Genomic DNA, 448238 nt, shown 5'->3' with positions numbered 1-448238 from the left:
ATAGGTATATTACAAATCAAATAGGTAGTGTAAATAAAGAGTTTTCATAGATTTTTTTAACACTAATTATATATTTACATAAATTATGATTTACCCTATGACCCCTATGTAAATTCGAACACTGATTTAACAGTGAAAATCGATGTTTTAATTTTTTTTTACGACATGTACCAATACTAAAAAGCATTGATCAAGATATAAATCTCTGTTCTTCATGAAACTATGAAAACGGATTATATCGCGTATATTGAATTTATAATACATCCCGACGTTTCGAACCCTTTACAGCGTTCGTGCTCAACGGGTGACTGAGGAAAAATTACAAAGTGCAAAAATACCCACATACTAAAATAATGAACAATCTATACATATAATAAAGCGGAAGAGGGTCGAAAGTCTGTACATGGAAGATATTCGAAAAAAAATTGCCTGGGGATACTTAGAATCGATAACAGAACACATTCCAACAGTTTTTAGAATTTTTGTCTGTTTATCTGTTTGTCTGTTTATCTGTTTGTCTGTTTATTTGACCGCGCTACAAATGAAAACGGCTGAACGGATTTTGATGCAAACTTTACTAATCTGTCGAAAAAATCCACGGCCAGGTTTTAGGCTATAAAAATTTGAGAAATTTTACCCCTAAGGGGGTTAAAAAGGGGATGAAAGTTTGTATGGGGTTCAAGATTTATTTTAAGCTAGCAATTTGAAACTTCGTAAGAAGATATATTATTGAAATACAAGAAAACTAATTTCAGCGTTTTTGAAAATTCATCCCCTAAGGAGGTGAAATAGAGGTTGAAAGTTTGTATGGAGATCAATTTTTTTTTGAGTGCGTTACTTGAAACTTTGTATAATGAGCATATTATTATAATACAGGAAAAGTGATTTTAGCGTTTTCAAGAATTCGTCCCCTAACAGGGTTAAAAGGGGGTTGAAAGTTTGAATCCATTACAAATGCTTTGAAACTTCTTAGAAAGGTATGATAGACGATTACAAAAAAACTAATTTTGACGTTTTTGGAAATTTAACCCCTCAGGGGGTTGAAAAGGGGTCTTGGGGTGCAAATTTTATTTTAAGCTAGGAACTTAAAACTTTGCAAAACGTTATTATATTAAAAAGCAAGAAAATTACTTTCAGCGTTTTTAAAAATTCATCCCCCATGGTGGTGAAAAAGCGGTTAAAAACTTTATCTTGATAACTATATCATTTTAGCTACTAGGCCAAGTTAGGTATCGATTTTGTATAAATCGGGTATGCCGAATTCATTTATGATATCAAAATGATACCATTCCCGAGTGAAAACACAAAAAATATGAAAAAACTTTTTTTAATTTCTCTTTACGCTTAAACCGCTAAACCGATTTAGATAAAATTTGGTATAGAGATAGTTTGAGTCCCGTGGAAGAACATAGGGTAGTTTTTAACCAAAAAAATGGAGACTGCGTTTGCATGGAGAAGCGGCCGTGCCCTTTCCTCTTAATAATGGTCACGAAGGTGGGTACTTTAAAAAAATCATTTTTCAGTAAATGTCAAACGATTTGGGACTTAAACGCGTTACCATGCCTTGCCGAAAAAAATCGAATCTTTCGCAAAAGTCTCGCAATGCATTGCGGCCACAAGGGGCACGGTCTCAGGAGACTGAGAAAAACCACGGTGAGAGACTCAGTGGCGCTCTAGCCAGGCAGGTCGCTTCGCTTTCGGCTGAAACGGCAAGCCAGCGCGAGTTCGATTGTGATCCCAAATATATCGTACGTAATACATATGTAGGCGCAGATCCTGACGGAGTGTGGCGCCGGAGAAGCCGTGTTCATCCCGCGTATCCTTCTCATTCCGAGCAACTTCCCGTTCCGCTTCAAGCGCCTACAGGTCCCCGTGAGCGTCTGCTTCGCTATGACCATCAACAAGTCGTAGGGGCAGATGCATTTCAAACTCCGAAAAAAAAAAGGGGCAGACGCTTTGACTGATTTGACTGGAGGACCGATTTGGATGACATGATTTTGATGGGAACACCCAAATATTCCGAAATATGTTTTTCCGATTTTTATAACCACGACTTTCATAATCCCGATTATTTATAAGTCCGAAATATCAAAATTACGATTTTTAAAAACACGATGGAATAAAATCACGAATGTGCTATTTCCGAAAACTTAAAATCCGATTGTCACTTGATAGAAAGCTTAAAGTTCCGATTTTACACTTTTCCGAAAATATTTTTTTTTCCGAATTCCTAAATTCTGAAAAATCATTGTCCGATCGGAAATAAAATAATTCGGTATTCAGAAATTCGGTTTTTTACAAGATCGGAAAAATGAAATCCGTGATATTCAAATGAAGACTCACGTTTTAGTAATTATTACGGGTACCTGTCGTGCCGCATCATGTTAAATTCGGCATAAAATATGTTTGGCATAAAAATTCGGCATAAATAAATTAGACAGAACTGCGAACCTGCGAACCCGAACTGTTGCTAGAAGTGGGTTAGGTTAGGTTAGAACTGCGACCCCCAAGAAAACGAACTGTTGCCAGAAAAGTGGAAATTTAAAAATTGGGATATTTAAAATAGGAATCACGTTAATTCGGAATAAGGGCAATTCCGAATTCGTGATTTTGAAAATCGTAAATGTTAAATTCGGTGTTTGCCACCATCGGAATTGTTATAGTCGGAATTATGTAGTTCGGAATTTACAATATTCGGCTTTTTGGGTTTTCGGAAATATAAATCTTCGTGATTTTCATCATTCGTAATTATGACAGTCGGAATTTTGATGGGACGAGCATTTAAAAATCGGAATGATAAAATTCGACATTCTAAAATTCGAAATAAAAAATTTCGGAATTATGTAGTGTACCCGATTTGCATAGGTACAGTCAAGGACGTTAAACAAAAATGGTACTGTATCGTTCGAAATACACCTATACTACTCTATGCCATTTAAATCACGACAAAAATTTGAATAAGGGCAAAAAAAATATTCATTTTGTAGTGTAATTTTATTTAGTGGTAGCAAAGAGGATATAATATTATAGAACGGTACTGTCATAGTAAATTTTGTAACCACAGTAAATTCACTGCCATCTATCGACACACTTTAAAACTAAAAATGAAGATTTATTAAAATACGATAAAATGTATTTAAATATGGATAAATGATCTTTTTTATTTGCATTAATATTTTTTTTATTTTGACCCATGTTTCACTGATATGCGTTAAAATTGTTAGGTAATAACAAACGAAACCGTCAACGCCCTCTATACGAGAGTAGGCAAAAGGTAGTAGCGACATCTGATCGAGAATCAAATTTTCGTGATTTTCGAGGCACGTTTTTTCCTTAGACTGTATCCATCTATTACGGAGTTATATCTATCTTTGGTGGTAGGTACCTAATTGTAAAATATTTTATCTGGACTACAGTCCTCTAGCGTATCCATCTGTCAACTTTACTTTAAGTTCTGTCTCCAGGGGACAGGGAGATAAATTAGGGGTGAATTAGCCGCTTACTGAAACAGACCGAATTCCACGCAGGCGAAGCCGCGGGCACAGCTAGTCATAGACTATAAACTTTAAGGCTGGTTGTACATGCAAAATCGGTTCATAAGGCTAGTTATACACTACAATTATTTTCAAGTAAATCTTCGATATAATCCGTTTTCATAGTTTTATTTCATGAGTAACTATCGCGGTAACCGAAGACAATCTGTTCTTTGTCAAACTATACTTAATGAATAGGTAACTTTTCATTCCAATTAATTCAATATGAACCTTTATATTATAAGTTTATATATTGCGTTTTGTAGATACATCTATTGCTCCTCTAATTATACAGTACTAAAACGCGCTGTGGTTGAAATATAACATATACATATTGATTGTTTGTTAATATTTTATTATGTCTAGATAATAAATTATATATTTACTTAAAATAATATTAAATCGTATCCGATACAGTCGGTTACGAACAAACCACTTACGCTTACTATCTTGATATTTTAGTATAACAAAAAAATATTTGATATAAGAAAGAGTTGTAAAAAGACGTATTATCTCGTTGTGCCTCGAAACGCCCCGATACCGAAGAATGCCGGTTGTTTTTATCATCCTGGCCCCTACACACTACCAATGTATCATTTCCTTTCGCCCTAGTGATATGCACGTGGTCCACTTACCTTTAATGTCTGTATCGCTCTTCAATGTGATATGGTATCGGATATCATGCTGATCACTTGTCTGTATTTAGGTGTACGAATTTTCTTACTTCATGCGTCCTATTGTTTCTTCCTAGATGCAAATTGGTCATTTCTACAGCCGCTATCTTGATGAAAACTAAACAATTAAACTAAAAATATTATACACAAATGGTCGTAGGTTTGGACGGACATGTTTTTAAATAATGAAGCACGTATTAATATGTTGTAATACTTGTAATATTAGTCGGGGAAATAATACATTAACACATGTTCATATAACGGTTACCTACTTGTTACTACATATACATATCGTGTTCAGTGTTGATCAAGGAAGCGGAATAGAAATTCTACAAATTACTAGTACCTACTACTACGTAACAAATATGTGTGTCAAAGTATATTATATTAAATAAATGTGATAACAAATGAGTTTATTATAGCGATATAAATATCATTACTGAAGTTTTATTTATTATTAAAGGCTACTTTTACTTTGTATATACACACCTTACCCAAAAGAATCTGTCACTGTATGTTTCTAGTCATATTTACAGACTAAAGCGCGCGGTTGTTTTATGCGATAAAGGCAGCGTTGACGCATGCTTCAACGGAATGTATGAAGAATGACAATGCGGTTACCGCTGCGTTTAGTGTCATCTGGACGCAATTTCACTACCCAAGACAAGCAAAGCGAAGCGCAAGGGCACTACCTACTGCAGCGTAACGCTTTAGGAGAAACCTTTTTTTTTACAAGTGAATTCTTTAATTTGCTTTGACAACTGCCAAAAGAATGAAAAAAAGATGGTGTGAAAACTGTTAATGTTAGAAGGAATTGGATGTGATGGTGAAAAAGTGAGTGATCTTTTCACGAAATAAAAGTAATTCTGCCCATCTATAACAAGTACCGGGTTTATCCACGATCACGGAAGTTTTTTTAAACGTTAATAGCCTTTAAAAATTAGGAGAACCGCTTTTTGTATGTAGATAGTTTTTGTTATGGGTAAGGATATATAATAGTTTATAACCCCGAAATCACCCCGTAAGGGTGAAAAGGGGGTGGAACAGGACAGGGCGTTAGGGGGGAAAAGGGAGTTTGTATGGGGATTCAGTAAAAAGCAGATTGTATAAAAGATGCCCCCCCCCCCCAGATACGTATTTCAGGATTTTAAATAGTAAATCACCCCCAAACCTTTAAATTAGGGGATGGAAGATATCATAAGCAACTTACAAAAAGAAGTCAAATCCCACCAAAAAAAAATTCATGTATAATGTTGCCAAGACGAAACCATAAAGTTCGCACTGTCAAAAAGTTATCAGATCTCTTACAGAGCCATGCTTCTAACTCTACAAGTCCTAACTTCACAAACTCTACACCTTAGTCAAAATATATGTGGCTTGGCCAAAGTTTAATATTTTTATACGGTTTAGTTTAATACGGTCGAATTGATAACCTCCTCTTTTTTTTTTTGAAGTCGGTTATAAAATATAATATTTGTTCTATAGGTACATATAGTATGAATGTTCATACGATGATTACTAAGCAGTTGTATTATGATCCTATAGACAAGCGCCACCGCGCCCCACGCCCGCGTTTCAAATGAAAATTGATATATATATATAATTGATATACTGTCAGTCATTTAATCGACAGATTGAAGTGCTGGAATAGAAAATATTAGTGTGTACGGCGAATTGCCTTCCATGCCATCGAACATTTCTAAAAAGAGTCGAACCGCACCAAGGACGTGTTTCGGTACCTACGCTCGCTATTAGTAATAGAATAGTGGACGTACTTGCGTGTACTATATCTGCGAGTAGTCGGCCGGGCCGCACCAGCGGGCGATGTGCTGCAGCAGCGCGCCCGCCGCGCCGCCGCCGCGCGCCGCCGCCACCGCGCGCGACCACCACTCTCGGTTGGCGCAACGACCTGCCCGTGCCCGGCCCACCGCACAAATAATCAGAGGTCATTGTACATCGACAAACGCCAAACAACATGGAAAAATCTCGATGACAGATGCTACGAAAACTCAGGTGACTATTTCCATACATTATTGAAATTTCGATTCGTGTTTTCTATCCACGACTGTCATCTTAGCTAGGCCCCCAGGCACGTCAACTGATTTTGCCAGGCTGATGGGACATAATAAAAACAAGAAATAGTTGATTCACCCATTTAGAAGTGCCATCTTGAAAAATGGGTTAACGTCATTGCAGTCTTGATTTGGAAAAATATAAATCCTCAAATTAACTTACCGTTAGTAAATGTGACCAATCTACTACCAAGAGGGTGTCCCGTGAGCACACAACAAGCCTCTTCGCCCACACTCGACCCGTACACTTCGCGGCCGTCCACCGGTAACGTCTGAAGAATAAATAAACATTATTAAAGAAATTCCTCTTCTTAATGTCCATCCGTATACGACGTACAAACGACAAACACGAATGTATTTTCAATCTGGAGCCGTATTCGAACTGGAACTTAGTGCATCTCACTCGCACTTATGGGGTTATGTTACGGCTTGTTGTCGACCGTCGAAGATGAAAACCGAACGAGATTGAGGTCACCCACTTGTAGACCTGATCTCCAGAAGGTGGAACGACATATGCGAGTAAGTGCATTCTACACTAAATCCTTATTAATTAGATATTCATAGGTACCTGTTCGACCGTCCGCTCCATGGAAACCGCGAGCACCCACTCTCGAGCCTCGTCAAGCGCTTCACCGCGAACACAAGCGCTGTCGAGTAGGAGCGGCGAAGTAGGCCAATCCGTGCACTCTGGATCAAACAACCGTTATCAACGACATGTGTTATGTAATGTAACATAATTTTTAAGAAAAAAAAACCGACTTCAATGGGGGATGCCGCTGAAAGTTGATGATTCACTTATTGTTGATGGTGCACTCTTAGATTCCAGACAATGAAATGAAAAAGACAGCATCTTTTGCCTAATAATGTAGAAAAGGAGGTGTAAAAGGGCCCAAAAATGAAGCACTTGTGGTTTTACAATAATGTACTTTATTCCACTGGTTTAAAAGCTTGACAATATTTAGTACCGGCCAGACGTCATGTTTCTCGAAAAAATCTTAACACCGCGAACTAGGATTTTCAACACATGGTACAGCGACATCTAGCGGGAAATTTGACAAATAAATTAACTTCTTGCAAATAAAATTAAGAAATACATACAGAGGTTGGACAGGAGGTAAAACCACCCACTTTTCTAGTAGCATTTCGTTTCTGTAGGGGTCGCAGTTCTAACCTAACCTAACCTACTTTTCTGATAGCATTTCGTTCCTGTAAGGGTCACAGCTCTAACCTAACCTACTTTTCTGATAGCAGTTCTGTTCTGTGAGAATCGCAGTTCAAAACCCAACCACCCACCTAACCCACTTTTCTAGTAGCATTTCCGGGTCCGGATCAGAGTCCGGGTCCGTGTCCGGCTGTCCGGGTCCAAGATTGGGTCAGAGTTCGGTCCGGGTCCGGGTCCGAGTTGGGGTCCATGTTCAGACCCGGGTCCGGGTCCGAGTCCGGGTCCAAGTTTAGGTCTGGGTCCATAAGGAAGAGAACAAATCGCCAAACGTGAACTATGTGTCATTGAAGAGTTCCATTCTGATCATTATCAGCAGTTTCCATTTCATCAAATGTCACTTTTTTAAATGTAAATGCTGGATTTGTTGATAAAAAAACAAAAATCACTATATGTATGCCTTTCACATTTGAGGAGTTCCCTCGGTTCCTCGTGGGTCTCATCATCAGAACTCGAGCTTGACAAAAATATGTCTTAACAACTTAAGTTGCTTAACAAACATAAAGAAGAGGACAAATCGCAAAACGTAAACTATGCGTCATTAAAGAGTTCCATTCTGATCATTATCAGCAGTTCCACTTCATCAAATGTCACTTTTGAAAATGGAAGTGCTGGATTTGTTTATAAAATTACAAAAATCACTATATGTATGCCTTTTACATTTGAGGAGTTCCCTCGATTCCTCATGGATACCACCATCAGAACTCGAGCTTGGCAAAAATGTTTCTTGAAAACCTAACTTGCTTAACAAACATAACAAAGAGGACAAATCGCCAAACGTGAACTATGCGTCATTGAAGAGTTCCGTTCTGATCATCATCAGCAGTTCCACTTCATCAAATGTCACTTTTTAAAATGGAAGTGGTGGATTTGTTTATAAAAATACAAAAATCACTATATGTATGCCTTTCACATTTGAGGAGTTCCCTCGATTCCTCATGGATCCCATCATCAGAACTCGAGCTTGACAAGAATGTTTCTTGATAACCTAACTTGCTTAACAAACATAACGAAGAGGAATAATCGCCAAACGTGAACTATGCATCATTGAAGAGTTCCGTTCTGATCATCATCAGCAGTTCCACTTCATCAAATGTCACCTTTTTAAATGTAAGTGCTTGATTTGTTGATGAAAATACTAAAATCACTATATGTATGCCTTTAACATTTGAGGAGTTCCCTCGATTCCTCATGGATCCCATCATCAGAACTGCTTTTTGAGGAAAACGGGACCAATCTGTATGTATATACTTACAATCAAAAAAAGAATTTTTAAAATCGGTCCAGAAATGACGGAGTTATGGAGTAACAAACATTTAAAAAAAAAAACATACAACCTAATTGAGAACCTCCTCCTTTGAAATCTTGAAGTCGGTTAAAAAGTGCAGTGAAAACGTAAGCCTCGCAAACATAAACACGGGCTGAAATTAATCACCAAAATGGACGGAATGTCTGTGGTCAGGTTTCGTAATATTCTACTTATACAAAATAAAAAGCGCCGTATAAAATTCCGTACCCATAGAGATTCTGGTGTTTAAATTCAGCCAGTGTAGGGTGCATCTCTAAGGCTACAATTGATATGATAACCTAAACCTACCAAAATCAGTGTAGTCAAGCAAGTGTGCGGCGTCATCATCGGCTGCCTCCGCTAGGTCCAAGCTTCGATTCAGCAGAACGAAGGCCTCTCGAGCGCCGTTGCTGCCTTCAGCGCGGACTGCCATTCCACTCACGTAGAAAGCTGATAACGTCAGATAAAATTAATTAGGCAGATAGTACAGTCGGAGCTATTCCACGACAAAACCAACTTTTGAATGTCAGGTTTTCTATAAATGCAGCGTTTCATTTTGTAAAGTATCAAACCAGATTAATTATGTATGTTAAGGGCGTACCTAGTGTACCTACTACCTATTCAGCTTTCAAGTATGATACCAATTTCAATCGTTTCAATCTTAGTGCTGCCCCATTACTCAAATTTGAGAGGAAAGTGTCTAAAATTTATAAAAACGTAATCAAAATTAATGAAAAATTAAAAGTATCTTACCAACATCAGCAACGATAATATCAGAGTATCGTGGTAAAGCCCGCGCTGCTTTTGCAGCTATCTGGGGCACATGAAGCGCCATCAACAGAGTGATCGCCTAAAATGTAATAATACCGACTTTAAATGAAAATGACTTTAAGGACGGTCATAATGGTTATTGACGTCAAAAATTCTCTCCACTCCCAAAAGTTAAGTATTCTGTTCACCCAGTATGTATCCTATTGGAGATATCAGTTTGAACTTTGAAAATGCGCATAAATACGGTCAACAATTAAACGAATTTTTGAATGTCACTTACCTAGTTGCTATGCGTGGTGGGACGGTATTAGACATCGGAGTTTAATTTGCGATTGTGCAAATCATATCTGTACCACCGAGCCGCAAAATTGTATGGACACTTATTTACTTTATAAATTAAAAATTCATTGGCAAAATTTGGCTAAGGGTTGTCCCCCTTCCCGGCTCCCGGTAACCTTGAAGACATCTATCTGATACAAGTATAGCACATGTAAAAAATACTTATACTGAGTCGTAGTACCTGCATGGCTCTATCATCAGCCCCCGCCGCTAACATAACCGTCGCGGCATCCTTCAAGGCTGTTAGAGATTTCGGAGCAGCTGACACCCGCACTAGTACTTCGCTACACATTGCCTTCGCCAAAGCTGTATCACTGTCTGAAATAGAGACTGTTCCATCCCCAATGTATTGACGAAGTGTGTCTAAGGCTTGGGTTAGTGCTTCGGGGGCTTCTTCGCTCTCGATGTCCACGCCTTCCATGCGCTGGAATATACAAATGAATATTTTGTTCATATTAATAGAGAAAAACCCCATGAGCCGTGCGTGGCAAAATACTGCGACAACGCGAGGAAGAAGATGATTAATAGACAGTAACACGAGACGTATCGCAACTTATTAAATTAGATTAAACAGTTCTGCCCGTTGCCAGTTCGGACTATATAAGTAGGTTAGCACTTACAGAATGCGCCTTGAAGAGATGAGAAGCGTATCGCAATGCATAATGAGGTGCCTTAGAGCCGGCGTGAGCCAAACAGCGCTGCCAGTTGCCAGCTCGCGCTAAGCGCTCCAAGGCCTCAGCTTCAGCATCTGGCTCAGACATTTCAACCACTGGGCTTTGCTCCTCGACTTCATACTCTGCTGATACACCTGGAAACAAAAAATACTTGACTTTTGCCCAGATGGATTGGATAGAAATGAGAAAACTAAATGAATTTACCTGGAGCCTCCTCTTCATCTGTAGCACCATCTGTTAGTGCCTCTCGTAGTTGTTCCCCAACCTCGGGTTGGCCGATAGCAGCAAACCTGACACGACAAAAATGTCCTTGATTGAGTATTTTGAATGATGTGATGTGTGTTAAAGATTTCAACCATATTTTATAGGTTACAACACACCGATGTACTCAATCAATTCAATTTCGCGTAACTACTCTTACTACAAGCGCCCGCAACACAAATGATTTTCAGTAGGCAAAAAGCATGCATTTACGTTCATAGCATTAGCCTGAATCCACTAATCTAAGTGAATCTATCAGCAGCGCCGCCCGCTCTACCGGCCAAGTGGCACTGCCCCCCGCGCCGCTCGCCTCGCAGCTTCACGTCGCACGCTGCACGGCTCGTATATACGTTACCTAGTGGCCAGCATGTCGGCGGCGGCGCGGCGCCGGGTGCCCTGCAGGCGGTCCCGCGCCAGGCGCGCCGCCCGCAGCGCCGCGCGCTCCGCCAGCCGGGTGGCGCCGCCCGCCGCACCACTATAACTTGTCTGTGTATAGTTGTATACGTTACCTAGTGGCCAGCATGTCGGCGGCCGCGCGGCGCCGGGTGCCCTGCAGGCGGTCCCGCGCCAGGCGCGCCGCCCGCAGCGCCGCGCGCTCCGCCAGCCGGGTGGCGCCGCCCGCCGCACCACTATAACTTGTCTGTGTATAGTTGTATACGTTACCTAGTGGCCAGCATGTCGGCGGCCGCGCGGCGCCGGGTGCCCTGCAGGCGGTCCCGCGCCAGGCGCGCCGCCCGCAGCGCCGCGCGCTCCGCCAGCCGGGTGGTGCCGCCCGCCGCACCACTATTACATGTCTGTGTATAGTTGTATACGTTACCCAGTGGCCAGCATGTCGGCGGCGGCGCGGCGCCGGGTGCCCTGCAGGCGGTCCCGCGCCAGGCGCGCCGCCCGCAGCGCCGCGCGCTCCGCCAGCCGGGTGGTGCCGCCCGCCGCACCACTATTACATGTCTGTGTATAGTTGTATACGTTACCTAGTGGCCAGCATGTCGGCGGCGGCGCGGCGCCGGGTGCCCTGCAGGCGGTCCCGCGCCAGGCGCGCCGCCCGCAGCGCCGCGCGCTCCGCCAGCCGGGTGGCGCCGCCCGCCGCACCACTATAACTTGTCTGTGTATAGTTGTATACGTTACCTAGTGGCCAGCATGTCGGCGGCGGCGCGGCGCCGGGTGCCCTGCAGGCGGTCCCGCGCCAGGCGCGCCGCCCGCAGCGCCGCGCGCTCCGCCAGCCGGGTGGTGCCGCCCGCCGCACCACTATTACATGTCTGTGTATAGTTGTATACGTTACCTAGTGGCCAGCATGTCGGCGGCGGCGCGGCGCCGGGTGCCCTGCAGGCGGTCCCGCGCCAGGCGCGCCGCCCGCAGCGCCGCGCGCTCCGCCAGCCGGGTGGCGCCGCCCGCCGCACCACTATAACTTGTCTGTGTATAGTTGTATACGTTACCTAGTGGCCAGCATGTCGGCGGCGGCGCGGCGCCGGGTGCCCTGCAGGCGGTCCCGCGCCAGGCGCGCCGCCCGCAGCGCCGCGCGCTCCGCCAGCCGGGTGGTGCCGCCCGCCGCACCACTATTACATGTCTGTGTATAGTTGTATACGTTACCTAGTGGCCAGCATGTCGGCGGCGGCGCGGCGCCGGGTGCCCTGCAGGCGGTCCCGCGCCAGGCGCGCCGCCCGCAGCGCCGCGCGCTCCGCCAGCCGGGTGGCGCTGCCCGCCGCACCACTATAACTTGTCTGTGTATAGTTGTATACGTTACCTAGTGGCCAGCATGTCGGCGGCGGCGCGGCGCCGGGTGCCCTGCAGGCGGTCCCGCGCCAGGCGCGCCGCCCGCAGCGCCGCGCGCTCCGCCAGCCGGGTGGTGCCGCCCGCCGCACCACTATTACATGTCTGTGTATAGTTGTATACGTTACCTAGTGGCCAGCATGTCGGCGGCGGCGCGGCGCCGGGTGCCCTGCAGGCAGTCCCGCGCCAGGCGCGCCGCCCGCAGCGCCGCGCGCTCCGCCAGCCGGGTGGCGCCGCCCGCCGCACCACTATAACTTGTCTGTGTATAGTTGTATACGTTACCTAGTGGCCAGCATGTCGGCGGCGGCGCGGCGCCGGGTGCCCTGCAGGCGGTCCCGCGCCAGGCGCGCCGCCCGCAGCGCCGCGCGCTCCGCCAGCCGGGTGGCGCCGCCCGCCGCACCACTATTACATGTCTGTGTATAGTTGTATACGTTACCTAGTGGCCAGCATGTCGGCGGCGGCGCGGCGCCGGGTGCCCTGCAGGCGGTCCCGCGCCAGGCGCGCCGCCCGCAGCGCCGCGCGCTCCGCCAGCCGGGTAGCGCCGCCCGCCGCACCACTATAACTTGTCTGTGTATAGTTGTATACGTTACCTAGTGGCCAGCATGTCGGCGGCGGCGCGGCGCCGGGTGCCCTGCAGGCGGTCCCGCGCCAGGCGCGCCGCCCGCAGCGCCGCGCGCTCCGCCAGCCGGGTGGCGCCGCCCGCCGCACCACTATAACTTGTCTGTGTATAGTTGTATACGTTACCTAGTGGCCAGCATGTCGGCGGCGGCGCGGCGCCGGGTGCCCTGCAGGCGGTCCCGCGCCAGGCGCGCCGCCCGCAGCGCCGCGCGCTCCGCCAGCCGGGTGGCGCCGCCCGCCGCACCGCTGGCGCTCGCCTCGCAGAGGAGTTGGACGGCTTCCCACCATTCCCCTCTAAAAACCGACATTACCTATCATGAAATGTTTTTTTTAATACAGTTGCTCAAAAAGTGCTATTTTTCGTGGCTGTTTAGCGTGCGGAAAGTTGGTTTTCGCGAACTAGTGCTTTTTACTTTTCCAATTTTTTTAAATTTTTACTTGTTCCAATTCATGACTACTTATTGATGAGTGTTAATATAAGTTTCCTTTGAACGTCGTAATCAACATAAAAACCTACTGTTAATGTAAGAATACGAAAAATATGCATATTTCATATTTTATTACTTACCTCTTCATCATTATAAGTATTATAACACGTTTATTTTTTAATGTTGAAAAACCGTTCTTAATAAGTTGTCTGAATGGAACGGAACGCCTGTCAAAGAAGAGGCGTATTTTCTTACTGCAAGAATGTTTTAAGTTTCCAAAGGCAACATTCGATATTGTTTTTATAAATATACGATACACAAATAATCGTAAATAACGATATTTAGGTAATAATAGTACAATGTTTTAATATTTACAATTGCTTCTGTCTTATAGAACATGCATTTGAAAAAAAAAACATTCATTGAAGTGGGTTCAATAATAATAACAAAATCTATTCTAGTCGAATAAAAGCTAGAAAAACACCTCTTCATAATGTCAATGTCAATGATGTCAGTGTCACAGAATTAATAATATAAAAGTTTCGAATTCCATTCCTTACTTGTTGCTTTTCTTACTTTTTCGCAACTGTATTAAAAAACGTCGTTCGATACACGTGCGGATATGTCATTCTTCACTCGTCCCGAGTCTTGCCACTCGCCTACGGCTCGTGGCAAGATATCTCGGTACTCGTGAAGTAATGACATACTTTCCGCACTAGCATCGAAATGTACTATTATCATTTAGTTTTTCGTGTGATTAATGCTTGGTTCGTTTTTAGCAGCGGTATTTAGTTCAAATGCCTAAACCACTCCATCCACGACATATTTTACAATTGTACATGTAGATACTTGTACCAAAATTCATTCGTCTACGTTGTACCCGAATTTATTGACTACTACACTTATACACTCACTCACCTATCGGCATGTTCGGCAGCCCGTTGTAACAAAGGAGGCACGGCCGAAGGCACCGGTTCCGCGCTGTCCGGAAGATACTCCCGTGAGACTCGCGTTGCCTCCTCCCATAGTTCTGAACGTGCATAAATTAACACATTTATACCACCATTTGCCTTGAATCATGCTAACAGTACAAGCTTTGCTTAGTTTGGGACTTGATCATTATGAGGTTGCCCCCAATTAATATAAGTACTGTCCGCGCGCCAATTCCGTGGATTCGGAGGTCGAGGAGGTGGGAGGGTGTGCGCCGCGCCCGTACGTACAAAATGACACTACTCTGTCATGACGCCCAACATTCCTAACATTCCTCATACACCAATGAAATCTTACAAAAAAATCTGCTAAAAAAACAATGTGTGATGTAGTTCTGTATTTCTTGCATGCTGTTTGGAGTCCTTGGAAGAATGTGAGACTATATATTGCAAGCAAAAAAAAGTAGTGCTCCCTGCGTAATTTGCAAAAAACCGCAAAAATTTCGGACTTTTTTTTAGTTTTAGCAGTTTTATTATAAAACAATGGGTTTTTGGTCAAAACTTGCTGCGTAATGTTGTAAGAACATTAAATTTTGAACAATTTAAGCCCATTTACAGCGCCGTATGTCTAATAGTTCTTGAGATATGAGGCTTTAAAAAAGGGAATTTTTTTCTTTTTAACGTAATTTTTCGTTTTGCCTATATTTTAAGACAAATATCGGCGCAACCGCTCATGCTATGATATGTTGCAATAAATAAAGTTGTAGGAAATTTAATTACCTTTCATTTAAGAGCACGAAAGGGTCAGTAAGTCCTACAGTTCTCTTGTTATCATAAAAAAATGAAATTGCTATAATGGGGAAGGCAACTTAACAGCCATTGGAAATGAATTTGTAATTTATTGTGTGTAAATAAGGTACACCACTGAAGAAGTTATAATATGCCGGTAACTACATGCCAATAGGACAAACGTATGCCTAGAGTGGGCAATGGAGGCTGATTCTGATTTATCAATTTGTTATAGTTTTGATCTTGTCGTGATCTTGTATTGACTCACAGTACACTCAAGAGCACCAATAAGCGCGAGCTAGATATCTAATGACACGACTTCTAGTAATTCCAGTGCGGTTCGCCAGCACCTCACCAATCAGCGTGAACTATCGTCAAGATCGTATCAAAACAAGATCAACTTGTTAAATTAGAATAAGCATCGTGGACTACGATCAATGGCTACGACCAAAAAGTGGGGCCGAAAAACAAGCAAAACTACCGATTATATCTTGATTTCGTTACTGAATGAATGAAGTGCTTAGGAGTGGAGTGCATTTTAAAAATGGTTGATCTCTAACAGCGCTCTGCTGCTATCGGGGAAGGCCGGTAATAGCTAATCGTAGATTGCGCTCTCGACGATTGGTACTGCTTTTGTAGGGATTTTGACAATGCCTTAAACAATACATCAGTTGCCTTCCCCATTATAGCAATTTCATTTTTTTATGATAACAAGAGAACTGTAGGACTTACTGACCCTTTCATGCACTTAAATGAAAGGTAATTAAATTTCCTACAACTTTATTTATTGCAACATATCATAGCATGAGCGGTTGCGCCGATATTTGTCTTAAAATATAGGCAAAACGAAAAATTACGTTAAAAAGAAAAAAATACCCTTTTTTTAAAGCCTCATATCTCAAGAACTATTAGACATACGGCGCTGTAAATGGGCTTAAATTGTTCAAAATTTAATGTACTTTCAACATTACGCAGCAAGTTTTGACCAAAAACCCATAGTTTTATAATAACACTGCAAAAACTAAAAAAGTCCGAAATTTTTGCGGTTTTTTGCAAATAACGTAGGGAGCACAATTTTTTTTTGTTTGCAAAATATAGTCTCACATTCCTCCAAGGTCTCCAAACAACATACAAAAAATACAGAACTACATCACGCATTGTTTTTTATTGTAGGATTTCACCGATGTATCAGCCGTGCACGGAATTCGCGCGCGGACAGTACCTATAGATATCTTCGTGTGGAAGGGCTAAAACAAAAGATTTGAAAAGGAAATGTGTCGAGGTCTACGTAGGTTTAGTATACTTTATATTTTTTAATTGTCTTTGATTCTTAGTAATTTTTATAATACTTTTATTTTGCTGTAGATAGCTGGAAGCCGGTTGTTTTGGTTTTGTGCCTCCCTTAGCTATCCCTAAATTCAATAACAAGCGAATGCCAATAAGAGGAGACTCACCAAGATCTTTGTAATGTTGAACAACTTCCCTGGGTCTGTTGGCCCGTATCATGAGAGTCTCGAACTGTGCCAGGTCACCACGCTCGGCCGCTGCTCTCGCTCCTTCGACCAGGACTTCTTCGACCTAATACCAGATAAGAAAAGGTTTAAGGGAAATATTTCACATATGATGATATACTTAATTATTTAGCACGGACTGTGTATATTTGTTTTCAAAAACTCTCTTTACGACAAATAAAACTAAACTTATATTGACCGGGATATAGACCGTGATTACCTTTTGTATTATTTATGAGCTCCCGATATTTCGACACTCGATATATCGCATGTAACTGCGTCGAAATATCGGGAGCTCATAAATAATACAAAAGGTAATCACGGTCTATATCCCGGTCATTATAAGTCTAGTGAAACTAACCGTGAATCATTCAAAACTCTAAATAAAACTAAATATAATGTTGAAAACCGGTGACGCGTGAGGTTATACGGAATTAATGTACTTATATGTAGAGAAAAGGTAAACCAGGAAAAAAGGTAGATGGACTGTGTGAGAGAAAAAGGTGGATGGATGATATGAAAAGAAAGCAGGTGAAATGATGAGATGACGAACGATGCTGCGCCGACCTCAAGTGAAAGGGAAAGCGAATGGTGAAAATCGGTATTCTAATACTGTTTTATTTCTTCTTTATGGCTTACCCGCGAGTGCTACGTCACTTCGTCCCACTTCGTCCCTTGACTTTATAACTGCAAACCAACCAAATGTGTAGCATGTTGCTCCGCTAGAACCAGCGGCCGCTGGTGATGACCGCGCGTGAGCCACATGCGAACTGCATTGTCAGCTGCCCCGACACGCAGAAAAGCATCGGCATCCTCAGGCCGCTGCTCCGCGAGTGCCACCACCCCGTGACTTCATAACTGCAAACTAACCAAATGCGTAGCATGTTGCTCTGCTAGAACCAGCGCCCGCTGGTGATGGCCGCGCGTGAGCCACATGCGAACAGCGTCGTCAGCTGCTCCGGCGCGCAGGAAAGCCGCTTCAGCTTCTTCGGGTCGCTCCTCCGCGAGCGCTGCCGCTTCATGCCGAGCTACTTCGCGTCGCGTCACTCCTCCGCCTAGCTCGCTTAGCTCCATCGCGATATCCCATCTGAAAATTGCATGTTGTGGGTATCTGAGTAGTAATCGTTATTTAAACCACAAACAACTAGGTGGCCCCTAAAAACATATTCAAAAGCGCGCAAACATAGAAAGGACCACAAAAGTACATAAGCAATTGTGGTAGTGGTAGCACCAAACCTCTGTGCCTGCAGCGCCCAAAGCCGCCAGTCCCCTGGCAGCCAACAGTCAAAAGCCAGCTGACCCGCCTAATGGGGCTGCCCATTGCAACGCCACTTACTGTTACTCTAGTCGAAGCGGGTCTTTGAGCACACAGTAAGAGCCACAAAAGTAAATAAGTAAACCAGACCTCTGTGCCTGCAGCGCCCATCTCGCTCCCAGAGCCGCCAGTCCCCTGGCCGCCAACAGTCTAGCGCCAGCCGACCCGCCCAGCGCGGCTGCCCATTGCAACGCCACTTGCTGCTGCACTCCACTGGGCGCGTGTGCGCGAGCTACACGCTCCGCTCCCTCCCACTGACCGGATGAGCGATACATTTGAATTGCGCTCTTCCAGTCTCCTAAAAGTTGGGAATCAATTGCCTGTTTTATAAGTACATTTCTGCTGATTATACATCGATGTTTTCTATGGGATAAATATTTTGCCCATTACAGTTTTTAATTTAAGTATATATAGTAGTGTGACTACTTAAAAAAAAAGAACAAATCAAAATATTCAATAAAATAATTTGATTTGTTCCCAAACTTGTTTATTTTGCCCATTTTTTGTGATTTAAGGTTAGAGGATACAGACTAAGATGCAATTTATAATTAATTTTTTTTATTAAAAACAATTTTGGATAGTTATAGAGGTGTATGCTTATTAGCAGTGGCAGCGGCAATACTAGGCATTATACCTACAGTTATGTTATACAGATTCATACAAGTGATAAACAATATGAAGGATCCCTGTATAATACCTACCAGCCTGTATGTAATAATTCTCAGCGGCCCGCAAATCGCCAGAAGCGTGCAGCGCCTGAGCGACATGGCGCCGAGTCGCTTCCAGTAAAGAACTGCGATGAGCCGCTACTAAGCGCAGCATAGATTCGTATTGGGAGGCTTCCTAAAACATCACAAATATCCCTAGAAAATACTTCCTTGAATATTAGCGATAATAAGTTATTACAGACTCTAGGTCGAATCTTGAGTAGTGGTGGTGGTCGAGTTTTCCTCGGACTGTAAACACTTTCAGAAAATAGCCACCAGCATTAATTTTGACACATTAAACGCAAATAAATAAAACCTTACGTAAATAAAACACTACTAATAAAACCTGTCGACCGCGTGGCGGCTATGAACAATAAATAATCCATCAAGCGAATTATTACTAACTACCCTTGTACCTAATGTTACATATACGAGACTGTTTGTTGCTTAATAAATAAAATAAAAATAAAATAAAAGGTTTTTAGGAAGTTTGAGTTAAGCTCCCCAAACACTTAACAAAGCCTTTTCTCGCCAGTCGTTTTTACAAATACAGCTTGGTTCTTCTACGCCAATTTTTTGGTTAAACAGGGCAGAGTAACCGGGAAAGTGCCAGCGCATAAGGAGAGGTAGCCTATTAACAAAAAAACCGGCCAAGTGCGAGTCGGACTCGCGTTCCAAGGGTTTCGTACATTACACAATTTTTAACAATGTATTTTTTTATATGAAACGTGAGTGAAATGTCTTTTTGATTTCTCATGCTCTGAAAGAAGGTCATTGTTGTTTTAAAAGGTGTGCAGAAAATGATACGTCTCTGCACTAGAGCATTTTACGTTCCAAGTACGATTTTTTTTTACGATAAGCTATTGAAATTTGGGTTTAAATTAATTTGTTATAAAAATTCCATTCTGATATTTAACTCCCCATTCCATAAATAACGATAATTTTGCCTAAATTGTTAATTGAAAGTACCCTCAAGAAATACTATAAAAGTGTATACTGAGTAATGTTTTAAAAAAAACACATGCATTTTACTTTCCTCGTATTCGAATTGAAAAGTAGAGTGGTTAACTCGAGTGAAAGGCATCATTTCAGCCTCGGACTATTGGCGCTCTCACTGCGTTCGAGCGCCAAACAACCTCGGCAGGGATGAGTGCCTTTCATCCCTTGGTTAACAATCTACTATAATAAAACTAAGTAATTAAGCCCAACTCACGCTTGACTGCACATTTCTAATAGGTTTTGCTGTCATCTATAGGTAAATAGGTAAAGTATTTTGTATTTTTTTTTTTTCAAAATTTTAGACCCATTAATTTCGGAGATCAAAGGTAATTTTTTGGCTATTTTCTTAAATACCTTCTAATCTATTTATTTCAAAATAACATTAAAAAAAATCTATTTGAGATTCTCAAAATGAGTCCTTTTATGATATGTAACACGATATAGTCTGAAAAACTTATTTTTTTTATTTTCTTTTTCACCCCCCAAAAGTGGCCCCCATGTTAAAAATTCATTTGTTTACGTTACATGTCCGTCTTTGGGTCACAAACTAACATGTGTGTACCAAATTGTTTTGGGCTGTGACAGACGAACAGACAAACAGACAGACGCACGAGTGATCCTATAAGGGTTCCGTTTTTTTCCTATTTAGGTACGGAACCCTAAAAATCAAATGTATCCAAGATACCTTATACATAGATATAGCTTCATCCGGTTCACCAAGCCCGATATAAATTTGCTCCGCCTTCCTAAACTGCCCCTCGCTCCGTAACTGCTGAGCCAGCGGTATGTAAATGTCCCTGGTTTCGTCCTCCGATAACTGCGCTGCAGCCAGCTTCAGGCCGTCTGCGACACGGCCGGCCGAGTTGTATGCGCGGACGCATCTCTCAGCCATACCGCAGGAGGTTAGAAGGCGCTCGGCTGTCTCCCATTCCTAAACACCAATAACTTTGAAGTTTGATTCTAGAAGTACCTATAGTGAAGTGAGTAGTACACGTCCAATACTATATTAATAATATATTTTTTACAATATTTTTTGACTAGGTAAAAAGTTTTTGGTCTAACCTGAGTAGATATGAAGTGGTCAGCTATTTGTTCACACTGTTCTCGAATTAGGTCCTTGTCTTCTATGACCTGTGAAAAAAATACAGTATCTAAGCATTTAAAATCCTATACGTAGTACAGGAGGTTATAAAATGCTCGTTAATACTTTGCTGCATGTCCAAGAAGAAATGGAAAACCGTACAAAAACCCGAGCCCAGAAACCCCCCTGAAAATAGTAGGACCTATAAGTTTGGAGTTTTTTTGAACCTGTGTGTGACTGTCACAGGATACATATGTGGCGTTTCATGCCTAAAGCCTTCTCTGATGGAAAGCCACATATATTCCGATAACTATATAGACCATACCTGATACCATCTGATCCGATGGGGTTATGGGAAAACTGGGAACGAACGATGCCCGGGGTACAAATGAGAAATTCCATTTCATTTCCAATACAAAATTAATACACCTAGCGTGTTATTGGCAGTGAATGTGTGGACTTCGTGGAAAGATCCGGAACGTTCAGCGCAAACTAAAATCATAGACAACAATATCACGTACAACATTAATATATATAGAGCATACCTGTACAATTTGCAAAGCCTTCTTATAGTGGTGTGCCTTCAAAGCCGCCGCTAGGGCGCCTCTGGTGTCCCCGGCTTCTATAAGATGCGGCACAGCTGCGCCAGCTTGCCGGGAAGACACGAGCCACGCTCCCCAAGCGCCTTCTAATCGGGTCACTTCGCTTGGACAAGTCTAAATAGTTAAAATAAGATAATATATTAGTTATTGCAGCAGCGTCATTTAATTTTGTACATGGCTACAAAAATTTACAGTGAAAGGAATATCTACCAGAAATATACATAACTTAAGCGCAAAAAACCTAGGTTTTACTAGGCAAAAAAGTATGTAAGTACCTCTCGGGCTAATTGAACTGCCCTCGCGAAGTTATTGCCCTTCGCATAATACTCGACTGCAGTGAGACTGTCGCCGCGGCGTTCCGAAATGTCTCCCGCCATCTCCCACCATTCCTCCTGCAAGTAATACAGTTATGAAACTAGCTATACTATGATAGAATAGAAAATAGTCGAAAGCCAATTTGCTGACCTTTTCTCATTTTCATTCAATTTAGGTTGGTTTTAGCGAATTTTCTTTCAAGAAGGTTATCTGTACAGCTAAGACTTATTTAGGATATTTTTTTTTTATTCATTTATTCTTATAATACAGTTACACATATACTATAAATGCTCCAAACTGGAGTAACCAGTTTGTTGGCGCGCCGCGCTCAACTCTTACTTAATTAAATGTTTACATTTGTGACTTATTCTATTGTTAGTAGAAGAGAAGGAAAAGAAAGCATGCATTTATTTATGTTAGAATAATTTTACATTTTATGTAAGTATGTTGTTAATATATTTTAATACGCACATGTTAGGTTTGTACACTGATCTTATACATTTTTAGGTAAGTATGTTTCCAACATCTCGATTTTTAATTTTCTTTTAAACGCTGCTTTGGTAATATTTTCATTTACAGACAGAAATCGTATGTTGTTATAGATTCTAGGTTTCTAGGAGTTATATAATGTAGTGTTCTTTCCCGATAGTAATTACAACTTTGTGGTTCGAGATATTGTGGTCTTCTGTCCTTCTGACCTATTGTTTAGCTGTCTAAGTATTTTATGGTCGTTGCACCCATATTGGTCCACGGCCATAAGATACCTAAATTAAAACGCCGTCCGTGTAGGTAATTTTGTCTCTTTGGAAATGTATTATATAAAATCGCGAAGCGTCTGGTTGACGTAACTGGTGACCGAAGAGCTGGCGGCTTTCTCGCACAACGTATCAGCATTGCGATACAGCGGGGAAATGCCGCCAGCATCCTTGGTACAATGCCTCAAGGGCCTATTTTAGATTTAAGCTAGTTATTAATTTCGTTTACGTAGTACCACTGTATATATCTTGTATGTAAATAAATGTTTTTTTTTTAAATATTAAGTAACTTGATAATTACGTACAAAGTGTGTTAAAGTTTTTTCATTGCTATATTGAGTGAACTACAACTCCGTACTGTTCAGTTTTCCTTGAGTAATTACTGTATCTTTATTTCACTACTTCGTTGAGAGCATTACGCAGGTAAGTTGACCCTACCTGAATCAACTGAGCATGGACGGTCTCGACCAACTCGTTGTCTCTCAACAACGCCGGTTGTTGAAGAATCAGCCCAGCGGCCCTGCGAGCGCGCCCGCCTTTCAACCACAAACGGACTGCCCCTTGGACGTCGCCTGATGCAGCTAACTCGGCACCTGCTTCACCTAGCCTTCCTAATATGAGAGAAAGCCACGTTATGAGAGTTTAAAACAACATCTAGCGATCTTTACCAACGGACAGTTATAGCCTAAGGATTTCAATTTCCGGCGGTCCCGTGACCGTGGCTCCGTGGCTTTACATGCGGTTGTCTACACATCTACGCAAAGCAAGTACAATCCAGCGGGCAAGGTGTTCTAAACGTCTTGGTGCGGCTTCGTTTCATCAAAGATAGATATAACTCCGTAATAGATGGATACAGTCTAAGGAAAAAACGTGCCTCGAAAATCACGAAAATTTGATTCTCGATCAGATGGCGCCACTAGTTTTGGCCTACTCTCGTATCGAGTGCGTTGACTGTTTCGTTTGTTATTTAAAATTTTAACGCATACCAGTGAAAGAACATGGGTCAAAATCATATAAAAATAATTAATGCAAATAAAAAAATCATTTATCCATATTTAAATACATTTTAACGTATTTTTATAAATCTTAATTTTTAGTTTTAAAGTATGTCGATAGATGGCAGTGAATTTACAGTGGTTACAAAATTTACTATGACAGTACCGCTCTATCTTATTATATCCTCATTGGTTTCATCAAAGATAGATATAACTCCGTAATAGATGGATACAGTCTAAGGAAAAAACGTGCCTCGAAAATCACGAAAATTTGATTCTCGATCAGAGGGCGCCACTAGTTTTGGCCTACACTCGTATAGAGGGCGTTGACGGTTTCGTTTGTTATTTATAATTTTAACGCATATCAGTGAAAGAACATGGATCAAAATCATAAAAATAATTAATGCAAATAAAAAAAATCATTTATCCACATTTAAATACATTTTATCGTATTTTTATAAATATTTATTTTTAGTTTTAAAGTGTGTCGACAGATGGCAGTGAATTTACTGTGGTTACAAAATTTACTATGACAGTACCGCTCTAGTATAAGTTACTTTATGGTTTCATTAAGGTGCCATATGTTCAGAGAGAACAGTTTAGTAGTAGTAGTAGTAGTAATCACTTTATTGTACACAACACAGGTTTACAAAAATAAATTACAGTAATGGAAGTACAAAGGCGAACTTATCCCTATATCAGCTAACCTTCGAGTAGATGAGTTTAAAAAAAATCGGAGCCATTTGTTATATCAAAATACGGTTGCCAGAAATTTAATTAGCAATCTTGAGGATTTTGTCTATAGTTCGTTTATTTTAGCATTAGAAAAAAGGTAAACAATTTTGACGTGTCCTTTTATTGAAAAACGCTTTAAAAAAATTAGTTTATATTACTCATGAAAGCAAAAGAATGTAAAAGATCGTATATGATTTATAATTGTAACATATTTGCTGTGACTTATTTTTAACAAGTGTTTTTTAATAAAAAGACACGTCAGGATCGCTCGAGCACGCACATTACGCTTAGCGAGAGTGAGAAAAAAACACGAACCTACGGGCCTTAATAATATCAATTGCAATAAATGTTTCCTTACCGGTAGAAGTCAAATAATCCATGTACTGCTGCTTCAAGGTGGTCACCGCCAGTCGATCGGTCTTCTCTGCCAGAGCAATAGCTTCGGCCCACCTATTGAACTGCTTATACATGCTGATCGCCATCTCCGGCCGATTGGCTTTCTTGGCGTAGAATTCTTCCGCGGAAGCTAAATCTCCGGAAAATATTGCAAGTTTGGCTCGAACTACGGCACAGTGAAGACCTGTTACAGAAAATCCAGAAGATATTAACTCCCTTCTAATAATAACAAATGCAATCGCACGTGGAATATTACAATATTTACCAGCTGTTACATCGCCATCACCTTCTCTAGCCGCCAACTGAACAGTTGTCTCGAGATAGTACGCGCGAGCCTCATCGCCGATCTCCCGGTAGCATTTTGCTGCTAGCTAATAAACATAGGTATTTACTATTAACTTCGTGTCGATTGAACGTTGGTTTAACTAGGTATATGTGTTGAAAATAAAATCAGTCTACTTGCCAGCCAGTCACTGACGATGCTGGCTTTAGACCTCCCATGCACCAAGTGGTCTAACCTTGGAAAAACAGAGCCAACTACTAACCCGATTTGGTAAGAAACATCGGCTCATGTGTTCAAATCCCAGCTCGTATCTGGGCGTTTTCTAAAATAAGTAAATATTAAAAACCTGATTCTGACAGATCCTGATGTTTTTGGTTTCTTTCAAATCAGAATCACTGGCATAGTCAATATTCCACTACGTCACGAATGTCCAGATTTGAAGAATTAGGTATTCAATTTTTATTTTAGAAAACGCCCATTTACTCGTACGAATGATTAACGGAATGTTAATTTAAGTTTGTTAGTTTAATCTTATCTTACCTAGTCCTCTAAATACCTGAATATCTTCGTTTGCAAACGCTCTCTCTGCCAGCTGTCTCCACAGCGGAGCCAGGTCGGCGTTGTCCACGCCGTCCAAGTAGCGAGCGCACCCAGACAAATCGCCACTACGCAAGGCATTATCTACAAAATTGTGTGACCGTCATTCTTTGATTTTATGTCTGCGATCAGCCCTCAGCACTATCAATTTTATTTATGACACATCTAGTATAGTTTGACGGAGTTTAGACGCACGCATAAATAAACATGAAGGATGACCCATGTCTGGGACTTAAGAATAAAAAAAAACAGATATCTATGAAATTTTCACATACAGACAGAGCAAAACTAACAGTCATGTTCTCATGTTATTCCATTGAACATAATCACAAACGGTTTACAGAAGAGTTCCTTATTGATTGCAGAACCTAATGTACGTACTGAAAGCAAGTCGGTGCTCGTCCAGCTGAAGATACGGCACATGTCCGCCATCTAGCACCACCCTCCGAGCGTTAACTTCCACGGCCACGCCGCCACCACACTCCGCCATTTCCACGCAACCGGGGTCCCAGGCACTGTACCTAATATTTTTATTTTTATTAATAAAGTTATCTGAAAACTACTCAACCCTCTACAACAAACTCGGGCCTCTAACAATTTGAAAGGACAGTTCTTTTTGGAAGTTCATCCGAGGTTCGACTTAATTATAATAATCTGAAAAACCGAGTCGTCTTCAAGCAAAGACTCGAGTCTTAACCAACACTAATTAGGTGGGTATTACCAAATGAGAAGATGTGTCGGCGTCTGGGCAACAACGGCATCGCTTTCTTCGATCCACTGCACGAATCCTACTCCACTTGCTATGATTTCCTAAGCAGAAAAAAAAGTCAATAAAATATTCGTCAAAAATCTTTAATCAGATAAAAATTAAAATTAAATTCAAAGATTGCATATTATACGCTCTAACATCAACAATAGTTTCTAGAACCTTTTCGAGATTTGCTTACCTTGTCGCCAGACTGCAATCTCAACAAGATAAGTCTCCGGCGCGTGTCTCGCATGAGCAAAAGTTGTCCGCTTTCGTTGAGCTCCAGCCAATCAACACGTGCTTCGTGCCACCACTGGCCCAACTGAACTCCTGTTAATCACACGAATAATAAAAAGATTTATTTATATTACTTATTCATCTAAGCAGGCTTATATTTTCATGGTCACAATAATGGGGTGGTGAAGGCAACACACGACACCGGTATTGATACGGGTTTGGTGGCCGAGAAGAGATAAAAGTGATGTGATGTGATTGACGTCTACCTGTCATGTAAATAAATGCATGACACAGTTCCGCTCGCCTAACGTATGTGGGTTGACTCTGTCCTCACCGGTAGTCAGATCCACCACGGCAATTGTCTGTCTGTCCAGCAGATACGCCAGATGCTTCCTATCGCCTTGTTCCTTGTCATTCCCCTCATTGATTCGCACGCTAAGCACGTGCGGGTTAACGCGCTCAGTTCGCACCTGGATAGGAAAATGTATTAGTCGGTTGTGTTGATTACGTAAGCAGCTCATACATAGTTAAAGCCCGCTCGTTCATTCTATCATTGAAGTTGAGTGGAACGCACGTCGCTTATTATCGATCTCTGCTACGGTTTGAAATAACGAATCCGTAATCGAATTTTAACTTCGTCCCTACGCGTCCCTCACCAATTATAAAATCATTGTGGTGTTTAATTATGTTTTTAAGTGTACCCCGAATTGGGGTCCAAAGTCCAGAGTGACTTTTATTGGCTTTCTGCTTGCCGCCCGCTTGCCGTTCTGCTACTGGCGTGCTTCTGGCCCTTTCCCCGACTCAGCGCCACACAGTTCCGAGTTGCGCTGAACTCAGCGCCGACCCGAAAAACCTGCGCCTACCACCTCGGCACCGTCAGGGGAGTACTTCGGCTGCAAACGACTAGCGGAATCCGATCTTGACAAGTATAAGCACGAACCACGACATTTTACCCGTTTTACCATGTGAGCTAGTTGTGGTAATAAATATTTTTTTATTGAACGTTCTTCTGCCTACTCATTTATAATTTCCCATACCTATCGGGACAATTAGTAGGTCAGAACTTTCCAGAACGCGACACTGGCACATGCTGCGGTACATGCTAGTATTTAGCATGTATCTGACTTGTAAAATTGTATTTTATGAATAAAGTATTGAATTCAATTGAATGGAAAGCGATCGGCCCTCGTTTGGCTTAAATAATAGCGTATCGTCGAACAGACTACGTCACGTTTTATTTAACAATGTGCAATGTTTCCTGGTTAATGTTTGATGAAACAAGTTAAAAATAATAATTATTATTAGGTAAAATTACTTATCAAAATATCAAACTTACAGTATGCAATAGTTTATCGAGTCCGTATTCGACGACGCTCAATTCGCCCGCGCGGTGCAGTAGGCAAGCTCCGCCGACCGCGGCGTATATCCGTTCCCCACTGCCGGACCATGGAATCTAAACAAAACACGACGTCAATAAGTCGTAGTAACTTTATACAGGATGGCAAAAAAATAGTACATTCCCATTGCCAGGGAGGTTTTAGGATTATACTTAGCAACTTTTACTATAGGATCCAACCCCCCCCCCCCCCCCTGATATTGATAAAAAGCTTACAGACCTGTTTTTGGGATTTAAATATTAATCCACACAAACACAACTAAAAAAAACCGGCCAAGTGCGAGTCGAACTCGCGTTCCAAGGGTTCCGTACATTACACAGTTTAAACAATGTATTTTTTATGTGAAACGTGAGTGAAGTATCCCTTAAAAACCCGTAGGGGTAGGATCAAAAACTAAGTAATTAAGTCCGACTCACGCTTGACTGCACATTTCTATCAGGTTTTCCTGTGATCTATAGGTAAAGATCTATTTTGTGTATTTTTTTCAAAATTTTTGACCCAGTAGTTTCGGAGATAAAGGGGGGAATGGTCATGTTTTGCCTATTTTCTTGAATAACTTCTAAACTGTTTATCCTAAAATTATAAAAAAAATTATGATTCTCATAATGAGCTCTTTCATTTGATATGTAACACGATATAGTTTGAAAAACTTTATTTTTTAATTTTCTCATTTACCCCCCAAAAGTGGCCCCCGTGTTTAAAATTCATTTGTTTCCGTTACATGTCCGTCTTTGGGTCACAAACTTACATATGTGTACCAAATTACAACTTAATTGGTCCAGTAGTTTCGGAGAAAATAGGCTGTGACAGACGGACAGACAGACAGACGCACGAGTGATCCTATAAGGGTTCCGTTTTTTCCTTTTGAGGTACGGAACCCTAAAAATAAAACAGTGTAGGTAATATTTTATTTCTCAACCCACCTCGCTCGTCAAGCCTCGTGCTATATCGCAGAGTATGAAAGTGCTGGCTGTACGGCAAACCGCGTACCAATCGTTACCTGAAAAGTATAGAGCCTCAACGATTGTCCAAACGAAAAACCAGGGCAAAATATTATTGCCACAGTTTTGATAGCTGAAGCATAGGCTATAAAACAATACAGTCATTTGACGAAGCCGTCTAGACATGGCAATCGAGCGGGGTGTGAGGGGCGGGGTGTACCGGGCGCACCCGAGCTGCATACATTAGCCATTGTTAGTAGCTCGGTACACGTCAAAGTAGTCGGTCCACTGTATACTTTTTACATTGTGGCTGAAGTAGATAGAGAAGAGAACCATAGGTCGTGCTGTATTTGATTTACAACGACAAACATGGACGTTTCTTAAGACCTGAAATCAACGCTTACACAGAGGCCCACATTAAGCGTTTGTATCTCTACCTCGTATCTTACCTATAAAGCGAACATGAAATATGTCGGACGCGTGTTTGGTGGTGACGGTCATGGGCGGAGCGTCGTTGGCCAGCCGCGTCAATACAAGCTGCTTCGGGCTCACGTGTTGAACCTCCACAGAGTCTCGCCACACCCAGCGTCTGTCCGTAAAAGCTATACACATCACAGCCTACCCAGACTCAGACATTTTGAAGCGTTTACAAAAAGCACGATGTCACAAATATAAAGGCGCAATTTTTCTTGTAAAATGCAACGATTCGAGCAGCACAAATGAGTTGTTTTCTACACCATTGTCTACTATAATAGCCCGGGTAAACTCCTGAAGCTTATTTTTTTTGTAAATATATTGAATTTACACTAGTACTGGGCCCTATATTAAAAAAACTAACAATTACTATATACAAGAAACGAATTTTTTTTAATCAAGTGTTAATTACTGTTATATTTAACAAGTTTGTGTACCATAAAACATAATAAGCGACAAATTTGTATTATTTATTTTTAACAAATATGTAAATTGTAGGAATGAATCTACATTTGATATAAGCACCATGTTTTGTGTTACACGTTTTTAAGTGTGAATTTTTGTAGATTGTAAACTTGTAGATCTGATATGGGGCCCATTTCTCGAACGATATTAGTCTAATATTATAAGTGTTGTCATGGCAACCCATACGATTTGACAGTTCGTGGACTAATAATATTAGTCTAATACCGTTCGAGAAATGGGCCCATGTATGTAATAATTGTGCACGTAACACATTATTTAAAACATAACACTGTCGATTTGTAGTTTTTGTGATCGTAAACGAGAGCGTAACTGAAATAAGCAGTCGCGCTCCCATACTAAACGTGTACGGGAGCGCTTATGTGTGACCTCCATGGTCTTATTTACTCGGTCTAGTAGTTGAGGTGGTCTGTGTATAGACATAAACAATTTAATCATTTTTTTAATACCACGTCGGTGGCAAACAGGCATACGCCCCTGGAGTTGCAAGCTACGGTAACCACCGTAGCTTGCAACACCAGGGGTGTCACATGAACATTACGGGCCCTTAAGGAACCTATACTTGCTGTTATCATGATTTTTAAAGGCGTTTCCAGACGTTACAAATACGGAACTAAGCATTTGCTTCGGACCGACGACGAACTAATAACGATATGGACTGGAGCTACGGGCTATGAGCTACGGGCTACGAGCTACGGCGTAGCACTACGAACAGGCTGAGTGAAAGCTAGAGATGCAACGGATAGTTGTTTGGCCGGATACAGAAAACCGGATGTTCGGCCTGGCCATCGCCCGAATATTCGGCCTGGCCATCGGCCGAATATTCGGTATCCGCCCGCAGAATATTCGGCCGGTGGAACTATACCTACATTTCGGTTTTTCAGAAAGTGAAGGTTTCGTAGTGAACGTTCGCGCGGACTCATTTCTAGATTCGAAATGAGTGCGCGTGCAAGTGAGTGGAATGTTAACATTGTTTTAAAATAATATAAACGAGTACGATTATGACCGTGACTGTTTCTTAAATCCAATTTGTTTACTCCGAAATCAAGCCGTTACTACCCGGTATCCGGCCGGATATTAAAATATGGGCCGGACAGGCCGGATACCGGACAGTAACCGAATATCCGGTGCATCTCTAGTGAAAGCAGTAAAGTGACAATGCTTTATGTTAAATCCGTATAGTGAAATAATTCCAGTACGTTAAATTGTAACAAATTATTATGAACCATTTATAGGCAAATGTGCAATGTCACCACACAAAACATAACCCATAATGGAACCCTATTCAAACAATTTCGTCAGATCCGTATTCGTACAAAGAACATATAACCATTTCAGATAAACTTGTAATTTATGCAAATATCTTAAACAGCGCTAATTTGCAAGGCAACTGCCAAAGACCCGTGACTATACTTATTCTTAAATGTATAATTTTTATTAGGGATCCATACGACGCTTATGGTGCTGGAGGCGAATGGAAGGCATTAGTTGGAGAGACAGGATAACGAATGAGGAGGTGCTAAGAAGAGTGAGTGAAAGAAGAGCTATTCTGAACACTATTGCAAATAGACGCGGGAAAATGATTGGACACTTAATACGACACGACTACTTCTTTAAAACTATCCTGGAGGGGCGGATAGGAAGGAAGCGGGGTAGAGGAAAACCCAGACGCAGCTTTTTAGATCAAGTGAAAGAAAAAGTAGGGGTCGTGTCGTATCAAAAAGTCAAAGAGCTGGCGCGGGATAGGGAAAGCTGGAAGATACTCCACCGACAAGAGAATAACTCTTAAGCTAATGATGACGACGCTTATGCTCTCCGAAATTTGGTTTGTTTACACATTAAGATACCTATGTATAGTTATGCAATAAGGTTAATAATTGAAAAACAGCGATAGGTACCTACTCAAAGTATAAGCAGAAAGTAAACGTAAACCATCTGTCATCAAAATTCTTATTTTTTAATTTACGCAAATTTAAAACAGCGCAGAATACCTGAGAACAGCTTCAAGTAGTATAACAGCGCCCGTTTGCGAGGCGACAGCCAATTTGGTCCCGTCGCCGCTCCAGGCTAGGGCGCGCGTCGCATACAGATGAGGTATGGCCAGGAACGTCAGGTCGAGTCCGCCGGACTCCTTCATGTCCCCCACGAGGAAACCGTCGAAAGTGCCTACTGCTATCGTCTGTTACACCGAAAATATACTTTAATACAAGTTCTTAATTAGCCTCATGCATGAAGTTTATATTTGTTTTTATTCGGATGTTTGTTACCGTTATATCATGTTACAATTGCATTTCCGTTATTGAATTATCATTTAATTGCTGTAATGGAAAACATAAACCAACGACATAAGCAAGACGAATAACGCCCCAACCACTACTACTAACGCCATCTAGCAGGGAGTAGCAGAAACAACCCTCCGACGGGGACCTCTACTAGCGGCCTCCAACGATGAGCGGCGACACCGTTTTAGTTCCCAAAACGCCGCTAGATGTCGCCGGTAAAACGCCATCGGATTCGTAGATCGCGGTGTTAAGATTTTTCTTTTGGTTAGGTCCGCCGCCTGTAGGCCGAGCACATGAATAACGCGACAGCAAAGATAGATATCTCCGTAATAGATGGATACAGTCTAAGGAAAAAACGTGCCTCGAAAATCACGAAAATTTGATTCTCGATCAGAGGGCGCCACTAGTTTTGGCCTACACTCGTTAGAAGGCGTTGACGGTTTCGTTTGTTATTTATAATTTTAACGCATATCAGTGAAAGAACATGGGTCAAAATCATAAAAATAATTAATGCAAATAAAAAAAAACATTTTTCCATATTTAAATACATTTTATCGTATTTTTAAAATATTTATTTTTAGTTTTAAAGTGTGTCGACAGATGGCAGTGAATTTACTGGGGTTACAAAATTTACTATGACAGTACCACTCTAGTATAAGTTACTCTATGCGCGACAGTATCTCGCCGCGCGATAGACTGACCGTCTTTTACTAACTGTATGAATTAAAGGGGGACGGGTAGTCTATGTCGCGGCGAGATACTCTCGCGACAATCATGTGCTAGCCCGGCTGAAATTTGTTTTGTATCGAATGTACTGACTATGACTATTGCTACCTATAGCCCCCCTGCTTCCCTCGTGGAACTACGCGCTATAGCTAGTAAGATGACTCCTTAACTCGAAAAATCTTTTTAATTTAAGATTGGTAGTTAAGTTTAATATTATATGTGCTTTTTTTTATAGAAATAAATAGTTTAATTTTTTTTTTTTGTATTCGGTATTCGTCTTTGACAAACGTGCTTCCGCTCCGGCCTGTTGCTCCTTGCCGGTTGGGGAACGCGTCATATTCGTCATCATTGTACTACGCTGAATATAAGGCTATTCATCCCTAGCATGCGGCGGCAGCGCCGGCTCCACACTTCGCAGCAACGCGCCGCCAGACGCCGCGTAAACCGCCACGCGCCCGTCACAGCCTCCCACTATCACCTGCCATGGCTACAGTCAGTAGAAAGACTATGGGTACCTGTCCAGAGGGGCTAGGCGCGGCGACCGTGAGATCCCTAGCATGCGGCGGCAGCGCCGGCTCCACACTTCGCAGCAACGCGCCGCCAGACGCCGCGTAAACCGCCACGCGCCCGTCACAGCCTCCCACTATCACCTGCCATGGCTACAGTCAGTAGAAAGACTATGGGTACCTGTCCAGAGGGGCTAGGCGTGGCGACCGTGAGATCCCTAGCATGCGGCGGCAGCGCCGGCTCCACACTTCGCAGCAACGCGCCGCCAGACGCCGCGTAAACCGCCACGCGCCCGTCACAGCCTCCCACTATCACCTGCCATGGCTACAGTCAGTAGAAAGACTATGGGTACCTGTCCAGAGGGGCTAGGCGCGGCGACCGTGAGATCCCTAGCATGCGGCGGCAGCGCCGGCTCCACACTTCGCAGCAACGCGCCGCCAGACGCCGCGTAAACCGCCACGCGCCCGTCACAGCCTCCCACTATCACCTGCCATGGCTACAGTCAGTAGAAAGACTATGGGTACCTGTCCAGAGGGGCTAGGCGTGGCGACCGTGAGATCCCTAGCATGCGGCGGCAGCGCCGGCTCCACACTTCGCAGCAACGCGCCGCCAGACGCCGCGTAAACCGCCACGCGCCCGTCACAGCCTCCCACTATCACCTGCCATGGCTACAGTCAGTAGAAAGACTATGGGTACCTGTCCAGAGGGGCTAGGCGTGGCGACCGTGAGATCCCTAGCATGCGGCGGCAGCGCCGGCTCCACACTTCGCAGCAACGCGCCGCCAGACGCCGCGTAAACCGCCACGCGCCCGTCACAGCCTCCCACTATCACCTGCCATGGCTACAGTCAGTAGAAAGACTATGGGTACCTGTCCAGAGGGGCTAGGCGTGGCGACCGTGAGATCCCTAGCATGCGGCGGCAGCGCCGGCTCCACACTTCGCAGCAACGCGCCGCCAGACGCCGCGTAAACCGCCACGCGCCCGTCACAGCCTCCCACTATCACCTGCCATGGCTACAGTCAGTAGAAAGACTATGGGTACCTGTCCAGAGGGGCTAGGCGTGGCGACCGTGAGATCCCTAGCATGCGGCGGCAGCGCCGGCTCCACACTTCGCAGCAACGCGCCGCCAGACGCCGCGTAAACCGCCACGCGCCCGTCACAGCCTCCCACTATCAACTGCCATGAAAAATTGTTATGCTATGAATCTGAATCGTGTTTATGAAATCTATGGGTAATTAAGGCTAATTATTAATTTAATAAGTGAAATTGATACCTTTTTAGGCTTCCGTAGCCAAATGGCAAAAAACGAAACCCTTATGATGGATTCGTCATGTCTGTCTGTCTGTCTGTCTGTCAGTCTGTCTGTCTGTCTGTCCGTCCGTATGTCACAGCCACTTTTTTTCGAAAGTATAATAAACCATACTATTGAAACTTGGTAAGTAGATGTATTCTGTGAACCGCATTAAGATTTTCACACGAAAAAATTTTTTTTCATCAAACCCATACTTGTATCTATGGATAGGTCTACAAAAATGATATTGAGGTTTCTAATATCATTTTTTTTCTAAACTGAATAGTTTGCGCGAGAGACACTTCCAAAGTGGTAAAATGTGTCCCCCCCCCCCCTGTAACTTCTAAAATAAGAGAATGATAAAACTAAAAAAAATATATGATGTACATTACCATGCAAACTTCAACCGAAAATTGGTTTGAACGAGATCTAGTAAGTAGTTTTTTTTAATACGTCATAAATCGTAAACCGCAATTTATGTTTCATTCAATCAACTCGAATATCAAAATAAAAACTACGGAACCCTCGGTGCGCGAGTTCGACTCGCACTTGGCCGGTTTTTTTATCAATCAATCAATATCATTTATTTGCAAGAATACTTTATTTCTTTATTATCAGAAAACCGGTGGTAAGCTATCAGTAGCAATAAATAGAGCCGATGCCATGAAGAGGCTTGTTGTTCAGGGCAGAGTGCATGGCACAAGACCCAGATTGCGGCCCTCAATGCGACCGACCAAGTAAAAGTTCTCACCGGGTCACCTTAAAATCTGTGCGTGCGGAATGCAATAAATAAAGAAGCATGGCGGGAAATAACGAAAAAGGCCGTACAACGACCTCAATGACCACGACTGCTCTGACAAGAGTATCCGACTAAGAAGAGCTATAAATATAATGAGAGAAATAATATGGGGGATGATGAGAGGGGATTTGGTATGGGAGTGGGACCAAATTATGTAGTACCATAACTAGAAACTAATGGAAGAATTGCATTCTTTATTTAGATTGACACTAACAGCGTTGCGTCTATTATAGCTTGGCTACTATACACAATAGACTTGTGTGACTTACGTAAGGAGGCAGCATAACTAGAGCGCAGGGCGGCAGAGCGTAGCGCAGCAGCAGCCGTCCGTTGACGAACAGCGTTCCATCCACGTGGCCTGAAGCGAGCGTGCCGTCACCGCGCGCTAGGGACACGCAACAAGCGCCACCCGACCACAGGCTGGAGCTCTTGTTACTCTTGCAATCGAGAGACCTGGGTAAAACGACGTACGATAACACTAGCCACTTATTTATGGAACATTGGAATAGTACATTATTGTCGAGGCTCGGAAGTAGCTACTGGCTGGCTGAGGATTCGTTTTAAACGGACGACCTTGGGAGTCCGTTTAATTGAATCCGAAGCCAGCAAGTAGCCTTCCAGACGAGTCACATATAGTTCTTTTCTCAAAAAAGGCGCAATAAATGCAAATATAATGGAAATATATAACAGAAGCAACGTTCTTATGTATATATTTTCACAGAAAAAAGTAAAAAGATTTGCTTTGCCGCCGTTTTATTTTTTTAATTAAAAATGGAAGTGTATTTTTCTGCTGAAAATACGCCAACCTATTTGAGACACCTAAATAGTCGCGGTACCAACATTATAATAATAAGTACTGATCATCTGTTTGGCTGTTTAATGGACCTATGCCTTCATTTGATATGGCTTCAACTTTTAAAAAGTTTGGAACTCGACAAATAATGGAATTTGTATGCAACATTGCAGACTCGAAATCGAGACTGCAATGTTTTTAACTTTTTAATTTTTTGACTAACCATAAACCACGCACTTCGCGACTTACTTTTTAACCGGCAACGTCGACTTTGCCGTCCATTTTTGAGAAAAAGCGGTTGTTGGTATAGTGCAGCGATATAGCTAGTAGTAATGAACAACGGTTCATTCTCGTACCCTGAAACTAGGGTGCCGTCACAGCGAAACACAGACGTAGCCGCCTGACCATAGACTGGAGCTTTTGTTGCTCTTCCTGTCGAGAGACCTGGATAAAAACAACCTTGATAACTCTAGCCATTGCCGGTAGAGTATAGTACAACGGTACATAGTTGATGATGATGAAGAAAGTTCTATCTAGCTTGAAGGGGCGCTGCCCAACTGCAGGCTGGTGCTCTTGTTGCCCTTCCAGTCGAGAGATCTGGGCAGTATTTTGAAAACCCGAATTGCGTAGCGTTGTGATAACGATCGGCGGTAGATTACGGTGGAAAACTAGCTAGTAGATGGATAACATTACATCACACACAACAAACCCCTTTGGAGTACCTGATCTTGCCATCGCTGGTGCCGGTATAGAAGCCCTGCTCGGCCGGCAGCAGCCGCACAGGCGCGCCGGTCAGAGGGAACTTGTTGCAGATCACCTTCTTGCCGGACCAGTCCGCGCCCACACGGTACACGAACACCATGTTGTCGCTCTGGGCTACGCCTAGCAGCTCAGAGTTGTCGCTGAACGCTAAACCTGGAGAATTGAAAAGCAACTTGTAAAGAGCTAATTACATCCATCCTGCGTAGGGCCTAATTTATGATCGGGACCGACGTCGGCACGGCCCAAGCAAGGTCGTTTTCCGTTTCACGAAATATAAGAGCACCGTTGACAATATTTGACATGTAAAAAATACTTTGTCTCAAATTGCCAAAAATGTTTAAAGTTTGATATTTTTTCAGTTGAACAACTTTTTTACATCAAGAAATATTGTACCTAAACAATGTTCTTATATTTTATGAAAAGGAAAAAAACCCTTGCATGTCATCGGGCCCGCATCGGGCTTCCGATCGTTAGCCGTCCGACGGCAGGATGGATGTAATAAGCCCTTAAGCAAAATTGGATCGGTTAGGGCTTAGGGTCTACTGACACTAAAATTACATAATATAGGTACAGTCTATACAGATAGGTAGGTATAGTCTGCATCTTCTCAAATGATTTTTACGTCTAAGACCCTTGTTGCGAACGCAACCTTTTATTTGTAATGCAGTAGCTAAACACAGCCGTCGGGCTCGCTTACTATGCGGAGGCTTATTTAAATGCACCAATAGGAGCGCTCCACATAACCTGTATCGCGGCCAATTAGAGGCACCTAAATTTAGACTACCATTTTACCATTCAAAATTAGCTTAATCTCTTTCGCATCAGCCTCCATACTAGAACCACCACTTCTACACCTTTAACCGTTTACATCAACTGTACCTCGTAACCAGCACCTATATGATTACACGTTTACTTCAAATCGAAGCCTTTTTATTTGTCGTCGAGACCTGCACGGCGGCTACAACCCTGTTAAACAAAAGCCATTGTTTCGTTTGTGTGAGCGATCGGCCATTGTGTGTCATTGTCTGAGCGCGTGCCATTGTGTCTAAAATCATTTAAGAAGATGCAGACTATACCATCAAGTTTATAGGTGATACTTTTGTCATATCCTAATTTACATGTCATGTATTTTATTATCAAATTGATATTCCTTAGTTCCTTACTACCTTACATAATAACATACCTACATCAACGTTCCCATTGATATATAATCATAAATATAAATAACCTACTAATAATTAAGTGAGTCGTTTACGATATTATTAAAATACACTACCGATCCGTGGTTTCCATGGGTCTGTAACGACGGATTGTAGAGATGAATCTTACCTACCATTGCAATAACCGATGAAATCAAACTACACCTGCTCTTGTGTAACTAATTAATAGGATGTTATTATTGATCAAAAAAAACGGCCAATTGCGAGTTGGACTCGCGTTCCGAGGGTTCCGTACATTACACAATTTTTAACATCAGGTACCTATTCTTTATGTGAAACGTCAGATGTCTTTAATTAAAATAAAACCGGCCAAGTGCGAGTCGGACTCGCGTTTCATGGGTTCCGTACATCACAAAATTTTTAACAATGCATTTTTTTATGTGAAACGTGAGTGAATTGTCTTTAAAAAACCCGTAGGGGTCGGTCGGATCAAAAACTAAGTAATTAAGTCCGGCTCACGCTTGACTGCACATTTCTAATAGGTTTTCCTGTGATCTATAGGTAAAGAGTTATTTTAGTATATTTTTTTCAACATTTTAGACCCAGTAGTTTCGGAGATAAAGGGGGGGGAGTAATTTTTTGGCTATTTTCTTACATAACTCCTAAACTATTTACTTTAAAATTGTGACATTTTCAACCAAGACGTACCACATTGTCGCTTGTCAATAAGGTTGATTTCAAATTTAAGCGCGGAAATAGCGCCTTATTGACAACCGACAATAAGTACCCTTTTGAAATGGCACAATTAAAAAAAAATGTTTGAGATACTCATAATAAGCTCTTTCATTTGATATGTAACACGATATAGTTTTAAAAACTTTGTTTTAATTTTCTCATTTACCCCCCAAAAGTGGCCACCATGTTTAAAATTCATTTGTTTACGTTACATGTCCGTCTTTGGGTCACAAACTTACGTATGTGTACCAAATTTCAACTACTAATTGGTGAAGTAGTTTCGGAGAAAATAGGCTGTGACAGACGGACAGACAGACAGACAGACGCACGAGTGATCCTATAAGGGTTCCGTTTTTTTTCCTTTTGAGGTACGGAACTCTAAAAATCACAAATGCGTACTTGTAATAACGTAAGACTTCTTCCCAGCGGCAGGGTCAGCGGGCTTAGTGCTGAACTTATCTCGCCGCACTCCATCGCGGTCGAACAGCAGAACCTGCCGCTCGCACGTCGCCACCGCCAGCTTCACATTGTTCGCTGACCAGCAGATGTCGGCGATAGGACTTTCGCCCTCCTGTGTTTGTGTGTGACAAAAACTTCTATGAACTTAGTATTTCCACGTCAATTACCTAATTAATTGTTTTCATTATGACATGACTAGCAAAAACTTTACTTCCACTTTTAAAACATTCATCGTAATTAATTTTGAAACATTCTTACTTGTGCTTCCATTAACGTTTTTGAATATTTCAAACGCATTTTTAAGTAATATTATTTATCACGTAAACGTATATTTCTATTTATTTCAAGTCACTGTTTGTTCTGTCATTGTTGCATAGCGACAGCAAGCGACATTTGAATTGGCGCCATATCGGAAATTCACAGGCATAGAGAAATAAAGAATATAATAAAGTAGCGATGTTAAGGGTTCCATGGTTGAGTTCTATAGAACCCCTAACATTGGTAGTAATCGTGTGAACTTGACTTTATGCCATACCGATATTTACCGGTTTTTCGCAATGTGCTTGTACATGGCAACACCTGGACATAGCTGTCAATTAACCGGAAATTCTTTTCGTTAGTACTTTTCATTCGTGAAGACGTTGTCTAGGTTAGAAATTATTTTATCTTTTTGAATCGAGCTTATAGTGTGTCTTATTTAAATTTTAATTTAATTTTGTGAATTGTGAATTCAATTAAATACATGTTCTAAACATATTTTTGTTTAAAACTTTCAGTGACACGAGGATTATAGTGCCGGACTTGTTTTGCTTTTTACAAGTTTAGTTATGAAAGTGTCTTCATGTGGATGTGATAAATTTTACTAGAGTAAACTTTCATGTGTTGCAGGACGTCATGCCATTCGCGAGGTACGTTGAACCAGGGCGAGTAGCCCTGGTAGCCGATGGCCGCTTGAAAGGAAAGCTTGTAAGCGTAGTCGACGTCATTGATCAGACACGCGCCCTCATCGACGGACCCGGCAGCGGTGTCCCTCGCCAACAGATCCGCCTTAACCAGCTCCATTTGACTAAGTTCCGTCTGAGCTTCCCCTTCACAGCGCCCACCCGCGTCGTCAGGAAAGCATGGACAGACGCTAAGCTGAACGAGAAGTGGGCCGAGAGCCAATGGGCACAGAAGCTTGCTAACAAAGAGAAACGCGCCGCTATGACGGACTACGACCGTTTCAAGCTGACGTCGGCACGTGTGAAGAGGAACCGCGCGAGAACAGCGGTGTTCAAGAGCCTAAAAGTCAAGGCGGCGCGCGGCGGCGTCTTTGGCAAGAAGGCTGTCCCCAAAACGAAAGTCCCGAAGCGGCGTAACAAGAAGCCCGCCGCCAAAAAACCCGCGAAGAAGTAATTCTTGTGTCTTAGAGAGGTTAAGTGACAATCAAGGGACAAAATAAAGAATTACTTTTAAGCTATATGATGTGTTGCATTGTTAGTCCCTTTTAGTATCCATTTTGTGAAATGAGGTGAGTCAAGTGGTTATTACAGAACATGTGGTGTTTTTTCTTTACTCAATCTGTTTTATATTTCAGGGGTGGCTTGGCATTTGCTGCTATAACCTAAAAGGTGAGCTTAATATATAAACCACCCTTTTATTTTTGATAATCCTATTGAAAATTATGATTTGAACTATAGTCTCTGCCATAACCTGAACGGTGAGCTTAATATATATGTTGGTGGCCGATCGTAATGTTCCTGTGTAATGTTTTGACGATAGTCACGTTAAACCAGTAGATAGGTTCGATAGGTTACGCCAGATGCCTGAAGGGCAAACCACCCTGAAATAGTAGCCCCACGTAGCAGGGCAGGGAATAAGTCAAAGATTTTCACATTTCACGATATGTCTGATCTTAGCTAAAGACTACAGTGACGAATTTAACAAACATTGGCGAAAACTGCACCGGTCCGAGAACGGCCATCTTTAGTCCATAAGTTTGTAAATGTTTTATTTCATTGTTTTAGGTTGTAAGTTTTAGTATTTTGCACTGTATTTTTTGTTTATTTGTAAATTGTAAAAATTGGGTTTCTTGCCTGCCAAATAAATAATTTATTTATTATTATTTTTTTTTTAGGATCAGCTGCCGTCATATAAACCACCCTTTTTTGTTTTTGATAATTCTATTCAAAATGATGATTTTAATTATAGTCTCGTTCGTATGAATTAAATGATTTTAAATTTACCACCTCACTGAATCTTGTTACTATATTAATCAAACTGTCTAACTTCCTTGTTTGTTACTTATGCAAGAAAAACTTTTCAGATTAACATTCTGCAACAAACTGGATGACAAAATACTTGATGATGGAAGAAATGAAAAATGTATTATGGTGAGTAAAAGAAACAGTTAAAAATGTTATATATTGTAGACATTAGCTAGCAATTTAAATGATGAATTTAAATTTATAGTCTCGTTCGTATGAACATTGTATGATTTCAAACTTACCACCTCACTGATAAATCTTCTTATTTTGTTTTATTGTGTGCGGCTTAAGTCCATGGATAACACTTAATCTGTTCATTTCAGTTACCACATGTGAAATTGGCTAAGAGAGGTGAATATGGTTCCTGTGTCCAGGCTGAATACAATCCACATTTTAAATATGTATAGGTAACTATACATTTACTTTTTAAGGTTATGTAGTCAAAATGGACAAAAAATCGGATATTTTCAAATCTTTGAATATCTGTCAGTCCACTAATAGTATGTCACCAGCATTTAATTATGATGATGATGCATTCCTATTATCCTTCATTAGGGATATAACTAAATGTGAGCTATACAACAATAGGCAACTCATGCTTATAAGACTGTGCTACTTTGCCTATCAATTTCCATGCTAGGTGGTACTCTGTGTAGCTCACGAAAATCGAAACATATGTACACATATGGTCCATTTCAAGTATTTTTGCTGTAGCCAATGCTAATCATGAAGATGTATACTTGACCCTGCCAAAGCCGATGTGTGAACAGAACTACTGTCGCGCGTGACTCTGGTCAGGAACATTATCACACTCCGTGTAAGTTGTGTGATCTCATGGCCACATAACCAAGGGTTGAATGTGACAACTATTCTAGTTCTGACAAATTTACATTAATATTATTATTTCACATTTAGTAATAGTATTCTATTGTTACAGGATCTCCAAATTTGTACATGAGGATAAACTAAAAGACCTATTTGGTAAGTTTCTTTTATTACCCAAATTTTATTGCAGGTGAACTCGGCTACATTTTTAACAGACTAATAAAGGAGCTGGTGTTTTGCCATAATATTTCGACTTGAATATGAAATAATTAACAACTAGTAAAACACAAAAAATATATTTTAACTTTATTGCTCAATACACACTATACAGATTTGCTCTCTTCGTTAGGTTCTCTGTCTGTCAAATGTGAGACCCTGCCAAAGCCGATGTGTGAACAGAACTACTGTCATGTGTGACTCTGGTCAGGAACATTATCACACTCCGTGTAAGTTGTGTGGTCTGATGGCCACACAACCAAGGGTTGAGTGTGACAACTATTCTTATACTCATATTCTCAGAATGAATTATATTATTCTTGAAACTTTAATTACAGTATTATATTGTTACAGATTGAATTTGTTCATGAGAACAAACCAGAGGATATACCTCTTTTTGGTAAGTTATAATATTTTTTTACGGGTTGATATCATTAAAATACAAACTTGTATGTAACAAGTTGTTCTATATTCAAGTATGTTACAAAAATACTGCCTCTACAGACTACCACAAGTTTGGTACAGTAGCTTAATTTTGTTTTACAAATGATGACTATATGTATCGCCCCTGTCTGATTGTTGATGATTGATAATTCCTGATAATATATTTTTTAAATATTGATTGCAATTGAATAATCTGAATTTTAAAGATTTGATTTTATTTACAGGAATCAAATTGAACAACAGATTTTATTGAAAATAGATATGCCTCGATTATTTTTAAGGTGAGCTCATCAATCATTTTATTTTGTGTTTATTTTTTATAATTATGTGATGACTTATGTATCGCCCCTAACTGATGTTTGATGATCGATTGTTCTGATAGTTAAAGATCATTAAATCAATTTGTTCGGGGAATTTCATCATTATTCATTTTTATTTGTTTCTTTACAGGCAAGGACTTCTTGAAGGATTGAATGGAATGATACTGAAAAAAAGATAAATGGTAAGTTTAATAAATAAATTAAATAATAATTGGTTACAAATTAAAATAAAAACTAATGTTATTTCAAAAAATGTACTGTGATGACTATATGTATCGCCCCTAGCTGTAGTTTGATGATTGATCTATTCTGATAATTATCCAAATAATTTGAAATCACATTTTGAAACTGAATGAAGCTATACTAATAGAACAATTTTATATTTTCAGAGTTACCTCAAATAGACCGAAGAATGAAGACCAATAAATGAGTGGATTTTGAAACCAAATAATATTGAGGTTAGTTTAAAAAAAATCGATAAGTAAAATACTTTGAATAAGATATATTTTTTTACTATGATGACTATTTGTATCGCCCCTAGCTGCTATTTTGATGATTGATCTGTTCTGATTACCAAAAAAAATCAAAAATATTTTAATATGATTATGTATATGTAGCTCAATGTAATCTATTACTTACAGGGTGGGCTAGTATAGATGACCACCAGCTTATGCAACAGGAAAATGAGGTATGTTAAAAAATTATATTAATTTAAAATATAATAAATTTGCACTAATATTGTGATGACTATTTGTATCGCCCCTAGCTGTAGTTTGATGATTGATCTTTCCTGATATTAAAAAAAAACTTGTTGAAACATAAAATGTAATACATGAAACTCAAAATTCTAATCTCTTGTTTACAGGATGGTACGCTGCACGGTATACTGGTATCAGTATCACTACTGCCTACTTACCGTGATCTATGTCGAAGAGGAATGAATCTAATGGTAAGTTTACCAGAGAAAAAGTATATGAATAATTTACAGTACATGAGAAACTGAAGCAGCCAATTTGAAGATGAAGGCCAGAGCACACTGGCTGCGCGTGCGCTAAAATGTTTAAGCCGCGCCCGCACACGTGTGCCGTCTTACTAGGATCTGTATATTACAACGCGCGTGCACGTCTGCGCACACGCAGCCGGTGTGCACAGGCCTTAAATGTCTCCTCGTACAGAACATTAGCATCTCAACCCTTAGTATTGTAACATATTCTTACCGTGATGACTTTACGTATCGCCCCTAGCTGTAGTTTGATGATTGATCTTACCTGATTATTGAAAAAACAATAGTTTTAATTGGTGTACCAACCATCATAATAACTAGTTGTAATTTTTTTTTTTTTTTCAGAAATATACACGATTTGGCACATTTGAAAACGCCCATTGGAACAACTATTGGAAAAGGTATGATTTCTTAAAAAAAATCTTGTTAAAATATTAAATCAATCAAGATACTCTTAATAAAATATTTACATGATGGTATTTACAAGCATATATCGGAATTTTATTGACGAACATTTATTACTGATAAAATATTTAACTAAAGTACAAAAAATATCTTTGTATAGAAACACTTTTTTTAATAAGTATTTCTTTTCAGATCGACGGTATGGTGCAACGATTTAATATTAGAACTATTAGGTCAGTTTTTATCTTTCTCAAAATTATTTTTATTGATGGAATGGTTTGATTTAAAATGTAAATACTTGAGATTGGGAAGGTCAACATTCATAGCAATTTGTTCTTAATGTTTTAAAGTTAACCATGTGATGAACTACTTAGTTATCCCTGGCTCACAAAACCGTGGGGATAATATGGTATGGTAACATCTGATAGACACTCAAACGAATGTACGAGACATTTTTATTAGAATACTAGATTAACCCACTTCATTTTTAAGGTGCTGAATGAAGCTTGGACATCAATACACGTCCCTCGCAAACTTGATAATTCAAAGGTAATTATTTAACAGCGTAAAATTGATATTTTACTCATACGTCGTTTCTGACCCACTGAAAAAATCGCTCCTGCTCCTACTTATCGACTTAAGGACGAGAGCCTGTAATCTCAAGGAGTTAAGATCAAAAACGAGTTCTGAGCGTATATATGAGTTAAATCTCGCCTATATAATGTTCAAAATGATGAACTACTTAGTTATCCCTGGCTCACAATCCCGTGGGGAAAATATGGTATGGTAACATCTGAAATGACACACATGAGTTGCAAATGATATGTATATGAACCTGTATTAATAATTGTGTTGCTTTGTTCTCAGGTCTGAAGGTGGCAAAGTCTAATCAAGCTTTTGGAAAGATACAAGGTAATATTCCTGTCATCATGACTTAACAGTATGGGGTAATTTAAAAAGATTTTTTCTCTTTTCGAATTTAAACTTCACCCTGGAGTGATCAATCACATGAGCATAAGAGATTACCTTCTAAAAAAAGCACTTGTGTTTATAAATCAATGCGGCCGCGGACCCGAAACGCGTGACGAATTTGGGCGTCGTAGACAGACGTTAAAAAAATAATGCTATGTATATTATGATGAACTGCTTAGTTATCCCTGGCTCACGAAAACGTGGGGAAAATATGGTATGGTAATATCTGAAAGCACATGGATATACATGTAAGGTAACATAAAAACAAACTTGTGGCTAATCACTTATTTTTGGTTACAGGTAATTTATAGACTACCACAGCCAAGGAACGAGAAATATATACTTTCAGGTAAACAAAGTCTCCTAAATGGAACATTTATTTAGTACACAAACATGTCAAAATCAATACATAATAAATTCCTAATTTGTATAATATTAAATTACAATCTTATTATTTCAGCTTCACATCTCTATTTCTGTTTTACTTACTTTTTGAATTTGTATTAATGTGCTTATCATTGCCTAAGGCATACTGGTGATCTCTAGTACAGTCATGTTTAAAAATATCGATACGGACAAATTGCCAAAAATATGTATACACGAACTTATTGCCCATATATTAAGGTACCTAGTGTATGTATATAATATAATATAATAATATATATAATATGTTTATTGCTTTCACATTGGTAAAATTACAGATGTTCTTAATCGATAATGTATCACAACATGACACCCTGTAAGGGTATTGCAATTTTATCTATCTACTCTAAACTAATACATATGTAAATTAAACACAGAGATAACATTACACAAAAGTTATACCTATCTAAGCTATGTATTACTTATATGTCTATTTATGGTATTTATTACAATCAAAATATTCTTGTATAGAATAAAAACAATTACTCGTTAAATAATTTTTCAAGCAGTTAACAAATTTATCATATTTTTGCTCTCCCGCTATTTCCTTTGGGAGACTATTGAAAATTCTTATTGACATATTACAGGGGCTCTTATTACTTATTTGTAAGTTACTGGCGGGAAGGGCTATTTTATTTTGGTGTCTTAAATTTAAGGTACAAGTATTATGACGATCTTTAGCTTTTAAATATAGGTCAGGATGTTTTCTTACAAATTTACATGTTTCTAATATATAGAGGGATGGTAGAGTTAAAATATTAAATTTTTTAAAGTACGGTCGGCAGCTTTCTTGGTTTTTTATATTACTTAATATTCTAATACACCTTTTTTGTAATATGAATAAATCTGCACTATTTGTGCTATTACCCCACAAATTGATCCCGTATTGGAGCCATGTCTGGGTAAATGCATGATAAGCACTAAGAGCCGTTTTTAACCCTGTGGTTTTTTTAATATTTCTGAGGGCATAAGCAAAGCATGATATTTTCAAGCTAATTTTATCTATATGCATTTTCCAATTGATATTCTCGTCAATGACTATGCCGAGGAGATTGCAGTGCTTTATTGGTTGAATTTGGGTATCTAGGTAAGTGAAATCAAAATTTAATGGGGTTCGTTGATGGGGTCGAAATTGAATTAAATTTGTCTTTTTTAGGTTTAGTTGTAGATTATGATCGCTGAGCCATTGAATTACGGTATCAAAAATATTATTTAACTTATGAGTTAGATTGTTACTGTTTGAACAAGAGAATACTATAGATATATCATCGGCATATAGGAAACATTTTGTATATTCGGTATTTATTATTTTTGCCAGATCGTTAATGTAGATTAAGAATAGGATGCAGCCTAAATGATGAACAACCATAGACAAGCATATATCTTGATATCTTTGAAGATAATAAATTTCTGACAATTCCACAGTACTGATAGTACTATTTTACTTACCATATATTTTAATTTTGCTAAACATTTTTTTCTGTTTTTCAGGTACTTATACTGAAGATGAAAAGAAAACCAAATTATTTCACTTATTATGGTTATTATTTGTTGTAAATATATTGACCTATTAAAATAAATGAGTAACGCATAAATGTAGTTATCTTTTTGAAAATGCCGCAAACATCCGCAAAGTGCTTGATAAGGCACAAAACTGCAGTAGGACCTATGATTACAGATAGCCAGTAGGCAGTTTGAACGGAAACAAATAACATGCATTTTGTGCAGGTTATTGAAAGTGCTACAAATGTAGAAAGTGACACAACTTGCATAGTGAAGGTAGGAGTAAAACATTACCTGTAAGGTGTAAGTTTATTAATGCGAGCTTGACTGTCATCTGCAATCTAATTCTGTAGGTATGCCATTACTTAGATTCCACTTTTCGAACCACTCGCTGTTCTGTTAAGTTGCGTGCGTCGCATATTTATGTTGCAGACAGTAACGTATAGTTACTGTTAATTTAGACATAGTACACTGCTCGTCGTTTAATTTTGAAATTTACTTGCTCTAGTACAATACTATATAATACGATACGAAGGCGTTAAACAACAACTGTACCCCCTTGTAAAACAATAGTTGATTGTGTCACAAGGGATCAAAATTATATATTGAGCAAAGCGAAGGATTCTATAATTGAATCCCGAGCGTAGCGAGAAATTCTAAAATAGTCGCCAGAGGTGGAAATAATTTTGCTACCAAGTCACACATACTGCTTTTCACATTACCTATGATGAGAAAATTATGTTTCAAAGCATTATTTAAGCTAAAAAATATACTATGCAAAAAAGAAACAAAATAGTGTCCTAGAACAGAAAAGTGCCACTTTGATCCCTCCTAGCAGGGAAGAAATACGGCACTTATTTTTGTCGAGGTAGTTTGCTAACTGCGTTCGAGCGCCAATAGTCCGAGACGGTAATGGTCTTACAGTTCACCCCGTTCACACTTTTTTTCATACCGAATGCGAGGAAACCAAACACAAGGTAATTTAAGTACCTAATAGACCTACGGCCATGTTTTTTTTTTCCTTAGGACTTGCAATCGGAGACTTTACTATGTGAAGACAAATAACCCCTAGCGAAAAACATTTAAAGATAAGATTGCAATATTTACGAAAACACACATAATTATTTTAAGAAACTGCAGTATTAAGTATATTCTTTTTATTTCTCATGCTCTGAATGAGGGTCATTGCTGTTCTAAAAAGTGTGCAGAAAGTTATACGTTTCAGCATTTTACTTTCCAAGTACGATTTTTTTTCATTTTTTTTTCGATAAGCAATAATTGAATTGATTTTTAATGGATTTGTTATACAATTTCCAACCTGATATTTCACTCCCCATTCCATAAATAACGATACTTTTACCTAAATGGTTAATTGAAAGTACCCTCAAGAAATGCTATAAAAAAATTATACTTAAGTAGTCGTTTTGAAAAAAACATGTATTTTACTTTCCCCGTATTCTAAAATGAAAAGTAAGTGTTTAACTTCGGGTGAGGCATCATTTCATCCCTTGGTTAACAATCTACTATTTCCGAATAGGTAATGTGATAGGTACTATTATTTTTAGGCTTTACCTGCGACTGTGGCTACAAATTTGGAGGAAGCTCTCCAGAACTTAAAGATAAACTTTAGCCGGCGACGTCCAGATCGCATAGAAGCTGAAACTAGTGGAATTACGATTCTAAACATCTTGGGTGGAGTCGAGTAAGTGCTTCGTCTGTGACTACTGCATTTAGTAGGTGTGATCAAACGATGTCGCAGAATCCACATAGCGGACTGGCACCGCTGTGCCGCGCGGCACGACGGTGGCGCGGCGCGAAGTTTTGTATCGCGGTGTAGGTAAGCCGCCTGGACCGGGCCCACGGCATCGCACCATGGCGCGGCGTCGTGGGCGCAGACTAGGCGGTTTACCTACACTGTCATACAAGGTTCCCGCCGCGCCGCGCCGCCGCCGTGCCGCGCGGCGGAGCGGTGCCACGCCGCTACGTGGGTTCTGCACCTATTGAAGTTGGGTTCCCCAAAATAATAATGCTAATAAAAACTACCTATTCAAAATTAGGTAGAGATAACTAACACCACCTATAATTGACCTTGCTGTATGTAGCCTACACCTCCATCATTCATTTTACATTCAACAGGTACAATGTCTACGGACAATCGATGGCAATGGAAGAATCGAATATAGGAGGAAGGACCGTTAGAGTTCAAAAACTCGTTTGGACCATGGGAAAAACAAACGCAATAAAGAATTAATATAACTTTTATTAAATAAAATGTAACGTTGATCAATGAATACTGTTTAATTTGCATTTTCTACTGTTAGTTCACTCTGGCAATCACTCGGAACTCTGTCTGTAAATAGTTCAGGTATCTGGAATAAATAATAATTCTTGTAAGTGGAGTATGTGATGTGAGATCCCCAACCCGCACTTGACTTGTAGAATCTATAGAATTTAACCACTACGTTATAGTTATAGTCCATGCCAAGATAAGTCCGGTCTACATTCGCTTGCGAGCCACAAACTTTTATTAGAGAAATGTGTTATAAATTACCTGAGGCGTAAATGCTTCTACTCTGTCAAGTAATGAATCTGAGAATCCTGGTGTATAATATCTGAAAATAAAATAATGTTACAATACAATGAGGATAAACACGTAAAGCTTAACGCAGATGGCGCTGCAATCACTTTGTCAGTAGAAAAAGGCGCCGAAATTCATTTTCTATGGAATGGAAATTCAAATCAAAATTTGAATTTCACACCTTTTTCTACAAAGTGGGTAATTTGCCAGAGTATAGTTTAGTTCCAAGACAGCAGGGACAGGGACCATTCTAATCTGTGGTCAACCAACCCTGAAAATTCGTTATCTGCCTCTCTATCACTCGGATATGGAATAGTTATATTAGTAATAGAGAGGCAGATAACGAAGTTTCGATGTACGCGGCAGGCCTTCAGCTTACCTGACTATTTCTTCAGGGAAGCAACTATTTATAATGTTAATGTATTCTTTTAGGGATGTCCCTGGAACTGTATCTATCTCTTGTATTCTCTTCAATGCACCAGTTGTTACAAAAAGTCTCCTTGCTCTTGCGTCGTTCGGCAATATCTAGAAAGAAATAAATTCTCAAAAATGAAACGGAGAAACAATTATGTTTTAAGCTTCGCATTTTCATATTTATTTATTGCAACCATGGTATTATAGGTACCTATTACAAAGTCTGGGTAGTTCCGCATGGACCCTGTGAGGGCATAGTAATATTACATGCATATAGTTTGTCAAACATATTCATTTATTTCTTTATAAAACATAGTTTTACATGTCAAAGGACTGTCTCATTTCAAACATAGACAGAGAAAATCATACTATCTTTGTCTTACACTAGTACTAGCACCCAAAAGAAAGGGATGAGTATAATTTTCCTGGTTGTTACTGAGTGACAAATTTGTTTGACCAACTATACTTAGGATCTAATCTTAATAGACCTGTACCGCTGGCTATATTTTGACCCCTAGGTTATAAAAATATTAAAGTCAATTCTGTTTTCGCTTATGAATACTTTGTTAAGATGTAAATCTTACATTTTGTTTTGTGTCATATATATAATTTGCTTTTCTAGTAATTTGTTATTTTGTGGTAATTATTTTTTATTTTGAATTATCTTGGAGAAAAAAATATTCGAGAGAAAACATGTAACTGTGTTGCATTTAGGATAGTGTTTTTAGTGTGAAAACATAGTTTGTGTCAATTACGTCCACTGCAATCTGATACTATGTCATAATATTCTAAATGACACAAAAAAAAATTAGAGTTAAAAAAAAATTACTTAGGTCGAATTTAATCGTTTAAATAGGTCCATTACATGATTTTGTGTCTTATTAAGGCATAGCTTCATAAGATATTTGATGATTTTGTTGTAACAGGCTGTCACCGTTACAAAAGAACATTAAAGATATTAGAGTTTACATCTTATTAATTTGAAATGCGGGATAAATAAGATGTATGAATTTGTGTCACTTGCATCCACTGCATAAACAAATATTACAAAAATATTATTTGCGTTCAAACGAAGCTAGCGGGCGGTCTGAATGGGCAACGGAGGCCGTGCAGGGTGGGGCCGCAGCGTGACCTTGCCGTACGCAACGCATGTTTACTTCGCCTGTGCGCCAAATTAACGCAACTTATTCAAAGAAGTTACGCAAACAACACAACAACAAGCAAGCAAAGAATGCGTCGAATTATCTTTTACCTATTTAAAACTCATAGATATTGTACAATGTCACCATTATGCAAAAGAACTGTAAGTACATGTTTGATTTGCGAGCGAGCTGGCAACATTGCGCAGGGAAATCTTAAAAATATCGCGTTTACGTGAACGCCACATACATTTGTGACAGTGATAGGGAAAAGGTACCACCATAGAGTAACTTATAATAGAGCGGTACTGTCATAGTAAATTTTGTAACCCCAGTAAATTCACTGCCATCTGTCGACACACTTTAAAACTAAAAATAAATATTTATAAAAATACGATAAAATGTATGGATAAATGATTTTTTTATTTGCAATAATTATTTTTATATGATTTTGACCCATGTTCTTCCACTGGTATGCGTTAAAATTATAAATAACAAACGAAACAGTCAACGCCCTCTATACGAGTGTAGGCCAAAACTAGTGGCACCATCTGATCGAGAATCAAATTTTCGTGATTTTCGAGGCACGTTTTTTCCTTAGACTGTATCCATCTATTACGGAGTTATATCTATCTTTGGTACCACTAAAGTAAAATTTGGTTATTAATACCGTGACTTTCTTTCATTCTTTGATAAAAAAAAATGCTATTTATGCAACAAGTGCGGAATCATCTTTACGCACGTGTATCATACAATGTTTTACTATGCATTGTGCGAGTAAATAAAAAAACATGTCATGGCAAATAAGTTTAATTATTAAAAGGAGTGTTTTAAATCGACACGAGTTGCGAATTACCTATTCGCACGTGTATCGTACGTTTTACAGTACATATGGCCCTTTAAACTTTCGACATATGCACGGTAAGTGCTCTTTTCCGCACTAGTGCGAGAAAGTAGCACCATATGTACTGTAAAAAAAAATTGAAAACATAAAGCACTAGTGCGGAAAAGCAGTACTTTCCGCACGATATGGCTCCGTAGGAAACGCACTTTTCGAGCACATGCATTGTAAAAAAATATATAGGACTGTATCTCCTAAACCATGCGTCGTAGCGCAAAAATAATAAAATTTTCGTTCCCCTTTATGTAACCCAAAAATACATGAAAAATACAATGAAAAAAAAAAGAAACAAAATCTTTATAGGGCTGTATTAGCTGTATCTCCTATATCGTGCATCGTAGCGCAAAAATAATCAAATTTTCGCTCCCCTTTAAGAAGCCCCTAATTAAGATTTAAAAACGCAAAAAAGAAAAAAAAGAGGAAAAAATCTTTATAGGGCTGCATCTCCTAAACCGTGCATCGTAGCACAAAAATAATCAAATTTTCGTTCCCCTTAAGAAACCCTTAATTAAAACTTTTAAAAAAACCAGGAAAAAAACTTTATAGAGCTATTATAGCTATATATATATATAGATATAATATCTCCTAAACCGTGCGTGGTGGCGCAAAAATAATAAAAATTTCGTTCCCCTTTATGAAGCCCCAAAGTAATATACTAAAAACACAATGAAAAAAAAAGAAAAAAATAACAAAAAAACTTTATAGGGCTGTATCTCCTACACCGTGCATCGTAGCGCAAAAATAATTTAAAAAATCCCTTTAAGAAACCCCTAATTAAGATTGAAAAACGCAAAAAAGAAAAAGTGGAAAAAAAATCATTTTAGGGCTGTATCTCCTAAACCGTGCGTCGTAGCGCAAAAATAATAAAATTTTCGTTCCCCTTTACGGAACCCCAAAGTAATATACAAAAAACACAATGAAAAAAAAAACAAAAAAAACTTTATAGGGCTGTATCTCCTAAATCGTCATAGCGCAAAAATAATCAAAATTTCGTTCCCCTTTGTGGAACCCCAAACTAATATACAAAAAACACAATGAAAAAAAAACAAAAAAAAATCTTTATAGGGCTGCATATCCTAAATCGTGCATCGTAGCGCAAAAATAATCAATTTTTCGTTCCCCTTTAAGGATCCCTTAATTAATACTTAAAAAAAAAAACAAAAAAAAACAGGAAAAAATCTTTATAGAGCTATATCTCCTAAACCGTGCGTGGTAGCGCAAAAAGAACAAAATTTTCGTTCCCCTTTACGGAACCCCAAAATAATATACAAAAAACACAATGAAAAAAAAAAACAAAAAAAATCTTTATAGGGCTGCATCTCCTAAACCGTGCATCGTAGCATAAAAATAATCAAATTTTCGTTCCCCTTTAAGAAACCCTTAATTAAAACTTAAAAAAAAAACCAGGAAAAAAAACTTTATAGAGCTATTATAGCTATATATATATAGATATAATATCTCCTAAACCGTGCGTGGTGGCGCAAAAATAATAAAATTTTCGTTCCCCTTTATGCAACCCATAATTTATATTTAAAAAAAAAACGCAAAATTTAAAAAAAAATCATTATAGGGCCATTAGGGGGTCTCTTAAACCATGTGTCGTAGCGCAAAAATAATTAAAAAAAACCCTTTAAGAAACCCGTAATTAATACTTAAAAGAAACAAAAAAAAAACAGGAAAAAAAACTTTATAGAGCTGTATCTCCTAAACCGTGCGTGGTACCGCAAAAACAATAAAATTTTCGTTCCCCTTTATGCAACCCATAATTTATATTTAAAAAAAAACGCAAAATTTAAAAAAAAATCTTTATAGGGCTGTATCTCCTAAACCATGCGTCGTAGCGCAAAAATAATAAAATTTTCTTTACCCTTTATGCAACCCATAATTTATATTTAAAAAAAACGCAAAATTAAAAAAAAAAACATTATAGGGCTGTATCTCTTAAACCATGCGTCGTAGCGCAAAAATAATTTAAAAAACCCCTTTAAGAAACCCGTAATTAATACTTAAAAAAAAAACAAAAAAAAACCAGGAAAAAAAACTTTATAGAGCTGTATCTCCTAAACCGTGCGTGGTACCGCAAAAATAATAAAATTTTCGTTCCCCTTTATGAAACCCCAAAGTAATATACAAAAAACACAATGTAAAAAAGAAAAAAAAACAATAAAAAAATCTTTATAGGGCTGTATCTCTTAAACCATGCGTCGTATCGCAAAAATAATTTAAAAAACCCCTTTAAGAAACCCGTAATTAATACTTAAAAAAAAAAACAAAAAAAAACCAGGAAAAAAAACTTTATAGAGCTGTATCTCCTAAACCGTGCGTGGTACCGCAAAAACAATAAAATTTTCGTTCCCCTTTATGCAACCCATAATTTATATTTAAAAAAACGCAAAATTTAAAAAAAAATCTTTATAGGGCTGTATCTCCTAAACCATGCGTCGTAGCGCAAAAATAATAAAATTTTCGTTCCCCTTTATGAAGCCCCAAAATAATATACAAAAACACAAGAAAAAGAAAGAAAAAAATAATAACAAAAAAACTTTATAGGGCTGTATCTCCTAAACCGTGCATCGTAGCGCAAAAATAATCAATATCCGTTCCCCTTTAAGAAGCCCCTAATTAAGATTTAAAAACGCAAAAAAGAAAAAGAGAAAAAAATCATTTTAGGGCTGTATCTCCTAAACCGTGCGTCGTAGCGCAAAAATAATAAAATTTTCGTTCCCTTTTATGAAACCCCAAAGTATTAACAAAAAACGCAATGACAAAAAAAAGAAAAAAAAACAACAAAAAAAACTTTAGGGATGTATCTCCTAAACCGTGCATGGTAGCGAAAAATAATCAAATTTTCGTTCCCCTTAAGAAGCCCTTAATTAAGATTTAGAAACGTAAAAAAGAAAAAGAAAAAAATCTATATAGGGCTGTATCTCCTAAACCGTGCGTCGTAGCGCAAAAATAATCAACTTTTCGGTCCCCTTTATGTAACCATTAATTTATACAAAAAAAAAGCAAAAAAAAAGTTTTTTTTTTTTTATAGGGCTTGATCTCCTAAACCATGCGTCGTAGCGCAAATATAATTAAATTTTCGTTCCCCTTTATGAAACCCCAAAGTAATATACAAAAAACACAATGTAAAAAAGAAAAAAACAATAAAAAAAACTTTATAGGGCTGTATCTCCTAAACCGTGCGTCGTAGCGCAAAAATAATCAAATTTTCTTTCCTCTTTATTCAACCCTTAATTTATATTTAAAAAAAAAACGCTTTCACTAAACTGCTGTAACTCGGAAACTTAGAATCCACAAAGGGGACTACTAAATTATGACACATATTAAAGCCTGACCAGTAATATATGATCATTGTCAAGAGGGCGCTGTTCATTCTCATGTATAGGGTGACAGTTCAGTATAGTATGAAAAAATATTGTATTTAATGAACATCATCATCAATGTAATTAATGTTGCTTGCCACGCTTAAACATAACAAAAATCACAATAAATTGCGTCTTAAAATAAACTTAAAAAGTCTACTAAAAATCGAAACAAAAGTAATTTTTAAGTCGCTGTTGTGACATTCTCAATCAAAAGGTAGGTACCACTTTGTCGTTTACCATAAAGACGAAATTTGATTATATCTTTATACAAATAACCTGTCAGAGAAAGTGGTACCTTTTGATTAGGAACGTCACAAATGTTGGTCAGTATGAGGAGTGCAGCCTACAGTTTATTTTTAATTATATTTATATACCTACTACGGTAAGATTGATAAGACAATGTAATTATGCCTCCGAATGAAATAAATACACTGTATCGCAAAACTAAGTGGCGAGACAGCTCATAATGCCGTCTCTTGGTTGGTCTTAACAAGGGTAAAGGAGATAGTATTAAGATCTCAGTCGCCAGCTGATATTGCGGCAAGTATAATAAGCACCCCACCCGCGTAGGTACCCTTCCCCGCGCACGCCCTTCTTGCTCAATTGAGTTTTATTTTGCCAGATAGTAAAAAAACCGTGGATCAAAATGACCCAAATTATGAATGATGTCTCAATGTGGTATTATAATATTGTAGACGTAAACTTAATAATATGAATTTTTTTTTGTGGCAGATACAGGGTGTTAATTAGAAAAAATTTTTTTTTAAATAAAAGCGGTGGATGAATTTGACACAGATTTGTTTGAATAACATATAACAATGTTCTGTAAAGTACAACACTTCACTTACCGACTCTAATATTTTTTTAGGCGTTTTAGGATCAATATTAGGTATTTATTAAATGCCATTATACCCGTGGATGAAAATGACACAAAATGCGTGTGTACGTCGGAAGCCACTTTGCCTTTACAGGGAAACAAAGAATTTCGTCTCGAATATTTTTTTTACAGAATGCTGATTGAAAAAAGAAATACCTAAATTTCTACCTAAGCAAATACCTAGGATGACACAAAATATTATTTTTAGGTTTAGTATATGGTCTGGAAACTATATATAAAAAATAAGCAACATTAATATTCTTATAACCTCAGAAGTTATTGGTACAGGTCTATAAATCTTCATGGCTTTATTGTTTCGATCTCCCTGTTTTGGTGTTAAAAACGTTGTCTTAAACAATTTTACTGAAGTGTCAACTGTCAATGTCATGAAAATGTCAAAGTTACAGATACCAAATACCATTATCAACAAAGCAACGTGCCGGAGAAAGATATGTATTAAAAATTGAAACTGGTCATAAAACAACAATGGCAGGACGTGGTCGCGGTCGTGGTAGTACGTTATCTCTAACACATGAGCAGCTGCAGGCATTAGGCATCGCGCGCGGTGAGAACAACGCATCAACCCTCGCGCCGCCTCCACTATTTCCAAAACTCGAAGCCAAACCATTACCTCTCGCATGTGATGCTGCTACCGACTACATGCTGATCGTTAAGGACCAATTCATAGGATTCCTGCACGACTCGCCCGCATATGTAAAACCGAAAACAAGAACTGACGACGTGGAAAGGTACTCCGACAAGTACAGGCTTCTCGCTATGGATGCTAAACAAGGTAAAGTTTTAGATTGTGTTTGGAACAATATGCCTACGGAGCTCCGACCGCAGGCGCGACGAGTCCGAGCGTCGACGCGTAAACGGCGGCTAGACGATCCCTCGGAGATCAATAAGAGATTCCAAACTCTAGAAAAAAAAGAAACTCTAGAAGAAAATGACGAACAAATGGAAACAAATGAAGGCGAAGAAACTGTGAAAAAGGTTGAAGCGAATGATGATGACTTGGAAGAAGAACAGGAGCCAGAAGATGAACTGGATGATGGGACTGACTATGCTAATAATTACTTTGACAATGGGGAAGATTATGATGAAGAAGATGACAATCTGGATGATGGACCTGTTTACTAAAGTGAACTGTACAGTGAGTTAGACATTGGGTGTAATTATAGCTTTTTTCGACAACCTCTAGGTATCTAAAAACCTCTAAAACTTAGTCTATGTTTACCATAAGAATATTATTTGATCATGGTGTAATATATAGTTGGTCAAGCTAATCTTGTCAGTAGAAAAGTTTTAGGCGTGAAGGGATATCATCCCATAGAAAATTTGAATTTCGCACCTTTTTCTACTGTATAGTACTTTCATTGCTTGGATATCTTCCAATGAAACTATGAAAAACCATGTGAATGTAGTACCTTAGCATATTGCGCAAGGACATATTTGAGAATGCAAGCGGGTGCAGCATGCAGTAAAGGCTCCAGCGCAGGGCGATGCAGACAGCATTGAAGAGCCTGTTTTAGGGCACAGGAGGTCCTGGCATGCACCTCGGCTGATGACTTCGGATTTGTGTATAACTGTGAATACATAATTTACTCATAATTGAGTGTCTAGATCTGGTGAAAGGGCTGCTAGAGCGTCATATTACAAAAATGCTAGCAATGCAATCACCAGATCTAATGCCAGTGTTACACTAGAAAACAGAAAATATAGTTGTAAGTAATTTTTTGTTAAAATTTTTACAAGTGAATTGATGCTGTGAGCATTTTGATTTAATTAATGTTAAATGGTATGAAAAAATAAATCGTGTGTAAATACTTACCACAATATTTCACCAGAAAACAGAAAAATTAGTTAATTAATGTTAAATGTTATGAAAAAATAAATCATGTGTAACCACAACCACAATATTTCAATGCTGTTAGATTTGACCCTTATTGTGTAAAGATTGAATTCAGGGCCCTAGCCAATATGACAATTGAAATTACATGACTTTTCTTAGCATGTGTCATCCCAATTCCTTTTTTGTATTTTCGTTTGTTGATGTATGACAGGTCTCTTCTTGGCTAGGCCCCCAATACTACAAAATTAAGTGAACCTGCAACAGCCTGGGCCTTGGCGACGGCCAGACTGTGCTGGGGCAAGAGCTTCGCGATGTGGCCCAGCGTCCACGCCGCAGCGTTCAGCTCCACATCTTCGCCCTCCGTGTTCTATGGTGAGCCAACTTTGTCAGTAGAAAGAGGCGCGCAATTCAAAATTTGTATGGGACTTCAATTTTTCGTGCCTGCATTTTTCAAATTTGCCTCCTTTTTCTACTGACTGCCGACTTCTGCTTCTACTTACTGAAACTGGTTTGCCAGAGTACATATTAAATGAACCTGCAACAGCCTAGGTAGAGCGTTAGCCACAGCGACGGCCAGGCTGTGCTGTGGCGAATGCTTCGCGATGTGTCCCAGCGTCCACGCCGCGGCGCACAGCTCCGCGTCCTCGCCCTCCGTGTTCTGAAGGATGGTCACTAATACGGCGATAGCCTGCCAAATTTCAAAATTACAGTTGTATAAAAAATACGTAGATAATTATCTAAGTAATTAAATGATGATTGCCGTTAGCTTTTTGGTATGCAGCCAAAATTATTACTTGAATTGAATATAAATGAGAGAAATCTTAAAGGAATTAAGCCGAAACAGATACTCAGCAAGCCTTAGATAACAGTACTGGTCGGCAGGCGGCAGCACATCCTTCTCAGAACAAGCCAACTACACTCTGGGTTGGAAGGTTGGATGGCAGTTGCATTTGAAAAACCTGTGCCTGAGATTCGATTGCACCAAAAGCGCACCCCGTGGTGCTTTAGGAAAACGAGAAAGTGCTAAGATGAGAAAAGGAATAATTTATGATTATGAAATATACAGACCTTGGCCTCGATGACAGCCATAGCGAGCTGGTCGGACTGGCCGGCGATGTAGCCGAGCGCCATGCACGCCGGCACTCGCACGCCGCCCATGCTTTCGTTCAGCAGCTCCACTAGTGGCCCGCAGCCGCCTGTGTTCACCACTAGCTGGGCTAACTGTTCGAGAAAAATATGAGGTCAGTGGGTGATTTGGCATCACTTTACGGAATAGGTAAAAGATAGGTATCTGGAAAAGAAACACATCTATGGTTCAGGATAGGATATTGGTACTTAATTACTATTTTCCGAGTGATAAATGACGAAAAGGAACTTGTGTGCTGGGTCTGGTTTCCAACAACTTCTTCACATAGCTCATACTATACATATTTGAACCCGTGTAGTGTATGTTCAGCGAAAACGAATGGTTTCGGGTCATGAAATTAATAACGTTTAATGATGCACAAACACGCAGGCGGCAGGATGCCACTACACTATGCTTCAGCTTCCACCCTCTTAACTTACATCAACGGACTGCTTGACGATGTCCCGAATGAGGCAGGCGGCGGCGCGGCGCACGGGCGCGGCGTCGTGGCCGGCGTGTAGAAGGGCAGGTGGTAAAGCGCCGCCGGCCACCACCGCCTCGGCTAGCTCGGCTCGCGCACTTGCCACCGCACCAAGCGCGCATAACGTGCTGCGCTGAACGGGAAAATTTCGGGCCGTTATTAGTTGAGTTAACTTGAGAGGTTTTAGTTAGTTGAAGGAAGAAATCGTGTCTGCGTGTTCTGGGAAATAGACCCAAATTGAACTTTTCAGCTTTACTATATAAAGACTGGGAGAAATAAATATGCGGGAGCTCAACGAGGGAGTGTTAGGGTCGGCAACGCGCGTGTAATCTCCGGTGTTGCAGGCGTCCATAGGCTAAGGTAACTGCTTACCATCAGGCGGGCCGTATGCTTGATTGCCACCGACGTGGTATAAATATGCGGACAGCCTACTATTATTAGCTGACGAGGCACTAGAAGAAGAATTAAAAAACCGGCCAAGTGCGAGTCAAATTGAACTTTTCAGCTTCACTATATAAAGACTGGGAGAAATAAATATGCGGACAGCCTACTATTATTAGCTGATGAGGCACTAGAAGAAAAATTAAAAAACCGGCCAAGTGCGAGTCGGACTCGCCCACCGAGGGTTCCGTACTTTTTAGTATTTGTTGTTATAGCGGCAACAGAAATATATCATCTGTGAAAATTTCAACTGTCTAGCTATCACGGTTCCTGAGATACAGCCTGGTGACAGACGGACAGACGAACAGACGGACAGCAGAGTCTTAGTAATAGGGTTCCGTTTTTACCCTTTGGGTACGGAACCCTAAAAAGGTTTAGAATTAGGCTGGCGATAATTAAGGCACGGCGATTATCCATCAGCGACTAGCTACCTTCTACTATGATTATGCCTTCCTTGTAATAGCTTGTATGTAAAAGAACAGAACAATAAACAACAAATAATACACACTTTCAACTTTGGGTCCTGGTTCTCCAATCCTCGCACCAGGTGACAAATGGCCCCAGCGTCCACAACCGCTTCGGGTTTATGCTGCGCTAAATCTACCAAGGCACCTGCTGTGATCTGCGAAATCGGATTTAAATCGTATTTAGGTGCAGCTAGATCTTTAATAGTTTAATACCTGCAGTTGGGCACCAGTGAGAAAATTAAATCCAAAAGTCGCCTTTTGCCCTCCAGTGGGCAAAATTAAGGATCTCTCGGAGACTCGGGGAAGTTGTGGATGTTCGCATCCGAAGTAATCCGTACCGGCAGTCGACAGAGAGCTTCTACATAAAATGGATAATCCGCCGTTGAGCTTTTGTTAAATGAGTAATAAGGATCTGGCCTCGGAGTGCGAATATCCCTTCCCTATGGCTGCATCAGGCAAATGGCCCGAACAATTTTCCGTTGTTTTTTGTTTATTGAATTAGTTTTATTAACAACTTTGGGAACAAATCAAATTATTTTATTAAATATTTTTATTTATGTTTTTTAAGTAGTCACACTACTATATATAATATATGACATCTATTACAGTTTAGTTTTGAATACCTGTTTGAGACTTATCTCCGGCTCCTGAAAGGCCAGCACCAGGAGCGGGAGCGTGCCCGCGTCCGCCACCATGCCCGCTAGAACTTCATTGTGTTTGCCGATGTAGCCCAAAGCCCAAGCCGCGTTTTCTTTCACCTGTCATTATATTAGCTTGTTTTAATTTGTCTTTTCTTATCATGAAAGTTAAGAAAGCTGTGTAAAAAATGTATACAAATTTGATAGGTCAAAAGGCCAAAATTAATTACTTAAGTTGTGTTTAGTTTAGCATTTGTATTATTGTATTAGGTACAAAGTAGTCCCCTGCAGTGCTTTTAACTTTGGGGAACAGGCAGAAGTTTTAACTTATGCTTTACTTATGATCCCGGGTTCGAATCCCGGGAAGTTCATTTATTTGTGTGATGAAGACAGATATTTGTTCCTGAGTCATGGGCTCATGGGTGTTTTCTATGTAGTGTATATTATATATTAAGTATATATTTATCTATATTCGTATGTATATCGTCGCCAAGCACGGCAAGGCTGTCTTAACCCTTAAATGCATGATTTTTTGTATAACTTTTTAATAAATTGAAATAGATGTGTCATGCTGTATAAAAGTAATAAATGTGATTTTGGATAGCTGCATATTGAGCCACGGACCATCAAATATACGATGCATATATACATCATTATGCATTTAAGGGTTAAACTATGCTGGGCCCTTTTGGAAAGTAAAGAAAGCGAATTAAGTAAACTAACATTTTTCTACTATTTATAATCAAATATTCTGTTACTGTCTGTCCTTCGGGGCCCTCTGAGGATGGGGGCCCTGGGCACGGGCCCTGTGAGCCCTTTAATTAATTATGGTAAAGACGGTATTGCTAGAGCATCCATGGTACAAGCAAAGATAGATATAACTCCGTAATACATGGATACAGTCTAAGGAAAAAACGTGCCTCGAAAATCACGAAAATTTGATTCTCGATCAGAGGGCGCAACTAGTTTTGGCCTACACTCGTATAGAGGGCGTTGACGGTTTCGTTTGTTATTTATAATTTTCACGCATATCAGTGTAAGAACATGGGTCAAAATCATAAAAATAATTAATGCAAATAAAAAAAATCATTTATCCATATTTAAATACATTTATCGTATTTTTATAAATATTTATTTTTAGTTTTAAAGTGTGTCGACAGATGGCAGTGAATTTACTGGGGTTACAAAATTTACTATGACAGTACCGCTCTAGTATAAGTTACTCTATGGTACAAGCTTTGCTTAGTTTGGGGCTTTGTTGATCGGTGTAAGATTGTCCCCAAATATTTATTACTGTGTTGTGACACTAATAAGACTGTGTTAACAATATAGTACTTATGTTTTAAATTTGGTAAGTATATGAGATTTTAAGAGTTACCTGGGTGTCAAAATCATCAAGACACGAAACGATGTGCTCGAGAGCTCCGAGTCGAACAACGGAAGAAGCAAGTTCCTCGTTGTGCCTGTAATACAAATTTAATTAACACGAATATATAAGCAGACAAAGAAACTTCTAAAACGATAAACTGGCTTGCTATTAAAAAAACAAAAAATTTCAAAAAAGCAACAAATTTTATGAAGACAAAATTAGTTAAATAGGCGATAGGATATATAAATAATGACATGTATTCTACAGTAAACTACAGCGCATGGTTAGGTACTTACTTTGCAACAGCCCGCATAAGGTATAGTGCAGATCTTTTGTAAAATACCTGCAGATAAAAGAAAAGGTATTGTATATATTTAAATATCATTATTAAAATAGCCGCGGAAATTAATGTCGCTCATATTCGAAGCAAACCAACCCATCATAGCAACTCCTCAATATATATATGTGTTATTATTCCTTGTACTTCTAAAGGTCGCAATAATTGTCAAAAGTGCCCAATGCTATTAGTCTAATCCGTTCGTATAAAAATACCGCAAATCGATGTACAGGTTAGCCGTTTGGCGCACACATACTAGAGGCCAAAACAAAATTTTTGACCCGCAGTTCCTAAAAAAATTTCGCTGCGGGGGGAGTGGTAAAACATTATTTTTTTTGTATGGAAAAAAAAATAATTTTCCAAAACCTATGGTATGTGGTATCATACGAAAGGGATTTTCGAGGCGATTCTAAAAATATATCACATCATTACATTTCGGGCATTTTTTTTTAATTAAAACAAAAAGAATTTTCGAAACATACCAAGTTTGGGCTCCTCCAGACACGATATGGCTGTTTTTTTTTGTACAATATACCACAAATGATACGTGATATCCTCATGTCTAACTCCAAGAAAGCAATTTTGAAAATAATATCATAACATTTTTTTTTTTTAATTTTACAAAGTGACACAGTTCTACTTCAATACCTATTTCACGAGACTTATGGAACTATACTACAGATACGGTACATATTAATCATAAAATGATACGTAATATCCATATATCGAACGGGAAATACCTCTTTAACCCTTTAACTGCGCCTTTCATCAGTTGGTATAGTTTGTTTAGTTTTTGACACAAAATATCAAGATTGTATCCTTCAGATAATCAGATACGATATAGCCTATCGATTTTTCTTTGTACAATATACCACAAATGATACATCTTATTATCTAATATCTTATCTTATTATCTAACCCCAAGAAAACAATTTTGAAAATAATCTCATTTAGATTTTTTTATTTTTATTTCTCAATATTGTAATATTGAAAAATTATACACATGAAAAATATTGAAAAAAAAATCTTAAAGAAATTATTTTCAAAATTGCTGTCTTGGGGTTAGATATCAAGATATTACGTATTTTTTATGGTATATTGTACAAAAAAAATCAGTAAGGTACATATATCGTATCTGAAGGATACAATCTTGATATTTTGTGTCAAAAACAAAACAAACTATACCAACCGATGAGAAGGCGCAGTTAAAGGGTTAAAGAGGTATTTCCCGTTCGATATATGGATATTACGTATCATTTTATGATTAATATGTACCGTATCTGCAGTACAGTTCCATAAGTCTAGTGAAATAGGTATTGAAGTAGAACTGTGTCACTTTGTAAAATTGAAAAATTTAAAAAAAAAATTGTTAATGATATTATTTTCAAAATTGCTTTCTTGGGGTTCGATATCAAACAAAACAAATTATACCAACTGATGAAAAGGCGCAGTTAAAGGGTTAAAGAGGTATTTCCCGTTGGATATATGGATATTACGTATCATTTTATGATTAATATGTACCGTATCTGCAGTATAGTTCCATAAGTCTCGTGAAATAGGTATTGAAGTAGAACTGTGTCACTTTGTAAAATAAAAAAAAAATAAAAAAATGCTAATGATATTATTTTCAAAATTGCTTTCTTGGGGTTAGACATGACAATATCGCGTATCATTTGTGGTAGATTGTACAAAAAAAAGTCAGCCATATCGTGTCTGGAGGAGCCCAAACTTGGTATGTTTCGAAAATTCTTTTTCTTTTAATAAAAAAAAACCCGAAATGTAATGATGTGATATATTTTTAGAATCGCCTCAAAAAGCCCTTTCGTATGATACCACACTCGATATATTTTTTTTCCATACAAAAAAATAATGTTTTACCACCCCCCCGCAGCGAAATTTTTTTAGGAACTGCGGGTCAAAAATTTTGTTTTGGCCTCTAGTATGTGTGTGCCAAACGGCTAACCTGTACATCGATTTGCGGTATTCCTTTGAAATTGGGGTCGAGCGGCTTCCGCTATATGGTTAATCATCGTCAACATCGTCAATAGTCGCGAGTAGCTGCCTCGCCACGCCCTCTTCGTGTTCGGCCAGCCTCGCCGCCGCACCGTGCTGGGTACGTCTGTGTGCAGTACTCACGTTGTACTTGTTGAGGTTTTCTAACGCGATGGTAGCCATGCCAGTCGCGAGTAGCTGCCGCGCCACGCCCTCGTCATGTTCGGCCAGCCTCGCCGCTGCTACCACCGCGCATTGCCGCACCGTGCTGCACGGGTCTGAGAGCAGCGGCCGTAGGAGTTCTTTGGGCATGAAACTAATTAATATGGATAGCGCAACCCCACAATTAAAAGTTCAATCTAGCGCACATTAGACAGGAGTAAAGTTCTTCCATCCATACAACTATTTTGTTCCTCATTCTATTATTAGGTCGTTACGATAGAATTACGAACGAATAATAACTGCAAAATGTCACGTGTGCCAGCGCAAAGTGTGGAGTTGTGGACACAGTTACAGAATGTTACATAAAATGGTTAGGTATTATGGGCTCTACTAAAAATTACCTTTAAGTAATTCCAATTTCCATCATATCACAGTCTATTTCCGCGAAATTAGCCGACATTCGAACAAAACCAACGAATAAAACCTTATAGTATGCGCTACACACATCTTCACACAATATGACTAGGTATATATATTTCATTTAAGGATCAATAAAACCATACTTTCAACTAACAAGTGAGTGAGGTCTCGCTCGACCCCCGCTCCGGATCGTTCCTGGCGCAGAGGTTGTCCATCGCGATTCAACGCGGCTAGCGTGATGGGGCATATTTTCGCCGGGAGCGATGCGGTGCGGGGTGAGGTGGGTTATTGGATTCATTAGTTTTTATAGGTTAGTTAAGGTTCAGGTTTATTTATAGTTAATTTCTTAGTTCTTAGGATTTTTAGTAATGGTATTTTTTTTCTGTATCTTTTAGGTGTAAACTTGGTGAGTTGGTGCAATAAATATACTTTTTTTCACTAACAAGTCTCAATTGACGCCACACCTTACATGGCGATCCTGCCAATATTCGAACCCGAATCTTCTGATACCAAAATCGATGAAATTGCTCTAAAAATACAACTACACGTACCTACCTAATTACCTGTTAGAGGTAAGGATACGACCATAATAAAATCGTAAATTTAATGACGTTAGTACAAAACTACAAACCTAATACCCCGACGCTTTCCAAACATTTAACGTTGGTCGCCCTCGTTGCCAGTTCTGCCATGGCTTGCACGAACGCCACTCTGGATTTTTGATACGTTTCGAAAACTGAAATAGTTAAAAGACAAGTAGATATTTATATCTAAGTAGGTAGGTAAGTAAGTAAGAATTAGGTAGTTGGTGCTTAGGAAAGGTAGTTCAATATTATAAAATGTACGTAAACTTTCGTAAGCGCTGTCAAAAAATTCTATTTAAATAGCAATCTAGACAACTTCATGTTTAAGTTGAACATATATGGAGCAGATCTGCTTCTAAGCATATACCAAAGGTTAACTGATACGTTATGAAATTCAGTTTCACAACATTTCCTTTTATCTTGCGTGCAAAACGAAATGATAATTGTGTGGTACTTACTTAATTGGATATTCTTTGGACTGCTCATAGAGTGACTCATGATTATGAGGGTTTTATTAATATAAACAAAGAAATGTTTATTATTCAGCTAATAAAATCTTGTATGCATACAAAATACTTTGAAGTTTATAGTAATTTGTCAAAACAACGCTCATTAGACAAATAACATTGTAGGTTTTTATAATATCGGCCAGTCCATGGTGAGGTCCATGGTTACATAAAGTTTAACATAAAACCTTTGAATAAAGTTCATTAGTCTGTGCGGAAAGAGAAGTCGTGGAATGTATGGGGCCCAATAATGCACATACCTAAACAAGAGCCTAATTATTGCTGATTATCCACTAAGTAATGGGGTTGGCCGGTCGGAATATTTAGCAGATGGCGCCAGCATAGCTTGCCCTGTCAATCCCTAGAATGAGGGCTACCGCGTTTAATTTCGCCACTAGGGGCGCTAGCTTTGGGGGTTTCAAGCTTTTTTAACCGACTTCAAGATTTCAAAAGGAGGAGGTTATCAATTCGGTTGTTTTTTTTTTTTTTATGTTTGTTACTCCATAACTCCGTCATTTCTGGACCGATTTTGAAAATTCTTTTTTTGATTGTAAGTATATACATACAGATTGGTCCCGTTTTTGTCAAAACGCAGTTCTGATGATGGGATCCATGAGGAATCGAGGGAACTCCTCAAATGTTAAAGGCATACATATAGTGATTATAGTATTTTCATCAAGAAATCAAGCACTTACATTTAAAAAGGTAACATTTGATGAAGTGGAACTGCTGATGATGATCAGAACGGAACTCTTTAATGACGCATAGTTCACGTTTAGCGATTTGTCCTCTTCGTTATGTTTGTTAAGCAAGTTAGGTTTTCAAGAAACATTTTTGTCAAGCTCGAGTTCTGATGATGGGATCCATGAGGAATCGAGGGAACTCCTCAAATGTGAAAGGCATACATATAGTGATTTTTGTATTTTTATCAACAAATCCAGCATTTCCATTTTAAAAAGTGACATTTGATGAAGTGGAACTGCTGATGATGATCAGAATGGAACTCTTTAATGACGCATAGTTTACGTTTGGCGATTTGTCCTCTTTTTTATGTTTGTTAAGCAACTTAAGTTTTTAAGACATATTTTTGTCAAGCTCGAGTTCTGATGATGAGACCCATGAGGAACCGAGGGAACTCCTCAAATGTGAAAGGCATACATATTGTGATTCTTGTATTTTCATCAACAAATCCAGCATTTACATTTAAAAAAGTTACATTTGATGAAGTGGAACTGCTGATGATGATCAGAATGGAACTCTTCAATCACACATAGTTCACGTTTGGCGATTTGTTCTCTTCCTTATGGACCCAGACCCAAACCTGGACCCGACTCGGACCCGGACCCGGGTCTGGACATGGACCCCAACTCGGATCCGGACCCGGACCGAACTCTGACCCAAACTTGGACCCGGACAGCCGGACACGGACCCGGACTCTGATCCGGACCCAGACCCGGACCCGGAAATGCTACTAGAAAAGTGGATTAGGTTAGGTTAGAACTGTGACCCTTACAGAAACGAAATGCTATCAGAAAAGTAGGTTAGGTTAGAACTGCGACCCTTACAAAAACGAAATGCTACTAGAAAAGTGGGTGGTTAAACCTCCTTTTCTACATTATTAGGCAATATTATAATAATTAGGCAATTAGGCAAAATTAGGCAAAAGATGGATTAGGATAATTAGGCAAAAGATGCTGTCTTTTTCATTTCATTGTCTGGGATCTAAGAGTGCACCATCAACAATAAGTAAACTTTCAGCGGCATCCCCCATTGAAGTCGGTTTTTTTTTCTTAAAAATTATTATCGGGAATTTTCACTCTTTATTCATAATTGTGGTAAATCTTGGTCCTTCTTTGATAAATCATGGTAATCAATAGATATAGCTCAATAAATGTTAGTGGTTTACAAAAAGTGCTAACTAAAATATATGCAAAATTAAACAGGTTGAAAAAATGGCACATTTAGACGATAAAATACCTTTGTGTATATTAGAACGTATTGATTTTATAAAAATAAGCATAAAAGAATTTTAAGATTTGTTTTTCTGGGCCTACATCTACAGTGGCGCCAACTGGTGAGCACAAAAACGATAGCCCTTGGTGTAAATTTTTTGTTTTTTTATACCCTGGATGCCAGCCCTTTAAGCCAAATAATCTTACATAATTTTTAAGAAAAAAAAACCGACTTCAATGGGGGATGCCGCTGAAAGTTTACTTATTGTTGATGGTGCACTCTTAGATCCCAGACAATGAAATGAAAAAGACAGCATCTTTTGCCTAATTACCCTAATCCATCTTTTGCCTAATTATTATAATATTGCCTAATAATGTAGAAAAGGAGGTTTAACCACCCACTTTTCTAGTAGCATTTCGTTTTTGTAAGGGTCGCAGTTCTAACCTAACCTAACCTACTTTTCTGATAGCATTTCGTTTCTGTAAGGGTCACAGTTCTAACCTAACCTAACCCACTTTTCTAGTAGCATTTCCGGGTCCGGATCAGAGTCCGGGTCCGTGTCCGGCTGTCCGGGTCCAAGTTTGGGTCAGAGTTCGGTCCGGGTCCGGATCCGAGTTGGAGTCCATGTCCAGACCCGGGTCCGGGTCCAAGTTTGGGTCTGGGTCCATAAGGAAGAGAACAAATCGCCAAACGTGAACTATGTGTGATTGAAGAGTTCCATTCTGATCATCATCAGCAGTTCCACTTCATCAAATGTCACTTTTTTAAATGTAAATGCTGGATTTGTTGATGAAAATACTATAATCACTATATGTATGCCTTTAACATTTGAGGAGTTCCCTCGATTCCTCATGGATCCCATAATCAGAACTGCGTTTTGACAAAAACGGGACCAATCTGTATGTATATACTTACAATCAAAAAAAGAATTTTCAAAATCGGTCCAGAAATGACGGTTATGGAGTAACAAACATTAAATAAAAACATACAACCGAATTGATAACCTCCTCCTTTTGAAATCTTGAAGTCGGTTAAAAAAGGGGCAAGCTATGATGGCGCCATCTCTGCAAACCTTTAACAGTTGCCAACCCCATTGACCCCACGGTTCATTGAATCTTAGGGGATATTACTGCAAGGTTCTGCCACCAGAGTGCAGCACTAGCCTTTTTAGTAAACCATAGAGTAACTTATACCTTTAACAGGTTTTTGACAAGTTTTCAGATAATAAAATATGTGTCATTGAAGCATCAAGGCGGTTTGTTTACAGAGGACCTACCGGGAAACGATAATCCTAAATTTCGCTATCTGCCTCTTCATCGCTCGAATATGCAAGAGTGACAGAGACGCCACCTACGCAGAGTTTCGCGTAATATTCCCTATATACTTACTATACTTTTGTCTGAATTAAAGTGATTTTTATTATTTTTTATTTATTTATACAACACACGGTAACACCTAAAAATATGCATGGTAAGTATAGGTATTCAATCAATTTCAATCTGGATTTCTGGATTTACCATTTATAATGAATTATTTTAATACAAGAAAGTAATATTAAACGTACCTAATACATAGTTGATTCACTCTAGTTTGCTTTTATCAAATTGTTATAACAGTGGGTTCTTAACGATAAACAATTCCAATTTTTCATTTATTTTTACCGCCAAACAGATAGCGACCTTCAGATCAGAACCGTGCAATTGCCTTTAATTTAAGTGTCTTGTTTTTTCACATCATTTCAATAGACCGGGAATTTATTCTCATATCTTGACGAGCGCATCACTTTAAATGTAGGTACCATTATAAGTGAGACCTCGGGACATGTGCCTACCATTCATGACCGGATATGACCTAAAACTGGTCGCACGGCGCCCGAGGTTAAGCGCTGGACTAGCGATGAGAACATTGAGAACCGACAGCGCCCGCGCAACTAGCCGAACGCGAAGGCCGTACCTACGCCGACGTCACTTAATACACGTTGTTATAGTTACCTATAGCTATACCGCTACACGTTACGTGTGGTGCCATTGTGGATTGTGGCCCGACGTGTGCAGTGCCTACCTGGCAGAGTTCACTAACACACGGTCGTACGCGTGCGTTATTTCTGATTATTATATAAATATTGCGCTTAGCCATTGTTTAAAATGACCCTGATTGTTCGACGGTGATTACCCGCGACTGAGAGCCAGTGCTTAATCGTACATAAGTGCTAGTGTGAATCGGCCAGTATGCCGTATATCATGGTTATGGGCAGCCTGAGTGCGCCCCATCTTTCTAAGGACGAGGGCGCGACGGTATACGGGCTGAAGAGTGAGGAGCGAGCGGCGTTAGTGAGGGTACGTTTGTTTAAAGGCTCAATAACAGATCTTCCGGCTTGTTTATTTTGTATTCCAATTAGTTAACTTTTCGTTTAGTGTCAGTACTAATCTAACAACTCAACTTGTCAACTCTTCTTCACTTTAAACCACGTAACTACTTAGACTTGCAGGCATAATCATTTCAAGATTGTATATACCTACGATAAGTTAATGCTGTCGGCCGGTTGACTTGAGTTTTAGATCACGAAACTTAACTATTTACCTGCTCTGAAGTTTGTTGTAACATGACTGTAGACATTTCAAATAAGTGAAATGCCCATTTTTAGAAATCAATCCGTAAGCCTGGCCTTCCCACGCTCTCTAAACAATACCAAAATCAACAGGAAATATTATATTTTATAGTCTTGCAAGTCGACTTGCCCATAACCGTGTTCCCAGAATATAGTTGTGGGTTTAGATTGCTAATACAGACCTTCATTTTCAGGAGCTGAACTCCTCCTTCAACATGTCAGTCGCAACATCATCAGACCAAGAACGCACAGTTCGCGTGACACAAAAAGGCCTCACCCTAGTGGTCGTAAACCGACTGCACGCCATCCTCGGGTACGACGTCGTGTCCCACGCCATGGCCATGACCAACGCCAATCGCGAGCTGATCTCGTTCACCATGTACAAGAAGTCGAACAGCCATCACCACGGACATAGCAGTCATAAAGGCCACTCACACGGCAACGTCGTGACGCTTTAGAAACACGAAGAGACTACATTAAGAGTAACTAAGTTACTTAGTTTGCAAGTAAAGATAAGCGAGGCATGATGAGATCGATGAGAACGCGCGGATTCATGTTAATTGTTATTTAATTACCACGTCAGGAAATAAAAACATGGGATTCATAAATAATTGTAATATATTACTTCCTGTTTTAAAAACAAAGAATACCTAATCGTAATAGCGACCACATGACTTTTTGCAGCAATAGGTCGATTTTGATGGGTGGGCATAAGCATCCAGAAAATTCAAAAGAAAGCAGGGGTTCTCAACCTATTTTTTGCACAATATATTTCATCCCCCCCCCCCTCCTCCTTTTCTTAATGGGTAAAGCGTCTTACTATACCCGCGCTGTTTCGTAATTGAATGAATTGAATCACATAAGACCGTTGCCACTGCAAAAAATTGGCAAATGCGATGGCTAAAACTAGAACAATATAAAAGCTATGTCAGTCTTAACAATAGAAACTTAATGGTCAGCTTACCGATATGGCCATAGTGGAATGTATACGTATTATAAAAGTAGAAAATCGTCTACAACGGCTAGACTACTACCATTCCAAATATTCCATTTTATGGCATCTCGCTTTAAATATTGGCGTTATTGCACAGTCATATATTTTAAAATTCGAACCATCGATATAAAAGGCACAAAGAAAAATGATACGCGGCCATAAGGCACGACGCCCGTAATTATATAGCTGCTCCGCTCGAATGCCAGCGGTCAATGGCAGTGTGCGAGCGGGAGAGATATATAATTATTCACGTGCGATAGAGATAGGAATAGACGGGTCAATGCACGAAATTCCTCGTGGTTAGTTGTATTAGGTACTTATATTGTAGCCATTATGTAAGGATCTTTATATGGATAAGGATCGTTTGCGTTTCCTTTGTGCTTCTTAACCTTTTGAACGCTTTATGTCATAACAAACAAAAACGTCACTGACACGCCTAGGTTCCAGGCGCAAGCGACTTATCTCGAAACTGGAATTCAAGACCAAAAAATCTACGACAGATAAGTCACTTATGTCACTTATGTCACTGTTAAGTAAACTTCTCAGGTATCGCCAACCTTTTTGCAATATGCTTCAATATATTGGCTTCATCACTATTGATAAATAATATATATTTATTGATGTGGTCTTGTCTTAATTACCGGTTTCGAGTATAATGTAATCCTTACATGAAAGTGTGAAGGCTACTTTGACAGCGTCCGCTATAACACCTATAGTTATCCTTGGCGCTGTGGACACGACTAGTGACGACAACTTTAGGTGTTCATAGCGTTCAAAAGGTTAGCATAACAATGGTTCAATAACAAAAAGTTCCACACTAAAACAGTTAATAATTTAACTCGAATATCAACACTAAAGAGTATTCCTTTCTTTCGTGACTCGTTCATTGGCATTCTCAAGTAATAAATAAAAACAACTACCTAAAGATCATTGCACTTGTTCTTAAAATATCTACACCATCAACTGTTCCTACCCTCTTTTAACTTATGCAAGCTGCTCGAGTTGCAAATACGGGTACGGTCTAACCAAAACCATAGCCTATGCCAGGAGACCGCAAGTTTTGAAAAGAAGAACCAACCACAGTAGAAATCACCAGTTTTATAAAGTTCAAAGAGCCAAAAATGTTGTTTTCAGTGATCTAAGGCTTAGGAGGCAACTGCGGTTTTTTTCTTGCGGTTTCAGTAATTTCTTGCGGTTTCAGTCTTTTAAGTGCGTGTCGCGCTTATAAAGCATGCCGTACGTTACATTTTTTTCGGTTGCGGAACCTCTTTTGAAAAAACCGCAGTGCGTTCTAAACCTAAGAGGGCGTTTTTTTTTCGTTGTAAGTTCATGAGTTGTTAGGGATTCGTGAAATTTTAGGTTTTATCTACTCAGCATCACGAGCCCTATCGAATCTACTAGGTCAAAAAGTGTCCCAATTTTTACCTATAACTTTTTCACTTCCAAAACACTACTGCCATACTGCCTATAGAAAAGTAGCGTTATGGAAACAAAGAAACATGGGACCCTTTTTTCACCTAGTAGACTCGAAAGGGCTCGTGATTCTGAGTAGAAAAAACCTAAAATTTCACGGATCTCTAACAACTCATGAACTTACAACGGAAAAAAAAAACGGCCAAGAACTCAACTGTTTGGGTGACGCGGGCCACGGTTTGGCGACACCTGGTTTATGCCATAGTACGGTACAGGAGTCCATAGGCCATACGGACTCCCGTAACCACAGATGTGTCAAGTCCTATTTAGACAGTTCAAGAATTTGCATGCAAGGCAATGTTCTGCCACCAGAGTGCAGCACTAGCCCCTTTAGTTCCCCTTTAGTAAACCATAGAGTAACTTATACATACTATATTTTTAACAGGTTTTTGACAAGTTTTTAGAGATAATAAAATATGACATTGATTCATCAAGGCGGTTTGTTTACAGAGGACCTACCGGGAAACGCGAATCCGAAATTTCGCAGTCTGCCTCTTTATCGCTCGAATAAGCAAGAGTGACAGAGATGTTAGATAACGAAATTCCGATTTTCTTGTTTCGCGATAGACCCTCAGAATGTGGTAGTGGCGCCCCCTATGCAGGGTTTCGCGTAATATTCCCTATTGACTGAATTATTTGTAGGTGCTCTGTAATTAACAATGTATCGAATATTGCATGCATGTTCTTGAATCGTATAAATAGGGCTTTAGGCGCATGGCACACTGCATCCGATTCACATGTCGCTCCGATGTTTGAGCGAGACAACGCCGTGCGCGTATTATAGCGACATCTCGCTCGCACGTAAGCAGTGTGCTAAGCGTCTTTACATTCGAGTTGACATTACTTAATTCCTTATACGTATCGGGTATGAGCATAACTTATAAAGTTATAAGTAACAGGGTCTCCGGCAAGCTCGTGGTTCTCTATACAAACGTAGCTACGCTCTCATTTTAAAACGACAAGCTAGATTGATCTGAAACTTTGTACTTACAATAGGATAAAGTATATCTACGAGTAGGTCTGTAATTAGTTTATGTAGCTTCAGATACCATAGTAAAAAAATTACAGCGAATTTAAGTTTTTCATACAAAACTAGTTTTTGCTCTATTTCGTTTGTTACATATACTAGAGCTATATAAACTAATTACAGACCTAGATAGCCTCATGTCATTGTATGTGCAAAGTTTCATTACAATCCAACACGTAGTTTTAAAATGAGAACGAAACTCCGTTCGTATGGGAAGGTGAAATTCGGCCGAGCTTCCGGGGACTGTTAAACAACCATTTCCACATATAACACTTTAACCTCTCGCGTTTTGTACACATAATTAATGTCATTATCGGGTCTAACGCGATTAAATTTCATTATTTTACCTTTTTTCCGACGTTTCAGCCAGGTTGCACTAACTGTGGTCACGGGAGACTGACGTCCCAGCAAACCCGTAATAACATTAATTATGTAACCATTTCCACATGATCAGATCAGCTGTTCCTCTTTCCAAACTTCTGCCTCTCTTCTGCGAGTTTCTTAAGAGCCGCCGCGTACTGTCGCTGGAGATCCATGAGCCGCGAGTACTCCGCGTGGAGAGCCATCTTCTGGTCCTTCTCGTGTTTGAACTTGTGTTCCACCTTCTTCACTGTTTGGTTCACCCATTCGACGATGGACTCGAATTGCGACATAAACTCTTCTCTCTTTCTGGCTGAAGACATGGCCCTGTAACAAATCAGTTAATTTGTAGAGAGGGCTATAGTCCGTTTTTTTAGCATTAGAAAGAAGGTAAGCGATCTTGATGTGTCTTTTTTATTCAAAAGCGTTTTTCAATATTTATCAATAAAAAGACACGTCAAGATTGTTTACCTTTTTTGTAATATGAAGTAGTATTTCTAGTATTTGTTGTTATAGCGGCAACAGAAAAATATCATCTGTGACAATTTCAACAGTCTAGTTATCACGGTTCATGAGATACAGGCTGGTGACAGACAGACGGACAGTGGAGTCTTAGTAATATGGTCCCGTTTTTACCCTTTGGGTACGGAACCCTAAAAATATGAAAGAGAAAATATCAAACGTATATTTAAACCTATGCCTATATCTAAAGACGCAACAGTAAGGGCAGTAAGTATATTTGAAAAACCGCCATTGAGTTATATAGTCGGACGGTTTTAAAATGTCGGAGTCCACTTAAAGGATTACCTACCGATGAATTGCATTGTTGTCTTTTGTTAAGCCCAACCGCTAATTGGCTGTGCAAAATGGAATGCAATAACAACAAAAGATTCCATACAGATAACAACCTTATCGCTTGAAGAATAGAGTTAAAATTGCAATAGCAGGTACTCGATATAGAACCATTTGGAATGCAGGGCCGTGGTCACCCAAGCGTTTGTTTATGTGAGTCACAACAATGCCATTCATCGGTAGGTAATCATTTAAGTTGATTCCGACATTTTAAAACCGTCCGACTATACCTTTTAATTTAATTAACCTACGTTTATGCATTTAACACACAGAAACGAAAAACAACATCTTTCTACATCAATAGAAAACAAGGAGTGATTATATGTTTGTGGGGGCGTTCAAATATTACGTAACGCAATTTGAGTGTGTTTTATAATTTATGTATGTACTATGTGTTCCAGCTTTGTCTTCAAAATACAGTTGAATAGGACACAAACAAGAGCTGAGAAAGTTACAATATAACACACGATCTTCACAAAATGTTTTAAATGTCATTAGCAGACTGGGACAGATGTAATAGTTTTAATACTTACTCTTCATAATTATCCAAAATGGAATTTAGTAGACTTAACTCCTTTGAGGTATAAATTTTAACTTCAAAAAGCGTATTGTAAAATATATAATACTGTTTAGTTTCCTTATGTTTTGATGCAACTGTAACAAAAAGAAAAATAATTAGTCCAATGTTTTTTTTTTTTTTTTCAAATAATTATTATTTATTATACAAAATTCGACTTTATTACCTTGATTATAGAGTTCAATAAATCTCTTCTCATACTGCAGTAGTTCAGCAGTGCCAGGAACCTCGTCTAAGGCTACAGTGTACCTCAGAACTTCTCTGTTTAATCTGGCCAGCTCCAATCTCATATTGGTTATAAATGCTTTTAGTTTTTCTTCTCTGTCTTGGAACTCCTTTAATTCGGCTGGAGTGAGTGGGTGATCGTCAACTTTAACTGCCGGGTCACGGGCGGCACTGAAAGAAAATTACTTTGTATATTATGTATGGTACTTTAACTTTAACAACTTTCAATCCCATAAAAAATATACTGTTCATAGTTCACTAGTGAGCCCCAAAATAGTGATAGCAGAAGCCAACAATGGGGCGTAGGTATAGTAGGATTGGGCAGAGAAACGTGAATACAATGCACAATGCCTTACCAATAGGCGAAACTCTGCGTAGGGGGCGCTACTACCACAACAAGAAAATCGAAAATTTCGTTGTCAAACATCTCTGCATATTCGAGCGATAAAGAGACAGATAGCGAAATTTCGGATTCGCGTTTCCCGGTAGGTAAACAAACCGCCTTGATGCATCAATTTCATATTTTATTATCTCTGAAAACTTGTCAAAAAACTGTTAAATTACTCTATTGTTTACTAAAGGGGCTAGTGCTGCACTCTGGTGGCAGAACGCAGAACATTGCAGTAATACCCCAAGAAATTATCTATCTCACCTTAGGCGCAATAAATGTTAGGAAGGACCTAAACCGTTCAGCACACTTTTGGCTACAACAGAGTGAGAGTGTATATAAACACTCACTAAATTAATAAAAATACCTTAATTCTTCATGTAATTTCTTGTTTTCCTTCTCCCTGTGCTGTATTATTTGCAACAACTCATTTCTTTCCCGCGCCAGTTCCTTCAATGTCTTGTAAAATTTCTTCACATTTTTGTCACTAAAAGCAAAGATAGATATAACTCCGTAATAGATAGATACAGTCTAAGGAAAAAACGTGCCTCGAAAATCAAGAAAATTTGATTCTCGTTCAGAGGGCGCTACTAGTTTTGGCCTACTCTCGTATAGAGGGCGTTGACGGTTTCGTTTGTTATTTATAATTTTAACGCATATCAGTGAAAGAACATGGGTCAAAATCATATAAAAATAATTAGTGCAAATAAAAAAATGATTTATCCATATTTAAATACATTTTAACGTATTTTTATAAATCTTCATTTTTAGTTTTAAAGTATGTCGATAGATGGCAGTGAATTTACAGTGGTTACAAAATTTACTATGACAGTACCACTCTATCTTATTATATCCTCTTTGCTAAAAGCAAAGTTACAGTTGAGTCAAAATGCTCGAAAAGTGCTAACAAGTAGGCGCGGAGATTTGTACTGTTTAGGTAAGATCCTGTATTCATATATAAGATAAGAAGCTATCATGTCCTATATGTAATAGTGTAAATGTTTATACTGTCCTTAGCTAGATACAATTACGGCGGTGGCAGAATAACAGCGTCCGTTGCTGAAAACCTTTGGGGCTGCTGTGCCCCGAAGCCTTTTTGGCACATACATCAGCTGAGCCACCTTCCCTTTCAATTAGTTTGTAAGCATTATCGTGTACTTTTATTATGTACCTATGTTACAACTTCTTGAATAAACGTCTTTTATTATTATTATTATTATTTGTATCTCCTTGGATATCACGGGCCTATAAATATCCCGGTCTTTTGATAGGCTTGCGTGGGGATATAGATCCAACACGTAGAGGCCCCCTTGGAGAGCTTTAATGTCATGTAGAACGCCTGCTGGAACCCGTTCACAGGCGCAACAATAGACACCCATGAACCGGTCGCAGCAGGCATTGGGACTATTGCAGAAAAAGTGAACAGTATACCGGTCTATGGATTGAAGTTTGGGTGGGCAATGAGACTGGGCTATTGTAAAGAACTCCGGACACCTGCCATAACAATGTTAATACACGTTATCGAGGCAGGTGGTGACTTGCCGCTGACTAGATGGGCCCCTGAAACTGCCGTCGTGAAGACGACCAGGAGCAACACCGGTGTGAGCGGCTCAGGGGTGTCGAGAGGTGTGCGCCGCTTTCTACCCAGTGGCTGTTAGCAGCCACTGTGCCAACTCGCGTCTTATGCATCTTTCACTTCCACCCCTGGAGCATATAGCTCTTACGACTCCCCTCTGGACGGCCAATGAAGGCAAGCCAGAGCTGAGAGTCCTGCGGGTCCCCTTGGGGTCTACTCCGACCGACGAAGACACGCCGGAGACGGAGACCCTGACCGACTCTCTGGAGCACTCGGGTCCGTGGGGTCGTCACTCCCCAACAGCTCGCCTCAAGCTGCCCTGCGGGCTTATTATTATTATTATTTGTATCTCATATAAACTCACGGGTATATACATCCCGGTCATTTGATAGGCGTGCGTATGGATACAGATCCAACACGTAGAGTCCCTTTGGAGAAGTTTGCTGTTATGTAATACACCTGCTAGAACCCATTCACGGGTACAAATAGATACCCGTAAATCGGTTCCAACAGGCGTAGGGGCTATTATAAACACAGTGGAAAAGAGTGCCGGTTATGGTGTTGGAGTTTGGCTGGTCAAAAGATTGGGCTATTGCTGAGAGGTCCGGACACCTGCCATAACAATGTCTGTACACGTTATCGAGGCAGGCGGTGACTCGCCGCTGACTAGATGGGCCCCTGAAACTGCCGTCGTGATGACGACCAGGAGCAACACCGGTGTGAGCGGCTCAGGGGTGTCGAGAGGTGTGCGCCGCTTTCTACCCAGTGGCTGTTAGCAGCCACTGTGCCAACTCGCGTCTTATGCATGGAGCTTATGGAGCATATAGCTCTAGCAACTCCTCTCTGGACAGCCAATGAAGGCAAGCCAGAGCTGAGAGTCCTGCGGGTCCCCTTGGGGTCCACTCCGACCGACAAAGACACGCCGGAGACGGAGACCCTGACCAACTCTCGGGAGCACTCGGGTCCGTGGGGTCGTTACTCCCCAACAGCTCGCCACAAGCTGTTTATTAGGCATTAAGCAGTTTATTTTTATTATAAGTCTTATAGACCTTATAGTGACCAAGCCACCACTCCTACCACCAACAAAGTGGTCTATGTAAACTCCTTTCCAATAATATCTGGTATTATATGTGCTACCACCACCGTTCTACTTCATATTTTAATGGAACAAGAGCTTTAACACTTTCAGTGTTAAGCGCCCAATTTCCAATAAAAAATACTTACAATAGAAAAACCTACTTACCTACTATCATCAGAGTTCATCATCTTATATGTAATTTTTTGCAACTTTTCTAATACACTAGTATACTCCTGCTTTGCGTTTTCCATTTTACATTCATGTTCCTTCTTAGTTTTTTCTACTTCCTTCTCCATAGCATCGACAGTTTTTGTGAGTTTGTCCACTTCCTCTGAATATTTGAGCTTTTCACTTTCTTCCAGCTCCTTAGAAAGTTCTCCAGTGAGTTCTGAGTGTAGCACTGCATAGTGAATTTTGGTGTCAGCAGCGTCCACATTATTCTCCTGATTCTTTGTAAACCTGTCAGTCTAAAATTAAACATGTTATCAAATACATTTGGGAGTGACAAAAAATAAGAAATTTATTAATTAATATATTTTTGGAGACAATCTTATACGGACAAACTTATCTCCAAACTAAGCAAAGCACAAGGCAATGATAAATACACCAACTTAAATTTCAACCCAGAACTCCTGGCTTCATAGACAGGGTTACTAGACTAAGGGGTTTATTTGTAAGAGGCTATAAACACAATTTGTTGTGTAATTATGTGCAATTATCATTTAATTTGGGATACTTACTTCTGTTGTTATTTTAGATGGATCAGCTAGTGTCTTTTCATAGTCATACTGAAACAATCATTTAAAAAAATATATATGCAGGAAATGTGTAGAACTAAGATGACAAACTTTTGTTGTTATTTTAGATGGATCAGCTAGTGTCTTTTCATAGTCATACGGAAACAATCGTTAAAAAAAATATATGCAGGAAATGTGTAGAACTAAGGTGACCAACTTTTATTTTTGTCAGTGACTTACACCTCTGTGCTTACACCATAACTCAGTGGATTTGGTCGCTTTCTGCATTGATAAAAAATGGAGTTGGTTGTTTTATGCATAACTATGGTCTGTTAGAATTACAGTCCTAGAAAAATCATAGATTTTTTTTTTATTGCTCAAGTTTGTCAAACTATAGCAAAGATTGAATTGACAATCAGGTGAGAGCAACCTCATAAGAGTCCATGCGGAAAGAGAAAAGTCGTAGAATATATTGGGTCCCATACATTCCACAACTCTTCTTTTTCTGCACATACTCTAATCAAGTGGGAGGGAAGACAACACCCTTGACTCAAATTAATTAAAACTTACCAGGAAATCAAGTCCCTCATCTTTTTTACTCTCATCCTGTTGTGTGGTGATATGCAGGAGCATCCTCTGGTCGTATTCAGATAGGGTTGCGTTGACCTGCTCCAGTTCATTTGCTGGCAGACCGCCTATCCTCTTGCGGATTCGACATGGTTTGTATAGATTCTGAAAAAAGAAAACAAAAGGTAGTTAAGATTTTAAAAAATATTTGGAATTGTTAAATAAAAGACATGCATTTTAGAAAAACAAAGAATTTAAAACAAACGGGCAATAAGCTTGTTACAAGTGGCAATAAAGTAATCTTACTTGTAAAACAGATAAATTCTTCAGCAATCTTTCTTTTTGTTCAAATACTTTTCTATCTGATTCAAAAATATGTTCCTTGTCATACTGCATCACGGCAAACTTCCGGAGCTCATCTTCTTTTGCTTCTCGGAACTCACTTGAGTATTTGATCAGCCATTGTATGAGGGGGTAAATGTTGATGAAATCCAATCCTTGGATTTGATGAGGCTCAATTATGAATGGGCATTTCATAGAAGGTAGTACTTTAACTATTTTTTCTGTTAGTGCACTGGTCAAAGAAAAAATTATAAAGTTAAAATATTGTCACTAAATATAATTACAGATAAAATATCATATGATATGATTTAACAATATATTATTATACTTTATGACAATGGGGTTGGCCGGTCGAAATAATTAGCAGATGGCGCCAGCATAGCTTGCCCTGTCAATCCCTAGAATTGTGTCAAATTTTTGTTTTTTTAATGACCTGGATGCCAGCCCTTTAGGCCAAATCTCATAGAAAAAGGGGCAAGCTATGATGGCGCCATTTCTGCAAACCTTTGACAGTTGCCAACCCTATTGAAAATTGAAACAAAACCTTAATACAGGTACAAACAAATAAAACCAATCCATTGCCTACTTACATCTTTTTTCCAATAGTAAGGTTCTCCTCAAAGAGTAAACTGACATCTACGTCGATATCACACAACTCTATGCACCAAGACAGCCCGCCGACGATCTTGTCAAAAGCCGACAGACCCTGCAGCTGGGCGCGGTAGTACCCGGCCGCGACCAACGCATCCGATATCTCATGCCACTTAACCAACTGTTCCGCATCTTCACGAACCTCTACCTAAAATTATGCACAACCAATTAAAAACAAAGAACACCACTGGTAATGTTATTTGAACCTCTCCCTTTACACTACCTCTTTTCCTTCCTGATCTACACCACTGTAAATGTTCATCAACGGTTTACTTCGAGTAAAAATATTTTTCTGTTTTGCTGCCATTCTGATTATATTTATATAATTACAGCAGATAATTAAAACTTTTTAAATAAAGAATTAATACACATTCTGTTTGCTCGCTGCTTGTGCTTGTGTCTCAGTTCCCGAGTTGTCAGTAATGTAATGTCAGTTGATGTCAATCATATTATTGTTGGACTTCACACTATTATGTCAAAAAATGTTTATACAACTGTTGAAATAGTGGAAATATACAATAGAAAACCATATATTTTGGATGATTTTCAATTCAAATTAAAGAAAAGAGTTGTCTGTATAAATTGTATGTTTAAATGTTATCATTTATGGAGCTAATCACATAACACCAAGTTAACTCATAGGTACATTAAATATAAGTATTTGAACGTTTCTTGAAAAATAGTAGCCCAGATTTGGCACACCTCATTTCACGCAACAGAAACAAATTACTATTTGATAGACTTTACTATGTTTCAAAAATTATCTGAGATTTATTGGTATAATATTTCCAATTTAAATGGCTGCAGAACTATCCAAATAACATGAACTTTATGAAACCCCTGGAGTGACAGAATATTTTAACGATGTAACGAAACGTAATTACCAAATTTCTCATGTCACTGTCAGCACGCTCTTCTCTTACTTGCTCGTCGTTTAGCGCAGCGTGAAATTTTCGGCTTTAAATTATCATTTTAGCTGTAGCATATTAGTCTACAAACTTATTAAAAGATTAATTACTAACAAACATCATCTTTATCTTGTTGTTGCTATACTCCAGCATGAGCAAGTTACCGTGCATCTTTCGTTGTAAGTAGCAATTGTTTTTTCATAACATAACACGCGCTAATAACTGCGTCAACAAGGTTTTTTTCCTTTAGAATACATTTGACTTATTTCAGAAATCATTGACGGCATTATTGGTTGATCCAGCTACACATCAACGGTCGCTATGAGTGATACTGTAGATGTTGTGGACTTAGTGTCTAAATTATTAGATTCAGGAAAGTATAAAGAAGTTCTCAGTGTTCATAATGAAGAAAAATATGCGAGAAGTTTTAAGGACAATTGTTGGGACATGATCTCGGTAGGTGTCAGCAAGATACAGGATGAGACCATAGTTATCAAGCCGTCACTTTACAGCACTTGTGAAGAACTGCTGGCTATTATTGTCCAGAAAACAACGCCAGAAGAAGCACTACTCGAGTTTATAGAACAAGTGGAAGTGGCTAAGAATGATGCTCAGTTTGGAATAGTACTTACTCCACTGCAACAGCTTCTGAAGAAACTGTCAGCTAAAAGAGGAAGATCCCTGGAGTGGAGCTTAAATTCCATAAGTACCTATATTGAAAATATTCCCACACCTGAATTTCCACTGGAGGGCAAGGCACGCTTACTGGCCGAGTGTGACCCTAACATCAGGAGGATAGTTCGAGTTTACTCTTTGATACCTCCATTTTATCAACCCTTTATTGAGGAATTAAAAGCACCTGAATCTAATATTAGAACCAAACAGATAATAGCTGCATTTTTGGTTAGCCTCCTTGGCAAACCTTTGATCTATCTGGATTTGGACATTGAAAACAATGAACAAAGTGAAGCTAGACTATGCTGCACTACGATTGTGAAAGATATCTGTTCTTTAGAGAAAAACATACTGAAGTTTCTTGAATATGTTGAAATTTGTAACAAACCCAACTCTAAGTCAAACTCATCTGAAAGTGATGAAGAAAAACCACCTTATGATCATAAAGAGAAACTGAACATGCTTACACTTTCAGGCTTATACTATGTTGTCCTATCTTCACAATTTGATTTGCCTGACAATGCTATACCACAAGTTTATGCTACAGAATACATTGTGCATACTGGAATGTTATGTGTCATTTATTTACTGAATTGCCCAGAATATGGCCCACAGTCTAAAGGATTGACCTTAAGTGAGGCCCTAGTTAAGAGATTATCAGCAAATACTTCTCATACTTTATTATCAGCCACAGTTCACTTCAATTTATGCAAAGCATTGATAAATGTAGCTATATTTGCATCATGTGACAGTCTTAGAAAAACTGCAGTGAATACCATCCGTAAGCACATTAACTGTTTTGAATACGGCGGAAGATGCATGTTGATCAAATACATCATTTCAAGTTCTAATCATTCAGGCATGATTGGATATGCCATAACCCTTTTTAAGAATGCTATAGATGATGCATTTAGGGATACTGAAATGCCAGCATGTTTCACTTACCCTCAAATGATGGATTTGATAAAAAAGGTGTGTCATATGCCCCATGGAGCACAATCAGATCTGATGGAACTGAGTGATCAAATAATATCAGTGTTAAACTTCCTAAGGTATTTAGTTTTAAGAGACAAAGCAAATGTTACTGGAATCAAAGAGTGTTACTCATACATAGAGTCAGACTATCTAAGTACTTTGAGGAATGCATTGAATTTATCAAAAGCACACTATGAAGTTAAATTAAAGGATGTGAAAGAGGGTACAGATCTTGTAGAAACCAAAATTTCTATCAATGTGGGAGGAAATCCATTGGATAGCATACCTGATGAACAAAAAATTGAAATAATAAATTCTGCCCTGAATTGTTTCCATTTAATGGATGGTCTTGTGGCACGTTTATCTGAATGTATCACTATTAACATATAAATATATTGCTTTGTAAGAGTATTTTTGAAATAAATAAGTACTATTGAATGTTTCATTTTGATTTCTTAAAATCTATTCTGCACCAAACCTCAGCAGTAGCATGTATAAAATGTAAATAGTTTTTAAACGAGGATTAATTTTGTCAACAGCCATAAGGAATGGTCGTAAGTTCGTATTACCACTTGCAACGGTTCCTTTACAAAACACCCAAAGACAAATAAGATACTACAGTCAGACTGCTGAGAAAGAAATTAAAGCCCCAGCAACAACAGTGACAACTGAGCATGAGGAAAATCAGTATGAAGAAAGTGTTAAGAATCGAATTTTGGAGAAAGCTCTAGAATTTGTTTCCAAGAATGGTTGGTCCGTAGAATCGTTGAGCGCTGGTGCCGAGGCGGCTGGTTATCCTGGCGTGGCGCACGGGCTCTTCCCTAATGGAGGGGGTGACTTGATCCACTATTTCAACATTAAGTGCAATGATAGTCTCGTCGATCAAATGAAGAGTGTAAGTATTTAAATCCACTTTTTTACGTTTGGACCCCGCATATACTAAAAGTTCTTGTCGATTTCAGTGGCCCAAAGATCAAGTAAAGGAGTCAAAAGTACCCGCAAAATTTATAGAGAATGCAATCGTGACAAGGCTTCTTATGATTGAACCCTACAAGTAAGTTGTTACTTTGTTATCCTCATTAATATGACATGACATCGAGTTATAAAATGTATGTTTGAATATTTATTTAACTTGTTGTAAGGACAAGTTTGGGAACAAATCAAATTATTTTTGAAATAAAACTATGAAAACGGATTATATCGCGTATATTGAATTTATAATACATCCCCACGTTTCGAACTCTTTACAGCGTCCGTGGTCAACGGGTGACTGAGGAAAAATTACAAAATGCAAAAATACCCACATACTAAAATAATGAACAATCATAGACTACAAACTTTAAGGCTGGTTGTACATGCAAAATCGGTTCATAAGGCTAGTTATACACTATAATTATTTTCCAAGTAAAGATATATATATATACGCGATAAAAATAAACTATGCCGGCTCCAACCCTACACCACGGACCCGAGAAGATTTAATTCCCTCCTAAATTGTAGGAGGGTATCCCAATATGGGACCGGCAACAAACTCGGCGGGACACATCTTTTCAAAACATCAATATACGCGATATAATCCGTTTTCATAGTTTTATTTCATGAGTAACTATCGCGGTAACCGAAGTCAAATTATTTTATTAAATATTTTGATTTGTGTTTTTTAAGTAGTCACACTACTATATATAAATTAAAAACTGTAATATATGACATCTATTACAGTTTTTGTTGTAAGGAGTTTACATGAGGTTCTAACTCTGTAAAAGAATATAATATAAGACTAAGAACTTGCTTAAAGTGACGAACGTAATCTACTTAATGCAAGTAACACGGCTCAGTAGACATGTAAATTTAGAGGAAATCTATATTTTTTACTAGTCTCTGCTGGTAAAATCCACCATTCATTTTTATATTTTTTAATATTATAATAACAATATTTTTCTTAAATTATGTTGCAGAAGGACATGGCCGAAAGCAATGGCCATTCAAGCCCTTCCAAACAATGTTCCTAACTGTTTAGCGACTCTACTTTCTTTAGTTGATGATATTTGCTACCATTCAGGCGACCGGAGCGTAGACGTAAGTATATATCCATAGCAGTGGCTTTTATCTTGTGGTATTTAGCTGATTTGGCCCTAGGATGTCCCAGTGCAGCGCAGCGGAGCGTGAAGGGCAGCACAAGCCGAACCTCATAGTCGCTTTATCGGCCCAGAGTTGGTGCCCCATCTTAACATATGGCACTGGTTAAACCATAGTTTTTGAATCATAGAGGACCATGAAAGTCGGAGCGTACTCTCGCGGACCGCTAATATGTATTAGTCGAGAAGACAAGACGCTTTAGGTTTAGGTTACTATTATAGAAATTATAATCTAAAGGTCAGTCGAAATCATCATCATCTGAGGCACTACAGCTTTGGGTGGGCCTTAGCCTGGTCAAGCAAATCTCTTCAGTCCGATCTATTTGTGGCTTTCCTGACTCCTGAGGTCCTGATGTCCTACCATCTGAGCTTGGGCTTTCCTTTACCTCTGCGGCCCTCCGGTCGGCCTTCTAGAAGGCGTTTGGGTACTCTGGCCTCGTCCATTCGTAACACGTGCCCTGCCCATCGCAGGCGTCCGATCTTTATGGTCTTAATGACGTTAGGCTCATTATACATTTGGTATTAGCTCGTGGTTATAACGCGTTCGCCATCTCTCATCCTCCATCGCAGCTCCAAAAATGCGTCTCAATTACCGTCAGTCGAATTGCCGTTACCTAAATCTATATATCACGTTACAATTTTTTCAGTTTAATTGGTATATTCGTCGTGTGGGTCTGGCTGGAATCTACAAAGCGTCAGAACTATTCTACCTTACTGATAGCAGCCCAAACAACACAGCGACGAAGAGTTTCATCACGTCACGCATCAAAGACGCAGAGCTTTTGCAAACTGCACTCAGTTTGAACCCAGTTTCGGCCACACCACAAACACTAAGCGCTGCTTTTGTTACCGTAAGGCTTTTTACTGAAGCCACTGAAGGCGCATTTAAATTAGGCTTATAGTACTAAACTTTCCTACCTGCCGTCTGTCAGCACTTTCTATTCTAAGTGGCATTGATTGCTAACTATTAATGTGTGTTTGAGTAATTCCGAAAATCACCTATGATGCCATCATATTAAGAGTTCATTTTTAGAGTACCAGATATTCTGAAGTAATCGGAATTACCTAATTATACTAGTTTAAACAATACAATTAGTTGTATTATTACATTTTTAAGAAACTTAATAATAATGTTCACTTTTTTTCAGGCTAAAAATGTTTTGGGAATAAATCCACTGAAGTAATTTGGAGATTATATTATATAAGAAAACATGGTCACTTTCAACTGAAGGATGAGTACATAATAATATTCTTAACTGCAGTATTGTTAATTTTTTTGGCTTGGAACAATATATAGTTATTTCCCACATGATTCTGCATTTTTTCATCATCTTGAAATACTAATAATACAATACACCACATGCATAACAAGTCCATACATAACAATACACATGTCATTAATATTAAAATACAATATGTTTTTGTATAAAAATGTATAAATACTTTTTACATTTTGATATAGTTCAGTATGAGTAGGCTTACAATATTGGTACATTGAACATTTGAAGGCACAATAATTGCTTTGTCTGAGCTATGAAACGACTATGTAGTCACTGCCTGTGGACACATAAGAGATCAAATTAGGCGGGAGTGGTAATTTGCTCCATATGTTCGCTGAGACAGTTTGCCGTAACACAAATCTGCAAATCATTTGAAGTGAGTCAAGTCTTGCAAATCTGGAATAAAAAAGAGTGCATGTTTATAACTTTGAAAACACCCAGTGAAAAACTAGAAAATAAAAATATGTAAAATTTTACTACCAAGATTTGATTACAGTTAACATTAGCATAAATCTTCAAAAAAAAAAACAGAACTGCCAAGAGTAAGAAAGACATCATTCGTCCCTTTTTGGTAAAACTTAAATAAGAAGCATTACAAGACAATAAAATAACAAAATAATTAAATCTATTAATAAAAACCGGCCAAGTGCGAGTCGGACTCACGCACGAGGGGTTCCGTTACGCAAAAAACGGCAAAAAATTACGTTTGTTGTATGGGAGACCTACTTAAATATATATTTTATTCTGTTTTTAGTATTTGTTGTTATTATATTTTACATTTATTTAAGCCTCTATTTTCCTGTCCGGTATAGGCCTCCTCCATGCCCTTCTATATGAAAACAGTACTAGCAGAGTCAAAATCGAAACAAGAGGAAAAGAATTCAAAATAGGCAGAGGAGTCTGACAAGGGGACCCAATATCACCAAAGTTATTCATATCGGTGCTACAAAGCATATTCTGTCAACTGGACTGGGATAAAAAAGGAATTAAAGTATTTAAAAAACACTTAAGTCATTTGCGTTTCGCAGATGATATAGCTATATTTTCAGAAAATACCAGCATCCTACAAATAATGTTAAATGAGCTAATAAAAATACACATACAAGGCATAGAACTTGAATACGTAGACCATTTGTTGTTATAGCGGCAACAGAAATACATCATCTGTGAATATTTCAACTGTCTAGCTATCACGGTTCATGAGATACAGCATGAGAAACCGACAGCAGAGTCTTAGTGATAGGGTACCCATTTTTACCCTTTGGGTATGGAACCCTTAAAACTAACCAAAATTTAATTATAAGAAACAGCATATTAGCAAAATAGCAAATTGTTGTTGAAACACTCATTATGTTAAAAGGAACTCAGAAGTACTTAATAAGTATAAGAATTAAATATAATATTGATGCTCAATTACCTGTTCAATGGCCTTGCTAGCTTCACTGGCATTTCAAAAAGGTTAGATTTCACATCTACAGCAGAACAATGCTCTGATATCCTATTTGCTGGCACAAATGTTTCATTGTTCAACGAGAATAGTCCATTTGCATGTCGGAGTCTAGCATGGAGAGTGCGGCCCACACAGCGAAAAGATACACAGAGAATATGACGGGAGTCATATGAGTCTCTCACCAGAAACACATTGTCATGTTGACCTGCTAACAGCTCTTCTGCCTCACTAGATGATATACCACCCCAATACCATCCGTGCCTGAAAAGAGATTGAGTTATGCAATACAACATTAAGGTGTGTTGTTGACAAACAGTAAAGATTTTGTACATACAGTGTAAACTCCATATAATGTCACTCGACATAATGATTCACTCCCTATAATGTCAACATGTGTTGCTTATTGTTGCTTTAATTTAATATTAATTTCTCTCTAACAAAAACTCTATAGCGTCAAAAAAATTCCGGTCCCTTGAGTATCGCTATATAGAGTTTACACTCAATTTCTATTGAAATTGCACTCAGCAGTGGGTGGATATTTGCTGAATAGATAGATAAAACTATGTATACTCACTTGGACAGCTGACAGTATATGGCACATGTTTCAAGTGACGCATGTTGATGGTGTCCTCTAAGAACTGAGTGACCATCTGAATGTTGACACTTCATTATTTGTTTATTATATTCAACGACTTTCTTATCGTCACTATCAATAATTGATACTGGACTCTTTTCCAATGACGTCGAGGGTTCACTACATTTGCTCTTTGTAATGTTGCATATGTGATCCTCATCATTGTTTTTATTGCCGAAATATCTTTGGAGGGATCTCACACTGCCGGAAATAAACAGTTTGTTTTTCCAAAACTTTACGAACTTACTAGGGTTCATCACAGGTTTTCGTTCGGGTAAAAATACACAATGAACTATGTCAGCATTAGTGTAATCTCTTTTGGTATCGATAGTTCGTTGTAAATGTTTGCATTCCATTGGTTTTAGCCATTTTCGAAGACATCCCGTCGTTAGCCATTTGCGACGATTACAATGGGTACAGCGTTCGTAATTTTTGTTCATTTGTACAGTCGATTACTCTTGCTGGTTCGATTAAATTCTCTTTCTGTATTATGAAATGAAATTGTAAAACGGTTAACAGACCGAATTGATTTTACAAATTATGTTTAGTTCACATTTGTTGTATTTATACATACATTTCATATTCATTTTCATTGAACCGATGAAGATATTTTGTTTGTATTTGACAGATTTGTGAGATTTGTCTTGATTGTCTACGCCGTCTACGGACAATAGAGGAATAGACAACTTTTTTTTTTGAACATTTATGGCCTGGATGCAAATAGACAACTGACGTTGGACGTTCCGGACGTTCTTCTCGATAAGTGCGCTCCAGACTACACGACGCGAAGCCGCGAACGCGAGTGTGGAGTAAGTTCGTACCGCGTAGTCTGGAGCGATTTACGGTTATGTTAAAGTGTTTTCACACGATCAAACTTGGTTGAATACAGAATCTGTATGACATGGTCCGATCGTGTACAGTCATTATTTTAAATGTATGTTCTTTCTAGGATTTTATTATTTCTTCTCTGTGCAGGATACTGTAGGTTTGATTTTTTAAATTTAATCTGTGTGCGTACGTATTGAGCCGAGGTGTGTGTGTACGTGAGTGATTTTGGGTGTAAAGTCAGATTTCCATTATTCTATCGAAATGCCTTATGATTTCCCTATTTTAATATTTTTACTTAATAATTAGGATTTTTAACACTTAGGGTTTTTTTATAAAAGTACTGTGATAAGTATGGATGCTCTGTGTATTGAAAATAATTACATTTTATTGATGTAATGACATTGAAGAAAATAAAAAAAATGTCAACAAAATCTCAAATATCCACAGAATTAAGCGGTGCGTATTATTTTTCTTTATAAATGAAAAATAGCTCATGATTTATTTATTTTATAATATAGTATACGTAAAATTATTTCCGCAGTGATGATTGTTTTAAGGATAATATTTTTCTTAATTTCTAACATTGCAGACAGCATCAGTAATGTCCTTGGTAAAAATGTTAAAATACTTTACAAATCCCTTGTTCGTATGGAATCGAGAGGTGATAAAGTTGATAACAAAGTAATGGTGAGTAATATAAACAGCAACCCACTTTTCAAAAGGAATTCTTTGTAAATAAATATCTGAAATCTTGATGAATTATAAATATTGTCTCTCCTCCTATAGTAAATATCATCATTTTTTTTTGTGTGTAGCTGAATAACCAAATTTTTTATAGGTTTGTAAATAGCCAACATATTATTCAGCAAAAAATAATAGAACTACATACAAACTTGAGTGTAAGATTATAATCTTTTGGGTTTATATTCATTGATAATAAATTCTTAACAAGTGTGAGTCACTGAGGTGTGTCATACATATTGCCTGGCTGTGTAGTGGTCCCTATGGACACACACCCACAGGCAAGTGGTCTTTGTGAGCCCAATATAAAGTAGGTAGCCTGAATTATCCTCTGTATGTTAACTCTAATTGGTTTCATTGATGCTTTGCTAGCTTAGATGCTTGGCTATTCAATGTGTGTTCAAATTTAAAGTATTTTCTGAAAATAATTTAATTTGTTCTAATACTTCTAACAGTATTCAATATGTATTCTAAAACCAATGTTGACAAGAATGTTTGTTATTGTTTTGTTAGATAAAGATAAGATACATGGAGTTTTTGTTTATGTAGTAGTAGTAGTCTAGTAGTAGTAATCACTTTATTGTACACAACACAGGTTTACAAAAATAAATTATAGTAATGGAAGTACAAAGGCGATTATGTATATGCTTTAAAAGATTGTAATATGTGAACTCAATATATTTTATCTTTGTAATGGACTTTCCAATTATTTTTAAATATTACTTACACAGTTGCAATGGAAATCAAATAATAGTTGATGAATTTTCTACTTTCAATGTTTTGACTTCAGCCACTTAAGTTTAATTCAAAGTAAACTATGTAAAAAATAACTTAATCATATTATTAAGAAAAAAATATAGATCAGGAAATATGTTACAGCTAGGCTAAACAATGGTTACCTATAGGGACATTATTATCTATGATTACACAATATCAATAATATGGCATAATAGATAAGTATCTAAACAGATGACTAATGTTGTAATATGTTTTCAGGTTGTGACATCTTATAGAATCTTTATAACAACAGCCAAAGTTCCAACTAGGGTAAGAACTCACAAGTATCATTTGCATGTCATAATCATAAATAATTTAATTAACATTTGCAAATAAACAGACATAACTGCACTTGTGATGCAAAAGATAAAAATCTTTATTAGACTTATCGATGAATCTAATTGAGGAAGCTTGTGAGATATTTTGGAGACATAATTTTATTTATATTTAATAGTTTTAAACATCTTTTTTAGGTTGATAATGGATTTCACTTGATGGAAATAGAGGCAATTGAAAGTAAAAAGGCAAACCATTTGTCGATAACACTCATTCATGAACACAAACCAGTGTCTATTCTCATTGGTAAGTGACTAATTGCTACTATTGTATGCTAAGCAGCTGCTGACACTGACACCAAACCGAGTAATGTGATGTTTTTCCTTGTGACGAACATTCTGCATTGTTCCTTTTTTGCATGTTTATAGACAAATAATGTGTTGATTAGTTTGATGCATAGCTTTGTATAGTGATGCTAAAATTGGCCAAATATATTCCAGCATACCTTTATTACCATAGAAATAACGATGTGTTGGAACACAAATAAGGGCAAATATATTGGAATATATTTGCCCTTAAGGCCATCAGGCCATCTCTTATTATTTAATGCTGATTACAATATAGTGAAATGAAATCATTAAATGGTCAGCATTTATAAATATTTTTCATGTATCAAATATAAATTAGATCAATTATTCAAATATCATTTATTGTACTTTAAATATATTGTATATGTTAAAAACTGCAATAGATGTCATATATTAAAGAAAAAGTGACGAAGCCCTCCAGTGGTGAAGGCCGGATTCGAACCGGCGTCTTTAGCTATTGCGGCTAACGCCATGAACCCCTAGGCCACCCCGCCACGGCGGTGCCCGTCCGAAGTTCTCGACTATATGCCATCTTAGTAAGACTAGGCGTCCTTGACATATATATATATATATATTTGGCGTTTTAATATATGACATCTATTACAGTTTTTAATTTATATATAGTAGTGTGACTACTTAAAAAACACAAATCAAAATATTTAATAAAATAATTTGATTTGTTCCCAAACTTGTTTATATTGTATATATTTTTACCAGGTGAAGAAAAGCAATCAGAAGGTGTTATTAATGTTATGCATGCACTTGTTGCTGCATTTGACGACTTATATCCAAATGTACCCATAGAGGATATAATATGCAAGGTAAAATAAAAAAATAATGACTGTCTATTTTAATAACTCTTAAATTACATGCAACTGGCTTGACTGATTACCTTAATTTGTTTTGTTAATTGGCAACAAAAGGTCCATTGACTTCGCCATTTACAATGTACACTCATGCCTTATTGAGCCAATGTCAACTGGTTAATTGTGTCAGACGGAATCAGATAGTTAGTTTATGTATATCTGGCAATTTTTAATAGTAAATTTTAAACTAGAAATGTGACGTTGTGGACTTTTAAATTTTTTTAATACACAATTAAAACAACATACTTATGAAGTAAGTTTTACGGACCATTTTCTTAACATTAATTTGAAATAAATTTTATGTTTAAACAAAATTGTTGAAGTTGAATATAATACAAAGAAAGTAAGTTTTAAGAGACAGTTGCTTGAAGTATGATGTATTTACAGGTCAATTTACAATTTCAACTACAACATGTAAGTGGCACTAGGAAACATTCTACTTGTGGGGATTTCTCTAACCAATATGCGGCTATGTGTGATCTTTGCCAAACTCCGTTTAGGTAAGTTTGTGCTAAGGGGTCATCCTACTTTTTACTGCAGGTATTTTTGTCCCCAGAAGAAATTATTTGATTTTTATATTTGTAAATTATGTAATTTGTGTAATTGTATATCAATATAAAGCACATTTTAATGCTGCAAGGTTAACCAAAGCACAGAATATACAATAGTACTACGTACAGAAGATTCAGTCCCTAAAAAAACGCGACTACTACGCGCAAGGCGGCGCAAGCGCAGCGTGCAGGCGTCCGTTCCATAGCGGTGTGCGGCAATTACTAATACTATGGCAAAACCTCAAAATTGAGGCGGCCGCAGGTACTTGTAGCGACGGCGGCGAAATCGCGGAGTGAGACACGCCTGACCAAAGCAAATAATCTTTTAAATATATTTTTTAAAGGTATCAAAGTTGTGAGTGAAAGAGCATGGACGGTAACAATTTAACAAAGTTGTATATTTGCCTACTCCAGACTATAAATACTAAAAATAAATAAAAAACCAAGGGTCAAATATTAAGGCCTATTCTGTGCATATCAATTTTTTGTAGCTAGTGTAAGTACACATTACTAATATTAACATTTCAATATTGTTTGAAATCATAAAAACCTGCAGTAAAAAGTAGATTGACCCACTTATCAATGTATTTAACTGTATAATTGGTTTTTGAGCATATAATGGCAGTAGACTGCCATATATGACCTGATCCAACCCAGAGTGTGAACTAGGCCTTATGTTTATTTTTAGGGCCGAGGTGGCGTGGGACATTGACACCATCTACTTGGCGCACGATATTAGAATGCTACATCTGAAGGATTTCGATCATTTAGATCAAAGGTAAAGGTGTTGTTTTCAGGTAAAATGGTGCCTTCGTTGTAGTGACAACCAGATAGTTAAGCTTGCAAAGAGGCAGGATACAGCTATGAGCTGGGAACCAGATTTTTTTATAGACGCATATAGACCCTCAAACTATCTCCATACCAAATTTCATCTGCGGTTTAAGCGTGAAGAGGTAACAGACAACCAGTCTTTTTAGGGTTCCGTACCCAAAGGGTAAAAACGGGACCCTATTACTAAGACTCCGCTGTCCGTCCGTCTGTTCGTCTGTCACCAGGCTGTATCTCAGGAACCGTGATAGCTAGGCAGTTAAAATTTTCACAGATGATGTATTTCTGTTGCCGCTATAACAACAAATACTAAAAACAGAATAATATAAATATTTAAATGGGGCTCCCATACAACAAACGTGATTTTTTTGCTGTTTTTTTCCGTAATGGTACGGAACTCTTCGTGCGCGAGTCCGACTCGCACTTGGCCGGTTTTTATTAGTAGGGATTATTAAACTGGGATTATTAAATGGCTCTCGACAGTGTTGCATTGTTGTAATGATTAGTCGATTGTAACACTCGACTTTTTATAGTGGTAAAAACAGTCCATGTAAAAATTCATTAAACGTTGCAATCGTAATTATTGCCATTATCCAGTTATTGTGATATAATTCGTAGAATGATTGTTATTGGAGCAGAAAGTTTCCTGTTTGACGACCGCAACAGTGCCAAATAGTTATTTATTTGTAATTTGAATGACTATGGCTGGACTCTCAAAATATAGTAAAATGTAGAAAAATTATTTATATAAAAACCATTGTTCATTTGATGTTGACAGTTTCTAAGAAGTAGGTATTACGAGTATATCTCCAAAGTTGACATCAAATTTATGGAATAAATTATGTATTTGAATGACATATAAATGTAGGCATTTAGAGATAAAGATCTCTATTTGCGTCAAAGTTGGTACAGTTACAGTACTTACATTACATTTTTGTTAAAGCTAATCTAGCTAGTTTACTTTCTGCCACGACTAATTCACGCCGGTACCTATTTATATGGTCCTGTCTTCATCCCAAGGTTTCGGTTTGATTAGTTTAGCCATATTTGCCGTCCTCACCCATTTACATTGATCGTTATGTTTTCTGTCTATTCCACTCATCGGGAGAACTCGGCCTAAAATACCATACCTATTCCAGGGACCTGATCCCACTGCTGATCGCGCTACAACACAACACGTGGTTCACCGGCGTGTGCGGCGACGGCGTCCGCGTCGGCGGCGAGGCATGGGAGGCGTTGTCTCGCGTGGTCCGCTGCGCGTCGCCCGCGCCGCAGCGCCTCAGCTGGCGTGCGGCGGCGTTGCGACATGACCATGCGGCGAGATTAGGGCACGCTCTCGTTCGGGCGCGGCGTCGCCCGGCGATGCATACTATAGATTTCTCGCAGAATCATATTGAAGATAAAGGTGAGTGTTTACCGTATAATTGAAATGTCACATGTGTATGCTGCTTGCAATTAAACAAGCCAGACCAGTAGTTGATCCCTCATGTATACGAAGGACGCAAGTTTTAGAGTTCGGAGTTTAATATTGTTAGCGCTACTTGCACCATACCACTAACCCGGGGTTAAGCGGTTAAACCGTTAACCCAGTGACTTATTGTACTGGTAACCATGGTAACTCCAGGTTTAACCGGTTAACCCCGGGTTAGTGAGATGGTGCAAGTGGCCCTTATAAGGGTAATTATGTATTTAATTTAAATACCAGGCGTTTCTTTTGGGGGAAACAAGTACCAGGTGACGTCTAACGATATTCATATTCATCGTCTGCGGTTTTTGTTATCGCGTTAATTATTTTGTTTATCCTAATGATAAAATATAGGGCCTGCCCTCTATAAATGACACCACTTCGGCACTTTTCCCTTGATTGGGCACTCCTTTTTCCAAACCGAAAAGTTTTGCTGGCCTGTCACTCTGACCTACATCGATGACTCAATGAATTGCTGCCAGATGCCCGGATCTAGCAATAAGTTAATGTGTATTACCTATAACTATATGTAGTAACCTAACTAGGCAGGTTTCGTTGCTTTTAATTGAAATCGTTAATATTTACCTAGGCTAGCTTTTAGTCTAATGGGATATGAGCTGTGTATCAGGAGATTTTTACATTTACAATGTAATTTCAATGCGTCCTATTGTCTTGTTTAGGTGCAATCAGCATTCTATCTGGGCTGGCAATGAACCCCGACGGGCTGCGACAAATATCGCTGTCCCAGTGCGGCCTCACGGGCAAGACGGTGACGCACCTCGCCGCCATGCTCAACGACAACCCCTGCCACCTCTCCACGCTGTCGCATCTCGACCTGTCGCACAATAACCTCAAGGACGATGTTCACGTGAGTTACTTAATGCCACTTAACTCAACTCACGTCATTTAGATCGAAAATACTTTGACTTTTTTTGATCCGCCGAGGTTCATGTTTCAAGTTACCCGTGGTAAAGACTTGAAAACCTCAGAATAATGACTAAAGCAAAGAAGCCGGGCAAAAATAAAAGCTTGGTAAAAGATATCGTATTCACAACACATTATTACTTTTTGTCTATGAGTGAGTTCATATCATTCATATCATTTATTGATTGTAAAGTCATGTACATACATTTTATAATTTAGGTGTTACCTCAATTCTGAAAGTCAGTCCATGACGTCCTGTGAGGACATACAACAATATATTAGACCGTAATCTAGGCTAAACATTATAAAATAAAATTAATTAATAATCATGCGAACTAACAAATCTACAGTCTCCTAAATTAGTAATGCATTAAAATATGTTACAATTATTATAAAAAAAAATTATGTCACTTAAATTACAAATTTTACACATTAGAAATTAAACGAATAAATAGTCAGTACATAATAATTAAAAATAAAGTAAGAATTATAAATTATCATTAAAAAAGTCACTAACTGAATAATAGCATTTATCTATTAATAATTTTTCTAATTTAGTTTTGAAGATCGCATTTTGAGGTTCTTGCTTAATCAAGTCTGGAATTTTATTAGTTATTAGAATACATTTGTAATGTGGACCATTTCTACATATTTGCAAGTTCGTTTCAGGTAGTTGCAATTTATTTCTGTACTGTGCTCTAGTTGTTTGCTTATCCTGTTTTAGTTCAAATAAATGAGGGTTTTCGCGAACAAAAAGAGCAGCTTGCAATATATAGATGCAGGGAAGTGTTAATAGTTTGTAACTAACAAAGTACGGACGGCAACTATCCGGTATACGCACATTCGCTAAAATTCGAATACACTTTTTTTGCATTATAAAAAGTTGCTCGGCCTCGACACTATCACCCCAAAGGACTACAGCGTATTGAGTGAGACAACAATCCGCAAGTTCTTTCGTTTTTTCAAGTATTGTCATAAGATAAACTGAGGGAAATGTCAAATGGTCCTATGTGGTTCTATAATATAATCCAGCCAAATAAAATATATGTTCGTTATTTCACAGGTAGGTGTCAACTGTAACAACTTGACATAGTCGTATTATTTTAGTTGAAATATTTCGGGATGTTTCAGCGGTCATCTTGGTTTATTTTAATTATATTTTTGCTATTCCTGAAAGATTGTTGGAAAACGTGCTGAGTTTTTATTTGTAATGGTTTGAAGTTCCCTTTGTGATAATGTCTTGTGTGATCGAGGGCTGTAAATCGCATACAGGAAGAAAAGAAAATACGCACGAACCGATAACCTTTAATCGGTGAGTTTTGTTCAATTTTGAAGAAATTTATTTATAGGACCTGACCCTAAACATAGAAATCGATATGTTGTTTATGTAATTATTACTTGCATTCAAGTCTATATAGATTTTTGCATATATTTTCGAACTTTTCTGCTAAGTATGAAAGGTTATATTTTTGGCATAGTGATGTATCGACCTCAGATCAATAACCTATCGACATTTACAGCTTTCTTATAGTTTGGCCCAGGACTGTCTCATTTTAATTGATGAGTACAGTCAAGGGCATAAATATATATACATTCCCAAAGTCTCAAAAATATGTGTACGCTCAGACAATAAAATCGTGTTCACATATTTTTAAGCCATTTGTCTGGATCGATATTTTTGCCTTCGACTGTACCTATAGTTTTCTTTGTTCTTACTTACTGACAGATTGTGTTTGCCAGACTATAGTTTAATACTAAAAACCGGTCAAGTGCGGGTCGGACGCGCGCACCAAGGGGATCGTACTTTTTAGTATTTGTTGTTATAGCGGCAACAGAAATACATCATCTGTGAAAATTTCAACTGTCTAGCTATCACGGTTCATGAGATACAGCCTGGTGACAGACAGACGGACAGCGAAGTATTAGTAATAGGGTCCCGTTTTTACCCTTTGGGTACGGAACCCTAATAAAAAAGACATTAATGATCATTGATGAATGTTCCTTTTATTAATATTGTTGGTCACAAAACTCAACTTTTTATTTCAGATTTCGAAAGGACGAGGAATAGGGGATATTACTGCAATGTTCTGCCACCAGTGCAGCACTAGCTTTTTTAGTGCACCGTAGAGTAACTTATTCATACTGTACCTTTAACAGGTTTTTGACAAGTTTTCAGGGGACCTACCGGAAAACTCGAATCCGAAATTTCGTTATCTAGCTGCCTCTTTATCGCTCGAATACGCAAGAGTGACAGAGATGTTAGATAACGAAAGTTCGATTTTCTTGTTTCGCGATAGACCCTCAGATTGTGATAGTGGCGCCACCTACGCCGAGTTTCGCGTAATATTCCCTATTATTAAATAATAATAAAATATTACACGAACGTTTTTTTTTTTATTTCCTATTTGGTACAGTCAGCTGCAGAGAAAAGGTACCCCACGTCCATACTAATTTACAGAACTTTGTATGCAGGGGGTGCCTTTTCTCTGCAGCTGACTGTACATGACTAGAAACTATACTTAGTCTTTTAGCATTAGAAAAAACGGTAAACCATTTCCACGTGTCTTTTTATTGACAAGTTTTTTTATAAATATAACAATATTTTACTTATGAAAGCAAAAGTATGTAAATGATCGTATATTATATTTGTTGTGACTTATTTTCAAAGTGTTTTTCGATAAAACGACACGTTAAGATCGCTCGCCTTCTTTCTAATGATAAAAAAACGAGAGGTATAGTTAGACGGTTCTGAGTGGTAGACTGCAAATGAGATAAAAGCTATATTAGGTACATGCATTAATCCTCATATCAGGCGGCTCTTTGATTCCAAGGATTGCATAATTTTTATACTTTTTAATGATTTTTAGAATATGAAAATTATAAAAAGTGTAAATGTTATGCAATCCTTGTATTCCACGCATTTCATTTCATTTCATTTCAACGAGCCGCCTGCTACAGATTTCTTAAAATTGCCGCGTTTTTTCAGGTTCAACTTTCATTAGCCAGACTATTATCAATTTGCCAATTTCGTGATTATTATTTTACACGGCACATAAACTTATGCATAATTTATCGATATAAAAAGTCGACACAGTTACATCCCTAGCAAATTATCAAACTTATGACACCGTACGTAAATGTGAAATAACAAGCATATATGCATCTCTTTTCGGCACATTATCTAATTCGTAAGGAAGTAAAGTACGGGTATACATATTTGCGAAGCATTTTTGCCCGACTTCTATGCTTTAGTCATTATTCTGAGTTGAAAACTTATAGTAATAACAATTGATTTAGTAATAACTGAGAATGTACAATATACTAATACAATTATTTATTTTATACAATTAGTTAGTGTTAGTACTAACAATTTACAAATTCCTTTAAAAATATACATGTAATGAATGCCTCGATAAATTGTGAGATTGTGACTCAAACATATATTAATAATGAATTGTGGTTTCTTTCAGAATTTATACAACTTTCTGGCGCAACCCAATGTACTGACTCATCTCAATTTGACAAACACTGAAACCACATTAGAAAACGTAAGTTTAGTTTTGTCCTTCACATTTCACCTTACAGGTGCTTTCATTGTGCTTATTTAAATACAATTATACGTGACCGTCAAGACGGACTTTCTTTTCTCGCCTATTACGAACCAGCCTAGTCCACCTCTACCGCTGAACACTTATTATTTTTATCCCTTAATGGAATATTATTTCTATTGTAATGAAAACCATTGTTGAGTTTAACAAAACCTTGTGAATGGAAGGAAAACCGTAAATAAAAATAATAATTCATATTATAGCAAACCTTCAGCTCTCTTTGGTAAATAGTCCATTATACGGTAGAAGTTGCATCGAATGGCACGTGACTGATAATTCCCGTGCTTATTTTGTCAAGCACTAACAACATGACGTTCGTGCTAGAAAATCTCTATGTCCGCTTGTCACGCTTTAATCATAACAAAATTCGCAATACATTGCGTCTTAGAATAAACTTTAATTTAAAGTGTAATAAAAATCAAAACACAAGTTCTTTTTAAAAGTCGCTGAACAAATGATGGTCAGTTTGAGGAGTATAGCCTACACTTTAATTTATTGCTCATTTTACAGGCCCAGGCCACACCCGGTAGGTACTTAATGTAATAATTAAAGCTAGTGCGGTCGCACATTCGCTGCAAAAATCGGCTACAATAGCCAGATGAGAGCGCAGCAGCTATACACAATAAGTACGACCGAATACCGTTAGGAGGATGATAACTTCAACTATACATGTTACAGATGTGGGGCGCACTGCTACGGGGTTGTGCAGCTCGGCTTTCGGAACTACTTGTAGGTCGCAACCCGTGGTCGGCCGTGCGGCGGCCCAAGGATCCACCTCCTTCCTTCCGCCAGTTCTTCACCGCCTGCCTCGCACTCAACACACTCGACTTCTCCTACTGCAAGATGATGCCTGATGCACTCAAGTTAGTGTTTACAACCTAGTACTAGAACTACTAGTCATATAGGAACTACTTGTAGGTCGCAACACGCAACCCGTGGTCGCCCGTGCGGCGGCCCAAGTTAGTGTCTATACAACCCAGCCCGGCTTTGGGAAGACAATCCAGGCAGCGGTGTGCCGGTTCAAGACCTCGCCGCCTTTTTTCAGTTTACCGCCTGCTTCGCATACTACAGTGAATTGTGAAAGCGCCGCTGGCGACCCATTTGCGAACCATTAGCGATAGAATTCTGCAAGACCTTAAATCCAATATTTGTTTAATGTTCTCAGGAGCCTGCTACTGGGGCTAGCGTGCAACGAGAGCGCGACGGGCGTGAAGCTGAACCTTTCCGGCGTGCTGTCTTCATCGCAGGCGGCGCACGTGCTCGAGTCCTGCATCCACGGCGTGCGCTGTCTACAGTCGCTCGACCTGTCTGACAACAGTTAGTACATCATCATCATATCAGCCATGACATCCACTGCTGGATAGACCCCGTCACAACAACACGCTACCCTCAACCAAAGTATTCCTGCAATAGCACGAATTAATAAACTAGTGGATGTGAAATGACTCCTATTTAGTATGAAAACCAGTGTCGCTAAACTCACACATTCATAGCCACGTTAAAATATGTCACACACTTACAAAATTGCTCTGATTCGTAGCAACTTTCCATACCAAAAGGTTATTACCGGTGGACATTTCTCGAACGAATATCAACTGTAGGCTACATGAGTGACGGTTTAAAATATAATGTCAAAGCTATATGACATACGACTCTTTCATTATCTCATTCATCTCACAAAAGCTCGCTCAACGTTCACCTAATACAACTACTCAACACCAGATGGCGTTATTTTATATAATTTTAAAATCACTTACTTATTACAGGCGAGAAAAGGGCTAAAAAACCAGTATAAGTAAGGTCTAATTACGCATGGTTTGTTACGGATCTCACGGTCACGTTACACTGGTGTTTTCGAGATCTCTACACGCCTGCGAGTAGCTAACCGTTGGAACTTCTTTCCATTCGACGATATAGGGAGGGGACAGTGTAATCGGAGTGTTTTATCGATATTTGTGTGTTCAGTTAGGTATTGATATTTCATTACCGTATGTTTTAACACATTTGGATGATACTTTATTTATGATTATAATATAGGTAGTGATAATCGTGATTGTATGAAAAATAATATGTAGTACAGTACAACAAATATCTAACTAGAAATTTGTTTCTTATTAATTGACCAACTAGGTGGTTAATGTGAACATTAAATATATCTTAAAGTCAAACAGATAAAATCATAGTTCTTTAAAGGTCTATTAACTCGGTATTGCTGTTATTTTGTAATCACAAATCTGCAATTACTTTCGTCTTTAACAATATATTTACTTGTAGCAGCATTTAAGGCCAATCTAGACGGGACAACCTGATTAAATTGTCAAATTAATTGTATGGTGTGAAAGCATACATGAAACTGGCTCATCGATCCCACTTGATTTGATTGTAAGATTGTGACCTATCAAATCAGGAAGGGGGGCGGCAAAATTCCAATATTTGACGCTAGTTTGCGTGGTACGGAACACTTTTTATTAATTTAGTGAGCCCGAATGTCACTAATAATTACTAAATTAGTAACTAAGTTTTAGGCGTGTGGACGCTAGATGAGATGTATGGCAATTTTATCCCCAGAAATCTTTCTCTAAGAAATGCTCCTAGCAAATGGTGCTATATTTTTGCGGAAACTCATTTTCTTGCCCAGTAGCATTGATCCATTTATTTTTAATATCGGCATCTTGTGGTAACCTACAATAATTAATAATAAAGAAATAGAAAATATAAAACGTTTATTCATGGCACATTGCATGCATTGTACGCATAAGTGCATTAAGTACCTAGTCTAATTATATTAACGATGAAAATATGATGGGTGTAAAAAACAAAAACGTATGTAAAGGAATACGAAGGTTTGAAAGGTTGCCATAAAATGACCCCGACTTAACATAGTGCTTGATGACCAGAGCTGCCATATTTACTAAGACATTGATTATCCCAAATAATAATTAGAAACGTGTCTAAAATAATAATTTATTACCGAACCAAACATCAAACTTGAAATATCGTAACTTTAACTTTATCGATATAATTATCGACATTGCACAGCATCTGAGTAGCGAAATTATTTGACATTTAGGATAGCGAATATTCCAGATAAACGTAAAGAATAGTGACAAAGGATTGTGAACTCTAAGTTCTAACTGATAAAATATAGATTTACTTAGCGAACATTCGTAAATAATGCAAAATAAACAGATTTTTCGTATTTATTGGTTTATATTTAAATAAATAACCACCGGTGATAGGAAATACCTCCACGTGAAAGATTTTTTAAACCGCTGTGATTTCTGCAGTTTAATACTGCACAATACGGCATTTTAAATTTAATTATCAATTTTTGTTAGACGAGCGTACGTACGACGTGAGTGTCATTCGAGCATGAAGTTTACACAACAACTGAGCATAGTCTGTGCATAAAGTGAGTCGGTCGCTACTAACTGTCGGATAGACGGGAACGCCCACTTGCCATCTCCATCCTACTCCGTGTGCAATAGGGACCAGGTCTTACGGTAACGGGTTACGGTCGTCGCTGAAGAACCTTTTCACGACAGCGTCCTTCAAGTTCTACGAGCAATTTAAGGGTCGGTTGCACCAAACCGTCTGTCATCGTTAAAAAGAGTTCGTTAATTTTTTTTGTATGGGAAGTCTTATCGTTCACTGCTGAATGACGTTCGTCAGCAACCGGCTCTAAGTGCCAGTTGCACCATCCGCACTTGACAGACTGATCAACATCTCCCGGCGCGCCGCTGCAGTTTACTATGAAACTTTTCATACGATAAAATTTAGCGAACTCTTTAACGATGAGTGAGTGATAAGTTATGTGAACGACTACGATTCTCTTGTTTTGTGGCGTTACTGGCGTTCGTACATATTGTGAAACCATGTAATAAATAACTAGTATGAGCAAATCAGCTTATGATCTTGAGCCCACCGTGTGACGGAGTGACATAAGTAAGCACTACAGGGTGGACACAACAATTTTGGAGAGATATTTTTCAACTTTACATTAAAATGCTTTATTCATCTGACGAAGCCTGCGTTGCGGATATAAAATTATGGTCCCTGAAAAAAAAAACCTTTATTAATGTGTAATGTCGTTTTCATAGGTATGGAATTAGAACTCTCCGGTATTGTGCGGGCAATTGGAAAGAACCACTCAATTCACCAGCTCTCGCTAAGCAGACTCACCGGAAAGAGATCATATGCGCCACCTTTAATACAGGTAACTTCATGTACTATAGCGAATATACGTTATAATAATAATGATTTATATTAGATGCGACCTTACCTCGATGCTATAAAGTTTAGGGGTTAACTGTGTTGCGATATGTATACATCGACACCAAGTGCAAATAAGTTTTTGCCTCCATCTCAACTGACTGTGTCAATACATTCATAATTTAGATGTAAAAATTAGTTAGACCAGTCACCTGAGAGCGCACTAGCGGCGTTCTCAAACATTCAAATATTCGGTTTAGTTGAAACAACCGGACAAGTGCGAGTCGGAGTCGCGTCCGTACTTTTCAGTATTTGTTGTTATAGCGGCAACGGAAATACATCATCTGTGAAAATTTCAACTGTCTAGCTATCACGGTTCATGAGTTACAGCCTGGACGGGCGGACAGTGGAGTCTTCGTAATAGCATCCCGTTTTCACCCTTTGGATACGGCATCCTAAAATTGAATGTATTTTATTTTGTTTGTTATTTATACTGCCAGGTACGGCTATCAAGACTTATGTCGGTTTTTTTGTTTTGTTTACAGGCATTAGTTCACGTTTTACAAGAACCAGACACAGCTTTAATTTCTTTGGACCTTAGTGATTGTAAATTGAAGGTATGTAATAAATATTTTGCGTTTCCATACTTGTTTTAATCCTTTTCTTTATTTGTAGAGTTCGACGGCACTAAGTGGCACTGACTCGGCACTTTATGCAGTGACGATGTACTTCCGTGTCCATACTTCACGTAAAACTTTCTGGGCGACTTAGCGTGGTCGGACTTTATACATACTTAATAGACTTGTAATGGCTATATCTTACCATCATAGATACGTCTAATCGTATCGTTCACTTATTTGGGTGATAACATGTTAGTCACACGTCTTCTCATTTGTTTAGCTATTAGAGCTAAACTAAGTTTAAGTAAGCGCCTTGCGCAGCGCGTCATCGTAACGCTTGTGGGAAGGAATGTACGAAGGTTGATATTCGGCTGGAGCCGCGCGTCTTTGGCGGTTAAAGGACAGAATAAGTATAGCTGGTCAAACAAATCTTGTCAGTAGAAAAAGGCGGCAAATTTTAAAAATGTAGGCGCGAAGGGATATCGTCCCATAGAAAATTTGAACTTCGCGCCTTTTTCTACTGACAAGATTAGCTTGACCAACTATAATAGTACTACCGTACAGAAAGGACACTTCCTACAAACCCGAAGTTTGACAGCGATTCAGGGTCGAATCATACTGTCCCTTTCTAATGTATGACACTATGTCTTTGGGCTATTTAGGGTTGTCAAAATTCAAGTCATTATCTTATCTGTGGTCGTGCACGCAAAGGGACGTCAAGTTGTGCCAAACTGCCAACTTCGGACGCATAGATTGACGAATCCAGCAACGTAAAAACTATTATAATGTATTTAAAAGGTACTTAAATACATTACGTAGCGGCCCCCTTTTTTAAATATCTATCGTTAAATTAAAATAATCACAATTATTTAGCAGTGGCGCTAGTGAGCACGTTGATGGGCTCTTAAAGTAGCTTATTGTGTGTACGTGGAAGCCCCCTGAAGTGCTGGTATTCCCCAGGGCGACCTGTACGGGCTGCTGAACGCGCTGGGCGGCGCTCGGCGACTGCGCACGCTGGACGTGGGCGGCAACCTGGCCGGCGACGCGGGCGCCCGCCTGCTGGCCAAGGCGCTGCAGTGCAACTGCACGCTGCACACGCTCTACATCGACAGGAACGCCTTCAGCCTGCAAGGTATACCAACTTATACCTTATTACCTTTGTTATCACCGTAAAAAGGATATGCGCCCTTTTTTAAGACGACAAAATCTAACGGTCAGTACACCTTGTTTTATAAAATAAATCATACCTATTTCGGACCACAACCTTAAAATTTAACATTTAGGAAACTGGGTCGTTATCGTCAATTTGAATAATTGATGCGTTGTGGTTGATGATCTGACTGTGTAGTATCAGTCGACTTGTATTGTTACTTTATGCTGGACATGGCATGCTGGTCTGATTCCAAACAGACGCATCACACAATCGCCTTGCAGCGCGACGCAGATCTGCTAAGACGCGACCGCGACGCGGCTCGTTCTGTGTGGACCCGCTTAATACTGTAGTTTTTAATTTATTTAGGTAAACAAACGGCTACTACAAATAATACTTACGTAACTAATTACTATATTGTCTACCATATGTGTGGCTCACACCGCTTACCACTAATTAGTATGTAGTTCCTCAGAATAAAGTCTCCATTAAGATCTTTGTGATTTATAATGTTCTTGTTCGGAGAAGGTCATAGTAGTGTGTTTTTTTTTTTTTTTTTATTTAGAAACAAACAGTCTCTTATATTAATAAGTTGTTACAATATAGGGTAATAGACTTATTGGTAGAAGAGCCGGCAGTAAAGTTTCGAACCAACGTGATACCGCGATGAGATGCACAATGGTTTCCCATAAAACTGATGCTAAGTCCGAATTTGATAGTCTGCCACGGCGGAACTAGCCGAAAGTACAAAAAAAATAGCCACTTCCGGTGCGAAAAAGGGGGGGTCATTTAACCCATCTGATACTGCAATAAAAGCTATGGCATCAGTTAGAAATTTACTGGTAGATACAGAAAAGCGAAATCTGCCAGTATGATTCCTGCCGGAAGTGCTTGGCATACGCTCTCAAAGGTGACCATCGGGACCCCTAAATTAACCCATCTGATACCAGCACGAAACCAATTCCAGTCGGTAGATATGAACCTTCTCTTCAGGAATATATAAGTCTGCCAGGGCGCTTTCAGCCGAAACACCTTAACATACGAGATTATGTGAGCAACATCCGTGGAACCCGTATTTTGGAATTGTACAGATTACAGACATTTTAATTATTGCAGGCTTATGATTTATTACCTAATGCTTATATTTGTATATTTTTATGCCATTAATAACATATATTTCAAATTTATTAATATACACAATATAATTTGGGCATTAATTTAATACCTGCTTACGGCTTTGTACTTCTTTGTTTGCCTTATAAAGGTGCTAACAAATTAGCTACCGATATCTTTACAGTTGATAGTACTCGGCTCCTGAAGTATATGTAAGTATGAAACATTATAGGTTTTATGATGTTATTTTGAGAAAATTGGAAAACAAATTTGCTTTGTAAAAAAAACTCTGTTAATGAGATAATTAAATGAGACCTCATTGAACAGATTCTAAAACCTCTTTTAAATATAAAACTTAACTGGCCACTTCACGCTGATAAATCAAATGATACGTTGACAATGACATTTAAGACAAACAAGCAGTTAAATACATGATGATTATTTTTTAGATATAATTATAGTTTATTTATTTTGTTCGGTAAATAAAATAAAAATTATGAGAAACTTTCTTAATTTCTATTCAAAGTTAATTGTTCTAGTGTAAAGTACCAACCACCTCGTAAAATTTCTGTAGCTAATTTGTTAGCACCTTATATATAAATAATACAATAATTTCAAATTACAATATCCTTTATTTACCAAAATGAACAAAATTATTATTATTACATACTTATTGTAAACGGGTGTAAAAAGACAGGATTTTCAACGTCAAGGACGATTTTTACCAATAATCCAAATATGAATATTTTAAATCATTTTTAGGGTTCCGTACCCAAAGGGTAAAAACGGGACCCTATTACTAAGACTCCAATAGATTATATTCTGTTTTTTATTCCGTAATCCGTAGACTAAAATGACATTTCATGTGGTACTAAGAAATGTCATGTCTTACATATGAAACGTCATTTTAGTCTACGGAATAAAAAAACAGACCTTAGTTATCTCAATTTGTAGTGTTATAAAACAACACCCTGAATGTTAAACTACGTCAGTTTTGCGTCAACGTCAAGAAATGTAGGGGAGAGGTGGGCATGACGGGATACTTAATGTTTCAAGTCCAATAAAACTGAAAATGCTATTTTTTTAAAGTTTTTGTTATTTTTATTTTTATCTTTGGTAATCAGTCTTTCATAATCAACACTTACTAGGAACTCTCTAGTTAGATAATTAAATTAAAAATAAATTAAAATGGCCAAAAGTGCCTTCTCTCCATCTTGCCCCCCAAGTATGGTAAGATGGGGAACCCCTACGGGACAAGATAAGAATGATTCATATAAATATTATATTTAGGGCCTAAACAAAACTTAAATTTTTGGCTTTTGGGTCCATCGTCTGATAACTTCTCACGAACTGTTTTACTTTTATTTCTTAAGTCGTCTGAGAGACAGAAAATGTGTTTACAGCTTACATGTACCCCATCTTCCCTTGTTAATTTTATTGTTTGTTGGGTTAATTTTATTGTTTGTAAAAATTGACACGTAAAAGTGCCCCTGTGGCCTATTTGCTGAATAAATGTTTGATGTTGATGTTGATGTTGAAGAATAAATAAATTCAAATCCGCAATTCTTCATCAGTTTATCACTTTAAAACTACGGCCGTCAAGATGTACCCCATCTTGCCCCATGTGCCTAATGAAATTCGAAAGTTTTTTGTAAAATAAACCGTACTTGAAACCAAACAAGTCCTTAGCTGTTGGCGTGATTGCTGGGCCATAGGAATAAATTAACAGTATATATGTGCTGGTGATAATAAGGAAACAAACGCAAACCAAATAAAACACAAAAACCGGCCAAGTGCGAGTCGGACTCGCGCACGTAAGGTTCCGTACCATAATACCATTTCGCAAAAAAGTCACGTTTGTTGTATGGGAACCCCACTTAAATATTTATTTTATTATGTTTTTAGAATCATTTATTCATTAATTGTGCATTACAGGTAATGAATACAGGTGTTATAAACAATTAGTTTTAGTTTTTTATAACGGCAACAGAAATACATCATCTGTGAAAATTTCATCTGTCTAGCTATCACGGTTGATGAGATACAGCCTGGTGACAGACGGACAGACAGACAGACAGACAGAAAGCGGAGTCTTAGTTATAGGGTCCCGTTTTTACCCTTTGGGTACGGAACCCTAAAAATAACAAGGAATATGGCAAAAACAGTTTTTTTGCAAATAAATAATTAACGACACCATTTGTCTAGCCGGTCACTGTGCGAACTGATTGCTATGATGGCGACGCATCGTCATGCGTTAACGGGATTCTGATGGTTGGTCAGTCGTGTCGCCATATAAAGCCGCTACCCCGTCTTACTCGTCTTGCCCCTCTCTCCCCTACATAAGAAAGTGATTGGATACACCAAATAGGTGAAAAAACGCCTCAAGCGTAAAAGAAACCACCAAAAATCATTTTATGTCGCATTACAAGCCTGATTTAGCTATGAATACTAATACCCCCTTATTCGTAAAACTTTACGAGCCTGAATTAGTTAAATTATGTTTTATCCTTTTCTTACAAATACATAAGTCAAAATGACAGACAAAGACAAACGATTCATATAGCTAATTCAATGACTATTAATCATATTAATCACATTATTTAATTTATTTTAACTTAATTTATTATGTTATTAATAACGTAATAATATACAAATATAAGCATAGAGTAATAAATTAATAAGCCTGCAGTATTTGAAATGTCCGTAATATGCACAATTCCAAAATACGGGTTATACGGGTACCACGGATGTTGCGCCACATAATCTCTTATGTCAAGGTGTTTCGGCTGAAAGCGCCCTGGCAGACTTATATATTCCTGAAGAGAAGGTTCATATCTACCGACTGGAATTGGTTTCATGCTGGTATCAGATGGGTTAATTTAGGGGTCCTGATGGTCACCTTTGAGAGCGTATGCCAAGCACTTCCGGCAGGAATCATACTGGCAGATTTCGCTTTTCTGTATCTACCAGTAAATTTCTAACTGATGCCATAGCTTTTATTGCAGTATCAGATGGGTTAAATGACCCCCCCTTTTTCGCACCGGAAGTGGCTATTTTTTTTGTACTTTCGGCTAGTTCCGCCGTGGCAGACTATCAAATTCGGACTTAGCATCAGTTTTATGGGAAACCATTGTGCATCTCATCGCGGTATCACGTTGGTTCGAAACTTTACTGCCGGCTCTCCAACCATATGGACCTACAGTTTCCTAAAAAAAAGTATGAAAACCATGTGACTTATATAAATACTAAATTAAACTAGGAATAGAAATTCCAAGTTATCAAAACAATGTTACAACAATACTCTTTCATTTTAACAAAAATAAAACAAGAATGGAAAAATAATCTTTATCTGGCAGGTCTCACAGACATCGCGACGGCGCTCCGGCGCTCGGTGTCGGTGCGGCGCGTGGAGTTCCCGGGCTGCGACGCGGCGGCGGGCGGGCGCGGCGCCAGCGAGCGCGTCGCCGCCTTGTGGCGCGAGCTACATGAGAGGTGCGAGGGCAACACATTTCAGGTTGCGGGTGGTCGCGGCCTAGACGCCAGCGGGCAAACGGGACGACCGATGGGCGATTACACATGGAACTTTATCTAATGTATGAAAGCCGGCTAGTCGCCGCCGGCGTATAGATCGCGGCCTCATCGGCATCGCGATATCGTAACAGATGTATATATATTTTTTTTTTACTTTCGGCGCGATCGGCAGTGAAATTGATCACATTTTTCATGCAGATTGGCGAACAACGCAGCACCCGCCACCACGCACACACTGCGCGCACTAGCACTAGAGCGCGCGTGGGGCGGCGGTGAAGCGGCGGCGGCGTTGGCCGCGCAGGCCGCCGCCGCGCTGCCGCCGCCGCCGCTGCCCGCCGCGCTAGAGCGCGCCTCCGCCGCCGCGCACCACCTGCTGCACCAGTACCTGCAGGTATGATCACTCACACAGACGGCGCGTTGGCCGCGCAGGCCGCCGCCGCCGCTGCCCGCCGCGCTAGAGCGCGCCGCCGCCGCGCACCACCTGCTGCACCAGTACCTGCAGGTATGATCACTCACACAGACGGCGCGTTGGCCGCGCAGGCCGCCGCCGCCGCTGCCCGCCGCGCTAGAGCGCGCCGCCGCCGCGCACCACCTGCTGCACCAGTACCTGCAGGTATGATCACTCACACAGACGGCGCGTTGGCCGCGCAGGCCGCCGCCGCCGCTGCCCGCCGCGCTAGAGCGCGCCTCCGCCGCCGCGCACCACCTGCTGCACCAGTACCTGCAGGTATGATCACTCACACAGACGGCGCGCTGGCCGCGCAGGCCGCCGCCGCGCACCACCTGCTGCACCAGTACCTGCAGGTATGATCACTCACACAGACGGCGCGCTGGCCGCGCAGGCCGCCGCCGCGCACCACCTGCTGCACCAGTACCTGCAGGTATGATCACTCACACAGACGGCGCGTTGGCCGCGCAGGCCGCCGCCGCCGCTGCCCGCCGCGCTAGAGCGCGCCTCCGCCGCCGCGCACCACCTGCTGCACCAGTACCTGCAGGTATGATCACTCACACAGACGGCGCGCTGGCCGCGCAGGCCGCCGCCGCGCACCACCTGCTGCACCAGTACCTGCAGGTATGATCACTCACACAGACGGCGCGTTGGCCGCGCAGGCCGCCGCCGCCGCTGCCCGCCGCGCTAGAGCGCGCCTCCGCCGCCGCGCACCACCTGCTGCACCAGTACCTGCAGGTATGATCACTCACACAGACGGCGCGCTGGCCGCGCAGGCCGCCGCCGCGCACCACCTGCTGCACCAGTACCTGCAGGTATGATCACTCACACAGACGGCGCGTTGGCCGCGCAGGCCGCCGCCGCCGCTGCCCGCCGCGCTAGAGCGCGCCTCCGCCGCCGCGCACCACCTGCTGCACCAGTACCTGCAGGTATGATCACTCACACAGACGGCGCGCTGGCCGCGCAGGCCGCCGCCGCGCACCACCTGCTGCACCAGTACCTGCAGGTATGATCACTCACACAGACGGCGCGTTGGCCGCGCAGGCCGCCGCCGCCGCTGCCCGCCGCGCTAGAGCGCGCCTCCGCCGCCGCGCACCACCTGCTGCACCAGTACCTGCAGGTATGATCACTCACACAGACGGCGCGCTGGCCGCGCAGGCCGCCGCCGCGCACCACCTGCTGCACCAGTACCTGCAGGTATGATCACTCACACAGACGGCGCGTTGGCCGCGCAGGCCGCCGCCGCCGCTGCCCGCCGCGCTAGAGCGCGCCTCCGCCGCCGCGCACCACCTGCTGCACCAGTACCTGCAGGTATGATCACTCACACAGACGGCGCGTTGGCCGCGCAGGCCGCCGCCGCCGCTGCCCGCCGCGCTAGAGCGCGCCTCCGCCGCCGCGCACCACCTGCTGCACCAGTACCTGCAGGTATGATCACTCACACAGACGGCGCGCTGGCCGCGCAGGCCGCCGCCGCGCACCACCTGCTGCACCAGTACCTGCAGGTATGATTCACAACAGCACCTAAACTATCATCTGACAAAGTATCAAACTGGAGGCGATGACTGAAAAAAAAAATTGTCTACGTGTCGGTGGCAGCCATTCCTCAACCCACCAACGGAGCGGCAGCTGTCTTCCACGAGGGTTCATCAATTTCATCATACCTCCCGCCTAACGCCTATCCGTTAACCACTATACGAGTTTTCGCCCGGGAGGCGTGACTGACGAAATTTTCGCTTGGCCCGCGGTCTAAAAGTGTTAATTTAACTAAATAAATATATTTTTTTATTCCTTGATTAACACTAAAAAAAATATACATCAGTGATAAACTTCAACTACCGCGCGTACCTAATAGTCTACCGATATAGCCGACGTTGCTTACCTAGAAACGCGAAAAATAAATTAGGTTTTTGTTAACCTCTCATTCGTAGATTGTGGCAGATGACAAATATACAAATTATTTATTGTTTGAATGTGAGTGGTTATAAATGGTGGTAGCATGGTAGTAGGGTTAGTATTTGGTTACATCACAATCAGCCAGAATTTGGCGTACAATACTCTTGACTCTCAATGTGCATATCATTAAAATCAATTAAAATAAAAGTATAGCAATGTCAGACTAAAAAAGAAGTATTAATAATAATAATAATAATAGAGAATGGCAAGCGCGGATCGAGCGACGTATCAGCTCGTTTAGGACTCTCATTGCAAAGCTGATCTGCTTTAGGGGGGGCAACAACCGCCCCCGAGTAATGCGCTTTGTGAACCAGGCGTTCGCGGGGACGGATGTCAGGCCCCGCGACTACATGGCCAATGTCACAGAGCGCATCGATTTTCTAAAGCAGAAAGTCTATGCATGGGCAAACCGTATTCGCCGCTACAGAAAGCGTGTGGATCGATTCCAGCAGAATCGTCTTTTTCAAAGTGACCAAAGGAAGGTGTACCGAAGGTGGGAGGAAGCCGACTCTCGTGTGTCCGACGTACGGCTACCGGATGCTACTGCCATGACTGATTTCTGGCGTAGCATCTGGTCAGTGCCTGTAGAACACACGGAGGGCGGTTGGATAGACGTTGTCGAACGTGAGAGCGAGAACATCGAACCTATGGGGGCTATCACCATCAGCCCCGATGACGTAAGTTGTGCCATCCGTACGACCCAGAACTGGAAAAGTCCTGGACCGGACGGATTGCACAACTTCTGGCTAAAATGGTTTCGATGCTCGCACGCACGGTTGGCAACGCAGTTCCAACAAGCCCTAGAGCTCGGTTCCCTCCCACCTTCCCTAACAACTGGTGTAACCTTTCTGCTCCACAAGTCCGGTAGTACCACGGAAGCAAAGAACTACAGACCCATCACATGCTTGCCTACACTTTACAAGCTCCTTACATCCATTTTGAGAGCAAAAATTAACGCGCACATTGTCGCTAACAACATTTTGGCCTCCGCTCAAAATGGATGTAGGGTTGGGTCCCGTGGTACTAAAGAGCTCCTCCTCATAGACATGACCATATGCCAGCAAGTTCGGCGGAACAGGGGGGCCCTCTCGGCCGCCTGGATTGACTATAAGAAGGCCTATGATTCGGTGCCTCACTCATGGCTGAGAAGGGTATTGGAGCTGTATAAACTTGATGCAGCTTTAATATCCTTCCTAAGTGCGTGTATGAGGCAGTGGACCACAGTCCTTCGTCAACCAGGAGGTGGAAATGACCGCCCTGGCCCGCAGGACTTAATAAGGATCGAGCGAGGAATATTTCAGGGTGACAGTCTGAGTCCCCTGTGGTTCTGCCTAGCTCTGAATCCCCTCAGCACCCTGCTGAAGGATTCAGGGTTAGGTTGCCAGCTTCGGAGAGAGGGTGAAGTCATTTCTCACCTTCTGTACATGGATGACCTCAAGCTATTTGCGCCAAATAACCAAGACTTGATGGTGCTATTGAAAACCACAGAAGTTTTCAGTACCGCCATCAGAATGGAGTTTGGTGTCGATAAGTGTGCGGTTATGCATGTACAGCTGGGGGAGGTTGTAAATTCAACAAATTTACAACTTTCTGAGACAATGTCTTTCAGATCTATCTCTGAATCAGAAATCTATAAATACCTTGGTATGTCACAGTCGTTGGGTATTGAGGGCGAGGGTATTAGACGGTCGGTGAAGGAGCGCTTTTTCAGTCGGCTCACAAAAGTCCTTAACAGTCTTTTGTCAGGAGGCAATAAAGTGCGCGCCTTCAACGCCTGGGTAATGCCCGTACTCATATACTCCTTTGGCATACTAAGGTGGACTCAGACCGAGCTGGACGCCCTGGATCGGAGGGTCCGTCTACTACTCACCACACACCGTATGCTACACCCACGCTCGTCAGTTATGAGATTGTACATCTCACGGAAGTGTGGAGGTCGAGGCTTCCTTAACGCCAAAGATCTCCACAACCGCGAGGTGTGCAATCTCAGGAATTATTTCCTTAACAACGAGTGTGGGATGCATCGTGATGTGGTGGCAGTGGACATGAACTTCACGCCGCTCTCCTTGGCAAACGAGAACTGGCACAAACCTGTGGTACAAAGTGCTGTGGGCCGCAAGGCGGTATGGGAGAGTAAGGTGCTACATGGGCGGTTCTACAAGGCCCTCACGGGACCCGATGTAGACCTGCTCGCGTCGGTGAACTGGTTACGATTCGGGGACCTCTTCGGAGAAACCGAGGGTTTTGCCTGTGCAATTGCGGACGAAGTTATGATGACGAACAACTATCGGAAATATATCCTGAAGGACGGTACGGTCGACATTTGTCGGGCATGCCGCCGTCCCGGAGAGTCACTCAGGCATATCATTTCCGGTTGTTCTCATCTTGCTAACGGCGAGTACTTGCACAGACATAATCTCGTAGCCAGGATTATTCACCAGCAGCTTGCTCTTCTATACGGCCTTGTGGACTGCGAAGTACCGTACTACAAGTATTTACCTGTGCCAGTTCTCGAGAATGGTCGTGCCACACTCTATTGGGATCGATCTATCATCACTGACAGGACTATTGTAGCCAATAAGCCTGACATTGTGATAATAGATCGATCGCAGCGCCGGGCCGTGCTCGTCGACATCACCATCCCCCATGATGAGAATCTCGTGAAAGCCGAGAAGGACAAGTCCAGTAAGTACCTAGACTTGGCTCACGAGATAACCGCCATGTGGGATGTTGATTCGACGATCATTGTCCCGATAGTCGTTTCAGCGAACGGTCTCATAGCGAAGAGTCTCGACCAACACCTTGAGAGACTCTCGCTAGGTGGTTGGATCAAGGGTCAGATGCAGAAGGCGGTGATCTTGGACACGGCGCGGATAGTCCGCCGGTTCCTCTCTCTGCGGCCCTGACCACCGGCAGCTTGGGCCCTGCCCCGCTGCTGGCGGCACCCTAGGTTAGGTTTTTTATAATTTGTTTATATGTATTTTGTATTGTTTTGTAAGTGTTTTTATATTTTACTTTTATATGCATATTATAAAAAACCTAACATAAGAAAAAGAATAAATATAGAGAATAATAATAACAGGTCAATATCATGCATACAGAAAAGTGGCAACACAAAATTTTCATAACGACTAACCAGAAACCCATAGGCCATTAAATCCTTGTAAGGAAATTGCGATGGATCGGTCACGCGCTCCGTAGACCGGACAATGTCCCTAATGAGGGATAACAGGATTACATCATTATCATCATCATCATTCGTAAAATTGCAGAGATGCAGTGAAGTGTTCGCGGCGATGGGCGGCAGCGGCGCGAGCGGCGAGCTGGTCACGCTGCAGGCCGTGCGCGACGCCATGGCGCCCTGCTCCACCACGTTACAGGACCTGCTCAAGTGAGTCATCACTGATTCATCAGCTTTAATGACTGACCGTCATGGTTTACACATTCTTGCCGACTTCATCATTTAAAGCCGTGAATTAAACGCCTCGCAGCGAAGCAATGTCGGCTAGTAGGTTTAACAGGCATGCACCGAGACAGTATTTTGCGCGCGAGATAGACTATCCGTATTTTCTAAAAAGTGACATGTAGGCTATCTCACGCGTAATGCCTCCTCTACACTATGACTCTACTACTATCATCGTTTATCATCGGCAAGTTTATCGTGCAAGCATCCACGTAATCGCTTGTACAACGCAACCACCCGGCGATTTCCTTTGATGCGTGCCCAAAACATATTTTCTTGCTTAGCCTACAGGAAAGGTTTATGTAAACCTATACATTATTATTAAGAGTCACTCGCGCCGACCCGCTACATCTAGTTCGCTGCTTCAAGTTAAACTAGCGCCTTGGGTTGGATTCACCCAGTTCACCCAATTTTCGTGTTAAGGTAAAAAACCGTGCTCAATACTGTTTGAGCAATTTAGTTGTTGTTGTTACCACGTGCGAACGGCAATGGTTCTGTGTTTAAAAACACATTTGACTTTTTAAACGCTTTAATTTTAGGTATACAATTCAATATTGTTCAATTACACAAAGGCAAATAAAATCAATTACGTGGAGTACCTAATTTAAACGCCCGGTTAACACTCTTAGGCCCCCTTGCACCATTCCACTATCTTTAACCGGTTAACCCTGGGTTAGTTAGCGGTTAAACCGATGATCAAGTGTCAAATTGTACTGGTAACCATGGTTATTTATTTATTTATCGTATGGCATTTACAGTTACTGGATTTAAATTGAATTCTAATCTAAAGATTGAGGTTTGCACTCTTCAAATACTCCATGGTAACTCCAGCTTTAACCGGTTTACCCCCCGGATTAGTGAATGGTGCACAGCAAGTGACCCTAATAGAAAAAAGACCACGAAGCGATTACGAAATAATTGCATTATCGGTGCGAGGCACTACAAATGCAAAGTGCATATTTTGCTGCTAGCTTGTAAAAGGGTTTAGTAGGCACGGTCTACAACCCTCGTTCTGAATATACGCGTGGCCTTGACCCGGTCAGACACAACTAGAAACTAGAAGCAAATGATTCTTAGTGTAAATTGTTCAATACAATTAACTAAGTGTACTTGAATATTTTTGCAGCGAGGAGTTGTTCATGGAACGTGAATTTTATTGTCGTGTGAAACCTTTGAAGAAAAAGTAATTTGAAATCGAACCAATTACCCCAGGATATATTTGGCGGCGCATAGCTGGTACTTCGTAATTATTTCTAATTGAGGGCACCCGTTTTTATGCTCACCAGTTTGCGCCACTGTAGATGTAGGTCCAGAAAAACAGATCTCAAAATTCATCTATGCTCATATTTATAAAATCCATACGTTATAATATACACAAAGGTATTTTAACGTCTAAATGTGCAATTTTTTCAACCTGTTTAATTTTGCATATATTTTAGTTGGCACTTTTTTTAAATCACTAACATTTATTGAGCTATATCTATTGTTTACCATGATTAATCAAAGATCCTCAGTTATGAATAAGGAGTGAAAATTCCCGATAAAAAAGCTTGAAACCCCCAAAACTTTTATGCATTTGACATTTTGAAAGACCTACATCTGACACTAGCGCCCCTAGCGGCGAAAATAAATGCGGTAGCCCTTAGGTAGCTTATTGTACTTCTTCGAAGTGATCGGAGATTTGGCACAATTATTAAACTAGTTTATTGACCGGGACTCTGAACCTAGGGCTTACTACATAGCTTCTTCAAAATCTCGAAGAGTAACAGAGTAACACTTGTGATTCACTCGACCGGCGATGAGACGTTAAGTAAACACAGCTCATTCACAACTTCAGTCACGATTTGTTTGCCTTCGTTACTCTTGTTTTACCGTTGTGAAATTAATAGTGCGTGTGTTTAAAATGTTTTGTTTTTTAAATATTTAATGGAGTCATAGTGCACAGCGCGTTCATATTTAAGTAGTTTTTGTAAACAAACAGAGGCTGTTTTATTATCCTTGTAATCGTCAAAAATATACTTGGTTGATCAGTTCGTAATGTATCCCAATCAGTATAATTAATATTAATCATTTTTGAAAATTTACGAAACATGGAGATTCACTGCCGGATACCTAAACCTACCTTATTCCATGTGTAGCGAGCTCTATGTATCTGGATCTGAGATCAAATATGTTCATTTTATACATTAAATATGCCTAATAACTAAGTCCGTTTTCTATAAATCTGAACGGGTTAATGATAATAATTTGCTTCGCAGTGAAGCGGTAGAGAGCCTAGCGCTATCAGCGTGTGAGGGCGTGGACAGTGCCGATAGCGACCCGGTGCCGAGCAGCGAAGCAGACATACCTGATCTCCTTACGCCGATATCACATTCAGCGGTAAGTTAACTAATACAGGATGTTTATTTAGTCACCTGCAATAATTTACGGGCTGAATATTATATAGGTCATACTGAGCAACGTTTACTATGGGACCAACCCCGAAATCACGAAAAAAACATTATATTCCCATAAAAAATGTCAGCTAGGTAGCCAAAATGTGTGAAACAGCCAATTTTTATTCCGCGATTTCGGGGTTGGTCCCACAGTAAAAGTTGCTCAGTTTGACCTAAGTATATATTTACCTGTAAAACTGTGCAAGTGTTATTTTAAACGACAAACTTTTATGAAATTACGACGTTTAAAATAACATTTGCACAGTTTGTGCTATTAAAATCGCTGCCAACTTAGCTTGGTCTGACTATAAAGTTTCTTCCTGTTAGCCTCTTTTGGGGTGGAAGACTATTATACTGTTGTACTAGCACAGGGGACGACAAACTTTTGAGAAGAGTCACCAGCCAGAGAATTCACCAGTGTTTGGAATCTTAAAGAGCCGCGACTGCTCTTTTCAGTGGCCTAAGCAAACACAAGTAATCTTTTGGGTAGCTTGAAGAGCCGCAGTTGTACTTTCAAAGAGCCGCATGCGGCTCGCGAGCCGCGGTTGCTACTGGCACCTGGACAGTTTGTATAACATCTTCCCATCCCTAAAACACTCATCTCTTGTTTACGAAATGGTGTCAAGCACATTTAGGGTAGAGGTCATTTTAAATCTCAATTATTTTAAGTACCTATAAATACATAATCAATTAATGTAAATACCTACTGTAAACAATGTACCTGAGGATGTGTTAATTTAATTCTGGCTATGGCTATTCTGGTTCTGAAATTTAGGGTGACAAATGTAACAATGTTTCCGTTTGCCGTGTACCTCACAGTGTCACCTTGCATATGGTATCAGGTTTTCTGTGGATATGACCAATCTAATATCGTTTTCGTGATTGGATCGCCTTTTATATGGGTGGCGGCTCCAGTGTGAAGATCGCCTATTTTATTAAAGAATGGTTAGAGAACCTTAGGCAGCAAAGACTCCGCGCTGCTAGACCTCCTCCCTTGGACTCTCGTCATGTTTGTGATTGCTGTGGCAGAAGATTCCGCTCTGGTATTGGACTCTTCAGTCATCGCAGACGTTGCGATAAACCTCCCCGTAACACCTGATTTTACCCGACGCTGCGTCCATCACTCAACCAAATGATAAACTTATCACTGTGATGTTTAAAATATCTAGATTACAAGCTATCGATATTCGTAAATGATGTAATAACTATGCATATCAAAATAATCTCTATTTTGTTATATCTGCTTTACATGTGCTATTTAGTTTTTATACAAAGGCCACAAATTGTTGATATTACATATTTTCACATTGTAAATTGTGTACTGGAATCTGTAATTGTGTATGTGATTATATTTAATATGGCTTTTACTAACACGCATGCTGACAGAAGTTGGATTATTTAAACTTGGTAAGTATAATTAAATTATTGTACTTTCTACTACATTTAAACGTCACCTCTATAGTGACTTGACAGACGAATTAAAAAGAGGAAAAAATCTACAGTAATCAACAGTCCAATGTCATTTTCGATAATTACTCATAAATTAAATTAATTCCATTCATGAATTCAAATACAAATTATTTATTGTTTGAATGTGAGTGGTTATAAATGGTGGCAGGGTTAGTATTTGGTTACATCACAATCAGCCAGAATTTGGCGTACAATACGCTTGACTCTCAATGTGCATGTCATTAAAACAAATTAAAATAAAAGTATAGCAATGTCAGACTAAAAAATAAGTGATTCATGAAATAAAAAGTCGCCTACGGTTATGATACATGTAGGTAAGATACTCGCAAGGCGAATATTTATAACGATTCTCGTTTTGGTTATGTATCTTTTGCTTCCCTTATTCATAAATCATAATCATAAAACTTAATAAACCTCTGTTTGATTTTGTTTCTTTCTAACAAATACAGAATGTCAAAATGACGGGAAGGGATAAAATATTATCAACCGCATTATAGGTTTGACCTTCATTTATTTAAGGCGACGTACATTAGCTATTTATGCAATAAGTGCGGAATGTGTATGATTTCCGACGAGTGGAATTTTATTCACGAGCGAGCAAAGCGAGCGAGTGTATAATGGAATACGAGTCGGAAAACATCTTTACGCACGTGTATCATACAATGTTTTACTATGCATTGTGCGAGTAAATAAAAAACGTATCATGGCAAAAAAGTTTAATTATTAAAAGGAGCGTTTTAAATCGACACGAGTTGCGAATTACCTATTCGCACGTGTATCGTACAACGTTTTACAGTACATATGGCCCTTTAAACTTTCGACATATGCACGAAAAGTGCTCTTTTCCGCACTAGTGCGAGAAAGTAGCACCATATGTACTGTAAAAAAAATTGAAAACAAAAAGCACTAGTGCGGAAAAGTAGTACTTTCCGCATGATATGGCTCCGTAGGAAACGCACTTTTCGAGCACATGCATTGTAATAGTAAATTTCGATGCTAGTGCGGAAAGTATTATTGAACCCACTTCAATGAAAGTTTTTTTTTCAAATGCATGTTATATAAGACAGAAACAATTATACATATTAAAACATTGTACTATTATTACCTAAATATCGTTATTTACGATTATTTGTGTATCGTATATTTATAAAAACAAAATGGAATGTTGCCTTTGGAAACTTAAAACATTCTTGCAGTAAGAAAATACGCCTCTTCTTTGACAGGCCTTCCGTTCCATTCAGACAACTTATTAAGAACGGTTTTTCAACATTAAAAAATAAACGTGTTATAATACTTATAATGATGAAGAGGTAAGTAATAAAATATGAAATATGCATATTTTTCGTATTCTTACATTAACAGTAGATTTTTATGTTGATTACGTTTAAAGGAAATTAATATTAACACTCATCAATAAGTAGTCATGAATTGGAACAAGTAAAAATTAAAAAAAATTGGAAAAATAAAAAGCACTAGTTCGCGAAAACCAACTTTCCGCACGCTAAACAGCCACGAAAAGTAGCACTTTTTGAGCAACTGTATTAAAATAGTTATTTACGATACAAGTGCGGAAAAGAGGAAATTCGAAACGAGTGGCGATAAATTAAAACACGACCGCAGGGAGTGTTTTAAATCGACACGAGTTGCGAATTACCTTTTCGCACGTGTATCGTACAACGTTTTACAGTACATATGGCCCTTTAAACTTTCGACATATGCACGAAAAGTGCTCTTTTACGCACTAGTGCGAGAAAGTAGCACCATATGTACTGTAAAATTATTAACCATCGAGGTCCGCTGTCGGATATGTAGATTTTTTTCTATTTATACGTTTACGACAACCGTACGTTCGAGGCGAAGAACTCATCCCATGTACATAGACTGCAACGGGATTTTAACCATGAGTGATATCAGGCAACCCCGCTGGGCTGCCGGCGGCGCGAGCGCGGCGCGCGGCGCGTGCGGCCCAAGTCCGTCGCCGAGCAGCAGTGCTCCAGCAACGAGATGCTGTCCCTGCCACCGCTGCACGGCGAGGCGGGCGACGCGCTCGCCGACCTGCCCGCCAACAAGCTGCGCCACCTCGTCAAAGGTTTGTGTTCCAAAGCCAAGAAAAATCCATATGCACAGTGTGAGATAAGGGAGAGTGTCAGTCTTGCAGCTGACGGCGAAATTATAGTACAATCTCATTCGGGTATTCGGAACGCGGGTACTGTTTTATTACTTAAGACAATAAAATAATAGCCACAGATGTATCTATAACTATTTGCTCCATGTATAAATGATTGAACATGTAAACATTATGTTTACAGGTCGGCCAAGGAGACTAAAAACTAGAGCACCATCTCGGCCTATCACGGATCAATCGCAAGACATAGACGAAGGTAATTATCGAAGTCTGAATCTGTTTTAACTTCTCTTAAAATATAAATCTCATTTTCTGCTTCCGTAAAATATTGATATTGGACACTTTCATAGAAAATCTAAATAACTTTCTAGGTTTAGACGAATTCTGGCGTACTTGCCGCACGCCGCCGGGCAGCGAGGAGGCCTCACTGTCCGCGCGCACGCCGCTCACGTCGCGCTCGCTGCACTCGCTGTCGTCGCTGGCCTCGCCCTCGCCGCTGCGCCGCTCGCCCACGCTGCCGAGGGACGACACCATGTAACGTGTACATTATACATATATCTACTAGCCGAGTCCCGGCGGCCTCACTTAAGTCTGCCATTTGTATTTTTTATTTTATTTTGTGCAATAAAGTTTAATTAAATAAATAAAACTTAGCAACCTCTAAAAAACCTCTATTCAATTTTGTCTCATACTAACAACCAGAATTATGAAAATGATTGATAGGGACAAACGATTATCGACGGACGTTTCTGCATTACACAAAATTAATTAAGCGTCTGTTTTAGAGACTAGTTAAATAGACGTACTATAGCTACATGTGTATTGTTAGGGATATGGTTATCATTATGAAATTATACTTTCAGGTACAGCGTGACATCGGGCGAAAGCACACCTGTTTTATTAGAATGCGGTTAGTTATATTATCATTAAATTAACTAGTTTCTTCTATTTCTACCTCACCTTTAAATTGCGTAATTTAACCTATTCGCCGCCACGTCAATAAAGTAATAAAGTGTCATCAACGCCATGTCAAAAATTGCATGTAAACAACCCGTAAATGTACTGACTTTATATCAAGTCAATGGCGGCGAAAAGGTTAACCAATGCGTTAGGTAGAAAGCTGAAACAATTGGTCCTTTTTTGACAGAAGTGTCGCGTTGCAAATCTTCGGATAACGTGGGCGCCAGGGCGGCGCCAACCACCCCGCCGCCGTCGCGGTCCTCGGACGACGTCAATGCTATGGGTGAGCACCTTTCCATTCAATAGCGGATAATATCATGTTTGTGATGTTCCTTAGGCTAGGCGAACTGAGCGTTGAGTTTGTATTTGTTGAGAATTCCTATATTACATTTTTATTGTTGCGTTTAGTCTAATCCAACACAAGCTAACCATTGTAGGCCAATCAGATTAGATTTTTTCGAAGAAGTAATTCCCAGCAAGCTGGAAATCGTTTTAATACCCTCGTTTATTCCCAAATGACTAATAAAATAAATCCGAGTTTGAGTAATCCGTAATTGCGTAGGTGTGCGTTTATATCTGCGAATCTGAAAGGTACCTTAATTTTAATTCGTAGTCAAAGTTGTCTTTATTTTTTGTATGATCATGTTAAAAATCCGAAAACGCCTTAATATTTTCATCAGTGTCTGATCCACCAAACCTTGCTGGTAGTGCCATTCTTATTGATGGTGGGTTCCTTCTACATCGAGTGGTTTGGCAATTTAAGGAAAATTTTCCCTTTTAAGGCTGCCAAAATTAATGCACACCTCCGTCCACAAACTTGGATTACACGCATTAAGGATCAAATGAAGGTATTAAAAGGATTTCCATCTTGCTGGGAATTAATTCCTCAAAACGCTTTTTTTGGATCTAATTTGATTGGTCTATTGCTACTATTGCTAGTTGTGTTAACGGTTGGTAAATCAATACTTAATTTACGCATTTTCACATTGACACACAAATGGTCGGTGTTTGGCTGCTTCCTGGCTTAGCAGTACGTAGTCCGTGTTACATCGGTATCTATTCTTCACAACCGCGCCATATAGGAAATCATAGGTACTTATACCTAGTAATCCGATGCTGACAAGACACTATACAGATGTAGTGCATAATTATTTTCCTTCGTATTTTCACGGAAACGTACGAACGTGTCTTGCTATTTCAGTTAGTCTCGGTACAAAATGTACTGAGGTTGACTGAAGTAGCATGGTAAATACGAACGTTCCCGAGAAAATACGATGGAAAACTATTATGCACTACATCTGTACCTACTGCCAAGCGAAGACGTGACATTGACTTATTCAACACCTAAATGATGGCAAAATTTATTTGGGTTGTTAACGATAGCTTGCCCTCTGAAATTTCCACAAACCCCGAAATCAGTTGCCGCTTTATAAACCACTTAATTATTCGAAGCATTAAAAATAGCCACTCTGGCTGCGTGGTAAGTCGAGGTATACGTCGCCATCAGATATATCGGAGCGGCCGAGATGCTCACAAATATCTGAACACGCCTCTATTGTCAAGGCGCTAGGGTGCGTGTTCAGATATTTTTGAGTGTCTCTGCCGCTCCGATATATCTGATGGCGTCTGTACCAGCCTCTAGGCCTAACGTGCTGTGGACTTCACCGCCTCGATTGCGCGAGCACTGCTTACGTGCTGAGTTAACTACTTATCTTAACGCTTTTCCTGGTAAAACAAATGCTGCAATGTGGCTGCAATGGTTGTAATTGTCAATCTCTAGGTGAAAATAAGTCCCAAGTTCTGTATCGCCGACTAGTATTTTTTAAGTGGCCAAAGGGTGATACATACAAACTTTACCAGTTCTCGAAGTCGTGCTTTTGTTTGCCTTGTCCGGTACACGTCCCAGACAATTTCGACTGTAATTTACAATTTCAAGGTTATTAATTCAGCAGCAATGCGTTTCACAGGCAAACGCATTGCTGCTGAATTTGACAAAGATATACGGAGGATTAAGATCTAACAAAACATCGTAAAACGCACGAAAATACTTTCAATTCGTCTGCAAGTTTCAATTCAGCATTGCCAAAGAAAGGTTATTCATAATATGCATGTATGTAATAAAGATGATGTTGACAGACGGTTTGGTACAACCAGGCTTAAATGTTATTCGAGCCCCTTTCCCGGGTTAGTTTAAGAAAAGGTGGCCGACTGCTCAGCTACTGTCCTTGTTATATATCACCAAGAAATAACCTACAGTTTCTATCCAACCCGTCTATCACTTGTACTCGTATACTGTGTGCGTTGGCTTGGCTGTGTGGCCGCCGCGCCGGCTACTTGTGCTTGTAATGTATAGTGTAAGTGTGGTGTGCTTAGGGAACGGGTGCGCGCGCACGCCCGGCAAGGCGCGGCCGTGGTCCGTGGCCGGCGTCAACCCGGACAACGCCGCGTGTACCACAGGTGAGACACCACCTGCCTGCCGTCCAATGGCGGGGTTGGCAACTGTCCATAGTTTGCAAAGATGGCGCCATCATAGCTTGCCCCTTTCTTTGGTTTTGTCCCATGAGATTTGGCTTAAATAGCTGGCATCCAGGCCATAATATTAAAATACAAACATACGGGTAAAACTTAGAACCTCAATTTTTTGAAGGCGGTAAAAAAATCGGCCTAGTGCGAGTCGGACTCGCGCACGAAGGGTTCCGTACCATTACGCAAAAAACGGCAAAAAAATTACGTTTGTTGTATGGGAGCCCCACTTAAATATTTATTTTATTCTGTTTTTAGTATTTGTTGTTATAGCGGCAACAGAAATACATCATCTGTGAAAATTTCAACTGTCTAGCTATCACGGTTCATGAGTTACAGCCTGGACGGGCAGACAGACGGGCGGACAGTGGAGTCTTCGTAATAGGGTCCCGTTTTCACCCTTTGGGTACGGAACCCTAAAAACAAGAATTTGACACAATTCTAGCTATTTACATGGCAAGTTATGCTGGCGCCATCTGTGAAATACTTGGACCGGCCAACCCCATTGTGAAACGTTATCGATGACGGTCGGTTTCTCTTCGAAACGGCCCGATGTTGGGGCAAACATTTAACAATTAGGTTACCAATCGCCTATCTTGAGCCCGAATGTCCGTTATCCTACAATGCCTATCGTTTTTGCAAACTTTTATTTGGCCTTAGAACCATTGTTTTGTTTCTGAAAATAAAACTATCTGTATACGAAGTTGGCAACGAAGTTAATTGACTAGTCGAGCTTGTTCAACATGAACTTGATGCTTTCCTAGAGTGAATTTCAGTGATAAACTCCTTTTGTTATGATAGAGATTCATCTATCCCAGTATTCCCATTTTGGAAGCTACTTTTTCAACTCTATTAATAAATTACAGAGTTCTGAGGTTCAAATAAACTTTGCAACAGACGTACATTAAAGGAGATGAAACTCGGAGTTCAGGGGCCCATTTCTCGAATGGTATTAGACTAATAATATTAGGCCACGAACTGTCAAATCGTATGGGTTACCATGGCAGCACTCTAATTATATTAGACTAATACCGTTCGAGAAATGGGCACCAGGTAGGATACTACAGGGGGCCTACCGCGAAAACCGAAATTCGCAAATTGCGGGGATCTTTCTCTTTTACTCCAATGAAGGCGTAATTAGAGTGACAGAAAAAAGATGCCCGCGATTTGCGAACTTCGATTTTCGCAGTTATAGCCCAGTACTCGCATCTGTTTTTAAACACGCTACTCGTACGTAGTATTTTGTGTCAGCTTCGCAAGTTTAAAAGTGAGTCGGTATTCAAAAAAATTAAATAATTTGTATATCTATAAATAATATTAAAATGAGCATGAGTTTCATAGCCGTCTCTGATAGTGTGTCATGAGTCATGAACTCCAACTGTGAGATTACTATTTGAACAAATGTAAAATTCCGTTTTTCGTGTCGAGTCCGTAATTGACTCGTCTGTACTGTCTGTAGGCACAGGAGGGGCGGGAAAGTATCTCGCCCGCGAGATAGACTACCCGTATTTTTCTAACTATATTAATTAAAGAGGGACGGGTAGTCTATCTTGCGGGCGAGATACTGTTGCGCCAATCCTGTGCTAGCCCGGCTGATTATATTATCTAAATTCTAAACTGTATCTCATTACAGATGGTTTTTGAATTAAATGGTGTATTTTTTCATAACTTTTAATGTGATACTTTTAATTTTATTTTATTTATTTGCAACTTTATGTTTTAAATAACTTTTTTCTCTTCTTTAAAAAAAATAACAAACATGTTGCATGCTTCGAAAACTCTCCTTTCATTTCTTTTCTAATTGTTAGCTTTATGAACGGACATTAAACCTGTGTTCACATACTAATTTGCACATAGACTCGATACGCTTGCTATTCGTATTTGCTGCATTAGGGTTGCAGAATGCTAAAGTCAGGTACCGACCGACAAAAAAGTTAAAACCGTGAAATTGGCAATATCATTGGCACTAATATTAATTTGCTAAACTTGTTTATTGTCAATTATTTAAGACATTTCATACAATTAATTACATATTATAATAGGTAGTGACACTTTTAACACAAAATTTTACTACTAAGCGACAGCGAATATTGGGGCTAATTAATCTATTTATTTACCACGATGTCGATTAATCGAAAAAAAACGAAAGACGTGTATTGCGGTTTTACTATAACAATATTAGGTATACTAGACTGCCTTAGCTCCACTTGCACCATCCCACTAAACCGGGATTAACCGGTTAAACCGTGAACCCAGTGTCAAATTGTACTGGTAACCATAGTAACTCCAGGTTTAACCAGTTAACCCCGGGTTAGTGGAATGGTGCAAGTGGCCCTTAGTAGCTTAAGCAGCTAACAGCAAGCGTAGTGTAGTCTGTGTTGACGTTGGGTGGTGGTCGACAGAGGGCGTGGAGGCGTGCGTCGGCGGCAGCATCGTCGGCATCACGCCGGGCGCCGCACTAACCAGTAACCTACTTTCAGACGCTATTTTGTACTGAGCTAATAGTGTCAATGTGCCGTCTGGCCTGTATCTAGGTAAAAATGCTCATTGCTGCTTACTATGCGCTTGTTTCTGCATGTCACCGGATGTATTTAAAATCACCTGGTAACGACTGCTTCGTGTGTGTGCGAATTCTGCGAATTGGTGTATTACAGATTTTGGAATTAGGAACCACTGCACAATTTAGCGCAAATTGTCCTTTCCCACAACACTATACATAACGACAGCGGCGTTCCCCAGAAACGTGCCGCGTATACTCTAAAATAGTGATGAATAAGTTCTTTAAATAACATTTTTTTTATATTTGTATATGTATTGCATGTTTTTTTTTACCTTCTACATCTTAAGCATGGTCATATTTACCTTATTCACGTGTTTACTTTGAATAGATACACCACTTTTTGAACACAGACATTACTATAGTACGCATCAATCAAGTTTTGAGTAGACAGTAGATAATAGTTTTAAAAGTAATTCTCTAGTTAAAGTCAAAAGTAGCTTTACAATTTATTTCATTTTGCATGTTCTTAGCACGGGTATATCATGCTAAATGTGAATTTTATTAAGCATAAACTTTTATAATTACAGGTTCAATGCTACGAGATCATCCGATTACTCCAGGTAAGTTCAATAATACTAGTTATCGTTAATTTAATGTTTTTTTCCATTATGTTTGTATTTTAAGGTGACGGCAATGCGCTTTTTATGATAGTCGCAATTTAGAGACGTTAAGGTGTGTGTGATTATGAAAATTTGTGTGAATTTATGAAGAATGTTTATAATTACAAGATAGCGGTCAAAATTATTTTCTAAATCAAATCAGTATTTGGTATGATTAGATAGATTCATATCATTATATTCATATATGATTAGATAGAATCAGTATTGGTAGATTTATTTTGTACCCATGGTATCTAGAGGTAGAGACTAAGGCGTGCTATCGCAAACATCGAATGTCAAGATTTCGTTATATGCCTCTCTATCACCAAAGATTAATTTATTGTATAATTTGGGTAAAGCAAAGAATAATTTGACAGCTAACGTAGATGCCGCTGTACGGCTCCGTACACTATGCGATAACTCTGGTTGTCCACAGTGCCATCTATTTCAGTTATCAAAGTATTGGGGGGCTTGAATTTTTAGAGTGAAACTTTTATTCTATCGCCTTCTTTTTTTTTTGGTCCGTCTTTAGCATGTCGCATTACAGAATTACAGCATTAGTAAAATTCTACTTTTTCTAGTACATAGAGTTCATGGTCTTTTACAATACTTAATTCACGAAGGCTGATATTTGCTTGTAATTTCATACAACAAATTAATAATTAATTACAACGCCACTCCGTGTTGAGTAGCTGAATTACATTGGCACTGGGCGAGCTTTTGTAAGAGGATATTTATTAAGTTAAGATCAAAAACGCGATTGTATACCCTAAATCGGATAATTTTCCGAAAATTTTCAGTTAAATAGTGGTTAATTTAATAGTACCGGGCTTTTAGGCTTAATGCCAATTTCCGGTTGAAGGCCAAAGCTAAGAGCCTGCTTTCTACCTACCCCCAGCAAAACAGTGAGACTAAAAGCTACGCTCCGTGAGTGCCGTGAATTTGAACTTCTCAATAATTCAATATTCTGCGAGCTTAACCGCCCTAACCGGCGATAGTCCGACCGCAAGACCAAACGCCGAACCACATCGAAGTTGGATAGCTCGAAAGCCAAATATTTTGCATGTGTTAAAAGCACTACCCATCTGTCCAGTCAAGCAAACACGATATAGGGTAATAACAAAACAAAACAACACTCACTAACTATTAACAAAGGCAACTTAAACGCGAGCGCGAAATTTTTCGTTATCAATTACTCAATTTGTGAGTAAAGCTCAAACATGAACAATTGGTTAAAAGCGACACCGAATGCCGCGGTTTTCGCATAGATAATATGATCCGGTTTTTTACCTACCTTTTATACCTTGAACTTTTTCTCATTTTTCCCTGACCTCTCTTGAAATTCCCCGACTTTCCATGACCATCATTTCTTCCTGACTTTCCAGAAAGTGGACACCCTGACTTATTAACGCTGCTACTAATCTTGTTTTATTCAAGTGGAATAGAGAGGCAGATTACGAAATTCCGTTTTTAAATGGTCGCGCTATCGAGGGCCTATGCCCTCTGTAGCATTTTACCTGTTTAGTCAGCCTGATGTAATCTATATCTGATATCTGGGATTATATTTAATCCGGTTTTTTTTTTTCAGAAGAAGGAGCCGAAGCCTAAAAGCGACGCGCATCGCGGTGCGATGAGTTAATTTTACGTGATAAGTTGAGCAGGGTTCAATGTCCAGATATTGCAGACACACGGATTATATTCTCGGATGCTCACTATTGTGCCAGTTAGAATAATAACATTTTAGACTCTAGCTACTGAATAGTCATTATAATTGTACGAACTAACTGATCGCCATCTATTATAGGATACTTATGCAATTTAACAGGCATTTGTGAACTAATGAAATGACAAAAGATAATTATTCTTTCAAATATAATAAGATTATAATAATAGTATCTTGAAAAGTGAATAACCATTTATATTTACTGTGATTTGAGTTAGTATTACGCTTTTAGTTTACTAATATATTATAGTCATGCTTAATTTATACATTTTATTGATTGTTATTATCAGTTTTGTTATGGATTTTTGTTTATGTAAAGAGAAAATCGGTATAAAGGTATGAAATTGGTCTTGCCTAGTCACGTTTAAAAGGCCTACAATTACGCACAATTTACTTTATAAAACGTTCGTATTACAAATTGTAGAATATATTGAGACTTCCAATCGATTTCACGATATAAATAGTTATCTTCCAATTTTACATTCCTTTTTATAATGTAAAGTAGCAGTCAAGTATTTTAAAAATTATGAACAAGTGTGATTTTTAAAATAAAGTTCAAAACGTGAGGTAATTTTAAGACTAAGTAGACTTGGAGTGATGTAAAGGTTCAATTTTACGATGATTTGGTAAACGTAGAGATCGCCCCTTACATTTTAAGTGTTCATTAGAATAACTACTTATAACATCAATTACATTCATTTAATCTTTATTTGTATGTATGTAAAAAACGGATGAAAACTATGTAGATGTATATTGCTAAATTATTTGATAGTATTTTTATATTCATTCCAATTATTTGATGGTTTTATCCAGCTCTTTGGTACCAGACTGATTTGAAGGTACTTTTATTTTATGGTGCAATTTTATGTCTAGAGCGTTGTGATAATCTGTTTACAATTACATATAATATTCAAAGAAATGAACTTCTTTCTTTACCCATTTCCCATCATCATCATCCCTATGAAATATGAAATGGATTTATAAAAGAAACTACGATGGATGACAAATTTTGAAGCAATTTATTTAACAATAGAAAATATAATAACGTTGAACTGTAACCTGCTTACTTGAAATTTACAAATAATAAAAACTACTAATGATTTTGTTGACTGCATGACTAATTTGACAGTTTAATAGTACATTACGATACAAGTGCGAAAATAGGAAATTAAAACACGACCGAAGGCAGTGTTTTAAATCGACACGAGTTGCGAATTACCTATTCGCACATGTATCGAACAATGTTTTACAGTAAATTTTCGACATAGTTACGTAATATGCCAATTATCGCACTAGTGCGGTAAAGTAGCACCATATGTACTGTAAAATAGATTAACCCTCTCAACGCCGAGGAAACTAAAAACGTTACAAAATATGCCCACAGTGCTAAGAGTTCGTGGAACTACACATGGCGTATGCTGTCAAAACGACCTTCATACATTTAAATAAAGATTCATGTTACCGCATTTTTAGGAAACCTGTTAACGTAGGAGACATTTTTGTATGAAAAATGGCGTTGAAAGGGCTAAGGGTAGTCGTGTATTTTTAGATTACAACAAATCAACCACAAATACGGACAATTACCCTACCTAAAAGTGATTGCATTGCATCTGATTTACAAGCAGTTCAAATACATTTACACTAACAATTTTATTTATATTATATGCATCAGCACTCTCAACTAGTTACACAAATTCTTCGTTGTGCCATTACTTCTTCTTAATGCATGTTTTATGTATGTAATGCAGGTAGTTTTGTGTAACTAGTCGTAAGATTGTTTTAGATAAGTAAACAATAGAATGCCGGAAGAGCAAATTTACGCCAATTGATAAAATCGATATCGTTAACTACCTACTCTCACTGTGACTGTAGGTAATCGTTTATTGTAGAAAAATAAAAGCTTATTTATCTTTATAAGATGCACACAAATAAGCGATTTCAGTCTAAATGCTTCATCTTTAAAAATAACTATAAATTAAATTAGAACTTACAGTATTTACGAAGATACCACTAGCGAAAATTCATAAAGTAATTCAAACACTTCCTTAGTTTAGTGTTAGAGACATTTTATTAGGTACAGAAAATTCAACTAATGCTCTTTCGATTGTCAGGCGCTAAAAATAGACGGAATAAAAAATGGCCTATCTCAGAAAATATGTCTGCCTCTTTGCCACGACTATTACATAAAATGTATGAACAACGTGGTGATAATGAGACGGCGACATACATATTTCCTGAGAACGACATCTGAACTTTACAGGATCGACACGCGACGCCCATTTAATCATCCAATAATAAAATCTAGCCACTACGAATATTTTTTTGAAATTTAGATCCTTTCATATTTTGTGTACCTCAGCAACAAGGTATGGCGTGTAAAAGTACGAAATCTGCATTGCTACAGCAGTATATTCAAAAACTGCTCTTGAGTAACAATCAGTACTATCAACTCAGTAGTATAAAATGAAGGTATATTTTTTTACACCACTTCAAGCTTAACGCACACAAGGCGGGAGCGGGCGTGCGAGGGTCTGAGCGGGCGTGAGATTTTAGTTGTAATAAACTAAAATCTCAAGGTAGATAAAACGCGCGCACGAGCCCGGCCTAAAATGGACCACGTAGGACCCGCCGCCGAGCATTCACACCGCAGCGGGCACGCTTAGTCACAGTCACGCTCACACCCGCTTGCGCCGTGTGTCTGCATTCAACTTTAAAAATATAACCTGTCACATGAACAAATCTCTTTGACGTCATTTGGACTAGAAAAGGAAAAAAAAAATACAATTATAAGGAATTATTTTTAGATTTATTATTCTCTTTTCCTGTGTAAAATTTGCAACCTTTAATTCTTATAAAAGAATATTGAATAAATTGTTTTTTGGCTTATTTATTGGGTATTGGTCCGAAAATAATATCTTTAAATTATATGTATGGTTGTTGGATGCTATCTAAATTATTGCTTTCTTTTATTTCTTTATCAGTTTGGTAAAATTATAGAGTAGAGAATTATAATAGTGATCACATCAAATAAAATTATTGTTGATGTCAGATGGCATTTTCTGAGTTACTAGACAATCCATACAAAATATAGGTTGAAGGATCACTAATATTATGTAACCAAACTGCTAATTTAGCAGAACTTTTTTGTGTGCTCCCTATTATAACTATTCACTCTGTTAAAATATACAAAATACAAATACATTACATAACTATGTAATACAAAATCTATTCTACAGAAAACAATCCTCTAAGATTCAGAGAATTCTTAAGTAAGGTTTAGACTAGCAAGAACTTGCATGCAATTTACGTTACATTGCCGACTAAAAGGTGAACTGCATTCAAAAGTGAGATCAGATACCGCAATGTAACGTAAATTGCATGCAAGTTCTTGCTAGTCTAAACCTCGCTTAACACTTTAATTCGAGATCTCTTGTCTGTCTTTTCGACTTCTTGATCGAGTTTAACGAATTTGTTAGCAAACTTGTATTGCTAAGTTCGGTTCGGAAGCATCTAGATTTCGGTATTTCATCATTATGAAGTTTCACCGACCTATTTTTGCCTATAAATTAATGTAGGCACTTATTTTGTGCACCAAAAAGCTCGGATTGATGTGCCTGGCCCGATTGAATTCCCTTTTCACAAAAAATCCTTATTTTATTTATTACTTGCCAAAATATCTGAGAGCCTTACCTGCATATCATTACACACAATGAAGGCAGTCAGATATACTGGGTGAGTAAAATTTCACGATATATCGCTCTCATATCGTAATGAACTAAGGCTAATCTTAACGTGGCCCTGCCGCTCGCATCAGGGGTTGGGCGGGACTTCTTTCTTTGGTTCCTCCACTGTGCTTAAATTCTTTAGGTCATCCTTTGAATCTTCAGCTGAAACAAAATAATAACAATTTATAAACATATATTTTTACCTGTTTTTTTTTTTTCCTGTTAGAATAAGTTGTCGATATAACACTTTTTCCCACAAGCGGATCTGACCTTAGCGTTGAAGAGGATGGTAATCTATGCGGATTATTCCCACTAATTACCACCAAGTTGTTACCAGAGGTAACACCCGAGATTTTTTCTCACTGTTCCCAGTGGTAACTGAGAAAAAGAAAAGAATTATAATCACACTAGTTACCACCAAAGCAAGTAGGGCCACTTGGGACAACTAAGATTTTTTTTCCTCAGTAGTTACTATCAGAATGTATATGCGCCCACTAGTTTGAATACTATTTACTGTAAACAAGTTATTCTTGTAGCAAATTCTCAAGAGTCGGCTTCTAAACCAGAGGTCGTTGTTTGAACTCATCTTGTACCAATACCTTTCTTAACTTGAACTTATGTACGAAAAAATCATCATCTACAGAGAAGGAAAACATGAGGAATCCTCTACATTACTGTTAAGCTAAGATAGATATAACTCCGTGATAGATTGTTATTTAACAATTTTAACGCATATGAGTGAAAGAACATGGGTCAAAATCATAAAAATATTTAATGCAAATAAAATAAAATTATCCATATATAACTACATATTATGGTACTTTAACCATCTTCATTTTTTTTTACTTTTAATTGTGTGTCGATAGATGGCAGTGAATTTCCTGTGCCTACAAAATTTACTATGACAGTACCCCTCTATCCTATATATTCTCATTGCTGTTAAGAAATTAAAAGATGTGTAAAGTGTGGGTTACGGTACGGGAAAGTTAGTGTGGAACTATGGCCCAAAACCTTCTTGTACAGTCGCCATCAGATATCTGGAGAGAAGTGCTCACAAATATCTGAACACGCCTCTATTGTCGAGGCCCTAGTGCGCGTTCAGATATGTATTTGTGAGCACCTCGGCCACTCCGATATATAGGGCGGTTAAAAAATAAGTGCATTCCCGTTGCCCAGGGAGGTTTACGGATCATACTGAGCAACTTACGAAATCGCGAAAAAAAATTACCCTCATAGAAAATGGACCAGCCAAAATGTATGAAACAGCCAAATTTTTTTTCGCGATTTCGGGGTTGGTCCCATAGTAAAAGTTGCTCAGTAGGTATAATCCCAAAACCTCTCTGGCAACGGGAATGCACTTATTTTTTACCCGCCGCGTGTAGGGCGTGCGGCGTGCATACGGATAGGGAGGGATGAAGTAGTCAGTAGTCAGCAGTGTCAGCACTCACGTTTGAGTTCGTCCTTGAGCGGGCCGGGCTCCTTGTCGAGGCGCGGGCGCTTGCGCGGCTGCGCGGAGTGCGCGGAGTGCGCGGTGCGGTACGAGCGGTTGTCGCGGCGCCCGCCCTCGCCCTCGTCCTCCGAGTCGGATAACTCGCCGTCCCCGGTGATGCGTTTGTCCTGCAAGTACGAGTAAACGTGACTGATTTTGTTGTTAAGGTGTACGTTAAGGTTCAGAAAACGGAGTCTTTAAAGTCGTAACGCTTTTTTTGGATCACAATACGGCTGCCGTCAATTTAATTAGCGATCTTGAGCCCTACCTCGAGGGCCTGTATCGATTTGAATCCTGAGTTTTTGACTTTCGCTCGATAGAAAAATATCACGAACGTATAGGCACTAAAATCCATTAAAATGCACTTTAGAATATTTTAACAAATTATTCACAGAAGGGCCTTCCTGGGCCCTAAAGACCTACCTACCGTACCGATCCGTTTCGGGTAGGTATACATACCAGGGGGTCTAGTCGAGATGGCAATCGAAACGCTATAGGTAATTATGTCTCTATCGCACTAATACGGAAGAATGATAGAGACAGAGAGCGTTTCGTTGTCGTAGCGCAAACGAATGTCATCTTGGCTAGGCCCCCAGATGTCAGGAATTTAACAAGCTTAAATTCTATCATTTTTGCACCAGCAAGTTCTCTTTCCGAAATCTGGCCAAGAACCGGCCATACAGCTCTTATTTTAACAATAGTAAAAAAGTCAGTAAGTATAGTGATACACAATTAGGTTTTGTTATTAGTTCCAGTTATCAGGTATTTCCACATTTAAAACTATCTACCTACATATAACATCGTGATAGCTCTGCATTTTGAACAGAGTACCCTTTCTTTTTTTTATCAACAAAAAAAATCGAGAATTTGTGTACCTTATCACTTTGTGGCAATCTTTCGTCCTTGTCAACCTTGTCTTCGTCTTCTGATTCATCATTTACAGCATCTTCTGGTATTGCTTGAACCTTAAACAAGATAATATTTTTTGAAATTAGGTTTAGTACAATATAATGAAGGAATAGCAGCGTGTGATACATAAATTATAAGGATGAAATGCAAAAATATATATATACGTAGTTAAGCATAGTTAACGAACTTCAATTAATCTTAAGATATGATTTCATTGTTTTACGAAAATTAACCATGTAAATTGTATTGTATTCATTGTACTTAATTCATACACACATGAGTTTATTTATAGCATACGCCAACACAGTTTCATGCGTGTAATTGAAATAGAAACTTCTTAATTGTCGTAACACAATGGAGTCAATTAACTTAAGACTAATTACAGCTCCTTAACTATGTAAAAAAAATTGCAATATAGGGAATCTTACGCGAAACTCTGCGTAGGGGGCGCCAGGGCGCCACTACCACAATCTGAGGGTCTATCGTGAAACAAGAAAATTTCTTTATCTAACATCCTGTAACTCTTGCATATTCGAGCGATAAAGAGGCAAATAGCAAATTTTTCGGATTCGCGTTTCCCGGTAGGTCCTCTGTAAGCAAACCGCCTTGATGCATCAATGTCATATTTTATTATCTCTGAAAACTTGTCAAAAACCTGTTAAAGGTACAGTATGTATAAGTTACTCTATGGTTTACTAAAAAGGCTAGTCCTGCACTCTGGTGGCAGAACATTGCAGTAATATCCCCTGTTCACCCAAAAAACATTGAAAGTTCATAATATTAAAATATTGTTTAGACTTGAAATGGCATGATTAATGATTTTGCTGAGTATTGAATCAAACTCCATTGACTATTTGACCGATAAAATAAACATTCGGCAAAATATGTTCAAGCCAGTGCGTAAATGTACCTGTACACCAGGCGCGTGTGGTAACATCCTTAGATTTTCAAACAGTCGATTCTTGATCTTCTCCAGGTACTCTGGCGTGTTCTGATTAGACATGTTGCTCGGTGATATGTGGAGTTTGAAGTCTGGCCCGAAGTACTCGAAGTAGTCGTTGTAGGGCAGCTCGTTCGCGATCTCTACGCCGAGCGCAACCGACGTCTCGTAAGTCCAGCAGCGAGATACGTTACGAATTGTGTAACTGCAATAAAAAGAAGCGCTATAACTTACACTAATATTCTTAAATTGCTATCTGGGCATTTTCACTTAATAGTGTACCAATTTTTTTTTTCGAAAATCCATCAACTTTTGGGTTATTTCTACTCAGAATCTCAAGGACCATCAATTTAAAAAGAAACAAAAAAATTCCTAAAAAAATTACAGTTTTGTAGTGCATTTTCACATTCATTTTGTGTACGTACAAATACGTTACAAAACGGACACCCAAAATTTGTATGAAAAACTGGGGACACTATTTTCTTTGTCTCATTCAATAGTACTCGTGATTCTGAGTCTAAATAACACAAAAGTTAATGGTTTAAAAAAAAAAGTAAATGGTACCATTTATTCTGAAAACCCCTATCTATACATATATTACTGGAACAGAAAACCTAGAATAAAAAGAATGGAAGTCAGAAGTAGCTAATTTATTTATTTATTAGAGCTTTGTTAATTCTACACAGAAATTATATTCAAACAGTTCCGGTCTGTAGCATCACTCAAAGTTAATTTGAAAAAGCTTTGGCTTTATGAATTTCATGTTAACAATTTTTGTTTTGTACAATAAAGTGATTTACTACTATTACTACTACTATATTTGTAATAAGTACATAATTTTTTGAATTTAACTTTTATTTTTTTGCTGTAGAAAAAAAATAAAAGTTTCAGGGTAAAAGCCTCCTCCAGCTGTTTCGATCTGACTTTATATAGCAGCAATTTCGTCCTGCCACATGACAAGTGGATGTTCTATCTTTCTACAGCCCTGGGGCCCTTTCCATTTGGTCACCTTTCCTGTCCACCTCTCGTTGTTGAGCCTTGCCATATGACCAGCAGAAGTAGCTAATACTTACTTCTTATTCTCACATAATGTTAATAGTTTATAACGGTACATACAACTGATCGTCTAAAACACTAGATTAATAGACATCCTAATTCAAAGAAAATATAAACATAGTTCAGGGAAAGAGGTGCATTCTATCAAAACTTCTCACCTCTCTCTTCCTAGCATGTGTATTATATCGGTTGGTGAAAAACTTACCCTCCACCGCCAACTAGAAGGAATGGGAGTCCGAATCTCTTCACTAACTCCACACACCGCCCGTGCCCTCGCACCGTCAAGTTGAAACACCCCAGTCGGTCACCTAAATAGTCAACATGTAAATTATTTTGGTTGCCTATATTTGGCGCTTTTTTAACACCTGTCGTTTGATTGTGTGCTGATCATAATTTTGTTAACGATTTTTAAAACAGTACCAACCCCCTGAAATTTCTGAAAAAATTTTGTACCTTAAAAAAAACAAGCATCATTTTGCAGGCCCTAATAAAAAGTTCAGTATGTCTGATCTATACATTCATTCATTGAAAAATCATCCTGTATGTTGTAGTAAGAACTGAGAATATTGTTGTGACTTGTGTTTCATTGATAAAGGATTATGAAAGTATTTGTCATTTTTGATAAATTTGTAGTGTCGTATCAGGTGCTCAAGCATCTTTTCTATTATCTATAGTTCTTAACAAACTCTCTCCTAAACATCATAGAAGGGTAAGATGAAGCAAGGAGGAAGAAGGGAAGACCAAGGAGAGCGTACATGGATCAAATAAAGGAAAAACTCAACGTCGTGTCGTATCCGTACCCAAAGGGTAAAAACGGGACCCTATTACTAAGACTCCGCTGTCTGTCTGTCCGTCTGTCACCAGGCTGTATCTCACGAACCGTGATAGCTAGACAGTTGAAATTTTCACAGATGATGTATTTCTGTTGCCGCTATAACAACAAATACTAAAAATAGAATAAAAATTTTTTTTAAGTGGGGCTCCCATACAACAAACGTGATTTTTTGCCGTTTTTTTTTTGCGTAATGGTACGGAACCCTTCGTGCGCGAGTCCGACTCGCACTTGGCCGGTTTTTGAAACAAATTCAGTTACCTGTTAAAGAGTCAGCACCACACTGCAGCACTACAGCACTCGGTTGGAAAGTCTCCATGACTTTGGAGATGATTGGAACAAAGATTGATTCATAAGACTCATCATCCATGCCATCTCGGAGTGGGATGTTCACTGCATAGTATTTTCCTTTGCCAGCTCCAATATCACGTAGATCACCTAAAAAAAAAAAAAAAGTTACGAGCAGGGCCGGATTGCACAATAAAATACAGACTAATATTATTAGTGTTTTTACATACAAAATCACAAATAGTATGAGCTTTTTGTTAAACCAAGTGATAACGGTTTGAATTAGGAATTAATAAGTCAGGGGCCTGTTTAGACATTGATTAGTGTTTAGTGTGAGTTCATACATTTGCTCTTGTGTTTAGTAGCAAATGTACGAACTTGCACTAAACATTTATCAATTTGGAAATAGGCCCTTAGAACTTTAAATTACCACATTTTTGGAGTCACCTATTTAGTCAATTTTAAACATTGGTATCATAATGACACCAACTTTTTCATTCTAGAATCGTCATCCATATAAAAAATATAGTACCTGTGCCAGGGAAGTACTCTCCATACTTATGGAAAGACACAGTCATAACTCTGTCTGTGGTGTAAAACGCCTCTTCAACTCCATCTCCATGGTGTACATCAATGTCTATGTACAGAACCCTCTGGTGGTACTTGAGTAGTTCCAGGATGCCCAAGACTATGTCATTCACGTAACAGAATCCAGATGCTTCTGATTTTTTGGCATGATGGAGACCACCGCCCCAGTTGATACAGATTTCTGATGCCTGTGGAATTTATTTAAGGTTAATTACCCATATATTATTGGTATTAGGTGTTCATGCAGAAATAAGCCCTTTTGAAAAGACTCCTCAATTTTCGTCTATGATAAAGTAAATGTCTTGACTAAAAAAGATTAACATAGAATAACCGTTACACAGTTGATTTCAGTCACACAAAAAGTCCAAATGCATACAGTTTTTAACTCATTTACTGTGTACCTTGCTTACTAATCATTCAAATTGTAAAAGCAGAAGTGTTTATTAAGGCATGTCAACCACCTACCCATACTTACACTTAGTATAGTTGAAAATACAATTTGCACCGATTGGTCATAAGCCATTTTCTTTACGAATACAAAAGGACATAATTTTTAAGAAAAAAAACCGACTTCAATGGGGGATGGCGTTGAAAGGTTACTTATTGTTGAAGGTGCACTCCCAATGAAATAAAAAAGACAGCATCTTTTGCCTAACTAAAAGGAGGTAAAACCACCCACTTTTCTAGTAGCATTTCGTTTCTAAGGGTCACAGTTCTAACCTAACCTAACCCAATGTTCTGATAGCATTTCGTTTTTGTAAGGGTCATAGTTCTAACCTAACCTAACCCACTTTTCTCATAGCAGTTCGGTTCTGTGAGGATTGCAGTTAAAAAAAAGTCCAGGTCCAAGTTTGGGTCTGGGTCCATAACGAAGAGAATAAATCACCAAACATGAACTATGTGTTGTTGAAGAGTTCCATTCTGATCATCATTAGCAGTTCCACTTCATCAAATGTCACTTTTTTATATAAATGCTGGATTTGTTGATGAAAATACTAATATCACTATATGTATGCTTTTAACATTTGAGGAGTTCCCTCGATTCCTCATGGATCCCAACATCAGAACTGCGTTTTGACAAAAACGGGACCAATTTGTATGTATACTATACTTACAAGCAAAAAAAGAATTTTCAAAATCGGTCCAGACATGACGGAGTTATGGAGTAACAACCATTAACAAAAAAAAAAAAATTGAAATCTTGAAGTCGGTTAAAAAGAGGTTTGAAGTGCTTTGCCGCACGTCCCATCCATATATTACAGCGGGAATAACTAGTCATGAGACTTCGTGTTTCTGAGATAATATCGACACGTTACTTATCGACACTTGTAAATGAACCTTTTTTTCGACACAAATCGTATTTCCCTTGAAATTAATGTTTCTTTACATAAATCATTAACTTTTTTAAATAAAAAGACTACGAATAAGGGCTACCGCGTTTATTTTCGCCGCTAGGGGCGCTGGTGTAGATGGAGGTCTTGCAAAATGTCAAATGCATAGATTGGGGGGTTTCAAGCTTTTTTATCAGGAATTTTCACTCCTTATTCATAATTGTTGTAAATCTCTATCCATCTTTGATAAATCATGGTAAACAATAGATATAGCTCAATAAATGTTACTGGTTTAAAAAAAGTGCCAACTAAAATATATGCAAAATAAAACAGGTTGTAAAATTACACATTTAGACGTTCAAATACTTTTGTGTATATTAGAATGTATGGATTTTATAAAAATAAGCATAGAATTTTGTGATCTGGTTTTCTGGACCTACATCTACAGTGGCGCCAACTGGTGAGCATAAAAACAATAGCCCTCATTAAAAAATTGGAATTTTCAAACTTAAAAATTAAAATGTAAAAAAGTAACTGGGATCAAGATTGTTTTATTACCCTATTGGTGCACATAATATTTCCTATATCAAGGACATAAAAAACAAGGTTTAATGCCAGTTATTCTGTTTAATGGCATTGCTTAATAAATTATACTGTAGTCTTCTGTCTATGCAGTGAATGTCTTTCACAGATGCCATGTGATAATAATGATTATACAACGCATTAAAGGGGGCATTTTGCGGGCACGCTAGTAATGCTTGCAAATGCCCCCTTGAGTGTGATGATTGGTAAATTGATAATGATAAGTTTTTTTAAAATTAAGGTGACATTAGAAATTTGTTTAGGGGAGGCCTACGCCACAGAGGCGACTACTATAACTATAACCTGAATAAACTTTCTCGAACTGATTAAATATATTATTATTAGGGTTTGCTCCCGGTACTGAGTTTGTATGGCAAGAACCGGGAATTCCCGGTTCTCGCCATACAAACTCAGTACCGGGAGCAAACCCTAATTATTATGTAATAGTAGAAATAAAGGCTATTTTTATTTTATTTATTTATTTTATGTTAGGTAATTTGTTACTGGTTTGTACACACAAACAATGGTTATTAAAAAAAATTACCTGTTTATTTAACTTGACTGCAGCAGCTACAGAACCTCCCGCTGATAGTTGGCAAAACTCGTATAGTCCATCAAATACTGGGCAATCTTCTCCAACATTAACTGCAAATAAAAACTTATTTAGAACATGTAAGCCTTTTTTGATAAAAATAAAAACAGTTGTATTTAAGAAAATAAAACTGAAATTGGTGGAAGTAAATAAACTTACATCTTTGCATCTGTTTGTTGTATTCAGACATATTATCTGGCCGAATTGACCGAAGGAATCTGATATAATCATCCGAGTGGAACTTGGTCATTTCATCTGCAGTTGCTTTATGCGGCCTCTGAGGATAAATATATGTTAATATTATAGGACAATCTTTCACAAATCATTCTAGTCTGGCTGTAAACAATAAAACCTTGTTTTATGGGCACTAGACAAGGATAAAATATTAAAAAGAAGTAATTTATTAATTAAGTTTTTAATAATTATGTGCATAATTATAATGATTATATGCCTAACTTTGAATTTGTATTAACTTACATAGATTTCCATTTTCCTATACAATCCATAATTCAACAATAAATTATGAGTCATACGTATGCGGTGCGGCTTCATGGGGTGGCCCTGCCCATAGTAGTAGTTACCAATATCGCCTGTAATTAAAACAAACAATCAATATTCAGTCAATCAGTATTCAATGGTAACAATTTCAACTTTCTATCAACATGTTACTCAGTTCATTTAACGGCTTGACACATTATAGTCTGTAGTATACAGATGAAGGCGCGAACAAAACCAATCGGACCAATCATGGCTCAGATCGAGGTACAGACGCTTTGAAATGCTATGACACACAATTCAATAAAAGTAAAAAGATGAACATCCTACATCTCACATTATGCGTTAACCAACAATAATAGTGAGTAAACAAGCTTTTCATACCGGAAAGTTATAATAAAAATAAGCAGTAATTGGAAATAATGGAAAACATGGTAAGAAAATCGAAAGCCTCTTGTGGCGGGTTACTAACTTGCTTATACTTACTATCATAGTAATAGCACACTCTCTTCTTGCTATGTGGTTGCATTGCCATTTTCTAACAAAAATTGAGTAACTAAAACACAATTATGATATTAATTTATAACTTTTACACGTAACACAATCACAAAACTATCGAAAACAGCTCCACACAAGCACTACAAGCAGCACAGCGACCCAGCTTCCTCTATTTCATTCACTCACTCACTCACACACTCACTCTCAGTGTAGCTAAGCGGGGCTACCGCGAACCACGTTCGACCTGTTGCCTCTCTGTCGCACTTGTAAATTCGTACGTAAGTGTACAGGGAGGCAACAGGTCGAACGTAGTTCGCGGTAGGCCCTCAGAGCTCGGTGACTGAACGAATCAACACACTCGGTCTCTGCTCTGCAATTCACTCAGTCGTTCAATATATCTATGGATGGTATAGAAAGGATCGCAATCTCTTATGGCAGAATTGTTGTAAAAGTGACCGCGTTAAGCTTTAAATAATAGTTCCTAATCTCTCCGGTGGCGCTAGTTAGACTCTGGGACATGAATATAACATGAACCATATAAGGCAACAAATAACCCGACCAAATTACGTAGGTTGTTTTTGGTAGTATTTCGGTGTATGTGGCGCCGCCTAATTACTGTTTTTTGATGGACACTTTTCATACATAGAGATTTGGCTCCTTTATACAGTCTCCATGATTACAATCTATAAATTGTATATACAGATGTCAATCACAATGAAAATGCGCAATTGGTAACGCATTGGACCGGCAATCCAAGGATGTGGGTTCGAGTCCCACGTTGACCAGAGTTGATCATCCTTGATTTTTTCATTGTGATTGACATCTGTATATACAATATATAGATTTAATACTTATTATTAAAACTTTTGGATTTCTAATAAAATGTTGTTGATCTTTTTATTATAAGGTTAGTGTAGTATGGAGGCAACATTACGCATACGGACCATTTCAATTCATTTCATTCGTTCTCTAGTCATTCGTTCTGACCATAGAGGTAAGTACAATAATATAGAGATAAAATGGGGAAGGGGCCAGATGACCGTACGAAATGCACTTATAGAACTTTCAGTAGGAATAGCAGAGAAAGCGCTATTATTGTTTGTCTTTGTTACAGTTTCACCTTTTTTTTATTCCCTATTGTGAATTTTGTAGGTTTATGGTGGGCAACAAATAACGCGACCAAATTACGTAGGTATTTTTTTTTAATTCTTTATTAAAGGGCTTTTTCGAGTGAACGAATATATCGCCCCATAAAACATCATACTTAATTAACAAAGTTAAAAGAAAGTAAACAGCCAAATCTAGGGTAAGTACATCACACATTTCGGTCCCTCAGACCTTACGTATGTTATGTTGTCAGGAATGTTAAAACGTGTTTTTAATTTTGTCGCATTACGTAAGTTCTGTCTCTCACTGGCGCACGCGTATAGCTCGTCTATAGGATCCTACCATCTATGGTTCAGACATAAAATATTTTTCATTCATTCCATTCATCACTCAATATTGAATGAATGAACAATTGAACAGACAAGAATATTTCTCATTCTCTTTCTGAAAAGCAGTGGTTGAGGTAAGACGCGTTTTGTTGCTATTAATTCATTTTTTATTTAGTGCTATTTCTTTTATTTTAATTACGTGTATGTAACTAAAAAACGTGAAAATTATCATTGTGATTTATAAGTAATATGTGATAATCTGCCAAAATAAGTTCTAACTAACGCTAATGGCGTCTCCTCAGGTTGTCTCTACACCCGCCCTGCTAAGATTGGATTGGAAAATACATCTGTATTTATTCAGAACATCTTTAATCCAAAATCATTATTAACAATGTGAGTATTATTTAATTGTGTTTCTTTGTTCATTAGTAGTGTTATTTTTTGGTTTATTTTGAAGTTTTGTCATTATTGACGTATGCTGCAGTATCCGATCAATATTGGCTTAAATTATTACCGTTTAGTGTTTGATTTTTATTAATTTGTCAATCTATTCGTATTTAGAAATATTACAAGTATCCATTAAACTCGAAAATAAGATCGAACGAATTGTGTCTGACAAATTTGATCTAGGTACGTTTATTAAGTTGCTTCGCCCTCCATTTTGTCTCTACCAAGCCAATCGTTAATTTTACGCTTGCGTGGTGTGCATAGAATTGTCGTTGTCCGTAATTAACTACATTTCTCAATTATATTGTAATTAATTACGCATACACGAATTATTATTATTTGGTCCTTCGTACTTAAAACTAGTTTTATTTTAAAATTCTTAGTAGACACGTCCTACGTCAATCGTCATGCACGTGTCGCGGTCACGTTCTATACACCCACGTAGGCATACAACGTGTCTACCCTCTGGACATAAAGGTATTTAGGACGTGTCAACCATACTGTCGATTAGGGCATTTCTAAACTATGTAAAAACTCATTCCAAACGCCACAGTATTATCAGCAGGGATCGGGAATTCGGATGCTTTTATACCTACAATAAAATTAGCAAATTCCCGGAAAAAGCTCAGCAAGTATGGAGTCTGCTTCTTAAAAATATTATTATGATTGTTTAAGTTCCGGGATTGTATAAAACATCAGAAAATACATAGTGATAACTGTCAAAATATTTAGGTAATGACTATTTTCAGCAATTTTGTTAACATACCTACACGTTGGTAGGGTGTAACAAAAAAACGTGCTGAATCGTTTAAGGGCGCAATAAGTATCCTGTTTTGATTATGGAATATATTTGTTTTAATTTAGTGATTTAACAAACAAACATACTAACGTTAGTACCATTATTTTTCATAAGAATAATATGTAACTTGACAAATTTAGTTTGATGTTAAAGAATAGTGTAGGTACTGTTAGTTAAACAATCCACACATTTTGTAAAAGAAACAACTAAAATATGTAATAAAAATACTTTAATACGTATGTGTATATGTATCCTAATTTCCGGTATTCCGGGAAATCCCGGGAAATTTATTAGCAAAATAAAATTGAGTCCCCGCCTCCATACTACTCAACAACAACGCGGTGTAGGTACTGAGGCCGAAGTTTAGGTATAAAAGCATCCGAATTTCCGATCCCTGATTATCAGAAATGAATGATTTACGATTTAATACTTCGGATCAGCCTGTATGCAGAATTGTAGATACGCGGTAATTAAAGAGTATGTAATGTCACTAGTACACTACACACACACTAGACACTTAATCAATCAATCAATCAATCTTATCGTCATTGTGAACGAGTGATACTATTTATTGATGATTTATTTGAATTAATTTAACTTTTAAAATGTATTTTTTTGTTCATCTAATCAAATAATTTACCATGTTAGAACATTTCTGAGAAGGAACTCTTCAATCAAGATTTAATATCTTTCAAGGTCCGGCAATTGGAGCAATAGCCGTGGTGGAAACGGCGGTTCCAAATATGGGTCTGGCGGTGGAAGCAAATTTGGCGGCGGCGGTGGGGGTGGCAGCCGCTTCGGCGGCGGCGGCGGCGGTGGATTCGGAGGCGGCGGCAAGAAGGACTTCACTGGAGGCCAGAACATGCGCCGCCCTAACTGGGACACCATGACGTTGCAGCCTTTCAACAAGAACTTCTACAACCCACACCCGACAGTCCTTGGCCGGTCCCCTTATGAAGTAGAAGAATATAGGGGTCAGCATGAAATAACTGTGAGTGGACTTGATGTCCCTATCCCTATCCAACGTTTTGAGGAGGGCAATTTCCCAGACTATGTAATGAAGGGAATCAGTGGTATGGGCTACAAAGAACCAACACCTATCCAAGCTCAAGGCTGGCCGATTGCTATGTCTGGAAATAACCTGGTTGGTATCGCCCAAACTGGATCTGGAAAGACCCTGGCTTACATTCTTCCTGCTATTGTGCATATCAACAACCAACAGCCCCTCAGACGTGGTGATGGACCCATTGCTCTGGTTCTCGCTCCAACAAGAGAGTTGGCTCAGCAGATTCAACAAGTAGCCAATGATTTTGGAAATGCTTCATATGTGCGTAACACTTGCGTGTTTGGTGGTGCTCCTAAGAGAGAGCAAGCGCGCGACTTGGAGCGTGGCGTGGAGATTGTTATTGCCACACCTGGCAGACTAATTGATTTCCTAGAAAAGGGAACCACCAACCTTCAAAGATGCACTTACCTGGTCTTGGACGAAGCTGACCGCATGTTAGACATGGGTTTTGAACCTCAGATTAGAAAGATCATTGAACAAATTCGCCCAGACAGACAGACCCTTATGTGGTCTGCCACATGGCCTAAAGAAGTGAAAAAGCTGGCCGAGGACTATCTCGGAGACTATGTTCAGATCAACATTGGTTCACTCCAGCTCTCTGCTAATCATAACATTCTACAGATCATAGATATATGCCAGGAACATGAAAAGGAAAACAAGTGAGTTATCTTCTTTTTCCATCCTTTTTACTACAACTTTTAATTTTTAGTGATGAATGTTTTGGTATGACCACCAGTACTGATTAGAAAAACAAAACTATCCTCTAAGAAGATCTGAATATTATTATTTGTATTCTTTGCCGTACAGTCTGTTTGACGTAATTCTAAATGTCATGTATTATGTTTTAGATTGAATGTACTTTTACAAGAAATCGGACAAAGTCAGGACCCTGGCGCGAAAACCATTATTTTTGTTGAGACCAAGAGGAAAGTCGAGAATATCACTAGAAATATTAGGCGCTATGGCTGGCCAGCTGTGTGCATGCATGGAGATAAAACACAGCAAGAGAGAGACGATGTTTTATATCAGTTCAAGCAAGGCCGTGCCAGTATTTTAGTAGCAACTGATGTTGCTGCCAGAGGACTTGGTAAGAATCTTCAGTTTATTTCCTGTTATTGAAATCTTAAAATTGGATTCACAAGCTAACTTCAAATGACAATTTAATTCAACCTTCATTTGTTTTATACTTTCAGAGGCACTGGCGGCATGTTATTGTGTTCTATCTGAATACTGCCTGAAATTAGATGGCATGTTACTGCACTGGATTTGTAGATAAGACAGATGCAGTGGTATTTCCATTGAGAATGCAATAACTCGTCATTATTATGGTGCCTCAGTAGTGCCTTTCACTGCGATTGGACCCGAGGCCGGAAGCTTGATGGTATGTCCGTGATTATTGCGGATGCACTTGAGAGTTGATGAAAACCTGGTGATGCACTACGTGGTATTTTAATTCAAAGATCGAAAAATAATGGTGCATTGTTGAAAAACTTGACCCCAGTTGAGATGATCTGCAAATGGTCAAGGGTTTTCTGTTTCGGCCGGAGTTTTTGGGCTATGTGAACATCTATGAAAGTCTTAAATTGAACGCCCTATCAAGACTCCTGGGTTCCGAGTGAGAGGCAACTGTTTACTGGATTTTTGTACATTGCTGTTGTGTAACTCATCCATGTAAGTAATACAGCCATGAGTTACCTACTTAAAATGTACAAGGTTGTCATAAAAGCTTTTTCGGATTTTCCTGAATGACAGTACTGAAATGATTTACTGATAACATAATTTCAAGATGTCTAAACCAATTTGTTTTATAGATGTTGATGGGATTAAATACGTAATCAACTTTGATTACCCCAACTCTTCTGAGGACTACATTCATCGGATAGGCAGAACTGGCCGTTCAAAGACGAAAGGCACATCATATGCCTTTTTCACACCTTCCAACTCGCGTCAAGCCAAGGATCTCGTTTCTGTACTACAGGAAGCCAATCAGGTAATTACCTTAATTACTTTGTAAAAACAAAGTGTTGCAGCAAGTTTTCCTCATACCTTTGGCATGGGTACGTCTCTTATTGGCGTGACATGAATGCAAGTATGAGGTACATAAAACGACAGCTACATGCCTTCGGTGTCCACACAACATTAGTCTGGATCCCATCCTCAGATGCTGTGACATTTTCCATTTTCATGAAAATTATAGAGCGTAATTGCAGGTTCACATGATACTGAAATATCTGTTTTTGCTTACAGACAATCAGTCCTCAATTGCAATCTATGGCCGACCGCTGTGGAGGCGGTGGCGGTGGATGGAACAACAGGAGCCGGTTCGGAGGTGGCCGCGGTGGTGGCGGCGGTGGCTCATTCAAGCGCGGTACAAACTTCGGTAGAAACGGACAAGGAGGCGGTGGCGGTGGCCACAGACGGTTTAATGACTATTAATTTTAATCTAAATCTAAGATAGCTTATAAGTAGCAAATCCTCATAGGAATTATTTGTGTGAAAGCGTAATGTTTATTGCAAGTAGGATATCTGATTGTCTGGTATATATTATCAGTGAGTTTATTTATTTTGTGGGTCTACATGTATGTACCTTGATTATCTGAACCTAACTTAATTGTATTATTTTTATTTTTGCACTGTGATAATTTAAGCTGTGATTCTGGTGAGGATTAGCTAAAAGGTTTTGTTACTGAAACAATACATTTCTGATTACCGAATTGTCCGTGTCCGTGTCCGTGAAACTTGATTCGTCACTTCTGAGAGCTGTTATTAGACTTAAATTATTGACTACAACTTTGAACAGCTCAACTTCATAATTAGAAATTTTCATTCCAATACTGTTCCATGTTAAATGTCAATAAATGTGAGATAAGAATGAAGACGTTCATTTTAAACCCCGTTTCAATTTTACATATAAAACATATCAATCTGCAAGTTATCATCAAACGCTGCTGCACTGCGCACTGTGAACATCATAGGGATTTGAAGAACAGAAGCAGAGCAGAGATACATGGTCCAATCGGAAATAGATTAGGCTGTGCAAATTTTAAGTAGGAATTCTATAATAGTTAAAAATCTTGAGCGTTGCAATATACCTAGTCGGCTCATAAGTTCTGTCATATACATAGTATCAAATAAAATCAAAAGTTTAAGTTTATTCCGTATAATTTGTACAGCGTTTGAAAGCTTATAAACTAGAGAATCTAAATGTATAACATTTATTCAAAATGAGCGCCATAATTATCTACACAGGCTTGAAGTCTTCGTGGCCAGTCGTCAATGGATTCACGCACCACTTTCGATATTGGCCACTGCCGTAGCAAGAGATTTTTTCAGCGAGTCTAGATTTGCATGAGGTTTTGAGCACACCTTTTCCTCTAAATACTGCCATATTTTATAGTCTAAAGGATTAAGATCTGGGCTAGAGGAGGGCCAATCTTCATGCCGTATAAAGTCGATTTTATTGGAGGCGAGCCAGGCTTGTGTAGACTTTGCCTTATGGGCTGGAGCAGTCCTGCTGGAAAACCCAATGCTGGTTTAGAAACATCGTATGGGATAGTGGTTTCACAATATTAGTCAACACCGTGTCTTGGTACACTTTGGCACTAGTTTTTACTCCTTTCTCACAAAAATGCATACTAGTGACGCCCGCGTAAGAAACTCCCAGCCAAACCATCACAGATGAAGGGTGATGACCTCTTTGAATACGGGGAATGCTATTAGACGCTTCTTTACTATTGCGAGCGTACACTCTATCATTTTGTTTATCACAGTTTTCTTCTATGTCAAAAATTTTCTCGTCCGAAAACAGTATACAACGGTGCTTATTTTTAGCGTACTTCTTCAATAAAGCTTTAGATCTTTTAAGCCTTAAAGCTTTAAGCCGACCATTGAGATGGCCAGTTTTTCGTTTATAAGCACGAAGTCTCAGGTCTTGATTAAGCACTCTTTTCACCGTGTTTTTGCTCAAACCCATCTGGAGGGCCATAACTTTTTGTTTCCTAGCGGGATTTCTGGCAATGCGTGCCCTAATTGCTTGTACAACCGCTGGAGTCCTAGCTGTACGCGGACGACCGCTTCTTTTCTTGTCATTTAAACTAGAGACCTCACTGTATCTTTCTATGGTACGATACACAAATCTTAGAGAATTTTAAATTTTCAAGTAGCTTAAAAATTTTAGTCGGCGAGTGACCACAACGATATAGTGCAATTATTGCGGTACGGCTATCTTTAAGCGTCCACTCCATGTTGAAGAAAACAGAAAATTGCAAAATTATACTCAAATATTTAATAAAGATTCGAAATTCAAATGCAGAACGGTTTTTGTTTTAGGAGTTCCAAATTTAAATTTTAAAGGCCACTGACAGAACTTATGAGCCGACTAGGTAGGTACCTAGGGAAAAACTGGTCTCTTTTCTTTCCTTGATGGACTTTAGGGCGGTGTTGCCCGTAGCCAATGTCACGTAAAAGGGTAGGAACAAAATAAATGCTCTTAGAGCACGACGCTGTTCGGTGGTTGTTGTAGTTGTCTCGTAAAAGTCGTAAAACCGATAGCTGGGTTTTACGAGAAGGACGTGGACTACCGGCCGTTGACTCCAAAATGGTGGTTAAACACGCTTTGAGATTAATTCTCCATTCACTGCACACTACCACATTAGATTATTGTATAATAAAGCTATCGATATTACACTTTAAACAATATTAATGAGCAAAAAACAAAGGAATTAATCACGAGGCTGGAATTAATCACGAGGCTACTATCAAGATGGCGTTCGAACCGGAAGTCAACTGGTCTCTTGTGGCACATGCATCTTACCATCCATCATCCATTCAACTAGAGATGCAACGAATATTCGGCCGAATAACGAATAATGACATAGTATTCGGCCGAATACCGAATAGTACGTTTAACACGTAGATAACGGTAAACGAGGGGTAAAAAACCGGCCAAGTGCGAGTCGGACTCGCACACGAAGGGTTCCGTACCATTAACTATAAAAACGGTCACCTATCAAAGTACTGACCCCGCCCGACGTTGCTTAACTTCGGTCAAAAATCACGTTTGTTGTATGGGAGCCCCACTTAAATCTCTATTTTATTCTGTTTTTTTTCTGTTCTGTATTTGTTGTTATAGCGGCAACTGTCTACAGCGGAGTCTTAGTAATAGGGTCCCGTTTTTACCCTTTTAACCGTTTTAACCCTAAAAAGTAACACTTGGTTGGCATGTCTTTATATTCCTACTATACTACATTTATAGTAAACAAACAAGTTTTAAAAGTCAAAATGATAAAACTCGCTACAAACATATTTTTTACACACACATTATGGTGGCGCCGCTGCAGAGTAGCACACGAAAAGTAACTCTCCGCAATTCAATACGCACTGCGTGCAGAATAAGCGCACAATTTTTATCAAAGACATGCCTACAGCGAGAAAAAAGTTGCACATCTAGCCGAATATTCGTCTATTCGGCCGATGGCTCCGCCGAATATTCGGTATTCGGCCGAGCCATTATTCGTTGCATCTCTACCTTCAAGTCGTGCGCGAAGCCGCGAACGCGAGTGTGGCTGTGAAGGGCGCTTAAAAAATAATTTCTTTAAGACTTGATCACGACATAAACAGCGAATGGGGTTGGCAACTGTCAAAGGTTTGCAGAGATGGCGCCATCATAGCTTGCCCCTTTTTCTATGAGATTTGGCTTAAAGGGCTGGCATCCAGGGCATTAAAAAAACAAAAATTTGACACAATTCTAGGGACTGACCTTATGACAGGGCAACAGGGCAAGCTATGCTGGCCCCATCTGCTAATTATTTCAACCGGCCAACCCCATTCCTTTATATATTTCTATAGTCTGAGCTCGTGTTTTTCAGTGTAAAGCGCCTTCCACACTCGTGCGCGAATCGCGGCGAGAAGCCGCGAAACTGCCAAGTGTCCCATATTTCCATGTTTGTCCGCGTGTGCATGTTTGCATGTTCCGCGAACGCGAATGTGGAGTCGATTTCGCTGATTAGCGAACTAGACTCCACACTCGCGTTCGCGGCTTCGCGCCGCGATTCGCGCACGAGTGTGGAGGGGCCTTATGAAAAACATGGAAATATGGGAGACTTGGCAACACTGGCGCACGTGTGCGGCAGTCTGTAAGGTATGATCGCACCGTTTTGACGGTTCGGTGCGATAGTGTGGAACAAAGGTGTGGAAGCCCACGCCAGTACTACCTATTCCTAGAACTGCTCCAAGGTCGCGGTGCGGTGCGATGGTGTGTTACAGTAAGTCAAACACAAAAGCTGTCACTCGGACGCCACGTGACCGAAATGTCAAACTGAAATTGAGCTTTATGCACATGCACGTAGGTCTATGTTGCTCTGTAGTCTGTGACGGATTAATCCGTCTTTGGTGTTGGACCTGCGATGCCGATATATTGGTAATTGGCGTCCAAAAGGTTAACGCGCGTTGAAAATGCGCTCGTGCGTTGAGGCCTTTAATTGTCTATGCATGGTCTATGCATCTGTCACTGTGATGTGATGAGTATGAGTTTGATGTCAGTCAAAAATGTTACAACCTTGTGTAACATAACCTTTAATTTAATTCTATTTGAATTCGATTCGATTTAAGTAACTTTGAACAAAAAGATAGTGATTCTACGAAAAAAAGCAAGGACAAGTTAAGATTTATAAATCTTGCTACTTCTGAGAGAAACTATATTATTGACATGGCTTCGAAAATCATTACACGGTTATTAAAACGTCGTGGGTTAGCAAACCTGTAAGTACCTAAAAATTTACATTGGTTTAGGTCAGCATCGACCCAAAATACTATTAAATTAACGTGACGTTATATTAATTGCAGATTGTACAGTAATTCGGCTCCTATTTCTAATGATGTAGTTTTCTTAAACACATATAGACATAGAACATTTGCCTTGTTATGTCCGGCATTACAGAGACATTCGCCATTTAGTGAAAATGCAGCGAGATTTTATAGCATAAATACAGAGCAAAAAGCTATTGACGATTACAGAAACGAACATAATATTACAGTGTATGGGGAGGACGTCCCCAGTCCTTTTATTGACATTGAAGCAAGTGAGTTTCCAGAGTACATAAAAACCTTCCTTAGTAAACAAGGCTTTACTAAACCAACTATTATTCAGTCTCAAGCATGGCCAGTTGCTTTGAGTGGTCAAAACTTTGTTGGAATAGCCCAGACAGGCACAGGCAAAACACTCGCTTTTCTTCTACCTGCAGTTGTGCATATAAAAGAAAAGAAAGCTAGGAAAGGTAAAGGTCCTATAGCACTGGTGTTGGCACCGACCCGAGAGTTAGCTAAACAAATTGAGGTTGTAGCTAAGGATTTCCAGAAACTGCTGAATATTAGATGTGTATGTATTTATGGGGGTGCAAGCAGATCAGTACAAGCTGAGCAGTTGGAAGCAGGAGTGGACATAGTCATTGCTACTCCAGGCCGGCTTAATGACTTTCTTGTAAGCCGCACCACAAACCTCGGCAGGTGTACATACGTGGTACTAGATGAGGCTGACCGGATGCTTGATATGGGATTTGAACCACAAATAAGACAGGCTTTGGAAGGAGTTCCGCTAGAAAGGCAGATTTTGATGTTTTCTGCCACATGGCCTAAAGAGGTACAACACTTAGCAAAGGATTACTTAGGCGAGTTTGTGCAAGTCAATGTTGGATCCACCGAGTTATCTGCAAATCACAATATTACACAGGTAGTACATGTTTGTGAGCAGGATAGCAAAATGGACAAGTAAGTAGTGCTATTAGTGTTCTATAATAATTATTTAACACATTCTCTCTTTTTTAATATTTATTTTAATATTAATATTTTAATATTTATTTATTTTATGTTAAGACAATAGAACTTAATTCCCTGGTTTGCCTATTTCGGGACTATTTAGCATGTGGTCCTTAAGCTCTGAATGGAAATTTCCTACATGAAGTTAGCACTGGGTCGCTCAACAATTTTTTTTAACACATTATTTGTTAACTAGATTTAAAGAAATAATGCACCAGATATCAGGAGAAGGCATAGGAAAAATTCTAGTGTTCACTAATACTAAGAGATCAGTGGATCACCTCACTCTAACATTGAGAAGGAATGGCTGGCCCGCAGTTGGAATTCATGGGGACAAAACTCAACTGCAAAGAGATACAATAATCAGGAAGTTCAAAACTGGTAACACTAACATCCTTGTGGCCACTGATGTTGCTGCTAGAGGATTAGGTGAGTACTAAAAAAACTGCACTCAAAAGGAAAACTAAAACCAACAAAAATCTTAAAATAAATTTGGTAAATGTGGTAAATTGTTGTCCATCTTTGATTAATCATTTTTTTTTAAATGATTAATCATGGTAAACAATAAATATAGCTCAATAAATGTTAGTGGTTCAAAAAAAGTGCCAATATATTTTATATGCAAAACAGGTTGAAAAATGACACATTTAGACTTTAAAATACTTTTGTGTATATTAGAACATATTGATTTTATAAAAATAAGCATATAAGAATTTTGAGATCTGTTTTTCTGGACCTACATCTACAGTGGCGCCAACTGATGAGCACAAAAACGATAGCCCTCATTCCATTGTGTTTATTCCAGATGTGGATGGTATCACACATGTAATCAACTATGATTTCCCGCAAACATCGGAGGACTACATACACAGGATCGGCAGGACCGGCCGCTATGACAAGAAAGGCGAAGCTCACACGCTGTTCACAGAGGAGGACGCGCGCCTGGCTAAGAGCTTGATAGCAGTTCTGAACGAAGCTAATCAGGTAGGCATCTGTGATTGTGGACTATATGAAATCTCATAAGTGTATTTGATTTTTCTGTAATAGTTTTTACACAATTTCACGACACAGTTAGGCATTTTTTTCAATTGGAAATGACATTACGTGACGCCTTGCCACTGCGCAATTCGCCACACGACTGAGCGCGCTGGTGTAACTAAATGCGATTTTGGCTCCCAATGTACTGGCCCCATTCGCACTGCTCGTATGGCTGATCTTTACGAAGTAATATACAGAGTGGCTAAAAAATAAGTGCATTCCCATTGCCAGGGAGGTTTTGGGTCGTGCTTATCGTAATTGACTGGGGACTATAATAACAAACGGGTTGAGAAAGTAATCGCGCTTTTTTTGAGCAGACGTAAGTCTGCTGATGTTTTATCAGTGATCACCGACTTTAACTGTTTATGAAACTGCTTAGCACTAGAATTGAACAGTATAATTTATAAAACCATTACCAAGAAATCTGAGATGAAGATTACAGCAACATATACTTAAGACTAATCTCCTTAAAAGCAAGCAGTGGGCTCTTATACAAGCTGAATACTTCACCAACGAATAATTTTAATGTTTGTAATTTGGCAGGAACCACCGAAGGAATTGGACGAATTGGCTCGCAGCTTCAGCCTGTCGAAAGTAAAGGAACAGGAGAGATACTCCCAAAGAAACTCGTACAACCCAAACAAGAGATGGAATAAATTCCGCAGCAACAACAACAATTACAGATACAATAACAACAGCAGCAGATATAACGATGATGATGAGGATGATGATTACAACAACTATCGCAAATCAAACAACAGATATAACTCTAACAACAGATTTAACAACAGCAGACCTAATAGAAGGCCTAATTATGATGATGATGAAAGATTTTAAGTTCATGTTTGGTTGAAAATGAAATTTATTAGTGCAATGCTAATTTTATTGTACCTGTAGATCCTAGTATTGTATAATATACGACACTTTCAAAAGATTGTCATTTATTTGTTTTACTTCCTTGATTGGTAGATTGTAGCCCACTACATATGAGGTCCACGGAATACCCCCTTAAAAACGAACTAAAAACGCCCCTTATATCATATCCCGTCCCGCTGCCTTATGTTATGAAGAGACGGCACACCACTTGTGTGACGTGTTGCGTGCACGGCTCCAACATTTTAGCGCAGCGGTTTTTCGGGTTTTGTAGAGCAGCAAAACCGGGTTTCCGGTTTTTTCGGTGTTTTCGAGTTTATGTATAATTTGTAAAATAAACAAGTAATTGTAGACGATTTAATAATCAATCTGCAACACTTAATAGTAGTTTATGTGACTGCTACATAATGAAAGGCATTAAAACTCGAGTGTGGGTTTATGAAACGAACGAAGTAGGTTTCATAATAGAATCATAATAGAATGTTTTAATGCCTAATCATGTACAGTTACATACACTGCTTTATCTACACACAGTATAAACTTTCTATGATATATTCACTAACCTCATATTACAGCCAACATTGGGGCATAGTTGCTCTCTGGCGGAATTCGCGGATATGAGGTGGCGTCTCCGAAATATATTTATCACACATTTTACACGAAACTTTTGCTAGAGTTACTTTAAAAACAACAAAACAAATTATGTTTTTACTTACAAACTAATTAAAAGATAAACTGCACCTCAAATGGCGGCAAAGAAAACTTTCCAAAACGTAATCTCGACTGATATTAGAATTGATGTCAAATCAAATTTATTCGTTTTTCAGAGATGTTCGAAATTTGAAGGAACAAAATAAATGCTCTTAGAGCACGACGCTGTTCGGTGGTTGTTGTAGTTGTCTCGTAAAACCGATAGCTGGATTTTACGAGAAGCACGTGGACTACCGGCTGTTGACTCCAAAATGGTGGTTTAAACACGCTTTGAGATTAATTCTCCATTCACTGCACACTCCCAGGTAGCAAAATGACGTCAAATGACGTCAGCGACGTCGTAATGACGTAATAATGCCGTCATTATGACGTCGCTGACGTCATTTTACGTCATTTTGCTACCTGGGTACCACATTAGATTATTGTATAATAGAGCTATCGATATTACACTTTAAACAATATTAATGAGCAAAAAACAAAGGAATTAATCACGAGGCTACTATCTTTAGATAGCAGAGATACGCCTAACCAGTGCAAAATGAAACTAGACACTATGCTTTACATAATACTTAAACAAAATTTCAAAAAATGTCTTTAGTTACTGAGATATTTTATGCTTTAAGATAGACGTTTTCGAATTTTTGGACATTGAGTTATGCGTATCTCTTCTAACTCAAGTTAGAATAATTATGCATAACTCTTCGCAGTTTTTTTACGGCAAACTGGATATCTACTATCTCGAATTATCATAGTTTCGCGTAACCACACGCAGGTATTTAGTACGGCGATAGGCGGCTCGCGGTGAGGCGGGGCGCGGAGGGAGCGGCTCGTCGCTCCTTGCCACGTGTATTTGTTTATTTGTGTCGTTTACAAGCAAAAGGTACCACATTGTCGCTTATCATAAGGACATAGCCCCGACAGGTACCTACTTACAAAAATCTTAACGTAAACTAAAAATAAAAAGTAACAAACACAAAAATAATTGAATAATAGTTACACCTGACAATATAATATAAGTAATGCACGAGTACTATCTTGTTACATACTTCTGTAGTAGTTTCTTTCTTTTGTAGAATATAACTAATAAATGCATAAAAAGTAAGTAAAATTATGAACATAATTTATAAAACATATTTTTTTTACTCTTCTTTTTATTTTTATTAGGTACTAAAAGCAAGAAAAAGTTTCAAACAGTGTCAGTAGAGGCAAAATATTAGTTTAAACATATATTTGGATCGCTGGAGTGTGTTATTTTCAAATACATAGAAACGTATAGTTAATGATTCTGATTCTGAATAAAAATTTTGGAGTAACTGACCTTAATATTTTTACTAGGTATCTTCTAATACCCACAATAAATTTACACCAAACCTGAACCAAAACCTGAGTTCCACTAGGTACAGCCGGGGTTCAGCATCAGCTCTATTTTGGGTACTGCTCTCCCAAGTGCTCATCAAGGCGTGTTGGATGACCAAAACAGCGTTTGCCTACGTTGCACCAAACCTGAGTTCCACTAGGTACAGCCAGGGTTCAGCATCAACTTTATCTTGGGTACTGCTCTCCCAAGTGCTCATTAAGACGTGTTGGATGACCAAAACAGCGTGTGCCTATGTTACACCAAACCTGAGTTCCACTAGGTACAGCCGGGGTTCAGCATCAGCTCTATCTTGGGTACTGCTCTCCCAAGTGCTCATCAAGGCGTGTCGGATGACCAAAACAGCGTTTGCCTACGTTGCACCAAACCTGAGCTCCACTATTAGGTACAGCTCTCCCAAGTGCTCATCAAGGCGTGTCGGATGACCAAAACAGCGTTTGCCTATGTTACACCAAACCTGAGTTCCAATAGGTACATCCGGGGTTCAGCATTAGCTCTATCTTGGGTACTGCTCTCCCAAGTGCTCATTAAGGTGTTTCGGATGACCAAAACAGCGTTTGCCTACGTTGCACCAAACCTGAGTTCCACTAGGTACAGCCAGGGTTCAGCATCAGCTCTATCTTGGGTACTGCTCTCCCAAGTGCTCATTAAGACGTGTTGGATGACCAAAACAGCGTGTGCCTATGTCCAAACCTGAGTTCCACTAGGTACAGCCGGGGTTCAGCATCAGCTCTATCTTGGGTACTGCTCTCCCAAGTGCTCATCAAGGCGTGTCGGATGACCAAAACAGCGTTTGCCTACGTTGCACCAAACCTGAGTTCCACTATTAGGTACAGCTCTCCCAAGTGCTCATCAAGGCGTGTCGGATGACTAAAACAGCGTTTGCCTATGTTACACCAAACCTGAGTTCCAATAGGTACAGCCGGGGTTCAGCATTAGCTCTAGTGTTCAGTATTCAGTATTCATTTATTTCTTGCTTCCATGGTACATTTTTGGGTAGTATTTACATATTTCTTATGGTATCACATGGACCCTGAATAGGGTGTAGCAAATACAGATAATTAAATTAAATTACAGTTACTTAACTATATCTAGTGGCTTTTACAAACTTATAACTACGTATATAAACTTTGTATATGATATAACACAAAATTATTACTAGTAACAACAATAATTATAATATATATGTATTACGAGCATATCGATCAATAGGGGACGTAGGGGAGGGGGTAGGTGGGACGACCTATGACTATAATTTCCTTTCTTCCATAAATTCGGTTATTGTATAATATGCTTTTGTTAATAAATGCTGTTTTAATTTCTTTTCAAATGTATTGTTGTTTTCTTCTGATTTGATAAAACTGGGGATATGATTGTAGATTTGTATCGACGTGTAGTATGGGCCTTTTTTATAAATGTCTATTTTTGGTTCTGGTAGAATTAGATCTAAATTACGGCGGGGGTTTGTACTGAAATCGAATAGATGAATATTTTTACGAACAAATATGGCTGACTCTAAAATGCAAATTGAAGGTAAGGTTAAAACTCCTAGTCTAATAAAGTGTGGTTTGCAACTAGTTCTTTGTTTGATATTTACGATTATGCGTATGCATTTCTTCTGCATGACAAAGGCATCATGTGCGTCAGTACTGTGTCCCCACAATAAAACTCCGTATCGTAACAAGGAATGCGCATATCCATAATATGCTGTAAGCGCACATGATTCATTTGTGTTAGACTTAAGTACACTTAAGGCATAAATAAATGAAGCTAGTTTATTTTTAAGTCTTGCTATATGTCTTTTCCAATCGAGATGTGTGTCTATAGTGATGCCCAAAAGCGAACAATCCGATACCTCTTCAATGTTTAATTGTTTTGCTATGTAACTTATGTCTATGGCGCGTTTTTGGTGTGGTCTGAACTGGATAATTTTAGACTTTTTGTTATTGATTACAAGGTTGTGATCTTTTAGCCAGTTTACTATTGTGACGTATGTTTCGGTTATATTTATATAGGCGTCGTTACTCGTGGGGCTTTTGAAGAGTAGTGAAACATCATCGGCAAACATTACGCACTTGTGTTCTGTAATTTTTGGCAGGTCATTAATATATATTACAAAAAGTACACAACCGAGCACGCTGCCCTGTGGAATTGAATTGTTAATGGATATTAAATTAGATTAATCGGAGGCTCTGCGCTCGAAGTTGTTGACGATTATGTATACCTAGGACAAACAGTCCAGTTAGGTAGGTCCAACTTCGAGAAAGAGGTCACTCGTCGAATCCGACTCGGTTGGGCAGCGTTCGGGAAGCTCCACAGTATCTTTTCGTCCAAATTGCCGCAGTGTCTTAAGTCAAAAGTCTTTGACCAGTGTGTGTTGCCAGTGATGACATACGGATCTGAGACGTGGGCGCTAACGATGGGCCTCATAAGAAGGCTCAAGGTCACGCAAAGGGCAATGGAGAGAGCTATGCTCGGGGTTTCTCTGCGTGATAGAGTCAGAAATGATGATATCCGCAGTAGAACTAGGGTCACCGATATAGCTCGCAGAATTGCAAACCTTAAGTGGCAGTGGGCGGGGCACATTGCTCGCAGAACTGATGGCCGGTGGGGCCGGAAGGTTCTGGAGTGGCGTCCGCGTACCGGAAGACGAACTGCCGGTAGGCCTCCAACGAGATGGAGCGACGACCTGGTGAAGGTCGCGGGAATTCGGTGGTTGCGAGCGGCACAGGATCGGTCGGAGTGGCGAGCCTTGGGGGAGGCCTATGTCCAGCAGTGGACGTCTATCGGCTGACATGATGATGATGATGATGATTAAATTAGATTTGTATGTTTGTAACTGACGCGATTGTTGATTGTAATATTCTATTTGGACATACTGTTTTCTGTTATTTAAATATGATTTTAACCAGTTCAGAGCTGGACCACGGATACCTATGTCATTTAGCTTTTGAAGTAAGATGGGATGTGATACTCTGTCATATGCCTTAGACATGTCTAGTAACAATCCAACCCCATAGGTTTTATCACGTAAATGCTCTAATACCGTTTGTATATAGTTATAAACTGCAAGTGTTGTTGAGCTGTTTTTTCGAAAGCCAAACTGGTTTTTATTTATGAGTTGAAATTTCTCTAGATAGTTATATACACGGTTTGCTACACATTTTTCGAATATTTTTGATACAGTGGGGAGTACTGCGATAGGCCTGTATTGGTTGGTATTATCTTTTTCCCCCGATTTTTTATACACAGGTCTAATTTTAGCTATTTTTAGTCTTTCCGGAAAACAACTTTCATCTAGGGATTGGTTAACTAGCCTAGTTAGGGGTGCGGTAAGTTCGTTTACGCATGCTTTGATTAATACAGAAGGTATTTCATCATGGCCACAGCTGAATTTATTAGGTAGGTTAAGGATAATACTACGCACTTCTTGCTCTGTAACTGGATATATGTATATAGAGTTAACTGAACAGGTTGCACTTGCGATGGAAGTGGTTTGTTGTTCACTTATTGACGCAAAATATTCGTTAAAATGATTAGCTACTTGCTGAGGGCAATTTATGTCAGTATTAGATACTCTTAGTTTAATATTATTTGGCTGATTTTTTGAGGCATGTTTCCCTGTTATTTCTTTTATACAATTCCACATAGTTTTTGTCTTATTTTTAGATTTATCTAGGGCTTTTATATACCTCATTCGTTTGGCTTGCTTGACACAGTTTTTAAGTGTTTTTGTTATTATTTTGTAATGTTTTGTTAAAATGATACTGTTTGATTGATTTACTAATATTTTTAGTAACCTTTTGTGCTTGCACGACTTTTTTATTCCAGTTGTAAGTTGTCTATCTTGGGTACTGCTCTCCCAAGTGCTCATTAAGGCGTTTCGGATGACCAAAACAGCGTTTGCCTACGTTGCACCAAACCTGAGTTCCACTAGGTACAGCCAGGGTTCAGCATCAGCTCTATCTTGGGTACTGCTCTCCCAAGTGCTCATTAAGACGTGTTGGATGACCAAAACAGCGTGTGCCTATGTCCAAGTCCAGTGCGGTACAGCCAGGGTTCAGCATCAGCTCAGCTCTATGTATACTAAAACCTTTTCCAGAATGTAACAAGCACTTTTCTAAAAACCGCATCAAAATCATACATACATAGGATACATACATACATACATACACACATACATACATACATACATACATGCAATACATGCATACGCTATTAAACATAAGGCTCTTTCCACCAATCGATTGATCTACTTTATAACCAATAATGTAAGGACTGATGGAAATCGGGCTCCTTGTATGTAATGTGAGTTAGCACATTATAAAATGGATTATCTTGTGTAGTCTGGTTACGCGTTTTACTAGGAGCACTAATACAACGAACTCTTACAACTTAAGATAAAAGAACTACGCGTGACCACCTCAATATTCCCCATGCCCTGGTTACACGTTTTACTAGAAGTTGATACAATGTAGTCTTCTAACTTTAGATAAACGAAAACCTAAATAAGCCCGCGAGCCGTGGCCATAGATTAGTATATGTTAGTGGCCACGCGAAATATTATGAGCGCTCATACAATGAACTCATCTAACTTTAAGTTAACATAGTTACGCGCAACCACCAAATGTATGAAACAGTGGTTACGCCAAACTATGTTTATGCGTTTATTTCAAAAACTATGTACTTTTACAAAGAAAAAGTAAAGAAATATTATTCTTCACGTCTATTGAAACACAAAACACATATTAAAAATGACAACTCGATAAACTCACGAAATATATGAGTTTATTAGTTTTCACGCTCACCAAAAACTTTAAAGTCGATTTACTCAAAACTGTGTTTTTTGAGATAGCAGAGATACGTCTGACACGGCAGAATGGTACGATTAAATAAAACTAAAAGGTTGCCTCGAAATTCGAAAAACTCGAAAAAGCCGGTTTTATCAAACCTAAACCCGGTTTTTAAAATTGGCTGCAAACCCGGTTTTTCTGGTTTTTTCGAATTCTGTGAAACCGGGTTTGTAGCGCCTACTCATTAGCCTGGGGGGGTTGGCCTTACGAGGCAACAGCAATGGTCATTTCTCCATAAAAACGCACTCGACTGTTTCCTCCGTGGTTTTAGAAGTTAGAGCAATGATTTTTTCAACACAGATTTGAACAAATATTTGTGTCGGACTGTTTTGCTTTATTGATATTTTTGTTTTTTTAGGCGCTATTAGAGCACTTCAAATATTCGCAAAAACGGCCTAAATTTACTAGCCCGCAAAAAAAACATGGTATTCAAAACTGACATCAATAAAATTAGCCTTAGAAGCAAACACAGATAATTTCATTACCATTTCTTAGATCTCAAAATTTCGTTTCATTTGGTTGTTTTGGAGGAGGAAGGAGTCTAGTACGAAACCTCGTTTTTTTTTAGATTTTTACGCAGGATTTTTCGCTTAACCTGGCGTTGTCCTTATCGCACTAGTTTTAGGAGCCGCTTCCGGTAGCGAGACGGATATAGGTATTTACCTAAAATACTCAGCTCCCGTAGGTATCCTCGCTTGCGAAAACAATTATGATTAGCTAAATGAGCTTACTACTACTTAAATGTGGATGGGCGCGCCTCTTCCTCCTGTGCTGTAGAAGAAACCCCATATACTACCAAAAGGAGCCTAGTAACGCATACTCAAGCACCAGCTACTCGCGTGTGATTGTACATGGGACAATCCATGCTGGGACCGCATCCATCGTTGTCCATACCCAGGTTACATGCGCCACGTGCAAGGCCCACCAATTTGAACCTATAATCCTTGGTTATTACCACCAATACCAATACCTATTGGTCATATCCTATTATACTCTTTGCTATTGGTATTGTTGTTGAACCTCATAATTATGTCATATAATCGATCGATAGTTGCCATAGATACGCGTTTGACATTTCCTCGCTTCTTTGAGTTGTGTTTATTTACAAATGAAAACTGACTACATAATTATGTATTAAAGCTGCTTACTAATGGGGTTTGAATTGGCTAAATATAAAAATGCCCTTGTTGCCAGAACTTGACACAAGATCGGTTTTACATGTAGTTGAAGAGAACTTCCAGAGACTTGACTTAGTAAGCAGTTTCATGCGTTTATTAATTGTTAACCTCGTGTGTGTGTGTGTGTGGATCAAATATTGAAAGCTAAATTGGACCCACTTCCCGATTTCCGATTGAGCTGAATTTATGCATACATATGTGCGTAAATCGGATGACAATGCAATATTATGATGATCTGATCTGATGATGGAGACAGGAGGTGCCCATGGGAACTCTGTGATCGGATCTAAGGGTGGTATTCCACCTGCCCAATTTTTGATCAAATGTGCATTGAGTCTCACTCTGTCATTAAGCAGAATGTGAGACGCAAATACCTACAAAATTAATTAAATGTTGGACAGGTGGAAAGCCACCCTTACATAGTTTCATACTTCTACGAGTGGGTTCCTGCTTTACATGTTCTTTACTACATATACGAGTACATATACTTGAGTGTGTTATATTTATTTTCCCCTCACTAGCTCGGAAAGTTGCCGTTTATCCTTCAATACAAGCGGGGAAAAACGCGTTTTATCCACTAGTGGGGAAAGTAATTTGACCTTGGATGGAGCGTGTTTAAGTAGCTTGACAGATAACAAAACGTAAATCGTTTATGATAATGATTCGTTCGATATTAATTATCATTAAATAAATGGTTTGAGAATCTAATGAAAAATACCAAATTTAGCTTCATTTAATGATTTTAAGTCATAAACCTTAAAATTCCATAAGAAACGTTTGTTTTATTATAATGATGTTAAATATAATTCTGAACACACAAGTTGAGTCGATGCAATTTCAAAACGCATCGTTGACATTTCATACGTCAGAAATGTCAACATTGTCAACAAATTTTTTACTAAAAAACTTTTCTCACCGACTCGCGTAAAAATACACAACTTCCAGAGTTTTCTGTTATAATATCGTAAAGAAATGAGTGATTGCAGTGATGAAGATGATCTAACGGCTGTGGATGTTGCACTTTCCTCGCTATAGTGAGGTGAAAAGTTTTGTGTTACACACGGGCGCAAATGTATTTTACTTCTCGTGTGTTGAAACACTCGCTACGCTCAGGATTCTATTTTATAACCACTCGCTTCGCTCGTGGTTCCCCTATAGAATCCTTTCGCGTGCTCGTGTTTCAATTCTACACGCGGGTAAAATACAACTTTGCACCCTTGTATAACAAATAACTATTCTCAGAAAACCTATGGTATACGAATGATATACATTGGCGAACACAAGGCACCAAGAGAAGCCATGATAGAGGAAATCGGCAAGACTGTTGATGCAGTAAATGGAGGTTACTGTGATATCAAAATAACCGGTTTACTACTCGTGTATGACAGTTATTTCGTCCATATTGTTGAAGTAAGTGCCTATGTTCAGGTAGGGTTTCAAGCTCTTAACTATATTACCCATCATATAATAATATTTCAGCCTTTATACGTCCCACTGCTGGGCACAGGCCACAGGCCTCCTCTTATGCGCGAGAGGGATTGGGCTATAGTCCCCGCGCTCTAGCCCAATGCGGGTTGGGGACTTCACATACACCTTTAAATTTCTTCGCGGGATTTCTTTGAATTTCGCGCGTCGGCGATGGCGGGATAACTTGGACTCCTTTTTGAGAGGCTGGCCAGATATACCTAGCACTAAACAGAGACGAGTGGAAAAACTGGAGAAAGAGGGGGGGAGGCCTTTGCCCAACAGTGGGACGCGGTGGGCTCTGAATAATAATAATAATAATATGATGTGGCCGAGTATTCTGACGTCCGACTTTCAATCCGGAGGTCGCGGGTTCAAATTCTGGCTCGGAATTTCGGAACTTATGTACGGAATATCATTTGATATTTACCATTAGCTTTTCGGTGAAGGAAAACATCGTGAGGAAACCTGCATACAACCGCGAAGAAATACATACTATCCATATTCAGGTCGAGTTTCAAGCTCCTCCATATACCTTCTAAAAGATACAATACTACATAATATGGGTGAGATTTGTACCAATGTGACAATTATTTCATTCTTATTTAGAGTAAGTTTTCAATTAGGTGCCTACCTTATGAGTAGGTACGATGTATTCATTCTCCATATTTACAAAGCGTTCACCGTTTTAAGGAGACCACAAGTGATCAAGTTTTTGTACCTAATAGTACCTACCTATCTGTGTTAATACAATTAGTAGGTAGGTACGATAATTTCATAGTTAGTAGTACTCCTAATTAAAAAGGACGCCATTATTGAAAATGCTATAACCAACACTAAATACCTATCTACTGATGAGTACGAAAGTTTAGTCAGAAATAGTTATTTGTGCAACAAGAGAGGAAAGTTGGTTTTTCTTGCGAGTGTTTATTTTGAGTCCCGAGAAAGCGAAAGATTCTATAATTGAATCACGAGCGTAGCGTAGCGAGGGACTCAAAAACACGAAATGTAAAAGGACCGGACCGGACCGGACCGCACCGCACCGCACCGCACCGCACCGCACCGCACCGTACCGTACCGTACCGTACCGTACCGTACCGTACCATAAAATAAATGTAATAAAAGTATGAAGTTCATGGCCTTCACTAAATTAAAAAGCTACATTGTTTCACTCCCTGGAGTGAGGAAAGTCGCACTTTCCTCACTCCAGGGACTGACGAAAGTAGGCTTGTTCGAGCTGCTGAGGTGAAAAGAAAATATCAGTTTATAAATTGCTAATTATGAAGTGTCCAGCGATTTTTGAGGCAACTGAAGGCGACCTTTCGACCATACTACCTCAATTTGCCTTAGGGATCAGAAGACACGGTGTACCGTTTGCTACGATTCCTGTTTAAGACGGAGGTGGACTGGATAGAAGCCATGGAACGGAAGGACGCGGAAGAACTGGAGGCGCTGCGGCAGGCGGCGTGCGAGGCGGAGGCGGAGGGCGAGCCCTTCGTGTGGCCGGAGGAGCCCGAGGAAAAGCCGGACCGATGCTTGTTTCGAAGGCTCAAGCTGCTAATGGTTTATCATTCCATACAAAGTGTAAGTACGTCATTTTCTGCTCATTTCACTACTAGATTTTTATTAACACCCACTCAAGGTAGACTGTGATGAATCAGATCACAAAGAAAATCAGAGCAAACTAAAAAAACATCATCATTAAAGATATTGCTTATGTCTCGCATTGCAGGGTAAGAGCCGTAAGAGGAGATAAATATTACGTACCGTACTTACTCCGGTCATACAATTGGTATAATTTTAGTACGCTCATTTATAAAAAAAAATATTTGACTAAGACAAAGAATAGCGAATTGAATTACAGAGCGATACCAACCATACAAACCAACCATGTCAACCAACAACCATACCAACGGATTTTTTATAGTGATCCGATTCGCTCTGTAATTCATTCAATTCGCTTTTCTTAGTCTTTTAAATTAGTAGGTGAACCATATTATAAAAGTTCAGTGAGTTGAGTAGGTATTATAAATTATAATCTTTCACTCCATAGTTCCTGTTCAAAGGTTGGAGTGGGATAATGGCCCGGCCGCCGTCGCTGGTGGGCGTGCTGGACATCAACGCGCCACTCGCGCAACACATGGAGCAGCTGAAGATCTGCCTAGACAAGATCGCCATGCTGTGCAGTCTCGCCACTGCTGATGATAATGTGAGCATAAAATTTATAAAAACGGCAATAAGCGTGTTGGACCGGCGCTTCGAAATCTCCGATATGGACAGCGGAGGCTTAGTACGAGCAGTAGGGTTGCAATTTTCACTCTAAAAAAATAATCACTGATAGGGTCCGCTATTAGTCGCTGCGGTTATCAACTGAAAATTGATAAGTCAACTTGTAGCTCTACCGTCTTTCATAATGAAAAATGTATTTACAATCGGGGACTTTCCGGTGAGCCACTTCAACAAATGTTTACCTCGATCCTTACGAGCGAGCTAAACTCCGCCTCCCATAGAGATAACCAGTTATGATGCATTTAGGATTCTTTATGTTAGTAAGTAATAAAAAGGGTAAAAACAGGTAATGAGACAAACAGTAGGGTAGTAAGGACTAGATCGAGTTGGGCATGCTCGTTCACTGAAAAGATCGCTCCCAACTAGTACAATCTCACAACTGTACTAGTTCGGTTTTTTAGTACAGTAGTACACCGAGAGAGTCGACGTTTAGTTTTGGTCGGATGAGTCGGATCGCTTTGCTGTCATTGTCACTCCTAGGTCCTCGCTCCCATTCTGTTTCGTTCGCGTATAGTGTACTAAAAGGTACTAAGAGCAGAATCATTAGGGAATAGTGTCTTTTTGATTTTATTTAGTACGTGTACTACACAAGCCTAGTAAGGACAGTTTATTATATTGGTTGTTGTTGTTTAGGCTCAGCTTCGCCTCCCCATAAAGATAACCAATAAGGATGCATTTTGGATCCCTTATCTTAGTTTGCAAATGCCGCACGTCACAAAGACAATGGACGGCAATAAACTTTACCTGAGCTAACCTTTTTTTTTCAACACCCATATTTTTAAGTGCTATGCTGGTCATCACTTTTATGATATCGCCTAACCGTCTGCAAGACGTTTAAACGATTATTGCCCTTAAAGTGGTTCACCGGGAATGTCCCCGATTGTACGTTTGTGTCTCACCATTTTAAAGCAACAGGTTTCCTCACCACTAATATTTTCATTCGACGAAGAGCACCTGGTAACTGGTGATGTGGTGATAATGTCGTACAAAAGATCCGAGAAGAGCGCTTCATTTAAGGGACAATATACATTACCATTATCCGTATAATATCTTCCTACAGCTGTCGTTCCAAGGCATGAGCGCGGCGGACCCGAAGAGTAACGCGTTGCCCGAAGTCGCACTGCTGGACCTTCTCATACAGTCGAGGCACACTCTAGCCCTGTGCGAAGTCATACACTTGCACCGGCGCGTCGACGACCACGAATTTTACTTTGGTATGTTGCTTATGTTGTTCTACAGGATACCAGCACAAAATGAACTGATCATTTTACTTTTGACTTTACGTTCCTCTAAATAGATAGATTAATATGCTACCCGAACTTCCATTCCGAACATGGATAATCCTCCAACCAAATAGTATGTTTGAATTCCGGAGCATTCAGGATCGGAGGTACCTTAACATTTTTTCTGGCAGAATATTAAATTTAATACTTAAAATCGTTCTCTTATAGAGAAAGTGTGGCCTCTTCCAAATCACTTCACACCAAAACTGCTGTACAAGCTAAAGGTGGACGATTCCTTCGTGGAGCCCCTGCCTGTCATGCCCTGGGAACTGGTCAAGAAAGAAAAAACAGAAGAAGAAGAGGACCAAGAACGGCAGAGCGGTAGCTCCGACAGTGATTAAAATGTGGCTGTTATTTTTTATGATTTGCTTTTTGTACAACCAGACCCTGTGTGTAGGTAATAGTTATTTGTTATACAAAGGTGCAAAGTTGTATTTTACCCGCGAGTGTTTTAACACACGAGAAGTAAAATACATTTGCACCCGTGTGTAACACAAAACTTTTCCCCTCACTATAGCGAGGAAAGTGCAACATCCACAGGCGTTAGATCATCTTCATCAACTGGAATCACTAATTTTTTTACGATATTATAACAAAAAACTGGAAATTCTGTACTTTTACGTGAGAAGTTTTTAAGTTAAATTTTTGTTGACAATGTTGACATTTCTGACGTATGAAATGTCAATGATGCGTTTTGAAATTGCATCGACTTAACTTGTGCGTTCAGAATTATATTTAACATAATTATTAAAAAACAAACGTTTATTATGGAATTTTAAGGTTTATGACTTAAAATCATTAAATAAAGCTAAATCTGGTATTTTTTATTAGATTCTCAAACCATTTATTTAATGATAATTAATATCGAACGAACCATTATTATGAGCGTTTTACGTTTTGTTATCTGTCAAGCTACTTAAACACGCTCCATCCAAGGTCAAATTACTTTCCCCACTAGTGGATAAAATGCGTTTTTCCCCGCTTGTTTTAAAGGATAAAAGACGGATTTCCGAGCTAGTGAGGGGAAAATATTGGTTTGCTACACGCAGATCTCTTACCAAACAGTAGGTAACTGGGCTATTTTATTTAAATTTAATTTTTAAATTTATTGAGTATGTTATTTTATTTCTAACATAAATATTTCCCAACCCAAAAAAAGTCTACAACTTTAACTAAAATGGCTCAACTCCACGATTAGCAGATGTAAATACGTCAAGTTCTTTTAAACTTTTTTTTTGGAATATTATGTAAAAAACCTAGTACATAATAGGTACTAACGAATTAAATGGCCGTAGTTTAACATATTATGTACATATACCTCAACTTTATGAAATAAACGATTTGACGACTGATGGACACTATCGAATAAGTTCTGCAGAAGACCCTAAAATTAACTTAGATAAAGCAGATAAAATTCAGGGATTACTGTAATTACGTAGATAGGTTGAATTAGCAAAAAGTCATCGAATTCTCTTAATATCAAAATAGCACCGGTAACTATAGCAATATCGATCGTTTAATTCTAAAGCGAGCGCTAGCGGCATGAGCTTGCCGTGAACAACATGGACAAAACTCCAAATAAAAAGTTAATTCGTAAACAATCGAGTAAAGCAGTTTTCGGAATAAAGTTACCACCGATTGAAAAAAATGACACGGATCACCATGTCAAAACAATCTTGGATGTCGACCCCGACTACTTTTCCGTCGTTGAAGGTAGGAAAATTCGACCGAACACCTCCATGAACAAATACAAGGAAGATGTTAAAAAAGTTGCCTTAAAAAGGACTCTTCGGGGATTTCTAACTGACGAAATTTTAAGGATCGACAGAGAAATGGAAAATGAAAAGAGTATTTACGAATCCGCGTCAGCACACTTCGATAATTGTCAACAAAGTTTCGACAAATTTTTGGCTGACGATAATAACAAAACGATTGCTATTATGCAAAAATCGGATGGCTTAGCGAAAGACCTGGTAAATCAGACTGAGGAGCACAAACAGGCAAATTACGAGGTGGCAACCCTCAAGTCCAAACTGCAGTACATCGACGAAACTTTACTGATATTGCTGTCGTTCGAGAGATTCCTTCATACAGCTGCACCGATTTTGTGGCAGGAATATAACAATGTTCAACTGGACAGGCACCACACTGAAATCACTGAAATGGATTCCAATATATTCGTTCCTGTAAACAAAGATATAGTCAAAGAGCGCTTGAGTAAACTTTCAGCTCCAAAATTATATTTTGAGACCCCTGAGCAACTCTTGGAAATGTTTGAGTTGTTGGAGCACCAGAATCTTAATTATTTACTTGCAACAGAGGAAATAAATGCTGAAAAGAATAAATTACTAGAATCGAGAGACGTCTTTAAAGCCGCTTTAAACCAACAATTAAATTTCATTCAAAAAAAGGTAGGCAAGAGATATTTAATTAATTAGCACCTAAAATAAAGAACAATTTATAAACCAAATATTTAATCATTTTTCATACACCTTTCTTATTTTGTCTTATTATTCTTATTAATGATAAATTGATCATTTAGAATCATAATTTAAAATAACTCAGTTCTATCTAGAATGTTTAAATAATTTCAGATGGAAGGAATCGAAGCCATGATCGCAACTAATAAACATCGCGAGATTGAAGTTAAAGAAATATTTTACAAAATTCTAGGCGATAAGTTAAGGTACGTTGTGTCATCGGAGTGTGTTTTACAAGTATCTAACTACGTTGAATATGCCTACGAAAGACTAGTTGCTACTAATGAAACTAATCTCAGTCCTGTGGAAATGACGAGGGCTCTGGAGAACGAATACGACAATTTAATGCTAGATTTATCTACTTACGATTTGAACCTCGTGAAGGCAGTGGAGCAAGAGATATATGAGAATGAAATAAAGAACATGACAGACGCCAAAGAAGCAGCTAAACTTTTAAAAGACGTCGACAAGCTGAATAGAAGATTAAAGTCGTCCTTTGAGCCAACAAGAAGGAAAATTAATTATTAATTGAATTTGATCTGAGGTGGTAGCTAACAAATTAGATTTTTATTGGGATTTATATCCGTATGCCGTATACACAATTAGGGAATATTACGCAGAACTCTGCGTAGGGGGCGCCAGGGCGCCACACCACAATCAGAGGGTCTATCGCGAAACAAGAAAATATTTTTTGTTGTATCTCTGTCACTCTTGCATATTCGAGCGATAAAGAGGCAGATAGCGAAATTTCGGATTCGCGTTTCCCGGTAGATCCTCTGAGTAAACAAACCGCCTTGATGCATCAATGTCATATTTTATTATTTCTGAAATCTTGTCAAAACCCTGTTCTTTTCTTGATGGACTTGAGGGCGGTGTTGCCCGTAGCCAATGTCACGTAAAAGGGTAGGAACAAAATAAATGCTCTTAGAGCACGACGCTGTTCGGTGGTTGTTGTAGTTGTCTCGTAAAACCGATAGCTGGATTTTACGAGAAGCACGTGGACTACCGGCCGTTGACTCCAAAATGGTGGTTAAACACGCTTTGAGATTAATTCTCCACACTCTCTTACACTTTAAACAATATTAATGAGCAAAAAACAAAGGAATTAATCACGAGGCTAATATCAAGATGGCGTTCGAACCGGAAGTCCAAAACCCTGTTAAAGGTACAGTATGTATAGGTTGGTATAGATTAGGGAATGCAAAAGCCGGACAAAATTCAAAACCGGTTACTAACCGAAAAACATGACACAAAACCGGTTAACCGATTAAAAACCGGTTTTACGAAAAAAATTGTAAAACATTATTTCTGAATATTTTTTCAGCGCTTTAGGGTTCTAACTAGATGCTCTGCTTTACTTTATGGCTCCTCTACACTATCGGCGATGATAGACGATGACTGCATGGCGGGCACGATAGTGAAGAGGAGGAATTAAGTATTCAATTTCGATATGTGCACATAATGATAAGATCATAAAATGAGAAATAAATTTGTTGGTAGGTAAACTGGGTAGTTGACTAGGTAACAGTTTTGTAGTTTTTTTTTGTGTTGGTCTAGTTATTCATTTCCCTCACTACTTTCACGGACATCACAATCACAAACCAACGATTCTGCTGCACATGCGTAAGTCTTACATCACATTTACAAGAAAAGTACGCCAATGGCAATTTATTTAATGGTTTTTTTTAGAGATATCTTGTCTGCTCTTAATATCTTAATAATTATAATGTAGAAGAAATACTCATATCTCCTGTTAAAGTTAGTATCCCAGTCTTTTTAAAATATGGGTAAGGGACAAATCTGTCGCAAAAGTGAAAAACTTTTAGTACTTTGGATAAATATAAATACTATGAATTTGACGCCATATATCACTACTATCACCAGCTGGTCCAGTGTGGATTTATTAAATATATAACGGTAGGCTACAAAACTGTTCTGCGATCAATAGGGGATATTACTGCAATGTTCTGCCACCAGAGTGCAGGACTAGCCTTTTTAGTAAACCATAGAGTAACTTATACATACTGTACCATTAACAGGTTTTTGACAAGTTTTCAGAGATAATAAAATGTGACATTGATGCATCAAGGCAGTTTGTTTACAGATGACCTACCGGAAAACGCAAATCTCAAATTTCGCTATCTGCCTCTTTAGGGCTCGAATATGCAAGAGTGACAGATAACGAAATTTCCATTTTCTTGTTTCGCGTTAGACTCAGATTGTGGTAGTGGCGCCCTGGCGCCCCCTACACAGAGTTTCGCGTAATATTCCCTATTTTTCACTTAACATCAATATATCGTATGTGTTTACGAGGCGATTGGCACGCTTAGGTACATCTACCTATATGTTATCATTATCGCGCTATGAACTTAAGTTAATTTGTTATAAATGTGTAACTAATTTAATTACGGCTTCGCTCATTATTCCGTTTTTGAGTGAAAACAAATGCTGTTTGTTTCATCGCGGATATTACGTTTACTTTACAAGTATTCTAGCTACTATCAGGATTTGTCAGGGAGATAAGACACTTATAAAAAGTAATGAGGATGGCATTAACAACTTACAAAAAAAATTTAAGTATGGTTTTCACATTGAAAAATAATAAATACATTTCATTTAAAATAATTTAGTTTTAAGGCTATTTTATACCTTTATCTACACACATATCATAAACCCTCTATGATGCCTTCAAAATCCGTAAATAATGGCCAAGATTAAGATAAACTGTTTTGTACAGCAAATTTTTTATCTGTGAAAATGTTATTATTGCTAAATAATAACATCGATTTCGATAACATTATTTTATTCAAATTTCGAACATCTCTGAAAAAAAAGAAGTTTGATTAGACCTCTATTCTAATATCAGTCGAGATGACGTTTTATTCGAAATGAAACTTAACAAATCTCGCTTGTTAGTTGGTATCGAACGATATCGCAATCGACCCCCACTCTAGTTTGTCTCTGAATTAAAAAAACAAACGATAAGTAAACTTGCGTATCATCGGCATATAAATGAATGGAACAGTGCTTTAGTCTATTACTGCATGAGATCAGCTGTAAAAAGGGTAAAAAGAATTGGACTTAGAATGGACCCTTGTGGCGTTCCTCTATTTACAGGTTTTACTGAGGCACAGAATAACTAATAGTACTACCGTACAGAAAATTCACTCCTTCACAAAAGCCAGATTTAGGTATAAAATTATACCTACACTCGCCGCCTGCAAGCAAAATTGAAACTTATAACCGCGCACGAACCGTGCATCTTCCTTGCGCGCCGCAGTTTTATGACCGAGCTGCGAGTGTCGGCACGGGGTTGTCACTTGACAAGTTTTTGTACCTATACCTACTGATTTATTATTTTTAAGATAAATATGTAGGAATTACAAACATTGATTCTGTAAACATAAATTTTTTAGCCGGAGATAGTATGTCTGATTCTCACGGAAGTAGGTATGCCACAGAAGTATGTATGTAAACACTTTATTGTACATAAGACAGATTACAAACACAATAAAAGAACAATAGTTATTTGTGCAACAAGAGAGGAAAGTTGGTTTTTCTTGCGAGTGTTTATTTTGAGTCCCGAGAAAGCGAAAGATTCTAAGGTAGAATCTTGAGCGTAGCGAGGGATTAAAAAACACGAGATGTAAAATAACTTTGCTCTCGTGTTGCACACATAATTTTTCACCTCAGTAGTGAGAACATATTAAAGGTTATACGATACGAGACGAGAGACCGGACCGGACCGTACCGTACCGGACCGGACCGCACCGCACCGTACCGTACCGTACCGTACCGTACCGTACCGTACCGTCCCGTACCGTCCCGTCCCGTCCCGTCCTGTACCGTACCGTACCGTACCGTACTGTACCGTACAGTACCGTACAGTACCGTACCGTACCGTAGTATGAAGTTCATGGCTTTCACTAAATTAAAAAGCTACATTGTTTCACTCCCTGGAGTGAGGAAAGTCGCACTTTCCTCACTCCAGAGAGTGACGAAAGTAGGCTTGTTCGAGCTGCTGAGGTGAAAAAATATATACAATGTACAAAGGCGGACTTATCCCTATAAGGGATCCCTAGAAGTACTTATTCCTTTGAAAATATGTCGGTCAATATAGTCCGGAATTTAAAAAAAATGTTTTTTCTGCTTCCTTGTTCTCCCGTTTATTCAGACATCCGTAAACAGAACATTATCTTTTATACAGATTAGATCGCAATTTAGGTTTCGAAGCCATTGCGTATTTACAATTTTGTGCGAGCGCCACGTGACACGACTATCGTGCGAGCCGAGCGGCAGCCCACTGCCATACACCTCGGGCGGTGCGCCGGCCAAATATACCTAAATTGCGCAGTGACACCCCCCTGACTGAGGATCGCACTTCTTTGCCCTCTTCATTTTCGGTTAGGACAAACATCATGTCATGGAGCATAGCCGCGGAAGGATAGACAGACGGACATGGCGAAACTATAAGGGTTCCTAGATGACTACGGAACCCTAAAAACGACCGCAATTCTTTTTGAGTGATGTGATGAGAAACAAATGAGAAACCTCTCCACCGACACCCGCTATAGGGTTGCAGCCAAAAAAATTGTATCTCCAACCTAAAATTTTACCACTGTCGGCAACAGTGTGATGCCAAATTGCAGCTTTCTAGTATTAAAGACTTTTGAGCTAAGCCGCGGACGGACAGACGGACAGACTGGCGGACATGGCGTAACCATTAGGGTTTCTAGTTGACTACGGAGCCTTAAAAAGCAGTAAAAAGCACAATAGTGCATCTAGAAAGGTTACATACCTACACTTGATATGTCAAAAGAAGACTTACATGGTTTTTTAATGGTGACATTTGGTAATCAATAATGAAGCTTTCAATTTCTGCAATTTTTTGTTGATTTCAGACATATTATTTGTTTATCTATCTCACTGTTATTTATATTTTTTACAAGAACAATGTCGACAAAAAACTGTCTTAAAAAAGAACGCAAGCCTCTCGTACCGTTAAAAACACTCGACGTAGTTTTCAGACGTCGTTATGTGCAAAATACCCAATACTACTTTACTAACAGAAAACATGCATTAAAGGAAGAACATGGAAAAGCAAGTCGGCCGTTTCGTGTGCCTAGAACCGAGAAGTTACTCAGTTACATAAAGTACAGCGACAGAATTGAAAAAAATATATTTAGAAAGAGGCTGTCCCAACCGCTGCACCTGAAAGACAATGTGAAGATAGCGGCGACGAGGGACATATCGAGACGGCTGTTCATAGAGGAACCTCCTGACGATGTCAGGGCAGTGGTTGAAATCCACCCAGAATTTTACACTGTTATTGAAGGTCGACCATTACGAAGCTTTGACGATATCAAGGTATACGTTCAAAATATACAAAATTATGCTATGAATCGCCAACAAATAGGCTATCGTAGAGATTTGATAATGAAAATCGATGAAACTTTGGTAGAAGAAACTAGAGAGCACGATAAGATTGTAGAAAATTTAAAAAGTCACATTAAAAACTTTCAAAAGTTTCTTACCGAAGATTATAAGAAGGCATGTGCTAAAATTTCAGCAGCAGAAATTGCCTACAATGCTCTTGTTTCGAAAAATAATCAATTCCTTGTGTTGGTTTCATCTATAACAAAATTAAATAACATTCTGTTCAAACTAGACGCGATTAGATCAGTTTTAAAAATATATCGTAGCTTTTTAATTTATGTGGCTCCACTTGAATGGAGAAAAGAGTATGACGAAAATCTACGAATGATGGCAAGTAAGTCAATTTTATTTGTGACCGATACATTTAAAACAGACGATGAGGTAGCAGAAACTGCGGATATAGACAAGATGGTGGAACAGGCTAAGGTAGAGCTGAGTAGTCCTCTAGCCCCACATTTGTACTTCGTAAAGCCTGAACAGATGATGCACTTGTTTAACACAATGGAATTACAAAGTAGAGAATATTTACTCCAATTGGCTAAAACCGGTGATCCTTTTAAGCTTCTAATGCGCTCTATCAAGACACTAAAGAAAGTTACGAAAGTAGAGCTCGAATACTTTCAATATTACATCGATAGTATAAATAGTCAAATAACTAGGGAAAAGTTAAACGAAATACATCTTCAAGAAAAATTTTACCGTATTTTGAATGAACCTTTTTATCACTCTGTCGCTAGTCCGGATACATTAAAGCTAAAAATCTGCATAGAATTCGTATACCAAGAGGTCTTTGGCAATAGTGATGAAGACCACGAAAATCTAAAAGATCCTATGAAAATCATGGAAGTAATGTACGAGGATTATAACCTGAAACTTGATTCCCTGGACTTCAAAATAGTGAACCAAGCTCGAAATGACTGCTTTGCTCAGGACTTGACTATGATGAGAAATGCATACAAAGCCGAAAGAGAACTGAGAGCCTTTAAAGAAATGACAAACGCTATGCATAAAGCGTTTTTGCCTCCAGTGACATATAAAAGACCTGTATTAAAAAAGTTTGTTGATAAAAAAACGAGAAAAGCCCAAGCCCTGGCTGAAAAAAGAAAAGCAGCCGCATTATTGATGGGGGAAAAGAGAGTTGCTCATACGTTTAAAAGAATAACAGACGAAGAAAGAGAGGGGCTATTGTTATTTACGGAGTGGTGTGAAGGAACAGATCCAGTACCTTACTTGAAAACGTATTATCAATATTCTAAACCAGCCTTAGAATGGATGCCTCGCCATTCTTTGAGTGAAATTTAAAGATCAAGAGGGGTAAGTAATGTGTGGTTTACATGGCTGGCTGGGAACTTTAAACACCTGATATCGATTTGTAGCACTGCACTGCAGTAATCTTAAAGATTAGATTTAACATTTTGACGGTCATTTGTCCTATCCAAAAGTGTCATGCAGACTTATCATTGTTATAAGTAAGGATGATTTTTTTAAATAGGCCAGTAATTGTAGCTACCAGATCCCGTGCTGCTATGCGAAAATATCCCTAGGAGACTTTCCCTAACTTTTTAATTAACGATTGTCAAGATAAAAAAATATATGTACCTATAGTAAACAAGTCGGCGACAAAATATTACTGTACCTACTGACATAAAAAAAATTTTCTATCCAAATTCAAAAACTTCATAGAGACCAACCTAGGTTTAAGGCAGAGGCACTATAAAAGCGTCAAATGGATTTATTACTTATTACTTACATCACTAGAAATAACAAAAAATACTTTATTTTCCAAATATTTTCCCCCTTATTCATAAAACTTTACGGGCCTGATTTAGTTGAATTATGTTTTATCCCTGTGTCCCTAATTATAGGTATAATGATACATAAGTCAAAATTACATATAAACACAAACGATTCAAAGGCTAATTCAGGCCAGTAACGCGTTTATGAATATTTAACTGTAATAAGCCATAAATCTTTAACTGTTTCCTAAGTTTTTGTATTTCTAATATTTTTATTGTTATTGTGTATTTCTAAGAAGCCTTTGGTCCTGGATAGAAAGGGAATCGATTTGCATACAATTCTTGACCCCTGACCTTACATTTTCTTCAAAATCTGTAATATAATAACTAAATACCAACTATCGTTAAGGATGTGGGGAAGACTGGCATATAAAATTTTTGTTTGGGAAGACCGTCATTACATAGGGCAAGAACTCTTGTATTTGTATACCTACTGTGTCGCTCAGACACTATCAGAAAGGAAGGAGCTCTTGCGAGGAATCAGCTCCGGTCCTTATTCTGCTCTACCGACCTTCTGTAAGTGGAGTACGAGCGACGAAAGAGCTTGAAGACGGTAATGACGGTATTATCTGACAGATGGTCTTCTCCACATTGGCCTTAATTAAAAAGTTAGGGACGGTATTTCAAGACTTTTTTGGAAAGCAGCACCAGATCTGGCAGGAGGACTACTGCTACTGACCCGTTTAAAAATTCACATTTCATATTAAACGACTTAAAAACATGAAGATTACATATTTTGACAGCGTCATGACACTTAAGAATTGGTTTTCAAACGGTTAATATTCATATCAAGGCCGCTTAAGGTTTAAATTAATTTTTAACTAAAGATTTCAGGGATATTTTTAGTTAATCTAGTTGGCTTACATTTATGTATTTTTACCTTGATTTCATAATTATTAATATTCAATTATTAAAATGGAAGACGAAATGCGCTCGTTTATTATTAACGTTCCGAAACCCATAGTTTATGCTAGAAAATCGGATCCTATAACGTGTACGGTTCGCCCAAAACCAAAGTTGTCAGTCTACGTAAGCAAAAGAAAGCCGTCTAATATTTCATTACAAAAGTATTGTTTACCCGGAAGTAAGCCTTTGTCTGTGAAGAAGTTGGAGAATGATGTACTGTTGTTACCATACAGGCTGTTTTCAAAGAGACAAGAATCTGAAAGACATAAGACAAGATTAGCAATAAACATTTATGATAAATATAAAATTGCTAGCACAGACCTGCGGAGGCGCTTGCACGTAGAATCTCCCCCTAACGAAGTCCAAGGATTGACTGATATTGATCCAAAATTCTTTGAGTATGTAAATGGAAGGGCGTTGTCCAATTATATCCCACTTTATAAATCACTCGGCCCTTCATTAAATTGTCTATTTAAAATTCGACATCATACTAGTTTTATAAAAGATTGCGTTTTGAGAATCGAATCTAATATGAGAAAAGAATTGCAAACATTTGAAATCAGCATACAGAGATGTAAGGAACAAGCACAATATTTTGACTCGTTTATATCCGAAGACTATCTCAAGTCAATGGTCTTTTTAAGAAAGTGGGATGAACTCAAAATGAAGCTAAACTCAAAGGAAGCTGAAGTGCAAAGTCTCGCGAATGATAAGTTCTACATTATGTCAAGACTGATAGGTTTAGATTACAGATACAGTGTGCAGCAGAAGTACGGAAGACTGCTCTATTATCTATCTCCGCCTACATGGCGAGCGAATCACAGAGACTTTGCTAGATCGGTCGAGATAGAGAGGAAAGGGTTTGATTTAGGATATTCTACTGATGATGATCCATTTACTGTGATATTTGAGAAATTAAAACAAGAAAGCCTGGGAAATCCTATCGCCCCGGTTCTTTACTTCCAGCGGCCGAAAGATTTGATGGATATGTTCGAGTCTATTGAAAAGCAGCAACTGAATTATTTGACGTACGTTATTTACAGCTCACCTTACGTGAGGACCCTAAAGAAAGAATTAGTGTCATTGAAATCGTTGATCCAACAAAGTAGTGTCTCAGTTGTTAACGCTATTAAAGAATTCGAAGACATGCTGGAGAGAGAAAATACGAGATGCAACATAATCGAGGCAAAGTTCCACAATATCCTCAGAGGAATGTTTTACGAGAGCGTTGGATCTTTGGAAGTATTGAAAATGGGACTACATTTAGAATATTGCTATGAAAAGGTACTGAACGAAAAACCAATGAACACTGACTTAGTATCCCTTGCTAAAGTTTTAGAGTCAAGTTATATGGATTATTGGAAACGTTTGGATGAATTATGTAGTGATGACATAAAAAAGGGTGTTCAACGTTATATTGAAATGGAACGGACTAAAATGAGGAAGGCAAGGTGTGCTGCTAGAGAGTTACGTCTTTTTAGAAGGCTGGAAAAGGAGTTAAGGCGCACTTGCTTGCCAAAAGATAGCCCGGACTTTATATTGCCACCAACAGCCAAACTAAAGCAGAGAACAAAATCTAGAATGAGCCAGGCACCGCGGCCTCGCACCGTGACAGAAGCATCCCGAGAGTCTCTCACAGAGGCCCAGCTCGAATACTTGGCTCTGTTCACAGATTGGACAGCAAATGAAGATCCAGCTAACTATTTACAAGCGCTTAGCGAAAATAAGCAGAAAAGGTCAGAAACTAAATTTTAATTAATTTAGACTTATGAACACCGTTGGGAACAAATCAAATTATTTTATTAAAAATTTTGATTTGTTTTTTCACTACTATATATAAATTATAAACTGTATAACTACTGTACTGTATATTAAAAAAAAAAACAAATCAAAATATTTAATAATAGTTATTTGTTATACAAGGGTGCAAAGTTGTATTTTACCCGCGAGTGTTTCAACACACGAGAAGTAAAATACATTTGCACCCGTGTGTAACACAAAACTTTTCCCCTCACTATAGCGAGGAAAGTTCAACATCCACAGGCGTTAGATCATCTTCATCACTGGAATCACTTATTTTTGTACGATATTATAACATAAAACACTGGAAATTCTGATTTTTACGTAAGTCGGTGAGAAGTGTTTTTAAGTAAAAATTTTGTTGACAATGTTGACATTTCTGTTCTGACGTATGAAATGTCAACGATGCGTTTTGAAATTGCATCGACTCAACTTGTGCGTTCAGAATTATATTTAACATCATTATAAAAAATCTAACGTTTCTTATGGAATCTTAAGGTTTATGACTTAAAATTATTAAATAAAGCTAAATTTGGTATTTTTTATTAGATTCTCAAACCATTTATTTAATGATAATTAATATCGAACGAACCATTATTATGAGCATTTTACGTTTTGTTATCTGTCAAGCTACTTAAACACGCTCCATTCAAGGTCAAATTACTTTCCCCACTAGTGGATAAAATGCGTTTTTCCCCGCTTGTTTTAAAGGATAAAAGACGGCTTTCCGAGCTAGTGAGGGGAAAAATAATTTGATTTGTTCCCAAAGTTGTTCATAGATGGCAGCACCAGTCTCTCTCGCTATATCGTAGTTCCGTAAGGAATTCATTTAGGAGGTGCAAGCGCGCTCTGCTTGCCCTTAGAGTTGGTCAAAGACGCCTAGTAATTTAGACCTAATAATTATTGATTGTAGTAGAGGTGCAAGGTCTAAGATCAAATCGTGTCCCTGAATTTGACAACAGAAATAGATGGCGCTGTACTGCGCCATATAGTGGTCACTTGACGGCATAATGTACGAAACGGAGACGTACATACTTGAGCTCTGCTCTCTCTCTCTCTAGATCTGCTGATGCGTGGGCTCTACGTACATCAATCACGAATTTCAAGGCACGAATTTATATCAGATTTTACACATCTTATACAGTCAATAAATCTTTGGTTTAGACATTAATTCTTAAATTAAACACACTTTATTGAAAACAGATTTTATTTACGGGGAATCAATACGAAAACAACCTACATATAGCCTATTAATTCCACCATCAAACAAAATACAATTGGATATAATATAGATAGATAATATAATAAAACAAATCACTTTAAATAACAAAATGTACATTTCCTACTCATAAAAATGTTTGGTTTCTTGGTATTGACGAATAACTACTTGGAATTTACATATTTACAATGATGACTAAACAAACTTGGTAAAAGCTTTACATCAATGCAATCCGCAAGACCTAAACTAATTGTTATGTTAACCTTAATATGAATCACTCCATAAATAAATTAAATGATATGAATTGCTTACTAAACAGCGTAAGTTGTATAACATAACTATCAATTTTGTGTTTGTTAGGTTAGTAGGTTACAATACACCGACGAAAAATTATACAATAGGTATGTAAAGTTAAATACTTATGATTAAAGCTTTTAAATGACCGAAGACCGAGATATAGATATTTCTCCTTCACTTGCCTCCAAATAGCCAGTGTAATGTATGTATACAAGCACCAGGGGCCCGTTTTTCAAAAGCTTGTAGATTGTATTGTAATACAATTGGAAGTCCCTTTATAACAAACCTTCATTGCATTTGCAACACCTACTGACATATGTAAATTTATTAATTTCCGCTATACAAGTTACAAGCTTTGAAAAACGGGCCCATGACCAGACCCGTATTTCAACAGATTGGCAATTGTCATCTGACAAGTGACATTGACAATTTAATTGGCGTTACATTTCTGGGTCAGGCAAGCAGTGATGAATTGATGATATCTTGAGACCAGCGATACTTGTCGACCCAGAAATGTTGAATGCATGATCACTATGGTCAGTGTCAGATATGTAAATAGTCAAGTAGCTGAAATAAGGACCGGGTGGGCCTGTTTGGCCATATTTATTAACCTGACAGTGTGACAGCAAAAACCCCCAAAATAAATACTAAGATTTAGAGCCAGTGCGCCAATTTTGGACTACATTTTATGCTAACGCTGGTTGATGCAATGAGTCCGGGAGCACGTAGGGCGAAAGACAATATCGCCGTCGTGTGTTAATTTTGGTATCTACGAACATTTGTCTGTTTACTCTTAAAATTACATACGTGTGTTTTGCGTTATTTTCTTTTAAAACAGTTACAATTTAAGAAAAAAAGCAGTAAAATATGTGTGCTCAAGAAGCATGACCATGCAGCAAAATGGCTTACACTGTATAAATTGTGCATTATGACATGGTCCACAAGATGGTCACTTAACTCTAAGTCCAGATAAAAATTCGGCCGGTGAGTCGATGTAGCTACTAGGGGTTCATCCATTAATTAATTAATCCATTAATTAATTTAACACGAATTTCGAGATTTTTTTGACCCCTCCCCCCTTCTTCTCACACTTGGTCACATTTGGCAAACCCCCCCTGGTCTGACGTTACATTTTTTTAATGAAATTGGCAAATCGAATTAAGTATTATTAATATTTTATCAAAATATTTTTGACAAAAGAAATATTAGTAATTTTATAACCCAAAACAGGTTAGGAAAAATGATTATCGTTCCAAAAACTTTCTATTCACCGAATAAAATAATTAAAATGTTAAAGTGACGTCACAAAGTTTGTGACTCCCCCCTCCCCCTTGTCACAACATGTCACATTTTCTTCCCCCCCCCCCTAAACGTGTGATGTAATTAATGGATGACCCCTAGTTACAAAACAGGCCAAATGATATAAGTAACATAATTTATGTAGACATTCCTTAAACTAAATGCGCAAACGTTCAAATGCTTATTTTACAACGCAATACTTATCTACTCATGTAAGTTTCGTTATATTATCTTCCAAATTCGTTTATTTACATCATATATACATAGAGAAGACTCTCGACACAGAAACATTAAAAGCCTCTTTTAAAAAGTTATGCACAAATATCTCATTTTCATGATAATGAATAATTATGTCTACACGAAAACAGTAAACTTCAAAGAGTTTAAAGCCCTTACGGTCTTGACAGATATTTATTATTGTAGTACAGTAGCGGCCTAAAATCTATCATAGGTATTGCAATTTTTTTGCAGGCATTCATTCCAAAATTCGTGAAATTAGACTTTATATGATGTAAACAATAATTGTATCATCATCACGACATTCACGACCGATATATATTACTATATATACTATATATTACTATATACTATTACTTACGTCCCACTGCACGTAGGCAGCCACGTTAAACACAATGCGGATTGGGGACTTCACACACACCAATTAATGTATGTTATAAATATTGAATTTCTTATTTGAAAACACTTAAAAGTGATTCTTACCAACAATAAAACCTAGATGCATCGATTTCTCGCCCTTGTTAAGCTCTGGTATGAAAATGAAATCGAATCGTTAGGTACAGTCGCCATTAGATATATCGGAGCGGCCAGGATGCTTACAAATATGTCAACACGCCTCTATTGTCAAGGCATTAGAGTGCGTGTTCAGATATTTGTGAAAACCTCGGCCTCTCCGATATAACTGATGGCGACTGTACTTTACAATTTAATACCCACCGGGCTGCCGCGAAAACTCTGGCAAACTAATTATTTTAAAAATGTACCCTAGTTTGATAAAATTGTCGTTTTCATACGCCCCCATATTATAAATTTCATCGAAATCGCTAGAGCCGATTTTGAGAAATTACAAAAAAATATGCTAATGTATCTCAAAAAATATGATAGGTTATTTGCCGCTACTGTATCGCTTGATTGCCCTTTTCATGTTTCCGCTATAATAGCAACTAGGTGGCTGAGCTGTACTACTGGAAGGTCATATTATTTTGGGATAGAAACATTCAAGAATTCAAGATTTAGGTATTTGTTTGCTGAAAAGCTGTAATAGGGAATAATACTACGAATTCTAGAGATTACGTGTACTCGTAACTACTATTTATAAATTATTGCACTATAGATATATTTAATTCAGGGTCTGCAGCTCGTCTGTGCAATTATGGATAATGCATGTGAAATTTGTTGACTTTCTTGCAAATTAAATGATTTATGGGTGTTAGTTTAATTTCGACCAAAACGAATGAACTAGTTTTGAGTTGAAAGGGGATCAATTTAATTACGATTCAAATATAAACGCGTACCACTAAAATGGCAATGAAAATTATTCTGTATTAGTTAATCCGCATGTATTAACATTCTGAAAGGTCATAAGATCATAATCATAGGTGTCACGATTCCTTCGTTCGGTTGTCAAATTGTGGCCGTTATCTAGTAGACCGACTGACAGTACCTAATTAATTTATTTCGTTTTCTCCGCCTAGCTATTTTCAAAAGAAAATGACTAGTAATTATAGTTTTATCAAAATATTCGTTTCCTTCAAAATGTTCAATATACTTGAGCAACATTGTGATGGAATATTTTCATAAGACGTTACTTCATATCTACAGTAAAAACAATATTTGGTGTTACACATCGGACATATCAAATAATATCTACACGATGAGCATTATCTTAACATTGTACATCACAACATTAATAATCGTAGCCACAAGTTTCACGCGGCCAGTTTATCTGACGCGTTTCTTCTGTAGCTTAGCGAGTTTCCTCCTCTTGAGTATCATCTCATAGAGGGCGTCGAGGCCTTCGTGCAGGCCCTCGCCGGTGATGGCGCAGGCAGGCTGCACGTGCCAGGTGTGCGCGTCGCGCGAGCCGTGCGGCGACGCCACCAGCTCCTGCAGCCCCAGCAACTTCTCCAGCTCTCGGGGCTCTTTCGCCCCCGGCAGGTCCTGCTTGTTCGCCAACACCAAGATCGGCACGCCCGTATTGTCCGGCGACTTCGCCGTCCGTATCAGCTCCATTTTGGCTTCCTCCATACGCTCTACGTCGACCGAGTCGAGCACGAATATAATGCCATCCGTGCATCGCGTGTACGACTTCCACAGCGGCCGGAGTTTCTCCTGGCCTCCGACGTCCCAGACGAGGAAATTTACTCCTTTGGACTTTCCTACGGTGCCTTTAACCTTTTCGCAGTTGAAGCCGATAGTTGGTACCGTGTTGAGGTACTGGTCGAACTTTAGCCGGTAGAGCGCAGTGGTCTTGCCGGCGGAGTCGAGGCCTAGCATGACGACGTGCAGCGTGCCTTGCGCGGAAGGCAGCGCGTCGAGCAGGCTCGAGTTTTTGCCCATGTTCGCACCCATGCTGCGCCGCCGCACGAGGCGGCTATCTCACGCTCTCGTCGGGTCGCAACATCACGAGGAGAACAGGAACTCACCTGAAATAAAGAAAATAATTGACTACGAGTATGCGTAGCCAACATGCCAATCGCTTACGCTCCGTAGCGATCGAAACGCAACTGTCTCTGTCGCACTTATTTGGAAGAGTGATAGAGAGACACAAAACGTTTCATTGTCGAAGCGATAGCGATTGTCACCTTGGCTAGGCCGGCAGGAGTGATAAACTCATTATGACTATTTGACTCGGGAGGTATAGGTACCCTGCATTATAGCTGTGTATTCGTGTGTGTCGTTTGGTGCTATTCTTGTAGGTATGTTTGCTCTGTTGCGCAAGCGGTTACACGCTTCTATCTATACTCTGTCAAACCATTTTACTCTGTCAAACCGTCACTAGAAAAGAGCGGCAAATTTAAAAAATGTAGGCGCGAAGAGTTATCGCCCCATAGAAAATTAGAATTATGGCGCCTTTTTCTACTGACATCAAACTTGTTTGACCGGCTATACTTTACTCGGAAATAGTGATTCAATAATACGATTAAGCGACCATCATAAATCATTTAAATTCTAATTGAACCCTTTCAAAAATAAATGGTTTTGATTAAAAGTTCTTACCAATTTAGACCTCTTGCCCCTTTAAGCCGTACGTAATTGGTACAAGTGGATGCCTTATTCAACTAAATATGTACCTACATTAGTTAAGAAAAGCTTCCAAGCATCAACTTAAGAATATTTCATTTTATAATGGCAATTTAAATTAAAATTTTATTTTTACCAATTCCTTTAACTAGGCTTTGCTCTCTGTATATTTTGAACAGCTTACTTACTAAAGTTAAGTTCATAAGCAAAGCTTCCTACATTTTTATAAATATTTTCAAAATCCGCCGAAAATAATTACGCACAGCAGCCGCCCGTGCAAAAATAATTGCAGGAGAAGGCAGGTGGAGTAGCGAAATGAGACGAGACGCCATCGGCATCGCGCCCTTTAATAATTATCATTCGCGTCAGACAGTCGGGTCGACGACTTTTTGCCCGCTGAGAGGCACGGGCCAGACTCTTTAGAATCACCCGCGAAGGTCGTCTTTTACCAATGCAACGCGCGAGAAAGGGACAGCTGAACCTGATCCTACGATAAGTTTGTTGACAAATGTTTTGCGAGAGCCACCGCAATTTCAATTGTAGCCGCTGCACCGTACTTGGATATTCGATCTCCCGAATCGGGCCATTGGCCTCACGCCACGCCATCGTCAGGTATTCAAGATTTGCAACGTCCGAGTCGTTATTTGAAAACGAAACCGCCTTTTTAGCCAGATTGCAAGACCTTAAACAAAATTATTCACTTAGTACGCAAAAGATCCTCGTGTAATGTATGTAAGTTGCTTGTACATACGCGAGGGCACTAAACGACTCTAATGCATGCTGCCTTTTAAGATTATGCATGTCTAATATATACTTCTTGTTAATTCACTGCTGCAGATTTCGAAACATTGCCAGTTTTGACGTTACGCTATGGGTTCAATCTAAGGTACTAAGAAAAGTGGCTTAGCTTAGTATGTATTCGTCAGGTAGGTATATAATGTCTGTGCATTATGGTTGCTATTAAATTACGTTGCACAAGCCTTCGATGGTCGATTGTGCGCGCAGTTGCGCAACTCGAGGAGCGAATTGAACTATGGCCCTATCCCACGGATACGTATCTGGTTGCCCATTGCATTTTAATTTCGTTTACATCACCGACGACTACAAAACGTAATTTAAATAACACAATCTATTCCAGTAAGATCTGCCGATGAAGAATAAAAACCAAAACAAAACAGATTAAAGTGCCATTAAAGTAATTTAAGCAAGTGTGTATCCCTAGAGAAAATTGACATTTAATTTTAAAGTAATTTATGCAGCAATTTATGCTCGTAGCCCTCTCTGAACAACTAAAATTAGGCCAAACACGGCGAGGATACAATTCCCGGTTTCAGTTACTAATTTTCATGAAACGTTCGTGTTCACCACCTCCAGCACTATTATCGGCATACATAGTTTAGAGTTCGTCTAAGCTACTAGGCCAAGCAATAAGAAGGTATAGAGGGAAATGCAATGAACACAATTTTTAACTTCGTAGCTTTGTTTGGACTAGTTAGGAGATGAACATATTAAAAGTCCCCGGCCGTAACCCTGGTGCTGGGGGGGAGAGGGGGGTTTGAAGGTTCCATTTTTCGGTTTTTCGATTACATCTCGGAAACTATGCGTCTGAGCGACTTGGTCACTTATACATAATGAAAAGAGATTTAATTTGTTACAAGTTTTATTCAGTCAAGTTTTTCGATATCTTGTATAGTTTTGGAGATATCCGCTCTTGAAGGTTTATTTAGGGCTCTACATCAGTAAAGCTGCTAGGCCGGGTTTGGTAACGTTTTCGTATAAATCGGGGGTGCTGAATTCATTTATGGTATCAACAACAGCTTTACTGATGTAGATAATCAAGATAAAAATGAGAGCTTTGACGTGACAAAACGTCATATTTATGATGTTACTTCCACACTTTGCCATTACAAAGTTCGTGCCGAGTCTTCATGGTCCGAATCTAAAAACCTCAATAATGAAAAAAATCGCTAAATCTGAAATACTTCTCGTTGCGGCGTTAATATATATGCGGGTCATTATCAGCTCCACTTCACCATAAATTATTTATGGATCCCATTATTAGAATTGTGTTTTGATATACAAGAGGAGAAAAGAGGGGAAAAGAGGGGAAGAAAGGGAAATGAATTGTTTCTAACTGACGGGAAGTTTTCAGTTGTAGGTAACATGAACCTCCCTTCCGTTAATTTTAAAGTCGGCTAAAAATATAACAATAAAATGAAGTCGTAATCTTTGATCTAAGTATTTAATTGAGACTGCATCAGTAAAAATAATAGCATATTTACACGTCTAATTAAGTTCTGTCCCATTCCGTTATGTTCCGTTATCAATGTTATCATTGCGATTCAGTGTAGTCGATATTATTGTGTAGGCTTAACAGATACAAAGTGCACTACCAAAAAATAAAGTTGTTTCAGGGCATCGAAAGTTTCGCTTTTATTAAAATTCGAGGTCGAATAATTTGCAAGTGGGACCAGCGGCGGTCACCCGAACTGGCCGCGCCTTCGACCTGTCTATCTCGAATAACTAGTATAGCAACTTTTGTTTTTATTCGACCGACTTTAACATTAACAAAGGTTGTCTACGGTCAGTCGGTCAGAGATGTATAATGTGTAAGTACGGCATGCAATAACAATAAGTACAACAACGTATACACCATACGGTCGGTACCTACTTATACTTCGTGGATTTCAAGAGCACTTGTATTGGGGATGCGCACATGGTTAAATTATTTTTACTAACATTCAACGCCAATTAACCACATCTATCACAGTGTAGGATTAAGAATATCACAGACGTACAAATATCACAGAGTATTTATAATCCTTTTACGCGGTTGACGTCAGATTCATCATAACATAACATTATAGGTATACCTATAAAAAGCATTTCCTCGAGATGCGGGAGCATATTCACGCCAGTATAAGCCGATTTCTGAGTTTACCACTAACTTAAAGTGAAAGCATTTTTGGCAAAATTTTAGTTGCATTCATTAATTTTAGAAGGAAATTAGCAAACGAAAACTTTCAAGTGATAAGAGTATAAGTGGTAAATAATAAGCCATGACAACTCGATTCACAGCTGTGTGTAGGGTCAAAAGAGTCGAGAGAAAGCACGGATGCATTGGTGGCCCTTTACTTTCTCTACCTGGGCCACGCCTCGACATAACTCCACGCTACCTCAGATGGCGAATAGCAAATCTACTAAAATCAACCGGAACAGAAAGTTAGCGTGTATTCACTAATCGTGATCATTTAATCAGGAGTTATTGTGGGAAATTCGAACGTTGAACAATTGAAGGAATTAGATGCGTATTGAGATAAGAGGAAATCAATTCCATTGCCGTCACATTTTCTAATTAAAATGCTTATGTAATTGTCTAGGAAGGTACCTACAGAGTTATAATAAGACACTCAAACAAACTATACTCGTAAACGTGACGAATCTTCCGAAGGTTCTGGAGTCCTGACATAAGGGATTAAATTTTACTCGTAGTATTGGAACTCGTCTACTTGTTAATGGAGCTTTGGTGCCCAATAATGAGAACCAAGTAGGCAATTAACGTAATGTCCTTAAGCAAGTATCGCATGAACGACAAAAAGTTGTTTTTATCGAGAGAATTTCGTTTAGTGCCTAATAAAAACACACGAGCAGCAGGAGCAGCCAAATATTAAGAGAAAGTTTCTTTAAATATACTGCTATTCAAACATGCCGTTATACATGCAAAAAAGGAGTTTTATTAATGTATCTTTATATATCTCTCCTTTTACTTTTATGTTTATTTCCGTTGAAAGATATTTAAAGCGCAATCGTATCTGTATAGTACAGTTACTTTCGCCACATCTGTAAAAAGTTTTTTTTTATTTTATCTTTAGTAGTTTTCATAGAGGGGTCCGTGGTCTTCTTCTTCTCTCGTGTCGAGGTTCCCTCAAACAGTGGATGCCCAGAAAGCTAAAAATAAGCTCCTCGCAAAAAAAGTACAAAAACAACAGTATTTTTTAGAATGCACGATACAGTTAGGTTTCGCAAGTTATAGTCAAGTCGTCGGAATGCAGGCAATCCGTATGCAGCGGGTGTCGCTGGCACGAGACCAAAACACCGACCGGTCTAGTAGAGTGACCTGGTAATCGACTTCTCAAGTCGGTGTCGCTCGGTGTTGTTTCAATATTTTTTAACGAACGACCGCTGGTGTTTTACGTTATGTTACTCTAGGGCGGTCTTCAGCTTCACATTGAATGTGAATCCGCATGCCGCTCACATACCGGAGCGATGCATCAGTGTGATAACCCCGTAACAGTCTAATAATTCGCCATTTCAGTTGCTCTGTGTTCGATAAATTTTGTCAAAAGTGTCGCTAGCTCATGTGTTGACATTCTGGGATTTCTATAATAGCATTTCTAAATACCCGCAGGTCTAGTAGTACAGAGAAACCCAATCTTTGTCATGTGCTTTCAACGCTGCGACTTCACGAGAAGTTAAGGAGGAATTCCTGTTTCCAATTTGAATAATAACTTTAAAAGTAGGTAAGTACATATAAATTTTAATATAAAAATAATAACATTTTTTAGGTGTAAAAATAGCATTTCACGTTATCAATTTAACACATTGAAGATGATCCCTAACGATGACTTAAAGTTTAATCTCGTTTATTATGCTTTATGTCTTAAAAATATTCGTATTATTAGAAACGTTTAACGCAACGGATCACAGTTTAGAGTATATTTATAGATTGGATACAAACGACGGGTTTTCGTAGCGGGATTCCCGTTACCTCATCGTTTCTGTACCGTCTCTAGTTGCCGTGTGCATAACGGATCGATAGTAAGATAAATTTATGTGTACTAAATCGCATAAACTAACAGACTTTAGTAGTGCAACTTACAAGTAAATTCAATACGTGGTCGAGCAAATGTATGGTAAACTTTCAAGAAAATATAGACTTATTCAGTTAGAGCAATGAAAATATCGGCCAAGTGCGAGTCGGACTCGCGTTCCAAGGGTTCCTTACATTACACAATTTTTAACAATATATGTTTTTATGTGAAACGTGAGTGAAATGTCTTTAAAAACCCCGTAGGGGTCGGATCTAAAACTAAGTAATTAAGTCCGACTTACGCTTGACTGCACATTTTTAATAGGGTTTCCTGTGATCTATAGATAAAGAACTATTTTGTGTATTTCAGTCTAAAACTCATTAGTTTCGGAGATAAAGGGGGGAATGTTAATTTTTTGGCTATTTTCTTAAATAACTTCTAAACTATTTATTTTAAAATTACAAATAAAATATATTTGAGATTCTTACAACGAGCTTTTTCATTTGATATGTAATACGATATATGTAGTTTAGAGAATTATTTTTTATTTTCTCATTTACCCCCATGTAATTTATTTGTTTAAGTTACATCCGTCTGTCTTTGGGTTACAAACTTACATATGTGTACCAAATTTCAACTTAATTGGCCCAGCAGTTTCGGAGAAAATAGGCTCTGACAGACGGACAGACAGACAGACAGATGCACGAGTGATCTTATAAGGGTTCTTTTGTTCTTATTGAGGTACGGAACCCTAAAAACGGGTAAATTTGTTCTTAAGGTCAATATGGTGAAAACCGGCATATAAAATTGTTGGCTGGGATGACCGTCATAGGGCAAGAACTCTACCCTGATTGTATACGTACGTCGCTGAGACACAATCGGTACGGAAGAGCTTCGCTCCTTCTGCTCTACCGACCTGCTGTGAGTGAAGTGTGTGTACAAGAGCAGGAGTTAGAAGAGACGAAAGAGCATGTAGACGATCTTCTCCACATTTACTTTACTTACCTGGGGTGTCAGCATGGTTGCATTTCTATCACCTGTCGCTATGCCTGTCACTTTCGCACTTTCATACTTGTTAGAATGTGACAGGCATGGTGACAGGCGATAAAAATGCTACCGTGCCCTCTGATTTAAATATCCAATTTCCATATATAATGATCATATGATAACGGAGAAGATCGTCTACATGCTCTTTCGTCTTAAAACAGTCTTAAAAGTATTGTTGCATTATAAATTTTGTTGAATTACATATATAATAGTTTTGACATAGAGCTTCAAACTAATGAAATGAAATACCTATTTTAAGTTTTAAGCGCACAATTTAGCAGTATACAATAAACTGTAATATTAATTGAGCATGAATTAGAAATTAACACGTTCTCGGTGGTGTAATAACTGCCTAACGGCCACGTTATTACATACACGCAACTGTTTATTACACCCAGCCGATAGTATGTATATATAATATTAAAACGGTTTTGGATAACTATCCATTTCGAACTCTGTTAATATTTAAGTTGACTTATTTGTGGGTTATCGAGACAAGTAATGTCGTAATGAATGGGTAAAATCGACGATTTAGGGCGAATTGGAATAAGAGCAAAGTGCATTTTTCAACTAAACAATTGGTAAGCCTTCACGGTTTCCTTATTCAATACACACTTGAAAAGATTACTCGAATGGGTGGTGCTCTTGCCCGTACATACCATTACCTATTATTTTGATTACCTACTGGTAAACTATTTATAACCAAACTATATAACTCCTACTATAGATATACCTACTGGATTACAGATCCAAGATCTCATATTTAAGCCTAATATCGGGTAGTTCCATTCCAGGTACCAATGAATTGTAAGTAAATACTTATAATCAACTATTGTAGTTTTTATCAGCTCACCTAGAAGGTTAAAAAGGTTTTTCTATAATATGGATGATTAAACCTCTTGAATGAATCGACTGCGTGCTTGTGTTACGACCAAAATTACTTTAAGGCACTAAAAACTCTAAAAGGAAAAACAGATATGCCATTGGAGTTTCATGTAGGTTTATTTGCGATAGAATTACTAAATCGATCGGTAGCGTGAGTTTTACTTACCGAGTGTCAAAAATAAACTGCGTTAAGTAAAGCCAGGTGAACTTCAGTCTTCAATTTACCTGAAACAAAATAAAAACTTTAGTTTATATTGAAAGTAATAATATTTGTACGCCAGACATCAACAAAACAAGAATCGTCCTGTAATTAAATATTGAACACCTATGTACAGTCGCCATCAGATATATCGGAGCGGCCAAGGTGCTCACAAATATCTGAACACGCCTCTATTGGCAAGACGTTAAGTGCCGGCCTCGGCCGCTCCGATATATCTGATGGCGACTGTATATACACGCTTGTTTAATGCAAATAAACGATCATTCATTCATTCATTCATTCAAAGTGATGGATTTGTGTAGAAAAAATAAGTAAGTGGGCTGTGGTTGCTCATACTCGGTATGTAGTAAATGTAGGTACAACAACAAGCAAGTGCAGTGATATACACGCATCAGCTTTCAGCTGCTAGTGTATTAAACAATATAATATAATAATACACCATAGCGTCAGTAATATAATTATTTTTTTATCGTACATGCGCAAAAACCAACCGGCTTTACAGGAGCTCATTAAGTTGGGGATTGGGGAATGACCGGCGAATGAGATCTGACAGAGAGCGGATTGCGAAGCACATTATTCGCCCCGTCAGACCGAATTGTATTTTATTCCCATTCCTTACTTAGCGCAGCTGAATTACGTTTTTAGACTAATATAATCAGTGTGAATGAGCAGAGAAACATATATAATTTGCTTTGTCCGGGGCATGAGGAATATATGAGGTATTTTATTTACTATTCCATACAAGCGTTACACAAGCGTTCTTCGTATCCGGTGTTTCATCTTCGTCCAACCTGACGTTTCACAGGTTCATAGAGTCGGACGGTCGGACCAAGTTAACTCTACATGGCATTTGCAATGACAGTGTTTGGCAATGTCATAATTAATGTCACATTTCTATGAAAATATGACGTTTATAATGGCACTTTGTTCTGTTCAAGTCGGTGCAAAGTTAGCCTAGACGTACTTTATGAATTTTTGACTTGACTATGCTGAATAAAGGGGCCCACTGACTATCAGTCTACCGGACGATATTGGCCTGTCAGTTGTTCGGAACTGTCAAATTTTTGTTCTAACTGACAGGCCGATATCGTCCGGTGGACCGATAGTTAGTGGGCCCCTTAAGCTATTGGAATTAACAAGCCTCGTTACTCACGATACTAGTAATAAACAATATAGTGAAAAATCCCCGGTAAAGTTTTCATTAACTATATATGTGTTTTTATAACGCGATATTTTTATAACGATAGAGCGCAGTGTCTTGTTCTGTCGCACTCTATTACGTTAAAAAAAGAAAGTCTGCTAACAGTGGTAACGAATCGGAAACAAATCTTATTAAAAATGAGAAATGAATTCAATGGCCTGAAATATTAAACCTTTTAAGCTGAAAACCAGGCTAATATAGAAAGCTAACGTTGACCGGATGCTAAGACAATTTCCTTTTTATTGAAAATCTCAATAGGCAAGAATATGGAAGTCGACATATCGTAACGTAATAGTGTTTCTTAGAGCTGTATGAATGTCGGCGGAAGGCAATATCCTTGTGGCATCGCGTCTAATGAGAGGAAGGTACCCGCTGACGCGATGTGTCAAGGCGGTGATATGGAGACTCTTTATGCTGGCTAAGAATTCCCTTTATTCAACGCCGTTTATATGGATTTCTACATAGCTGTGTACATTTACTAGTTTATTTTAAATGCATGGTATGCATATGCATTTTAAGTTTATAGGTTATTAGGTCATAATAATGATATTTCTAAGTAGTTGGCTTTCCAAAAAATAAAACAATGCTGCAAAAATGATAACGGAAGGTACCTATTAAAAACCTCATAATAGGTCAATTGTCAATTTAATTAATTAGATGACCTTTATTATTATTTTGATATTAATTCATTCATTCATTGACCTAAATAAATTAAAATGAATAAAATGTAATATCTTTAAATGTTTTTGCGTAAAAACATCGCTTTATTTTAACAAGTTTCTGCAAAAGCAAGTTTTGTCGACATGACAACATGACAGATTTTAATAACAGTGTTGGCTGCAAATAAATACACAATATACACATGTATACGTGTGAATACTTTTTTATGATGCGTGGATCCTACTTATAGTTGTTAGAGTTCGTGTTACATTACAACATTTACTAGTTCCCGTTTACACGGAGATGGTAACCAATATAGCAGTAACTAGAGTTTGCGTGTGAAGTTTGCGTTTAGCTGTTTTCTTTTTACAATAATGTTTCCTTATCGGTATGAGATGATGATGATTCATATTCACAATGCAGGAGAAGCAAGAACATTACTAACCGATTTTGATACAATCTGGTACTTAGATAAATTAGCAAATAAACTGAGCTTTTAATTGTGAAGTTTATGCTCACGCTCTATAGATTAATAGTGTGTCGAAGCTATTAATTTGTTGACCATTTATCAATCCACATATAAAAAATTCATAACTACCTAAGATGTGTGCTACAGTTTAATTAAGCCCTTATTCCAGTAATGTGCATTCGTGTCAAATATCTTGTAGCAAAGCACTTGGCTGATTCTAAAATTAATTTAGTTAATTAGATGCGTTCGGCTTAAATGGCGAAGGAAGTTAGACATAATAATTATGTTTCATTTGAAACGTGTAAGAGCTCGGAGAAATCTCGACACGAGTCAACAATGACTTGTACAATGTACAAGATTACATAGCGAATATTGAAGAGGAATCATAGACAGTATAAGATCTAAATAGATTATGCATGGCCTGCATGAAAATTAAATCCAGTGTGCCAATCTATTAGTGACGTTTTATAAAGTCAGGGGTTTACTGGCGTCTGATAAAATTAGAATTTAGTCAGATAAATAAGAATGAAAAAATACGAAACCAGTTCCCGAGATTCAATTCACCATGAGTCTTTGGGACTTTTCTGGTCCTTGTTGTTGTTGGCATACGAGAACGTACGTTTAGGTGATCTACTTAAATATGTCTATGGGAGAGACCGTTAGTGTCCCAGTAGCACATGGCAAGCAAATATTAACTAGCGGTAATATTTTCTAAAGTGACACCTAAAATCAACAAGTGACGATAAATAATTGTAACAGTTGTTGACGTTGTTGGACGCTCCGTGATTGTTGAGCCATTTAGGGTTCTAGCTAAATGGGACATTCCATGACGCAAGTATTGAATAACCAATTTAGCTAGGACCCTAAATGACAATAGGCATAACAATCGCGCCGTGTGATGGTACATTTGTTATTTATATAGCATGTATAAATCCATTTATAAATAAAACACAATGTGCGTAAACAATTGCCCTAAAAATGAATCCTTATTTTCATCGACTGTAACTGTACCTCGGTAATATGTCATAAAATATTATAAAACGCCCTGTATTCTACATATAGTATAATAGTTGAGTTCATATCAGGTATTTTTTTACACCTCCAGGCCAAGCCAAAAAGTCCAGCTCTACTATACCTGACTAACATAAACTTTAAAATGTATATTCGAAATTCTCCACTATAAAAATATAAGAGGAGCAAAGATTTAATCATTAAATTAATAGAATAAGTTACTAATATATTATGGAAATTGAATTTCTGAAATAAATAATTATTTAATTTAATTTAATTAACCAGTTGGCTTAAGGAAGTTAATAAGCACATGGCCGGCAGTCAACGGATTCCATTTCGTTTTCAGCGAGCAGGAGAATGCGCGCAAAAAGCGGCGAGCGGTGCAATTACTAGCACGTGCGATTGTACGCGCTTATCCACAGTAGATTTATATGGTTAATAAAGTAAACAGTACTTTTAATTAAACAAAGTAAAACAAGTGATAATGTACGTTATAAGCCACAATAGTCTGGATTAACCTGGGGCCGAAGCACTATTATTCTGTACCGTAGCCAAGATGTCAATTGTTTATCATCAAACGCGAATATAAAAGAAATAATGTATCGGGATGACTGGTCCAACAAAAAGTGTGTGAAAGATTGTACGGAAATTATGACGTGATTATTCGTCGCATCTGTTATACCGATTTAGTTTTAGATTGGCGTATTTCGAAAATCGATTGTCGTTCTGTCTAGGCTCCCTGGCCGAGTACTTAGTTAACGCGACGCGTACGCGATTAAGCCCCGTATTAGTTTTAAATTACTTAGTTAAGCTTTCGAGGTTTGAATAACATGATTTTCTAAATGTTTAGGTAGTGCCTCAAAATATCCATTGTACTGCGATTTTAAACATGTTTCTATTCAGCAAGTGCGGGGCGGCAATTATTAAATTCGTTAATTAATATTCATTAGGTATACTCACCGTAAAGTCCTGTAGACGTACTGGTTATAAACAGCAAATTTAAATTCAAACCTGAATTATAAAATCTTTGTTTTTAACTATTTCAATTTCCTACCTCGCTTCCGTATCCTAAAATGGGGCATCATTCCACGAGAATGTCGTTTACGAAATGCTTTTGCCTTGTATGGCAGCTACCTCAATTAAATGCGTAAAGCTCGAGAATATACGCCAATTAACCAAGTCACTAAACATTATCAGACCAAATATCGCTTTCTCAGCATTATCACAAGTTATTAGAAGAATGACATCTCGTGGAATGGCTCAAATATTCGCAACGTTTTTAATCCGTTTTTGCAATGCAATTTAAAGCGGAGATGTAAAGGGTTGATTGAAGTGCGCCGCGCGGCTAGACTGCCACAAGGGTGTCTGTAAAAGTGTAAATACATAGAATAAAATAGAAAAGAATGAGATTTTATTCGTAAGCACAAACAAACAAGACATTACATAATATAAAAGCAAACATAAAATAAGATTAAAGATTTACTAGCTATAGTATTAAGGAATATAATTGGATGGAAGTTTATAGAATCGAGATAATCGAATACACGGGTTGACGCCTACTTCTTGAGTAGGTATGTAAGTACCTCCTTAGGCATCTCCGAATATTGCAAACCCGCTGGTTTGCAATATTGGGATATTTACGCCAACCTTTACTATTTCGTCTGCCAACGTTGGCTTTCGATTTTTAATTGTTACCCGAAGCAGAATTCAAATATCAAAAATATTACCTTGATCTGTTACTGATATCTTTATTTCAGTTAAGTGTACCAAAGTAGAATTATATACAAAAATATATTAAGAGAATTATTGAAAAATAAACTACATAACATGTTTTTATATAAAATTAATATAAAAAGATGTTATGTAGTTCAGTTTTTAATCTGAATGCCGCTCCAGTTGTTTGAGTGAGCGAAAATTTTGCATACTAGGCTACTTAAGTGAAGCCGCTGACAATGACCAGTCTACAAAATTATTTGTTTTATGAGCCAGGGTTCAGGAAGTAAGCGTTTTGTCTCGTTTAAATAAGGATTGTATAATCGCCGATTGTATGATAATGCAGTAATAATGCGTGGGAACTAATAGTTGCGTGGAATATTCAACCTGACCTTATTTGCAAATGCGCATTGGCTGCTTTTCGCGCCATATTAGTAAATGTCTCACTACCTACTGTAATTTAATCCTAATTACATAGACTTTGAGATCCCGACCACGCTAAGTTTGCACTGACTTGGCTGTGACAATGCCTACTTATCTCATAGAAGCAATTAACAGAATAACTTAGCGTGGACCGACTATAAGGTTCCGTTCATATTACTGAAAGGAAAAACAACACCCGTAACAAATTTCCTTCAGATTTTAGTAGGTAGTAATTTACAACAGTTTGAAGGTACAACAGTCAAAAGACTGTTTCATATCCTATTTAATATTATGTTCAAAGACTAGCCAGATAAATAATGCTAGTGATTTTTAATATTGAGCGATATAATATGCCTTGAGTTGAGTTATTGTGCTTGATATTGGATTTCAATAGTGTATAATGTTCATCTTTCGACACGTAAGCACAAACGTGACGTAGCTACACTTGATGCAAGTGTTACAATAAAAATATCTAGGTTTTATGTAAATCAAAAATTGGTCGGTAAATATTTAGATTAGCAACTGAAAAAATAATTCATCATCATCACAATTTTCCCTTCTCACCACTCATCTACTTTGTTCCACTACTTATATGAGAGACGTATCTTTTATCTTATCCTCCCAAGGCCCACCATACAAAAAAATGTCAGATGAATTTGAAATCAATAGTGAAGGAAATATGGTTAAATTTATTTTGTTTTTAAATTAAAGAAATGAAACTTGGTCCAATTCAAAGGGTTTAAATTAAATTTGAAGTAATTAGTAGGTACCGTGGGTCAGGAGGATAAAGGCCGAGAGGTTTATACTCTCTCAGTTGTTAGATTAAAACAAATTGCGAACATCGCCAGGAAGTCAGCTCATCACGGTTCGTGACTCCCAAAATCTACGGCGTGATTGTCCTCTTCTGTCATTAGTCGTTATGTTGTGCAAAGAGTATGTGATTGAGTTCATTGAACTCTGGTCGTGTGGACATGCCCACGCGCAACGGTTTTGACGGCGTCATTAGTAAATAGGTATTCCCGGGCTGATAATACCTAAGTAATTATTATTCATAAGGAATTAAAATTGTTGTGTAAATTACCTGTCTTATTATTAGTTACTAGATGTACTTATATCTTGCCAGTCTTACAAATGATATATGTAGAAAAAGTGCAAGCTTGTGATCTAAAAGGATTCACAGATTTCAAGAAACAACTAATCAACACCCTGGCTGGCTGGCTGGCTATCGTATAAATACAAACTTCATATTGTTATAAACATACTATTTTTCAACAAGTTTTTATCGTTGGATACCTTTAATCAAGCTTCAAGCTTTTATTTCTTTTAGGTGTGGAGCATCCACATCCACTGATGACCACGATCCTCAGTCATGAGGGAGCGACCATAGAGAGAGACCTTTAATCACGGTTATACAAACGACGCATAATGTGATAGAACCAATGTTTCAAGAAGAGAGAGCTCCAAACAGGACTTAAATCTAGCCATGTTTATTAGCTACCTGTCGAACTGTAAAATTATAACATTTAGCTTTCAAGGCAATGCATAATTTATAGAATGAAAGTAGTCAATTAAACCAGAAGCGGATGTGTGTCAGCCGAGTGGTTGATCGATTTTACAAACGAGCACAGTAATTTCTAGACACCGTAATTCCTAAGTACCTATGCGATAACTCTCAGCCTATCTTTACAGTTAATTTCACACTATAAGATGGACACTAGGTACATACTTGAATGTTAAAGTTTGCTATATAAATAGAATATGTGCTAATACTATATACACACAATAAATATGATTAAACTATGCACGAGGTTTAATTGTGCTTTAAATAATGATCTAATTTTGACATCTCGTTCGAATGAGTAAGCAATTACAGAGCGCGGGTTTCATTCTTCCGTGGCAATTACATATGTATACATAATAATGAGCGAAATGCAATGCGGTTGATGGTACAATAACATCAATTTATTATTGTATATAGCTTGAATAGGCCTTTAGGTTCATGTTATCCAATGTTACTGTTACTTAACGCACAGCTTACATCAAACTTTTTTTCGCCAGTCGCATGACTCGTGAATCACGGCAATAATTAAGCGGACACGCTTGACAATGAAAGGGAGGACAAAAAATGGCAAAAAGCCGTCTTTCTAAATTTATACCGCTAAAGTCATAGCTGGAAGAAGAATGCCTTATGTGCGTTCGACGTCAACCTGCGTACAGTACGTATTTTATACCGACTGTTATGAATGATATGAATGTCATATTCGTTTAATCTTGGACTTTGGTTTTGAGGAGCAAACTTTTGCAGCCGAAATATAAGATAAGAACAATAAGAGCAATTGACCATTTGTCGTGTCTTAAAAAAAATCTTTGTGTCAGCACTGCATCGAGCTTAAAATAAATAGATAAACTAAATTGTATATATATATTGAATTCCTACGTTAGTCATAAAGTTAATCTCTCTTTTTTGGCGGGGCCTATTAACTTGGCGCACAATGGGGTAACTTTGCACCCCTTAGTAAACTATAGGTTGGACCAAAAATACCCCAAACAATGGGTATCTTGTGCTCCTTATTCATAGCTTCGTTTTATATAAAACAACATTTCATCTGAGTACCCACAACACAAACCTTCTTGAGCTTACTGTGGGGCTAACTGGCTAAGTCATTTTGTGTAATAATGTCCTATATTTTTTTTTATTAGTTACAAATCTTCACAAGCCACAGTCACAAGCATAAGTAATTAAGTGTAAAATGATGACTGATAAGGTATCTGGACGCATATTAATGTTAAGAATAATTCTGCCGGCCTTCATATTCTGAGAATCTAGATTTATTCACATGTCAATATTTCAATGAAATAATATAGGTAATATAAATGTTTATCAAATGTATGTCCTTACGTACAAATATCTATGGACATACAAATGTTTACCCACAATGGCTAAGTGATTTATATCTCAACAAAAAAACAAAAACTACAAGCTTCTTAAAATTTAATGTTTCTCAGAGAATAATGTGCAGCGCAGATCTTTCTTGGTAGCTCGAATAACAGTTAAATATGTATCACGCCCCTTCCATCCGTCGTAAAGCTCTTATCTAATCTGATTACTAATAAAATATGTGCCCCAGATCGCCTATGCAATGACAGCCGACAAATAGGTGGAACCATATAGACCTGTACCGCTGGCTATATTTTGACCCCTAGGTTATAAAAATATTAAAGTCAATTCTGTTTTCGCTTATGAATACTTTGTTAAGATGTAAATCTTACATTTTGTTTTGTGTCATATATATAATTTGCTTTTCTAGTAATTTGTTATTTTGTGGTAATTATTTTTTATTTTGAATTATTTTGGAGAAAAAAATATTCGAGAGAAAACATGTAACTGTGTTGCATTTAGGATAGTGTTTTTAGTGTGAAAACATAGTTTGTGTCAATTACGTCCACTGCAATCTGATACTATGTCATAATATTCTGAATGACACAAAAAAAAATTAGAGTTAAAAAAAATTACTTAGGTCGAATTTAATCGTTTAAATAGGTCCATTAAATGATTTTGTGTCTTATTAAGGCATAGCTTTATAAGATATTTCATGATTTTGTTGTAACAGGCTGTCACCGTTACAAAAGAATATTAAAGATATTAGAGTTTACATCTTATTAATTTGAAATGCGGGATAAATAAGATGTATGAATTTGTGTCACTTGCATCCACTGCATAAACAAATATTACAAAAATATTATTTGCGTTCAAACGAAGCTAGCGGGCGGTCTGAATGGGCAACGGAGGCCGTGCAGGGTGGGGCCGCGGCGTGACCTTGCCGTACGCAACGCATGTTTACTTCGCCTGTGCGCCAAATTAACGCAACTTATTCAAAGAAGTTACGCAAACAACACAACAACAAGCAACAAGCAAGCAAAGAATGCGTCGAATTATCTTTTACCTATTTAAAACTCATAGATATTGTACAATGTCACCATTATGCAAAAGAACTGTAAGTACATGTTTGATTTGCGAGCGAGCTGGCAACATTGCGCAGGGAAATCTTAAAAATATCGCGTTTACGTGAACGCCACATACATTTGTGACAGTGATAGGGAAAAGGTACCACTAAAGTAAAATTTGGTTATTAATACCGTGACTTTCTTTCATTCTTTGATAAAAAAATTTGCTATTTATGCAACAAGTGCGGAAATCATCTTTACGCACGTATATCATACAATGTTTTACTATGCATTGTGCGAGTAAATAAAAAAACATATCATGGCAAATAAGTTGAATTATTAAAAGGAGTGTTTTAAATCGACACGAGTTGCGAATTACCTATTCGCACGTGTATCGTACGTTTTACAGTACATATGGCCCTTTAAACTTTCGACATATGCACGGTAAGTGCTCTTTTCCGCACTAGTGCGAGAAAGTAGCACCATATGTACTGTAACAAAAAAATTGAAAACAAAAAGCACTAGTGCGGAAAAGCAGTACTTTCCGCACGATATGGCTCCGTAGGAAACGCACTTTTCGAGCACATGCATTGTAAAAAAATATATAGGACTGTATCTCCTAAACCATGCGTCGTAGCGCAAAAATAATAAAATTTTCGTTCCCCTTTATGTAACCCAAAAGTAATACATGAAAAATACAATGAAAAAAAAGAAACAAAATCTTTATAGGGCTGTATTAGCTGTATCTCCTATATCGTGCATCGTAGCGCAAAAATAATCAAATTTTCGCTCCCCTTTAAGAAGCCCCTAATTAAGATTTAAAAACGCAAAAAAGAAAAAAAAGGAAAAAATCTTTATAGGGCTGTATCTCCTAAACCGTGCGTCGTAGCGCAAAATAAACATTTCGGTCCCGTTTATGTAACCATTAATTTATATTAAAAAAAAACGCAATAATAAAAAAAACAAAAAAAAAATCTTTATCGGGCTGTATCTCCTAAACCATGCGTCGTAGCGCAAAAATAATAAAATTTTCGTTCCCCTTTATGCAACCCATAATTTATATTAAAAAAAACGCAAAACTAAAAAAAAAAACATTATAGGGCTGTATCTCTTAAACCGTGCGTGGTACCGCAAAAACAATAAAATTTTCGTTCCCCTTTATGCAACCCATAATTTATATTTAAAAAAACGCAAAATTTAAAAAAAAAATCTTTATAGGGCTGTATCTCCTAAACCATGCGTCGTAGCGCAAAAATAATAAAATTTTCGTTCCCCTTTATGAAGCCCCAAAATAATATACAAAAACACAAGAAAAAGAAAGACAAAAATAATAACAAAAAAACTTTATAGGGCTGTATCTCCTAAACCGTGCATCGTAGCGCAAAAATAATCAATATCCGTTCCCTTTTATGAAACCCCAAAGTAATAACAAAAAACGCAATGACAAAAAAAAAAAAAAAAAACAACAAAAAAAACTTTAGGGATGTATCTCCTAAACCGTGCATGGTAGCGAAAAATAATCAAATTTTTGTTCCCCTTAAGAAGCCCTAAATTAAGATTTAAAAACGTAAAAAAGAAAAAGAAAAAAATCTATATAGGGCTGTATCTCCTAAACCGTGCGTCGTAGCGCAAAAATAATCAACTTTTCGGTCCTCTTTATGTAACCATTAATTTATACAAAAAAAACGCAAAAAAAAGAGTTTTTTTTATAGGGCTTGATCTCCTAAACCATGCGTCGTAGCGCAAAAATAATTAAATTTTCGTTCCCCTTTATGAAACCCCAAAGTAATATACAAAAAACACAATGTAAAAAAGAAAAAAACAATAAAAAACACTTTATAGGGCTGTATCTCCTAAACCATGCGTCGTAGCGCAAAAATAATCAAATTTTCTTTCCTCTTTATTCAACCCTTAATTTATATTTAAAAAAAAAACGCTTTCACTAAACTGCTGTAACTCGGAAACTTAGAATCCACAAAGGGGACTTTACTAAATTATGACACATATTAAAGCCTGACCAGTAATATATGATCATTGTCAAGAGGGCGCTGTTCATTCTCATGTATAGGGTGACAGTTCAGTATAGTATGAAAAAATATTGTATTTAATGAACATCATCATCAATGTAATTAATGTTGCTTGCCACGCTTAAACATAACAAAAATCACAATAAATTGCGTCTTAAAATAAACTTAAAAAGTCTACTAAACATCGAAACAAAAGTAATTTTTAAGTCGCTGATGTGACATTCTCAATCAAAAGGTAGGTACCACTTTGTCGTTTACCATAAAGACGAAATTTGATTATATCTTTATACAAATAACCTGTCAGAGAAAGTGGTACCTTTTGATTAGGAACGTCACAAATGTTGGTCAGTATGAGGAGTGCAGCCTACAGTTTATTTTTAATTATATTTATATACCTACTACGGTAAGATTGATAAGAAAATGTAATTATGCCTCCGAATGAAATAAATACACTGTATCGCAAAACTAAGTGGCGAGACAGCTCATAATGCCATCTCTTGGTTGGTCTTAACAAGGGTAAAGGAGATAGTATTAAGATCTCAGTCGCCAGCTGATATTGCGGCAAGTATAATAAGCACCCCACCCGCGTAGGTACCCTTCCCCGCGCACGCCCTTCTTGCTCAATTGAGTTTTATTTTGCCAGATAGTAAAAAAACCGTGGATCAAAATGACCCAAATTATGAATGATGTCTCGATGTGGTATTATAATATTGTAGACGTAAACTTAATAATATGAATTTTTTTTTGTGGCAGATACAGGGTGTTAATTAGAAAAATTTTTTTTTTAAATAAAAGCGGTGGATGAATTTGGCACAGATTTGTTTGAATAACATATAACAATGTTCTGTAAAGTACAACCCTTCACTTACCGACTCTAATATTTTTTTAGGCGTTTTAGGATCAATATTAGGTATTTATTAAATGCCATTATACCCGTGGATGAAAATGACACAAAATGCGTGTGTACGTCGGAAGCCACTTTGCCTTTACAGGGAAACAAAGAATTTCGTCTCTAATATTTTTTTTACAGAATGCTGATTGAAAAAAGAAATACCTAAATTTCTACCTAAGCAAATACCTAGGATGACACAAAATATTATTTTTAGGTTTAGTATATGGTCTGGAAACTATATATAAAAAATAAGCAACATTAATATTCTTATAACCTCAGAAGTTATTGGTACAGGTCTAATAACGGAGGTCCAACGGCTACTGTTTTTGTCATCTACAAGTTTTTTTTATTTTTTACTCTTAGAACGACTTAGTAACATTGCCGATAATACTAAAAGCTATTCGAAAAACGACCACCCCAGTGAAATCGCTTTCTAATGACAAATTCTTGTTTATAATATTTCACTGGGGTGGTCGTTTTGCGAATAGCTTAGTATTATCGGCAATGTTACTTCAATAAAGATAAGTTTCTCAAGTTACAGCATTATATTTAGAGACCTTCAGATGTTCCGCAGCTATAATGACAGCGAATGGAAATCCGCCTAGGGCAAAATAGTTAAAGTTGGAGTCCACAGTTCTGTTCCAATATCCTGAGTGTGTTATTTGTCGAGCCGATGACCGCAAATCGCTAACCTGCTCGATAGCCCTCGGATCATTTGCAAACAAGATTACAGTGCACTGGACGTTTGCTCTGGATAATTGTAAAAGTGTCCAACTTTCTGAATAAACTTTCAAGAAAATTTATAACATCGTTGTGTTATTTTATGGAGTTGTTGCTATATAAATATAGAGTAAGGGTAACATTCAAAGTAACTTCTTAAATTAAGATACGACCTACTTTGACGACCAATATTATCAGTTAATTTGTGCTATAAAATTTAAAGTAAGTTATAAACAAAAGTTTGACTGTTTATCCAAATCTGACAGCTTAAATGCAAGGAAAATTTAAAAAAAGCTATTATTTATTACAATATTCTACTAAAATTAATCAATACTTTAGATGTAGCGTTGCCCATCGATATTAGAGCCATTTCTTTCAAAGTAGATCGGCCATAACAAATTCAAAGACACCTTCAAATTTTTCACGGATGCAAACGAACAAAAAGCAAATAAAGCCCGAGTCAGGGTCTCTCTGATTGAATCGAGCTGCAATTACGAGTAAGATTAGACAGGGCAGGTGGTTGAGACGGATGTCATGAAGGCAGTGTTAAATTGAATAGAACCGCCGACATTTGTTAGCAAAGATAGGAGTTAAAGGATATCCTTGCTCTTTTTATTTTGTATTTTGGGCAATTTTTGCTTCCATGGAAGTATTAGAAGCCAACCATATAACAAGGCCATCCTGCAGTACTTACGACGTCTGCTTACGTGCGCTATTTTCAATCATAAAAGACTATCAATTACTAGTCCTGGAGATAAAAACTGTGTGTATTCGGTTTGTTGGATCAGAGGTCTTACTTATCATATCACTAAAATTGACTTCAATGCGCAAATTGTGAACTTGTTCAACGTAAGTTAGGTTATCTACGAAACGCACAAAGTCGGTTATAACCAGGCATCGTAAACTGCGAGCGAAATCCATTGAAGTTCTAGGGTTGTTGTCAAGTCATAGTACGTCATTTCAATGGATTTCGCTCGCAGTTTACGATGCCTGGTTATAACATTGTTCTTAAATGTCTGAATCAAAACTTTGTGTGATGTAATTAATGGACGACGCCTAATAAAAATAATATTTTCGGCCTTCTGTAGCACGAATTTCAATTTAGAATTTCAAAGGATACAATAAGTACATAATGGAAAAGTAAACTTCTACTTCCACTTTACGGAAAGCAATGGAGGTTTAAGCTTTTGTTGATTGTTTAATGATTCCTTATTCTATTATTTGGAAACCAACCAAACAAAGAGAGCCTTTGAAACAATTATCAAATTACCTCAGAATAAATCAGGCTTGTAGGAATTATGGTTCCCATGTATCAATTTTATGGCGCCCATTCTATTCTAAGCAACATGGTTGCGGCAATCTGCAACAATAGATTAAAATACGTGTTCAATTAATCGAAGCACTGAATTCCCGTGGAACTTAAGTGTAATAAGGTAATAACTAATAAGAGTACTATTATAAAGATCGAATTTACTGATAAGCGGATGGAAAGGGGACGGTGGCGTAGCTCTACGGTATCGATTCAAACCTCGTTGTGATGTTTATTTATTTGCATTGCAAATCTGTACAATCTTCTAAATAGGTCTACTTATACATTGATGCTAAGCAACAAGCCTTGGGCAGATTAATATAATTAGGTAGGTATACGCATACTGCGACGGACTGCAGGATATGCTTGACTATTTCATTTACCTGATGTTTACCTACTTAACGATTAACCTGCCCTTTCTTCCTGTTTCATGTTCATACTTTGTTTTGTTTCTTCAATTATTTCTAGGTATTTAAGTATACCTTACAACCTTACATTTACCTAAATATAATATCTTACTGAGTTTTAATAAGCTTTATATGAGAAAGGTACCTCTAACCCTATAGTACCTAACCGGTATTATATAGGAATAAAGCTATTTATGTTGATAAAATAAGTAGCTTTATGGTTTATTGATCCGCAACCCTCAAAGCCTCACGCCGACACAGTATCCTATTTTCCTCTCACGTACGTAACGTTTTTATGCTGGAATAGTCGGTATCAATAATTCATTGGCTGACGGATGACGGTCCACGAGGCGCTGCAGCTGCGACCCACTTGGCCGCTCTCATTCTCCCCCTAACATCCGACCTACTTACTCGACTTGCAATGGACTAGATTAGTCCGATCAACAAGGGGTGCGCATTTCGCTAAATGTGACGGAATGAGTTGTTTTGAGGGTGGGATATATAATATACCTACATCATAAAGCGTCCATGCGATCGTTACCATCATGATTTAAGTATATGTATGAGTAGATAATCCAGTGTAATATTTACTGGTTTCCAATGTTTCCATTTAGATTCTCACGATTCAGGCAAAGTGTGAGTTTTCAATAAATAAAAAGTTATTCATAAAACTAAGATCTTTTTGGTCAATAGTATAGTTTCACTTCCCATTATCGTAGTTTGTCTTCGTATTGGACGTAGGGTAGGTTGCAGAAAAAATCACTCTGTTAATTGGGAGAGAAGAAGTTTTCCCGACTTCCTCGTTTCATTCAACTTCACAAATACGTTATTTTGTATTAAATCATTGTATCGTATAAACAGGCTTATCATGATACTAATCACATATTGATTTTAGAATATACAATGCCCATAACTTTGTTTACTCAAGGTATATACAATCATCCATTTCGACGTACCAGGAAGCTATGTTGACATTCGCGCGCTATGAAGATATCTTGCTATTGCGCGGACGAAAATATTTTGGGAATGTTGGGTGCACGCCAAACTTTGCCTTATAATGTGACAAATCACATTCAGATTCAGGCAAAAAATACGAAAAATATGCTCAGTAAATGTTGATTTACTCTAAATTCCGACAACTAAATTCATCATTGTTATTTATTGAACCAACTACGTAATCGTTACGCTATAATACATAACCACGGATCCACGGATAGACTAAGTCGACATGCCGATAAAGATAATTGCAGTCAGCCTCAAGAAGTAAAATTGGCAGCTCTAAACAAATAATCATGCTCAATTCACTAAATTACATTAATAAAATAATACCTACAATCATTACAAGGAGCGAATTCGGTCACGAAGAAACTACTTATGACAAGTAAATGATCTGCATAAATAACTTTTTTACAGAGCCAATTCTTATAGAATGACTCAGGTAAACAACCGCACAGTGGGTATCATTAAATCTGACTGAATAAAGTCACAGTACTAAACGTCTACACTATTTTTTTAACAGTCTCATACAATTTGGGAGAGTCGTACGTTCATTTTAGGCTCGCCTTCTGATGTACTTAGAGTAGCCGAAACACAAATAACATAATGTGAAGTAAAGTCCAAAATCCACTAATATTTTACAACTGCAGCAGCTCGCCGTTTTGCAGATAAACTGTCTAGATCCCTAACTTGGCTACGATTTATCGCTTCGACAAGGACAGCAAGCACCGGCTACAAGATGGACTGTTTAGCTTATCTAGTTCTAGTTTTGTAAGCCACTAAGATGCACGGTCTCTAATGCAGTTTTAATGGTGTACCTAAAAAACTTATCGTAAGTTTTTAAATAGAACTTTATTAAGTCCGTAGAAACCTCATTGCACCTCTGAGATTGGCTTAGAAAAATTTACTACTTACTGCTGTGGCGCAACGACCCGATGTGGATCTTGGCCTCCGTCACCAAAGACCGCCATGCTACTCTGTCCAAAGCAAAAAAAAAACTAAAAAAATACCTACAAAAATTTACTTTATTATTTTTAAAACTAACTTTTTGTTTTATTATTGAGTTGCAAAGTCATTTGTTAATAAAATGCATGTGATACTGGAGTGCAAATGCAATCCTAAAAATCTAAATATACAATTCTGAAAATAAATCTAGTCAACCAAGTGTTGATGTCATAACTAAACAGCCGAGCTCCGAATCCAGCCCGATTGACGCGTATCATCGTAAAAAACAGGCAGTTGATTCATTTCAAAACTAATGTACACCGCACAGTAACGGTTAAAAATAATAACATAACCCGCAAATGTATTTGCTTCATTGTATGCTGTACTCGTACTTAGGTTTTTGCGGAATGATGTCATGGACGAACGAGATTAACTAGGGTCAAAGCAAACTGAGTTATATAGGTACTTTTAGTGCGTAAAAGCATTGCACAACGAAAGATATATTTTCCCTTGCATCACTGCGCTTGCTATCTAAATATTTTTACAATTGTTTCAACCTTGTGTCGTTTTGAAGTATGGTTTGTAAAGATTCAACGCCTCTGCGTCCCAGATTCTGTTTCCAGATCGGGTTTAGTATAGCGCCGGTGAAGCGAATGACCTGCTGTTACCTACATATTAACAGTAGGAATCTAACAATCTTACTTTGAAGGATAAGGTAATAACCGGTATGGTAACAGTTATAAGTCTCGTGATGAATAATTTTTTACTTATCTTGATCGATTTCAGGACTACGGTGTGATGATAAATTTATTCCTCAATCAAGATTTGGCACGCAGACATCTCGATGAGAGTCTATCGCCAAAATTAATGAAGTTTTTATCGACCAAGAATGACCAAGATTAATATCAAGAGCGGTCAAATAATCCTGAAACACCCAGAAACTAATATAAGGTAGTAACTACATATATAGCATCCTATCTTTGTAGGAAAATCCTTGGGTGTTATACCCACTATTGCAACAAACAATTCTCACGTTTCCAATAAAGGAAAATAGGATACGAAAGAGGGCAAGGAGAGCATTTCGCAGATGCGCCAAGGAATATTGTGGTAAGTGTTGTAACAATGTAAGGTATATTACATAACAATATGTCATTACAGGTAGTAATAATGTAATTACGGGTTCTTGTACCTATGTAGTACAATGTACATGTATTATTACTTCGGCTTCAGTTAATTAGTGAACATCGTAAAAACATGAAGGTACGTGGTTGTTTGGCTTGGGTTTTGCTCTAATTAATGGCCTCATACACGCAATGTAACAAAGTACTCATTAACACTTACAATTAAAATTAACTATGGATGAAGGATTTATCGTTAATTATCTTTAATTATTTAGTAGAAAACTGATCAAGTTTGGAAAGCGGAATTTTATATCTTCTACATTTTGTTTCACCTTCGTCACGCAACCTTGTATATTTATATTTATTTTTGTTAAGTTACCACCGGGTTGATGATGAAATCTAATACTTGTACCAATATTTTAACTTTATTCGTTCGTTACCAACATAATAACAACCAATTTACAATAAATATTCCAAGACGTCTACACTGTAACTCGTCTGTACACGAACTGCCCCTTGTCACAGTGTACCCGCCTTTTAATAACAATTCAAGATGGCGGGAACCAGTGACAAGTAAGGGTCAACTGATACTCTTTTTTAAGCTAATCGTAAAAGTAAAAATGATCAAAATATAAGCTATTGATAAATAATGATCCTTACAAACAGTGTTGCTAACAGACGGCCATTCTGATGTAGGAATGTCCCTATTCCGAATTCCGATTAATGCTCGGCCATTCTACAAAAGGCGTATGGCCTCATACAATTATATTGAATCTACAAAATTAAGGATTTAATTTCAATTAACACGTCTGACAAGACTAGTCTTCTAAAATGTAACTTTAATCTTATACATCATTAATAAGCAATAAGCATATAAAAATGAAACTAAAATAAAATAGGGCTTTCCATAATCCATTATTTCAAAACTTGCACACTCATCGTCGTCGATTTATTTATACAATTTTTCAGCGTAGACGTCGATTCCTTGCAAGTGTGCACGTCACCTTTAACGTGATCACACGCTCCTTCTTTGGTGGACGTCACCGTAGACGAGGTCACACACTCCTTCTCATGTGTCTAATTCACTGTAGACGAGATCATCTATACCTTCTTATGTGTACTCGTCACCGTAGACGTGTTCACTCATACCTTCTTATGTGTACTCGTCATCGTAGACGAGATCTCATACTCAAAACGCAACTTGAATCATCTGATCATGACCTGGCACAATCAACTGCTTTAAACCTTTAATGAAATCAAGACTATTGTAGAGATAATATTAGAAAGTTTCATGATAGTATAAGGCTCTCTCCTTTTGTGAGTTTATTAGCTCGAACAACGATCAGGAAGCGTTTAATATCCTCTGTGACTTATTGAGACTTCTTTTTGATCTGTGTTTTTCCATCATTAAATTATCATCATCATCGACAAAAGGGGATTAAGTGATTATTTAAAGGTATCCGCCAGTCTTGTCACGTTAAACGACAGGTGCATTTCCAAAACAGAAATAATGATGATATTTCAGTACAAACATTCATTCTCGTATCATCACCGATCACCGAATTCACGGCATATTTCAGCATAAACATTCATTTTCGTATCATCACTGATCACCGAATTCACGGCATATTTCAGTTCAGATATATTTTCTTGTTTAATCACTGATCACCGCAGTATACGGCATATTTCAGCATAAACATTCATTTTCGTATCATCACTGATCACCGAATTCACGGCATATTTCAGCATAAACATTCATTTTCGTATCATCACTGATCACCGAATTCACGGCATATTTCAGTTCAGATATATTTTCTTGTTTAATCACTGATCACCGAATTCACGGCATATTTCAGCATAAACATTCATTTTCGTATCATCACTGATCACCGAATTCACGGCATATTTCAGTTCAGATATATTTTCTTGCTTAATCACTGATCACCGCAGTATACGGCATATTTCAGTACCTGAATTGAATATAAATGTATTAAATATCACACCAACATAAATACTACATATAACGCAGACTATGTTGCGCTTATTTTAATCATGTAAATATTATTAGTATTATTTTTTAGTTACACTTTATTTAATGACATAGGTCAGCAAGTTTGAGCTGGTCACGAGTTTTTCTTTTAAATATGTATTCACAAATCGCCAGAAGTTTGCGATAGCAAATATATATCTTCTAATAATAATAAAGCAACCTGGAATAACATGTCTTCGCAGGTATCAAATAGAGATCAGACAACAAATATATCTTATTATTAAAAAAATGAATAGTAAGATCTATAATAATTATCAAGATGTATGTACTATCCTAAATAACCACTTCATTTATCAAATATTTTTAATAAGTTAACAACCAACAGTAAGGCAGTACTTAATGTTGAATATTGTCCATATTACGATGTTCCTATTGTCAACAGCAGTGGCAACACCTTTGGTATTGACGATATTTCAAGACTTCCTTTCAAATTATTATTGAATACTTAAGACTCGTGGTTTTATTTTATTGATTTATTTCATTTGTTGGTTTAGTAGTCAGATCGATTTAAGCTTGTAATGGATTAATATTGCTACACGTTTCAGATATTTTCGTACATAAACGACATGGCTACCAAGTATTTTACTTAATTATTAAAGTCCACAATTTATTAGTCATTTAGTCGTGTATTATATCATGTATTGGCAATAACGTTTAATAATGAAAGTTCAACATAATAAGTCTTACACCTATATAAACAATGCATGGTTTTGATTTTATATCTTCGGGTCCAACCCGTAGTCAACATGGATGCAAGCATATGCTGAGATAAAAACCTCTTGATAATAATAATAATTATGAGTAACAAATTATGTTGCTTGGTTTAGGCTACCCATTATTTGACAATATTTCATTCATATACTTAATAAACGGAAGTGTAAACGAGTAAGTCCCGTTTCAATATTAAGATTATTCGATAATTTCTTTTAAATTATATTACTTTGACGGTTACCCGCTTTAGGTCATTATTGTAGCCATTAAAGACTCATGAATACTCAACCAAATTTAAGAACATCAAATAAACTAACGAGTGATTCATTACAAGAATAAATTCCTTGTCACAAAAAAAGATGAATTGAATTAATTACTTTATTAAAGGTATTTAATTTGCAAATATAATCGTATTTTTTTTAGAAACAAATTATAATAGGTATTACGGTGCATTTGTTATCCTAATTCATTATTCAGACTAAATTCCAGATTCCACAATTAATGCATGTAATTATTTCAATATGTATGCTTGGAATATTTTTTTTTTTAATTATTTTGGCTTTACGAAAACAAGACTTTATTAATATTACTGTCATAATTCACGTATAAAACCCTGGGCAAAATAAAGTGTGGGTATATATGTCGAATACAATTTATCTTGCATATTATTTTTAATACTATTTTACTATATCGAGATAGGTATTCGTAAATAATTATTCAAATTAAGAACCGTTATTAAATTAAGATTTTTTTGTCAATTTATTAGTTGTATTGAAATTGACATTTGGATAAATGGTACTTTCTTCTGAATTATCAGTTATCAAACACACTACATATTAGAATATAAAATATGAGACTAGAATTTACATCATGTTTACTTGTCAAGATAATATTGAACAGAAACAGCATATTGAAAACGAAGCACCTTATTAATTACTATTTTATATGTACATAATTACATGTCCCTATGGTGATTTAAATAATGGAAGAAATGAGATTCTCTTATGAACGAAACTTATAAGATCATGTTATTTCTTTTGCAAAGATTTTATCATATCTCCTCAGTAATAAGCAGAGTTTTCATATATGGAATGTCTCAAGTCTATGGCTAACGCGCTCAAGTTCAAATTGAACATTAAGAAAACAGGTATCACTAATGTACGCATATATCGATTTCCTTTATATTTATGAACGAGCGATAATAACGCTGCGTTCCTTTTATTAGTCAAGTGTATAACTCCTTCGTCTTATTTTTTTTTGTAGGTGTACACAACAACACAAGTACGAGTAATGTATAACACATGTAATATGATATTTCATTCATATTATCTGTAATTTATTCAGTTTTAATCTAAATTGCACTTGAATGAGAACTCCACATATTAGCGTGTAGCGACGTTATTAAGTTTTTCCTTTTATTATCATTGTTTATTTGTATGTTATACATATTTACATGGTTGACTCATTATTTTAGTGTTGTAAATATGTTTATGAGAGTTGTAATAAAAGTCTAGCGCCTTCATCCACGCACTTCAAGGTCTCACACGTTCATCCACGTGCGATAACTATACACACCGATTTCACAAGATGTATATTCGTATTTACTGATACTAGCGTCTACACGTACGCCATTATTTCTATTTATGAGAATTACTCAATATGGCTGACTGTACATATGACTCTACATGTGACTACAAGTGACTCTACAAGTGACTCTACAAGTGACTCTACAAGTGACTCTACAAGTGACTCTACATGTGACTCTACATGTGACTCTACATGTGACTCTACATGTGACTACATATGAGTAGATGTGACTTGACTACATAACCGACTACATATTACGCATTATAATATATTCTCTATATTTGTCTTTCATCTTAAGTTAGTGTTATTATAATATGGATATTAAAGTAAAATATAAAAGCACTTACAAAACAGTACAAAAAATATATAAACACATTATAAAAAAACCTAACCTGGCCGCCGGCAGCGGGGCAAGGCCCATTTTTTACGCATTATATATATTATATGATTCCAATTAAGGTCCCTTATTTTTTTTTATTTACGTATGAATTAGTATTATTACAAACATAAATAATAAAATGTAGTTACTGCCATATAATACACTATACGACATTCAAAATATTCTCAATAAATAATTGAAAACGGGTAAATGAGTTTTTAAATTTTCAAAATATGCGAGTTAATCCAATAATAATATCGACTTCCCAGCGACCTCGTATGAATGATGAGTGATTTATTTGCATATGAATATTGGGTTACATAAGTAGGTGTATAGGTACATTGACACAAAAATAATTGAATGTTCAGCGCATAAAGTTACGAGATATATATATCATGAGGAGTGTACAATATGGAAAATAAGACATATGCTCTGCTCCATAACTTGGAGATTTAACATACCAGAGTTGGCAAAATTAGAATAAGGTTCGTTTTTCGACAGCTACATCATTAATTCCTTATGAAAATATTTGAGGCTTATTTTAGTTTAAGAACAGATTGCATTCGAGACAATTATGACACTGACGCAAATCGCGTTTAACCACTTGGAACTCGAGGCATTTCTTATTCAAACGCAGCATATTAATGCATATATATGGTCTTCATTATAAGAGATATTCAATTGACAAGTTATCATTTTAGTTCACTCATCGGTTTCACGGCTACTAAGTCAGTGTATTTATACAATAGGGATGATGACACATGTTAAATTGTATAACAAAATCCAGTAAAATAAATAGCAAAATATGGATATTAAAATAATATACGGAAATGATAAGAAAATACAGGATCTAAGTTTCAAAATCTAGTTTTTTTCAACTTCCAAAAAGGAATAAAGTAAGGGTACTATTCGATTCCTTACATTCTATCCAAAAAAAGATTGTATGGCAACGATATGCATAAACGCAATATTTCACAGACAAAATCGCAACCTTACTTATTTTCCATACATTCAAGTTGGGCTCACAGTGACCCTGACGTCACGTTCATATCGTTTTGCCAGGACCGTTTCGCGAGTGAAGTAAGACTGTCGGACCCCGACTATCAATTCTGACCCTTGTATTGCTTCAATGCAATGGGTCCCATATAGACATTGGATGAATTGGGTCCCATATAGACATTGGATGAATTGTAATTAAACTGACATATTTACTTGTTAATATTTATGACATGTAAAATTTGTAATTTTATCAATAAAGGAATATGAATATGATCCTAAAAATAAAACTGATCGACTGATACCATTAAAGAAAATTTGTCATCTAGCCTATTTTAGTACCACAAACTGACCTCAAAGATGCAGCAGATCGTAAATTTTTACTGTGTATGTAACTGTGTATATACAATATCCTACTGTAGTCTGCTATTACACTACTGCTATTTTGCTACGCAGAAAACTAAACAATGAATCCTTAGCCTGAACTTGAAATAATCGATGTGTTACAGCATCGTACAATCGATTTTCATAAAATAAAAATAAGAAACATTCTAATGACACGATCGACTTTTCACTAACTCATATGCTGTATTCAAAAACGCTTAATAGACAACTGTAGATTTTAAAATTTCATATTTTTAATTTTTTATTGTTACTGAGAATACCTGTTATTTGTTCGTACGTTCTTTCTTCACATACATATGCCAAAAGTACTACATTAAATGATATTATCTTAGACGACGATAGATTATCTAACCAGTTTTATTTAAAATGAAAGAAGGTAAAAGAAATACATAAAAATTATGACTGACTTACCATAATTTAACATACTTTCCGGTAAATAATGTTTTTACTCACTGATACCAACGGAAAGAAAACCTTACGTTCGTGGGGCGTGGCAAAACAAAATCTTATCGATTTTTGTTGGATCCAGCTTCTGATTGTTAAGTTACCACCGGGTTGATGATGAAATCTAATACTTGTACCAATATTTTAACTTTATTCGTTCGTTACCAACATAATAACAACCAATTTACAATAAATATTCCAAGACGTCTACACTGTAACTCGTCTGTACACGAACTGCCCCTTGTCACAGTGTACCCGCCTTTTAATAACAATTCAAGATGGCGGGAACCAGTGACAAGTAAGGGTCAACTGATACTCTTTTTTAAGCTAATCGTAAAAGTAAAAATGATCAAAATATAAGCTATTGATAAATAATGATCCTTACAAACAGTGTTGCTAACATTTTGTATTCACAAAAAAGGATTTGTTTTAATATTACGCCGGAGGCAAATAAGCGTACGGGCCGCCTGATGTTAAGCAGCCACCGCAGCCTATGGGCAGGTGCAGAATGAATTGGGTTAACAAAACACGTGTACACAGGCATGTTCCGATTTTATTAGGTTCCAACGATCAGCCCAGCTTAACCAGATGTTGACCTAATCGGATACTTCCGCGCAGTCAACATACCTATTACGAGTAGGTACAGCAATTACATTGAACAACCTTGTTTATATTGGAAAATGTTTGTTTTTAAACAACAATATAATGATAACCTTCTAGATTGTGAGTGACATAGATATGAAAGTCAAGATAAAATCATAAGTACAAATATTTAAAAAAAACACGACTAGAATTAACTATAATGTCTGTGTTCTGTAACATTTTATTTTAGGTATGTATATTTGGGCAAAAGGTCCTTATTACAATAACAAAACACTTCTTGGTTAAGGTCTAGAACTTTCAAACGTATGTTTAGAACCCTCGTAAAATGCTAAACTTTTTTCATAATTCATAATTTCGTAATAAAAGGGATAACATTTTTCGAGGTACGTAATAAAACGGGGAGCGCCGTCGTGGGAATCCCTAGGCCATAACAAGACTATACCTCAAGTTTTTGTTTACTTATATAATTAACACACCTCCCCTACCATGTAGTTTTCTTGAGTCGTTTTGCTTGAATAGGTCTCATGTGAAGTTTATTGCATCCAAGAATGTAAACTATTGTAAACGTTGTTCGAAAACACAGGTACACCCTGTCGCAAAAAATATTGTGTTCATGTAATTTTGCAGCTCGCTGTAGTAATACCAAACTAATGATTTGTATGTTCTTAGATACCTCTGTAAACTGTGTTTTTGTCTATAGTAGGTATGTATAATGTAGTGCATGGTGAAATGGGTTGAATTTTGAATAAAATGTACTGTTTGGATTTAGACTGCACCAGAGTTACTGCTGCAGTGTTGCTGCCGACTGACAAAAATCCGGTCATCAACATTGATATTAAAATTTGCGGCAGTAACGCTGGTGCAGTCTGAATCCGAACGCCTTAAGCTAACGATAAAACACTAACAAAAACACCGAACTACAAATAACGCCGTCCCTTTTGTCGCATATACTCTGTTTAAAATAAATATAGATGTATCCTTTTAGCTTTGTTTAGTTTCTTAAAACATACGGAAAAGAGAAAAAGTGAGGTTAGATTATTGGAATTTAATTATAAATCAGAATTTAGGTAGTAGCGAAATGTTTAAATTGAAGATAACTAACGTTTGAACCTTCACGGTTGTGATATATAGTTAAAAATCGATTAATCCATTACTGAGTCACCTATTGTCCGACGAATGCAGTTGTTCAAGTTGAAATATAATACATATTTACCAACCGTGTTCCAATAATTCACCTGTCGGAAATGTTTCCGTTTGATCATTGACAGATGTGTCAGCGGCTACTCTTGTCAGAAAAACGAGTGCTTCTGCTTCCATAAGTTACACAGTTTTATAAAACTGGCGGCCTAGCCAAGGTGACGATCGCTTGCGCTTCGCCATCGAATCGCTTTGTGTCTCTCTATCACTCTTCCATATTAGTGTGACAGTGACAGTTGCGTTTCGTTCGCTACGTAGCAATAGCGATTAGCATGTTGTCTGCGGGGTCTGATAAGTTGATAACTATACTATAGATTCTGAAATTTATTTAACGATTTAAATACTTTACAGTTCTTTTTATTCGAGTATACAATCTTTATTTTATGTATTAAAACACCTTTTAAGCATCGCTGCTTGATAGCATGATAGCTCTATAGGCATTGTGTAGCAAACAACAGATGTTTTTAAAGTAAATACATCTTACAGATGTAATGCATATTTGTTTGCCATCGTATTTTCTCGGAAACGTTCGTATTTGTCATGCTACTTCTGTCAACCTCAGTACTTATTGTACTGACTGAGACGTCTGAGACTGACTGAAATAGCATAACACCTTCGTGCGTTTCCGTGAAAATACGATACAACAATTATGCACTTCTGTACGTTTAGAGTTTACCCACTGACATGTGCGTATATTTTTTTCATTTCCGGCAGGAAGATGACGCGTCATGACGGCAGGTGAAATTAGGCATTAGGACGAAAAAACTGTAAACGATATAGCACATGTGTGCAGTGTGAACATGGGTCACAACGCTCATTAAGACAAGAGAACATCATGTGAACTATTAAACACTTCGACTATGTTCCAAGCAACTTGAAACCTTAAGTCAAAAGCATGAGAGTTGCAATTCAAGCGAGTTTGTTGTTGTAACTATCTTGATTATGATATGTTATTGCAATGTGGAAAGGTTAGAAATAAGCACTTGATATAAAACGGGCTCTGACCATGTGTGGCTTATGCGGCAGTTGCGTGATCATTATCGTAATTAGAAACTGATTAATTAATATGGCTATGTGCGATGCTTACACCTGTACAATTAATAGGTTTACAGTATCCGAGAACTGATGGCCGGTGGGGCCGGAAGGTTCTGGAGTGGCGTCCGCGTACCGGAAGACGAACTGCCGGTAGGCCTCCAACGAGATGGAGCGACGACCTGGTGAAGGTCGCGGGAATTCGGTGGTTGCGAGCGGCACAGGATCGGTCGGAGTGGCGAGCCTTGGGGGAGGCCTATGTCCAGCAGTGGACGTCTATCGGCTGACATGATGATGATGATAATGATGATGACTGTATCCGATATTGGTAAATATTATAATATAATTACTTCTGTTAAAATTTTCGACAATTTGTTATTAGTAATCAATCATCGTCGATAAACACTTTTAACGTATGCGTATGTTAACGGGTACTAATGTAGGTATATGTAAAAGTACAGACACAATGAGCGCGCGACACGATGTTATTTACGTATCTGATTTTAATTTCCGGCAGCCAAACGAAATCATAGGAATGTGTAATAGTAAACCATTTTTAATTTATTTATGTTTCTTTTGAATTTTATTCTCTTTCCCATTTAGCAAATAAAAGAAGAACACCCTTAATTAATGTAATTAACGGGTCTAATGCGATTAAATTTCATTATTTTACCTTTTTGCCGACGTTTCAGCTAGGTTGCACTAGCTGTGGTCACGGAAGACTGACGTCCCAGCAAAATGTCAATTGAGATATTGGTAAACAGCACTAAACTACCCGACATTAGTTTATATAAATGTTCGGGGTGGACAAATAAATGTATCAACCCGTTAATACATACCGGCCTATAACACGTACCAACCTATTTCTGTCAATTTAATCGCGCTAGACCCGTTAATGTCATTAATTATGTGTACAAAACGCGAGAGTTTAAAGTGTTATAAGAACACCCTTATATTATAACACAAAATTACATAAGCCTTTGAAGTATTTATGTAAACAAACTGCGGCGTTTCCATTTCAAGGATTGTACATTTTCATTTTCATTTTCATTTCATTTATTGATTGTAAAGTCATGTACATACATTTTATAATTTAGGTGTTACATCAATTCTGAAAGTCAGTCCATGACGTCCTGTGAGGACATACAACAATATATTAGACCGTAATCTAGGCTAAACATTATAAAATAAAATTAATTAATAATCATGCGAACTAACAAATCTACAGTCTCCTAAATTAGTAATGCATTAAAATATGTTACAATTATTATAAAAAAAAATTATGTCACTTAAATTACAAATTTTACACATTAGAAATTAAAAATTTTGTAACTAGGGGATTAATTTAAACTTTCTCAGCATTTACATGTACAGCTGCATTTCACACGTGTCACGAATCTGTGCACGGGGTCACCATTATGTTATGATCCCCTGTGCTATGAGTACATGTACTGAGTTATAAGGAGGGATCGGCACTTTGAAGTGCGGTAGCTCCTGGTTATGCGCCTTTACAGTTAACACACACAGTGCTCGAGTCTTTTATTTAGGGAACGTGATTATTAGGCTCCCTTTAAGGAGAGAATACGTGTGTGAAAGTTCCTCCCCCGTATTCCCACGCACCCCGGTTAGGAGAGATGATACCTATTAACATTCAGTAAACAACCCTGAACTTCCTGAAACCGCTTTTCATTATAATCGGACGATAGCCTTTCCAAGGGACAGAACGTCAGACGATAAGTGCTACGGGTTTGAGTGTGGAAAATGGAAATCCCAATTTTGACAAAAGGTTATCTCGATAACTTATTTATTACTTTGTTCTATACTTTACCCTGAAACTAGCAGAGCAGTACTACGATTATCAATACACATCTAAAATACACACTTGTCTTAGAACCTTTGGACAGTTTGGACCTACATATACAGTGAGCTGCAAAATTGCATGGAAAAATTATGAATAAATTCATTGATAAATTTTATTCGCATTGGATTTTTACGGCTGATGGTACCTTAGTTATATTTGCTACGTAACTCAAACAACTGTATGAAAAGCGTGTAGCAGTTATATGGTACTATCACGTGGTATACTAAAGTAATAAAAAAATTCGATTCTTAAAAAAATACGAAATTAAATGTTAATTCTCGACTCTCCTTTGTCGATTACTCCTTTAATGCTTTTTAAGCTCATTGAACCATAAACACGCATACCGGCACCACGCAAGCCGTTATTAAGAATGCAATAATACACGGAATATTGCTAATTGTGCAATTGTATCACGAGCTACGGCTTGGTGGGGCGTGACGTGGGTTAATTCTAATTCCACTTGCTATATGACATTGTCCTTGCTCCTTTCAGTGCTCGGATAGAGTCCGCGTAGGTTCCAATTCATAGTTCAAGTGCAATGTTAGGCTTGTAAGTCTAAGAGCGTTTTCACATTGTCCGATCCGATATCGGATGTAGGATCCGACATCCGCGTAGTCAGGCCGCGGGGGCGCGCTGGGCGCCGTCTTTCGCGCGATCACGCACACTACAACAAGCATTATGCCTACACATACGCACACAAACAAATATTATCGGTCCGACAGCTGACGGGGGGCTCCGACATGGCTGAATTTATCAGAAGCGCCTTTCCGATATCGGATGTCGGAAGGCGCCTATGACAAAAACAGCTGCAGGAGAGTGCCATTGGCATTAAGTTCGCCCCTTTTGCGTTATTTATAGTTTTTTAGTAATAATGATTTATTAAATGCATAAATAAATACAGAGAAAAACATATATCTTACATTCTACTTCCTTCCGACATCCGATATCGGATCGGACAATGTGAAAACGCTCTTCACATACCTCAGCGGTTTGTAAATATTGTAAATATGTTGTGCAGTGATTTCCTAGTATAGAATGTACATGTAGCTGAGTTTTGGGACTAAAACTAGTTTATATCCTACTATTTTTTTTACTTTCTTAACATAATAAAAACCAGCTTTATACAGCCAAGCCTTTAACCAGCTGCTAACCATAATAACTTTTTACCAACCGCCTCAGTTAAACGGTAGATCTATAGTAACATCGATACGTTGAAATGAAATAGACTTTTGGCGGAAGCAGTTTTCGATTTTGTCTATAACGGCCTCAGTTTTAATATAAAGTTTCGAAGATTGATATAAAAACCAGTGCGTTAGCAAAGTTTACTAAACATACACTAAAGTTTAATTACTAATTTTGAAATTACTTTATGTCAAAGAAAATAGATAGTATAGAGGGTTATTGTCATAGTAAATTTTGTAGTCAAAGTAAATTCACTGCCATGACACAGGATTAAAACTAAAAATGAAAATGTACAAAAATCTCAAAATAATTATATATACGTAAATAAAGGTATTTGAGATTATATATATATCTATGGATAAATGTTTTTTTTGATAACGCCATATGACTTTAATCCATGTTCTTTCGCTGATATGTGTTAAAATTATTAAATATCAAATGGTGTCGCTAACGCCATTTACACGAGTATAGGCCAAAGGTGTGCCACATCTATTCGATGATAACTTTTTCTTTATATTCCGAGGCACGTTTTTTCCTTCGACTTTACTTATCTTATACGGAATAGGTAAACCTTTTTTTTTGCGTTCCTCTAAATTTGTCCATGAGTAAGTATATATTTCTGAATACAGTAACTTACCACTTCAAGCATGTGATTGTGAGTTGTATAACCTGAAACAAGAAAATAGGATTATTAATATTAATGACGACACGGAAAATGCTCTAATTTTTTTTTGTTATTGGATAAGCATAAGTACGGTCAAGTCAATCGGAAGACTCAGACCAGTTTATTATCAAAACTACTTACCTTTTATATCAAAGTTAAAGGGTAAGCGTGAAATGTTCCAAAAAATATGTAGGTATGTCATTTACATAAGCGTAACAAGTAATTAAAATTACATATTTAAAAATAAACGCGCATTTCCTTGTTTAATCTACTTGCTTTGAACTGATCATTAAAGAACGTAATGTTGTGAACGTCGCTCGAAGTCTTGTCTTGTTCTTGTTATCGAAGGCACACGCACGGTGCTTTAGGCGCTGTTTACGACCGTGAACCGGCTAAATGATGATAAAAACAAACTTGTGAACGTTCACGGAAATGGCGTTAACAGTACCGAATTAAAAATCTTATTTGTATAATTCTCCATTTTGTATAGCTTAAGATTAAAGTATGCTTGGTTTTTATGAAGTTTTCAACCGATACCGATCGGGGTGGGGACTTATAACCTCACTCCTTTTTGTGCATGGGAGTGCAGTCATGCTCATTGCTCATCTCATGCATAACCTAGCTTATTTTGTATTATCTGTAAGTCTGTAACATTTTATCACCGATCATTAGGTCGGTAATAGGCGACCAAAATGGAATAGATATTACTTTTGTTGGTCCTGTGCATCTTGGTCCTGTGCGGGGATATGGCACAAAACTTCGTCCACTAGATTGGAAACTTTTGGATTTGGTTACTCAATTTCGGTTGACGCGTTACCTATACTTTTGTGATTTTTCACAAATGCCGTATGTTATCCACTTTTATTTTCTTTTCCGCAAGAAGTAATAATACAACCTATTTGAATATTCAACTTTGTTTGCTTTAGTTTAATTGAATACCCAAAAGAACAGCAATTGCCTTGAATCTTTAACTGTAATTTTGCAAATTGTTTTGCAAAAGACTGACTACTTAAGTTCCATAAAGGATGACTCACGTTAGACCGGGCCGTGCCCGGGCCGGAGCTTCCGGCGCTTCGTTTTCTATGGAAAGCATCACGTGATCACCTGTCATGTCATAGAAAAGTAAACGCCGGAAGCTTCTGCCCGGACACGGCCCGGTCTAACGTGAGTCATCCTTAAATGTGTCGCTTTACTTCAAACTCGGGTAAATCCATTCGACCCTCTTAGCATAGAGTAACTTATACAAGAGCGGTACTGTCATAGTAAATTTTGTAACCACAGTAAATTCACTGCCATCTGTCGACACACTTTAAAACTAAAAATGAAGATTTATAAAAATACGATAATATGGATAAATTATTTTTTTTATTTGCATTAATTATTTTTATGATTTTGACCCATGTCCTTTCACTGATATGCGTTAAAATTGTTTAATAACAAACGAAACCGTCAACGCCATCTATACGACAGTAGGCCAAAGCTAGTAGCGCCTTCTGATCGAGAATCAAATTTTCGTGATTTTCGAGGCACGTTTTTTCCTTAGACTGTATCCATCTATTACGGAGTTATATCTATATTTGCTCTTAGGAAATATCTACCCTATTACCTTTTCTTAATACCAAAATCGCAAAATCTGACAGTTGGATTTACCCGAGTTTGAAGTTAAGCGACACAAAAAACTAAACAAGCCAAAGTTTCACCTGTTATAATGACGAAAATGTTATTAAAGTTGTGGTAACTGGAAGCAAAATTAGATATGCCACATTTGCGCGGGCACGTCCAATTTCAAAACGTAATTAGAGCATGTATCAAAGGCGGCGTTTTTAATATCAATTTGTATGTGTAAATAAATATCATAAATCTGGATCAAAGGCGGAAGGAATGGGGCGATAAATTTAGTGGAGCTTGTAGTAACCCTTTGAGGGATTGGAACGATGGCAGATCAATCAGTTCCCTGAATGGCAGTTTCGGAAAAGCACGCGACATTTACGTCGATCGTTCGTGGACGCGGAAACTGGGCTTTGCGGTTGTTTAAGCACTTGAGATCCAAAAGCAGGTAGGTAGGTGAGTATTGGCGTTATGTCCGCTAACACTAACGGAAACTTGGTAGACTTTTACTTGTACCATCGCCCACACCGTTAACTGAACATCAGTGGACCTTATGCCTTTTGTAATAAGGTTCATCGATGTACAACTAGAAGTGTTACTGTTTGTACATGCCGTCCTCACAGCAAACAGAAATTAGTAAAACGTCAAACTTAAGCAGCTGTTATTTGTGGTAAAATGTTGCTAGTGTTTAAAAACTGATGATTAATAGGTACTTATTTTACAGGATATGCTGTATACCTACATCCCATTATTGGTGCCACGTCCATCATGTTGGGTGTTTACTATACTTACTCCTATCAGAACGTCCTTGCAATTTGATTACCGCTTAAATCATCAGAATTATTAGATATTTAGTAAGTATTTTCATGTCGACACCTTATTATTTTAATTTAAATATTATTTACTTCTAGAGGTAAAATAGTAGTTTATGCAACTGATACATAATGAGAGGCCTTAAAACACAAGTGTGGTTTTATGAAACGAGCGTTAGCGTCTAGCATGGCCAGTAAAAATTTGGTTGGGTATAAAAAGGGGGAATACCCGTATGCAAGGTGTATGATTTTTCATGATGGTGGAATGAAGAGCCCGATTCAATCTTTCTTCTAACTAATGCAATGTATAATAGCTGAACTACTTTGGAGTCATTAAAGTTTTTCGAATGACGGATGATGGAACCCAGTTTTGTATAACAATCTGCAGCGAGAGATGTTCTATGCTCGTTAAAAGTATGTTAAGTCAAAAATTATGCCAAGATCTTTAATTAATGACGTGTATAGTGTGTATTGTCAGCATTTAATTAATCTTCCAGTCACACACATCGGAACCTACTCTAATCTGCATCATGTAATATTCGTTTTGCTACTTGCTACTAAAATTCATGCAGGAATAATTTACGTTACAGAACATTACATTAAATCATATCTCGTAACTGTATAACTGCCCTCAATTTTTATCGCTCATCATAAATGTTTATTGGTGTATATTATCATATGACATTAGATGAAACAGACGGGTTTTATTACTCTTAATGGACCACGTGGAGACGGCGTAGGGAGTGGCTGGAGTTCTGGGCTATAACCGCGAAAATCGAAGTTCGCAAATTGCGGGCATTTTTCTCTGTCACTCTAATTACGCCTTCATTGGAGTAAAAGAGAAAGATCCCCGCATTTTGCGAATTTCGGTTTTCGCGGTAGCCCCACTGGAGCTGAGCACGACCGTCTTTCAAACGAAGTTATGGTTTTGGAAAATAAACTGTGTGAGTATATAAACTACTCATGTTTATTTTGCATTATGTGTAAGCGGAGTCGCAGCATTGAGCTATAGTACATTATACTTCAATGAGTCGCAGCGACTCTTATCGGTCCGAAGATCTAGTGTAGGCAATAAACCTAAATGGTTTCAAAGAGTTCCGAGGCACAAACGTTTTAATACGAAAAACCAAAATTTATATTAGGTACAAATTTCAAACGTCTAGAACGTAACATTATCTACTCTAGTTAGTAGATGACGTTACAGTATACGTAACTACTCTAATTACTTTAAAGTACCGATATTTTGTGGGTTGGCAGCCAGTAATGGCAAATTTATTTTATAAATGCTTACCAACCCATCTGGCCAAAAACCCGTTTGAAGACTCCATATGAAATACCGGCCCTGTATAAGAAGTTAAGAACTATATAGTTACTTGAGAAGGAATGTTTCCGATTGGTAGCAAACGGGTTAATCAGACAGTATAAGGACCATAACAAAGAAATGGGTGATTATCTATTTTCTCGTAGAAGTGTATGTAGAAGGTTTACTATCTCCTGGCATTTTGAATTCACTTTTTACGTTAATATCTCTAATAACTGCTTGTCATCTTACTAATAAAGGCTTGTTGTGCTCTTGTCGGATACGAACGGATATGGTAAAATTTACGACGTAAATTACTTATAAAACGGAATACTTAATGTATAAATCTACTTTGATTGAGGCCTTCGTACCAATTGGACCGAGTGTGCATTTGATTAAGAGGCCGGCCATGCGTTATCTGGTGCGGTGCACTTATGCATGCAAGATCGGACGAGCATGCCCTCGAGGTTGTAAACATTCGTGCAACATACTGTTTTATCTTTAACAACTAGGTACTTACCTAAACCTAAAGTGTTCAATAAAGTTCTGTCCATATCGACTGGTAACACATATATAAATAAAATGATATAAATTACACAAGTACCTAAACATTAGGTGCATTGTACATTTCAGGAAGATCATTTGTTTCTCTACCATGACACAACTTACAGTTTGCCTATCCCTCTTGAAGGACAGACCGTCCCGTTAAGAAGTTCTGTTTCCATATTTACTAGGACCTCAAAATAGCAGATATGTTATTTTCATTACTATTGAACGGCACGGCAGTAAGGTTAATGTCAAGCTATTCCTGTTTTTTTTGCATTTCATTAATCTCATTGCATTAGAGATGAGGTAAGGATTGCCGTATTTACAATAATTAATGTGGCAAGTCGTGGTGGCTCATCTTCTCCGTTCTGTAAATAAATTCATTTGCGTCAAATCCATGCATTGCATACGCCTGCCTCCTCATGCGACGATAAATGTTAAATATTATTTTCATTGCAGTTTTTATATTACTCTAAGTATATACTAGGTATAATATATATTATTAAATATGATGTTACAAGTTTTTAACATGCATAATATTCTATCGATTTTAAGTAAATCTATGCAATTAAATAACGTAGGTAGAGTCTGTGCGAAAAGAGAAGAGTCGTAGAATGTATGGTCTCCCTTACATTCCACGACTCTTCTCTTTTCGCACACTCTATTTCTTATTTGTGTCCACTGGGACCAAAACGATGTGTTGCAAAGTTTGTCCACTTTCCATATTGAGGTGTTAAATTTCACAGAAATCTCTCTTGACATGACTGGTCTATTTTACTGCCTAGTCACAAGTCACGTAATTCAACAAACGCGATTACAATTTATTATACAATTATCGCTGTATACGTAATTTCCATTATAAGCACAGCACTGTTCAGTCAGTCAATGGAGGTGTAACAATGGGGCATTCATGGCGGGGCGTTCTGCGGAACGGTACTGCGTAGTCATACCCGCAAGTGGCTCACCGTATACCACCAATAGAAATGCAATATCATATAAAGTGAGCAATTTACATGGTCATCGAATGAAGTAGAAGTGACACGTAACAAAACAAATTAAAGAGGCTGGATATTTATTTTATGAAGTTCTTCATATCTTCGAAAGTAATGTTGTAGTTTTTTACAACAATTGTGGCTATTTCTATTTTTCCATTTTAAATTATTCACTTGTATATGCTCGTTGTAGAAATCCTGGTGGTTTTTATTGGTCGTTTGGAGGGAATACGGATGTGACATAGAGTATGAAATATTTTCAAGAGGGATTGTTTTACTTTAAGAGCCGTTTGTTCTGTTATGATATGAATCGCAATCGAGGTCAGAGCGCGGTAACTAGTGGCCGGAAGGTGCACATTTGTCTATATCAATTATTCAATTAGATCTCTTGTCCTCGTGCAAGGGTGTTGTGTTAACTAAATAACTAAAACTTTTATTTTATTTTTTTATTCTACGTCGGTGGCAAACAAGCATACGGCCCGTCTGATGTTAAGCAGTCTCCGTAGCCTATGTACGCCTGCAACTCCAGAGGAGTTACATGCGCGTTGCCGACCCTAACACTCCTCTCCCTCGTTGAGCTCACTAACACTTAGCTTAACATTAACTGATTTAATTGAAATCATTTACATGGGGGAATGTATGCCTTATATTTTGCTTAAAGCTCACAGGTTAAAGCTGTACGTACGTACAACCTACCAATACGATACGTAAGTACAACCTACCAAGTTATAATTGTTAAATTGCTATAAATAAATATGTATGTAGAGAACCAGTCTACGTGAAATAAAAGGTAGTCATCCGCTTTGCCATCCTGCCCACTACGCTCATTTCCACCGTTCTGGGGCGCTAGTGTAACCTAGTCTAGTAATAAAAGCGGGCATCCTTTCGCTGAATGAATAAAAAAGTGAAACGGTTTATCGTTTAGTTATAAAACTTTAAAGCACGGAATATATTATAGTACCTACAGAACATAGAGGTTCAGAGGGTGCACTCAAATGTGACTCAAATATTTTTAGAAAAAATTCTGCGTCGTTTACAGTAGGTTATTATTAATTGCAGCCCATCAATTATCGTGCAATGAGCTGCACATTGAACAAATCTATTATGCACCTTTTGAAATTTGAAATAAACTATGTACTTACATTTATACTTATATCTTTATGTCTATTCTACTGCCAAATCATTCGCACACCGAGAGCCCCTGAGTGGCAGGAGTGAGAGTAGATATTTGGGTGTGATGCACGAGCGGGAAGCGGTTCATTCAATTTTATACCTTGTCGTATTAGAATAAGGTTCACATTCGAACTAGTTTTTGAGAACACATACATACGGTTTATGCTAAGAGCGATAGAGAAGTGGACGGGCGAGGAGCGCACGCGCCGAGCTTCCGGTACAACGGTTATTGTACTGCGGGCCGGAAGTGGTGATACCATCTATGCTGTCCGCTCACGCCGCGAGTCAGGAAAGCTAAAGGTGCGGTAAACAGGAAAAAAATCTACATCGTTTTGTAAACATCCTGAATCTGTAAAACCTCGTTAGTACTCGGTCACTCGGTTGATCGGAAATACATACTCAAATTTAGCCAACCAAAGCAAAGTTTTTGTTACAGTTGTAGATTCTATACAGTCACGTGGTTATATTTGTTTACTTATATATTCATAATGTCTACACGGGCTAGGCTTATTATAATTACATATTAAAAGCAAGTCTCATATTTGTTGAATTCTCAAAATCACTGTGTTCCATGTATTCGTGTTCATTCACATGTACCTAAAATTAGGCCTATGTATTTCCACGAAAGTTAACATCACATTTCGGGCACTACGCGCAGTGTCGCTATTATTTTCCCTCGCCACGTGCTTCACACATACATATCCTTAATAACATTGCAGTCCGCGTGTCCGTACCGTCGTCGGCAGTGCACAAGTACCGCGGGTGCAGGATTTAATTTAATCTATCCTCCAATTCACGTAAACGAACCTCTCTGTGTGTAACAAGCTTGCTGAACGAAGTTCACATAATTGGATATCCTGAACCTAGGCTGTACTCGTAGATATCTCCGGTCCGGAGACGATCGAAAGTGCTAAATAAGGATATTTCCTATCACTACACAGAATGTCAATACAATTATGACTATGTTACACGTTATAAAATTTACTTTGCAAAGTGAGAGAGATGTCTCAGCTCTGTCGTACCGGATGAAAATTACTTATGTTTTGATGCTTTAGTTAAACAGACAATGAGTTTTAAGACTTGTGAGAGTGCTCACACTCATTTACTAGCGTATTATTTGTTCAAGCAGATAAATTTGTATAGGTAAGTACACTAACGTTTGTATATGGTACAGTCGCCAACAACAATATCGGCTGATAAAAACCGGCCAAGTGCGAGTCGGACTCGCGTTCCAAGGGTTCCGTACATAACACAATTAAAACAATGTATTTTTTATGTGAAACGTGAGTGAAATGTCTTTAAAAAACCCGTAGGGGTCGGATCAAAAACTAAGTAATTAAGTCTGACTCACGCTTGACTGCATATTTCAATAGGTGTTCCTGTAATCTATAGGTTAAGATCTATTTTGTGTATTTTTTTAACATTTTAGACCCAGTAGTTTCGGAGATAAAGGGGGGGAATGGTCATTTTTTGCCTATTTTCTTGAATAACTTCTAAATTGTTTTTCCTAAAATTATAAAAAAAATATATTTAAAATTCTATCAATGAGCTCTTTCATTTGATATGTAACACGATATAGTTTTAAAAACTTAATTTTTTAATTTTCTCATTTACCCCCCAAAAGTGGTCCCCATGTTTAAAATTAATTTGTTTACGTTACATGTCCGTCTTTGGGTTACAAACTTACATACGTGTACCAAATTTCAACTGAATTGGTCCAGTAGTTTCGGAGAAAATAGGCTGTGACAGACGGACAGACAGACAGACGCACGAGTGATCCTATAAGGGTTCCGTTTTTTCCTTTTGAGGTACGGAACCCTAAAAAAGTCGTATTGGGATATTTTTACTCGACATTAGGTACTTATTGCCCAATGTGTTTTGTTCGATCGTACACTGATATGTTTGTTGTGTGCACATGCACGCTCTGGAGCGCAATTTCAATTTCGGCATCGGCATAAAAATCATGTTTCGTTCGCGGGTTCGGATGCGGCCAAAAAACTTTCGGCCGGGCCCAAAATGTTTTTACGTTAGTGTGAAGTTTCGGTTTCGGCAGGTTTCTGCGTAAATAAATATGCTTCGACTGAGGGTTCGGTTTCGGACGAAACTAGAGCAAAACCGAAACTTCGCGGTTTCGCAAAAATATCGGTTTCGGTCGGACACTAAGCGCAATGACACGAGTCCTCTTAGTCATATCTGACAGAGAAATGCGACTTCTGGAACTTCTTAATGGAAGTTTTTAATTGTCCGGATGCACTCGCACTCGGATAAATTACTTATAAGAGAAGCGCTCCTGAAGACTACCCAAACCGTACAGGCATTACCTGTTTACATTGGTATTGAATATTCGTTTCCGAATGAGCGGCCCCATTTGTTGCTACGTTTATGTACCAAGTCCACATTTAGACGCTAATATGGCGCCTGGGTATTGCACTGCAACCTTTGTTTACAGTCAGCTCGGTTCCATAACAATTGAAAATCTCATGAATCTGCAGCGCCGTCTCCCTCGCACGTGTGTGGAATAAGCAGGACGGAGTCGACATACGACTCTATTGTTCCCTGACTGAATGAAGCTTAACCCGTTCTAATTCGATTCCCTTGGTGCTTCCATTGTTCGCATTCATGCTGGTATTGACCGGATCCTGGCAGTTTGTTGTCAGTGCTTACGCCAGCTTGGACGTGTATAGGTAGTACTTAAGTCAACCACTGTATTGTGTCATTGGGATTCGTAACAACATAGAATAACCGGAGAGCGCACTTATACTGGTTTTTACTGGGATCCCCGTGCTCGTTAAATGTTTCTGGGACGGTATTCTTAACGGATACCAGTATATCGTGACCTTCTTTTACGCGTAGATGTTGTGGATTTAGAGGTCAGAGTAATGATGGATTGTTAGAGGTGAATTGCAAGAAGGTACAGGACAGGACAGGACACAGGTACAGGGTGTGGGTCTGTGGGTACAGTAGCTGGGAGCACAATCAAGCTTGATCAAACTAATGAGTCTCTTTTGGAATTGCAACCGAGGCATTCGCAATGATGGCAATTTAGGTAAATAAGAAAATTAAATTTACCTCCCGCTGCTGTAGGTACTGTCTATTTATTTAACCTTTACATTTATACCAGTCTATATACATACATGTATACATAACATTTGGGTAGGTATTGTCTTGTTTTGTGGGCGAAAACTTCAATAACATTAAATACACCTATTACTCCCATAAGTACTATGTACAACGTTGACCTTTTAAGTAGTTTCTTTTCTATAATAAAAAGTAATGCAATCCTCACAACATTACGTAGGTAGTCGTCTTTACTTAGCTTGGACTTAACTTAGATGGCGTCGAAAACAAAGCCAATTCATTCCAAAGGTCCTAATCTCGCAGATATTTCACTTAGGTAAAAAGATTTTTTCGCTGCTTTCTTTAATATAATTGTGTCTACAAGGCATTCTGACATTGAAGTTTGTCGGCGTATTTTCATAATTGCGTGGAATGTCTTTATTTAACTAGCTTTAGCTGATTATCAGTCCGCCGGACAATATCGGCCTGTCAGTTAGAACAAAAATTTGACAGTTCCCAATAACGATTAGATTAGATTATAAATCTACAAGTTGTTGTTTACGGGATAAAAAATGGCAATAAATTGAAAAAGGTTCTCATTCTGACATATTTTCCTACCCGCGCCACGTCGCACATTTAAAATTACTTTAGTAGCCTTAGTAGGTATTAGGTATATTGAGTTCAGCTTTGATGGATGTTGAGCTGAGGGTGGGGATGGGCATTAGTTTATGATTGTTTTTGACGAAGCTTGTCGCAGAAATTATGTTTTGTATTAGTGTTAATGTAGAATAAGGTCAGGACGATGCTTGTGCGGATTACGTTTGTGTTTTGAAGACGCATGTGGCTGAGAGAACTATTTATTTAATTATTTAAAGAAACGTATTTTACAGATAGTTCTAAAATTAATGTTCTGTGTATGATGTAAGTATTTTTGCGAATCAATTCGAACGGTTGTAATTTTATTGTGAGTTGTAAACGCGCGTCACGCCCACTGGAACGCACGGTGTTTCGCTTTGATTCGAAATAGGACGTGACGCCAGAATGCCTTTGTTTATTCTGTAAATAGCCTGCATTAGTTCATTATTGCCCAATGCTTATAATTGGATATGTATTGTCTTCTTTTTTCACTGTTCATGGATTTTTAAAAATAATGTTACGATTTATGAAAAAAAAACTTCATTTCGTTACTTTACGCATTCGTTTCTGAATTCCGAACCTGAACGTGGTATACGTTGTATATTGTGGTAATAAAATCGGCAGTAGAATAAATCGAAACCAATAAATTGCTAGATTTACTCACTGACGGAATGTACGAGCTTGGAATTGGTTAGGTACCGAGCTGTAACTATACCTACATTATGGATTTGATAAGACGTTATGAAGAATATACCCGACAAGTAATATTTGTATTCCGAACTCACTCGTGAGATAGCTTTTTTTGCAGAATCCTTAACTCCCGCGGGAACAATATAGGCCTTTGTCCTTCAGTACACCTGCATGAAATAAGGTCTTTTTCGAGCAAGTGTGATGAAAAATACGTTACCTAGTCTTTCGTACAGAATTCGAAATTCATAATGGGTTTTGTGTGTTTGTGTAGTATTTATTTTGAACACACAAGAAGATGGGTCATTCCTATTAAATTTATTAAATACACAGTACAGCTCAGTGTTGACAGATGCGATTTCGCAGTTTTCTCCTATTGGGAAGGGTCTGTTTTTTATGACACACGACTGTAGCTCCACTCCCCTACAATAATTTTTCGGTCCATGAACACGCGTTCGATTATGGCACCCAGCATATTTTACTCAGACTAGTTTAAGCATGAGATTTTGTTGACATAATCTGACTTAGAAGCATCTTTATCCATTACGTATAAAAGCGACATGTTTGAGGTATAAAGCCCGTCACAGACGCAGCGATAATACAGCGATATACATTAATATACCGAAATATATCTTAAACTATAGCTAAGCACCACACACGACGACGATACCAAAATATATATCGCTCTCTGTCCAGCACCTACATTGTGATAGAGCCGAAATATACCCTAAGAACAAATTAGATTATTAATTATTAATTTAATTAGAGACGAAATATACCAAAATAGATTGTAATATATATACCGAGTTGTAACTGTGATGTATGTAGGTAGATATAGACAACGATTGACGTGTGTCAAAAGACTTGTACCTACTCAGTCCGGAATAAACGCTCGAATAGTAAGGTGCCTATTATTGAGCTATACCTATCCGCCACCTAGTCCCTCAGTATATTACAGTGGCGACAGGCAGTGATCATTAAATTTCGCGTGTGCAGTAAGCAGTAAATATGTCTATCGGCAAGCTACACGAATTTAACGTCAGCAATGGCGCGTGGTCATCGTACATGGATCGAGTGGAAATGTACTACAAGGTCAACAAAGTGCAAGACGAAATGAAAGTGCCAGTATTGATTGCAGCGATGGGAGATGAGGCGTATGAGCTTCTGGAGAACTTGGCCAGTCCTACAAAGCCATCGGACCTAACCTTAGCTAAAATAAAGGCATTAATGTCAAATCATTTGCAGCCAACACCGTCGTCGCTAGCGGAAAGATACCGGTTTCGACAAAGGCGGCAAAATGGCGGTGAAAATGTATCTACGTATGTGGCGGAGTTGAAAAAGCTGTCCAAGCATTGTAAATTTGCCTCAGAATTAAATGGAAATCTAAGGGATCAATTCATATGTGGCTTAAGTAGCGATTTAATTAGGCAACGGCTTTTTGCGGAGGACGACGACATAACCTTCGCATCTGCAGTCAAACTTGCAACATCATTGGAGGCAGCAGAGAGGGACGCAGCGTTAGTGGAGCAGTCAAAGGTAACGGGTTCGAGCGGGACGGGAGATGCGCAGGCGGTTATGTTTGCGAGTCGGGCGAGATCGAGTACATTCAGCGGAGGACAATCGCGGGCGCCTGTAGTTACGCAACAGCGGCGAAACGCAAATTTTAATGGCCGCCAAGAGAGGCACTGCGAGGCCTGTGGCGCGCGCAGTCATAATTACGCGGATTGCAAGTTCCAGGACTATGTGTGCAGCAAATGTCAGCGCACAGGCCACTTGCGGCGGGTGTGTCCGAACTGGGGCGCGGCACCGGGAACCGCGGGCCGTGTCGGAGCGCGGGCGCCGGCCCGGCGCGGAGGGGCAGCGGCGGCGGCGCCGGCGCGGAGTGCCATGCATTTTGGGGTGGCCGATCACGAACCGAGTGAGGATTACGGCGGAGACATCGAGGAAGAATTACATCATCTATGTTTAAATAACTACCCGGCGGTGAGTTTACCGATATGTATAGACAATACAGTTATTAATATGGAAGTAGATACGGGTACGGCGATTTCGTGTATCAGTAAGGCCACATATGACCGATATTTTTCCCATATAAATATAGAAACTGATAAAACTGTGTTCAATTACTACACTGGGCCCCCAATTAGGCCTTTAGGTGTCATTAGACCCATAGTGACCTACAATGAGTGCAGTAAACAATTGGAGTTGTTTATTATTGAGGGGGGCTCGACTTCTTTGTTGGGCAGGCGGTGGTTGGTCGAACTAAATATTAAAATACCTAAGTTAAGATGTAATTACGTAATAGATGAGACTAGCGGACAAGGTAAACAAGACATTGTGAATTTGCTCGGCAGATATGAGGCGTTGTTCAGCGACGGACTGGGGCGGTACAAGGGCGGCAAGGCGACCTTGAGGGTGCGGGAGGGCGCAGCACCGGTGTTCCATCGCGCACGCCCGATGCCGTACGCGCTGCGCGAGCGAGTGGACACCGAACTGGACGCCATGCTGAGCGCCGGCGTCATCGAGCCCGTCGACTGCTCGGACTGGGCATCCCCACTGGTACCTATTAATAAGCCGGATGGCTCCCTTAGAATTTGTGCAGACTATAAAGCTACTTTAAACCCGTATTTGTTGGTCGACCGGTATCCTCTCCCTAAAATAGAAGATGTTCTGGTAAATTTAAATGGCAATATGTACTATAGTAAAATTGATCTTTCACAAGCGTACAACCAAATTGAATTGGACGAGTCTAAACGTTATACGGTTATAAACACCCACCGAGGGTTGTTTCAGTATAATAGACTGGTGTACGGCCTATCATCTAGTGTAGGGATATTTCAGCGTATTATGATAAATTTATTGGGTAACATACCTAATGTACAAATATTTTTAGACGATGTTATTATAGGGGGGCAAACTAAAACGGAACATCTACAGGCTTTAGAAGCGGTTTTTCAACGTCTACTTACTAACGGATTGAAGTTAAGGAAAAATAAATGCGTTTTTTTGGCTAAGGAAGTGATATACTTAGGGTATGTAGTTTCCAGGGAGGGCATCAAACCAGATACAACAAAGATAAAGGCGATTCTGCAAATGTCACAACCTCGTAACGTATCCGAGTTAAGGTCGTTTTTAGGGACAGTAAATTTTTTCGGTAGGTTTATTAAAAATCTCAGTTTAATATTGTCGCCTCTTTATAAACTATTAAAAAAGGAGGCGGAGTGGCACTGGAGCAAGGAGTGCGGGGAATCTTTCGCGCAAGTCAAACAATTGTTGGCGGGCGCAAAAGTATTAAGGCATTATGATCCAAGTAAACGTTTGATAGCAACTTGTGACGCGTCACCACGGGGGGTGGCGGCGGTTTTGACCCAGATTGGGCCGGACGGCGAACGCCCGGTCGCATACGCATCTCGTACTTTAAACAGCGCGGAGGAGAATTATTCGCAGATACACCGCGAAGCCTTAGGTATTATTTTTTGTGTAAAGAAATTCCACCAGTACCTTTACGGACGTCATTTCACATTGCGCACAGATCATAAACCACTAGTATCAATATTTGGACCACATACGGGTATACCGACCATGACAGCTAGCAGGATGCAGCGGTGGGCAATAATATTATCAGCTTATGACTACGAAATTGAATATGTGAATACGAAGGATAACTGTGCAGACGGGTTGTCTAGATTACCGAATGCCAATGAGACGCGGAACAATTTAGGTGATGCGATTCCCGAGCAAACATATCTCCATTTCGCGCAAGACGCGTTGCTGTTAGATTATAATAAGATAAAGTATTACACTATGCGCGATCCAGTTTTGGCTAGAGTGTTAACTTTTATTCGCGAGGGTTGGTCGGATAGTTGTGATTTTGATACGTTGAAACCATATTTTAACCGAAAGTCAGAATTATATGACGAGCTCGGATGTGTTATGTGGGGGCACCGGGTAGTAATACCGGAGAAGTGCCGCGATAAGGTTTTAAGAATTCTACATGAACCACACATGGGTATAGTTAAGACCAAGGCGTTGGCCCGTAGCTATGTGTGGTGGCCGGGCCTCGACGAGGCGGTGGAGGCGGCGTGTCGCGAGTGCGCGCCGTGCGCCGCGGTAGCGAGCGCCCCGCCGCGGCACACGCCGCGCTGCTGGCCGTGGCCAACGCGAGCATGGACTCGGGTACATGTGGATTTCTTGGGCCCTTTCCACGGAAAAACTTATTTAATAGTAGTGGACGCCATGTCGAAATGGGTCGAAGTATTCCAGGTTCCCAGCACGGCCGCCGTTACAACCATTGAAAAATTAACCGAATTATGGGCTAGATGGGGAATACCTAAACAATTGATAAGCGATAACGGCCCGCCGTTTACGAGCACAGAGTTTTCGAATTTTTTAGCCTTAGACGGCGTAGAACATATTTTTACGGCTCCTTATCACCCGGCCTCTAATGGGGCGTCAGAAAATTCGGTTAAAGTAATTAAGCAAGTTATAAAAAAAAGCAGTTATAGAAAAAAACGACATTCTAAACGCCATCAACACATATTTAATTTATTATCGCAATACGGCGCACAGTTCCACAGGCGAGAGCCCCGCGATGCTCATGACCGGTAGGCAATTGCGAACGCGTTTAGATTTGTTAAAACCGGATGTAAGTTTGAAGGTAGCTAAAAATCAACAGCGGCAAACTCGCTTGGCAGGAGGGTCGGAACGGAAGGTGGAAATAGGTGAGGACGTTTGGTATCGTAAATATCTCAAAGGAGATAAATGGCAACCGGGTAAGGTGTCAGAGGTTTTAGGTGATACGGATTATAACATAACCGATTGTCAGGGTAACATTATTCACCGCCATATCGACCAATTAAAACGGAGAGCGAGGGGTTCTATAGTCTGTCCAAAAAGTAGCGAGGAAAGTAGTGAGACAATGGCCACGAACCCATTCCCAAATTTGCCACCGGAACCCAGGGTTGAGCCGATAACGCCGCGAGCGAGTACCAGTGGGCTCAGGAGCCAGACGGCGGGACCCTCGACGCCGTTGTTCGATGCTTCGCCGGCGCGAAGTATGGCGGAAGGGGAGGAAGTGGGCCTAGAATGCTATTCCACGCCCGGAAAGGATCCGGGGAGTGGTAATGAGCAACTTGATCAGCCGACGACCCCCCTTGTACCGGCCCGGTCGCGGCCCCTTAGAGAATGTAGATTGAAAAAGCCATCATATAAAGTATAAGCACGAGTAGATACTTATATGGGTTAAATAGGTTTAATAGTAGTAATAAATTATTAATAATAGTAAATTCCCATTGCTTAAGTGTAAATAAAACATTTGCTGTAGTATTGTATAACGGAATTTAACTTAGTAATGCAATGTAAGTAAATATAAGCTATGTTACATTATGTGACATCCGGGTAGAAATATATTGTTTGGGTTAAAATACAATAAACTCACATACGTAGCATTTATGGATAAGGTTACGTCTACGAATAATTAAACCATTCTGAATCGTACTTCTTGAACATAAGATCCATAATTAAACTCATAAAGGTTGGTTATTGTTAGACGAACGGGTCCTCCCGTTAACACGGTGTACTCGTATACGTATGGGTATGTAATCTACAGAATGCATCTACCTGATTTACAATTTATTGAAGTTTAGTAGAATTAAGTTTATAAGTATGTACACATTTGTGATGCTACCTCTTAGTATTAATTAAGTGTGGAGAAGTGTGATGTATGTAGGTAGATATAGACAACGATTGACGTGTGTCAAAAGACTTGTACCTACTCAGTCCGGAATAAACGCTCGAATAGTAAGGTGCCTATTATTGAGCTATACCTATCCGCCACCTAGTCCCTCAGTATATTACAGTAACATTTTAAGGTAGGTATCTTAAGATGCCTTGCTATAAGATATCGTAATATACCAAAATATATATTATAGCTTCGTGTGTGTATGCTCTATCAAATAAATAGCACGTAAAATATATCGTAAGATACCTTGCTATAAGATATCTTTTGGTATACTATCACTCCGTCTGTGACGGGCTTAAAAGGGACCGAAGTTCTCACACCTCCAAACTCTTAAGAGGGGTGGGTTCAAAGGGTCGAAAATACGGAAAATATCATTTCGTCGAGTATGCGCGCCCTAAGGACCTCTCTACTGTTTATTGGTGTTGTAAAAGTAGCGAGCAATAAGAGGTTGTAGCGACAACCGAGATAGGTTTGCGGATAAGGGTCAAATTACATAACCTACTGAACTGTTTTCATTTCAATATATAATATTTGACTTTCTTACTTAGTATTTATTTATCAAAATGATGAATATTCTACATTGAAAATTAAAGTCGTTCCCGTTATGATGATGATCCATAAATTTTCCCCTGTAATCTTTGAAGTGTCGAGTGATATAAAAAGTTGGAGAGCTAATATTTGTTTGCTATACTTTCTAATTGGGAATTAGAAATAAAGTTTAAAGACTAGGACTAGACTAGAAAGGTAAAAATTATCGAGTCATACGTCCCCAACCCGGGCTTCGAGTTCGCACACTTGTTACTTCTGCGATACCATCTACGATAACACGTTACACGATAGTGTTATTGTAATAGATTATCGCGGAAAGAATAGACATTGTTCGACGAGATGACGTCTAAAGGTGATAGATATGATTATGGCATTTCAACGTCGATTTCTAAAGTATTTCTAACAATAGAACAGAGACTAGTCACTTAATTACTCGCTTTAAAAAAAGCAAGTACGTGGTTTATAATCAGTGTGCACTAGTACCTATACAGAAATGTTTCAGGGAAGAGGAAAAACAAAGAAAGCAAAGTGAAACGCAGCGTCTGCCGTGACAGTTTTAGCGCGCGCCAACTGTCCAGATGCAACTGTTGTGCGTAAGGTTCCGACCACACATGGCACGCAACTGCTTGTATTTGTGTAAAAAATCAGGCCAAATGGCGCTGATTTAATTAGTGAAAATGAGAGCATTTGTGGTGAAAAATATTGTAGATTTTTTTGGGTACAAATAACAGTAATTCGTACACAAATATTTGCAGCTTTTCGGCGCATGTTTTTTAAATACTGTTTTGTTTTTACATTTAATTTTATCTCTAACGCTCTTTTATTACTGCCAAAACTTTCACTTATGAAAATTTACCCGAGACGCTCGCAGTGTATCCATAACCTAAGTAATCGTAGGCCGAGATGGATGATCTGGCATGTCTCCACGAGCGATGCAATCTCACGCCATCATGTCTTACAGTAAAACATAACTGTGGCATAATGCTTCCTTACAGTCACAGCTGTGGAATTGAAGCCGATGAAAGCCGACATCAGAAGCACGTGGAAATTGAGGAATTTATGGGTCTTTTACGATGATTCTACGACGCAGACCGACTTAATTGATTAGGTACTGTATATTTCAGTCAATCAAATAAGGTAAAATTGAAGAAATTTAATGTTTTGTGAAAAATATTGACACCAACTCTGATCGACTAATACGTGTGGTCGAGCTTGAAAAGACCTTTAAATTATACAATGACAAAATCCTGGAATTCCCATTTAACGTGCCATAAAACATCAAAATAGAAAATTCTTGCTTCGCGAGAAGGTATAGCGATGGCTCAGCGCGGTGTTGTGGGTGTGAATGTATAAATATCGACCCTCGTACTAGTTTTAGATCAATGTCACTGGCATCATTCTTCATGATATTTTTACTCATTTCGTTATTACCACAACTAACAGCCGCGCTGACTAAATTATGCCTACATGTACTTATCGCCGGGAAAATAAATAAGAAACGGAAGAAAGCAGCATTTATTATCTTCGCCGCATGTTTTCTTGTTATTTAATTTTGTCTTGGCTCTCAGGGGAACTTTCCGTTTTTCTTATTTGAATTTTATTTAACGCTACAAAATATTAGCAAAAATTGTGTCGACTTTCCACGTGTAAATTGGTTAGATTAAAAGAAGAACTTTTTGCGAGTTTAAATTTTCAATGGCAGCTACGCTGGATTGAACTTCTATTGCAGGTACTCTTGCAAAAAATGGTCGCAAAACCGTAATACCTACCTGCCTAAAAGGCCAAAACATTATTACTTGATCGTTATGACTCTCAGCGACGTAAAAATACTCGTAGCATCAAATTACGATCTCGATTGTGCAAGAAAGCAATATCGTTTCTAAAATACATCGAGTGGAGCTATTACCGTCTGGCCAGGCACTTGTGCACGCTCTGGTCGCTCTGCCTGTTTCATCCACAAACGCGTCCGTTTAAGACAATGCCCAGAAAAGAACCCTTTATGTTTCTAGATCAATAACCCTTTGTTAGGATGCGAGCCGTTGACACCTGAATAGAGAATGAAGCATCAGTTTCCTTCATATATTCCATTGGCGGTGATCTTAATTACTTGTCGTAAAGGGCTGACAGACGGCACTGTGTGTTTAGGAAAGCCGCTTTAGGCATTTCCAGCCTGTATTTGAATATGGGCGGCGCAAGTAGGATTATGGTAATGCTAGTTTACGTTTAGTTAATTCGGATTTTCGAATACACGTGTCTCAGTTTGCAGAACGTATTGATCACTACGTGATCTGGAAGTCAAAGCTCGTGTTCTACGAGTAAATCAAAATTGTTAGAGGACGCAAAACAACTAGGAATATATTTTCCTATATTTTCTAGTATTACTAAAAAAAAATTAAGAACAGTCAGAGATCAAATAGCAAGTGTTAACTGTTTGTAATTTGTGATAGGAGCGTTAAGGATGGCATTTCAAAAAGCACATACAATTCGTGACTCCCATATTTTTAGAGTAACCCAACCCACTTGAGAAAGTCACGTTAGCGGCGGAGGAATGTTAATGGTCACGGCAATTATTCTGTAAGAAACATGTAGGTTATGTGACCAGGAGTAACTGCCTAATGCCACATACATGTTAAGGTTCCGTACATGACAAAACTAAATTGCAGCGGAATTCAGGAGGATTATGTATCGAGAGCAAAGCAGGTACTTTGCTTCTGTTATTGTTATTGTGTTTATTCTCAAAAGCCACATAAGACGGTATATAAGTACATTAGGGAGGTAGATAAATCGCAAGAGAATGGAAGTTAAATTAAACCCCAAGGTGTATTATGTATCATGGATAAACAGCGGCTATCCAAGTGCAAAAAGTGAGTAGTCCGAAACACACTAAAATTAACTTGTCGGATTCGATGATACGCAGAATTACAACTCACGTATTATATACATACTAGTGTTTCGAGAGATTTTTGATTATTAAGGGTCATTAGATGCAACGAATAAGCATGATGTGGAAATTAAATGACGCACGCTATGGTTCGCGTGTGGGAATCTAATCACTGTAGGTACCAGAATATGTGGATAGTCGAAAATCAAATACGTTGGAGTTAGATGATAGAGATGTAGATTCATCCCTCGGGCCTCGTTTCTTGGTTAATCTACATATATGGGATAATTTACGCGTCATTCTCGCGCTTACATATAAATGTATTTTTTGTAATGTCTTAAAGTGACGGCGGTGGTCAATTTCTACTTAGTTATTGGTTTGTATTGAATGCGAGTTCATGTCTATTTGTTATGGCACTTATGACTACCTACATAAGAAGTTTCAAGCTTATAAGGTAAAAATATCTGCAACATTGCGCAGTGATGCTCTAAATATAGGACAATATGCATGTTTTATAAGTCGGTTTGCTGATTTTTATACACGCGTAACATAAAAATAACTAGCCTGTGGTCTAGAAATGAGCAGATTTATAGTATTTATACCTTTTCATACGTTACAACCTAATGCGTAAAGTAGCTATGTCGCTGGCTTACTAATGAACCCTATTTAAATAAACTAATTGTATTGGTCTTTTGTGAATGGACAGAAATAATAAAGTCAAGAGTCAACACGGGTGTGCTTGTACGTGACTGCCGGTGAGCAGCGGCGAATAATAACTAAACTTCCAACCATAACTTATTCATTACACTCACTTATTATTAATGAACTTGGCTGTGGCTTCATCAACTTATTTGTTACTTCGAGGGTGGTAATTTAAAAATGAGCATACGATAAGTGCAAAACAAACCGCGCGAAGATTGGGGTAGTAAAAAACTTTATTCCCGTCTCTCAAGACATAATAGGTTGCATATCACCTATTTGGTATCTTGTTTAAATTGCTTCTGTTCCTTCGCTGTTACAGTATATTACCGAAAACGTAATTATATCTTGCGTAATCGTAATCACTCTCAATAAGAGTTCAAGACAAGTAATATATTTATTTTAAAGAATGTTTAAGACAATTAATACCTGCAGGTGGGTCATCATCACAACTAATCTAGGTACATAAATATTTCTTCAAAAAGTATTCTGGGGCAGAATTTTAAAAAGCTGTATGTACAAGAGAAGTTTATGGAGTCACAGACCGTTTTAGAAACACGGGATTATTACCTCACTAACGCATTATATATGTGAAACTATTACACCTACGCGGGTCAAAGTCCTGACCTATTTTAGTCCTTGTTACGAGCCATTGATCCAGCCTAGTCTGGAGGATAGAGGGTTGTAGCTACTTCTATATTTATGAGAAAAACTGCCTTTTTATTGGTTCTTACTTTTAGTAAACGATCTGAGTTTTATTACTTTTATAGATAGGTGTTAAGATCATTTTACTTTCGAAAAAATAATTTAAAATTTAAATTAGGAGTTTTGGATGATATGACAATAGTGTGGAAAAAAATTATGGGCCCTGGAGGGAAAGTGCCTTAAAACCTTAAGTTAGCTCATTTTACTTAAAGAGAACATTCTTTAATTTTTCAAAAGAAACAAAACTGCAATCAAAGACTAGTCAATACAGTTAATGTTAATGATAACATTTCTCGTCTTCGTCTGTCGTACAAAATATTCATAATATCGAATATTTAGTACTCGAGAATATTTTTAGACAAGCGAAATAAAATAAAAAACCGGCTAAGTGCGAGTCGGACTCGCGCACGAAGGGTTCCGTACTACTACGCAAAAAACGGCAAAAAATCACGTTTTTTTGTATGGCTTTTTTTAGTATTTGTTGTTATAGCGGCAACAGAAATACATCATCTGAAAATTTAAACTGTCTAGCTATCACGGTTCATGAGATACAGGCTGATGACAGACAGACAGACAGACAGACGGACGGACAGCGGAGTCTTTGTAATAGGGTCCCGTTGTTACCCTTTGGGTATGGACCCTAAAAAAATGAAAAATTAGTTTCTTTTTAAAAATAAAAAAATGTTTCCTTTGAGTAAAAATGAGCTCACTTAAAGTTTTAAGGCACTTTCCCTCCTCTTCTTTTTCAAGTGCCTTCTCCATCCCAGAGGTTGGCGACCTTATGCCTATACGCTGTTCTATCCGTAGTCATGCGAATTAGTTATTCTGTACTTTCCCTCCAGGGCTCATTAATTTTTTCCACTCTGTATAAAAGGTTTTAGATGTTGTAGGTACTGATTCACTATTAATTGAAAAATTGTGTCTACGCTAATTGTTGGTTGTATACAATGTGTGGCCTGTAATAGGAGCAATAAATTTAATTGTAGGCTGTACTCCTCATACCGACCAACATTTGTTCAGCGACTTTTAAAATAACTTGTGTTTTGATTTTTAATACACTTTAAAGTTTTTTCCAAGACGCAATGTATTGCGAATTTTGTTATGTTTAAGGTGTGACAGTGTCAGGCAACGTCAATCACAATGATAATGGCGTACATTGAAGATAATATTTATTTTGTATGAAAATTACGAAGTCTAAAGTCTTCATTATTTTTAAAAGTCCCTGAACAAAAGTTGGTCAGTTTGAGGAGTATAGCCTACAGTTTAATTTTTTGCTCCTATTACAGGCCACACATTGTAAAGCATACAATGGGCTTCTGTTAAACTATTAAGGTGGGTTTGCAATGTCTGTATCAAAAATAGATTACCGCTTTTATTTAAGACAGTCAACTGCGATCGACATCAGAAACACCGCATTGTAATAATTCAGGAACAAAACGATTTTTAATAAAGCTTAAGTGCGCCCACGCACTGCAAGTGAACGGCACAGTCCCACGCCAGCGCTCTCATAACAACGACCCGTAACTTACGCGGCCTCTTATTTTTATCGATTATACAACTAAAAAAAGAGATCTTTAATGACCAAGGAATAGAGTATAATTTTGAACGTAACTGTAAGAGACATATGAGGTTTGAAGATCATAAGCAATGAGGGAACTGTCAGCACAACGAATTAGGAAAGCAGTGTAAACTAATAAGGATACGTAAAGGTAGGTACCAAAGATTTATATATATACAACTCCGTATATGATGGATACAGTCTAAGGAAAAAACGTGCCTCGGAAATTAAGAAAATTTGATTCTCGAACAGATGGCGCCACCACGTTTTACAACCTTTGGCCTATTCTCGACTAGATGGCGTTGACGGTTTCGTTTGTTATTTAACAATTTTAACGCATATCAGTGAAAGAACAAGGGTCAAAATCATATAAAAATAATAAATGCAATCATTTATCCATATATAAATACATTTTATGGTATTTTTAACCATCTCCATTTTTAGTTTTAATCGTGTGTCGATATGTGCAGTGAATTTACTGTGGCTACAAAATTTACTATGACAGTACTCCTCTATCCTATATGTATATTCTCTTTGGAAGGTACATAATTAGCATCTTCGCGTTTCCGTTTGGGCGTAAACGAGCTTGCATAATGAAAAATATATAAGGCGAAGCTTCAGAAAAACAGTAGGAACAAAAATGGGTGATTAATTACTTCACGCTGACGCTCAAGCTCAATCGCTTAAAAAATAAGATTATTAATGACATGGGATGCAAAATTTAGGTACTTACTTGTAATGGGATCAGCGAACTGATCATAAAAACGATTTAGGGAAAAAACAGGAACCGGTGAAAATTTTAAAAGTACTGGCTTATTTTCGTTCATCCCATAGTAGGTATGTTTTTCATTTTCACCCTGACCTAAAATATATGCGTTGGTAAGAGTGTGCTTGATCTTGTATACAAATAAATATTCCAAATGCATTATTTAACATTATTAGGTGCCCCATAAATAAAAAGTTGAAAGGACGATAGCGAGGACGATAGCGACGACGACGCATTTGAGTTAATTGTTAGTGTCGGCAACTCGGCAATATTGGTTTGTGATGAAAAGCCTAAAACTCCTAAGTTTACGTGTGTTTATTAAACACAAGAGTATATTTTTCAACGTTTTGATAGTAATACCTATGTTAGAACAGCGTTTTAAGCTCACCGTGTGCGTACACAATAGCTATTGATATCGACGACTACCGATAAAATGAGAGGCTACATATCACTTTACTGCCCGTGTATTACGCTTGGTTACGCGAGGAAGTCGAATTCAGGCTCCAGTGTAATGAAACCTCGAGATCCATTACAACTATGCGTAAATACGTAATCGGAACGATGCTCAATCGTAGTGATAGGAATGACATTTCTGGTATCCTGAGTCCAGCAATCGCCAACTGAAAATACATTTTACATTTTAATCTTGCGTTCGGAATTTGTTTGTTTGTCGCATTGTTGATTTTATCTCATTTGATTTCGGGTCGAACTGTGTAGTAGGTAATCTCACACCACGTCAGTCATAAAAAAATGAAAAATTTAAGTCATCATCGGCTGGTGTTTGCAAATAAATCACTTTATAAAAGCCTCCAGCCCAGCCCACAACTTATCTCGTTATAAATATTCAATGAAGTGTCGAGTAATCCGTATCGTCTTGCCTTATTAGACGGTAATTAGCAATTAAAATTTCATAGACCTTGGTTGAGCTTTCTATGGATTGGTCATTGTAGTTACCAAAGCATCCTTCAGACATATTTAACAAAGTTTATGTAGTTTACCGTACATAAATACATATTTATTAATTATTATGATTAAGCATAAACATACGGCATCCACTTGGTAGGGTTAGACAACAGATCCTATTTCTTTGCTCATTTGAATTCGGATGAAACTTTGTGGAAACCTATTCCGTAGTCTGTTCTGAGTTACAAGTGCTATACAAATATTACCTACGTCTTTGCAGAAGTTATAATGTCCAGTGTCACATTATTTTTAGACAAGCTGCGATGTGTGATAGTGCTAGTGCTATGAAACAAGCGACAGATTAAGCGATCCGCTGACGGGGCAGAAAGCGGCCGGACGAAGACGAATTAGTGTCATGAACACTTGTTCTAGCTATTGTGCGGTAAACTGGACGTTTGAGTTACCTACTTTCAGTTACTTGTCATACATTTATTACACGAATAATTATAATGCTTTTTATGTGTGTCCCTACTAAAAGAAAAAATGTAATCATCATGTTAACTTACAGACCAAATAACATATTATTGCTCATCTATTAGAACAATGGGGTTAACCAACCTAATCATAACAAAGATAATTATGTCCATGTAAGGCCAGGGCTATTTAATCGAACACATATGTTAATTTATCTACTTTGTAATAAGTATGCGATTATTTAATTCTAACAATATTATACAAATTACGACCACAATTACTGCATTCATTCTCGCAGCCAACAAAGTTGTTATCGGCTTACTAAAACGGCATTGTCAGCTCTAGTGGAGCGAGTGACCTCACCCGGTCAATATCAATGTCGCGAAACCTGCCTTCTAATAGTTATAATGACCGCGCGCTGAATCAACTTGCATCTATTACGCGTTTGTCAATGGACATTGCAGTAGTGACAATACATACTACACTGGTACAATAGTTATGTTACCTTTTATCTGTACGTGTTTGTATATAAGAAGTTGTGTTATAGTAGGTTCCTAAAGAAACGTTTTCTTAGAGTAGTGCTTGAAAGAAAACTTTACGAGTTAAATACAAACTAGGGTATCTTATTGACTATTACTTATAGTAGACAGTAACTAGATGGATAGGTACATAAGTCAATAGATGCGATAGTTAGTATCGTACATCTACAAAGGCACAAGCAGTGGCAGTTGCAGCGCCGGTAACGTTTGTAACATTCGAATTTTCATGGAAGAGATTACAAAACAAAGCTGGGTCCGGGAGATTTAAGCTTGTATGATACTAACTAGTACCAAAGATGATATAATAGGATAGAGCGGTACTGTCATAGTAAATTTTGTAGCCACAGTAAATTCACTGCCATCTATCGACACACGATTAAAAATAAAAATATCAAAAAATATATTTACATATATATATCCATAGATAAATGTTTTTTTTTTATTTGCAATATTTGCATTGATTATTTTTATATTATTTTGATCCATGTTCTTACACTGATATGCGTTAAAATTGTTAAATAACAAACGAAACCGTCAACGTCATCTATACGAGAGTAGGCCAAAGGTAGTGGCGCCATCTGATAGAGAATCAAATTTTCTTGATTTTTGAGGCACGTTTTTTCCTTAGACTGTATCCATCTATTACGGAGATATATCTATCTTTGCTAGTACGAATATTGCAATACTTGCTGCGACAACATTAGCCTGCATTTGTAGTTTTACCTGTTTCTCACTGGACATGTAGCTAGATAAAACCAGAAAGTTAAATGGCGTTATTCATAAACGCGCCACATGCCTCAATTTGAAAGGGATAGAACATACATTCATTATTTTACTAATTGAGGCTTGTAAAGTTTATGAATAAGGGAGTAACATAAATGGTAGAATAATCTAAGCAAACCTATAGCCTTGATGGAAATATACTTGAATTTAAATGAAATCTGGTTTCCCTTTAGGGTTTCGTAGCTATCAAACAATAGTATTACAGATTCAAATCCTCCGCCTTATTATTCTGAGTCCTAGTTCCTAACCGTCTAGACGCGTTGAAGTTTGTTTGTAAACGCCCGGATTGACCCGAGTCAATATAGTTGACGTCAAAGATCCTTTGCGTGAAATTTTGGAGGATGTTGAGCTAATGAAATCTTATGAGTTGGGCAAACGGACGCAGGTTGGGGTTATTTAGTTTCACACGTGTCTTCGTTAAAGGTCAAATACTATAAGTACATTCTGACGCTTTTGGTGCAGCCCGTCGATTTATCGGTTAAACAAAAAATTTTATACTAATTCGTCGATCTTTCTCTCCCCGAAAATAAGACTATTCATGGTTTGCGACACTTGCATTTGGTTCAATACAGGAAAATGCTTTATGAAATCTCTCACAGAGCTTTATGCAATAATGCATTTCTGATTCATTTTACCACCACGATGACTGTCCCGTTGGATTAGATAACTCACCACCTGACTGATGCCTCTTCCCAGGAAAAGAAAGTTGGAGATGATAATTACGATTACGCCTGTGGGTTTTTATTAACCGCAGTCTAGGTGAAGCGACAGACAATACATGATCAAACGAACTTCAAAGTGAAGTTCGATCAGTATTATATGAGTAAGCTTCATTCGAAGATATAAAAACCAGGTAGTCCTTTAACCTACTAGGCAACTCATCGCATGTTTAAAGTGGGTAGCAAAAACTTTAACTCAAACAGGTCTATCCCTACTTTTCCCCCTAGTCTTCATGGGGCGCGCGGCTTGCCGCCATTGCTCATTATTTTTAGAGACTTTACTTTCTAAAGCAAAACTTTCTTTCCGGGTATAGGGGAGGGAGGGTAGTTATATCTTCGAATGAAGCTTACTCATATAATACTGATCGAACTTCACTTTGAAGTTCGTTTGATCATGTATTATATTTCTCAAGCTTCATTCTTCAGATATAAAAACCAGGTAGATGTTAAGAGTTGAAAGTTTTGCTGCATTCTTTCCCATTATCAATATTATCATAGCATATTTATTTCTGAAAACATATTTGTATGAATAATTATCTACCATGTACATATGTGTATGTTATACACAAGTTTACTGTTCCAATTGAGTTATAAGGCATTGTTAAGAAGCACGGGAAAGTTTAGCAATGCAGGTTCAAAAAGGTATACATATATTAGGTATAGCCAGGTTGTATATATATATATATATATATATACAACAAAATAAGATAGGATATTTAAACAAAATCTAATTTGTTCTTCATAAAACCTAGTTGACTAAGATTCCATACAATTAGTGGTCAACTTTGCATTAAGTTTAATTCGATTTGAAAAAGTTTAATACGAGTAAACTCATAAGACATATGTCCTTTTGTGATATGTATTAAAATTCACTGGCAGTGCTTGTCCGCGATACGGGATTTTTGAACGCTTAGAACAGTACACTATTGATGACAAGATTCAGGCTCGTCTAAGTGTAATTATCTACGAAGATAAGACGTAATTTAGGCTAACGATACAACCCAGCGTTACCTCCAGACAGGGTGGGATACGCTGTGGCTGTGATGTCTTTCCCCGCGTCTTGACGCTTATGACGCGTAGGCCGTGTGATGTCTGTCTCACGCCGACTCATCCTGTTTACGATGATCTCTGAGCAGACGACGACAATGAGAAAATTCAGTTATTAGGCGCGTGCACGCGCAAATCGGCTTACAGCAGCTCCTGATCAACGAATAGTGACCCGGCGTGCAATGGACAAAGACTCACGCGGCCTAGCGCGTTTTCGAGAGCTTCAACTTAACAAAAAAACATGTATTTGCTCGAAACATGTCTAACGTCGTTTATATTTTGATTTTTATCAAATTAAAAAATCCACCACGTTCCTGAAATCTAAAAAATATATGAACGTGCATAAATTATGCTTTCTGTTCAGTTATTAAGCATAAAGCATGTCATATGTGTGGCATCACCAAAGGTATTCTAAACAAAAATAATTTATAAGACTAGCAGTCTACTCAGCTTTCGAAGTAATCTTTCAAATAAGATTGTAATTTACTCAAACTCAAATGTTTATTATTGCGCTCATATTACATATAATGAATGGTCCAAGGTCCATTAATGGTAACAGAATATTTATTTATCATTTAATTATATGTACGTACCTTAGGTACATATATTCGAGCTATTAAAATGCATAATAATATCCAGTTAAACCTGAGTAGGTAAAATCAGCGTTTAACAAACATCATTAGGAATTAATTTAGCATATATTTATAAATAGCTGCATGTGACGAGTACCTTTAAATAGAATATATAAATGATATGAACCTTTTTTATTTTATTTAAATTACTATTATTGACCGCAAGGCGCGATTGACCATATTTTCACAAATAATGGTGTAGCGGCTTCTATTCTCGCAACGCGAACGGGACAAGCACAGCAATCAACCACGCAATCAATGAAATGAAATGAATATCAATCCACAGAAAATCTAAAAACTTATGCCCTCCATTCAAGTATTCGCTCTGCAAGGAACGAAAGACTGTGCGACGTAATGTTGTATATTTTTAAAATGTAAACATTAAAGCCGGAATAATAATAAAAATTGCCTTTGCTGTATTGCTACTATGGTTGTATTGTTGAGTTCAGAAAACAAATATTATATTAAGTGGATTCATCTTAATATTTTAATCCATGACTTATGTCATGAATGTGCTATATTAATGACATAGCGGTATTGCAAGTGGTGGGTCCCCACCAACTACAGTTACTAAACTTATAATATCAAGGCACATATATTTTAAACTTGGCAAAAACGTATTGCATGGTAACATCGTATTGATGATAGCTGAAAGAGTATCGCGACCGACACATGAGAGTTGAACCATAGGTGCATTAGTCATTTATTGATTTTTTACGGTTTCTATTAGCTTCTTAATTATGTATTTATATTTTTATATGCATAATCTGAGGGTGATCAATACAATGCAATACAATCATTTATTAATAAAATTAAAATCCTTTAAAAGATAATCGGAAGGTAATCGTTTTGTAGTTTTGATACAGGTTAATAGGTATTTACCTAGTTACCCATTATTTACGACCATAAAAATAAATATTAAATATCTGTGAGAGATGCGAACAAATATATTCGTGTGTGTATTTAGCCAAATTGTACCGAAACCGCTTTATCATTAACTCAGTTAGATGGTACTCTAATGGTCACTTTGTCAGGCTTCGGCATGAACTTGTATTTATGAAGAAATAAGCGTAAAACGTGTTTGCGTTTGTTTCTTAGCTTTCGTTGTAAGTTTAGTTTTTTGCATGCCAGATGCTGGTGAAATATGTGTTACTTATGTATAATATTGTCTGACCACCTTTTGTACCATATTTCATGCAAAATAAAGTTATTTTCTTTCTTTCTTTCTTTCATATTCAGTACTCACAAATTGTTTCATTGGGTTTATTAGATAGATAATGATGAATAAACCCATTTTCCTGTAATTCAATTCAGTTAGGTGTCTTTGTTACAATTGGATGATTCAAATTATTTAATTATTCAATATCACTTAAAAAAGTAAAATCATATTTTTAAACAGACACAAGGTACTTAGATACTGACATCGCCTATGCCTTTAAGCGATCACGGTATTATAAATATATTTATATTTTTATATATCCCATAACAATATTAGCGTACGTATCCCAATAATTTGTATGGTTATATGCATATATAAACATTCAAAAATCGTCACCAAAATATATGCATTGTGCAGGGTATTACCACTTAGTTTATTCCATTTCATTTGTGGTAAAAGAGATTTTATCCAGCTTAAGTTTAGGAATTTCGATCAGATTCACATCACGTGACGTGATGTAGGTACACCTATTTAGCAATTCCCAATTTTAGAGACAAGTTATACTTATGTGGGTAATATAAAAACAATATAGGTACTATTGTATTGTTTCAATTATAAATTTACGAGGTAGTCTCGTGTTTATTCAAATTCAACCTCTGGGCGGATAAAAGTACCGTACTATGGGTTAGGTGTGAGTAAAATTTATTGTCACATATAATTGGATATTAAAAATCCAAATATATTTTATATGTGAGGATTTATTTTAAAAGGCAATGTAGTCTTGTGCCGAACGTTTCGGCAGCTAGACCGACGTGTCTCTGACACGCACAAATCAAAAATGAACCGCGGAGCGCTGGCGAAAAAATTTAAAAGAAATATTTTTAATTCGAGGGTAGACTTCGAATGTTTTTCAAAATAAAACCCGTAAGGTTTTAGATTACATAGATAGGCCTATACATGAATAAAGTATATTTGAACTTGAACTTAAAAGATAATTCTTTATTGCACATAGAAACTTGAACTTGGTGTTTTAAAATGTGCGTGGTTTTGATCGAGAACCGCTATAGATTTATTAAATTGTGTTATGCATTGCTATCGTGTTGACTCACGGCCAACCCCAAGCAAGTTCTATCTTCGTGACGACTCTAGGCCGCCCCCCAGGTTTATAGTTACCAGTCGTGGACTCACGGCCCGCGCGGTACTAAGTAAGTGCAAGGTATTTGATCACAAAGTGTAGGTTTTTTACAAAAATAGTTAAAATAGTTACACTTAAGTAAGTATCTGATTTTTCTTCAGGATCTGAAGAATCTATTATCACTCGGCAATTTTGCTTGAGTTTCTTCTGTTGGGCCATCTAAAACCAAATAAAAAGAAAGCCTCCCTCGTCTCTTTAACACAACACAATATGATTATTAGGGCCCTTTGTTTCGTTGCGCGCTGTCCGATCTAAATTAAACCTTTGGTTGGTTCACGACCAAACCCCGGGCGCAATCGGTGTTCGAAGTCCGAACAGACTTTCCATCGTGTTGGTTCACGACCAACCCCCAAGATAATTTTTTCCTTCGTGTTGGTTCACGACCAACCCCCAGGATGATTTATTCCTTCGTGTTGATTCTCGACCAACCCCCAGGATGATTTATTCCTTCGTGTTAGTTCTCGACTAACCTCCAGGATGATGAACAATTTTAATAACAAATATATTGCACAACGAATACGAAACGAATAATCCCACAGCTTACGTGTCGTATTCTCGTATAAATCGTATAATGACTGCACTAACTTTGAAACAAAATTATGATTTTACGTGCGTTCGTTGCCTCGCAAGAATAAAGAATGAGCAATGGCGGCAAGCCGCGCGCCCCATGAAGACTAGGGGGAAAAGTAGGGATAGACCTGTTTGAGTTAAAGTTTTTGCTACCCACTTTAAACATGCGATGAGTTGCCTAGTAGGTTAAAGGACTACCTGGTTTTTATATCTGAAGAATGAAGCTTGAGAAATATAATGCGTTACATAAATGTTACGTTAATAAGTGTACCACGTTATTGAATGGTAATCGCTCGAGAATAGAACTGGTATTAAAATAATACTAGGTAACAATCATGTCGACTTCATATGTGACGTTTTCAACCAAAAGGTACCACATTGTCGCTTGTCGATAAGGTTGATTTCTAATTGTAGCTATATGGAATAGCGCCTTACTGACAAGCGACAATAAGTATCCTTTTGGTTGAAAATGGCACATATGTATCTTGTCATGATGATGTCATTTCGTTTTACACAGAAGATAATCTAATGGATATGCGTAAAAGTTAAGTTTGCGAAGATCATGTTTCTGCCCGGACAGCTGACAGTGTGACCTTTGATTTTCGTGAATGCGAAAACTACAAAAAAAAAACCCGTTGTCAAAATAATCTCGAATCTAAAATTCTAAATACGGTTTTGTTGTCAAAATAATTTCGAATCTTAATACGGTTTTACGCTAAGTTTAAGAAGTTTATAGTGCATAATTGGAAAATAACAAATTGCAGGTATTACCTATTTTTCATTGCTTTAAGTTCCTTACATAACTGAAAAACGAACCGAGAACCAATTTTGAGGGCTTTGATTAGCGCTTACTACCGGGAAATTAGGCAAACAGATTTCTAATCGCTTCCCGCCCATTATGATGAAGCCCATTGAGTAAATTTGACCTAGTTCGTGAAAAGATTCAACCAAATAAAATTATGTAAGGTTTGAAATTATGATTTCGCTGGCGGCAAAAGCTATGATTAATTTTGACGCTGTTGGCAAAGTTTGAAAATAAGATAAACGTTACTTCTCTTATTTTTTTAACCCTTTACTGCATGTCACAAATTATTTACTTATATTTAAAGTTTAATAGCTGTCAATAGTTTAATATTATAACATTTATAACCGAAATATATGGCTTCGTATGCACTATACTTTGCATAGACCACCCTAAATCAGATTCAACTGACGATAAGCGAAGACTATATCAGCAATGTGAAATGAAATGAATTGGTACCAAGGCACTATAGCCTAAATTACACACTTGGTTAATACAATTTAAACCATTGTATGACCATTTGGATAAACATAAAATGTGCCTACTACTATAGAGCACCCGGTTGGTCAATAAATAAAATTAAGGACTAATGAGTTGGGATCGGAGCAGCGGTAGCGCTTGAAACAAACCGCAATCTGAAAAAGTCCAAATTAAATCCCTTTTAGGTCACGTTGAGTTAGAAATACCGACCGAATTTGTATCCGACCGAGTAAAAAAATCTGGTGCAGCCATAGACCTAGCATTACATAGATCAGCTATACGCGTGCGCCCTTGAGGGATAAAACATACGCAATGTGACAATATGATTGGTCGAGTAGATTTGTAGCCCACCATAAACCATACTAAATTTACGGTGGGGAATAAAAAAAAATGTGAGACTGTGACAAGGACAAACAATTTCAGCGCTTTCTGCTACTGAAAGATACATAAGACTATCCCGTTCGGTCATTTCATTCATGGGTGGAGCTGCCTCAGTTGGATTTAACGTGAAATATCTATAGTTTGAGTCAGACTATAGATATTTCACGTTGACTGATCTGACCAAACTAACTGTGCACAGGCTTTACAAATTAATTGCAGTGTGGAAGCGTCAGCAAAATGTCAAACTTTACGAAAATATGACGTCTATTATGAGACGTCTATTATGACACCCCCATACTTTGTCACGTCAAAAAAAAAATCGGTTCAGATTTAGCTTGGTCCGATTATATCTTTACACTAGCTAATCGCTTTTACTCGTAAATTATAAAAATAAAATAATTAATTTGATCTGCGTTTACACTAACTGAAAGAAATTCTAGTTGTATAAGGAAAATACGTTTGTAATCGGCAATCGGACGTACATTGACTATTAGGTATTTCAAAAACCTAACAATGCTTTTCTATTTTACTTGCACTAAGTAAGACTATACTTGCTTAATTACAGCCATTCGTATTCAGTGCCACCATTTAGCGTTAAAAATGTGTGATCATTCATTGTCATTGAGTAACTCTCTCTATTAGTAATGTCACTTGGCACGGTTCGCCTAACGAATGCAGGCACAAGCGTGGGTAGCTCGCATTGTTGCGTGGGAAAACAGCCCAATTGTAGCCACTTGCTTCCCATCCTCCAGTATGTATATACATTATATATATTGTATGTTTAAGTAAGCCGCGAGTTCCCAATTGTGTGGATATTTGGAGCGGCCGGCACGTGCACTTGTAATCTAACGAACGAATTGATGCTGAGTTCAATTAATGATCGACGCATAAATTTTAATTACTTTCTGTACCGTTTCTTCCATTAATAAACCGCTATTTTACAGTAATTTAATGCTTGAGTTTCTTTCCGCTCCCAATGCTTTTGGGTTTTCAACCAGTCATCAAAAGCCTAGCTTTGTGGAAGCAGTCAAAATCGACAGTTTTCTGTGGATTGCTGTGTTTGTGAAGATTTACGATTTATCTCTCCAAGTTGTTAACCGTTAATAGTGAAGTAAATATTTAGTTGATCTGTTAGCAACTACGTAATACGTGTAAAGCCAAGGCGTTGAGTTTAGCTGAATATTTGATAAAACTATTAGCGTCTGTTTCGTTATTCATTGGGTTTCCAAATCAGCTCGCAACAACAAACGATACGGAGGATACGAGCCAATATACATAGGTATCTACTATATAGCTGTGGTTAAAGCGCTCGTCTGCAGTATAACGTATAAGCTTTTCTCTGATTTGACACCACGGTCTGTTTTTCATTTAAAAAAAATGCGAAGCGAAGCTTTCAGACGAATTACAGTTATTGCAAATGAATAAATATCCTTTTTGAATATTAAATATTTTTCCCTATGCGAACTTCAATACAAATTCTTTCTACATTTGTTCACGTTTCAAAAGAAATTGCTTAGGTAATTATGCATACAAAATTTTTGAGTACGTTTTATATCTCGATTGTTCAGTTCACATCTAAACACATGTTTGTAAAACTCTCGAGCCACACAAGATTCTATACCGAGCTTTCATTAACCTCAATACGCAGATACCTACTTCTAAACAAACCACAACTCTGTGTTTTCAAATAAATACCTATATTTCTAAACAACTAATACTGGTAATGTACCGATATACTGCATAGGACGGCGGTTTGCAAATATTTACGCATTCGTCTCTTGTCTCTTTCTTTAGCATGGTTGTTATTCATAGCCGAAGATTGCCGAGGCGCATAACTTTAATCGCATAAATAATTTAGCCGAAACAAAAACTGTTTCGTCGACATGGTAGTGGGTTATTTTAGATTTAGATTAAGGTTAGCGATAACGTAAACCTTGCGGTGTTCGACCGAATTAATGAGCATGAAACTATATACGAATGCCGTAGAACTTGGTATGACAGCAACCAGCTATGATTAGTTACTTATAAGTAATGACTATTAAATACACAAGCGATGGAATATTTTAATACGTACGATAGACGATATACGTCAAAACTAAAACGGAGTGAATTTTATTATATGTATAGGTAGAAATAGGTAAATAAATATACCTCTATAATTTAAACTAATATAATATTAAATTATTATCCTCTTCTATTTTAAAACTGACCTCATGGAGCTCATGCTAAAGCGCATTATTTACGCTCAAAACGTAACATATGTGTCTCATTTGTCAAGAGTCCAGACCTCGATGAATCACGTGGAATTTTAAATTTCTGACGACCGACAAGGCAAAGGGATGAATCAGGAATCAGGAATGTGATGATCAATGTCGTTGTAAATAAAAACAGACGTGTTTCTAACAAAGATAAACTAGGAATCTATAGTGTCTAAAATGTAATAAAAAAAATTTCGTTGTTTTAATTTAGAATTTCGTTCCTAGCTAATTTTGTGGATACAAAAATTGTTTATTTTAAGGGTTCCGTAGTGTAAAAGGAAAAAAACGGAACCCTTATACGATCACTCGTGCGTCGGTCTGTCTGTCTGTCACAGCCTATTTTCTCGGAAACTAATTTAAGTTGAAATTTGTAAATTTGGTACACATATGTAATTTTGTGACCCAAAGACGGACATGTAATGTACGGAACTCTTGGAACGCGAGTCCGACTCGCACTTGGCCAGTTTTTTGTTTGCATTACTTACCTCGGTTAACTAATGTTATCCAGTTGATAAGGTAAAAGCATTTTACACAACGCAACTTAGCTATGCACTGTAATCTGCTTACGTCCAGTTTCATAATCAAATCAACCTAAAGGTTTTAGAAGGAAATGTCAACGACTTCTTTACAATCGTTGGGCAACTCCGGATAATTTATTTTATTAGGAAATCGCAACCATAAGGTACAGCCGAAGCCATTGTGAGCTTTAGCTGTCTGTGAAAAAAAGGAATGTACGAACTGACATCGAGGAGATATATCATGATGGACGGGTGACCATATCGGAGACAGGATAAACGGATCATCACTATATTTAAACCGCACTGTCAGAAGTTCCAGCCAAATTTAATCAACTCTGAGCCAGACCAGATGGCGATCTCGCTCGATATAGAATTAGGAAAAGGTGGCACAACTGAGTATAGCTAGATTATATTGATATGACACAGTTGTTTGAGTATTACTAATAAATTCAGGGAGAGGTACGAGGAATTTGTGTTCGTAGAATATTGCTTCAATTGGTAATATTGGTATTTACTGCATTAAGAATACGAGAAAATCAACTTCAGCAACAAATGGAGATGAATAAGCAAGTTTTCGTACTACGAGTAATACCTCGTATAGAAAGTGTAGCTGCTATGATCTGATACATCGCAGAAAAAAAAAAACAATGAAGCATTGCATTGCATATCGCGAATGATTCTCAGATAGAGCGAAGAAAGTAATCGAATGTCAAGTAAGAGCGATAATTTATTGCTAGTCAACATCATAAAATCTTAGTTATTGATACTGCTTTCTTTTCGTATTGGAGTAAGTAGCGGAGGTGGTGGGTCCATTCTATCGCCTATCGTATGCTTCGATTTTATTTCTTAGTGATATTTTTCTGGTTTTAAAGTACAAACTGATTTTTGAGTATAAATTAATAATAGTAAGTACATCAGATGTTTCTTTACAAAATTGCATTGAGTGTGTTTTGCCGGCCGGCATATAGTGGCCAGGTTTAAAACTGGTTGTTTGACTTGCCTGCCCTCAGCTGCGCAACCAGATTTTAAGAAACCGGCCAAGTGCGAGTCAGACTTGCGCACGAAGGGTTCCGTACCATTACGGAAAAAAACAGCAAAAAAATCACGTTTGTTGTATATTTTAATTCCCCATTTAAATATTTATATTATTCTGTTTTTAGTATTTGTTGTTATAGCGGCAACAGAAATACATCATCTGTGAAAATTTCAACTGTCTAGCTATCACGGTTCATGAGATACAGCCTGGTGACAGACGGACAGCGGAGTCTTAGTAATATCCCGTTTTTACCCTTTGGGTACGGAACCCTAAAAAGGATTTTTTTAATAGGTATGCTGATGTAGGGACGGAGTTATTTTCTGCTGCATTATTAGCATAATTTAGCTTAATAGTTATCAATACGAATCTTATTAATCATATATTGATGCCGTAGAGAGAGAAAGAGAGAGCTCCAATAAAACTTTTACTTAATTTAAATCTCGAGCTAAAAGTGGGCTCCCTGAATTTTAATCACTTATTTTACAATTTCTTCGAATTCTTTCCTGGGTTGCGGAAACGAATGATCAGTAGGTACGTGTCTTTTATCGTGGCGTAGGTATGTAGGTACGTATTTTAACCTCTTGTATCTCTTGATCTCCCCTTAAAAACCTTACGGTGGCTGCGCAAAAGATCCGTATCAAAACACATGAGATGGATAATGGCGTGCAATCCGTATGTACCTGCGTTCCCAGTTCCACTGCCATTGTTGGAGTTACAAAAGCGGTCCGAGGTCGCCCGCGCAGGTAATCCCGCGATTGCTACTACTGTTCTGACCTGACTTGAAATAAGGGTTCGGCTACTTCAAAACAAGCGAATTCTATTATTTTCTGGACGTCTCGCTGGTTAATCAATCTTTTCAACGTAAACTTGCCATAAATGTGTTGTGTGTTGTGTTGTGTTGTAGGACCTAGGTCCTAATTAGCCCGCACTATCCGGCCATTTCGTCAATAAGGCAAATAGGTCAATTGCTCAAAACTTGGAAGGTTTTTGGCAAGCATTATGGCTTTATACTGTGATTGTGTAAAATTGCTAAATATACCTAATAGGTATGTATAATACCTATTTATTTTGAAATTTCCCTATTCGGTTCTTGAAAAGTTCAGTAGCAATTCTGTCAGCGAATGCAGGTCAACCAGCTATCATATCCCTTGTGACGACACTGCCAAGGATTAGTGTGGCCATTGAATGCTGATTGGCTTACAACGTGTTATTTGTTGTGCCGATTTGTTTTCATTCTTCGAATCAATTGGGTTTCAAGTGGCAGTGACACAAATTTTTGGTCTTGACACCACAACAAAATATTGGCGCCCATGTTCCGAATTCTTAGAACTCTTGTACGAGTAGGTAGTTACTGTCATGTCATCCCATGTCACGTAATCATTCGATTTGAACAAATTACAGTGTAAGTAATTGGCAATTAGCCATATACCTAACACGCTTGTTTTTCTTTTTGCATTGATATTTGGGTCTGTAGATAGGTACCTGGGTAGGTTCCTACCTATCTAGTTTTTATGTTCATCAACAACGGTTCACAAAACATTGACAGAACAGTAATTCGACAGCAAAATTTTCAGTTGTTGAATCTTGGCTTTTGTTGGAGGGATCAGGCAGTTTGTTGATCTAAATGCTGATGTAGGTAACGTATGTAATGTAGGTGCAAAATTTCAGTTCCTTCTGTTTACATAAATATAACCCCAGAACGGATGTCTCTCCTTTGTTCTCTCGCCTTGCGCTTCATATCAAATGTCACGCCGGACCTGTTACATGTAAAGTAATAGATTAGGTCAGATAAGGAATTGTGCAACGTTTCTACATTGGGACGTTTCTTGACAGTTTTTTTGTGCTGCTGATAAGGTTCTCATTAGATTACAAAAGCAGTAATTTCTTATGAGAAAACTTACCTAGGTATTTTGTTGTAATATCCAGATCCAATGGCAATCAATATGCAACTGAGTATTAAACCGCACAGCACGAGCTCTCGGTTTGCAGCTGGGTATCCACTCGATTATTGATTTGCATCCTTTGCTTCACCACAAAGATCACTTACACGAGTAAAAATCCAATAACAAACTCTCGGACCGATTCCTCTTATGAATGGGCCGATTATGAATTTCACTTGTCAATAAGCCAGCAGCAAGTAGCTGTAGATAAAACGCTTTATTGTCACTGATTTGTTCGAACACTTGTCGTTGTCTAGCTTTAAACGATGCGTAGGCCGTGTTATATCACTCCTAAATCGTATTGATTTGATAAGAACGGTTTTAAACAATAATGTGCACAGTAAAAACAACGCAATGTCGAGTGGCGCGACGACCACGCACGCCGTACGTGCCGCCCCGCCCGCGGACACCTCCGGACTGAAGTGACGATTGTGACGAGACGAGTGTTGCCACTGTTGGTGAGCGGAAGAGAATTATCGCATTTGAGTGTCAAAATTATCGTACGCCGATCAAAAAGGCACTTCGTCTAAAATTTCTTGCAAAATAAGCTCACATGTCCAATGTGTAATCGAAGGAAATGCAATTTTCTTCTAAATTTCGCAAAAATCAGTTTTGTACTTGTATTATAGTTTATCAAAGGACTGTCTCATTTCAAACATAGACAGAGAGAATCATACTATCTTTGTCTTTTACTAGTACTAGCACCCAAAAGAAAATGATGAATATAGTTTTTTTTTGTTCTTATTAACTGCCAATTTGGTTTGACCAGCTATAAATTTGTGATAAATCCAAACGGTTTACAGGAAATTTCGACATTTTTGTCTTACACTAAGGAGCCGAACCCCCAAATAGTGCTAATTGTAGCCTATTTCTGAGGGAAAGTATCATATTTTGCTTCAAATGTTAGATTTTTTGGGTGGCATCGTCAAAGGGCTGAAATTATTGTACTTTTGCGAACGATAATGCTCTGGAACGTACATCGTACCGGAGCCCAAATTATCGTACAAGTACGATAATTATCGTACGCCTGGCAACACTGGACGAGACTACGAGGACAACGAGCTGGAGCGAGCGAGTAAAGATCGCCTTTCGGCTGCATTCGCGCGATATTCGCAGCGATTCGATTTCGGTACGGTACGAGGCGAATCAACTCGATGGGAATTCGAATCGAAACCCCCGTAGCACAGGTGGGTTTGCGTTTCAATCCGCGGTTGTGCTAGATTCGCTACCGCGCCGCGTGAGTTCTTTCCGAGTACGTAGAAACGATAAAGTAATGGATCGTCAAATTGTGATTCGTTTGGTAATTTCTCTCATAACATTCAGATAAATCAACGTTGAATATGTCTATTTGTTCTATCTTGATTCAGGAGTTTGGGTCGCGTAAAAGTAGTAGGTATTTGTATATATTATGTGTTCGTGTTTAGTGAAAAGTACTTTACCTATTCTATTTAGTTACCCATATAAGGGCATAATATTGTCTTCGGTTACCGCGATAGTTACTCATGAAATAAAACTATGAAAACGGATTATACAATACAACTATTTTCAAGTAAAGATATATGTATACGCGATAAAAACTACGACGGCTCCAACCCTACACCTCGGACCCGAGAAGATTTAATTTCCTCCTAAATTGTAGGAGGGTATCCCAATATGGGACCGGCAACAAACTCGACGGGACACATCTTTTCAAAACATATTATACTCAGAATGTCCAACATCATCAAACACTAAGGTCTTACAGTCTATGCCTCGCTGGCTCCTTTATCAGATGGACTACGGGATCCCAAGCTGGTGGTAGAGAAAAGGCATCGTCCCTATTAAATAAATAAATAAATAAATATTACAGGGACATTCTTACACAAATTGGCTAAGTCCCACGGTAAGCTCAAGAAGGCTTGTGTTGTGGGTACTCAGACAACACAATTAAAGATTAAAGTTTGGATATTTCTTAATCTCAAAGGCCTCGCGCAGCATTCTGGGTATGTATCGCTTCTCCTTGCCAAGAACCAGAGACTTATCAAACTTGATTGAGTGATTATCTTTATCCATGACATGCTCACAGACTGCAGACCTAGGTCGACGGTGCTTGACATCAGCTATGTAGTGTTCCTTCACCCGAGTGGAAATGTTTCGTTTTGTCTGCTTTCCCCTTGTTCTATTTTTCGCACTTGTATAGTAATTTACTATTACATGGTATTCTATTAGTCTTGACACGAGCGAGACTGAACCTAATGAACACAAGTTACAGCAAAAGTAATCCTAATTATAGCATGGTCCTTTCTTTGAAGTCGTTGAAGTTGCACCTTGTGTGTCTATTATAGTTGTACCTTACAGTTATTATTCACCTAGCTATCAAAATACCGGCACACTAAAACCACCCAAACGTCAACAGGATTGCGTGGGGTTGCTTTTTGATTCTAAAATGATTAATCCCTAATACACACGAATAATATACACAAAAAATGTGAGAATGTTTATGCTAAAGCATGCGTGTTATGTGAAAGCTTGCGTTTCAATTTGACATAAAATTTACTGGTTGCTTATCGATCACTCTCTTCTCGTAAAGAATGGAGTGACTCAGGTTGGGGGTAAAATAATTACGCAATCGTTGGTGGCGCCATTAATATTGTGTTTATCTTCAGCCTGTCAATCAAGCTTTGTTATCCTTAGAAGAAGGATAAGAAAACAAAGAACAGGTACCTAAGTAATATAAATTGGTATTAGGCAATTTCTCAATGTTTCGTTATTTTCGCTTAAAATGTTAGTAGATATTTGATGATAACTTCATCATTAAGTGTACGTTGAAGAAAATTCCTTCGATTGTGTAACTGAAACTTTTGTTGTTCTGTTAATATTTTATAATAAAGGTAATACTAATACCTAATACTGTCTAATACTAATATGCTAAGTAGTTACAAGACATTAAGAAAGCTAACAGATTTCGACGTTAGTTTAAGTACTATATCCAGAAAAAAAACGTGTATTTATTACCACCAGATTGCTTTATAATACATAGCTAAGTAACTAAAACTTAAACAGGACTATTGCTTACATATAACTTTCGGAAATAGAAAGGACAAATTATATTTCATAATTATATAAAGGACAAGTATAAGTAAAGTCTGCATCTTCTCAGCGCATGCTACTCGCTGATACACAATGGTCACGCGCTCACCAACAATGGGCACGCGCACGCATAAAAGGAACAAAGGCTTTTGATTAACAGATTAGGGTCTTTGGCGAAAAAATAATTTGAGAAGATGCAGATAACCTTACATTTTTACAATAGCAATGGTAAAAAAAAAATTACCAGCGCATTTTCATTGTACAACTCAATTCGATTTTACATGCTATGAACTCCATATATCGACGCTTTCACAAATTCACACTTTGTGGCGGAAATAGAGTTATTTTCCATTCCATTGGCTTTGTGAAATGACATACATTTCCCCTGTGCGCGGAATGTTTACCTGATGCACGAATCACTGGAAAAAAATGCATTCTGGAGATACGTTAGCAATTAGCTAATGGGATTGGTTTCACTGATAATGTTTCTATTATATCCACGTGTTTTATTTTAGCGGCATTATGACAAACTAGCTTTTGCCCGCGACTTCGTCTGCGTGGTTAGTAATTTGCGTATTTGTACCCAATGTGCTTTTTATCGATTCCCCATACAAACTTCCACCCATCTTTTGACCCCCTTAAAGGATGATTTCTGGGATAAAAACTATCCTATGTCCTTCCCCGGGACCCAAACTATCTCTAGGTATACCAAATTTCAACTTAATCGGTTCAGCGGTTTAAGCGTGAAGAGGTAACACACAGACAGACATACTTTCGCATTTATAATATTTGTATGGATAAAGTTGGAGCTTATTCTGTGGACGTAAAAAAGTACCGGCCCAATATTAAGTTGCCCGTTTCGTTCAATATGTCTTTAAAAGTTGCCAGCCCCTTCTCTACGTTACTTATAAATGCTTTTTGTAGCCTAACCCAAACAGGGGCCTAGCTAGAGGATATGGCGCCCGGGGCAGTCACCAAATTTGCGCCCCCTGACGACTGACAAAAGGTTCTCTGCTGCTGCCTTTTGCCCATTTTTGCGCCCCCCCTTGGATGGCGCCCGGGGCATGTGCCCCACCAGCCCCCCTAGTTACGCCACTGAATCCAAATACTGTTGCTACTCGTATTTTCCTCTTGTGTAACCCCTGGTGATTTCTACTACGATTGGCGCTTCTCAAAAGTTTGTTTACCCAATAAACAACAACAGCCAATCCTCGTAATAAATCTCAAATGGATCGACGCACGAGGCTCCTAGGAGTTGCAAGAGTCCTTAGGGTAAGTATAAAGGGCATTTATAATTAACGTAGAAAAGGAGCTGGAAGATTTTTAAAACGGGTAATAATAGGTCATAAAATATACTTGTAATGTAACCTGGGGCCCATTTCTCGAACGGTATTAGACTAATATTATTAGTCCACGAACTGTCAAGCCGTATAGGTTACCATGGCAACACACTAATAATATTAGACTAATATCGTTCGAGAAATGGGCCCCTGTTCTCATGAATGTTATACCTACTCGTATTCGTAGCACCATAATATTAGCCATAACATATTTAGTGACCTTTCTGTAATTGGATGTACATACGTGTATATTTAGGTAACCAGCCATTTATCTTGTCCAATGGCCTAAACACAAAAAAATAGGCATTGTGTTAAATTATTTGTTCAGTTTATCTATGGATGGAACGACTTAGGCTCGGACGTTGATGTATTGCCCTCTTTAGGGCTTTCGATAAAACGAGTGGAAATTACGTTTTCTCGTTTGACAAAGTTGGGATTAGCAATGGGCGTCAATCCGTGGGATTTACAGGAGAGATTGCATTCCATTAACGTTTCAGCGTAATTAATGCAGCAAAAATTACGAAATAAATCAGTATAGCTTTATCTTATACATACTATTGTAATATTAAACAAGTAATAACAACTGGCGGATTCACCAATTAAAACTACATTTATCTGCTGAATGATATGTAGTTTAATGTTATTTTTTTTACAAAGCGTTCTAAATGTTCTCATTTATATTATATATCCCTTCTTGACACTTGCGTTTCGTTCTTCCTCATATCAATGGCGTTTTGTTTTAATCAACAGTTTTAGGTATGCTAATATATAATACTAGACATTTACTGGTATTATTCAACTATTAAATATTAACAATATTTATAACAATGTTGATAATGTTTTATAAAAGATTCAATTACAATAATACCATAAACTCTTTAGATACACTCAACGTCAGAGAGCTATATATGTCTATCTCACTTTACTACTTTAGGCTCAGTGTAAGCTGTCAAGCCTACAACTGAACCAGTCTATATTACTAATAGGAACAGTCTTATAAAATATCTAACAGTCGGCCTTCCTGATAAACATTTGTTTGTCCCTAAACAAAATACTAACAATGAACTAAAAAAAACTTAATAATTTTAGTTATTTGCAATTGCCTTTCTTTGCATGTTTTAAGATTAATATATGTCCATTGTTATCGACATGAATATTCTTGTATATGCCATTAAAACTAAGATTTTAGGCTGTAAAGTGTTTGCATATGTGAAATATTAACCTACAACACAACCTTTCACAGGTTTTCCTTGATTGTGCAATAATATTCAAGATTTGACACTATGGCACTTGGTTCTTGAACTGCTTACAGAAAATATTAAATTATAACTTACATGGCTTGAACATCATTTCATCATACCTAGCTTACCATACGTCGTATACCAAATAATTTTTCGTATTTAGCAAGTGTGACGCCATTAACCAAGGTTATGTACACCTTCATAACCCTTCGTGTGCCAAACTCCATTTTGCACATATCTGGACATATGCCATTCTCCGGCTGCTGCTAGGAAGGAATATCGGCTCGTCTGCCACTGTCCCGCTGCGGAACAGTTCTTAGGTTCTCTCTCTTGACGAAAAGTTGAGTGCCAAGAATAGATTCCTTACCGCTGGCGTCCATTTGGATGAGCGGGTAAACTACGGCTTTTTCGCGAATCAGAATATCTTGTTGACGTAAATTTTTTATGCCGCTTCTGATAATAACAACTGGCGGATTTACCAATTAAAACTACATTTATCTGCTGAATGATATGTAGTTTAATGTTATTTTTTTTACAAAGCGTTCTAAATGTTCTCATTTATATTATATATCCCTTCTTGACACTTGCGTTTCGTTCTTCCTCATATCAATGGCGTTTTGTTTTAATCAACAGTTTTAGGTATGCTAATATATAATACTAGACATTTACTGGTATTATTCAACTATTAAATATTAACAATATTTATAACAATGTTGATAATGTTTTATAAAAGATTCAATTACAATAATACCATAAACTCTTTAGATACACTCAACGTCAGAGAGCTATATATGTCTATCTCACTTTACTACTTTAGGCTCAGTGTAAGCTGTCAAGCCTACAACTGAACCAGTCTATATTACTAATAGGAACAGTCTTAGAAAATATCTAACACAAGTAATTAATAATCGTGAATTTGTTTCTAGCCATTTCGATAAATACAGTGGTAGGGGCTAACAATAGTTATTTACGATACAAGTGCGGAAAAGAGGAAATTCGAAACGAGTGGCGATAAATTAAAACACGACCGCAGGGAGTGTTTTAAATAGACACGAGTTGCGAATTACCTATCCGCACGTGTATCGTACAACGTTTTACAGTACATATGGCCCTTTAAACTTTCGACATATGCACGAAAAGTGCTCTTTTACGCACTAGTGCGAGAAAGTAGCACCATATGTACTGTAAAAAATTAAACCATGCGTATTATGGATGCCTTTTTATCCACGTGATAAAATAAGTGTCACAAATTAGTAACAACACGTGATTGCTCTAAGAACAAATTAAATTACTTTCTTATGAAAATATTAAATTGTGTTTTTACTAGCAGTCACATTACTATTTAAACTATTAACGAAATAAATATCATATAGGTACAAAGGAAAAAATTACCAATTTTTTCCTTTGTATATGATATTGTGATTGACAACAGAACAGACAGACACGTCATTATCACGCTGTCACGTAGACAAATACGACCATATCCGTACTGCTACTCGTATTAGTGCTATTAGGTTTTTTCTTGGTAAAAAAGGTTATTCAATATTTCGCCTAACTAAAATGCCTACCGATACGCTATTTTGGCAAAATTTGGGGGCCGTAATTTAAAGGGATTTTAAATAAACTGACGTTAATTGAAGTTTCATGTTATTTCACACTGGCGTCACGGAGCTAAGGGAAAACTAGTTGGCTATTAATTGACTTGGAGCCGAGCCGGGATAAACCCTTTTATCATTATATTGCAGGGTTGTTCTTTCAAATGCTTACTGAGCTCGGGCGAAACGGAGGCTCAATTGGCTCAAACTAGCCAGTATTAGTGTGCTCCACAATCACGAGACAAGTCTGCAACGATTTTGACAGCACACGCAGTGCAAGTGTTATTTATATGTCATAATTTCATAGGAGTTTGACGTTTAAAATAACACTTTCGATGCGTGTGCTATCTAAATCGTTGCAGACTTTTCTTGGTCTAACTCTAAGAGACCGCGACGTTATTTTATTACCTAACGCTGGTTTGCCAATGAAAGCAAATTGTAGTAATTGGAATTGACAAGGGTTGCTTGTAGGCCCTGTCAAGCGCCCCCGAGTCCTGCAGCGGTAGTTTAAACTCATGTTTCCTTACAAAACATTTAACCTAACTAGTTACTAATAATAACATTGTTTATGAACGAGAAATGAGAATGAGTTACTGCACTATCTGTTCCAAATTCATTATTTAAAGGTAGAGAGATAGAGATCTTTATTTGCATACCAGTACAAATGTTACATATATGGACCCTGAAAAGGGTATAGCAAACGCGATGACGCGGGGTGGGATTTTTGACTGACTGTTGCTTAATTACTGCTTTGTGTCTTGTTTTGTATTTGTGTGTGTGTGTTTTTTTTATATTAAAATATATTAGGTATTGTTGATGAAATTGTATGTAGATTTTTTTGGATTTTAGGTATTTATTAATATTTGTATAATTTTTGAGATTGTATTTCTGTATTGTGTTTTAATGTATTAAATAATTTAAAGGTCAAAAAAATCCAATAAAATAGCAAAATAGGTTTTAGTTCACAATATCACAGTTTGCTTGTTATTACTACTGACTTATACTTAGGTTCTATATATTATAATACTTACACGCCTTAGACCGTAATCTGTTAAACAAAAGCCATTATTTCTTTTGTGACGGGTTCTAAGCTTCCAACTTGGCAACTATGGCACGTGGCAAAGCGTCTTAGGCGTAAAAATCATTTAAGAAGATTCAGACTATACCTCTCTATAGTTTGAATCTTCTCAAATGATTTTTAAGCCAAAGAGTCCAAAGACCCTAATCTATTAAACAAAAGCCATTGTTTTTTTGTGCTAGCGCGTGGCACGCCCTCACACACAATGGCCACGCGCTGACATAAAAGAAACAATGGCTTTTATTTAACAGATTAGGGTCTTTGGCGTAAAAATCATTTGAGAAGATTCAAACTTTCCAAGGTTTCCATTAACCTTCTCGACGCTGTGCCAAACACAAAAGCTGTCACTCGGACGCCCGTCACCGAAGTGTCAAAACTGAAACTCTGTCTATGTTGCTCTGTGGTCAGATGCCTCGAAACTCTCAACTGACCTTGCTGTTGGCTCTGCGGTTTGGATTCCGCGTTATAAAATTATATTAAGTTTCAAAAGCCCTCCTACCACATCGGTGTTCACAGGGGAAGCAATATCTATCTTTGAAGCTGTTTCATTCATTCAGTCTCACAAAGTCCCGAAAGCAATAATATTATCTGACTCCCTTAGCTGTCTTCAAGATTTACATAAGTTTCCACTTCGCTCCAGGGATAATCTTTTTATCATCCTTAAGACTAGACAGTCCCTATACCAATGTTCTCTACTTGGGCTTGAAGTTGTTCTTGCTTGGATCCCTAGTCATAGTGAAATTGATGGTAATGAGCATGCAGATGCCTGTGCTAAACAGGCGATTGAAATTGGTTGCTCTTCCTCTTATTCCAAGTGCTATATGCAGGACCTCCGCAACTCTGCTAAAGCAGATCTTGTCAGACAGTGGACTGAAGAGTGGGAGATAACTAGCAAATCCACTGGCAATCGCTATTATAGGATCCAACCGAATATTCTTGTCAGACCTTGGTTTTTCAAATACCATAAGATTCACAAGTCAGTTACCTCCTCTATTATTCGTCTTCGACTTGGCCACAATACTTCCCCTGCTTGGCTAGCTAAAATCCATATTCTAGATCATTCATTATGTGAATGCGGCCTGGAGGAAGGCACTCTTGATCACATCTTCTTCAACTGTCCAAATACTCATGCCAGTTTTTATGATTTTCTTCCTGACTATATTCAACGTCCTGTTAACATAAACCATATCCTTACTTTGGTTAACACTACCTTTGTTTATGTCCTTGCTAAGTTTATGAAAGATTTTAATATCAAGCTTTAGCTCCTTTTAAAAGTTTTTACCTGTTTGTTTTCCCAAACTTTCCTGTAATGTTCTTTTTAAAAAAAAAAAAAAAACCTGATCCTGGCAGTTGGCTCATTACTTTCTATAGTTTCTATTGGTTTTTCTGGCCGTCCATTTTTTCTATTTTTATTCCTATAGTAGTTTAGATTCTTCAACCGATCAAGCATCTACACGGACTGGATCAAGTTCTGATACTGAAATTCTGCTCCCACAACCTTGATGCTGGCAAAATTGTCCCAATGGACAGATGCCATAAGAACCAAAAACTGAACTGAACTGAACTCTGTGGTCTGTGACGGATTAATCCGTCTTTGGGGTCGGACCTGCGGTGCAGATATATCCGTCATTGATGGCGTCCAAAAGGTTAAAACTGGTTTAACGAACTCATTGCAGAGATTCTGACATTGCAAAAAGTAGGTATAGGTGTAGGCATAGGTAATGAATCTTTGCATCGTTTTCTTCATTTTTACCTTTTTCGAAAAGTGTCGCCATTGGCTCTTTGGAACAATAAAATTAGGTAAGTAAAACATTGCCTTTGGGTTCGAATATGCATCATCATCATCGCAGAAATAGGAACCTATGCTTTTATTGAAATGGAACATCGGTTTTATGAAATATCCAGACTCGAATCATTTTGATTGTTGTTAATTCTAAATAAGACCACATGATGGTACGAGTTTTTTGAAATTTAAATCTATTTCATACTTACCTAATGTATCCTTATTGTATATAGAATTTAAAAAGTGTTGCCCATTCTATTGGATGTTATAAGTTTGTAGGTTTCATTACAAACATTTTATTCATACATCCAATAACTTATTTTTCAAATTTCTAAATTTACACAGACATAAAAAAAAAACAACACAAGTTTGTAGGTATGTAAAATGTTATTTTGTTTCATAGCTGATACAACCTTCAGAAAGAGTTCCTGCATAATTAAATGAGCCCGCATCAGCTAAAGGGCGTTTTTTGTTAAAACATGCCTGTAATTGGATAGACGGGCTCGGAAGTCATTTTATCCGGCCGGCTACCGGGTAAACAGGTGGATAATTCGACTATATTGTTTTTCGGTATCCAAAATGAGTTCATTATCATCATCTTTTCGGATGAAAATCCTCCGCTAACTATGATAATAACAATAAAGTCACATACCTATGTCAGTTTGGCGTGTCGAATGATCGCAGTACTTGAAGTAAAATTTGTTGAACTTTCTTGCACAATGACAAAACAAGTTCAAATGACGGATTTTATGCTTTAAGGCATTTTCTACCAATTAACTATAGGGCAAAACACAAACTACTAAAGTGTGCGCAGTGACAAAAATATTTCATTTTTTTTAAAGGAAGTGTTACTTACTTTGAATACCTATTTAGTGGATATAGCATGTAGGTAAAAGTTTCCTGCACCTCCATTTTATAAATTGTATTATTGACTGATGATCTTAATACTTATTTCTACTTTCTACTATACGTCACACAAAATCACCTAAGTCCCGTATTCTAAATAATACTTTGACGGCCCCTTTAAATGTAATGGGCGTACCTTTTATTAGACATTAGAGAGACTAATGACCGCGTCGACGCCACCTGGGTGGTCCAGACCAGAGAGCTTTCATGCCATAGTAATTAAGGTACAAACCTCTGGGTTCAGGATGTGTATTCTGCTTGGTTGCTCGAGTCCTTGAGTTAACCAGTGTGTCTTGATCTTAAATCTGTAAATAAAATGCATTAAGGCCCAGTAGGATCGTGTTCTTCTCTCACTCTCACTTAGCGTACGCGGGATCGAGATGGATGTGGGTGCTCGGGACCGCGGATATTATGTTTTAAATTTAATTTTTTTGTGTTTTATTGATGAAAAAAGTTATCGCTGTGTCAAGCATAATATTGCTAATTTTAAGAAATAATTTTCTTTTTTTTAAAGTGCATTTTAAGCCTATGTTCGTGGTTTTTTTCTACCGAGCGAAAGTCAAGAACTTAGAAATTAAATCGCTGAAGTCCCTAGAGAAAGGCCTCAAGATTGCTAATAAAATTTTTAGCAATCGTATTGTGATCAAAAAAAGTGCTACGACTTTTCAAAAACTGTTCCCTGAGCCTACTGCACCAGGCCAACAGTGCAAGTGCTGCTAGTATACTATGTATTCCTATTCCGGTTTGTACACTGGTTGTACACTGGTCGGTGGTCCACTCGTCCGACTAACTTCCGCGCTTGGAATAACCTACCAGGAGTCTTAAGTCGACCCTAAGATTCTTAAATAAATCTAAATTATATCTAATATATCTTAATATCTTTTTGTGACTTTTACCATGCAAATGCTGAAAATAATAATACAGGAAGATTTATGCTGTGGTATAATATAACCATTCCCTTTTACTGAAGCAGCAACAGCAAGTTGTTTACAATGTGGCTATAAAAATGTGACAGCGAGCGTTTTGCTTTTTTTAAATGAGAAATGTAGTTCAATCCGCGCGATGTGGGTCTTCTATGCAATTCTATGCCAGAGCATTTAACAAAGTTCGCTTTTCATTCAGACCCCTTTAAACACTTGCACTGTTGACCTCGCTGCGGTTTAGTTAATTGCACCTAATTATTTTATAATTACGATTACTTCTAATGAGGTACTCGTGGCAGAAGTGTCGCAAGTAAAAACACTGACTAAGCAATTTAATTTAAAAAAGTTTGTCTACTCACGCCGGAACTACATTAGCCCTTACGGCCCCCTATGTAAATCAAACAGGGGACTTGTCAGTCGATATTTTACTTCCGGTTTCAATCAGTAATTGCCCCATGGCAGGTGCGTTCTACCGTATATACTTGAACGTGAATAATTTTACAATTTACAAAAGTACAGTTATTATCATACCGTCTCATTTTGTAAGTTATTGTACAAATACAAGGTATACAATTAAACGTGATTTAAGAAGCAAATATGGCGTATGTCTATGTTTAGAACGACAGAATATTTAATTAATTCACGGCTGTACAAAATTTGCGAGTCTGCCACGGGCTGAGCCTCCATAAAATACCAATTTCACCCATTTATATTGCTGATTACATGCCATCTTTCACAGACCCTTTGTTGACGACTGAGTAACCATGGCAACACTCAACCAATTCTTTGGAATGTAATGAACACAGTGCGGTGTTAATAATTTAACATTTTCGCCCTAGTTCGATAGCAATCTATTTCTTGGCGTTAATGCAGTACGGTGACTGTTGCACTTGTGTTTTAGGCCTGGCGATATAATGTTCGTAATAAATATCAGAGTGCCCGCTTGATTTAAAGTGTAGAATTTAGATCACGTCACGTGTGCTGGCGGGCGGGAGGCACTGATGTTGAAATTATATTGGTATGCAATTTTAGGTGCTTTTCTCAGCATATGAAAATTATGAGTCAAATGACCGATATGTTTTAGAGAATACTTAAATTCATATTTACAACAATATGTAGCTAAATACAGTAGGATTACTTCTTAATAAGGATTTCACTAAACTGATAAAGCGGGACCTTTTACTAAACTTCGTAGACAGATTTAGATTTACAAATGTTATTATAGGTAAGTAAAACCACCTTGTCCTTTTTTCTTAATAGCTACTTGTACATGCATTTGTTTTTTCCGGATTTAAAGTCACTAAAAGTTAGAATTCCTACTTGAATAACAGTTGAGATTATGCAGATAGATTAAGAGATAGAGAATAACATAATATAGGTAAGAGCGGGATCTCCTGCCACAAGTATAATTTTACTTACTTGGAGATTCCAACCATAATTTGCTGTACCAATAAACGCTTTTTCATTTTCATTTTCAGGTAATTATAAAATTTTGGTAGCAGGTGTGTCAACTTCAGTTATTGCTAATAGTAAAAGTGTTATGGTTTTATAAGGATTTATGAGATTAACAAATGCCATATATTCCCATGTTAACCTGGTCCTGAGGGACTTGGCAATGCTGTAAGTATAAGCAATCGATTTAGGGGAAGGGTCGGTTGACAAATAGGTCTTATAGTCATGTGTGAGAGCAATAACAATTACATATACATTTAGGTGACTTGCAACGGCGGGGGTCTAGATAGATCATAAATAAGAGTAGCACGATTCACTTTCGTGTCACAAACTTTGATTTTCTTAAACTGAATCTTCTGTCGGTAATGTTTTACTTATATGTATAAACAGAAGGTCAATGTAATGTAATGAAAAAAAAAATTTATTGCAAGAACATAGTGTAATATTTATTAAAAGTTGGTTTAGTATTTCTTAAGCTACTTAAGTACTTACTAACTTTGGAGGCACATAATTTATTTTACTTTGGTCTACACCGTGAAAAGTAGTGCAACAGAACTTAGTGTGGGTGGTATATATATTCGTGCATTGTTTGATTGAATCCATGACAATACAGTGATGACTGGCCGAAGTGCATCTCGTAGTACCGTCGCGTGCTTAGTGTAATCAATTTTCATTCTAAATCAAAATTTCATGTAGGGTGACCAAGAAATTTGTATAACGCAGATAAATGTGATTCGGACTGCCTGAGAGTTACGAGTAAGAATATATGTTTGAAAAATGCATGTGAAGTTTACTCGGCGATATTTGCACAAGTATGCTGATCCTTACTTTCATTGAAAAAAGAAAAACACTTAAAAAATCAACAAAAATGCAACACTATCATAGTGTGAGGTTTCGGCCATATTAAAGTTTCGAAAATTGCCAACTTAGAAAGGAACGCAAATAACACAATACATATAAAATGACAACATGTGAAACAACGACGAGAAACCGAGCGGAAAGATAATTCAACAGTCTAATAACTAAATTAAATGACAATACTAAAAATAAAATTATGCATTTAAAAAAAATTATGACGTATAGTCTTGCACCTTGCGGCTTTGATATTCCTCACTCTATCTAGAAGCTTGATGCCGAGCATGGCGCAAACTATGTACTGCGACCAGACACGATTGACGTAACATGACAACCCAACTTGTAAACAACAAAACTAGGGTACTTTCTATGGCTTGTTTGTAGGTAATTACCAAAACGCATGACCTTTTTAACGGAGACGCTAATGAGAATTCTACTGTAATTTGAATGCGTGGTCTCACTAGTCAGGTATTATGTGGGTGGTCGTATGTGAACCAACGCCTAATGTTACAATGGACTAATAGATGGTTTTATTTTAATATTATAGAAATAACCGATAGAGGAAGTCATAGACTGACAAGAAAATTATGCTTCACGGATTACATCGTGATCCCGCTATTCGTTTCATCTTGTATTTTTTATTGTATACTTTCTCGTTGATGACTAAGGTACTAGTCGTAGTAGACTTAAATATATTATTTTTATAGCGGTTTAGGACTCCCGAATTGAAATTAGTGACATAAGTAACCTTCTTTACGGATGCAGAAAATAAAGTAGGTACCTAGGTAACAATTCCTTTTTAAATGTAAATTTGTGTGGATTTAGGTACATTTTCTAGGTAGCCTCCTTGTCCTGAAAGTCGACGAGTCGATTACCGAGGTCGTTCTCGGTAACCTGGTTTCCTGTGCTTAATTCGCACGCAAATGGGTCACGTCTTGGTTGCAATAAACTTGTAAGAGACCGTTAAGAGGAAAAGCCAGGTTGTGTTACTGTCGGTTAAGCGGGCACGGTCGGTTTGATTTCTGGTGGCCAGTATAATGTGAGCTCGAGATCTGTGACAACTATGCGTAATCGGAGATCACATTTTTAAGGTTTTACTTGAGCTGTGTCGACCATCCTCGGTAAGCGAATAGAATGGGCAGACTTTGAGAACCAAACTATTAAGCGAGGCGATTAAACAGCTTTTACCTGGACGATTTTACTGCTGATATAAATTAACATCGCAAATGAATACGTAGAAAATATGTTTAGCCGAATGTCACAGATGAGAAAAATATACAACAAATTGTGTAGGTGAAATATTTTCCATAATGTTAATATCCACGGCGGAAAATGAGGACTACGTTTGTATGGAGTAATCGTCAAAAACTTATGAATATCTTTAGCTTCGTCTTAGTCGTGGACCGTTTAGTGCTCATAAAATAAAATAAAAACAATATGTTGATCTTACCTACGATTTTAGTTTAATATTAAGTATATGAAAATCATACTTAGAAAAATACAAAATGAAATTCACACAATGAGAAATACATTTTGTTCTAAATTAAATTATTGCACTCAAAATAAACTATACTTGAAGCGGCGAATGTTGATCCCTATGACAGTTCATTTTTGTACGTAGCAACTGTCAATATCAAATGTTTTTAACTTTTTCTGGTACTTTACCACATTTCTTTACTTAGAAATGGCACAATTAAGTAATAAAAATACGGTAAAAACCTGTTTCTACAATAAAAGCGAGTTGGAGGACCTGTCATGGGATCAACATTTACCGCGTCAAGTATAATTAAGGTTACTAGATCTCCGCAACAATAATATTTCAGAAAACGCGTACACCGTGTGAATTAGAAGATCATATTGCTCTTCTTTGTTGTTAAATGTCCCTTTACACCACCGACCTCCTTACAATTACTGTGAGAATAAATACCTGGATATGCATTGTTACGATTTTTATGGAATTGCGTTGTATTCGGTTTCATATGCTAAACATGCATTACCTAAAGGTTGAGATTAAGTTATATAGCCATAATGCCCCTAACATGACTATCGCCACCGTTGTTAACCAGCTAGATTTCGAAATTCGAACATTAATGTAAGAAGGGTCTTTCCTTCAAGTGTCGGCAGTCGGCAGGGGTGTCGGTGTCGGCAGGGAGCTTTTCCAATTAGGTATTTACCTACCTTAGTAGGAATTTTTGTACATCTAAGAATAAGAATAAATTTATTGAGAATAATTAAGAATAGTAGTAGCATGCACAAAAAGGTGTCCGGTAAGCCCCAAACTAGGCTGAGCCTACTTGGGGCTCAAAAAAAGAGTATGAAACAGTTGGGACATTGTAATAATTAAATCTAGATAACTTAAAAATTATGTGTGAAAATGGGTGACAATGTGATGAAGTTGTGCTTGTGAGGATGTGAGTGTGTGTGTGAGTGTGTAAGGTGTAGGAGAGCGATGCGAGCGAGTCAGGACAACTTGACGACAAACCTAAAAATAAAAATGTATTATATCTTCAGTATCATCGTAGGATAGGGTCACAAACCATGTTTTCAGTTTAAATTTAAGATTAGATAACGTACATGTTTTTAGATCGAATATTTTGCAGACAGAATTACGAGTATAAATAAAGGGGTGCATGTACGAAGCAAATCTCTTGGCGTGAGATGTTTGGATAGCAGGTACCGGGACTCTATATATATGTATACATATATACGTCTGTTCATAATAAGGTTACTTATCGGTAAGTTTGTAATACTTTTGTGAACTCTACACACTGCGGTGAGAATAAATAAGAGTAATTGTCTGACTCTAAGGAACCTCGTTTCATAGTACAGCGAGTCTGTAGGAAATCTAAAAGGTTTTTTAGCATGACTGATGACAGCACGCTGCGCACGCTCAAGTTCGAGGAGTGCCATCTTGCCTGCGCTGGTGGCCTAGCGGTAAGAGCGTGCGACTTTCAATCCGGAGGTCGCGGGTTCAAACCCCGGCTCGTACCAATGAGTTTTTCGGAACTTATGTGCGAAATATCATTTGATATTTACCAGTCGCTTTTCGGTGAAGGAAAACGTGAGGAAACCGGACTAATTCTAACAAGGCCTAGTTCCCCCTCTGGGTTGGAAGGTCAGATGGCAGTCGCTTTCGTAAAAACTAGTGCCTACGTCAATTATTAGGATTAGTTGTCAAGCGGACCCCAGGCTCCCATGAGCCGTGGCAAAATGCCGGGATAGCGCGAGGAAGATGATGATTCACACAAAATAACAATTTAGAATAGAATAGAATAGAATAGAATATTTATTGCTCTCATGTTGGTGTACAGGTCTTACTCTAAGTACAATGGTTCCATTACAACATGTTACCCTAAGAGGGTATTGCAATTTATTGTATTTTACATGCCCTAAGCTTTTAATTTCGCAAACAATGAAAAGCATATTTGATATTCTTTCTCAAGAAGTTATCCTTCTTTTTGGGTTAAAACTGACTCTAAAGCTACTTGTTGCGACGTTATAAATAATCCTAATGCCGTACAAAAAACTTTTCTCATTGACACAGGACTAAAGGTGAAAGTTTAAGGGCGCAGACAGGCGTCATGGATCGATATGTCGCCCAATCATGTGGAATAGATGAGGCTACCGAAATTAAAATAGTTTAATGAAGATTTGAATAATGTTCTAATACAGATACGCGTTTTTACCAATTTACTTTGTATAACGAAAAAATGAACCGTATTTCATTACACAGCCAGTAGGGGTTGAAACTGTTGAAAGCATTAGGAAAATACAATCCTGCAATAGAAATACCAGTAGGTACTAGGATGTTAGATTCCCGCCTACCGTGAATTTCCGTATGTGATTGGCAAATACATATATATCAATACGAAAGTAGGTGCATATGCCCGACTTTTCGATTGTCCGTGCCTGATCTTAATTATTAAAGATTAAGTACCTAATAAATAATAATAAAATATAAATAATTATATTTATAAATTTAAATTTAAATTAAGTTTTTTTGTTATAATACCTGATTGCTAAGCTGCCGGTACACGCATTGTTCTAAAAAACACAATTTAACTCTGTTGAAAAATGATCCTAAAGGGTTCTAAAAATAGTCAACAAAATGAAAAAGAATCATCCCCTTCTGAATAAATGACTGAATACATGTTAGAAAGGGTACACGCTTTCACCTGACAAGGGAGGAGGGTACGAAACCAAACACGTGAACGACGATTAAAGTTGTATCAACTTCTGCCTACGACTTACTTCAAATCCCCTTATATGGCTCAATAAGTACAAACTAAACGCAGCCGTACTCTATTGGACAAAGAGATCAAAATTGGGAATTGGTTAATATGATTTATGAGGTTTTGGAAGTAAAATTTTTTGGCTAGCCGACAAAGGTTCACGTTGGGCCGCACGTGAAGTTGGATTAATTGAAAATGCTCTCTAAGCGCTTTTCATTATTTTCTTAAGTTGCGTGTACATTGTGGAGAATATGAAAATAAGGGTAGGTAGGTAAATACTTAGGTACTTACACGAAAATAAGTTGTTACGGGTCGGGTTCTCATTATTCGCTCGCGTCTCATGAGAGCAGGCGAGCTGTGTCAAGGGGCAAACGAGCGTTGGAATTTAGTACTTACTCCGGGAAACAGAGGCCATGGCCACACCTACTAGTGCAGGTACTGATACATCTGTATGAAGGGTTAAGTTCAACGATTACTAAGTGCCTCTTTTTGGATTAAAAAAGTTTGAACAGTATAAAAGACCTCTGTTACTACAAAAATTGAAATCTAATGTGTATTTTTATTTGGGATCACTACCCTTCTAAATGAGTCGCTAAATCGATAAAGCTACCTACGTCTTACCTAGAAATAGAAAACAGCTTAGTATCTTTAAACAGCGGTCGAATGGCCTAGACGTCTACTCGTGGACTAAAAATACTTGGTGTTTTGATTGAATTAGAACAAGATTAATGACACAGTACCTGTCAGCCCGTCACCCGTCACTGTTCTAAATAGTCGCGTGATATGTTATGATGAGCATGTACTCTCTCTTTGGGAAATCGTTTTTTCCAGATCGCGATTTTTGCCTTTTGCAATTTTTACTATTTTATTAACGCATATTTTCCATTAACGGGTCTACCGCTATTAAATTTCCTTACATTTCAGCTAGGTTGCACTAGCTAGGTCACGGAAGAACGTCTAACTAGCTATCTAGCTAAAACATCGGATTAAAGGTAAAAATATATAGGTAGGTATGATTGATCAAACTTAATAACTAAAACGAATCAGATGGTTAAACTCTTACTGGAAATGAATTGAACTAAAGCACTTATTTCAGGGTGAGTGAAATAACGCAACATTGGCTTGCTAAATTTGTATGCGGCAATACCTACAATTCTCGTCCATACTGAGAGGTTTTAAATAATAAACCAAAGGTTTTTAACACTTAAAATTTTCAGAACACATTATTGCGTCGAGCAAATTAAAAACGGAGACAGAATGAGAGGAGAAATTCAATAAGATTCTTTCAGAGGAGTATTTCAATAGGTTGCGTTCAGAAACTAACTACAATAATAAATAAAAAAACGTTTTACAGACTATTATTTAACTCATACAAGTTGTGTAAAATTCATGCCTGAAGTTAGTAGGGCTCTTCAAGCCTTATGTGTATAGATCACACCCGATAAATCAAAGGTGTAATTGCTGTGAACCTTAAAATCCATAAAGTCCTGTGACTTAGCTAGGTCACGAAATACCTACATTTTATTTCACAAAAATGTACGCTTTTAAAACGATGACCACATAAGAAAAAAGCCCTTAGCACACACAAAAGAAAACCAATTACTTTCGAAAACCTCCAATTTATCTAATAAAACCCTGAAATAATTTTACTCTAAAAATGTTCAACCCCCAAAGAAAACTTTACTCGATTACCGAACTATTTATTCCAAATTTAGCTTGAAGTCAATGTACTCTTGCCAGACCCTTGCTTTGAGGGTTCTATCACGTGTTACTGGTCTTCCTTGACCCGTATTGTCTGAAAAAACGCGTCCTGCATACTAACGCTTAAAAGTACCCAGTCCTGCTATATTATACTAGTTGTTTCTCAAACTTTTTGCTTACTACTGAACTAGTATAACTTGGTCTCGGGATCCGTGACAACTATGTATAGTTTGGTAAATATCACATAAGACTGAAGAATCTGCGGCAATCCATGGTTGTGAATATGCTGGTCCTATATAGCATCAACACATCCTTTTTTTAAATATTTTAGCTTTGCCATTTTAAGCCTTAGCACCGAGTGAGCAGAGGTGTTTATAATTTTATAACGTGATATGTATTAGGTTGGAGGGCAAGATTCAGGGCTATTTTCATCACTTGCTGGTTGTATTGCCGGATTAGCCGATATAATTAATGTAACCTTATAAGGTTGACACATGTACGTAATGGGAAACCAGAATGTATACTGGTTAGCAAAAAGTTCCTCGAAAAGCGATTGCAGTTTGCAGTACTAGTAACACCCCTGCGCGAGATAGACCACCTACTCACATATTTCTAATTCATAATCACAAACGGGTAGGTAGTCCAACTCGCGCACGGCATAGTGTCGCAACGCACATGCTAGTACGTGCTAGGCTGTCATTCAAATTGGAATATGACATCACGAGGTAACCACTATACTGGTCCGTCCAAGAGTGTACTCGTAACTTGCCTGCGCTTTCACACGGGGGCATAACAGTGTAGGTAGTAGGGCACAGCAGTCAGGAAGACAGTGGAGGTTCAAATCTAGGTTAGTCAACTAGTACTAGTACAACGGCGAGCGCAGACGTAAAACGACGTCCATATTACGAGTATATCATTTATTTTTAAATTAGACAAACTATTTTTTATCGTTATTTACTTAGGTGTGTCGATTGCCTAACAAGCACTGAACATTATAATTAATCTACAAAACTACAACATAAACCTATATGTGTCTTAATTCAGAGGATTCCATCAGACGTAGGTCTTCATGGACAATATACCAAGCCTGCACAGCAATATGAGAATGAATGGACGAACTAGTGAATAGGGTGCGTCCGGTGACCGATAGCGAAGTAGGCTAGGAACTGTAAACTACGCTGTACACGTACAGGTGCGCAGTACCAGTGCACTATTAAAATGGGTCAGCGAAGCGGAGTTTTTGCAAAAGGAGTTGCATTTTTATGGTCGTATTTGCATTCAAATCGTTTAACTGCTTTGATTATGACTGTATGCGGTTTTGTGTAATGTCTTTGTGATTCTTTATGGTATTTTTATTCCTGATTTTAACTGCGTTGTATAAAAAAATGTATGCAAGTAGTATAAGTACAGCAGCAATAGCAGCAGTTGCAATCTATCGAATGTGAATTCTTTAGGGTCTTGAGTATTTTCACATATTCATTTATAAAGCAATATGTTTACGACCTGTCCCAATACTTGCCATCTTCAATTGATTCCAAGCAATAGAAGTGATAAACGGGCTGACACTTATTGGAATTATGCTATTAAACACTAGGATGTTTAGTTAGGTACCTATACGTTATGTCTTTGTATCGTTTTGTGCGCTTAAATTACAATCCACATGCATGCATGGTCTGACAGTATACTTAAACTGTATGTGGTCGAGAAATAATTATAATTAACCGTGTACGAGTACAACTCTCAGTTAATGCAACATACATCGTACACATACGTCACGGTCACGTACGGTACCGTTAGCAGCGCCACGAAATAATCAACCAAATAGTCGCAGGCTGACCCGGCACAGTTGCTGCCAAATGTAGGTAATGGATTTGTTTTATTTTTGCTTACGGTGACCAAAACAAAATGAAGATTCAAGTGTAGTTGTATTTTTATAGGGCCAATGGAAATGGCAACTTTTCGCAATTTATTAAACGTTTTTATAAATATAATATATCACAATACACATTACACATGGATGGATGGAATGTATATATACAAGTATATATATATACATGTATATATCCATTCTGAAGCAATACCCACACACTACACACTATTACACTACACTACACTAGTACACTATTGGGATGATAGTGATGCCAGTTTAAGTTGTGGGCCTACCGACTACCGTGAGCTTCGGAAATCGAATTTCGTTATCTGCCTCTCTATCGCTCTTGCATATACCTACGAAATTATAACGATCTCTATTATATTTACGATGAGCGACAGATTCAAGGCCTTCCTTGGAAATATATGACCCGCCAAAAGCTTCTATCTGTTGTCCGTTCTCTAGAAAAAGTTGCCAGTAATTAACATAAAAATATTTTTCAACAGCAACTTTGGGCTTCGTCTATACAAGTCCTTGAAAAAATCAAATTATTTTATCAAAGATTTTGATTTGTATTTATAAAGTAATCACACTACTACATATATGTAAATTATTATTTATTTTTTGATATAAATTATTATCTAGATATTTCAGTTTATCTTTGTCTATGTTCATAAAATCTACAGAGGGTTGACGTGCCTCTACCCTCCTTAATAAAAAAAAAACTTTGTCAATAGGCCTTGCACTTGGGTCTGGCTGGTAAGAACTAAGAACAGACATAATCTGAAATGTCAATGCTGTCATTAAAGTCATTGAACGCAAAAACATCAGTTTTCATATAAAACGCCTAAGCAACGATTTATTGGCTTAAAATATTTTTATTTGTTAGTTTTAAAAATTAAAACATATGCGCGAGCAACGTATGCTAAATGCGTCTTCGCACAACTCGGTTAAATTTAAACCGTTGTTGTAATAAACCAGAAACAATAATTATTTCAAGGTAAGAAATATATAAATATAAATTATATAAATTATATCAACCCAGCGCTTGATAATATAAACCCCATACGAGTACCTATATTGTAATTAATTTTTTTTCCTCGATAATTTCATGCTACTTAAATTCGTAGTTCGTAGTAAAACTGTCGTCCAAGTCTACAGCGCGACCAACAATGCACATAAAAATAGTTAGATACTGTTTCATTGCGCAATTCAAGGGTCCATTGTGAGCTGAGAATGTGTCCAATTCTCAAATGCCCTCGTGTGTGTTTCTGTTTGTTCTATGTGGGAATGGGTCCACCACGTAACTTACACTTTTATTACAACAAAATAAGCATGTAATAGCGGTCAAGGGCGGTTAATGTAACCTAATATGGAATCCCTCTTCAAATACCTATGCGACTGGAATACTAGAATAGTTGGTTTGTTAATAAGCACAATATTGGAAGTTTTTTTAAATGTTAGATGTAGGTATGATTGACGCTGAGACTTGGGTATGTATTTATTAGTTTTTGGGTGGGACATTAGCTTAAAACATTTACGACTTTAACACATTAATAAATTGAACGGGACAGGAATCATGTAACTACCTATACTTACCTAGTTAATTTTAAATTAGCTGAGCTGAGTATATAGACGCACTCATTTCAGCGAGTCACCTATATAAATGTACTTACTTATGATAATACTATTACCAAAGAGGATATAATAAGATAGAGCGGTACTGTCATAGTAAATTTTGTAACTACTGTAAATTTACTGCCGTCTATCGACATACTTTAAAACTAAAAATTAAGATTTATAAGATTTATAAAAATACGTTTTTTATTTGCATTAATTATTTTTATATGATTTTGACCTATGTTCTTTAACGGATATACGTTAAAATTATAATTAACAACCGAAACCGTCAACGCCCTCTATACGAGGGTAGGCCAAAGCTAGTGGCGCCATCTGATCGAGAATCAAATTTTCGTGATTTTCGAGGCACGTTTTTTCCTTAGACTGTATCAAATCCATCTATTACGGAGTTATATCTATCTTTGCTATTACTTATTCTGTGCTTACATGTCGAAGTTTTTACGGAAAAGTTTTTTTTTGCGATTTCGGGGTATAGTAAAAGTGTTTTTGTATGGCGTAAAAAAACGTTTTACACTTCATGTAAATGCTTTTGGTGCTTTACAGGTGTTTCAGCCGACGAACATTTAAATAATCCAAACATTATGTAGCCAGCTACCACTTTTTCTCATTGATACGTTGTCTTAAGTCATAAAATGGTTGACCGGTAGAGAATGCCTTAAGGCATTAAGTCCGCAATAAAGTTTAAATAAATAAATAAATAAAATTCAATGTGGTTAGCAACTGTCAAAAATTTGCATTGCAGCATCCAGGCGATAAATTAAAAAAAAACGAATTTGGCACAATTCTAGGGATTGACAAGAAAACCAATGCTGGTGCCATCTGCAAAATACTTCGGCCGGGCAACCCCATTAAAGCAAAGCTTCGAAAAATTCGAAAATGTTTGAAATGAAAATCGCAGCGACATCGGTGCCTGAATCGAGAATGCTTTAGTGTAAGTGCCATCTATTGTGAAGTTTTTGAATTCAAATAAACGCCATCTAGTGATACCTTTTTACAATGCAATGCAACAAGCGTAAGTGGTTTTTACGGATGCGCATAAAGGGTACTAAAAGTATCAGTTCTGCTAACTAGATGTCGCTTGTGTGACATTGATGAAACTGCAATAAGGTGGCATCTTTGGGTTCTATGGCATGGCGGACTATTACATATTCAAAGAACGTACTGTGCCTTGCACTAAAATTTGTAACTCATGGATTGACTCATAGATGTCTCTAATCTTAATAATCTAACAAAAAAATTCCCGGTACGTACTGAGCCCTGAGCCTGACGTAGTACTATTAGTTATTCTGTGGCCTGACTGCAGTAGTATAACAAATACCATAGAGTAACTAGAGCGGTACTGTCATAGTTAATTTTGTAACCCCAGTAAATTCACTGCCATCTGTCGACACACTTTAAAACTAAAAATATATGAAGATTTATAAAAATACGATAAAATGTATTTAAATATGGATAAATGATTTTTATATTTGCATTAATTATTTTTATGATTTTGAACCATGTTCTTTCACTGATATGCGTTAAAATTGTTAAATAACAAACGAAACCGTCAACGCCATCTATACGACAGTAGGCCAAAGCTAGTAGCGCCCTCTGAACCAGAATCAAATTTTCTTGATTTTCGAGGCACGTTTTTTCCTTAGACTATATCCATCTATCTTTGCAAATACGAATAGTACCGCTCTCGGGCTTCTGCAAATAACTCGAAATCAATCTAATTCTTTTGTCTACGGGTCTGAAATACAATATTAAGAACCTGTATTTTTGAATCCACTGATTTCCGGTTCCGGAAGGTAGCAAAAAAAAGAAGTAGGTAAGTACCTACCCAAAAAACAGATGTTTTTTCTCGGCGAAAATATTATTAGTAATTTTGTTGTGAAGACATGTTTATAAAAATCAGTTTTGACATCTGCAGCCCAAATCAACAAACTCATGTGACTAGAAATAATATAGTAAAGGGTAACAGTACTTAGTTCAAGGTTAAATACAATTCTAAACTTTCTGTATGTTTTTGGGATGGTTTTGTATTAAACTGTGACCAAGCACATAAAATAATAATTTGAAGACCATAAATGTGATGATACCTAAACTGCCAATTTTTTTTAGTGAGGTTCACGTTGCATTTTATATTAATACGTTAAAAATAGATAGATTTTACTTGCCCTATAAAGATAAATAAAAGGAATAAGACGTAAAATAAATTATGCTTATAACATTTTCGGCAGATTTTTAAGGAATTAATATTATTATTTGTTATCGTCGATTATTCGAAAAATCTTATTTGTACTACTTGGGGTGGTATTCCACTTTCTTTGTCCAATGTGTATTTGCTTCTCACATTTTGCTTAGTGAGATAATGAGACGCATTGGACTCTAATTGGACACGTGGAATATCAACCACAACTCACTTAATAGTAAAAATAATGCTGAATTTAATTAATGTTTTTTTTTTCTTAGAACGCAACCATCCATAGCTCTTAGGCTCTAGCCTACACAAACATTCTAATGTTTCCGAGAAAATACAATTTGGTTATTAACATCACTTTATTATTTTTACATTGCACATACCCACAATTTTCTGTTTCTTTTTGTTGCTTGTACCTTTTCATAATTTCATAAATAAATAATTTCCAATTAAAATTAAGGACATCCGTTTTAGTGAAAGGGTAATAAGAACAATCTACAAAGTATACAAACTCCTTTACTTACTCATGTCAAAGAGAATTAAGTATGTAAAAGTTCACGGATACACGTATCAAGTAGGCAAAGAAAAATCTGCAATTTCGCCATGCATGAGCGGAGATAAAAGCTTTCTTGTGTCATAACTCCTCTGACAGACGCTGCATCGAGAATATTATTGAGTTCGAATTTCGAAATAAGTTCGCCTCGGAGTAAGGGGATGTTATCTGAAATACAACTCTACCATGAAAATTTATCGTATTAGTATTACACTGAAATTATAGGCAGCCCGGGGGCTCGCTTCTGCTAAAGTGGAATAAAATGCGTGCGACAGAGACGCATTGATAATGAGATTGATTGTAATGCGACTTATTAGATGGAGACAATCAGAATGTAGGCATCGGTCTAAATAGCCGGATTATCTTTTATAGGTTTTGCATTAAACCCTAATCAATTTCATGATAGAAAGGTACGTAAACTCCTTAAGTAAATTATGAAAATAAGAGCCTCTTTTAGTTAAGTCACAGACTTCGGATGATTAATTTACAATAAATTTTTTTATGTATTTTTTTATTTGGGTTTTGTCATTCACTCAAGCGAGTTACGTAGTATTTGAGACCCGTGAAAAAATTATCTGATAGGGCTCCCATCATGGGAAGTAAGCAGTGGGTGTTCCTGCCGGTGAGTAAGTTTGCCAGAGCTCAACGAGGGAGAGGAGTGTTAGGGTCGGCAACGCGCATGTAACTCATCTGGAGTTGCAGGCGTACATAGGCTACGGAGACTGCTTAACATCAGGCGGGCCGTATGCTTGTTTGCCACCGACGTAGTATAAAAAAAAGTATCAGATGATCCCTATTTGATGAGGTTAGGTCTGTGCTGTCCCAGGTAGCAAATTGACGTCAGCGACGTCATGATGACGTAATTAAAACGCATAAATGCTGTTAGGGGTGCTCACAGCCGGGGGCTCCTGACCTGTTCGTTTTTTTATGCGCCACCCATCAACTTATTAATAAGCAACGAAAAATCAACTGTTATCTTCCGATCAGTCTATCGCCACGATTATATACCTAAGATTTTATGTTCTGTGGTAGCGAAGTGCACAGTAAAATAAAAGTTACCTATTTTACATACACACTTTACGAGTTCCACAAATTCCAAAATAATTTAGTTACTATTACTTAAATGAGTTTCGCTAAAACGTTTAAATTGAATTGGTATGCTCGGAACCGAACCTAAGCCAGTCAGCTGAATTCGAGGGTCGCAGAAATTGGGCCATTATCTATTAGATTGGGGAAACGATCCAAATACGGCCGCAGATTTGATTCGAGATTCGTTTGCGATAACAAGGTCGATCCAGATTTAGCTTGCTTACTTTTATTTCGAACATCCACAAACTGTCTGTCGTCGGAAATGTAAGTACTTTGAAAATAAATCCGTCTTCAATCAATTTTGTTAGAACCGTGTATATAATGATCAACTCACTTGGTCATACCTATTTGTGAAAATGTGGTTTGGAATTTTTCAAAGTTCGCTCTTTACTAGTACATTTAAATTTAATCAATCATACGTAGGGATTTGTAAAGAATACCAAAACAAAATAGCCTTTTGCACCTTTCTTTTCGATAAATCCTGCAACCTAATAAGTCACTTTTAGCAGACTTTTACAGGAACTTCAACTAATCTGCAGCTATAATTATACCAGTCTAAGCCTATATCAGTCGTCATATAAATTTTGCAATAAGACTTTTTCTGGATAGTTTACCTAATTATGTAGGTACTCGACATTTTCATTTGCTTAAACAGTAATTTACAACCTAATTGCAATGAATCGACTTAATGTATAAAGTCAATCAACATTAGGCACTCAGTCTATCTACATAGTTGCCTTGAAAGTTCTCCACCATTCGCCCGGTCGCCGTTCAGGCTTCGTAAATATTTATGTTAGCTGGCTTGCGTTAATTACAATAAAGCTTGCTAACAATAAAACTGGATTGACTTCACGGCAGCCGCACTAAGTTTTCATACGAACCCTTTTCAAACTGGCGTATCTATTTCATATAAGTATATATCAGAATCCGTACAGTTGTTTGTTTGGTATTCCCTAATTGTCATAATGATCATTTATCATGACTGACCTTGAAGTTAATACAGGACCTTATAGATGATTGTCGAATGCATTACTACTACCTGTAGTGTTACTACAGATAAAAGGCTTCAACAAATGCAATGTCGCCAAGCTATAAAGTGGTGCCGAAGCCGCTCTCCCAACAGCCCTTTGAAATTACATTTTAAAATGAAGCGACTTCTGAACGGTTATTTACAAAATATAGTGAAACCGTACTGATCTAAATATTTTGAAATATGTCTCACGATTAGTTTAAGTTCGAAAATATAAGTAGTCAAAAATAGCTTTTTTACAAATCGATAATGGCGCTAGTTTAAGCACTAACTAATAATAAGCAATAAATAATAAATAAATAATTCTCGTTCAGAGGGCGCCACTAGTTTTGGCCCACTGTCGTATAGATGGCGTTGACTGTTTCGTTTGTTATTTAACAATTTTAACGCATATCAGTGAAAGAACATGGGTCAAAATCATAAAAATAATTGGTGCATATAAAAAAATCATTTATCTATATTTAAATACATTTTATCGTATTTTTATAAATCTTAATTTTTAGTTTTAAAGTGTGTCGACAGATGGCAGTGAATTTACTGGGGTTACAAAATTTACTATGAAAGTACCGCTCTAGTATAAGCTACTCTATGTAAATATATACCTATAGTATATTTGTATATTCAGATATGTTTCTTCGATCTTGTTATTACTGTGGGAGTTCTTTCGCGGATTACGATAACATAAGCTTTAAGCCCACTAACGCTCGGAAGGCGTTACCAGTTACCGTATACAAGTTACCAGAAAATATTTCTAGCGCAGACAAAAGAAGTTTTGAAAATGCTAGTCTGAAAGCACGTTGGCGTAGTATTCGCAGTACAAATTATGTTCACGCGTTTTCTACGATTAAATAATAATTGGAATAGTGCTCAAGCACTGTTAGAGCCACATACTACTGATAACAAACCTACACGTACTACATACGTTATGGTTATGTTTAATATGATTTGCGGTTACTCTGTCTAGTGGATGACATATGAGTAACACATCTTAGTAACAGCAGCAAAGTTACTTTACGTTTGGACATTTGGTTGGTATTTGATAAGAAGTCATTATGTACTCTTACATTCATAGCTAATAGGGTATTATCCTCAAATATCCATCGTTTGGAATAGAAAAAGAGCGAAGACTCGTAATTGGATTTTTTGTAAATTTTCACTCAACAGATAATAAATAGGCGCTGACAGTTTCATGTCATTCCACTATATGAGTGATTTTATTTTTGTGGCTGCTTGGTGCAATAGGTACGTGTAGTAAATATAAGCAAATAGAATAAAACATAAACCAACGAAACCACATATAGTTTCTAAGTATGTTACAATTGGTACACATAATAAAAAAAAGGGAATATTTGAATTGCCGCCTACGTTTTGTACAAAGTAGCATATCTTTACATTCGCGACCTGGGTTCAAGTCGGTAACAAATTGCATGAATTACCCGCGGAGGGGTCAGACAGGGCCGTAATAGGTACCTATGCGCGGCTTCGGCGGGAAATCCTTACAAATGAGCTTTCATCGGACACCCAACAACTGATATCTTATTTATACGGATAAAGATGTCAAAGATATATTATCTTCATTCGGATGTACATACCTATAGTAGGACGTGTGGGCTACATTAAAACTAAGTACCTACGTATTAGGTTAAAACGCGTCTCCCCTAGATAAAATTAGTTATTCTGTGATAAAACTAGTTTTCTTTATCGCATCAGTGAAAACGCATTTTCACTAGTTTTATCTGGGATTTTTCAGTCAAACCTAGTTTTCGCAAAGTCCTTTAGTCCTTATTATTCAAAATTAATTTTAGTGAAAACTAGTTTCAACTAGGCAAAACGCCACCATCGACTAAATAATTTATAATGCTAATTTAAATAAAGTTTTTGTGTGTTGCGTGCATCGTCTAGTAAAAAGTAGTTTTTACTGAAATAGATTTTATACGCTTAAGGGGGCCGCTACGTACTGTATTTTGTATTTAAGTACCTTTTGAATAATAGTTTTACGTATTATAATAGTTTTTACGTTGCTGGATTCGTCAATCAATGCATCCAAAGTTAAAACGGCCGTTTTTGTTTTGAGTTCATAGATCGACGAATCCCACAACATAAAAACTAGTTTGATGTATTTAAAAGGTACTTAAATACTAAATACAGTACATAACGGTCCCCTTTTTTAAATATCTATCGTTGAATTTAAATAATCACAATTATTTAGCAGTGGCGCTAGTGAGCAAGTTGATGGGCTCTTAAAACCGACTTTCTGTTTATAGTCCGACAAGAAAATTGTGGAAAATAAATGAGGGCGTAACTGTCACATTTTTGACGTAAAATGCTTAAACATGGCAACAATTTAGTATGATTTTTTTTTAATCAGAAATCAGAAATGTTTATTTGCTTAGATACAATAATGGGATGTTATAATAAATGTACTGTGTATCTTGCCTGCATGCAAGCGTGCAAATCAAATCAATCTTAAATTTAATAATAAAAAAATTAAACATAACAATGAAGCTTAATATAAATTAATAATTAAAATGTCCATTTTGTACAAATAACAATACATTCAGAAATAATTCTAACCTAGAGGCACGAAAATCAATTATTATCCTAGAACGGAACCGCGGTCGAGGTACTCCTTTACGCTATAGTAGCACTGATCTAGAAGCCAGTTCCATTTTATTTAATTTCTACTATTTATGTCGCATTATACAATATTTATTTTTGATATTATTTTGTATTATTTTATTTTATCAATCTATGTACGAACTATGTAAACTGTTACGATGGCAACTGACATTCCAAACAATAAATCTAATGGTGTTTAGCAGGTAAACGTATTCCATGTAAAATTTACCTACAAATAAACGTGAGCCAGTTGTATTTTACGATCCATTTCTGTGTAATCACAAAGGGTAGGTAATAAAAGCGTGAAGGTAGCAATCATTATTTCTGTGATTACTGATTGGCCGCAATACCATGTTCTACCCCATAAACCGCATATGTCTTAATTTAAAACTATTGATAAATTACGCTTTGTGCTGCTCACTTATATAGACAAGATATATCATTAATGTAATATTAAACATAGAAAATGTTCTGGTTAGGTTTCAAGATTTTCACTTGTGGGTCGGATTATAATAGGATGTCGTTTTTCAGCGGCGCCATTTGCAGTTGCATTTTGTGGGGATAAAATGCAGCTAATAATGCAGCTCGGCGTAAATATCATGGTCGAGTTATATCGCCGCAGATAAAACATTTGCTATCATACGACAATGTATTAGGTAAGCAATTCGCATAAATAACACATATTTAACAATTAGTTCTTTAAAACAATTTTATCGATTACCTACAGACTGATTACAATACAGATTTACGAAGACAAATTGACTTGATTGATTGTAGCATTCGTAGTTAACTTTCATTCATAGGAAAATTTATTTTCACGTAAGCAAAAAAATATATAGATTTAATTAATCTAAAAACGTGCTTGTATTAAAACAAACAAATACTTTTGCATTTTAATTTCAAGCTTTCAGAATTCATATTTAATAGTAATATTTTTAGACACGCAATTTGATCATTAGACTGTTTTGTTCGTGGATGCTGTAGGTACGTTTACTATGAAATTCATTTTGTAAAATGTTTCTTGCGTGATGGCTCATTTCATCTTACAGTACGTACATTAAGCTACAAATGATAAGCGATGAAAAGATATTCCTGAAATTCAGGAGTTAGTTTAAAAGTATTTTCTTGCTAAAGCAACGCAGCATGGAGACCGATTAAAACTTACAAATCTTTTTGACTCGACTCTCACTTTACCGGTTTTTAACAATAGTGGCGGTAGGTATCCTTATAATTAATAGCAATTATTTTAGTTCGTATTAGAATTACCGTAAGGATGCGGTATTCTACTTTTCTAACATTTCTTGACACATATACATACATCTGAAAAGTACCTACTTATACAATAAGTGTAGGGGGTGTGTACGAAGAGAATATATAGGATAGAGGGGTACTGTCATAGTAAATTTACTGCCATCTATCGGCACTGTCATAGAGGGGTACTGTCATAGTAAATTTACTGCCATCTATCGGCACACGATTAAAACTAAAATTATTTTTTTATTTGTATTAATTATTTCTATATGATTTTGTTATACTTATGTGTTTTGTTATATGTGTGATTTCACTGATGTGTTAAAATTGTTAAATAACAAACAAAACCGTCAACGCCATCTAGCCGAGAATAGGCCAAAGGTTGGTATTGGTGGTAGCGCCATCTGTGCGAGAATCAACTTGTCTTGATTTCCGAGGCACGTTTTTTCCTTAGACTTTATTCATCTTATACGGAGTTATATAGGTAGGTCTTTGACGTGTACACACTTCTGTTTTTTTATTCCGTAGACTAAAATGACGTTTCATGTGTAAGACATGATATTTCTTAGTACCACATGAAACGTCATTTTAGTCTACGAAACAAATAAAAACAGAATATACCTATCTACCAAGGTTTCTAAAGTAACTTGAAGAGGCAAATAAAAACCAGCACAAACATGAACAACGATAAAATCAACAACATACTATCATGTCAAATTAAATACGACAATAATTGCTCTTCCGTTGGTATTTAAATACGCGGAGGTTAATTTGAATTTCATACCAATGTAAAATTTAATATGTTAATTTTTGTGCATTGTGCTGTACACTTTACTTACTGTAAACTGATTGAACACATAAAAAATTCTTGTTATTCATAATAATCTTAAGGAGTTTAGCATGAATAGAAGTATTTTAAGAGTCATTAGACAAATTATATGAATAAGAAAATATTTACAGAAATTTTCGTTTTTTATAAGCATATCAATATTTATCAAATAATATTCTAAAGATCTGAAGAATAAAAAATATATTGATACTCGTAAGATGACGTAAGTGGTGGGCTATTAATAATGTATGTATTTATCTATATAAGTATGTATATCGTCGCCTAGCACCCATAGTACAAGCTTTGCTTAGTTTGGGGCTAGGTTGATCGGTGTAAGATGGTCCCCAAACATTTATTTATTTCTTTTATAGCTCTTCAAAGTGCTTTTATCTTAATTTTCTACTAATTGTTTTATAAAAAATATTTTTTTACAAAAAAAATCTCTAAATGTGTATTTTAATTTTTCTATTTACAAATACGTTATTTTGTGCTAAAAGCTGAACAGAAATAATATAAACTTCGTAACTACAAGATCCGTTGTCGTGATTTAATTATTATTTATCCTGCGATGTCGTCCTATTAGAGCATTCAATTGGTGGTGAAGGTCTAAATCTGATATATATTGTTTAATCATATTTATCAATTACGTGTAGGTATCACAATCAAATATTTTTTGTCATTATGGAATCCACTGTAACAAAAACACTAATCAATTCAGTCGTTTGAGTTTGAAAACCTTTTAAGTACTTTCCGTACACGATACTCACTTTTTTTTTGTTTTATTATTTATTATAGATTATATATTATAAGAGTAAGGTACGAAAAAACCTTGCGAACATATTTTTAGAAGCTTCTAAGTCTTATAATAGTTGTAAATTAGAAAAAAGTCAAACCCCTTCTTGCATAGCTGCGGTTGATGTATTCTTTAATCTACGTTTGTATGGAGAAGTGGTTATCCATTTTTCTCAATTATAACAACAACCCGCCAAATCTAACAATAACTTGGGTGCTGTTGAAAAATCACTAGCAGTAACTAAAGTGTATAGGATTTGTATCACCTCGCGTTATTCCCTTAAAATACACGCCTGCAAATGTAAATCTACTCTTTTTAATTTTGTACACCACATTTTCGATTTAAGGTGATAGATATGTCAACATAGGTAACAGTCTTGCTTATTTCGTTTTTTAGATAGCCAATCGCTGAGAAAATAAATTTAGAGATAAGTAAGTATTCTCGTTAAAAATCTGTTTTGATATTTGTGGCGGTAGTAAACTGCTTCTTGCTGACCCGAATCAGAAAATAAGCAAAAATGACGACGGAGTTTACAGCAGTCGTTTAGTTCGTACTAGTTCCACAACCCACAGCTGAATCATTTACATTTCGCTCAGCAAATTTACATACTCTTTGCTCGAACCCCTAGGAATCGCAACATCTCATAAAATGGAGAAACAACACGGTGCTTTCTGAATTATTGAAGCACTGTACTCCAACAGTTAACGACTGTGTAATTTTATCCAAGGATTTATGCTGTATCCCGCGGAGCTGTCGCGTTCTTTCTCGAAACAAGACAGGCTACACTATTTATGAGCCCAAACAAACAGGATGTCTCTCCCGTAGTGTGTGCCGTCGCCGAAATTAAATAAAAGATTAATGCTTTCCCCGTTTCCTAATATGACCGAAATTGGTGAGACTAAGCAGATGGTGCGTCGGCAGCACTTTTTCTTTGTTATTGCACTTTTGGGTTACAAGCAGTGTATCAATATTTCCAAACGGTTTATTCTTAATTCTGAGTACATGAGAGTAGAGCACAAAAACATGAAGGGGAGGTTCATGGTTATAAAATAAAAAAGCGCGTCTAGTTCACTTCCGTGGTACGTTACTATCCCTGAGGGCATAGGTACCGCAAAAATCGAAAATTCGTTACCTTCTTCTCTGCTTGCATATTCGAGTGATAAAGAGGCAGACCGTGTATATAGTTTCCATTAAAACTTTTTGCTGCGTTAATGATAATTCTATTAACAACAAAGTTTATTGACCTCAGAAAGCAATAGATTTCTGCAATCCTCCAAAATAAAATTCTCTTACAAAACTTTACGTTAGTTTTTACGGCCCTTTCAATCATTTTCGAAAGCTATGTCGGGTTTAAAAACCCGCTTCAAGTGTCAGTGGAAGCCCGAACATTACGCGGGCAGTGCTCGTTGCACGCCGGAAGGTCGTTGGTTTGCCGGACGGGCGCCTGGAATAACTTTGCTTTATAGCTTACTCCGGACGGTCGCAAAAATTGGATATTTTCAAATCAAACGGTCGGGCATAGCTATGATTAAAATACATCAAATTGTGTAAAAATATTTTCAATAATGTTAATATTGTAGCCGGCTAACTAGAGCGGTAAAAAAATGAAAACTAGGTTCTTATAGTAAAACAATATAATAATAAAATATGTACAATAAATTAAACTAACTTCTGTCAGTACACGAGTCAAAACCAATAAAATATCGTCACTGGCCTTAACGTTTTCGATTTCCAATCTTCGTCGAGCCGAACGATGAATTTCCGCAGCGGTAGTAGCAACTGCGGGCTACGCGGGCTCACCAGGCGCAAGCAGATAAAAACTTCAGGAGCGAATATCCAGAAAATAAGTAGCTTCAATCATGCGTCTTCAGTTTTAAACCAAAAGAAAGGGCTGCAACAATCGTGCGTTCTTAGTTTCCGGGTTGAAACCTAACCCAAGCCTCATTCAGTTATAAAAAACCAGTGACGTACAAATAAGACTTGGATTAGGTTTAATTTAAACATAAACTTAATACTATACAAATTTTACCTGCATTAGACGCAGCCCTCGTATTACTATCGTATTACTTTTAACACAAATCACATAAGCATGGAGTCACATTAAATAAATATTAGTAATCAGAGTTGTGGGTTATTTGCAACAAAATTCCCAGAGAAAAATTATGAGAAAAAACAAAAGACGGGCGAATGGCTTAATTTTTTTTTTACAGCCGGCCAGTGCGCGCGGTGGCTGCACTATGCAGGTTTGCCATGTTACAATATCCAGGGAGCAAAATGGGGATTACGTTTGTATGGACAGGCGGTTTCGGAGCGGTCGTCTCTTTTCGTCTTGACAATTTTAGTTAAGTGATCTGACTGAACTATACAGGGTGCTTTTGTTATCACTGACCTGAGGGGTGAATATGTAGGTCATACTGAACAACTATTACTATGGGACCAACTTCGAAATCGCGAATAAAAAAATAATCAGCTGTTCTATAGAAAACATTGAGTTTGATTCACCGAAATGTATGAGACGGCGATTTTTAACGATTTCGGGGTTGGCCTCATAGTAAAAGTTGTTCAGAATGACCTACATACCTATTCACCCCCCAGAGTTGGGTCAGTGATAACACCGATAACAAAAGTACCCTGTATAGCTGGGTGTAATTGAAAAACAGAGTGCTTAAATCAATGAAATTCAATGTGACTTAAGTCCGATCTGGTGATTTTTAAAGTGCCGATGCTGGGCAGGGTCAGAAAATGTGTGTTAAATATTGCGGGAACATAAAATAAGGTCCACCTTTTCCATACTATCTTATCTTAACTATCCATAGTTCAGTATTATTCTTGGGTTTAAATTTAAGATTATTTATAAAATATGAGTTCGTACAGTAGATATAGAACTTAGTATGGATTTCAAGTCCTTATAATAATGTTTTTTAACTTCAGATCGGTTCTTATGAAAATCAGCTGCAGCCTTATCACTTAGCCGCACCATGCCTTTGACTGCGCCTCTAATTCTGGGGTAAGTACCTCCCTTGAGTTTCTGAGTAGTTAACATATATCTATAATAAATTTTCCTTCAAATGGTGATCGCATGAGGTATATTAAACCAATTACCTAATTGTTGCTTAAATGATACTTTACACCTCACCAAAGGTCAGATTCAAAGGACTTTCGTAATAGGTTAGCGGACCACATTTACCTAAGCCTCTATGAATGTCAGCCGATAGGTATTAGTTTGTGAAGTTAGGGCTTGTAGAGTTAGAAGCTTGGCTCTACAAGAGATCTGATAACTTTTTGACAGTTATACCGTATAGTTTCGTCTTCGCAACATTTTACATGAAAATGTTTTTGTTGGGATTTCACTTCTTTTTGTAAGTTGCTTATGACAATTTTCCATCCCCTAATGTAAAGGGTTGGGGGTGATTATATTAAAAATCCTCAAATACGTATCTGGGGGCATCTTTTACACAATCTACTTTTTACTGATTCCCCATACAAACTCCTAACGCCGTTTTCCACTTTCGCCTTCCTAACGCCTTTTTCTTTGCTTGTCTTGGCGGGGGCACTGCCGTGCCCCCAGATACGGTGCGGTTGAGTTGCTACCAAGAAACCTAACAATGCGATAGAGCCGCACCATAGACTCATTTTGTACCTTTTTGGTACGGAACCCTAAAATGAATTTAATTTTTTATTTAATTTGTTCGCGCACATTTATTTTCGCTACATGCTTATGTTTAAAGCTTTATATAATAAAATAGTATTAAAACAACCAACCATTCTTGGATTATATTTCTAGTTTCGATTGGCTTTTGTTTGCCAGACTCATACTCGTATAATAAATATAATAACGTGGCTTTCACCGTATCGCCGCTTGCAGCCGCAGTATTGTGCAGCTATTGCTATCGCATAGTGGGCACTGTCACTGTAGGCTCACCAGTTCAACAATGAGCTTTGATTAGCCATAGTTGCTATGGACTTGGAGGTTATACGTAGATTGGTTTGCTCCAAGCAATATTCTCGGAATAGCGGACCTGGGATATTGCCGCAACAAGCTGCGACACGATTTAAAAAGGATTATCCGGACTGGCCGGTTTGAATGTGTTGATGAAAGATAAACCAAACTCAAAATCAATTTGGTTGGCTTTTCTATGAAAAAGAAAATACTTACTTACTTTGTTTGGGACTGTTTTATTGCAGACATCTAACAATATTCATGGCATCAAATTCGATTGTATAACTTAAAATATAACGAAAAAAATCTTAATCAGCAGGAATCAAAATATCTTTTTTTACTTTTGTTTATAATTTTATAACAGATTAAGAGCCACTTGCACCAACCACAATTGACGTACTGATCAACGATACTCAGCAGTGAACTATATAAAATCCCATACAATAGAATTTTGTGAACGGTTTAACGATGACACACGGTTTGGCGCAACCGACCCTAAGGGCCACTTGCACCATTCCACTAACCCGGGATTAACCGGTTAAACCTGGAGTCACCATGGTTACCAGTACAACTTGAAACTGGGTTAACGGTTTAACCGCTTAATCCCAGGTTAGTGGGATGGTGCAAGTGGCCCTAAGAGTAACAGTAACATTAGTACTCAACAATACTTCTAATATGACTGTAGCTAGTCTAGTGACAAGCTTTGATATAAAGTTTATGAATACCTTACCTATAATAACACAAAATAACCGACTTATTATGTTAAATTTATTTATTCGTATGGCATTATAATTTATGAGTCGTTCTACAGTTTTATTAATTAATTTACAGATTAATGTCTAGGTTCTTCATCCACGCGGGCTGCGTTATCAGTAAACGCTATTAAATCCAGAGGGTCACCAGGGTACATTCGTTTTGGGCACTCGTGAATTATATGGTGGACAGATTGTATAGGCGCTCCGCAATCGCATTCCGGTGAGTTAAATGTTAAATCAAAATTGTACATTGCGAAGTCCACAAGGGTGACAAGGGTGGTTAATATTATTTTTTACGTTGAAACAGGCAGCTACTAGTATGAGGCGATCAGACCGCGGATTTTCCTCGCACCAGTAAATCCGCTCTGTACAGATTAGCGTCAATAAAATTACGCAGTTTTAGCAATGCGGATTAAAATTGGATATGAAAAAGCGAAATCAAAAGCTAGCCCGGCGGCGGCTGTGGCTAGCGATCCATTTAGCGGAAGTGAGTTTCCGCGCGTGACGTCACAGGCTCACAGCAATGGCGGACATTAATCTCGTTCGGTAGACGCCGGCGCCGGTTTTTAGGGTTCCGTACCTAAAGGGTAAAAACGGGACTTCACTGTCCGTCTGTCCGTCTGTCTGTCTGTCCGTCTATCTATCACCAGGCTGTATCTCATGAACCGTGATAGCTAGACAGCTGAAATTTTCACAGATGTATTTCTGTTGCCGCTATAACAACAAATACTAAAAAGTACGGAACCCTCGGTGGGCGAGTACGACTCGCACTTGTCCGGTTTTTTTACGTTCATATTGTTATTGCTGAATGCATGTAAGTTTGTGGCAGTTATTTTGCATTTCTGTTGAATTTATCCGTCAGGATTGGCTCAGAGCAAACTCAATTTACTGAAACCTGAATTTCGCTTTGCTAAATGCTATACTTTACCATAGTATAGTTTTACATCTAATATGGTTACATATATAAGAGTACATGTTAATGGAAGCACTTGGGTATGTAAACTGTAAGCTTGTGTGTTCTATGAATAAACAATAAAACAATTAAATTCGTAACCTTTATAATTACAATCAAAGTACGCCTCACCTGAAAACTTTTATTTATTTATGAAATATTTATTAAGTATTTATTGATTATTTTTCATAGATAACTACTTAGGTCTTTTAACTTTTTCGACGTCGTGTCAAACACAAAAGCTGTCATCCAGACGTACGTCACCGAAGTATCAAAACTGAAATTGAACTTTATGCATATGCATGTAGGTCTATGTTGCTCTGTGGTCTATGATCGATTAATCGGTCTTTGGTGTTGAACCTACGGTGCGTATATATCGGTCACCGGCGTCCAAAAGGTTAACAACTTAAATTTTAAGAAAGGCTACTTAATTTTTTTGTTTATTACTGGGACATAACCTTCTAGGCCTAAATAATTTGACATTTCAGTGGACTTCTGATGGTTGCGTCGTCAATTAATCGCGTGACTAACGGCCGTATTCGAACAATGCTTCCAAGATGTTACTACGATACGATACCGATCTGTCAGTGTCAAAAGTGACGTTTTTTGGTTAAAGAAATGTCACTTTTGACAATGACAGATCGATCGCACTTAAACTATCGTGAGACAAATTTCAAAATATTTATCAGTACGGTTTTTACTCACTATTATTTTTAGTCGCTTTTTAGAGAGAGCACCTGTCGTCTTGCCTTTTATTAAGGGGATAACGGATAGAATTGGACGCCTATTACGCCGGAGTTTTAGCATTAGGACAATCTTCCGTCCCCATACCAAAGTCAGGCAGTTGCTGCGCTCTCCAAAAGACAAGGACCCGCTGGGGAGCCCGGGGGTATACGAGATACCTTGCGATTGTGGTAGGGCGTATGTCGGTGAGACCGGAAGGAATATCTCCACGAGGTTGTCGGAACACATATGCAGCGTAAAGAACATGGACACCAGGAACTCAGCGGTGGCAGAGCACGCGAACGATATAGGCGCGTCCCATTTCATTCGTTTCGATAAAGTACTGGTACGGGAGAAATGTTTTGTGCCGCGTAAGATTCGCGAGGCGATTGAAATTGCACGCCGCCCTAATTTCAATCGGGACGGAGGCTGGATGTTGCCACCTGCATGGAAGCCTATAATACCTAGGGTCAAGCGGCAAGTGTGTTGTGACGATCGCGGGGACATAGTGAGTGCAGTGTGCTTGACTTCGTTCAATACAGCCGCCCTACCAGACCTTCACTTGACGACTCCATCTGCGGACTGCCCCGCGCCCCCCGCCCCCGCCCCATCAGCGCGTGTGCAACGAGCGACGAGGCGGGCGGCGCGGGCAGTGCACGACGGACAACCGCTGCGGACACTCGTGCCTGAGGATGGATTCCCAAAGAATCCGAAACATGCCGCCAAAAGCGACTAAAAATAATAGTGAGTAAAAACCGTACTGATAAATATAATGACAGATCGGTATCGCATCGCAGTGACAACTATATCGAATACGGCCGAAAGACAATTTGGGATTCGACTTTCTGACACCACTTACCACTTAAAAAACAGACACCGATAATAAGTTGACTCCAAAAATAGGCTTAAGGCTATCCGGCTTCTGGCGCATCATATGATAAATTATGAACTAAACGTTCATAATTTTGCTATGAGGCTAGTAAAATTAATGTAAAGATCATACTTCTTTATCCATCCATTCATTACCCTGCTAGCTGGGGTTTTAAAGCACTCCATGATTAAGGTAGCGGCAGCAACACGTCGATCTGGCAAGAAGGTTCCGGCTCGGCATTGTCTTGTTTTACTAAATAAAAATTATTTTCTATTTATTAAAACATCCCCTAATATTTATATATTAGGGGACATCTTACACAGATCAACCTAGCCCCAAACCAAAGAGGATATAATATTATAGAGCGGTACTGTCATAGTAAATTTTGTAACCACAGTAAATTCAATGCCATCTATCGACACACTTTAAACTAAAAATGAAGATTTATAAAAATACGATAAAATGTATTTAAATATGGATAAATGTATTTTTTTTTATTTGCATTAATTATTTTTATGATTTTGACCCATATGTTCTTTCACTGATATACGTTAAAATTGTTAAATAACAAACGAAACCGTCAACGCCCTCTATACGAGAGTAGGCCAAAGGTACTGGCGCCATCTGATCGAGAGTCAAATTTTCGTGATTTTCGAGGCACGTTTTTTCCTTAGACTGTATCCATCTATTGCGGAGTTATATCTATCTTTGCCCCAAACTAAGCAAAGCTTGTACTATGGGTGCTAGGCAACGATATACATACTTATATAGATAAATACATACTTATATACATAGAAAACATCCATGTAGCAGGAACAAATATTTGTGTTCATCACACAAATAAATGCCCTTACCGGGATTCGAAACATGGACCATCGGCTTCACAGGCAGGGTTACTACCCACTAGGCGAGACCGGTCGTCAGATAGAAACATCCATTTACAACCTAGTGCTGTAAAGTTTCCGCATAGAGTAACTTATACCAGAGCGGTACTGTCATAGTAAATTTTGTAACCCCAGTAAATTCACTGCCATCTGTCGAGACACTTTAAAACTAAAAATAAATATTTATAAAAATACGATAAAATGTATTTAAATATGGATAAATGATTTCTTTATTTGCATTAATTATTTTTATATGATTTTGACCCATGTTCTTTCACTGGTATGCGTTAAAATTATAAATAACAAACGAAACAGTCAACGCCCTCTATACGAGTGTAGGCCAAAACTAGTGGCGCCATCTGATCGAGAATCAAATTTTCGTGATTTTCGAGGCACGTTTTTTCCTTAGACTGTATCCATCTATTACGGAGTTATATCTATCTTTGGTTTCCGTAAACACAATTCTGAACTAAAACAGTAAACTGTTTGCACATGCCGAACATTTGTAGCAGTAAATGCCTTAAAGCTTAGGTAATGCTTGGTTTTCACCGGATCAGAGAACATTAGCTGTTTGTTTAACTGTTCAATATATAGGTAGGTACCTATCAATAAACATGCCACAGTGTACCTATAAAACCCAGTACTTTGACTTCATACCCGTCAACTTCTTGTAGCTTCTTCAAGTCAACCTAATTTGGATTACAATTTTTTGTCTACACGCACACACACACACACGCACACACACACACACTATTATTTCCATAGCGTTGAATATAACGCATAAACCTAATAATTCTGGCGAGCTGAAAGGTACCGGACATGATTTTAGCTTTATATTTCAGTTTGGTTTTGACAGTGGACGTCGACAGCAAGATAATAGCCAAATGCGCTTCAGTTGTCGAGTTAACTCGTTGACGGATACTATGATACTAATAATATAACGGCCCGATTCGAACAATGCTTATAAGAAGTCACAGCGGTACGATACCGATCTGTTAGTGTCAACAGTGTCGTTTTTTGGTTGAAGAAATGTCACATTTGACACCGACAGATCGGTACATGCGAACATTGTTCGAATCAGGCTGTAGGTACATTTTGTTGCTATCACGCCTCTATGCATGCTATCGCTACATTTGAGATTAGCTTGCTACGTATTATGGCGTAGCGCTACGAAGCTGCGCAGTTTACATGTTCTTGTAAGGTGTTACAAAAGTACGTGTATGTCATTAAATTCTGTTTCTGCTAAATAAAGGTTGTCTGAAAGAGATCGCACTTTAGCGATAAGACCGCCTTTTGTCTGCCTCTATTTTTAATGCCGGGGCCACACTAACGGCTCGGCCACGACTTTGCGCGATTCGCGACGGCGGCGGCGACAACCATAGGTGGGAACGAAAGGACCGATCGTTGTGTTCCGCTCCAACCTATGGTTATCGCCGCCCCCGTCGTCGGTCGCGCAAAGTCGTGGCCGAGCCGTAACGGAAAATGGCGGGAAACGCCGTTGATTATCGCGATAATCCCAGTGTGGCCGTACGAATAACGTCGAATTAACGCGTAAATTAACGCGTTTCCCGGCGTTTCCCGTTAGTGTGGCCCCAGCACAATCAATTGTTTTTCCTTAAGTTAAATCTTTTATGAGGTGTGCCAGTAAAGAGAATTCTATCTATTTTTCTATCTATGTAGAGTCACCTGCAATAATATGTTACACGACGAAGGCCGCAAAAATATCTGCCACGATCTTATTTGTAGAGCCATAAGAGCATGTCACATATTGACATTTGACAGTAACGTGCAAGGCAAATTTGGAACTGTATCTAAAATTTAAAATTTTCCATTATGCCTTTATAATATCAGTATAATAAACTTTATTATATACGGAGCTCTTTGGTAGTTCTAAAAAGGACCGCACTTTAACGATACACACCAGTTGTAATGATTATGCAAACTCAAAGATACTGATGGTCATGTTTCGATTGTGCTTGTGTTATAGGATCTAACAGTGAAATGTTAATTCACCCGAGGCAGGCGCTGTTTACTCCCACTTTGTTTTGCATCCACTGTTTGCTCCCAAAGTATCTGCCGAAGTTCACACTCTATTTACCTTACATTAGACAGGCAAATTGTCAAGACATTTTCTCATTCAATTAGCCGAGTAGAAGTTGCGGGTATTTTGTTACAAACGCAATTTAGTGCCACTTAAATGAGATTAGAACTGCCAAGAAAATTAATTGAATGTCTGTCATGGTTAATTACGTTTAATGAAAACGTATCGTCCGCAGAGATTTAAATTAATTACGGCTCTTGAGTGTGCACAATTTGTACAAGGAGTGCAAGGGTGCATACCTAATATGATTAAAGTACCTTTAGAAATTAATGAAACATTTCTCTTTTTCATAAAAGACTACGAATTCGGTTGGATTATAATGAAAACAACTATTTGTGTTATATTAGTTATCGATGGATCGCAATTTAGGTATGTTTAGTTTTAGTAACACGTCGCGACATTTGTTCATAAATAAGGCCTTTCAGTCTGAGTTCTATTGCTTATGGTGGAAAATCTCAGGACCCTGTCTTTTAAGTCAAAAGACAGGAACATTAACAATATTGCTGCTCACACTAAATCAGCATGGGGTTTCAGTGCAAGCATCTACTACTTTGTTAAATAAGTTGCCATCAGATGGAACATTACGATTTAAACCCGTTTTCCACCAACGTGTGCCATGATATAATAAAGTCTTTCTATTTGAGTAAAAGTAAGACCTAATCATTTAAACAACAGCATTTATCCACCCTAGGTTTATCTAAAAAGGACAAGTTTAGTGTTATCTTTGCAATGTTCTCCTGTTCACATGATGTACTGCAATTACACACAACTGACGAAACAGATAATGTGCCTATTTACACAATGCGGACCCTTGACGGAACGACCCGCATAATGTGACTCGCAGTTTTGTCTTTTTGTCGCTATCAGTTTTATGTCACTACCCTTATAACGATTTCCTCCATTAGGTAATCTGCCTTTGTGTTGTATAAGCAAATGAAGGCAAGTGTTAACATGGCATATTAACTAGAATAGCTACTTAATACTATGACCACTGATATGTTGACGGTCCGAAGTCCCTCAAAGGAATTAATGAAAACTTCAAAAGAGTTTTTTTCCCCTTTGAAAGGAAGGATTCCTTTGGCGGATACCGTATATTATCAATAATACGCAAGTAGGTATATTTAATTGACACTAATTATATACTATATAACTAGTAGGTTATTATTCAATTTTCGTTATCATAGCTGAATAGTGACCAAAGCAATTTTATTCAAACAGACAATCAAATTTCTATTTGATCGACATTGCTTAGTGTATCACAATTTGTTTGTAATACCCTCTTTAAAGAAATTATGTTCTTGCTAAGAAAAATTGCTTTATGTAAATTATGAATAAGCTATGTACTTACTTTAATATACATCACTCGTGGACCCGATGCCATGCCATATATGAGTGACAATATATGTATAGTTATGCCCTATGTTTAATTATGTTCTCACGTCCAATGTAAAACACAAACAGTAATGAGAACTGCCTCACGGTGAAAATTCAATCCCTTGTCAAAGAAACATGCAAATGATCCGCAATCACACACGCTTTGTGGCGGACTTATTGTTTTGGAATTTCCATATTGAAATACAATACTTTGAAGCATGCATGATTGTGAAGTGAAACATTGTCCTAATTGGAATCGCCGCGGGCAGATACCGATAGTGTTATGGTATGGGGATTTCTGTTTGATATAATAGGCGAGTTATTATTTACATTGAATTACTAATATATAAAGTAATTAATAAAAAAGTAAGTATATAAATACTAACACTATATGGGTTCTGTTCTGTGCCTGAAATAAATATTTTCAATTTCAATAAAAATTACTTTAATACATTATTAAGTTTCAACGACAGTCAAATTTTTAGTGTTCCGTGCAAAACTTTGTTTTGACAAACGGAACACTTATTTAAGTATAAAGTACTACGAGATATATTTTCTATGCAAGATATAAATGAACAACCCATACTTACTATTTCCTATGAACAGTATAATACTTGATAGTTAAAAAAACAGACTATATAAATTAAAATAAAACAATTCTAATCACAATAAAACAAAATACATCGGATTTACGTATAATTAAAATAATAAAATCAAGTTACAAAAAAATAGGGTAACTCAGATTCAGATTCAGATTCAGATGTTTTATTGGTAAAAGGCAGTCATTTTACAAGTCAATAATTTACATAACACATTTTGGGTAGGTACTAACTAATTATTGTTACATATTTATATTAATATTATAAATTTACATTAATTTCATTATTATATATTTACATTCATTTAATTATTATATATTTATATCTATAATTAATTACTTGTAATTCTTTTGGATTAGTGATGATATCTACTTTACGATTTGAAAAAATCATCAGTGCTATAAAAGGCCATGCTTAGGAGATATTGTTTAAGTTTTCTAAGAAAGATTGCATCACTTGGTGAATTTTTTATATCTGCCGGAAGAGCATTATAGATTTTAACGCCAAATACGGCGAGGGACTTGCGCGTCTTGGCCAGGCGCGCGCGCGGCGCGAGCAGCAGGTGCGGGCGGCGGCGCGCGGCGCAGCCAAGACGCTGCGCGCTGCTCATGTATGAGCTTAGATTCAGTCTGACGTACTTGCAAGCCTCAAGGATGTAAATGCTATGCAAAGTTAAGATTTTGAGTTTTTTAAATAATTCTTGTGCCGGGTAATCAGCAGGTTTTCTAGCAATAACCCGGATGGCACGTTTTTGAATTTTAAAGATCTTGTCGCGATCGGCTGCGGTACACCACAAATCGATACCGTAGGTTAGAATGGAATGAAAATATCCATAGTATGCTTTCTTTATATTATCTATAGACAGACTGGGAGCCAGCCTAGATAATGCATAGGACGCTGAAGACAGCTTGTTACAAGTTTCATCTATATGTGACGCCCACGTTAGCCCCTCATCAATTACAAATCCTAAGTATTTTACGCTATCGACTTGCGGCACTAGTACATCGTTCAAACTTATGTCGAGCTTTGTGTTGTTAGTTTTGCGCAGCTGATAGTGAATTATATTCGTTTTATCTACGTTTAGACACATACCATTGACTGTGAACCAGCGAGATATTAGTTTCATAACTTCTCCCAGTTTGAATTTTAAGTCTAAGAAATTTTCTGCATTAACTATGATGCATGTATCGTCCGCGAACATAACATACTCTGGGCCGATACATGCTGATGTGATATCATTGACGAGCAAAAGAAACAGGTAATTTCCCATTGTCGAACCTTGGGGGACAGCAGCATCAGCCATGGTTTCCAGCTTAGACTTTGCATTTAAAACGTAGGTACACTGCTTACGATTGCTTAAAAATGATTCAATTAATTTGTGAAATTCGCCTTCGATACCGTATCGAGACATCTTCGCCAGCAGCAGTGCGTGGTTGACGCACTGCTTCACGCAGAATATAGCCGCGACCTGCCGCCCGCCCTCCAGGTGCTCCAGCACGCGCGCCACGACGTCGCGCGCCGCACTCACAGTCGAGCGGCCCGTTCGATACGCATATTGATGCTCATTTATAACATTATTGGAGACTAGGTGTTTTAGAATTCTGGCACTAAGTAGGCGCTCAAAGATTTTTGACACTATAGGAATCAACGATATTGGACGATAAGATTTTGGAAGATGCATTTCGCCTTTTCCTTTATATACCGGTTGCACTTTTATAATTTTAAGTGCATCTGGAAATTTTCCCGTAAGAACGCAATCATTAAATAACTTTAATAATAGGGACACTAAAATTGGAGGTAGGTATCCCAATATGTGGGTTGACATATCATTCACATCCTTTGATTCTTTAAGTTTAATTTCCTTTCCTTTCCTTTACTGAAACTGAAATGGAACAACATATAGGTAGGCGAATCAGGATTGTAGCAGATGAAAATCAGTGATTACCTGGCGTGATAATATACTCTACTTCGTGCAATATGTAGATAAATATAGAGCGGCATTCAAACTATTGAAATCTGAACTAAGTCTGATAATAAATAAAATTAATATACATTCGGCATAATACTGTATTATGTCTATTTATCCCAAAATTCACATACATTCTTCTTGATCTTAAATTTGGACTACTTAGTTTTAGAAACTCTCACCACCATTTTGAACATTTCTTTTGGCGAAAGAACAGACCCAGGCTAGCCTACTCATTAGGTTGGGCGGCCTGGGTAGGTATTCGCAAAATTTCCAGCGTGGCGCTACCCGCTTTCTTGGCTTCGGTACACGGTGCTCAAAACCTTAACGGCAAAAAATTTAACCCCTTCCCTTGGGATCCTGGAGGCTTTGCACTGTACCGAGGCCAAGAACGTATGATTTTTAACATGTCTTTACACAGACCCGCATGTCAACCCATGTTCGCAGAGGCAGTGCAGACACTACCATCCACAACGGTGGGCACATTGTTGGACAATACAACATTCCGATTGGCCACGAGTCTCGGAATAGGGGCATCAACAAACATGCCCCACCGGTGCCAATGCGGAATTATGTTGGATAATATGGGCCTGTCATGCAGCCGTAGCGTTGGAAGGATCCCTCGCCACGCCAGCCTTAACGACGTCATTCGAAGGGCCCTTGTCAGTGCCAAGGTACCGGCGGTCATCAAGCCCAACGGTCTGGCAAGGGTCGATGGCAAGAGGCCTGACGGAATGTCGCTGGTGCCTTGGAGTACGGGTCTGCCACTTGTCTGGGACGCTACCTGCGTAGATATCCGGCGCCGCCCTGATTCCAGGCACCCATGTTGGCGCTGGTGCGGCCACATCCTCTGCCGAAAGCCTCAAACGTCGCAAATATGCTACACTAGGTATTAGTACATATTTGTGGCGTGGAAATCCTGGAGCCGTAGGGACTTAGCGCACATTGCCTCTATGAGCAGCTGTCAAAGCGCCTTGTATTATTATGTTTTACAAAAACAAATTGTTTCTACAAAAAAAGTGATACTTATAAATTGCAAACCAATAATATCAAATCAAGACTTAATTAATATTGTTCATGAATAAATAATGAATTAATGAATAAATGACGAACATATTTTTAAAATACAAATACCACTCCCATAATAATTAAATGTATATTTAAGCTACTGTGAAACTCATTAAAAAAGAACTCAAACTGCAACATTAGTCTGCTAGAATTATAAAAAAATCCTGTTTAAAATATAGTGTACAATCCGATGAACACATGTATATTGCTGATATAAAAATGTCCAAACGATTCATGTGTTGATTCTAGTCAGTGGGCTGTGCTGGAATCACTGATTTATTTGTCTGGCAGCTTTGATAGCGGCACTATGTGCGCAAAGTGCACATGCAGCCATTACCTCAAACAGTGTGAGAGTGCGCATTTGATAGTTACCTCAAACCGTGCGTGCAAAACACGGACAATGGGGTTCAAGCGTATTTAAAAGAATAGTCAAAAATTACGTTTGTTGAATTATGAGTAGTTTCAACTTTTCTACACGGGCGTTGCTTATTTTATGAAAAGTATAGCTTTCTAGCTTGTTTATAGTGGTTCTAGAGAAAATGAAAACCTTAAAATTTCAGTCCTTTGCTTAATAGTACATTACGATACAATTGCAATAAATAGGAAACTCGAAACGAGTTTTTTTTTATACCACGTCGGTGGCAATCAAGCATACGGCCCGCCTGATGGTAAGCAGTTACCGTAGCCTATGGACGCCTGCAACACCGGAGATATTACACGCGCGTTGCCGACCCTTTAAAAACCTGTACACTCCTTTTTTGAAGAACCCCATACTGTAGCCCCTCGGGAAAACCTCGGCAGGGAGCTCATTCCACAGGCGAAGCGTACGCGGGAGGAAATTCCTCTTAAACCGCACAGTACGCGACCATTTAGGTGCTAGGGTGTGAGGAGGAACACCCTGCCGATGGCGAGCGGTGCGGTGATAGAAAGCGGCCTTTGGCATCATGTCAAACAATTCTTCAGAGCACAGCCCATTGTACAAGCGGTAGAACACGCATAAGGATGCGAAGTCTCTCCTTAGACTTAAAGGTTCAATACCGCTTGTGAGTTTGGGATCGTCGACGATTCGTACAGCGCGCCTTTGGACTGAGTCGAAGGGTCCAAGCTGGCATCCAGGTGCTCCTGCCCAAAGGTGACAGCAGTACTCCATATGGGGTCTGACTTGCGATTTATATAGCAGCAGTCTTTGCCCCGGAGTAAAGTATCGCCGTGCTTTATTGAGCAGTGGCGATAAATTAAAACACGACCGAAGGGAGTGTTTTAAATCGACACGAGTTGCGAATTACCTGTTCGCACATATATCGTACAACGTTTTACAGTACATATGGGCCTTTAAATTTTCGACATAGTTGCGTAATGTGCTAATTATCGCACTAGTGCCCCGTATGTACTGTAAAATATATTATATCATATATTATGTATATTGCAGTCCGTTTAGTCGTTTTAATACTTACAGTTGTAAAAAATATCCTTTTCTGTCACAAGTGTATTTTACTTAAAATGGATTCTAAGGAACGGATGAAATATCATCATTATCTTTCTCGCGTTATCTCGGATTTTTGCCATTTCAACCCAAGAATTCACGTAGGCACTAGTTTTCACGAAAGCGAATGCCATCTGACGTTTCAACCCAGACGGGAAAGTAATCATTATTGGCATTAGTCCGGTTTTCTTACGATGTTTTCCTTCACCATGTGGGCTGATAAAATACATCAGTTTACAAATCCGAACAAATTCGCATCATATAACAAAGTGTACATATGTATCCACCGCGACGTCAAACTCGTTCCAGAGAATGGTTGTTACTTTTCCCTAAAATTCTAACCGGCGGCAGCAGTAATTTCTCATTAAACCATTATCTAAGCTGTCAAAAACAGTGTCTGCGATAGCAATTTAATTTTAACATTAAGCCCCCAGGTAATGAAAATAAACAATTTCATCTCTAGTCAAACATAATTTTCCGTCAGGGATCAGTATTTATGACATACAGACCGCTTAAAAGTCTTAAAACCGCTGTTTTTGTTACTACTAATCTCATAGTCGAAGAATCTCGTGCTAGTTGCTGGTGAAGTACCTATGCATGTGCTTCTTAGTTGCTAAGTTCATCTTTTGTACCATATTTTATGCAAAATAAAGATATATTATATTTGAAGTAACGTAAGAATTACTATGTATTATGAACTAAGGCTTACCTAATTCCAAGAATTACTGATGAAATTTGATCTTCAAATTAAAACTGGTGAACAGTTACAATTAGGTAAGTCTTAGTTCATAATATATATTAATTCTTACGTTACGTGCTTCCGTATTTCTGTCGATGGGAAACTGATTTTCTAAGAACTAATGTATATGGAGTGTTACCAACGACTCTCTCTCTTAGAAAATCAGTTTGCCAGTGGTTCTTCTAGGCTAGCAGTTACCTCGGACGAGTATGCAAAACATTATAATAGAGTTGTACCTATAGCTTTAAGTGATACAATACTAAAGCACAGCATACACACTACACAGTACACTTGATAGTACTTTTTCATGTACATTTAAAACCCATTTTGCTTTTTTTATTAAACGTGATTGATATATAGAGCATATTGTTTTGAATCAATCTTTTTTTATTTTTAAATTATTAAATAATGAATTATTATTATTAATTATTATTACATATTCAGATCCGTACAAAACACACATCACTGAGCAACACTTCTGCGCCGACACAGTCAGTGTCACCCCAATTACAACCGATAAAGTAGCTAAAGCCCTATCTACTCTAAAATTCGAAAAAAGCCCTGGAGCAGATGGTGTTAGTTCAGAAGCGCTCGTTTTTGGCAAAACTAGTCTTTTACTCCCCTTGACAAAACTATTCAATAACATATTAAAAACAAGTAAGATTCCACAAAAGCTACTCCATTCTAATATCGTACTGCTAGAGTTTTGAATGATTCACGGTTAGTTTCACTAGACTTATATTGATAATACAAAAGGTAATCACGGTCTATATCCCGGTCAATATAAGTCTATCGTACTGCTACACAAGAAAGGCGATAAAGGCGACATTAGCAATTATCGACCTATCAGCCTGGTGTCTCATGTCTATAAGACATTCATTAAAATTATTGAGAGTCGCATTGCTGGACAACTCGACCGACACCAACCCCCAAATCAAGCTGGCTTCCGCCCTGGATTTTCCACCACTGACCATTTACACACCCTTAACCAGATCATAGAAAAAGTTACTGAATACAAGATTCCCCTATACTTAGCATTTGTGGACTACACCAAAGCTTTTGACAGCGTTACACATTCCGCCATAGTAACTGCACTCGAAAATCAAGGTATTAATTCCATCTATATAAATCTCATTAAAGCCATATACAACAATAGTACAGCGGACGTTAAGCTACAGTTATCCGGTCCATCGTTCCAAATACAGCGAGGTGTCAAGCAGGGTGACCCGTTGTCTCCGAAATTATTTACAAGCACCCTGGAAGAAATCTTCAAGAGCCTAGCAGCTTCCTGGCAGGATAGAGGAGTGGTCATCGGTGACAAGAAGTTATCAAACCTTCGCTTCGCCGATGACATCGTTCTCTTTGCCCATTCCGCTACAGAACTTCAGGTAATGCTCCAAGACCGGAGCAATGCAAGCCTTCAAGTTGGACTTCAAATGAATCGAACCAAAACTCAAGTGATGACCAATAGCAGGAAACGTACGGTTACGGTAGACGGGCAGACTATACACTATGTTGACGAGTATATTTACTTGGGCCAGTTAGTCTCTTTCAGCAACAGGCAAGACAAAGAAATCGAGCGCCGTGTCGAAAACGCCTGGAAGAGCTACTGGTCCATGAAAGAGCTGATGAAGGGTAGCCTTCCACTGTCACTGAAGCGAAAACTCGTCGACATGTGTATCCTGCCCGTCCTAACCTACGGTGCTCAAACATGGTCACTCACAGAGAGTCAGAAGTCCAAGTTGAAGGTTTGCCAACGGGCTATTGAGCGCAGCATTTTAGATGTGAAGAGGACCGACCGTATCCGGAACACCACGCTGCGCGCAAAAACCCGCATTGCTGACGTCGGTGAGAAGACTGCTAGGCTCAAATGGGGCTGGGCCGGTCACGTCTGCCGCATGCATCCAGACAGATGGGCTAGCATAGCTACCAAATGGATGCCAGAAGAGGGGCGCGGACCCGGCAGGCCCAGACGGAGATGGCGGGACGACCTAGACACCTTTCTCAACAACTGGCTATATCGGGAGTCGTGGAAGACAAGGGGAGAGGCTTTTGCCCAGCAGTGGGACACCATAATAGGCTAGAAAAAAATGAACATATTTATACAGGCTTCTAATTTTAACGTCATTAAAATTAAGAAAAAAAAAGCTGGCTTGAATGTACCCATCACACTGGCGGTGTGCTGAATGGCAAAGGAAATCTGTTGGACCAGCTTGTACGATCCGGACCCAGGGCGCAATATGTCATAAATATACCTACTTCAGAATAAAAGGAAAGGTTAACAAACTAACTGTCTATATATAAAATTATTCAGCATTTAATTTTATATAAACATAGACACTACTGGGTACAATAAATGGCTACAGTTAGTCGTTATCTTGTAGCGGACTTTTTTGTGTCATTTCAAATGTTTCACAATGTCACTCCCTCGGTGGATACCTAATACTTTAAAGTTTTATTTAGACGGTGCAAAAACTTGCATGCGATTTTTGTTACTTTGCGGTATTTGGTCGATCGACTGAACTCATTGTACCTATACTCTGTAGTTAGCAATGTATCGCATGAAAGTTCTTAAACCGTCTAAATGGAGCTTAAATCTACGCTTAATTATATATTGTAATCTATTTATATCGATTTAAAAAAATATTTGAACGCTAATTACCTACAAGGTACATTGTACCCACATAAGCGTTTTCTGCCGTTTCAAACACGTAACACCTAAGTAACTACAAACCTTCCTTGACCTATATATCAATTACAGAAATAAAAACGACAGCGTTGGTTATATATGAACCGGCTGATCGTGCTGGTAAGCTGCGGACTGTGAAACCGCGATTGAGTTGGTTTCACGCAAGGATGATGCCATACCTACAATGTAAAACACCGCTCTCGAGATGCAACAGAAAATTGGAAAAGTTTCAGTTGTCTGGTTATTTGCTTGCGGCGTCGCCCGTCACAGTTTCTGCCTCTCCTGCGGTTGTTGGACTTCGTTTTAGAACTTGTGTCGATGATTTGTGTTTCTGAAGATAGTTCATGTTAGTGTCGAATAATATTACATACTTATAATTAAATATCTAATCGACCGGTCATTTTAGTATGGGAAAGTTGAACTTCATACGGGGAGTTAGTTGTGAATTTGTCTTTGTTTTCCAAGTTAATAACGCTAATATAATTGTCTCACGTACTACTTATACCTAATGTACGAAATCGCCTTTTGTACAACCCTAAAAATATTATCATAAACCTACATACCTCGTTTCAAAAGCACAACGTATAAATTTAATAGATTTAGATTAACATTTTCAACTAAATATTTAGATTTGCAAAAAAACACGTCTATGAAGCTCAAAACTTGATAAATATTATTCATGTTATAGTCTGCTAAAAATATTCAGTTTAGAAATAACACACTTATATAACGGCTTAAGTTATTTCTTAGAAGTGGTTATTCATGTCAGTAAAGTTCATAAAGGATGACTCACTTTAGACCGGGCCGGAGCTTCCGGCGCTTCGTTTTCTATGGAAAGCGCCACGTGATCACCGATCAGCCGTCTTAGAAAATGCCGTCTCGGACGCCTCGGCACGGGCCCGGCTCGGTCTAGCGTGTTATCCATCCTTAAATAGGTAGCGACATCAATCGCTCAGTTACTGGACGCGCTTATAAATTTGTGATCAGTTGAATAAAAGTCAGGGGCAGAATAGCGTTCTTTATTGACCAACGTCTAGACGAAAGGCCTTTGTAGGGCCCAAGAGTTTGTAAAAAATATTTACCTTAATAATTTATAACTTTGTGATGAGTAAAAATAATCATTGTTTATCTATTAATTCATTTCCACCCTCGGGAGTTTCAGGTTCCAAGTATACAATATATATGTTACCTTAAAAACCCGTTTTAAGTGAAAACTTAGTTTTGGCTAATTCCATTGGGATTAGAACTTAAATTGACAGTAGGCTAAGCACAGGAGCGCCGCAACGCCCCGCAACAGTATCTCGCCCGCCAGATAGACCCCTTCCCTCTGTTACTAATACAGTTAGAAAAAGACCTGCCCTAAGCCCACAGGTACTATGACAACTTGTTTGAAATACAATTGTTACTTATTCTTAAAACACTTAGGTACTTTTTAGCTAATTTACAAACTTGAAGTAACGGAGTTTTCTGAAAATAAAGGAAAATTTTCAGTTTAATTCTTTAACATACATTCCCATTACGGGGGACAGGCATTATCCTTCGATTCGCTATCTATCCCTATTAGGGATAATTTTCGACCGCAGCCCGCATGAGATAAGCCATGATCAGCGTTAAGATAAGCGCATGTACGGGTAATATACGATAAAAGTGATTCTTGTCTAAAGAATAAAATTAAACGTTATTTTGCCGGTACGTTCTTATTTATTCTCATACATTTTAAATAGTTAATACACATTTGTTTCCTTGGATCATAAAAATGACACTAATAAATAGAATAAGAAAACAAATTTATCTTGTATTCTACTTAGAAATAAAAAATGCAGCGCGTACTGTAATCGATAAATATTTATTTTTGTACAGAAGACGAAAGTGGAGGACCCGCACGAAATCGCCTTTTCATACAAACGTAGTTCTCATTTTTCTCTCTGCATATTAACATTATTGAAAATATAAACTGAAATAGATGTCATATAATTATAGTGGCGGGGTGGCCTAGGGGTTCAAGGCGTTAGCCCGGCTTGCTAAAGAAGCCAACCAGCTTCGAAACCAGCCTTCACCACTAGAGGGTTTCGTCACTTTTTCTTTAATATATGACATCTATTTCAGTTTATAATTTATATGTAGTAGTGTGACTACTTAAAAAAAACACAAATCAAAAATATTTAATATAATTTTTTAGAAAAAAAAAAACCGACTTCAATGGGGGATGCCGCTGAAAGTTCACTTATTGTTGATGGTGCACTCTTAGATTTATTTATCATTTATTTATTGTATTGTCATGTACATAATAGGTGTTACATAATATAAAGTCAGATCATGACACCCTGTAAGGGCACACAATAGTAATATTATTCTAGGCTATTCTAGGCTAATTACATTTACTTATTAGTAATCACGTACACGTACTTATTAGTAATCAGTATCGAGGCATATAGTCGAGAAATTCGGACGGGCACCGCCGTGGCGGGGTGGCCTAGGGGTTCATGGCGTTAGCCGCGATAGCTAAAGACGCCGGTTCGAATCCGGCCTTCACCACTGGAGGGCTTCGTCACTTTTTCTTTAATATATGACATCTATTACAGTTTTTTATTTATTAGTAATCAATTTAAATTAAAATAAAATAAATGACCGCAAATCTTCCAGAGACTTCGCAAAGATTCCAGACAATGAAATGAAAAAGACAGCATCTTTTGCCTAATTATGTAGAAAGGGAGGTAAAACCACCCATTTTTCTAGTAGCATTCCGTTTTTGTAAGGTTCGCAGTTCTAACCTAACCTAACCTACTTTTCTGATAGCATTTCGTTTCTGTAAGGGTCACAGCTCTAACCTAACCTACTTTTCTGATAGCAGTTCTGTTCTGTGAGAATCGCAGTTCAAAATCCAACCCACCAACCTAACCCACTTTTCTAGTAACATTTCCGGGTCCGGGTCCGGGTCCGTGTCCGGCTATCCGGGTCCAAGTTTGGGTCAGAGTTCGGTCCGGGTCCGGGTCCGAGTTGGGGTCCATGTCCAGACCCGGGTCCGGGTCCGAGTCCGGGTCCAAGTTTGGGTCTGGGTCCATAAGGAAGAGAACAAATCGCCAAACGTGAACTATGTGTCATTGAAGAGTTCCATTCTGATCATCATCAGCAATTCCACTTCATCAAATGTCACTTTTTTAAATGTAAATGCTGTATTTGTTGATGAAAATACAAAAATCACTATATGTATGCCTTTCACATTTGAGGAGTTCCCTCGGTTCCTCGTGGGTCTCATCATCAGAACTCGAGCTTGACAAAAATATGTCTTAAAAACTTAAGTTGCTTAACAAACATAAAGAAGTGGATAAATCGCCAAACGTAAACTATGCGTCATTAAAGAGTTCCATTCTGATCATCATCAGCAGTTCCACTTCATCAAATGTCACTTTTTAAAATGGAAATGCTGGATTTATTGATAAAAATACAAAAATCACTATATGTATGCCTTTCACAATTGAGGAGTTCCCTCGATTCCTCATGGATCCCATCATCAGAACTCGAGCTTGACAAAAATGTTTCTTGAAAACCTAACTTGCTTAACAAACATAACGAAGAGGACAAATCGCCAAACGTGAACTATGCGTCATTGAAGAGTTCCGTTCTGATCATCATCAGCAGTTCCACTTCATCAAATGTCACTTTTTTAAATGTAAGTGATTGATTTGTTGATGAAAATACTAAAATCACTATATGTATGCCTTTAACATTTGAGGAGTTCCTTCGATTCCTCATGGATCCCATCATCAGAACTGCTTTTTGACAAAAACGGGACCAATCTGTATATATATATACTTACAATCAAAAAAAGAATTTTCAAAATCAGTCCAGATATGACGGAGTTATGGAGTAACAAACATTAAAAAAAAAAAAAAACAACCGAATTGAGAACCTCCTCCTTTGAAATCTTGAAGTCGGTTAAAAATAAGTTGACGTGTTCCCAAAGTTGTATATTATTGAAAATATTTTGACACAATTTGTTGTATATTTATTTATTTATTTTAAACTTTATTGCACATAAAAAGTGTACAACAGGCGAACTTAATGCCATTATTGGCATTCTCTACCAGTCAACCATAGGGCTAAACAGAAAAGCGTCAAGGTGGGTGCACTGAGAGAAAAAAACCAATAAAGAAACGTAACTTTTGAGCGAAGTAAAACTTCTACATGCATAATATAATAATATGCTTAATTATACCTTATGACTATGAGTACACTAAATATATATATATTTATATATAATTAAATATATGAATAAGCAAGGATAAATACATATACATACAATTGCACGTGCGTTAAGGGTTGACTACCGACTAATACCTACTATGCCTGCCTTAGCAGGAGTCGTAGCACGGTACGCTTATCACCATGCCTGTCACGTTCTAACAAGTATGTGAGTGCGAAAGTGACGGACTTAGTGATAGGGGAAACCATGCTGCGCGGGCAGGTGGTTATAAAGCAAACGTTTGAAAGTTAACTTGCTTGGAGCCTGTCTGATCGTCAGAGGGAGCGAATTCCAGAGACGGATTGCTTGTACGGTGAAAGAAGAAGAGAGAAAACCACTATGGTGAGGAAATACCGAAAGTTTAAGAGAGCGGGAGGAACGTAGTTCACAACCCGGGCGAAGGGTTACAACCACAGCTATGCCCCTACGTTTGATTTTTTCAAATTTTTAATTAAATATTATAAGTTAGGAGCATTTAAAAATTTGTATGAAATCTGTTTTTTGGTCCTAATTTTTATCATAATCAAAATATCGAAAAAAGTCAAACGTAGGGGCATAGCTATGGTAAAATATAAACTGAAATATGTAAAAATATTTTCCATAATGTCCATATCCAGAGAAGAAAACAGGGACTACGTTTGTATAGAATAACGGCCGTCCCCTTTCCTCTTAATTATCAAAAACATTGTTAAAAAATTTCATGAATTTGACCAAATCCGGCCATGATATAAATCACCAACACAACCAATGGACTTTTCGCTTCGTGTATACCGTAAGATGTCTGCGTGAATACATCTCATTACTCAAGACCCTTAACCGCTTTAAATTGCTTCAACGTATTTACTTTTACCTGCGCACCTGAATCAAACTAAATCCGGCCATCATTTAAAAGTCGCCAACATAAAATAAATGAACTTTTCACCTCGCGTATACGTAACGGTAAGATGTATGGGCGGGCCGACGCGATAAGTCTGCTTGATTGATGGCGCCGATGTGTGAGCCGGCCTGAGCCCTGATAGACGTTTAAATACGAGAACTATTCAGCCCAAGTCATTAATATTCTGTTCATATTAGATGCTCTTATGCTCAGCAGACACCATCTTTGTGAAGGGGATTGCAAGATTCGTTCGGTGTCGTTTATTTTTCAGTTTTAGGATTAGAAGAGATAATTTTGTTGTGCTCTGATATATGGAACGCAACAATAATAGCAGTGTTTTACCTACCAATAAAACACTTATTAAGCTAAATACCTTATTACTACATAGTATTTTAAAGGATTGTTGTCACTGTTATCGCATCGCTATTATTTACGTCGCTATACTCATAAAATTGCCTTAAACAGGCAGAAAGCAAGCAGTTATTAGCAAGAAACCAGTTTGCTGGTTCCATGTTTGTCTGAAAAAAGAGGTTATCTTTGAGATAAACTGACTGACTGCTTCTTTAAGGAAGTGGTAAGGCAAGTAAGCATGTGCCAATTTGATTAATTAATAAATGTTTTCTTATGTCAAAGGTAATAATTTTGAATCTAAATCTTGGAACCACACATTATTCTTGTCTGGCCTTAGGTGAAAATAGTTAATCTTCTTTTATTTTTAGCTACCAGCATTTTTGCATCTGATCACAATATATCAGATGCAAGCAAAGACCTTCCCCAATCACAAACAGTATTAAACCCGGTATAACATTGTTGAAGGTAATTTATTCAGTGCAACATTCCAATTTTCCAGCGGGGACGAAACAAACTTAGTTAGCATGTAATTAACGGGTGGCCAATTTCGTCATAGCGTGACTTCATTTAGCACATTGTCCGTTCTGTAAAAACAGGGATGTAATTCTCATCACTTACCGCCTTGCTTCAACTGAAGAACCACTAGGTACAATGTATACGTTATCGTGAACTCAAAAACTGAAAACAATTGCAAATCGGATTTGGGCACCGAGTTTTGTTTAAACGCCTTATTTATTGGAGCCGGCTCGCGTTTGCGAAGCAAAGTTTGCAAAGTTTATTTGATATGGAGAAGCACTTTGGAGAATCAACAAAGCAGATACTAAGCAGTTAGCCTTGGCCAAGGTCGAGAGAACCAATATAAAACCCCTCTCAGATTACGCATAGTTCTTTCTGATCTTAGGGTCACATTAAATCGATCGCCCAAAAACTCGACTTCAATGAGAATACTCGTTCAGGGATTTCCTTCGCGATGCATTCGAGACACGTTTTTTAAATGGTAACGGGAGGGGCGGGCGCTTAAAATTAAAGCCGGGTAGCGCTTGCCGTGAAAAAAATACGCTACTCTGATAATTAATGAAGCGATTGTCTGTGTGTTAAGTTGATCAAATAGGTTAGAAAATTAGGTGTTTATAGTGATTATGTTAATGAATAACAAAAGTAGGTACGTAAAACCTGAAATGCTAAGTATTAATCGATTGGCAAGTTTGGTAATTTCTGGATATGGATTATTAATTAATAGCCAAAAGAGTTAAAATTAAAATTACAACGTAATAAAATACAATTACCTATAAATACCACCTTACTTTTTATCACTCACACTAAAAATATTCTAATGAATATTTTCACCGCCAAGTAGTTGAAGTAGATGTAACGACCACTCGCACTGTTCAGGCCATTGACTTGTTATGAACATAAAACACCGTTTGCATTTTGAGTAACATCAACACGTTGCCTTTGGTATGGAAGCATTGTGCGTTACGGTACCATAAGGAGTTAAAATAAATTTACGCAAACATTATGTCTTGAACAGCTGAGCATATTGAGGGCAAAATTATTTTCGGAGGCGGTTCTCCTCGTTGAATGATGGCGATAAATTTCGAAAACGGTTTCGGAAAAATCTTTGGCAGAACGCGGCCGTAACTACCAGAAAGCGTGAATAAAAATGTGTTATAACGGTGTGCAGACAGAAATACCTCGGATATTAAGGATTTCTTTTTGTGACATACTAAATATATTCAAAATTATTTATTTACATAATATATGTAAATAAATGTTTTTGTATACTTATATTAAAATGAAAAAAATATACATGTAAATGTGTAACTTTTGATTAGTTTTATATTTCCTTTTTATTATTTTTGGTTGCAGCAACAGTACTGACAAGTTGACTTAATGCTAAAGCTATCAAACATCATTAGATAATGAGAACATGATCATTTGTATGCAGAATGTAAGACAACGCGCAGCCTTTGTTCAGTGGAGAGGACAGGTATATTATTATTAAAGATGTTTGCAGCAAACAATGCCGGCAAAGGTAACCGTTTCCGCGCAGTTCTCTGTCGCTGAAACTTCAGACAAATTATAATTAAACTTCATCTCCTGCTACCTCAACTTGATACTGAATACTCCGTGATTTTCTTCTATTCACGTTGAATTTTAATGACTATAAAGTAAAACGTTTGAATTTGTATGCGATATAAATATTTTTAAATTGCATATCTTTAATTAGACTTAGGTTACTATGTATAAACAGGCGGCTATGTATGCAGCAGATCTCTTTTATATTTATGAGCACAATTCAACCTCCGTCACGCGGCACGGCCGGAGTATGCATGCGGGATGACTATGTAAATTTTTCACTTTCCAACCTTTTTAAATTTCAATGTGAAGGTTGTTAAAGGCATCGGCACATTCAACAAACACAGTAAATTATCCTAATTCAATAAAGTTACGCACAACATCAGAGGGACACGAAGGGTCGACACCCAGCTAACTCGATAAAAAAAAGGTCTAATGTTTTGACGTTACGGTACAATAAAACACGACGTTATTACGTGATATCCTGATTGCTCACTAAAAGGATACGGACCGAGAGTTCTTATCGAGATTATCTTAAATTTACCTTCGGTGCGGTGGGACAACCTCAGGGATAGTGCTTGCAATGTGGTAAACACTGCCTTCTCTCTAGAGGTTGACATGTTTTGTACTTGAGGCGTGTATTTTACGTGGAAGAAATAACTATCTTGTGTGGTGCAGTTTGCAAGATTCTTTCAGGTCTTTTATGTGCGCGCGCTGTCTTATGGCGAGTTTAATGAATACTTGAAACTCTGTATGACATGTTATAAACACACAGTGGCGATATTGCTAGCAATGTTTTCATAATTTATTTATGCGTAACTATCTGAGAAGACAGACAATATGCAGTGACATTTTATATAGATTTCAGTACTTTTTCAGTCCACATGTTACGTGTCTTAATAATATTTCTTCATCTTAACTGCTAAACGACTAAAAAAACTTGACACAACTTTAAATACTAAAATAAATTAAAATGCTCTTTCAAATAGTAGTTTCTATTCTAAGCTTATAATGATTGAGTCTATATTAGTTCATAAACACAAGCTGAGGATTCTCAAATAACTATTTAGTCTCGTCTAACTCGACAGACGTGTTCATTTTGCCACCGCACCGATTAGTGACCAACGGCAACGTACCACGATATAATACTTGGCGGCGCAAGATAACAGCTGTATATGTATTTTGTATCACTGCATTGAATAATTATTAACTAGCAATTCTGTGGAAACTAGATTCAGGTCCTTTCGTTCGCAAAAGTTGTTCCAACTGTAAAAGTTTACCAACCTCAACAGAGTCAACGTTTAAATTATAGACGACAAATACACCGCCTACATGTGAAAGTCATAGAGGTGCAAAACGTATTTGTTACCCCACCTGTATAAAATGTCTACCAGTGTCGTACACAAACATAAATTTATTCCTAAAACTAACGTAGGTATGGGCTTTATTCACGATACAGCGTTTCACGTATGGAAAATATCTTGAAAACATAGGTGGCGTCAGTTGACTCGCTTAAGAGGATAGGGGACGATCGATTCTCCATACAAACGTAGTCCTCATTTTCTTCCCCGGATATTGAAATTATGAAAAAAAAACCGGCCAAGTGTGAGTCGGACTCGCGTTCCAAGGGTTCCGTACATTACACAATTTAAACAATGTATTTTTTATGTGAAACGTGAGTGAAATGTCTTTAAAAAACCCGTAGGGGTCGGATCAAAAACTAAGTAATTAAGTCCGACTCACGCTTGAATGCAATTTCTAATAGGTTTTCCTGTAATCTATAGGTAAAGATCTATTATGTGTATTTTTTTCAAAATTTAAGACCCAGTAGTTTCGGAGATAAAGGGGGGGAATGGTCATTTTTTACCTATTTTTTTGAATAACTTCTAAGTTGTTTATCCTAAAATTATAAAAAAAATATATTTAAGACTCTAACAATGAGCCGCCCGTTCATTTAATATATAGCACGATATAGTTTGAAAAACTTTATTTTTTAATTTTCTCATTTACCCCCCAAAAGTGGCCCCCATGTTTAAAATTCATTTATTTCCGTTACATGTCCGTCTTTGGGTCACAAACTTACATATGTATACCAAATTTCAACTTAATTGGTCCAGTAGTTTTGGAGAAAATAGGCTGTGACAGACGGACAGACAGACAGACAGACAGACAGACGATAGACGGACGCACGAGTGATCCTGTAAGGGTTCCGTTTTTCCTTTTGAGGTGCGGAACCCTAAAAAACTACCAATGTGATGTATTATAATATTTTTGATACGACACGACCCCTACTTTTTCTTTCACTTGATCTAAAAAGCTGCGAAGATTTTTTTCGAATTTTTAATTATTATAAGAGGTAGGAGCATTAAAAATTTGTATGAAATCTGTTTTTCTCTTAATTTTTACAATAATCAAAAAATCGACAAAAGTCAAACGTAGGGGCATAGCTATGGTTAATATAAGTACATCAAATTATATAAAAAAAACATAATGTCAATATCCAGAGAGGAAAATGGGGGCTACGTTTGTATGGAGAAGCGACCGTCCCCTTTCCTCTTAAGAGTGCTGCCGTTACCTATGCGCGAACGTGATACATTGATATGAATATTGTATTTGTATTAAAATGGCTCAGAAATTACTTTTCAGAATACGGCCATAGTATTGTTTGCAAAGCGATATGTTATAGTTTATATCGTGCGTGTAGCTTCACTAGAACAGTAATTTTTCTTCCTTATTCGCATTCAAGATTTATTCAGGTCTTGTCTCGCTGTCGGTTCCATAAGTATTATGGCTTGTGTGAATATTGTGGAAAAATAAATGCTGATCATAAAAACTTCGCCCGTTTTTCTAACTTTGCTTTAAGTATTACAACTCCATTTTATAACAACTTTAATCGTCTTAATGGTATTATATTGTACTTGTAACAAAATATTCCATAGAATAAAACAAAATATAATATATTTTATTTGTTGTAATTGTACATCGTCATATTCAAAAATTATTTACAAAGAAGAACAATACAATTATTAAATTGTAACAGCTTCATTTTCTATGACCGATATGTATGAATTGGTCTAACCGTGAATAATCGAACTTATTATTTCATATTTATTATTTAAATTTGGTAATATCAGGGATTTTACGATTTTCAGCACGAATAGCTGCTTGTAGTACACTTACTCGTAGTATTCGAAATAAGTACACAATTTAGTCCCTAATGCGAATTAAACATAGGCTCGAACTTTAAAGCAAAATACTTTAAATAAATCTTCATGTAGTCTCTTCAGGTGTAGGTACCGTACTTATAAGATAGTCTTTACGAAAACCAGTTAGAAGTTGGTCTCAAGTGAGCAGAGTTTGGCTCGAGCTATCCATAAAGTTGAGGTTTAATTGAATATAATCTGTCCCGGCGGTCTGTGCTGTAGAATATCTTCAAGAGATATCTTGTCTTCTCTTGTAATTGAAACATATATTACAGTAGAAAATACAATCACTTTTATTTAATTTAGATTGTTATTTTATTTGTTAAAACTTAAATGTCACTAAAGGATTTCAAGATTTAAGGTGAAATTCGGATGTCCACTGCAGCTGCATGTCGCCACTGTATCTGTCAATCAATAATCCTTGATAAAATGAGTGACGTTTGCCGCCGCATTCAATCTGTCATCCGAATGCCACCTTTAAATCGCTTTATTGGACAACTGATATTATGAAAATATAATGTTTGTTTGTAAGCAGGTAAGGAGGGTGTTTTAACAATTACCGTTTCCCAATTGACATTATGAAATACGAATATTACGATACACGTGCGAAAAGTAGGAAATTCGCAACGACTTGCGAATTATCATTTCGCACGTGCATTGTACTACGTTTTACAGTTAATATGGCCCTTTAAATTTTCGACAGGTCGAAGGCCGAAGGCCCAAAGCGTCCAAGATGTCAGTGCAAGTACACACAGTACAAACGTCTAAATGCGAAGGCCGAAGGCCGAGACAAAGAAATTCGGCATTAAAACAAATGTTACGTAAGCGACTCGTACTCATAATTACAACGCCAATTTGAGCTACAATTATAGTTCGTTTTTTTAGCATTAAAAATAAGGTAAACAATCTTGACTGTTCTTTTTATTGAAAAATATTGAAAAACGCTTTATAAAAATTATTTTATATTACGAAAGCAAAAGAATGTAAAAGATCGTAGAGTTAGACCAAGAAAAATTTGCAGCGATTTTGATAGCATACGCAGTGCAAGTGTTATTTTAGACGTCAAACTTCTACGAAATTATGACGTATAAATAACACTTGCACTGCGTGTGCTATCAAAATCGCTGCAGACTTTTCTTGGTCTAACTCTATATGATTTTTATAATTGTAGCATATTTGCTGTGACTTATTTTTCAAAAGTGATTTTTAATAAAACGACACGTCAAGATCGCTTACCTTCTTTCTAATGCTAAAAACCGGACGTGCGAGTCGGACTCGCCCACCGAGGGTTCCGTACTTTTTAGTATTTGTTGTTATAGCGGCAACAGAAACATCATCTGTAAAAATTTCAACTGTCTAGCTATCAGGGTTCATGAGATGGCTGCCTGGTGACAGACAGACAGACGGACAGTGTAGTCTTAGTAATAGGGTACCGTTTTTACCCTTTGGGTACGGAACCCTAAAAACAAATTATAGCCATTGCTTAAACAATGGGTTTTATAAAAAAGACTAGATGAAAATCTAAAATCTTACCGTTTTCATGGAATGCTACCTAGTCTATCATAAATTTTTCCTGCAATCATACGGCATCATATATTCAAGATATTGTTGAAAGGAGAATGAGTTTTGTGTGAACAAATTAAATTATAATTTCATGAGACCTTCGCTTTTAATCTAACGTTCGCGGTACGGGCGAACTTTCTCAATATTTTGGGGTGACGTTTATTCAAATTTTATGTAATTTAAAAACAAATCGGAGTCGTCGGTTAGTGTCAAATTTTAGATGTAATAATTTCTATGCAAATGCTTTTTTAAATAAAACAATTTACAAAACTTCAGTGCTTTTGTGTCAGTGAAGTATAATTTTTTTTGTGCAATTAGTCCTATTGTTAAATCACATTTAGAAACGGGTCTATCGCGAATTTATTTTGTTACCTTTATTTACCGACGTTTCGACACAGGATAATTAACTTTTATGTGTAGTGGGTGGTTTGAAAATGTGATGTCTACTTTAAATGCACTTTTCGTGGGGTAGTCACACAAATCTCTGTTTTGACATTTTGCTGGGACGTCAGTTAGCCGCGACCACGACCAGTGAAACCTGTGTCGAAACGTCGGTAAATAAAGGTAACAAAATAAATTCGCGATAGACCCGTTTCTAAATGTGATTTAATATGTGTTTAAACCGCGAAAGTTTTAAATGTTATAATCCTATTGTTGTTATTGTAATACACCTCGATTCATTAACAATTATTCTACTCGTAAACCTACCCTAAAAATCACAAAGTTACGCAAAAACGTGCATAAGCTTAGCGTAGTTAGGCTTTCTTAAATTTAGAAAATAGGTTAGGTATATAATAATGTAATGATTATTTTAATCAATTGAATATATTTTGTAAATCCAATTATGACGTGTAATATGAAATATTATTATAAATAAATGAGTATGAGTATATAGTTTTAATATTATGTACAAAAATAACATTAGTTCTTAAGTTATACTAACAAAATATGGATGTAAATGTGAAATAAATATTTTCAATTCAATTCCATTGCACTGCTCTCTTGACTAAGTGTTGGATGCCATCGAACCTTCTTCTTCTTCTAGATTATATCTTCCATGACGTAATTGTCATTCAAGAGCATTCCTAAATCAGTGGCTATCAGTTCCAAGAGCAAAGTACCCTCCCCCACTGCCTCTTGTCCGTCAACTCTTATTTGTTCCACCAAATCGGGCAATAAGTATTTAGTATACATTTTAACAACTTGTTTTTGATGTCATTGGGTATCTCACGAGCAGCAACAAACGCCTAATTTCGTGCTCACCAATCAGCGTGACTCATCAAGGTATCAAAACAAGATCAAAACCTTAACAAATTGTTAAAAGAGAGTCAGCCTTCGGCCTCCATGTTGATTGTTGAATTCCATTGTTAAAGGCACTGACACTAGTCGCTCCTAAGTATGTCGTCATTTGAAGTTTACCCATTATGATCTGTGTGCCCGAATGTACAGTAGCGAGTAAAAGCTTCTGGCCGCGATTGTCCCTGTCTGGGAACAATGCTGGCAATAGGTAATTACGTCGCTCATTTTACACTGCACCGCTCCCGAATCACCGCTATTTGTTCCGTTTAATTGCAACTACCTAGTGGTTATACAGGTGGCTATTATTATAATTTTTTTAACACACTTAACAGTGCTAAAAAGTTAAAGAATATAACTAAAAACACCAAGTAAACCAAACCAAATCTAAAGTGAGTTTCCATAATTATGGAAAACTGCTTTAAATTTGAATAGTTACCTAGTGTGGAGCCTCGCAATCGTAATTGTATTTCTAGCATTATAGTCAACTTGCTTTTAGTCAGAAAAAGTTGTTTTTATATTACCCCTGTAAATAACTGTGTACAATATTTAATGAAGTTTTTAGTGCAAAAAAGATGTCTGATACATGGTCGGTGAGCGGCATCGAATTATAGCGCTTTCATAATGAGATGACAACTATTGAGATAAAAAAAATAGCCTAGTGAGTTCTTACTTCTGTATAGGTAAAGTAATAATAGGCAAAGTTATTGCAAAAGATTCACTATGATCCGTGATCTACTGTGATCTTTGATCCACTCACCACTGTGATCTTCGATCCACTGTTTTCTCTATACACTGTGAATACTGTACCTTAGGTTGTACTGTCTCCTATGTTCCCGTGTTCCAGTTCAAGTTTACCCCTTACGATATTTGTGCTACTTCAGTAAATTAGTGAGTAAATGCTTCCGGCCGCAATTATCCCTGTCTTCGAACAATAGCGTTTTTTTTGGATTTATTTAATACTAGCGACCCGCCCCGGCTTATACATATAAACCTTCCTCTTGAATCACTAATAAAATGTTGATCTAATAAATTAACCACCATGTTTACGTATGTCCATGTACGTTTTATGTATCATGTGCCCGACCTCACAATATTTTAATTGAAGCGATTTACGATCAAAATTGTCTGGTCAGTTTACGTAGAGCTCTATTGATTTGTATGATGATATTTGATGTCTGCGAGCCAAGCGTCCGGGCATGGAAAAAACTGTGTACTCCATTTGCATATTTCATACTTAGTTAATTGACTTTGGACCGAGAGACAAATTCAGATTTTGAAAATATTACATAGTGCAGCATAACGCTTTAGGAGAAACCTTTTTTCTTTACAAGTGAATTCTTTGATTTGCTTTGACAACTGCCAAAAGAATGAAAAAAAAGATGAAGGTGTAAAAACTGTCAATGTGAGAAGGAATTAGATGTGATGGTGAAAAAGTAATTGATCTTTTCACAAAATAAAAGTAATTCTGCCATTTCTGCCCAACTATAACAAGTACCGGGTTTATCCAGGATCACGGAAGTTTTTTTAACGTGAATAGCCGACCCTTTAGAAATAAGGAGAACCGCTTTTTGTCGCGGTTTTTCATTTTATTTGGAGAACATATTGCTCCTACTTTTTCTGGACACGGATCACGGCGCACGCCATACCACAGTGTCCGGCATAGATCCCTGGTTGCGGCTCCGACATCCGCCTGACCGGAACCGGTATAGGCCTGGGCCTGTTTCTCCAAGCAGCTCACTCTCCTCTCTCAAGGGAAGTGACCAACCTATTTCCTACCTACCAATTTTAGGCAATTACTCAACGACAGAACGGGAGCTGCTCTCGGTTTTGGAATCTATTAAACACTTTCGCGGCTATCTCGATGGAATAAAGTTCAAGATAATTACAGACCACATTGCCCTAAAATGGCTCATTACCCTAGACAATCCAAGTGGCCGACTAGCTCGTTGGGCTACTCTAATATCCCAATACGATTTTGAGATCGAGCACCGAAAAGGCGCATTAAACGTTGTCCCAGACGTTCTTTCTCGTCCCCAGATTGGTTTGATTTCCTTCAGACGGGGTGACAGCATAACGACTGACCCCTGGTTCGAGAGGGTGTTTACAGGTACAACAAGATCGCCACAAATATTTCCGGCGTATGCAATACGGGATGGGGTTCTAATGCGTAAGATGGCGGTTAATAATCCTTTAGACTAACTCCTGGCGAACGGTTTTGCCTAAAGATAAAATAAGAGAGGCTATCGCTGAGATTCACAACGGGTTCCCGAATGTTCACCCTGGGGTCATGAAAACTTATTTGAAATTGAGAAGTTTATACTATTGGCCAAATATGTATCGCGATGTAACCGAATACCTTGGGGAGTGCCAAGTCTGTAAAGCATACAAGATTTCTAACACACAACCGCGTGGGCACCAGCTTTATCCAAGACCTGTATACGCTCCACTAGATTTAATTTCCATAGATTTGGTGGGTCCTCTTCCGATAGCCTATTACGGATATAGATATATTTTAACCATAGTTGACGTTTTTACAAAATTTGTATGGTTGGTACCTTTGAAGAAGGCTTATACGAGATCTATCACAGTTGCTTTGGAGTCGGAAGTGATATTGCGCTATGGAACGCCATTCAACGTTCTTTGTGATAACGCGACTGTTTTCCGTAGCATAGCATTCGTAGATTTTTTAAGGTCCTACGATATTCCCGGTCCGTGTTACACGCCCTATTACACGCCTCAGGCCAACGTCGCTGAACGTTACAATCAAACCGTAATCACGACTCTTAGTATTCTGACAGGTAATGATAATCGCACTTGGGCAAGGAATTTGCCAAAAGTAGCATTATATTTAAATTCATGCGTAAACCTCGCAACTTCATATACCCCTAATTTTTTAATGTATGGACGTGAGGTGGAGACTACGCGACAACGTGCCCATTCTCAGACTCCAGGCCCAGAGTTGGTCCGTAGTCGGAGTGATCGCGCCTTGTGTCTTGTAGCACTCCAAGACATCTATGCGAAAGTTGCGGATTCCTTGTTTTTTGCTTTTCAACGGAACGCAAACACCTATAATGAGAAAAGGAAGGCTGTTATGTTTCAGCCAGGTGAAATAGTATGGCGGAAGAATTTTCAACGTTGCCCTGTCGGAGAAGGACCTGGCGGGAAGTTCGCTCCGCGGTTTGTCTCGTGTCGCATAGTCAGGCGTATTTCGCCGCAAGTTTATGAACTGGCTGACGTAAGCTCACCACACGTTGGTTTTTATCACGTCAAAGACATCTTAAAGTAGCTTTCGGGAAAGTTGCGATAATTTAGTTTTTTTTGTTGCTTACATAATTCGTTTCGCGAGTGTCATAAGGTACCGTTTATTTGCGCCTGGTTGCATTTTCATAACAATCATTTGTTGTTAGCGTTTAAAGTTTTTTTATTGGTTACGAAGAAAGGACACCTTGGTTAAGGATCAATTGTTTGCGGGTTCATTTCCCATATTTGTAACATGACTATGAAGTAATACTAGGAACTTCAGTCTGACCTTTTTAGTTGTTGGAGGTGCTCTTTTTTTTGGGTATTTGTGTTGAGATACCTTTCATAACAACCACCTTTTTTTGTGTATGTTAGAGGATGTCTGCAGCATAACGCTTTAGGAGAAACCTTTTTTTCTTTACAAGTGAATTCTTTGATTTGCTTTGACAACTGCCAAAAGAATGAAAAAAAGATGAAGGTGTAAAAACTGTCAATGTGAGAAGGAATTAGATGTGATGGTGAAAAAGTAATTGATCTTTTCACAAAATAAAAGTAATTCTGCCATTTCTGCCCAACTATAACAATTACCGGGTTTATCCAGGATCACGGAAGTTTTTTTAACGTGAATAGCCGACCCTTTAGAAATAAGGAGAACCGCTTTTTGTCGCGGTTTTTCATTTTATTTGGAGAACATATTGCTCCTACTTTTTCTGGACACGGATCACGGCGCACGCCATACCACAGTGTCCGGCATAGATCCCTGGTTGCGGCTCCGACATCCGCCTGACCGGAACCGGTATAGGCCTGGCCCTGTTTTTCCAAGCAGCTCACTCTCCTCTCTCAAGGGAAGTGACCAACCTATTTCCTACCTACCAATTTTAGGCAATCTACTCAACGTCTTCCTTTTTATATCTTTTATAATTTAAAACACTGTTAAATATTTATTACTCGCAGCCTTCACTCCTGGCTGATCCCCACTGGTACCAGTAGGCTTTAGCCATTTTTTATTTAATAAGATTGATTTCCGTCGCATTTTTATAAAATTGATTTCCGTGGCATTTTATTTAATAAGGTTGATTTCCGTGGCTTGTAAATATCAATATATATATCTTGTGGCATTTATATTTTTTATTTATTCCCAAAATTGCTACAATAGATTTTAATTCATTAAAGTAGTGCGTTTGCTCACACTCGTATACTAGTGTAAGACCCACGTATTACATACGAGTGTCAGTTAATATCAAATCAATGTAATGTTTTTTCAAAATCTGTATGCTTCTCCGGCGTACGGACTTACGGAGACTGCCCTACCGGACATCCGACGAAACGGACCAGCAGCGTTAAACTAGAGTTAAAGCCAATTTAACCCCTAACCTAACTGAGTAAGAGCCAGTATGGCCGATAGATGGAAATAAATACGCGCACTTTAAAGCCCGACACAATACAGTACCGGCGGAGTTTTTCCTTTTTGTTCGTTCAGATAATTATTTACGTGGCTAGGGTATTTCCCGGATGTGGGTATGTCAGCTGTAGGTTTTACGGAGCTTCCAGTATATTCATTATTTTTGCGTGTAGAATGTTTGCGGTTTTGAATTACATATCTTTAAAACTATATAAAAATACTTTATAATCCAAAAAAAGTCAAATTAATGCAAATTACGGTTTCCTAATATAGCAAAGAGTAGGTACAGCAAAAGTTTTTGATGTTATTAAGTCGCCCAAAGAGTTTCAAGTAATCTCGTTAGAAATTGCTTGTTGAAATAATAATTAATTATTGAGTTAGAGACTGTTTTGTTTAATTAGTTTTAACTTTGGTTGCAGAATTATATTCATGTACCTTATTCATTTGACTATCAGATTCTGAAGTATCAAAAGTGAGGTAAGTACTTTAGATAGAGACGAAACGGAAATGAGACAAGTACAAATACAAGTTTAACACATTACTTATTGGATGTACATGAAACGGGAATTAGAAATACATTATATTGTTTTGACGCTATTAATTAAAATATGTATTCGTGCAAATACAGCAAGAAAAGCTTTCCCGTCGTCAGCTTCTTTATATCATTGACATAAGGCTTAACTTTAATAACCCATTAACCAGTTTTTTTTTGTCTGCATTAAATGTGTAAATTATAAGTATAATTATAATATTGATCTATTCATTAATTGTTCAATGTGTACGTGCTTTACTACTAATAATTAGATCGGGTAGAATTAGATTAAGATAAACAGATCGCAGCACGCCCGGGTCACTTTACACTTGTGCCGTTTTAAACGGTCGGAACTTTTAAACTAGTTAATTAATTTATATACATTTAGTATGCCGGAGTCCGTCTGCTTCATAAAGCAGCAAACTTCTAAGTCTACCATTTAAAAGGTGGAGTTCGATAGTTTTTCCGGGGAGATTCCTTAATTTGCTAAGTTTGGAGCGACCGCATTTAGTATTCGAATAGCGAAATGTAAACTAAACTAACTTTCTGGAGTCGGAAACAACTTTGACAATAACCAGTCTCTGGGAAAATCACGCAAGTTTTGACTACAAACCACATATCTTGGAGGTTGGAAGGGTTCCCTCGAGGTCGCTCTTATTGAAACTGTTTATCAAAGTTATTACTCTGTATATTTTAATAATAAGTTATGCGGAATGGTACTGCGTAAATGACATGAATTTGCTGCCCTGTCTCCAGCGCAGACAGCTTCAAAAGTAGCTGGTTGTTTGCGTAAGTAGGCACTTGATGCCTCAGGAGGCATACTGTAGCAGGCTATAGTTTAGTGTTAAACGAGTAAAAGATGGCTGCTTGTAGGTACTTGTTTTATCTACGACATCTAAATCAGTTTGGATTATCGCGATAAAATAAATATTTTATAGTAACTGTATTTGACTACCTAATTAATTACTAAATGATGTAGCCTCTTTGTCTTACATAATGTTGCTTTCATGTCTAAATCCCTTATTAAAATGTATAATTATTGGTGAAATAAAGAATATTTACCTACTTACTTACTGACTTAGAATTGTTTTCTATTTATGGATTTTACCTCATCATAACATATGTCCATCAAGATATGGATCTTAACTGATTGGCTAGAATGTAATATGTCTCACTAATTTGATAATTAATGATATTGCATTATAGCCAATTCAACACTCAGCTAATTGGTTGTGTTGATCTATATCAGCCCTATAACCTTATATATGTAGTTAACTCGACACGTTACGTAGATGTTTGTAAATTAATAGGAAATTAAGTCTACGGCTAGACTAGGTTATGGTTATGGTTATGGTTATTAGCCTCTTATATATACTTAACATTCTTCATTTCATTCTTACGAACACATACTTATTTACCTTAGAAGTTATACCAAAAGGTGCCGTAAGCCTTTATATAAGATGAAAGAACCGACACCGCCGTGATAACAGTGGATGGCATGCTGCGAATACAGAAGAAGCTGGTTTGATCCCAGCCCTGGGCACTGGAGGCCTTGGTCACTTTTTGTTTCGTATATATATATATATGACATCTTTTTCAGTACCTGATTTAATCGAATGGCGTAAAAAATCACAAATAAATCGAAAATATATCAGGTATATCACAAGGTATATCCAAGGTTCTCAGCCATTGAGCTGCGTCAGAAGTAAAGTAAGTGGGAACCTAGTGATTGACCGTCTGTTCACACTTCACTTGTCTGAAAGGGACGTTAGTTATTATGTCACCATATCATTATAATTTATGCTAGACAATTACTCATAATTATGCTCAATTAATGTTACACCTGAAAGGTAGGTGTTTATTAAATTTGACTCTGCACATTTCATTATTTCGCTAAAAGATAAATAGGTAAAGCAAACTAGCTCAGAATGGAATTGATGATGATGAATCAATAGTTATCAGCTCAATTAGTAATTACCAATTCAGCCGACCTAATTTCCTGTTCTCACAGTTCCAGATACTTGAAACGACGGCGACGCACACGCAATTCATTAAGCGTTTTAGAATATTCGCTGGGATGGGATGATAAAGGCGGGGTCTTAATTGAAATGCGCTGTACGGCGGAATCTAGGTGCAATTCCGGACGTGACGAAACTCTACCTCTAATAATCCCGCCAATGTGCATAAGCCTTTATATAAGTCTAAATGAACTAACGAAAGAGTGTGACATTGACGTTTTTAATAGTAACATCACAACTATAAGACGGATTCTGGCAAACAAATTACCTAAGTGAGCGAGTCGTATGCGATAGCATACTCATAATAATATTATTGTATCGATTGATGTATTTTATTAATAAGTTTTGTTTTTCTTAGCTCAGTATATTAAGAGTATTGAATTGTGGATATTTAATAAGTAGGTATTCACATTTTGAAATTAGTATTTAGTTGAATACGTTGTAAAATTTTAGTGCTAACCACCAATTATGTGTTAACTTGTTGCTATTGGTGGGAACCTATAATTGGCTTTTTGTTATTTACTTATATAACTATTGTATAATTGATAGCTGTTGGTTCTCCGAAAATAAATAAATAAATAAATAAATATTTTAGAGTAATTTTGGCTCACTTAACCCCTAACCGCATACAGAGTCATATATGGCGGATATGATATTCAACTCTATTCACAGCTATTAAAGCTATTAAAGAACAAATTTAAGCAAATATATTTATTGCATGCAGTAAGCGGTTAAATAAGCTGTTTAGAGAACTTACTTGTCACTTAAACCATCTACTTAATTATTTTGACGTAATGTCATTGTGCTTGTAAATTCCGCTATATAATCTTAAGAATTTTGAGAAAAGAAAACCTTGTGTAGTTTTTAGTGTTTTTTTTTTTCGACTTTCACAACCGAGCACATGTTGGGATTTACAAGCGCAGAGAAGTAATTATTTTTATTGTTTGATTTACAGATCTCGGTCTTTATTTAGTAACAAATATTCTTACTTATCAGTACTTTGAGCACATACGAACATGGAACTATGTAGGTAGTATGATTAAAATCCAATCTTGAAACGACAAAAGTACCTCCATGAAAGTACTCCTGACAGCGAATAAACCTTTTGGTTTTCACAGTTGACCTGAAGTGAAAATAAAGAGTTTAAAAGCTTTTCTGGAATGGAATGGAGCGATTTTAATGCTATTAAACTGTAATTGGTGGTAATAAATAAAAACTTTCGGGTAAAGCTTTATTAGGTAAAATTTGATAAATATCCGTAATGTGAGAGCGATTGATGAACAAATGCATTTTACACATGGAATATTGGCCTGCGTAATAAACGAATTAATAAAGTTATATTAAACAAAATGTATTTATATTTAGTAAAAATATTTTCTCGGTTTAGGGGATGGAAGTGCTATTCAGATACATTTTCGTAAAAGCACTATTGCATCACAATTTTTTAGACAGGTATTTAAAAAATAACTGGTATTAATAAAATAAACATGGACCGAATAATCAGCGCCGTGTACACACTTAACCTATAATTCACGCGAACTATTTCTTATGTAAGTACTTAATTAAAAATGTACGCGCAGTTGGGCACAGTCGATAGCGATTCGTTCGCAAGTATTTAGAAGGAGTTGCCAACTTGCACTAATTAGGCTCCCTCGTGTTCGAAAACGTGTTCGTAGACTGTCGGGTAATTTCCACTTACTGGTGTCGTGTCATTTGTCTGTGTGGGTTGGATTTTGGAGCTGTAACTTTAAGAGGTACCGTGTTATGTTAATCGTTAAGTAGCCTTAGCAGTGTCAAACTAACGTTTCGCTAACGTCTACGTAACTTGCATACTATCTACACATCTCGCTCGCACTAATATGTGAGTACGAGCGAGATGCATAGAAAGTAAGTTACGTACACGCTAGCCGAGCGAATATGTCAGTGCCAAGCTGGTGGTATCCTTAAAGATCGTATGTAAACTAAACTTGCGACATTCTGATCCTTAAATATATTAGTAAATAATTTAAAGTAGGTACCTATATATATAGAGTTAGACTAAGATAAGTCAAGTCTGTTAGCACACAGTGCAAGTGTTATTTATTTATACGTCATCATTTCATAGAAGTATGGCGTTTAAAATAACACTATATATCGCGTATTTGCGGCAAATTTTCAACCATATTTCCTGCAATAGTCGTCGTGTCAGTTGTGTGAAAGCGTTGCAACTCAAATGTGGATAAATATCTTATTAAAACTTTATAAATACTTATAGTAGGCATCTAGGTTAAGTTAAAGTAGGTCAAAATAAGCTTAAGCCAGAAATCTCATTAGCTAGCTTAATACGTTTAAATCATAATGAAATTCCGTTCGAGTGCCAGCGAATAACATGTTCACGTCGCAAATTGTATGAAATACTTACATGCAATCAAACGCCCCACTTGGCAGAGCGCCCGCTCCATGCCTCCGAACTAGAAAAAGCACAGCTTGACAGCCTCTACGCTAACTTTGATATAAGTTAGTCGTACTAAAGAAAATCACGACAATGTTCGTTATATCGGAAATCTTCAAAAGCTGACTGCCGGTATAAAATATGTTATAATATCGAGCAAGAATTAGCGGAATTATGGCTTTGTTAAGATGCAAATGTAACCTGCACGGCTACGTTTTAATATTACTACTTACATAAGATATTAAAAATATTCCATTAAAACTCGTTCACAATAATTGTCGTTGTCGCTAACAAGAAGCTCCCAAATGCGTACTCGTACCTTAGTGGTTCAATTGTTTTTTATGGCGACGTATCCCTTTTAGATAATTTTTACGTCACCTTCGTCATTCCCTAGCCCCGGCGGTCCGCGAAGCAAACTTTTAGCACAACGGGCAAGGGCATATCTCTTATCGATACACATGTTTTGTGTAGATAGGGACACTGAAGGTGGATTTATTTTCGTTTTCAGTCTGACCCACTTATTAGCTAGATAAGCTCAACTATATTATTATTATTCGTGTAGCCAAAAGCAACTAGGGATACAAGATAGCCATTATACATAAGCCCGAAAGAATGCCCCAGCGGGGGTAGTTACAGATACGCTAACTTTAATTGTAAGATAGTTGCGCGGGCATACAGTTTTTCGTATACCGAATACTCTTTCCCTGGAGTATTATTGCCGCGCAAAGTAAAACTACTTTTCTCTTTCTTAAGGAATAGATACTGCAGTTTTTCAATTGTATTGTGAGTTTACTATAAATTCTCGTATACCTAAGTGAATCTGTAAATATCCTTTTGAGAATAAAGTTAGGTACTTAAAACTACTATTTATATATTTATTTTTATGAGTTCTCGATATTTCGGCACTATTAAAAAACCACCACCTACTCCGCGGTGGTGGTGGATCCGAAAGGCCTCTTAATATGTATCCATAATAGAATTAAAATTTTCCGACTAATTATGATTATATCTGAGGATCCGAAAGCCCTTTAATATAAATCCGTAGCCGAAATTGTAAAAAACGGCTGCCATATAAACTATAGTTTTTAGGGTTCCGTAGTCAACTAGGAACCCTAGTTTTGCCATGTCCGTCTGTCCGAGGCTTTGCTTCGTGATCGTTAGTGTTAGAAAGATATATAAATAAACCAATCCGCAACAGCCGTAAAAAAAAATACAGTGATGTTTTTGGAAAACATTTTTTAACCCAATGGTGTGGGATGTTGTTGGATAGGTCTTTTAAAACGAATACGGGTCTTAAACAAGCATTTTGTGATGCTCTAACTTTTGAACCATGGGTCCAATAAATCTGAAAACAAAAGCTCACCAAGTAGTTTCAATGAAAACTATAGCGAATATGATCGGTCCAGCCGTTTATGAATAACTTAAAATATTATTATTGCAAAAAGTATTTTCTTTTTAGTAAAAAGACGTACAAATTGCTGCGAAGGTGGGGACGAAAGGTCCGATCGCTGTGTCTCGCTCCAACCTATGTTTGTCGCCTTAGCCGGTCAAGCCAAGTCTCAGTCGCGCAATGTCGTGGCCAAGACGTTATGCTTATAACGTACATGATTTATTTACTAATAGCCCCCGTTCAGCTTATTCTGACCGAATGGTAACTACGGAACCCTACACTGAGCATGGCCCGATGTGCTCTTGGCCCATTTTTCTTTAATAGCATCGAAAACTGAATTGATATCTGTGAATCCACTCTACATAATTCTGTGGACAAAATATTGCCTTTTTGAATTTCAGGCGAATCGCGAGTTACCAATTTGGGGCGAACAGTACATAGTTGTAAATACTTAGGGACCTAATTGATATTCCGCGTCAGGCGACTGAATGACTGTGATGTTTGTATGTAGGGCTGCTAGCACGGCAGTTCGACTAAGTTTGATTTAATTAGATATATTAACTGTACAATTATGACTTGATGATTATTAATCTCGTAACTTTAACCTTTTTACTACAAAAACATTTTAATTTACCACAATTAAATGCAAACTATTTCCCAAAGAATCGGAATTGCCATTCAGCGGGGTATGTACCCAGCATTATCGGCACCCTTCCGCAGGGATCAGATCTGGGGGACTAGTGTAATTTTTATCCTGAAATAAATAAATCTAAATCTAATCTATTTTTGTTAGTTACTTTGTTTTTCTTTTTGGAGCACTATCGTTTGATAAATATATACATAAATATTTATTTTTTTCAGTTCGAACAAGAGTACTTTGCTATTTAAAAACAGTGAGCAAAATCGCATTTTGATACATAATGGCATTCAAGTGATCTTTATATATATATATATATATATATATGTTCAAATGTCATTTCAACATGCGGAGCCTAAAATGCAAGTTTAAATTACTTGGATTCTATTCTCTCTGTCCCTTTCACATCGTTAGCAAAAAGAAAGAGACAAGATATATTGACGCTATTGACGGTTTATAATAGACCCCCGAAAAACGTCAGGACACATCGTTCCAAAACACGTAAGAGTATGAATTTTTAATAATTAATTTTGATTTTTTTTTGATAAAAACATTACATTTTACGTATTTTATTGTACAATTAAATTAATGAACTTAAAAAATACAAAGATTATCACGCAAAGTAAATAATTATACCAATCTACAATAGTTGACAAATAGTAGGTAGTATCCGCAATTCGGACCGTAACTTAAGTTTTTTTTTATCCAAAAAATATTGTCGATTGAAGTGGCAATTGATGTTCGTTATTTCCATAGTATTTTAGTGAAATTTGTATCTTTTTGTTTTTGTGTTTGATTGCGTCAATTAAACTTAATTATTAGAATATCTTAAGGAGACATGAATGAATAAGTGATGAAGAAGGATTACATTTTTCAGGGTGTCTAATATGTTCTCACTGCTGAGGTGAAAAATTGTGTGTACTACACGGTATCAAAGTTACATCTCGTTCGCTTTTGAGTCCCTTACTACGCTCAAGATTCTTAATTAAATTATAGAATCTCTCGCGGGCACGGGATTCAAACTTTGCTCTCTTGTTGTACAAATAACTAGGTATTTATTCTCTCATTCTAAGGTGAAACTCCTTATTTGACTGGATTTTATACGAAAATTTTGCTAAAGGTTCAAAAATAATCGTATTTTATATTATAAATTAAATCCATAAACTCAGTGCTGGTGAGAACCCTTGCACCAGTTATCAGTGACGTGAGACGCAATCTCTGGGATACAACATATACACAAATAATCTATCCCCGATTTGAATAATTGATGTTTCGATACAATGGCAATGGTTGGCACATTGTGGTTGAATCCTATTATATTCAAATGCAAATTTGATTGGAAAATCACAATTCAATTTGACGACGTTGCGTAAATTACAATGTTACTTTGAGCTTAAGTAATTTTTACACTTCGGTAACTCATTTGATTAAGAGCGATTGGACCGGTGTTCCAAAAGGTCGCAAATTCAAATCTTGCCCAAAGCGGTGCGAATTTCAATATTTTCTTTTATTTTAAAGGTCTGTCAATGGTTTCAGGTTTAATTTGTGACACAGTTATTAACTTACTTTTCTTTAGCTTGAGCGTTGAGCGTCTAGCAATAGCAAGTGTAAACGCAGTATGAGATATACTTTCCTGTAGTAGTATTTACCCACGAAGAGAAATCGTTATCACAGTGCTAACTTGAAGAACAATTCTATACCTTCCACGAAATAATATTATAAGTATTATTCACATTCAAAAAGTAGTCAAAACTTCAATGTCCCTGCATTACGAAATTATACAAAACGTAATTCTCCGATGAATGACATATTAAACAGTTTGCTAAGTTCACACAAACTTATTAATAGCTAAGGGTATTAACCTTAACTAACTAATAGTTAGTACACTTGAGTTGCAGTTAATAATATAATAATTCATGCTACAATATCGATCTTATGTTACGTGATTGCAAATGTTACTTTGAGGGCAAGCTTTACACTCTATTTAGAATTCAGGGTTCGTTATTAATTGTGAATTAAAACTCTAAACTATATTGGGCACATATCGACGAATGCTCGTTCTAGACATTTGTTGACTGATTTTTCTCCTGACTATAATTTTTAATTTTCATATTACATTATAATTAAACTATATCAAAACTGTAGATAAGTATGTCATTAAAATAAGACAGTTGTGACATTATCGTTACCCGAGGGTCACGTTTGACACAACGCTATACGTGCGCTATACAGTGTGGAAAAAAATTATTGGCCCTGGAGGGCCTTAGCTTAAAACCTTAAGCTAGCTCATTTTACTTAAAGGCAACATTCTTTTATATTTAAAAAGAAACAAAACTGCATTCAAAGATTTTTTTAAATTCGCTTGCCTCGCCCGGGAATCAAACCAATTAAAAATAACAAAAAATAAACATTTGCAATAGCTAGCTAATAATTCCACTATTCGATACAGTTAACGTTAATGATAACATTTCTCCAGGAAACATTAGGTTTTACACTCGTCTGTCGTATCCATAAAATCGAACATTTAGTATTCAAGAATATTTTTTGACAAGCAAAATTGTAAAAAAATGAAAAATCTTTGAATGCAGTTTTGTTTCTTTTTTTAAATAAAAGACTGTTTCCTTTAAGTCCATTGAGCTAACTTAAGGTTTTAAGGCACTTTTCCTCCAGGGTCCATTAATTTTATTCACCCCGTATATTCAACCTTTACCATAGAACTAGAATGACGTGTACGCTTAGAGATAAATAATTGAAATGTGAAAAAGGCAAGCCATCACGTATATGAAAATTTCATGAATGCGTAAGAGATAATCGACAAATTACAATAAGATTTTATAGCGGAGGGCTTGCACGATCCAAAATGTAAGATATGGAGGGTGGTTGGAGGTATTTGGGAAAATACAGTTACAAAAGCAAATAATTTACACAATCCAGATTATTTCCAGATTATTTGAATTAGATAACTGACGTTTAACCTACATCAGAGTAGGTACCTATTAATTAAAACTCACTATAAAACAAGTAATTTTAAGTCCCTACAAATAAGCAATCGTAATTGACCGGTTTTCCAACAAATATCAAATATAACCAATAAATATACAAACGATACTCCATGAGAAACACTCCTAAAAATAATTATTTCGCTGTACTCATTGAGTAATTAAAAAAAGAAACGAATGTAATTGAAAAAGAAATAAATTTTGCTCAATATCCTACAATCGATAGTGTAACAGGTAGCACATAGTTCTGATTCCCATTTTTTGTGTAAGCAGTAACAAAATACCTTGTTACGTTATGCAAATATTTCTTTCATTGTATAAAGGTTATATTGAAGCAACTATACAAACTGGAATAGGTATTAGGTACGGAAAAGGGTCCCGATTGAACGCATATTAAAACTTATTTATATTTATCGCGAATTTACTTTGTTACCTAAAAATGTATTTGTTTCGTTAAAAGTATTTTAAATTTTAATCTATTTATTTTGTTGTGTGTGTTGAAAGGTGACAAAATAAATTTGCGATAGACTCCGGTTATAAATATGTTTTAAAATATGGAATGAAGACTCGTGTAGCATATTGTTAGATATACCGACCGCCATTTGTCAGCAGGGAACGTCTTTCGGCTTCTATGATGATGAATATAGGAGGTTAAATAGAAAAGGTTATTTGCAATTCCTTGTCGCGCGTGAGTGGGGGCCTTAACCCTGCACAGTATCTCACAACTTGTGTACGCTAATGCAGCGGTTGTCAGTTCTGCAGCGCTGTAGCCTTCGAGTTGTCTCGTGATTTATGTCTCTAAATGGTTTCCGTTGTTCTCCGTGTTTCTTCAAGTATCGGCTTGTTTTGAACACACTGCATTTTGATGGTGTTTTTTGAAATATGACTGACTTTTGTTTGAAAAATGTTCATGAGTCGGCTTTGAATAAGTTAAGTAATTGTGAAACTCTTAAAAGGCTTCGTGAAAGTTATCGGAACAAAATACTTGCATTGTTCATGCGTACAGCGATAAGACAGCCTGTTGCTACCTTAATTTAATTGTGTCTATTTTTGTTTTTTAGGGTTCCGTACCCAAAGGGTAAAAACGGGACCTTATTACTAAGACTCCGCTGTCCGTCTGTCCGCCTGTCCGTCTGTCCGTCTGTCCGTCTGTCTGTCACCAGGCTGTATCTCATGAACCGTGATAGCTAGACAGTCCAGACCCGACAGTCTAACGGCCCGATTCGAACAATGCGATTCGAAGAAGTCACAGGGTACGATACCGATTTGTCAATGTCAAAACTGACATGTCTTCAATAAAAAAACGTCAATTTTGACAATGTCAGATCGGTATCGTATCGCTGTGACTTGTTATAAGCAGTGTTTGAATCGGGTCGTAACTATTTGTTGCCCACAATTTGTAGGTAGTCGACAAACAGTACAAAAACACTACAGGGTCTACAGGTCATATTAAGATTTGTAAGGACTTTCCCATGTAACAAAACCTAAGCCTTACAATATTTTCAAAAATATTTCTTTCATATTTATTAAAATTCTAACAGTAGGTAAGTAGAAATCGAAATTGGAACCGAGTATATATTTACGTACCTATTCTAAAACCAATCTTTTGATGTTAGTAAGATTTCATCTTTCTGATTCGTACGTGTATGCAAATATTGAATTGTATTTTTGTGAGACTTTTATGTAGACTAATTTACCTCATAAACAAAAACTACAAAGCAAAGAAGCTTTGAAGTGGTTTACATTTGATACTTGATATATTTTTTCTTTCCTCCACCACGAGTAATGTATGTAAATACGAGTAATTTTCGGTTCAAACGAAACCATTTGCATGCGTGGAACGGTATAACTTATAATGTTATCGAACTATTTGTAGAGTAAAGAAAACATTTACTTTTATCTAATGATTTACATAATATAGCAGGATGATTTATTGAAATGGGTAAAAACGACATAATATTGAATATCTCTGACTGTCTTTCAAAGGCCTCTAGTTAAGCGGCTTAGATATATAGCTACTATATTATCAATTATTTATTCATACAACCAAACAGTGCAGTGTGGAAAAAAATAATGGGCCCTGGAGGGAAAGTATCTTAAAACCTTAAGTTAGCTCATTTTACTTAAAGGAAACATTCTTTTATTTTTAAAAAGAAACAAAACTGCATTCAAAGATTTTTTAAATTCGCTTCCCTTGTCCAGGAATCGAACGGACTAAAAATCTAAAAAATACTAAATATTCGATTTTATGAATATTTTGTACGATACACGAGTGTAAGACCTAATGTTTCTTGAATTAATTTTAACATTAACATGAACTGTATCGACTAGTGGAATAAAATAGCAAGTTTTTTATTTTTAGTCGGTTCGATTCCCAGGCGATATAAGCGAATTAAAAAAAATCTGTGAATGCAGTTTTGCTTATTTTTAAAAACAAAATAATGTTTCCTTTAAGTAAAATGACCTAAATTAAGGTTGTAAGGCACTTTCCCTCCGGGGCCCATTATTCTTTTCCACACTTTATACTGTATGTGTGTTACATCGTAGCGTAAAACTACTGAGTCGATTTTGATAGAAGAAAGAAGTTGTTAAGAAGTTTTGTTAAAGAGTTTACTATTGTTTTGGCCCAGTCTGTAGTTTAAAACCTTTAACAACCTCAGTCGGGTTACACTTTTTTAAACTTTTCATTTGTTATTTTTGTCTTATGTAATTTAAATAAGTAAATACATGATCATATTAACCACATCATGACTTTACGTAACTGCGGTGTAATAAATGGTTTCATGTGAATACAAAGTAAGTTAGAATAACAAATGTTACCGAACGAACGCGTTCGACGTTTACATACAGGGAGGATGCTGGCCTTAATTTTATTCAATTTGCAACTTTCGCACCCAAAACTTTGGTGATGCATGAGTCGAAGAGTAATTTGACTTTTATTGCTTTTACTCCGTTGGATGTTTGGGCAAGGGTCCGTTTTTGCGGTGAGATAGAAAAAAGTTTCGTCGTAGGATGTTGTTGTAGTTGAAGATGTTGTAATTTACCTATTTGAACTAGTATTTTTCGTTACAAAAACAAGTACGTAATTCATTCAATACATGCCTATTACGCACGTCAGTTTTTTTTATATCGATCACAAAATAAAATAACAGCATAAATAGCTTATGGGCTAGTTCCATGGTGCCAGGATGCTGGCAGCATTCCCTCGCTGAATCGCAACACGTGCATTAAGCGACGAAGCTATCAGCTCTTTTGTCCTCGGAGACGTCGACCAGCCGTTTTGGTGATACATACTTATGCCTTGGGCTGCGGACCTTAGTCCCTTAGGTCTCGATTTTTAAAAGATACCTTGGTTCAGCCTCTTGAACACTGGTTGTTTTGGCTGCTGTACCTGTTTTTAGTAGGTAGGTAGTATTAATAGTAGGTACCTACCGCGGAGGTGGGACGGCGTTAGGTTGTCACTCAGGTCACGCCCCACACGAGCAGCATTCCCAAACTCCACGGAATTCACGACCTTTTGTATGGATATTTTTAAATTCCATGTTTAATATCTACTTAGACATGATTTAACAAATTATTTAAAATACTTAAATAAATAAAAAAGCCTGCAATAATATTCCTAATAAACATTTTTTTTCTGTTACACTTTGTATAGGCAACACATTACTTACTGGGTTTGGCATGTAGGTCAATTTGGTAAATGGCGCAATAGGGGGAGCCTAAGTCTTTCTATTTTCTGTTGCCACACGCGATGTCCAGAGGCGATTTCTTGGTTCGGTCCCACTTAAACCTGAACTTTATTTGTGCGGCAAAAGAGTTTTGTATCCGATACGGAAATATTGTTTCCTGTTGATAAATAAACTGCTGCTAAAGTTAGCAACTATTTCTTTTTAACTCTTAGATACAAAATGTTGAGAAAAACGTAAAATACGTAGTTCATCTGATCGCCAGTATAGGCACTAACCAGCATAATAAAACTGTTATTAGTTCACCTCTGGTTTAAAAAATAATCTTAATGAAATAGGTATTAATCCGGCAATATCCGGCCGTTCTGGTTTGTCAAAATTTTTAGGTTTATCAAAATATGTATGTTAGTCTATAAGGCCTAGACCTTGTTGCCTGAATTAAATCTTAAAATAAAATAAACACGGCTTGAAATAAAAATAAAGCCAACTAGACAAGATTAAAACACAACTAAGTAAAAACTTGCCAGCGAAAACTGAACTGCTAAACTTAAAGCGTAACATCTGTTTGTATTTCTCAAGTTGCTTAAGTAAATTTTGCTCAGCACCTTTTAACATTTAATTACGAACTAAATAAGACATATCGGGTTGTTATCGGGGAACTGTCGCGGTCTTGGACTACGACCAAGCACAGGGCACTCTAATTTTTCAAAACAACATGGCACTGCTCCAAGATGAAAAACACGTTAGTCAGATACTGCATACAGTTCTGGATTTATATTCTTTGTTGCTTTGTTTAGTTTGTAACAAGTTGAGATGGGAGTTCGTTCGTTTGCTTAAAATTATTCCGAACAGAATTTTTTTTATCATGGAAATACTACTCGAGGAAAATTAACTACAAATTAATTTTTAAAATGTAAAAATTTACGGCCTTCTAGCCTAGGCGGTGGTGACCCCTACCTACCAAGCCTAGGCGGTACTGACCCCTGCCTACCAATCCTGGTAAGGGCAATTATTTGTGCGTTTATCACAGATATTTAATTGTTCCTCAGTTATGGATGTTTTCTACATATGTAGGTCTTTAAGTGTTTATGTTCATTTATCTATTATATATATGGTTGTCTAGTACTGTGGCCACACAAGCTTTACTGAGTTCACTGTGGCACTAGGTCGATATGTGTGTAGTGTATGTCCTATAATATTTAAAATAAAGAAAAAGTCAGCTCAAGGAAGCTCGCAAATAAAAAAAATATTATACATACATAATAAGTACAGAGTTAGACCAAGATAAGTCTGCAACGATTTTGATATCGCACGCAGTGCAAGTATTATTTATACGTCATAATTTCATAGAAGTTTTACGTTTAAAATAACGTGCACTGCGTGTGCTATCAAAATCGTTGCAGACTTATCTTGGTCTAACTCTAGTAATCCCTCACTATTATAAGATATATCAATAAATATACTTATTTATACATAACTTTTCTTCTCCGACTCACGTAGCCAATATCTTTAAAAAATGGCACCGTAACTGTCTTTAAAGCACCTCTGCAGATGCTGCAGAGGTCGAAATGGTCGTGTCTGTGGCTGGCACGTCGATTCTAGCTCGATAGTTACAAACTGATTCTTTCTCGGAGCCAAGGGGGGTCAATTCTTGAATGTACTTTTGGCGTATATGGTATTCGATTGAAATCTTACGTTGATAGTACGAGTGTGCCAGATTCCGATTACATGAAACCAAATGTAAGAGCGAAACGTACTGTTAGGAAGATTAAATTGGAATTAAGAGAAGACAATCAGAATAACGCTCAAGAACTGGCACATAGGAACTGAATACTTAAAATACGAGATTTTTAAACCCCACAAATGTGTTGCAGCGTTCGCTCGTAGCTTATTTGTGGTTCTTAGATTTCGAAGTATGTTTCTTATATGTATATTTAAAATTTCATTCTTACTGTATGTATCCTTAACATCCCATTGCCTCATTATCCCATAAGATTGTGTAATGTTCTACTTCTTTTCTATTATCATGTCGGAACACATCTTGTGCGTTTGTTCGCGGCTTCGTTTGCGATCACGATCTAGTTAAGAAATACAGGCTTCTGTTTCTCTCTGAGTACCTATACCGCGCTGCACTCACGGAATAAACACATATTGAGTGCGTGCCTAGTCCTTCGATCACGCCACTTCCACCAATGTATCCCGAGTGACCCTAAACAGAGATTCAACACCAAATTCTTCAACACAAAACAGTCTAGTTAAAAAAAAATTGAAAAAAAAACCGTCTTCAAAAACACCCCGGAGTTAAAAAGTAATAATAAATGGTATTTACATTCGATTTCCTGATGTGTTCGAAGCCGGTGCCAAGCCAAATAGTTCTTCCGCTACACCCGACGTCTGCCCGCACGTGTCTGCCCGTAATATCGCTCAGCACGGGCCCCTTCACGCTCGAGCGTTCCGTCGCACGCGCAATTATTTTTTACTTTTTACTTTTTGGGTGTGTTTTGAAGGCAATTTTTTTTAATTTAAAACTAATTTACATTTTTAATTTTTAGTGGAAAGTTAAATATATATATGGGTAGACAGACTAAACGAACTGCTCCAATGAGACAGCTAGGTTTCGGAATAAACAAAAATATCATCGATGTATACCATTTTTTAGATTTTTGTTGATTTTTCCAAAACCCCTTTGCAACAAAAAAAATATTTTCCAAATCGGTTCAGGCGTCTTCAAGTAATCGGGGAACATTTTTTTTTTTTTTTTTTTTTTTATTAGCCAATTTTGGTGTCCCACTGCTGGGCAAAGGCCTCCCCTCGTTTTCTCCACTCGACCCTGTCATCGCCATTTTCCCACCATTTGGGGTAGAATGCGTCCAAGTCGTCCCGCCATCTCCTTTTTGGTCTGCCTGAACCCCGGCCTGCACCGTCTATGGTGCTCCGTGGGTCCCACTCAGTAACCATTTTGGCCCATCTTTCCGGGTGCATGCGACAGACATGTCCCGCCCAGTCCCACTTAAGCTTAGCGGTCTTGACGCCTACATCGGCAACTCTAGTTCTGGAGCGTAGTTCCGTGTTTCTGATTCGATCAGTTCTACGAACACCTAATATACTACGCTCCATAGCTCGCTGGCAAACCTTGAGTTTCGATTTTAGGGCCTCAGTTAATGACCAAGTTTGTGCACCGTAAGTTAGGATGGGCAGGATGCACATGTCAAGGAGTTTGCGCTTAAGACACAAGGGAAGGTCACCCTTCATTAGCGCTTTCATGGACCAGAAGCTCTTCCAGGCGTTCTCGATACGTCTATCGATTTCGATAGACCGCCTGTTCTCGAAGGATGCTATCTGGCCCAAGTAAACGTACTCGTCGACATATTGTATATCCTGCCCATCTACTACTATGCTATGTTTAGCTTGATTGGTCATCAACTGAGTTTTCGCTCTATTCATTGTAAGTCCAACCTCAAGGCTCGCCGTGCTGAGGTCTTGCAGCATTTGTTGCAGATGTGATGACGTGTGGGAGAAGAGGACTATGTCGTCAGCAAAGCGCAGGTTTGTTAACCTCTTGCCGCCAACTTCAATGCCCATCGTCTCCCATGAGACCGCCAGCTTTTGAAATATCTCTTGGAGACAACTGGTAAACAATTTTGGAGATAGCGGGTCGCCCTGTTTGACGCCTTTCGCTATGCTGAATACGGGACCGGGTGCGTGCAATTTAATGCTAGCTGTGCTATTATTGTAAATAGTTCCAACGAGCTCAACATATGCCGGATCTATACCTTGATTCTGCATGGCGGAAAATATAGCGGAATGTTTGACGCTGTCGAATGCTTTGCTATAATCAACAAAAGCAAGGTACAGAGGGACACTGAACTCGTTGGATTTTTCTATTATTTGATTAAGAGTGTGGAGATGGTCAGTGGTGGAGAAGCTAGGTCGAAATCCGGCTTGTTCGGGTGGCTGGTGTTTGTCCAGCAGTGGGGCAATTCTATTTTCTATTATTTTAATAAATAATTTATATAAATGGGATATCAGACTAATGGGACGATAGTTATTTATGTCTGATTTGTCTCCTTTTTTATGCAGAAGTACGATATCGGAATGGCAAAATTTTGTAGGGACCTTGCCAGTGCAAATAATGGAGTTAAATAGTTTTGTTAAATGAGGTAACAAAGTTTTCTTTCCCATCTTTAATGCTTCGGTTGTAACGCCATCTACTCCAGGGCTTTTCAGGTACTTCATGCTCTTGAGAGCGGCGTTTACTTCGGAACCTGTTATAGGGGGAATGTTATTTGGGCTAGAGTTACCGTTTTGTATTGAAAATAAAGAGTCGGAAGAGTATAAAGATTTATAAAATGATGTAGCAATTTCTGTGATTTGGTCCCTGCTACTACATTTTTTCCCATTTTCGTTTCGAAGGCTTGTAATCCACGGTCTTTCTTTATTTATACCTTCTTTTGCCGTTCGGAGAGATGTATGGGTTTTTAAGGCTATTTCGACAAGTCTCGTGTTAAAATTTCGTATATCTCGTCTTATGCTTCTTTTCACTAGTCTGTCTAAAATGTTGTATTGTTTTCTGTCATGTTTAGTATTTTCCCGGTCCTCAATTAACTTTACTGTGTCTTTAGTGAGTTTGTTATTGTTCTTTCTACTTTGTTTTATTTTACTGCTGGCAGTTTTTATACTGGTTATGATGGTATTGTATTGATTTTGTGCATCTTTATCTCTTTATCTAAGTTGCCTAAGGAACATACATAAAAAAAAGATTCCGTCGAATTGAGAACCTCCTCCTTTTTTGAAGTCGGTTAAAAAGAAAACTCCCATAAGCCCCAAGTCAAATGTCTCAATGATATATCTTTTCTATAGTAACATTCTGCATTCTACTAACTTTTAATATATTTAAGTAAACACACAGTCTGAATCGTCTCAGTGACAACTTTACGCGAAAGTAAAGTACGCAATTCAGTTTTAGTTTAGAATATACTGGGAAGTTTCATATGTACGTTATGCCATGTAGCATTACATTTTTTTTTTTTTTTTTTAATGAAACTTGTATACCAGGATATAGTTATTTGTGCAACAAGAGAGGAAAGTTGGTTTTTCTTGCGAGTGTTTATTTTGAGTCCCGAGAAAGCGAAAGATTCTATAATTGAATCACGAGCGAAGCGAGTGATTCTAAGGTAGAATCTTGAGCGTAGCGAGGGACTCAAAAACACGAGATGTAAAATAACTTTGCTCTCGTGTTGCACACATAATTTTTCACCTCAGTAGTGAGAACATATTAAAGGTTAAAATGTATTTCGAATTACACAGAATAAACAGAAAAAAAAGTATTATAATATGTACGATACGATAAGATACGATACGAGACCGGACCGGACCGGACCGGACCTTACCGGACCGGACCGGACTGGACCGGACCGGACTGTACCGTACCGTACCATACCGTACCGTACCGTACCGTACCGTACCGTACCGTACCGTACCGTACCGTACCGTACCGTACCGTACCGTAAAAAAATGTAATAAAAGTATAAAGTTCATAGCCTTCACTAAATTAAAAAGCTACATTGTTTCACTCCCTGGAGTGAGGAAAGTCGCACTTTCTTCACTCCAGGGAGTGACGAAAGTAGGCTTGTTCGAGCTGTTGAGGTGAAAAAAGTATTTTTATCGATTAAGAGTTAACTAGTTAACGGTATCCTATAACTTTAGTGCAAACGAAATATGATATCGTCAAAATTTCAGGCTAGTGATGTTCATGTACTTTTACCAGTCAATAATTTTATTTACCATGCTTTGAGGTGAAGAGCTCCGGGTTGATGCAAGCCGGACTTTGTCTGATACTTGCACGATCCCGTTTTTACCCTTTGGGTACGGAACCCTAAAAACAATGTCTAAGAATCGTGAAAGTTACAATTAATACCTAAAAGCCGAGCATGCGCCTCTTGTTTTTGTACTTTGTGTAAATTGGCCGAAAGACACGTCTACGTCGGGAATGAACTGTTTACACAGAAACAAACTTTTATTAGCTTGTTTATTTCACTGTTGATACCTGACGTCGTTCGCCTTTTTGTGCTAAAATGCACATTTCCAGGGGTCGGCATGATATCGTTCGACGTATATGGGGGCTTTTAGCGAGAGTAAATATCATTGACACATCATGGGAGGTTAAAAACGCCTGAACATTTTGGGCCCACCCTTTCAACGTACGTTGTCACCCTCCCGGGTAGCTATGCATTTTGTGTAAGGCCAGTTTGTACTGTGTTACATTATTGTGATCTCAAATTGTTGAGATAATTTCCTTTGATAATAAATTTGGAGTGTTTTAAAACTAACATTGTTAATATTTATAGAATGATATTAAGAGGAATAAAAAGAACGCGTAATTTTCATGAAAAAATCATGCATCAGAAAACCACTCTTCATTATGCTTGTATATAAGGTGCTAACAAATTAGTTACGCGGGCCGGGCGCTAATTTCGTCGATCATATTGTAGCCTTCACTAAACGCATGAACATTATTAACCGGGACGCTATTAAAAATAATAAAATAAAATAAATTGATTTTATTTCAGGAAAGCACCCATATAAAACACCCATATATTATTGTTCATGAAAAACTGTTTCTGGCTCGCGGACTATTAGCAAAGCTACTGGATTATATTCGGATTACAACTCTCCCCCAACACGTAGTTTAAGAAAAAAATAAGCTAATTTGCGTATTGTAGTTGGTTTTACCAAAACTGTGCTGTTTCTGTTTATCAGATATCAAGTAACATCGAATTCTTGGGACACATTGTGAATGCCTGGAAATGATAGTAAAATATCACTGAGATGTGTTAGTATTAGTTGTACATAGTAAGTAAGTAGTAGTAAAATACATAAAGGAGAGTCGGTTATATCATCTCAGTTTTTACTTAAACGTCGGTATTTTCTTTGAGACATGTTTAAATACTTAGTATATTTTGGTAATAAAGGTTTAATATCTTGGCTACATCAAGTATGAAGATGAGCATTCTAGGATTAAATTAACGAACAGGCTAATTCAAACGTACCCTGATATCAGAGTGACCAACGAGTTGGTTTAATTGTATCATCAACATTAAACTTAGGTATACATTTTGCATGTTTATTGCTTACCTACCGGTTTTTATGGCAAATTACTGGTTTTAAATGTTTTAATTTTTTTTTGCTAGACAGAATCCGCGTACAATCAAAACCATAGTATACGATTTAAACGAATAGGTAATTTTTTTCGAAATAATCATTATGAAAGTAGAAGCATAAAACTTGGTCAATTTTTAAAACCCACGCAATAATAACCATATAATATAATTTCACGCTTATAAAACCTACGATCCATAATTGTAAATAGTCGTTTCTTGGTATGTAAGTTACCTATGAATAACAAAGTTATCTAAGAATATTCTCTAAGTGCCGAATAAACTTGATATTGTTGGCACAAACTTGGGTTACACAATAAGGTTCGTAAGAAACAAGTCATAAGTATGCGTAGCGTGCAAATATTTCGTGCTCTAGAAATAGGAAAATAACCTTAAGCATTCCACGTGGCATAAATAAATATTATTAAAAATGTTTTGTTCATTTTAAATTACAGTTTACTGCTGTACATTTTACTGTATTGTATTGCAAAAAAAAAAAATTAGGCCAGGATTACACTCGTAAGTTTTACTTGCGTAAGTAGGGACAAAGCTATTTGCTAGAATGAGATAACGATATTCATATCTCATTCCGTAGTATAGCTGTGTCCCTACATACGTAAGTAAAACTTACGAGTGTAATCCTGGCCTTAGGTTAAAATATGCTTTGTTTAATATAAGTAAAATAGGTATACTCGTTTCGAACACCTACATACTAATACCTAATAAAAACAGAATTCAAATTGTATATGATATATGTATATAGGTATATAGTATCAATAGCGAATTGAGTTACTCAACAAGTTCGCGAAACTATAAATAAATTTTGCCACCGTACGGGGTATGAGCAGGATAATAGAAAACCGGCCAAGTGCGAGTCGGCCTCACGCACGAAGGGTTCCGTACCATTACGCAAAAAACGGCAAAAAAATGACGTTTGTTGTTGTGTTGTACTTAAATATTTATTTTATTGCTTTTAGTATTTGTTGTTATAGCGGCAACAGAAATACATCATCTGTGAAAATTTTAACTGTATAGCTAAGCTATCACGGTTCATGAGATACAGCCTGGTGACAGACGGACAGACGGACAGAGGAGTCTTAGTAATAGGGTCCCGTTTTTACCCTTTGGGTACAGAACCCTTAAAACGGCAAAAAAATCACGTTTGTTGTATGGGAGCCCCACTTAAATATTTATTTTATTCTGTTTTTAGTATTTGTTGTTATAGGGGCAACAGAAATACATCACCTGTCAAAATTTCAACTGTCTAGCTATCACGGTTCATGAGATAATGCCTGGTGACAGACAGAATGACAGACGGACGGACAGCGGAGTCTTAGTAATAGGGTCCCGTTTTTACCCTTTGGGTACGGAACCCTAAAAATGAACGTCACTCTCGAGGTCTCCTTATTTCAATTATATTTTCTCTCTTGATGTTGTTCGAACCCCCGGCTTATTTAGGATAAACTTTTCCCTTGTATATTTACATAATTATTCCCAAAGTCATAACGTCGGCACAAGAACCGGCGAGAGTAAAATTTTAAGTAACCTCCTCTCATTGCACGCCTGATGACCGCATTATTTATAAGAGCCCTCCATTACTTTATGTTGATTTAATTTGGCCCTTTTTTGGTCGAGCCGGATACACGAGTACGGTGTCAAATATTTATTATGTTGCATTAATGATTAGATAGGCACTTTTGGTAAAGTGCTGAGCTTCAATGAAAATATACAGTCAAGGGCATAAATATATATACTTTCCCAAAGTTTCAATAATATGTGTACGCTCTTACACCTTAGACAATAAAGTCGTGTTCACATATTATTGAGCCATTTGTCTGGATCGATATTTTTGCCTTCGACTGTACTATCGTTTTATTTTCAAATCAAGATACAGGATGTAACAAAAATAGTGGGGATCCGTTTAAGGGCCTTAATATTCGGGATTTTTTTATTTATTTTCTATAGGACAGGTTGTCCAAGCCGGCCGCGCTATACAAAGGCCAACAAGTTTTCAACTTAAAAAAAAAATTCTACTTTTTCCTAATCAGAACACGATACCGAATATGATCCCCACTATTTTTGTTATACCTTGTATATCGATATATTATATAGATATATCATATCGTTTTATTTTTAGATCCAAGTCAACAGTTGGCGTGAAGTAGCGAAGGACCGAGAAAAGTGGTGGCCAAGTCTCATTTTGGGTCACTGAGCCAACGGAGTAAGAGTAAGTAAGCATGATAATTCTGAAGATTGATAATACTTGTGAAAGTTTCTAAGAAGACATTTGAACTATATGGTTGATGTGACAGCCTAAAATATATATACATCATGAGTGAAAATCGTGTTAGTTTAAATCAGTATATTGTGACAGCCTAAGCCGATAAAAAACGTTTATTACGAAAGTAAAGTTAAGAGTGAATAGATTTATATTAACTTGAATTTGCAGATTTCAAACAAAATCTCTCTCAGTGAAACAGGTACTTTTAACTTTGTTAACGGCAAAAGAGATTGGATGTAACCCAATTTTTCAGGCTTTCATTTTAATTTAATTGTAGTGTGCGAACTCATAGCACATAATATAAGAACGACGAGGAAAATAGCCTTCTGTTGTTACGTGGAAATTTACAAATGTGTGACATAAATTACTATTACCTATCTATTTACTTGTTTTGTACAATAAAAGGTTTATAAACTGAAATAAATGTCTAAAAAAAAGTGACCAAGGCCTCGAGACAATATATATGTTTTTTCATTAAAAAAATTTTTTTCTGAAAATAATTTAATTTGTTCTAATGCTTCTAACAGTAATAGAAGGTTTGTTGCTGCTACTATTACTTACTACTTACCTACCTACTTTACTTTTTTCTTTTTTTAAATTTTTCCATGCTGGACAAACTGACAAAGGCCTCTTTTTTATTTTCCAACCGGCTCATGGTTGTTTTCGACCACTCTGTACACAATGCGTCCGGTGGCGCCATGTACTGCGGTAGCCACCTTGCGGGGCCTAGTATTCAGTACCAATTTTGGCTCACCTTTCCTGATGCAGGCGACAGACGTGTCCGGCCTAATCGTTTTTTATATAGTTAGGTATTGCTGGTAATTATTTTCAATTATATCTGTGTTTCTTTTCCTGGCAATATATGCGATGGTATCGGCAATGTACACATACCTAACTGTGATACCTACGTAGATATGAAATGTCATGTTCCACTCAATTATGCCCATTCTTTCACCAGAATCCGTATCGGGTGTCATTGCGCCGAGTCAGCAGATCGCACTGCAGGTAATGAACGCCCGAGGCACGCTTCGAACATAAATCACATTTTTTCCTCACTGCACTCCTGGAATCCGCTACTAAATTATTTTGGCACGTTTGATTCGCTCGACGCCGATCTGAAACGAATACGGCTCAGTGGGATGGAGAACAAATTAAAGGCATACAACAAACCGAGATTTAATCAAAAGACTAATGAATTTATGAATTATTTTAGTCGATTTTTTAAAATGTTTCATGACATATTTTAAGTTAAATATACTTATTTTATCTAGTTTTCTATTTCATTACTTTAAAAAGATGTAACATCCAAGTAAACGTTTCGTGTCAAATTTATAAAGTATTACGAGATACCTTTTTTGTTTGACATGTATTCCATTATTTATTTAGTTTTAATTTGACGGTAATTTTCCAATACCTTTTATAATTGTTAGTTTTTCATAATTTGTATTGTTCTTGATTTATCATTGTTGACATTTTATAATTATATGTTTGCATGCCGAACAATTGACGATCATAATGTAAGTTCATATAGATTAGTGTAACAATAATTTATATTGTAATTTATCATTATGAAATAAATAAACTAAACTAAACTATTCGAAAATGTATCTTCTTCTTCGTTGCACTCTTTACAGAGTTATCGTGGCCATTTATGTAAACTTTTGAGCGACTCGCTTAAGGACACGTCGCTCCCGTAGAGATGCTTCGCCTGCTTCCCGTGAGCGTTCGCTTACTGTGGCACACACACTGGCTTTGATTTGGTTGGTCCACCTCATTGGAGATCTTCCTCTAGCCCTGTCACCTCCCACTCTTCCTTGCACAAAAAGACGTTCTGTGGAAGTTCCGTCTCGCCGAAACTCGCCAAAGAAGTTGAGAATCCGAGTTTTGACCGTAGAAAGCAAACGCTCTTTAATGCCAGGCTTCTCAAGAATTGATACGTATACGTACGAAAATGTATAATAAACATTTTTACATTTGTATTCTGGCTTACTATTATTTTTGAAGATATAATGATCGTGATGAACTGTATATTCTATGATCTTCAAGCCAGTAAGTAGGTATATTCACATTGAATACCTAGTTGTCTTCTGTGCCAGTTTCAGCGCTAGAAATATAATTTTCCCGTTTCTCAGATGCTATTATTATATATTCTGTGCTAATGCGAAGTACAAATTTTCTTGCGTTGTGTAGTAAAATATTGTTTTCAAACAGAAGGGTGACACCCTATTTTTTCATACTATTCTGAACTGTCACCCTATATATGAGAATAAATAGCGCCCTCTTGACAATGATCATATATTACTGGTCAGGCTTTACATATAAGTATTGCAGGTATGCGCATGTGCATTAATATAAACAATACAAGATACACAAATTAACCCACATGTAGACATGTGGTGTGTGACATGTGATATGTGTTTTATCTTCATTTGTTTGGATGTAATATGTGTAATGAAGATTTTATACAAGGTGATCTAGGGGTGCGTTAGGAGGCATCTATCTATATTCGATACATAGGTATACATAGAAAAAATAAGTTTATATCAGTATAGGTACTGTGTACACTTAAGTGCAGCTATCCTAAAAGGGAGAATGCTAAAAGTGCCAAATAACAATCATTGTCTACAACAACACTATCTATCTATAGTTCGCCTTTGTACATCTTATTATTTGTACCATGTAATTTTTAATATGTATTTTTGTGCAATAAAGAGTTTACTACTACTATCTTATTTTTCATATAGCTTTGGTACGGTGGCAGCTGACATCTCCATACAATTTACAACCTTAAAACGCAAAAAAAAGGTAAATATGTATTGAGATGATAGTTGTCTGTATCAAAGCCGTGTGAAAAATACTATAAGTACAAGCGCCGAATATGACTTATAATTAAAAATAAACACGTGAGAGGTAGGAGTTTGAGGTTCAGAGGCGCACGATACGTACACTTTAAGTCCACAAGCCCATATAGAAAACTAAGCTATTGCGCCCGTATCTCTTCTAAGGTAAACAGTATTGGGTCGATTTAAAACGACGACCGTATCAAGCCGGACGTCCGCGTCCGCCGGCAGGCGAGTTTCAACTTTCAGCGAAATTTTCACCTGATAAACCTATCAATACAAAAAACCTGCAAGTCGAAACTGTAGATGTAGGATTAAGGTTTCAGTTCACTTTTGTTCAGTTTTATATACAGTTTAGTATTTAGATCATCTGTACGTACCTATAATGTCACTGTGTGTAAAACTGTACGACTCACTCAGTTGTAGTTAAATTGTAGTTGTATTGTAATGTTTTACCTTTTTAGGGTTTTGTACCTAAAGGGTAAAAACGGGACCCTATTACTAAGACTCCGCCGCTGTCCGTCCGTCTGTCTGTCTATCTGTCTGTCGGTCTGTCACCAGGCTGTATCTCATGAAACAATGAATGAAACTATGATGAATAGCTAGACAGTTTAAATTTTCACAGATGATGTATTTCTGTTGCCGCTATAACAACAAATACTAAAAACAGAATAAAATAAATATTTAAGTGCTCACACACGTGATTTGTTTCGTAATGGTACGGAACCCTTTATGCGCGAGTCCGACACGCACTTGGCCGGTTTTTTCTATTTATTTAAAATTTACTTTGAGTTAATCCTAATCTCCCCATTAAGAGCAACAAAAATGGTAAAATCTATTAACACTGTTGTTGGCAGGAGATTAAAAAGGCGTTTAGTTTGTTTCTTTTTTAATTAAAAGCTTTACAATCCAAGCAAACTTCGTTTTTTGATATATTTCAACGCTAGTGGCGTCAGTTTTTCATTATTATCTCAAAGCAAATTTCAAAGCAAAAGAGGTCAGTTAAAATTAAAAGCGCAGTGTAAAATATATTCTGAGCAGTTTTAGTCCTTTGTGGTATTTATGTTTATAATATAATAAAAACATCTGTATTATATTTTGACGCACGAAAAAGTGTCACGTTGTGGACAAATCTCCATGGTAACGTTGTGGACAGACCTCCATGGCAACGTTACGGCCTTTTCATCAATGTTTTCTTATGACGTTAGTTATCACGCAAAATTATAGCCCGTAAACCGACTTTACAGACAACCATATATTTTTGTCAGAAAATATTAAATGAGAAAAGATAAGTTAATAAACCGGTGTAGATGTAAACTTTTAAATTAATAAAAATTAAGTGGGCTGACTTTGCATTCATTTGGTTTTTTTTTATAGAATATAGCAGATTACACGTATATAATAATGTTTTATAAAATTAACAGCTAACCATTTTTTTCTACTATATATTTTTTAAATTTACGAAATAAATTACCTATGTGCTCTATTCGGAAGAAAAAGTTAATGACCACTACTTTTGAGGTTAGAAAAATTCTAAATCGTCTCGCACGCAGGTTTGATGACTTCCAGTCTCCCGAACAAGCCGGGTCCCGCAGGGCCTTCAGCACCATATACTACATACATACGCTGCGGCAGGTTATACAGAAGACCGAAGAGTATAACCTGCCACTGTGCTTAGCGTTTGTGGACTATGAGAAGGCTTTCGATTCGATTGAAACTTGGGCGGTACTACAGTCTCTCCAGAGGTGCCAAATTGACTATCGGTATATCGAAGTACTACGGTGTCTGCGAATACGAATGCCACTATGTCAGTCCGTCTCCAGGACCGGGACACAAAGCCTAGCTTATAAATATAGTACCATAGATTTTGTTTTGTTTTATGTCGCAAGTATGCTTACAGAGAGGGTGGTCGTTGGCTGTATGTAATATTTCCTTTGTCAGTCTAATCTAATTGAGCAAATTTAAAAAGTTAGAGCAGCGGACAATAATGTACGTTTCATACTAACTCCCTACATTACTTCTTGGCCTGGGTCAAGAAGTAATGTAAGGAGCCATAAATGAGCAACTTCATGTCTTCATTTCGTGACATTAAATACATTTTGGAGTATGTTTGAGAAAATAAATATATTTAAAATTAATATTAGCATACTGCTTATTTTATTATACATATTCATAGTTACCAACTACTACTAGATACTGTAAGAGTGCAATTGTTCGTTCATATAATAGGATAAACATTATGACAGTTCAAAAGTTAGAAATATATTATAAAGGGTATTTGCTCGGTGGACGAACGCTGAGTTCACAAAAGTTATTTATTTTACTTTGAGCTCCAGCTGCAAAGTTCACTCAAACGAAAAACACAATTTAAGAAGTTTAGCAAAAATTTATGTTCTGTTAACTTATCCTGTTGTTTTCGGTCATCCGTTCTGTCTTGATTAAAATACTTTTTAAATTAATAAGCCTCTTATTTTTGAATAAGTATGAAAAACTTCAAATGTTAAAGTCAAACAACGCGTTTTTACTTTTATTGTTTCATTGAAGTTATTGGCCTGAAATCAAATATTTTACCAAATATTCTTTGCTTTTTTATTGACTTAACAGTTGTAATTAACAGACGGGTCACGAGAAATACAAAAAATATATATTTCGTTAAGGAATTCTATGAATTACGCTGCCCATTTTGATTCTTAATTTAAAGTGTTTATTAATTAAGTAATACGAGTAATTTAAGATATTAATAATATGTGGACAATACTAGAATTATACCATCATACCATCAATGTTTAAATAAATTATTTTAAACATTGATGGGACGTAATTATTATGTTATGTCAATGAAATAAATCAAGATATTATTATAGGAATGAATACCTACATTGGGTACTTTAGTCATAATTTAGTAATAACTTATTTATTTTGTATGTTAATATAAGATTACAATAACATCATTACTCTAGCAGGAATATTATTTCCAAATACATAATTGTTATGTTATCGTCATTATTTAACATTGTGAAGAAGTTTACTTTGGGACCAACCCGCGCGCGTTTTCGGGAGGCTATCTAATTTACTCGTTACCTACATTAATTTTGATTTGCACATTACATGTTATAAAAAAACTAGTCAACACATAATACAAGTTACACAAGTTTAGGAATTTTAAACCGGCAAAGATAAAATATCGCTAATGTTTACGTCGAAATCGAGGTCTACTTGCGCCGTCTAGTTGGCTCCATGTGAACTAGACATAGCTTATGTATTTGGGAAAATTCGCGTTACAACATTTATTTTGGGGCACAGACACCAATACCCAAAGAGTAATAATTTCCTTGATTGTTCTACTAATTATGTCACGAAGAGTATCAAGTTGAATGTTGGGGAGTGGAAAAGCCTTATTAATTTAGTAGGTACCTCCCCGACGTCTTATTAAACGGGCGTTGCTACTAGGGCTCGCGGTCGAATCCGTGTTTCGTTTACACGTTTCGAATACCCGTTTCCGAATAATACGTAAACGGTTTTCTGGCCCGTTCCACACGTTTAATTAAGAAACGTGTAGTTAAGACCCGTGTACACGGATAAACGGGTATTCGAAGATACGTATCTTATTTATCCGTGGCTCCGGACACGTCCTTGACGATAGTAGCGAAGGAACGAACGCCAGCTACAAATGAATAGACAAAAGATTCATGACGAGTTTCTGTCATATTTAACCTTATTCCGTGGGTCATAAAATCGAAATTCAATAAACGGTTTAGAAACTCCTTTCTTGAGCATGTAGTTTTTGCTTGCAATAGGTATTAAGAGTATTCACGCTTCCTATCAAAGTATAGTATTTTATATAGCACTAAATAGCTACTTTTTTTTACGTTGCGGGTTAGCAATACAATATAAAAACCTGCTAGTACCTATTTAAAAAAAATATTAGAACCATCGAGTTCAGTATGTAGGCAGGAAGTCAAACTAATGTTCGAAATTGGCATTAAATAAGTATTTATAAAAAAATACAATTTTAATTTGCTTCTTTATTTTAAGTTTAATTTAAGAACATGATATGAAATTGTATTTCTTGTCATATAATGTAGGTAAACCTTATAAAACAAAGTCCCCCGCCGGATCCGTATGTCTGTCTGTATGTTCGCGATAACCAGACCTCACCTATGAATGAAGTTTTTCTTTGGGAATGTTTATGTGTATATTTTGTTAAGGTTTTGTTTAAATTGGTAGAAATATGACGATGTTTGCTAATGAAGTTAGAAAAAATCACGCTGGCTTAATCGAAAACGCTGCCCAATCTATTTGATATCAATGTATGGTGGACTTGTCTCTTTTTCATTGGTCTACAAAAAAGTGCGCCATGGCTGTCTGTCTATATTTTAAGAATAATTAACCCATTATTAACTTCTAAAAAAAACCGGACAAGTGCGAGTCGGACTCGCCCACCGAAGGTTCCGTACAAATACATCTGTAAAAATTTCAACTGTCTAGCTATCACGGTTCATGAGATACAGCCTAGTGAGTGGTGACAGATAAATGGACATTGAACTCTTAGTATTATTAGGCTTTCGAAGTGAATACTTGTTACAGAATGTATTTTATTATGCTTGACTCTCCATGCGAAGCCGGGGCGGGTCGCTATAGTTATTAATAAACACTTTAAATCAACTTGATAAAATTGCACCTTCTCAATAAATTCTAATTGTTTTAGCGAAATCTTAACATAACAATAGATAAGGTTACATTTATTTACATACAAGATATATACAGTGGTACTACGTAAACGAAATTAATAACTAGCTTAAATCTAAAATAGGCCCTTGAGGCATTGTACCAAGGATGCTGGCGGCATTTCCCCGCTGTATCGCAATGCTGATACGTTGTGCGAGAAAGCCGCCAGCTCTTCGGTCACCAGTTACGTCAACCAGACGCTTCGCGATTTCTGCAAACAACTTATGCGCGCTGGGACCCCATGGACCTAGAGTTTCAACTCCAAATGGAACGAAATTCATTGTTTTTACTTTAGGTACCTCTTACCACAGTAAAACGCTTTTTAGTGCGGTGCAGCTACAAAACAATTGAAAACATTTTCTTGTGCAGATGTTTTGACCTTATTACAACGACATAAAGCTTGTAATTGGCGGTGACACTTGTGATAATAGTTTGGGAACCTACATGTTTTCGACGATGACAAACAAAAGGATATTGGAAAACAATGGATTGATGGACCGCCGGTCGGCAACGTGCGCATTTAAGTTTATTACCTGAACGCTAGTGCGAAAGTGACCAAAGTGAATTATGAATGATTACCAATTTAAAGATCTATCTTAATGTAATTAGCAATATTATCGCAAGTTATCCAAGGTAGTATGGGTTTTTATGGTTCTTGGGTAAAATTACTCGATAATCCCGCTTTTGTGTACCTACTAATAACTTTTTTGCGCCGTTGGCAGGTTTGTTGTTTTCGCAAAGCAGTAATAGATCCGAGATAAAAATAACCACGAAATAATTAAACTGTTATTTTTAATTAATATTGTATTCTGTCTGCACACCTATTATTAACGAAAATACTATACCATTATGTAATTATAAAAAAAAAACTATGATCGATATCAAATTTTTGTAATTAGCTTAGAAGCAATCGGTTTTATTAAATGATATAAATAGTTTAAAATAAAAATTATGTATACCTACTATTAAACATAGGAAGATTAGGAAGATGGCTCAGTAGCTATGTTTTATCAATACGGTTAAAAACAATTTAAAAAAAAGTAATTGTGCGGTTTTATGAAACCACGATGCAAGTGAAACTTTTTTCGGATTGTAGGCATTTAACTAAAAAAAAATCGGAAATTAATTCGATTTACGGTATTAAAATCGCGGTTTTAATCTTAACTTAATAAATTGGGGCGATAGAATAAAAGCTTCACTTTAAAAATCGTACGACAAACGAATTCATCTGAAGTCAACATAATAATAGTGGACCTTGTTACCATTGTACATTGGCTCAAACTGGTTCGGAGTATTTGGACCCGTTCGGAACGGTCTTAAGTACCCGTGTAAACGGAGATACGTGTCTGAGATACGTTTCTTGGGAACGTTCCTTCGAAACGTTTTCGAATCCCGGCGGTTCCGTGTAAACCGGGTTCTTAGTACCGCCGGGCTTAAGAACACGGGTATTCGTATCGGCGTGTAACACGGATACCGGGAGCCCTAGTTGCTACCCGTATAAAGCAATAAACGATCTCATTTAAATTAACAATTTTGATAATTTTACTTTGTTCAGATGCTTCCTTTCTGCAATTATGTATTTATATTGTGTTGAAAATACTCGGCTGTGTTACTGCAGTATTGCAATATCTAAAATATTTTAGAATAGACATGCTCCATTCGACGTATTCTAACGTCAGTAGAAAGAAGGAATTGATTTGAAGTTGAAATTGATAAAACAAATATTGAAAATGCTAAACTAAAATTTCTTCGACTTAAAACATTGTGTAAAAAGTGTTACAAATATAATACTGTATACAAAAGTAATAAATCAAGCTTACAAATTTTAATGTATGCGTTTCGCTTTTTCATATTATAAAAAATGTTAGGAAAATAATAGGTAGGTAATCAATTATATTTATTTCATTAATTCATGCGACCTACGTAAGGTAAAGTCGCGTATTATTTGTGAGTTTGATTAGGATTTAATCATTTATTTACATCGTTATATAAATCCAATTTTAACATTTCATGGTTTTAATATGATTTACCTACGCATTTTTCAATTTGCTGTAATGACCACCCCGGTCCTTGCCTTTTATGTCTCGGGTGAAAATTTAAGAAAATGGAGGGCAAATGTGGACTTTTAATGTAATCCAGATTCAAGGCTATTAAAATAATATTTATATTCCATTATCGCTAGCAATTTTGGCAATACATCTGCTATTTATCCAAAAGCAAGATTCAGCCTAAATCGCGTTGTTTTCTGAGAAACGCTGTTTTATTTGGATACTGTGCAGGAGCATAAGAGGATTGTAAAGCCGCCAGCAAAATCGTGGTGTTAATATAACTGGCAGTAATGTTTTTCGCTCCATAAACTTAGAATGTTTGAGTAGGTAATTGAAAACTAGGTCTATTTATTTTGATTTCATCAAATATACAATACTGCGATGTGGAATACGCCCACTCACACAACTTGATTTGATTTTATTCATTTTATGACTGATTAAGCAACAAATTTTAACAAAGAATGTCATGAATATATCAACATTGAGCCCAATTAACTCTTAATTACATTTAAAATAAAAAGGAAATGCCAATAACTGCCGCCAACGCAAAGTGCATAGCGCCCAGAAGGAGCTGATTTATCAATCTTTTACCCAAAAAAGAAAGGTTGTTTTCACACGCCTCCACAAAGGTCGTTCAACGTAATGATATCAGGATTCGCAACAATGTCACGTAGTGTAAATTTAAAAAGAAAAAGCAGCTAAGAAAGTTTGTGTCATAATTCAGGCCCCGTAACTTTGATGGCCCAGCTGTAAAGCGCCGCTGTGATCCATCATTTACTTTGTGACGAAATTTTAAGAACACCCTGTAAACGATGCCCTTAATACTAAGATCGTAAAACAGTGATTTCTTGAAAAATCTTACCATGTTTCTGCAAGAAGCATAGAAAGTATTTGATGAAAAATGTAGAGTTGCCTATAAAACCATTATGCCATTATGGCAAAATGTATTAAGCCATAATTGATACATTATCAAATGTAGACCGGTAGTTGTTCGAACATCATTAGAAAATATCTAAAATCCTCTCCCAATATTAGGCTCCCAACAAGTTTATGTACTCGTAACTTTAGTAATACATTTTGCGTTATAGTATTGTATCGTAAAAATTGATTTCCGATTTCGTATTCTATATATCATTCGTAATAACCATCAAGGGGACAATTCATCCCAAATGGTCACTGGCTCTCTAATTTCGAGTTGCTCTTTAGACTCATCGCTACGCACTGTTTATTCCAGTCACGAGTAGACCTCTTTATTAACTCTGTTGGGTAACTCAATAACTCAATTTGGTACAGAAGGGATGAGAAGGGCCTACGTACGTGTTACGACGCTGCTGTAGAAGGTATCGGCAAACTTGGTTATTAGAGGGAACTTTGTGATCGACAAATTTGCAAACGGGCTGATACTGCAATAAATGTGCATGTGAATTATTAGCACCTGGTCTTTGAATTTGAATTTTGCTCTGCTAAGCAATAGCAAGTTATTTCTTTTGCAACAATATTCATGATTTTTTTAATCTGTTTCTAGTTAATTTCTACACTTCCCTACCCAAAATGCAAATTTTAGTATACTTTAAAGAGAAAAATTAAATTACCGTATTCTCAATTATTTGTTACTATTTCTTTAACTACATACGTGTCTTAATTAATCTGTAAAATCTGTGAAAAAGGCGATAAAGCGATTAGGACGTAAAATTACTACGATTAAAATATGGAATACTGCCAACTGAGGTGAATACGGATGGCAATGAATGGGGTTAAAACTGGGAATGAATTGTCAGTAAACGTAATTCCCGGTTTTTACCCCTATTTACGCTGCCATCCCTGTTCACCCCGGTTAACCAACCGAGACAAATAGAGGTACACGACGTGTTATCTCTATTTGAGATTTAATTATCCATATTAAAAACGATCGTGGTATCACCAATTTTATTGACAACAAATTGCGGTGCGTTTACGTATTTTCACTCCGTATAATTTATCGTGAAAACCAAGGAAACCAATATGCACCAAGCATTTTGAAAGGCACCAGAAAGCACAGTATTTCAGAGGGCCTGCACTTACAAACATCGAAATTTCGTTATGTGACTCACTATCGCTCTTGCCTTCGAGCGATAGAGAGGCAAACATACGAAAGAAAGAACGAAGTGGTTCGTGGTAAGTCTGCAGTTTCCGAGATCTAATTTGTACGGCTTAAGTTTATTACGCCTCATCTCTTGTTGGCAGCCAGTTTTACTGCGGCTGCTCGATGTCCAATCAACCAAACTTGTTCGGCGGCCATAAGTGCCCGACCAGGCTTAAGTTTATGTACTAGTGTAAAAGTCTAGGGCGTTGGCAGGTATCCCTTGTAATGAAGTTTAGTGATGATGCTAATGTTAACGCATTAAATATAAAGCACAAAACAAAACATTATTAAAAATATAAGGCTACGCACGCACTACGGTGCGGCGAGTTGCGGTGCGTTTTTAAATACGCAAAGGAAAAAAAACCGTGTGTGTCCAGTACGCGCACAGCGGTGAAATATCCGCACGTTGCCATTCACCTCAAACAACAACAACGGACTGCAACTCAAATTGCGAATTGCAACTCAAGAACGGACGTTGAAAATTCGGAGACGCGCTAGGCGACGACATGACCGCGCGTGCTGCAGCAGCACCGTGTCGCGAGAACAACTGCGTCACTGGATGGCTGCCGGCCGGTGTCCGCACGGATTTTATTCCGCAGTGCGCGGATTTATTCAATAGTCCATAGGATGCAGAAAATTCGTGCGGCGCCGCACCGCAACCAATCTGCAGCAAACCACAGATTTTAGGCTACGCGCGCACTGCGGATTTCTACCGTGCGTTTTTTTTCTGCAAAATCTGTGAAGTATGCAACCTCCTTGAAGTGCGCGCATTGCGGAAAATAATATGTATGCTTAGAGCTGGTCAAAGACGCCTAGTCTTACTAAGATGGCATATAGTCGAGAAATTCGGACGGGCACCGCCGTGGCGGGGTGGCCTAGGGGTTCATGGCGTTAGCCGCGATAGCTAAAGACGCCGGTTCGAATCCGGCCTTCACCACTGGAGGGCTTCGTCACTTTTTCTTTAATATATGACATCTATTACAGTTTTTAATTTTTATATAGTAGTGTGACTACTTAAAAAAACACAAATCAAAATATTTAATAAAATAATTTGATTTGTTCCCAAACTTGTTTATTTACTGTCAATTTACTGTACTGTGGCTGCTTGCTGAGATTAGCATTGCGGTGTTGTAATTACAGTATTAATATCCAAGCAGAAACCTAATACCTACATCGCCCTGGGAGGCGCCGAGAAATTAATGGCTTGAAAATTACATTAATATGTTGATAAGAAAGTCTTCTGCTATTGTGATAAAACAAAAAGTTTCGTGAGCTTATTTAAAGAAATGCGCACCGAAAATGCACGGAAAAACTTTATCTTTGCACGAATTAAAGAACGGTAGGTATTCATTTTTAAAGAGTCGCTGAAATTTTTGTCTTTGTCGTTATTATTGTTGAATGCTTTTAATTACAGTAGGATAATAAACAATATTTAGACGGATGAACTGGGAGAGCTATGGTCTCAATATTAATGGAAGAAAACTTAACCATCTACGTTTTGCAGACGATCTGATTCTGTTAACAGATAATCCCAAAGAACTCCAGTACATGCTGGAAGAACTAGACACACAAAGCAAACTGGTCGGCCTGTCCATGAACATGTCAAAAACTAAATTAATGACAAATAACTCTAAAGACCAAATCAATATAAACGGAAATACAATAGAATATGTAACTGAGTATGTATACCTTGGTCAAATAATATCACCATCAGATCAGTCTAACAAGGAAATTGAAAAACGAATATCAAATGCATGGAAGAAATTTTGGTCATTAAAAGAGGTTATGAAGGCGAAAGAAATACCAACAAGCCAGAAATTTAAAGTTTTTAATATGTGCATTGTACCTGTACTCACCTATGGATGCCAAACTTGGGCACTTACGAAAAAACAAGAAAAAAGGCTCGCTACATGTCAAAACAACATGGAAAGAAGCGTGTTAAACATTAAACTCAAGGATAGAGTGAAATTGTCCATAATTAGAGCCAGATCAAAGTGTGGGAGAGTAGTTAAAAAGGTCAAGCAACAGAAGTGGCGGTGGACCGGTCACATCATCAGAGAAGGGCTAGAAAAGTGGACAAGAGACCTTATAGAGTGGTACCCAAGGGGGCACAAAAGGAAGAGAGGAAAGCCTACTCGTAGATGGTCGGATGACTTAAAAAGGATAGGCGGAGTGGACTGGACCAGGAAAGCAAGAGACCGGGATACCTGGAAGGACTTGGAGGAGGCCTATGTCGGAGGACAAGCTGAAGTTGTCGATGGGAACTAGAAAATAGTAAATAGTAATATATATATAATTATAGAGAAAAATAAGGTATATTTAAGTAGATTGTTACAAAACTTCAGAAATAAAGGCTATTTTTATTTTTATTTTTATTTTATTTTATAATAAACAATAACAAATCTTAAAATGAACTATATTTTTAAAGAGCCTTATATATTTAAATATTATTAATACATTATCTTATTCATCTTAAGTCTTAGATTAGGTTTTTATAATATTGATTAAAAAGTAAAATATGAAACAGATACAAAATACATACACATTATTAAAGTAGAAACGTAAAGAAGCATTCGAGATGTGGGCAGGCGAATGATGTCCATATCTTGGATTCAAGAGAGTTCCCAACGAGGAGGTCCTTCGGCGAGCAGGCGAGGAACGCAAGCTTTTGTAGACGATCAAACAACGCAAAGTTGCTTATCTAGGGTATGTTCTCAGACATGAAAGATATAAACTCTTGCAGTTGATCATGATGGGAAAGGTCGCTGGAAAAAGGAAAGATGGCGGTTGAAGGAAATCGTGGTTGCGTAGCATCCGACAATTGACCGGGGTTAAAAGGGGGGCCTAACTCTTTCGCCTCGCCAAGGACAAACAAAAATTTGCGGAGCTGACTGCTAACCTTCACTAGTTCGAGAGGCACCTGAAGAAGAAGAAGACAGCTTTTTAAAGAGCTATCCAAAAGACTAGTCGACTTTACTGGCGACCGAGGAGCTGGCAGCTTTCTCGCGCAACGTATCGCAATACAGCGGGGAAATGCTGCCAGCTTCCTGGGCACCATGCCAAAGCGCCCACATTTTCTAGATATTTTTTAGTTTTATTCAGTGGTACTACTTAAACGAAATTAATAACTAGCTTAAATCTAAAATAGGCCCTTGAGGCATTAGGCAGTTTTATTTAGTTATTAGTTTTAATTTAGTTTTATTTTATAGATAAGTTCCTTTTTATTTGTAGTAATAATGGTTAAAATACAATTATTAAAGGCGGACGCAATATGTACAAAAAAGTAAGTTTGGTTAGCAAATCGACGAGGCCCCTGAAAGATATTACACATGTGTAACTAAAAGTGTTTATCTCGGATTGGCATTAATGTGTTGGGTCGAGGTCAGAATACCGGATGACGTTAGAGTAATGTTTGCTTTCACTAAAAGCTGGACCGAACACTACATATAGGCCATTATACAATAAGTACACATTCATGTGTAATCACATTATACTACTATGTGTAACTTGTGTAAGACGATAGTAAGTATATTTAGCGATGGAAACCAATGCATATTTACCGTTGAATTGAATTGTAAAACATTGTAATTAGATCTTACTTTTACATAAACTACGGCCCGATAAACACAAACTATCTCTGCCGGATTCCACTGACAAAGCTGTCAATTTATGCAACGAACCTTGCTAATAAGTACTTCATTTATTTGTTTTACTGAACCGGACTGCATTGCAGAAAAAATGTTTCTGAATCGGCTTGCAACTTATCATAAGAGACTTACTTAAAACTTACTTACCTACTTAGACTTACTTTCAATACTTATAAAAAAATAAGCTTTTATCCTCCCCCATATCAGCATATTGCAGGGTACATCATTGCGTCATAATAGATTCTCGATTTCACTTAGCTAATTAAGCCAACTAAAAGAAGAAATTAAATGTTTAAATAGTTTATTTTCTTGGTTCAAAATTTTCTCCTATTCAAGGGCCTGTTTTATTTGTAAGCGAAAAATAAGTAAGAAACAGTATCTAAGCAGCTGCTTTTCCATTTATTTATCCTCCTCACAGTTGTTCTCGCTTCTTACAGTTTATTCGCAAAGTGTTTCACTATATTAATAACAGACCACCTGCAGAAATTCAATTTCTCAGATCGTGCAGAAAACATTACAGGAGCCTTCACAATTCTGTAATGGAAGTGGAAATGCGGAGGTATTTTGTATGTTGCTTTATTGTAAATAAATGTTTTTCTCTGCATCAAACCTTGCTGTAAATCGATTAGGCAGGTCAGCTTTCATCGATGCTCCTACTCCGATAGATTACCTTGGGGTTTGTTTCATGGGAGATCGCGGAAGTTTACTAACACACACATATACTTACTTCGGTTTCCTTAGTATGTTTTAAAAGCATCACTGATTCTCTTATATCAAAGAGATAGGTAGACGAGGCTACCATATACCTTAGTGTAGATAACTCAAAAAAGTTAACTCAATCGAAATCACGTCACACTTGTCACTTTGGCGATTGGAACATTTGACCCCTTGTTTACAACTACTTTGGTGATCAGTACGAATCAACAGTTCACTTGCGTTCGCAGAAAGTGTATTAATTTGCATGTTAAAAAAAAAACCGCCTTTTATTTAAAAAAAGGTATCTGATCATTTTAACGACTTTAGAAATAGGTACATAACTGTTTTGACAGGTAACTGCGTAGTGAGTAATACCTAAAGGGGCCCACTGTTTATCAGTCCGCCGGACGATATCAGCCTGTCAGAACAATAATTTGACAGTTCCGAATAACTGACAGGCCGATATCGTCCGGCGGACTGGTAATCAGTGGGCAAATTTATACAAATTTAAAGGTATAAGCTACATATAAACCGTAATTACACCAAAAATATTACTACACCTAATATAATGCTACTTCATTCAGATAGTTCGGTGTATAAAATCGTAGGTAGGTATAAGAGAAAACGACATACTTACTGAAATAATGAATATCTGTAAGCCTGTACCTTGCTTCAACGTTTCCATTCGATTCCTGCGTCCCGATTACTCAGAATCTCTATGAACCAAATTGAGCTTAAAGGATCGCTGGAAAACCTACAGAGAGTAGGCGACTGGTTTCCTTTCACGGTAACTTATTCCATGCTAGCGATAGAAAATTCACAAGCTCTCGGCCATGTTGCAAAGTAAAGACGACAATTTCCATTTGTAAGCTTAGCCAAGCCATTTTTGGCAGCATTTTTGCCGAAAATCAAGTGAGCGTTTTGCCCGTTGCTCGGAATAATAATAGTATAAATCTGAGTGCTTCTTGAAGGCTTATTGGCAACGCAGTTGGGTTCTTATGATGTTTGGTGTATACAGTTTGGTGGTGGTACATAGAGTCTGTGCGGAAAGAGAAGAGTCGTGAAATGTATGTAGCTTTAATACCTACAAAAACGAAAACGTTATGTGTTTTATGCGTTTTTGCCCTTTTGGTACAAATTAGTTCTTTTTATTTTTCTATCATAAAAACTTTCACTGGTTGATTTACTGATGTTTAGCCACTTATAGGTGACCACAGCTCACATTTTTACCTTTCATTCAGTTACTTTTCATCACTGAATGTTTTTTTAATGGCCAAAAATGGTAAATGTGGATAATAGATAATATTTTATAAAAATTGAGCTACAATAAGGGTTTTTATTTTAAAAATAGCTAGTCTGCCGCTGCCATTGAAAACATGCTCCGAGCGCTAAGGAAATATTCAACTGTCAGTTTTCATAATAATTTCCTTAAAACTACTTGCCTCCACTGTGGATATTCAAGAGGAAGAAATTAAACTGCTCTCAGGGGGATAATCCTGACGGGGAGAGTTTGTGAGCGGTCCAGTACTAAGTATATTTCATTAGTATTAATTAATTTTATGCGGCTTATGAGCCCTGTCCCTCAGGGCGAACTTTTGCAGATTACTTACCGAGTTTTAGCAACCACTTACTCGTTGGTACTGCCTTTCGTTTTAGTATTTTTAGGGTTCCGTACCCAAAGGGTAAAAACGGGACCCTATTACTAAGACTCCGCTGTCCGTCTGTCCGTCTGTCCGTCTGTCACCAGGCTGTATCTCATGAACGGTGATAGCTAGACAGTTGAAATTTTCATAGATGATGTATTTCTGTTGCCGCTATAACAACAAATACTAAAAAGTACGGAACCCTCGGTATGCGAGTCCGACACGCACTTGGCCGGTTTTTTTTAAATTGACGAAGCATATAATTAGGAGGTATAAACGGCTTAAAATTACTTTTGAAAATGTTGGCGTAAAATATTTTAAACATCGTTACGCACATGGGAAAAATAATGAAATCTACGTATGAAAATATCTATAGATACACAGTATTCCGTTGTCGCTGCTCTTGAGTGTAGAAGTAATCATTGACTTGTAAGTTGTAAGTAGATATGTACCCTCACTTAAATTTTTATAAATGCAACCATCACGAAAATATCTTGGAGGCTCAAAGCAGCACGGAATTCCTTATTTTCATACTAACAATAACAATGGTCTTTAAGTATTGTGCACAACATTTGACATAAATTAACACCCAAATTTTATGTCAAGTGTACTTGATAGTTTTTACCTTTGATGATATTAGGATCTTGGAAAAAACCGTGGAGAAAACGAAAGCAATCTTCAAAAAAAAGGCAGCTTTTTTATTTATTTGGCTCTAGGAAAGTGGAACAAAGTTAATTCGGTCTGTTAGGTTCGGTGTCAAAGCCGGTCTCTATTTTTGTTAAAAATGATTGAGTGTAATATTTAATACTTAGCTGAGCTAATAGGCCAATCAAAGTAGAAATCGTTTTAATACCTTTATCTGGTCCTAAATGCGTGTAAACCGAGCTTGCTTCATCCCAGGAAGTGTGCATACATTTTAACTCTTTTTCAGTTTTTAAGATCGAAAACGGTACGTACCTACGTCCGACGAAAAATTTGTTCTAATCATGATAAAAAATTATATAGTCTGAGGATCCGAAAAGTATCCTAATATGAATTTCTAGTTAAAATTTGTGAGAAATGGCCGCCACTTAGATTTTTTTTGGGAACGTATAATCATGCTAAAAATCCGAAAACGCCTGTTTACCAGTGTCTGATCCACCAATCCTTGCTGGTAGTTGCCATTGTAATTCATGGTGGGTTCCTTCTACATCAAGTGGTTTGGCAATCCAAGGAAAAATTTATCTCCTAAGGCTTCCAAAATTTATGCACACCTCCTGGGATGGAGCAAACTCGGATTACACGCATTTAGGACCAAATTGAAATATTAAAACGATTTCCAGTTGGCTGGGAATTAATTCCTCAAAACGCTTTTTTTGGATCTAATTTGATTACAGATTAAATCACGTTTACAATCGGGTCTATCGCGAATTTATTTTGTTACCTTTATTTACCAACGTTTCGACACAGGTTTCACTGGTCGTGGTCGCGGCTAACTGAAATAAATAATAAATTTATTTTATTCATCATATAATTTATTGTAAATGTCATTTAATATGTGTTCAAAACGAGAAAGTTTTAAATGTTCTAATTTGATTAGCCTAAAAGAGGCATATAAGAGGCGATTTTGATCGTTTCGGTAACTTTAGGCATGATACGATATACATATATAAAGCGAATATAAAAGGCTTTAACTGAAATTAAAATAAACGAGCCGTTAATGTGGCTTTGTTGATGGCTCTCCATTAATTGTTATCATACGGTGGGAAACGATTGAGCAAACTCCATTACTTTGATAAGTTTGCTAACTGTGTGCTAACTTTACCCATTTGCCATATTGGAACAATTCTAAGTTGGAAATTAACTCGGTCTGGCCGAAATCCATTATTTGCTCATGTGTGGTAACCTGAATTTTAAAAAGGTTTCAGAGTGTGCTAATATCATTATATTTTATGGTAACTTGCACATACCCCTATAGAAGGACGATAAAAGCTAAATTAACACAAACATTTTAGATCTTGTTAGTTTCAATAACGAATCAGTCTTAGTTAGTTTAAATAAATAATAAATCCGTTTAGATCAGAGTAAAAAAAAATACAGAAACGAAATGTTTATTATATGTATGAGGTAGCTTAGACATATTGGAGGGCCACGGAACGAGCGTTATAGGCTTACAAAGCTCTGGCATACAAATCAGCTCCAATAGGACGCATATTAGTGACAGCACCTTGCGTTGCGGGTATGAGCTGCTAGACAGTCGAAAACATAGTATTATAGACAGTTGAAGATTTGATTTTCTATCTAGCGGACGGATACCTTGAAGACAGATTGAATTGAATTGACGTGCCGACTGAGGGGGTGAGGGCAGCTTGTAATAGTGATGCGCAACGTACGCAAGGCCTACCAATAATTTACTGTAAATTCACTCAATAGGAAGTCGAGCCAGTACTTACTCGTACCAAAGGGAATAGACTCAGAGTTTAGAGAGTAAATTTTCTAGTCACATTAAATTTACTGCCATCTATTGACACAGGATTAAAGCTAAAAATGAAAATTTATTGAAATACATAAAATAGTTATATATATGGATAAATGTTTTTTTTTATACCCATGTTCTTTCACTGATATGTGTTAAAATTGTTAAACATCAAACGGTAACGCCATCTATACAGGTATAGGGCAAAGGTATGCCGCCATCTATTCAAGCATACATTTTTCTTGATTTTCCGAGGCATGGTTTTTCCTTAGACTTTACTTATCTTATACGGAGTTACATATCTTTGCTCGTACCTATAGGTAAGACGTGGGTAAGATATACCTTGCGGCTTCAGCCTCAACTAAATAATTGGTATGTTTTCACTTTAGGTTTTTACTATGTATTACCTCGCCACCCCGCCTGTCGCGTACCACTCCATCAGGGCGACCGCGGGGTGAGGTGCGAGCGGGGGGGCTGCCAAGTGACCGATGACTTGCTCACTAGCCACCGCGGCCATAACTCGGCTCCGTTGCATTTGTAGATATTTTTATATCATTAAAACTCATACTATAGTTATTATGAAGTTCATATTTAGCGTCCAAACACCAGGATAGCCCCTCAACATTGGTCCTTCGAGCCGGACTTTTAAACACTTCCCCTTCCTTGCAGTTCGTAGAATAGGGTACGGGTACCAATAATTAATATTTAAAAGCATCTACTTAAAACGTCCGGAGTATACCTATTTATTTTTAACAGGCTGTTTTTAATGGTCGAAAGGTAACACTGCAAATTAAATCTTTTTTTCTGGTAATTTCAGTATCAGTTTAACATGAATCCCTAACTTGCTACATACTAGGGCTCCCGGTATCCGTGTTACACGCCGAAACGTATACCCGTGTTCTTAAGCCCGGCGGTACTAAGAACCCGGTTTACACGGAACCGCCGGGATTCGAAAACGTTTCGAAGGAACGTTCCCAAGAAACGTATCTCAGACACGTATCTCCGTTTACACGGGTACTTAAGACCGTTCCGAACGGGTCTGAATACTCCGAACCAGTTTGAGCCAATGTACAATGGTAACAAGGTCCACTTTCCACTATTATTATGTTGACTTCAGATGAATTCGTTTGTCGTACGATTTTTAAAAGTAAAACTTTTATTCTATCGCCCCAATTTATTAAGTTAACATTAAAACCGCGATTTTAATACCGTAATTCGAATTAATTTCCGAATTTTTTTGCCTACAATCCGAAAAAAGTTTCACTTGCATCGTGGTTTCATAAAACCGCACAATTACTTTTTTAAATTGTTTTTAACCATATTGATAAAACATAGGTACTGAGCCATCTTCCTATGTTTAATAGTAGGTATATATAATTTTTATTTTAAACTATTTATATCATTTAATAAAACCGATTGCTTACAAGCTAATTACATAAATTTGATATCGATCATAGTTATTTTTTATAATTACATAATGGTATAGTATTTTTTCGTTAATAATAGGTGTTCAGACAGAATACAATATTAATTAAAAATAACAGTTTAATTATTTCTTGGTTATTTTTATCTCGGGTGTATTACTGCTTTGTGAAAACAACAAACCTGCCAACGGCGCAAAAAAAGTTAGGTACACAAAAGCGGGATTATCGAGTAATCATGCTCAAATGAAAAGCAGAATTTTACCCAAGAACCATAAAAACCCATACTACCTTGGATAACTTGCGATAATATTGCTAAATACATTAAGATAGATCTTTAAATTGGTAATCATTCATAATTCACTTTGGTCACTTTCTCACTAGCGTTCAGGTAATAAACTTAAATGGTCCATCCATCCATTGTTTTCCAATATCCTTTTGTTTGTCATCGTCGAAAACATGTAGGTTCCCAAACTATTATCACAAGTGTCACCGCGAATTATAAGCTTTATGTTGTTGTAATAAGGTCAAAACATCTGCACAAGAAAATGTTTTCCATTGTTTTGTAGCCGCGCCGCACTAAAAAGCATTTTACTATGGTAAGAGGTACCTAGAGCAAAAACAATTAGAATTTATTGAGAAGGTGCAATTTTATCAAATTGATTTAAAATGTTTATTAATAACTAGCGACCCGCCCCGGCTTCGCATGGAGAGTCAAGCATAATAAAATACATTCTGTAACAAGTATTCACATCGGAAGCCCAATAATACTAAGACTTCCATCCACCTGTCTGTCACCACTCACTAGGCTGTATCTCATGAACCGTGATAGCTAGACAGTTGAAATTTTTACACATGTATTTCTGTTGCCGCTGTAACAACTAAAATTTAAAATTAAATTTTGTACGGAACCTTTGGTGGGCGAGTCCGACTCGCACTTGTCCGGTTTTTTTAGAAGTTAATAATGGGTTAATTATTCTTAAAATATAGACAGACAGCCATCGCGCACTTTTTTGTAGACTTTTTTCCACCATACATTGTGTCTTTATATCTCAAATAGATTAGGCAGCGTTTCCGATTAAGCTCCTGGCCAGCGTGATTTTGCTAACTTCATTAGCAAACATCGTCATATTTCTACCAATTTAAACAAAACCTTAACAAAATATACACATAAACATTCCCAAAAAAAAACTTCATTCACAGGTGAGGTCTGGTTATCGCGAACATACAGACAGACATACGGACGCGGCGGGGGACTTTGTTTTATAAGGTGTACCTACACTACATTATATGACAAGAAATACAATTTCATATCATGTTTTCAAATTAAACTAAAAATAAAGAAGCAAGTTAAAAATGTATTTTTTTATAAATACTTACCTAATGCCAATTTCGAACATTTGTTTGACTTCCTGCCTACATACTGAACTCGATGGTACTAATTTTTTTTTTTAATAGGTACTAGCAGGTTTTTGTTTTATTTTATTGCTAACCCGCAACGTAAAAAAGTAGCTATTTAAAGTGCTATATAAAATACTACTTTGATAAGAAGCGTGAATACTCGTAATACCTATTGCAAGCAAAAACTACCTGCTCAAGAAAGGGTTTTCTAAACCGTTTATTGAATTTCGGCTCTATGACCCACGGAATAAGGTTAAATATGACAGAAACTCGTCATGAATCTTTTGTCTATTCATTTGTAGCTGGCGTTCGTTCCTTTGCTACTATCGTCAAGGACGTGTCCGGAGCCACGGATAAATAAGATACGTATCTTCGAATACCCGTTTATCCGTGTACACGGGTCTTAACTACACGTTTCTTAATTAAACGTGCGGAACGGGCCAGAAAACCGTTTACGTATTATTCGGAAACGGGTATTCGAAACGTGTAAACGAAACACGGATTCGACCGCGAGCCCTACTACATACTAGCGTACTCGGTAAATGTTGTCTATAATGTTAATTAGGTTGTGAGTTAGTATAGCTCCGGTAATCTGTTTGGTAAACAAGTGATATACCGGCAGCGTAGTTTGGAACCAATGTTGGAACAAATGCTTGACAAGTATTATAGTAGTTATGTTACATTCAGAGTCAAGCTTACGTTAGTATATTTAGTTATAACACGCTAACGAAGCGTTGACAAATTCATACTTATTTAAGCAATTTTACTAAATTACTAATGTCATCATTGAACTTACAAAGTAAAACTAGGTTAAGAGGGGGCGTAAAGCCAGGAAATTAGAAGGGGACAAAAGATATGGCGCTCCGCAACGCGTTCAAAAGAAATGGCTGTCGAGGCATTTGGTGTTTGATAAATATGTAATTGTGTTAATCTTTTTTAAAGTACTAAATGTTTTACCGATACTCGTTGGTTTTATTTAAAAAAACAAATCGAAAATAGCACTGGATTTTGTACAGAACCTAAAACAAAACTACCGCCGATAGTCAAACCAGTATGTACCTATCGCATTTTATCAGACGTAACACTAAATGAAATCGTACAGTCATTCGCTGGTTGTATACCTAAAGTGAAATTGTGTCGTTGTATCCGAATCTTTTAATTTCTCAATAATAATATGCAAATGGAAAGCAATTGCGTCTTCGGCTCTGAGGCGTTGCCTTAACCGGGCCCTCCCGCTCCTATCTCGATCTCGATTAATTTGCTAAACGTTTTGTATGGTAAATAATTGCGTTAGCCGACTCGCTCGAGAACACTCTCGCCGTAGATAACTACATCTAAATACAAGCTTTAGTTGCTTGGGTCATTTAGCAAGTAGCCTGCGTTTGTTCGATTAGATCGCTTTAGTCGTTGAAAATAGATTATCTGAAATTTGACTTAGAAACTACTATTCATAGCTACTAATTTAGAAAATTGCGATAATTGAGGGAGAGATGTAAATGACATTGAGGGTAATAAAAACTAGTTAACCTGCTATTAAGATGCTTTTGCTGCTCCACAGATTGTATTTGTTTTTGAATTTGTATAGTTCCATAAGTCCCATTACGTTTGTTTGTTAAGGAATAACAAAAAACCAATTAAAATCGAATTCCATGGGCTTTTTCACAAGGCTTTAATCTTCCAAAAATATCTTATTTCCAGGAGAAGATTCTCTAAGTGTTTGAGTTTGCTTAAATATAATTAATGCTTGGGCTTGCGGCAACGTAAAGCGTTACAAATAAATAACTGAAAACTTTTTCAATTCCATCCTGCGATCCGCAAATTGTGTTTTGCGTTTGAGTAAATCGAGAAATGAATAAGTAACAAATTTGGCTTCCGCGAAACGGAATTAATTAAGTTTCTTTCAACGCGCCTGAACATTGAAAGATTTGAAAAGTGGTTTTGTTACTTAGATTACGTAGTAAATAGGTACTGTTCGATTCTGTGCGTAAATTTAGTCGCTTAATGCTCAATATAAAAGTATGTCGTCGTCATGCTTTAGCTATAATCTAAATAAATGAACAGTTACTATGTCACAATTTTATTAAAACATAAAACCAGTGTACATATATATTAACGTCGTCTCCCTTGTTGTTGAAATTAATGAACTCTGCTATTCTATAGTATATAAGGTAAACTATTCGCTTTATTACGGGCTGTCACCAAAACAAGTCGAATTTGCCCTCTGAAAGGCCCTTGTATACCGTCAGACGTCTTACGTCGCCGTCAAACCGAACAATACAAGGGGCGGTCTTCGGGGGGCCTCACAATAGATAATCAAGTCACAATTTGTAACATTGAACAATAATCAAGCATGAAAACAATGAGGACTTAATCGAACGAACCGTTCGACGCCGAACAATGTCCAGTTTTGCATATTCAACGGCGATTAATTCAATTTCGAATAGCGGTTTTCACTCAGCAGAGTTGATTTTGGTTCATTTGTCACTTTTCACATGAATAACTTTCGAATCTCGGTTTGTTCAGCGTCACTTGTGAGTTTAATTTGTTTTTTTTTTTTGCTTGTTTAATCGCTTTGGGCTAATACCAAGCTCTGCTTAAGTGATTAATTTTAGTCTTTTGGACAAAGGAGTATCGGCAAATAGTGTCGCCATATTTTGCCAAGAAACTGCTCTTACTCAAAACTAGCTTTTAGAAATTAGGTACATATTTAAGTTTGAGTGTAACTTCTTCTTGATAATATATATCTGTAGGCCTATGACTGCACTGCAATGCAGATTGAACGTTGTGGCTAACTGTCGGAGATTGCCTGGATCCGGCTGTGAAATGCACCGGTTAACTTAATCTACTAACATGATCGGATTTATTTACTATTGATACATTTGCTTAGGTATGACATTAATTAATATTGTAAACATATGTTACTTAAAAAAAATTAAGAAAATAGTAAAACGTAATGAAAATATGAACAGTTTGTAGGTACTCTGACTACGCTCCTGCTTGAGTAGGTACTAATTTAAAGAAATAAGTAGAAATGTTTTATATGACACTAGGTTGTAGTCAAGTACTAGTTGAGTTGATAGTCGATGTTCAGCTTTAGAATATACTTTTATGTACATTTGTGAATTGCTGATTTATTTTATGTTTTAAATAATCGTTGGATCAATGCTTTAATATCAAATTGTTTTTTTTTTTAATTTCGTAATTATAGGTATCTACATACCTACAAACAATTTTACAATTAACGTGAACTTTTTACTCTAATTAGAAAAGCTAAAATAATTAAGTTAAAAAAAAAGCTTTTTATGAACACGATACCTAGTAAATTATATTGATTACTTTGTTAAATTATTCAAATTCAGAGGCTACCACGCCCGAACGTACGAATTAAACTGGGTATTTCATGTTTCCATACTAGAAATTACGGGTAATTAGCTTCTATCTATCATTTAAAGTTACTGAATATATATGTGTGAAAATACCTCGGTAAATATTTCTTCGGTGTTTTAACGTTATTTATTAACAATAAATGTGTCTTCGTATTTGGCTAGTATTATTTAGTGTCATAACGATATGTTATTATTAGCAACAAACGTGAAAATTACAAGTCAATAAGAGCCATTGTTATCGCTTAAGGTGAGCTAGCCTTTTAAGTAGCATACGTCGTTTTTGAGTTAAAGGAATTTAGATTTTATTTTAATTATTCAAATTCCAAATTTAAATGACGTTAATTGTCCGCGAGGCGGTTCCCTGCCACTTCAAGGGCAGGGCTTCTAACCATGAATCTACGTATCAGTTTTTTATGATTTTTATTTTTACCTTAATTTGTTTTGAATTGGTGTATTACCTACTTATTAGGGTTTCGTACCTAAAGGGTAAAAACGGGACCCTATTACTAAGACTCCGCTGTCCGTCTGTCTGTCTGTCACCAGGCTGTATCTCATGAACCGTGTTAGCTAGACAGTTGAAATTTTCACAGATGATGTATTTCTGTTGTCGCTATAACAACGAATATAAAAAGCACGGAACCTTCGGTGCGCGAGTCCGACTCGCACGGCCGGTTTTATTATTATTATTCAAGTTAGATTTTTAGAATTCCACCTAAAAAAATCTAAAAAATAGAAATAAAAATGTTTTTTTTTTTCTTCTTTTGCTTAATAACTTATAAAACACATTTTGAAATAATGTGAAAACAATTACTTAAATAAAAATTTAAAAAATATTAGTTTTTTTGGATTTCATATTTCAGTGGTTGAGCACCCCCTTGTACCTAGTTGAGATAAGGTTACAAAACTAGGCGTATTTTATCGACATAATAAGTGTAACAAAATAACGGGTTGCCGCTTCTGCTAGCTAGTTTGAATTTTTCCCCTAACCCTAATACCTACTTATTGGTTGGCGCGATGACCCAAAATGAGTCTTGGCCTCCAACACAAGAGCACGCCGCTTTGCCCGGTCCAGAGCGATGTAACGCCAGCTTTCGCCGACGCCGAGCTTACGGAGATCCGCCTCCACTCCATCCGCCCAACGATATCTAGGACGACCAACACGACGGCGCGGCGTCCAGTTGGTCGACCCAAGTAGGCCCTTTTGGCTGCCCGATCTTCACCCATCCTTTCGAAGTGGCCAAGCCAGCGGAGACGATGCGCTTTGGTCTCACCTATATTTGGCTCGGCTATTAGCTGTTCTATTTCGGCATTATTCGGATCATCCAACTGCCATCGTCTCTTTTGACGGGTCCCAGAATCTTCCTTAACACCTTACATTCTGTTACTAAAAGGCCTTAGGCCTTAAGGGACTCCTCCTTGAGTGTTAGTGTCCCAGCCTCACACCCATACATCACAGGAAAGGTATATACCACATATTATGCGCTGCGCCTTAAATGGAATATTAAGTAGAAATATATGTGGTCCATTCCAGTCGGCTAGCTCTTGCATATTTAACTGGCATACCCGCATTGTATGAGTGCTAGACGTATCGACAGTCCAGCCACGCTAATCCAAAAGGGCACTTGTGTATAACAGATTCTACGAATCATATGCTTTTTTTCAAATGAACAAGTTTGAGCTGTGATATTCTCAGCTAATGCCCGTCGGACAATATAATAGCTAAATTTCAATGAGCCGGTGATTATGGCTGGTGGATATTTTCAGGGATTATATTTCAGCTTTGTATTGATTGTGATGAAACATAATTGTTACATTTAAACGTATTTTGGCACAATTAAAATAAAATAAAGTTCGTGGTTTCGGATTGCTTGGCAGTGAAATAATAACAATGTGTCACTAACTTTGTTTGACAAGTTAACAGGAGGTATATTTGTGGCAACAACGTGTATGTGCAATATCCAAATTGTAGGTAGTTTGTAGTGTCTTTGTTTGGATCAAATATTTATACATAGTTATGAGGGTAGAAACACCCTCTCCGTATCTTACAGGCTAATTCGAACGTCACTGATATCAAAAATTATATATTATTTGAATCATGTTATTTAGTTATCATGCGTCTTGTCCGCGCATACATGTACGGACAAGTACGAGCTAAATGCACGATAACTGAATGGCATCAGTTTATATTCTGATATCAGTGTCGTCGAATTGGCCTATTAAGCTATACTTATACTCACAGAATGTGAAACATTAAAATTTTCTAAGTTAACTACGTAAAGCGGCTCGGTCTAATTACTGTAATTAGTTAGAAAGAGGCTCACATTGTTTTTTCCGCCGTTCAACTCATGTTTCTAAATAGGTAGGCTGATGTTCAAATATGTTGTTTATTAAGTTTTTTTTTTCGATTGAGGCAACAACTGATTACCGTTTGAACTTTTTTTACTTGTTTTAACAAAATCGACATATATATTCTTCCTGTCTTCCGTTGACCACGAACGCTGTAAAGAGTTCGAAATGTATTTGTAATGTATTTTATATTCAATTTATGCGATATAATCCGCTAAAATAGTTTTATTTCATAAAAAACATTAGCAAAAAAAATTGATGTTCACGATTGTAATTTTATTTAAAAATCGCCAAAATAACCCATGGATTGTATTATTTTAATACATAGCATATTTTTTCTGTAGTAAAAAGAAACGGAGTAACTTTATAACTAACACTTGAAACTAAAATGCCTATGTATGTAAACCTATTCGCATGCGACTTGAGTCTTTGGCGTACTCTCTTGACCCGAACCTCCATCAACACGCCCGCAGCTCAAGCACCTTTGTACTACTACTCAAGTGCGTTGGAAAAATGCAGCAGACATAGATAATCTATGGGGGAAAGTGGGTTGAAACCAGCAAAGATAGATATAACTCCGTAATAGATGGATACAGTCTAAGGAAAAAACGTGCCTTGAAAATCAAGAAAATTTAATTCTCTATCAGAGGGCGCTACTAGCTTTGGCCTACTTTCGTATAGATGGCGTTGACGGTTTCGTTTGTTATTTAACAATTTTAACGCATATCAGTGACAGAACATGGGTCAAAATAATAAAAATAATTAATGCAAATAAAAAAAAAAACATTTATCCATATTTAAATACATTTTGACAGACTTTTGATTTTGATTTTGATTGATCAGATCGGGGAAATCCTGAAGAAAGGCCAGGTCAAGAGCACCCTAAACCGGCGAGCGTGTATGAGGAATGTTATGAAAGTGAAGGAAGCGAAAGAGGTATGCCCGGATCGTAGCAAGTGGAAATCCGTGATCTCTGACTACCCCTCCGGGAAATAGGCGTGATTATATGTATGTATGTATGTGTAAATAAATTTTATCGTATTTTTATAAATCTTCATTTTTAGTTTTAAAGTGTGTCGATAGATGGCAGTGAATTTACTGTGGTTACAAAATTTACTATGACAGTACCGCTCTAGTTAATATAAATTACTCTATGAAACCAGATAGTGGGTGAAGCCAGATAGCTCTCTATATAACATTCTAACTGTCGCGGACTTTCTCATTAATGGATGTATCCCAGAAATAGAAAAATAAAGGTGTTTCATCTATTTGTTGTATTACTAGTTTCATCACCTATCAACTCAGTACCTGTTTGAGGATGTAAATATTTAACTCTATATATTCGTGAGTAATACAAGCCGAAATAAAAAAATCTTGATTAGTTAAAATTAGTGAAATGTGGCTCACCAGTGCTCAAATTTATAGTAAATTCGGATCCTGGTCCAGGTTTTACACTTACTTTAGGTAAGCTTCTTATGGAACTTCTTAGTTTTCATGCACTCTTCAATTTGCAATATCTACTGTTTACACACACGCACACACACAAGCAATATGTGTCAGTATTAAATTTAATTACCTGACGTCTTTACATGTGGAATACGTTAAATAAAAATAACTTACCTTACAAAATAATTAGGAACGATATTTCTTCATTTATTTATCCGTGAGGTTGTTCGTTGTGAACAAAACTTGTTCACCACGGTTAGCGGTGTTCCAGTATTTACAATTTACGAGCTGCTAACGAACCTTTCGCAACTAACACGGCGTCCGCTTTGCATTTTTACACCCGGTTGTGTCGCATTAAAATTTATGTTTTAAGCTGATTATTCAATTAAAATTTAATGCACAAAATTTTACGCGTTAACTCGGCTTAGGAAACATTGGGTAGTAATTTCATTATGTATTCTGAACATAACAATGTAAGCTTTTTTATGTTGATTGCTGATACTGCTTAAAATTTTCAAAACTTACACAATATAACTGAAACTGGACTTAATCGAGTATAAATAACCATAAAAATTAAACGTTTTAAAAGCGAGTTGCCTTTGTTGCTAGTCTTCGGGACGAAGGTAATGTAAGTATTGTAAGTGCAGTAGACTGCTGCATTCGCGATCCAAATGTCACTTTTCTAATGATCGTAATTGCACAAGCACAACGACATCAACGCAATTCTTCGAGTAAATTGTCAGTGACAGCGCCCGACTCAACGTTGCAGCGACTCGTTACGTTGTAATGTAACAGTAATTTTGCTGCAGTCTATATTCGTATTGTATTCATGACACGTTTGAATGTCATACACATTGTATTATAAAGATATTTTTTTTTTATTTTATTAGCCTACTTTGGTGTCCCACTGCTGGCCAAAGGTAGTGGTAAATATCAAAATAATATTTAAAAGTAATAAAATGGTGGGAAAATGCCGATGACAGGGTCGAGTGGAGAAAACGGTCCCCTCGTTTTTTCCACTCGACCCTGTCATCGGCATTTTTCCCACCATTTTATTACTTTGTGTGTTGTGATTGTGTTAAACGCTCCCCTCGTTTTTTCCACTACTAGCTTTTCGGTGAAGGAAAACATCGTGAGGAAACCTGCATACATCTGCGAAGAAATTCAAAGGTATGTAAAGTCCCCAATCCGCATTGCGCTAGCGTGGGGACTATACCTAAGCCCTCTCGCGCATGAGAGGACCTGTGCCCAGCAGTGGGACGTATATAGGCTGATCTTTTTTTATTTATTATTACATTACAAAATGTACCTATTATACCATTGGTTAGGTTAGATATTTAAATCGGATTAGAATATTTCATCTGTATTAATTCAACCTGTTTGTAGTTCTGGATAAAATAAGGTTCATAATGAAAGGCATTACGTATTCATTTTGATTAACAATATTCTCTAAATTAAAAAAACTGTAATAGATGTCATATATTAAAGAAAAAGTGACGATGCCCTCCAGTGCTGAAGGCCGGATTCGAACCGGCGTCTTTAGCTATCGCGGCTAACGCCATGAACCCCTAGGCCACCCCGCCATGGCGCCCGTCCGAATTTCTCGACTATATGCTATCTTAGTAAGACTAGGCGTCTTTGACCAGCTCTAAGGGCAAGCAGTGCGCGCTTGCACCTCCTACACGAACTCCTTACGGATTTACGTTGTAGCGAGAGAGACTGGTGCTGCCATCTATGAACAAGTTTGGGAACAAATCAAATTATTTTTATTAAATATTTTGATTTGTGTTTTTTAAGTAGTCACACTACTATATATATAAAAATCAAAATATTTAATAAAAATTATTTGATTTGTTCCCAAACTTGTTAATATTCTCTAAAGTGAATACAATACAACTTATAATTGCACCAACCCGTCTATCACCGTTAAAGCGTTCGCAAAATTTTATTGTATGGGAAGTTTCATAGTTTTAACAAATTGAAACCGCCTTGAGTACACTAACAGTTAGACCATAATATTAATTCAAAAAGGAAGGTACTATACCTTTTTCTATACCCTAAACGATCATGAAGGTAATATTTCTCCAGCTCGTAATACAGAACATAAAACCACATCCATCACGGGTGGATTATTTGGGAAATCAAATTGAAAACGCGTCTCCAGTTTACTCCGATAATCGATCTCGCTAAGGCTGTATTTACGGTGTAATTAGGTGTAAAAAACCAGAGGCCGATTATTCTTTAATAATTTAATAAGGTTTTGATCTTATTTTGATAGGACCTTGAGTAGTGTCATCAGGCATCTCACGCGCACCAATAAGTGCGAGCGAGATGCCTTATGAGACGACTCCTCATTGTGAGGATCAATCAGCGTTAGAGGCTCACGTTGATTGGTGCAGCGGCGGTCGCTGACGCAAGGTTGTATCAAAATGTGGTGAACACGTATTTTTCGCTTTGTAGCCAAACGCGCCTACGAAAAAAGACCCTGTGTACACTGAAAGTGTTAACACGTGTTTTCCGCTTTGTAACCAAAAGCGCCTACGAACAGAGAACCCGCCTAGCGGGTCGCTGGCAGTGATTGTGTTAAAACAGCATCGGCCTCCAGGATTTTATTTTGACACAAAATATCGTAATTGCAGTGCGACGCGATCCTTATCGCCGGCGCTTTCGAGCCAAATTAGGAAATTAACCTGGAACCCGACGACCCACTTCGCTTATCGTTTCTACAAAGAATTCAACTTAGCGTTTATTGATAAGTTGTGCTGGTGCTTTGTTTTAATAGGTCTACAGAATAAATCGAGAAATAATAGGAACGTTTACTAATCAAAGTCTGTCTATTTACTATTTCATTCACTGGATACATATTCGTATACTCTATGATTTTTTTTATTATTTTCTATGAAAATATTTTAATTTGCGTTTTACAAGTAGACACACTACTATTTAAACTATAGTCGAAATGTCATATATATAGAAAAAAATTACCAAGACCTCCAGTGCCAGGGCTGTAAACGAACCAGCGTCCTCGTTTACGCAACAAATGTCTGAACCGCTGGGACTGGAGGTCTTGATAATTTATTTCCTTTGTATACATATAACATTTATTTCGTTTATAATTTTCTTATAATCGTATATTTTAGTTAGTTATTATACATATGTATTAAACATTGAGTTTGTAAGTAATTTAGAAATACAATAAAGCATTTAAAGCGCTTCACGTAGACATCACGAATTAAATCATTAAACATTGATATATGCAGGTAAAATATTTTTTGTAAAATAAAAAAAATACAAATCTCGCAACCCAAAATGTTGTGAGGTTAGTAGTTAGACCAAGAAAAGTGCAATGATTTCGATAGCATACGCAGTGCAAGTGTTATTTTTTAAGTCACTAGCGACCCGCCCCGGCTTCGCACGGGTAGTTCAACTAATTTACACAAAACTTTTACAAATTAAAAAAAAAATGTTTTATACTATGTAGTGATAATTTCATAGAAGTTTAAACGAATATTAGGTAGGTCTTATTAAAATAAAGAAACGTTTAATGTCCTCAAAGGACGCACGTATATTGACTTTGACTTTGACTTTGCTACAATGTGTCAGGGGGTTTATATTAAGTGTTATACGAGCATTTAAAGTGCCTTGGTTACTTGTAGCTTATTAATTATTATTGACGAATTGTGTTTTATACATTTGATTTTCTACCTTTTCAAAGTAATTAAAAAGTCGTTATAACAGGAATATATAAATACAAGTAGGCGGCCTAAGTGGCCCAGTGCACGTCATTTCAAAAAAGTTTGTCATTCTTAAGAGTCCCCGGCAAGCTCGGCCGAATTTCACCTTCCCATAAACACGGAACTTAGTTCTCATTTTAAAACTACGTGTTATTAGGTCAGTAATTAGTTTATATATCTCCAGTTTATAAAACAAACGAAAAAGTGCAAAAACAAGTTTTGTATGAAAAAATTAAATTCGCTGTATTTTTTTTAACTATTGTATCTGAAGCTACATAAACTAATTTACCTAGATATACCTTATCCTATTGTAAGTATTAAGTTTCAGAGCTAGCCGTTTTAAAATGAGAGAATAACTACGTTTGTATAGATAACCGAGCTTGCTGGGGACTCTTAAGCTTGGCTAATCATTTAGATTGGGTTTAAAGTGGTTGGCTCGGCGTGGGCTGGTACAACGTGCCGCTTTCATATTTGAAAAAAAAAAAAACTTATTAAAGAGCCGGCCACTTTACGGGTTTATTCTGCACGAGTCGATGGTGTGTTCTGTCTCTATACGAGCTACGGCATTGCGGGATGGAGTAATTGGCCATTCCCGTCAATAGGTCAGGATTAGGTCAAGGACCAATAGTGACGGACAATTAATATGCATGTACTTGCTAAGTATATAATTAATTGCCTTTGGCTCATGTCATTGTTCGTATAATGCTGTCGTTCCGTTTTCCACTTTAATGACTTAACATTACCTACTTCAATATTCAAATATGAGTAAAGTGCAGACACTAAAAACTTGTTTTAATGTACAACAGCGGTTATTCATAGGAAAAATTTAATAAAACCATTTACTTCCCTTTGAAAATTATGCATCCTAAAATTCAAAGCGAGCAATTATGACTTCGTCGTTACGATTTTAAAAACTTCCAGCACAATGACTTCACAAAAGTACAAAGAAAGCTTGCACGTAGAGATTTAAAAGCAGCTGCAACTCGGATACAGCTTTGGACTGCAAATTACAGCAGAGATAAACAGTGAGTGTGCGCTGAGGAGCCTCGGCGATGCCTCTCGCCAGTTCGTAGCGGCGCTCGTAGCGGACGGACGCGTAGCCTTCGTAGCACGAGCTACGCCAGCGCGGCATGTTTGACAATCCACAGTGCGTCCGCAAACATAAACAAAAAGTGATATGAGTTGTACGTCTCCCAGCGTAGTATTCCGACTGACTCTTTTAATATTAACTTTCATAGTCACGTGCACGTTTGTCGCCAGTGTCGTTTGGTTATTGCGAAGAGGCTCCGCTGACCAATATGAGAATTATTACTTGTCGAGAATTAATATAAGCACCGTTAAGGCGGAGGGCAATAACAGCTCGCCGGTGTCGGACCATTACAAAGACTTGATTAAAATAGAGATAGCGATGCGGCGAGTGGAGGAAAACAGTCGACGGCTGAAGGAGTACACTAAGTCGTTGTTGTGGGACAATAAGGACAAGTCGCTATGGTGTGTTTTGTTCAAAGACAGTGAGAGGACGGAGAAGCGTGGAAAAAACAGAAATTCTATCGACGAGGATTATATTAAGAATTTGAGGCAAGAGAAAATGAGGGAATCGGTTATACACTTGAGACATCGAGGGGCCCACCACCGACACAAGCCGGACCTCCAGGGCCCACCCTACATCAAATAGGACCCTCCAATTGTAAATAGATAATGTATGCCAGCTGTATGTAAATTGTAGGCTGTTCGGGTGTAAATATATTTTTATAAGTGTATAGATAAGGATATAAGATACAATTTGTTGATCAGACAATACTGTAATAAACCATCAGAATGTATCAAGAATGTTTCATTTACTGCCAATAACATTGGTTAAAGTATCATATTATTTTGAACGCAACCACGCCAATGTAGTATAATATGCAAATATACACATGCATTATATATGTATTTAAGTCAGAAATACCCATTACTAATATTAACATCTAAAATAAACATAAAACATGGATCAAGAGATCATATTTTATAGTTAAATAAGACTTAGGTTACATTTATTTATGTATGTGATTTTTTTAAACTAAATATGATATTCAAAAAGACCACTTAAATATAAAATATCATTCTACTTTTCTCTCCAGGAAACACAAACCTATTCTACCGGAAAGCAAGAGTAGAATGATATAAAATGAATGTGAAATAAATAAAAAACCTAACATTAAATAAAACTATGAAAACGGATAATATCGCGTATATTGCGAAACGTCGGGATGTAGTATGAATTCAATATACGCGATATAATCCGTTTTCATAGCTTTATTTCATGAGTAACTATCGCGGTAACCTGTGGCGGTAACCGAAGACAATATTAAAAAACCTAATAATTTATATATAAATAGCGGAAGGTAGTACAGAACAACAAAATACAAGAATATACATATAAATACACAATGTAATTATAATTAGTTAGCATGCTATTGTGCGAATAATTAGTAATTTACCTGAGCCCGAGTAATTCGAGTCGAGATAACTTCCACCGAGTCCTGTTAATTAGGCCATATTTTATTTTAACTGCATACTCACATAAATGGACGGAAAATATGTTTTGCCCTAATTAATTTAGCAGTAAAATAATAGCCAAACAAAAGTCATATTATCATTAACATTATGGCCATGTTTTTATTGAACTTTACTTGTGCCGGTAGCCGGTATCTAATGTAATATTTTTTGACTCACAGGCCAATTCGGACGTACACTGATATCAGAATAACATTTGAATCATGTTACTTAGTTATCGTGAGTCTCGCCCCCACCAATACATGTACTAACAAGTATGAGCGAAATGTACGATAACTAAATGATATCGGTTAGATGTCATTTTGATATCATTGTACGTTCGAATTGGCCTGTCATTATCCGTATTTATAATGAGCCGTAAATTAACACTACGGTTATTTTTATAGTGGATTTGGCATTTTCTCGAAGTCTTCTAGAAATCGATTTTCGCTCATGTCATATCGGATATGAATATATTTGGTATCAGTGCATTCAGTATGATATATGAGATGACAAGCGCGGAAGTGGTGGGGGTAGTAACTGTGACGTCATAAAGTCGGAAGTACAAACTTTTTTTCTTTTTTCTTTTAAACATACCAAGTGGGGTACCAAATGGCTTTGGCTTTGTGAGACAAATATATAACATACTATGATATTTTTACTACTACTTAGTACTTATATTGAATGCGTTGATACCATATTGAGATGAACGAAAAGTAACCTAAAACCTGTCCCGCCGCCGTCATCATACCGTTGCCATATTTTTCTGGCCTTTGGTATGCATATACCCCGAAGGCCAGAAAAATATGACAACGTTTGTGCATAAAAATATACATAACCATTGTTTAGTAGGTGATTGCTAAATTACGCTAATTATACATCAATAAAGTGTAATATTTGGAATTGTTAATTATTTATATGAATCTGTATACGATTATATGTAAGTATATCTAAAATAGTTTAGTATACATATTGGAAAAAATGCGTAAATTTTCAAACGTAATATTTATATTTTTAAAAATATGTGTATTTGCCATATGTGTTAGGTATTTATGTGTTTTTTGTGTGCAGTACTAAAGTATGATTATCCTGCTCCATCCTCGGACTGAAAGGCTCTGACATGTTTTCTTGTGCCTCATTTAACAATTTAGCGGTGTCCGTTCGTCAAATCAGTCATAATTCACCGCTGAACAATGATAAAGCTGTCTAGGCTTACCGACAGACTGAAAACGAGGTAGTTTCATTTTAGTTATACGTAGGTATCTCTACAGTGTATTCAAACCAAAGGAGGCTCCGAGACTAAATTAGAAAATTTAAAAGACCTAAATTTATATTTAGAAACCACGAGACCGATTTTTAAGATAACAAACTACTTACATCATTATTTTGTTTTAAATGGAGCCATTTTTTATAACGTCCGACTAATATCCGACTGCCTCTCGGCCATACCACGTATTCGCAAACATATATAATCGATAGTTTACCATTTTCTTGAGTAACAAATTCCAAATGTATACTGTTTTTAGTGACTGTTCTTGGGACGACCGACTGGTAGCGGTCCGTTCGGCCCAGGCATCGTTGGAAAGATAGTGTGACAGCGGATCTGCTTCAGCTTCGCGTCAGTAACTGGCAGGAAGTTGCGCACGATCGGGACAGGTGCCACGCTCTCGTTTCGGAGGCCAAGATTCTCTTTGGATCACTGAGCCAAAATAGTTAGTTTGTTAGTTTAGTGACTGTTGTGGCTGTAATGCGGAGTGAAGCAGTGCTTTGAGACAGTTTTGCTAAAATAACGGAGAAGATTGGCAGTTTTCATTGAAAGGTTTCAAAGATATGTGGTTCATAATAATCAAAGGTGCTCACAAATATCTGAACACGCCTCTATTGTCATCATCATTTCATCATTCAAATCACGTTTTCATGTTTATTTAAAATATTACTAAAGCGATGAAAGTTGCATATGTATGTACACATATATTTGACTTGACCTAATCAATCAATTTTACTAGTAAAATCTATTGCGTATAGGGTAATGTGCTTTCCTGAGTAACGAGCAAATGGCGTGATTGAGTGTACAGATACATAATTGATTAAAAACCCTTTTAGGGCACTAATAATGTAATATATTATTAGTGTAATATTATTATACATTGTCCTCCCTAAGGCACTCTAGTGAGTGGCGTGGAATATTTATATTTGGGAGCCTAAGATTCAACAAATATTCAAAGAAAAAGTCTTTGATTAATCTGGGGTTTTTGTTTGAAGAATTAAATGTAATTTAAAAAAGGTTTAAATTTGCTTGGATTACTTAAATAAAAGTGGTTTTAATAAAATATTCGCAAATATCTTGAATATACCCATTCAAGATAATTTAGTACTTCCACTTTCTTTACAAATGTACTCTGAAGTAGCCAAGTAGGTATTATGACATGTCTACACATGTCATAATACCTGTCACTTTAACTCGCATAACAAAACTCGCATACGAGTTCTCGCACTGTATTGGGCCTTGGGAGTCAATACAAGCAACTCATACTATCCAAAAAACGACAAATAATCACGATCTTCAGACACAAAAAGCGACTATGGACAGATGATATAGAAATAGTATATTATTAGTTGAATACAAGACCATGAGCAAACTTAAGTTTAAATACAAATTGTCTTTTTTCTCCTTCTTTATAATAATATATGTATAGCTTCTAAAGTTTAACAAAAACCGCACCTGCTTTCTTTGCCGTCACGGAGTCAATTCGAAGAAGAAATAAGGGGCTAATTAAAATTCCTTAGAGAAAGGGTAGATTCCTCGACTAAGGAAAAACGGACGGACTTGTTTTATTGTGTGTATTGGTTGTTTGTATAGCAGTTCGAGGCATTGCCGGTGAACCTTAACATTTCTTTGTACAACTTGTATAATGGAGTCTCATTTCTTTGTAAAAATAAGCGGAGTTCAATAATGACTTGTAATATTTTAAAAATAAGCGGAGTTCAATAATGACTTGTAGGAGTATTACAAAGCATTTTACGTAAAATAGTTAAGACTGAATTCACTGTTAAAAGCTAAGCCATAAGTGTAGGTTTTAGGCTAACAATTTAAATACTGATGGACGGAGTTAACCGAAATATTCGAGCAAAGTACAGGCTTTCCTTTAACTAATAGTTGCTACTTGGTGCACAGTACAACCACATATATTTAGTGGTTTTCAAAGTACCTAGCGTTTTATATACGCGTATGAGCTTCTAGTTTGTTAAGAGCGTAGGCGTATGATAATGACACACACCGAACCCCACGCGGTACGGAGCTAGTTACAAAATTACGAGTACATGTCAGTTAGTGAAAAGTTCTTTAAAAAAAACCGTCAAAGTTTCTGTCGGGCCACATTATCATTATACTCGTACGTCACGGTTTTCGTACCTTGAATTGATACGAAATAGCCTAATAATAGTTGTCTTATATAGTACCTACATGTGTAGGACTAGAAATAAGTAGTCGACATCCAAAATTATACACTGTGCTGTAACAATTACAATTTATTAGAATATCTGCTGGAAAGTCTTTTAAAAATATCGCCACTGTCACGATGGGCTTATGAAAGTTACTAAACTTAAACTAAGTACTAGGAATTTGAAAGTTTTGAAAACCAGTCTGCAAAAAGCTTTCTGAAGTCTTGTCCTGTCTGGAACACAAATTTAATAGGTCGGAGCTTAAGCAAGACGTTAATAGTGGACTTTTGAACTTTAAAGGATGGTTCTAGATCGGAAAAGGCTATAGTGAAAAAGTTTTAATTTTGACATTTAACTTAATTAACACATTGAGTGCCGGGAACCCGCTCGGCGGACGCTCTGTTCGTAGTCGCTTTCCTTTACAAAGCGGGAAACGCTAGAATCGGCTACACGCGGTGTTAAAAACGTTGGCAGTGAATTTAAGGGTTACTTTATAAAAATATTACTGTAAAACCACAAATAATAGTCCAAAATCTCCCAAATCTAACTTGAATATCTTGGTTTAGGTGACTATTATTTAAATTACTTGGGTCTAAGGCAACATACTATCATAAATGGTGGAAAACACCCAGAATATACTAAAAATAACATTGATATTTGTACTGAATTAAGTCAAACTTGTGGAACCTTAGTTTGGACACTGGACTATAGTTAGGTCGTTTTACGGTACTTGAGTAATGAATATCAATTATGAGTCAAGAGAAATGAAATGGGCAAACAACGACCGGTTAGCAGTCGTCACACGCTTGAAGCAGAACGAAGGAAGGAATGGTAACATTCGGATGACGACTGCTGTGGAGTTGACGCGGGCACTGTCACTGTTCCATGATATTTGATTTGTGTGACGTTCGTTGCTGTTTTACAGCCGTTTTACGTCGCCTTAATGCAACTGTAGTTGCCATCAGAATGGCACCTTAAATATGGAACGCCATACGTTTTGTCATACAAATAGCTTAAATTGAGCAAGTCACAATGAAAATTAAGAATTATGTACTGGGAAAAAGAGCCATTTATTTGGCCTTCCTATGACATTAGTCATTAGAAAATTAACGAACATGTATTATTCTGTGAATCCTGACTAAAGGTCTACGGCTAACCGGGTTAGAGAGAAATAATTTATGTAATAGTTTACTACGAACTAGTTATTTACAGGTTTTGCTGTATGCGGCGGGGTGCTGGTATTCTCAGTAAATAAAAATTAAGTACAAAAGTAAGTAAACATTCTTTATTGCACCATAAAAAAAAAACAGCAACAAATTTACATATGAAGTAAAATAAAGGTCCTTAATTAATACAGGCGGTTTTATCGCTATAAGTGATATTAACACCGCAACAGAAAACTGCCAGCATGAGTTTACGCTTTTTATTATAGGGTATTTGAATGTATTTAGAATAAATTATTTTACAGCATGCATGAAATAAAGCACCAGAAGATTAATAGAGAAACGTAGACAGCAGTTATTTTTAGACACAATTTCTATTTTAATACTCGTATAAAACTATAGGAGTAGGTAATTTGATTGTGACGTCACATGCTAGTGTTTCATATAAATTCCATAGTAACAAAGTCATTTTGACAGTTCGAAAAAAGAAACTAATTTGACTAGTAGTCAAATACCCTATTGTATGTATTATGTTATTTTGTAAGAGTACTTTACGTACCTATCGACCTGATTCTAATTTTAATTTCTCCAAACAAAAACGTCACTTTTGACACCGACAGATCCGATCCATATCGTATCGAGATCAAATTTTTGACGTTTATTAAAATTAGAATCAGTCCGTATGTATCTTTGAGCCTTAGTTGCCTGAAAATAAATTATATATTTATATTTCACTTGATTAAATTAAAAACTTAAACTAGATTGAGTCCCAAACTAATTTACTTTTCAACTAGAATACGTCGCAACTGCCTAGACCTGCCTGAGTTCCTTGAAGGCTGCAAAACCTATTTCCGAACAATATTTACCTACATCATTAAGAGCCTTCACGAAGCACACAATATCTAGCATTAACGAGTACAAATCGAGGAGTGGAAGCGAATATTACAATGGTACATTGAAATGTTAATGCAGAAACATTACAATAGCTACTAACTTTAGCCCCGCGCTGCCGATAATTTGAATAGATTATCAATTGGAATGTAGCACTATGAAGCCAGGGTGAATATGTAGGTCATAATACTTAACAACTTTTACTATTTACTACAGCTCCGAAATAGCGAAAAAAAAAACTGCCGTCTCATACATTTCGGTGAATCAGGGTCAATGTTTTCTAGAGAACAGCTGATTTTCGGTGCGATTTCGGGGTTAGCCCCATTGTAAAAGTTGTTAAGTATGACCTACAGAGTAAGGTCCGAGTTAACAATTGCACCCTGTATAAGTAATTTTATTTTCATCGGTAGGTACTATCGTCTCGTAATTAGGTTATATTTGCAAAACGTAAACGTCTTTAGTGCTCAAGATGCTAATGCCCAATAGATGGTACCCTGCTGTCACCTCTCTTATTAATTACTCAAGACATGTACTGGAACAGTGTCTTCGACGTCATTTTGTTATCAATGTCACAATACATCATTTGGATATCAAAATGTAAGTTTGAATAGGCACAAACAACAACAGTCGTAAGTAGTGTAAGTACAGAAAACGATTCTTATTTCTCAAAAAATGAATACTGACAATAAGAAAAAGGTGCGTAGCCAACATAAAAATTGTTTACGCTCAGTAGAAAACGAAACGCAACTGTCACTCGCAGTAATATGGAAGTGATGGAGAGACACAAAGCGTTTCGTTGCCGTAGCGCAAGCGATTGTCACCTTGGCTAGGCACCCAGGTACCTAACAAACTCCTCAGTCAAATGCATCAACTGGTCTATACTTAGCTTTATCAGATTTTGATAAAGATTGTAATAATGGGCGAACAAGAAACAGCACCTCCGCCCGTGTTATCGACGTTCCATTGAGTAGGGTACCTGACAGCTCTGATGGATTGCCTGTGATATTAAAAAGTAAATGAACTGTTTTAAACGCACCTCTGTAAATTACATGGAAAAGGAGGGCGACGCTGATAATACTTTTGAAGAATCGTCCATGGTGATTTTAAATATCTACATATATATGAGGAGGCTAACGCACAATTCTAGTTTTTATATTTAATTCAAAACGTTTTAATCAATGGGAATTACCATGAAAAAAATGGATAGAAAAAAAATCACATCATAGTTTTAATTTATTTTCAATTATTTATAGCCTACCATAGCAGTATAAAATACAAGTAACTTTCAAAAATATATTTTTTTGTGACACACTTATATTGTTGACTGTATTTCTTCTCATTTGCATGTCTATCGAGTACTTTTTGAGACCTTTATAATGAGCCTAAGCTTGATGTTTTTGTGTACTTCCATCGAGGGGATCCTTTGATTACCTTCCGACTGCATCATCAGATCAGCTCCATGTTAACATATCATTGCATTGTCACCGGAATTACGATAGTACTCCAAATTTAATCTGAATCAGATACCGGGAAGTGGTTCAAATTTTAGTTACAAGATTTAAATCACTACATATACAAAGGTATATACGCAGTGAAGCTAAATAAAAGTGTGTAATAAAAAAAAGTTGCTAGTGATATGGCCGAGAAACCTGACGAAATTTTTAACGGAAGTATGTTTTCAAAGTAATAGGAATAAAAGGAAAATTCACGCGCGATCATCATTTCTTTCGTCGCAAGTTTCGTGCAGTGCGCCATATCTTTTGTCCTCATCTAATTTCCTGGCTTTACGCCCCCTCTTAAGCATTGGATAGTTCGTCTTTTTTATACTAAAACGGTGGCAAACAAGAATACGGCCTTTTGGTAAACGGTCACTGTAGTCCATGGACGTTTGAAACTCCAGGGTTACGTGCGAGTTGTCCACACTTAAAAACCTGCAGACTCCACTTTTGACGAGCCCCATACGTCTTTCAAAAAACATAAATAACTATAGGCTATTTATATATGTATAAACGTTTAGAAAAAAAATCTTTGAAATAAGTTTTTGGCAAAAAAAATATTTTTGGTGCAAAGTTTTATCGCTGACTATACTTTTATGTCCACAAGCAACTAATACTCATCGAAACAATTCTAACAACCTCAATCAGAATTGGGTTGCGTATTTTTTATAGTTCCTATGGCCACCTCCTGTCTCCATCATCAGATCAGCCTATTGTAAGATGCATAGGAAATGGACCGTTGATGTTGATATAAATTCCATATCAGTAGGATTATTTTTATAGTTTGGTTTACAATGTAGGTACGTATCATTGCCTCGCATTAGACTAGCTGATCGAGCTGGAAATCGAGTTTTCTAGATGCTTTGCTACTGTTATTCTGTTAGGAGAATGGTCATATATTTTTGGTAATTTTATATTGCCTGTTATCCTCAATATTTCCGCGTTAAAAGGTAATTTTTACATTTCTTATATTTTCACACGTTAGAGTGTGTAAGCAAATTCAGAAATAACTACTTAACTCAATTTCCGATTTTACGTATAATTGAAAGAGGTATCGACATAAACGGCACACAAAGGCTAATCTTCTTTCTGTAACTAAAAGAACAACATCAAATATAAAAGGTCTGCGTGGCAACTTAAGTAGGTAATAATGAGTATTGAGTAGGTACAAACGTATTGTGGGCACTCGTACTTGTAATGATTTTACAATTGATATTTTTTTATCATAATATGTGTGCTAAATAATAAGGAAGTTCTTGATGTGAATCTTTTGAAAGCCGAGAAGGACAAGTCTAGTAAGTACCTGGACTTGGCTCACGAGATAACCGCCATATGGGATGTTGACTCGACTGAATCATGTCCCGATAGTCGTTTCAGCGAACATTCCTACAGCTAAGAGTTCAACCAACTTCCAGCTTCTTGACGAGGTCTGGATGAAGGCACATAATAACTTATATAAAGGATCAGATGCAAAAGGTAAACTTGGACACGGCGAGGATGATACATCGGTTCCTCTCTCTGCGGCCCTGACCACCGTTAGCTTCGGCCTTGCCCTACTGCTGGGGCCACCCTAGGTTAGGTTTTTAAAAATATGTTCATACCTATGTATTTTGTATTGTTTTTGCACATACTGTTACATTTTACTTTCATATCCATATTATAAAAACCTAATTCAAAAGATTTATAAAGGAAAAGGAATAAGTTCTTTCGTCCTATTTATCACGTCACCTGTCTAGGTTTTTGGTTACACAGATAGGGTACACATAATATTATTACATTCACCTACGTTTACTAGCAGTGTTTATCTCATAGTGAGGAAGCTATAGGTTGATGAGCTTAGATCTTACTTTTCGCGACCGGCGTGTTCTGTTCGAGGTTACAAATGTCAACAAGACTAAATATTACAAGACGTATTAGCAACTTCCAAAGCATACAAAATTTATTTAGATTGCATTTCGATTGTTTTCAATATTTTCATCGTAACCTAAATTTCCGTAAATGAATAATAACTTCATTATTACATTTCATCACAAATTTTGTAGGCCGTATTTGTTTATGAATTAATTTACATTTCAACTGGGACCTTTGCTAATAAATCGGCCATTATTAAGTTTTGGAAAGACGGCTTCTTTGTTGTATCACAATGGATTGGCAGGTAGCAATGAGGATATAATAAGATAGAGCGGTACTGTCATAGTAAATTTTGTAACCACTGTAAATTCACTGCCATCTATCGACATACTTTAAAACTAAAAATGAAGATTTATAAAAATACGTTAAAATGTATTTAAATATGGATAAATGATTTTTTTATTTGCATTAATTATTTTTATATGATTTTGACCCATGTTCTTTCACTAGTATGCGTTAAAATTATAAATAACAAACGAAACAGTCAATGCCCTCTATACGAGAGTAGGCCAAAACTAGTGGCGCCATCTAATCGAGAATCAAATTTTCGTGATTTTCGAGGCACGTTTATTCCTTAGACTGTATCCATCTATTACGGAGTTATATCTCTTTGCAGGTAGTAAAGAAGTAGAGATGCATGAATAAATTTTTGAAATAGGTGACTGAGTTAAAAAATATTAATATAAATACGAGGGATTATTGAAAATTTATAAAACGTACACATAAATACGTACAAGTAAATCTATTTAAGTTGTATTTTTCTTTTTTTAAAGATCGTCACTATCACTAGTTTTACTAACTATAACGTACCTAATTATTAATTTGGTTTGTAGATGCCACTAAGTTCTAATGGTACCTATCAATCAAAATTGACCAAAATACATAATATGTTAAACTATTATAGTTATGTGTTCATAACTATAATAGTTTAACATATTATGTCACCTACTCGTAGAAATCTTGGCCAACAACCTTTACAACACGTTTATTATCTTTCAAGCTTTACTGCGTTTAGTTTTATTCATTCTAATGCGTAACATTTCATTAATTTAATTACGATTTGACATTAGGTATACGAATAATATCAAATAGACGGCAAGACACACTACGAATGAAATTTGCCTAATAACAGCAAAATCCAGACAACCTTGTTATAGAAATTGGTCGCTCTGGGTTTCATTTCCATCACAGTTCAAAGCTTAGTCAATTTAGTAGTGTCAATAAAGTAAACTTTTGCAGATAGTAGGTAATATCGTAAAAAGCCACCACGAAGAAAAATATAATCCGATGTAATTAAATATAGTGCTAAGATAGTTTTAAACTTCAAACTTGATGAACGATATGTCTTTCAAAATTCAAATCTTAAACATACTCGTAAGCAGGGTGTGCTTTTCTAGGAATGAACAAGTTAAGAAAAGTTAAGAAAAATTAAGGTAAGAAAAGTGTTAGTGTTAGTCAACACTTCAGTTTTCCGTAAGGCCTCGTTGAAAACTGGGTTTCACTGGGATTTTTCAGTCAAAACTAGTTTTTGCAAAGTACCTTGGTGAATGTGATGCGCAAAACAAGAATTTATTTTTAATATATAATTTGGCCGATTAGACTTTATACTTGGGATCATTGAGGCCCTAAGAAAGTTGCTAAAAATAGTCTTTTAGATATCAGTTTCTCGGGCCAGAAGGGGTGTTGTCTGAAAACGTATTAGAGCTTACTGGCTAATTACTTTATTGAATTATAAAGCTTGTCCCAGAAAAAAATGTCGTTTGTATTCGCATAGGTTGCACATCAGACTTCAGACCAAAATATGTAAAAATACCTGTTTTCTTGTTCTTTATAAAAATAAATCTCTTTCGTTCACATTTTCGAAGATATCACCATCACAGAAAAGACTACATGAAAAAATGTTGTACAAACACTTACAAAATCGAAGCATTAACACTAAAAACTAGCAGTGAAGTTAATCTGTGTAGTTAATAAGACCTGGTTAAAGGGTGTTAAAACAATTCTAAGAAACTGATGGTAGACGATGGCGGACTGGAAATAGTCACAAGCCCGGGTTTTCTAATAAATAATACAGAGAAGAACATCATAGCTGCGTTGCAAAAATCTCCTATTACCCTGTCTGTGCAAAACGTATAAATGAACAGTGCAGTCTTTAAAAAAATAACTCTATAAAGACCTACAAATAAACTAAAGTACCTAACAAAAATGCAAAATAGTAAACTGAAGTGGAAACCACATCTACCATTATTCAAGAAAGCGATAAAGTGGTACTAAGTCAACAATATCTAATTTGTGTAAAAACACCTTATTCCTCCCAACTGCTCTGAATACATTGAAAAATAATAGGCTCGTATGAAGCAGAAACTCTAAAAAACATAAAACTAACGCCATATCAGTTGAAAACTTCAAGTCGAAATGGAAAAAAGCTTAAAAATTAATAACAGAGTCCTATGTACAAAACCTGATGGCAGGCATTACAACAAGAAATTTCTGGATTTATAAAGTCAAAAACTCAAAACATGCGTACATACATGTTGTTTATTAAAGTAACAAGAATTTACGCAAATCACTTGGACCAATCTAGAACTTTAGGGATGTATAAAAAGATTTCAATGTTTGCTTTGAAATGGGAATAAGTATTTGGAACGAATGTTTCTGTACCTTTAAAAGATACTTTAAAAATACCTCCCCAAAACTATATACGTATTAAATGCTTAGGTATTTGTATTTGTGAGTACTGTTTTCAAACCGACAAACACTCCGCAAAGAGTATAACGAATGAGATTAAATAAAAAAAACCGGCCAAGTGCGAGTCGGACTCACGTTCCAAGGGTCCCGTATATGTATTTTTTATGTGAAACGTGAGTGAAATGTCTTTAAAAAACCCGCAGGGATCGGATCAAAAACTAAGTAATTAAGTCCGACTCACGCTTGACTGCACATTTCTAATAGGTTTTCCTGTGATCTATAGGTAAAGATCTATTTTGTGTATTTTTTTCAAAATTGTAGACCCAGTAGTTTCGGAGATAAAGGGGGGGAATGGTCATATTTGCCAACTTTCTTGAATAACTTCTCAACTGTTTATCCTAAAATTATAAAAAAATATATTTGAGATTCTCATAATGAGCTCCTTCATTTAATATGTAACACGATATAGTTTGAAAAACTTTATTTTTTAGTTTTCTCATTTACCCCCCAAAAGGGAGGCCCCCGTGTTTAAAATTTATTTGGTTACATGTCCGTCTTTGGGTCACAAACTTACATATGTATACCAAATTTCAACTTAATTGGTCCAGTAGTTTCGGAGAAAATAGGCTGTGACAGACGGACAGACAGACAGACAGACGCACGAGTGATCCTATAAGGGTTCCGTTTCTTCCTTTTGAGGTACGAAACCCTAAAAAAGTCACAACTCATCATATAATATATGTAGGTAATATAAATGTCATCTGTCAATTTTCTCTGTGGATTTATGAAAAATTTGTGGCTCCATGTTGAATAAAATCCAGACATTTACCAGATAAATGCTAAAGAAATATATATGGTAATAAAATTGCTCCACTCGCAGGTGTACCTTTTCAAATTGTTAGTGGGATCGTGCTTTCTTGTCCCAAATAAGACTGTCAGACCCTTGTCACCGTCTAATTATACATTACCGCGCTGACAGAGAAATTCAACTCCAAAGATATGCATGTAAATAGATCACTTATAGTATGAGTTTTCTGAAAGATTTTTGCGCCTCATACACTAAGCTGTTAAACAAAAGGCATTGTTTCTTTTGTGGAAAAAATCACACAATTTAAACAATTCAAGATATGAATTGGTTAAAAATTTATAGGTATCTACTTATATTTTACTCATTACTTACATCTACATGGAACACCCTAATGAAAGTCGCAGAAGAGTTGGTACGCATTGTTCGTTTTATATAATTGCAGCACTTTTTTGTATAGACAGATACGTACAGTGAGCTGTGGAATTACACGGAGAAATTATAAATGAATTCATTGATAAGTCGCCATGCACTTTTGCGGCTATGCATGCACCGTCTATTTTATTATTTAGAGATATGTCTCTTTAAAACTCAAATATTATAGAAAACAACTTCTCGTCTTCGTCGAGCGAGTTCACGTCAGTTAGATAAATTAAATATAACGTTACTGTCTTAATAAGGCCGGAATATTCTTTGTAAAGTTAAGCGGTTGCGGCTGACAATCAAAGCGTTACTATTCGCAAAAATTTCGTGAAAATTGCTTTTTAAATAATAATGCTCGTGTAGGTAGATTGTATTCAGTAAAATAATACTTCATTGTGCAGAAACTGCAGAGAAATTTAGTTACAGTTTTTTTCACAGATATTGTTGCTCCATTCAGTTTAGGTAATAATTTGAATATTTCCAATGCTGGATTTGGAGGTGGTATGGTGTAGTCCGAGTTTGATAAAGGCATTATATATATACATACATATATATAATGCCTTTATCAAACGTGTACAAATATTATGGATATGAAAAAATCGCATTAAATAAGCGAAAACTCGTTAAATGAAATATTTGTCAAAAAATTCCCAAAACATCCATTAGGTTACCAATATTTACCATAAACTTTTAACACGTATAAAATCTTACTTCACAAATATTTTGATACTTCTATAAATAAGAGCGAAGTCAGGTATTGTCAACATTTTATAAACAAAGAGAATACCAAATTAAATTTTAAGGGGGAACGTGCATGCAATTTCAACCGCTTTGGCGAGTAAATACGGAAAGGTGCGATGCGCGCGTCCCCAATATGTATTGCCCCTATTTATTAATCCCCTGAAGACACCGTTCCAGCCTGTTTCAATTAAACCTAACCAACGGTTTGTGATAACTGGAACGTTAAAACAAATTTTGCTGTTATTATTTATTTTCCGTACACAGGACAATGGGGTCCCGTACTTTTGGGAAGCGTGCATGGGGCCGAAAACTATACGTAGAATCCCATTCGACAATTTCTCGCTGATTACTGACTTGCGTGGGTACGTTTTGTGCGGAGGACGTTGACTGAGCAACTCAATTATTTAAATTTAAGACAGTTTTTTGTGACTTTAAATCAATGTTTAGTTTTTCTTAGAAACATAATTTTTTTGAACTTGGCGGATATTATGTTAATCTTATTTTGATTATTTTGTTCTTACTACCTTACTCGTAAATGTCATGTATAAAGCTGCAGTTAGAAGCACTAATACCCGCTCATTATCATAATTTCCACAACATTGTAACTCTCTTGATGTTTCTAGGTGGCTCATTGACGTACGAACGTATTGTTAAAGAGTTAATAATTACTGATACAAAACGCTTAAATAAAAAAAAACAGTGTGTGCGTGTAATCTTTACGCGCGATTGAAGTCAAAGTTCTTTGACGATGATGTTTATCGCTATGTTGGCACTTTGACGTGTGACTGAGCGTTACTTCCGTCAGAAAAAAAAACTGAGTTACCCTCTAGTCGCGCCTAAAGAAGTTTTACTTCAAAAAGTTAATTGATGAAACAATAATACTTGATTAAAATAAGTTATTATATGGCTATGGTGAAGTTATATATTTTATTTATGATTATTTTAACAACGTAAAAAGTAAACAAAGGTGAGCTGAGGTTTATTAACACTTCGAATTTTCGAATCGAATTACGAATTCAAAGAAAAGGATTCATTCCTACATGCAACAATTTCAAAATGCAACATCTTTCGTCAGAAAATTCTACTAGGGCAATCCGTTGTGAATAACAAACCGGGGGCCTACCGCGAACCACGTTCGACGTGTTGCCTCACTGTCGCACTTACGTACGAATTTATAAGTGTGACAGAGAGGCAACATGTCGAACGTAGTTCGCGGTAGGCCCTCAGTTGTCAAAGTCGACCCGAACTCGTTTCACGTCAAACTCCAGTTGATCTTTCGTGAACCGACGTTACTAAAGAGATTCTCGAGGGAAATTCGGCAGACCCGCACGGTCGCCGGCGTCGCCTCAGATTGTAGCTATTACTTCTAACGCCCCTCTGTTTACCGGGAAATAGTTATTCCCCATCCTAAATTATTATTAGCCGCAACACACCTGAATACAGAGCCAGGGGAATAAAAAATGGGTCCAAGAAATAGATTGCAAATATTTGAGCATGAGGTACAATCTATGTATGTATAGGTTGCAGGTCACTTCTGGATGAAATTAGCTCAGGACAAGGACAAGTGGCGTACCTTCTAGAAGAGAGGCCTATGCTCAGCAGTAGGCGATAAATGGCTGATATGATGACAGTCTCTAAATAGATTTGCTTTTAAAAAAGCTTTAAGTGAGTAATAATAATAATAACTCCACGGCCGATTCGGCCACGGCGACTGCTGTCAACTCCGTTATTGTTGTCTCTGGTGTGCTCGCAAGTGGCTGACGTAGCCGATTTTGTTTCCAAAAGTTCGCGAGCATTGCGGGCATGTGAGCACACCATTTGAGTAATTATAATGTATTGCCGCAGGTGGTCTGGCCTTTATTTCGTCGCGCTTGGAATCCAGCTCTAAGCGCCGTCGCGATTCGAATTCAGCCACCCGGGCATTTATTGTATCCCGCCATTCTGTTCGTATGGCTGCCCGCTGCCCCCATCGCGAGGGCTCTATACGACACTTTTTCATGTGCCGCTTAAGCACATCTTTGTACCTGAGGAATTGGCCGCCCTGTTTCCGCTTGCCCTCCTCAAGCTCAGAATAAAAGATGCGCTTAGCCACACGCTGGTCGTTCATCCGTGAAACGTGACCACACCACCGAAGCTGACGTCGCATGAGGTATACCTCGATACCACCCACATTTGCTCTACGCAGTACTTCGGTATTCCGAACACGATCAGACCATCGGATCTTCAGTATCTTGCGTAGGCATCTGAGGTGGAACCGATCCAGCATGCGAATATGGCGGCGATAAACGGTCCACGTCTCAGCGGAGTATAGAAGGTTAGGCAGCACGACTGCCACATAAACGGATATCTTAGTGGCCAGTTTTAAGTCATGTGAGCTGAGGACCTTGTGGTCTAACTTGCCAAAAGCTGCAGCCGCAGCCCCGATCCTGCAGTTAATTTCAGCATCAAGGTCGCACTTGGATGTTAACGTGCTCCCTAGGTAGCGGAACTTGTCTACCTGCTTCAGCTGGTCCTCGCCGAGTCTAACGACCAGTGTCTGATGACTGAGAACGTCCAGCGACATCACCTCAGTCTTCTTGACACTGATCTTGAGCCCAAATTTGCGACAGGACTCGTCGAAGCTGGACATGAGCTGTTGCATGCCTTCCGGGGACTCAGTCACAAAGCACAAGTCGTCTGCATACATGATCTCTGTGATCACTGCGTATGAGACTTTTGTGCGTGCTTTAAACCTGGCCAGATTGAAAATGTTGCCGTCAATGCGATAGCGGACGCGAACACCTTCAGAGCATGTGAGTAAGACTTCTCGGACTACGACCGAAAAATACATTGCGAACAGAGTGGGTGCTAGGACGCAACCTTGCTTCACCCCGCACGTAACGCGGAAGAAGTCCGATTGTTCGTCGTCGGTAGCAACGCAGCACTCCATGTCGTCATGTAGGAGTCTCACTAGCCTTACAAACTTCTCCGTGCATCCAAGCCTGCTCAGAACTATCCAGAGGGCTTCACGAGGCACGCTGTCAAATGCCTTCTCGAGGTCAACAAAGCAGAGAAACAGTTGACGACCTTGCTCTCTGCTCTTCTATTCTAGCTGACGCACTGAGAATATAGCTTCACAGGTGCCTCGGTCCGGCCGGAAACCAAACTGGGTCTCTGGAAGTATTTTTTCGGATATATCCATTAGGCGGTTCAGCAAGACTCTGGCAAAGACTTTCCCGGGGACCGATAACAACGAAATACCACGGTAAGAGTTGCAATCAGAACGGTCACCTTTGCTCTTATATAATGCCCTTATGCGAGAGACCTTGAAGTCATGAGGGACTCGTTCCTTCTCCCATATAAGAACAAAAAGTTTCCACATAGCTGATTGCAACTAGGGCTCCCGGTATCCGTGTTACACGCCGAAACGTATACCCGTGTTCTTAAGCCCGGCGGTACTAAGAACCCGGTTTACACGGAACCGCCGGGATTCGAAAACGTTTCGAAGGAACGTTCCCAAGAAACGTATCTCAGACACGTATCTCCGTTTACACGGGTACTTAAGACCGTTCCGAACGGGTCTGAATACTTCGAACCAGTTTGAGCCAATGTACAATGGTAACAAGGTCCACTTTCCACTATTATTATGTTGACTTCAGATGAATTCGTTTGTCGTACGATTTTTAAAGTAAAACTTTTTTTCTATCGCCCCAATTTATTAAGTTAACATTAAAACCGCGATTTTAATACCGTAATTCGAATTAATTTCCGATTTTTTTTAGTTAAATGCCTACAATCCGAAAAAAGTTTCACTTGCATCGTGGTTTCATAAAACCGCACAATTACATTTTTTTAAATTGTTTTTAACCGTATTGATAAAACATAGGTACTGAGCCATCTTCCTATGTTTAATAGTAGGTATATAATTTTTATTTTAAACTATTTATATCATTTAATAAAACCGATTGCTTCTAAGCTAATTACATGAATTTGATATCGATCATAGTTTTTTTTTATAATTACATTATGGTATTGTATTTTTTCATTAATAATAGGTGTGCAGACAGAATACAATATTCATTAAAAATAACAGTTTAATTATTTCGTGGTTATTTTTATCTCAGGTGTATTACTGCTTTGCGAAAACAACAAACCTGCCAACGGCGCAAAAAAAGTTAGGTGCACAAAAGCGGGATTATCGAGTAATCATGCTCAAATGAAAAGCAGAATTTTACCCAAGAACCATAAAACCCATACTACCTTGGATAACTTGCGATAATATTGCTAATTACATTAAGATAGATCTTTAAATTGGTAATCATTCATAATTCACTTTGGTCACTTTCTCACTAGCGTTCAGGTAATAAACTTAAATGGTCCATCCATCCATTGTTTTCCAATATCCTTTTGTTTGTCATCGTCGAAAACATGTAGGTTCCCAAACTATTATCACAAGTGTCACCGCGAATTATAAGCTTTATGTCGTTGTAATAAGGTTAAAACATCTGCACAAGAAAATGTTTTCCATTGTTTTGTAGCCGCGCCGCACTAAAAAGCGTTTTATTATGGTAAGAGGTACCTAGAGCAAAAACAATTAGAATTTATTGAGAAGGTGCAATTTTATCAAGTTGATTTAAAATGTTTATTAATAACTAGCGACCTTCGCTTGGAGAGTCAAGCATAATAAAATACATTCTGTAACAAGTATTCACATCGGAAGCCCAATAATACTAAGACTTCCATCCACCTGTCTGTCACCACTCACTAGGCTGTATCTCATGAACCGTGATAGCTAGACAGTTAAAATTTTTACACATGTATTTCTGTTGCCGCTATAACAAACTAAAATTTAAAATAAAATTTTGTACGGAACCTTCGGTGGGCGAGTCCGACTCGCACTTGTCCGGTTTTTTTAGAAGTTAATAATGGGTTAATTATTCTTAAAATATAGACAGACAGCCATCGCGCACTTTTTTGTAGACTTTTTTCCACCATACATTGTGTCGTTATATCTCAAATAGATTGGGCAGCGTTTCCGATTAAGTCCTGGCCAGCGTGATTTTTTCTAACTTCATTAGTAAACATCGTCATATTTCTACCAATTTAAACAAAACCTTAACAAAATATACACATAAACATTCCCAAAGAAAAACTTCATTCATAGGTGAGGTCTGGTTATCGCGAACATACAGACAGACATACGGACGCGGCGGGGGACTTTGTTTTATAAGGTGTACCTACACTACATTATATGACAAGAAATATAATTTCATATCATGTTCTCAAATTAAACTAAAAATAAAGAAGCAAGTTAAAAATTAACTTTTTTATAAATACTTACCTAATGCCAATTTCGAACATTAGTTTGACTTCCTGCCTACATACTGAACTCGATGGTTCTAATTTTTTTTTTAAATAGGTACTAGCAGGTTTTTGTTTTATTTTATTGCTAAGCCGCAACGTAAAAAAAAGTAGCTATTTAAAGTGCTATATAAAATACTACTTTGATAAGAAGCGTGAATACTCGTAATACCTATTGCAAGCAAAAACTACCTGCTCAAGAAAGGGTTTTCTAAACCGTTTATTTAATTTCGACTCTACGACCTCACGGAATAAGGTTAAATATGACAGAAACTCGTCATGAATCTTGTCTATTCATTTGTAGCTGGCGTTCGTTCCTTCGCTACTATCGTCAAGGACGTGTCCCGGAGCCACGGATAAATAAGATACGTATCTTCGAATACCCGTTTATCCGTGTACACGGGTCTTAACTACACGTTTCTTAATTAAACGTGCGGAACGGGCCAGAAAACCGTTTACGTATTATTCGGAGACGGGTATTCGAAACGTGTAAACGAAACACGGATTCGACCGCGAGCCCTAATTGCAACTCCTCGCCGCCGTATTTAATCAGTTCTCCTGGTATAAAGTCGACGCCAGCCGCACGCTTGTTTTGCTGTTGTTTAATAGCAAGAGCAACCTCGTCCCTTGAGGGTAGCTCATCCAGTTCAACGGCAATGGGGAGTTGAGGTATTGACCGGACGTGTACCAGATCTGCTGCCCGATCAACATTCAACAGAGTGTTGAAGTGTTCTGCCCATCTTGTCAACACCTCATCCTTACTCTTAAGAAGGCCTTCGCCATTACAAGGCTTAAGAGGCACCTTTACAGGTGGTATGGTATTCGTTAGGTTCCTGATCTCCTTATAGAACTCCCCTAACTGGTTAGTGTCCACGAGCAAGTGAGTACTTTGCTGGCAGAATGGCAAATTCTTAGCGTCTCTATTTTGTTAGCTTCATCTGATTTCTTGTGTATGTGTATGTATATGTATCTTTATATATATATATGTATTATACCTATGTATTAATTATATTACTTGTATTTGTTTAGTTGTATGAGTTGTGTAAAATACCTACTTTGTTTTGTAATTACAACGTGATGTTGCACCGCCTACAAGTTATCTGCTTGGCCCGAAGGTTGAGAATGCCTTGTAGCATTAAGTCCGCCTTTTGTACATTTGTATTTTCTTTTGTGCAATAAAGATTAAATAAATAAAATGATGAGTGGTATAATATTACGTGTTTGAGGAATTCAATGAAAAAATAGTGATGGTACCAACTATCGTACTTTTATATAATTAAAAGTATTGGTTTGAATGTTGACACATGACAAGACATATGACATATGAAACGCATGAATATTTGTATAAATAAGTTCCAAATATTTACAAGATTACCAAGAGACCTACCTATTGATACTAATTTTTATTTGTAGTGTTATGAACATATTTTGTATAAGGGCGTTTTCTAAAATAAATATTGAAAGTCTGATTCTCACAGATCCTGGTGTTTTTGGGTTCTTTCAACTTAGAATCACTAGCATATTCAATCCTGATGATAAAAAAAAATGACCCAAAAATTTGTATGAAAATTGTACCTACCTACATTCCACTAAGTCACGCACATACAAGTGAAAACAAAATTTCACACTAAAACGTGACGTAATGGAATGGACATTTCGGGACATTTTTTTAAATGGCAGAATGGAGAATGCTGTCGATTCTGAGTAGAATGAGCCCAAGAATGTCCAGATTTGAAAGAATCAGGTTTTCAATATTTATTTTAGAAAACACCCATTAAAGGTATAACGAAGCGATTCAATTGCACAGTGACTTGTTAATTTTAATATCTACCAAAAATGACGCACATCAATATGATAAACACAAAACCCACATTTTTCATAAGTGCGCTGCTGACAAGGTATTATCTATATCAAGAGTCTGTTTATTATAACTAGGCAGAAGGACGAGAGTGGATAATCGCAATATTTTTCTTTTGAAGTCGAAGAGGGTTAACAAGGCCCTTACTTAGATCGCGTCGCAAAATAACGATCTTTCGAGACGCTCGTCCCCGGTTGATATGCTAATAGGTATTTTCATATTAAACAGGATTTTTCGTGTTTGCCTGTGTTTTTTTATTATGTCTAGCTAGCGAGAAACGATTAGTAACAGTACAAACGGATATCGTAAAAGAGAGAAACAAGAGTGAGAATTCAAAACGGTTCTATAGGTATATATGTGTGAACTGTGAGTAACGACTGAGTAAAACTATGATGAAAACGGATTATATCGCATATATTGAATTTATAATGTCCCCCCGAGTTTCTTCCCGGTCCTTTATTGGGATACCCTCTTTCAATGTAGGAGGGAATTAAATCGTTTCGGGTCAGAGGTGTAGGGTTAGAGCCGGCGTAGCTTTATCGCGTATATCTTTACTTGAAAATAGTTGTATTGTATAACTAGCATTATGAACCGATTTTGCACGTACAACCAGCCTTAAAGTTTATAGTTGATTATGGTTCATTATTTTTGTATGTGGGTATTTTTGCACATTGTAGCTTTTCTTCACCCGTTGACCACGAACGCTGTAAAGGGTTCGAAACGTCGGGATGTATTATAAATTCAATATACGCGATATAATCCGTTTTCATAGTTTTATTTCATGAGTAACTATCGCGGTAACCGAAAACAATATTATACCTATTAAAAATTCAGAATTTTTATCTCGATAAATAATTCAATTCTTACCTAAGCGTTTTATCTGTAATGTATTTTGAATCCGATCTAGTTCCAATTTAAGTGAATATCCAAACAACAATCCCTTTTAGGCATTAATCAATTTAAATTTAAAACACCTGGTATAACGATACATAAGCGGCCATGTCCTCATAGATTATTAAAAAAGAAATAAAGGGAAACAATTGGCAGCGATTTACGTTCAATTGGAGCCGTTATGATAGAGTTTTCAGGAACAATCCAATTAGGTTTATATCCCGGACTGGAATATTCGCATTTTATGAGCGTTAAACCGCGCTAATTTTAGTAGGTACGGCCGGTAAAATTTCATACCACCCAGTGATGTGTCGCTGTTTCCACATTCAATAATATGTACTTGTGTTAGAAATATTTCAATATGTCTGTTTTTATATTGTTTTAAATTATCCTACGATAACACGTAGTTAGGATAAGTAAAATACTAAGTATGTCTTTATTTACCTATTTATTTTATAATGTTGAAAAGTATTAAAATAAATTGTAAAAGTATCCTTAATTTTGAACTAAACATTATAAAATTCTCCGAAAATATCTGGAAATATTACCGGGATTTTTTTAAAGAACGTATGCGAGCAGTGCGAGCTATGCGCTATAAGCGTAGCCGATAACATGGGAAAAACCGTATGTAGCGAAAATCGCCTACAAACAGAGAACCCGCCTAGTGGGTCTCTGGCAGTGAATGTGTTAAATAGAAATTCTTCAGCGAGGTTTAGACTAGCAAGAACTTACATTCAATTTTCATTACATTGCGGTATCTGATAAACATTTTGAATGCAGTTTACCTTAGTAGTCAGCAATGTAACTTAAATTGCATGCAAGTTCTTGCTAGTCTAAAGTGTCTAAACCTCACTTTCAAAATTTCACGAAATCGGAAATATGTGCTAGCACATCACTATTCTTACCCTCACATCCGTATTTATTGGCGAAACAATTTTATTTAGGACACGAATAATTCATTCACTCCTGCGTTTATGTTGCCATGCCACGTTGCATTCATCGTATAATAAATAAGTGAATAATTAGCAACCACAATTCCAATAACATATTGCCATGTCAACATTTGATCAGTTTTGCTCAATCATAGTTGAATTTATTTTAATACAAACGAAATATGTAATAACGAAATGTAGTTATTAGTTGAATACGTTGTTTTTGAAACAGTATTTTGTAAAACACGTCACACATACTTGTCTTACGTCGTCTGTCATAATTATCTAATCTAGGTAAGTGCCCAAGTTTTACTCTAATGTATCATAAGAGCTTTTCCTACGATTTGGACGACGAAAAACTATACCTACTTAAACATTATAAGTGATTGATTAGACAAAAACAGGCAGTCATGCATTTTTAATGTTTCGATCCGGTGGAAATCATCATTTTTCTGTTTCAACTTTTTCTGTTTAGTTATAGACGGAGGCAAATTCGAAAAAAATACATTTTGAGACCTATCTAAATGATTTCATTTAGTTATCATTTGCGCGTTCATTTCTCTCGTACTTGTCAACTATCCGTAGGTACATATTTGGCGCGAGTGAAAACGGGCGAATAAGGTAGTTGACAATTTTTTTATGGTATCAGTCGATCTGGTTTATTTTGAGGATCAAATGTCTGTCTGGGACCCATTGTCTTAAATCAATACAAAAGTCACAAATGATGGTCAAAGTCTGGCACCCGCACTTTACTGAGCAAACGCTCTAACAAAATGGCAACACATCGTGACGTCACTGTCACTTTGCTTAGAAGCCGCTTTGCTTAAACATCAAACATTTATTCAGCAAATAGGCCACAGGGGCACTTTTACATGTCAATTTTTACAAGCAATAAAATTAACCAAAAATTGAAAAAAAAAAAAACAATTACAAATATGGAATCAATAAAATATTAGAAACTATGTTAGAGATGTATCGTCTAAATGTCAAATTACACAAAAAAAAACTAATAAAAAATATACAAACAACAGACAAGTACTAAAATTGTTTAGAGATGTTACATACTGTTATATTTTATAATTTAATGATGTCTAATAATTTAATTGGATAAGTCTAATGTAATCCTATTTCTACATGAATAATGACATATTTATAATTGTATGTAAAGTGTGCTAAACAGAAAATGTTAAATGACGTGTAACGCTTGTTATCAATAAACGATTGATTGATGTAAAAGCCTCTAGGTGTCAGAGATAATAGTTATTTGTGCAACAAGAGAGGAATGTTGGTTTTTCTTGCGAGTGTTTATTTTGAGTCCCGAGAAAGCGAAAGATTCTATAATTGAATCACGAGCGAAGCGAGTGATTCTAAGGTAGAATCTTGAACATAGCGAGGGACTCAAAAACACGAGATGTAAAATAAAGTAGGCTTGTTCGAGCTGCTGAGGTGAAAAATATATATAATAAAAAAACGATCATCAAATTATCCTTAGAGGTGAAAAGGGTCTCTTAGAAGCCGTTTCGATGTATGGAAAACAAGGAAATTGCGATTGTGTCGGTGAAATGTTGCGTTTATGTATATTGTTGCAGTACAATATTTTTTTTTAAATAAGGTGTAAGGAATCGAATGGTACCGTTATTTTTTTCCTATTTGAAAGTTTATTCCCATATATTTTTTATGTTTCCAATTTATTATGATAAATTTCTCATTTTCTATCTATTTAACTAGATTTAGTTATAAAATTCGATATGTGTCAACTACCCTATGATAACAAAATTAAATAATTTAGATAGGACTCTAAATTTAAGTTATAATTGACCTCTCGGTCTAATAATTCAGACGACTTAGTGAGTACTAAAACAATTAAAACAAAGCAATGTAAGAGAATATATGTTGGTGGGAATATATCAACATGTGTTTATATGTTACATGTATTTTTATACATACAATTGTTACTAAATTATTTTATTGAATTGTTAGGTTTTTTATTCCTATAATATTGTAAATATTATTATTATCTATTCTTAATTGCAAAAAAGGGATGACTAACCTAAAACATTTGCGGATATATTTTTACAAATACATGTTCCCTATGCATCGTGGTTTTAAAATACCAAGTCTTTAAAAATACACACGTTTAGGTACTTAGCTTCTCCACTTCTGCTCGATACCGGTCTCGATTGACCTACATAGATAGCACCGATTCTGCAAACACTTTTCTCCCACGTCTACTAACTGAACGGTATAGTGTTAAGTGTACCAAGTAAAGTTAAGGCCGTTCCATCGGTTTGCCGCTGTCTTTGTCACATTTCGCAAGAAAGAACGGGAAATAACAAACGCGCCAAGTGTCAATTTTGATCGAATTTTGTCGGTTTTTATTTATTTTAAAAACGTTACCTTACAATATCAAAACTCTAAAGCGATGAAATTACTATTTATGTTAAGATTGTTTTTTCTTCTTTTTTTGTTTATACTATCACATAATAAATAACCGAGTAAAGCAGGATTCAAAGTCCGAGTTAGAGGTTACTTTGGGAATTAATTGTATCGACCGAAGTGTCATAATTCGTGTATCGGAAGCTATGTTGTTAAAGATAATATAGTCAAGAACTACATATATTTTTTCCACGTCTACGAATATCAACGCCTCTTAGAAAAACATGATCATATAAGGAGATTTTTCGCCTTCTGGCTCAGGGAACCGCCTTAAGGGTTGTGTCAAACCATGTGGGAAAGGAGGTAATACATGTCACGTCACGTCATGTCACGTATAATCTGAAGTGTTAGAAATGTTCGTACAAATGCAACAAGTGTTTGTCGAACAATTTCTTTTCGATGTCTCCAAGTTTTTAAGACAATCATCTTATTACTTATGAAGATGTTTATAATACTAGAAATAAATTTAGGGCGCCAGCAGCGAGAGCAGGCAACATCATATAATTATTAAGGTTACACTTGTGTTTGCCGCTCCCGCATTGGCTTACACGTAAATGAAAAACGTGGTCTCCCTGCTTGACACTATGTGTATAGCCTGTAATAGACTCGAATACCAATGATGATGATGATGAGCCGATTATGCAAATCTAAATTGGTTATGATTTTATCGGCTGTCAACTTAGCCGTCATAAAACATTTTGTTTAAGTTTGTTAGGAACTCTCGTGATAAATTTTTATTAAACTTTACTGTTTAGTGTTGAGCTGTATATGTACATCTCACCACTGACTAAGTCTGTTGCTCCGTTATTTACAAGTTAAAATTTGCTTTTACATGTAGGTATGTAAGAACCCGCAACGTGTGAGCGTGAAATAATCATATTCTTTATTCGGATAAAGCGATACCCCGATCGTTCAACAAAGGCAAGTTGTTTCTTTGTTGAACTTTACATATACGGACGGAAAAAGTATGGAGTTTCGTTTTGATTCACGCTAAGTTAGATACCTATATTACTTAGTATTTACTGTCTTCATAGGATAAACATTATTTAAATAAGTAGGTAGGTAATATGAGCTAGGATAAATAGCACAAGGATATATACCTAGCTACATTAAAGGTACCTAATGCAAAAATGTGCTGAAGCAAAAATATGGGATATACGGCTTGATAAAGCTAAATCATTTAAAGTAGGTTATTTTGGTGGCTCAATAAAACGTCTTACTTTAAAGAAAGTAGTCTCGGTTATAGTTTCAGCTATCGGTGTTAAGCTTAACTGCGAGCTACCATTATTCTCTGATGACTGCTTGAGTCGTTTAAAACAAATACTAAAAGTACCTATTGAAATACTTGTCTAGGCATTCAAAAGATACACATGCGTCAAATTTAAATCATGTTCGTTGTATTTACTATTTCTCTAAATTAACGAATTGCCTGATAACCGTACCCATAATTGCTTAGACAACTTAATGAAAATACAAAACTATTTCACCCATTTCCCCTATCTCAGCGTATTATCCAGCGTAGAGTACGGTACATTTAATTAAACGAAATATTTTAATTAACAAAGTTACACCCATAAAAATACCCCTTAGAGTAGGTATAAACAAGGAAGAACAATAAAATATGTTTAATAGCCTCCTCGAGGTAATTGCAGTTTTTAGAATAACAGGAGAATGCAATTTAAAGGGCGTCGAGTTTCGTAATAACGATGCTGAAATTTTACTTTGAGATTTCTTTGATGTTTTGTCGTTTCCGGAATGTTTGCTTGTTAATTGTTATAATTACCCTTTGTTTTATGAATATTAATTAAATGTGCTCCCTGGTCTGAATTCAGCGACAAATAATTCAATTCAGTTCAAAAGGTAGTGCGTCGCTCTCATGCATCGTACTCACATGCTAATGCAGTAGAGATTATAAGTTTTCCATTCAACTTCTCCAGATATAATTAGCGAATTTGAAAATCAATCATCAGAAAATCGTTAGTAGGGGAAGGCTGGGTAAACATGAACGCAGGGTAATCGCGAACGCAGCTGTTTCACTATCTAGATAACATGATTTCACTCATCGTTATCTTAGAAATTAAGCCATCACTACTTCCAAGCGACTAGCGGAGCGTTACGGGTGCATACAGGATTCAAGCTATAACTATTTTAAATATTTGCTTACATTCGTTAAAATTTTCACATAAATTAAACACATTGTAACTAATAAAATAATGGTAGTTCTAACAAGACATTTTTTGCATAAACAGTTAGTAGTTGAGGATTCAATTACGAGAATTACATACGGCTGGTCCATACATAAACTAAAATTATATAATTTTTTGTTTTATTACCTTTGTGGGTATTGGCGAACGAATTGAGTGGGTCAATTAAGAACGATCGACATTGTCCCATTTAGAACAAAAATCGGCTCTTTATCTTGTTAATTAAAATCAAAAGTAATTCTCCATTTAAAAAAAGTAATTCTCCATATTAAGTTTGTTTAAAATGCACCCATAAAAATATACAGACTGGCAATCGTCTTCATTTGGCTAATAACGTTGTGATTTTTGCCGGGCAGTATGTACGTTTTTAAAATTTAAGTGTATTACTGACTAATAATCTGCCGTACATGATCTCATTTTTAGGCTAGTCTGGGTCAATTGTGAACGATTTTAATTGTCCCATTAGGTGTTCGTGATTGCCCGACCAGTGTCGGGTAAACACGAACACTAACAGGTTTTGATTTTGTTATAAAAGCTGATTAAATAAAGAGAAATTAATACTATATTAAATATATTAAACCGGGTCACACACTATGTCAGTGGCTCATGGAAGTTTTGTTATTAGAGATTAAATACTGTTGATTGCAGTAGTTTAAAGTACGATTATTTACCTTTCAGAAGAAGCTATTACAGTTAACCTACAAATACTATCTTTTGGTTTATTTCATAACTCCCTTAGGTGTTCGTAATTACCCCGCCTTCCCCTAATAATTCAAATATTGCAAACATATTTAATAGCCTCATGGAAATTACTCTCATCTTGAAATCTGAAACATTAAATTAACTGAAATATCATCCAAAATTGTACCTACCTTTAAATTGGACGTAGACGTTTGTTACCTGTCTGTCTGGGCGATTGAGGTGGTAAATTGTAATTACCACTTGACACAGGTCTGGCAGCTCGCGCCATCTTGCCATCTCTGCGTGTATTTTATTTGTCTAATAAACGCCACAGCTAGAAGCCGAGGCTACCCTAATTAGTGTTGGAATATTGAATTGGGAAAAACAGGAGACAATCTAGACGTTCTGCCTGTTGTGGTGCTAGAAATGTAGGAAAAATGCGGCAAGAATACCAGCATGCAATATACATGTATTTTTAAGATGTAGGTGTGCATTAAGTATTTATGATATTGTTTTAAAAATTAATAGACCAAAAAGTATAAAACATAAAACTAAATATTATGGATATGAAAACATTAGTATATCAAAAATAGGTATTTCAAGGCGTATCTAGTAGATACGTATAATAGATACATTACTGAAATTTACGTCTAAATTTCTAATAATGGAATAGCCAAAATTTGTGTTGTGAAAACCAACCCAGAAATAAATTATAAAAAAAACTCATTAATACAATACATATTATGCCATTTTGAAAGCACAGTTTAAATAAAAAATAATATGTTTTCATTAGAAATCATAATTTATATCTCATATCCTTTCCACGTAAACTTTGTACAAACTGGATAGATAGGCACTAATGTATTTTGGGTGCTAAACATAATTATAATTTTGCTATCGAAAATTCTTTAATTAATATGTCACATATCGATCCACTCCTTACTTGGCCCTAAAGTGCTGTTCCACCCAATCACACGCGACCGGTAACGTGAGCTTTTTCAAATCCCTTTCCTTTCCTAGTATCAGATAACTCTTCAAAAAGATCTCGTGAAATCCAATCCGGAATTTCGATAGCTTCGTTGACGAAAACGTGAGGTAATTTAATTTACGGTCGCTACTTACCTATGTGGATAAACCTCGATACATCTCTGTTTGGTAAAGTACTAGGTAGTAGGCCTAAACAAGAAATCTTTATAAAAATTGAGAGATTAGCCGCAGCCGAGCCGCCGTAATTTTAAAACGACATTCTTAAGTAACATGTGGGTAATTTGATATAAATATTCATGTTATATATATATTTATATGTAGTATGAATCTTCTCAAATGATATTTACGCCTAAGACCCTAATTTGTTAAACAAAAGCCATTGTTTCTTTTGTGTGAGCGGTCGGCCATTATGTCTGAGTGCTGGCCATTATGTCTCGACATAATGGCCGACCGCTCACATGAAAGAAACAATGGCTTTTGTTTAACAGATTAGGGTCTTAGGCATAAAAGTCATTTGAGAAGATTGATACTACATATATCTGGTAAGTTTTCGTTGATATAAATTGTAAGTTTCGTAGGTAGTTTTAATTTAACGTTACATTTTATTTTATTTTATTTATTTATTAATTATACAAAAAATCTAATTAAAAAAAATATTTTGCAAGTAGGACTCGAGGGCACTTGGGTTCCGTTTTGCCACTGCTACTGAACTCTAAAGACAATAAATAACAAATCACCGTAATACGAGTAACGCAGAATTACTCAAAAAATATATGTCTAAGAAAATAACTTGTTCCTCTTACCGTTTCACGCTTCACCAATCACGGGGCGAACATCAATCTTCGTGTCATTTTCTGGCAGTGGCCTTTAGAAAAATGACTTCATCGACTTTACATCCTTAGAGAAATTCCGAACTCATTAATCTTTCGAATGAAAGACGACGTAGCTTATTTGTTTTCGCTGAGAAAATTTCACTTTTCCAATTTTTGTTCAGGTTTAAACGGATTTCATTTTAAATGTCTTAATAACAATGATTTATCGGTGCTTTAGAAATCTAATTATATGTAAAAAATAAAACAAACGTGATTTTCGTTTATCAGTCTGCGAATCGAACAGTATTTGGTATTGCACATTGTTTATTGGTACTATTGATTATGTGATTAGCGTTTAGTGATCATTAAATGTAATTAGTGCATACGGGTGTAGTGCAATTAATTGTGTTTAATTGCGTTCACGCTGCAAATGAAGGACCAATATCTACTTAATCGAGCCTAGTACGACTACACGCAAAAAATAAAATGGACTACATTGTATTAAATAGTTAAATAAAATAAAATAGACTTTATTTGCAGAACAAGGAACAGTTGCACATTATCTCTCTATTATCTCCCATTTTTTGTATTCCTTGTCTGCTTGCCCTTCGGCAAAGGCCTCCTCCATTAAATAGTTACTACGACTCCTTTATTTAAATCACTAATCAGTAGGGTTCTTGACAAGTTCGGTAGGACCTCCTATTCTTAACCTTTAATAATGAAAACCCCTAAAAAAATAAAAAATCGTGATTTAGGTGACTTTAAACTTGTCTAGAACCTTGTCTAGAAGTGCGAGTAATTAATAAAATTACCAAATTTTCTTAACAAATACAAACTTAACCCTTAACCAGGTAGTATATCAATAGGTACCACTTAACAAATGATTTTTTTTGACGAGCAGAGTAAATACAACGACCATAAAATGTCATTGCCGTAAAGTTTATAAAATGGGTGATTTCCGAACGTAAAAAAATGGGCGGTGTCAAAACAAATTTCTTTTCACATCACCTATTCGAAAAGGGAAATTTTCTTCCCTGCTAGGAGGGATCAAAGTGGCACTTTTCTGTTCAAGGACATTTTGTTGCCACTGTTGCCAGTGTGAAATATTGACACAAAGACATATGAAATTAGTATGCATATAATCGATTACGTGCATACAATAATTTTTCTAACTTAAATAATATTTTGTTGTAATTGTAAACAATAAATGTAATTAGCGTATTTTAAATTAATTAATAGCATATTTAAATTAAGTAAATTAATTAATTAACGAAATATTTACAAAGAAACGTAAAAAAAACATTAGTTTAATAATTTAATTTTTATTTTGACATTTTGGTCTCCTTAAACGCAGCCATACTTGTCTATGCAATTTAAAAAGTTTTGTACAAATATTTCACAAAGCATAATTATGCGGTTCTGTATTGTGTATAAATTTGTAAATACTTAGTTTAAATCAATAGCTTTATAATAATAAATATGTATAAGTGATATCAGTCTTCATAGTGTTCTTCCGAAGATTTGGTTCAAAGGGGTAAGAGCTAATTTGTTACCAGAAAAATCTACAAGAATAATGTACTTGAGATTCATTGTATCATTTTAGGTGTATGCTGCTGTCTTTGAAAAGATATTAGGTACATAATTATGAGCTGTAGGTACTTTTCATTTGTCAGTACAGTCACGTCTGAAAATATCGATACGGACAAAGTGCCAGAAGTATGTACAGTCAGCAATACTATTCGCTTAGCACCTTTGCGTACAAACTTCTGTGCAGGGGCGGTACCTTTTCTCTGTAGCTGACTGTACCTATACTAAGGTCGTGTATTTTTGGCACTTTGTCTGTATCGATCTTTACTTAAAATAATAATGTTTTGAAATTTAATATGTATGTAATTTCCTCATAGGTGATGTGAAAAGCAGTATGTGTCACATGGTAGCAAAATTATTTTCACCTTGGGCGTTAACACTTGAATCCCTCACTACGCTCAGGATTCTATGTTAGAATCCCTCGCTACGCTCAGGATTCTATTACAGAATCCTTCGCTTCGTTTAGGATTCAATTGTACGCCCTCGCCGTAAATATACCATTTTGCTCCCTTGTGACACAATCTACTATTGACATTTTAGTTCAAATAGAACTTGACAACAAATGGCAGTTTTTGTACGTTTCTCCCGCTATAAAAATTCACTACGCCGAAAAAAGTACTGTAAGTATTTTGTATTGTATTTTTTTTGTAGATTATTAGATAATGTAAATATGCGTAGTAAGTCATAAATTTACCTTGTGTGGTATTCCCTATAAAAAGGGACCTTATTGTCGATTGCGCTTACGCAATTATAAACGATGCTCCAATATAAATACAATGCCGCGCGACGCTGTGCGGCGTAAGCGCCATCGACAATAAGGTCCCTTTTCATAGAAAATGCCCCAAATATTCGCTATAAAAGTTTGTGGTTCGTATGAACCCTCTGCCCGTTTGGGGCACGTTCAAGTGGATTCTAAGTAGATTTATGATACTTTTGTACTATGATATAAACCCTCATAGTACAAAAGTAATATATTTTCCTTTGGTTTTTAAATTAAATATTTATTCAACGGTTAATTTTACGAGCCACGACATCCACGTGAGCCAAGCAAGTGCTGAAAGTTAGTACATTTTGCGACGCGAGTGTTAATGTGACTTACCCTTAAAACTACTCTATACGGCTAACCAGCCAGTGGCCATAATGTACCACGTAGCACCATTGGTAATGGGCAGTAGGCATACAAAACCACCGGGTATTTTTTATTGAATTAATGATAATAAAGTAATTATTTTTCTTTCAACGCTATTATCTACCCGAATCAGTAATCAAAAGTAAAAAATGCGTCAGGCCTGTTAGTTAAGCTGTTGGAAAACTGTTGTCTCCATATATCGACATTGGTCGCAGCTGGTATAACAACTGCAAATAGGTTTATAATCGCAAAAAAGTAATGATTTTGTGATATAACTTTTCGGTTTTCGGACTTTTTCCTTTACTTGTGCTACATAAAATATGTTCTTGCCAAACTCCATGATTTTCGGTCAATGGGAATAAAACTTGCTGTATTCGAGAGGAAAGTTCTGCAAAAATTTTATGGTCCTATTATAAAAGAGCCTAGCGAGAGCTACCGGCAGCGTATCAACTGTAGGTAAGTAGTAGTAGTAGTAGTAGTAGTAAACTCTTTATTGTACAAATATACGTATTAAAATTACATGGTACAAATAATAAGATGTACAAAGGCGAACTTATCCCTTTGAGGGGGGAGTAGTTGTAGTTATACCTGCCTATTGTACCTACCGAGATAAATTCCTTACAGCCATGGTAGCCATCACTAACTAAACATCGGGCTTGGATTGATCTTGCCGTTGAGCCGATTGCAATAGGTACTGTAGGTAACTACACGATTCCGTTTTCAGTGGGACACAGTATCGTTCCGTGCTAGTAGGCTTTACACGACTCATTCCCTTTGAGGGACACTGTAATTCAAGTGTACTTTGAGAGTAGGTATTGTCTGAAAATGAAAATTCTGAACACTTTAAGGCTTATACAGGTACATAGCTCCAAATTGGGCACTCTATTAACATTCATTGAAGTGGACTGCACACCTTATCTTTTTAGCTTTAGAAGATAATTACCTTTTTTCCACACTTGCATTGAAATGTACTATTCCTTTACTTGCAAAGAGCTTAGTATTTATACGCGTACATGGTAATCGGGTCACGTCACGAACGAACTAGTTTGGAAACATCGCGTATTCCTTTCACCAGTCGTTTCAAACAAGTATTTCCATAAGTAAATATTTCTCCTGCTGCGATCACTACGATATAATCCAGCAAGTTTGCACGTGACAATGCTTGGAACAAATCAACAAATCTTTGAAGAGAATATAAGGTAGACCTTATATTCTCTTTAAACATTTATTGATCTTTTCTACTAGATGTTGTCTACTAGAGTAGAGCATACGAAGTGTAAAATAAAGTGTAACAGGCTTAAGCACAAATTTTCAATCAATCAATCAGGTTTGTTTTTGGGATCAAATGTCTATATGGGATCCATTGCAAGCAATACAAGTCAGAAATGATCAAAGCCCGACAGTCGTATTTCACTCGCGAAACGCTCCTAACAAAACGATAAGTGAACGTGACGTCAAGGTCACTGAGAGCCCATCATAATGTATAGAAAATAAGTAAGATTGCGATTTTGTCGGTGAAATATTGCGTTTATTCATATAGTTGCTATATAATTTTTTTTGGGTAAAATGCAAGGAATTGAATGGGTTCTTTACTTTTTGGAAGTTAAAAAAAACTTTAAATTTTGAAACTTAAAGATCCTGGTTTTTTTTTTATTTCCACATATTATTTTAATATCAACATTATTGCGATATTGCTATCTATTTTAATAGATTTTGTTATAAAATTCAACATGAGTCATCATCCCTATTATGATATTGCTTCACACTTGTATCAATACGACTAGTACCTACCTAATCTGACCATCTATTAAAAGCATATTGCTATCCATAATCATCAAAATGACGTTCTTAAATAAATATGAATACAAGAAGCAGTCTTTAAAGACAGATAATATACAGAAACTCGATCAGTGTGCTAATGTTTGAACAGGGCCTCATACGTACGATATATCCCAAACATATATAAATATATTAGTTATGCCTTAGTAGTCACGAAAAACGGATATTGTTTTCCATTACTTTTGTTTGTACCAGCTAAGTATTTAAAGGTTCTGCTACATTGTGATTAACTAAATACTTATATTAACTCTGGACACTTAGAATGAAAGCATTTCAGCTATTTTGTAGAAGGTATTTCGGAAATTTTAGAATGCCTCTGTAACGATGAGATAGTAAATCACGAAATAACGATACACTGTCTTAAATGTAACTGTCACTTTAATAGTCTAAAATTGTACGACGTAAACTGTAGTCAGTAGGCGGGCGGGTAAATATTCGTTAACTATTCCTTTGTCGCGTTTTGCCGCCGTGATGAGCATGTCAAAGCCGCCTTACATTCTGCCAACATGCCGACATGAACTGAAAATATTCAAATGCGAATATTATCTGCTTTATGAAACTCCTTTGTGTCTTGTTTACCGTGTCTTCGCGTAGGTAATCAAAGCGTCGCTTTACAAAATTGAATTGAAGTACGAATATGTTCTTTTTGTGTACTTAGTTCTGCTTATTAATCTGTGGTTCTGCTCTGTTTTCATGATCGTACACTTTATGCCGATATGTTGAAACACTTAGGAACGCACGATTTTGAGAGTCACGTTGCATGACTGCGAGAAAGGTAAATATAGTCAAAAAAATATGAAATATCGTAGGTCCATATAGATAGACAAGGCACAGGTTACTGGCTGCCATATTGAAAAAAAATTAGCAGTTCAATACCAGGGGAAATACTGTACTCCCATTTGTCCCCGTCCCACGTGACCGCCTCCATACATGAGGCGGGGACAGGTCGTGGGAAAGGTTAATATGATGAATGCACATATTCGCATCTGAGCCCGGTGGGGATAAATGTGTATACAATGGAAATATATCCACCTCTAGGAAATACATCTTGATTTCAGAATGTTATGCTAATAATAACTGCACTACATTATATTAACTTCAAATCGCAAAGAATGAAGCTGTGAAACATATTAAGTGATTAACACAACACAACACAACTTGTATGAAATGTTCCCCATCTTCATTGATATAGGTCTTAATTTGCAAGTTACTACATAATTTCTACTTAAGCTCGAACAAAGTCCAACAAGAGTGATAAAAACATTGCCAACCTAGCAAGCACAATATTACACAAGTTTTAGCCTAGCGGTTATTCGGGCTAAGTCTGTAACTGCCACTTAAGTTCATACATTTTCGCTTGCTAACTTTACAAAGATCCTGTCTTTATTTTGTCTTATACAAATATAAACCTAATTTTAAACGTATCAAAACCGGTCTTAGAGTAAAACTATTGTGGAAGTAGGTGAATGGGGAAGTAAACTGTCGTTTTGCGGACGTCTGGCGCAGGATGTCCGGGTGCAACCAGGCACGACTTGTTGCTACTTGCCGGGATTACAACAACAGAGCCTCACACCAACCTGAGCCTGAAACAGGGATAAAGCTACAGCTAAATATAATTATAATTAAGATATGTACAAAGCAGAAAGCAAATTTATCTGTTTTTACTGGCCGGTTGTAAATAAATGCAAACGGGTGAAATTGCTTTTTAGGGTCCTGTCAAAGAATCCAAGTAGGTACCGTAAAATGTTTCTACTTCCCTCCATAATTCGAAATTTTTGTGGTAGGTATAATCAAATGATAGTTATTTGTGATATAGTTTTCACATACTGTTAAAGCACAATCATCCAGTGGGGAACAAACACAGTTAAGCACAATTACCCAGTGCTGCACCGCATCGTCGTTTCATTTGTCTAGACATTACACTTGGGAGTTTTTATAGAAATTAAATACCGTGTATTAAAATTTTCATTTTTAATGCAACTAATATAATACCTACATAAAAATGTTGGGAACCCTCGGAGTGTAAGCTAATTAAGCTAACCTTGCACTCGGTAGAATATTTGTTAAATAAAAAAAAGAAGGGAATAGAAAGTTGGCGGAGCTGCGCTTAACTAAGTAAAACAGTTTTGTTTCCGGATTAAGCAATGAAGCTAAAATGAACAAGCTTGTTTGTAACTCGAGTGTACAAAAATAAATCTCGTAAGCAGTTGAGGTAAGTTATCACTATCACTACACCTTATAAAACAAAGTCCCTCACTCCGTCTGTCTGTATGTATGTTCGCGATAAACTCAAGAACTACTGTACAGATTTTTATGCGGTTTCCACCTATCAATAGAGTAATTCTTGGGGAAGGTTTAGGTGTATTTGTTAAGGTTTTGTGTGAGTTAGTTGAAATACCCGTGCGAAGCTAGGGCGGGTCGCTAGTGTGTAATAAACCTAAATAAGTGTATTTACGTCTACATGCTTTGGAATATGTCGATGAAATTTTAAAAACTTTTAAGAGCAAGTGCGATGAAAAATATATGACATGTCCACTTATAATATTTAGATTTAGTTTAGTTATATTTATTTCAAATAAAAAAACCGGCCAAGTGTGAGTCGGACTCGCGTACGAAGGGTTCCGTACCATTACGCAAGAAACGGCAAAAAAAATCACGTTTGTTGTATGGGAGCCCTACTTAAATATTAATTTTATTCTGTTTTTAGTATTTGTTGTTATAGCTGCAACAGAAATACATCATCTGTGAAAATTTCAACTGTCTAGCTATCACGGTTCATGAGATACATCCTGATGACAGACAGACAGACAGACGGACAGTGGACTCTTGGTAATAGGGTTCCGTTTTGACCCTTTGGGTACGGGACCCTAAAAACTTGAATGTTACGTGTGTGTTTTTTGAGTCGTATTTTTGCCTTTAGGCACGCGGTTTTGTTTATTAATCCGAAGACCTTTCTTTTGCAGATTTCTTATTAAGCATAATATATCTGTACAATCTTACGCAATATTACATTATTATCTGATGATTAAATTGATAAATGTTTTCTAGACTGCGAAGCTATGACATTGAAATAAGTAGAATAACGTCGTGACATTGCTTTAATATAAAGGACTCTCGGTTGTATAAGCCCGTCAGTTCTTTACAATATTTTAGTATTATTGTTGAACAATCCATTTGTGATAAGTTGTCAGTTACCAAGCTTAAAAACTTGCGGATTCATTTAATAATATTAAAAAAATTAAGTTAATGTAGTTAAGGTATACCTACCTATCGTGACTATATATTCACTATTAAGTATTAGACGAGTATATAATGTACCTATAGCTTTTTCCAAGCTTGGTCCATTTAATTATAATATCGTTTAATATCAAGTAAAACAGGTATCAGGTAAAAAAAGAATAATAATAAACCTGGAGACGGATTCAATTTTTTTAATATCATTTGTCCGTGCGTCTCGCTCGTGTCAATAAATACATGTACAGACAAGTACGATGAAATACACACGCAAATACATGGTATCATTTGTGAAGATTCTGCTTCTATGGGTTACTCTAATTATCACTTATACAACAATGGAGGTACTTGCAGGTACTCTGATCTGACTGATCCTTCACGATGTTTCCTCTTTGAATGCTTCGATCTAAGTGCACGAGTCTCACGAGCCAGTCCAACTGGCTCCCGTACCCCACTACCTAGCTACCTACCGTGTTGCCAGGTATTTTCCCAACTACCCCGTACTAATCGGGGTAACGCAATGATGTTGCCACATTATAATTATTATTCGACTGCTATTTGTCATGTAAACATAAATAAATCATGACATATTTTCATATCAAAATGTACGTTCGAAGGCCTCTAAATAGCTTTTACGTTGCCCGACTTTATAAAAAAAACAGGCTATCATTTAAAAATGCATTAAGCCAAGACATATACAGTAATGATTAAACTTTTCCCAAGAAAACTGGCTTATCGCCAGTGAGCACCTCATATTTCTTGAGATAAAATGTTGCCTTTGTCCGCCAAGGGATGCTGTTTCCATAAGTTTGTAGGATTAAAGATTGCCGGGAAGAAAGTTACTTTTACTTATTTAATATCTTGTAAATAGTAGCTAACACCGTATCGCGATATTTTGACATACCTGCCTACGATATTTTAAATTGGAATCGTCAAAAGGAGCTTTAATATGATTAGCAACAAGTTTTTACAAAATAAATATTAATTCGTTGTTTGCGTACCTATAATGCGTTACAAGTAAATATTCTTAAAATTACGTAGGTGAACATGAGATAATGAGACGTGTTACTTAATGTATAATAACAATTATTTTGACGATTATTTGTTTCACCATTGCTATGGTATGTACCTTTAACATATTATAAGTATTTGTACTTCAAATATAAATAACACTCGGTAAAAGGCGAAACGGAATACACAAAACAAAATAAAATCATCGTTCGTTCGTTTCTCGAACTCGTATAACCAAATATCCAATACGATGCATTACACCCATAACATATAACTAACGAGAGAAACCCACATTATTTATACGGAGGAGAGCTAAAGTCTCCCTGTAGAATAATAAAGGAGCCTATTTGGGAACAGCTCGCACACAATAATCCCAATAGGTGCACTAAACTACAGATAAACTGCTAACATTTGTGATTGTACCGACCGTGCTCCAAATTCCCTGAGGAATGACGTGGAAATGTAGACTAGTGGTTACTATGGTTCGATATACATAATTCATTTGTAAGAAAATATATGACACAAAAAATAACTGTAGTAATAGTTTTGTAGCTCTAAATATCAGCAGCTTATAATTAGAAAAAGGAATCGGTCATCAATTTCACTTATGACTTATGATTATGACTGCCTGTGTGTGTATTTTCTCACATATATTATTTTGTGTATTTACAATATAGGTTGTACAATAAAGGATTCGGGATTGAACTGAAATTTTCCAATAACATTTAATTGAACAAGCGAAATACGATATAAAATAAGCGCGAAAACGTTCCGTCAGCAACAAAATAATTTTCATCAACTGTGAAGCCTCGTAACTTATGTATTCCGTTGTCCCAGTTACTTTTGTTTGAAGCCCCATCCGCCGGACACGGCCATAGTTAACAAATGTTTGCAGGCCCGTGTTGTCGCCTACACTACGTATTGTATTTCTGTGTTCATTGTGTGCCACGTCGAGCTTAGGCGAATTTCAGCCATGGTATTTGGTCTGGACATTCAAATATAAATACATACAAAACACTTAACATATAATTTTAGCGTTAATTTATTTACACAAAAAATGAAAAACATATCATTTCAGGCGCAGCCGAGATGACAATCGTCAATCGTTAACACCAAGTATGAAGTTTTCCACATGACTTTTCATTTGCATCTGTTAATCCAAAAATTTGATAACATCGATTTGCGTTATTGATTAAGTAGGTTGATTGTCACTTTGGTTATATCCCAACATGGGATATAACCAAAGCGCAGTATAATCAGTGCATCTTTTGAAAGATCGGTTTTCACACTGCCATAAAGTAAATAGGTTATTAAGAATAACAAATAATTATATCCTATGTAGAAATTTATGATATTAATTTAGAAATGTTTTTTTTTATTCAATTCTACCGTCATATTTAACGTCATTAAAAAAAAAGTGGATCAGCTTAACGCAATGTAGTCGTTTTGAATTTGAAGTATATATTTAAAAATGCTTGTTTTATTAGTTAAAACTAAATACCTATATTATTTATAAACATAGTCAATGGATTGCGCGTGTTAACAATTGTATTGAGTTTTTTTTGTCTGATCTTCATGTTAACTTCTGCAGTCACCTTCTAAATGTAGCCTTTAGAGAGTGAAATAACAGAAATAAAAAACAAAAATCAGGCAATTTCTAAAAAGAGAACAAGGTTAAGTTTATCAATTACAAGAAAAAACATTTCATGGTTTTTGTGAACTTGGTGGCATCATCTTAAGAAAATGATTTTATTGTACGATGTCGTAACTGAAATAGCAATGGCCGCGGAGCAGATGTATTGAGATACAGACGAGGGCAGCACAATACCACGTTGCCTGGATACAAAGATAATCTTCTTGCTTGTCTTCTTCTTGTATGTTTATATCCCAACCTATGTTTTATTCTTATTCACCTTGTTTAAAAAGAGAACAAGGTTAAGTTTATCAATTTCAAGAAAAAACATTTAATGGTTTTTGCGAACTTGGTGGCATCATCTTAAGAAAATGATTTTATTGTACGATGTCGTAACTGAAATAGCAATGGCCGCAGAGCAGATGTATTGAGACACAGACGAGGGCAGCACAATACCACGTTGCCTGGATACAAAGATATCCAATAGCTCTATTCTTACATAAGACGGTAGCTGCGTTTTGTTTGCGTCTTTTCATTACAGAGTATCCTATTCCAAAATATATCGAAGTAAAATCTTATACAAGGAAAGGTCGGAAAGCTTAGCCATAATGTAATTATATTTTAGTAGGTATATTAATTAATTTCGGTATAGTGGGAAAATACCGATGACAGGGTCGAGTGGAGAAAACGAGGGGAGGCCTTTGCCTAGCAGTGGGACACTAAATAGGCTAATAAAAAAAACTTAATAGGGTATGAACTCATTGGAATTATTATATTAGTATATGCGGTTCCAAATCCTGTGTTAAATTATATTTATTTTTGGTCTAAACTATTGTGTTAAAGTTACTTTTACTTTAACACAATAACTTGTGTTTTTGAATGAAGTTTTGGTCCTCTGCTTTTCATTTAAGGTTGTTCTATTTTTATTTTAGTTGGGGACAAAATAATCAAGAAGAATTTGTGTTTTAACCACTACCAGATTCAAACCCCTCTACTGAACAAAAATATTCAAACACGGCTCAGCATAGAGCTGTACTGTAGAGTCAAAGTAAACATTCGTTAGGGATTCACATGTCTCATCGTTGTCAAACGTGACCGGCCTCTGGGATGAAACTACACATAATATACATTACATAAGCTTGGTATGAGTCTTCGTTATGCAGGCTTACATTTTCGGTAACGGTTGGCTTTCAGTATTGTGCGCGCTTAATGACGATATTAGTTATGTAAGAGATGTCTATTTCTAAAGAATGTTTTTTATTTTAATTTATACTTTTGGTACCTTTCAAGAAATGTGATTAGATTAGGTAAACTTGTAAAACCTGACCAAGTAATATATGATTATTGTCAAGAGGGCGCTGTTCATTCTCATGTATAGGGTGACAGTTTAGTATAGTATGAAAAAATTAGTTCCAGGAAAATTCCGCAACATGGCACGTGATCATATATTTATATATACTTTTATTATAATTTATTATTAAGTATATATTTTATTTTATTATTAAGTATATATAAGGTTTATATATACTTAATAAATAAATTATCAATTCCAACAGACACGAGAAAGTGACAACTAACAACGACAGTAGCAACCATATCAGTATCACTTATTTTGTGATAAGTGATTAAGTCTAAAACATTCAGGAGTTCGCGTTTTGATATAGGTGTCGCTCTCGTCGTCACATATCTTTACTTCAATATGGTTTTTTTAGTCGCTTGTCATTGGGCACCACATTAGACCAGGGGGCAAAAATACTTATAGCAGTGATTTTTTTGACAATACCAGCCGATATTGTGTAACGGCTTTTTAATGGAATAGAGCATCAACCTAAATCAACTAGTAAGTTGACAGCCCTTTTGCCTAGTTGGTACTTATAGTTCTACGAATATATGATGTCTAGACCCCGCTATCGGAGGTGCAAAATGGTAGCTGTCAATTTCGAGCCATTCTTAGGGATGGGTAAAAATTATTTTGAAATACTTGCTACATGTCGATAATTATAGCTATATGTCGATATTTTTTCTTTACCATAATCATAGTGTAAGACTTTAATTAAACGTGTTTATTTTATAAAATAGGACTATATAATTACGAAATGAACATGTATTAAACATTTTTAATTTTAATAAATAAAAATCTTCAATCTTTTATCATTACTAACAAATTATCGTTATCTTCGTAGCACAAACCATTCATAAATGAATTAAAAACAAAATATAAATCTCTCTTTTGTTTCCACCGAAGGGGATACCGTATTCTTAATGAATGATCAGGTTTTTTTTAGATTCTCTGCAGTAATCTAGTGCACAATAAATACATACAACAATTAACTTAATATAATATCTTAGCCCTATTTATTTTTAGAAATATATTTAATATCTTGTGACACTAATGACAGCAGTGATATTATTAATTCAAAACTTTTTAATTGCGGAAGGTTATTTTCTTAGGTGACAGTTCCATTCACTTTCGGCTCTATTGTAACGAATGAGGTCTAATAAATTAAACTCATAATAAATAAAATTAATCATGTGTATAAGGCAAAATTAATAAAGTTGCAGACAATTGAGATAAAGTGTCGGAAGCTTTGCAACTCTAAGTTTATCTCAAGAGCACGTGAGACCAAGTGCATGAGAGAGTTGCACTACCCTGCAACTCGAAACATAAGAAAAGTAAAATAGCAACCATAGCGTTCTTGTTGTGTTTATATTTCTTATGTCAATGATTATCATTGATCCAAAAAAAACAATTGTAGTCAAATAAATGGTACTTATACATTAAAAAAAACTTATTGTACAGAAAAATCAAGTTTCGATATCGACATCATAAATATTTTTACCTATCCCTAAGACTAAGAACTTGACAGCTACCATTTTACACCTCCGATAGCGGGGTCTGATGATGTCCCTGGGTTTTTAGATGTTTGTATGTACATATCTATACTTCCTGCGTCCTATCTATAATATCTGCTCATTGTCCATTGTTACCATTATCTTAAAATTTATGATACCTTTTATGGGCCCTGATCAATTTGAATAAGATTATCGCCATATTTTTAAGAACGATGTTGGAAAATAAATAGTAGCAATAAAATTAACTGTAATAAATACCTAAGTTACTACTTGCTCTAAATAGCTAAGTAGAAAAATAATGAAATGCTCCATCATCCAAGATATTTTTCTAGTGAATTGTTGTAAAAGCAAGACTGGCGAGTATAGAATTCCTTTTTGCAATTTTATTTTAAATACCTATTTATCATTTGAATGAGCTCAGATTCATGCTAAGAAATATTAACAATAACGCTTCTCGGACGGCGGATGCAAACTGAGTCGAAAAGATTTTCTGGTCTTCTAAGAAACAATGAAATCTCTAAACAGAATATAAATTATGATGATTAATGCCTAACAAAATTTTTCGTTGTCCTTATAAGTACTTTACTAAAAATCGGTAAAATTTGATTAAATTGTTTTAGAAATGTTTGTTTATTTCCTTTTATATAAAAATGTGACTTAAGCCACTAGTAGAAGGTGCACTAACCTTAATTATTGTCTGAGACTTGATCTTTGATAGAAATGATATAAATAGGATCAATTGTTTTTTTTTTTAGCCAAATTTCTACTGGTTGACTTTTGTGAAACATACAATTACAAATGTGGCAAGTAAATTTAAAGATGAAATGCTTGTGTTTGGAGACATTTAATGCGGGTATACTTTCGAATTAGTTCCAGGTTTGGGTGGTTTAAAAAAGTGGTTTACAGACTATGTGTAGAGATGTGAATATGATGTGTATTGTAGTTTACAGGGCAATCAAGCAAACACAAATTTTACGTCACTTGTATCAACGTTATTCTTATTCAAGAGGTCACTGGTTGTTGGGAAAGAAAATCCACCAGCAGCCGGCGGTAGTTTTTCGGAATAATTCATAAGATGTAGATATCCTCTTACCAAGTGTCTTCCTTGGGACACACGCTTTACACTAGCGAGGCTAAAATTACATCCAACCGTCGTTAGGGTTTGTTCAGCAAAATACTAGTAGGTATCTAAGTAGCTACGTTTCTATATTTAGCTTTTTATGTTGAAAATATTTATGTACAAATAAAATATGCAAGCAGTTATTTATAAATAGTCTGTCCTGAAACAGCAATTTCGATTACTTATCTTTAACATTTTTTTTTCGTTATTTTTTGCAAACACTGTTGTATAATTTTGTAATTTCTATAAAGTAAGCACGTGTACTGTACTGTATCTATTATACAAACTAGTCTAGCTGAATCTAAATCTAGCTGCAACCAGATGAAACAACTTGAGGCACCCGTGTTTCCTAGGTAGTATTTTTAAGAACAGATTTTCATCTAAAACCTTTGTTATAATTTTCCATTAAAACTGTAGATATGTTATTTAAACTTCTCACTAAACATCAACAACCCACTATTTTGCGGTGACAATTAACTAGACAATTTTTACACATTTCTAATGATCTTTCCTGCGGTGGCAGCATGGTTCCATTTTTATCGCCTTTCACTATGCCTGTTACTTTCGCACTTACATACTTGTTAGAACGTGACAGGCATGGTGACAGGTGATAAAAATGCGACCGTGCTACGGCCGCTGGTGGTTTTATGAACTTTTGCCTCCTCAGTAGGTTAAGAGTACTCTTTTATTTTACCAACAGTATCCCCTATTGCAACATATTTACGGTGTTGCACACAAACTGCGATCACCCGCTGTCACGTCTGTTATAGCGAATTCAATATCAAACGTGATTTCCTTTATCAATCATCTAGCTGCCTGTGACGTGACAAATTTGCCTACGCAGAGGGTTGATCGTTCTGATGTATGTGGGATGCTGTCATTGGCGTCACAGATAATATTTGCGTGGTACAGATGTCTCAATTTATCTTCGAATATAATCAGACTTGGGTTCTAATTTGTCTTTCTTGTACCTACATGCTACAGCATTCGATAATAAATACTTTAAAATTTAAATTATTAAACCAATAACGATTTTATTCATGTTTAACTGATAGATGTTGGAGTTTGAAAGTTTAGGTTGAATACTTTTACGCTTTTATTTTGACGTTTATCTTTCCCGTGCTTTGTAGTTCGGAGATTCTGCATGATTTTTTATTACACTTCTTTCTCTTCTTTGTAGCTTTTAACCTCAAATTTTTCTCGTGCCATAAGTAGGAGACCAAAAAAGACACTGTTGAAAATTCCAGTACTTACCTGTAATAATCACGATCATTTTTACCTCGCTAAGCTAAGGTGAGATTACAGACTTTTACATAGTACGTCGTGACACACTTTTCTCACTCCCCGCATACTAATCACCTATTACACACAAGCCCGTCGATTGGAGCTCTGCGGGCAAAAACCTCCCCTTTTACGCGGTGCAGTTTTTCAAGAGGTTATAAAAGTCGCATAAAGTTAGCAAACAAGCAAAAAAAATCTGTCAAGACCGATCTAACAAGTAGGTACCTTATGTGTAGAAGAAGAACATTTACTTAATACTAATATCCGAAAATAATGAGTAACTTAGTCATGCAAATTGGCTACAAAATTATTGACTTTCTTTAATTAGTTCTTCCTTTATCGTTTTATCACCAGCCGAAAAAAATATTCTGGATCACAGGCGACTCCTAAGTTCCCCGAAACCTCTTCAATGGTTACTTAAAAACTTGACCAGATATTCGTTGCACGAACCCTTTCCATGTGCATTTTCAAGCACATGAGGAGAGTCTTTTTAAAAGGGCTTATTTATCTATGGACACCAAACAAAAATAAGCCCTATTGAAAAGACACCTCATATATTATGTCCATGTGCCCACCGAATAATAATATGTAAAATGTGCCTACTCTTAGTAAGTTAACTGGTTAAGTATTTTATCGTTGAAGTGAACGTTGATTCGGGTCTGATGTGCGAGTAAAATAACCTTTAATATGTCGACATAGTTATTTTTTTAGCTACACATATTAAATGTACAACGTCGACTGAATTATCTAATGGTGTTATACGTTAACGCAGTTATGCGAACGCACGTTGACTCTTGGGTCCTAATGTGATTAATGCGTCAACACGACAGCGAGGACCACCCTGTATGATTAGTGGCGATCAAACCAATTGCAAGGAATATTTGTGTTACGGAATATTTGCGCAACTGAACCATCTACTCGTGACAGGGGATTTAAGTTTTACTATAGCAATTTTAGTCCTATCCGACAGTCTAGTCAGGCATTTAGATAGATAACCATTTTACGGAATTTTAATTTAACTAGTAGTTCGCCCCGAACTGAGAACTCGCGGTTCATCAGTCGGCAAAGGATCGAAAACCGCGTGCGATTTATTGCAAGGTCTGTGGAGGGCTTAACTGATTGATATAAGTCAATATAGAGATTAAAATAAACTGTATCTGTGGTAATCCGTTATCTTTCTTGTCAAATAATACCTATATTATGTTTATTTTATTTCGTTTTATCTTGCTGATTATTTAAAAATCGTAAGTTAAAAAACAGTATTATGAATGTGTAAACCGAGCACTTTCATTTAATACCAAACGCGACCATACTTTCTTGCAAATAAATGAGCAAGTCGCCTCACAAATAGCTTTTTGGCCTTCTAGGCTCTTCTAGTTCCATAATCCCTTAATAGCCTGCTCATAATTTAATGACTAAAATATAATCCCCTGAACGTTTACCCAGTTTCATTTAAGTTAGAAAAAAAATACTTAAGTAATTGTCCATCAAACTATCCTCTGATAGTTCAGCTTAAAAACATCGAAATGCCGGGACGTGGCCCTAGCCAGCTGTGTGTTCCAAGTTGAATGTAAGATCTTCACTTCGCTTCGCTCGCTCGTTCGATTAAGTTAGTTTTATTTACTTACTCTCACTAGTAACGGCATTGGATCCTGTTTTTGGGAGACTTAAATTTTTTAACAATTATTTACTTAATAAATCTTAGATTAATCGTATAGTATATATTGTATGAATTAATTTACGCCATAATGTTTCATGCTCTAGTAACAGTAACTTGGTAAGGTATTTCTTAAATATATTAGGGCTTCTTATCTCTATAATCACAATTACACATTTTTCAATGGCATACAATGAGGTACCTACGGGCACGTGTTTGCTAAAGTTAATAGTTAGTAGTTAAGTTTGATAAAGTTTGCTTTAATCTATCCAAATGTTACTTTAACTGACCTTTCCACCCTTTGGTCGTGTTTATTTTCTATATTGCCTTGGAAAATCATAGCAATGAAAGGTTATTGAGAGAATGAGGTTTCTGCGAGTAAGCTACGTTGATGTGCCAATGTCATGCTCTCGCACTTGTGTTGGTAACAAGGGTTAAGATCTGGTTGACTAATGGGTAGAACATCTGTTACCTTGTATCTAATAACTATTATATAATATATTTTCGCTGAATCGGTTGATTTTATTAAACGTTTCAGTAAACGGCATCTAACCTAAGATGTTAAAAATAAATAGGATTAAGTACAATTAGCGCAGTAATTATTCAACTACAGTCCTGATTATAACAGCTGG

General features: G+C 37.3%; 18 protein-coding genes and 1 non-coding gene across 31 annotated transcripts; 12 read left to right on the top strand and 7 right to left on the bottom strand.

The window, feature by feature from the left end:
* Window positions 1-5991: 5991 nt before the first annotated feature.
* On the bottom strand, window positions 5992-39829 carry LOC134745472 (intraflagellar transport protein 172 homolog). The gene is made up of 35 exons (XM_063679514.1): window positions 39705-39829; window positions 39387-39558; window positions 37053-37245; window positions 35807-35990; window positions 33801-33935; window positions 31925-32112; window positions 29426-29565; window positions 28959-29035; window positions 27975-28091; window positions 26973-27108; window positions 26601-26731; window positions 26375-26463; window positions 26035-26174; window positions 25613-25737; window positions 25039-25144; window positions 24736-24957; window positions 23086-23258; window positions 21853-21969; window positions 21521-21691; window positions 20957-21025; window positions 20580-20825; window positions 18890-19031; window positions 18279-18486; window positions 17744-17960; window positions 16817-16940; window positions 14563-14674; window positions 13343-13510; window positions 10775-10860; window positions 10517-10704; window positions 10078-10320; window positions 9540-9636; window positions 9096-9236; window positions 6848-6966; window positions 6443-6551; window positions 5992-6116 (listed from the first exon to the last, which is right to left on the bottom strand). The coding sequence occupies exons 1-35, from the start codon at window positions 39741-39743 to the stop codon at window positions 5992-5994; spliced, it is 5049 nt and encodes a 1682-aa protein (XP_063535584.1). The 5' UTR covers window positions 39744-39829.
* A 162-nt stretch (window positions 39830-39991) lies between these two features.
* LOC134745193 (large ribosomal subunit protein eL14) lies at window positions 39992-40899 on the top strand. The gene is made up of 2 exons (XM_063679189.1): window positions 39992-40095; window positions 40335-40899. Exon 2 carries the CDS (start codon window positions 40341-40343, stop codon window positions 40839-40841), a length of 501 nt encoding a protein of 166 aa, XP_063535259.1. The 5' UTR covers window positions 39992-40095; window positions 40335-40340; the 3' UTR covers window positions 40842-40899.
* Window positions 40900-50048: 9149 nt separating this feature from the next.
* LOC134745130 (sperm-associated antigen 6-like) lies at window positions 50049-67547 on the bottom strand. Of its 2 annotated transcripts, none has more exons than XM_063679097.1 (14): window positions 67414-67547; window positions 67003-67107; window positions 65934-66091; window positions 63757-63803; window positions 63470-63554; window positions 62077-62211; window positions 61495-61608; window positions 60505-60678; window positions 60007-60159; window positions 59474-59626; window positions 58514-58672; window positions 50761-50906; window positions 50355-50415; window positions 50049-50172 (listed from the first exon to the last, which is right to left on the bottom strand). In XM_063679097.1, the coding sequence occupies exons 1-14, from the start codon at window positions 67451-67453 to the stop codon at window positions 50101-50103; spliced, it is 1602 nt and encodes a 533-aa protein (XP_063535167.1). In that variant the 5' UTR covers window positions 67454-67547; the 3' UTR covers window positions 50049-50100. The 2 variants fall into 2 exon arrangements, with proteins under 2 accessions (XP_063535167.1, XP_063535168.1); XM_063679098.1 differs by having other exon boundaries at window positions 65934-66067.
* Window positions 57483-58266, top strand: LOC134745183 (DNA-directed RNA polymerase III subunit RPC7-like). Its single transcript, XM_063679172.1, has one exon. The coding sequence runs from the start codon at window positions 57570-57572 to the stop codon at window positions 58224-58226; it is 657 nt and encodes a 218-aa protein (XP_063535242.1). The 5' UTR covers window positions 57483-57569; the 3' UTR covers window positions 58227-58266.
* Window positions 67548-71452: 3905 nt separating the features above from the next.
* LOC134745471 (uncharacterized) lies at window positions 71453-72631 on the top strand. Its single transcript, XM_063679513.1, has 2 exons — window positions 71453-71750; window positions 72217-72631. The coding sequence occupies exons 1-2, from the start codon at window positions 71643-71645 to the stop codon at window positions 72478-72480; spliced, it is 372 nt and encodes a 123-aa protein (XP_063535583.1). The 5' UTR covers window positions 71453-71642; the 3' UTR covers window positions 72481-72631.
* Window positions 72623-83274, bottom strand: LOC134745470 (coiled-coil domain-containing protein 93). 2 transcript variants are annotated; one of them, XR_010128186.1, is made up of 11 exons: window positions 83093-83274; window positions 82809-83017; window positions 82183-82450; window positions 81880-82041; window positions 81313-81360; window positions 80738-81039; window positions 78286-78405; window positions 77472-77701; window positions 77262-77382; window positions 73807-76203; window positions 72623-73405 (listed from the first exon to the last, which is right to left on the bottom strand). XR_010128186.1 is itself a non-coding variant. In XM_063679512.1 (10 exons), exons 1-10 carry the CDS (start codon window positions 83174-83176, stop codon window positions 75972-75974), a joined length of 1776 nt encoding a protein of 591 aa, XP_063535582.1. In that variant the 5' UTR covers window positions 83177-83274; the 3' UTR covers window positions 72623-75971. The 2 variants fall into 2 exon arrangements, 1 of the variants encoding a protein (XP_063535582.1); XM_063679512.1 differs by having other exon boundaries at window positions 72623-76203.
* A 507-nt stretch (window positions 83275-83781) lies between these two features.
* LOC134745445 (ubiquinone biosynthesis protein COQ9, mitochondrial-like) lies at window positions 83782-88874 on the top strand. Of its 2 annotated transcripts, XM_063679488.1 has the most exons (7): window positions 83825-83956; window positions 84049-84693; window positions 85967-86322; window positions 86390-86481; window positions 87383-87503; window positions 88210-88413; window positions 88711-88874. In XM_063679488.1, exons 2-7 carry the CDS (start codon window positions 84099-84101, stop codon window positions 88744-88746), a joined length of 1404 nt encoding a protein of 467 aa, XP_063535558.1. In that variant the 5' UTR covers window positions 83825-83956; window positions 84049-84098; the 3' UTR covers window positions 88747-88874. The 2 variants fall into 2 exon arrangements, with proteins under 2 accessions (XP_063535557.1, XP_063535558.1); XM_063679487.1 differs by lacking the exons at window positions 85967-86322; window positions 86390-86481; window positions 87383-87503; window positions 88210-88413; window positions 88711-88874 and having other exon boundaries at window positions 83782-83956; window positions 84049-85845.
* An 80-nt stretch (window positions 88875-88954) lies between these two features.
* LOC134745456 (uncharacterized) lies at window positions 88955-91561 on the bottom strand. Its single transcript, XM_063679501.1, has 4 exons — window positions 91501-91561; window positions 90867-91409; window positions 90260-90553; window positions 88955-89238 (listed from the first exon to the last, which is right to left on the bottom strand). The coding sequence occupies exons 2-4, from the start codon at window positions 91364-91366 to the stop codon at window positions 89094-89096; spliced, it is 939 nt and encodes a 312-aa protein (XP_063535571.1). The 5' UTR covers window positions 91367-91409; window positions 91501-91561; the 3' UTR covers window positions 88955-89093.
* Window positions 91562-91917: 356 nt separating this feature from the next.
* Window positions 91918-133960, top strand: LOC134745444 (F-actin-uncapping protein LRRC16A). 7 transcript variants are annotated; one of them, XM_063679481.1, is made up of 29 exons: window positions 91918-92210; window positions 92344-92441; window positions 93492-93542; window positions 93746-93854; window positions 94634-94737; window positions 95170-95282; window positions 96022-96111; window positions 97301-97566; window positions 98307-98494; window positions 102021-102098; window positions 102837-103021; window positions 103324-103475; window positions 106259-106374; window positions 106916-106987; window positions 107951-108122; window positions 112610-112745; window positions 112983-113175; window positions 118458-118576; window positions 120907-121027; window positions 122470-122490; window positions 124468-124642; window positions 124863-124934; window positions 125050-125212; window positions 125542-125588; window positions 125826-125921; window positions 128012-128095; window positions 130564-130626; window positions 131249-131281; window positions 132909-133960. In XM_063679481.1, exons 1-29 carry the CDS (start codon window positions 92150-92152, stop codon window positions 132926-132928), a joined length of 3198 nt encoding a protein of 1065 aa, XP_063535551.1. In that variant the 5' UTR covers window positions 91918-92149; the 3' UTR covers window positions 132929-133960. The 7 variants fall into 7 exon arrangements, 5 of the variants coding, with proteins under 5 accessions (XP_063535551.1, XP_063535553.1, XP_063535555.1 ...); XR_010128179.1 differs by having other exon boundaries at window positions 91919-92210; window positions 130564-130695; XR_010128180.1 differs by lacking the exon at window positions 128012-128095 and having other exon boundaries at window positions 91919-92210; window positions 130564-130695.
* Trnal-caa (transfer RNA leucine (anticodon CAA)) lies at window positions 94338-94410 on the bottom strand. Its single transcript has one exon. It is a non-coding gene; the product is annotated as a tRNA-Leu (tRNA).
* Window positions 133961-134041: 81 nt separating the features above from the next.
* Window positions 134042-146529, bottom strand: LOC134745450 (histone deacetylase HDAC1). Its single transcript, XM_063679491.1, has 11 exons — window positions 146357-146529; window positions 145853-145965; window positions 145535-145652; window positions 145328-145428; window positions 142815-143058; window positions 142256-142432; window positions 141368-141470; window positions 140077-140311; window positions 139133-139222; window positions 138217-138385; window positions 134042-136930 (listed from the first exon to the last, which is right to left on the bottom strand). The coding sequence occupies exons 1-11, from the start codon at window positions 146403-146405 to the stop codon at window positions 136854-136856; spliced, it is 1476 nt and encodes a 491-aa protein (XP_063535561.1). The 5' UTR covers window positions 146406-146529; the 3' UTR covers window positions 134042-136853.
* Window positions 146530-147871: 1342 nt separating this feature from the next.
* Window positions 147872-153007, top strand: LOC134745446 (ATP-dependent RNA helicase p62). 2 transcript variants are annotated; one of them, XR_010128181.1, is made up of 6 exons: window positions 147872-147938; window positions 148107-148197; window positions 149747-150775; window positions 150965-151203; window positions 151310-151787; window positions 151928-152069. XR_010128181.1 is itself a non-coding variant. In XM_063679489.1 (6 exons), coding segments are annotated over exons 2-6 (1638 nt in total). In that variant the 5' UTR covers window positions 147874-147938; window positions 148107-148195; the 3' UTR covers window positions 152553-153007. The 2 variants fall into 2 exon arrangements, 1 of the variants encoding a protein (XP_063535559.1); XM_063679489.1 differs by lacking the exon at window positions 151310-151787 and adding an exon at window positions 152364-153007 and having other exon boundaries at window positions 147874-147938; window positions 151928-152106.
* A 3645-nt stretch (window positions 153008-156652) lies between these two features.
* LOC134745439 (uncharacterized) lies at window positions 156653-159900 on the top strand. The gene is made up of 5 exons (XM_063679473.1): window positions 156653-156875; window positions 156960-157880; window positions 158125-158357; window positions 158734-158912; window positions 159510-159900. The coding sequence occupies exons 1-5, from the start codon at window positions 156823-156825 to the stop codon at window positions 159801-159803; spliced, it is 1680 nt and encodes a 559-aa protein (XP_063535543.1). The 5' UTR covers window positions 156653-156822; the 3' UTR covers window positions 159804-159900.
* Window positions 159901-167888: 7988 nt separating this feature from the next.
* On the top strand, window positions 167889-173387 carry LOC134745248 (uncharacterized). The gene is made up of 6 exons (XM_063679243.1): window positions 167889-168031; window positions 169199-169366; window positions 170771-171004; window positions 171474-171629; window positions 172770-172923; window positions 173161-173387. Exons 1-6 carry the CDS (start codon window positions 167957-167959, stop codon window positions 173331-173333), a joined length of 960 nt encoding a protein of 319 aa, XP_063535313.1. The 5' UTR covers window positions 167889-167956; the 3' UTR covers window positions 173334-173387.
* A 999-nt stretch (window positions 173388-174386) lies between these two features.
* Window positions 174387-176026, top strand: LOC134745247 (uncharacterized). Its single transcript, XM_063679242.1, has 2 exons — window positions 174387-175403; window positions 175587-176026. The coding sequence occupies exons 1-2, from the start codon at window positions 174555-174557 to the stop codon at window positions 175998-176000; spliced, it is 1263 nt and encodes a 420-aa protein (XP_063535312.1). The 5' UTR covers window positions 174387-174554; the 3' UTR covers window positions 176001-176026.
* Window positions 176027-180410: 4384 nt separating this feature from the next.
* Window positions 180411-182277, top strand: LOC134745246 (uncharacterized). The gene has a single exon (XM_063679241.1). It carries the CDS (start codon window positions 180426-180428, stop codon window positions 182208-182210), a length of 1785 nt encoding a protein of 594 aa, XP_063535311.1. The 5' UTR covers window positions 180411-180425; the 3' UTR covers window positions 182211-182277.
* A 1262-nt stretch (window positions 182278-183539) lies between these two features.
* Window positions 183540-185370, top strand: LOC134745438 (uncharacterized). Its single transcript, XM_063679472.1, has one exon. The coding sequence runs from the start codon at window positions 183620-183622 to the stop codon at window positions 185363-185365; it is 1746 nt and encodes a 581-aa protein (XP_063535542.1). The 5' UTR covers window positions 183540-183619; the 3' UTR covers window positions 185366-185370.
* A 2934-nt stretch (window positions 185371-188304) lies between these two features.
* On the bottom strand, window positions 188305-268967 carry LOC134745458 (ADP-ribosylation factor-like protein 4C). The gene is made up of 4 exons (XM_063679503.1): window positions 268506-268967; window positions 229373-229404; window positions 198396-198454; window positions 188305-190888 (listed from the first exon to the last, which is right to left on the bottom strand). The coding sequence occupies exon 4, from the start codon at window positions 190812-190814 to the stop codon at window positions 190185-190187; it is 630 nt and encodes a 209-aa protein (XP_063535573.1). The 5' UTR covers window positions 190815-190888; window positions 198396-198454; window positions 229373-229404; window positions 268506-268967; the 3' UTR covers window positions 188305-190184.
* LOC134745443 (uncharacterized protein K02A2.6-like) lies at window positions 241181-285080 on the top strand. Of its 3 annotated transcripts, none has more exons than XM_063679480.1 (2): window positions 241181-242193; window positions 242565-242684. In XM_063679480.1, the coding sequence occupies exons 1-2, from the start codon at window positions 241219-241221 to the stop codon at window positions 242568-242570; spliced, it is 981 nt and encodes a 326-aa protein (XP_063535550.1). In that variant the 5' UTR covers window positions 241181-241218; the 3' UTR covers window positions 242571-242684. The 3 variants fall into 3 exon arrangements, 2 of the variants coding, with proteins under 2 accessions (XP_063535550.1, XP_063535549.1); XR_010128178.1 differs by adding an exon at window positions 285070-285080 and having other exon boundaries at window positions 241183-245170; XM_063679479.1 differs by having other exon boundaries at window positions 242055-242193; window positions 242565-245459.
* The last annotated feature ends 163158 nt before the right edge of the window (window positions 285081-448238 follow it).

Source organism: Cydia strobilella, chromosome 11 (assembly GCF_947568885.1).
Source record: "Cydia strobilella chromosome 11, ilCydStro3.1, whole genome shotgun sequence".
NCBI classification, from domain to species: Eukaryota; Metazoa; Arthropoda; class Insecta; order Lepidoptera; family Tortricidae; genus Cydia; species Cydia strobilella.
This window is presented reverse-complemented; position numbering and strand designations above follow the sequence as displayed.

Excerpts from the sequence above, each read along its gene's own strand:
- LOC134745470 (XM_063679512.1), bottom strand. The coding sequence starts at position 83,176 with ATGGCAGCAAAACAGAAAAATATTTTTACTCGAAGTAAACCGTTGATG. Across the intron at positions 83,018-83,092 it reads TAGATCAGGAAGGAAAAGAG|GTAGAGGTTCGTGAAGATGC; the intron begins GTAGTGTAAAGG and ends GCATAATTTTAG. Across the intron at positions 81,040-81,312 it reads CATCTAAAATAACAACAGAA|ACTGACAGGTTTACAAAGAA; the intron begins GTAAGTATCCCA and ends GTTTAATTTTAG.
- LOC134745443 (XM_063679479.1), top strand. The coding sequence starts at position 242,668 with ATGCCGTACGCGCTGCGCGAGCGAGTGGACACCGAACTGGACGCCATG.
- LOC134745439 (XM_063679473.1), top strand. The coding sequence starts at position 156,823 with ATGGCTTCGAAAATCATTACACGGTTATTAAAACGTCGTGGGTTAGCA. Across the intron at positions 156,876-156,959 it reads CGTCGTGGGTTAGCAAACCT|ATTGTACAGTAATTCGGCTC; the intron begins GTAAGTACCTAA and ends TATTAATTGCAG. Across the intron at positions 158,358-158,733 it reads TGTTGCTGCTAGAGGATTAG|ATGTGGATGGTATCACACAT; the intron begins GTGAGTACTAAA and ends TGTTTATTCCAG.
- LOC134745193 (XM_063679189.1), top strand. The coding sequence starts at position 40,341 with ATGCCATTCGCGAGGTACGTTGAACCAGGGCGAGTAGCCCTGGTAGCC.
- LOC134745456 (XM_063679501.1), bottom strand. The coding sequence starts at position 91,366 with ATGAACAAAAATTACGAACGCTGTACCCATTGTAATCGTCGCAAATGG. Across the intron at positions 90,554-90,866 it reads ATATACTGTCAGCTGTCCAA|GCACGGATGGTATTGGGGTG; the intron begins GTGAGTATACAT and ends ATCTCTTTTCAG. Across the intron at positions 89,239-90,259 it reads CTAGCAAGGCCATTGAACAG|ATTTGCAAGACTTGACTCAC; the intron begins GTAATTGAGCAT and ends TTTTTATTCCAG.
- LOC134745130 (XM_063679097.1), bottom strand. The coding sequence starts at position 67,453 with ATGAGTCACTCTATGAGCAGTCCAAAGAATATCCAATTAA. Across the intron at positions 67,108-67,413 it reads TCCAAAGAATATCCAATTAA|TTTTCGAAACGTATCAAAAA; the intron begins GTAAGTACCACA and ends TAACTATTTCAG. Across the intron at positions 60,679-61,494 it reads ACCAGGACCCAAAGTTGAAA|CGCAGCACGTTATGCGCGCT; the intron begins GTGTGTATTATT and ends TTTCCCGTTCAG.
- LOC134745471 (XM_063679513.1), top strand. The coding sequence starts at position 71,643 with ATGCCGTATATCATGGTTATGGGCAGCCTGAGTGCGCCCCATCTTTCT. Across the intron at positions 71,751-72,216 it reads AGCGAGCGGCGTTAGTGAGG|GAGCTGAACTCCTCCTTCAA; the intron begins GTACGTTTGTTT and ends CTTCATTTTCAG.
- LOC134745444 (XM_063679481.1), top strand. The coding sequence starts at position 92,150 with ATGACATTGAAGAAAATAAAAAAAATGTCAACAAAATCTCAAATATCC. Across the intron at positions 102,099-102,836 it reads CTGAAACCACATTAGAAAAC|ATGTGGGGCGCACTGCTACG; the intron begins GTAAGTTTAGTT and ends TACATGTTACAG. Across the intron at positions 112,746-112,982 it reads TGGCGCGAGCTACATGAGAG|ATTGGCGAACAACGCAGCAC; the intron begins GTGCGAGGGCAA and ends TTTTTCATGCAG.
- LOC134745246 (XM_063679241.1), top strand. The coding sequence starts at position 180,426 with ATGTCGACAAAAAACTGTCTTAAAAAAGAACGCAAGCCTCTCGTACCG.
- LOC134745248 (XM_063679243.1), top strand. The coding sequence starts at position 167,957 with ATGCCCTTGTTGCCAGAACTTGACACAAGATCGGTTTTACATGTAGTT. Across the intron at positions 169,367-170,770 it reads ATTTCGTCCATATTGTTGAA|GGATCAGAAGACACGGTGTA; the intron begins GTAAGTGCCTAT and ends AATTTGCCTTAG. Across the intron at positions 171,630-172,769 it reads TCGCCACTGCTGATGATAAT|CTGTCGTTCCAAGGCATGAG; the intron begins GTGAGCATAAAA and ends ATCTTCCTACAG.
- LOC134745450 (XM_063679491.1), bottom strand. The coding sequence starts at position 146,405 with ATGGCAATGCAACCACATAGCAAGAAGAGAGTGTGCTATTACTATGAT. Across the intron at positions 145,429-145,534 it reads CAACAAACAGATGCAAAGAT|TTAATGTTGGAGAAGATTGC; the intron begins GTAAGTTTATTT and ends TTTTATTTGCAG. Across the intron at positions 139,223-140,076 it reads CACACGCGCCTGGTGTACAG|GTTCAAGCAATACCAGAAGA; the intron begins GTACATTTACGC and ends ATCTTGTTTAAG.
- LOC134745446 (XM_063679489.1), top strand. Across the intron at positions 150,776-150,964 it reads GAACATGAAAAGGAAAACAA|ATTGAATGTACTTTTACAAG; the intron begins GTGAGTTATCTT and ends ATTATGTTTTAG. Across the intron at positions 151,204-151,927 it reads TGTTGCTGCCAGAGGACTTG|ATGTTGATGGGATTAAATAC; the intron begins GTAAGAATCTTC and ends TTTGTTTTATAG.
- LOC134745445 (XM_063679487.1), top strand. The coding sequence starts at position 84,099 with ATGAGTGATACTGTAGATGTTGTGGACTTAGTGTCTAAATTATTAGAT.
- LOC134745458 (XM_063679503.1), bottom strand. The coding sequence starts at position 190,814 with ATGGGTGCGAACATGGGCAAAAACTCGAGCCTGCTCGACGCGCTGCCT.
- LOC134745472 (XM_063679514.1), bottom strand. The coding sequence starts at position 39,743 with ATGCGTTTGAAATATTCAAAAACGTTAATGGAAGCACAA. Across the intron at positions 26,464-26,600 it reads GATTGCAGTCTGGCGACAAG|GAAATCATAGCAAGTGGAGT; the intron begins GTAAGCAAATCT and ends TTTTCTGCTTAG. Across the intron at positions 6,117-6,442 it reads ATTGGTCACATTTACTAACG|GTCGTTGCGCCAACCGAGAG; the intron begins GTAAGTTAATTT and ends GGGCACGGGCAG.
- LOC134745247 (XM_063679242.1), top strand. The coding sequence starts at position 174,555 with ATGGACAAAACTCCAAATAAAAAGTTAATTCGTAAACAATCGAGTAAA. Across the intron at positions 175,404-175,586 it reads TAAATTTCATTCAAAAAAAG|ATGGAAGGAATCGAAGCCAT; the intron begins GTAGGCAAGAGA and ends AAATAATTTCAG.
- LOC134745183 (XM_063679172.1), top strand. The coding sequence starts at position 57,570 with ATGGCAGGACGTGGTCGCGGTCGTGGTAGTACGTTATCTCTAACACAT.
- LOC134745438 (XM_063679472.1), top strand. The coding sequence starts at position 183,620 with ATGGAAGACGAAATGCGCTCGTTTATTATTAACGTTCCGAAACCCATA.